This window comes from Gopherus flavomarginatus, chromosome 2, assembly GCF_025201925.1.
Source record: "Gopherus flavomarginatus isolate rGopFla2 chromosome 2, rGopFla2.mat.asm, whole genome shotgun sequence".
Lineage (NCBI taxonomy): Eukaryota > Metazoa > Chordata > Testudines > Testudinidae > Gopherus > Gopherus flavomarginatus.
Window position 1 is genome coordinate 65878687 of NC_066618.1, and position 551709 is coordinate 66430395.

Below are 551709 nucleotides of genomic sequence, written 5' to 3' on the forward strand. Positions count from 1 at the left end.
CATATTTCAACAGGACCTCTGCACCACTGCCACCGCCTAAAATGAACGTATGTTTGCAACATACACTTGAATAGTGTAAAAATTCCAAACAACCATTAATGAAAAACACTACAGCTTACAATATACACACCTCTAAAACGTGTGCAAATGAAAACACTGTAATGAGTATCAAACCCTGGACACCTCAAAAAAATGGTAAGGAGAAACTGGTGATTATATCATATAAACTAACTGAAAGACAAAGTTTTGAACTTGTTAAGAAAGCAGCAACCCTCTTTGCTTAATAACATCTCCTTCAACATAGCACAAAATGAACAATTAAAATGATTAAAGCACTTTACTCTCTCTCTCACACACACACACACACACACACACTCCAAAATTGTTTTGGGTCAGTTACTTTTTACCATGGTGTTTCAGCCAAACCAACCAGAAGTGCCATAACCATACTATTGATGCTGAGCTGGCTGGACAGGAGTGCACATCTTTTAAATCTTTTGTGATTTTTCAGTTTTAAAGTTAAGTAGATCAAATCAGATTTCCATTTAGACTATGACAGTAATGTCCAGAGTCTGTTAAATCCCTCTGAAATCTCCTTTAGTGGCTTTGGTAAATTAGGGCCTCCTTGCGTTAAATGCATTTTATCAAAGTACCCATATTTAGTAGAAGCTTCAACATATTTAGAGTACATGGATGGAGATATTGAGACAAATATTTCTGAGTTCCACTGAGTGTCACTGCAACACTGGCACATAAGTTTTTCTGGATAGTCAGTCACAAGGCTGATGGTAATGTAGAAATATGGTTGACCTTTCACAATATGCTTTTAGGACTGAGTTACCATTATTAACTAATAATAAACAACTTATAATGAATAATTAACTAATATTGTTCTGAACATGCATATGAAAGAAGCTTTGGATGACTGAACCTGAGAAGTTCTCTCATCTTTAATTCTAGTTTTGTCTTCTGAGCAAATGGCAAAGACATCCTGGTCATGTTTTTCCTCTGCATTCTTGGATGGCATCTTCAACAACTCAGACATAATATTCTGGAATTTTCTGTTCAGCTGTAGAATCAATAACATTAAGTAGAAACACCTGCAGGCATTATTGGTTCACTTCTGATTTCTGACAAGTCATCTTGTACTAATGACAATGTTTAATCTTAATTTTTCCACTCCTCCTTCACTTGCAGCATCTAGCACTGGACCCACAAGTTTAAATCTGCTTGGAGAAGTGCTAAACTGTGGTGGAGCAGTTATGTTTCTTTGAATGTACAAAAAGATGGGCAGTAGAATATTGCACATGCTGGAACCTGGAGAGCTGGGCTCTGGAGTGGGGACTATAGAGAAGGGAGCTGCAATACCAAGGACAAAAGAAGACAAGCTGAGGAGGTGGTGATAGGCAGATTTACAAACATGAGAGTTTGAGGAGAAGAGTCCAAAGTCAAGGAGCATGTCAGAGGAGGCAGATAAAAGGCCTGAGTACGAAAGGAGAGAGATTTATATTTGAGGATGTTTTTCTTGCCTAAGAGAAGCACTTTTGTTTGAAACACTTAGCTGAAGGAAGTTGAGATGAAGTCACATGTTTACTTGGTCAACGAAAGCAAGAGTGGATGGATAAAAGGAAGGTGTGTGGGGAGGGGGGAGCACTGTCATTACAGAGGTCAAAAGACACATACAATTAACCATCAGGGTAGAAGTGGTAACAGATAAGAAAACAAAGAGGGAGAAGGTAAGTGGGGAACAAAAGAGCTAAGGATTGAAGAATTTAACCTTGTGGGATGTCATTGAGAAAATTTTTTTAGCCATAACTCTCAATCATCCCAGGTACAACAGTATCCTCCTGATCCCCTCTATGGCTACTCTAAAACTTTCTGTATCAGAGGTTACCAGCTCCTCTGCCTACCCTGGCTCCTTTCTCCTCTGCTTGTGCACAGCTCACTGGATAATAAGATTCCAAGTGAAACTAAGTGTTGACAAGTTCATCTTTGCTTCAAAGCCACCAACACTGCCATTCAGTCCGATTCTTCTAAAATTCCCACTCTGTGAATCGGACAATGGGCCATGGAGCAGTGCGGTAGGGAAGCAACTAAGGGCAAAAGCAGAAGGTGCCACAAACAACATGACAGTTCCACTCAGATAGCCCTAAAAAACTCGTATGCCCACCCATCATCATGATATTCAAGCTCTCCCGTCCTATTACTTGGATCATCAGCTCTCTACCCAGCTAAGCAGGTTGTTTGTTGAGTACCCCCTCTTGCTATATCAGCTAAGTGGTCTGTTTAAAAATAATTGCTCCTCTACTAAGCTCCCCATGGCCAGGTAGGGTGCTCCGATTACTGCAGCAGGTGCCGGTGTAGAGTATCAGCAATGTAAGCAGTTGTCCCTGGGACATGGTTGCCCAGTCAAAGAATGAGCCAAAGACAGATGGGAAGGAATAGAAATGTAAATCAAAGACAAAAATTTAAATCTCCCTCTAGCACCAAGCAAATCTTTACTTAAGCTTGTGGTTGAAACTTGAAAGTTCTGGTCTTGGTGGTAAGGTGGAATCATCAAAAAGAGCAGTGATTTGACAGGCAGGAGAATTACTAGAGAAGCCTATTTAGCTATGGAGATGACCTGGGTAATGAAATGAGCCACACTGGCAAAAGTTGCACCAAGAAAAGTGTGTGTGTGTGTGTGTGTGCGGGGGGAAATAGAATGATCCATAGCCATCCCAATAAAAATGTATTACATTTCATGGATGATAGTGTTTTTGATAGAATGGCCAGCTTGAGAATCCTGCTTATCTATAAACCCTCAAGACACCAAAGCCTCAACAACAGAGATTTTTTCTTTAACATGTCTATGAAATACATAAGATTACTCACCTTGGGAAGCTTCAACAGTTATACAAACAAACAGTGGCCCAAAACTGGCAGTCCAAACTCTTCACTGTGAGTTTCTCACAGTTCTCACATAATAAATACATATAATGGCCATACTCTGGACTGAATCTTGGGCAAGGCATAGACATAAATTTAAGAACTGCTCCCTCTTGCCCCAAAACCTTGCCAGAGAACTTCCCCCTCGCCAGAAATAATCACCACCAATAAAAAACAAAACAAAAATAAATAAATAAAATCAACAACCAACCTCTCCGGTCATAGGGCAAGAAAAAGCCCATCCCCATGGTCTATACCTCAGAAACTCCTACGTCCTGTTAAAGTCCAAAATTAATTTACAGAAAAACTAATTCTTTTATTCTTTGGCCTCTTAAATGGTTAATGAGGCACTAGCCATTAGTCAAGGAGTGGTTGTAGAGACACTAATATCAAAGCCTTCATTCTACCACAGTCATCTACCACATGTTATTCAACATCTGTGAAGCTAATGGGACAGCTGATGAAACATGGGCTGAAGTGCATGGATGTCACTCAGTTAAAATTGCTTGGTGTCAAGCATAAACAGCAACCTCTCTTTAAAAAAAAAAGGTCAGTACTTAAATGAAGAGCAGCTGGCTCAAGCTAAATTCAGGGAAGACGGAGGATGCTGGTAGGAAGAGGGAAGTGACTTGAAGAACCTGCCTTCTACAATGGGGGATGTTATAGAAGAGATATCTGCTCTCAGATTGTTGTCAGTATACGGCCATGGGGACCTTTTGGACTCCTCCATGGTATTAAAAGCCCATATATCTACAGTGGCAAAACATACTCACTTCCATACGTGAGTAGCTAGAGGTTTGCAAGCCGGCCTGTTGGGCTCAAAGCTGGACAGTGATCCATGTTTCTATGAATTCCAGGTTTCGTTATTACAACTCATATCCAGGTCTGAAGTCACACACTTTTGAAAAAAGAGCTCTAGGTGGTACAAAAACCTTAGCAGCCTATCTATGTACCAACATAGGTCACTGTGAGTACACCATCCCAATTCTCTGCTAGTTACACTAGTCTCCCCCCCATACCCCATTGAACAGAATCCACTGTCCTGATATAGTTAGAGCGCTTCATGGATTGGTTGGATCAAGAGATTGGTTCACCCTCCATATGCCTGTAGTTTTCAAATAATATGCTTCACTGAAATGACAAAAATGACAAGTGCACAAATGTGTGAGTAGGTGCACAAAGATGTGAAACAGGAGTTCCACAGGAGCTAGTCCTAAATTATGGAATTCAATCCTATATGGAGAGAAGAATGACCACAAAATCAGCATGTTTAGAACTCAAATATGTTTCGTATACTACAGTATATTTCTCACACATCCCCTAATACAAACACAAAACCCTTTAAATGAATCAAGCTATTTCTCTTATAGGTAGGAAAGGAGACAGTTGCAATTTCTATTATTAAATACTTGGGAGGTGCTCAGATATTAAGATGATGGAGAGAGAAAAGAGAATACAAGAATACACATAATGATGGTCATCCCTCTATAATTCAAGATTAAGGAAGTTATGGCTTATGCGTTTGTTCACAGCCAGAACAGGACTTATGTGTCTGACCAGAGGCAAAATATGTTGCTCTCGCAGGTAAGGCTGATACTATGGCTGCTGTAAATACTGGCTCTTTGTTATGCCAGCCTATTTTCAGAAAGCTCCATTTCATCATTTGTCACCAGTTCAGTCAGTCAGCAACTATACATTTTAATGCTCTGGGCCACTGCCACTATCACACAGATTAAGCATTCTTGGACAATATTTTTCACAAAGTAGTTTATGAGAGATTCGCCGCTTATACTTCCCATCTATTCAGAGAATACAATTACTTCATCAAAGATGCATTTCAGTAGCTTTCCTGCATTCTAGTGAGACTAGCTCACTCCAGAATAGTGTTGGTTATTTTATCTTGCCATTTTAAAACTGAGAGTGACCACAGAGATCTTATATGGGAGTTTGCACATTATACTGGTAGCAAACCCATAGTTTTCAACAGATAGTTGGGTGGAAAGCACTATTGTACTGGTACTGTAGAGTTTGATCTTATGTTGTTTCCATACAACAGCCAAATACACAGCTAGCTTTTTGAATAGAGTATCATAAGTGTAGGACTGGAAAAGACCTCAAAAAGTCATCTAGTCCAGTTCCCTGCAGGCAGGACAGGACTATAATAACTAGACCAATCCTGATAGGTGTTTGTCTAACCTGTTCTTAAAAACCTCCAATGACAGAGATTACACAACATTCCTAGGCAATTTGTTTCAGTGTTTAAACTATCTTGACAATAGGAAGTTTTTCCTAATGTACGACCTAAACCTTCCTTTCAAGCCTGTAATTTAAGCCCATTGCTTCTTGTCCTATCCTCTAAGGTTAACGAGAACAATTTTTCACCCTCCTTCTTGTAATAACCTTTTATGTACTTGAAAACGGTTATCATGTCCCCCGTCAGTCTTCTCTTCTCCAGATTAAACAAGCTCAATTTTTACATCTTTATTTATAGGCCAAGTTTTCTAGACCTTTAAACATTTTTGTTGCTCTCCTCTGGACTTTCTACAATTTGTTCACATCTTCCCTGAAATGTGGCACCCAGAACTGGACACAGTACTCCAGCTGAGGCCTTAGAAGCGTGGAGAGGAAAATAAAAATTGCTTCTTGTGTCCTGCTTATAACACACCTGTTAATACATCCCAGAATTATACTCTCTCTCTCTTGCCCCCCGCAAGTGTTACACTGTTGACTCATATTTAGCTTGTGATCCACTAAAACCCCCAGATCCCTTTTGTAAGTACTCCTTTTTGTATGTGTGCAACTGATTGTTCTTTCCTAAATGGAATACTTTGTATTTGTCTTAATAGAATGACACTTCAGACCATTTTTCCACTTTGTCCAGATCATTTTGAATTTTTATGCTATCCTTCAAAACACTTTCAGCCCTTCTCAAATTGGTATCATTCACAAACTTTATAAGTGTACTCTCTATGCCATTATCTAAATCACTGATGAAGATATTGAACAGGACTGGACCCAGGACTGATCCCTGTAGGACCTCACTTGATGTGCCCTTCCAGGTTGACTGAACCACTCAATTACTCTCTGGGAATGGTCTCCCAACCACTTATGCACCCACCTTACAGTAGCTCCAGCTAGGTTGTATTTCCCTAGTTTGTTTATCAGAAGGTCATGCAAGACAATATCAAAAGCCTTACTAAAGTCAAGATATATAACATCTACCACTTTCCCCCTATCCACAAGGCCTGTTACCCTGTCAAAGAAAACTATTAGGTTGATCCGGCACAATTTGTTCTTGACAAATCCATGTTGATTGTTATTTATTACCTTATCTTCTAGATGTTTGCAAACTGATTGCTCAATTAATTGTTCTATTATCCTTCCCAGTAGTGAAGTTAAGTTGCCTGATCTGTAATTGCCTGGGTGGTCCTTATCCCCCTTTTCATAGATTGGCACTATATTGAAAAAGCCCTCACTGGAATGATTTAGTTGGGGATTGGTCATGCTTTGAGCAGGGGGTTGTGGCCAAAGGTGGCACATGAGCTGATTTTCAGTGGCACTCACACTGCCTGGGTCCTGGCCACCAGTCCAGGGGATTCGGCATTTTAATTTAATTTTACATGAAGCTTGTTAAACATTTTTAAAACCTTATTTACTTTACATACAACAATAGTTATTTATATATTGTAGACTTATAGAAAGAGACCTTCTAAAAACGTTAAAATGTATTACTAGCACGCAAAACCTTAAATAAGAGTGAATAAATGAAGACTTGGCACACCACTTCTGAAAGGCTGCTGACCCCTGTTCTATGGATTTGCCCTCTTCCAGTCCTCTGGAATCTCTCCAGTCTTCTATGAGTTTTTGAAGAGAATCGCTAATGGCTCCGATATATCCTCAGTCCGTTCCTTGAGTATTCTAAGATGTATTTCATCAGGCCCCACCAACCTGAAGACATCTGACTTGTCTAAATAATTTTAACTTGTTCTTTACCTATTATTAGCCTCAGATCCTATCTCATTTTTACTGGTGTTCACTATGTTAGACATCCAACTGCTACTAAACGTTGTGAAAACGGAAACAAAAATGGTCAGATAGCACACCTGCCATTTCCACATTTTTTGTTATCCTTCTCCTTTCATTGAGTAATAGGCTGTAACAGGGCCTCCTGGTCCACAAACCACTCAGAGACCCTTGTGCTGGCCCAACACCTTGTGCAGTTCATTTACAAATGGATTCCAACCACCTTCATAACATACAGTTCGTGTAACAAGCAGGGGAGAGCAATCTTTCTCTCCCCTTGCTGTCCGCTTCCCCCTTTCCACTTCCTTCCTGTGCCTATTTGTGGGCTCTGGCTAATGGCTTAATTAGCCATTCTGCTCTGCCCTGCCCCACCCACAAATTAGGCACAGCTCTGCTTAGTCAGCTCCTTTCTGCCTTGCTTGATTAAAGCCACTGTAAACAGAGTGCTGACTCAGCCTTTCTTGCCTAGCACTCTGTCACATGAGCCTACCCTGTCCTTGGTTATCCTCTTCCTTCCACTTGATTTGTACATCATTTTCTTGTTATCCTTTATGTCTCTAGCTAGTTTAATCTCATTTTGTGCATTGACCTTTCTAATTTTGTCCCTACATATGTGTGTCGTTTGTTTATATTCCTCCTTTGTAATTCAACATAATTTCCACTTTTTGTAAGCCTTGTTTTTGAGTTTCAGACCACTGAATATCTCCTGGTTAAGCCAGGATGGTCTCTTGCCATATCTTCCTACGGAGTGGAAGAGTTTGCTATTGTGCCCTTAATAAAGTCTCTCTGAAAAACTGCCAACTCTCTCAAACTGTTTTCCCCATTAGATACTACCTATCAACTTCCAGAGTTTGCTAGAGTATGCCTTCTTGAAACACACTGTCTTTACTGGGCTCATTTCCCTCCTACCATTTCTTAAAATCATGAACTATATATCATTTCATGATTTTTCACCCAAGTTGCCTTCCCACTTTCAAATTCTCAACCAATTCCTCGCTATTTGTCAAAATCAAATATACAACTGCCTCTCCCATAGTTGCTTTCATCCCCATCTGAAACAAAAAAAAGTCTCCAATGCATTCCAAGAACTTTTTGGATAATCTGTGTCCTGCTGTGTTATTTTCCCAACAGATGTCTGGGTAGCTGAAGTCCCCCATCATCATCACGTCCTCTGTTTTGGATGATTTTATTCGTTGTTTGTGGTCTGCTTTCATGCCCTTCTACCTCAGCAGCCCAGCTACACTCCAGGTGGAGCCTGGGATTTTGAACGGTCAAGGATCAGTTAAAGAGGAAGTGTTTCTGTGATGAATTTATGGTGGACATCCCAGACAGGGCCAATAAACAGGTAGATTACCAAAGGGAAAAGGATTGACAGCAAGTGGAAAGGCACAGTCAGGCAGCAGAGCGCGAGGAGAGAATTACTGACAGTGAGGAGAGACTTGCCACACTGTTTCTGGAACATTGCTCAAGGGACAAAGATAAGATAGAGTGCAGCAGAAAGACCTGTTTGAGAGGCTATTTACATGAATGGCACAAGTCTTTAGGCTTCTGCTCCACCCGCACCATGTCCTGAGTCCCCTCCACAGTATCATGTCCTGCAGACCAGGAGTGCTTTGGACAATACCAGGGTTAGGTGGGCCATGCAACCGGAACTGAACACCAGTTGGAGGGGGCAAATTTACCCTCAGCTGTCCTCCATTTCACCCTGCAGTGGCACCAAGTGCATGCTAAATGTGCTAGAAAGGGAAAGAAGAATGGGAGTCTAGGGGGCGACATGTAAAAAGTGTATTTGTTTGCAGTGGTTTCGCTGTTTTGCACTGTTCAGTGTTTGTTATACACATTTTATTACTGGTTTTGATATAGTTTTATTACTGATGTTTTGGTGTTGTAATGGCAGCGGACCTTCCTGTCATGGCTTTTATTTTTATTTTATTTTATTTTGAGAGGAGGGGGGTTAAATACTGTCAGGTTCAAGATAAAGGCTTTTAACTTATTAAAAAGTGTATTACCATCCTGTACAATGTCATATAATGTGTATTTTGAAGAATAAAGATAAAGGCAGACCTAGGAAGTTATAGCCAAACAATTTCTCAATACATCGATTTAGATCTATCCATAATGAAAGTCCACAATTCATGTCGCACAAACTACTGTCCACTCCCTTCTAAAGCAGTCATCTCATCTACAATTAACAATTCATGACAATTATGCACATCCCCCATTCATAGCATATAGCAAGAGTACTTTGTTTACTGTAAAAATGCTGTACAAATACAGTAGAACCTCAGAGTTATGAACACTTTGGGAATGAAAGTTGTTCATAACTCTGAACAAAACATTATGGCTGTTCTTTCAAAAGTTTCCAGCTGAACATTGACTTAATACAGCTGTGAAATTTTATTATGCAGAAGAAAAATGCTGCTTTCTTTTTTTATTTTATTTATTTGAGGTTTTGGGTTTTTTTGGCAGTTTACATTTAACATAGTGTTGTACTCTGCTTTTTTTTTTTGGTCTCTGCTGCTGCCTGATTGTGTAATCCCGGTTCCAAATTAGGTGTGTGGTTGACTGGCCAGTTCGTAACTCTGGTTCTACTGTACATCCATAAACATACTATTCTCCCTCTTCCATTGGTCCATGGAATTCCATAATGTGGGTGCACAAAGCATGATTTCTGTTGCCCTTGTGCATCTTGCTCCAGTTATGAGTGGGACATTTTCTGGCTGAGTGTTCAGCCATCTATTACTGTTTAGGTCTATTCATGGGTAGATGGATCACCTTTGGATTCATGAAGATTATGAAAAACCCAGCAAGCTATAACAGCATGGACAGCACTGACTGCAATAGAATCCAAACAGTTTTGTGAACAGTGCCAGCAGGATTTCAATCTGCCAAACACACGTTCAACTACCATTCTACACCTCCTCAAAAGGTAATTATATCATTTTTTTGCCAAGGCATCTCGGATCAGGACACGTTTTCATAAACCAAGGCAAAAGGGGATATGGGGTACCTCTAGAGTAACAGTGGGGACAGTTACTCCATTTATGACAATGTCTTTCTGGTGGGAATAGTGTCCCAGCCTGCCCATGAAGGTAGACTCTTGACCAGCAGAAAACCCTGTCATCATCAACTTTGCCATGTTGGCATCAGCCTTGGTGGTCCACAAGGGCTTGCTTAACAATGGAGTAGGGATTTACAACGGGTCCCATATGAGGAGAGATTAAAGAGGCTAGGACTTTTCAGCTTGGAAAAGAAGTGACTAAGGGGGGGATATGATACAGGTATATAAAATCAGGAGTGGTTTGGAGAAAATGAATAAGGAAAAGTTATTTACTTGTTCCCATAATACAAGAACTAGGGGGCCACCAAATGAAATTAATGGGCAGCAGGTTTTAAACAAATAAAAGGAAGTTCTTCTTCACACAGCGCACAGTCAACCTGTGCAACTCCTTGCCTGAAGAGGTTGTGGCTGGAACTATAACAGGATTTAAAAGAGAACTAGATAAATTCATGGTGGTTAAGTCCACAAATGGCTATTAGCAAAGACGGGTAAGGAATGGTGGCCCTAACCTCTGTTTGTCAGAGGATGGAGATGGATGGCAGGAGAGAGATCACTTGATCATTACCTGTTACGCTCACTCCCTCTGGGGCACCTGGCATTGGCGACACTCAGTAGACAGGATACTGGCCTGGATGGACCTTTGGTCTGACCCAGTATGGTCGTTCTTATGAGCAGCACCCTCTGTGGTTTATGTACTCAAGTGATCCTTCAAGAGGGCAAATTATGGGAACAGGAGTCACATAAATGGCCTTAGCACATATTGAAAACCCCATTCTCTCAAAACCAGCAATTACTTAAAGGTAGTGGACATAAAAAATATCCCTTAGGTACACCACACATGTGATTGGTGGCAGAGGTTTCTGAGGCACTCTATCCACAGTTGACTTTCCAACACCAAACTAGTTATTAATGGACCTGTAGCAGTCTGAGGTAGCCAGCTTCCAGATGGTTAAAGCAACTCACTTCCAGACCAGCATGGCCACCCTCACATACATGTTGTGATGCTAAAGAGTCATAGAACCTGCTCATGAAGCTCCAAAAATGTAGCTTTCTTCATGTGCAAGTTCTGGAAGCACCGCTGAATATCCCAGGTCTGTATGACAATGTGGTCCCACCAGTCTGTGCTTGTGGTCCTGCTCCTGAAGCACTTGTCAATGTAGGGGGCATCAGTCACTATACTAAGAGTCATTAGTAGCATCAGCCAATTTGAGTCTATCGTGTCTGTATCGTCCTCTGACAGGTAGCCTTCAGTAGCTCAAAAACTGGCACCAAAAGGCCCACCAGCATCTCATGGCTGCTCTGCCCATTGCCTGAAACAGGAGTGAAAGCCCAAGCAGGACAAGTTCCTGAAATAATGCTCCCTCCTTGGCAGGATGTCATGGTGGGCAACAACTTCCTGTAAAGTGCTGTGTGATGGACAGTCAAGATTCCCCACAGTGCACCACAAATAAATGGGTGAAGTGGCTACACCTGGAGAGGGTGCTAGGAAACCTGGGATAGGCCAGTTTGACTCAGATCTACATCATATAATATAGAGATCTGAGGACAGGTGAGAGACCCAGGTCCAGAAATCCTAAACCTAGGGTCAATATTCAGTGTGGACCCTCAAACCCAGACTTACAAACATCAGACCTGTGGGCTCAAGTCCCACAGATCCTGGGCTTACATTGCAATGCAGACATACCTTTAAGGTAGGACAAGAAATAGTCTTCATCTGCAGCAAGAGAGATTTAGGTTCAATATTAGGAAAAACTTTCCAACTATAAGGGTAGTTAAGCTCTGGAATAGGCTTCCAAGAGAGGTTGTCGAATCCTCGTTACTGGAGGTTTTCAGGAACAGGTTGGACAGACATCTTTCAGGGATGGTCTAGATTTATTTGGTCCTGCTGCATCCAAGGGGCTGGACTTGACTTCTAAAGGTCTCTTCTAGCCCAACTTTTTATGATTCAGTAATGAAGTACAATTATATAGCAAGGTCTGAATTCTATAAGGCGTGGTTTCATATGATGAAAGGAGGATATGATGTATGGTATTTTAGTGAGGGTTTCAATAAGCATGTTGATGAGGATGATCCAGTTGATACAGTGTACTTAGATTTTCAGAAAGCCTTTGACAAGGTCCCTCACCAAAGGCTCTTAAGTAAAGTAAGTACTCATGGGGTAAGAGGGGAGGTTCTCTCATGGATCAGTAACTAGTTAAAAGATAGTAAACAAATGGTTAGTTTTCACAATGAAGGGAAATAAGTAATGACGTGCCCCAAGGATCTGTATTGGGACCAGTGCTGTTCAACATATTTATTAATGATCTGGAAAAAGGGTGGAAACAGTGAGGTGGCAAAGTTTGTAGATAATACTAAATTAGTCAAGATAGTTAAGTCCAAAACTGATTGCCAAGAGTTACAAAGGTATCTCAGAAAACTGGGTGACTGGCAACAAAACAGCAGATGAAATTCAATGTTGATAAATGCAAACTAATGCACATTGGATAACAATCCCAACTATATATACACAAAATGATGGGGTCTGAATTAGCCGTTACCACTCAAGAAAGATCTTGCAGTCATCATGATAGTTCCCTAAAAACATCTGTTCAATTTGCAGCAGCAGTCAAAAAAGCTAATAATGTTAGGAACCATTAGGGAAGGAATAGATAATAAAACAGAAAATATCATAATGCCATTATATAAATCCATGGAAGACCTTCACCTTGAATACTGAGTGCACTTCTAGTCACCTCATCTCAAAAAAGATTTACTAGAATTGGAAAAATAGAGAGAGGCAACCAAAATGATTAGGGGTATGGAACAACTTCCATACGAGGAGAAATTTAAAAGACTGGAACTGTTCAGCTTAGAAAAGACACAACTAAGAGAGGATATGATAGAGATCCATAAAATCATGGATGGTGTGGAGAAAGTGAATACAGTAGCGTTATTTATCCCTTCAGATAAACACAAGAAACACGGGTCACCCAACAAAATGTAGAATAGGCAGCACGTTTAAAATAAACGAAAGAAATGTTTCACAGGGAAGCCGGGTTAGTCTGCATCAGCAAAAACAACGAGGAGTCCTGAGACTAATTTATTTGGGCATAAGCTTTCGTGGGCTCTAACCCACTTCATCAGATGCATGGAGTGAAAAATACAGTAGGGAGGTATAAATATACAGCACATGAAAAGATGGGAGTTGCCTTACCAAGTGGGGGGTCAGTGCTAACGAGGTCAATTCAACAAGGGTGGATGTGGCTCACTCTCAACAGTTGACAAGAAGGGGTGAATATAAACAGGGGGTTAATTATTTTGCAGTCACCCAGCCACTCCCAGTCTTTATTCAGGCCTAATTTGATGGTGTCAAGTTTGCAAATTAATTCCAGTTCTGCAGTTTCTCGTTGAAGTCTGTTTTTGAAGTGGTTTTTTCATTTTTGTTTTTGTTTTAAATGAAGAAATGGCCACTTTTAAGTCTGCAATTGAGTGTCTGGGAAGACTGAAGTGCTCTCCTCCTGGTTTTTGCTATACTACACAACAGAAAAACTAACCCAGGAACCAACCCCTGTAACAAACCCCACTGCCAATTCTGTCTACATATCTATTCAAGGGACACCATCACAGGCCCTAAGCACATCAGCCAAACCATCAGGGGCTCGTTCACCTGCACATCTACCAATGTGATATATTCCATCATGTGCTAGCAATGCCTCTCTGCCATGTACACTGGCCAAACCGGACAATCTCTACACAAAAGAATAAATGGACACACATCAGACATCAAGAACTGTAACAATTAAAAACCAGTAGGAGAGCACTTCAATCTCCCTGGAAATCCAGGAAACAAGTAGTCTACATTATTATTAGGGCTGTCAAATGATTTAAAAAATTGCGTGATTAATCATGTCATTAAACAATAGAATACCATTTTAAATATTTTTGGATGTTTACTACATTTTTAAGTACCGTATATATTCATTCATAAGCCAAATATATACATATATTTTTAGTAAAAAGAAGCATCAGAAAAAGAGGGTCCACGTATGAATGGGTAGAGAGGGAGAGGTGGCACACAGCCCCTCCCCCCCCCAACGGATGGAGCAAGGAGAGGCATTACAGCCAGGGCCAGCTTTAGGACATGCGGGGCCCAATTTGAAAGAGCTGCAGCCGAAATGCTGCTGAAGACAGTGGCAGCGATTGAGCTGCCACCAAAGATAGTGGCAGCAATTTGGCGGCAGCTCAATCACTTGCCGCTGTTTCCAGCGGCACCTCAGTGGAGGTAGGGTGACCAGACAGCAAATGTGAAAAATCAGGACAGGGGTGGGGGGTAATAGGAGCTTATAAGAGAAAGACCCAAAAATCAGGACTGTCCCTATAAAATTGGGACATCTGGTCACCCTAGGCAGAGGGTTCCTCAGCAGCTTGAGGGGCCCTCTGCAGTGCAGGGCCTGATTCACTGGAATTGGCCTAAAGCTGGCCCTGAGCACAGCCAGCAGAGCCAGAAGGAAAGAGGCGGGGCCAGAGTCTCTCCACTTCTGGCCACGCTGCTCCCCCAGCCTCCAAAGCAGCTACAGATCCGGGGCTGGCAGGCTGCAGCCGTGCCATGCCACCCGGTCCGGTCCGCTAGAGCAGGCTGTGGCCGCGCCACCCAGTCTGGCCCGCCACAGCAGTTCCAGCCAGGCCAGAGACATCCTCCCCTGGCTCTCCCAGATAATGTGGGAAGGGGAGAGTGTGGGGGTCCCGGGCTAGGGGTGGGGTCGGGGGAGGGGTCACAGGAGTTACTCCCCTGACTCCCAGCTTCCCACCCCCCACCGCCAAAACAAACAAAACAAAACAAAACAAAACAAAGGTTTCCCCACCAGTAGCTGTCCCGGCCCGTCAGGGTAAGCAGTTTGTGCGCTGGGACAGTTTGTTTACTTAGGTTTACCTCCATGCCTGCAGACATTCGAGGTAAACAAACCATCCAGCTTATCCTGATGGCCTGGGAGCCAAACTTTGCTGACCCCTGAATTGTAGGGTCAGCTTATGAACAGGTTATAAAAATTTTCCATTTTTACTTATCCATCTTGGGGGCGGGGGTCGGCTTATAAACTAACCGGCTTATGATCGAGTGCATATGGCACATTAATTTCAATTACAACAGAATACAAAAAAAGTGTACAGTGCTCACTTTTTTTATTACAAATATTTGCACTGTGAAAAAACAAAAAAATTTTAAATTCACCTCATACAAGCACTGTAGTGCAATCTCTATCATGAAAGCTGAACTTACAAATGTAGAATTCTGTACAAAAACTTGTATTCAAAAATAAAACACAATGTAAAACATTCGAGACTACAAGAAATAGGACTGAGTGGATTTGATCAGCCAATCACTCAGACAAACAAGGTTGGTTACAATTTACAGGAGATAATGCTGCCTGCTTCTTGTTTACAGTGTCACCTAAAAGTCAGAACAGGCATTCGCAGGGCACTGCTGTAACTGGCATTGTAAGATATTTATACGCCAGATGCACTGAAGCTTCATATATCCCTTCATGCTTCAACCACCATTCCAGAGCACATGCTTCCATGCTGATGATTGGTTCTGCTTGATAACGAACCAAAGCAGTGCGGACTGATACACGTTCATTTTCATCATCATCTGAATCAGATGCCACCAGAAGAAAGTTGATTTTCTTTTTTTGGTAGTTCGGGTTCTGTAGTTTCCACATCAGAATGTTGCTCTTTTAAGACCTCTTCCCTCTCAGATTTTGGATGGCTCCTCAGATTCTTAAACCTTGGGTCGAGTGCTGTAGCTATTTTTAGAGATCTCACATTAGTACCTTCTTTGCATTTTGTTAAATCTGTTGCGAAAGGCTTCTTAAACGAACATGTGCTCGGTCATCATCTGAGACTGCTATAATATGAAATATATGCAGAATGCAGGCAAAACAGAGCAGGAGACATACAATTCTCCCCCCAAGGAGTACAGTAACAAATTTAATTGATGCATTTTTTTTTTTAACAAGCATCATTAGCATGGAAGCATGTCCTCTGGAATGGTGGCCAAAGCATGGAAGGGGCATATGAACGTTTAGCAAATCTGGCGTGTAAATACCTTGCAACGCTGGCTACAAAAGTGCCATGCGAATGCCTGTTCTCACTTTCAGGTGACATTGTAAATAAGAAACAGGCAGCAGTATCTCCCATCAATGTAAACAACTTGTTTGTCTTAGCGATTGGCAGAATAAAAAGTAGGACTGAGTGGACATGCAGGCTCTGCAGTTTTACACTGTTTTGAGTGCAGTTATGCAACCAAAAAAAAAAATCTGTATTTTCAAGTTACACTTTCACAATAAAAGAGACTGCACTTTGTACGAGGTGAACTAAAAGTACTATTTCTTTTATCTATCATTTTTACAATGCACATATTTGTAATCAAAAATATAGAGTGAGCACTGCGTACTTTGTATTCTGTGTTGTAATTGAAATCAATATTGAAAATGTAGAAAAACATCCAAAACTATTTAATAAATTTAGTATTCTATTGTTATAATTGCAATTAATTTTTTTAATTGCAATTAATTTTTTAGTTAATCGTGTGAGTTAACTGCGATTGACAGCCCTATTAATTATTGTACTTAAATTCCTGTGAAAAAGTTGTGAAATAACCTTTGTCAAAGTTTAATCATTTCAGACAAGTTGAAAAACTACTCAATTCTTACAGTAGAAGAATTAATGCTTTCTATACAGCATTACAGCAGCATTGCCAACAAAATTAGAATAATCATTAATGTAATTTAAATAATTAAGCAATAAGAAAAGAAGAGGTGTGCTACTGGATTTTACTGCCACTTTTATGGCTGTGATACATTGTTAGGCATGAGGCTGAAGGTCGAGTGCAATAAACATATCAGATAATGGATTATTACCCAATAATGCACACCCTGAAGTGCCTCGTTGGTATTATAAAATGGGTATTTTTTTTTGTTGTAAGCAAGTTTTAAAAGCTTTTTGTTTTTCATTTTATTGAACTTCTGATATGAGAAACAGGACAATGTAGGATAAAAGATGAGGGAGAAGAGGTTTAAAAAGAAAATACTTGATTTAATATTTGTCCTCTCCACTGTCTCACTAATACTGCAGGCTTTAAACTAAACTGGAGAGTTCTAAATACTCGCAGGGCCCTGTCCTCTTCCTCAAAACGTTTCTGTCATTCCTCATCCTCCTCAACCCAACGTACACCTTCCCTGATTTGTTTCATATTTAAAATGAAAAACTTAGGACCACATTAATTCAGTTATCTTGTTTATTAGTTGATGTATTAAGGTTTCATTTTTAAAAGGGAACAAAAAAATCAAAAACCTTCTTGATTAGACTCATTGATTATGAAACAGTAAAAGCCATGGCAGAAAAATGACTTGAGATTCAGGGAAACAGAGGGGAGAATGCCTATTGCTCTAGCAAATAATTTTTAATCCATTAACTGAATGGCATGCCCAATAGTAACCAGCTATATGACTACCCCTCATTTTCTACCATGTCTACCCCTCTCCTTTTTATCAAGCATAACTCTGTCCAGGATAACTATAAGGAAACTAAATATAGTAAGGAACTTAAATCCCTTAACCTAATAATTATGTATGCTTCATCTCACTTTTCAACATGCACACTCCCTTTATTCATTTCACATACTCTCCATGCTACCCCCTGCTATTTCAATTGTATTTTTTCTTCTTCCATTTTTTATTTCTCCAGAGGAATAAACATTCTTCTGATTTCCCGGTTACAAACACATGTCAATAACACACCCTTCTTTCACTGCTTAATTCTTCTTTTCCCTCACCTCAGGATTTTGTGATTAGTACAAATTTAACATTTGTCAGAATCAAGGAGGAACAATACATTCCTGAGAACCACAATCTTGTGAATGAAGATTTTCCTGTTACTGTTATTTATTTTCTTTGGAACACAGGAGGACGTCACATAAATCACCCACAGTTTACACTGCAATGAGATATAGTTCAGAATACAAGGAAATGCATTTACTTGAATAAGCCTTTTGAAATACATTACAGCTATAGAAGAGATGTCTGCACCCTTAAAAATTGCTGTATTTCGGTTAGAATGACCTCCCTTCAACATGATTGTTCTTAACTGTTCTCACTTATGCTCTATTGCCCAATGCATCCCAGCTGTGAACTCAGATTCTACAGTGGATCACTTGAATTTCTGCAGATTTCATTTCTAAATACTACTTTGGGGCTTTTAACACTTTTCTGTATACACTCTCTCTCCATTCTTTTTAATATACAGACTGATGATCCTAAAAGACAGCTATGTTTGCAAGAAGAGTTAAAATAGTGTATAATTCCACTAGTCATTCTGTTCATTTCAAATTTCAGCATTCCTGGGAGTGTTGGAACTAATGCTACAAAGAGTTTGTAATTTAAAAGTTTTGGGGTGTTTTCCACAGAAGCAGTGTTAATTTTTCCTCTATATTTACTACTAAGGTAAGTATAAATTGATCTTGAAATGCCGCTCTTCTAGACATTGTTATATACTATTTGTAACTATTACAGAAAATGATGTTAATCATTGTCAGTGTAGCGTCTTGTCTTTATTTTGCTGCATTGACTTGTGTTTAATAAAGTTATATTTTTATGTGGTTTAAAAAAAATAAATATCTGAGTTTGAAATATATCTATCTATAGTTAGCTTGGGTTTTTTAAACTAAAAATCCTTTTTTTATTTCCATCTTTCCTAAGAGGCTGTTTTTTAACCATTACCTTAATGTTTGGCCAGTGCAGAATATTAAGAAGCAAATGTGCACGAACACTCATGCACACAGGTATACCCCCTACTGCATACACAGCTACACTTCATCCTTAAAGATGCATCTTTTAAATCCTATTATGTAAAGTAGAAAGTTTTTTAAAGCTTTTAGCTAACACTATATGCTGTATAATTTTTTTTTCCATTTTCACTGACCCAGGACAACAAAGGAAAGAAAATGTTAAGTCAAAAACTGTCCAAGTAGGAAATAAATCTTAATCCTGTAAAGTTTACAGCAAGGCTGAGGGGGACATCTTTTCTACAGATATTTTATTCTAAATTGTAGCTTACTGGAACAGATTTTAGTAATTAAACAATTTCAACACACGGTAAAAATTGGTGTTTAACAAAGAAATGTATTTTTCCAGGTGCTTATAAAATTAGCAATGTGGTATACAACTTTGATATGGGTGAAACAAAATATAGACATTACTAATATAAATTAAGAGTCAAAGAGGACTCTGCAACTCAATGAAAAAAAGTCATATTTTAGTAAGTTGTTTGCTTTCTTCCCATTTCCCATCAGTGCCTAATGTCTTAGGCTGGTTATGATTATTCCATTATTTTCCCTTTCACCCAGTCCTCTTTGTCTTTCACCCCATGCAAGGTTCCCACAGCTACTTCCACTAGTACTGGTGCCATTCCTAGCTGAAATCAGTAGAGCCAGAATCAAACTGTGATATGATTAAATAGTTCTATAAGTGAACAATTTAACATGTAGAGATTTCCCCCCACCCCCATCCTCAGCAACCATTATTTTTAATGAGGCTAGTTTACTTTTGGAATCTTGGCAACAAACAGTCATTTACTCCAGTCCTAGAGCAATGATTGCAAAATGAGCAAATATAAAGATTACACGCAATGTAAAATCTGCATGTGCAATATCATTATGCCACAAAAAATCACAATGTGCTAGAAGAGAGGCCCATCAAACTATTGCATTTGTTAATGAAAAGAACAGTTATTCTAAACCAGTCTACTGTATCAGATTTGATAAAACAAGTGTTAACTAAATGCCTTGCTTAAAAGCTTTGATGAGAAAATCTAACACATTAAACCAAGAAACAGTTCAAGGACAGCAGGAGGCAATTCCAGAACACAGGCGCAATCTATAAAGGCAAACTACCACAGCTTTTTGATGTTAAGTAGCAATATCAGCATACAACAAAGCTTAGAGGCAGACTGTTGTATCAAGTTTAAAAGTGTAATATCCAGGGTCAAAAGTCACAATTACCATATACTAACACTATTTTCAAGTGAAATCAAGGTCAGTTTTAAACAAATAGTAAAACACTATCTAAATTATAATATTTCCTCTTTATCCTCTTAACACTTGAGCTTTTAGATTTTTGGTTACGTTGTATTGCAGATACTCTAAGACTGAGACAACATACACACTTGGACTTCAACAAGGTGGGAGGTCACAGACACATTCTTTGAAAACATATAGATTGCTTAAAACAGGTTACGCACATTAAATAGTCTAAGTAAGAGAAGGGGCAATGGTACAAGATGAGTGACACTTCATAAAATTGTAGATAAATTACCAGAGTAGCACATTAAAGTACTCCCTATATAGTAAAAGCATAAAACCAATGGGTAGACTCAAAAAACCAGAAGGTACAGTATGAAAAAATTGCCTTCTTTATTCTATGATTTTCTGATTGTATTTTATCAAATGATATTAAAACTTGTCAGACCAGATGACAAATGTTATTAGCTATTTAATTTTGTTAAATGGTGAATATTTTATAGTCACACAATGGGCAGAAACCTTTTTTGTCTAGTTAAGGGGAAAAAAAACAACTAAAAAGTAAGTTACAAAATAATTTCAAATGAATCATTAAGATGTCAATTAAAAAAATTCTCCTTAAAGAGAAGAGAGAAGTAAATTTTCCAATCATCATTTTTTTTGCAGACTTAGAATTGAAGAGAATGTCGAAGGGATGGACAGACTCCCTTACACTTGGTAAAAGGAAAACGCGTACTTCCCTTCCAACCACCCACCACCACCAGCCCCCGCCTCCCCGGAACGAACACATACACTTTAAGAAAATAATTACATGAATGAATGAATCCAAGTTGACTCATTAAATTCAACTCATACATTCAACTGTATTATCAGTGCACCACAGCAAATACCACACCACCTCACCAAAGCTTTGACCTGGCAATTTTAACATTTTTATCTGGCCCTCCTAATAAAATGAGTAAAATCCCTTACTGTTTCCTAGAGATGCTTAAAAAGCTATCTTTTATCTTATTTGTTACCACTACCAGAAAGGTTTTTAAAACAGGTTTTTAAAAGTTATGGAAAATAATAAAAAGAAAATGCACACTTCTGTCCAAATTTCTAATTCCATTCATTGACTATTCTGAGCAAGTTTGGTTGCAATGCCACCTGGTGGTTTAGAGAACTAACAGATTCTGTTTGAACTGTGCTTAATGGTTCGGCAAATATGCAATGTTCTATAAAATACTAAACCTAGCAAAAATTATTTAAGTTAATCATTTGCATTTATTAGTATACAATTTCTTTCATATTGATTTGTCAGTGCTCTGCATTCTAGAGGAATTTTTAAAATTCATACATACGGCACAAACTAAACTGGGATTTTACAATTGTTTTGAGTCCTGTAAATTGAACTCCTGGATCAGAATGTATACACCCTTCAGGCTTCTTAGAAGTAGCCCCCAAAAGTTGAATTTTTCCATCTGAGGAAAAATGAAATGCTGCAGAAGTCTTAAAGAAGGGTTACTGAACTGCTTTGTAAAATTACACTGTATAATTAATTCCATAGTAAGAACGTTTTTATGGTGTGTTTTGGTGACCTTTTATTACCATCAAGTTCACAATGCTGGTGGGCTGCCTTTTAATCCCTCCGCAGACAAAAGCCCTAAATAAACACAGATCCCTTCCTGGGAAAAAGTCCACTCTGGTTAAATGGTAAGGAAATGAGTAAATCATTAGTAATCTTTAAAGCCAAAGCTATAAACTCAAGTTACCTTAAGTTAAAATGAAAGTGTCCTGCAAAAGTTTCAAAGTTCTGTCACAGATAGAAATCTCCAGCTCTTGACTCCAGACTAGGCGCCAGCTGATAAACAAACAATTTAAGTCAAGAGCTGGAGAATTCCCAGCTTTTTCATTTAATGGCTTTGGCCAAGAGTATTTATTGCCTCCAGTTTTATTCTCACTTAGGTCTAAGAGGAAATTTAAACTCATCATTATCTGAAAGCCCCATATGGGCAACAGTCAGCTCACCTGATACAGCTCCTTTTACTCTGCATAAGTTTTAGTCTCCACTAGAAGTGATGTAATAGTGTAAACTAATTAACTGTAGTTTTAGGCTGACTTTTTAATAGGCTAAATAAATTTTGTTCACTATGGTTTATATTCCCACTTGGAGCAGTAACAAGTCCAAAAAGTTTAACTTTACAGTTTCCAGTCCAAACTACAAGTAGCATATATCCGTAAAGGACAACTGAAACAAAAATTCCTCTCTGCACAAGAACATCATAATGCTATATGCAACAACTTTTGGGAATTCTTTGCTATGGATCAGTTTTTCAGTTCTGAAAACTCTGCAGACTTTTGAAAGGTAAAATTTTAAACACAACTACTTCAGAAACATTTCTGAAGTATAATCCCAATATTTACACAGAGATATAAAATTAAAATTCTCAGTTCAGTACCAGTTGTAGCTTTTAAGCAAAGGAAAGCAAATTGTCAAATTTAAGCATAAACATCAATTAAGCATTTTTGGTAAAAGCTCCGAGAGGCTCAAACTAGGGTGATGAATGCAGGAGAAATTCCAAGATAAAATACTTCTATCATGGAGAAGTCAAAAGAGGGAATCATTCTATGCCCTCATCACCTGCACACTAAAAGAAATCTAAATAGATGTAGGCATGTACATCCAAATGCTTATTTCATCTTAGGGTGTTTGTATGAAGTTATACAAACCATTTTCTGATTCAGCAATGGTCATTTTGGTCCCTCTCCTCCTAACAAGACCTGTAAGTTTTACATTGCATAATTTGATTTAATGCCTTGTTACTAGAAATTTTACAAGTACTACAGACCAATACAGTTATGCTTAGTAAAGGAAACACTCTGACTTTCATCCCTTAAGGGTTAATATAGCTTGCACTTTAAACCAGGAGGTTCAGTTTCCCCATCACCACACTCCCCCCCAAATTCTTTCCTAACCTGACTTGGCTGAAAAATGCAATTAATAGTTCCAGTTTCTGCCAAGATTTTCTTATTCCTTTAAAATGAGGACAGCATTTAAAACAGCTGGCTATTCTAAAAACAGGTAATACCCCTAAATATGGGAAAGAATGAGAGGAAAATGAATTATGATCAACATTTAAAAAAGGATTTGCATTGTGTGGACAGGTGTCTTAAGACTATTATTCTTCCAGTATATGCTAAAAATGACTGGCCTCCTATATTTGAAATTACATACTTTAAAAAGATGTAGGAAACAATTATTAGGGTTGCTGTATACATTTGTGAAAACAATTTAAAACAAACTGATTTTTAAGAGTTTTTCCATCTCTGTTCTTACCAAACAGGACAATAATCCAGATAATTAAAGAAATAACACACAGTTCAAGCAGTTACCAATCTAAGACCATCAGCAGAAAGCCTGAGAAAATGCAACCCTTACAGAAGTGAGTCATTTCAGGTCAGGTTAAGGTCATTGCAAGGCAGAAAAAGAAGCCCATACTGCACTTGTCTGCCAAGTATCTGGTTTAGCAATGAATGGACTGCAATTAAATTCTCATTTACATTTCCAAAAGAAAAGGGAAGTCCAAAATAAATTAGACTTCTGTTTTCCATAGAAGTCATGTAAAGCTTCACATACCTTCTCATTTTGCAATGTCAATTTACTAAAATAATTTGTTTACTGTGTCAAAAAGTATTCAGAAAGGTGGCGATAAGAGATCATTGGATGACACAGTACTGATCACAAAACATATTACCAGTAAGTCATATGTTTAAAGTGATATGACTACCGCTAAAAGATGACAGTACTAATTAGATATAAGGTAAATACTTTAAAAGTGACATTCAGCTACCTCTATACATGGAACAAAATTTCACCGTTTTTAGAAATGAACTTGCATCAATTAAATAAATTATTTTTATTTTAAAATGTCAATCCTGTCCATTCCACTTTTGTTCACAAACCAAGCATTCAAAATGAAGCCTCTGGTTGTGCACACAAAATTTCTAGTAGAAAATATATTTTGTGCACTATTGTGTGTGCATACACAGGATGTACATCCACTTAGACCCAGACAATGCACTCAGATGTGTGTGAACAGAGCCCCAAATTGGGGTGGGGAGGGGCGCAGGGAATTTGTTTTCTAGTTTTTGAGTCTCTAAGATACACCTCCGTTTATGTTTTCAATCTTTTCTCCAACCATAAAGGCTAGGAGAATTTTAAACAGACGCTGGTATTTTCATGTCCTCTCTCGATTCCAGCAGCAGGTGTTTCAGACAAACAAATATCCCACCTACTATCACAAGGTTTGCAATAAAAATCACAAGAGGCTGCAATACCAAGATCATTACATCTGCACAGAGTCCCACTGTCATCAAATTCTCTATAGGTTCAGGGGTTCTCCCCTCCCCCCCACAGGGATCCAAATGCAAGATCAGAGCCCAAAAATCTAATGATTAAAACTCTTTGTCCAGACTATATCATCCTAATTTAGCATTTTATCTTTTGCCTACAGAATGTATATGCAGGACTCCAGTGAGTCATTTACGACTGAACACCAGCAGCACTGCTAAATGAACCTAATCCCTTAGTTCAATTCTCCTCTCCCAGTCTAGTTTTCCTTTCTCCTGCAAAACGTCCAAGTGGCTTGGCAGCCTCAAAATGACTTAAAAAGGAAGACATATAATTATAAGGGGAGAGATTATGAAGCCTGACTCACTCTGGTGAGCACTTATTCACGTGGTTAGCCCATTGGCTTCAATGGGAATTGCTAAGAGTACATCCATATGCGTAAGAGTTGCATTTCACTGCAAGGTTGCAAAGTGACTGAATTACATTAAACTTCACTTCCAGCATTTCAGGGAAATGTGTAATATAGTCATGCAGAGCAATGCATATGTTGGAAAGGAAGGTGGCGAAACATCAGGTGGATATCCAAATGCAAGAATAGCCACATAAGTGTTTTACCAAATGGTATTAAAGACAATCCCCATTTATTGGTAATGCACATAAGCATTTGGATGTGAAGTTAGAATTTTAGACTAAAAACACATGGCTATAAAAACACTTGGACTGCAATAGCAAGAGAAACTGCCAAGTCAAGTACTTACAGACAACTATACAGCAGCTAATAAACCAATTTTCTCCTCTCCCTTTCCCCCACTTCCCAAAGAATCCTATACTTTTGGATTTGTCATTAGACATCCAGACTATAATGGGAATTTAGGTCACATTATCTTTTATCCTATTAACTTGTGTGGAAAATATTCAAGTTGTTAAAGAATCAACTGATAAGGATTCAAGAATGCAGTTCTTTCCCAGCTGAGATTTCACTGGAAACAGCAATCTGAGCTCTAGCTTGAATGAGGATTAAACTGGACAGCATTTCTGCCTCAGTCAGTGAACTGAAAAGTATGGAGCAGTATTTAAAGGAGTCAGTCAAAGTTGCATTTGAAAAATCATCAATACTAATTATAATAAAGACTACAGTTTATGAAGTCTAAATACATACATTGGTTCACGGTCATATTTGCAGAAGTCAATTACATAAGTGAAATCTATTACTACCTTTCCAAGAATAGCAAACAAGCAGTCTGAATTTGTGTTCAAGTTATATTTCCAATGAGGTTTTTTATATTAAATTGAAAGTAACACCTCCCTTTGCTACTAAGATTTAATTGATACCAACACCAATTCCTTTAGGCTTAATTCAAACACAATTTCATCTAAAAAGGATGACATTTTTCAAAGAAATGCAAGAGATTAAGCTAAACATCTTCCATTAACACACCTGCACTGCTTTGAAATACCTGTGGTCCTGTGAGATGTTCTGTGAGGCAAACCACTGTGCCTGCATGAGATTCATTACAAGATGAAGGTCTTAGTGTTTAACAACACTATAGCTAAATAATAAAACTCTGAGCACCCATTCTGCAAACTGTTCAGTGTAGGTGGACCCCTAGGCCCTCATTGAGCATCACTAACACATAATTAAAGAAGAATGTGGATACATTTGTGGTTTCAAAGTAGCAGCTGAGTTAGTCTGTATCTGCAAAAAGAACAGGAGTACTTGTGGCACCTTAGAGACTAACAAATTTATTTAAGCATAAGCTTTCGTGGGCTACAGTCCATTTCCGAAGAAGCCCACGAAAGCTTATGCTCAAATAAATTTGTTAGTCTCTAAGGTGCCACAAGTACTCCTGTTCTTTTTACGTTTGAGAGGATCCAGAAAAGAACCATGAGAATGATCAGGCCTTTTAGTGAAAAAACCTTAAGGAGCTCAATCTATTTAGTTTAACAAAGAAAAAGTTCAGGGGTGACTTGAGTAAATATCTATATGAGGAACAAAAATTGGACAATGAGCTCTTAAATCTAGCAGACAAATCTAGCCATTTCTGGCTGGAAATTGAAGATAGACAAATACAGTCTCAAAATACAACGGGGGTTGCCAACTTTCCAATCACACAAAACCGAATACCCTTGCCCTGGCCCTGCCCCACCTCTTCCCTGAGGTCCTGCCCCTCCTCCAAGGCCCTGCTCCCCTCACTCCATCCTCCCTCCCTCTGTTGCTTGCTCTCGCTCATTTTTACTGAGCTGGGGTGTAGGGGGGTGAGAGCTCTATCCAGGATGGGGCCAGAAATGAGGGGTTCAAGGTGCAGGAGGGGGTTCCAGGCTGGGGAAAGGGATTGGGATTCAGGCTCTGGGGTGGGGCTGGGGATGAGGGGTTTGAGCCGCAGGAGGGGGACTATAAGCTGAAGCCAAGGGGTTGGAGGGGGATCAGGGCTGGTTCAAGGGGTTGCAGTGTGGGCTCTGGGAGCGAGTTTGAGTGTGGGAGGGGGCTCGGGCAAGGGATTGATTAGATGGTTTTCTAAAATATATGGTCTAGTTCAAAACAGGAAACCAATTCAGGGAAGTCCTATGGCTTGTGTTATACAAGAGGTCAGACCAGATGATCACAATCACTGTCTGTCTTTATAATCCAGGAATACATGAACTTCTGAGAATGAGGGTCCACACATGCAGAACAGATTGCAATATCAGCCTTAAAACCCAGTTCAGCACATATGTTAACATCATGCTTAATTCCCACTGCTGTCAATGGGACTTAAGCATCTACTTAAGTGTTTTGCTGAACTGGGTCCCTCAATGAGTGCACATACTACCTGTGTATGCTTACACGAGAGGTGGAAGGTTCTCTTTTCCTGGTGTAGTTGAGTATACATTTCTTGGTCTTTGGTGATATTTGGATACCAGTGACAATAACGCCTGAAATGATATCAGCGTTAACAAACCTTGCAATTTTATTCTGATATTTAGTGTTTTCATTAATGTCCCTGCCTCCTGGAGTCATGCATTTGTGAAGATTTTGGGTTTCATTAAAAAAAAAAGCTAGCCCTCATAGTCGTGAGCAAAAATCTTGAAAACAAGAATCCTAACAAGCTCAAAAAGCAAAAGAGAAAGAGCACCCAAATGTGTATTTTAAAAAAAAAAATCATGATTTTTTTTAAGCCAATCTCATGATTTTGGGGGGTCTGACTCATGAGTTTTGGATGCTTGTGATTGGGAATACTGTGATGTATGGTTTGATTTTCAAGGGCACAAATGGGAGCCCATCTGCCCTAAACGTGCCTTTGAAAACCTCCCCTTTACTGGGTTTTTGATATGCATAAAAAGACAGAATAAAACACTGTCTGAAGAAAGAAATTAGGTTTCTTTTCATCCTGCAATTCATACGTTATCACCTCCATTACTTTAGACTAGTTTAGGTTTCATGTCGAAGAATACACCTTTTTAAAAAATATAAGGTGGTACACTTTTTTTTAAAATGCAGACCTAGAGCAAAACAAAAATATATCCAGAGAAACTCTATGCAAAGTTACAAAATGGTTTATTCTGTTTTCAGTTTTGCACTGAGTAGTTTACACTTTTTTCTAATTGAACCCAGTCATTAGAAAAACTAAGGATAAAAGACAAGCTATTTTACTACTGTTTTCACAGTTACGACTATTATTTCTGGGTCTTGCCATGCATCACGTCAATGTGTATTATTTATGCATATTATTCTAGCAAAAACATACATGTTGATGTGTAGTAAAACATACTTTGCTCACTTTGCTTAGTATTACAGTAGAGCAACCTACAAGAATGAAATGAGTTATATTTACTCTGACCATGGCATGCTGGAATGGGGGAAAATGCAATTCACACCAACCTTGACTCAAAGGGCAAGCTGCATCCAAAAAAAAGGCAATTCACAAGCACCCTCCAGGAAAGAGCAGACAGTTGGGGAATGCAGCTTTATCAAGCACAAGGATTGTGATGAATCAGTTACTCTGACAGATCTCCTAGCCTCATCTCTTTCCTGATGAGTTCCACCCATTTTGTGGATTGCAATGACCAGCTTCAGACCTCCAAGTGGAGCTAGGCAATTTGTCCCTCCAAGATGGACTTTTACCACTGGGATCCAGTCTGGTTCTTCTGCTAGTTAAAGCAAACTGTGCCTTTGGGTAGGGGCAGAAGAGGAAGTGTTAGCAGCAACTTTAAAAAGTGGTTTTAGGTAATTTGATATAACTAAGGAAGGGTTAAACGACTACAAAATAAAATAAAAACAATTTTTCTTTCATTACACAGGTTGACCAAAAAGCTTCTGAAACTAAAATTAAACCCTGTATTCCCTTCCACTCCAAATACTCAGACTCCCACTCCCTTTCTCTAATAAACAGTGGCCAAACTGATTTAAACGAAATCTGTAAAAGAATTTGTGCTTGGAAAGAAATGGCATGTCGGAGCCCAAAGCAAACTAAAACCACCAAGTTATAAACCTCTCAAACAGAAGGTTTATAATGGAAATGCCAACAGACCTTTAACTATAGTGGTGCTGTTAGGGGCCAACATATAAATAATTTTAGTTTTTGTGGTTACCTCACCATAAATTAGATACAGTGCTAGTAGAAACAGTAGGGTTCTGATTCAGTAAACAGTAAAGACCAAGAGTGCATGTTTGTATTTTAAGACAAGCATAGCATAGATACAACATTGGCTCTGAAATGAAGTCTATAAGGGGCTGTTGGATAAAAAAAAATGTTAGTAAGCAAGCCATGTTCTAAATTCTTGAGAGCCTGTAAAGTAACAGCTCTCTAACAAGCTCTGCTGCCTACTGTTTCAATCTTCTAGGAATCCTTTAAGCAAGTTACCAAAAAAGCTCCATTCAACCTTTGTATAATTGTCTCTTCAGAAAATTCAGAGCGTGCACACACAGTATAAAGCACAATTACTCATACTGGACACAAGCAATCGCTGAATACAATATATACATGAGCACCTTCTGCAAAAAGGGGCATGTGATGGCTACACAATGTCTCAGAGTCACTTGCTTTGTTACTCAATTTACACTGGTGCTTGTTACATCATTAATAAATGGTTTGGCATATCCTAGTTTGTCTCAGTGGAAGTGTGATGCACTTAGAGGATCAAATATACTCATGCTGGCATGGGGAAATCAAAATTCTCTCTAAGGCAGCCTCGTCTCCTATGTCCTTGACAAGATGGGTAGGAGAGGTAACCAGTGGTACCACCAGCACACCCCCATTTAAGTTTCCATATGGGAGAATGTGGGAGCTCTAAGTTACAGCCAGGATTTAAGCAGAGGCTACCCAAGAGGATGCCCTACTTCAGTGAATGTTCTTAGTTGGCTCATCCATGCCGCCTTCCTAGTCAGGACTGCCCTAAAAGTGATAGTTACAGCAGATTTACTCTGACACCAGATCACTCTCAGAACCCTCTGCTGAGGTGTATCCTGGGCTGAATGTATCCCAAAGAAAATCAGATGTAGGCATTATTAACCAGAGCCTAACTAGCTCATTATTCCACCAAGCTGGTAATATTCACATATTCTCTCAGCAGACCCATAAGAGTGCTATAGTGAGTTGAACAGTTTCACAAAGTATACTAAGATTTACTATTCTACCCAGAAGTATTACAAAATAAACAAACACTGAATTACATTTAAACTAAAAGACAAGATTGTGGCCCCAGTACACTGAATAAAACCCTGCCCAAAACTGTCCACACATGGCTTACTCAAAGAGTATGACTATACTGCAGCTGGGAGCGTGCTGCCCAGCTCAGGTGAGCAGACGTGCACTAGCTCTGCTCTAGCTAACCTGCTAAAATCAGCAAGGTAACCAGAGTAGGAGGGGCAGAAGCTTAGGTTAGTTGCCTGAGTATAAACCCTCCCAGACTCCTGGGTGTGTACTGAAGTGGCTACACCCAGCTATACTGCTATTTCTAGAGTGCTCGCTCAAGCAGAACTACCGCATGACTGTCTACTCAAGCTGGGAAACACTGTCCCAGCTGCAGTGTAAACATACTCAAAAATGCAGCTGGGGTGTGGGAGTGGCAGGTACTGCACACCCAATACCCACTCAAGCAAGATGACAGGGAGAAGGTGGAGCCATGCCACTACTTTTCTACATGCCAGCCACATGGAAAGCACCAGAGGGGCAGGAGAAACTGCACTCTGAAGAGGAAGTGACACAAATTACTCCTCCCATGTTGTCCTCTTGCTTCTGGGAAGAGGAAGTTTTCACTGAGTCACAATTTTTTTCTGGGGTCTTGAAGCAACATACCACCCCATATTCAAGGTAGAGTCCAAATCAATCTGATCTTAAATAAACAGTGTACATTTTAAAATACAAAATCCTCAGCCTTTATTTTGTTGTGTGTTAATTTACCAGCAGTAAGTCTCCCAGTCACCGATGCAAGTTGGCAAGTCTACTGTGATAATCGTGTTTTTTCTTCAATGCCTCATTCATTAGAGATACAGAAAGACTATCTAATTTTTACTAAAAGTTTGGTTCTCTCCAGTGGCCAGAACTCTACTTAACTTGAGGTGTGTGTATATATCTTTTAGAGAAGACGTAATAAGTAGTGTGTCATCACAAAAGTGACAATAACTGCCAAGAAATGCCTTTGCTAGGGAACATGACACACTTAAGGTTGTAAATAGCATAACCATTACTAGCTTGATTCTGAATTCCTCCCTCTTCCCCCCCCCCCACTATCTAAATTCCACGAAAAGCTAGTTTCTACTCAAAATTTCTTATGCATGTTGTCTAGCCAGATGATGGTTTTATGGTGATGCTTTTGTTTCATTTGTTGTGAAATATTTGAAATATTAATTTAACAAGGTTTACCGGTTGCAAGTATGAAAAATACTTTTTCCTCCTGGAAAAGTCTACATTTTTTCCAGCGTATTCCATCTCAAATGCCTTGTTTGGAAACTCCAAATGTATTTCACTCAGTTGTTTCCAAAATCATCACTTGTGTTTTTGACTACTGGCAATTTTAGTAATAGTAGGCAATCATTGCGTTATTCACCATAAGTTTTCAGAAACCAGTAAACCTTATGAATTAACACAGCTAACCCTTCATGCATCCAGATTAATCCAAGCTTCAAATTACATGTCCAGTCCTTTCTGATATGTAATTAAATTTTTAAAAATAAAAACATAGGTCATAGTGCAACCTTGCCAACCACTTACATGTCATGTACACTCAATCCAAAAATATTGCCAGAACAAGATAAAGTCGAAAGAAGGCTTCTTCAATATCTGTGGGTTTGCAAACATATTGGTGGTTGTGACCAGACATACCCAACAACTGTGGCTCTTCATGAAGCAGAGGAAGTATACAGAAACTGAAGATAATATGACAGCAAGAATGCATGTTATCTTTGACAACACACAAGTCATCATACTGTGTGGTTACCCAATAACCAGTGTCTTACAACAAAGTACAGAATCCAGCAAGCCATATCTTTTAAACAAAAAACAAAAAAAACCACACAACACTAAGCATCAGATATCTCATTGGCAAGAATATTGCAGCTAAACATTAACAGAAGAAAGAAAGAAAAGTTTGCCGACATTCTACTCAACTTAAAGGGCCATCCTCAAATAATTGACATCAGTATTTTTTAAACACCTAAAGGGTTTAATAAAATTTTATACAATGTTTTCACCATTTTTTTTTTCATTTCAGTGGAGATATTTTTATTTTAACATTCCCCTGGAGTACTGAAAAGCCAAACACAACTGCACTATGCTGAGAAACAGAAACACAAACTTGAAGCCAAACATACTAGTTTTAGGGCATGGTTTTCAAAAGCACTCTATGTTGGCCTAACTCTGCTCCATTGAAGCCAACGGTAAAATTCCCTTTTATTTGTCTTAGGAGAAGAGTTAAGCCAATGCTAGGTGTGCTTTATAAAATCCCACACTCAGCGTCCAAGCTAAGTGAACTACAAAGATTAATGAAGCAATGTAAAAAATGCAAAGTTTTTTTTTCCCTCCCCAGTTAAGAGTTAAGATCTCAGGTCAAACTTCTAACGCAGCAAACCATTTTGCTTTCATTTCAGTTTTATATTATACTTGGCATGGAGGAATCTTAGTTACTGCAATAATCCTCTATTAACCCAGGAATGGAGTTAAATGAATCTTCCATATTCTCTGTGTTACAGTGAACTCTATGCTTCCTCTCCACCAAACCAAACATTACTTGTCAGACTGTGCGAACCTTGGCATAAGTCTTATATTCACATCTCATGAGCAGTACAGGGCTATGCAGTTTCATTTGGTTATGCACTTTCATTTAATACAAAGTAGTGGTACTTCTACCTGATTGGAAGAGGAACAAATTTAGTCAAGTTAATCCAGAGCTTCCACATAGTTTCAGGTAATCCAAGATCAGTCCTTTCAAGGAGAATGACCCAAGATGCTGAATCAATGAAAAAACTGACATAATTAATGCAGACTGTACTACTTTCACAATTTATTTTTCTTCTTTTTTTTAAATAAAGACTTTTAGCTTCTGTTAGAACATGTTCGCTTTTTATAAGCCCCACTTAAAAAGAGAAAAGTAAAAACAGAGGTGCCCTCCATTATGGGGCTAGTAGTCTCAAACAAATTGGCTTCTTGCAGTGTCTCTTGGAATCAGATGCATTTTTAAATATATAAAATAAAATCTCCTTCCTTGCCCAACCAGCTTCATAGTTTTAAGAAATAAATAGAAAGAATCCTAATGCAAACATCATTCAGATGGGACCCAACAGTAGGTTCAGTTTCAGACCTATTGATCTTGACTAAATCCATTTAAAAGATCAATAAGTGACATTTTCAGAAGTGAGCTTCAAAGCCCCTACTCTGCAAGATGTTTGTGTTGGTGGACCCCTGCACCTTCAAAGTTTGTTTATTTTTTAAAATAGCATAAGATTTCAGTGGGGCTGCACACAGGCACAGGAGTCCACCCCACTGCAGAGCAGCTAACAAGATTGGAGTATTTAGGGAGCAAGGCACTGAGGTACAATAGTCTCATGGATGTCAATGGGACTACTTGCATGTCTAAAAATCAGACATATGCTTAAGTACCTTCCTGGATAAGGGTCAAAGTTTGCAAATGCAATTTAAGATGTTAATGCAGATTGTCTTGTTGAACAAGTGGTTATACATATGTTAAATTAAAGTCTGTTTTGAAGCATCTTTGAAAACATCTAATGGGTTTTCTCAGTCAGTTACAGTAATTGCTTTTACTTGAGAAAGATTTTGACTACATTATTTTTGTATGCTAGATGAAACAGAAAAATCTAGTATACTTTTCTTTAAACTAGAGGCTTCATTAAAAAAAAATTCCCCATAACATTTAAAAATAAAAAAGAATGAACAGTTGTATATAGCTTCACAGCAGCCTTTGCATTCCAGAGGCATCAGCCTACACCACCTGCATCCCCTTAAAAGTTAAAGCACTTATAAAAGGCCAATCACTGGAATAAATTAAAAAGAAATAAGGTTTTCCCTTGGGATTACAATAGACTAGAGTTTGAATTTCTGTAGCCTTTTTCTCACTTTGTGTATCCCAAAGCACTTCACTAAGGGGTGAGTTAGACACTGGCATTAAAGCGACTGCAGACAAATAGAGCAGCCATTAGAAATTCAGTAACAGCTCACATTAGAACCAGTTTTATTGAGAAAAGAAATGAATGTTGAGCATAATTCCAGGGTTATCCCCTACTCTTTTCAAAGGGTGACGTGGGGATCATGAACTTCCATCTGGACAGTTTTCCTTTAACCGTTTTTGAACATCATTTGTGAAAACACAGTAGAATTGTAGAAAATAGGAAAAGAGCTATTAGATCATGTAACCCATCCTCTTGCCCATTAAATATTTTTCCCTACAGAATACTTTCTAGTGCTTTGTCCAGTCTATTTTTAAGCATATCAAGAAGATTGGCTTCTATCTCCCATTCCTCCTTGGAAAAGCATTCCATAATCTATTAAGAACATTGTTAAGAAGTTTTTCCTGGTGTATTCAGCCTACATTTTTCTTTAAGAAAAAAAAAAAAATTATATATATATATATATAATTTCCAGCCCATTACTACTAGTTCTATCCCACTGGACCACCTAAATGATTCTAATGATTCTCTTCTCTCCTTATCATTTACACCTTCAAATATATGAAGATGAATACTTCCCTCTGAACACCTGTGACTTCTTGGCCAAAAAACAAAGTTCCTACTATAGCCACACTATATGTTCAACTTGAATAAATCAATCTCTCCATCCCTATTTCTCTCCCCACCCCACCTTTTTAAACATATTGATTCAAACTTTGTTTACCCATTCTCGGTCTTCTAATACCTCTCCAGTTCTCCAACTGGCTCAGTCAGTGGTGGCACTCTCCACTGCCCCCTAGGCCAGACAAAGACATCCACTCAGGGATGCATGCTTATGCATAAGTACAAACAAGTTTTGCATCATTGAACACACTGAGGTACATCCCTTCTATGCATTACGGTGTTGCCTCTCTCATGGTGCGGATTGGTTCTAACAAATAAGTCTATCCATCATACTGTCTATTCATCATATTGTCCTTTCATATTGTCCAAACAGCATATTGTTTATACATTGCATTGTTCTTTTGTATTATTTATCCATCATATTGTCCTTTTATATGGTCGTCTTTAGACTGGGTCTGCCTGTTCCTTGTTATCTGTGTGGGTGCCGTCCTGGCATACGTTCATCTTATTAGTACTTACATGTGTATACACTCTTGCCAATGTCTGTGAGCAGGGCCTGCCTCTGGCTCACAGCCTAACTTTGCTTTATGTTAGCAATGTCTTGATCATTACTTCAGTTCAGGCCTCAGACCAGGCCTCTGATACCAAGGGTTTATGCTCCAGGGCCTCCTCTTACTACAAGGGGTTTATTACAGGAGTGGATGAATGAGATTCTGTGGCCTGCATTGTGCAGGAGGTCAGACTAGATGATCATAATGGTCCCTTCTGACCTTAAAGGCTTTGACTCTATAATATGTAAAACCAGAAAACAAAAGTCAAGTGAGTAAATTTGTTACCCAAATTCTTTTGCAGCATATTGTCCAAGCCTGTTGATATATTTATACTGAAAGTTTATATATTCTCATGTGTTCAAAAACTTGCATTTTATAAATAGCTAGATTTCCAAGATTTTCAATACTTTCTGGTTGTCCAGATTGCACTTACTTCTTGTTAAAGACTTCAGAAATAGTCAGTAATTCAGAAACTTTTAAAATAATTTATAACCCTCAATTTTAGTGGCCCAACTTTCATTCTAATATTTCTTCTTCCTTCACGCCTGCCTGCTCCACTCCCAATTCACCTGTAAACCTCCGTTATATTACCACCTACCTCTTTGATTATCAATACCTCATTTGGCTTTCAGAATACTATCACAATGTTTTGCATACCGTCTTTAATATAAACAGTCACATAAAATGATCTATACTGTAGTCTGAATGACAAAAAGCAGCTTTGCAAAACACATTGTATGTAGACTATATTAAAGAATTCAGCTACTAACACAAATAGGGAGAGAGAAAAACAAGCAGTACAGTCAAGGAAGAAAACAATGGACAAGACATGAAATGGAAAGGGGAGAGCAGAGGAAGTAGACAGTGATGGGAAAGCTCTTCCCGATATCAGGAGCAGTACAGATTATAAGGGGCAAGGTTTGTGAAGAGGGCTGGAGCACGTCCATGAGAGTTATAAAAAGGCATAAACCCAAAAATATCAGTGGTGCAAGAAGTGGAAGTGGGCAGAGGAGCATCATCTTATAATAGGCTTGCCAGTGAGTAAAAGGGTTAGAGATCATGACTGGGGGGGGGGGGGGAGTTTTGAAGATGTTCCATTTTCTGGGTATTGTTCCAAGGATCCTAATTAGTTTCTACTCCAAATAGAAATAGAAACACACACACTCTCTCTCTCTCTCTCTCTGAGGAGACAACTGAAGTGCCTTCCCTCTCCATATGCTAGAACAAAGAGTACTGTCTCTCTCTCAGCAGAAATGACAAATCCAAAAATTATGGAGTTTAAAGGACCATATGTAGACAGAGGCATCAGAAATAGGGCACAAGCACTCAAAAAATTATTAGCTTTTAGTAAACAAAAATCCTCACATCTCTGGAAGTTTGTCTAACGAAACAAAAAATTGAACCAGGAGTGTTGTTCAAAACATATTGCTGAACCTTTCATATTGTATGCACACATCTCTCTTTTAACTTGTGCATAATTTTGTTCTGCTTTGAGTCCTCTTAAAGTATACTCTGCTGGCCTGTTTGCTTGTATTAAGCATATCCCTAAGCCATTTATGAAGGCATCAACTTGCACAACTACTGAACTGGACAGCTATACTGAGGCATAGCTGCTTCGGGTAGTGCTAACCTCACTACCACAAAGGCTCTTTGCTCTGGCATCCACTGATACAGCACATAATTTTTAGCAGTTACTGCAATGGTACAATCAGCTTTGCTTCACTTGGGAAAAATACATATTGGATCTTTTCTACAGCTGACATTATGGCTAGTCTGGATTTGACCATGCCGATCTTCTGCCTTGGATGCTATGATCATGCCATCCCCTATAAATATTAACTTCTTCTATTTGGCAAAAGCATTATAAAGTCAAAAGTTCAGATTTCAGGTGCTGCAGTAAGAGCACCATACATTGTTTAATGGTTAGTAGAAGCTGGTGGAAGGCAAAGAAAAGGGAAATCCACAACATCAATTTTGGGATGGTTGTGGAGAAAGGAACTCTGTCCTTGTGTGACCATTTTCAGCCTGGAGATGCACAATGAGCTGTTCCAATATATGGGTGGTTTGCCCCCTCCTTAATCACCAAGTTAGCATGAGAATTGTTCTATACTTCACAGCCCTTTTTAGGCAGCATCAGACCACCATCTTCCACGGATTCTCACAAGACACATAAAAATGTCATGACTGCATTATGTGGTGAAGGAAAACCCATTAAAGTCTCATAGTCAGACTGACAATACTTCAGATATTCCTGGAGACAGTCTTGCTACAGCTCTGGGAAGTTAAAAACCAAACAAGCTCACAGATTTTGTTTTTATATACCACCTTAAAGAGACTGCAATACTAAGTATTTTGAGTAGAAGAGCTGATGGATATTGTATCCTGGATTTTTTCCACTAGTCTTTAAAATAATTATATTCTTGTAGGACAAAAGTTAAATGTAAAGGTTCACAACACTGATAATGAAACATACATTGCTCTTAAAATTATAAAAAAATTTTACATGAACAGATCAGCTGTCGTTTTAGACACAGCATAAAATAGGCAAACATACTAAATTCAATATATTAAAGAAGTATTACTGTGAGCTGCAAGCCTAAAATGTTCTATGACAGTCAAATCAGAATCCTGTAACTTCATAAAACAAACTATTTTGGTTTTGTTCTGTTGTTTCTGATATACATTGAATACTTTCCTTTATATATAGGACATAATGGGAGAAGAGTTTATCTGTGGCTTACTGTAGTAAAATATTTACTTAGAGTTAAATCAGTATTACGCCCCGAGACTATATCTTGCCTCCACTGAAGTCATTGGGGTCAGGATTTTATCCCTGTTAGGGTATCAAAATCTATTCCTTGACTCATGAGGAGATATTCTACCCTGCGCAAAGCCCCACTGATTCCAAAGGAAGTTAATTTTAATATGCTACATATATAAGCTTCTTTGTGTGATAATTTGTATTTATAGGAGGCTGTTGTAAAGTTGCCAAACCAAAAATTTTTGCTGAGCCAAAACTGAGTCCAATCAAAAAAAGGATCAATTTATTATTAGTCTAATTGTAATAGACATTTATTGGTTTTCATTGTATCCTCATTAGGCATGGAATATTTATATTCACGAAGAGCAAGCAGTAGAACTAATCTCCTGTTTTTAATCACATCAATATAGTGCTGACGATGGTACAAACTCTCTCACATAGACCTGCCAATGATCCTAATCCCCAATGTAAAGTGACTGCCATCTCTAGACAGTATTAATAGTTAAAATCTGAATGCAACAGTGGGAATGAGAAGTATTTTCCAAAGTTAGTTAATACAACACTGTAGCGGGTTTGTGTATTAATTTCCAGTTAGAAACTCCTGAATCTAGGCAACAAGTGTATATAACAGTGATACTCAGACTGAAGCTCTCAAGCTGCAATTTGCTCTTTAATGCATCTCCTGTGGCTCTTTGCAGCACGAGATATTAAATCACACAGTGTTTTAATTATTAACCACTCTAAGTTATTAACCAATAAGGATGCTTTTATTATGTCATTAACCCAGGCATCTCAAACTTGAATCACCAGGAGGGCCACATGAGGACAAGCACATTGGCCTGAGAGCCGCAACACTGCCACTTTTTCATATAAAGGTACAAAAGCCCCCCAACTCTGGGCCCCCCTTCCATGAAGCCCCATCCCTACTCTGCCTCTTCCCACCCCTTCCCCAAAGGCCCCACCCCAACTCTGCCCCCATTCCAACCCTTTCCCCAAATCCCCACTCTTGTCCCACCTCTTCTCTGCCTTCTCCCCTGAGCGCGTGGCTCCCCGCTCCTCCCCCCTCCTTCCTGGAAAGTGCTACCAAACAGCTGTTTGGCAGCAGAAAGTGCCTGGAGGTAGGCAGAGGAGTGGGGACATGGCACACTGGGGGGGGGAGCGAAGAGGGAGCAACGCAGCCCACAGGAAATAACTCTAGGTGGGACGAGGGCAGTCACAGGGAGCTTGGCAGGCCACAGGAAATAACCCCACGAGCCACATGTTTGAGACCCCTGCATTAACCACTTGTAGTTGAAAATAAAATAAAATTGTGAGTCATTCTGCAGTGAGAATAGTACACAAATTCTCTCTCTCTAATATAGATAATTTTTTCACATCTTAGCTCAGAGCCGAGAAGCGATATTATATCTCACACACACTCTGACTGCCCAATTATTATCATCATTATTATTGTATCAACTACAATATAAAGTACTATAGTAAATGAAACAATGAATTACCACTACTGTGGCTCTTTTCGGTAATGTTGATTGCCAAGGTGGCTCCTGAACCACTGAGATCTGTGTATAACTGGTGTACAACATGACAATTTCACACCAACCAAGAAAGGGTGTAATTATACCATGGAATTCTAGGTCTGTCCTGAAATAAGCCTTATAAGAGAGAGTAAAAAATGCAAATTGTCAAATTAATGTTGCAAACTGGAGGTCATATGTATTCATTTCATTTGGAACCATGAACCTCATACACTGGACGCCAGCACTTTCTCCATGAGCTCTACAGCCCAAATGATTTCCAAAAGATTATTTGGAATGTAAACATATGCTTTCACAAAACAGACAAATATTTAACTTCCATTAGGAAACAGCATTACTCTGGGCACAAGTGGAACCATCTGTCAACAATGCTCTGTAAATGTACAGATACAAGGATGTTTGTTCATCTCTAGCCCCCACACCACTGCATTTCAAAACATCACAAGGCATGTAGATTTCTAGGGGAATTACTGTACTTCTGCTGGTCATTAGACCAATATTAAATAATGCAATCAAGATACACAGTAATTCCTCCAAAAGATCCTTTTATGACTTACTGCTTAATGTTATGTTTTATTACTGAATGTTTTATCTTTTTAATTCTTCTAATGCGACACTTAACACAGAACATACCCTGCAATTGGCACTAAACCAAATGAAAGTGGACAAGTTATCTCTTGTACAGTTAATGTTATCTTTATCTACTAGAAAGCTAAATATTGATTTCCCTTCCCCCCCAAAATGCTAAGTTGCTCATGATATTTTGCATTTTATTGGCATTACAAACTAAGTGAGAGAATTTTTATTCAGATAAGGCAACTATGTCTGTTATTGCTTTAATCGAATCTCCATTTTATATTCCTAAGCAATAAAAAAGCAGCCAATACAATGGTTCGAAGGGAATGTTTTAAAATAAATTAACTCAGTGAGTTCTGGGTAGAAAGAGAACAGGGAACACTTTCAGAAGATAACCAATCCGAGCAGGCAAACAATTTGTGAAATTATACCTGGAGTGGTGTAACAAAGGGAACCACATAAAAGGTCTCAATGCTGCCAAATAGATAAATATGACATACTATGTTTCAGTGGTTCTCAATCTGCCTGCGGCCCGGTCAGCATACAGCTGCGGCCCATGTGACATCCTCAGGGCCAGACAGGTAGTATATATATATATATATTGTGTGGATACGGCCCACACCACAAAGAGAGCTGCATATACGGCCCATAATGGTAAATAGGTTGAGAACCACTGCTATAGGAAAAAAATATGGTAGAATCTATTCCCAGGCTAACAATTTAATTTTACAAATCAGAAACAGATATTTTGGCTGTTGAGTAAGAACCCTTCCTTCCACATCTTGTCAGCTGATATCTTCGGAGTTTTTCTACCCTCTGTTCACAGAAACAGAGAAAAACGTTGTCCCCCAAACTTCAATTGCATGGCCAAATTCAGCCTCAGTTAGCTCTTGAAGTGAATGAAACTGCACAGATTAGAATCAGAATTTGCCCTTGCAGACTCTCTATCATCATCATCATGATACACAAATTAGAAGAACCCAGTTTGAACTTCAGCTCCTAGGGCCAGTTTGCAGGACTGCCAGCTTGGAGAGGTTGAGGGGGGAGGAAGAGGGAGAAGGAACATCTTTTTACTTGTAAACTGAGAAAATTTTTATCTGAAGTCAGTAAAAGATAATAAATATGAAACCACACAATGCCATTTACAGAGTTATTTTTAGAGTAGAACTGCAATTAAACTCTGGATGGCCAAGAATGATTGTCCCAAATAGTTCAATAAAACTGTCTGGTATTTTTTGTTTTAAAATTTCAAGACCACCTTTGCTATGTTGCAGGTTGTAAAAAATTTAGACAAGAATTAGGCTTTAATAATGATCCGTTAGTGTGACTTTTTTTTTAACATCTAATTTTACCAAAGAAAATGGAAAAGATTTGCATATTTTAAGAAGTGTCTCCTGACACATGCAATACTAAGGTCTAGAGCTATCTCCAACTTCAAGAGTATACAAATATTACAAATACACATTCCAATCATTTCCAAACCAGAGACAAGAGAAAGTTTGCTACATCTCACCGTTAGCCATTATGGGATACATTTAGTATGTTCTACATAAACACTGAAAACATTTGAAAAATCATTTAAAAAAATTGTCCTGCCTTTTTATTTTTAAATCATTTAGCTGACGCTCTAAACTTTAAGCTAATATTTCCCAAACAGGAAGTTGGTGGTTTGGTTTTTGTTGGGGGGGGGGGGGTATGTGCAAATAGTTTGCTTACTAATAGTGCTGTCCTAGGAAACTTGGGCAAAAGAAAAGGACCACAGTGCTGAGAGAAGGCTCTGTGAGTTCAGATCCAGTCTACAACCACTGCTGCAAAGTGTGCAGCTAAGGCTTTAGGTAAAGTCATTGGCAGCTTCTTGAAGGCCATCAGCCTTCCCCCTCTATTGCTGCAGGAGACTCTAATGCTGCTGGATGTGGAAACACTTGAAATGTACCAGGCTGCAAGATCAAGCAGAAGCCTACATGCCCAAGCTACCTTTCTCTGCTGCTGCAGCACTCCTCTCAGCCAAGAGAGCAAAAGTAACATGCCCCAGCCTTTAGAGAGGGCCAAACACCACACCCTGAAGCAACTGTGTGTGCTAGTGCATGTGTTAAGGGAGGCGAGCAGCACAAGAGCAATAAAAAAAATTAACAAAACCAAGAAAAATATATAACTGGACAAACAAAGGATAGGAGGGGAAAAGAAAACATTAACAAAAAGGGGTAGCAACTGTGCCAGGATATGGCACAAAGTTGTTCATAGCAATAACAAGAAAGAAAAAAAAAAGGTGAGGGGGAGGTAAGAGAGGGGGTAGGATGCACCAAGAAAGAAATGTCTCGTACAACACACAGGATTATATATTTAGCAAAGAGACTTACCACCAGAAACAGGGGCATCCATGAAAACGGCTCCCATTTTTTCAACTGCTTTAGCTAGTTCTTTTGAAACGGTAGGGTCAATAGTACTGGAGTCTATTAACAATGAACCTTTCTTCACTTTCCTAAAAAAAAACCAATATCAATAAATAAAATATTTGTAGCTAAGTAGAAACTGCATGATGACATCTCTGACTCCTGTCACTGGCTAGTGAAGCCAATGCACTCCATGCAAGAAAGTGGCCATCGATCCTTTTAAGATCACAGTCTTAAAATCCTAGTGAGTGAGACCTGCTAAGGTACCAACATATAAACCTGTTCCTCTTGAACTTCACTATACAAAGTTATGGGTTTGTTTGGGGTTTTTTGTTTATTTGTAAGTTTGGTTTTGGATTATCAAAATCAGTCACCTAAAATGGACTAACAGATACACAAAACCCTTATGAAACTGAACAGAAAACGGATGTTCTGCCTAAACCCTGCTATAACACAAAGGATCAAGATGACTTGCATTGTTTAGGTACAAATTCTATCAAACAAGATTATATATAGTTCTATATGTGGCAGAGTTAAAATACGTTTATACAATGAATGGTAGAGTACTGTATACAGGTATATAGATGCAACTCCCTTCAAACTTTTAAAGTTACATACACAACGGACCTCTTTTCCATAAGCAATTTCTTTCATATAAAAGTATCTGATGAGAATTACCTATTCCTTTCAATGTAGCAACCTCCTTTTATTTCCCACCCGAACTTGCTCTAAATAAAAACTATAATTACAAATTGTAAATTCAGCAGACTGAAATAGGTAAGAGAAATGTGAAGCAACATGGAAAAAAGTTGTGGGGTTGTTGGTTTTTTTCCTACTGGGGTCTGGTAAATGTATGTAGCATGGAAAAGTTCATTTTTCATATTGCACCTTTGAAATGTACACAAAGTAAAACGCAGATATCACACACAAAATATATCTTTAAATGGCAGCGGTCCACATTGGGGTCAAAAATCAAATTCAGACTGCTTCTTTGCCTCCTTCCTCCCCACCCCATATGCAATTCTTGCTCAAACAACTCCTAACACTCAGCTCACACAGCACATACTTCCAATTAAAAAAAAAAAAAAAGGTAATTTAAAGCTATATATTAGGCAATAAAAACCCATTCTATGATGTATCCAATTTCTATTTAGAGTACAGTGCAAATAAAATTAAATGTATTTCTGTATCAATGTGTTATTTCTGTATCAATGCAACATTGTTGCAAGTACACAAACACATCTTGTTGTTTAACATAAATGGTTAAATTTTGCTCTTGGATATACAGATACAAACATTTTTGACTTCTAGCCCATACTACAATTCCAGACTCAAACATTACCCAACATATGAAGTTCTCATCCTACTTAACAGAAGAAACGGACTGGGGAGATTGGATGCAGCCTAACAAAAGGCTAAGTAATTATGAAGATATGATTGGGTTACCTTCCTCCAGGTTCACAAGAAGCCCTCAAATAGGGGACTGATGGAAGTCTGTGCCACCACACCGAATATAGACCAGAGGTTTTCAAACTGTAGGGCACACTCCGAGGGGGGGGGCAGGGGAGAGCAATGACACGGAAGAGCCCTGGCCCCAGAGAAAACACAACTAAAAATTGTAACTCAGTGGGGAGGGCTCAGCTCACAAAAAAGTTTGCAAACCACTGATGTAGACCCACACCTCTTCTGGCAAATGGAAACTTCTGGAGTATGACTAGGATCATTCTTAAGCTCTTGGGATCAATGCTTTCTTGGCAAGAGTGAAGAATCCTTAAAAATGGTCAAAGTCCAACCTATTATCAAAAAAATGATACAAAAAAAAACCCAACACACAATCTGGCAGTTACTGCTAGTCTCTAGCTTTCCTTTATCGAGTGTAGGAATTGAGAAGGCAGATCCTCAGGTTGGGGTGAAACATCCAACCGACATCTTGAAACAGGAGAGAAGGAAATTCCAGCAGCGTTTAACTGCTTTCAGGATTCTAGGTTCCCTACAGCTTGAACTCACTGTCAGAGTACTCTTAGACCTACTGGCTGCCTTTGATACATGATTAAATGCTACTGATCCACCCACGGAAGGCAGCCACTGTGGAGAGAGCCATGCCGTAAACTCATCAGGTTTTACCTGAACAGGTCCCAAAGCATGGGGCAACTACTCTTCTCCAAAGGTTCTAATCTACAGATTCCTTCAAGGACCTAGTCTGTCCTTCCATCTTGCCAGTGATTAAGGCAATAGAACGCAGGGAGAAAAGTGTCCCACTTCTCTGCTGAACGCAGAGGGGAGCTCCCCCTCCTCTCTCTGGTTTGGGTAAAGAGTGCTTCCCCATGGTTTCTCCTCCTCCTTGCCTAGTGCGGTAATCCACTCTGTACCCACACTGAGTGTCCACACATGCTATGCTTGGCCAGGGTATACGCTGTGACAGGCATATACCCACATCCACAATGTCCCTTTGTGGTAAACAATGTTAGTGCTACCACTTCAGGATCTGTAACCCAGAGTCTTGTGCATAACAGGAAACACTCTGGGAACCACCTTGTTGCGAATTGCTGGTACAGTATGGCACCTTCACACTTTTGGCAATGGCAGTTCCCTCTCACCTCTGCCAAACTGCATGGAAGGCATGGAGCAAGTGTACGATGATGTGGTTCTGCTCCTGCTGGCAGGACAAATGTTCATGCAGTGCAGTACCAGTTACTGGATGGAATGGATCCAAAACTATTTGAAACACCAAAGATGGCTGACCAAGAAACTGCATGCTTTATGGAGAGCACTTAATCATTCTTAAATAACTGATGTTATGTAAGGTTTTGGGGGGAGGGCTTCCCACATTTCTTCTTCACAATGTTTTCTGAAGCTGTGCTTCCAGCACTTCGCTCTTACGAACGAGTACACCCCGGGTGCGGGTGGTGAGGCAGGATGAGTCATAAAAACACAGCTCAGTGTCATATCTCCAATGTTAATTTAGTTTGGTTTCTTCTGTTTGTATTATCACTCAAGTTATCAACAAAAGCGTAAAGACATTTCAGTTAACTTCTCTTCTGTTTTCAGTTTTCCATTCTGGTGCTTTGGACAGCAACAGTTATTTCACAGCTTAGCTCACTGTCACGAATCCTGCTTTTCTTTAAAAAAAAAAAAAGCAGCTAGGGGCAAAAGAGATGGAGAATGAATTGCATTTCTGTGGCACCACAGTTACAGAACTCTCAGTTGTGCTGCGAGTCCCGCTGACCCTTCCCAAATGTGTGGGAAATATCCCATACTCAGAAAACCAGGTGCACACACAAGTGAAGTGAACAGAAACTTTTATTTAAAGAGATACATGGAGCACAAAACTACAATATTAACAGGCATTACAAATGAGCAACAAAAAGATCAAATTCCCAAACATTACTGTCTGTGGACCCATCTCCTTGTCCTTCCACTCCCCCTCACCCTCAGAAGAGGCAGGGGGAGGGGAAAACAGATGCAGAATATTGTGCAAGGGGGCAAACAACAATGACTCCTGGGTGGAGTTTGGGATGACTCCTGGGATACAGCCACCAGCTCATGCTCACTGTTCCGTTCCGGCGTGTTCTGGGGAATTCCCCTGCAAGGGGTTTCAAGTGCCGATGGAGGATGTTGTGACAGGTGTCCAGCATGCTCCTTCCCACAATCAGGAGAGGCCAGTGGATTGGATCCACCACATTGGCAGCAGCCTGCTTGGCAGCTGGAGGAGCAGTGACTGTTGCTGGGGAGGAGCAGTGGTCACAGAGGCGGGCAGGCCCCGAAAATGTTCTGCCGCCAGTTGTTCTAGTGGCTGCACGAGTTCACAATCCCATTCTCTCTGGGCATACTCCTGTTCACTGTGGTGTGACTCCAGATCCAGGAACCAGTTCATCAGTGCCTCATCCTGCCTAAAGGTCCAATTCTCCCTCACAAGGAACTCAAACGGCTCCTGCTCCTTCTGTCACTGCCAATGAGCAGGTCCGCCATGGTCCTCCTTCATCATCTGCTATCTCTGGGACACTGCTCCTGCCCTAACCCAGTGGAGTGGGTTGCATCATATTTTATTTCTTCTCTGAAGGAACCTAAGGAACCCCTTTGCCCCCATAATATAACTGTGCTGCCAAAGGCCACAATATTGATACTTTTTAGTATCTCAGGAATGCAACTGTTAGTCTCCTTCCTTCTCAGACCACTTTTGCAGCCCACGAGGAAGGTGCCAAGGGTAATAATGGGATTATACCTACAGTACTATTATTAAAATGCTGTAATGTTTACAATACGTGGAGGGGCTGGTTGGGATGGGGTTTAGTTCCTTTCCAGGGGTACATCACTGCTTATTTATTTGTTCTTTAAAGGCTGGACACCATTTGGAGAACATAGTACTTTTCAAGGTACCAACATGAAAAAATAAAGGTGTACTTCCAGCGCTGTGGAGGGGCTCCAGCCAGCTATGTCAGAAAGAAGTTTTTACTAATGGCCACCTAGCTATGTATTGCTGAGTGGAGGGGTTTGGTGAGCTATGAAGGTGGAACAAGAACATTTGCCCTGTCCTTAAACCTGAAGAACCAGTTTGAATTTCAGCTGCAGGAAAAATTTGTTGAATTATGATTATAGGACTGGGAGGCAATCTGAGAGGCAATTGACCATATTCCAAGCTAGTAGACAGTTCCCAGACACAAGAGGAACAGAGAATCACTAAGAATGTTCACCCATCCCCTAGCCAAATCTGCAGCACTAGGAAGTCCAGCCCCTGTGTCCAGTAAACAGCACTGAAAGGGGCAGACAGTCACACTGCAAGTGTATTTTCTTCCCTGAACTTTCTGATTAACACTACAAGCCTGTCACCTCTCCACTGCTAAAGGACACAGCATTGTGTTTGTGCAACTACCAGAGAGGATTCTTCACCCACTTCCTCTTCACCCGGCTCCTGCAGAGTGATTCAGCACCAGAGAGGCCACACACCAGAGACTGGGAACGGTCATAAACATCTGAAATGGTCATCAGGAGAATGGACTGCTCTGATATTCCTCGGACAACCAAAATGTTCCCTGTTTCCAGATCTAACAAGGCCTGCACCAAGTCTCCAACCACTTCCCTTTCCTTTCCAAATGGGAGCCTACAGAAGGGGGTAGGGCAGAGGGATGATTTGGGGGTCTTTGACCAGCCATAAGTGTAAAAAAACTGTTCTTCTACCCACTCGGACCCTTTACATACACTCCTTTTCCCTCCAGTTCATATGGCCCAGGGACTATCACTGTTCACAGTGTTGGCAGTGAAATGAAGAGACATAGGAACTGCTCGTTAATAATCTTTTGTTATGGCTTCTGCTAAATGCATTACAGTGGTTCATGTAATTTCACTGAAATCACTGATTTACAGCTATGCCCTGCTTGGGGACCATGTCGAGGTGGAGCGGGGAGGTGGGGCAGCTTCAGGCATGTATCACCAGAGCAAGAGGGGAACACGGGAGTATATTGCAACTTACTAGTTTCGGGTTCTGGTTCCTGCAGCAGCTCTCGGTCCTCCTCAGGTTCTTCAGGGAAAGGCTTCCTCACCCAGGTCTACTAGGCAAAAGGCACAGAATCACATGCTTCTCATACTTCGGGTCTCCCAGGGCTTCCTCAGGAGTTCTCACTCTCTTCTTGCCCTGCCCCTCAGTGCCATCATATGAGGCCAGAGAGTTTGAGAAGGTGGTCATGAGTCACTTCAGAGTCTGTATTTGAAGCCCTGGGTAGCACCCAGTTCAGCTCATCATAAACATGGACATGTGCTAGGTCCTGAAATAATTGTCCGAGTCCATCACCCTCCGTGTATAGGAACCTCAGGCACTTCCAGAAATCCCAGCACTGGGACACAGTTTGGTGAATGCCCAACTCTTCCAGCTTCTGTGAAGTCTACCAGTAGAGGTGTATGTTCCTGCTACTTCAGTTGAAGTTGATGACAGTGTACTCTGAACACACCAGTGTACTCATCAAGATATGCTCCTGAGACCAGCTGGCAGCTCTTGGAACATGATCCACAATGGTCTGTGCTGATTAACGGAGCAGTTCCCCAGAAAACTGTTCTGAAGTGCTCAGCGCAGGCTGCTACTAATGGTGGCAAACGGAAATAAGGGTCTGGCAGCAAAGGGATCAGTACATTGTGGGAATGGCCCTGAAGGACTATTGAGACTCGTGACCTTGTACATGCCCCTTTTTCCTGTCCATACTGCACTGTAGAACACGTATGGGCCATGCCACAGCAGAGCCATGTATATACCCACATCCCTCATGCGTGTTAGCTTTCTTGCTGTGCACTCTCCTTCAGGAACGTGCTTCAGGTCTTCAGATATAGACAAGGGAGTGGGGAGGGTTATCACACAACACTGCACATCTAACCATGTACAGTTGCAAGTGTAGATGCAGCACAGATATCCTATGGACTCTAATATCATCAATATTAGACAAGCACTCTTCCTTCAACATGTGTAGAGCAATGATTCTCTATTCATGTTAAAATGCCTGACAAAACTGAGGGCCTAGGTGAAAATAGCTGGTTCAAGCTCAAAACAAAACAAGATTGAGGTACTGATCAGAAAAAGGAAGAACCTCAAGGAGCTGGCTAGAACTCACCCCTTCCCGCCCCTGCCCTCACACACCAAGGGTTTCCCCCACCAATCAAAATGGTGCAGAAGCTTGGAATTCTGCTAGGGATTATGCTAATCCTTGATGTTTTCATTGCAGCAATGGCCAGAAGTGCCTTTGGCTAGCCAAGAGACTCTGGGTCTTCCTATCAGATGCAGAGCTAACTATGGTCACCTATAAGCAAACTACCACCAAATGAGACAATTTCAATTAATTCTACCTGGGGAAGATCCTAAAGGCCACCCAATAACTTCAGAGAGTTATGCATGTAGCAGCCAAACTCCTGATTAAAACAGATCATACCAGTGCTCCGAACCCGACCAGCTATAATTACAATGTCCGATTCATTTGAAGGTGCTGGTCCTTCTCTTTAAAACTCTAAATGGATTAGGAAGCAACAACATCTCAGTGACTGCCTAGAGCTTTGTATACCAACATGTTGGAGCATTCCTGAATGGTAAAGCCCTGATTTGTCCACACATGAATTAGGGAGTAGAGTTTTCCTAATGGAGTGCCATCTGATTATGAATTGGAGTATAGGTGAACCAGAAGGACAGATGGAGCTGTGCTGATTTACAACAGCTGAGAATCTGGCTCCAAATGTTAACATCTTCAAGGCACAGTTGAAATGATATGCATATTTTCAAAGGTATTTCCCAAATACCCAATAAGAGGAGCAGAGTAAATCCTTTTACACTTTACCTGGTGTACTTATGGATACATAGCTGTTTTTACAGGTTTAATATTAATAGGAATATGTACTACTTTTTAGAAAAACATGAAGTTTAAATTGTGTCCCTCCTAAAACTTCACAGATAAAGTTATCTTTTATGAGCACAAGATTTATTTTAGTCAATGACATTTAACCAATATTTACTATTGAAAGAATCCTACATTTAGCGAAAAACAACCAGTCAGTTAAATGCATATCTGGCATAGAATTTAGTTAAAACAATAGAAAAATCACTTGATAAAAATCAATATTGTCTTGATCATAAATGGCAACTAATTAGCATAGAGCAAATTCTTACTTTAGAATTCCATTTGCTCCTGTGTAAACTTCTACGGCATTGGGGCTGGAAGGTAGCATAGTAATAATCCTGTCTGCTCTTTCTGCTACATCTGCTGGGGAATCCATTACCTTTAAAATAAATAAATAAATATAGCTGCTGTTGAAAGACAGAAAGAAAATACATCTTCTTTAATGACTTGTAAAGCACCACACTTAACAGCTAGACAAAAATGAAAACACAGGAAACAGACCACACCATTAGACAAGCTCTAGTGACACAGGGAGAAAAATTTGATGAGGATCCTGTCACAGAGATTCCTCCAAATTCTCCATCCCGGGGTGTGATCATCATGCTATCCAAGGATCCTCCAAGACTGAGGGCTATCTAATGATCTACTGCAAACACAAGGCCATCTATGCAAAATGCATCTCCACACTGTCTCTGGGGTGGTCCCATAATACCAGAGAATTAGTCCCACATGGATGACTGCCCCTAGGTCCCTTCTATAGATACTGGGAGGGACAGGAAAAGACCCCCCCTTTCCACAGATGTATTTAATTTTAGATCAACATACTGCGGTTAGCTTTAAAGCTAACCAATGCTGCCAGCAGGAACATATTGGCAGCATTATGCGTGTTCTGGCTGACTGCCAGGGAGGTTTCCAAAGGCCAAGGCCCTCTGTAAAAAGAGCAGTTGGTCCTGGAAAAGTTCTGACAGCAAAGCCATCCTAGCCAATCTTAAATTACTGCAACAGCACAATTGATACACACAGTGAAAAGAATGAAATCTTCAGACTTTTTGTTTCCACCTTGCCATAATCATATTGTCGCCTACAAATGAAGTCAAGTGAACAGGTAAATGCAGCCAACAACAATATACATTATTAGAAATTAGAAACAGAGACCTATTAGAATGACTAGACCAGCCTGGACAAGACTGTCACGGGAAGTGTAATTCCTGGAGTGACACAGAATTTAAGGCCAGAAGGGACCATCAGATCATGTAGTCTGACCACCTCTACATCATGAGCCACTAAATTTCACCCCAATAGCTCTATATGCACCTCCATGACTTTAGTCCTCAAGAGATAAAAGCCTGGTTATATTGGGTCATAATTATGCCACTGAGACCTAACCCACAATGTTAAGCTAGCTACTGCCTCCTGGGGAGGTGGTTTACCTACACCGACAGAAGAACCCCCCTCACTGGCATATGCAGCGTTTTCACTGAAGCGCTACAGCAGTGCTTCTGCAGCATTTTAAGTGTAAACTAGCCCTAAGCTGTTGTGTGCCACAGGCAGAGGATAGGAGAGACTAAGGTGCTACCAATATCCGAGGCCCCTGAAATAACAGGAAATTGATTGGCGAGATATGCCCAGATGACTAAGCAAACCATAACACATGCTGCAGAGAAAAAGTAAAATATTCCGAAGGACAAGCAACACACTAAATATCTTCTACCTATTAAGGACAGCAAGCAAAATAAAATAAACTTGACAAGATGAGAGATTAGGAAAATAAAATTATACTTTAATTTTTCTACAGCATGCAAGAATAAATTTAATTAAAAATCAAATTTACAGCACAGATATGCTTGATTATAATAGGTCATAATATCAATGTATAAGTTAACATAAGTATAGCTGCATTCGTATAGTCTAACCTCAAAATACAATTTATTACATGAAAAGTTTCTTACTGATGGAACTTAAGAGTTGTGTTTTGAGAAAAGCAACATGAGAAAAATAACGGACGTATCACACACTTAAAAACACAAGTTCAGACAACAATAAAAGTCAAAACCACATAAAAGACAGAGAAAAAATGACACAAACTTCATTGCTACAATTTGAGTCATTGTATTCATTTGAAACATTGCAAAAAACGTTAAAAAAATATTCACAATTTAAATATTGAATTCAGTTGATAACTGCTAATAAAATTATTTTAAGTGTATAGAGAGAAAAGACGTTTTAAAATAAGTTCTAAGAGACTTGTGCTTATTTTCAATACATTAACTCCCTTTTTCATAGTAGGAGGCTTCTTACATCACAAAGACAGACTGGATGGAAATTAATCTTTGGAGAAGTGTTGCAACATTAAAAATCAGCCAAAGCCACCAAACCTAAAAATGAATACGTTTTGGTGTCCAAAGGCAACAGTCTATTTGCTGACCACAACAACAATCTCACATTTTACTTGGCACAGTTACAGCAACAATGAACAGAAAGGATTTGTTACAAAGGAAGAAAAAAAAAAGAAGCACAGTCAAAATGATGCATTTCTGACAACCGTTTTTGTTTTTAAGTAAAAAGTTAACGGTTCAAATGCCCCTCTCCGGAAACTGCTATACAGGTTTCAAACATGTCCACCCTGGTAATTATTGAGCTGTTACAAAAGATATCAGACTGACCATCAGGGCTGGCACTTCCATTTAGGCGACCTAGGCGGTTGCCTAGGATGCCAGGATTTGGGAGGGTGGCATTTTGCGGCCCTCGGCGGCAATTCGGCGGCGGGAGGTCCTTCTGCACTCCAGGTCTTCGGCGGCAGTTTGGCGGCAGGTCCTTCACTTGCTCCAAGACCCGCAGCTGAAGTGCCCCGAAGACTGGGAGTGCGGAAGGACCCCTCCCGCCGCCAAACTGGAGCGCGGAAGGACCCCCCCACCTAGGGCGCCAAAAACCCTGGCGCTGCTCCTGCTGACCATCCACAGCATGCTTTGTCAGAGATATGGCATCTTCAGGAGACAAAATACACACACTGCAGGTGAAATCATGGCCCCATTGAAGTCAATGGCAGAACTCCCGTTGATTTCAGTGGGGGGGGGGGGCAAAATTTCATCCATAAGGTTTTTCCATGCTTTCTAATAATATTTCTGTGTGCCTTCAAATTTCTTTAAAAACTGAAGTTGCAAGTTTGAAAAAGAGATACAACAGTAAAGATAAAATACTTTTGTCTCTTTTCTTTCACATCCAATCATCTTCGTTTTTGAGTTAGCGAACGTGTTAACAAAGACTGTGAAACACAATTTTTAATCTTTCAGCCAATCCTAAACCATTAGGGTTCCAATCCTGCTTACTTTACTCACAAAAGTAGTTCTTTTGATTATAGTAGGATCACTTGCAGGAATAAGGTGAAGGGAGATCTTTTATAATTTTTTCATCTATTCAAGAGCCTAAATATCACATATTCATGTGAAAGAATATCCTTGATAGTATGATTGTCTATTTCCATATAAACTCTGAATCACAAAGCATAAAATAAGAGATTTGCTTTTTAGACCTTTTTTAAAAAAAAAAATTAATTAAGGCTTTCCACATCACAAGGCACTGTTAATGTTAAGGGGAAAAAAAGTTTGGTTAAAAATGAAAATATGGGTCCATGTTTATTTGACCCTAAACCAGTCCAACCGTCCCTACACAAGGGATATCTATGAGTTTACACAATAAGTAAACACATAAAAGGACATATAAATATAACTCTCATATACACAATGTATTTATGACGCTCTAAACCTCAAAAAGAGCCCATCGCCTTTTATTTAGGATGGTAGGCTTTTTCCTTGCTTTTAAACAGTGACCATGAGAGAGAAGTTGAAAGAGGAAAAATGGGACAGTTTAGGTAGCTGGGTTTACCCAAACGAATAATTAACTTTTTTCCCCTTTTTGTTTCAAATACAGAATACAGTATCTGCTGAGCGGTAAGACAAAGTTGCAAAAGGTGAAAGGAGGTAGACAGGTTCCAAAAGACAAAATTGACACTAGGTAGAATGAATGAAGTAATATCAGCAGCAAGGCTTACTACTGATTAGTATGTAGGATGTGTTCCCTCTGTGCCCAATCCCCAGATGATGGGAGTCTTTCAGTCTTTCCTTCTTTACTTCAAGATGTAGAAACTCATGCTTTTAGTTCTGGGGGGTCTCCAATTCAATCCCCGGTGCTAGTCCAGATGAGAGCCATCACATAAGTGGGGGCTATGCCAGAATTTTAATCTGGACTTGCATGCATCTTCTTATTTTAAATAACTATTTCCAGTTTTCTGACATGTAGGGTTGACAACTGTTTAATCACACAAACCCAAAACACCCTTGCCCTGCCCCTCCCCAGAGTCCCATCCCGCATCCCTCAATCGCTTGCTCTCCCCCACCCTCACTCACTTTCACTGGGCTGGGGCAGCAGGTTGGAGTGTAGGAGGGGACTCTGGGCTGAGCCTGGGGCAGGGAGGTTGGAGTGCAGGAGGGGGTGCGGGGTACAAGCCCTGGGAAGGAGTTTGAGTGCTGGAGGGGACTCCTGGCTGGGGCAGGAGACTGGAGTGTGGGAGGGAATGCGGGGTGCAGGCTCTGTGAGCAAGTTGGGTGCAAGATGGGGCTCAGGGCTGGGGTGCAGAATGGGTGAGGGATGCAGGCTTAGGCTGGGAGGTGCTTACTTCAGGCGGCTCCCAGGTCGCAGCGCAGCAGGGCTAACGCAGGCTCCCTGCCTGTCCAGGCTCCACGTCACTCCTGGAAGTGGCCAGCATGCCTCTGCAGCCCCTGGGGGGGGCAGGGGACTCCATGTGCTGCCCCCACTCTGAGCACCAATGCCACAGTTCCCATTGGCCTGGAATTGCAGCCAAGGGGAGCTGCGGGGACAGAGCCCACTGTGCCATGGACCAGGAGCCGCCCAAGGTAAGCGGGGCCAGGGGGCTCCCCACACCATTCCAGAAGCAGTCAGCACATCTCTGCAGCACCTGGAGCAGACAGGGGCAGGTGGCTCCATGTGCTGCCCGCACTAATAGGAGCCAATCCCACAGCTCCCATTGGCCACACTTCCTGGCCGACAGGAGATGCGGAGTCAGCGCTGGGGGGGGAGAGCAGTGCACAGAGATCCCCCACCCCCTCTGCCACCAGTCACGGGGATGTGCCGGCTGCTTCCAGGAGCATCACGGGACCTGGGCAGGCAGAGAACCTGCCTTAGCCCTGCAGCACCACCAGACTTTCAGTGGCCTAAAATCTCCCGGTTTGGCTTCAGTAGCCTCCAAGGAGATAGGGCCTGAAACCAGGAGGGTTGGCAATCCTACTGATAGGGGTGAAAATATCAGTTATTTATACTGATTGATTGTACAGCTGAAAATTAAGCAGCCTATTTCCATCCTTTTACAGATATTATAAAGTCACTATCTACACTGTATTGGGTACATAAGTTAAAATCACTTCAGTTTAATAGTTTACCTGGATGTTATGGTTGCAGAACAAAGCTGCGTTAAGACAGTCTGATACAGTAAAAACACCTCGCCCCCAATAAATAAATAAAAATCCAAAACTAAAACTTTTTCCCCATTCACACTATCCAGAAAAACCTGAGTAAGTTTTAGAACTGGTCCAGTCATACATATTTCCTGTGCAAACAGAGCCTGTATTCGGATAGACAGAGGTATAGAAAACAGATGAACAATATTTCTTTCTATAGGTGCTTATTTATTCTGTCCATGGAAAAGCCTTCTTTTTTCAAAAATAGTGGGAAACACAAGTGCCACTAATCTATTATTATTTATCATAGTGCCTAAGAGCCATACTCATGGATCACGACCCCACTGTGCAAGGTGCTATGCAAATACAGAACCCAAAGATGGTCCCTGTCTCAGAGTTTGCAGTCTAAGACAAGAATTCATCAAATACTTCTGACGGAGAAAGCTCTAGAATGCATAGGATCTGACAGGAGAAACTGTACCAAGCCTCAGAAAAGCTGGAAGTCTACTGGCCATGTGTATATGTGAAATAGTTATTCAATTACATTCCTTTAAATCCAGAAAAGAATGCGAAGAGGAAAATTATGCACAATCATGAAGAGTGGACAGCATCTTCACATATCTAAAAGATTTTTTGCTATTTTAAAAAGAGGGGAAACCATCACACTTGTCCCTCAGACACTGAAATAAATCTGCATAATATTTCCAGCACAAACCACTTCTATTGGCAGTATACATCTCATTTAGTATTTGCACTGTCAGAAGTTAACTAAAATACTTTGAAAGAAATCAAAAATGTTTAAAGTTGTAAGTAATTGGGAATACTTGCTTTACTTTAAAAAGTACAAGTAAATACTGTAAGAGTTAATTTAAAAACAAAAACTGTCAACATAGGAATTGCCATACTGGAGCAGAGTAGTGGCCCACCTAGTTTAGATTCTGCCTCCAACAGTGGCCAGTGCCAGATGTTTTGGAAGAAACTCTGCAGAAGTAGGCAGTTAGAAGGAAACTTTACTGGGGTTTGGTTATCATATAACAACAGCCAATGGTTGTAAGTTGGTTGATGCCCAGAAGCATGGAGGTTTGCATCCCTTCTAAAGTTCTTGTTTAATAATTTAAAAAAAAATTTACTATTATAACTCAATTCACAGTTCTGTGTTTCTCCTGCAAGGCTGACACCATTGCATATACCCAAAACAGCACGGAAAACTCAATTTTTTTAGGCTTTTTGATGAGCCTCTAGCATCTTCAACTATTTTAGTGAACACCCCCTACAAATGCAGGTCCTAGAAGGTACGTAAAAGGAGTCATAATTGGATAGACTTCCAAATTCCCACAACTGGGTCACCTCTAAATCATTCTGAAATATGCCTTTTCCTGTGATTACTCCTTCTGCCACCCATCACAGAAGCCCATCCTAAGCCATCCTGCCTCAGAGCACTTTTCCCCAAGTCTCTTGTAGCTCCTCCCCTACACTCAGATGCCTCCGCCCTTTTCCTTACCTATCTGCCTTTCACCCTCTACTACAGGTACCTGTGTTTAGAAAAAGAGGCTGTTACTACCTGCTATTCATCACAAGCAGGAAGGTGGCCACCTTCCTGCTAGGTAGGCCATTCATCCAGTTTTAAACCACACAGTCCTGCTTTTGTAATACATGTCCCATGTCTGGTAATGAAACAAAACCACATCTGATTTTGTCTGGTAGCACAGACAACCAGGGACACCATTTTGAAGAGAGCACTGCTCTGCCCCCAACCAGCATGACCTCACATGTACCCCAGCAGTGTGACATTCCTGGAAGCAGTGGAACATCCAGTATTTTGGGGATGCGTAATTGGCCACCCTATTTCCTACGTATGTTGCTTCCCCAGTTGACTGCTTCCGAGACTACTGTAGTAATTGGGGAATGAGGCAGCGGACAGGCAAAGACACAGCATCCCCTCCCCACTGAACAGTTCCTAGCAGAAGCAGGAACCACCGGCAGTGAACACAGATATTTGACAGCCTTCACGGCTCCCTGCTCTCTTCTCTGGCACTCCTACTGGTTCTACCCCACACCCCAGATCAAAGGAAAAGCAGCCCTCGCCACTCAATGTTCCTTTTGCAATAGCTTCTACAAGGCCCCCTGAACTCAAGTTTCCATGTCCTGCAAAAACTGCTGGTGTAGGATTTACACCTATGGAAGAAAAGGAGGAAATTATTTTCAAGGGTTTTTTTAAAGTGTGTTATTTATATTTATAGTCTCAAATACAGTGTTCAGGAGCATAAACAGGCTTTTGGCTTTACTTACTTTTAAAAGCATTTCTGCTCACCTTTCAAGTCACTTAATATCTCACGTTAAGTCTTGCAGCTGATGCCAAGGATTCTATTACAATGAACTGTATGAATGGTCAGCCTTGACATGTCCCATTGAACAAAGGATATCCAGAATACAATCAACTACAAAGTCTTTTTTGTTGTTGTGTGTTTGTATAGTACCTAGTACAATAGTGCCCTGCTCCATGCATAGGGTTCCTATGTGCTATCACAAAACAAAAATAATAAAAGCCAAGAAACAGGCTGTAAAGGTTACTGATCCACTTATAGGCTTTTAGCTTTAAATTATTCAAAACCAGATGGAATTAGATGTTCAATTACTAGAGTGTTCTGCCCCGCAGAACATCTTGATAGTAACTTTCACTATTTAAGAATACAATTACAATCAGCTCTAAGAATTAAAGATCTTTAGTTAGAACTGTATTCCCTACACCTACTCACACTTCCCTTATAACTGCTGAATATTTTTCCCCCACTATTCATCATATCACATGCTGAGTAGCCACAATATTATTTCTGTTCTGATTTCCACTTACTCTAGCAATATCTTTTATCTTTAGCTCTTCTGTGCCCATTAATCCGCCTACAAATAATGGGTAAGTGCCAAGACTATTAGAGCCCTGTAATTTTTAAATCTGACACTTGCTCTGAAGTGTAAACCATACAATCATGCAGGATAGTGGTTAGAATCCAGGGCCCATTAAAAAGCAACGAGAGTATTGCCATTGACTGCAACAGGGTCAGCCTATCACAGGCTGTACAAGTGCAAGGTGGGGAGAGGGAGAAGAACAGCATATTAGCTTTATAATTAGCAACACATATCCATCATTTACTTTCCTTCTCTCCTTTTTCTCCCACTATAACACATCAAAATAAATAATCACATCACTAAGTGATGTGTACTAAAGTCAGAACATTTAAGAAGGAAAATCATTTTAACAAATGCACAGTTAACATTAAAATAAAGAAAGTTGGTTACTATACCTGTGCCCCTGAGTCTTGAAATTCTTTGCAAGCTTCTGGGAATATATCAAATGCAACAACAGGATATCCGTGTTTTACCAGGTTTTTTGCCATTGGATTTCCCATGTTACCAAGCCCAATGAATCCAACTGGGGTTTTGGAGGCCATTGCCCTAGAACACACTGATTTCAATACAATAAATGAATATTCTGGAGAAATACACCTTAAAACATAAAGAGTAAGATCTAGTGAGCAATTTAGCTGGCATCATTTAAACATGGGGGGGGGGGAAGAGGAGTAACTTCAAACCCAGTTATATTTAAATTTCATTAAGTGGACAGATTTAAATCCTATTCAGGTAAACCGTAAACAGTGTCCCATTACTTTTTACCAATATAATCTCAATCTGAGACAAAGCAATTTTACATTTTAATTTAATTTTAAAAACATTTCTCCAGCTTAAATATTGGACATTTTTTAATTGAATCTTAATGAATGATACCTAATCAATAACCCTGGAGACAGGAATCCCATTCAGCCACAGAACAGATAAGGTGGATGAGGTAATAGCTTTTATTGGACCAACTTCTGTTGGTGAAAGAGACAAGCTTTCATGCTATACAGAGCTCTTCCTCAGGCCTGGGAAAGGTATTGAGTGTCACAGCTAAGTATAAGGTCACAGCTTAAGTAGTTAGCATATATTCTAAAGGACTGTTCAAGGTGGCATGGTCGGTTAACACCCCTATAGTCACAGGACAAAAAGAGGAGTTAGTGGATTACAGATTGTTTTAATAAATCATAAATCCAGTGTCTTTTTTAAGACAATGGTACATAGCATCTAGCAAAAGTTATGAATTTAAACGCCCAGGCTTGTCTTTTGAAAGTGTTGTGCAGATATCCTTTGAAGAGGAGGACTGATAGATCAGATAAAGAGTGATTACTTTTTGAAAAGTGTTCACCCACAGATGATTTGGCATTTTGTCTTTTGTCATTTTCCTGTGTGAATTCATCTGAGAGTGTACCGATTATCTGGTTTCTCCCACATAGTTGTTATTTGGCCATTTAGTGCACTGGATGAGGTACACCGCACGTTGTGATAGGAATGTGTAAGACCCATGGATCTCGAAAGGTGTTTTGTGGGGGGTGTTGATCATTGCAGCAGAGACATGTTTGCTGGTTTTGCAACTGTTATTGTGGCAGGGTCTGATGCCACTCTGAGTTGGTATATCCTGCTCTGTGGGGAGCCTGCTTCTGATAATTAGGTTGGGCGGGTTGTTTGAAGGTCAGAAGAGGTTAAGGAAAGATTTCTTTCGCAGAGTACCTTTCTCAGACCTGAGGAAGAGCTCCATGTAGCTTAAAACCTTGTCTCTCTCACCAAAAGAAGTTGGTCCAATAAAAGATATTACCTCACCCACCTTGTCTCTCTAATATCCCGGGACCAACACGGCTACACACCACCACTGCATACAACAAAGGGGAAAGGTGTCAGGTGGCTGAAATAAAGGCTGCTTCTCACAGACACAGAGGGCTCTCACTTGGGATTAAGGACAAAGGGGGAGAGCTGGAGCCAGAAACGGATTCCAGCTTGGTTGGCTGAGTGCACTGGCTTGGCCAGGATGGATTATAACCTTTGCTTCTCTTTGCTAACCTGAGGACTTTCAGATTCTGTATGCCAGGTGACTAATATATTACCTTGTTTTGAAAAGGCTACCTATTGTAGCTGCAAATACTCACTGAGAGCATTGCATCCTGAAGGGGTACAGGACAAGCCTCCTGCACATGTCTAACTTGGCTGAATTCACAGCAGAAAGGTCCAGTCATGGAGGCCACAGGCCTGCCCCTTCAGAACTGTGAGAACCACTAGGGCTCGGCACACTAAAGGAGTTACTCCCAAGAGACTGGTTAGGCTAGGGCATAGACCAGACCCTGTTGTTCTGTGAAAACCACCAATTCATTTCACATAGGTTGCCAAACCACTATCAATGGTGACTGGCCACTACTGTCTGTGGCCAAATGTAAGCCACTGAAAGAGAAAGTCTCAACTACACATTATGAGTCCCTTGAACAATGACAAAGATTATTTATAAAATGCTAAAGTCTTCACTGTAGGAACAACTTTCATAAAATACAAAAAATGACAAAAATATAACATGATGTACAATATACTAATACCATGTGCTATGGCAGTTTATGGATAAATGGAAAATAATGTAGTTTTCAGCCATTTTTAGCACAAGCTACTGTGTATGAGTATATAAGGTCAGGCAATGCATAATTCCCATAAATACCAATGTACAATAATTCCTTTCTAATCATTCTAAATTAAAATAATCCTAGCTCAATGCTAGGGCAGACGGCAGTTTTTAGGTCTCACTGCCAGTTACAGAAGACAATTTTTCTTTGAAACGAAGAGAAAATCTCATTCAAATTAAACTATCCAAACTCAAAATTGCATATCCTATACTTCGCCTTTGAAATGTCTCATTGCTTAAAGCAGAATTTTTCTTAGTTCAGAAAACACTTCATTAATTATTTTAAAGTTTTTTTCTGACATTAAAGTGCCTTCTTAGCTAAGAACAGTCAGGCTCTTATTTACATCACTATTTTGTTAGCATCATATTTTATAAGTCAGGAGTATCGAGAGGACTGCTGTTAAGCCTTGGTTTCCACAAATGCCAACAACAATTATCTGGCTGGATAAATAGTCAGTTTAAAAACAAAAAAAAGAAGATTACACTATAATTTATATACATGTTCTACTATCTATATGTCCAAGTATGCAAAGAGCAAATCTCTATAAAACACGTTAAACATGCCAAACATAGTAAACAACTGAACAAAGAGCCAACATATACCCCTGACAATACCCTTCCTGAAATCTAGTCCTCTCTTGGCTTCTGTGATTCTGACCTCTCTTGGTTCTCCTCTTGTCTTTTTAATTGCTCCTTCAGCATGTCCTTCAAAGGATCTGCCTCATATCCCCCTCCCCGCAACTTTCTGTGGGGATTTCACAGGGCTCCATCCCTAGTCCCCTTCTCTTTTCCCGCTATACATTATCTCTGGGTAATCTCATCCACAAATTCAAGGACAGTCTCTATGCTGTTGACTAAGGCTAAGATTTTGTCAAGGATATTTTTAGTAAAAAAGTCACGGACAGCTTACAGGCAAAAAAGAAAAATTCACAGAAGCCATGAACTGTCTGTGACTTTTATTAAAAATATTGTGACAAAATGGGGATCTGCAGGTCCTCACACCACCAGAAGCGGGGTAGCTGCACAGGGGCTAGGAGCCGCCTGCAGCAGCTGGGGAATGTGGGGTGCCCCTGCCGCCCACAGCTCCAGGGACCTACAGCAGCTGGGAGCTCAGGGGTTACCCCGCCATGGCCAGGAGCTGCAGGGGGGTTCCCCACTGCCTGCAAAGTCCGGGAGCTTGGGGTTTCTCCCACAGCCGATGGCAGCTGGGAGCTTGGGGGTTCCCACACTGCCTGCAGCGAATGGAAGCTGGCAGCTGGGAGTTGCAGGGGAATGCCAGAGGTAGCAGGGGTCAGGAGAACATCTCCCACCGACAGCCTTGGTGCGGACAGTGCTTAGGTTGCTGTAATTTGTGTCACTCAGGGTGGTGGCTTTTTCACTCCCGAGCAACACAAGTTATATCGAGGTAAGTGGCAGTGTAGATCTGCCCTGAGCTAAACAGAGAAAGAATGGACCTATACCCTGGTGGTTAGGGCACTCATCTAGTACACTGGAGACTCAAATTCAAGTTCCTGCTCTAATGACCAGATAGTCCTAGAAAGTGGAACAGCTTCAATAGGAGAAATTGAGCAAGCCCTGTCCCCAGAATACCCCATAGCTTAGTGGTTGAGGCAGTCGCCTCTAATGAGGAAACTCAAATTTAAATCCCTTCTTTACATCAGGAAAAGGGAGAAACAGAAAGGTCTCCCACAGCCCAGATGACTGCTCTAATCACTGTGCTAAGGTTTTAAGGGAGGCCACTTCCTCCTCTTCTGAGTCCTCAATTAAAAAAAAAAAAAAAAAAAAGAAAAAAAAGTTGTGTCAAATAGTTTAGGGCCAGTTTGTGAATACACCGCTACCTCAATATAACACCACCCAATAGAACATAGATTTGGATATAATGTGGTAAAGCAGTGCGCTGGGGGAGGAGGGGGCAGCTGCTCACTCTGGTGGATCAAAGCAAGTACAGTATAACATGGTTTCACCCATAACGCGGTACAAGGACAGCGTTATATCAAGGTAGAGGTGTAGTTTTGAGCTGACCAAACTGCAGTTTTTGGCAAATAAACTATTTGTGCAAATTTTTTACACAGCTCCTAACCAAGTTAATCTACCCTTCACTTATCAGGAATAGAACCACAAACATTGGTTAAGCATATGGGTCAGACTGCATAAGCATAGATACAACTTTGTTAATTCTGGCAGAATTGTGCCTACGTACATTAGAAGTTAACTTGGCTTGGTTATAATGTCTTCAGGCTCAATACCTGAAATACTTGCAATTGCTCTGTTGTCATGAAGAAATTCTTGGCTAGGCCTTCCCTTCATTTTACTCACAAACAAACTCTCATCCTGCAATCAAATCTGTGCAAGCAGATCCTTTCGCCCGTTTACATCGAGGATCTACCTGTGCTGATTCAGTTGCAGGATCAGGGCCTTAGAATAGAAGGATTTCAAGACTATAAATTTAAACGTCTCTTTTAAAATGAGTCTATAAGAGTACTACTAAAATATGATTTCACAGTTTTGCTGAAGAATTCTATAAAACTGAGTGAATCTCTGAATGCCTGTTCCTTGATTAACATTAAACAGGCAATTGCTGATCAATGGGTAAGATACTTCCACCATAGATGCCCCCTTGCCTTAATTTCCTCATGAAGGTAAGTATTATTTTACAGACACTGGGCTGTTGGGAGGATTAACAAACAATGTTTGTACTTAAAGATAAAACTCCTAAATTTTTTTTCCCCAAACATGCATGTAATGTTACAATTCATATTTGACTCTGTGATTAAATACTATATTGGATTTGTTCTCTTTTCATCCCACTTGTCAATAGGCTAATAGAGCTAATCTGCATTAGAACACTAAAGTTCGTGGTGCTTCAGTCAACTGTAGGGCACCAACAGAAGCACCAACCAATTGGGTAGATACACATTATCAACCAATTGAGGAGGTCCATGTTACCAACCCTGAATTGATATAAGGTTTGTTTGTGTCCACAACAGGGCTGCCTAACACAGATTCAGTGGGAATGGGGAGAGGGCTGTCATCTTTGTCAAAAACAACAGCACTCCCTCAGTTAGCAAAACTTCTTACTTTGCCAGAAAGCCTCTCCACTAACCCACTATACCTCCTTCAGCAATCAGCAGTCCTATCCCAGAAGTGCCTCCCAGGAAGGGTTCCCCCCTCCTCATCATGACCCTACATAGTTTAATCTCAATCTCTCTCCCCCCGACCCCAATCCATCCATCTGGAAATTACCAGATGGAACTGCACACCTTGGCCATCCGATACCCTCATACAGACATGTCCACAACCACAAATACTCTCCCTACATGTTTCTCTCTTAGCTAAATTTATGCCTCCTGTACAAATGTACGAAGTCAGCAATGCAAGTGTGGTTTGAACCGCTACTTGCAGCTGGCAAACAAGCCACTAAGGAACTCACAGCAAGTGTGCTAAGGAGGTTCACTGGCTGAGGGAGCTGTCAGATCGGAGAACTGTCAGAGTTGACTGAACCAGTCATGACACTGTGGACATTACAATCAACTGACCTCTCTAAAACCAGGCAAACCCTTAGACTAACCAGAATTAATGAGGGAGGATGACAAGACTGATATGAGTGTAGAAAGAAAGAAAAGGGGAGAACATATGGATGACTGGCACTGCCTTTAACAGGCAACTGTATGTTACATTTAAGGCACCCAGTCCTGCAGACACTTCTCACAGTCAATGGGACTTTATGATAACATACAAGTGCTTGCAGCAGAATCAATTTAAGCACCTAGGGTATGTCTACACTGCACTATAAGACAGCCCTTAAGCTCGGGTTCAAGGCTAACCCTCCTTGCATCTACACTGCTTTGCACCAACCCAGGGCTCTGACCCAGGGTCCAAGCACGAGTCAAGCCAGGGCCCAGGGTTTGAGCCCTACTGCTTTGTACTGTAGACACTTGACTCGTGTCCTGGGAGTCTGCCAGAAGTATTACACAATGGACCAACTTTCTTAGTCCTCTCTATCCCAATAATCTGTAATTGACTCCATTGAAAACGGAAGCCACGCCCACTCCTTGGAGTATGGCAGCTGCTCCTGTCAACGTTAACCCATTCTCTTCTGATCACTGAGCTGCAAGCTGATTAGTGAGCCTCCTGGGTTTGCAATGGAGACTGAGCAGAGGAAGTCTTCTGCAAAGCATGCTGCTTTGTGGTCATGGGAGCACAGCCAGCTTTTGGTTAATCTCTGGTCAGGAGACAGCACTGATTACAGTGGCATCCAAATAGGTCTGTAGACATCTCCAACGTGATTTTAATTTGACAAAAGCACATTCAACAACTATTCTACACCTGCTGAGAGAGTAATTAAACCCATCTTTTATCAGGGCTTATGAAGTCAGGGTATGGTTTCATAAGCCAAGGCAAAAGTGGGTATGCAGGGTCCTCCAGAAAAATGATGGGGACAGAAACTCTGTTTATGTCAATGTCATTTGGTGGGAATAGTGTCAGTCTGTCCACGAATGTAGATTCCTGAGCGGCAAAAAACCTGACATTATGAACATTTCCAGTACAGCCCACACTGATACTCCTAAGTCCCTATGGTCCAGGAGGATCTGCATAATAATGTAGTAGTACCCTTTACAGTTTATGTACTCCTTGAGGAGGGCAAACTGTTGGCACCCATCAATGGTCCCAGCACAGTTAGGAACCCTCATTCTCTTAAAGCCAGCAGTTACCTTCAGAATATCTTTAATGCCCGTCACCTCAGATACCTCCGCCACCATTTTACCCACAGCTTATTGTTTGTCAATGAACCTGTAGCAGTCCAGGGTAGCCAGCTTCCAGACACTTATAGCAACCCACTTCTGGACCAGCAAAGCTGACCTCAGTTGTCCCTCTTAATATTGAATGGTAGGAGCAAGCTGCTCACAAAGCTCCAGAAATGTAGCTTTCTTCATGCAAAAGTTCTGGACCCACTGCTGGTCATCCCAGGTCTGCATGATGATGTGTTCCCACCAGTCTGTGTTTGTGGCCCTGCACCAGAAGCACCAGTCTACGTAGAGAGCATCCGTGGCTATGCCAATTGTACTGAGCAGCTTCTGTCAGTGTAAGTTTATCATGCCATGTCAGGTTATTCTTCCTTCTCTTCTGCCACCACCTCCTCCTCTATCAGTAAATCTAATAGGTACCTTCGGTGGGGCAGAAAACATCGCCAAAATGTCCACCGGTGCCTCACAGATGCTATGCCAGTTCCTGACACAAGAGTGAAAACACAAGCAAGACAAGTTCTTCAAAAGTTGCCTCCTCCATGCTGCTGGCTCCAGTAGCTGGGAGCACAGAGACCAAAATGACTGCTCAGCAGACTGTGCTGGCAGGCTGTTCAAACTTCCTGTAACATGCAAGGTGGCCAGTAAAGTTTTCCCCACAGCACATCACAGTCATAGGGTAGAGTACCCACATTTCAGGAGGGCGCAAGAGACTCTGGGATATGGCTGGTCTGACTTAGGTCTGCATGCTGCAGTGTGGATGCTAGACCCCAGGTTCAACACGGGTTAGAAAAATCTTAATGCAGGGTTAAAACCAGCAAACAAACAAACAAAACAGTGTAGACATTCAAGCTCAGAGTTCCCTAACACAGGCCAGATGACTCAAATCCCACTAACCCTGGGCTAACATTGCAGTGTAGACATAACCTTAGAGTGAAATCCTGGCTTCAGTTAAATCAGTGGAAATTTTGCCATTGACTTCAATAGAGCCAGGATTTCAGCTCAGACAGTAGTCATTGCTCTCTTGGGTCTCCATGCAAAAATAAAGCATATTTGCGCCAACCTTAAAACCTGAAGTAATGGTTTGTTCTCTCCCTTCCCCATCAAAGATTATAGATCTCAAAGAAACAATTAAAGTTACTTTGTGGTACTTCAGGAGAACTGCATTCTGGATCTCCTCTCTCTTGCATGTGTTGACAACATTCAAGCTGTCATGTTTAAGACAGTAAACAAAATCATAATGCTACTTCAAAGCTTTTACAGAAACATCTTTATGAGTAGCATAGACAGCAAGTATGAAACATAGTGACAATTACTACTGATAATATTGTGGCAAAAAACACCAGATAGACCTATTCTCTGTACCATTTGTGTATTTAATTTAACTTCACTAACATATGACTAAGTGCATCCATAAATCTGTATTCCACCTGAACAACTAAAACCTTTTTTTAAAAGTCAGACTCAGAAGTGTGAAAAGCTTTAATGGATTGTGCTAGTGGAAGAGAGGTATTAAAGTAAAACAATGCCACTAAAAGTTCATTTTAAAATAAAATTAAGAGTCAGATATTTGTTTTATACTTTTATTTTACAGATCAATGAAAAGGCACTAGAAGCTTAAAAAATACTTTTTAAATAATAGAGTAGTTTCAAGTGCATCCTTTGCCGAGTCCCCTGTCAAATTTTGTGATTTTAAAGTCACATTCCCCCCCCCCTTTTTTTTTTTTTAAAAACATACACATATATTTCTCTTCTGTTACTATGCGAGAGACCCCTAATAAACACAAGGGGAACTGACAGAGCTACACAAGGAGAACAGTAAAATTGTCTATAAAATGAAGTGCTGTCAAATGCACAAAATAAACATTAGAAAGACTGTAGAAAAAGATTCTACAATTTATTTCACTTATAGTAATCTGAGGTGTTACTTGTAGCAACACAAGGTAGAACAACTTCAAACAAAAGTATGATATTTAAATCACCAGTGTCCCTTTAAAAGGAAAGATCGGAGACAGGGAAAAGGTTATAATTTGGGCCCTAAACCTGCATATACGCTTGCTTAACTTTGCATTCAACTGGCCTACCTCTGTGTGTAAAGTGAAGCAAATATATGCAGTAACAGGGTCTTGAATATAAAAAAGTGCTGCTGGATTCAGCTTTGGCTCAAAAATAATGAAATATAAATAACAAAGCAAGCAAAGTATGAGTACAGATTACAGGTATGAATAACAGGCTGTTTTAAGTCACTAGCTTCACATAAACTTCTGTGGGCTGTTTTAAACTCTACATATGATATTTTAAATAAACATGTTAAAATATTTATTACACTAAGGTACTCACAAGATTAAGTAAGTATTGATATGAGCCTCATATAATTTTACAACCTACATGGCTTTAATAGGGTGCACAATACTTGTAAAAGGTGCAAAACACAAGTGATAATCCTCTCGTGCTATGAAGCACATTTATCAGGGGTTTCAAAACCCAATGCATGTTTCATCTGAAGAATTAGAAGTTTGTCAGGGGTGGGGAGTCCTCCAACTGCACTTAAATCCCGAGTACAGCTCCTGTATGCTTGCAACCCCCCCAACCCCACCTCCACTGTTTTCACGTGATAAGAAGTTCTAGGGAGCTGCTGTCACTTGAGTGACTCACGCCAATTTAGCGAGGGGGGCAGGAAGAAGCAGCAGCAGCAGCATTTCTCTGACTGGTTCAACAAGGAGGCCTCAGCCTTTCAACGCAACTGGGCAACGACTTGCAACCCCAGCTCGCGCTGTTAAAATGTCACCAAAACACCCAAGGCAAAGAGGGAGAGGCGGGTCCTTACCCATTGCAACGCTGGCAGCACGCACCCTCCTGTGCTTGTATAACAGCCTGGCGGAGCCTCTGAGCATTAAAACTGCTGCCATGCCGCTTCCCCGAGCTCCACTCTGCGTGACCTCCGCTTAAACACCACCCCTGCCTCCCCGGGCTGCCCTCTCTGCCTGTGACCGTGGACGGGGAGGAGAGAGAGGAGACGAGTGACGGCCAAGATAGCCAACCACAGCTTGGCCTTGGCAGCCGCACACCAATGAGAGGGGACATCCTCCTGTCGGTGACGCGCCGCGTTCGCCTCCAGACTCATGATAGACAGGGGAGCCGCCTGCCTCTCTTCTCTGCTCTAAAACCGAAGGAGAAGGGCCGGGCTGTTCTGCTGGGCGGCGCCCGCTCGTGGGCAGTTGCTGCTGGAGCACCTGGGGACAAGGCGAGGTTTTCTCCACCCACCTCTGTGCCGCCTTCAGTTATCCTTAATTTATCCCCTCCTACTCCCATAAGGCATTTCCCACCCCCCCCATGCCATCCCAGCCTGCTTCTCTGCGCTACTGTCTGCACGTATGGCATTAACTAGAGAGGGGGCAAGCAGAGCAACCGCGTAGCTCCAGCGGGTGGTTAGCCAGCCAGTCTACACTTCATCCAGGTAGCCTCAACTCCGTGCAACTGCCACGCAAACGGTAACCACACGCACTAGTGCAACATCCTTTTTGGACTTAACTTCACAGTGCTTTAGGGTTACACACTCAAGTTTCCTTTGTCTCGCTGTGCCTGCCTCTCCCTTGCTGTGACAGCTTTTAGCTTGAATATTTCCACTGCCTGCAACCAATCAACAGAATCTTCTTGGTGTCTATAATAAACATCTCGAATTTTATCCTGCTTCTCAAAATCCCATCCTGCTGTAGCCCTAGAGTTCACCACCCTGTTAGCATTTTTATACACCCATCAATTACTTTTCAAATATTCTTGCATATAAAATCTTACATATTACATAGCTCATGTATTTTTTCCACTAGCTGGTGGGGTCATTTCTATTGTCATAATATATAATGCATAACTGTAATGTCATACAGAATTAATTAATTTTGGTAATTAATATAAGATCTGATCCTGCACATGTGCAAGTAAATACTCCCTTTTCTCCTGTTATATTTTGTTCTTACTGTTGAGATTAAAAAATATTTTGTTTTGAAAAGACTTTTGTTGTTGCTGTATTCACAACTAGTCACAGCTCCTGAAGGGAAGTTTCATGTTGCCAAACCTAGGCAGGCCTGCTGAGGAATCACAATTGGTACACAGGGTACTGTTGCCAAGGGACTGGGTCTAAGAGTGGGAGTATCATGGGATTCCCTGCCAGGACAGGTAAAGGGATTAAGGTTAAGAGCTGAGAGGGGAGGAGTGTACTCAGAAAGAATAGAAAGAAGTCAAAGGCGCAGCTAGGCTGGTGAAATGTGACCTTCTCCCTTTTCATTCTTCATTTTATTTCATCTTGAATTCCACATATGGGCCATTGCAGATGAAGAGGTGTAATTTTCCACTTGTCATAGTCAATGTAGATAATACTGTTTAAAATATAATTTAATTGAGTAACAATCCAGCACCTGGCACAATTAATAGATCCACTAATGAACTGTATAAAACAGCTGATCCAAAATCTATTCCTACATTGATTCCATGTAGAAATCAAAGAGGCTTGCTTCATTGGTCGCATTACACAGTGTAGGAACTAGAGGTAATTTGGAAATCAAGTTAAAGCACTAATAAACTGATAGGCTGACTGTTCTTGTTAAACCTTAAATTATTAGCATGCCAATATTATAATCTCAAAGAGAGGACTCTCGACTCCACCCATATTATAAACAAGATTCTGCTTTTCTTACTGTTCATCATATAGTAAGAAGTCCAGTGGATAGATCACATTACAACACAATGAATAAGGTACTTCATACATCACATGGCAATATCAACTAGAATGCAGGTTTTGGATTACATCAAATTTTAATTCAATTAGCAGCATTGTCAGATTAACATACTAAATTAGGCAACAATTTTTGTATCACTTACATATGATATTAAAAGTTAAGAATGACTAAAACAACAATAGTCTAGGAATCACCTTTTTCAGTACAAGGATTTAATTTACATGACTAGAAAGGTAGTTAAGACTGAAGCTACATTTCACTTAAAGCCAAATTTTACATCTTTTCTAAAATCTACAACAAATAAAATTTAAAAAGTCAAATCAGTTTGAAAATTGGTATGTCAGGTCAATAGCTAGAGTAGAGTTTGTAGAGAAAACGTATCATAATTTGAACAAGGGGTTCTCTGGAGGAGGTACTCTAAAAACTGATCTGTTTTCAAAATTGCACATACAGGGATAGGAACACAATAAATTTATATTTCTGGATTCCCTTTGCTGAAATCTAGTGCATAATGCCAAAGAAGGTCTAATACAAGAGATATTAATATGAATTAGACCTCCTATTTGGAACTTCAGACTGGAATGCTGCAGTGCTGGGGATATTGCCAGATAGCATGCAGACTCCTTATCGCAAGTACTGAAAAAGCTTCAGTGACAGTTCTCTTCCAAATCTAAAAGGGAATGTGGTGGGGATAGGCAAATGCTTGCTTCTCAGTGCAGAATATGAACTCAGGACCTCCCATACCACAGCACAGATGTCTACAACTTGAATTGAAGGAGTAATTCCTTTACTTGGTAACAGTAGTAGCCTAATATAGAGACTAGCCACTGCAAAGGAAGACATAATACACATTGAACCATTGAACTACACTTACACAGCCACATGAAAATACCCTTTGACCTAGGCATTATGAAGTATAATTCATTCACTTTTACAGCATAATAACTAGGAACAGAACCCACATCTTTCATATAGCAGAACTAACTTTTACTCACTTACCCTATTTTCTCACAGATATTTTGCCAAATCGACATTCTTGGCTGTACTGTCTGTACAACAAGACTACTTTTACATATTCATCTCTACACAGAGTAGTGAGACACACAGTTGAACTGCTTAGCAAATAGTTGCACATGATGGAATTTCTGTGTAGTATATGAGGCAGAGGGCTGCAGGAAGAGAAAACATGACACTGTGGCTAAAGCAATGGAATAGGACCCAGGAGATCTGGAGCCATTCTGACTTGCTAGCATTTTACACCCCTGCAAAGCCACAGAGGATCAGGTCCAGCTATTTTTTCTGAAAGAGCCTTTTCCTCTTTCACTGTGAAGGTTGAACAGTGCAAAGTGAAAGAGGTAATTGTGCTGTTATTTGTGAATTATATCCTCAGTGTTCAGGGACTGGACTGCTCTCTTACTGCATACTGCCCTGAATGTGGCTCTGGCTCCCTGACTCATTCATTACACATTATCCAATCTGTGCACTCAGTGCCAAACTCATCATTAGTGTAACTTCATAGGTGTAAATGACTACTCAAGGTGTAATGCAGGAGTGAATAAGAGAGTCAATGCATGCTTACAAGAGGGCACAGTTAAGGTTATATGTGTTCATGTGCAACTCAAAGCTTGGGATTTCACGGATTTTGAGTACTGCATTTACTAATCTTAATGCACCTCTTACATAGCTTTTGTAGAGAATATATTACAGAGATAGGTACATTAGAAATACTTTAGACTAGATTAGATTAATTAGAGTCCCTTTTCCCACACTGACCATAGGTCACCAGCCCAGGCATTTTGGAATAGCCAATTTGAGAAGGAAACTAGCAACTGCAGGACAACCACACTATGGACATAAAAGAGAAAAAATAAGTAGGTAAATTAAGAGGCTTCTCCCGCCACCCCACCCCCCACAAAATACCCTCTAGTGATGTTTGAACTTTTAGTAGTTTATAATAAAGTTAGTTCATTTTGTTGAAAAATATATAATTTCACTTTTAGTACAGTTTATCTTAATGTAAACTAAGCTTTCCTAGTTAATTTATTTTTATATGTTTCTCATTTCTTTGCCAAGCTAATCACATTCTTTCCACACAAAATGCAGAAAAAAGCTTTGTTAGACTCCAACATTATTTTGTTTGAAGTAAATAGCTATGAAAGCTTTCACTTGCATTAGACTCTGGGACAAGTATGTTCTCATCTATTCAACATAGCAGCAATATCTTCAAAGTCACAACTAATAGGATAGCATTTCATAAAGAGATCAGTATATGATGATTTTTGAAATTGTTCAACAGTTAAAATGTAAATGTATAATTGAAATAGTTATTATGTGTATAGCATATTTCTACATATTGAAACATTTTGTCTTCCACACGTTAAATATCTGGGTGCATACACTTTCTGGGTGCATCAAATAGAACTACTTGGATACTTTTAAAAATATTACAGAAAAATCTTAAGTGTCTATAAAAAGAAATTCAATAGAGATTTCAAAATATCTGTAAGTGCTAAATATATTTTCCAGAAATCAGTGATTACACTTCAAATGCATCACAAAGGGGAACTGTTAACAAGTCTGACTTTGCCACTAGTAGGAAGATTGCCAACATTTAATTGGCTTTAAAGGTTCTGTTCCATCAATGGTGTATTGTGTTTTAAAGGCAATAATAATAGCCTTATGATTTAGGTGTGAAGAGGGAGCTCAAAGTATCTGACTGAATGTGGCATGAAGCAACTTATTTTCTTCAACAAAATTTGCTAAAATATTTGTCACCTTAGTTTAACTGCAATGTTAATTTTGTATTATGCAGCAAGAATCTGAATAGAAACAAATAAAAAAATAGCTCTTATACAGCACTTTTCATCAGAGTATCTCAAACTGCTTTAACAAAGGAGGATAAGCAACATTACCTCTATTTTACAGATGGTAAAACTGAGGTACTGAGAGGTGTAGTGAGTTTCCCAAGGACACTCAGCAGGTCAAAGGCAGAGGGAAGAGAACACAGGACTTCTATCATTCAAGTGTCCTATTCACTAAATCACACTGCCTCACTATAACCAGTGAATAATTAATTATTGTATCATCTGTCTTTGTAAAACACTAATGGATAAACTCTGGCTAATCCGGAGTGGTGCATTAGGTACAGAAGACAGTGCAGCAACCTTTTCACTGCCTTCCATCGCTTCCCCACCAGCTCAGAAAGCAAGCAAAATGCTGCCAATAGTGATGCCTGAGCTAGCTAGTAATCACAAGGTTGGGGATACAGTCAGGATTGTGCCCACTCTAAATATCTACTAGTGTGTGGCAGCAGGTGCTGCTGGGGAGCAAATGCTACTCTTTTCTTAAACAAACTAATAAGGTCAAGCATATTCTTCCTGGACCTTTCCAAGACATTCTGCCTGCATTTTCTCCGCTCAGGCAGAATTGCATGAAGAGACTGCTTGGCCACTACAGTTCAGCTTCCCAGACTAAAAACCCTCAGTAGAAATGTCAGAGCTTGGTTGTAAGGTCCTATTCCAACCTTACCCCACCACTGAGGTCCATGGAAGGACACACTACATTCCCCTCAGTGGCTTCAGCTGGAGATAAACTGAGCCCAAAATATCTTGCTTTGTTGTCTGGCAAGTTTTTTTTTCCATGCTATCATCCACAATCCAACTATTCTAATATAGTGGAACCTACAATAGAACTCCAATAAGTGTTTTTTGTTCCCCATATACAATTTAAATATTTAGCATATATCATAAACCATAATAAATGAGAATTAAATACTGTTACAAATCAGTCACTGAGGTCTGATATTGTTAAACAATGATCATGCTGCAATCTCAGTTTATAGTTAATCAAAAACTCTTCCACTGATCTATAATTTAATAATAATAAATAATATCAATGCATCCTTGCTAATGCTTGGTGACCTTCAATACTATGAGTTCCGTGTCTTTTAATGATTTAAATTGATTTTTATCACGTTAGTATATGAAGATCTTCCATGTGCCCTTTGACACATAACCTGAAAGCATATGGTACCACAGACACTTACCCTGGCGATCCACGTGCCAAAGATTGCTGACCTGGTGTAGATATACCTTTTGTGACTTGGGCTACTTAGTTAGTCAGGATTGGGCAGACTTTTCAGAAGTTTCCACTAGTTGGGGGTGATTAATTTTTTGAGACCTAGGGTTTTATTTTCAGGGGGGTCTGAGTATGCATAGCTTCCATTGAATTTATCTGAAATTGTATGTGCTCAGCACTTATGAAAAATGAGGTCCTAACTATAGAGTATTTAAATTCAACATTAACTCAATTTGGTGACAGCAAGCTGGAATGGATGCAGCAGTAAATTTGAGGATTTAGTTAGAAGAGAACTGGTAGCCAGGACTACTGAATTCTATTTCTTGCTCTAACACTTAATCTCTCACTTCCTCTGTATACTTACCTAAATTGTATAGTTTCCTTACATGAGTATGTCTTCTACACTGCAGCTCGGGTCATATAATCTAACCCCCTGCCAAGATGCAGGATTTATTGGGTCTAAACCATCCAAGAAAGATCACTATCCAGCCTCCTTTTGAAAACCTCCAGAATTGACAGACATACACTAGCTCTACTCAAGCTGGCATACCAAAAATAGCAATGTAGTCAGGGAGCTTGAGCTAGCTGCCCAAGTCTGCACCCAGAGGGCCAAACAGGTTTGTACTTGGGCGACTAGCCTGAGTTACTGCCCATGCTGCCGTAGGCTACATGGCTATTTTTAGCACTCCTAGCTGCACAGTAGATATACCTTAATGTTTGTAAAGTATTTTGAGATCCCGAATGAAAGGCACTTTATCAATGCAAAGCAGTTTCTATAAATATTATACTGTAAAATTCAAGAATTTCAGAGTTTGGGATTGTTTTAGTTTTCCACAATGTGCATACTGTTTATATGTCATTTAAAAATTAATACAAATTGATGTATTTTTGCACCTAGTATTATACAAAAAGTGCAGCTCATTTGCATTGATGTATTTTTTGCTTAGTTGTGTGACACATGATTGCTCAATGGTGTGTAATCAAGTACTTAACAACACTCCTGTATGTAATACATACATACTAGGAGGCAAAATTAAAGCTTTTGTGGGAACCCTACTTCTCAAATTCCTGAGAATTAAAAGATTAGAATCTCAGTGTCAATGTTGCATTTATACAGTGTTTGCATTAATGCTTACCGTAGTCTTATTTTGTTAGATATTTTTTCTGTTATATACAATTCTGTTGCTGTTTAGTTGGACATCTGAGGACATGCCAGACTGCATAGTATATGTCATCTGTGTTTATATTGAGTTCAACAAAGCCAAGTGTTAGTTTTCTTCTTGTCTGAGAGTAATTACATTAGAGCTCATAACCTTGAACTTAGGGATGGAATTTTCAAAAGAGTCAAAAGGGGCCAGGCATCAAATGAGATTTGGTCACCTAACTCCCTTAGGTTCCTTTGAAAATCCCACTCTAAAAAGAGAAAAACCTACAGAGTAATAAAGATAGAAATATTTGGAGGAAGAAAGAGAACTCCAATCCCAGACTTTTCCAAGGTAGACATATAAGGGGATGGTGCTGGAGTGCTGGCTGTGAGAAACTTCAGTTACACCAGTTCTGGGGCTCTCCTCGTGAGAATAGCTGGGCCACTAGCAGCAGAGCTTCTCCACTACCAGAATTTGCAAGACATCACAATATGGGAAGTTGTGTGTACTGCAGCCTAAGAAACTTCAGGTTCTATTCCACTTTTGTGTTGTAACTGAAGAATATCTCAGCTGACTTCAATGGATTTTGGATCAGACTCCTTATGCTGCTCATTTTCAGATGCTAGTCTGTACACTAACAAAGAGACAAGAGTAAGGCCCACAGACTAGCCCTACTATACATCACTTAGGAATCTAACGCTGTCAAGGTTCCTTCCCCACTCTGAACTTTAGGGTACAAATGTGGGGACCTGCATGGACACTTCTAAGCTTAATTATTAGCTTAGATCTGGTAACGCTGTCACCATCCAGAAATTTCAGTGTCTGGAGCACTTCTTGTCCCCTGCAAAACCTTCCCCTCCCTGGGCAGCCTTGAGAGGCTTCACCAATTCCCTGGTGAACACAGATCCAAACCCCTTGGATCTTAAAACAAGGAGAAATTAACCATCCCTCCTTCTTTCCCCCACCAATCCCTGGTGAGTCCAGATCCAATCCCCTTGGATCTTAAAACAAGGAAAAATCAATCAGGTTCTTAAAAAGAAAGCTTTTAATTAAAGAAGAAAGGTAAAAATCATCTCTTAAAAATCAGAATGGAAAATACTTTACAGGGTAATCAAATTCGTATAGCCCAGAGGAACCCCCTCTAGCCTTAGGTTCAAAGTTACAGCAAAGTTACAGAGGTAAAATCCTCTCAGCAAAAAAGGACATTTACAAGTCAAGAAAACAAAAATAAAACTAATCCGCCTTGCCTGGCTGTTACTTACAATTTTGAAACATGACAGACTGGTTTAGAAAGATTTGGAGAGCCTGGATGGATGTCTGGTCCCTCTTAGTCCCAAGAGCAAACAACACACACACACAAAAAAGGGCACAAACAAAGACTTCCCTCCACCAAGATTTGAAAGTATCTTGTCCCCTTATTGGTCCTCTGGTCAGGTGTCAGCCAGGTTTACAGAGCTTCTTAACCCTTTACAGGTAACAGAGGCATTAACTCTTAACTATCTGTTTATGACAAACATAGAGGGTAATTTTATTTTGGGTGAAGAGAGGGATTCCTGGGAAAGCAACTAAAGATGAAAACAAAACTATATATATATATATATATATATATATATATATATATATATATATATATATATATATATATATATATATATATATAGGTACGTATACAGAAGTACTCATAAGTGTTTGAAGTTTTCAACCATTTTATTTTCATCATTAAGATATGCAACATGTTACATATCAAAATGTACTGATTTATGTCAGAATGTGATGAGGTTCTGTGGCCTCCAATGTGCAGGAGGTCAGACTAGATGATCATGATGATCCCTTCTAGCTTTAAAGTTTATGAGAACTGCAATAACCAAAGGCCACACAATGCACATCTGTTGATTATGAGATACTGAGATACAGTTTAAAAAAAAAAAGTTGTTACAAAAAAGAAAGGAACAGAGAAAAGCTGATCTCAAAACTAGATGGGCCAAAAGAGGATGGGATAATCTTCACTGCACATTAAAATATATATCAACATATTTATAATTGTATAAATAATACAGAATATATCATTCCCGAACTGTTAACCTCCTACCACTCTGATCAAAGCCCAAACTGCTCCCACTTGGATATACAAAGGGGATTTAATACATAAATTTGGCAATGCCACAGTCCTCACTTTTGTCTTTGTCTACAAAAAGGCATAACAATACATTCTGTCAAATTGGAAACGTTTTCTTCATTAGGTACTGCTCTTAGCAAAATCTTGAATCACCTTAACATAGGGGCTGATTCTAGTTGCATTGAAATCAATAGGACTTGTATAAGGCCCATGGGAAAGAAAAAAACCTCCATCAATAATGGGCTGTCTGACCTAAAGGAGTCGGTATCCATGAATGAATGGAGCCTACGGTAGTATATGAAAATAATTAACTAACTTTGAATGCAGAGACATTTTTAATGAAGTAACAAAACTCAGCACAGAAGAATCACCTTCTGAAGACTATTGTCTACTCTTGGATACAGACTTCAGAATAGGGCTTGATCCTGAATTCTTTATGCACCCAGCCCCCATTGGGTTTAAGTCCTTTGCAGTTTGGGGTGTGTTTGGAAGACAGGACTCATTGACTTCAATTGGAGCAGAATAGGGCCCTAAGCCCTTCGCAAGAAAAAAAAATCTATTGTATTTTCACTTAACCATCACTGAAGTCAGTGTATATCAACATACTCTCTGTTCCATAGAAAGACAAAACTGCTCAATTATTTTAATATTTATTGTCTCAAAGTATTTTGAATTAAAATTTTATACAAAGTTCTGTAGTTTGCAAATATATAGGGCAATTAGGTACAGATATTTATTTTAACAAACTTCTGTCACATCCTACTAATTAAAGAGGAAAAATACACTTTGATGTTTAAATATCCTAAATACACTTGTTTCATGTGAATAAATGTTTTCCTCATTCATTTTGTGGTGTCTGTATTCTGTGTTCGCTCTTGCAGACCATTTCTGTAGGTTAACAAAACTTAAAGAAAGCAAAGTCACCTGCAACTAAAACAAAAAAAAATATTGGAGAGGTTATTAGAGAATAATACTCTTTGAGGGGCTAACTTTCATAGGCTCTGTAGCTTCTTCTGACTCAAGAACTGGTGGCATATGCTTCACCACTGCCATTTGTGGTACTACGGCTACTAAGAGCAATGCCACTGGGGAACTGGCCATCAAAACAATATAGTCACCTCTTAAAGATCAGCATGATGTAAGTGTTGCTATAAAGAATCATTGGTTCAAAGCAATGCCCTGCTTTTTCCACAACCACCTGGAAAGGACAAAGTATTTATTTACACTATTCCAACCTCATTGACAGTAACAGGAGATTTAGTCCTTACCATCTGAGATTATGATAAATTAAGAACTACATACAAAGGCACTGAGCATTATTCTATCAGTCAACCATTTAAATCCAGCAAAAAGAAAAAAGAATAATCTATTTGTAAAATTAAATGTGGGTAGATTATGAACTCACTTAATATGGACTTACACCAGTATATCATCAATACAATTAACGGAATTAACAAAGTATTATTGAAATCAGAATCTGTCTTACTGAATCTGCCTGTCCACACTTGACCAACTCTAGTGACAGATAACACAAGAAAAACAATTCTGATACATTTCCAAAATCCAGAGTTTCTTAGTTCTCCCTTTCCTTTTTTTTTTAAATAGCAGACTGGACTTTCTGCACCCCTTCATGTACACTGACTGAAGCCTTGATTCACAAATGAGAAGACCAATTGGTTTGAAATATGTATACTTTTGTATTGGGTTGTTTCTTTTTCCGCACCAGAGCTACATCATCCTCAATGCACATAAACCATCATTGGTTTACTACTTTAAAAAATGATCATAAATTTCTCATTATAAGTGGTGTAATACAATCCTATTATCATTTTATCAGCTAAAAGAGAGAGACAATATTGTTTGTTACAGCCTACAGAGATGTAACAAATCTAGAGAATGCTAGCCTTGTCCAAGATAGATTAAATTTGGAGAACTGGAATACATTTCCCAATAAACAAACACTTTGAGGTCAGGAGATCATACTTGTTCGGCTGTTCTCCATAAGCACTTTTGGAAATAAACTTTCATACCATCACTGATTATATTTCATGCTACTTAATAATACTATGAGCCAAGTGTAATGGTCATCTAAATGGTGGTTTAAGCTACACACTGGGTGTTGTAGGATGGTCAAAAACACATATAAGTAGCAAAATAGCGTAGGACTACAGGCATTCAGTGGGGAAAGTTTCTTCCTAATCTTCATCAGTTTAGGGCAGTGGTTTTCAACCTTTTTTCATTTGCGGACTCCTAAAAAATTTTGAGCAGCAGTGCAGATCCTGAGGGTAACAACAAGCTTTCATGGCCCCCTTAGACATAGGGTTCAATGGACCACATGTCGAAAACCACTGAGTTAGGATTGGGCATTATGCCCTGATCCATAAGAGTTGATATCCCTTCCAAAGCTCTTGGGCTTTTGGTTTGTTTTAGCCTTCACTATTGTAACTTACAACATATGATATGCCACATGTGATTTATCTGTATCTGAATATAAAAGATTGGCCTTTTGGGAGTGCAGCTTCTCATTAATGTCAGATAGAATACAAGAAGACACAAGGCTGGCGAAAGCAGTAAATCTACCATACCATATAAAGTATACAGTAAAAATACTTGTTTTATATCGTTAAAATTTAAATAGCACCTACTCAATGGTCATTTACATGCAGTTCTCTGTGTGCCAGTAGGAGGTGTGCTAAAAGTAGAAAACACCATAAATAAGAAATTAAACACTCCCCCAGACCTGGGTCTCCAGTGAACATATATTAATAATACCCCAGAGAGCAAAGACTCAGTGTGTGCTAGCATTTACTTCATTATTTGGATTTATTAAAAACATTCCTTTTCACTTTAACAATACAGTAATCCAACTGTGAAATAACAGCAATTCAAATGTGGTCATTTACAGAAATGTGGTTTCTTATGCCCATTGTACAGTGCAAAGCTGCCAAGTCTCACACCTTAGGAGTAAGCTCTCTCTTTCTTTCTCATACACACATGCACGCACACACAGACAAAATTAACATGTCTGCTCTCACCTATACCTTTATGGGAAAAGTCACAAATTTAATCAATCTCACTCATACAGATTTAAAAATCCTGGCAGCTTTTGAATAGCTTTTCTTCATCAATTCCAATTAAGTGCTGGAAAAGAAATCCAAAGTACACATACCGAAACCTTCTCCTTAATAAGGAAAGTTAGCAATATGTGATTTCTAATATGTTCTGAAGGAGTGCCTCCCAATCTTTTTTGAAGGTGAAGTCTGTAAGCACTTTAGTTAGACTTTTTAATGGTCAGAAATGAAACATTGTCAGCAATGAAAGAATATTATTTGTAACTATGTGACTGATTCACAATGATGTAACTATTAATTTTCTGTAAAATGATCTTCGATACAAGAGTTAATTAGAAGGTATACTTTATAACATAACTAGAAAGAGTTCCTGCTTTAGTGATTGATATACATCTTTTACATTTCATAGCAGCCCCAGACTTTTTACGGGGGTTGGAGTATGGGTAGGATTACAACTAAGTGGAATCATTGGAACCTACACAAATCAATGCCAAACTTCATCAGTAGCACTAAATCATGCCCTTATACTATTTAGCCACAATATACAGTATTCTTTCTTGGGTACTAATAATTAGGAGTATATAGTTTGTTTGCAATATGTATAAAGCAGAGAGGAGCCTGAATGGAAAAGTTCAGATCTAGATCAAAGCCTGAAGCCTCCGATGGTTTTGGTTCATTCTGTGCTGGAGACAGGGATCAAACAAGAGTTTTAGACTGGACCTGAATCCAGATTCAGATTTACCCAAGGTTACAGTTTTGTTTGGGCCCCATCTCTAATTTCCAGGCATCAAATTATTAAAGGAGCTCTTTTTTTTTTAAAGAAAGAAGCTATTAGGAGGAAGGTGAATCCCTTCCTTTTGTTCCCATTAGTAGTGTTGGTACTGCAGCAGTATCTTCATATTGTTGGGAAAAGGTGACCCTGCAAAGATACTTGTATGAATGAGTGGTTTTAATCCTGCCAGACATTAGGGCCTCCTCATCAGAAATATTTTTTCAAGAGTTAACCTTTTTGGAAAGTTCATATTACTGGTAACTATTGCATTATCCTAAAAGATTTCCAAATTTTACCATCTTTACTTTATCTGCTGGAGGACCTATTATTAGAAGTGGAGATATTTGTATTTGAAACAATGCAGAAGTAAGACATAACAGCAGTGCACTGATAGCCCATGAAGGCAGTAGCCTGGAAGCAATCTTGTGCCTGCTATTTGTTAGGTCCATGAATACGAGGCATAATTCTGAGCTAGTACACTAAAAGGAAGGATCCTAGGTGAATTGGTCTTTATGGGAATGTCTATACCGCAGCTAAATACTCACAGATGGTCACTTATATTCTCTGTTCTTCATCTATCCCCCTCTGAGGACTGTGCTGATTCCCTCTTGGCCAATGAGGCCTAGCTTAAATACTCTATGTAAGTGCTCAATATGATTAAGAAGCATAGGAATATTTCATTGAATTTTGATCTTCAGATCCAAGGTTCGGATTCATGCCCATTTGTATCTTCCTAAATTGCACTATACTACTCTGTGCAATTCATAATTCAAACACAATAAATGGTGGTTTCATCCCATTTCTAAGTATACATTCAGTAACCAAACCTGGGTAATTAAGTTAGGTGCTTAAATCAATCATGTTTGAAAAAATGTCTAACTTCTGTGCATCAGATTTCTAACTTACTTCTCTCACAGACATTTATGAGAAATAATTGATTATTTGTACAGAACTTTAAAGATGAAAATTATTATTTGATTTAGAAAATGAAACTAACAATTAAAATCAGTTACCTCCCTGTGAAAACTGCACGGCATGAAATATTTCTTTGGATGCTACACAAGAACATGATCACACCTCATGTTGCTCTGAGATCATTAAACATTCTTCATTTAATCTTAATCAGATCCAAAATACACCCTTTCCATTTTTACGACTGGAGATGGGCACTCTGTTGAAGTATTTCTATGTGACATACATTTTTGTAAACTCACTTGTCTATGGTATCTTTTTGGTTCCTTGATATCCCTTTGCGTTAAGAACAGAGAATAAGATGCTACAATCTCTGGCAACCTAGTGTTCTCTTAACTCTTACACTTTCCTCTGTGACTATCTCTGGGCTTGTAAAATAAGGCACAGAGATGAACAGGATGTAAAATGAATGAGTGACAAAGAGTTTATGTGAGTCACATTACTATATATTTATTCCTATTTGTCTTTTCACATTCTAATATCCACACAAGTAACAAAAGGGTTCTACCCACTTTGCGGTCAGCTTCAGGAAGAATATACTGACAAGTCAATTTCTCTTGACAAAGATAAAGTTGGCTTATTATTTTAGACATATCTGTAATATTTAAGCACAAGATCCAAAATTAAGAGATGTTCAAAAATTGTCATTTAAGGACTATCTCTGCCCCCACTTACTACAACTGCTGTTACTTAGAAGAAATTTAAATAAAAAACTTTTTTTCTTTAGTCCTTTTACTTTCTCCTTATCATCTGTCCATAAAGATGTTTCATAGCAATAGGTCTTTTCTTGTTTAGTACTTTTAAGAGGAAGATTGAGTGAAATCTCCTTGAAGCTGGTGACCATGACAGCCACCCTTCATTTAGGATAAATGTAGGAAGCAGTTAAACTCCTTTTGAAGTAAGATATCTAAAACAATAGGATCCCCATCCAAAACACAGGCCATGTGCAAGGCCAGCCAGGAACTGAGCTATGGGGGCAGAGGGATTTCTCTGAGTATTGCTTGATTGAGGTGTGCATGTTATCTGGGAGCAGCCAGAGATAGAGCAGAAAGTAAGTAAGTAAAGCAATAGTAATTTGGCCCTGAAAAAATTGGACAGAGGTCTTTTTGGGCATAGTGCTAGCTGGAAAGAGGTGTGGAAGTGGCCAGAAAGCTGTTGTTTGATTCCTGTGTTCAGGATTCCATGTCTTTCCGCGACGTCCATGACTTCTGCAGCTGCTCAGATGGCTCCTGGGACAGCCACACATGTGGCTGCTGGAGCTGCCACAGTGACAGCCACACCAGCAGCTGTTCTGGCAGTCCCCAGCAGCAGCCCTGGGGTGGCTGGAGGAGTCACAGTCCACAGCCCCAGCCAGCAGTCCCTGGCTGGCTGGCCAATGCAGCCATGGGCCGCAGCCACAGGCATCGGTCTCTGGCCGGCCAGAGCAGCCATGGTCCACAGACCCAGGCAGTGGTCCCTGGATGGCTGGAGCAGCCGCAGTTCGCAGGTGCCCCCCACCCCAGCAGCAACCCATGCCCCTCCAGCAGCGCCCCTGATGCCCCCAGCAGAGGCCCCCTGTACCTCCCTGCAGTGGTCTCCCCACACCACACTCCAAGATTTAATCATAGGTATTTTTAGTAAAAGTCATGGACAGGTCAAAGGCTGTGAATTTTTGTTTATTGCACATGAACTGTCCATGACTTTACTAAAAATACCCATGACTAAATCGTAGCCTTAGTTATGATTTAGCACACCCATTACATTCCCAAAAACCAGCAGTATGAGTACAAGAATACAAAATGAAAGCAAAATTGATTATTTTCATCAACTTCCCAGTGCTGGACCTACCAAATTCACAGTTCATTTTGGTCAATTTCATGGTCATACGATTTTAAAAATCTTAAATTTCATTATTTCAGATATTTAAATCTGAAATTTAATGGTGTTGTAACTGCAGGAATCCTGACCCAAAAGCTGGTTGTGGGGGTCAGGGCTGGCTCCAGCCATTTCGCCGCCCCAAGTACGGTGATATGCCGCGGGGGGCGCTTTGCTGCTCGCCGGTCCCGCGGCTCAGGTGGACCTCCCGCAGGCGTGCCTGCGGCTGCTCCACCAGAGCCGCAGGACCAGCGGACCCTCCACAGGCACGCCTGTGGGAGGTCCACCGCAGCTGCCTGCCGCCCTCCCGGCAAGTGGCAGAGCGCCCCCTGCGGCATGCTGCCCCAAGCACAAGTTTGGCGTGCTGGGGTCTGGAGCCGGCCCTAGTGGGGGTGGTCACAAAATGATTATAGGGGGTTTGCGGTACTGCCACCCTTACTTCTGTGCTGCTACTGGCAGCAGCGCTGCCTTCAGAGCTTGGAGAGCAGTGGCTGCTGGATGGGAATCCAGCTCTGAATGCAGTGCCACCATGAGCAGCAGCACTGCAGAAGTAAGGATGGCATGGTATGATATTGCTACCCTTACTACTGCATTGCTGCCTTCAGAGCTGGCCATCATCATCAGCCACCACTGTCTGGCTACTTAGCTCTGAAGCCACTGAAGAAGTGAGGGTGACAATACTATATACACCTTGTCACCCCACCCTCCCATGACTCCTGTTTGGGTTGGAACCCTGGGTTGGATAAATGCTACTCAAAAGACTTTAAACCTATACTATACACGTCAAGGGAGAGACCAGATTTCATAGTCTGTGGCACGTTTTTCACCGCGGTGAATTTGGTAGGGCCCTAACTATATTACTTCAGATCAGTATATATAGTAACTTCAGATCACAAAAAAACAGTGAAACAAGAGGCTGCTACATCTCACATCCTAAAGAGCAGTGTGGGGAAGAAATGGATGATAAAGGTAAAGCAAAAATAACTCTCTCCATTTCTTTAGAAATATTTATTGGTTTTCTGATTAACATACAAGCTAGCTTCATTCTCCACTCTAACAAATTCACTTGTGCTTACATGAGAAAGATTATTGCATGCTCTCTTCCTTTGCCTTGTGAACTGATCTCAAAGTAAAATGTACACATTGTTTTTGAAAAGCTTACTGTATATCCTGTGATATAACTAAATATAAATATCAGTCATTTAAATATTAAATTGTAGTAGAAATAAAACACTAAAGTTATTTTTGTAATTTTTGCTCAAAAAGAGTACAGTGAAATGCTTTGTAATTTGAAATATAAATGAATATAATCAGTTGTAGCTATGTTTCTGTCAGAGCTAATCATTAACAAGTTATGACCTTACCAAAAAGGTAAATCTGGTTCCTCAAGGACTAGTATGACTTCATGCCTCTGTCATGTACTCCCTTCACAATAACTATCACAGGGAGAGAATACAGGAGTACATTCAGGGTAAAGGAAGTTTTGAGGAAAAAGAGGTTTCTTTGTACTAAACAAGCTTCATTAGGCAGATGATGTTTTCTCATCAGTTTTCTTACCCAATCAATCCCTTTTTCGTTCTGGTCTATCACCTAACAAGGGGCTTTATAGCCTAGGACTTTGAATCCAACTCGGACAGGACTGAGTGGATCATTGGGCTAGATCTTCAGCTGGTAGAGCCATTGACTTTAATGGAGACTGCCAACTGATACCATCTGTGTTTAGGGGGGAGAAGCGCGCGGTATGAGGCCAGGTGTCGGGCTGGGGCTCATCCCCTCACAGGGGTGTGCTGGGGAGGCTGTATGGGACTAAGTCCCGAACCGCAGTAGGTGGTCGCTGGCCGAAGGTTGCCAAAGCACCACCCCAAGACTAATCCCGGGAGGGGCACAATTTTATCGGAGTAGGCCCCGCCCCTCTCCTGCAGTTCCGGCGCGGGACCGGAAGTGACGCTGCAGGGGCTGGGCCGGGAGGGCTAGGTGCTGATCTGATGACGGTGGCCGCGGTGCTGTGTTGATGTCCCCAGTTACCTCCGTGTGCGCCCCAGGTAAGGGCCCTTCTCGGCCTGTCCGTGCCCGGGCGGGGCGGCAGAGCGCTCGTGCCCCGGGACTCTGGGCCCGGCGGGCGCTACATGTTCAGTCTCGTAGCCTCGATTCGCTCCGCCCGGTTACCGGCCGCAGCGGCTCCCTGGCTCTCGAGGCCTCTGTCGGCCCAACTGCCTGGCACTGGTCAAACCGGGGGGCGGCGGTGCTGCTACGGCCGCTTTGGGTCGGGCAGGGCTGGACCTCCGTGGGGGGCGGGGCCGGACCTGCGTGTGCGAGCAGCAGAGGGGTGCTGGGGAAAGGTGACCTGTCTGGGGTCAGTCGCTCCTCGCGCCGGCTGCTGCTGAGGAAGCGGGGAGGGGTATCGGGCGCTGACCGCCTGGTACCGGAACTGCTTGGAGCCCAGCTGCAGCAGGAGGGGCCGGAGCTGGCCCTTGTTTTCCGAGAAGCTGTTCCTAGCGTTAAACTACGGTGTGTTGCGGGACGCACTGTCTAGTGTATGGCAGCAGCGACGTGTAAATGCTTCTCCTGGCAGCCAAGCCAGCTGACTCTGAGCTGGGTAAACAAGCGGCCCTTGCTGCTTCACAACTTCTAGAGGGTCATCCGTGTCACTCTAAATAGGTTTCAGCTGCATCCAAACTTCATAAAGATTTTTCCTACCTATAAGTAATAATCCGAGACGTACTCTGCCGATTTACAGAAATGCAAATTTGTAAAATACTAGCCGAGCCTGTTTTGAAAAATGTAAAAACAGATTTCAGTAAAGTTGTTGGTTATGCCAGATGGCTTGGCTGTCTGCAGAAACGAACATCTTTGTGTTTGTATTACTAAAAAGATCTTATGATTTTTTTTTTAAGCAGTGAAAGAATTTTAGAAGTACAATTTGCTTGTCACTTCTTTTTGTTTTGATTACTGTCTTGCATTTCACACCTTGGACAATGAAAATAAAAAATAACCATTTTCCTGCAATTCCTGCTGTGATGTTTTGGTTTCAAGCACCAGTGGGGACTGCTAAAAACAAATCTTTTAATTAGACTTAAAGAAAATTGTGGAAACTGTACTGCACATTTCTATAAAAGCTAACTTTTACAACTTATATTTTGGATAAAATGTGAGGGGAGTTTCTTAAATATCACTTCTGTTTATTTTGGGGGGAAGGGAGAGTGAGAGGAGAGAATGGAACAAGTATAACTAAGGAATAAAGTTGTACTATGTTTGAATTGTTTAGGCAGACTCTTAATGCTAATGGGTGCTACTACCCTAATATACTTCAGCCCTGTCATCTTCTCTTTCCTTGTCTCTCCAAAGCTATGTTAATGTCTTCCTTTACACTTAGTTTGCTTTAATTTATTTTGTGTAAATTGAAGTTTAATTATTCACCTGTACTTTGCAATCATGGAAAATCGCTAATTCTAAATCTTATTTTAACGTTTTGTTGTGTTAGTGAAAGTGCAAAACTGTGTTGATCCTTATTTAAAGTCTAATCTAGCGAAACAATATACCCATGCTTTTAGTGTATGGTTTATGTATTGTACTAAATCAGGTGGTAATAGGCTAAAGATATTTGAGTTTAGGGCTAGAAAACCTTGTTCAACGCTTCCTGGATTTGACTGAGCCGTATCTGTTCATTCCAGTTGCCCATTTTATTTGAAAAATTGGGCTAACTCTTAACTGCTTTATTTTTTTAATTTTTGGAAATATATTAATATTCCGGAAAGTTGGTGGGAACATTCTAAGAGCTGATTCTACTCCCTCTCACTTCAGTGGGAACTGGAATTAGTCAGCCCACTATGGAAATATTTCCAGTGGGTATTGAGTGTGTAGTTCTTGAAACAAAGTGTTTTACTAATGGTTCAGTTGTCGCCTGAATCAAGGCTTGTACTCAGTTGTTGTAATTACTATAATTTTTAATAACAGCAACTGCAAAATGGAGCAAGATAGACTCTAGGACTGGAAGGGACCTCGAGAGGTCATCGAGTCCAGTCCCCTGCCCTCATGGCAGGACCAAATACTGTCTAGACCATCCCATGTAGACATTTATCTAACCTACTCTTAAATATCTCCAGAGATGGAGATTGCCTAGGGAAGTTGTGGAATCTGTTCCAGTGTTTAACTACCCTGACAGTTAGATAAATTGCAACATTCAAATATTCTGCCTCCTCTCTCTATAGATGTATAAAGCTTCAGTCTTGTTAACACTTGTGCATATGCTTAGGTTTACTGCCATGAATAGTGCCATTGAAATCAATAGGACAGCTTCTTAATAAACAGTTTAATGTCTTAGAATGAAACTAGTACTTGTGTTTTAAAAACAAACAATTATTTCAGTTACAGCAAGTGAGGAGTGGACCTTCCTGTTTGCTTGCCATACTAGATGGGGCACCAGGCGTAGTAACCTTCCCTCCAGAAAAACAGCAGCAGCAGCCTGAGAGGGGACATTATGGTAGTCCGCAAGCCTAGGGTGCTCTTTACCAAGGCAACCAGCATCATTAAGAATATTGGTTGTAAGTCATAGCCCTCCTTGTCTCTGGATTTAGAGACACCCACCTGGAGTGCTCCATCTTCTTATTGTCTTTGGACATGCAAAGCAAGCTACCATTTCATCCTTAGAAGTCATCTAGACAAGGCAGAGTAGTTTTTGAAACCTTTTGCTGTAGCTGCTCGCTATGGAGTATATTTTCTGTGAATAGAGAAATTTATTTTGTAGGGCTCACGTTGTTGCACCATTCAAGAGAACTAAACGCGTTTATGATATCTTAAACTATTCTTCTGGTATAATTTTTCTGAAGTAATAAGAATTCTAATATTGTTACAGATCAGTCATGTCATCCTTTCAAGAAGCTCCATCTTCAAGTAATGCTCTGCAGACTTCCAACTTTGCACATGTGATCTTTCAAAATGTGGCAAAAAGTTACCTTCCTAATGTACACCTTGAATGTCATTACACTCTGACCCAGTATATCCAACCACACCAAAAGGATTGGGTTGGTATTTTCAAGGTAAGCAAGTTTGTAATTTTTCAATAACTGAATATTATTGCATTCTAAATTACTGATTCAAAAAATAAACTCTAAAAGCTCTTTGAAATGTTTGTGGGATAAATCCTGGTGGTGATAGCTCTTGATGCTTGCAAATTAGTGTCTTCTCTTGGTTTTCAAATATGCTAATTGAAATGCAGGTATTCTAAGTGAGCTGGTAGCACCATCTATTATGAAGGAAGCACAATGCTTTCTGTGATAAGCAACTGAAACAGAATCTTGTAATTTTGCCAAACTATAACTGTTTGAGATGAAATTTTCCATGCTGTATGTCTTCCCAAAAAATTAAGCTTGACGTGAACTTCAGCCAGGGGTAGGAAGAAAAATGTTGTCTTGCTGTGTTAAATTCTGGCAACCTTTTCTTTGAGAGACTCTAGTGCGCCCATGTTTTGGAGCAAAGAACATGAAACGTGGAAGGGGTGTGGTCTCTGTTTAAGGATGTGTCTTTTGCAGTCTCTGTGAAAATCTGCCCCAAATTGGGCAGATTTATAATAATGTGAAAAATCTGTTTGCACATGCTCAGTAGAGGTTTGCTAGAGCTTTGTAGCTCAATTACCCGATGATTCTGTCCACGCTGAGCAAGCTCCTGCAGAGGACTGAGCAGGAGTGTTCTAGTAATGGAAACTTCAGGTTTCTGTGGGCTGGTCAGGGAACTGACAGCAAGGACTGTCTCCCCTGTGCTCTGATTCCCTCCCTTGGCATGTAATAAGAAGCCATTTGAATGGAATGGTGGTGGAAGGAATTGAAGGCGAAGGGGAGGAAAAGAGAGTGGGAGCTGGGGTAGTGGGGAGACTGGCACTGGCTGGGCAGGAAAATTAGGAGTGGGAGCCTGGTGGGGAGAGCCTGAAACTGGATGAGGAGTGTGGAATGGGGAACTTGTTGGGAGGTGGAGAGACATAGCTTTTAAGGAGATTTGGTGTGGCAGTAGAATGGGGACTGGTTGGTCAAAGAGACTGGGACAGGGAACCTGGAGGTGAGGCACTAAGATTGGATAAAGAACTTGGGGAGGGAGACAGGTACTGGAAGCCAGTGGGATGAGGAACATGTGTGCGGGGACATCTGAAGGGGAAGATTGAATGAAGAGTCAAGAGGGGGGAAGTGGAACTGGCTAAGTATAGACACTGGAGACATGGAACCAGGGGAATGGAGGGAGACTGGGCAAGGGGACTGGGATTGGAACAGTGGGGAGCAGACTGGGACTTGGAGTCCGTAGAGAAGGACTGGATGAGAAGGCTGAGGACTGGACATTTAGACTGAGAAAAGGAGCGGGGGGGGGGGGCAGGGGCGGGGTAAGAGAATGGACTAGAATAGTGACAAGTTGGAGAGGACACAGGAGAATGTGTCAGTCTTGGGGGAAATGGCAGATGTGCGTGTCCACTGGAGAATGCTCCCCTCCAAAGCCTAGAGTGGAACCCAAAATTCTTGCCTCCCTATTCCTCTATCAGCAGATATTTGTGAAATGTGTGGAAAAATGTCTCATCCCTCTCAAATGCTGGTCCAAATAGAGGATTACAACCAACGATTGCTATCAATTACTCTGCTAGCCCAAGTGGCAGGATCTGTGCAGTGGATCTAAAGGTTCCAATCCTGATGATGACCTATGTGGATGTCAATATCATGCCCCATGATGCAATTTCTGTGTGTTTTGTTGTTGTTTTTTCCATATGATGCCACATGGTGGAATTGTTTGGTTTTTTGGTCTGTTTTAAAAATAAAAAAATTACGAAGTGACAAACACAACCTACGTCAAAAGGACATTGAGCTTGGAAGAAGCAAGAGAAGTTAGGAATAACGTAACTCTTACATCTGTGCAACCTTAATTCAGTCCCTTTGAGCGAATGCATTATAAGAGTCTTCCAGTACATGATCATATACTATATTTTCCACAGGATTATTAACTAATTCATGTGCTTTTCTGTGACACGCATCATAGTATCTGCTTCACAAACAGGTCTACTGAGAGAAATTTGGGGTTCTGGTACATCATATTGGCTGGGTCCCCATCCTCTCCCGTTTCATTTTATTTACACAGATGTTAGACATTTTGGGAGGGCTAAGGTACTGCTTTTCCCACCCCACCCACGCCAAGCCCTGTTCACAAACATAATTAATCTTCATAACACCCCTGTGAGGTGATACATGTGGGCAGCTGAGGCACAAAGTGGTTAAGTTCAAAAGTATTTGTTGTCAGGGCGGTGTTGTCAGAGGTGCTACCGGTATGGTGCTCTGCTCTGCTCTCTCCTTGTTGGTATCACTCGGCTGCGTGCGTGTGTTCCCTCTGTGTGCTGCCCCAGCTCTGTGCAGATAGCTGACACAGCAGACCCGAAGAGAACCCCCAGTGACCACAGAGTCTAGTAAAGTATGAAGGCACGTCGGCCAGGTTTATTGCCGTATTGGATACAATAATAGTTCCCTGTAGGTTTCTTAGCCTAAGTCAGGGCATACTACGAATATGTACCCACGGTCAATGGACTCGGCTCAGTCAGTGGCGGGACTTTCCACTGCCCCCTCGGCCGGACAAAGACATCACCCCAAGGATGCATTCTTATACACAGGTACAAACAAGTTACACATCACTCCTGACGTATTGAGGTACAACCCTTCTACGTAGCAAGGTACAACCCCTCTACGTAGTAAGGTGCCGCCTCTCACCTTGTACGTGTTGGTTTGAACAAAACAACTCTATCCATCATATTACCCTTTTGCCCCTGTCTTTGGGATGGGTCAGTCTGTTCCTTGTTATCTATGTGGAATGTGCAAGTATGTGAATGTTCTGATCTCTAGTGTTCAGTACCTCTTAGGTACTTATCTTCTTGCAGCATCAGCCCTTTCCTTGCCAGCTTCTGTGAGCAGGGCCTGCCTCTGGCTCACAGCTTCATTTTGCTTCATGTTAGCAAAGTCTTGGCCATTATTTTAGTTCTGGCCTCAGGCCTCATACTGGGCCTTTATCAGGGCCTTCACTTACTACAGTATTCACTAATTCTTAGTGCCTAGTCTGAGACATGTTTAGCATAATGTAGCACTGTTTATCTTCAGAGCATAACTCCCATTGACTTGGGTTGCAGATGCAAGTGCTCAGCACTTCTGAAAATCAGATTCCTGGGTCTCAAGTCAGAAACCCAGAAAATGAGGAACGCGCAATTAGTACCACCACCTCTGGAAAGATTGGTTTATGTGACTTGCCCAGGATCATATAGGAATTCTGTGTCAGAGGCAGGGATAGAATCCAGTTTTCCCAAGCAGCATTCAGCATTACCTTAACCAAGAAATAGTCCTTTCTCTGCCTCAGTCCCCTACCGCATTTGCCTTTCTAAGTTCTGCAACAAACGAGGCAGGAATCCTACAGACAATAGTTTTGCAACCCTGACTCATCCTCAGAGCTAGGTCCATTCTGTATGCTTTTTCCATAGATTGTTATCTGTGGACATTGTACAGTCCACTGTCTGCAGCGCTGAAATGAAATTGCTACAAGAATTATGCAGGAGGAGTACATGGTTTTATAGGGGAGACATTTTTCTTAAGCACACATTTTGTAAATCTGTAACGTTTGGGGCCAGGAGGGAATCAAAGTATGATTTCAGTCAGCTGAGTGCAACTAAATAAACGAGGTACATGAGGTAAAATGCACATCCATTTGAAGAACGGAGGTTCAAGCATTCCACTAGAATTTCAAAAGAATGTTGTTTTAGTGAAGAGGATAATAGGATTAAAATACTTTACTAAAAGCCTGCAGTAATAGGCAGTGACTTTGTATGACAGAGTTTCATTTTGTTTTATAAATTAATTACTATGAACTCAAATTTAAAGTTGTGGGACATTTTTGAGGCTGTAATTGATTATGGGAATATACTACTACTGTAAAACTTCTGAATTTAAAGAAAATCTTTAAATTTTGGAGTTGGCATAATTTTTTAGATGAACTGGGAAGAAACGAGGTAACCCACATATAGTCCTGTCATTCTTTTGAAGTAGTTGGAATTTAAATTTTAAAAAAGGATGTTACATGCATCTGATAAAAATCAGGGCGGCAGTTACTATACATTCTAGTATCCCTGTTTAAAAGAGAAAAAAATTCCAAATCTAGCCCCCTAACATTGGTTTGTTCTCCTTTTTAAACATTCTTTGCAGTAAAATGAGAAGCTTTTCCTGCTGAAACCACCATTATTGATACAAGATCAGACTCTATACTGGGGACAAAGATTATAAACAACTGTTAGAGATTGATTATGCCTTGGAGTTGCTGGGAAAATTGATTATTATTTGGGGTTTAGAAAGGTGAGTAATAGTGTGAAGGATATGAAGCATGCCTAGTGAAGTGGTCTTCAAGGGATTCTGATCTCACTAAATAACAAGAATGATTAAAGTCCTATGTAGTGGTCTTGATATTGTGTCTAAAGAGAATCAGACTTCTGTCAGTGACCTCAAAATGTAAGTTTGTTGGTGGTAAACGTAGAGGGATGGGAAGACCTTTGCGTTTTGTGGAGGAGAATGAATTGCTTAAAGTCCAAAACTGTTCAAAGTTTAAATGAATTCTGTCTTTGAGTGTTATGGGAAGTTATTGCTGTTGCACCAATGACAGTTGTGTGTCTGTATTAAAAACTGTCATGTCAAGAGGTCTAGTGGAATTTTCATTTAGTTCAACATTGGAAATTACAGGGGAATGGATGAGGGACCTGACTAAGATCTAAGGGCTGTGTACACTATGGGAGTCACAGTGGCACAACTGCAGCTGTGCCACAGCAGTGTAGATGCTTCCTGTATCAATGCAGCTAATCCACCTCCCTGAGTTGGCAGTAGCCCTGCCTGACCATGGGTTAGGTCAGCTTAACTACAGTGCTCAGGGATATGAATGTTTCGCATCCATGAGTGACGTAGCTAGGTCAATGTTCATTTTAAGTGTAGACAAGGCTTATGTTTGTTTCCACATACTGAGATGAGTTGTGGTATCTTGCCATATTTTTTCCCCCATCTAAATGTGTCAACTCCTTTTGGGGACAGTGGAGGTGAGGGGCACAGTTTTACAATCTCTTTTGTCCTTTGATGCTTCTGGTCACGTATATAAAGTTTGCTCAGCGTAATGAAGCTTGTCCTAATTCCTTTAAGGCCTTCGTTTTAGTCCTTGCCCCTATACTTTTTGTCCCTTTTTAGAATTCCATCCTTAAATGCAGTTTTAAACTGATTCCTTTCACAAACAGTCAGTTTCTCCATTTTGTGTGTTGTTGTATAAGGCATTTGTTTTCTCAAGCTCCTAGCCTGGGTTCTCAGACATCCTCCTGGAGAGAACCACAACTTAAGTGTTTTATCTCTCCTTGCCTTTGGGGTTGTAGCAACTATAGCAATTGCTTACATGAATAAGTAATGTTTAGGAAAGGACTAAATATATTTAACTGTCCTTAATGCAATAAACGTATTGTCTTTTTAAAATTAATCACTGTTTTCTCTTCATTTTGTTCTTTTCTGTTCCTCTTTTGTGCATGCTGCTTGTTTCCATCTTTCTCTAGGTATTCCTTTTTCACTAAAGGGTTGCTGATGGTGCCTGGCTTCTGTTGACTTACATTATGGAGCAGTGGCCTGAAAGGGAGGCAGCTAAATTGGCTGCAGTTGCAGCTGCTTTTATGGGCATTCTGGCAAGGATATTTGAAGTAGATGGAAAAAGAGGAAGGGCCAGCACCATGTTACCTATCAGTTCTTGGTTAATCACCAGCAGGTGCTTTCTGAGCCACCAGTGGTTAATAGATAACAGTTGGGGAACTGGTGTCCTAATTAATTTATACATGAATTACCTTGCCTCCTGAATTCAGACTCCTAACTTTGCTTGGACAGGTTATTACATGTTGATCTAGGCTGTTCTTTAACACTGATTTTTTTTTTTGACTGGCTTTCTCCCTTTTCTTCAAAAGTAAATTTATTTTTCTGTTTAAATATTGATGCTTGGTCTGAGTTTTAAGCATAGAACAGAAAGAGAAAATTGAATGACAAACCATGGTAAGCCTTTGAATTTATCCAGGGCAGACACACTTGCCTTAGATGTTAGTGCTGAAAAGGTCAAATTTTAAATTGGCATGAGTGTCAATGCAATACATGAATTTATCTGTAACTTAATGCTTCAGAGAGAATTAGAAACGAGATCATTTGTTACATCTGAGCTTCTGAAGACTCAAAACCAAGCTATAACAGGAGTATTTAGTGGTTTTTTTTCTTTTACGTTTATGATCTGTACTTCTACCAAATAACACAATTTTGTGTTTCAGTGCACACGCAGAAGTGTTGCCTCTGATTTCTCCATAATGTCCTAGTGGTGTATTTAGAAGATGATCACATTAGGTTGTCTTAAGTACCTAACTTTACTCACTCACTCACATCTGAGCATCTCACAATCTTTAACTTATCTTCACAACACCTCTGTGAGATAGGATAATGCTTTTATTCCCATTTTACAAATAAAACTAAGCCATGGAGACTCCAGGCATCTTGCTCAGAGGAACAGGGAACTGAACCAAGGTCTCCTAAGTCCTAGGTTAGTGTGCTAACCAGTGGACCATCCTTCCTCTCTTCCTTATTGCTTTTCTTTATAAATAGTTATAAATAGAGACAAAGGTAGGAAAACCTTAAAAAGTAAATTTATTCATACATCTAGCATATAATGCTGTGGACTAAGTAAGAACAAAATCCAATGTGGGGACTATTTAATTAAAAAAAAAAAAGGTTGAACCACCTACATATTATAATGGACAAGTCACAAGGAGTAAACAAAAATTCATGTCCGTTACCTGTCCATGACTCTTACTACAAATTCCTATGACTTAAACTTGTAGGGGGGGCTCAGGAGGGCAGCTCGGAGGGCACCACTGGTGCTAGGGAGGGGAGGGCAGCCCAGGGTGTGGAGGAGGAATCTACATCCACGTGTTGCGACAGGGATGCCTTGAAATATTTCTGCAGGATTGACATTGCCAGGATCAGATATTCACATATACTTGAATTCTCACTGATCAGGTATGCAAAAACACAGTGAAGTTAGACAACTGGTACTCTTGGGGGTATTCTGCACCAAAAAATTAAATTCTGTGCACCATATATTAAAATTCTGCATGTTTTATTTGTAAAAATAATGCAATAGAATTACTCTGGTTTCAATTATTTCAGTAACTTATTTAAACTACAATACAATGAATGGAGAATGTGAGTGGGGAGCATTGGAAGAAATCCCCAAACCCCCTTGCCTAATAGTAATGTAACTAGGTTTGACCCTTTATTTCTAGTTATTAGTCAAAAAAAAAATATGCAGCCATATGCTCAGTGTTACATTGTAGGCAACTGAAGAGCAAGTGAGGGCTGGGGAATCAAACTCAATATTTATATTGGCTACTGACCAGCTCCAGAAAGGTCAGTAGCAAACAGTTCATGGAGCACATTTTGATAGGAAATTTTTTCAGTCCAAAAATTCAGACCAGTTGTAATCACTAAATCATCATAAGCATTTATAAGGTCATACTGTCCTGTACACTACTCTGGCAATGTAAAGGTGCCTTGAAACTCTTACGCCTGTTCTATACTCCTGAGGGAATTCACAAATACAATGGGAACAATTCACTAAGCAGGCAGGCTTCTATATTCTGCTCTGACTGAGGGGACAGATCCTGCCCCATGCCTGCCTGCCTCAGAAACATCCCAAAGCCCTGCCCCTTCACGCCCAGCTTGCTGCAATAGTGAGGGAGAGAGTCTGTCTGTCTGTCTCTCTCTCTCTCTCTCTCTCACTCTCGTACATGTTTGCTGGCCCCCAGCGGTGATTTATGTCTCTACTGGCTGCTCTGGATGCCCAAGCCAACCTGCCTGTGCTACTGGGGAGGGCCGGGTGACTGCTTTTGCACCTTCCCTTTGCTTCCTCATCAGATGTAATTTTTTTGCGGGGAAGCAAGGAAATCTGCAGGGGACATGAATGCTGCACATGTGCAGTAACACAAAATTCTCCTAGGAATAAACTGAAAAGTAAGGCAAGATTGAATATTATATAATAAAGGTTTGCAGAAGACTTTGAATCAGCTACAAGCCTATTGCATCTACAGTGGAACTATGTTCTTAAAATATTTTGCTGGCTTTTCCAGATTTGAGTGAAGAGGCCCACACCAAGGCTTCAGAATAATAAGAACATTGACGTGATTTTGTATGTCACTATACAAAGAAGCTTGGCCTCTTGAAGTGCAAATAAAGGCTTTAGTGGGTGACCATCCTTTGTTGCCCAGCTTCAGTTCTTGTTTCAGACTTCGAGGACTTTATACCAACCTTGACTGCTCATGCCATCTATAGGTCAAATCCTAGCATCTGAGCAACATTTTGATTTCTTGAATAGCATGATGAATATTGATTTTCATGCTGCTGCATCACCTACGTATAGACTGAACCATGGATCTCAGCCTTGGGGTCATGACTTCAAGGTTCGTCATGAGAGGAATGCAATGGGGTAGTTAGCAAAATCTCTCAGTTTTAAAAATGAGGGGGAAACTGCCTTATCCCACTAGAGAAGCATTGTAATGTCTCGGCTAAACTGATGCTGTTTCTCTCCACTTGCGTCTCCTCTGAAGAAACATCTGATTTGGTAGCCTGAGGAACAGCGGAGGAAATTGGCTTCAGACTCTTCTGCTACAGGATCTGAAATTTTTCCTTTTTTTGGTAGAGAAAATGGATAATGTAATACCCTTTAATGTGGAAATGACTAAGGACATCTGGACTTAACTAATAGTGTCCTTGAGTTGAATTACATACAATATTTTTCTTCGTCATATAGATGTATTAGTTTTCTTAAACTGGTTACATTTGATAAGAGAAGAGTGGAATAGCAAATTGGGTCAATCACTGACAGAAGCAATAGTGGAAGGAAAAGAATGTATTATGCTACTTTGCATATCTATGAAAATTAATAGAAGTTTTCTCTTTCAAGTAAGAAGAATTCATGTACTATTTTTTTGGGGGGGACGGGACTACTTTTTCATACTTATGTTTTAAACTGATTATTATGCAACTTAACTGGTAAACCAGAAAGACAAATCTGATACATCATGATGTTTCTTTAGCTGATGCACATCTACCAATTTTTTAGCAGTAAGGTTGTACCTTTATTTTGGCTTATACCTAAAAAGGTGGGGAACAATGTTTCCTCTCTCTTCCATTCATGTGCAGAATAAATTTTATGTGCATCGATGTATATGCAGATGTGTGCTGCCAGTAGCAACAAAAAAACCTAGATATATTTTTAATAAGTTACCATAGGGATAATTATTACTTCAGCCAGGACAAGTTAGGCATTTTAGAACTCACTACTCAAATAATTAAATTTAAGTGTAAGAAATAAAAATGATCAAATGCAAAGACCAGTCAGAACACTAAAATAACACTGAAATTTACAGAGAATATATGTGCATTGCAGGAAGTACTAAGAAATAGTAATAATACAAATGTGTGTGAGTGAGTGACCGACCTAGAGACACTGTGCTGGTGGCTGGGGAAGTTTGAGAGACGCCGTGCACTCTCTCTTTAAAGCACTCACTGAAAGCTCTCCTGCTCTGTCCTGAGCCTTGTCTCTTCTCCCTCGTTCTGTGGAGAAGAGGTACATAGAGAGAGAGAGACACTGTGTGAGCTGAAGTCTCAGAAACCGTGCAGTGCCTCTAAGAAAGGCACTCTCACTATTCAGACCTCAGACTGCAGCAGCTCCGAGTCCTGAGCCAGACTGTTCCCTCTCCCCTGCTGTGTAGAGATGGGGTACGGGGTAGAGGAAGGGGGACACCCTGACACCAGCACCTCCCTTCCCCCCTGCTCTGTACAGTCACCAGGAGGGTCCCAGAGGCAGCTGTAGGATGGAGCAACATGGCTGCAAAGCGGTAGGGGTGGGGAGAGGGGCACCTGAACACATGCTGCCAGATGTGTGCGCTCTGCTAATCAACTGGGCGGCACTTGAATCTCTCCTGGGCGGATGCCCAACCACACAGCTCAGAGGGAACACAGGTGGAGAAGTCTGGAAATGCCAAAGTATGTGTTGCTTATCTGTGGGTATGGTATTTTTACAGCATGTCCTCTATGGGTTATACAGCTGAATATATATAGCCAAAAAGTTATGTATAAATTGAGGAAAAGCCAACACGCCAATCTATTAGAATTCTTTGAGAGTATCATCAAGCATGTGGAAAAGGGTGAGAGTAGATATAGGGTACTTGGAGTTTCAGAAAGCCTTTCCCTTACCAAGGGCTCTTAAGCAACCTAAGCAGTCAGGTAAGAGTGAAGGTCTTCTCATAGATTTAACCAGTTACTAAAGATAGGAATCAAGGGGTGGGAATAAATGGTCAGTTTTCACATGAGGCTCCGTACGGCTCTGTAGTAGGACCTTTTCAGCATATTCATAAATGCTCGGGAAAAGGGGACTGATGGGGCAAAGTTTGCAGATGATACAAAGTCACTCAAGATAATTAAGTCCAAAGCTGACTGAAGAGTTACAAATGGACATCAGAAAACTAGTGTCTGGGCTACCACGTGGCAGATGAAACTCGATAAGTGCAAAGTAATGCACATTTGAAAATATACTCCCAACTATATGTACAAAAGGACATTCATGAAAAAGAGATTGGCATTCTTGTGGATAGTGGTGGGAAAACATCTTCTCTGGGGGTTGGCAACCTTTGGCACGTGGCTCGCCAGGGTAAGCACCCTGGCGGGCCAGGCTGGTTTGTTTACCTGCCGCATCTGCAGGTTCGGCCGATCACTGCTCCCACTGGCCGTGGTTTGCTGCTCCAGGCCATTGGGGGTGGCGGGAAGCGGGGGCCAGTACATCCTTCAGCCCGTGCTGCTTCCTGCTGCCCCCATTGGCCTGGAGCAGCGAACCATGGCCAGTGGGAGCCATGATTGGCTGAATCTGCGGACGCGGCAGATAAACAAACTGGCCCAGCCCACGTGCTAAAGGTTGCTGACGCCGATCTACTCAGTATGCAGCAGCAGTCAAAAGAGCTAACAGTGTTAGGAACCACTAGGAAAGGGATAGATAATAAAACAGAAGATATAACACCACCATGTAAAATTGTGGGGTGTGTGTATGTAATATAATATATATAAAAGTGCAGCAAAGGGCAACAAAAATCATTAGGGCTGTGGAACAGCTTTTGAAATAAGAAGAAATGAAAAAGACTGGGACTATTGAGCTGAGAAGAGAGACAACTAACCAGGAATATGAGAGAGGTCCATAAAATCATGAGTGGTATGGAGAAAGTGAATAGGGAAGTGTTCTTTACCCCTTCACATAACACACACTAGGGGTCACACAATTAACAGGCAGTTAAGTTTAAAAACAAACATAAGGAAGTATTTCACACAATGCAGAGTCAACTTGTGGAACTCTTTGCCAAGGGATTTTGTGGGAAAAAAGTATAACTCAGTTCAAAAAAGAATTAGGGTATGGCTACACCTGCAGCTGTACAGTGCTGCCGCGGGAGTGCTTTGAAGTGCAAGTGTGGTTGCAGCGCCAGTGCTAGGAGAGAGCTCTCCCAGTGCTGCAGGTACTCCACCTCCCCGTGGGGATTAGCGTGCAGCGCTGGGAGCTGCTAATGTGAAGAGAGAATTTAGCCATATCTATTGCCTATACTGTTTTCTTTGAGCTCTGTGGAGGGCAACACATCTTGATTTTATAGATGGGGCACAGAGAAGTTAAATTACTGACTTAGAAACTAATGTGGCCTGCTGGATTATGGATGGAATTGGGAGTTGAGTCCTGGTTTTGTCACTGATTTGTTCAGTGGCCTTGGGCAAGTTTAATCTCTTGGAGCCTTAGTTTTCTGTCTGTAAAATGAGGATACTGATACCCAGCCTATCTGCGTGTTTTGACACATAATTAAGGTTTGTAATACATTTTGAGATCTTTGGATGAAAAGGTGCTATATAACTTACTGAAGTAATAATAATATTAGGACCACACAGTGCAGCAGATCCAAGACTGAGTCAACATTTCCTGGCTCTTCCTCTTATTTAAATTGATAAATCACATCTCTCGTGTACATAACTTTAATAAATTCAGAGTTACTGTATACCTTGTAATCTTTTCATGGTTGGATGTGGCAGTTGGAATGTCCATATTGGATCATGACTAAGACCAAGATTTTGTCTCTGGTATTATTAAAAGTCACGGACAGGACGTGGCAATAAACAATGAAATCATGGAAATGGTGCACACAATAATGCAGCTTTCACTACGTCAGTACAGGAGCTTTTGAATTGCTATCAAACCTTATATAATTTTGACTACTGACATGATTATTTGTTAGAGTGTAAAATGGTCATTTACTAACCGCTTTCCATGATTCTGAAACAGCATGTTGTATATCGCAAGGTTGTCATCTTTGAACATCTGTCATCTCGCAAGATGTCTTTGTAAGACTAAAATGACCTCTCTGCCTGCACTGTTAACCGGCAATGAGAAACGCCTCAGAGCTATTACTGATGTGGAAAGCGATCTTTCCAAGTGCCACAATGTCAAGGCACTTCATTTCAGAAACTGCAGTGCTGTAGCTAAAAAGCATGGCTTTTGCCAAGTCATTGCCTTCAAACAAGGGAATAGACCGAAATACATTTAGTGATGCAAGGTCAAGAAGTTTGGCCTGATTGGGATCAAACACTTGGCAGGGTTTTAAAAAACAAACACACACAGTGGATTGACAAAACCATTAAGAACCAGTCATGGGCCTCAGTTTTAACACTGTTTTCGCAAAGGGCTTTCTTAGCTAACAGCCTGTCAGTTGTGCCACTGAAGGACTTTTCATAACTGGCAAGATCAGTCAAATCATTTGCCACCGTATGCAGTCTGATTTCTGGTTTTTCATTAGCAGTGAGAGTTGCCATTATTCTTGGTGCAAACGCTTCAATTGCTGCAATATATCTACTTTTATTTCGGTTGATTTTGTTAAAGTGACCACATCTTAAACAGCTTCACACTCACTCCTCAAAAAAGCCCACATAATCCTGCAGTTGCCTGGTATGAAAATGGACAGCTTTAAATCAGCTGTTCCACCATGTAATTACTGGAGAATTGCAGGCACTTTCCCTTTTTCCTGCAATGATTGATTGAACCATGCTTTGCAGGCAAGGCAGGCAGTGAATGCACGTTTTACAGCAATGACAGGTTCATTTAGTTTTCCAAATGTTTTTCTCCAGATATCGCCACCTAAGTTGAGATAATGTGCAGTGCATGTTATGTGCACTGCATTCAAAAAAATGCATTGAGGCTTCATTTTCAGGTTTTGTTTGTCTATTGGTAACACTATGTTACTTGACTGCACTCTCAGCAAGTTTGCAGATGACACTAAACTTGGAGGAGTGGTAGATACGCTGGAGGGTAGGGATAGGATACAGAGGGACCTAGACAAATTAGAGGATTGGGCCAAAAGAAATCTGATGAGGTTCAGCAAGGACAAGTGCAGAGTTCTGCACTTAGGACGGAAGAATCCCATTCACTGTTACAGACTAGGGACCAAATGGCTAGGCAGCAGTTCTTCAGAAAAGGACCTAGGAGCTACAGTGGATGAGAAGCTGGATATGAGTCAACAGTGTGCCCTTGTTGCCAAGAAAGCTAACGGCATTTTGGGCTGTATAAGTAGGGGCATTGCCAGCAGAACGAGGGACATGATCATTCCCCTCTATTCGACACTGGTGAGGCCTCATCTGGAGTACTGTGTCCAGTTTGGGGCCCCACACTACAAGAAGGATGTGGAAAAATTGGAGAGAGTCCAGTGGAGGGCAACAAAAATGCTTAAGGGGCTGGAGCACATGACTTATGAGGAGAGGCTGAGGGAACTGGGATTGTTTAGTCTGCAGAAGAGAAGAATGAAGGGGGGATTTGATAGCTGCTTTCAACTACCTGAAAGGGGGTTCCAAACAGGGTGACCAGATGAGGGAGAAAATATGGGGACACATGGGTGGGAGGGGTCGTCCGCCGGTGGAGCCAAAAAAAAAAAAGCCGCTTGCTGCCAGCCGAGTGAAATATCAGGACAAATTGCGTCCCGACCAAAGATCGGTCGGGACGGAGGACAAACACCGATTTTATCGGCTACCCCTCTGATAATTGGGACTACTGGTGTCTGTAAAAGTTTCAGGATCAACCGATTAATTGTGAAAGTGGTTTTTTTTTTGGTTTGTGCCCCCCCGCCCCCAGTGAATAAGGGAAAAAGGATTGTAAGGAATTGCTGTTTGTTTGCATTTCTTTTAATTGGAACTGGGACTTACTGTGTAATGGTCTCAGAGGAAAAAGTGATATCTGTATACTTTGTACTTTCACTAAACTGAGTTCCAGTTCAGTTCTTACACAAGAGCTATATTTATGGTCTTATTGGCTCTGTGTACCATCTGTTTCATGTGCTACTGCTTTGAAAATAAAAGTCTAAAGGTGGTGGTCTGAATTTTAATATTTTTTTTTAGGGTAATCATTGTATATTACATGTCAAAATGCTGAAAGAGCCATTTACTGCTTATGGCAAACTTTGAAAAGCATTATTTTAAAAATTCTGCCTCAGTCTTGCTTCATATTATCTCTCTTTTTTAAACAATACTCGAATGAAAACTGGTTATTCCTGCTTTTGACTTCACAAATGTCAAGAACTTATTAAGTGTTTATAGGATCACATCTTAATCAATTATCGTTCTATAACAAATGAAGGAAAAAAGACTGATGCAGTTGAATTGTTTCTAAATATGATTTGTCATGGATAGAGTGAAAAGTCAATTGAGAGAAATAATTAAGGTGTAACTATGGAACAAAATATTTGAATCTGTTACTTCCCTCCAAAGCCGTGATTTCAGGATTTTGTGTTGCCTGGATAGCACTACAACACACACTAATGCAATGAGGGGAGACTAGTTTATCACTTTGTTCTAGTGTTAGTCATGTCAGCTGTTATGGCATACACAAACCAAACTTGTCTTGGCAGTCTTAAAAACATCTTTCAGATTTGGGAATGGTGCTTGTTGGACACTGTTACTAAGGGTATGTCTACACTACCCCACGGATTGGTGGGCAGTGATCGATCCAGTGGGGATCGATTTATCGCAACTACTCTAGATGTGATAAATAGACCCCCAAGCGCTCTCCCATCGACTCCTGTACTCCTCTGCTGCGAGAGGCACAGGCAGAGTTGACGGGGGAGCGGCAGTCGACTCATTGCAGTGAAGACACTGCGGTGAGTAGGTCTAAGTATGTCAACTTCACGTACGTTATTCACGTAGTTGAAATTGCATAACTTTGATTTTTCACCCCTCTTCCCTGCCCCCCTCTCCAGTGTAGACCAGGCCTAAGTAGTTTCACTGTCCACTGTTTTCCCCACGTATATAGAGTAGGGACTCAGGCACAGTAGCAATGCATAGAATGAAGTATCACCTGCAGAATGCTTTTGCTTTGCAGACTGCAGGGGTGGGGGATATAATACTTTCTATCCTATACCTGCAGAATTCAAGCCACCCAGCCTTATTTGTACTGTTTGCCACAAAGAGAGCCTTGGTTTATTTTCTTAATCCTTTAATTGTAATTGAACTTAAAGTGTTTTTGAATATTCTGATTGACAAGTCAGACATATTTTGACTTTTCGGATCATCTGTCTGTGTACTGTGACCTCTGTTTTGGGATTCTGGATTTACCACAGGAAGTGTCAATGTAAAATAACAAAGGATATGGAATAAATAAGTCAGAGTGTTTAACAGTCTCCCTCAACCTTAAATCCACATAATATAGATTAATACAAATACAAATGAACCCAAACCTGTGCTATCTTTGTTGGTTAACAATAGGCGCCTGTGGATCTTAGGCAGAATCAGCTAGCTTCTTGTGACTCTTTTTTTAAAATGACTTGCAAGTCCTTTGTCTCAAATAGAACCTTTTAACCTGCCCATTGAAAAGTATGTTTCACCAGGTTTCAGATAAAGTCCTCACCACAGATCGGTTCCCATTTGTGAATTGGACTGCTCCCTCCCACCCATCTATACACCAGCAAGGAGAATCGGCTACTCAAGGGTTCTAAAATTTAATTGCACTATGACCTCCTCCTGACAACAAAAATTACTACGTGACCCCAGCAGCAGTGGGGGGTCGGGGGGTTGGCTGGTTAAGCCCAAGCCTACCTGAGCCCTGCTGCCTCGGGCAGGGGAGGAGGCCAAAGCCTGAGCCTAAGGGCTTCAGCCCCAGTTGGGGGCCTGTAACCTGAGTCCTGTCACCCAGGGCTGAAGCTGTTGACCCCAGGCTTTGGCCTCAGCAAGTCCAGCGTCAGTCCTGATGACCACATTAAAATGGAATTGCAACCCACTTTGTGGTCCTGACCCATAGTTTGAGAACCGCTGAGCTACATGAACCACAATGAGGGTAATTCCAGGCGAATTGACTGGTGGACAAATAGACTAGTTTCTCTGTTTATTTCCCCTTCCCCCCCACCACAATGAGGAGTAGTATTCCTGCCCTACCACTGTGAGTGAGAAATAAAGGAGCTCCAGTCCACTTCGCTTCCAGAGTTTCAATTTTAAGGGACCCTAAGGGCCTTAAACCTACAGTGGGCTTGTTATCCCCATGTTTCTCTGAGAATACTTATTTCCTCCTCTTCCTCAGTGACAATTTCCTCTGTTGGATTTGCAACTGATTTTAGATGACAGTTTAAGGTTTTTCCTAAACTATTCTCCTCAAATTTATCTTTCCTATTTTAGCTCTTTATTTTCTGAAGGCTATTGGCTTTCCTTCAGAGATGATGCAAATCTCATTGTGAAGAAATCATATCCAGGTCACTGCTGGGGTACAGTGTGATTTTTATATACAGTGTGATTTTCATAATTCCTGTCATCTGTTGCCCTAGAGAAGATTGATGATAAGAGTATTTTGTGGTTGGGAGATGCACTGTGCACCTCCAAGCCAGATTTTAAAAAGGACTTTGTAAAAATGATTTAAAATGATAAAATAAGTTATCAAAAGTCTTTTCATCAAACATTACATAAAATATTTACTAGATACTGTACCCCCTCCTTGACTTGCTCTTCTATTTGTAGTACTACTTCTGAGAATTTGGGGTCGGATCCTGCCATTCCTACTCTGAAAACTCCCACTGTTAATAGAATTGTTTCCTACATAGAGGCTTCAGGATCTGGCGCTTGGCAGGATCCTCTGTAACGCGCAATAAGCTGGAGGTTAATCTAATGTAAAATTAGGTAATAGTACAAGTTATGTGAACTTCACCTTTACTGAGATGTATACTCTTACTGAGTTCTAAATAGTGATTTATATTTCCTTCCCTGAATTATCTGCTCAGAAATAGATCAGGAGGATTAATTTGCCTATAGTCTACTTGGCTGTTTTGTTTATATCTAAATTGCCATGAATCCTGTGTTCTATTGAGTCTCAGTTATTTAATCCTGATCAATAGAAATGAAATATGTAAAAAAACTAATTCAGAACAAAGTTTTTCAGAATGAGCTATTATGTTTACATATCAGCCTATGGCAATTGAATAGGAGAAAGATGCTCTCATATCCAGAAAATAGTTAGTATTTGCCTATCTTGAAATCTTAGGAGACTCTCTAACCTTCTGTTGTTCTCCCCATTCAGTCCTCTTAAAAATTATGCTGATTATTGCCTTTTTGCAGGATGTTATATGCTAGTGACCAGCAAGAACTACCATTTAAAGAGAGAGAGTCAAAATGACTTCTATAAAATTACCTAGCGCACAGTGAGGAAGTTTACTTCAGTACTTTCCAGCATAAGTATTTTTCCCAGGACAGTATATTTCAAACATATCTTTGTAAGGTACCAGTTTGGAGATGTCATTGAAGCCTTTTTCTTTTAGCTAAGATTAGGGCCAAGAGTTAGTTGGTTCCATTTTGGTGCTTGAGATAATTTTTCCAATTTATTGCTGAACTATCAAAGATCAGTTATGCTTCTGTCTTATCAAAGTTGCTTGCTAATCACTATAACTTCTGCCAGAAGGATTGTACACTTAACAGCATTTCTTTGCAGTTATTCCTCCTCCTCCTAGTGTTGGAGTGTGTGATAGGTTGGATCACAGAAACCCCCTGGGGGCTGCCAACTGATATGCCAAGACTACTTATGCCCGTGCTTTCCCTGCCAGCTTGGGACTCTAGCATCCTGTCTTGTTGAGCCAGACATGCCAGTCTGCTCCCACACAGACCGAGGGTCCGAACCACATCCCCTAACAGCTGTAGGCTTAAACTGAAAGCAGCTGAAGAAGCGTTCCTGTCTCTAACACTCAGATGCCCAACTCCCAATGGGGTCCAAACCCCAAATAAATCCATTTTACTCGTAAATTGTTTTCCCCCTATAACACACAGCTGTTCCCCCCCTCCCCCGGTATTAATACCTACTCTGGGTTGGTTAATAAGTAAAAAGTGATTATTAAACACAAAAATTAGAATTTAAGTGGTTCCAAGGAGTAACAGACAGAACGAAATGAATTACCAAGCAAAATAAAATAGAATATGCAAGTCTATGACTAAGAAAACTGAATACAGATAAAAACTTCACCCAGTAAGCTTTCTTTTACAGACTAATCTCCTTCTAGTCTGGGTCCAGCAATCACTCACATCCCCTGTAATTACTGTCCTTTGTTCCAGTTCCTTTCGGGTAGTCTCTCTAATCCCAAGGATATCTCTTGGGTCAGCTGAAGACCAAATAGAGGGGTCTCCCACAGGCTTAAATAGACTCTCTTGTGGGTGGAGACCCCCTCCTCTCTCCTATGCAAAGTCTAGCTCTGAGATGGAGTTTGAGTCACATCGGCAAGTCACAAGTCCATGCATGACTCAGTTTTTACTGGCAGCAGCCATTGCTTACCTGCTACCTTGAACGTCCTCATGTAGACTTATGTGGATTGGAGCCTTCCAAGATCCATTGTCCCTTAAGTGCTTCTTGATTGGGCACTTAATTTGTACATCATTTCTCAAGAAGCTGACCAAATGCTTTACAAAGGCTACTTAAAAAAATCAAGCTAGTACACAGCCAGTATTCATAACTTCAAATACAAAAATGATACATGCATACAAATAGGATTTAATAGATTCAGTAGATCATAACCTTTGAAATGTGTTACATGGCCTATGTAGCTTAAAACATTCTAGTTATGTCATATATACATTCATAAGCATATTTCCATAAATCCTTATGGGGGGGCACAGTCACACAGTGAACACAGGAAGTGCCATGGTAGATCAGCCTACTTGGTATTCTGTCTCTAGCAGCGCACAGTACAAGAGGCTTTAGCAGAGCATAAAAAATACCCATTAGTGGATAACTATGGAATAACTTGTCCAGAAATGTCTTGCTTACTGTCATTTTTTAGTTGCCTTATTAGCTGAAGGGCTTAGGTTCATATTACTTCTGTATATTTTCTTTAAAATCCTGTAGCTATTCTCATTTCGCATAAAAAGGAGCTGGCATAATTTAAAACCAGTTCTTTCCAAATTGAGATTATTTTGACCCTAGTCATAAAGGAAGGTTTGGCATAAACTTTACATAGAACTCATTCTTCTGAGATAGAAATCTTGACTGCTTAAGTTCATTGCTTACTCCACTTTTCTTTCTGAAGGGCTGCCTTCTCTCCTTACAAAAATGGTGAAAACTTGTCTTGGAGAGGCTATGAAAGGAGAGGTGGCCACTCCTATTCACTAGTAAGACCCATTTCACCAGAGTTTTGGCTAGGTAATAAGACTTTTATATCACAGGAAACCCCCCCCTTCATATTTTTCATTATGCTATTAATTTGTGCCCATTGCTTTGTGATAGTGGCTTTGATAATTAGAAAGATTTTCTTCCCACAAAACAGAATTCCTATATTTCAGATCCATGTAATTCTAGTTCAATAAATCATACTTATTTCCTATTGGTTTGTATCATGTGGGATACTGTTTCTTTAAGGAAGTTCTATTTAGTGATTAAAAGAGAATTTAGTGAAAAATCATTAAATCATATTAGTGAGAGATAGGATCAAAATTGATCTAATAGATCTTTTATTTCTGCAAAGGCTTGTTATGAGATCCCTCCCAGTAGAGGGCAGATGAGATATTAAACTGCCTAACATACAGGTGTAAAATCAGGGATACTATTGAAATCAGTTGGCCAGACTTCTAGCCTAGTTCTTTTCCATGTAATTGGAATGCACCTAATGAAGTCAATGTTCCAGTACAGTGTTAGTCTTAAAGTCAACACTTGCATATTCTGCAGTGATTGGGAAAGGATTTGAAACCCATTGTTTTGGGACTGCATCGGTCTTGTATCACAATCAATTCCTGCTTTCTCATTGGAGAAGATAGCACTCCTAACCCTCCAAAATCGTATTTCTACTTGCATTGTGACAGAGATATGTAGTCAATATTAGCATAGGTTGTCTTCTTATCTAAGTAGTAAAAGATGTCTCTTTATTTTTGTATTTACTGATGTCTTTATCAAATTGCAATTTAATATAAGGTAAAAACTATCTGTTTAATTTATTATATAAAACTCTTATTGCATTAGGTAACAGCTTAATAAAATCTATACTAAAATTTTGACATACTTGTTAAATATTCCTAATTTGTAAACATTAGTCAATATCTTTTTTTCTGTATGGTGTAACTCAAGTATGTGGGTTACAGTTTAACATATTACTCTACTTAGGTTTTTTCTTTTGGTTATTTTCTTTAGGTTGGTTGGAGTACTGCTCGAGACTATTATACATTTCTGTGGTCACCTATGCCAGAAAATTATGTGGAGGGATCAACCGTTAACTGTGTGCTGTCTTTTCAAGGTGAGCAAGTATATACTTGATAAATCAGCATCTGTCTGGATTTGATATTCTATTGCCAATTTTTGCAGTTTAAAAATAGCAATTATATTAATTAAACTGTACATTTATTGAATTTTTAAATGTGCTGAGTGTATAGTGTCTCCAAGTTTAACAAAGAGAACTTGGACTTAAGAATGGAATTTTCCATGTCTGTTTCTTTTTCACATCTTTTTTCTTACTTGTCACATTTTACTAATTTTTATGAGATGTTTGAGAGTCTTCCCTTTTGCAGACTGTTTCTGTGCTTCAAGCTTCAGGAAAATTATAATAGTGAATTTGTGATTTTACATAGCAACAGGCTGTTGATAAATGACTGATCACAGGAGAACCTTGTTGCCTGGAAGGTGTAGTCAAACACATTTTTTCAGTAAAGAGAAAAAGGAATACAGAAAATGACTTGTTCAGTCATATTGGGTTTTTTTAATACTATTAAAGATCATAGCAGATTGGTGGTCATCCTCCCCCACCCTCCTCTGGGTCCGTGGGAGGCCACTGTTGAGCAATTAACGGGGCAATACGCAGCCTGGGGCTCTGGCCTGAAGTCAGGACAGAGTAGAGCAAACGGTTAGGAGTCTGAGCCCTAAGTCAGGGCAGGGCAACAAGAATCTGAAGCTCGGGCCTGTATTTAAGGTTAAGCAACAAACAGAGTTAGGGGCCCAAGATCTTAAGGTGGAGCAAAAAGTCCTTAGGACTTAAGCTGGGGTAGAGCACCCAAACAGAATCTATGGATGGGGTGGCAGGGTGCATGCAGGCCCGCCCAGCTCTACCGCATCCCAACCCAGGGCCCTAACAGTGGCAGAGTGGTTCACCACTGAGTCAGTGGGGATGCACCCGCAACACACTGACGTTGTACCGGGCCAGCTTTTAACCAGACTCTTGTCTAGTTTCTCTGGGCTACTTCCTATCTTCCCCTTCAGGGTGTACCCGGATCAGTAGGGGATCTTCTGGGTTGTCAGGGTAGAAGGCCAGCAGCAGTTCCGGAACTCCTCCATGGTTTGATGAGTGGGTAACTCTGGCAGCTTTGCCAGTCTTCAGTGCCACAGGAGTCTGTGGCAGTCTCCCAGCTCAGGAAGAGGCATCTGACTCCTTCAGCAGCTGCAGCCCAGCTGAGCTTCCAGACCCGCCTTTTGTACTTCCTGTCCCGCCTACTGACTTCTGGTGGAAGGGGTGAGCATGGCCTGGCTCCACCCACCAGAGCTTAGTGAGTGGTTCATTCCCCTCTGGGTCTGAGTGGGAGGCCACTCTGCCTCACTACAAACATTCTTTTGATAAATTGCTCTGATGTTGAAGCCCCTTGTTAAATTGAGAATGATGTTCAGGTTAAGAGACGATAGAATGATGGAAATGAAATTCTTCTTTCCAAATTTTCAGTGTTTTTTTTTTCTTTCATTTAAGATTTTCTGTCCTATTCCAGGTTCCCTCAAATGTAACTTTTCTACCAATCTTTTTATCACATTCATTTTTATATGCTGTCTTTATCTTGAAGAAATGTTTCAAAATGCCCATGTTGCCTTTGAAATATTGCCTTTGTGTTGCCTCTGGTTTCTAAAATCGAATGTCCATATTCCTCATATCTCTCACTTGGTGAAAAATGAATTTGGGTAGTAAAAAGTTGTCAGAATATTTTATTCTCTAGTTGTGAGAAAAGATGCACTCTTCTCTGTCTTTAGCATTCAAGATTCACCAGGCATCAGTGAACAGAAATACAGAGCAGTCAGAGATGGGGAAGAGAGGAGTATGTGATTACTCCTTGAAGTGGTGGTGGTTATATCTGTGTGCTTTTGAGTTAAGTATAGAATTAAGACTTTGAATAATAATAGAATGACAAATTGAGTCAGCTAGTGTTGCTGAATGCTATTTTGGAGATGAATATTATGTATTGTTCTAACTACAAGACCAAGTGTTTGAATAATGTACCACTACATAGAAAAACGGCTTACAGAATGGTGCCATCAACTGTGTGACTTCATTGTATACAGTGAAGTGTTAGTATTTATCCTTCAAGGATTTGAGGAAGATTCTTGGAGCTAGAGAGATGACAAAACATATGAGCTGTGTGGATTGATCTCTGGAGTAGGAATACTGCTCAGGTTTTTATTTTTCCAGCAGAAAAGTCAAGATCATTTATGTAATCTGTCCATGCACTAGCTGTATCTGATCTGAAGGGAAATGACAGTGACTCTTCCATGAAAGATGCTCACAGTAACATAAATGTATCCAGTCTCAGATTGCTCCATTTTAGAGATGCTCCTGGGCAACTTCTGATTTAGCTCCTTTATATGGAGAAAAGTGTCTCCATTCAGCTTAAGTTTGAGTACTTGTGTGTGATGCTTTATAGTCCCATGCCCTCTATCTCAAGTCACTAAAAAAACAGTTCAGGGTTTAGACTGGTTCTGTGACACACAACCAAAGTTTCATCCACTTTTAGAGGATTTGACTGGTAGCTAAGGATTGCTAGCTTTGTGGGGTATTTTTTGGTCTGCCACCGACTACTAGCAGCATTTATGTCTAATGCCTAAACTGAAGGTTCTGCAAATAGTCCAAACAGGAACTTTTGTTTTAAAATCTGAGATGGTGTGGAATGCTTAAGGAAAAATGCATCACATTCTAGAGCTACTGATATCTCGCTTCTGAGGCTGAATTATTAGATTTTTATTCTTTGAGTTAGCAGTCACCCAAAAGCATGCTAAAACCCTTGTACAGATAGCAAGACAGATCCCTGCTCCAAAGAACTTTCAGACAGAATACAGATAAGGGAATGCAGCAGAAAACAAATGAGCAGAACATCAGTTTCCTCATATTATACTCAGAACTCAGTCAAACACTTCAAAATACCTCGTGCACAACCTCACATCACAAACACACATTTATCAAGCAGGCCCAACTACTGCCATCACCATTTAGTGTAGATACACCTAATACAGTGACTGCACCTGAAGAAATATATGCAGATAATTCCCATTGGCTACTGCCAGCTCCAGGGGACCAGAAGGGAAGGTGGCATGGGCAACCTTTTCCCTGCTCGCCACCTTTTTGTCCTGTAATAATGTTAGATGGAATCCTGTGGGTGAGATTGAATAAGTTTTTGTACATTTCAGCAATTGTGGAATTGTCAGTGTAAAGGGATGTGTGTTAATGGGGTATATTGCTGAAAGAGGCAGAGATAAGGTTGCATGGGCAATCTTAACTGTGCATTTCCTGGTTTTCAGAAGTTTGTTTTGCCCAATTCATTGATCTGCAGGAGGGTGACATACCACCAAGAAAACATTAATGTAGTTTTTTAGCCACTGAATTATATCATAATTCACACTTAGTTTTGCTTTATTGCTTAGTTTAAACCAACGTACAGGAATCATAATTGTGTACTGTGTGCAGTAGTTCTCATGATCAATTTGTTGCCATGTAAAACTGTTCTGTTTTAAATGTTAATTTTTCTTTCTTTAGGATACTATCTACCAAATGATGATGGAGAATTTTACCAATTCTGTTATGTAACCCATAAGGGTGAGATCCGTGGAGCAAGTACCCCTTTTCAGTTTCGAACCTCTTCTCCTGTTGAAGAATTGCTGACTATGGAGGATGAAGGAAATTCTGATATGTTGGTGGTGACCACAAAAGCTGGACTTCTTGAGGTTTGATTCAGCAAACTCAGAAATGTTCTCCATATTCTTATTTATAGATGTTTATTTCTGGTTTTATCTGTAGAACTTGGTGAATTAACTTTATATAAAAATATAAAGCTAAGCAGGTCTCGTTGCAGAAGATACTTGTAAAATACATGAATTAAAGTTTAAACTTAAGTGCTCAGCACAGCAGTGAGCATAGCATAAAAAGTTAAGTAGCTATATTTATAGGTCCCATTTTGTGTTTCCCTTCCTTGTCTTTCAACTGCATTCCTGTTGTAGTTTTTTCTAATCTGTGTTCCCTCTGAAAGAGCCCCAAAGCAGAAGAAGAAAAATCAAGCTGCATAGTATCCAGATGCCTAGCAAGTTAGAAATCGCTTTTATTTTCTCCAAGCAATGTTCTGTTATCTTCTGCCTCACACAGTAGCATCCATTTAGTGATTGTATCACAAATACCTACAAAGATGTGCCCAGTGACAATCCCAACATTATATTTGTGTTCATGACTTCATAAACAGAAAAAGGCAATTTCTTTGTTGAAATTGTTTGAATTAATGATTGGCAAAATCACTCTACATCTTCTCCCCATACTTCAGATTTGATTGCTGTTTTTAACTTGCCTTCAGATGTTGTATTTGTGCCCCATCTAGGTTATTGTTATTTATCTGTGCTAGTTGGTTTGGGGATTTCAAATACTGGGGATAATAGGGACTTTACACGGTGCTGGGTATTTAACTGAGATAGCTTATCTTCCCTGTCTTGTTTGCTGTCTAGTGAAAGAATGCAGATTGATCTGAATAGCTGTTCATGTCACCAGAATCACAGAAAAAAGGAATTCCCACCTGAATTCCTGTCTGTTGTTCTGTTACATTCTTCATTTGTCTTTCCTATGCTTTGGCTATGTCTACAGTCAGGATTTTGCGACGTTCGCCCAACATTGCTGTACCACATGGAGACACCTGCTTAGGGCAGGTCTAGATGATAGCATGCTAAAAACACTGCTTCCGGGTCTAACATAGCTCTTTCATTGTTGCTAGCACTGGTGGAGGGTAAAGAAAATTTCACAGAAACATGAGTATAAGTAAAGCCCACAACAAAATTTGGTTGTCTAGTACTAATCAAAGTTAACCTACACTCTGAAATTTCACAAACTAGGGAAGAGAGAGAGAGTATGTTAAGCTGATGTAGCCAGAGGGTGCACACCTTTTTTGGCTTCTACTGCTTGTCATCTAGTGCTTGACTGATGTGATGGGAAATTATACACGTTAGTTTGTAATGGCTTGAAGGGAGTCCTAGGGGGCAGTGCGGGGGTGGAAATCACCTGAAAAGAATATTTATTCTGTTTTCTAGTTTAAAATTGAAAAAACAATGAAAGAAAAAGAGGAGCTGTTAAAGGTAGCTACTGCTCTGGAAAAAGAAACTCTGCAACTTAGAGATCAACTTGAAAGACTGGAAAAAGAACTTAACCATGAAAAGCAGAGATGTGATCAACTCCAAACAGAGCAAAAGGTTAGTTATATAACTGGTTAAAGCTGACTGCATAATGTGTAATCCACCTTTTTCAAGAACTAACTAAACTGGATGAAAACCAGTTATTAAAAAACCCTCAGCAATTAGATGTTTACACTAAATTAGGTCAGTTCCTATTACCCTTCTACCACTATTCTTTTGTGTTGTAAAATAGTAAAAGCAGAGAAATCTAAAAATGAATTTACAGTGTCAGGTAAGGTTTGCAGGGGAAATAAAAGAGTAGCAAAAACCAGAAAGAACTAATGGTTGTAATTAGGAATAAGAGTTACTCCACATATACCAGGGAGGAAACAAATTATCTAGGCAGAGTATTTTTAGACTCCTAATCAATTATTAAAATATAATGCTTTTTTTAAAAAAACGAAAACAAAACTATTTTTAAGAAGGAAATAAAAAAGTTGGGGGATAGACACGAGTTGATACCATGGACAACTTTGAAGTAATAAAGCCTGTATAATATAGCTGTGGATTAAAAGGAGTTAATAGAATACTTGTAAAATGTCAGTGTATATACAAATCAACAGTTCTGAACGATATAGCCAGAGATCCAAAGAGATTCTGCTGAATACCTTAATGAACCGTTGTAATTTAACTTTTGAAGATTCATGGTGAAATAGACAGGTGCTAGAGTGTTGCAGGATGAAGAAGTTCTAGTGTCAATTTTAAATCATGGAAGAAGCAGCAATCTGGCTATTACTGGCCAGTAAATCTTACTTTAGTCTTTAGTAAAAGAATGTAATAAATATTAAGAGAGAAATCTGTAAGTGCCTAGAAGGTAACTTTTTGGGAAATTGGATGGGGACAAAGGAAGGGGAAAGGGTAATATTACAAAATAAAGCCCAATGGTCCAAACACTTACGAATGTATTTAACTTCAAGCATGTAAGAAGGCCCACTGAAAGCAGGATCTATGACAGGGGTGGTTAAACTTACTGACCCTCTGAGCTGCATGTGCTAATCTTCAGAGATTCGAGAGCTGGGGCACACCTGCCAGGATCGGGGCTTCAGCCCTGTGGGGGGCGCCTGCCGGGGCTCTGGGCTTCCGCTTCGCTCCTGCTGAAGTCCCAAGCCCTAGCAGGTGCGCCTTGTGGGACTGAAGCCCTGAGACCCCCTCCCACCATCCTCACTGGGCAGAATCCCCTACCCTATCACTCCATTACAATGCAGAGGTCCCTAGCTCTCCCACCCCCAGTCTGGTAGGGAGAATGGAGGAAGGGTCTGGGGGACTCCGCGAGCCACACTTCAACGGTAAAAGAGCCACGTGTAGCTCATGAGCCACAGTTTGGCCACCCTAGGTCTATGATGTATATATCATTGTGGCATCAAAGTAGGCTTCACTAAGCATTTGAAAATGAATTTGTCCGGGGATGCGAAATTAATTTGGTCTAGAATATGAATATGGATTAAAAAGTATCTGAAGGACTGTAAATTAAGGGTAATAAAGACAATGTATTGATTTTGGGGGTGGGATTTGTGGGATATCATACACATTAGTGTTCTTGATCTTGAAAAGGAGATAAAAGCATTTAATTTTCTGATACTAAATTCAGTTGAGTTGGAAACCTTGAGGACAGAATGCTATTGCGAACAGACTTAGAGAAGCTCCGCAATACAAGCAGGAAACAACATTGAGATACCGCCTGACAAATAAACAAATACATCTAAGGGAAAATACATTGAAACAGAGATTCAATTAAAGAAAGATAGTTAGAAAGTGGTGACATCAACAGACCACAGATGGTGAGAGACAGTGAAGTAGATATACAATTGCAATGTGAATTGTTTTCAAATAAAGGCTAATACAATAGTTTTAGGGAAATACAAACAGGAATAATTATAATTTGAATGAAATTAAATTTAGGCAAAATAATAGGGTTTGCTGTCAAGTTTCAGAGTGGTAGCCATGTTAATCTGTATCAGCAAAAAGAGCAAGGAGTACTTGTGGCATCTTAGAGACTAAAACATTTGAGTATAAGCTTTCGTGGGCTAAAACCAACTTTGTCGGAGGCTTATTAGATTATAGAATAGTCTCTTAAAAGAGGCGGCAGAAGCTCATTATTGACAATTGGTCCTCGCAGCAAACAATCTTGTATTAGCACATGAATGTGGTGGTTGTGGTAGTTAGTTATTTAAAGGGGTTCTTATTTCTTTCTTTAATTTTTTCCATAATACTTTGTATTTTGAAATTCTATTCAGATACAGAAGAAAAAAATATTTAAAAGCTAAAGGTGAAGCTGAGCTTTAAAAAATTATACTTCCTAATATACCTTTAAGACATATTTTATTAAGTAAAATATAAAAAATTAGAACAAATACAGCCCATATAGTAATGATAGTTGTAATCTCTGCAGGGTAATCAACACTTAATGCAGGGAGGATGGGATGTGAGTTTATAAGCCTCTGCTGAACAATATTTATAATTATATGGTTTAAACGTAATTCAAGTTGAAACTTGGCACGCAAATTCTCTGATGGGGTTAATTTTTTTTAACTTCCTGCAGCTGCTTTTAGCTAGAAGAACTCAAATAGTATTTTGACTCATTTCAGATGCTCTTTGCACTTGAGTCTTTATATTATGTTTGGAAAAACAGGTATTCCATACATCTAAGAATAGATATTTTTATATGTATGTGTGAGATGTGCCCCAGAGAGCGGTCTGGATTGTTGTTCTCCAACCTAGGATGACTCTTACACTTTTCACAATCAGAACATCCACTCCTCGCCTGCTCACACACAGCCTCTAACATGTAAAATCACTCCTGACTGCACAATATTGACTTCTACTAGCTAGCCACTCATGAATTAAACAGTAGACCAACACCAGCAAGCTCTCCAGTCCCAGAATTTTCCCATGAAGTATATGACTTGTACTGTCTAGCACACTACTAAATAATGCAACCTCTTAGGAAGTCTGTCATTTCATCAAAGGAAAATGATATACACCAATTTTGTTTTCCCAAATGGAGTTTCCCACATACTTTAATCCAAACATACTGATTAAGATAAAACAATAAGATAAGTGCATTGACTGCAGAAAGATAGATTTTAAGTGATTACAAGTAATGATGCATAAAAGTGGTTATAAAAAAAAGATAAAATGCAAGCTAATGGCTAACTTAACAAACTAACAAAATTCAAAACAAAGGTTTTCCTCACCATGTGCTGCAGTAAATTTCACAGGCTGAGTCTCCTTTCAGACTGGCACATCTCCCCCTTAGTTCAGTGTCCTTCAGGTATTCATTGATGTCATGAGAAGAGAGATGAGATGAGGAGGTGGAGTGAAGTCAAGTGTTTTCCTCCCTCTTTGTAATTCAGTTTTTAGTGCTGGAAACGTCCTTGTTGAGTCATGGTGACACTCAGTTTGTTGTGGACATGAGGTTTGAACTGTCCATGTAATGAAATGTAAGGGTGTTGTTTACACCTTCCCATTGCTGGAGAGTGGCGGCTTAAGCAAATGATAGTTCTTTAATACCTGGCTGAGATGCCCATGTGTCTTTGAAAAACTTGTTTGGACCTACTTTTCTTAAACTATTAGCACGTTACAGCAGAGAGATATAGTAGAATTAGGACTGTCAATCAATTGCATTTCACGCAAGCAATTAACTTAAAACTAACTTGATTAAAAAAATTAATTGTGATTACTCGCCATTTTAATTGCACTGTTAATAAGAGAATACCAGTTTAAAATTAGTATAAATATTTTTGGATATTTTCTACTATTCCAGAGGACATATTTGAAAATGTAGTCAAAGCATGAAGGGGCATACAAATGTGTAACCTACCTGACATGTAAATACTTTGTAATGCCAGCTAAAACAGTGCCATGTGAACGCCTGTTCTCACTTTCAGGTGACATTGTAAATAAGCAGGCAGAATTATCTCCTGTAAATGTAAACAAACTTGTCTGTCTTAACAATTGGCTGAACAAGAAGTAGGACTGAGTGGAATTGTAGGCTCTAAAGGTTTGCATTTATTTTATTTTTGAGTGCAGTTAAGTAGAAAAAAAATTCTACATTTGTAAGTTGCGTTTTCACGGTAAAGAGATTACACTACAGTACTTGTATAAGGTGAATTGGAAAATACTGTTTTGTTTTATTACAAATATTTGCACTGTAAAAAAGATAATCAAAAAGAGTTCAGCGGGGTGTAGGGAAATCCCTGCCTGATGCAGGCCATAGAATTTATAGGAGTGACCTTGGATTTGATGAGGGTAAAGACCAACTCCCGTCCCCAGGAAAGATTTTTGCACCATGGGTGCTCTGATAGATCTAGTTATACAAATTCCTAGAACATCAGTTCAGATGTGCCTCACTCTTGGGGCATATGACATCATGTTCTTATGTGATGCCTTTCACCAGACCCTGCCTCCGTTGCTTAGAAGCGTGCCACCAAATGGTATACGCACTGAGCAAGTGCAGCATGAACACCATGAGGTGACATGGTAGATGGACCCTGGACATGAGTTTGTTGGTGTTCCCTTTCTATCCCCCGCACCCAACAAGTTGGTAGTTACAGTTGCCTCCCTTACGGTCTGGGATGTGCACATGGGTGATGTGTAATCAAGGTACTTGGATAACTCAGAAAACCAGAATGTGTCTAAATCTGGACCTGAGCAGTAGAGATCCTTGCAAAGCATTCCTACCACTCATACAATCTCTGCATCTTCTGATAGTGTCAGACAGCATAACTGTATTCTTTATAAATAAGCAGGGATGGGTGAGATCCATTTGTGTATAGAGGCAGTCAACTTATGGAAATGGTGTATCCGGAATCACATCATCCTATCAGGAATGTACCTCCTGGGTGCCCAGAATTCACTGCTGGACAGCCTCAGCAGGCATTTCACCACTGATCTGTTTGAGAGTTTCATGATTCAGTGGTAAACAGCATCTTCACTTCATGAGGAATCCCCATTGTAACCAGTTTGCCTCCCACGCAAACAGGAAGTCCAATATGTACTGGTGCAGGAGAGCTTAAGGACTGTCCTGATGCTCTGCTATTGTGCTGCTCTGGGGAGCTTGAAGACAGAGGTGACACACTCCTAGTGCAGTGGATAGGTCACCTGAACTAAGCCTTCCTTCCCATTCCGCTGTTGTGAGAAAGATTTTACTAGACAGGGCACAGGTCATCCTCATCCCCCCAACAAATGGCCCAGATATTTCTGGTTTCTGAGTCTACCACAAATGTCTTTCTGTTCACCTATCAGCATCCAGACCTTCTGGTTGTCTTGACTCAGAAGAATGGCAGGGTCAAGCATCCCACCCTGGATTTTCTTCATCTCACAGCTTGGTACTTGGATGGGCAACAATCCTAGAATGTTCCTGTTCCAAAGCTATGCAAAGCATTTTATTCATAGCAGAAAAGACTCTGTGGGAATCATAGAATCATAAAATATCAGGGTTGGAAGGGACCTCAGGAGGTCATCTAGTCCAACCGCCTGCTCAAAGCAGGACCAATCCCCAACTAAATCGTCCGAGCCAGGGCTTTGTCAAGCCTGACCTTAAAAACCTCCAAGGAAGGAGATTCTACCACCTCCCTAGGTAACCCATTCCAGTGCTTCACCATCCTCCCATTGAAAAGGTTTTTCCCAGTATCCAACCTAAACCTTCCTGACTGCAACTTGAGACCATTACTCCTTGTTCTGTCATCTGCTACCACTGAGAATAGTCTAGAGCCATCCTCTTTGGACCCCCCTTTCAGGTAGTTGAAAGCAGCTATCACATCCCCCCTTCATTCTTCTCTTCTGCAGACTAAACAATCCCAGTTCCCTCAGCCTTTCCTCATAAGTCATGTGCTCCAGCCCCTTAAGCATTTTTGTTGCCCTCCACTGGACTCTTTCCAATTTTTCCACATCCTTCTTGTAGTGTGGGGCCCCAAACTGGACACAGTACTCCAGATGAGGCCTCACCAGTGTCGAATAGAGGGGAATGATCATGTCCCTCGTTCTGCTGGGAATGCCCCTACTTATACAGCCCAAAATGCCGTTAACCTTCTTGGCAACAAGGGCACACTGTTGACTCATATCCAGCTTCTCATCCACTGTAGCCCCAGGTCCTTTTCTGTAGAACTGCTGCCTAGCCATTTGGTCCCTAGTCTGTAGCAGTGCATTGGATTCTTCCTTCCTAAGTGCAGGACTTTGCACTTGTCCTTATTGAACCTCATGAGGTTTCTTTTGGCCCAGTCCTCTAATTTGTCTAGGTCCTTCTCTATTCTATCCCTACCCTCCAGCATATCTACCACTCCTCCCAGTTTAGTGTCATCTGCAAACTTGCTGAGGGTGCAGTCCACACCATTCTCTAGATCATTAATGAAGATATTGAACAAAACTGGCTCCAGGACCAACCCTTGGGGCACTCCACTTGATACCGTCTGCCAACTAGACATGGAGCCATTGATCACTGCCCGTTGAGCCTGATGATCTAGCAAGCTTTCTCTCCACCTTATAGTCCATTTATCCAGCCCATATTACTTTAACTTGCCGGCAAGACTACTGTGGGAGACCGTATCAACAGCTTTGCTAAAGTCAAGGAATAGCACGTCCACTGCTTTCCCCTCATCCACAGAGCCAGTTATCTCATTAAACAAGGCAATTAGATTAGTCAGGCATGACTTGCCCTTGGTGAATCCATGCTGACTGTTCGTGATCACTTTCCTCTCCTCTAAATGCTTCAGAATTGATTCCTTGAGGACCTTCTCCATGATTTTTCCACTGTAACCCCTATGTCCTTTTCTGCAGAACTGCTGCCTAGCCACTCGGTCCCTAGTCTGTAGCAGTGCATGGGATTCTTCTGTGCATGGGAAACTGGTAGAAAATCCTCAGTGCTCTAAAGAATCCTGATAGTCCTTTTGGTAACTATGTATGAGATCTTCAGGTCCTTAGATAAGATCATATTTACCTTGTCATTTTGGTCTGGGGTATTTATTGGTATATTATATCTGCCTTTCTGTCATTAACTTTCATAATTTAACTTCCCATTTTGTTGTGCTAAGCTCTCTCCCATTACATTTGGTTGCCTGATGTTCTTAGACTTAATTTGCTCTGCCTGGGCACAAGGAGTATGTTGTAGTTAAAGTGTCAGCCTTAATTTCAGTTGCCCTTTTGACAGTCTGTGCCACCACTAAAATTCTCAAACAGACATTTTGTAATTTTGAGTTGACTGTACAGAGCAAAGATACTGCGATTCTGAATCTTAAGTAGTTGTTTGTCTCCCTCTCGTGGCCAGATAGGACTAGTGAACAATGTTCTAACATTGCAGTGGTGACAACTCTTACAGTAGCTTTCTAAATGTATAACCTTGGTGTACAGTAAATCTGTTCCTTTAACCTGCTTTTTCTTTGGTCCTGTAAACTTTTGGAAAACGTTTCAGTGTATATATAACACTGATATAACCTGGAACATAGGCAGATTTATTGATTTTAATACATTTGTTCTTTCAACAGGTCTTAAAAATTTATTTTGCTGTTTGAAGAGGTTTTTATATTAATGTGATTTATTCCTCTAACATGTATCAGCATAAATCCAGGTTCTACTGCAGTGATCTGCACAATAACATTATTCATTTAAAAGTCGTATTCAAATATCAAATATTCATTTGAGTTAGCTTCCCTACCTGCTTTACTAGAAGTGCTCCTCTGATTGGAAAATGACAAGGAGCACCTTGTTACTAAAGCAGTATGTTCAGTCTGCATTGCAAGTGCCCAGATCAGGTCTGCGTAAAATACAAAAACTGAGCATTTTAAAATATTTTCTGTGCCTGTTTTTTACCCAAACTATATGATTTTTGATAACATACACATTTTTAAAATTTGAACTTTTTTTGAGTAGAAATCTTTATTTAACAAAAAAAAAAGTTTTAGGGGTTATTTGTTACAGTTTTAGAGTTACTTGTTTTGACACCAGGGATTTCTTCCTTTAGTGCTGTCAATGTTCTTATGAGGAGCAAACTGATTACCTGTAAATGTTTTAATTGATCTTGCCTTATTTTTTAAACTGATTAATTTAGACAAATTGTTGATCTAATTTGGTGGAAGGACTAATTTGCAGACATTCTTTAGTAGTAAAGATAAATGAAATTCTTGCATTTTATTTCAAATTATGTATTTGTGAGAATAGCCATGATCAAATCGCAGTTTTCTGTGAAATGACAGAATTAATGTGTTCTAAAGTAAACTATAACATATGCTACAAAATCAGTATGCGGCTTTTTTGTGTGTATATTTATAGTAGTGTCCATAGACTCCTTCCTGCAAACATTACACATCTGAGTATTCTCATTGAAGTAGTGGAGCTAGTTATGTGAACAGTGTTATTTCACATGAGTGTTTGCAGGATTAAGCCTTAAATCTGTTTTTTAAGTATCTCAGATTTATGCACAATATAAATGTTTTAAGATTTTGTTGAAAGCAAATGTACGTTGCCTTCATAGTTAATTTGATGGATTCATTTGTTTTCTACTTCTGTATTTTCTTAGTAATTGAAGAAATAATTGTAGTGGCTGATACAAGTGAGGTTATATTTTAGTTTTTATGATAAACCCTGGGGTTTTTTTTGGATTTGCTGGTGGAGATATCTTTTTTTAAAGTATGTTTTAAGAATGATAAGGAATTATTTTAGATGTCTTGCAAAGTTGTATCACTCTTTGCTTGACTGACAAAAACATAGTTTTACTACTGACAACATCTTAGAACTGACAGTCATGGGAGAATGAGCTGGATTCTTTTTAGCCATAGGCATCATAAACAGCATTGCCAGCTAACTTAGTTTCCAGAATCTTTATTACTGGTAATGATTGTAAAGAGGTAGAACACAGTTGCCAGGCTGCAGCTCCAAGCCCCTCTGCCGGAGCCGGGTTGGGGAGACCCATGCTGGCAGCTGTGGGGAGCCTGGGTTCCAAGCAGCCCCTGGCCTGTGTCCCTGTCCCCCAGGCCTCCTGCCCAGGGCAGGTGGAGGGACCTAGGCTTCCCACTGCTGCCAGCGTGGCTCTCCCTGACCCAGCCAGGGTGGGTGAGATGGGGCTTGGAGTCACAGCCCAGCCATGGTAAGAGCCTGATGGGCAGCTGTGGGGAGCTGCGGCGGACCCTGCACTGCCGTGGGCGGGGGCCCCAGACAACTCCATAGGTCACCTCTCCCCCGCCAGGCCACTGTGGAGCTGCTTGTGGGGGGGGGCTGAGAGCAGTCCCTGGCAGTGTCCCCACCCAGTCGAGGACAGGTGGAGGGTCTGTGACTCTGTGTGGGCTCCCCACAGCTGCCAGCGTGGCACTCCGCAACTGGGCTCCGGAGTGGGTCTCAGAGCCTCACCCTGGCCACGATAAGTAGAGACCCACAAATCTGCAGATATCCACAGACAATTTTTGCGGATTGGATGCAGATATACATTTTTGTATCTGTGCAGGGCTCTAGTTGTTCACTTTTTTCCCCTTTTCGATCTCTACTTAATCCTTAATCCCTTGCGTGGATTTATATATATATTTGTTAAGTAAATACACCTATTTTCTGTATGTAGTTGGCAACAGGCTTATAAATATATACATTTATGTGAAAAGATACAACATTAGAGATATAAGAAATTAGAACTGGAAAAAACCTTTTGGAACCATCCAGCCCATCTCTGTGTTAGTACAGTCTGTAAAGTCTTTAAGTCCCTTCTGTTTCATCCTGTTAAATGTAGTTAAAAGTATATTCAGTAAGAGAATTCGATAAAATTTCTCTTCCTTCTGGTGAGTTGGTTAGTTACACTTATGTGAAGACAGGTATCCTCAAGACTCCAATTTGCATTAAATCTTTTTAAAATTAAATTATCTTTTTACAAGTATGTTTCCATTTTAGAGACATAAGTATTGCTTTTTTTTAAAATACCGAGAGCTGGAAAGATGTAACATGACCAAAAAACAATTGATTTACATCCCATGTTCCCTTAGTTGAACAAGTGTGCTACAGTATGAAAGTAGGTTGTATGTATGCACAATTTATTTAGTTTAGAATTTATAATAAATAGTGTGCTTTGTTTTAAAGTGGACAATTATATTTGAAAAATGCAGTAATCAGTGTAATAAGGAAGTTGTTTAGAGTAGAGTCAGCTTTAAAAGTATAGAAATTGGCCCTCTAAACTATTTGAAAATGTTTCTAAATGTATTCCTTATCATAAATTATATCTATGTATGTGTATATATTTTAAAAGGATAATCTTCAAGCATCAGAAACTCTTAAAATTGAAAATGAAGAACTAAAGAAAAAGTATGATGAGACTACTTCGAAAGTTCTCCAACTTGAAGAAGATATCATGACTGTTACTCAGAAAGCTATTGCAAAAGAAACTGAGTTAGACAGGTATTTGGCAATCTTCTTGCAAGACTTTGTTTTATTTTAATGTTACTTTTGGTGTTTATGCACTCCATATAAATTGAGACGAAATGTAACATTTGAATGAATTGCTACATTAATATCAATCAATCCATTCCCTAGTCTGAAAGACAAATTGAAGAAAGTCGTCTTTGAGAAAGAACAACTTGAATGTCAGTTAAAGTCTGAAAAGGACGAGAAGGAACTTTACAAGGTAACATATTCTTTCCAGCTGCATGTCCTTAAGCTAGATGACTTAGAATAAGACTAATGACATTTTAGAGAGAGAGGTGATAAACTGAATACTCTTAGATAAAAATGGATGGGAAAAACATCAGAGTTTGGCACAAGATATGGAAGGGTCTCTAGAGACATACTGTATCAATGGAGACCCAGTGATTGGACTCTTTGCTAGTACAAACTGCATCTCCACTAGGTGGGTTTAGCCAGTCAAGCTATACTTGTAAACCTTTTCAGTTGTAGACAAGGCTTCAATGGTAAAATTCCAAACCCTCCTAACTAGTCAAAGTGAGCTTCTGGAACCATCCTGGTTACTGTGAATATGTGTTTCTTTTTATATCAATCTATTGTACTACCTCAGACAAATGGATTTGAGAAGGTAGATACAGGAATCAGTGGTACTTCAGAAATGTCTCTACTAGCTTGTACTAGGGCTTACTTAAGGCGATCATTCATAGAATCATAGAAGATTAGGGTTAGAAGGACCTCAGAAGGTCATCTAGTCCAACCCCCTGCTCAAGGCAGGACTAATCCCCAGACAGATTTTTACCCCAGTTCCCTAAATGGCCCCCTCAAGGATTGAATTCGCAACCCTGGGTTTATCAGGCCAATGCTCAAACCGCCGAGCTATCTCTCCCTTTAGCTTCTCCTCTTAGAAGCAGTTATCTGGATGAGATGTTAGAACATTCACATCTGTACGGTATCTACATAGCTTTTTCTTAAAAAAAAAAAAAAAAAAAAAAAAAAGGGTGTGCCTGAAAACACATCTGCATCCAAGGAGCAGCTCTTTGTATTAGAGACATTACTGGAAAAGCCTAGTCCCTAAGTCTCCTGTAAACATCAAGGCACATTCCATAACCACAGTGTTTTCCTTGTGAGCGGACAGAGCAAATGGGAGACTTCTAGACCTGCATTGGGCACGTGCTCGAGATTTGTAACACTTATTTACTAGACATTACATATTAGGTATAGTGGCATCTTCAAATATTACTTGGTTGTAGCTGACTGCTCTTTCCAGGTAGTCTCACCCATTGTCTCTGATACTGGGTACTGCTGTTGCAGTCCCATTTGTCTAGACTGGTTATAAGAGGAGGATGTTAGAAGAGTAATGCCTCTCTGTAATTTCCCCAAATCATTTTATACCTGTCTAGACATCCCATCCTAGTCAGGAAAGTGTTAGCCCAGTGGTTCCCAACCAGGGGTATGCGTACCCCGGGGGTAAGCAGAGGTCTTCCAGGGGATACATCAGCTCATTTAGATATTGGCTTAGTTTTACAGTAGGCTACATAAAAAACACTAGCAAAGTCAGTATAAACTAAAACTTCATACAGACAATGACTTGTTTATACAGCTTTATATATTATACACTGAAAAGTAAGTACAATGTATGTATTCCAATTGATTTATTTTATAATTATATGATAGAAACGAGAAAGTAAGCAATTTTTCTTAGTGTGCTGTGACACTTGTGTATTCTTATGTCTGATTTTGTGACCAAGTAGTTTTTAAGTGAGGTGAAGGGGGTATAGGTTCCTGAAAGGGGTACAGTAGTCTGGAAAGGTTGAGAGCCACTGTGTTAGAGTTTTCAGAATTGTTATGCTTGCTCTATTCTTGGAACAAGGCTGTGGTCTCTACTAGTATAGCAGAGCTGGTGTTGGATGGTACACTAGAAAGTAGCAGTCAGAAAACTTTTAATATAAGGATAATAACATTATCAAGTTTTTGATTAGTATCTCTATCTGCTGGAAACTAATAGTCAAGCCTGATATAGGAGGACTTAGAAAACATTTAAATGAACAGGTAAGAAGTTATTCTTCGATTTGAGATACACAATGGTCTTTATAATGTCACTGATTCCTGTAATTTAATTGGAAAAGATGAGTTTGACACTTTTGAGCATCATTACAGATACACTTGAAGAATACAGAAATAGAAAACACCAAGCTAGTAAAAGAGGTCCATACATTAAAGAATCTGGATGCAAACAAAGAAAATATGATATCCCATTACAAAGAGGAAGTTGGCAAGTTACAGCTATGTATAGCTGAAAAAGAAAACCTGAAGAGAGCTTTTTTGCTTTCCTCCTCAAACAAGGTAAGCGGTACTGCTATAGTTGATCCAATTTGAAAATACACTTCGCAGGCTGAAATCATTTTTAATTTAAGGTTATATGTGTTCGGCAAAGGAGTGGGAGGAGTTGAAAGTCACCTCCAGGATATATGCCTGACTATCAGGGAGGATAGAGGAGTCTTCAATAAAGACAGAGAAATGAGGAAGTGGGAGAGGGTTTAGGAACAAAATGAGTTCAGTTTTAGCGATGCTAAGTTTGAGTTGATGGGGAAAAATATCGAGGGATGGGGGGAAAGATATCTGAGACAGGCTAAAATGAAGGGAGCGATGTGGGGACACAGGCATGGAGAGTTAATTTGTGAGTTGTCGGCACAGAGATGGTAGTTGTCATGTCAGTAGATAAAAATACCAGAAGAGAAGGGAGCCAAGGTCGTAGCACTGTTAGGATTTAGAATAATAGAATATCAGGGTAGGAAGGGACTTCAGGAGGTCATCTAGTCCAACCCCCTGCTCAAAGCAGGACCAGTCCCCAGACAAATTTTTTTGCCCCAGATCCCTAAATGGCCCCTTCAAGGATTGAACTCACAACACTGGGTTTAGCAGGCCAATGCTCAAACCACTGAGCTATCTCTCCCCTCTTGCATTGACAAGATTTAACAGTGACATGAAAACCAAGGGAGGACAAGGTATCAAACAAGACAACATGATGAGCCAAAAACTCGAGGATGAGAGCAGAGAATTGGCTCCAAGACTTTCTCAGGAAGAATTAACCTTGAGAGCAGGGTGGAAAAGGTAGGAACTACAATAGAGAGGATTTTGGGAGGTATGTGACAAGGAAGGCAAGTCATCTGGTCTTATTAGTCTTCTCTTTGAAGAAGTCATCAAGATCATGAAAGAACAGAAACTTGCAATCCTTGCAGTAACAAGGATTGTGAGAATGGTATTCAATGGAAGTGTGAAAGTAGTGCTATGGACAAGGGAAATAGCAAGATAAGAAAGAGGATATCATGTTGTCTGCAGTTTAGACTAGATATGGTATTTCTCCTTTTCCTTCTTTTGACTCTTTTATGGTTTTTGCTGCTGAATATATTGACAAAACAGTTACTGTGTTTTACCTCAGAAGTGTTTGTTCCAGGAATGGATAAAACAGTATCTATATTTCATTTGTTAAACTTGCTGAGCACTTACTGCCATTTCTTGAGGGTTCCCTAACATTTCTTTATTATGTGTTACTAAATCCCACAGATTTGCAGAGATGTAACTGATTAATATGACCTGTACCACAGGGTAAAGAAGCAGTGGTTCTAGAATATCTAGTGCAATGAAGCCCCAATCTTGGTTGGGGCTTTTGAACACTAGTTAGTTTATTCTGTAATGTTGGAATTATACCCTATTTACTAGTGTATGAATTAAAAGCTTATATGCACAATGTAAACTTTCTAAAAACGTATTCAGACTAGGTGTATGATTAAAAAAAATACAATAGTCTTTGTAAGATTCCACTCCTGTTTTTTATTTAAAAAAAAAACACTTGGTTTTGGATACTTCAAATGGCCAACATCATGTAGTGGTAGCCATTTTGAAGTGTGCCCAAACTGTCTTCAACAGCTGCCTGTTGACATCTTTCCAGGCATCCCTCACTTACTATTCCCACACCTTAGCAGTCTACTCCAGGGGTGGACACACTACGGCCTGCGGGCCAGATCTGGCCCATCAAGGCTTTGGATCCAGCCTGCGGGATTGCCGCTCCTGTGGCGCTGTGGGCCCCGCACTGCTCCCGTAAGTGGCTAGGACTATGTCCCGGGAGGTGGGGTAGGGCAGAGGGCTGCACGCACTGCCCTTGCCTGTGGGTACTTCCCCGTGCAGCTTCCATTGGCTGGGAATGGGGACCCTGCCTTAGCCCCACTGCGTGCCGCTGACACCCGGGAGCCACTCCAGGTAAGCGGCACTGGGCTGGAGCCCACACCCTGATCCCTTCCTGCACCCCAATCCCCTGCCTTGAGACCCCTGCCGCATGTCACCTGCACCCCAGCCCCCAGCCCTGAGCCCTTTTCTGCACACCGCACTCCCTCCTGCACCTCAACCCTCTGTCCCCTACATTCATAGATTCTAGGACTGGAAGGGACCTCGAGAGGTCATCGAGTCCAGTCCCTTGTCCTCATGGCAGGACCAAATACTGTCTAGACCATCCCTGATAGACATTTATCTAACCTACTCTTAAATATCTCCAGAGATGGAGATTCCACAACCTCCCTCGGCAATTTATTCCAGTGTTTAACCACCCTGACAGTTAGGACTTTTTCCTAATGTCCAACCTAAACCTCCCTTGCTGCAGTTTAAGCCCATTTCTTTTTGTTCTATCCTTAGAGGCTAAGGTGAACAAGTTTTCTCCCTCCTCCTGATAACACCCTTTTAGATACCTGAAAGCTGCTATCATGCACCCTCTCAGTCTTCTCTTTTCGAAACTAAACAAACCCAATTCTTTCAGCCTTCCTTCGTAGGTCATGTTCTCAATATCTTTAATCATTCTTGTTGCTCTTCTCTGGACCCTCTCCAATTTCTCCACATCTTTCTTGAAATGCGATGCCCAGATCTGGACACAATACTCCAGTTGAGGCCTAACCAGCGCAGAGTAGAGCGGAAGAATGTCTTCTCGTGTCTTGCTCACAACACACCTGTTAATGCATCCCAGAGTCACGTTCGCCTTTTTTTGCAACAGCACCACACTGTTGACTCATATTTAGCTTGTGGTCCACTATAACCCCTAGATCCCTTTCTGCTGTACTCCTTCCTAGACAGTCTCTTCCCATTCTGTATGTGTGAAACTGATTATTCCTTCCTAATTTTTCCTGGCCCTGCATGCAATTTCCCCACCCAGATGTGGCCCTTGGGCCAAAAAGTTTGCCCATCCCTGGTCTACTCAGTGGTATTCTTTTCAGCAACTAAAGATTTACCACTGAAATATTTTTATGCTGTGTGCTTTTTATACATAAATTTCCTTGAATTGTATTTAGTATCCAGCCTAATCTGTTACTTTCAATGTCGCATAATTTTTCCCCCCAAAAGGACAAAATTGAGAATATTAGGCTACTCTAACCTTCGGTGAATGTAGTTATGACTAAATTCAAGTATCTGACATAATGAAACATATTGGGTGCAACCCAGAACACAGTCAAAGGGCATGTGCTTGTCTAAATTACATCAACCTCCTAGAGCTGCCCTGTGGTATGCAGAGCTGCCTGGAATCTTTGCAGCACTGTGTGCTGTGGCTCTGTCCCTGTCCTGTTGTAGTCCCATCCTGGCATGCTTCCTATGCTAGGGCTTGTGAAGCAGGTCCTTGGAAAATAGCCTTACGGCTCTATCTTTTCCAGTGCCTGCACCAAAAGAATCCTCCTTTGGCCAGATATGGGGCTTTTAGGGCACCTCTTCGCTGCTCCCAGCCTTTTCATGGTGTACAGGACCCAAGCAAGAGAGAGGATGTCACTCAGTGCTTTTATGTGAAGTCTCCTCTACCATACAAGTGAATTCTGTTTGTGAAACCGTAGATAGCTGTTTCTGCTTATCAGAACTGTTGTAATGTTAATAGAGTACAAAATAAGTTTTTAAAGTTGTTAATTGTGTTTAAAATGTAAGCTTGAAAAGCAATAAAAAGGTAGTGTGCAAAGTAATAAGTAAAAATATTATTTGACACTTCTATTTTGAAACAAAGATTGTTCATATATAGTATACTTTTAACTCATTTTAATGAGAAATGATTGTACACAATTTTGAGTCAATAAAATAAGGGAAAAATAGGTGCGTGTGTACAAGTCAGTTCTTCTTTGAGTGCTTGCTCATATCCATTCCATATTAGGTATGTGTGCTCGCCACATGCAGCGGTGCTGGAAGTTTTTTCCTTAGCAGTATCCGTAGGGGACTGGCAGTGGTATAAGGGCCGCCGCCATCTCCCTCCACCCTCAGCTCCTCGTTGCTGCCAGTGACAGTGCTGGAATGTCTGCTTCTTCGGTTAGCATTGTTTCGTTCTCTGTTCGTGCAAACTTTAAAATCCTGTAATATAGTTATATATGGTTAGTGCCAGTGCAGAGGATAGAGTTCATCGGAGTGGTCCTCGACTTAACTTGCGCCAGAGTGGTCCTGCTGCTGGAAAGGTTCCGCACATTGACGAACCTCATCGCAGCAGTCTCCATGTTCCCTCTGACTACAGCTGTGTCTGCACCTGCTGGGTCACATGGCAGCGTGCATTTATGTTGTCCACCGTGCCAGGCTCTGGGTGTGGCCCCTGCAACAATGGCTGGCGATGGTCTATTCCCAGTCCTAGGACTCCCTGGAAAAGATTGTTACCATTCCCCTGGCGATACTGACCTCACTGCGATGGTGGGCCGACCGCAGGACAGTCCTGGAGGGGGTTCTGTTCGATAACCCCCCTCACTCCATCGAGTTGGTGTCAGACACCTTGGACCATGGCTGGGGTGTGCATCTGTGACCTCCAGACACAGGGGATGTGGTCCCTGGAAGAGGCAAAGTTACACATGAACGTCAGAGAACTCAGAGCATTCCGGCTGGGGTGTGGAGTCTTCCTGCCCCACCTGTTGGGCAAAGTGGTATGAGTCCTGATGGACAACACAGCCTCAGTGTTCTACATCAACAGGCAAGGGGGAATAACCTTGTTGGCTCTCTGTCAAGAGGCACTCCGCTTACGGGACTTTTGCATCAGCCGCGAATTCACCTGGAAGCTTGTCACCTTCCTAGCGTCAAGAATACTCTGGTGGACCAGCTCGGTAGGGACTTCTCCTCTCCACACGAGTGGTCGCTCCATCCAGAGGGAGCCTTCATGATCTTCCAAAAATGGGGAATTCCCCAAGTGGATCTGTTTGCTACCAAACAGAACAGGAAGTGCCACTGGTTTTGTTCTTGGCAAGGTCTGAGCACGGTCTTCCTCTCCGATGCCTCCCTCCTGTCATGATCAGGGAGCCTGCTGTACGCGTTCCCTCTGATTCTACTCATCAGCAGGGTCCTGGCAAAGATCAAGAGAGACAAGACGCAGGTTGTCATGATCGCCCCATCGTGGCCTCGCCAGCACAGGTTTGGCAGGTTCATGAGCCTGTCAGTGGCCCCTGCCCAACCGATCAGACCTGCTGTCACAGGACCACGGTTGGCTCTTACTCCCCAACCTCAATTCCCTCCACCTTTCAGTGTTGATGCTGCATGGCTAAACCCGGAGAGCAGACCTGTTCGGAAGAAGTTCAGTAGGTTTTCCTGGGGAATAGGAAGCCCTCAACTAGACTGACTTGCCTGGCCGTGTGGACGAGGTTTTCCTGCTGGGTGTCCGAACATGGCATCTCTCCCTTGTGTTCTTCCAAACAGGCTGTCCTGAGAAACCAGGGCCTTGGGGCACTCTTCAGTTAGAGCACATCTTGCAGTCATCTCTGCTTTTCACCCACCAAGCCAAGGACAGATGTTATTTTCCCATGATATGACAGTCAGATTCTTGAGAGGGCTCGAGAGACTTTTCCCGCAGGTATGGGCTCCTGTCCTGCAGTAGGATCTTAACTTGGACCTCTCTAGGCTCACTGGCCTTCCCTTTGAGCTGCTTGGTTCCTGCTCCCTTTCCCACGTGCCATGGAAGGTCACGTTCCTGGTGGCAGTGATGTGAGCGTGACGGGTCTCTGAAATTAAAGCTTTGACCTCAGAACCGCACCGTACACAGTCTTCTACAGAGACAAGGTTCAGCTGCGGCCCCACTTGGCCTTCCTGCCAAAGGTGGTATCCACCTTCCATATGAACTGGGACATCTTCCTCCCCATATTCTGTCCCAAACCACAGAAGACCAGTAAAGAGCGGCGTCTTCATGTGCTGGACGGCCGAACGTTTTACTTTGAACGTACCAAACTTTTCCGTAAATCAACTCAGCTCTTCATCACTACAGTGGACAGGATGAAAGGCCTTCCAGCGTCCATGCAGAGGATTTCCAATTGGATTACTTCATGCATAAAGACCTGCTACAACCTGACCGGGGTTCTGCTGCCGCCAATGGTCAGAGCCCACTCGACTAGAGCTCAGGTGTCTTTGGCAGCCTTGCTAGTGCACATCCCTATCGTAGAGATCTGTAGAGCTGCAATGTAGTCCTCTGTCCGCACATTCATGACTTGTTATGCCATCACTCAGCAGGCCAGGGATGATGCCAGGTTCGGCAGAGCTGTGTGTCAGTTTACACATCCGTGAACTCCTGCCCACCTCTGGTACTTCTTTGGAGTCACCTAATATGGAATGGACATGAGCAAGCACTGAAAGAAGAAAAGGTAGTAACTTTTTTTCCATAACTGGTGTTCTTTGAGATGTGTTGCTCATGTCCGCTCCACAATCTGTCCTCCATCCCCACTATTCGGCATTCCGACAAGGAACTAAGGGCGGAGAGCCGGCGGTGTCCCTTTTACTGCGCTATGTGGGCACCAGAGCCAGTCCCCTATGGATACTGCTGAGGGAAAAACTTCTGGCAACAGTGCATATGGCGAGCACACACACCTAATATGGAATGGACACGAGCAACGCATCTTGAAGAACACCAGTTACGGAAAAGGTAACTGTCTTTTACTTACTATGCATCATAATGTTTTTGCTAGAGTTGTCAGGGAAATTTGCTTTTTATTTGAAGTGGTCAGATCTCATAACCATACCAATAGGAAGCACTATATTCAAACAACAATTTTTTAGTTTTTTTTTTTCTTTCAGGAGAATGCAGATATTTTAAAGGAACAACTTCGGAAAGCTGAAGATCATATTCAGGCTAGCAAGCAGGAAGCTGTCTTAATGTCAAAAGAGCTGAGTGATACAGTAAATGTGCGAGATAAGACAATGGCAGATCTTCATAGTGCTCGACTGGAAAATGAGAAGTTGAAGAAGCAGCTTGCTGATGCTGTAGCTGAGCTAAAAAAAGTTACTCTTGTGAAAAATGAACAGGTAAAATGTTACCTTTTTTGTTCTGAGATTTATTAATGTTATTCACAAGCCTGATGTGAGCTTGTTTAGTTACAGCAGTTTTCAGTTTTGATAAAATCATGAAAACAAAACTTGTTTCTGGATAATTAATAAAACCTCTATCTCACCATTGACAATATTACTTGTAATTTGATTAGAAGGTCTGATTAGAATGAAGATTCTTTAATAGTTTTTATGGGAATATTTAGGAATATTTTTTTTTAGACATTCTTACAGACTAATACAGCAATGTGATAGTTGGATTATTTTAAATTGACTCTTTTAAACTCTTCTGAATGTCTGTGGGTGCGGTTGTTCTAAAATTGGTGCAAATGAGATAAGAACTACTGGATGGGATTCTTCTCTTGCTAAAGTTTCTCTCCTCATTAGAAGAAAACTATACATCCTTTTCTCAAATGGTTCAGAATTTATGGATCAAAGTGGATTCTTTGCTAAACTTTTTTTAATAAGTAGTAATGCATTAAAATATTTAAAACAATCATGAATGGGTATATTATCCATCGGAGGTTGTTTAAGCCAAAGCCCACTGAATTCAAATGGGAAGACTTGGATTGACTTCAGTGGGCTTGTGGCTATTACAGATAGGACTATAAAAATCGTGTGCCAGCCTGAAAATTCATAGAATGTGCACCTATGGTTCCAAAATATAGCAAAAGCAATTTACTTTATTCTTTCATTTTCAAATACCCCAGCATTCTTTATTATGAGGGTAGAATTGAAAAGGTATTTATTACTTTACAACATATCTTTGAAAAGTATTCTCAGAAAAATTGGCCAGATTATCTCTGGTCCATTGCACCATTCAGGCTGCAGAAAGGAGCCAAAGTTTGGGCAAAGCTGAACAGGTGAAAATTACTCCAGTGGTTAAAGCTGAGTTATTTGGTTCCTGCAACAATTGTATATTTTCACTTCACTTCTCCCACTGTCATGTGGGGCATGATGGAACACAGTTGTGCTCTGCCAATTCTTAGTTGTATATAGTTCCTTCAGAACCATAGTCAGTTGCCAAAAATTAGAATGGGCCCTAGAATGCTCAAACTCTTGTTGTGGTGGATGCAGATCAGCTCACAGACCCAGAGAGACATATTTGTGTCTCTGATGAATGCCCTCTCACTCCATCACCACCTTCTGCTCAAAGTGACTCTCATTGTAGGACCTGTGTTCTTGCCACCAAGAAAAAGGATTATCCCCCATCTCTTCCCCCCAAAATCAAATCTTTGTCTTCATTACCACTGCCTGAAAAAGGTTCTATAGTATTGATTTGAACAAAAGAGAATATATATTTTGATATTTATTTTTTATTTTCTTTTAAAGGAAATTTTGAATACAGTAGAGCAGGAACTGCGCAGAGAGGTTGAGGATCTGAAGCTTCGTCTGCAGATGGCTGCTGACCATTATCGAGAAAAGTTCAAGGAATGCCAGAAGCTCCAAAAACAAGTGAATAAACTTGTAGACCAGACAGTAAGTAGCATTGGAGAATCCATTTGCTCTTCGTGACTTTTCAATGTTTGTTTAAAATTTGTTGTAGCAAAGAACAATGCATTAAACAAGAATCAGAACATTGTGTGAGGAATGGTCAATGAATATAATACTTACTGTAGTAGAGCCAACTTTTATCTATGATGTTGGATATAAGCTGTTGAAACCAAACATAGTATCCTCGTATTTGGTATATGTAGAAAGCTTATTGAATTTGTGTGATGTTATAAACTGGGTTATCTTCAAGGCATAGTATTCTTTTGCTGAGGCTTCTTCTCTCCCCAGCTGTGAAAGAGAGGAAACCGTGGCATTGCATTTTCATTCCTTCATTCATCTCCCCTGCAGAGAGGGTGAGAGAACTTGGGAGAAAGCTTGTGTACAGAGATGGGTAAAGGGATTTCATGCAGCAGCAGAACTGTGAACCTGCACCTCTTTTATGTGCATGCTTGGTTGCTTAATTTATATGTATTGCTCTATCGATATTGCAGAAGCTACTTGATTCATATCTGCTATTTCCTGTATCATCCTGAAGGTCAATAGGGAATGAGGTATCATCCCATAATATCTGTTGGTAAATGTCTGGTCCCTTGCTTGTGTCTTGGGGTATGGTATGTTGTGTGTATGTCATGTATATCTGACACCCAGCTCAAATGTTAGCTTAAAAAAAAAAAGGATCTATAGTATCCAAGATCTGTCTTTTATTAATTTACATCCATCCCAATTCCTAACATAGATTTCAGTTTAAATTACAGTATTAAATTTAAATTTTTAAAGTTTAGCAGATACTCTGTGGAGATTTCCATAATCTATTTTGTAAAATATTTTTTATAATTACTGTTTTTGCAAGAAAATTATTATAAAATATGACATTATAAAAGCAATAAACTGATCATATTTCAGAGTCAATGCAAAGATGCAGTGGAGATATTAAAAAAAAAAAAAAGAATACACACTTTATACTCTTATCTCACCTTGACACTAGCAACTTTGATGAGCCCATTTCCAGGAGAAGGTATAAAGCCAGAGAAATACATTAATTTGCGTTTGTGTTTTTCTTTAAACAAAAGCGGTAGATGGTGTACAGTTATCTGCTTCTTCAAAAAGTAGTGAACTGAGTTAAATTATAAAATCTATGTTCTCACAGTTGCACAATCATTGAAGCAGTTCATTGTAATTCTTGATGGATGTTTTCTTTGAATAAAGTATCAAAATTATTTTTTCATAAAGAAAACTGCAGGGAACCAACAGAAAGTGACAGATGCCTCAAACATTGAGACAGCTATTGCAGTCGTTGCAGGTAAAAAGTTGACCACATCTCCAGGTATTAACAATGTAAACTTTTTTTAATGGTTTCTATTTGTTGGCCTCAAATAGAGTATTAATTTGTGAAGTAATCTATAAAAGTACCTTGTATATAAACAACTAGCCCTTGGTGTTTGGATAACCCAATGGAAACCGATTAGAAATATGAACACCAGTTTGAGAGCCTGCTCCTGCAAATACTTGCACCCATAAATATTCTCATTGGGTCTGCTGACATAAATGAAGTTTACAAATGTAAGTGTTGGCAGGATTGAGCCCTGAGTTGGTGTTTAAGATCAATTATTAAGATATATAGCATGTTTTTTATTTTTGTGTAGCTAATAAACAGAATTTCAGTAAAAAGAAATGTTTACAGTAACATAACATCTCTTCAGCCATGGCACAGTTACAGTTTAAAATATTTTATTGCAAAATCCATGCTGGTAAAGTGTTCAGTTATCTGCAGAAAAGAACAGAACTATGTATCCTAATAATTTATAGACATTAATAATTTGCTAGAAAATACTTGACTATGTTGTAATTTTCATGGACTATTAACCTTCCCACACATCTAGCCTTCTAAGCATAAAGAAAGGAACATGTAATATGTCATAACACATACTGGAGAGAAAGTAAATAGTTGCAATTGTGTGACATTTAGAGTATTAAGCATTTTTTCAAAAGGGTAAAATATATGTACCAATATATTAAATTAAGAGATTAATATTAATTAATATATTAAATTAAGTTTATAAATGGTTTAATTTCTCAAAGGGATGTTCAACTCTCCAAACACTTATGTGCTGTGGAATATTTTCTGTTCAGCGTGGGTATCCAAACTTTGCCCAGTTGAGGGCCTCATTGGCAAGAACCTGATACAGCTGTCCTCATCTTAATATGCCTGTGGCCAGCAGAGATTGGGTCATGTACATGTTGTCTCCAAGATGCATATTAGCGTGTGTGACTTTGGCAAGATTTGAACTGTTTGTCCACCCTTCATTCATTCCTGTTGTGCTGTGTTTATTTAAAAAACAAAGAATAAAATATTCATATTTTTTTTCAATATTTGCAGCTAGCCCCATTTCTCCTGATATAGTTTCAGAGTTTGTGGTAAAGGAGCAAGCATGTGAAATGAACAAAGAAATTGCTGAGAAAACAGAGAAGTATAAGAAATGCAAGCAAATGTTATCAGTAAGTAAAGGGCTGCTTTGGAAAGTTGAACAGAAAGTAGCTACAGGGAATAAATCTCAAACATTGAAATACTCTTCTCAGCTACTGAACTGTTTGTTCCCTTAATAGTCATTCATATAGCACGGATGTGATCATAATAGAAACTTTATCATAAGCAGGAATCTTCACAGTAGAATTTTAAGACCTCATTTTGTGGGTGCTATGGTGGTATTTGCATGTTTGATTGTCTGCTATTTTTGGGTGGAAGTGGAATGTCAGTAATTTTGTAAAGCAAATATTGGGGTGAGAACAACCTGAAATGGAAATCTCTGCAAAGAGATCTTCTTTGGAGGCAACTATTTAAATAAAGTGCATTCGCTTGTTTCCATTAAGATTACCACCCTATATTTCATGTTTTCACAAATATATTATGCTAATATGTTTGTTTACCATGGTGTGACATGTGCAAGGCAATTGGATTCATTACTTTCTGTGGCGGGGGGCGGGTCGCATTTGTGCTGGTTCATTACTGACTTGTGTTGGTCATTTGAGTTACATGGGATGCTTTAAAGGAAACCTTTGCCTTTGACCTTCTGGATGAAAGTTGCTCTGGGTGTTTGCAAAGCTCGTTGGAATGAGTTTTTTATTGAAGTGGATGTGAGACACCTTACAGAGTGGCAGCATGTTTTGAAGAGCAGGAGTAAAACTGTGTATATACAAAAAAGCTAGAACAGATAAGGGGAGAGAAGAATAGCAGCTTGTTGAAGGCTCAAGAAGGAAAAGTATATTGGATCTCATTGATATAGTTCCCCATACCCTTGTCCTCTTCCAAGCCTTATCATATAAATAGGGGCCTGTAATCAATCCATGGGGAAGTCACCTGGCAATTGGCTAATTTCTGGGAAGCACTGAGGGTTGCATGGTCAGATAATTAAAAAAAAAAAAATTCCATAGATTTGTAAAATGTTAAGTGATTCATCATGACTTATGTTATACTACTTTAGGATGAGAAAATGAAATGCAGTGTTTATGCTGATGAATTGGCCAAATTGGAGCTGAAATGGAAAGAACAAGTGAAAATCAGTGAGAGTGCAAAACTCCAGCTAGCAGCAATGGAGGACCAGTATAAAGTAAGCTTATTTGGCTACACATGGAATAGGAAGAGGTGCAAAGTAGAGCGTTGTGGAACCACACACAAATTTAATAAGAACTCTTTTAGAGAAAAAAATTTGAGTTTTTCTATCTCACCTACTGATGTTCATGACGGATTTTTGAGCAGGAGTGTGGGCAGGCCTGAGAACAACACCATCAAAGTAGTTGGCCCTTCATCTATGCAAATACAAACCTGTTGGCAGGCTTCGTCAGGTTCAGTATTTACCTCCCACTGCTAATCTCCTCCCTGGGAGAGATGTATCCCTTACCACTGTCATCACCCTGCCCTTTCCCCTTGTTCCCTAGCCATGTTTCTGAAGAAGAGTCCTTCTAATGTCCCACTGCTACCAGTTAAATGACATTGAATAAACAAAAAGTTCTGAAAAATGCACACAGTAAAGAAACCGAAGTAAATAGAGAAATATTTTTTGCTAACTTTATTCAACTGTAAAGGATGTTGCATGTAATTATAGTAGGTAAAATATTTTCAGACAGAAATATGATTTTAAATTGCTGAGTGTTTTGTATGTTTACAGCATAATACATGGGGAACTTATATACATTCCGTAATCTAAGTGAAGCAAACTTTTTTTTCATGTAGGTTCAGCTGGCAGAAAAGGAGAGAACAATAAAAGAGCTGATATCACATTTGGAGGTCTTCACCAGTGAGAAGGTACTGTAACCATCAGATGTTATATTTAGTGTGCTCTGGTGCTTCATAGATTCCAAGGTCAGAAGGGACCACTCTGATCCAACAGTCTGACCTCCTGTAATAACACAGACCACTGAACTTCCCCAAAATAATTCCTAGAGTGTATCTTTTTAGAAAAAAAGTCAGTCTTGATTTAGAAAATGTCGGTGATGAAGTATCAACTGTGATCTTTGGAAAATTATTTCAGTGGTTAATTACCACCACTGTCCAAAAAAAAAAGAAAAATTCCCTTATTTCCAGTCTGAATGTGTCTAACTTCAACTTCCAGGCTTTGGATAATTTTATACCTTTCTCTGCTAGATTACAGAGACCACTGTTAAATATTTTTTCCCCATGTAGATAATTACAGACTGGAATCAAGTCACCTCATAATCTTCTCTATGTTAAACGAAGTAGATTGAGCTGCTTGAATCTCTTTCCATAAGGCACTTTTTCTAATCCTTTAATCATTCTCATGGCTCTTCTCTAAACCCTCTCCAATTTATCAACAATCTTTGAATTGTGGGCACCAGAACAGGGCATAGTATTCCACCAAAAAGAACAGGTGTACTTGTGACACCTTAGAAACTAACAAATTTGTACCAGTGCCAAATATAGAGGTAAAATAACCTCTCTACTTTTACTCAAGATTCCCGTAGTTATGCATGCCAGGATTGCATTAGCTTTTTTGGCCACAGTGTCATATTGGGAGCTCATGGTCCACTGATTATCCACCACAATCCCTAAATCTTTTTCAGAACCACTGCTTCTGCGGGTAGAGTCCCCCATTCTGTAAATATGGCCTGCATTCTTTTGTTCTTAGATGTGTACATTTAGCCTTATTAAAAAGACATGTTGTTTGCATGCATCCAGTTTACCAAGTGATCCAGATTGCTCTGAATGAGTGACATGTCCTCTTCATTATTTACTGCTTCCCTAATTTTTGTGTCATCTGCAAACTTTATCAGTAATGAGTTCTATTTTCAAAATGTTGACTAGTATAGGGTCAAGAACGAATTCCTGCGGCTCCCCTCTGGAAACACACTTACTTGATTCCCTGTTTACAGTTACATTTTGAGATCTATCACTTAGCCAGTTTTTAATGCATTTAATGAGTGCCACATTAATTTTATATTGTAGTTTTTTAGTCAAAATGTTTTGCATTACTAAGTCAAATGCTTTACGGAAGTCTGACAGGGGAGGGATAGCTCAGTGGTTTGAGCATTGGCCTGCTAAACCCAGGGTTGTGAGTTCAATCCTTGAGGGGGCCATTTGGGGATTGGTCCTTCTTTGAGCAAGGAGTTGGACTAGATGACCTCCTGAGGTCCCTTCCAACCCTAATAATCTATGATTCTATGATGCATGAACCTGTAATGACCACACTTGTCATCTCATAAAAAAAAAATCAAGTTAGTTTGACAAGATGTATTTTCCATAAACCCATTTTGATTTGCATTAATTACCTTATCCTCCTTTAATTCTGTATTAATTGAGTCCCAAATCAGCTGCTTTGTTATCTTGTCTGGGATTGATGGTAGGCTGATAGGACTATAATTATCTGAGACATCTTATTTGGCACAACATTCTTTCTTCCAAACTTCTGGAACTTCTTCAGTGCGCCAAGACTTGTTGAAAATGAACATTAATGGTCCAGTGAGTTCCTCAGCCAACTCTTTTCAAACTCTTGGATGCAAGCTATCTGGACCTGATGATTTAAAAATGTCTGACTCTAGTAGCATCTGTCTAACATCTTCTAGAGATACTATTGGTATGAAAGTGTTATCACAATGTGATGAGACTATATCATCTATTTTCCCCCCAAATACTGAACAGAAATTTTTATTGAATTTTTTTGCCTTTTCTGCATTATTATTGATAATTCTACTGTTTCTATCTAGTAATGGACCAATGCTAGTGTCAAAATTCTTTTTGTTCTTTATATAGTTAAAAACTCCCTATTGTCCTTACCTCTTCCGGCCATAGATTTCTCTGTATGTCCCTTTGCTTCCCTTAATTAGTTTTCTACAATTTCTTCTGATTTGTATTCATTACTATCAGCTTCCCCTTTCTTCCAGTTTTTATAGCTGCCTTCACTTCCTCTCTAAACCAGATTGGTTTTTTTTTCACCAGCACTGTGTTCTTCCTCAGCTGTGGGATTGTAGCTTTTTGGGGATGTAGTAAAGTGTTCTTAAACTACTCCGAATTATCATTCAGATCTTTCAGATTAAATTCTTCTTCCGAGGTGTTGTTTTTCGCTAACAGTTGTTTTTAGCTTTGTGAAAGTGGCCCTATTAAAGCACCAAGTATATACACTAGTCTAGAATTTATTCTGTTTTCAAATTCTAAATGTGATCAAGTCATGATAACTTGTACCTAAGGTACCATTAATTTTTAGTAGGGCTGTCAATCACATGTGCTTAACGCCAAACAAATGAACGCCTTTTTTTTTCTTTTTTTTAAACAAGCATTAATTATAAACAAGCATTAATTATACATCTGTGGAGATGGGACTCGGTTGCCAGGTAGGGAGGGAGGCGCCTGCTGTGGTAGCAAGCAGGAGGCAGCTGAGGACGAGAGGCTCTGTATTATCCAGACCAGAGGTGCACATTACTGAAATGCCTCCTGACTCCTCTGAGTTAGTCTTGTGCCCACTCCCTCAGGGTTAATCTATTTATTTGTTTTACATGAGGGAAGGCGGAAGGGCAATTGCCAGCAGCTGTGAGGATGTGAAGGAGGGAAAGGGCGCTTTGGAGCCTTTGCCACAGGGATTCCCATCTCCCTGGGTGACTCTAGCGGTCTCCCCTCCTCACCCCTGTACTAATCAGTCGTGACCCTGTCCAGTAGTCTGTAAATAAGAAGCAGGCAGCATTATCTCCCATAAATGTAGTTGAACAAAAAGTAAGACTGAGTAGACTTGTAGGCTCTAAAGCAGTGGTGGGCAGTCTATGGGCTGCACATGGCCTGTCGGGGTAATCCACTGGCAGGCCGCAAGACAGTTGGTTTACACTGGCATGGCCGGCCAATGGGAGCTGCAGGAAGCGGCGGCCAGCACGTCCGTGCAGCCCACATCGCTTCTCACAGCTCTCATTGGCTGGGATCGGTGAACCACAGCCACTGGAAGCTGCGGGTGGCTGTGCCTGCAGACAGTCAATGTAAACAAACTGTCTCATGGCGTGCCAGTGGGTTACCCTGATGGGCTGTGTGCGGGCCGTGGGTTGCCCACCACTCTGCTAAAGTTTTATATTTTATTTTTGAGTACAGTTATGTGTGTTTAAAAAACAACACCAACGTGCAATCATAGATTTTTTTCTTTTATTTATTTGTCATATTTGCCTGAGGTGAATTGAAAAATACTATTTACCTTTTTTCAATGCAAATATTTGTAATAAAAAATAATATAAAGTGAGCACTGTACATTTTGTATTCTGTGTTGTAATTTAAATCAATATATTTGAAAATGTAAAAAACATCCAAAATAAATAGTATTCTATTATTTAAATATATGGTATTTTATTATTGGTTGACAGTGTGATTAAAACTGCGATTAATCACAACTGTTTTTTAATCTTGTGATTAATCACAATTAATTTTTGTAATCATTTTACAGCCCTAATTTTTAGTTCTGTGATCAGTTCCTCTTTATCTGTTAGGACAAATTGCAACATTTTTTGAGTTAGGAAACTGTCATCTATAATGTTTAGAAATTCCAAGGATTTTTTTTTTAGTACTGGCAGCATGATACCTCCAGCATATGTCACTCAAATTGAAGTCGTCCTCATGATCACAGTTTTTTTTCTTATACATAGATGCATAAAGAGGTGGTCATCCTGTTCCCTACTGTTATTTGGTGGTCTGTAGCAGACACCAACTACTATCCTGTCTTGTGCTTTAACTGTTAGGACATTAAGCCAAAGCATGTAAGATGATTTTATTCCTAGTTATCAATGACTTGGAAACAGGTAATGCCTCTTGACATAGAGTGCCACTCCTTCTCCTCTTTTGCCCACTTGATCCTTCCTAAAATCAATGGTTATAACCTATTTAACGTTCCATCATGCAAATCATCCCACTAGGTTTCAGTAATACCAACTAGATCAAATTTCTGTTCATAAATTAACAGTTCCAGTTCCTCATGTTTGTTACCCAGATTCCTAGTATTGGTGTTTAGGCAATTCAAGAATTTCTTCTCTCCATATCCTTTGATTTCTTGGTTTTGTTCTCAACATTCCAGTTTTGTGCTGAGTGCGCAAATCTTTCCTCTTTTTACTGTCTCCCCTTTTGTTATTAGTTTAATTCCTTCCTGACTACTCTAGCCAGCCTTGGTTAATTTGTTTTAAAGAGATACAGTGGGGAACAGTATATAAAGAGACCACTCCTAAAACATGTAAAGGTAAATTTTAAAATACAGTAAAAATGAATTAACTGATTTTTAAATAATAAAAAATAATTTAATGGTGAGATTTCTATAAATAACTTCCATATTTATCAAAAAATAAGAATCCCAGAACCAAACAACAAATAGTGAAACATCAAAACATCTGACTTGATATTTGAAAATACTATGTTTAGAAATATTTTTTTTGTGTTCTAGTAGAATTCCAGAACATTTTAATCATATGCTGCATTTAATCTAATGAAATTTGTAAGGCAGAATCTTTTCATATACTGGCTGTTTGCTTAGCATTAACTGTTATCCATATACTTAACAGAATTCTTTCCTTTTGTTCTTAGAAATTGGGATAAGTGGGTGTGTCAAATTCTAATCTGAGATCTAAGAAGAACAGTGCATATTCATATATAGTTTAAGTTATTGCCACTGTTTTTGTAAGGATTGTTTCTGTTTATAACCAGACACTCATTCATTACCATTGTTGATTATTCCCAGAAGCAGCCAGTAAGAGAACAGATTGACAGATGTTACAGTGTGATAATCATCTCTTCAGAGTTGTAGTTTATCTAAAAGGATATTTGTATACCTTCTAATGCCATTCCAGATTTTTAAATAAGTGTTTGAAAAGGAACTGCCACTTTTTCCAAAGCTGGCTTTCTCATGAAGTTCAGTATGTGTATGATTAAAACTAAAGAAATCCATGCTGAATATTACAGATGATGTTCTAATGCTGAAAGTATCTTCAGTGTTTTGCAGGGCGATTGTTAATAGGTGTTCTTAATCACAGTATGATAATTTTTGCAAGGCATTGCTAATGGAGAGAGTAATGTTTATTAAAATATGTAAGTACATTCATTCCATGTTGTATGAACAAACCAAGATGGAAGAGAGGATACACATGAGCGGAATTCAGCACAGCTGTTTTATTTAATAAACAGTGACTTCAAGTAATTTCAGTATAGAGTAAACTAGTTGGAAAATAAGAATATTTAACTTTATTTTTTTTCAAAAGCAACCAAAAATGCTGCTGTTACTCTTTTTTTCATACAAAGGAATAGCCAAATACATTGATGGTTTTCTTTTTTTTAAATAAGTCTGTACCATATTTCTCTAATTCATAGAAAAGCTAAGTGAATGTCAGGATTTTGATACAACTATTTATCTGGAAGGAATCATTTTTAGCTGGAGGGAATCATTTTAAGTAACACACATAAGGAGGAGTGCAACTATAAAAATATTGTATGAAGCTTATAAAAGCTTCTAATGTAAATATCTATAAATTTGCTAGAACAATTCCAAAGAAGAATCAAAGTGCTCTGCTAGACTGAAATCATGATTTAAAAGGTTAAGCATAGTATAGTAAACAGCTTTTCAATTTATACTCCATTATCAGTGTTTGTTTATAAATGTCACTAAACATAGCATGCTAAAAATGTTCATTTCTAGTCTCTTCAAACCTATAAAATTACTTAGTTTCTGTTTTATTTACATACTTATATAGCCTTTGATTTTTTTAATCAGTCTCTACCCTAGCAATCCAGTTTATGGCTAAGACTATTTTATAGCACCTTTTACAAGCACTTTGATGTACATTCTATTTTAATCTTAGGTGATGCTGGAATTAAAGTATTAAGTGCCATCATGTTTTTAGCAAAAATGTTTCCATATTGTAGAAAAAAAACTATAAGCATATGGGACATTTCCACTTTCAGAAAGTGTCTCAGACTTTTAGAAAGTAGACACTGCACTTTGAACTTCTTTTGATTGCTCCTTGGGATTTATAAATAAACAGCCTACAAATTGTAGGACAGAAAAAGTTAGGACAACTTCTGACTTTTTCTCCAGTTACATTGTTTTGTTTCTTCTCTGGTTTGAAATGGGTGGAATAAAGGCCCATCCATCTTAAAATTCTTCTTCTCTTACTGAAAGCAAGAAACTTTAACCCAGTGGGCCAGAACCTCTGCTGGTATAAATTGGGATAGCTTAATTTAAGTCAACAGAGCTACCCCGATGTATATCAGCAGATGATCCAGCCCAATATATCTAGTAAGTTTTTTTTTTATGCATCTATTAAAAGAGAAATATTTTTAGAGTATTGCATCAAGCCTGTATCTGATCTCTGCATAATCGGTGTGTTCCTAAATTATAGTGCAGTGGTTCCCAAGCTTATTCTGTCACTTGTGCAGGGAAAGCCCCTAGTGGGTCGGGCTGGTTTGTTTGCCTGCTGCGTCTGCAGGTTCGGCTGATTGCGGCTCCCAGTGGCCGCGGTTCGCTGCTCCAGAGAATGGGAGCTGCTGGAAGCGGCGTGGGCTGAAGGACGTACTGGCCACTGCTTCCAGCAGCTCCCCTTGGCCTGGAGCTCCCATTGACCAGTGGGAGCTGCGATTGGCTGAACCTGCAGACGCGGCAGGTAAACAAACTGGCTCGGCCTGCCAGGGGCTTTCCCTGCAGAAGCGGCGGAACAAATTTGGGAACCACTGTTAGTGTTTTTGAGATAAAACAGGAATTTTATTTGTGAATTGTTCACAATATGCACATCATCTCAGCTGTAAGGAGAGATCAGGTGAAAGAAGCAGAGCCTCTGTGTTTTATAACTGATTTTTTTATTTGCTTTGTAAAAGTAGATATTTGTATGAACAATACTGGTGATTTGGCTTTTTTCTTGAGATTGCAACTATTGATGATAGAACTTCAAAATAAAATTTCTTACAAATAAGTTATCAGTATATTTAATAATGTAACAAAAACTTGGAGTTACTCAGTCAAGTCATGAAAGGTGGATCTGAAAATTGGCAGATAAATATTGGAATTATTTTTTAAAAATTGAAGCTTTTAATTAAACTATTTAATCAGTATTTAAAACATTTGATAATTTGACTCCATGTGTTAATTACATTTTAAAACTTTTTGTTAATTAGGAACTTGGCAGGAGTCCGGAAAATCAAGCTGAAAGGATAACTAAGGGACAGATTTCTCAGCAAGATTTACATTTTCTCAGTCCATACTCAGAGGAGAGTGGACTGGTTCCTGCAGTGCCAAGTAGACTACCAGTACTGCAGTTTGGAAACCCTTATGCAATCCAGGAAACAAGAGGTTTGTAAAGTTTTATATTCCTCAGCTTTCTTTTGTCTCACAATTTGAAAATAATGGTGCCATTTTATTTATGTAGAGACAGGACTGGACTGTTGATATCCTGGCATATAATATGTTTGTCGGAAATGGCTGGATTCATTAATAAGTCTGTCAACTCTAGTCACTAAAAGGAAAACTTTCAAGAGGATACAAGAACAGTGGTGTTCTCACACTGAAGTTTGTTCTAGTTGTGCATTCTGTTTACCAGATTTTGGGCTTTGGTTGAGAACTCCTAGTTTTATTAAATCTAAACTGAAAACATTTGAAATTTTGATTTCATTATTATTTTGATATGACAAAAAGTGTACTAATTGTATTGAACAGAACTTTTTATATAAAATAAGAGGCCTGTTCTTCTAATTTCTATTTCAGATGGAGCAGATGGTGCATTTTATCCTGAGGAGCTCCAAAGGCTGCCTGTAAGGACTTCCTCTTGGGAACTGGAAGACAACGTAGTCTGCAGTCAGCCTGCTCGCAACCTTAGTCGGCCTGATGGTCTGGAAGACCCTGAGGATATCAATGTGAGTTAGCTTACTTGTTGTTTTTTCCTTCATTTATTAATCAGCATCCAGGAGCTAACAATTGCTTGGCTATAGTGAGCATTTAAAAATTCTGATACGCTTAAGCATATCAGAACTGAAATTTTATTGAAAAATATGTGATGAGCACTATTTAAGGTGAACAGTTTGCACACAAAATGATGAAAATTCAAGTTATAGAAATCTCTTTTGAATTCTAATACCAGTTTATTTTGGTTTTGGAGTCATAGCCTCTGATTGCTTTAATATTTAAAAAGAAAAAAGTTAACTAATTTCAAGTCATATTGCTATTTCAATATATAACCATATTCCTGTTCCTTAACATTACATACACAGCCTTTCTTGTAGAACACAGATGTTTTTAATTCTCTCCCCAGTATATGAAAACTTAATTGAAACTGAAGGCAAAACAAAAACTGGAGGATTATGTTACCAGTGTTTATGAATTAAATGTCTAGCATATAGTTTAATGCAAGGTGTACATTTATGAAGACAGATTTGCAAGAGATACAGAATCAAAGAAATATTTAAACAGAATGAAAATATTAAACATAGAAACAATTTCCATTTTGGCCTTTTCAACCACCAAAAGTTTGAAGTGGCAGAGACTCTTGTCTGTCATCTAAAACAGGGTAAAGTAAAAATGGTATTGTTTGCTAATATATTTTCCAGGACTTCATAGTGTGACACTTTCTCTGCAGGGGTGTGGGGGGGAACAGAATTGCATTTCAGGGTGGGAGTTGGGCTGAGCATAGCTGAAGGGGATGTGCCTGGGAAAGGCACCAGCACCTAGTGCCCTTGCTGAACCCCCCTAGGAGGTGCTTGGAGCAGGGAAGAGAGACAGGGGTGGCAGCACAGCTCCCCCAGAGGGGGTGTGGGGAAGACCTCTGAGTTCTGTCCCTTCTTTGCCTGCAACTGCAGTTACCTGCTTGGCAGTCAGTGTACAGAGCCCGCTCTGGCCCACAGCAGGGATACAATGGGAGAAGTAAGTGGGGAGTGAGGGAAAGGTGGTGCCGGCTTGGAGGGGTGTGGGGGGCGCAGGGGTGGTGGAAAAGGGGCCAGAGGTGACACATGGAGCGGTCATGTGTCCCTCCCCTTAAATTGGGCCGCTCTCCCTCACCCCCATCAAGAGTTATGGGTCATCTCTGTTTCTCAGGGTGACCAGGACTGAGAGTTACCCTCCTGCCTCCAGTAAGAGGAAGATTTGCTTGTGCGTAACTGAGTATTGGTTTGCCAACACCACCCAAACAATCTCCTCAGGGCTCTGCTACCCCTTACTTTGTCTTGTAAGTTAACAGTAGGTGAGCCCCAGCCCAAGTGCTTCTGAAAGTAGGGTCACCATATGTCCGACTTTTCCTGGACATAGCCTCTTTTTTGAGCTTCCTTTCTCTGTACGGACAGATTTTTCAAATAACAGGAAATGTCTGTGGGTTTTGCTGAGCAGACAAGCGGCAGCTGATCGGTCCCTCCCCTGCATCTGCAGCAGGTTGTTCTGTTCCCCTGCAAGCCACATTTGCCAGATCCCGTTCACTCAGGCCCCAATTCCCAGCCCTGAGGAGAGTGTCCCGCAAAGAGGTGCTGAATGACAACTGTTGCTGCATCCTGGCCTTTTACCTGCCACCATGACAGGGAGCAACACTGTGTCCCACTACCATTGAGTACCTCCACTGCAGGCACCCCTTCCAGCAACCCCAGCTCTACTCCCCTGCCACAGGCAGTGTTCTGTTTTTGGGAATCTGAAATATGGTAACCCTACGGAAAGTGCCATTCTGTGTTATCAATGCTTATTATCAAAGGCTAAAATTTAAGAGATCGTAAATAAGGATAATGGAAACAAAAATTAGAACACAAACCTGGGTTTGTGTTTATCAACAGTTACTTTTTCTATGTAGTTAAGTAGATTTCCCCCAAGGATTCAGTCTTTTGTACAGCTAGCTGTTTTTCACTGACCCAGAATCCAAGAGTTCATGAACACCTTCCACTCTTTGTTTCCTCAGTGAATAGATAACCAACTGTCTTTTTGCTTCTCCTGGTTGGCTCTAAGTTGCCTTCTCATCCTCTTGTTGACTATATGCAAAACAGTGCTTCCATTGTATTGGCTTACAATGCTTAATCTACATATGAACCAAGGCAAATAGGTGAACCTACATCCCTTTGTCTGGTGTAACTGTTTGTCCACCTTACCTGGGACAGATTTTAAAAGATCTTTTCAGTACATACACAACCTTTTAAAGAACAGGAATTCTTGTGGCACCTGAGGGTATGGCTACACTTGAAACTTTAAAGCGCTGCCAAGTGCAAGTGTGGTCACAGTGCCAGCGCTGGGAGAGCTCTCTCCCAGCGCTGCATGTACTCCACATCCTGATGGGGTTTAGCTTGCAGCGCTGGGAGCCGTGCTCCCATCCAGCGATGCGGCACTGTTTACACTGGCGCTTTACAGCGCTGTATCTTGCAGCGCTCAGGGTTTTTTTTTTTTCACACCCCTGAGCGAGAAAGTTGCAGCGCTGTAAAGCACCAGTGTAGCCAAGGCCTTAGAGACTAACACATTTATTTGAACATGAGCCCAAGAAAGCTTATGTTCAAATAAATTTGTTAGTCTCTAAGGTGCCACAAGTATTCCTGTGTTTTGCGGATACAGACTGACACAGCTACTACTCTGAAACCTTTTAAATATCCATCCTTCCATCCATCTCGCAACTATTATGAGACGCAGTATGATGTAAACTTTTATTAGATACCTCACTTGACCCTCGTTGGATAAATAAAGTACTACGAAAGCAATGTGTTGGATCTACTGAGTTTATCAGGCCTGTCAGGAGCTAGTGTTACTGTTGGCACTGAGGAGTTTTTAGGGTCAAACATATCGTTTAAAGGATGTTAGGAATCTTTATTTTTTTTGTTTTATTTGGTTAGCTCAGATACTCTTGTATAAAAAAGAAAAATGGGGGCTAGTGAACTGGTTTATGAAGAAAACTGTACCTAAACTATATATGTGTGTTTTAATTTGAACAGTTTTTTTTTACTGTGTTTCAGTTTCTAGATGCTCTTGCTACTTTAAGAAATATTTCAGAAATAGTTTTCTACAAAGTATTGTGCTCTTTGCAAGTACTGTGGTATCATGACCTGTTTCTCATTTAGTCTAGTTTGCCACATTTAATTGCTATTAACCTTTGCAGAAACTGATCAGTGTTCAGACAGGCATGATTTTAGCCTTGGTGCTCAGCACCTATAATAGAGAAAAATGTATTTCTTCCTCCTGCCTTTTGAACCCTATGTCCATTATTGTGAATAATTAGGGAAACTGTCAGAACTATTGCAGCCTGTTTAAGGTCTAGAATATCAGCTTTGTGCTGTTGCCCACCTTTTCTTCACATTTTGCATATTTAATCTGATCATTCTTGGCATAGACATTACTTGTGACAAGCTCTTCTCTTCTTGAGTCATCTGCTGCAGTTTAATTAGCAGAGTGTTCTTCCTGATCTATGTGTTTTGCCCTTTCGCAAACCCCAGAGAAACAGTGCTAGAGTCTTGTGCTCATTTGCTGACACAGCTTAGATTTTGTAATGAGATGGAAGGAACCTAATATGCTCAAATAGGAAACAACTTCAGATAAATGTGTCAAGAAGATACTTCTTTTCTCACATCAAATAGCAATTTATATTTTAATATACTATAAGAATTGATATTCTTCCTGTCAAATGAAAATAGACTGAGAATGGTAAAACATAATTAGTTTCCAAATAAGAGAGAGGAGGATATATGTGAATAAATCAAAATTCTTCGAGTGCTTGCTCACGTCCATTCTGTTATAGGTTCCATTGTAATTGTGTGTGCTCGACACATGCACAGGTGTCAGAAGTTTTTCCCTCAGTGTATCTGTAGGGGACCAGCTCTGGCGCCCTCTGGAGTGGCGTGCATATGCACTGGTATAAGGGACACAGCTGGTTCCCCCTCCATCAGTTCCTTCTTACTGCCTGTGACAGTGCTGGAACGTCTCCTGGCCTCTGCGAGCTTTCCTATCTCAACTGTACCTAGCAGCAAATTTGTTGTATATAGTTGTTAAAGTTGTATAGTTAATAGCTTCCTTAGTGTAAAGTTAGAATTAGTTAATTAGTTAATTAGTCCCGTACGGGACTTAGCCTAGGGATGGCACATGCCCTGGTCCTTGGGCTTCAAGCCTTGTGACTGCTGCAAAAAGTCTGTGCCATTCAGTGGTCCTTACAGAAGCTGCCTGAAGTGTTTAGGGGAAACCCGCAACAAGTGTCGCATTTGCAAGAGCTTTAGGCCACAGACCAAAAAGGAGCAGGACATTAGTCTTTGAGCGCTCCTTATGGAGTCAGCCCTCGCACCAACCTTGAAGCTGATGAGATCGGTTTCTACTCCAAGCACCGTGGCTTTGGTGCAGAGCATGCTGCTGACACCAACTGCTGACCAGCACCAGTCCCCATCCCCGGTACTGGCGAAAAAAGCAAAGAAGGGCCAGGAGACTGTGTTCTCATACATCCCGTAAAGGGAGGGAGAGAGCCGGAGGAAAGCAAAGACCCACAAGGGTGGCTCTTCCCCTCTGGACAGTGGCCAGGCTCCAGCTCCCATTGAGCTGTTGAGCCCATATCCAGACCTGCTCATCATTCTGGGAAGTGCCCCGTTCGAGGGGTAAACCTGCCCTGGGACCCTTCCAGTGGTCTCCATTAATGTGGCACCTCTCACCGTGGCAGGGGGCACCTTGCCAGCACTCGCCTGAACAGTGCCACCAGTCCCTGGATGGGGGTTGGCTTACTTGCCAGAGTTCCTGGTGTCGGTCCCTGGACTCCAGGCAGTGTTTCTCGGAGTCCCGGCGTCAATTGCCAGTGGTCTGGTGCAGACCTGCAGAGGCCCATCACCAGTCTCCAGAGTCTCAGAGCTGGGAGCATCCGAGTCAGTCTCCAAGTCCTCGGCACTGCTCCGGCAGGTCAAGAAGCTGGTCATTGGAGTCCCATCACTGGTCTCTGGATTGCCAGTATCTATCACCGCGAGCATGTCAGTGGTCTCCGAGACAGCAACCCTCTCGGTCTCAGTCCTGGTCTACGGAGTGGCAAAGTGTGAGGCATTGATCGCCAGGGTATTGTTGGTGATCCACCAGTCACTGGAGTCACGGAGAGCAGTCCTCCCGGTGGAGGGCCGCAGAAAGAGCCGACAGGAATAGGGTAGACAGGTGGCCTCGGTACTGTTCTGGTCCCCCAGACAAGTCTCTCCCTCCTTGGGCTGTGACAGTGAGGAGGAAGTATGTAGAGCCCGAGGAGGAAGACCTGCCTGCAAGCCAAGGTCACCCACAGGGGACATTGGCATTCCCTTCTGGGCCACCAGTGGCCGGCTGGCCTCCAGGCAACTATGGAACCCCTGGGGGTTTCCCCAACCATCGCAGGGGCCTTGGTTGGTCTCAGGGACATCCAAAAGATAGTTGGCGACCTCATCATAGATAGCTCTGCCACTTCGTCATCTTCGCCAGATGAGACGAAAGCACGCAGTCCCCCAGGATGGTGCAAGGGCCTACCAAGAGCTTTTGAAGAGGGTGGCATCAGACTGGGGCTGGAAGCTGAGGAGCTGGCAGAGCCCTCAGATTACCTGTTCAATGTATTAAGTGCGCCTCCAGGTTGGCATTGCTAGTACACGAAGGAGTGGTGAAACTACTCAAGGCCCTGTGGCAGACACCCTCCTCCCTGCCCCCCATCTCTATGCGGGTGGAAAGAAAGTAGTATGTCACTGCTAAGGGTTTTGAATATCTTTATACTCATCCTGCCCTGCACTCACTGGTTATGACCCGCAGTCAATGAGCAGAATAGACAAGGCCAATCGGGGTTGACGCCTAAGAAAAAGGAGGCAAAGAGGCTCAATCTTCTATGTCCAGCCTCCAGCTGAGAGTGCCCAACCATCAGGCCTTGCTTGGCTGCTGTGATTTTAGTACACCTCTACCTTGATATAACGCTGTCCTTGGGAGCCAAAAAAATCTTACCACGTTATAAGTGAAACCGTGTTATATTGAACTTGCTTTGATCCACCGAAGGGCACAGCCCTACCCCCCCGGAGACTGCTTTACTGTGTTATATCCAAATTCGTGTTATATCGGGTGGCGTTATATTGAGGTAGTGGTGTATTTGGCAGTCCATGGGTAAGTTCATGGACTCGCTGCCAAAGGAGTCCAGGAAGGAATTCCCGGCTATTCTCAATGAGGGCAGGACTGGCCAGGGTAGCCCTCCAAGCAGTCTCAGATGCAGCAGATTCTGCGGCCCAGACCGTGGCTTCGGCTATTTCTATGAGGCATGCATCCCAGTTGCAGTCATCGGGCCTGTTGGTGGAGGTTCAGCAGTCCATCCAGGACCTCCCATTCCATGGCCTGGCGCTGTTCTTGGAACAGACAGTAAATTACATGGCCTAAAAGACGCTAGGATTACCTTGCGCTCTGTGGGCCTTTACACTCCCCCGGGGCCTGAGAGGAAGCGGTTTAAGCCGCAGCAGTCCTGCAGGTTCAGGTCCAACCTCAACCAGAGCCCTTCCAACAGAAGGGCAAAGGCTATAAGTGCCGGCAGACCATCAGCCAGCCCTCTCAGCTCACTCGAGCTCTACCCGCAACCAACTGGGTAATAAGCAGGCATTTTGAGGGTGTGCTTGAGGGCGACCTTCCAGACCGTGTCCTGGATCCAGCACGCCTTCTTTTTTCCAACTGTAAATAGTGGCAAGGAGGAGAAGACAATACCTGAGTTGTGTGTGCATGTATGAAATTAAATGGCTTTGTCTGGGAAACAGAATGGTACAAGTCCACAAACTGGCTGGAAAACCAAGAGGACAGTGTTTGAATTTCAGCCTGTAAATGTGATAGAAGATCGTTGTCTGAGCACATTATAGCCTCTCCAGTCTCACCCCAGAACTACTTATCTTGAGAAACAAAGTAAAGAGCTTGAGAGAATTGTAGTAGTCCTGATAGTAAATAAGAGTGCTCATTCTGACAGTATTCTAGATAAAAGGAGACTTATAGCCAAGAAGAGTGGGAAAAAATTCATAGTCAACCTTATCGTCCGTGTTAGAGACTGATAGAAGAAGTTGTATAGGCAGTCAAAGCAACTGACAATATCCTTTCCCCTCCCCCCTGAATTTCTGTGTGATGCTAGCCACTTAAACCAAACTTTATACAAGTGGTTACTAATTATGTTTCTCATTTTCTGGGTGTCCAGCTTGATACCATGGGGTCTGATTTGCAGAACTGCTGAGTGCTCACAGCTGCAACTTAATTCAGTGGAGCTCTGCTTTGAATGTATTTATAAAATCTTATATAATGCTGATTCAGGATCTGATTTTTCAGAGTAGATGTATCAAATTGGGCACCTAACATTAGAGGAAACTTTTGACCCAAATCTCTGTCCCTCAGTTCCCCTCTGTAAAATGGAGATTATACTCTCTCACCTCAGAGGGGTGTTCTGCAGATAAATAAAATGTTAGTGAAGCACTTGAATGCTATAGTGAATAGTGCCCTAGAAAAACCCCCGAGTGGTGTTTGAATAATATGCAGTAAAGTCATGAGGCTACACACTGAACAATAAAAAGAACAGGAGTACTCGTGGCACCTTAGAGACTAACAAATTTATTTGAGCATAAGCTTTTTTGGGCTACAGCCCACTTCATAGGATGCATGCAGTGGAAAATAGAGTCGGAAAAGTGTGTGTGTGTATACACACACACACACACACACACACACACACACACACACACACACAGAGAACATGAAACAATGGGTGTTACCATACACACTCTAACGAGAATGATCAGTTAAGGTGAGCTATTACCAGCAAGAGGAGAGAGAGAAACTTTTTGTAGTGGTAATCAAAATGGTCCATTTGCAGCAGTTGACAGGAAGGTTTGAGGAACACTGTGTATGTATGTGGGGAATAAACATGGGGAAATAGTTTTACTTTGTGTAATGACCCATCCACTCCCAGTCTTTATTCAAGCCTAATTTAGTGGTGTCCATTTTGCAAATTAATTGCATTCAGCAGTCTCTCATTGGAGTCTTTTTGAAGTTTTTTTGTAATATTGTGACTTTTAGGTCTGTAATCAAGTGACTAGGGAGATTGAAGTGTTCTCCGACTGGTTTTTGAATGTTATATTTCCTGACATCTGATTTATGTCCATTTATTCTTTTACGTAGACACTGTCCGGTTTGGCCAATGTACACGGCAGAGGGACATTGCTGGCACATGACAGCATATATCACATAGTGTAGGGCTACCAGCACTCCTAGCTATCTTTGAGACACCACTGACTTCCTGAGGAAACTACAATCCATTGGTGATCTTTCTAAAAACACCATCCTGGCCACTATGGATGTAGAACATTCCACACAAAGATGGACTACAAGCCATCAGGAACAGTATCCTCGATAATGTCACGGCAAACCTGGTGGCAGAACTTTTGAGACTTTGTCCTCACCCGGAACTATTTCACATTTGGGGACAACTTATACCTTCAAATTAGCTATGGGTACCTGCATGGCCCCACAGTATGCCAACATTTTTATGGCTGACTTAGAACAACGCTTCCTCAGCTCTCGTCCCCCAACGCCCGTGCTCTACTTGTGCTACATTGATGACATCTTCATCATCTGGACCCATGGAAAAGAAGCCCTGGAGGAATTCCACCATGATTTCAAAAATTTCCACCCCACCATCAACCTCAGTCTGGACCAGTCCGCACAAGAGATCCACTTCCTGGACACTACAGTGCTAATAAGTGATGGTCACATAAACACCACCCTATACCGGAAACCTACTGACCGTTATACTTACCTACATGCCTCCAGCTTTTATCCAGACCACACCACACGGTCCATTGTCTACCGCCAAGCTCTACGATACAATCGCATTTGCTCCAACTCCTCAGAGAAAAACACCTACAAGATCTCTATCAAGCATTCTTACAACTACAACACCCACCTGCTGAAATGAAGAAACAGATTGACAGAGCCAGAAGAGTACCCAGAAGTCACCTCCTACAGGACAGACCCAACAAAGAAAGTAACAGAATGCCACTAGCCATCACCTTCAGCCCCCAACTAAAACCTCTCCAGCGCATCATCAAGGATCTACAGCCAATCCTGAAGGACGATCCATCACTCTCACAGATCTTGGAAGACAGGCCAGTCCTTGCTTACAGACAGCCTCCCAACCTGAAGCAAATCCTCACCAGCAACCACAGACCACACAACAAAAACACTGACCCAGGAACCTATCCTTGCAACAAAGCCCGTTGCCAACTCTGTCCACATATCTATTCAGGGGACACCATCATAGGACCTAATCACATCAGCCACACTATCAGAGCCTCACTCACCTGCACGTCAACCAATGTGATATATGCAATCATGTGCCAGCAATGTCCCTCTGCCATGTACATTGGCCAAACCAGACAGTCTTTACATGAAAGAATAAATGGACACCAATCGGACGTCAAGAATTATAACATTCAAAAACCAGTCGGAGAACACTTCAGTCTCCCTGGTCACTCGATTACAGACCTAAAAGTCACAATATTATAATACAAAAAAACTTCAAAAACAGACTCCAATGAGAGACTGCTGAATGCAATTAATTTGCAAAATGGACACCATTAAATTAGGCTTGAAAAAAGACTGGGAGTGGATGGGTCATTACACAAAGTAAAACTATTTTCCCATGTTTATTCCCCACATACATACAGTGTTCCTCAAACCTTCCTGTCAACTGCTGCAAATGGACCATTTTGATTACCACTACAAAAAGTTTCTCTCTCTCCTCCTGCTGGTAATAGCTCACCTTAACTGATCACTCTCAGTAGTGTGTGATGGTAACACCCATTGTATCATGTTCTCTGTGTGTGTATACACACACACACACTTTTCCGACTGTATTTTCCACTGCATGCATCCGATGAAGTAGCCCACAAAAGCTTATGCTCAAATAAATCTGTTAGTCCCTAAGGTGCCACAACTAGTCCTGTTCTTTTCACGATAAAGTGATTACACTACAGTACTTGTATGAGGTTAATTGAAAAATACTGTTTCTTTTATATTTTACAGTGCAAATATTTGTAATAAAAATAATAATATAAAGTGAGCACTGTACACTTTGTATTTTATATTGATTTCTATTACAACACATTTGAAAATGTAGAAAAACATCAAATATATTTAATAAATTTCAGTTGGTATTCTATTGTTTAACAGTGTGATTAATCACAATTTTTTTAAGTTAATTGCTTGAGTTAACTGCAATTAATGGACAGCCTAATTATTAATACAGACAGCAAAAATAAAGCACAAGGAAATATGGAGAACTGTTAGCTTGAGTAATTAACAATGACCTATAAGATCAAGAACTTATGAGCAAAATTCGTAATTACCAGATAGAGAAATGTAAAACAAATGCTGAAGCATCTCTCATGGCAAAATTTTATATACCGTGGGGAGTAAATGTTGATATGTTTAAGGAATACTTTAAACCTGGTAAACCCTCAGTATAAAGATTATAATTTGTTAATTCTGATAAAATCTAGTTTGCTATAGGATGCGTTAATGGAGCAGAAATGCACACGCAGTGAAGCTGAACCTAAGGCATAATCCACTGTTTGCTGATACAGCTTCCACAATTGAACGGGAGGCATTGACTAGCATTATGAGTAATTAATATATGGTGCAGAGTATACATATTCAGTATGCACCATTTTATACATTTTAATGTTTGCTGGAATTATATTTACAAGTATAATTGTTTTTTCTTTTGTGATATTAAAAACCCTAGTAGAATTTATGATACACCAAGCTTAGTGTTTAATAATAAATCCTCTCGGTAATTATCTAATGTTTCTTTACAGACAGTTATGCTTTAATAGTAAGGCACATTAATGATTTCTTTCAGGACTGCACAAGTGCTCTTTCTAAAGTAGATAGCATTAACTATAATTTGTGCAACTGGAATGATGAAGGTGGGGAGTCTCTTTGCCCATCCATAATTGTTAACATACAGCTGGTAGTCATTAACTCCTTCATCTTTAGTACTCTCTGCTAAGGACATTTTGAATTAATATTTATTACTGGTAAATCCTGATTGCTGACCCTAAGAAGCTAAATAGATTAACAGTGTGATTACAATGCATAGCTTCTGAGCATGTTTTCTGGTTTGGTGCTCTGTACTAAACAACAGATATATGTAAGCATGGAAGGGAGGGTGCATAGGAAGAGAACTGATCAGAAAACAGATTTTCTGTCTTGTGAAAAAATTTGAGATTTTAAAAACATTTAATGCCAAATCAGGATAAACAGCAAAAATTTTGAATTATGAAAACAAATTGTTTTGTCACTTGAAACATTTGTGTTTGTTTTCAGCCCTTTTATTTATTTGTGTGTGTGTGCGCACGCGTGTATGTAAAGTGAATTTGAAAATGAAGTCATTTTGAAACCAACAATCAAAGCCCTTAGTTTCAAAATGGGGCATTTTGACATTTTCAAAATGCTTTTTCCAATTTTGGCGAAAAACTTCAGTTTTGTCAAAACCGTATTTTCTGATGGAAGACTCTTGGTACAAATTTTTTTTCTTTATTGAAGAGCCCTATCTCTAGGGGGAAATGCCATCTGTTTCACTGTCTAGAATACTGTTAACAGACCTATTGAAATAATGCTAAGTGTTCAAGAAATGGCCTTCTAGCTATAAAAATGAAAGGATTATAAAGAAATTCAGTTTTAAGGGATTTAAATTAAACTAGGTATGTATTTGTAGTATAAATATCCATGTTTAGATAAATTGTGTTTATTTTCTCATGGTAAATATTTAAACAGTAATGTGGAATAGTTCTGATTTGCTCAGAACATGATTTCCCCACATTTGTTTGTGTGTGTCTGTCTTTTCAGCAATAACAACTTTTACTGTGTAATGAGAAACACTTTAGATATTAACCAGTAGTTTTCCTCTATTAATAATTATACTCTCCTCATTGGTGACAAAAGGAACAAATAGTGCTTTTACAATCCATATGCCCCTTCTACTGCAGGTGCTAGGCAAGCATGTTAGATAGGACAACATGTCTGTCTCTAGCATCTGCTGCAGTAAGCCCCACTAGCTGCTTAATGAAAATATTAAATGGTTGAAATTAAGCAGCTGTTGTTCAGAGAGTGAGGGGGAGAAAACTATTGAAGGAATTTCCAAATCTGTCTAGTTTCCATTAACTTTTCTTGAGAACACTGTGTAGTAAGTAAATAAATAAATAAATAAAGAACCCAGTGCAATTTGAAGGTAGATATGAGTTGTCTGTGCAAAGTAGACATGCAGCTGCACGTATCTTTTGTACATGAATTTTTGAAAATCTTGACTCCCAGTGTCATTGTTCACACTTCATGCTTGTGTTGAGTACTAGGAGAAAAATGATCTAGGACAGTGTTTCCCAAACTTGGGTCGCCGCTTGCGTAGGGAAAGCCCCTGGCGGGCCGGGCCGGTTTGTTTACCTGCTGTGGGAGCGGCGATCAGCCGGACCTGCGGATGCGGCGGTTAAACTGGCCCAGCCCGCCAGGGGCTTTCCCTACACAAGCGGTGTCCCAAGTTTGGGAAACACTGATCTAGGGGTACGTTCAGCAATCGATTTATCAGGGATTGATATATCGCATTTCGTCGAGATGCGATATATCGATCCCCGAATGTGCTCCCCGTCAACTCTGGAAATCCACAGGAGTGAGCGGCAGTAGTGGAGTCGACAGGGGAGCTGCGGCCGTCGATCCCGTGCCGTGAGGACGGGAGGTAAGTCGGAATAAGGTATGTCGACTTCAGCTACGGTATTTCCGAAGCTGAAGTTGCGTATCTTACATCAACACGCCCCTCTCCAGTGTAGACTAGGCCTAGGAGATTGGATTCCAGAATGTTTTATAGGTTTTGCTGAAGGCTTTTATAAATAAGCAGAATTTACTTAGAAAAGCTTCTTGGTTTCTGTATCCATATCCAGAATGGAACTGAGAGGATATGCAGAAGACAAGTTTATTACTAGTAGGCTTGTACTTCATACAGTGTCAAAAACACACACAACTCTAATTTTTCTTTTCTTCTCCCTTAAGGTTTTTCTTTGTATCTTGTTTCCTTCACCTGTGTTACACAAGAGCAGTGGTGCAAGCAAATCCTAAATTTGCGACATCATTATGATTGATTAAAAAACAAAACACAGCACTGCCCTGGTTTTTTCAACTGTCAGAACTAAATTGAAGTACTATAGGGTATCCTGCAGCTTATTCAGTTTTAGAGTTTCACACCACAGACAGATTTTTTGGGTATATTTTCCAGTGGCGGACCTGACTGGGGCTAACTCTTAATAGAAGCTCTGAGGCAAACTTGATTGTCTATCAGCATAGTGATCCTCATCAGCGCCTGCTGCAGCTGTTTATGTGCTGTTAACGTTCATGAAATGAAGAGACAATTGACAGAGCTGATGAGAGGTAGCAGCCACACAGGGCAATTTAGCTGATGTGCCTGACTGCAGTGTGAAATGTGTGACATGCTTGGCTGGCGATAGCAGCATATACAGATCACTCAAAACGTACTGTTGAGAAGCAAGAATGAATCTAAATCAATGGATTTTTTTCCCCATTGAAATTCTAGATAATAGGATGTTAAGTTAGACTCAATCTTTCAATCTGAATTTTATTTCTGAGTTTTAGTCCTTCATAAAATGTTGTTGTGCCTCATAGTCTGGTGCCTTGCATTTGGTTTAACATAAGATTTTTGTTCTGATATGGCCCCAGGCATTTGCAGTCAGGTGACCAATGTATATCCTTAATCAATGTATTAGTAGGAGTGTTCTAGTATCACTGGCACAGATTTGACCAAGCACCTACACTATAAAAGGCAGTTTGTTTAGCTTTTTATATTCATTAACAAGTTCCTTGGTTTTTGTCTGTTCCAGTAAAAATAGTGTTTCAGAAGGTCCAAAGTAAAAGATGAAAATCTAGTCCAAGTTTTCTCTGAAGATGTGTTTGAGAGAACACGTTTTCTCATGGATATTCTTGATAACACTACGTATTTTTTCATAGGATGATGATGAGACTGTACCTTCTGCTCTTGATCCTCCAAGTCTTCTCTTACATGAGCGTGGAACAGGTTTTTGTTTTGATTCCAGGTAAATTTGTCGTATCTTTCAGCACTGTCATCAACTCAAAGAAAAAATATTACTGTTCAGAACTTCCGAGCAGTGTTCATTGTTCCCAGGGAATTCACTCTTAGATGTGCAGTTCGAGACTGTTGGCATTGTGCCTCATTTCACAAAGCGTGACAACATTTTTGGCACATAAATGGCATTTTTTCTTGCCATCCTAATTGTGAGGTTAAGTTAAGAACTTCTATAAAGTGTTATGTTTGCTAAGAGCAGACTAAGTAGTTATGAGCAGAGAGAATGGTTTCCTAAGAACCTGCTTGGCCATTAAGACATTCAGAAGAGTTTGCATTCAGTAGTAGCTGGAATTATGTCAAAATTATGTAACCTTTTTTGGTGCCATGTTATTTTGAAATTTCAGTATAAAACTATTTAAACTGCATTGAACATTTCAGCTAATGTCTGTTCTAATTAACTGTAAAACCTTACTTGGATACTTAGGGGGCTAAACCTGCTCCCATTTAAATCAGTTGCAAAACTCCTATTGACTTCAGTGGCAACAGGATCAAACCTTTATTTCTCAGCTTTACTCAGTGATACATTGTGTCAGTGTTTCATTTTCTTTTTTTCTTTCTCCCAAGTTTTGATGTGCACAAGAAGTGTCCCCTTTGTGAAGTGATGTTTCCTCCTAACTATGACCAGAGCAAGTTTGAAGAACATGTTGAAAGTCACTGGAAGGTGTGCCCCATGTGCAGTGAGCAGTTCCCTCCTGACTATGATCAGCAAGGCTTTGAAAAGCATGTTCAGACGCACTTCGATCAGAATGTTTTAAATTTTGACTAGATAAGTATAAGTAATGTTTGTTTGGGTTTTTTTGTAGTCAAGCTTAAAAAACATCTCCACCAGGCAGTCCACCTAGAGAAAAGAAAATGCAGCTTTCATATAACTTAATGCAGATATCTAAATGCTACTTTCAGTATACGATACTCTACAGTGTAATTGGAGTTAAGGTAAATCTTTGGCCTATCAGCAATTGTCAGGTTAGCCTCTCTTAATCTAATATTCTATAAGGAAAAAAATCCACCTTGTATATGTGTCTGTGTTTATTCCCTGTTTAGTGAAACCTGTAAGGACACAGGGACAACTTGGATGTGATTGGCCTCAGAAACAAAGTCTAATTTCTTGGTGCTGTTAGTTACATAGACTGACTGGAGGTTTCTCTTGACCATGATAATTGGAGCATGATTAAATATTAAAACTTACAGTAGGTAATAAAAGGATGTTTCTCATAGTAACCTTCTGAAGTATTTCTTTGGATAACTGTTGATTCAGAACATTACATAATTTATCCTATGAAAATATAGTTTTCTAATCTACTACAGAAATGTAATGTAGTTGCATGTATTGAGAGACTACATGCTTGCAACAAAAAATAATTTATGGCAAATACTTTAAGACAAACATTTTATAAGTAAAAGTAGAGAATAACTTTAAAGTACATTTATGCTTTAAGGAAGTATTTTTATTAATTGAAAGGAACTGTTATGCTTAGGATGACTAAAAAATAATTGTTTAAAAATCACTACCATTCAGTTTAATTTGCACTTAGTAGAAAATATTGTTTTGGAGAAACTCGTCGTGTATGTTTTCATACACAATCAAATAGTACTTTTTTTTTTGGACTAGGGTTTTAAAAATCTTTTACATTTTAATTTTGCACATTCTTTCCACTATGTAACTATCAGTATGTATATCTAAAAACATTTTATATTTAAAGAATTATTTTAAAGTATGTACTAACTAAACCAAGAAAGTAATATGTTCCTTCGGATAAAATAATTTGGTTTTCACCTGTTGTACAGTAGTCTTGTTACATTAAAGACAAAATTGTTCATGGAGTCTGTGGTGTTCCCCCTATGTTTCTTTAACCAATTAAATTACATAATTTACTAACTTTACTTTTCAAAAAGTTTTGGTTAGCTGGAGTAAGAGATGACTTACTCTCAAATACTTATTTGCTTCTCTTCTAGAAGAGAAGACCTAAAGAATTGTGTTGTCTGCAGTTCCCTTTTTCATTTATGTGGCCAGTGTTTAATAAGACATTGGATTTTCCTAACTAAAACTAGTCGTCATGGACAAATTACATCTGCGTATGCAGCCATTACATCATCCGTTTTCTTTTAAGTCTTGTAATTCTGTTGAGGAAGTCTAGTACTGTCAAGGGTTCTTAAAAAATAGTGTAACAAAATACTGAGCACTGATTTTTAGTACACATTATTGACTAGTATATAAAATATATAAACAGAACACATTTTAAAGATAAAATTATTAGTAAAGGCACAAGTCTTGTTATGGCTGTGTGGGCCACCAAAATCTGAAAACAACCTCAGCACTCAAGTTTGTCTTGAAGCAGATTCAGGACTGGTAGAACTTTCTTACGAAAATTAAGGAGTCTTCTTTGAGTAGGATCCCTAGATATGCTTGCTTCAGGTGCACATGCACCTCTTGAGCTCCTGATAAGAGATTTTCAATTAGAAGTGTCTGTTTGGCCTGTGCATGCATCCTATGCCTCCTCGTGCCAGATACCAATGCAAAATAAGAGTGTAAGGACAAACAATTCTCAGTTCCTTCTTAACTGCCTCAGCCTGAGATGGAGTTCTACTGTGTCCACTGTGGATGGACTTAGCTTTTCTAATATTTCTATAGTGGTTAACAACTAACTATAAAAACAATCTTAGTGTACTTAAGCAGTGAGAGGATTGTTTTACTCCTCTTTCCCCTTTTTTTCCTGGCAGGGTATACCTGGCTCATCACATTTCAAACATTTCCTCTCCTGCTGAGTGACTATACCTGTGAGCAATGGTCATTTAAAGTGTGTCCGTTGCTTGGGGAAGTCCCATGTCTCCCAGAAGTGCAACTTCTGCCTGGCCCTCATCTCCAGTGCAAGGAAAAACTAGGAGAGTAAACTCAGACTGCTAATGATAGAATGCTCCCTTTGGCCAGCTTCTGAGTCAGGTCAGGAGACAATGCCTCTCCTCCCAGTATATCTGTCACCAGAGAGATATCTTGGAAGACTTTGGAGGCTTTAGGGAAGGCTTCCAAAAAGAGGAGTGTGGATTCTCACCTTAGGGAGCCAGCTCCAAAGTAGGCCAGGTCCCTGGTGCGATCTCTTCTACTCAGTATCATTGAGTTGAAGGAATCCTTTTCTGGTAACCACGGGGCCATAAAGTCACATAGCATGAAGGAGAGGGATGGCTCCAATAAGGCCTCAGCACCTTGCACCAGCAAGGAGGGAAAGCAGACACTTGGGAGTGCCACAGTTAAGTTCAGCCCAGCTGTTGGTACCTGTGCATTCAGGCCAGCAGTAAGTACCCATGCATGCTGCTCTCTCAGCACTGAGCAAAGTACAGCACCAGATGCCACTGGCATCTACTTCAGTATGCCCACCATCGCTGATAACATCAGCTTCAGCGACTGTGGTCTCTAGTACCGCATCAGTACCAATTCTCTATTTATTTGGTATCATAGGAGTTCCAGATACATTTAAAGACTTACTTCTTGATAATATACGAACTGGAGTTCCCTTTCTTCATGGCTACTGAGTGTGTCTCAGTACTGAGACCCTGATCTCCAGACTACTGTCCTTTTGGTACCACAGGACTCTCCACTGTTTTCTGCAAGTGCTTCTCCTTTGGATGAGATGGAGGAGACATCCAGTTGGCCTCCTCTGTTTCTATTTCTGTACAGGGTTCTCAAGCATATCCCTTTAGGAACACATTCTCTGAAAGTCATAGGGAAGATCCAGGTTCATTATCAAGAGTGATTGAACCAACTTTGCATGCTACCCCCACTTCTGTACGCGCCCCCCAGACTAGGGACCATCTAATAAGGAGGACAAAGTTGTACAGCGCTCTCTTCCCCTACCCCTCACAGGAGGAGAGATTTCAGGAACAAGAAGCTAGAGCAGAGGAGGCCACCCCTCAAACATCCATTTCATACTCCTCTCTAGATGAGGCGGTTATCCATAGCTGATGGTTGTTGGTGATTTCAAGATCTCATAAAGAAGATAGCTGACACTCTTAATTCTTTTTGAAGAGAACAAGGATTCACAGCACAAAGTGGTGTATGTCTTGCAGTCAGCAACAACTTTCAGGGTGGTGTTACCCATCAATGAGATGCTCCTAGATCCGGCTAAGATGGTATGGCAGACACCTGCGATTATTCTGCTCACACTTAAGTGGGCAGATCAAAAAGTAAGGGGATCATAATACTACTTTTCTCCCACACTCCACCTCACTCCCTGGTGGTGGATGCAGTAAATGAGGGGTAGGATAGCACTTCTCTAAGTCTACCGCATATGACAAGGATCAGAAAAGGCAAAAGGCCTATTCGTGAGCAACCCTGCATTCAGATCACAAATTATCAGGTGATCATGGCCAAATTTAAGCTTACAGATAACAGATTCATGGCTTTTATTGAACATCTGCCACAAGAACATAGGGCACACAGTTTGTAAATCCAAAGATGGTAGTCATGCAGAAAGAGGGCCACCCACCTGCCCTGCATGATTACCATCTTTGAAGCAACAGGTTTGATGGGTTGCTTGAGGATTCGAATCCTCTCAAACCTTTGGATTTACAAACTGTGCCCATTAGTCCACTTTCCCCTTTGAGGACTGCCATGCCTACTTCCAACATGCTTGGAGGTGGATCACTACAGAAAAGTAGGTCATACTATCCATTTTACATCACTCCCTCCCATCCCCTCTCCCGGTCCCTCTCACAAGCTCTTATTGAGGTAAGACGTGAACTCTCCTTTGATTAGGAGCAATAGAGCAGGTTTTTCCTCCTCACAAGGGCAAGGGATTTTACTAAAAGTATTTACCCTCTGGCCTTCTTTGGCACAAGGAGAGACCAATCTTAGATCTAAGGCTTCTAAAAAAGTTTGTAAAGTCTCAAAAGTTCAGGGTGGTGGCTCTGGCAGCTATAATTCCTTTTACCGAGGAGGTGGTTTGATTTTCAGTCCTCAATCTGCACGCTGCATAATTCCATATAACAATATACCCATCACACAGGAAATAGTTATGCTTCACTATAGGGCAGGATTATTTCCAATACTGAGTGCTACCCTTCGGCCTTTTTGTGGTCCCAAGGATGTTCTCAAGAATCCTGGCTTTTTACCTCCAACTAGAAGTGATCCTAGTTTTCCCATATCTCAACAACTGGCTACTCAAGGGCCATTCCTACGAAGGAGTGCTATCTTCCAACCAGATGGTCTTTCATCTGTTCCAGGAGTTAGGATCTGCAATTGAATATATATATATAAAAAAAGTCTACATTAACCCCTATATAGAAGACAGAGTTTGCAGGGGCATATTTGCACTCATTGAGAGCCTGATCCTACTCTCCCTTAGATAGATTTTATCCTTATTGGGTCTGGTATGGGCAATTCAGGGGTGACCTCCAATCACAATAAGGAATAGTCTTCAGCTCCTGGGAAACATGGCAGCTTGCATCTTTGTGACCAATCCCAGAAGGCCATATTTCCACTGCTCCAGTCAGACACACTTTGGACAGACAGGTGATGGTGAGTCTACAAATAAGGAACTCCTTAGATAGTGGAAGAATCAACTCCATATCTGTCATGTGTTCCTTTCTGTCACCCAGTCCCTTCAGTGACTTTAACAATAGATGCATCACGGTTGAGGTGGCAAGCCAACCTCAATACCCTCACAATTCAGGTTTCCTGAGTTGTCCACCTGCACTATCTCCACATCAATCTTTTGGAGCTCTGATCCGTCAGGAACACTTGTCTTCATTTCTCTCTCTCATAAGAGGCAAATCAATCAGGGTCATGCTAGACAACGTATCTTGTCTGTTCTGTATTAAGCAAGGAGGCATAAGATCCCCTTTCTGTGTGCCGAAGCCATGAAAATATGGAAACTGTGCATAGCTCATCAGATCCCAATTTAAGCAGTCTACCTCTTAGGGAATCAGACCACCACAGCTGATATCCTCAGCAGATGCTTTTCACAGGATTACAAATAGGAGTTAAGACACCCAAGTACTCCACAGGTAAGCCCCTTAGTTTTCAGTTTAAACTGATTTTTAACAACCCCCCCCCCCCAGGCTTTACAAAAAGTATTTGTTTTTTTTCCTCTCCTGATTTTCACCCTACTTTTGTATCATTCAAATATATATATAAAAAACTTGTTTTATTAGGAAACTACAATACATTGCATAAGATGTGTGTTAGGATAAAATGTTAGTCTGTGTGTATAGGAAAAGCTGCCTGTTGAAGTGAGGCTATGTATTAGTCTAGAAGTTACACACAAACAAACAGGCACGCACATACGCTCTGAAGGGCGTGTGCATCTGAACGTACTGATGAATCTCACACTCACCACGTACACATTTCAAGCTGTTAGCAGATAATGGTTTAAATCTGACACTAAAATGGGAAGAAAACGAAAATCTGTATCAGAATGTTTCAGAACACAAGTATTCAAAAATAAAAAGAAAAAACAATAGCAGAAAAACACGTAGTTGAGTGTATGCGCTGCAAATGGTGTGGCCCAATTATTAAATATAACTATTTATAGGCTAATAGTTCCACATCTACAACAATAAACTCTTTATTCAAATGAAGAGACTTATTTGAGAATTACAGATATACTGTTTTCTTAAACTCAGAGGTGGCATTGTGTTTTAGTTCTGCAGCAAACCACACTGAATTCCATTCATCAAAGCATTAATCTACTGAATACTTCCCCCCCATCCTTCAGTCCTCCAAAATAAACTGAAAAATTCCTGGGAAAAATTAAATAAAATAAAAACCAAAACCGAAGGGCCTTATCCATAGCATATCCCTAAGATGGGAACTGCCAGAGGTGGCTCTCTTCATCATCCCTAAGAATAGGAAGTGTCCCCTTTTCTGGGCCACCATTCCTTGGGAGATGTTTTTCTTCTATCTTGGAATAAGGGTCTGTTCTATGTGTTTCCGTCAACATCGCTGATACTAAGAGTGATGAACAAGACCAGACAGGACAGAGCTAGAGTTATTTGTGTAGTGCTGACCTGGCTGAGACAAGATTGGTACCCTTACCTGCTTCACCTGGGTGTTCAACTGTTGTCAAGTTCCTGAACATTCCTCATCTCTTGTCAGAGAATGTGCATCATGGGCATGGCTCCTGGATGGTTCATTGGTTTAGAATCCTTCTGCTCTACAGAAGTACAACAGGGGTTACTGAATAGTAGAAAGATTAACCAGCACTACTTACTTGCAGAAATGAAAGATTCTTCCATTAGTGTTGTCGATACCATCCTTTCAGTCATCCTGGATTATCTGTTGGAGCTAAAGAAAGTGGGGTTATCAGTTCCATTAAGGTCCATTTGGCCACAAATCAGCCTTTCATCCTCCAGTAGGATTCTCCATATTTGCTCACCTGGTGTCGTCTAGGTTTATTAAGGGTTTAGGGCATCTCTACCCGTAAATTAGAAATCTTATCTTGACCTGGGATCTCAACCTGGTACTCCGTTACCTTATGAGACCTCTGCTTGAACCAATGGCAGCCTGTTCTTTGTTGCATTTATCTATGAAGACGGCCATTGTAGTAACCATCTCCACCCACCAACAGGTAAGATAGCACATTCACCCAGATCACAGGCAACAGCTACAGCATTACTGAAGAATGTACCAATATTTGAAATATGTAGGACCTTCGTATGGGCTTCAGTATTGTTTTCAAAACATTACACCCTGATCTGGGCTGTCAGATCTGATGTGGCACTTGGTTTTGCAGTATTATCTTCAGTACAAAGCTCTCTCCTCCATCTAGGGATACTAAGTAGAAGTCACCTGAAGTGGAGCACCCATACGGATGCTACTCAAAGAAGAGGAACTTACTCGCGCTGTGCAAGAACTGCAGTTCTTTGAGATGTGTCCCCATTATGGGTGCGCCACTATGCACCTTCCTCCATGTCTGCTTCAGCTTGTTCCTTAGTTCCTTTTTCACACAAATGTCCCCTAAGGAACTATCTGAAGCAGAGATGGAGGAGGGTGCATAGTGGAGCACCCGTAGAGGGACACAGCTCAAAGAACTACAGTTACTGCACAAAGCGAGCAATCTTTTTTTTTTTTTTTTTTCCCCTTCCAACTGCTATGTATAGCAGGGAGATTTGCACTTGTTTACATTTATGAAGTACCTACCTAGTGCTCTGACTGGTTCACAAAAAGGGCCACAGACAGGTATCAAACCCTCACAGCATGTTCCTATTTAACCTCCCAAATCCTCAGACAATTATCCATCTCAAAATCATGCCTCCATCCCTGAAGACCACCTAAGCTGGGCTGTTTTGGACCAACGGGGAATATGAATATGCACACTTTACCTGGCCAGTCTTGAATCTCTGAATGAAGATGTCATTATCGAACAGCCTCAGAAGAATTCACTTTTTCTTTAAAAATGTTGAAGTGTGTTTTGTGTGGGAAACAGGAAAGAAGCTGGTGGTTACAACTAACAACTGGCACATATTGAAAATCTTGATGTAGCTTTTTTTAAGCATAGTTTGTAGCATTCCACAGAATTTGACAACTAACCAGGTTGCCCGGATGTTTTGGTGCATTTGGTTTTAATTATTGCATTGACAAACTGCCAAAAAAGGAAATAAATAATGCATAAAAATACTATCAGTCTGTGCAGATCAAACTAATCACCCTTAGAGATAATGAGAAGTAATAATGAAGCAGTCATATTTGTTTTGGGTCAGAGGCAGTTTATTTTAAATGTGATTTGATTTACATTTATAAGCAGCTTTCTTGACAGGAATATTGATTCATTAAGTTGCCTTCAGTTCTAAAACAAACCTCTGTCACTTTCAAACTTAATGTACTTTGTCCCCAACAAAACATATGAAAATATAATTTAAAGCACACTTTTCACAGACACAGTACAATACATTCACTATACACAGTATAACAAAATAGTCCCATCTTTACCTGTTTAATAATACTGTCACAATGAATAGGTAAATAGAAACTGGAATTTCATTTTCATAGTTGAAAGGAATTTACATGCAATGACTTTTTATGACAGTTTAGCTATTAAATTAACATAACCAGCCTATAGTTTCTTGCACTAGAACAGAGCCAAATGATACTTGCTGTCCCAATCTGCTGCCAAAACAGTTCAGAAGGTAGGAACTAACCAAATGAGATCTTTTATACATCAACAAGTTGATTCTCATGTCTGGATCATTTAAACTAAATAGACAATGCTATCTCCTCTTCAGGATTTGAGGCAATGATTTGTTTAAATGGGGGTTTTGCAAATGCTTCTTTAAAACCTCATTATGAGGGAGTCAGTAGTTGGTTAACAGAAAATTGTCATCTTTTCAAAGTTCATTTTAAATGTTTTAGAAAAATTGAGAGGTCTGTTTCCCATTTGTCTGAACTTTCATGCAAAATACAGGGAGAGAGGAAAGTTACTACACTTCAAAACACTTAATTTGTTTTCATGGGAAATAAGTCTGAATTTTTATAGGTGTTTTAAGCCTGGGCTACACTAGCGGGGGGGTGGGGGCGTGTTTGAACTAAGACTTGCAACTTTGGTTACGCTGTTCGCATAGCTGAAGTCAAAGCATCTTAGTTTGACTTACATGGCCATCCTCACAGCGGCAAGTCGACTGCCGTGCCTCCCCCATCGACTCTGCTTACTCTTCCTGTCGAGGGGGAGTACGGGTGTCAATTCGTGGATCGATTTTTTTTATCACGTCTCATCTGGACGCAATAAATGATACATCGAACACTACCCGCCGATCCAGTGGGTAGTACAGACGTACCCTGAGCTTCAAAGAATAGCACTTGTGAGAGAAGAAAGCTCAAGGCATGATGGTACTGTAAGAAATATATGTTCATGTATGGTCCAGACAAGTTATTTTATAATGGCTCTTGTTTCAAGTCAATCTTCGACACTGGTTGCAAGAAGCACTTCATCTTCAATAAGGCTCATGTCATATTTCAGCAAAGTGATTTGTAAAGCTAAACAGACATTTCCAATTGGAATGCAGTGATCTACAATAAGAGGCAAAAAATATACAAAGAAAATTTCAAAATATAATGAACGTGAAGGAGGGTCACCAGAAATTTCTGTAACAAAAGCAACATACCTCCTTAAACCAAGCTTAGAATTTTTATTTGCAACCACAGGCATAAGTTAGTACTGTAGTTGCAAGAATTGGCAACGCATAAAACATTACATCTGTTGGCAACAGAGAACTACAAAGTGCTTTAAAACTTCATCTGAGATGAAGATAGAATTGTTTCTCTCTCACACACAAATTTGCACTTAAGTATTTCGAAGTGTCTTTCTAACAGTAGATTTCAGGAGAAAATATTTAGTTGGCCTGGGATCTTGGTCCTCAAAAGTTTGATGGGCATGAACTTAATACATCATCTTGTATAAAAACAAAGTAATAATCCTAACACTAAAGGTGATTGTTTACTAGTTCAAATGGCAAGATTTTCAGCATTTCAAAAGGGAAAAAAGAATTTGCAAGATAATATAAAATACAGCAAGCACACCTTTTTATGTATGTTATTTAAGTATGAAAATATTTTTAGCATATTATGTTAAACATCCTTTCTTATTTATATTTCCAATACCTAAAGACTTGCTACACCACTGATAACTCCATTATGTAAGGCATGTTAACCAGTTTGACAATGGTGGTATTGTTTTGGTTTTACACACACATGAACGGATGTGTTGAAAATCTTCAACCACATTACAATCTTGAAATGATGTCAGTGCCAAGCTTTCCTCTTCACGCCCCGATTTAACACTGCAGTACAACTAAATATGCAACACCCCCTTATTTTTGTTTTGGGGAAAGTGTTCTGAAGAACCTATAGCTTTTTTTAGCACCTTATATCAAAGTAATGAAAATGGGTATGATGATTACAAGTGCAAATGTACAAAATCATTAACTCTACAAAGATACATCATTCCAAAATTACAGAAAAATTTAAAGCATGCATTTCATTTTTTTTAAAGGGTTGCTGAATGCTTCCCCTGAAAAAGGTGGCTGTTTTCAAAATCAGCAACTGCTGGTGAGGATTTCTTGGCACATTTGTGACCAGCATGTTATTGCTGCATCTTCCTGATAATCTCAGCAGACACTGGGGGATGGAAATTGATTGTGTGGTGCCGCAAGCCCTGAGCTGTCTTGTAACTCTTTCCACAACGACATTTGAATGGTTTGCGTACACGGATCTGTGTTCTGTGGCCATTCTTGGCATGGTACTTTATACCGTTCACATTCTGTGGGTGAAAGAGTGAAATATTGGTTGTCATATATCATCTAACATAATTGCTTGGCTTCCTGCTATAAAAACCCGAACAGACTACTAAACTTTTTGGGACAAAATTGCATAATTATTAGTAACTGTCTCTAGGTGTTTGCTACAGTACAAATATGCCCTCCCTTCTAATTCATTCAAGACACGACTAAGGGCTTGGGCCCTAGGAAGGCATAGTCTGCAAACCAGGGCATACAGTTTTAATGGGTCAAACTTACCTTGTAACCTATCACTAAATGGTTAACCTTAAAATTAATATGTGGTATGACAAGAAAGAGGAGGTTACTTACCTGTAACTGGAAGTTCTTCGGGATGTGTGGTCCCTATTTGCATTCCAAACATGAGTGCGCATGCATGCCATGCACCAGAAGTTTTCAGCAGCTGTGTCCACTGGCCTGCATGCACTGTGTACGTTGCCTTGTACTCCAGGTGAGGTTATAACAGGCCATGCAGGGCGATGCTCCCTTAGTCATTCTCTTACTGCTGAATCGGGCTGTCTGTCTGCAGCGGAGGGGACAGTGGGCGGATATTGGAATACAAATAGGGACCACACATCTTGAAAAACCTCCAGTTACAGGTACAGTTACTCCTCTTCAAGTGACGGTCCCTATCTATCTATCTATCTATCTATCTATTCCAAACACGGGTGAGTACCAAGCAGCAATCAGCTCGAAGATGTGTGAGAGGTATAGCCATCCGCAGGATGGCATGGTCCACGGTCACATCTTCGGCTGCCCCTCTGTCGATGCTGTAGCGCAGGGGTTCTCAAACTGGGGGTCATGACCTCTTGGGGGGAGGTCGCAAGATTATTATGGGGGGGGGTCATGAGCTGTCAGCTTCCATTCCCAAACCTCTCTTCGCCTCCAGCATTTATAATGTTAAATATAAAAGTGTTTTAATTTATAAAGGAGGTTGCACTCAAAGGCTTGCTGTATGAAAGGGGTCACCAGTACAAATGTTTGAGAACCACTGCTGCAGCGGGTGGTGAAGGTGTGCCCAGAGTGCCAGGTCGCCACTTGGCAGATATCATACCAGGGGCACCTGCCAGGAAGGTGGAGGTGGCTGCTTGGGCCCTTGTGGAGTGGGCTGTAATTCTGCCAATTGGTGTGGCTTTGGACTGTGCATGTGGTATTGGACTCCATGATGCAAGCAGCGATCCACTTGGCTATGCGCTGAGAGGAGAAGGCGTGGCCCATGGACCTCTCCGTAATGGCAACGAAGAGACATGGAGAGGCATGGGCCCTCTCTAGGTAGAATGTGAGTGCACAGCAGACATCCACGGACTGCAGGGTCTTGTCTGTGGAAGCGATGTGCGATTTAGGGTGGAAGTCCAGGCAATGGATGGATTGATTGAGGTAGAACTCTGAGACCACTTTTGGGAGAAACTTAGGGTGGTTTGTCCTTATGGAAGACCGTATATGGGGGATGGGGCGGTCAGCCATCATGGCCACCAGTTGGCTGCCCTGCCGAGTGGAGGTGATGGCTGCAAGGAAGAAGACCTTCATGGATAAGCGTGAGACAGAGCATGTGGCCAGGGGCTCAAAGGGAGGTCTGGTGAGGGCAGAGAGCACAAGACTGAAGTTCCAAGGAGGGGCAGGTATGAAAACCAGAGGGAAGATGTTTGACAGCTCTTTCAGAAATTGGGTGGTGGTAGGGTAAGTAAACACCAAGTGGCCATCCACAAGTGGGAGCAAGGCACTAAGAGCCACCAGGTGGACCAGACAGAGCTAAGGGAGAGGCCTGAGGTCTTAAGGTCTAAGAGGTAGTCTAGGGTGATGGGGAGACAGATGTACTTGAGGGAAACGGTGGTGGTGTGCCCAGGAGGTGAAATGCTTCCATTTCGCTGTGTAGCACACTAGAGTGGAAGATCATCTGCTGTGCATAAGTATGAGTGGAGCAGGCATTGTCTACATGCAATCCCCATTCAAAAACCAGGCCATCAATCGAAGCAGGTCTGGGCTGGGATGATGGACTCTGCCCAGGTCCTGGGTGAGGAGGTCTGGCAGATCGGGGAGACCGACTGGGGGTGGGAGGTGAGTCTGAGTAACCAGAACTGGAAACCAGAACTATCTGGGCCAGAACAAGGCTACCCGGAGGAGCGGTGGTCACAGCCCAACTACAACGCCTGGGGTACATCAGGGCACGCTTAGATTCAATGGCACCTTAAGTCTTCCTTCTGTTGGACCATTTTGCCGCCTTGATAGCCCACATAACGCTCATACCTCACACACCACAGTGCACCGCTCTCTCTGTCTCCTCAGCCACATGGTGGCCTGCACCCCATGTGATACCACATACCTACATTCACTGTCTACAACTCTGGTCCCCTTCAGTCTGCCCAACATCAAGCATCTGGACACTGATCCATGGCCGGTCTGCACTTCCTTCACCTGGTAGACCGATGCTGCAAGACATCCCATTCGCCACCTCCGGCCCCATAAGCACCCTTACTACGGATGCTTCCCTGGCTTGTTGGGGAGTCCACTTAGATGGCTGTGCCACACAAGGGGCTTGAACTTATCACAAGGCACACATGTGCATCAATATCCTAGAGCTGCGGGCAGTTCGCTTAACCGCCGCACATTCCTGCCTCTTATCCACAACCAACACATTCAGCTCCTCTCCAACACCACCACCGCAGGAGCATACGGCGAGGAGCGAGTGGACAGTGAGGATGGGTGATGTCGTTTTGGCAAGGATTGTCACCACCAAGAGCCAGTCGTCCAAGTAAGGAAACACACATAGAATACCCCAGGCACTGTAGCTGGGCTGCAGCCACCACAGTGAAGACTCATGGGGCCATGGCAATACCAAAGGGGAGAATTCTGAAGTGGTAGTGATTGTCACCCACATGGAAGCAAAGGAACTGGATGTACTGGATGGATATCGCTATGCGAGTACGCGTTCTTCATGTTGAGGGCTGCGAACCATACCCCCTGGGGAAAGGTGGTGATAATTGATGCGAGCATCACTATATGGAACATGGCCTTTCTGATGAAATTGTTAAGTAAGCAGAGATTGAGGCTAGAGCGGAGACCTCCTCCCTTCTTTGGGATGAGAAAAGTATAGGGAGTAGAAACCCTTACCGACTGAAGAGGGAAGGCACGGGTTCAATTGTACCTTTCGTTAGGAGGGTGTTTGCCTCACACTGTAGGAGGTTGCGATGAGAGAGACTCCCAGGAGGTACTGGAGGGGAAGAGGGGAAGGTAAGGAACTCGATAGAATAGCCATATCTCACACCCTCCAATACCCAACGATGCGTGGTGATCTTGCCCCAGTGGTGGGCAAATAGGGCAAGATGGGCTCCAGAGACAGTAAGGGGGGCTGGAGGTGGTGATGATGGGGGCTTGCCAAAACTGGGCCTTAGATTGGTGCCATGGTATGGCAGAGCAGGTGTCAGAGGCTGACGGTTGTGGATATTGTGATCTGGGGTGCTGTCAGGCGGGGTCCTGATACTGGGTGTACATGGGCTGGTACGGTGCATAGGGCCATGGTTGGCAGGGTGACTTCTGTTGCTTCTGTAAACTCCTGGAGACAGGAGAGTCATTTGCGAGTCCTTATGGAGTTGTAGGGACTCATCTGTCTTTGCCGACAACGACTTGCCCTTGTCAAAGGTGAGAAACTGGATGGTGGTGTGGATCTCGTTCGGGAAGCCGGAGGACTGCAGTCAGGCCTCCTGTTGCATCTATGCCTGCGGCAGGGAGCGGGAGGATGTGTCTGCCACATCCATCACTGCTTAGAGGGTAAACATGGCCGACAAGTGACCTTCCTCCACCAGGGCTTGGAAATGCTGTTGCTTGTCCTGCAGGAGATGCTCCAAGAACTCTACTAGCTTGGCATAGTTTTAAAATCACACTTTGTTAGCAGAGCCTGGTAGTTTGATGTGCAGAATTGCAGGGCTGCAGAGGAGTAAACTATGCATCCCAGGAGCTCTAGGTGCATTGCCACCCTATCTGGAGGAGTGGAGGTGTGTGAGTGCTGCCTCACCTGTTCCATCGCTGCGTGCGCCACCAGCGAAGTGGGAAGGAGTCAGGGGAAGGCAATCAGCCCCTTTGGATGGCTGTGGGGGTGAAGGACACTGGTGTGTGCCAGACCGCCCGTGCAGTTCGAAGGATGGCTTTGTTTATGGGAAATGCAATGCAGGACAGTCCCCTAGGCTGGAGAATGTCTAGGAGCGATGGTGTTGGTCCTGGACTTCTGCCCATGGGACACCCAAATTCAGGGCCACCCTCTGCAGCAGCTCCTGGTATTAGTGGTGGTCATCAGGTGGCGAGAGGGTCAGGGGAATCAGTGCTCCATCCAGACAGGAGGCTGTTGTCGGGATCGGCTCCCTTGCTGTCTCTGCCTCTAGGTCCGAGCTGGACGGTTCTGGTGAAGGGGCCCAGATGGAAGGGTTCAAGACATGAGAAGATGAATATGGGTGGTGGTAAGTGTCCCACGTTGGCCAATGTGCTCAGGGGGTCTAGTCCTAGAGATACTCCAGGCCCCAAGAGTACACATACCAATGCGGCAGGGTTGGAGCATACCCTGCCTGGTGCGGTGGCCATGCCCAGGAGTCTGAGCAATGCCTGGGGACCGGGGAGAATGATGGTTCCTTCGCTGAAAAAGCCTTGGAGTCCAGAGAGATCTCGGATGGCGGCAGCTGTCAATGAAGGTGGTCCTGCAACCATGGGGTTTGGTCTCCAGCCCAGGAAGAGAAGTGCATCCGTTGGTGGTGGGGCTGCGAAGCCAAAAGCAGCAGCAAGGGGGGAATATGGCAGGTTGAAGTGCACTGTGGGGAGCAAGTGTTTGGCTCGTCCAGCTGTCCATGGCACATCCCGCTGACTGCTGAAGCAGGGGTGTGTATGTGGTGCAGAGCAAGGGGGCTCATGTTGTGGTGGAGATGCACAGTATGGAGGGTTGTCTTGTGGTATGGTTAGTGTGGTAACCAACGCTACCTATGTTGCCTCCTTTTTAGCTTTACCCTCTGCATGGGGAACCTTAGGAGGTGGCAGGTGCTGTCCACATGCTTGACCTTGTCAGATCTGTGTGGTAGGTAGGATGCTCACCACTGGTGAAGGGTAGTGCACTGCTGGTTCTGCCAGTCCAGGATCGGACTCTGCAAGGGGCCGGAGAGCTTCTTCCATGAGGAACTTCCTGAGTCGCAGGAGATGAGCCTCATGGGTCTGCAGGGGAAAGGACTTAGAGATGTCGCAATATGTGGCAAGATGCACTTCTCCTAGGTAGTATAAGCAACGGCAGTGCTCATCTCTCATGGAGAACGAATTGAGGGCATGAGGCACAGTTCTTAAATCCCAGAATGCAGAGCATAGTCCCCCAACAAAGTCGGGGCAGCCCTCGAGTGGGGCAAGTAACTACACTATAGACAATGTACAAAACTAAGAAGAAAAAACAAACTAGCTAACTAAATACAACGGACAGTTGTTCTTGTAGAGATTATGAGCAAGAAGATTCTGACTCCAACCACATAGCACTATGAGGGAACTGAGGAGGCATCACCCCGCATGGCCTCATAACCTTGCTTGGAACATGAGGCAACATACGACCTGCGTACAGGTCAACAGACTGCTGCTGAAAACTTCCAGCGCATGGCACACCTATGTTTGGAATACACACAGGGACCCTCACTCGAAGGAAAATAGATGCTCTTTATTTCTTAACACTTTGAATAAGCATTTTCCAATGGTCCATTTAATGCTATTGGAAAAACACCAGGAAGTTGACTTAGGGCTTGTCTTACCAACTGTTCACGGCAAGCTGGGGTGTAAATCTATCTTACGCTAGCTTGTAGCCTACCACCTGCCTGTGTGGGCCCTGCTGCCGTGCATGAAAAATTCTGTGGTGCGCTTTAATCTCCCGTTTCAAAGCAGGGTGGATCAAAACACAGTGAAACTTTTAGTGTATGGCAGTAGGTTCCACGTGGACAGTTAGCACGCAATGAGCTGGGGGATAAGTCTATGTTGTGCTAGTCTTCCACGCTCTACGTATCTTTAGACAAGCTCTAAGGAATATATTCAAGCAAAAATGAGTGAGCACAGTTGTATTCAGCTATACTCCTTCAAAGGGCTCAAAGCAGCTATCACCATTTGCCCTATTTTTATTTTAAGATTTTTATTTTTTTTTATGAGACAGCAAGAAAGCTTGATAGCCTTACATCAGTGGTTCTCAACCCCATTGCCAAGTCAGCACACAACTGCGGCCCCATGTGACATCCTCAGGATCATACAGGTTGTGTGTGTGTATATATATATATATTTATGTTTATAATTATTGTGTGCAGATTCAGCCCACATAACACATAGAAAGCTGCATATGCTGCCCACTATGGTAAATAGAACACTGCCATACATGTACAATACCTAGAGAACTAAGTACACAGGAAACAGTCACCTTTAGGTTGGACTTTCACATGATTTCACAAACCTCCCCATTTCTCTAAGCCCCTGACCCTTAAAACACACTTGAAAAATAAATAACCATGTTTGTGTATATTTACCACTGAAACCAGAGTTCTCTAGCTGTCTTAGAGAAGAACTACTATGCTTAGAATTGCTACCATCACAGTTCCTGCATATTTTGCCTTTAAGGGAAGATGTCAACTTTGTCTGAGAAAATCCTTAGGTATCTTTTAGTTTCACTTGCAGGATCAGGAAGCTGGCAGCTTGAGAGCCTTGTACTAAGACTGGTTGAAAGCCTCTGTTGCTTTCCTTCTGTGCTAACATCTTACATTCTTCTTGCAGATTTTGAGACTAGCCATGGTTGTCTAGCTAAGCTGTGACATTTTATGTATCTGCCTTTAGTGGGTTGGATGATTAATTAAAGACTCATCTAATTGAGGCATGCTCTTTCTCTCAAGGCTTGTTTACATGGCACAGGAAAGTTCATTAGAAGTGTGTGACTTGTAGAGTGCACTAAATGCCCCATGTGGACCCTGCTGCAACTACCTGAAAGATAGCTAGTTCGTGTTAATGTAGAAGTAGGTGCCTTTTACATCACACCCACAGAGTCTTCGTGGGGCAGTCAGAGCACTCTATAAATCACACCCCTCTCATGCAGTTTGCTGAGCCATGTAGACAAGCCCCAAGTATATTATCTGCTTCCTCTTCAAGGGTCCGGGCCTTTGAATAAACTAGGAGAGTCTGAGATTGACTTTCATTGTAGCAGCTGTGAACTGTCCAGGGGATAGTGTTTTTCTTGTTCTTCCAGAGGAAAGGTTTATGGACATTCAATGAGCAATTACTACGACAAGGCCGCAGCCCTAGAACTCAACTCCTTTCTAAAGCTTGTAGGTTTGATTGGCTACACTTACTATGATTACTAAACTAAGAGGATGAGAACTCTATAGTAATATGCACTAATTACTGCCCAGAACGTAAGGGCATAGTCAGCCAGGCTTAGATTCAGGAATTTTGCTATGCTGAACACGGCCTTCTAATAGTTATAAGTGACAAGAAGGGTTTTGTTAAGATGGGAATCTGAGCTATGCCTACCCAGAGCTCATGCTGTGTGGAAGTTCAGAATATCAAGCCCTTTGATTATGACCTTCACTCTACAGCTGCTGCTGGACAATTCACTAACAAAAAAACTTCATTAAAGGGTTGTGATTCCTTTATACTCTTACAGAACATGAAAGTTGGTAGCCACAAACTGAAACCTCAGAAGCAGGAAATAACAAAACAAAAACATCAGAAAACCAGGAAATACAAGTAAGGTAATACCTCCCACAGCACACGTCCTCCTAAAGTCTGATTCTGAACAATCAATGATGTATCTATTCTGAACTGTGATATGTTGTATTCTATGCTCCCGAGTAACAAATCTTTGCGCCCAATCCTGTGCTGATCTTGCCTGACACAATTTCAAGCAATTCATATCAGCAGAAATATTACATAACTTTCAACCTTTACTAGAGAATCAGTGATCAGCGGAGCCCACATTAAGGAGAGAGAGAGGAAAAAAGAAGGTAAGTGTGCTGTAGAGGAGACTACATTACAATGCCCCATCTCACCTTACACTCCACGGAAAGTTTCTCCTGACCCATTTCACACAGAACTGTGCCTCTTCAGCTACATATTTTTTTTGTTTTGTTAAAGCAACTGTCTCCAACTTAGTATAAAATGAAGCCTATGAACTATTTGTTCTCAAGCTTCATCACATTTTCAAGCACAAAGCATCGGGGATGAAATGCTAATCTTCAGCTACAGTGTGCGGGGGTGGGGGGAGGGGTGATGGAGGAATGACCCAACACAAGCTAAGTTTATCTTTAGAAACTTTTGAAAAGTTTGCCCAGAGTAATGTGCAAGAAGTTTTCCCTTTTTTAACTTCAGCTTAAGAGAGAGTTATTTGGCAATTATACTAGAAGTAAAATGTACAGTTAATGGTGGCATCTGTGCAGTAAAAGCTACAGAGCATAAATACCCTCAGTTTGCATGGCAATAACATGATCATTTATGGCAAATGTTTCACTTTGGGTTTACTTGAAACTTGGTTATTGGATTCTTTAATGAGTTATTCTGAAACACCTCATGTGCAGAAATCAGATGGATGAAAAAGACAGCACAGCCTTTTTCCAGGCAGAAGGTGCTAGGAAATTCCATCTTGGCTTGTGTTTTAAGATTAACTGGGTTAGAGAAGGGTTTGAAAAAATAGCAAAATGTTCAGGCTATGAGAAACCAACGCAACATGAAACTTGATCTACATCGCTCCATAAAAGCACTGAAAGAAAACTTTTGTTGGAACTGCAAGTCAACTCTTCCTAATTTTTTCCACTGCTCTAATATAAACACCTTGTTGCGTGTCTTGGGTTAAATTTGTTGAGGTCTAGAGAACAACCCTGCCAGACCCATCTGTCACTTTTATTGCTCTAGATACTTAGATTAATGATGAGATACACATACAGTTGAGGAAGAAGGCTGAAGCATGGAAAGACATTCAGAAATCTTAAACTAGATGGAAGAACAATGAAACTAGGATCAGAACAGGAGATATCAAAGAGTTCTAGTAATGGTATTGGTGCGTTTGTGTGGCTACAGTGGCATTAGTTTGGCAGGACCGTATGCCCTAGGATGCCCACCACTAGCTAAGGCATTAAAGTTTGGGATCATGTACAGGAATAGTACATATGTGCAAGGATACAAGACAGGGACATGAATGTAGTTGTTTGGGGGTTTCATTATATTCTGTTTAGTGCTTGGACACTTACTTTAATTTTTGCACAGTTTCTGGTGTTTAACTTACACACAGTGAGGTTATTAATGCAGGAGTTGCTTGCTCCTGACCAGACAAACGTAGCTGCTTTTAGGTGCCATCTTTAGTGGAGGAGGGCAAGAAAACTGCCCCATGGACAAGCCTCTTTCTCTCAGGTACTGGACTTGCTTCTGTTGAACAATTCTCATCCACTCCCTCTCACAAACTCCATGAGCCACAGGTCTGCTTCCTCCTCTCACTCTTCCATCTACCCCACCAAGCTTGTTCTTTCTCTATGCCCCGCCCTCCCCCGCCCACTGCTTGTTATCTCATGCCTGCCCAGCCTCTCCCATGTTCTTTTGCCCTTAAATCAACTCCCACTCCCAGCCTCTCTGTCTTGGCTCCCCCAAAGCTCACCTTTAAGAGGCTTTGGGGAGGGGTGCATGGGAAGGAGAGAGGAGGCCCATCCTCTTCTGGGGAGACTGATATCTTAGCATTCTTTGAGGGTGCTGGAAGGGGTCACCATTTGGACAGTTGCCAGTATTTTCAAGAGAAAGACCACTGGGCTTCCCAGCCTCAGGGAGCCCAGGCCCATCAGGCTCACTGAGCCCTTCCCATCCCCTTTTATAGGCAGGGTCCAAGGAAATAATGCTCCTTAGAGGCATAGGTTTCTTTGCAATAGGTGGATCTCCATAAGCAGGGGGAGCCCAGCTGGTAAAGCACAAAGAAACTCTGCCCACTCAGGGGAAGGATTTCTTAGCTGGGAAAGATAAAAAAAAAATTAATTACAGATCCTGCCAGCATAAAAGACATCCTGCCTATTACAGAGTGATCTGCCCTGCCCCAAACTCCCTGCTAATCCCGCCTCTCCATAGGCTCTCACTTCCCCAACCCTATGCTGCCTCTGTGAACTCCAATGCCACCCATTCAACACAGCCCATATCCTCCCCCTCCTGCTACCACAGCCTCCCTTGCACTCTTGATTGCCAAACCTTTGCTGTTCTCCAATTTCCCCCTACCCAACAACCCTCTAACTACATCCCTATCTGCAAACTTGTGCTGCACACTACACTGTCTCCACTCTATACCTTACATAGCCCACCAGACACTGCTGCCCTCAGTCTTTCCAAGCCCCCATTTACAACCGGCAGTCCCCGCTAATCTTGTTTTCCCCATGCTTATAGCCATCATTACATGTCCTCTTGCCAACTGATCTTGGCTGCCCTCTGCCCAATCATACCCTGAACTTTTACAAATTCTAAAAACACCAGGAAACCGCTGCCTTCAAAATATGTAGCTGATGTTGCTCAAGTGCATTACCTAACAATACAGTCACCAAAAACCTCAGAAATCACCAGTTAAGGCAATGTTCACTTTTAGACCAACCTCAACTCCCGAACTTTCCATTCAGCCATCACAGTAAAGCAGATGCACTCAGATCTGTAACCTCCACACCCAATTCCCTTTCTGGGATGATGTACGCTCTCTAAATATATGTGCACTGGAGAAACTCAATAATGTGTTATTTGTACATGGAAAAACTATGAGCTTGGAGCTGAAGTGTGCCTTGTGCAGAGGAACTGGATGTGTGCATTGTGGGTGGCTACATGTTGGAAGTGAAAGGGAATTTGTTGTGTCAATGAGAATTCTGAGTGTATCTGCTCAGTTGTAATATTTGAATGGTGAGATACGTGAACTGAGTTTGGTGTGGATGCGTATGATGCCCTAACTCAGGGGCGGGCAAACTTTTTGGCCTCAGGGCTGCATCAGATTTCATAAATTGTATGGAGGGCCAGTTAGGGGAGGGGGTCATGGCCTGGCCCCCACCTCCTATCTGCCCCCTTCGCCCCCAGACTCCTGCCCCATCCAACACCCCCTGTTCCCTGACGGCCCCTCTGGAACCCCTGCCCCATCCACACACCCTTGCTCCCTGTCCTCTGACTGCCCCCAGACTCCCGCCGCCCCATCCAACTCCTCCTCTCATTCCTGAAGCCCCTGGACGGCTGCCCCATCCAACTACTCCTTTTCCCTGTCCCCTGACTGCCCTCTGCTGCCCCATCCAACCCCCCCTCCTTCCTGACTGCCCCCTGAGACTCCTGCCCCCATTCAAACCCGTGTTTCCCCCCGACCAGCATCCACATCCCCGCCCCCTGACCACCACCCTGCCCCCTTACCGCACTGCCTGGAGCACTGGTGGTGCTACAGTCGTGCTGCCCAGCTGGAGCTGGGTCACACTACTGCCACCGCGCAGCACAGACACCGGGTCAGGCCAGACTCTGCAGTTGTGCTGCCCCAGGAGCTCACAGCCCGCTGCCCAGAGCATTGCGCCAGTGGCAGAGCGAGAGAGCTGAGGCTGTGGGGGAGGGGCCAGTGGTGAGCCTCCCGGGCCAGGAGCTCAGGGGCCAGGCAGGACAGTCCCATGGGCCGTAGCTTGCCCACCCCCACCCTAATTGCTGACTTTCTGGATTTTTAGTGACTGTGTTGATAGGAAATGCACTTGAACAACCTTATCTGGAAGTTTTGTGGGCACTTTATTTTTATTATGTTTACCATAGACCAGAGACTATGTGGTAGATACTCTATACACAGACATTATGTATTCATGTATTATTTCTGTTACATATATTTGAAACTTTTCATTGGATCTGTAGCAGTTGTCTAAATAGGTTCCTCGGCTTTAAAGATACTTCAGATAAGTTTCAGCTTTGCTTGTCCAACACATTATTGACATTGGCCAACATTATCGAAGTAAGAGTCTAATGCTATGCTCTTAAATCCATATTTTGGCCCCACAAGAGTGTGATTTTCAGAAGTGCCTTAGAAACATAAACCCCGCTGTCTTCAATATACACCTACATGTGGATTTAGGAGCCTAACGTTTAGCTTTGGAGAAACAAAGCTCAAACATATCACATATATCTTGGATTCAATGGAACCCATTTAGACCACTGCTAAAGATCAAATTAAAAATTTCAAATATGTATAAGATAAATAATACATAAATACAGTTACATAGGAACACTCTAGAGCAGAGGTGGGCAAACTACGGGCCACATCCAGCCCACGGGACCCTCCTGTCTGGCCCCTGAGTTCCTGGCCCAGGATGCTTGCCCCTGGCCCTTTCCCTGTTGTTCCCCATCCCCTGCAGCCTCAGCTCACTGCGCCACTGGTGCAGTGCTCTGGGTGGCAGGGCTGTGAGCTCCTGGGGCAGCGCAGTTGCAGAGCCCAGCCTGACCCAGTCTCTGTGCTGTGCGGTGGCATGGCTGGCTCCAGCCAGATGGTGTGGCTGCCTGTCCTGCTGCTCTGGGCGGCACAGCTCTAGCGCCGCTAGCTACTGGTGCTCCAGGCAGCGCAGTAAGGAGATAGGGAGCAGGGGGGTTGGATAGAGGGCAGGGCAGTTAGGGGTGGTGGTCAGGGGCGGGCGTGTGGATAGGGCTCGGGGTGGTCAGAGGGCAGGAACGGGGGGTTGAATGGCGTCCGGGGTGACAGTCAGGAAGGAGAGGGGTTGGATGGGGTGGTGGGGGATCCAGGGGCTGGATGGGGCAAGAGTTCTGGGGGGGCTGCCAGGGGGCGAGAAGCAGGAGAGGCGGGGATGGGCCACACCTGGCTGTTTGGGGAGGCACTGCCTCCCCTAACCAGCCGGCCATACAATTTTGGAAACTTGATGCAGCCCTCAGACCAAAAAGTTTGCCCGCTCCTGCTCTAGAGCATCTAGAAGTCAATGAGTTATGCAAAAGCTTACATCTTTTACCAACAGAATTTTCTCCGATAAAAGATATTACCTCACCTACCTCTCACTAATGAGTTACTTAGGTGCTTTTGAAAATCTTTCCAAATATAGAGACATAGAACCTTTTAAGGAAGCTTAGGGTTATATTTTAGAAAAAACCGACAATTGTATTAGAAGAAAAATCTAAGGCAGATTACAGTAAATAAAGGCTAGAGTAACAATATTATTGTTATAATTTATTGGTAGACAATTTCATATCTTTAAAAAAAATAAGACTGAAAAACAACAATTAAATGTGTGTGACTCACTTCTACTGTGATGCCTACAGAAAACTGTCACTGGATAACAGCGGGGCAGATGGCCAATAGGGACTTCTGATATTTATCTGGCCCATGTAAAAACATGTTCTTATTACAGTTTCCATCATCATCCCTCCCCCGTCAGAATATTGTTACCCTCACTGCTGAATCTTGTCTTAATTACACTGTTTAATTACATTAACTACTCTTTGGTGCAGAGCCAGTCTTTTACTTTTGTACCAGGCCAGGCAGAATGGAGCCCAGACCCTGACTGGGACTTCCAGGCACTCTCACAATACAAATAATAATAAATCGTCATCATAATATAAAAACACATAATCTAAATGCTCGGCAAAAGGAAGCTGTGTTCATTCATCATCTCTCCTCCAACCAGAAGTAACTTAGACCTTTTCAGATGTAAAGTGATTCTGATAATTACTGTATGTGTGCATCAATATTCCTGTTTGTAGCCATGGTCCTGTTTTACAGCCTTCAATGTTATTACCAGCACCCAGCAGGAAGTTCCAGTGCATGATCCTTTGGTATCAGGACTCCTACCTAAACTCAGCAAATATTTCTTCTGAGTGGGGGTTAAACAGAGGGAAGATCAAGAGGAAACATGACATACAGTTGACACAAAATGAAAGGAAGAGGAAACAAATATCAATACAGAAAATAAATTAGATGAAGAGGAGAAATGAGGAAACAGAAGCAACTAACTGGAAGTGAGACAGCTAAAGGAAATGTCCTTACCCATCTGGGCTTAACAGGGATACGTATTTTCCCAAAACTATGGTACTTTTTATTTGCTACTTTCTCTGTTTGTTAGCCTCTCTATGGGTCGTTAATTTGTTCCCTGTCTGACTGTTCTACCATTAATGGTGCACAAGACCAGGGCCAGCCTTAGGATTTATGGTGCCCTAGGCGAGATTATTAAACTGGTGCCCGTGTGCCTGATCTGCTCTTAGCAACACAAACATAAGCTTACAGTATTGGAAAACTTGCCACATTCACGTTATTAAAACCAGTTTAACTTAATTAAGCACACTGTAATGCTGACGGACTAGCACTAAAGAAGCAGCACTATAGAAAAAATTCTGATGACAGAATGATGCAATTTTTTTTTTAATTTATCAAAATTTTATTGGAAATTTATATGAAGAGGTATTGAAACAAAGATTTGTTTTTAATTAAAAGCAATCTTTCTGGCTTTTTTGGCTGCAAAATCAGTAATAATGTCATCGTATGACAAAGACAAAGTCGTGTCTTGTTTGATTGCAAGAATAGCAAGACCAGTTAAGCATTCCTGACTCATTGTAGAGCGGAGGTAGTTTTTAATGAGCTTTAGTTTTGAGAAATTCTGTTCTCCTGATGCTACTGTTAAATGAATTGTCAGTAGAATATGAGTGGCAATGTACACATTAGGATATATGTCAACAAGTTTGCGGGTATGAATAAACTGTACAATGTCCATCACCGATTTTGCATGTGGCAACACTGATGACAGTGTACTCAATTCTTCGTATAGTTCAAGTCCATTTAAATCAAGACTATCACCATGCTTCAGGAGGCTCTCTAGGTTCTTGCACTTTGTCATTAGTTGCTCTTGTTTTCCTATTTCGTTGAATTTAGTTATGTCATACAAAAATCCAAACTGTTCATGGTGTACTTGCAAGGTATTAAACTTTTCATCAACAGCAGATACTGCTTTATCCATCACAACATTAAAAAATTCAACCTCAAATTTCTTTTCTGAATCGTCTATGGGCATGATCTGCCGTACAGATTGTTCACAAAGAAGTGTCCCTGGCCTTTTTAACTCATATTAACTATGTATTTACTTTATGAAAGTTGGAGAAAACATTGTGAAAATGTAAAACATTGGCTGCCCAACTTCTGGGCTGGCAAAAGTTATACTGACTCACAGGCAAAAAAAAAAGCAGGAGAATCTTAGTACAACATATGGTCACTCTATACCAGGGGTCGGGTCGGCAACCTTTCAGAAGTGGTGTGCCAAGTTCACCGTAATTTAAGGTTTCTCATGCCAGTAATACATTTTAATGTTTGTAGAAGGTTTCTCTCTATGTCTATATTATATAAATAAACTATTGTTATTATCTGAGGTCTTGGCCACCGGTCCTGCTCAGGCCACTGCCAGCTGAGTAAATGAAACCCCAAACCGGCGGTGAGCTGGTGGCTGGAACCCTAGACAAGGATCCCAGGCCCTGCTCAGCCCGCTGCTGGTCTGGGGTTCTGACCACCAACTCCTGCCAGCCAAGATCCCAGCCGCCAACCCCCCCTCAGCCCGCTACCAGCCTGAGATTCTGCTCACCCAGGCTGGCAGGAGGCAGAGTGGGGCTGGCGGCTGAGCTCCTGACTGGCAAGGGGCCGGCAGCCGGAACCCTGGAGTAGCGTAGGCTGAGTGCTGCTGGCACCCCAGACTGGCAGCAGACTGAGCCACTCAACCCCCCATCGGCGCTGCTCAGCCCGCCACCAGCCCACTCAGCCCGCTGCCGGCTGAGTGAATGGAACCCCAGGCTGCCAGCAGGTTGAGTGGTTCAGCTGGCCTGCTCAGCCCACTGCCAGCCTGGGGTTCCTTGGGAGTCCCCAGGCCAGCAGCAGGTGCTGAGTGGGGCCAATGGCTGGTATCCCAGCTGGCAATAGGGCAGCAGCCAGAACCCCAGAGCAGTGATGGGCTGAGCCGCTCAGCCTGCTGCTGCATACCATCAAAAATCAGCTCCTGCCACCTTTGACATGTGTGCCGTAGGTTGCCGACCCCTGCTTTATACACTAGTAAGGAGATGAACACATTACAGTTGTTGGAGGGCTCTTATCAGGAGTAACAGGCTATAGGAAAGTCAGTCAACATTTTTTGTTTCTCTGATGAAAACTGGCCCATTCCCTGCCTCAAACCAAACCTGTCACTAATAATTGTCAACAACTTAATTTTCTGTTTTTGGCTAAGATATTGACTTTTTTTAAAAAAAAAATATTGAAATTGGATTCAGGATTGTTAGCAAGAATTTTTGGCAAACAAAGTTGTTAAATGACAATCTAAATGGCAACACAGTACTGCTTTCATGCTTGGCTCACCTCCCAGTCCGCTGGTCCAACAGCTGCAGTAGAGGAGGAGATAGGTGGAAAACTGCAGGACCCCAAAATCCACCTCTTGGGGTGCAGAGTGGCAACAGCAGCAGCAAACCCTCAGGTCCAATCACACGCCAATGGGCACCACCGCCAGCCTTATGGACCATGGTGAAGTTAGCACAGCATCTGATCTCAGAGACAGGGCACCCATGGAGCCACAGCAGCTCATCCTGCCCTGTGCAGCTCCCCCCGGATGACACGGATCACTGCCAGCCCAGGGGAGAGATGCGCTCCCCAGCTAGGGTGGCCAGATCCAGATGTCCTGATTTTATAGGGCCAGTCCCGATATTTGGGGCTTTGTCTTATATAGGCACCAATTACCCCCACCTAGAGTCACCAGACAGAAAGTGTGTAAAATCAGGACAGGGATGGGTGGGGGTGGGGGGGTAAAAGGAGCCTATATAAGAAAAAGACCCCAAAATTGGGACTGTCCCTATAAAATAGGGATATCTGCTCACCCTACCCCAATCCCCTATCCTGATTTTTCACACATCTGGCTAACCCCAGCCAAACCCTGTGTGACATTCCAATTCTGGCTGCCTGCCCAGGAAGTGAGTTACTTTCACTTTCATTCCTCAGCAAGCAGCCAGCCTCTCCTCTCCCCCAGCACTTCACCCAACCTAGCCCTAATGGAGGGGAGGGAGGAGAGAGAGAGGGGTGCTCCTGGGGAGGAGGGAGAAAGGAGGGGGTGCTCCGTGGGGCGGGGGGGAGAAGAATGGATGTTATGGGAGACAACAAAGGATACTGGTTCCAGAGCCACAGCCTCACCTGACCGGGGGGAAAGAGTCACACTCACAGGTGAGCTCCTTTCCCAACCCCCACCCCCTCTCCTTCCCAGAGACCCTAGCAGCCAATCCCATTCCTCAGACTGTGCTGCATTCGGCTCTCTCTAGGACCCAGCAGCCCTGCTTCTACACTGTCTGGGCTGCCTGCAGAGTGGTGCCCCCAGGCAGTGTGAGGCCCTACATGGCTGCCTGTTCTGCCTATGCCTAAGGACGGCCCTGCACAAGATATCCCATAGACAGTCCTCATGCATTTGAGATGAAGGCAGCGAGATAGCAGAAGCGGGCAGGAACAGCTTGCTTATTTGGCAGTAAAAAGACAGAGGAGCTGGCAGTCAAACAGAGAAAAGACAGGATATAGCAAATTACAGGGTGGTTCTCCTAGCTTTTTCCACTAAATAAATGTTTTCTGCAATGCACAGATGCCCTCTTGGGAAAGTAACTCCTAAAAATTGCCATGGCCTGTTTGCTTCCTGGGCTAAGCATTTACCTTTTATTCTACACTCCTCCCCTTACATACCTTTTGTCATACAGAAAATGTGATCATCTTGCATAATGTGACCACATCTGCTCACTGACACTTCCAAATAGCCCAAAAATATCTTTTCCCCCACTACCTCAAGAGGTTATGCTGAGATTTTCCTGAAGAGGAGAACAAGTATTATGTAATTCATAATTCAAACTAATCTCCACGTACAGGACTAACATTGCTATAGAAAGCGTACACACTCTTTTGCACAATATTTTCACTTGTGACTGATCTCCACATACATGCACATATGTTTTGTGACAAGCATTACTGAGTTAAAGGGGCTGTACGTGATTCAGAATAGCTGCAGAATCAATAAAAGGCACACATTTTCAAGTACTGCACATTTTTATGCACAGTATATTTGCTATGGTCAGGATTTATAGAACTTCAAACATTACTTATCTTCCTGCACTTCTCTCTTTCATATTTCAGTTTTGTATTCTATTTTAGGACTTTACTATGCAGCTGTTAAAAAACCCTTATCTTCAGTGGCAGTTTATACTGTAGGTTGGGGTCCTTTGAGCCTGTTGGATTTTAAAACATTCTCTACACTGCTTCATGGAAAACTTTGAAAAATATTTAATTGAGACTAATCTAGCTACATATTCCTACATTTTTACTGGTTAGGCACCTTTGCACAAAAAATGAATCTATTCTGTAAGAATCCATTTGCTCCTGCTCTAATTCATGTGAAATAATATTTGCTTTGCCTGTAATATCAGAGAGATGCATGCTAGACAACTGTGATGGCGCAAGGAGAACATAAGCAGAAGCTGATTAACAGATTTTTATGCAAAGGTCCCTCATATGATAAAATGAACGAACAAAAAAAAAAAGACAAATTTTACCAGAATATATGGTATGCAAACAGAAGCTTCCAATCCTGCAGTCAAATCCATACAGATTGTCATGCCCACGAGAAGTCAGAGGGATTCTGCACCAGTACAAGATTCTGCTCATACAGATCCGTTTTCAGGATCCGGGTCAGAATTTACCCTATACAGATGTTTTCATAAGTTTTCTATGAGGTTATTCTCTGAAGTGGCCTTTGGATTTTTAAAATTAAATGGTACCTTTTGCACATCACCTGTATCAGCAGAGGCATCACTGGCATACTTTCAGTACAGGACAGCACAAAATCTGTAATGGTTATATAAAGAGGACCCATTCTAGCACAGGTATGGACAAGTTCTATATGTAATGTGCGTGATTCCATTTAACAGATGAATGTTGGCATCATCTTTCCATTTCAGCAGATAATTTTCTAGAATAAGGCTTGCTAATTACAATATGTGACCCAATTGCTTTAATCGTTCCTTTTAACAATCCCTCTTGATCAGTAGATATAAACGCAACATATGCTGCATAAGACTTGATAGTGTTTGAGAGGAAAATAAGTCCAAAAAGAACATCGTGCAGCTATATGAGAATCTGTTGAAATCTTGTAAAAATAAAAGCGAAAGGTCTAATAAAACAGAAAGATGTGACCTGCTTTCCCAGACTCTCTCCTCTACTGCAATGAAATAGAAATAAACCAAGTCTCTGTTATAACTCACCTTATATCTCTTTTTACATCCAGGAACAGGACAGGCAAAAGGCTTCTCATCCCCTCCATTCATACACATTGAACTGAGAATAGCTTCCGAGCTGATGGCGCTTTCTGTGGTCCAGGACTCATCACTGTCTGATTCTTCATAGTCTACTTCTTCCTCATCATATTCGCTACCTAAGAAACCAGGGTATTTCACAAGAATAAAGTGAAATCATTGCAACACAATTCATTTTTATTTCATTGTTCTCAGTGCCTTATAACTTGCCTACACCCTTCCTACTTACAATGCAGGAAGACAGGTACTTTTAATCACATAACATGTCTTGGTTATAGGTACTACTCCATAAAAACAGCCACAGTACCTTTCTTAAGTAGCTGTAAGATAGCTGATATTAATATATTTTCATGAACGATCAACCACAGTGGCATTAAAGGTTCAACAATGGATTGATTACAAACTCAACTTCACTACTTTTCTAATAAAAAAGCCCCCCTCTCTTCCAAATCCCACCTAGAAAACATAGATAATTTTCTCCAACCTAGGCCTTTTAGGGCTTTTCCTTTACACGCTACAATACTGAAAAGCATAATTTGACAGATCATAAACAGTGTAAAATAATACGTTGACAAGTCCTAATGCATTTACTAGCCCTTTGGAATTAAATAGAATTATAGCACAACATTAATAAGAATTACAGTGTAGCAATTATAGTTGTGAAATTCATTCCCTTGGGTTTAGGGATAAATGGCTGCCTTGACCCCATTTTGTTCCAGATATGCTACAGCAGTCATTTGAGCACCTGGTACTGAAGTTTTTAAAAAAATTTTTTTAATTACAATAACTCAAAAAAGTCTGAAGAAGAAATTAAATGCAAAACAAGGGAAAGTAGAAAGGCAATAATGATAAGTACAATAAAAAAAGGAGTCTCAGCTGATAAAAGCAGCAAATATATCGAGAGAGAGAGAGAGGAGGGAACTTTTTCTGGAGAGACTTGTAGGGGCTGTGCAGCTTGCTGGAGGTGCTGTAGGAAATGGCAACTCCCCTCTGCTCTTGCTCCCACCAGTGATTTTTGTCTCTGACTTGGCAAGAGGGGATGATTTAGCTCCAACTATTGGAATCATTTCAGCAGTTCCAGACTGAGCCTTATGAGTTTTATACAACTGTTTGTGTTGCTTCCCTCATTATGCACTTTGCATACGTGTCTGTAAACAGCTCTTTATTCTAAGGCAACAATGCAGATGGACTCTGGATCAATCAGACTCTGAAGAAGTTGTAAGGAAATAAACTTCACAAAGAAAACCCATGTTTCAGCATGTAGTGCAGTTTTCACTTTTTATTACATGTGAGATGAAATATGCCCTGTATTCTATTAAATTATCTATCCCTTCCTGATCTCTCACTTTCCCTGCCCTCACTCTCATAATCAGTTACTCTTTACTCATGAGTAAATATGTATGTCAGCTGGGAACTATAAAGTACTTATGACGTGGAGCAATAATCAGGCATTTTACATTAGGTCACATATGTCAGGCTGTACTACTTTTTTTTCTATGGTTTTCATTCTTACAGGGTGGAGTGCAGATGAGAGGAGATGGATTGTTGTTTCCCACCATTAGCAGACGTGCAGACGTACACACACACACACACACACACACACACACACACACTCCCTCCCCCGCTGTGCAGAACATCCAGAAAACTCACCATTATTTATCCCACACAGATTGATTGAAAGTCAAAATGTGCATTATTGACCTCTTAAAATATTTTTGAACCATAGGAAGAGATAACCTAAAATGAAGTTAAGGTTCTTATAGTTTAATTAACTAACAAAAATATTTAGGAAAACGTACTTCTATGATTTCCTGCTTTTGATTACATCTTGACGGAAAAAATTCCTCGAGGTACTACTCCTTTCAAGCTTTTTAGCTCATCTTGGTTTTTCAAACAAATGTGTCAGATAAAGCTACAATACATAAATTTATGTGTTTTTAGGATTATACAATATGTAAGAACTCTGACACTGACACCCCCTTCAACCACTAAACTCCTGCCAACTTCCTCAATCAAAGGAAATGAATAAAATCTTAAGGGAGATTTTTTTTTTTTATTATCACCGCAAACAGAGCTTCAACCCCCAAAGAAAAAAGTTCCAGAGATTCCCTGAGGTCCACTTGGAATATCACTATTACTGTTGATTCTACGTGGAAGGTACCCTGGGCTACATTAACCTATGGCACTGCAACTCTCAGTTCCTAGGTGCCCTGCTACTAGTGGAATTCACAGCCCTGAATTAGGCACCCAGGCTCCTCATACATTAAACAGGGAGAGTGAGGTGCCTAAGAAAGGAATTCTCAGAATCGAGCAAGCTGAGCGAGGAGCCCTCTAAACCAGCCAGCAGTGAAATACAAAGGAAAGGGGAGGGCAGGGCTTAGAGACCAGCTCCTTAAAGGTACTTGGGCACCTCATCCCACTGATCTGTGCCTTAAGTGCCAGACTGATGGGCCACTGGGAGGTGCTTCCCTCCGCCAAGGGTCGTAGCTAGGAACCCTCTCCGGGAGTGAGGCACCTAACTCAAGTCAGCCCTTTCTCAGGCCTGGTCCACACTACAGCGTTAAATCGATTTAAACAGCGTTAAATCGATTTAACGCTGTACCCGTCCACACTACAAGGCACTTAAAAGTCGATTTCTGTACTCCTGCTCAACGAGAGGCGTAACCCTAAAATCGATATTACTATATCGATTTAGGGTTAGTGTGGATGGAAATCGAAGTTATTGGTCCCATTCTTTTACTGAGCTACCCAGAGTGCACCGCTCCGGAAATTGATGGTAGCCTGGGACCATGGACGCACACCACCGAAGTAATGTGCCCTAGTGTGGACGCGTAAAATCGATTTTATAAAATCTGTTTTATAAAATCGATTTTATTAATTTCGATTTTACTCTGTAGTGTGGACGTGGCCTCACAAACAAACAGAGATGCCTCTTCCCTACTATAGCCAATAACCCAGTGATTGGGACACCTGCCTGAGACATGAGTTCAAGTCCCTGCTCCAAATCAGGCAGAGCAGAGATTTGAAAATATATCTCCCACCTCCCATAGAAGTTACAGAAATTGGAGCTGGGGGGACTTCGAGGTCATTCCCCCACACTGAGGAAGGAGTAAGTATACCCAGACCACCCTTGACAACTGTTTGTCTAACCTTGTTTTAAAAACCTCTAGGGAAGGGAATTCCACAACCTCCCTGGGTAACTTGTGCCAGTCCTTAACTATCCTTACAGCTTTTCTTAATACCAACTTAAATCTCCTTTGCCACAAACAAGGCCAAAACTGAAGACAATACTCCACTGCTGAGTAGAGTGGAACAATTACCTTCCATGTCTTACATACGATAGCCCTGTTAATACATCCCAGAATGGTACATGCCTTTTTTCTGCAACAGCATCAAATTGTTGGCTTATATTCAATTTGTGATCCACTATAATCCCTAGATCCTTTTCTTCAGCACCACTGCCTAGCCCAGTTAATCCCCATTTTGTATCTATGAATTTGATTTTTCCTTCCTACGTGCAGTACTCTGCATTTCTTCTTGATTGAATCTCATCTTACTGATTTAAGACCAATTCTCCAATTTATCAAGTCATTTTGAATTCTAATTCTGTACTCCAAAGTGCTTAAAGCCTCTCCTGGGTTAGTGTCATCCACAAATTTTACAAGTGTTCTCTTTACTCCATCATCCAATATTGACTAGTACCAGCTGCAGAACAGACACTACTGGACCCCACTTGACATGTCCTCCCAGCCTGACAGTGAACCATTGATAACCACTCCCTGAGAATGCTTCTTCAACTAGTTGTGCACCCAATTTATAGTAATTTCATCTAGTTCCCCAATGTCCTTGTGATGATGTTATGTAGGACCATATCAAAGGTCATACTAAAGTCAAGATATATCATGTTTACTGGTTCATCCCCATCCGCTGGTTATCCGTCAAAGAAGAAAATTTTGTTTTAAACCAAGTCTTAACTCTAGGGAGGTTGAAAGTTAGAAGTACAATTCCACATATGAACTGGCAGGTAAATATAATAATTCAAGTGTGTTGCTCTCAATATGAAATATTTTTCAGACATAATATTTTACTCTGAGTTGGAGGCACAGGATCCATTGTGATGCTAATCCCATGGAACTGAATAAACCCCGCCCCCAAAATCTATTTAAGTAGATCCTGGTCTAAATGAAATGTATAAAAATATTTCTAGCAATAACAATTTATCCTTTAAATAATTAACGTGGTTTCAGTTGTCTTAGAAAAATAACATCCACTTAGGTAGTATTTTAACCGTTTCCCCCTCTGAATTTCATTTTCTCACTTGTCAGCATCTAAGTGCAGCAGACCAAGAGGTGCCATGTCAGCGTTGCCAATAGTGTGAAAATGAATCAGTTTTTTTTAAACATATAGGTTGGCTTTGCCACAATAAACAGGCCTTAGATGAAGCAGTTTGAGTCTTAAGAATCCCAGCTTTGTGCAATCTTTCCCATACCACCCAGGATTCCACAGCACTCCACTACCATGTCAAGTGTACCAAATGCAATTTGATCCACCCGCTCCTACTTGCTCCTTTTGGGCGGTTTGCCAGCATACTGCAGTGGGCTGAAGGGGACGCACACAACAGTGCACGTTGATCAAGATACAGATTTTGATCTCTGTTGGTATTTTACAATGATATAAGAAAAATGGGGGGACGGGGAAATCAGCACATAAATATTTGCCTTCAGTTGGACCACAGGTTGTTACACTTGTCTGATTTACAGAATCATAGAAGATTAGGGTTGGAAGGGACCTCAGAAGGTCATCTCGTCCAACCCCCTACTCAAAGCAGGACCAATCCCCAGACAGATTTTTACCCCAGTTCCCTAAATGGCCCCCTCAAGGATTGAACTCACAACCCTGGGTTTAGCAGGCCAATGCTCAAACCACTGAGACATGAAAGGCCTATTTAAAAGGGCTCAGAGATTTAGTTAGCCCTTCTGGGCTAGAATGTTGCCTTGCACACAGAAAACTGAATGTTCTGTTAGGGCATAATGCCCCTAAAAGGACTCTAGCAAAATTTTTAGTGGAACATACGTGTTAGTGGGCTTACCATTTCTCCTACTGCTCAGATGGGAAGGCTGATCAATCATTCCAGAGATCAGCACCCCAAACCAAAATATTAGGAATAGGCTTCAAAAATCTAGATAGAAAAAGAACATGTATGCATTTCCCAAAATCAGGTGCCCTAAATATTTGGAGGAGGGAGGGGAAATATTGATAGAAAAGTATATAGTTTGAACAAGGTGTTATACAAAAAGGCAATAATATTATTGCCACTTAAAGCTAGTTATCTAACTAGCAAGCACATTATCTTTTTTGTCTGTTACTCTAACATACCATTCTCTTCTCTGAACTCCCCTCCACTGGCTCCCTGCTTTTCACTGCTTTAATCCCCTTGCTATCATTTTCAAGACTCTAGGTAGCTCCACATTATCCTACACCTCCAACCTTGTTTTTCATTGTTTCCCTCTCTCCTGGACCCACCCATGAGGCCAGCCTGAAATAACTAACCTCTGGTAATATTTAAAGCCCTATTCATCTGTTTCTCCTCCAGCTGGCTCCATGCCATCTCTTATGTCTCACCTTTTGCATGCAATGCTTTCACAATTCTGGCCCACAAAGCTACTTCCCCTCTCTTCATTCAAATCTCTCCACAGATTAACCTCCTTCGTGCTCCCCACAATAAGTGAGCCAGTAACAGAAAAGAATCTTTTTGGTTTATTTTAAACTATTTATTCCTTCTACTGAACTCTCTCTGCTATGCTGTGACTGTCTGGGTGGTAAGAAAGTGGCTCCAGGCCGGTGCTTCTCTGAGGGAACCCCAAGCAGACAGTGGGATCATAGTGGAGGGAAGGAAGCATGAAGGCCTTACGCTATGCTGTGTTTAGGACCCCAGATAGCCTTGTCCCAACCAAATGTATGAATAAATATAATATAGACAAACTATCCTCTTCATGCTATATAATACCATGTGATCCACTCACCAAGCCATGTTTCATTGACAACACAAGACCCCCTTTCATTGAAACTAAGCATAAATGACACTTTATGCCCTCAGAAAGCTCAAACTAACATTAAAATGCTAGTTACTAGGAAGGAAAAGAATTATTCTGGGCCACAAAATACTGTGAAATATGCTGACAAATTACTTCATTTCTGACATTTACAATAAAAAAAAAAGTTAAAAACAGCCTGTACTCTAAATATTTTGATTTGTAGAAATAAAACACATATGTGAGAACAGATGATCTATGATAATTGCCTGTGTGCTAAAATGTCTTTGCAGCATGCTAAAAAGGGGCAGAATACCATAAAGGCCCGATTCTGCTCTTGTTAAGGTCCACAGGCATGTTGCTATTAACTTCAGTTGAAGCAGGACTGGGCCCCAAGCAACTGTCTGAATTCTCCTTTTTCTAATCAATTGAATCCATAACTTGCATTGCTTAGGAGGGAGATACTGATCACGTCACTGGGACTAAATCATCATGGAGTAAATATTGCAGGCCATTTTTCAGATGCACTGCTGTAAATCTGGAAAAACAATTTACTTTTGTGGAATTTACTGTGTATTTACATTGCTGTAACTCAGACCAAAATCTGCCCCTCCATGTGTGTGATTTATTATTTCTTTTTCTCAACTGTTTGTGTAATTGAAGATGTGATTGCAGCTTGGGTAGGCATAGCTAGATAAAAGCTAATGTAGGTAACGCACAAAAAAAGATAGCAGTGAAGATGTGTTGGTGTCAGCTTCAGTGGGGGATAGCAATGGGAGTATCTATTCAGGGTCCTTGCACAGACTTGTACAGCCTGAAACCCATGCTGCTGCATCTTCACTGCTATGTTTAGCCAGGCTAGTTAGATATACCCTAAGTAAGAAGTTTCCAGCTGGTGCACATCATTTGTGATGATCCAACTGGTACAGTTTGGCCGCACATTCATATCTAAAGACTTCAGTATTTGCCAAGAAAAATGAACTACAAACACAAAAAGGCTGTAATAATCACTATAAGAAATAATTCATTTCTACAGTATAATCAAGAGTATTAATGCTGTACTTCCCCTCCCCTCCAAAAATATAACTGTTGTCTCTGTACACAGTATATAACAACGTAGTTTTAGAGTAACTAATTTACTGTGGTTGGGCATAATGCTTTTAGTGTCATCGAAAGTTCATGCAAGTTCCAATGTTCTCCCATAAAACCTCAGTTTCACACTTTGTCCTGTGTGGGACTTGCAGTTTGTGTTTCATAAAATAAAGTTTTATGAGAGTACTTTTATTTTAAGAAACCTGTTTTCCTACATACTTGGACAGCTTCCTTGAAATACAAGCCTGCAAACTATTTTCAGTGAATTTTGATCTAATGCTAATACATTTATTGATTTGTTGAAATTTCTCTCTCTCTCACAAGCAGCAAGGAAAATACATTTCCACAGAAGATACTCATAGATAACATTGAAATACCTATAAAGTCATTCACAGTGAAATACTCTCCACCTGCATTAGCACAGGAAATCAGTGCTGGGGCCATTGGGGGGTGAAATACACTCCCAGTACCAGGGTCCGAGCTGTTGTGCAAGCCTCTGGAAGCGGAGAGCTGGCTAAGCCAGCTCTGCATCACCCCTTCTTGGGGCATCCCAGTGTAAGAGAGATAGCAGAGCAGGAGAAGGATGTGACTAGAGTACCTTGTGACTCAGCCTCCCCAGCTGCCCCTGGGATTGGGAGCACATACACATGGCTTTAAGATGCCTTTGCCCCCACCAACTCCTTCAGGTCTTGATTGAGCAGAGCTCAACTAGACCCAAATAAGGGCCCAGGGACTTTAAATCTGACCAATATTCTGTGAATAACCAGCATAACAATCGGGATGCCAGAGCAATGTGCTCCTTTCATCCTACATTTGTCAGCAGGTAGAACAGATGACAGCAGATTTCCTTATGGCTCCTGCAGTGATAACAGGATAAAAAGCCTGGCAATCTTATTGTAGTCACTGAGGTCAGCAGCGATTACTCTGATCTGACAAACGGAACAATAGTGTTAACTGAGAAGATGCCTTCAAAAAAATAAGTCATTTTCAGAGTGGAACTGCATTTTCAGTTGTGTAGAGAGAGCCATGCACTGGCCCTCTGCACCAAGGGTGAATTTTAGACTCGGGTTTTCTGCTGGGTTGAGAGGGCTGCATATTGGAATGAGGACTAGTGTGTGTGTGTGTGTGTGTGTGTATTTTTCAGTATTGGTGACATGCCAATTTAGATGTGTTTTTGTATATTTTAAATATTTTTCATCTGTGTTACCCTAGTGACATGCTGTAGATGCACTATGTACCTGGGGGAAAAAACCCTCAAACCACTCCCCTCCGCACAACCCTACCCCTCCAAACCCACCACCACCATAGAATTGCTTCACAGAACACTGGCAAGAGCTCTCGCTCTCTCTCTCACTCACACACACACACACACTTTCCCCTCCATCTCCTTTAGAGTTCGGGTGGGATTTTTCGGTGTGGATTACACATGCATCTGAGGTACTAGACTGATATCTACGAAGACTGACTTTTTTCTCCAGAGAACAGTCACAGCACATGCAGGGCAAGTATTTTCTTGCTTCGCCATCAATTTGTCTCAGAGTAAGCCTACAATGGAGCTAAAGCTTCAATGTCCAGCTTTGTTAGACGTAACTGTGCTTGCCTTGATCGAGCTAGTGCACTAAGAATAGAAAGAAGTCTAGCCACGCGACACAAGCAACAGGATGCCTTAGCCACCCTCTGTATGATCACATCTGATATCTCAGTGCAAATCTAGCCCCTCCCACCTCCCACTGACAGCTGCACTTCTGTTTCTATTATGTCTACCCAAACTGGAAATCACACATCCATTGCTCATGTAGATACACTCTCAATCACACCTTTCAGGGGACTGGATATTAGTTTATTCTTCGTGGCCCCTGAATCCTTGGCATTTCTGCTTAGACTGCTGACAAAGCTGCCAATTGGCACTGTTGTTGTTTGTCAGACGGGCACCTGTCTGCTGGTAACAGGGCTGAGGCAATCAGCTCATTATATGTATGTCGCTAAACAGCTGTCAAAATGGCAACAACTTACAATTATTAAGTACTGACTTGGATCTGGATTTAAATCACTGAGCTAGAGGAGATGCTCTGTATCCTAATACCAGTTCTCTGAGCAGCCTGTCTCAATTGCTGTGTGGTCTGCTGGCTCCAACCCCTTGCCTACTAATTCATATTCTGAAGTCAGCAGTACAACAGAAACCTCATAGTAGTGGACTTGGCTTGCAGCATCCTGCTTTCCCTTGCAGGAGCAGGATTTGGCCTGAAAAGTTTGTCGGGGGAAACTACCTTTTCTTTCTCTCCTCTCCTTATACAGAACTACCAAATTAACTACTTAATGATTTTTAACAAGAGGAACTATCCTCATGCTGGCTCTCCCTGAATTCAAGGCCTCACTGTTGAACGCACAGAGGGTGTTTTTAAAACACACCTTACGTAACCATAGATAGGAGGGATTCAAACACACAGAATGTGTATTTTTTAAATATAATTTTTCATACTTCAGGCATTTAAAAGCACTTGAAAAAAGAAGTTAGATGAAGTGATTCTGACGGCAAACTTCACAGCTATTTTTAACTGAGCAACTGCTTGGGCCATTAGGTCAAGTACACTGTTGCCATTATTGGCAAGGACACACTGAACGCCCTTACCTTTTCTGAAAGATGTTAAGGGACATCTGACTTTCCCCTGGACTGCCACAGGGCTGTGAGAAGGGACACAAGTTTATACCTACTTTGAAGAATAGCACCCGAGATGCTGCATCAACACTGCAGTGCCATGGTCAGCAGTATGTGTGTAGGTCTCATTCTTTTCTACTTATCCACTTCAAGTATTATTTATATACTTCATGGTACCCATTACTTTAGTAACTTACACCATGAACCACCCAAGCGCCTAAGCATGTGATCAGCCTACCAAAGTCACATATTACTACATAAGGCCCCAATCCATATTGAAGTTACATGTGTGTTTAAGGGCATTGCTGGATCAGGGCTTTGTGTCTAATCCTAACATGGGACTGACCATACCATTGTTGGGCGCAGAGCATTTACTAAGTAAGCAAATCTACAAATAGACTCATCTTAAAATCTGTGAGACATGGGAATGATATTTATGATAAAGAAAAGATGGCAACTGTAAAAACGGAACATAATACATATTTTTAAAAAATTGAAATGCAGTTAGCGTCAGATAAATGGCTGTAAAAATGAGACCTTCTTACACGTTAGATCTGCTCATGACTAAGTCATATCAGCTTACTTGTGTGACACTAGTTAAAAATACATGTTTTTATACACCTGTTAGCTCTGCAGAGCCAATATCGATACAGAAGAGATCTGGATTTTATCCTATCTTGTGCACCACCACCAGAAGAGTTACAGTCCAACTGCGAAACCTTATTAATAAACCTAAACAATCAAGTTTAAAACTCAGATGCACAGAATACAAATCCAGAAATTATATTCAAGCACAAAAATGTGCATACTTATGCAGACGAGAAATTCCAATTATGTTACAGCTAGTATTTTTTTGTTGTTACTGAATCTGAGCTGTGTACACAATATATTGTTGGATAGGCAATATTTCTTCAACTGAAACTAATTGTAAAATAGCAACTAATCACAAAAACATGCATGTAAAGAATTGATTCTGGAAAAAAACAGTCAACTGATACCATGGCATGTGTTTTGTAGAGCATGACTCGTGTTCTGAAAATGCAGTCAAAATGTTGTAGAGGTGCTAAAGCAAATTGATATAATGTTACTTCACAATGTGCTGTTGAGGTTTTATGGTCACCCTGCGCCAATAGTCTCAGGAAGTTATTTTGCATTCTTATATAAACCTTTTTTCCAATCCTGTTTTCCACAAAAAAGGCCTTTCAATAATGTACAACCTTCTGTTTATACACAGTACAGGAAAAACACGATGAACTGAGTAACACAATCTCTGCTTTAAACATATTCTTAAAACAGGATTTCTACAACTTCATGTAAACAAAAAAAAGAGACTGTATTAAGCACTTGCCACTGCCCCCTCAAAAGGAGCAGTCTCTTCCTGTAATTAAACTGCAATGCTTTACAGTGCAATTTCTAAAATAATGAATATAAAAGGTAAATAAATAAAACTGAACAGACTCCCCCCACTAAAAGCTTATCCTGCAAATTAACTTAACAGTAATAAAACCCGTGCCAGCTTGGACCCTTTCTTTTGCATGTACACAGCAAGAGCAGGTATGTGGCTGAGGAAAAACAAAGTAGGCTATTTTCCACCTTCAGTCACAGGATGTTAATTGACCTCTGGCAAACATTTAAAGATATTTCTCAAAACGCTCAAGAAAGAATTAAAAACAGGAGTGGAGGGAAAAAAAGTGAACATCTGTTCCGGTCCCACACTCAAACAACCACAATGAAGGAAATTCATAATTAATGCTGTTTTGGCACCCTGTTTGTTGAGCCTGCTTTCTTTTGTTAAAAACACAAGTTCAGAGCACCATTACTGTATGTAAGGACTCTCCTGATGCACATAACAAAGAGGCAGGTTTGTTTTTATTTTCCCCTTTTAAAGGAACAATATCAGGAAACAGATTCATGTTTAAGATAAAGAATTACAATAAAAAGTACCTACCTAAATGAACTACGGTTTATGAAGCTATGAAAATACATTCAAGACATGTTTTATAGCACCAGGTTAAACAGGCTTTACAGCTGTACAAAAGCCATTCAGCCACTTACAGTACAGGCTATAAAATAAAACTTCTAATGCACAGTGAACAGTATTTACCTATACCAACTGCTATGTGCATTGAAATTATTAGAGGGATCTAAATAATATGTACCAAGCTGCATAAAGTCTTCTAGCTCAGTTAGGCCCCAATCCAGCAAAGAACTTAAGTATGTGCATAACTTTGAGAATGCAAAGAGTCCTACACGCTTAAAGTTGGGGCCTTTAACTCTCAGGACCAGGATTAAAGTGATATGAATCCTAAGGGCTCAGTGGCAGAAAGTCCACTGGGGAAGAGGACATAGCCAGGGTGGCCCAAGAGTAAACTGATTCAGCAACTTCACACTGGCAGATGTCCTCGGTAGCCTCCAATAGAATTTAAAGCATGTGCACAGCAGAAAACTTGAGGGAGGGTGGTGGTAGAAACACTGCCTAGTTTCTTGGGGTGACTACTCCTGGGTTTTTGAAGACCTTAATGCAAAATGTACTATACATGACCCTTCATTCGCTTTTAAAGAATCTGCCTCCCCTTCCAGTTTTTATAAACTCATCAAGATAATCTGGAAGGTCATTTTTCTTCAACCAAACTACATTGTAACAATTATTTGTTCTAATCTATCTACTAATTAATGAGTCAGGTTCAATGCTTTTATCATCCTTCTTGTTTTTGCTAATCAGGAGGCTCATATGTGCCAACAAACCTACAGCATCATGTTAAGGTTTTAACTTAATCCTATGGTGTGATTATGAGAATAGATCTACATTTCTTTGCTTTGTTGATATTATGTTACCTTCAACGAATCTCATGTGAAAGTACTGCTGTCAACACAGGTTTCTTGATGGTATCAGTATATGCATTTTTAAATATAAAGGTCCTAGAAATGGCTGAACCAACTTTCTGTGCAAAGGTAGAAGTAGTAGACTAAGGACTTAGCTAAACAGAGAGTTAGTATACAGCAAGCAGGGGTGTGAATCTGCAGCAATCCTATTGGGTTGAGTGGCCCTTGCTACCATGCCCCAAGGGTTCTGGAGTGTGCTTTGATCTACTGCTGTTTGAAATCGCAATAAGAGGAACATTCTTGCAGGATTTTATAGCTATTTTCTAACACTCTAGTTTCTGAGACTAATATTATTATTAGTTATTACTTGTACTACAGTAGAGGCTTGGAGGCCTCAACCATGATTAAGGGGGTATACATACTTATAGTACAAAACAGTCCTTACTCTGCAGATCTTACAGTGTAAGGGTTTTGTTTAGTTTTGGTGATGTGATAGAAGTGTTTTCTTTGGTTTTGTTACCAGAAGATACACTGCACAATTAAACACAAATGCTCCTGGCATTTAAGACATCTGAATGTTCACATGCTAGCAATGCAACTGCTTAGAACCACTGACTGTATCATAGCTAATTTATACGCAGGTCAGAAGTTCTCCATAATTTTACAAATGGCCGCTCAAAAATCCTATTAATTATTTCTATTACTGGAGCATTTATAGGCCCTAATCAGGAGAGAGGCCTCAGAGTGCTAGGTGCTGTGCAAAGACATAGGAACTATAAACAGTATTAATAATTAACACATGGTACCAACCTAGGCTCCAATCCCACATTTGGATCTGCACCCTCATGGAGCCCCTTTAGCTTCAATAGCAGTAGGCCAAGTTCTCTACTGTCATTCACATGGCAGAAGATGAAATCCTGCCCCCACAGAAGTCAATCGGCGTTTTCGCACTGACTTCATTGGGGCCAGGATTTCATTCCAGATCTTTAAATTCTTATTTTCTATATATTAAATATCTAATGCAAATAAACAGGAGACTTAGGTGTGAAACAAGTGCAGACAACGCTGGAGAACAGGATTTTTTCTCTTTATATTGTGAACTAACACACCACTATGCTATTTACACATGGGCTAGTCTACATCTAATTTTCACAAAAAATGTGGCACACATTATAGGTTTTGTAGCTGGGTTAATTTGCTCTCAATAGGCAATTAGGGAAGTTAGAGCTCCCGTCAATCTGAATGACTAATGAGACAATTCCTTAGACGTTAAAAATATGTTTCTCAAATTACAGTAGAACTTTGTTAATTCACACTGCTAGTCTGCACACACGTAGTTCATGTACAAAAAATGTGGTATTCTTTACCTACTTCTCAGCAAAGATTTAATAGCAGAGCTCTGAAGTTAGGTCTCATAGTTATACGTTTCATTGCTTTTACAAATTATTCTACAGGAGAACATCTACTAATTTAACGTAAGGTATTATAACTAATTATATCTAAACAGCACACCAAATCAATGAAGATTTTAAAAAACAAGCGGCTGAAGTTCGGCTTCTGGGCATACTGGGTGTCTTCACACTGCCGCTGGAAGCAAGCTTCGCAGCCCAGGTAGACAGACTCACGCTAGCAGGGATTGAGCTAGAGCACTAATAATAGCAGGGTAGGCTGCTGGCTGAGCCACAACATCCACACTACTCTTTTTAGCACGCTAGCTCAACCTGCAGTGCAGACTTACCCATTAAAGCTATTGGGGCTTGATCCTGCAAGGCAAGGCACTGATTCAGTGATGCACATAAGCACATGTTTAATTTTAAGCAGCTGATTTCATGGTACTACTCAGGTGCTTAAATAAACACATGCTTAAGTGTTTTGCTGGATCAGGGTCAGAGTGCTCAGCACAATGCAGAACTGAATCCCTAAATTTATGACCTGATTTTCAAAGGGGACGAGCACCCACTTGTTCAGTGACTTGATTTACAAGCCTAATTGTAGGTACTTTTTTTTTTTTTTTAAATCCTGGCCATAGAATATTTTGTGGTGAATTATCTTTTCTTTCCCCTCTTTTAAAAAAAAAATCTTGTTCCTCATTAATACTGAGCCTTGTTAGTACTGTACTTGGACATGTGGCCCAAGAAAAACTCTACTTGCTGCAGGTAGTGGGGTTGGGTATTCAATAGCTGACAGTCGTCCCTCTGATTCAGCACTAATCCAATCCAACAATCTAGCCTGGTGTTAGAAGGAACAGTACTGTAGAGATGCCTGATAGGTGAGATGCAGTAGACTGAGTTTCTGGTTAAGCAGTTATATCAAAACAAAATATTTTGCTACTTATTAACACTGCACTCAATCTCTGGGCTCTTATTCCTCCGTCCCTGAATCCTCAATTTGTCTTAAAAGAACTTCATCATAATTTTACACTTCTACCATCTGCCTTAAACACACACACAAAAATATGTGGAAGAAAATGTAGAATGAAATGAAGTAAAAATCTTAAATAAATCCACATATTCCATAGAATCTCTATGGATAGTAATTCCATGCTCTAATAAGAATACAATAGTAGGAAATCTATTATCAACCACCTGACCAGGACAGTGGAGTGACAATGAAATGAAAGGGAGATTAGAGAGGCTATCAAAATAAAGAAATCAGTAATAGTGGGGGATTTCAAATTTACCCATATTGATTGGGTACGTCACCTCAGGATGAAATGCAGAGACAAAATTTCTCAATACTTTAAATGACTGCTTCTTGGAGCAGCTGGTACAGGAACCACCTAAGGAGAGAGGCAATTCTCAATTTAGTCCTGAGTGGAGCGAAGGATCTGGTCCAAGAGGTAACTATAACAGGATTGCTTGGAAATAGTGACCATAATACAACAACATTTAACATTCCTGTGGTGGGAAGAACACCGCAACAGCCCAACACTCTGGCATTTAATTTCAGAAAGGAGAACTATGCAAAAATGAGGAGGTTAGTTAAACAGAAATTAAAAGGTACAGTGACTAGAGTGAAATCCCTGCAAGCTGCAGGGACACTTTTCAAAGACATCAAAATAGAGGCCCAACTTAAATGTATACCCTAAATTAAAAAACACAGTCAAAGAACTAAAAAAGAGCATGTGGCTTAACAACCAGGTAAATGAAGCAGTGAGAGATAAAAAGGCATCTTTTAAAAAGTGGAAGTCAAATCCTAGTGAGGTAAATAGAAAGGAGCATAAACTGCCAAATTAAGTGTAAAAATGTAAAAGGAAAACCCCAAAATAAGTTTGAAGAACAGCTAGCCAAAAATTCAAAAGATAATAAAATGCTTTTTAAGTACATCAGAAACAGGAAGCCTGCTAAACCACCAGTGGGGCCCCGGATGATTGGGATTCAGAAGGAGCACTTAAAGATGATAAAGTCATTGTTGAGAAACTAAATGAATTCTTTGCTTCAGTCTTCATGGTTGAGGATGTTAGGGAGATTCCCAAATCTGAGTCATCTTTTGTAGGTGACAAATCTGAGGAATTGTCATGGGTTGAAGTGTCATTAGAGGAGGTTTAGAAATTAACTGATAAATTTACCGGTAACAAGTCACCGGAACCAGTGAAAGAACTCAAATGTGAAATTGCAGAACTATTAGCTATGGTTTGTAACCTGTCGTTTAAATCAGCTTCTGTACCCAATGACTGGAAGATAGTTAATGTAACGCCAATATTTAAAAAGGGCTCTGGAGGTGATCCCAGCAATTACAGACTGGTAAGTCTAATGTCAGTACCAGGCAAATTAGTTGAAACAATAGTAAATAAAAAAGTTGTCAGACACATAGAACATAAATTGTTGGGCAAAAGTCAACATGGTTTCTGTAAAGGGAAATCATGTCTTACTAATCTAGCAGAGTTCTTTGAAGGGGTCAACAAACATGTGGACAAGGGGAATCCAGTGGACATAGAGTACTTAGATTTCCAGAAAGCCTTTGACAAGGTCCCTCACCAAAGGGATGGTTAAGTTGTCATGGGATAAGGGGGAAGATCCTTTTATGGACCGAGAACTGGTTAAAAGACAGGGAAGAAAGGGTAGGAATAAATGGTAAATTTTCAGAATGGAGAGGGGTAACTAGTGGTGTTCTCCAAGGGTCAGTTCAAGGACCAATTCTATTCAACTTATTCATAAATGATCTGGAGAAAGGGGTAACAGTGAAGTGGCAAAGTTTGCAGATGATACTAAACCGTGCAAGATAGTTAAGACCAAAGTGGACTGTGAAGAACTTCAAAAAGATCTCACAAAACTAAGTGATTGGGCAACAAAATGGCAAGTGAAATTTAATGTGGATAAATGTAAGGTAATGCACATTGGAAAAAATAACCCCCCTATACACACAATATGATGGGGGCTAATTTAGCTACAACTAATTAGGAAAGAGATATTGGAGTCATTGTGGATAGTTCTCTGAAGACGTCCACACAGTGTGCGGCGGCAGTCAAAAAAGAAAACAAGATGTTAGGAATCATTAAAAAAGGCATAGAGAATAAGATGGAGAATATCTTATTGCCTTTACATAAATCCATGGTATGCCCACATCTTGAATACTGCATACAGATGTGGTCTCCTCATCTCAAAGAAAGATATACTGGCATTAGAAAAGGTTCAGAGAAGGGCAACTAAAATGATTAGGGGTTTGGAACGGATCCCATATGAGGAGAGATTAAAGAGGTTGGGACTTTTCAGCTTGGAAAAGAGGAGACTAAGGGGGGATATGATAGAGGTATATAGAATCATGAGTGGTGTGGAGAAAGTGAATAAGGAAAAGTTATTTACTTGTTCCCATAATACAAGAACTATGGGCCACCAAATGAAATTAATGGGCAGCAGGTTTAAAAAAAATAAAGGGAAGTTCTTCACACAGTGCAATCATACAGGTGCAAAATGATACAGCCTGGAGCTGTATTAGCATGTACGGTAACTCCTCACTTAAAGTCGTCCCGGTTAACATTGTTTTGCTGTTATGTCGCTGATCAATTAGGGAACATGCTTGTTTAAAGTTGCATAATGCTCCCTTCTAACATCGTTTGGCAGCTGCCTGCTTTGCCCACTGCTTGCAGGAAGAGCAACCTGTTGCAGCTACTGGTGCGGGCTTTTAACCAGGGTAGACCAGCAGCCCCCCATCAGCTCCCCACTCCCCTAAGTTCCCTATGTTGAAGCTGCCCAGCAGGCTACCAATTGCTGGCAGTTCAGCTGTCCCTCCCCCCACTGCCATATGCTGCTCCTGCCCTCTGCCTTGGAGCTGCTCCCAGAGACTCCTGCTTGCTGCGCGGGGGAGGGGGGACTAAAGTCAGGGTGTCCCCCTCCCCCCTGCTCCTGCACCCTGCTTACCCTTTCTCCATATAGAGCAGGGAGGGGACACGGATGGAGAGAGACAGAGAGAGCTTGAGGGAGCTGCTGCTGTCTCAACTTCCTGATCCACTTATAAAGACAATGCACTTAAGAGTGGGTCAGCATACTAAAAAGGGGCAGTATGCATCTCTCTCTCTCTCTCCCCCACACACAAGGTGTGTGTCTGTCTCTGTCTGCTATGCTGTCTCCCCTCCCTCATGTTCATGCTGCCTTGACTACATTAACAACGTGTTAACCCTTGACGGCTCATCCGAGTGCTAGTTCATCATTTAGCAGCAAAGCATTCCCTGGGAAATATCCCTCCCTCTTCCACCCTCTAACTTCACCACTTCAACCAAGCTTCACAATCATCATAGCTGTGTATGGTATTAAATAGTTTGTTTAAAACGTATACCGTGTATATATCTATATCATATATAGTTTTTTGTCTGGTGAAATTTTTTTCCCTGGAACCTAACCTCCCCCATTTACATTAATTCTTATGAGGAAATTGGATTCACTTAACATTGTTTCAGTTACAGTCACATTTTTCAGGAACATAACTACAACATTAAGTGAGGAGTTACTGTACTACTTCACCCTATACTGTGGAATACCCTGGGAGAGCCCAGACAGCAGCTATGCATGCAAGAGCAAAGAATTTGCAGAAGCTAGACCAGCTGAAGGACAGAGGCTGTCCATGTGTCTCGAGGGTCAGTGCCTTCTTCCACGGAAGGAGTAGGAAACGCTCTAAGTTGAAACACATGGAGTTTCCTTTCCCTTTTGTGGGTTATTCCACGTAGGGGACAATGGGGCTCTAAATTCTTTTGGCTGTAGCAGGAACACCTGCTGACACAAAAAGGAAGGTGTAACTTTTCAGACTCAAGTTTTGCCTGTGATTGCATTTCAGGAACTGGGGAAAATTTGGCTGCATAAAAAAGAATGTCAACACTATGCTATTTCTTTTGAACTTGAAAAGAGCTAGTTAAGCCATCATACCGCATTAAGCATGCGATTACCATTGGGTATCAGAAGTACTTCTGACTTCAGTAGAATTCTGACAGTTTACACCAGCTGAAGATATTCACCCTAGCAATGAATGTCTTTTTCATTAATTGATAGATTAGCTTCACTTTTTTTGTTGTTGCAGATGGTATTAAATCAAAAGATTAGATATTGTGTAAATTATGGCCCATCATCAATGAGAGATTTATTTAGGAAAAATTGCTGCACTTTACACAATTTGCTGCTCTATATTACCTGAAATTCTGCAGCTTTCAGATTTCTGAAAATGCAACAAAGCCGTCTTGGTTTCAACCTGAAAAAATATCCTTTCTATATCACTGAAGTGCCCAGATGCTATAATTTGCTACTAGAGCTACTAAATCATTTTTCAAATGGTACCCTGAGACTGTACTGTCTGGAAAGGATTTCGGGGCGGGGGAAGAAGAGGGGGTAACCTGTTGCAGCTGTTTTATATTGCTTAACTTAGCTCTCATACTGTAGTTTCAAATAATGAATCAAGGACTCTGTCTTCTGGGTAGCTAAGAAATGTGCAATGATTTCTATATCAAAGCATATACACGGGTTGAGAATTTCAAAGAAGTGCTTTGAAATCCTCAACTGCAGCTTTTTTATTCTTAAAATATTGCTATTGCAAAAATCTTTGGCATATTTGGCATATTATCATATCATTTTACCCACTGCCTAGATCTTGGATTCCTAAAATCTTAAAGAAAAACAGGAGAAAAGTCCCACCATGGATTTGAATGAACTATTAAAGGGACATATTACATGGTAAACTGATTATATTATCACTAATTAGAGTATCCACTTATTTTACATTTTTGTAAAGATTTTAAAATGTGCTTAACTTCTTTGAGGCCTAATCTACCATAAAATAATTACAACAGTTGAATATTGGCATACTTGACATGTATATGTATTCAGGTATATTTAGTACTCAGGATTCACGTGTTCAGTACAGTACTGCACATGACACAAAAGTTTGGATTGTATGGATTATTTGTTTGTGAGTATACATAAAAACCTAACAACAAAAAATGAATTTGCAAATATGACAACCCAACATTTGGTATTTAACTCACTGAATAAGCCAGCAGATAGCCCAATAATGCACCAGTCAGCTAGCTGTGGGTCCAAATAAGATACAGTCTCTGATATTGGATCAGTGTGGGCCACCCATGAAAACCTGACCCTTACATCTCCCTTGCAAGTAGAGAGACTGAGCAATACCTGTTGGTGTGCCACACAGCATCGCCAATACTTGCTGCTGTCAAGAGTGCAATTCCAGAACTGGCTACCGCAGCAGAACCATTAGCTGCCGAACTATATCAGGCAGTGAGTATGATTAGAAACCTATTAAAATTATAAAATTGTTTAGATTTTAATAGATTACACATTAAACACAAGAAAAGAAAAGAAGTCAGAGCCAGTTTTGCACAGAAAGTTGAGTGAAATGTTCATTTTTTCAAATTTTTAAAACATTTCCAACATTCTTGATCTCATCCTCCCCCCAAAAATAAATAAATAAAGAGAATTATATATGAGTCGTTTAGAGTGAGAAGTTGGGTGAGGTAATATCTTTTATTGACCAAATGGTACTGGTGAAAGGGACAACCTTGCAAGCTACACAGAGTTTATCTTCAGGGTTGACGAACCCAGGCCTGAAGAAGGAGTCTGCATGGCTTGAAAGCTTGTCTCTGTCACCAGCAGAAGTTGGTCCAATAAAAGATATTACCTCACCCACCTTGTGTGTCTAATATCCTGGGACTGATACAGCTAAAACAACACTTCAAACAACAACCTGAGCCATTTAAAAGCCAGTTGGTAACATTAAACTCCCGCTTCAGGTTTTATAACTAGGTCAAAAATTCACTCCAGGTTGAAATTTATGATTCCAGACTAACACCTGGAATAATTTCTTTAAAATTCTTTGTGGAAATCTTAGCGGGGGAGAGGATAACAAAAACAAACACACAAACACACAAACAAACAAACCGCCCAATACATACAAGGCAGTGGCTTCAGATGATTTTTTGGCATCCTACAACCCCAAAGTAACTTTATTTTATTTAAAAAAAAAAACAAAAAAAACCCTACAGAAACTTCTGACTTATTTCCATAGAAGAAATTAATCATTTTTGCTATTAAAAAAAAAGGGGGGGGGAGAGAGTCCACGTTCTTTCATTTAAAAATGTGTTATCAGTATATTACTATCACTGAAAATTTGAAAAAGATTATTATGAAGATTTAATATAATTTTCAAAGGGACCTCAATGATCTGATTTAACCCAAAGGCAAAGAACGTCATCCTTCAACACAAACATATATAAAAAACTATAAAAAATATTAACAGCTTGCGTTAAAGATGGATATCTATGTGAGGGGGTCTTTGAGCCTGGACTTTTCTACCCACCATGGTCTGCCAGACCCCAGATTACTTAATCTACTGGGCATGCTGCAACACTCATGTTTAGTTAAACACATCTGGGCAGGTTATGAGTAAAAGGGACTATATTTTTATGTCTGAAGCAGAAGAGGTTTTAGTTATGTTATTTTTGCTGCTGGAACAAATCTGTATTAAGGTATTTACTGTAAAAGGTTACATTATGTGAGGGCCCCGAAGTGCAACATGGGCCCCACCGGGTTGTTCTGTACATCTAAATCAATAAATAATGGAAACTGTTCTTCACTTCTCCCAAAATCTACTACACAGTGGTGCTATTAAAACATTGCCCCACACCTTAAACAATAGCAATGGAGCTAGGGAAGCATCAAAGATTCCCTTGCAAATGGTTCCTACAACATAATTGCTAAGGAACACCTGAAGGTTCCCTAACTACCCTTTTAGGCATTATGGGTTCTACTGGCCATGTCTTCCTGCAGAGCTGGCTGCAGTAGAAAAATGAACTCTTTCCTTCCTGTTACCCTCCCCAGTGGAGAAGCAAGGTCTGGTGGGTTCCTTGCCCAGTCAGAAGACCTCAAAATGGAGGTAAAGGGAGGCAGTAGCCCTCCATGGCAGTGCTCTCTGAAGGGAGAAGATTGGATTAGCAGTCATCCATTATCTCTCTAATCCAGAAGGCAGCAGGAGGAGGCTACCAAGCCTCCCTGAAGACTGGCATTAACTCTCTCTCCTGAGTAACTTTTAAGTTGGGTTGCACTTGCATTTTCCCCAATTTCCCCAAAATATATTTAATTATATTAAAAAAACTTGTGGCCTAGAGCAATAGTTTCATAGCAATCGAAACATCTCAAAGATTTATTTCAGGTCGAGAAAAGTTTTAAAGATGATAGAATTGGAAACTCTGCGGTGAGGCTGCTGAAATGTAACTAAGTTGAAAGCTAATAAAGTAAAATTCTTTAAGAAAGAATATCTGTTTTATATATGAATTTTGCTACCAGCCTATTCCAAATCCTGACCTTGGAATGTAGTTTGAATGTGGAACTTGGAACAGAAAATTCACAATGTGGAACTTGGTATTATTTATAACCTGGCAAACAGGACTTCCAGAAACCAAGTTAGTTAGCCAAAACAAGCTGATCCTTCTAATACAGGTAAAACAACATTCTAAATAATCTAAATGTAAAAATATATACAATCAAATCAGGAAAGTACTTTGGTAGACAGACACTAGCGTCCTTATTAATTTTTAACATATTATGGAATGTGGTTGAAACAGCAGATAGCTGACCAGTGTTCTTGACAGACACACAAAATTACACATCTTGACTACATCGTAAATTAGTCTTTTCAGTGGGGATCCCTAAAAAATGCAATATGTCAGAATGATTCCTCAACATCCGCAGCAAAGGAAATGATTCAATTTTTTCCAAACACTATTTACAAACTAGTTATTAATAAGCTCAATTCTGAAATGTTAATATTCTTATGTAACAAAGAACATTTTTGCTACACTGTACATGTTTAATTTTTGTATATATGGGGACATTTACTAATCCATTCATTTCACAGCTCTCCAGACATAGATGTCATGCACATTTTTCCATTTAATCATTAATACCAAAACATTAAATAACTTATGGAAAACACATTACATAGCAATATATCAAGCTAAGGGTGTTCATGCTGTTTTTTCAGTAAAATGACTGTGTTGGGTCTATACTTTGTAAAATGAGATAAAACATATTCCTTTTCTGTTAGACTATCAGTGACAGATTCCAACCATTTCCACTATATGTTCCTGTATTCGGACTGTAGGGCAAGGTGCACAGAACTGAAGATACTGAAGTACACGTATTCTGAAGCATATCCAGAAACAGTGGACCAGATTCCTAGCTGGTATAAATCCGTCTAGCCCCAGCCTCCTTGATGGTGAGGATCTGGCCCAGAATGTCTAGCCGTTTATAACTTTCGATCAGTGCAGAATAAAACTGTACAATGGCACTGGAAAGAATTCGCTACAGTTAATTTTATTGCTGGGGTGTCCATTTGGGTTTTGCTTTTGAAGTGAAGCTCAGCACAAAGGAGGCAGAAAATCTATAAGAAAATTCATCTCCAGTATCATGCTTGGTTTTTTCTTGGTTTTACTGTTTACTTTTGAACTTGGAGGGGAAAAAATTAAGAGGGACACACTTACTGCTCCAGATGCAAGAAATCCTTGCACCTGTGACCCACTGGATGCACATATCTCAGGATACATTTTACCCAAATTAAAAAAAACAAAACTCCACACAAACCCATGTATTATAAACAGACAGAAGTGGAGAATTGTCCCAAGAACTTGGTTTTGCTTTATATTTTGTTAGCACCCAGATACCATGGTGATGGGTGCATTATAAATAAAGTACCTAGATAGGCAGGTAAGATTGACTGTACTCAATATTCAGTTTCAAATTGTACGCCTCAACCATCCAGAACAAATATTTCATACTTCGGTATAATCCTAGACTCAAGCAGTCAGTCTGCTCCTTCTTAGCAGTGGCATCTTGGATTTGACCTCCAGCTTGATTCTCCCTTATGAAGTAGCCCACACAATCCCATAAAGCCCATCTTTAAGTGTTCTGTTCATTCTCCAGTTAGTACTGTCCACATTCAGCGGCTCTGCTGGTTAGCTGCAAGCCTACAGTTGGAGGGGGACTGCAAGTGCTTTATGTTGACATATCCCCTTCTGCAAGGGCTTTGTGCCACAAAGGGCTCTTTGTTACACTGGAAGAAGCTAGCATAGCCTTGAGTGAATTAGGTTCACTGTGAATACAGTCGACAGATGAGATTACACTACACTTCCTTTAAGATCTCTAGAGTCAAGTCCTACAGGTTTTGCCAGCACTTGCAATTGCATCACGAGTCTCACCATATTTGGTGTTTTCCATAAAACACACTTCCTTTGCATATGTGAGAATCTCAGCTTTCATTAGGAAAAAAAAAAAGCTTCTAGACTTCATACTTGTGGAGAAAAAAGCTTGAACATGTGACCAAAGCACACTCCCAAAGTTCAGAAACAGAAGGCAAATAAAAAGAACCCAAAAGCTATGTGTGCGTGGGGTTTTGCTTTGTTTTTAAGACTCACAATTTTTAACCTCATCTCACGTGTTTTGGGTGCCTGACTTGTGATTCTTGAAAGGCTAGGAGTTGGTAATACTGCAACAACAGATACATCTATGGTCTATTGAGGCTCTCTCGCAGCAAAACCAAAAGGCTTAAGCGAAGCTGTAGTTCCTTACCTGTTGGTGTACTACTTCGAAATGAGGAGGAGGGAGTGATTGGGGGGGTGACTGGAGGAGTAAGGCTTCCACTGCTGTGGCGAGGTGGAGTAGATACATTCCCACGGGACACTGAGCTTGACAAAGTCAAAGAGAGTTTAGGCTGAATCTTTTTCTTCAAGGATTCTTGCTCACGGCGAGCTGCATCAGTCATAAATCTAGAACAAAACCAACAATGATGAGACAAAAATTACAATTCTGAAACAGTAAATTAGGCCTTAATAATGGCCTTTCAAACTCAGATATGAGAGATGTATTCCATTGCAAGGTAGACAGACACTATAGGTGTGAAACTGCTTTGGCATGTTGCTCATTGATAAGCTGGGCTTTAAACTAGTTAGTGAGGGGAAAAAGTTGGGAGAGACTCATGAGATCTCCATGCCTGGCTTCAGTATACGGGAGAGGGAAAATCTGCTTAAAGAAGATATGGTAAGGATAATGGAACCCTGGAAGATAAAATTATAGACAGCACAGCAAAATAAAGTACTAATATTGATCAGAGTAATAATCAGGCAGCTGTTACACTTAGTGAAAGGACTATACCTAATGTGGTTGGAAAACTGGGTTAGGTCCAAGGGCAACAACTGAAATACTTGTACAAAATGCAAGGAGACTAGGCAAGAAAAATACAGGAACTGGAACTACTGGCACAGGAAGTCAGACTGGATATTATATTACAGAAACATGGTGGGAAAGCACTCCTGACTGGCATGCAGGTACTGAAGGGTGTATCCTGTTTAGAAGAGTTAGGAATCAAGGTAACAGTGGTGGGGTAGCAGTACAGATCAATGAGGCGGTGGAAGCTGTAAAGAAATAAGATATGATAGAATGAACAAACCAGAAAGAGTCAAAAGCACTTTGGGGAAGGATTATAAAAGAGGTTTTGTTAGGTTTAGGAATTGACTCCCAGGGTCAGACTCAGATATGGCCAGAGCTCTCATTAATATTATTAGAGACAAACACTATCGGATATTATGTCATAATGGGAGACCGACTTCCCAAATGTAGACTGGAGAATAAATGCTACTAATACTGGCAGTGCCCAATTATTCTTGGATGGGATAGATGGCCATTTTCTTCACCAAATCATCACTGAGCCCACAAGAGGAGATGCAATTTTAGACTTGGTTCTGGTAAGCAGTGAGGACATAATAGAAGAGCTGGTTGTAGGAAATAATCTTGGCTTAAATAAATCTAATCTTGGCTTAAATAAATCACAAATCGATTCGGTTTAAATTAAATGGAAGGATAATCAAAACTGGGTCATCAGCTGTGCTATTTGATGTCAAAATGGCAGATTTTAGGAAATTAAGAAAATTAGTTAAAGGCTTCAACCAGACTGAAGACCTCAAAGACTTAAATGTGAAGGAGGCTTGGAATTTCTTTAAACCAACTATACAAAAACTGTCTGATGTTTACATCTCAAGCCAGGGGAAGAAAACTTGTAGGGAACAGTTGGATGAATAACCACTTCAAAAAGGTTATTAGAAGTAAACAGAGTGCCTAGAGGGAATGGAAAAGAGGATTGATCAGGAAGAAAAGTACATCTTGTACGTTAGAAAATGTAGAAATTAAGTGAGAATTGCTAAAAATCAAGCTGAATCAACTCTTGCCAAGGAAGTTACAAAAATAAGAGATTTTCTTAGTTTTGTAAATAAAAAGACAATAAGGACGGACAACACTGGTCCTCTATCTTTACTCTCCTTCCCATCCACATTGCATAATCTAGGCATGGCCCCAAAACCGAATACATATTTTGCCTCGGTTTTCAGTAAAGATGATAACATGGAACATGGGCATGAAGGTATGATGGCTGATGGAAATGGAGGTTATCACATCTGACATGGAAGAAAACCTTACAGAGCTTAATGCATTCAAATCAAGGGGATTGGGTCATATTAATCTCACAATAATTACATTACTATTTGTCACAGATGATTAAGTATCCCTTAAAGTTGCATGCATATCCAGGGTTTTCGTACTCAGGCTAGAGGCACTGCACTGCAGAGGATATTTTCTTAACTGTGTCCCAAGATCAGAAGAGAAAGCAATTTGAGGAGGAAAAGAGTGGAGCAAAATTTTGTTTTAAAGTAAAAGTTCAGAAGGCGAACTTCAAACAAAACAGGGTTATAATTACAGTGTGTTTAAATTTCTACTTTTAAACCTGAAATGTTCATGGGTATACATTTATTCAATGGCACTTAAATAATGCAGTGTATATATAAAATTAAAACTGCAATTTCTTAAATAGGTGTTTCCCAGCTCTTGAAAGCTGAGTCCCACTTCTAGAAAACAAAACCAATCACAATACCCTGTGTCATCCCTACTGTGTCCTACTAAAGACCTGCACAGTTTAGGGCTTGTCTACACAAGAAGTTATCAGGAAGTTACACCAGCATAAGGAAAGGCATGAATTTATATTGCAGTGTTTTTGTTTTTTTTTAAACTGGTGTAACCCTTCATGTGGCTGCTCTTATTTTTTTTAATTAATTCACTCTGGAAGTGAGATAATAGTCAAGCACAAGTTATTCAGCTCCATTTAAGGTTAACTGGGTGATATTTAAGGGCTTGTAATATACAGAAGGTCAGATTAGACGATCTCCTGTCCTCATCTGGCCTTAAACTCTAGGCAGGGTCGGCTCTAGGCATCAGCGTTCCAAGCATGTGCTTGTGGCGGCACTTCTCAAGGGGGGGTGGCAGCACTCCGTTTTTTGCTTCAGCGATGGCACTCCAGCTTTTTTTTTTTTTTTTTTTTTTTTGGCTTGGGGTAGCAAAAAACCTGGAGCCGGCCCTGACTCTAAGAATCTATGAGTCCACGTGGAGAGTTATGTCAGTATAACTACTGCAGCGTGGACTGAAAAGTCTGTGCATCCTGTTGTACATACTGTCCTCTCGGGGATGCACTCCGCAGTTTGAGCAACATTGCATTATAGTATAACATGCAATAAAATCATTTTAAAAATGGGAGTATAATACCATCCTATATGGCTTAGCAGCTGGTGGTTTGGCTTTATCATAGTTTTGAAGGAGTGAAACCAGGTTTTAGCTGTATCATAAGATGTACTGGTTTTAGATTTTAAGGTCCTTAGGGCAGAGACTGTGTTTATTTGTGCCTTGAACAGCAGAGATATCATCAGAGAGAGCTCAAATAATAAATACTAGTAATACGGTACAAAGCAGTTTTGTGTTGCACTTGCATTACAACTCTCTTTATCACTTAGAAAAACACATTTCAAACTCCAGAGAGGGAGTGTACTCTCAGGGAAATGTCAAGAGTTACTGGCACTCTCTTTTATTGGAGTAAGTACAAATAAAATGGGCCTTCTTTCAAAAGTCACACTCTTTTCATCAGCCTACAACAAGAGTGAGGGAGACTCAAGATACGGTGGTAGAAAGCTAGTTCAGAACTCATCAAGTTCAGAGATAAAGCAATTACGATGGTCAATTATCTGCCCATTTTATCTTGTTTTCTGGATGCTCCAATATGAGAGATAAACAAACCAATAAGAACACATTGTCTACTGGACTGAAATACTCATACCTTTGGCTATGCATCTACCTTAAAATATGCACGTTTTTCTTTTTGGACCTGTTAAACATGACTATGTCGGGCCTGAGTGCGTATCAATTTTGAGTGTGTGAACTGACACAACCCTTACTCATAACTAACTCCTGTCAATTGTTCTCTTTATAGATGAATGAGAGTTTGAGTACAATACAAAATCTCAGAGCGCTTTATACATATGAACGTATTAAAAAACAAATTAGATGATAGCACAATGGCACAGGACACTGCAGAAAAAAAATAGGGATATATGTAAAGGGCCCAATTCTGCAAACACAAACAGGAATAATGATTATCATCATTAACCATTGGTTTGAACTTCCCATGGTAGTAAGCAATGCATGTGATGGCATTTGCAATACAATGCCATAAGACTGTCTGGTTCCTTCCCTATTTCTCCAACACACATTTTATATGAATATGACTACACTATATTCTTTAATGCTTTGGGGAATTCTAACTGTCGTAGCAGTTTGCAGCTTACAGGCTGCTTCAGCTGAAACTGTGCAGAGGCTGCTGGAAGATAGTCTGAAGCTGCTATAGCTCATGGAGAAGTTTTTATAGAAAAGCCGGCATTTTGGGGTAGAGGGAAAGAGGCGAAAAAATAAACTTTTAGTAACCAGAGCCCAGTATAGAAGACTCCAACTTGGCTCTGTGGAAAAAAAAAAAAGAACCAGCTCTCTTTCTGAAAGGCTAGTGTACTTTGACACATCCTCAAACACTGTGGCATGAAATTGTAAGTACCTTTAGAATCATAAAGATGTAGCCTGTCTATCCATAGTATGGAGACATTAATAAGTGGATTTTTCCCATGATACCTAATGTCAATTTGTACTATGAAGACATTAATAAACAGGTCTTTGACATGACAGCTTATCCACCCTTGGAACAGAAACAATGTATCATGTCAAGCAGTGGTATGGACTTTTTACAATGTTAACATTTAAAAATTGGATATCTATGGTAACAGTTTAAGATTTTTGGGTTTTTGTGTGTTTTTTTTTATTTTCCTCCCTTTCCTCTTCTCTTTCCCGCCCCCCGACAAGCCTCTTTCCCCAAGGGTTCATATATTAACAGCACACAAATAAAAATATGAATTTTAGTAAAGAAAAATATAGGATTAAAGGATCTTAATAAAATGAACATACACACATTTGCTTTTCTCTAACTAGGAAGTGTCAAATTCACTCACATTTAGAATTTGTAGTAAAATATATGAGAGTATTTGCTCTTGGGTTAAAAGCTTTATTCCTTGAGCAAATTTTACAGCAACATTATAAATCCTTGAAAAGCTTGGATTATAACCTAATGTATAATATGTTAAGTGCAGCAGTATGAACACGGCCATATAATAAACTCAGCCACAAATAACAATGTTAAAATAATGTTAAGGGATAATCAGTCTGGTTTAAATCCATGAAAACATGGAAAATGAAAGTTAACGCTGAAACTTCTGGCTGGAGCTGTCCCATTACTCGCTCTCATTATGCCAAGGTGTTGCAGCATGCACAGTATCTTCTGAAAAATTATGTATTGTTCAAACCATGAAACTCTGGGGCAAACTAAGGATGGAGTCAGTCTGGAATAACAGCCTTACATTTGAAATCCTTTATTTGCTTGGTATAATTAAACACATCATTCTTTAGCATAACATTGTGTTTCAATATTTAATAGAAATTGTAATATTTTAACATCGAAAATAGATTAGTTAGTCCTTTGAGATTTTATTTGAACTATGATACTGGATTCCAAATGTTATATTTGTGCTGAGTTATTACGGCATTCTTTAAAATATGCAATAAAATTATGAAAAATTAGGGTTTAGAATGGAATTAACAACCTAAGCCTTGTTTATCTTTAATTACATGATCTCATACTACTTTTCTCTCCACAGGACCCCTGCCTCATTCAGTTCAGACAGTAAGGATGGCTCTCTGGGAATGAATCAGGGTTGAATACTAAATGAGGTTGTTGTCTGGATGATCCCTATCTCATTTCTTGCGTAAATTGGAAGGTGTACAATGAATGAGGCAGGAAGAAAAAGGATAGTCTCATGGTTATGGACATTCATTGATACCCTGGAGAACTGGATTCTATCCCCGTTTCGGCCAAAGTCCTAAGTCAAAATTTTCACAGGTGGCTACTAAATGTGTGTTCCTTATTTTCTGGGTGCCCAACCTGAGACATCTGGGGACAGATTTACAAATATGCTGAGCATTTGCAACTGAAGTTGATTGGAACTGAACTTTGAACTCCTACAAAAATGTAGGCATGCTTAAAAAAAATCAGTGTCAAGTTCAGCACCCAAAATTAGTGGATACTTTTGACAATTTTGGCCTTAATCTCTCTGTGCCCCAATTCCCCATTTGTAAAATGGGGCTCGGTCGGCAATCTCTCAGACTTCGAGGATGATTGTCTTTCACAATATGATAGTCATTTATTACTGGTGGGCCCGCAGATGGCTAATGAGGCAAATCCAGGATTCACAGATCCTGTCATTGTTGGGGCAGATATTGCCTTGATTTAAAAAAAAACAAACCCAACCGAACAAACACTGAATCCCACCTCCCGCAATTCCATCATGTGTGGGGCCCTGTGTAAATCACGATTTTCTGGGAATTGTAAAAATGCCCCAAACCACAATCTTCAAAATATTTTTTTTAAAAAGGAAAACGATTACAACAAAGTGTTCAATACAAAACATTACATTAGCTAGTCAGTTTTAAGGACAGAGTGAATTTTACAAATAACCTTAGCGAATTTTGACTAACATAACTTGTAAAATTCATGTACAAATTGAGATTTATCAAATGCTTATAATTTGGTCAACGTTGTGTGTTTTTTTTTTTTGTATAGGAACAGCAAAAGAGGAATTGCTGACACAAAGGGGACTGCCTGCCAAATTTCAAGTCCCTGTTCCAAAGCATGAACCAAATGGTTGTAAGAAGTTTTTTAATATGGTCAAAACAATGGATTTTCCCCTAATCTCATTCTTACAAACAGATGAACTATTTTTACTGAAACTTTCCCAAGAAATTTAGCCTGAGGCAGACACAGCATGGAAAATTTCAGCTCCAGTGGTTGAAGTTTGGGAAAGTTATAAGCAACTGAAAACACGGTCTTAATAGCAGGCTGCACTTCCAGCTACACCTATAACACAACAGCATAGCAAGTGCTGCCACCAGCTGCATATAAAGTTGCACAAAAATGTGATCCAGAGTTGTGTTTAAATTAAAAATAAAAATCTCCTTAATCACATTCTCAAGTTATTAAAAACATTAAAAATCAAGAACCAATGATGGTAAAGAGGGATATAACTCCATGTTACCTAAACAAGCTGTGACTTACCAGCTCCTGCTCCAATTTCATGCCCCAGGGTGATGCTCACTGTGATGTTACATCTACTGTACCATAGCACTCTCCCTCGAGGTAGCTCTTAAGAGAGCTAAATGTGCTCTGGAGCTGAATGTCCATACATAGCCAGAGCCCTGGTAAGATGGTTATAAAAATGGAGTTCCAAAGAAGTACCTGGTAGCCAAACCCACCCCACTTTAGACTTTGAGACTAGTTTATTTGAGATGCTGTATATCTGGGGTAGGCAACCTATGGCACGCGTGCCGAAGGCGGCACACAAGCTGATTTTCAATGGCACACTCACTACCCGAGTCCTGGACACTGGTCCAGGGTACTCTGCATTTTAATTTAATTTTAGATGAAGCTTCTTAAACACTTTTAAAACCTTATTTACTTTACATACAACAAATAGTTTAGTTATATATTATAGACTTATAGAAAGAGACCTTCTTAAAACATTAAAACATATAACTGGCATGCGAAACCTTAAATTAGAGTGAATAAATGAAGACTTGGCACACCACTTTTGAAAGGTTGCCGATCCCTGCTGGATATAATGTCATCCAGCCTCTCTCTCTCAGCATGTGTGTGTCAATTATTAGCCATTTGTGTTTGGTAGGTACACATTAGACAGACAACTCTTTTTTAGATAACCTAAATACAATTTTTCCATAGGATAAATCTTCTAGACATAGTCAGTCCTGTCAGTAATGGAAGTCTGGCTTCAGTAACAGCAGATCCAGACTTTGGGACACCAAGACCTACAGATCTGATATAGCTCTGCACTTCTTCCTAGTTCTCCAACTTTGCTCACTTCAGTTCACTTTGCAACATAAAAGGCCAGTCCAGCTTGGGGCACATGTGTCTCCACATCCACAGACTCTTCCAGGTAAAAGGGCAAAGTCTATGACAACCATCTTATAGCCATCTACTGCAAGCCTTCTCCCTCTCTCATGCTCTAAATCTACTCTCTGGCATAGATATAGGAGATACTGTAATCTCACCCCTACCCTAGTACATCTATCACCTCTTGCTACAAGTCAGTAGGGCTTTTTTTACTCCTCAGTCTTAGAGGTAGACTGTCTGTACTGGTACACCCCAGAAACTCAAGGATCTAGTGTACTTCCAGACCAGCCTAGCAGAGAATGCTGTCCAGTTGCAGATTTTAACACACAGCTGCCCTTGAAGAACACTACCATCATCCAGTGGTGTTGGAACAATTTTTATAGTGGTGGTGCTGAAAGCCACTGAATAAAACTATAAACCCTGTATAGGATGGAAACCACTTCAAGCTGCACCCTTAGAGCCCCTAGTTCCAGCATCCCTGCAGTCATCTGACATCCTTGACACTTTGACTAGTATCTTATTGTCCTGCATCTCCCCTACAGATCACTGATAAACATCATCAAATGAACAAGGGCAGAATGTGATAGCACAAAATTCACTCTAAATCTGACCAAAGAGAACAGAAGAAGTTCATGAGAGCCTACAATGAAGCAGTGAAGGAGGGTCCATAAGGCTAAACAGTGACTTAGCTAATAAACCTAGACTGCCTATACCAGCCTAAGACTGAAGCTTTCTTATTGTTTTTAAATGTGACAGGTCCTGCATGGTATTCCAAACCCTATAATTTTGTCCCATTAGAACACAACTCTTCTAAAGTGATGACATATGCCAGTATGAAAGCCAACCTTTACAATACCACTTCTGCTTTTTCTTGCTGCTGCCATGGCAAATAAACCTTAGACAAAGATGGACAAAAAAGTGAGGGCAAAGCAGACACACTTGGTACTTTGCTCTCATAAGTATGGGAAATGGCATGAGAACTAATGAGTGACTTCCATGTGCAGTTACTGTGTGGACCACTCATCAAATAAGTCTGGCCACCTCTGATCTAAAGATAATAATATGCAGTCAGAAACTTACACATCTGCTATGAAACACCATGTTTGTTTTTCCTCTTTTCAGCAGTGACTAAATCAATCTTTAAGTTGAAGAACTATTGGGTTCATCAGAAATCTGAATAAATATAATCTGTGGGAACTAAGTAGTGCACTGTTGTGCTCTGGGAATGATAAAAGCATTTTCTAAATAAGCAGAGCAAAATTAGACTAATGGAAAAAATTTGCTTAGTAAAGCTTTAGCATAGAATACTGTACTTTGTACTGTGTGGAGAAAAAAATATATATCAGCAACTAACACTGAATCTGAAGTTTCCTGTCATTAAGCATTAACTCAAACTCTTGGCTATCTTCAAGCCCTCTCATGACTATCATTTGTAGAGTGTGGGTGATTTTGCACCTTTGTAAAACCCTGTACTTCCTTCACAAACACTTTGAACCATTTTTACAGGTTTTCATTAAAATTCTAATGAAACATAGTAAATCCAAACACAGCAGTTGTGAAAACATGTCCGGATTTAGACACTTGTGTCCCTAACCACAAGGGTTTTATTTGGCATCTCACACATCATTTAGGTATGGGATATTTACATGGCATTCATATATATCCTACTCATGCAAATTCTCCTGAGTGAGAGTGTGAGAGAGAAATCAAAAATATTTAAAGGGCTAACAGAAACAGGAGGAGTCATCCTATAATGTGCATTCCCAAATCCAGACCACATTCCACAAATACTCTCTATTTAGGCTTTACTCTCTCACTACATCAAATAAACCACTAAGACTCACTTTTGCAGCCACACTGCATGCAAGTCTCACACTGATAGTCTAACAGTTAAAAACCTATGCATGAACCTGGGTTTTCTCTGTGAGAAAATAATGGAATTTATTTTGGCTGGGTTTGTGATTCTATGCAAACTTTTCACAAAACCCTAGATACAACTTTATTTTCCTCTAAATCAGGAATGGATGCAATTTCAAAATACTAAAACACTGTTTTTTTTTATAAATCAATCAAAATACGATGGCAGCTATTAGGAGTCTTTGTTAATTCACTATAGAAGTGTTTTGCTTACAAAGAGATAGGCTAAACATGCAGTATTAAGACTATGCATTAAGACTTTCATTTTGCATTGGCTTAGTAGTGACTTTCCTATATTCACTTTTATCACAGCCTGAGAATAAATGAAAAATGCATACTGTACTTTTGTTTGTTCATAACATTCTTTGCACATTACATATGTGAACTTTCTTAATCCTGAAATTAGGGGTAGGGAGAGTTGCCATCCCTGCTGAGGTCAATGCATCTATGGTGTTTGAAACATTCTGCATTTTTGCTGCATAATATCAAAGTGGATATTTTCAACACAAAGTTATTTAGAAAGCACTGTTTTCCTTTATTTTATAAATAAAGATTTTATAAATAAAATCTATTTGGATACACCCAGAGTAGTACATGCATGGAAGTCATACCATAGGAGCTTTATGGATGATAGGCTAAAAGCGATAAATCAATCTGAAACCAGCCCATATAAAGGAGTTTAATTGTTTAACCTTACTCAGATTAATTTATTGAAATAATCATCTGCATTCTAAACAATAAATGATTGGTTGTATTTGTAATAGTGACAAATCGAAGAGGATTATGGAAAGAGCAGCAAGCTCAACCTTTAACCTTACTTTTGTTGATTCAAAGATGTCATTAAATAAAAGACTACCACCTGATAAAATTTTACCTATAAAACTCCTTGAAGGAGGCTTTACAGCAACATTTTTAGTTGGGTGGAATATTTTATTATTCATCCTTTTTTATTATTGATTATAACGGAATCAAACAAAGCCTAGCCTAATCTACAGGATATGGAGTGCTGAATAGCTACTATTTTGACAATGTGCATTTCAAATGGATATATTAGAGCTTACTTGGGGTGCACAAATAAGTAGGGTTGCCAAGCATCTGGTTTTGAAGGGAATGCCCAGTCGAAAAGGGACCCTGGCAGCTCCAATCAACACTGCTGACCGGGCTGTTAAAAGTCCGATCAGCAGTGCAGGGGGGCAAAAGCAAGCTCCCTGACTGCCATGGTCTGCACAGCTCCCGGAAGTGGCGGTATGCGTCCCATCTGGCTCCTAGGTGCAGGGGTGGCTAGGTGAGTTCCATGCGCTGCCCCCACTAGAAGCACTAGAACTGTGACCAATGGACGCTAAGGGGGAGGCGCTTGCGGACGTGGCAGCATGTGGATCTGCCTGGTCGTGCCTCTGCCTAGGAGCCGGAGGAGGGACATGCTGCCACTTCCAGGAGCCATCTGAGGTATGCTCTACCTGGACCCTATACCCTGAATCCCCTACTGCCCTCTGAACCCCTTGGTCTCATCCTGGAGCACCCTCCTGCACCCCAAACCCCTCATCTCTGGCCCCACTCCATAGCCTGCACCCTCAGCCAGAGCCCTCAACCCCTTCCGCATAACACTGTCCCAGCTCAGTGAAAATGAGAAGATGAGCGAGGGTGGGGGAGAGCAAGAGACGGAGGGGGGGATGGAGTGAGTAGGGGGCAGGGCCTATGGGCAGATCAGAGGGCAGGGCAAGGGTGTTTGGTTTTCTGAAATCAGAAAGTTGGCAACGCTAAAAATAAGTACTGTAGCTTTAGGAAGTTATAGGCATGCATGTGAAAAATAGACTAATATTCGATCACTAACTCTGCAAAGGGTAGTCTTGAACACAGCACCCAATCTCACTCTCACTGAGGTCAAAGGGTACAGTATTGGACCCCTGGGAAACTGATTCAGCATGAATAAGGTTCAGTGAGTTTGCTGCAGATAGTTTTAGACTTCGGACAGTCCCACAACACACAGCAGAATGACCACAAAGTAAGTGTTTGCATACTATCTTCTTCCAACTTCCAAACAGGAAATTAATACAGAGGTTTGGTATGACAGCATATTTAAACAAATGAAAGTGGATTCATTTGAATGTGCCAGTCCAAACATACACACCTGCAGTTACTTAAACTGAATGAAAAACTATCAAGTAAAATAACCTTAGGTGAAAATATCATTCAAATACATGCACCTGTATATATCTAAATGCCCAGTCATTCTAATAACTGCAGGTATGTCTATTTGGACATTTATATGTTAAAATATTCACACCTATATCAATTGCATGTGTAATATTTTAACATGCTTATTTAAAAATACATACATTGGGGAGGATCTTTCCCTTAGAGCATTGCTGGTCAATGCAAGCCCCAATATTAAAAAAATGGGATGTACGTGACTATCTCCTTACCATGATTCCAAGCATTACAAATAGGCTTGGAAGGATTAGATTTTATCATCAGTAACTGACAGAAACGTTGATTCTGCCATACACACACAAAACAATAAAAAATACTTCTTCTAATTACAAAATTACAGAGAGGCAAAGAAAAGAATTTTCTGCTTGAACACTCAGAGTTTGATCTAAGGATATTTACTTTGTATATTTTGAGATGCGATGTTGACAGTTAGTATTTTAATGGTTACAAATATTTAGCTTTTGGAATGTCAATGGTCATTAAATAATTACTGTCTGACTCCCCCACATAATTACCAGCAATTGTTAAAATTAAAAATAAATAAAAATAGGGGACAAAAGACTTAAAAATAAACATCAATATTATCTGTCAAAATCATAACAAAATAAACACCAAATTCTGCCACACCAAATTACAAAGTATTTCTCTTGCACTGGTTCTCAAAGGGAAAGTGTGATTACAATAGTAAAGTCATGGATTGGAAGATTAATTACAAAAGGTAAATATGAAATTTTCTCAATAAAATTTCTTCTTCAATATTACTGAGAGATTCATAATTGTTCCAATACAAGCCAAAAATTCAATGTGCATAAAGACATATTTGGATTCATTTATATCTATCTATCTCATACATGCTGAATATAATCCCTTCTCTGCCTTATCATTTTTTCCATTTAATGTTTCTAATTTATGATGACTTTTTTCCTCCTATTTGTTCTGTTTTATACTGAAAATATTTCACTTATTTACATTCTTCTTTGGTGAACAAGGTAAAATTATCTTTTATTGTTACTCAAAACTTCTTATCCATAATTATTTAGATGTGACTGCCCTTTAAAAAAAGTATAATATCTTCCTGACTCTGTCATTTTTAGATTTTTAAACCACATGGTATTTTATTTCATTGATTTGTATAGCCCATGTAGCTAAAACAAACTCAGGTTTACTGAAAGTGAATTTTTAAAAACATGGGTCAGAAAAGTCATGCAAGTATTTAACTCAGATTAAAAACATTAATATAAATGGAAAAATCTTAATTAGTCCTATTCAGGAGCATTTTCATAACAATTATAATGGTCTAGAGTAGTCAAATATAATTATTTAAAATAAACAGAATTAGAGTTCATAAAATGGCTTAAAATTATATTTCCAAAATCATTACAAAATTGTGTGTCATTTCTAACCAAACAAAAAACAATAACTTTCTGTTCTGAGAATGTGGATGGGGTTACAAACTTCTAAACAGGAGCTAGTGCTTAGAGTATCTATTTTCAGGTGGAGACATCATGCCAGTGGAATGGTAGACAGTAGTTCAACAACTGCTTGTAGTGGGTGAAGACAAAGAAATGCCTCACTAGTTTCATGCAACTTTTAATTATGTGCTATGATATTCTTCTGTATTTTCTCCTACCCTTCCTCTGAAATAGCTATCACCACTACCCTCTTCCAAAGATGAAACATCCTCTTGTAGCCAACTACTGGGCACCATTTATTGGTAACAGTTCTTCTATAAGTGGAGTGCAATTTCCAAAGCTAATACTCCTCATTAAGAAAAGTCACCACCAGTCACCTTTTTAAAACCTGAATCCTGCTCTCTTAAGCACCTCTGATGATTGAGACTGCCTCAATATCCCATAGGAAGAGAGGCAGTCACTAAGGTAACCTGAATCTAAACCACATAGGTCTTGTAGGATTAAAATCAACATTATAAACTTCACCCAGAAATAATCTGGTAAGAAACATAGATCACAGAAGTAACATGTTTTCTACATGAAACATTATTTAATAAGCAAAGTGGGATGCCTCATTCTGTCTTCGCTGCAATTTCAGGATAGTCTAAGGTGTAGCCCTTACGCAGATGGCACCACAATAATCCACTCTTGAGGTGATAAAGGGTTGGATAGCCATGCGTGAATAAGCGGAGGGGTCAATCTGGGCCTTTTTAAAAGAATTTATACATTGGGCAATATGATTGGAACAGTAACTAGTATTATGTACAATTCAAATAAGTAGACTCCATTAATAAGATATTTGTCATTAAGTTCAACAATCTGAATTACAAACTATTGAAAAAAGCTTGCAGATCTGAGATAATCCCTTTAAAGCAAATCCTATTAAAGCACTAACTATCTGCTGCTTCTCCTTTAGCCGTTAATAATCAAGCTAGTAATTAATTCCTGGCAACAACCAATTTTGTATGGTTTGTGGCATAAATTATAAAGCAAAAAGGGAACGGTCTATATTCTGGTTGCCGCAAAACAGTTACAGACTTTTCTAGAATAAAACCAATTTTCAAAATGCTGCACTAAAACTGCTGTAATAAGCCACTGAATACAGCCTAATGTTGCAATCATCATCCCAGAATTCATCCTCCGTGCCGTTAGCAACGGGCACAGTAGAGCATTCAGCAGCCTTGGCTTTGCTCTGGGCCATTAACTAATATTGCCCACTGCTAACAACACATACTTTATGGGTTATTGCTTAATTAATCATAGGACATAACTGTAATGGACACATCTATTTCATTTCACATCCTTGTTATTACACAATAATATTGCATTATTATACAGCATAAAAAGTTAGGAAGGTTTTGCATGTGAAATATTAGTTTAAGTTTAAAACATCTGAGTCACAGCAATATTTTTTATAATTCACTTCACACATACACAAAATCATTTATTTTACTGCAGAAATATCTAATGAATTATGATGATCAGCTCACATAAAAGGGCAGTAATATTTTAATATTAACATTAAATTTTGGTTAATAAATCAGCTATTAAATGTAAATATTTTGTCAGTTTATTTAGTGTCTGGGCTATGCTGTGCTTTATGTATTCAAACTCACGATGGTGAAATAAACTAAAAGGTGAATGTACACTTGAAAGTGATACTATCTCTCGTATTAACATCCCATATCTCACCTTTGTAAATCATAATTCAGTATCATTATTTGTACAAATCATCAACTTGCTTTCACAGGGGGACATTCATCTATATACAAAGAACAAGAATAAGATCTATGTAGTACTTCAATCTTACTTGATTCCCTCAAAATAGTTGTTAAGTAGGACTTAGGTGGTGCATTGGCCTTGTTTTGACTCTCTGCAGAGGGGTGAATTTTATCCCAAAAGACCATTCGCTGAAGTTCTAAGAGGTTTGGCTCTAAATGTGCTTAATTCTAAAACTACTACTATTTTTTTCTTGCAAATTTCACCTCTTTCTTTTTCAAAGTGCTCATTATTGCAATTAAAAAAAAACTTTACTATTTTTGTAGGTCCTACGTATAAACAAACCCACACATGTGTGATATCCACTTTAATTGCTGGACCTGATTTGAATTAACTGATGCTTCAAAGATCTATTTTTTTCCTTTGATGGTAATTAAGAACTGGGGAGCGATAAGGTGAACTGTTACTGGAATTTTCAGTTTGTGTCAAGGTACTTCTGTGCTAATTCATACTGAGTTGTTTTGCAAATTCTTCGTCTTGACACACCTAGACAGGTCCACCAGGCAAGGAATTAAACAAAGTCATGGATACAAAGCATTGATTAATGGGTACAGAGGACGTGTAATATCACTCTGCAGTGCAAAGGCACAAATGAGCAAATCTTTGATATGATATACTATGTTAGCCCTGTGGTATAGCCACGTTCATCAGCAGATTTTTGATCAGTGCTTCATCAGATTGTCAAGTATTGTGCCAGTTCACCCCATGGAACTCTACAGGTATCAGTGCATACAGTAAATAATCCAGAATATGTAATTAAACAAAACTGGGGAAAAAAAACAGCTGCAGTGCATGCACAGCAGCTGTTAAAACACAAAGAAACACCAGTGCCATGCAAAGTACCTTGAAAAATTGATTTTTAAAATGTATTCTTTTTAAAAAGACATTTTGTCTGACAAAACACCCCTGAAATTTATTCAAAGAATGTTTTCTCCTCTCTATTTAAAAATCCTTGTTATTTATCCCAATATTAATAATATTCTGTTCAAAAGATGTTCTCTCAAACTAAGAGTTTCTATATTAAGGTTAAGATGGAAATACATTTTTGAAAACTGTTTTATACATCTGATTTTAGATGAATGGAAAAGTTGCAGCAACCTTAACGTTTAACAATGTGAAATGTCCGATCTTAATAACTCTAGTTTTCAGACAATGATTTGCTTGTTTGGACTGCAGTTACTCTCTAATACCCCAGCCTCACTGGACTCAATCAATCTCCAAATCTATAGGATTCTAGTGCAAGAAAGTCTTCAGCGACCAGTCACACATGTCAGTACAATGGCTGATGTGATACACTTCCAGTACAAAACAGGCAAATTAACGGTGTACGGGGAAGTGAAGGGAGTAAGGGGGGTGGGGGAAAGGTTAAATACTTACCTATTATATGTTTCCTTTTTTCAACTATTGTATTTTAAACAGAAAAAATAAAGAGATCACAGCTCTGTAATTAAATAGTGTGTACCTTTTGCACTATTCAAAGTTCCTTTCAAGGAACAAGTGACTAATACAGTTAAAAGTTGATTATGCAATAATTATATTAGCAGGTTAGACAAAAATAAATGCCCAAGAATATGGAATAATTCCAGATATCTCTTGGGAAGCATCATTCAGCTATGATGTATAAAACCAGGTCTGAAGGCACAATATTGCGCATGCGCACACACCCACACCCACCCCACACCAATTTCCTCTCAGTCATGCTCCTTCCTCCGGAATCACTGGAATACAGTAAATAGACTGATCTGGCAAAACAAAGTGAAACCCTGCTATGATGATGAGGAAAAGACTGACATCAGAATAAGTAAGAATGCATTGCCTCTCAGGCAGACAGCAGGAAGTTCCTTCAGCGCTGTTTGATCTGCTTCACTAGCATTATTGCACAAAGCAAGTTTTTCATTAGGTAAGAAAAAAACAAAGTAAGATGGAGCCTGCTAAATCAGATTACAAATATACCGTAACACGTAATGACTGAAAGGAAAATATATGGTGTAATAGAGAAAGGTCTAATACTTGTAAGTGGAAAAAAGTATAAATGACTATTTTAGTTAATTTCCTAATGTAAAACACAGCTGTAGTAATGTTGGCAAATATCACCTGCCTGTTTTAAGTTTGTTAAATGAAATCATGCTCTGTAATTGGGTCTTAATGTATAAAAGTATTTTTATTTACTTTTTATTACAATATCACTATTTTAACTTTCTGTTTGCTTGTGCAAAAGCTTTATAAATTACTTGAATTACTTAAATCTGAATACTATAATCCGTAGTTACAATGTACCAGTATGGGTTTCAACAATTAAATGCCTTTTTTGTGGACTCCTGCTGCTATGTGAACTAGCTGGAGGCTATTAAAATAATGAGTCCGGACTGAGTCATCTGATCTCATGCTTGGTGCAAAGCCTGAGGAAAAGGACTTTGCCCACAAATCCTAGTCTGTTTACCAGACTTAGACCAGACGGTTGGAAGCATTATTCGTGAATTCCCTTCCCCCTTCCACCACCTACTTTATTTTACTATGCAAAATATGGTATAACAGAGACCTCTACAGGTCATTACCAGCACCATAGCCCTCACCAAGATGAGCCTCAGTTTCAGCAGTAAGACCTAGAACAGAATGCCAAGGATTCTGGCTAGCCAACTACAAAAGCAGTTTCTCCTCCCTTGGTGTTCACACCTCAACTGTCATTAGAGGACCTCACCTTCCCTGACTGAACTAAACTCATTATCTCCAGACCGATTCTTGCCTACATATTTATACCTGCCTCTGGAAATTTCCATTACATGCATCTGACGAAGTGAGTATTCACCCACGAAAGCTTATGCTTCAATACATCTGTTAGTCTTAAAAGTGCTACAGGACTCTCTGTTGCTTTTTACAGATCCAGACTAACATGGCTACCCCTTTGGTATTGCTAAATGCCATCTTAGTGACAACTGGACAGATTTTTCATATAAGCAGCTCACAAGACTAACACGTCAAGTATCAGAGTGGAACCATTTTGCAGTAAAGAGAAGTGAGCTAGGGAATACTAGCTCCCTAGTCATTGTAACTGTTTTTTTTTAATGCCTCACTCTACACCCTGTAATATACAGCATCCAGATACTACAGCAATGGGAACCATACATATACCTTTAAATAGAAAAAAGGCCATATTTTCGAAAGAGTCCTCTAATTTTGGCTGCCCAGTTTCAGACATCTAGGCCCTGATTTTTCAGGAGAGCTGAGTATCCACTACTCCACTGGAAATCAATGGGATTTGCCAATGAGACCAGAAAAATCAGACTGTAAGTGGTCTTCAGGTGGGCACTGAAAAATGAGGAGACACATTAGATAATTTGGCCCCACATAACTTTATCAAATGTCACATGATGAGTCAGTGGCAGAACTGAAGAACACAACCCAGATCTCCTGACTCATGATTCTCTGATGTAACTGCTCAGACTTATTTTTTCCTAAATGATTCTAAAAACAAAAACATTAACAAAAAAAACCCCAGTTGAGATAATAATTGATAATGTACTTACCTACCACATCATTTTGGAAACTCAAGCACATCATAAATATTGCACAATAAACCCATTCTTATCACATATAAAGCAATGTATTATTTCATCACAACACAACCTTAACTTTTACCGACGGGTTGCTGGAGTATGTTTTCACACATTGTTTTTAATCTTCATTTCAGTATCAAGGCCTATACTGTATCCCCATTCTTGACCTTTCCACAGCTTTTGGCAGCACGGGATCAATGCTATTCTTATTGAAAATCAAGACAAGAAAACTATCAAAGTACTTTTTCCTTCTGGCTCCTCTTTGGGGTCTCCTTTGATGGGCCACCTAATACCTTCAATCACTCTTCCTCTGAAGAATCCTGTGGCACCTTATAGACTAACAGACGTTTTGCAGCATGAGCTTTCGTGGGTGAATACCCACTTCCTCAGATGCATGTAATGGAAATTTCCAGGGGCAGATATATATATGCTAGCAAGCAAGCTAGAGATAACGAGGTCAGTTCAATCAGGGAGGATGAAGCCCTGTTCTAGCAGTTGAGGTGTGAAAACCAAAAGAGGGGAAACTGGTTCTGTAATTGGCAAGCCATTCACAGTCAGAACCAGTTTCTCCTCTCTTGGTTTTCACACCTCAACTGCTAGAACAGGGCTTCATCCTCCCTGATTGAACTCGTTATCTCTAGCTTGCTTGCTAACATATATATATCTGCCCCTGGAAATTTCCATTACATGCATCTGAGGAAGTGGGTATTCACCCACGAAAGCTCATGCTCCAAAACGTCTGTTAGTCTATAAGGTGCCACAGGATTCTTTGCTGCTTTTACAGATCCAGACTAACACGGCTACCCCTCTGATACTCTTCCTCTGAAGTATCACAGGGCTCTATCAGTGCCCCTTCCTCTTCTTTCTTTACAAACTCTCTTCTGGTGATCTCAGCCATTCATGTAGTTTCTTCTATATTCATGTTGACAATTTACAAATCTCTTTCACTGCATCTGCTCTGACTCCAGGCATTCAAACTCCATTTCTGCCTAGTTTTCCAGTAGCTCCTCCTGAATGGCTAGCTGACAATTTAGCCAAAACTGAATTCTTTATTTTTCTACCAGCTCCATCTCCATATACTCCATTCTCTGTCACTGTCAACAATACCACCATCACCTCTTTGACCAGACTCTTAACTTTGGGAGTCACCTTTGTCTCTTTCTATCACCTCACACATCTCTACTCTTGGTCCAAATCTTGTTGCTTCCTATTCCACAACACTTTTAAGATCTGACCTTTTCTTTGTATACAATCAAACAAGCAAACAAACGAACAAAAAAACCACCTTTCCCCTTCCTATCTAAGTCCTTATTTTCCATATTAACAATTGCAACGTCCTCCTTTCTGACATGCCCAATCTCCACATTACTGCCCCTCTAAACCATTTAAAATGTAAATCATCTTTCCTTGTTTTTTATGTGGGTAGTTTAAGATTTTTGGCCTTAGTGATAAATTACTACAGTACTTTGTCATAGTTTAGCTACCTTAACTATTTTTATTGAATCAAATTTTTCATCTTCGGAATTTCTCAAATTTATTTTTACATATTTAATTTCTCATTCACTTAGCAAATAAAACACTGTCTTAAAATGTTAATGGCTACTAAAGTCACTAAATTATGAAATTAGAGAAGTATTGGCCAAATTAAATATGGCTTCTTAAGAATCTCCTTTTTACAATGTACACCTGACATGAGACACATATTCAGTATGTGTATAACAGCATTTTCAACTCTTGGCATTATATCATGAGTGTTGCAATATTAGGTACTTTTCTTAAAGCCTCGGCCCCTGGAGGCAGGCTATTTTGTGAGAATCGCAGCTTTCATTTATAAAAGAAATCTCTAGCCCTTCTAGTTGCCAAGAAAGCTTGAAAAGCTCGGCAACCATGAGGGCAAGAAAAACATTTTTATTTTAAATAGAAAGCTGAGATTCTCATGTTACGTGTCTGGAACAGATGCCTTGGGGGGGGGGGGGGGGAAACTCCAAATATTGTGAGACTCATGCTTGTTTGTTCATTTGTTTGTTTTAAAAATCATGTCAAGTATCCAAATAATTGCAATTTCTTAAACGTTTTACTAATTACTACCATTGAAAACACCCACTGTACGAGCCAGTGCCAACATCTAATTAGCTTTCAAATTTTTTAGTGTAATGTGATTTCATTGGACAGACTGAAAGATACAAAGAAACATTAGACACTTTGTAAAATGTTCATTAAGGAGCCATTAAAAAAACAACAAAAAACCCTTTCAGTCTCAAAATGTGCTTACTCAGTTTAATCAAAATTTTACAAAAATATTTTAGCTGTCAGTGTAGGGTTGTCAACTTTCTAGTTGCACAAAACTGAACACCCTAGCCCTGCCCCTTCCCCGAGGGCCCACCCCCCACTCGCTACATTCCCTCTCCCTGAGTGGCTTGCTCACCCCCATCCTCACTCACTGTCACTGGGCTGGGGCAGGGGATTGGAGTGTGGGGGGGGAGGGCTCTAATTGGGGGGTGAGGGCTCCAGGGTGGGGCCAGAAATGAGGGGTTCAGGCTGTGGGAGGAGGCTCTGGGCTGGGGCAGGGAACTGGGATGCAGGAGGGGGTGAGGGCTCCAGCTGGAGGTGCAGGCTCTGTGGTGGGGCTGGGAATATGGGGTTTGGGATGCAGTAGGGGGCTCCAGGCTGGGGAGTGGGGCCGAAGAATTTGGAGTGCAGAAGGGGGCTGTGGGTTGAGGCAGGGGGTTGGGTGCAGGAGGAGGTGAGGTCTCTGGGGTTGGGCCGGGGGGGATGAGGGGTTCAGGGTTTGAGAGGGAGCTCTGGGATGGGGCAGGGGGCTGGGATGCAGGGGGGATGTGAGGGCTCTGGTCTGAGGATGTGGGCTCTGGGGTGGGGCCAGGGATGAGGGATTTGGGGGGAAGGAGGGTGCTCTGGGTATGGGGAGATCTCAGAGCTGGGGCAGGGGGTTGGGACTCGGGGTTGGGGTGTGAGCTTACCTCAGGTGGCTCACGGTAAGCAGCTCAGTGGGGGTGCTAAGGCAGGCTGCCTGCCTGTCCTGGCACCACGTTGCGTGCGCCCCAGAAACAGCCAGCAGGTCCGGGTCCTAGGCGGGGGGGCCAGAGGGCTCCACACACCACTCTTGCCCGCAGGCATCGCCCCTGCAACTCCCATTGGCCGGGAACCAGCCAATGGTAGTGCAGAGCCGGTGCTTGGGGCGGGGGCAGTGCATGGAGCCCCGTGGCCCCCCCACCTAGGACGCGGACCTGATGGCTGCTTCCGGGGAGCAATGCGTTGCCAGCCAGGACAGGTAGGGACTAGCCTACCTTAGCGCCGCAGCTCTGCTGACTGGACTTTTAACGGCCTGGTCAGAGGTGCTGACCAAAGCCACGAGGTGTTCAACTGGGTGTTCCAGTCTAAAAATGGACACCTGGTCACCCTATGTCAATGAGACTCATCCTCAAAATCCAAAAGAACGAGGATTTTTTCTTACTTTAGAAAGTCAGAGCTAGGCCTGGTCTATACTAGAAAATTAAGTTGGCCTAACTACATCGCTCAAGGGGTGTGAAAAATCCTTGCAACTGAGCGGCTTAGTTAAGCAGACATAAGTGCCAGTGTAGCACTAGGTTAATGGGAGAATTCTTCCATTGAATTAACTATCTGCTCTTGGAGAAATGGATTGCCTACACCAACAGGAGAACCCTTCCTGTCAGTGTATGTAGTGTTTCACTGTGGGGCTTCAGCTGCACAGTTGCAGTGATGCAACTGTGCCATTGCAACATTTCAAATGTAGACAAGCTCTTAGTAAAAGTCATGCTTAATGAAACTTACATCAATGCAGTGCACCAACATTTAGGGTTCGCATCAGTGTATCTACATCAGAAGAAATTTATCTACTGAAGGTAGGACTAGAATCATAAGAGGGAATCAAATCAGCCTTATAACGGGATTGTGGCTGCAATCTTAGCTATGAAGAAGCTACCATCTCTCCATAATAAAAAACAAAAACAAAACCACATCCCAGCAGAGCTGAGACGGAGTCGTTGGTCCTTTAGCTTCAGAGCTACAGGTTTCTACTATATGAACTCAAGGAAGACCTCTTAGCTATGTTTTCACAACATCCTTTCTAAAATGCAATCAGTATTGGCCAATATACTTATACACGGATTCTGCTCCTACAATAGTCAATGGCAAAAAACTTCCATGGAGGCAGGACTGGGCCTAAGTCTATCCACAACAAAAATAGTTAATTATTTTCTGTAACTAAAATCCAATTTTATACAAACTTAGCCAATGCACAAGTTTTCTAGGTGATATGACTATATGGAAAAAAGACGATTACTCACCTTTGTAACTGTTGTTCTTCGAGATGCGTTGCTCATATCCATTCCAATTAGGTGTGCGCGTGCCGTGTGCACACTCGTCGGAAGATTTTTACCCTAGCAACACTCGGTGGGTCGGCTGGGTGCCCCCTGGAGCGGTACCGCTATGGTGCTGGATATATACCCCTGCCAACCCAATGGATATATGCTGGATATATACCCCTGCCAACCCAATGGCCCTTCAGTTCCTTCTTGCCGGCTACTCCGACAGAGGGGAAGGAGGGCAGGTTTGGAATGGATATGAGCAACACATCTCGAAGAACAAGTTACAAAGGTGAGTAACCGTCTTTTCTTCTTCGAGTGCTTGCTCATATCGATTCCAATTAGGTGATTCTCAAGCCTTACCTAGGCGATGGGGTCGGAGTGAGATGTTGCAGAATGCAAAACCACTGAGCCAAAGGCTGCATCATCTCTGGACTGTTGAACCAGAGTGTAATGAGAGGCAAAGGTGTGGACCGAGGACCAGGTAGCTGCACGACATATCTCCAGGATGGGCACATGAGCCGATGAAGCCTGAGCTCTGGTAGAATGAGCGGTGAGGTGGCTCGAGGGAACATGAGCCAAGTCATAACAAGTACGGATGCACGCCGTCACCCAAGATGAGATCCTCTGGGAGGAGACCAGTAGGCCCTTCATTTGATCTGCCACAGCGACGAAGAGTTGGGGCGTTTTACGAAAGGGTTTCATCCGCTCAATATAAAATGCGAGTGCTCTACGGATGTCTAGGGAGTGCAATTGTTGCTCCTGTCGTGATGAGTGCGGCTTCGGGAAGAAGACTGGAAGGAAGATATCCTGATTGACATGAAAGGCCGATACCACCTTAGGGAGGAACGCCGGGTGTGGTCACAACTGCATCTTGTCCTTGTGAAACACAGTATACGGTGGGTCCACCATGAGAGCACGAAGCTCGGAGACTTGTCTGGCCGATGTAATGGCTACGAGGAAAGCTGTCTTCCGGAACAAGTATAGTAGTGAGCAGGTTGCTAACGGCTCGAATGGGGCAGACATAAGTCTGGTTAGAACCAGGCTGAGGTAGGGCAGCGTACTTGGGGGTATAGGTGCTCCAAGCCCTTGAGGAACCTAGAAACCATAGGGTGTGAGAACACAGAGCAGCCACCTTCCCCTGGGTGGAAGGTAGTGATGGCCGCCAAGTGTACCCTCAATGATGATAACGCTAGGCCCTGCTGTTTGAGAGACCAGAGAAAGTCCAAGATGGTGGGGATCGAGACCTCGGTGGGAGTAACATTCTGCGATACGCACCAGCAGGAGAAACGCTTCCACTTGGTCAGATACGTTGACCGAGTGGAAGGTTTCCTGCTACCCAGGAGTACTTGTTGTACTGAGGCAGAGCAACGTAACTCTGACTGGCTTAACCACGCAGCAGCCATGCCGTGAGGTGAAGAGACTGCAGGTCTGGGTGGTGAAGTCTGCCGTGGTCCTGAATTATGAGGTCTGGGCGAAGAGGCAGGGTAATTGGGTTGGCTATCGACAGGTAGAGCAACATGGTGTACCAGTGCTGCCTGGGCCATGCTGGAGCGATCATGATTAAGCGAGCTCCGTCCCTGTGGAGCTTTATCAGGACCCTGTGAACCAGCGGGAACGGTGGAAAGGCATAGAGCAGTTGGCTCGTCCACGGCATCAGGAAAGCATCAGAGATCAAACCCAGGGAGAGACCTTGGAAGGAGCAGAACATCTGGCATTTCCTGCTCTCGTGGGAAGCGAAGAGGTCTATGTGGGGAAATGCCCACTTCCGGAAAACAGAATGAATAACGTCCGAACAAATTGACCACTCGTGAGACAGGAAGGATCTGCTGAGTTGATCCACCAGAGTATTCCGAACCCCTGGGAGAAAGGACGCTACCAGATCTATCGAGTGGGCTATGCAAAAGTCCCAGAGTTGGATGGCTTCCCGACAAAGGGGGGAGGACCGTGTCCCTCCCTGCTTGTTTATGAAATACATGGTCGTTGTGTTGTCTGTGAACACTGAGACACAATGGCCTTGCAAATGCTGTTGAAATGCCTGGCACGCAAGGCGGACTGCTCTCAGCTCTCGAACATTGATATGCAAGGCCAGCTCATGAGATGACCAAAGGCCTTGAGTGCGAAGATCTCTGAGGTGAGCACTCCAGCCGAGAGATGACGCGTCCGTCATCAGGGACATAGAAGGCTGAGGCGGATGGAACGGCATCCCGGCACACACCAAGGAGGGTGTCAGCCACCAGTCGAGGGAGCCTAGGATGCTCGGGGGAATGGTGACTACCATGTCTATGGCGTCTCTGCCTGGGTGGTATACCGAGTTGAGCCAAGATTGGAGGGACGGAGGCGTAACCTGGTGTGTTTGGTCACAAACATGCAGGCAGCCATGTGACCCAGGAGACCAAGACAAGTGTGAGCTGAAGTCGTCGGAAAGTTCTGTAGGCCTCGGATACTTGTTACCATCGCCTGAAACCGAGGCTGTGGTAAGCAGGCTCTGGCGAGACTGGAATCCAGGATGGCCCCAATGAAGTCTATCCTCTGTGTGGGAACCAGAGTAGATTTCTCTGTGTTGATCATCAGGCCTAGACGTATGAATAGGTCCTTGACAATGCCCACATGATGGGTGACTTGTGTCTCGGAGGTCCCTCGGATGAGCCAATCGTCCAGATAGGAGAAACATGTATCCGACTGCGGCGGAGGGAGGCGGCGACTACAGCCATGCACTTTGTGAATACTCTTGGGGCTGTAGAGAGGCCAAACGGTAGGACCGTAAACTGGAAATGCTGATGGTTGGCTACAGACTGGAGGTACCGCCTGTGTGGAGGATAAATGGCAATGTGAAAATACGCATCCTTCATGTCGAGGGCGGCATACCAGTCTCCGGGATCCAAGGACAGGATGATGGCCCCCAGGGATACCATGCGGAACTTCAGCTTTATCAGGAACTTGTTGAGTTCTCTCAGGTCTAGGATAGGTCCGAGACCTCCCTTCGCCTTGGGGATTAGGAAATAGTGGGAGTAGAACCCCTTGCCCCTTTCATCCTTTGGTACCTCGTCTATGGCTCCCATGGCAAGGAACGTCTGCATCTCTTGTAAGAGGAATTGCTCGTGAAAGCGGTCCCTGAAGAGGGACGAGGATGGGGGGTGAAAGGGGGGTGCGAAAAAAACTGGAGGTGGTACCCAAGTTCTACCGTGCGTAGGACCCAACGATCTGAAGTGAGCAGTGACCACGCAGGGAGGAAAAAGGAGAGGCGGTTGGAAAAAGAAGGGAAAGGATCCTGGAAAGTAATTGGTACACCGTCCTCGGGTGCACCTTCAAAAGTTTGTCTTTGGCCCTGTAGGTGGTTTGGTGGGACCCTAATTTTGGCCCCCTTGGGGTCCTGACTGTCGTCTACGACCGGCTCTACCATGCCTTCTGCAATAGTCCTGCCTCTGTCTAGGCGGAGGGTAAGGGCGGTGAGGCTGGGGGCAGAAAGGCCGGTGCTGAGTCACCAGCATGTGACTGCATAATGACCCTGTTGTCCTTCAGGCTTTGTAGTCTAGGGTCCGTCTTTTCAGAAAACAGGCCTCTACTGTCAAAAGGCAGGTCCTGTATCGTATGTTGCAGTTCCGGCGGGAGGCCTGAGACTTGAAGCCATGAAATGCGTCTCATGGCAACTCCGGATGCCAGAGTCCTGGCTGCGGAGTCAACTACATCCAACGAGGCCTGGAGGGAAATTCTCGCCACTTTTTTCCCTTCCTCCAAGAGGGCTGCAAACTCCTGTCGGGAGTCCTGAGGGACTAACTCTGTAAACTTGCCCATCGCCGCCCAGGTGTTGTAGTTGTAGCGGCTAAGCAGGGCTTGTTGGTTTGCCACCCGGAGCTGGAGGGCCCCTGCAGAGTATACCTTATGGCCCAGTAAGTCCATGTGCCTAGCCTCCTTTGATTTTGGAGCCGGAGCTTGCTGGCCATGACGTTCCCTCTCATTGACAGACTGTATGACGAGGGAACAGGGAGGAGGATGGACGTACAGGTACTCGTACCCCTTGAAGGGCACCATGTACTTGCACTCAACTCCCCTGGCAGCGGGTGGAATGGAGGCTGGAGACTGCCAGATGGTATCAGCATTAGCCTGGATCGTCCGGATAAATGGTAAGGCCACTCTTGTGGGGGCATCAGCCAACAGAATATCCACCACCGGGTCCTCTATCTCCAGGACCTCCTCCACCTGGAGATTCATATTGAGTGCCACACGTCTCACGAGGTCCTGATGGGTGGGCCCTCAGGTCAATTGGAGGAGGGCCCGTGGAGAATGTCCCCACCACCGCCTCATCGGGAGAGAAGGAAGAGGAAAGACCAGGGACAAGTAGGTCCTGTGTGGCCTCGTGCTCTTGGACGCCTTCCGGTGGGATCTGGGAGTCTGGGAGCTGAACTGGTGCTTCCTCCGTATTGGTAGGAGGAGGGTGGCTGATAGTCGCCTCCGGCACCCGGTGCTCCGATGGGGCAGAGCGAGATGGGACCGGAGGTACACCTTGGGTCCGATGATATGCCCAAGGCATCCAGAATGACCACTGATGGGGGCCTTGATCTTGGGCCTGGGTCTCCTGGTAGATTCTGGCGGGCACATCGGAGTCACGGTCCTGTGCATAGGAACTGTCCGCATGAGATGACAGCGATGCATGTCGGGATGGCCAAGGAGGGGCTGAAAAACCCTGGGAAGAATCTCCCTCTCTGATTGATCTTGCTCTGCGTGGCACCGGGGAACGGTACCAGGAGCCATACCGGTACTGCGAACGAGATCGGAACCTACGACTGGAGCGGTGCCAGGAGGTCGACTGGGATCTCGAAGCTCGGTGTCTGGAGAGGCTGCGAGAGTCATGGTGCCTGGAGCGGTGCCGGGAGCTGGATCAGTGGCGAGAGTACCGGGCTGGCAAACGGGACGCTGATCAGTGCCGTGAGTGTGACCGGCACCGAGAAGGGGATTGGTGCCGGGACTACGAGCGGCATCGGGACCGGGATTGGCGACGGGACCGAGAACGCCGGCGGGATCGCGATCGTGAGCGGTGCCGCTCTGCGGTGCCAAGAAAGGGTGGTCTCATCAAGGCAAGCTTGCCCACAGATTGTACGACCCGCACCGGCGGTGCCGGTGGTTGAGGCAGCGCAGACTCTGTCATTGCGATCAGTTCCCTCACCGTGGAAAATGTCTCCGGTGTGGAGGGAATAGTGAGCTCAACCACGGTTCTCGGACGGGAGCTTTGAGGTACCGGACTTGATGGCCCTTGCGGGACCGGAATCGACGGTGCCAATGATGCCGGTGCCGCGGCAGGTATAGGTGCCGGGCGGTCCGATCTAGCCGGGTGCTCTGGCTGCGGTGCAGATGGCACGGAAGCAGTGGACGTCTTATGCCTCTTCACCCTTGGGGAGAGAGAACGGTGCCGAGCAGATGGTCGGTGCCGAGAGGCCTTAGTGGTACCAGTGCGATCCGGTGCCGAAGAAGCGCTTCTTCCAGCGGATTGACCAGCGCTTGGTGCCGAGGGCGGAGGAGTAAGAGCTGCCTCCATCAGGAGCTGTTTGAGATGAAAGTCTCGCTCCTTTTTCGTCCTCAGCTTGAAGGCCTTGCAGATCCGGCACTTATCGGCTAGGTGGGATTCCTTGAGGCACTTAAGCAGGAGTCATGAGGATCTCCTGTTGGCATCGGCTTGTGACAGGCTGAGCACGGTTTGAAACCCGGTGAACCGGGCATGGGCCTTGGCACCGGGTGCGGGGAAGGGGCTAATCCCCGAACCCCTCTTAACTATATACAGTAACTGTGTTAAAGAACTAATAAAACTAACTGCAAGTATAGAAATTTTAACTATATACACAAGAATAATGAGAGAACTATGAGTAACTAGGGAGGTGGAGGTCAGCTAAGCCGCGCTCCACTGTTCCAACAACCGACACGGGCGGTAAGAAGGAACTGAAGGGCCATTGGGTCAGCAGGGGTATATATCTAGTACCATAGCGGCGCCACTGCAGGGGGTGCCCAGCCGACCCACCAAGTGTTGCTAGGGTAAAAATCTTCCGACGAGCATGCACGCGGTGCATGTACACCTAATTGGAATCGATATGAGCAAGCACTCGAAGAAGAACATGAAGGGTTACCTCCCAGCCATCTTTCAGGGGCATAATGAAACATTAAGACAAAAGTGAATTTCAAAATCAGATTTTTTTTTAATCTGTACGTTAAAAAACTATTTGATGACTTTTTGTCACACTATGCAGAAACATCCTCTTTTGCCTTCAGTGAAAATGTCAATTTTTAGGCCAAACCAATTTCCCACAAAACAATGTTTCCCTCCCTCCATGGAAGCTGGTTGTTACCTGAACTATGGAGAAGCTGTCGTCTCTTTATTATACACGCAAAGCTCCACCAAACTATATATGAGCTCTCCTTTCCAATAATGTTTATTTAAGAAGGTTTTAAGGTTTTCCAGGTTACTTAAAAAGGCTTACTCTTGCCATTTACCCCTTTCTACAAAAGAAAGAATTTAATAAATTGCCTTTTTAGTACTTTCCCGTGTCATTTGTAAGTAAAGGGTCATATATATTTGATGCTGGTATTTTAACACTCTGCTCTACCACCACAATAACTAATATCTATTACAATACAGTACATAATTAAGAGCAGCAAGTATTGAAATACTATATTAGGGGGGTGTCTTTTTCTTGTTTAAAGAAGCATTCACATTGCATGAAGCTTTACAAGAAAAAAATCGTCTAGGAGCAGGTCTTTCTGCTGTCTCTGAAAGCTCTAAAAATCCATCATAACCCACCAGATTTAGTGAACTTTTCAATACTCTCAGAATGCTTCATTGCCAAATCGTCATACCCTTGGCTTAGCACTGACAATGTATAAGAGAGTTTCAGACGGAGTCTATAAGATGTAGATGTAACACCCCATATACCCCTCCAAACTATAGCAGAGTTTACCCAGCGGCCCAACATGTTGTTAAAATTAAACCAAGTATCAGTTAAATAGACATGCTACTTTATGCCAAGCCACTGCAAAGCATTTTACATTCATAAAGTAAATAGCAAAAAGCTGAGAAATGGAGATTTTCTATAGAAAGTGATCATTCTTCCCAACCCCATCATTACTGAGGACACAGACTTAAATACATTTACAATCAGAAAAGAGAATCCTCCATTAAATATGGAGTTTAAATCCTTGCTCATTAGCCAGTAAACCTCCCAGCTTTGTGATCTACTTCCAGCAACAACAAAGCCTGATCCTGGAAGGTGCTGATAGCTCCTGTGAGGTGCTATCTCCCCTCAATTCCCACTGAAGTCAGAGGAAATTGAGACCATTTGAATGAGCTGCTCAGCACCCCTTCAGATCAGACTAAAATATAACTAGGGTCCTGAGAGTTATGCACAGAAGCAGTAAAACATTAGGGTCAAACCGGATTTGGCTAGAAGCCAGGGCAAGCAGAATAAAATGGGAGTGATACCATAAAACGATTTGATACCGTAGGTATTAACATTCTTGTCAGCAGCAATTTGAGACAACGAACAACACCCTTGGGTGACAAATGGTGAATTAAATTAAAGTGCTAGGTAAGTCAAGGCTAGGATCCAAGGGCGTACCACCTATAACAATCCTAGGTTGACACGAAAGGATACCTGATTAAAGTTCAGCTACTGTATTTCAGCGAAAAGGTGAATATAAAAAAAAATGACATCCCTATTCCTGACAATTGACTTCATATGAACAATCCTTAGTCATCAAATAGTACTCTGGTCGGGACGCGGGACAAACTACTCAAATTCAGGACAGTACCAATTTTATCAGGACATCTAGTCACCAGAGTCATCAAGGTAAGTAAGAAATTGTCCAACTCAAAGGTTAGCCAGTTGCTCCTCTGTAAACTTGCATATTCATTCATGGGATAAAATCAGGCTCTCCTATTGGAATACAGCTCTACTTTCAGTTAGTCTTCCACTGTAAGACTGTATGAAGCATTTTATTGCAGTATACACCTCAGTATATCAGATTGCCTGCAACACAGGAGCTGAATAAGAGCTGGCGCAGTGAAAGTCCTGCCAACATTTAAAATTGTTCCCTGACCCTCCAGTTCTCCCACCCTCCCTTAGGTACTGTAGCTCAATCCTTATGGGCCACAGTAATTCAAACAATCCATACTGATCACCACATTCAAAACGTGGGGAGAGGACAGGTGATGAGGATTAAGAGTAAAATGAAATTTTAATATTTTCAGCACAGCAGTGGAAATTTACACCACAGTGACATGATTTAATGGCAATAACATGAACATAAAAATGCATAAAATTTGAAAACCAACCCTGCAGGAACAGCAAAACTCATGTAGAAGTGGAGGAGGGGAGACTACTCAGTGTAACTATTGGCAATGATGAGCAGACAGTAGCTAATGGAAGAAACACAGCTAGCAGTTAAATCAATTATGGCAGAAGTCTATGAAAAATAATATGGTCATAATCACATTAAAATCAATCAATATTTTAAAAAAAGATGAAAAAAGAGACTCAGGCACTTAAATAATAAATTAATAGATATAATTAATTTATAAAGATTGAAAAGGAAAAAAATATCTACATAAGAGCTAAATATCATCCTTATTAATTATTTTATTAGGAACATTGTCTCAATTTGGTGCTAAACCAGATGGAAATGTTCTACCCGTTTCCTTTTCTAGAAGTGATGCAGCAGTAGACTTTTTGCTGCAACAGCAAGTTAAAAATTGGAAAATAATTTTCATCACTTTTCCCCATTAAAAGAAGAAAAAAGTTTTCTCCACAGCACATATCACAATGCAAAGCAACAGAGAAAAGTTTGGAAAACACACTGTACAGTGAGAGACTTAAGAGCCCAATCCATATAGCTTATTGAAGATTAAGGAGACACTTGATCACAGCCAGTAAACAGCTACATAGATCTCTTTAATCTAGCAGACAAAGGTACAACAGCATTCAACAGCTGGAAGTTAAAAACATTCTAATTGGGAATAAGATGGAACTTTTTAAGAAAAGGGAAGAAAAATTCATGTGGAGGAAAATTCGTCATTAAAACAATTTACCAAAGTGGTAAAGTTTGTCATTTCCTGACAACTTGTTCTAATGATGAATTTTCCTCCATACAAATGTTCTCACATGTACAGGTAGTGCAGGATGCCGGAGAAATAACAACAATTTGGAACTGTACTAATAAAAATGGCTAGAAGTTAAAAATGATTCCAGGGAAGTTTTCAGTAAGTCTCAATTCTATTTAAATAAATATTTATTGCAGTGTCTGACCGCCTCATAATCTACCTGTCCCAGCACTGTATTGTAATCAGTTGATTTATCTCTGACTTAGTGGAGCTGATGATTATATAGTGCATTGCCATGGATTCACTGTGGCAGAGGGAAAAGGCAGACTAAATAACATGGTTTGCACTAACCAAGGTCTACTGTAGCATGCCCTTTAAACTCGGTTGCATCTATCTGTTACAGTAAGTACCAAATCAAATAAGTATTTACATGCATAACTGCTAGACTGATATGCACCAATACCTATTTACATGTGCAGAAATTATGCACATATACTTTTATACATGTGGCAATATCCAGGCACAACAGAAGTGTCATTTATGTCTACCCTTTGATAAAAGACCTGCGACAAGGCTGCGGTTTCCCTGGGTCAGCTGCCTCAGGCTCATGGATCTCATTCAGGCTGTGGGGCTAAAAACTGCACTGTAGATGTTTGGGTTCAGGCTGGAGCCCATACTCCCAGAACCTCCCCCGTCATGGGAGAGCAAGCCTGCTCCCACTGAAGTCTTTCACAAAACTTATACCAACCAACTTACCCACCAATGGATGCAGGATAGGACCTCAAGTGAAAAGCTCTGTAAAGAAATTCCCTGGCTTTTGTGGATTCAACTCAGGACTCTTCAAGTTGTTCTAGCAGTTTATTTGTGCTTTTTAAACATTTATTGGATGGTCATAACAGAGTTTGACAAAAGTCATTTAACTTCTATCCTTAAAGTTGCTGGGATTACTTTAACAGTTAATTAACTTCTCTTCATGTTTATAAGTTTAAGTCTAGCTGTTTTCACTTAGGCAGCAATCTTCTGCCAATATTTTCTGGTACATTTTAAATTGTTGAACAATAAAGGGAAAAATATAACTGTGAATGTGGCTTAAGCCTAGTATAAAAATAAACACAATTAATAATGTTTTATTTAGATTTAGTTGTATTTTTCTTAACTTATAGAAACCTTGAATCATGACATGTTAATGAATTTTATTAGACTCAACAAGTTGTAGGAGATGCATTTACTCAAAAATGACTGCTGGCAATTCTTTGAGATTTAAACTCTAATGAGAAATAAAATGTAATTCTAAAAAAGGTTGCCTACAGTAATTTTTGGCTTAATCCAACAGAGAGAGTTTCATTTGGCTCTTAAATAGAGAGTTTCACATCTGGCAACTCCTTAGCTATTTATAGCCTAAAAGAACCCAACCAACAACATATTTTTATAAAGCAAACAAATAAATACAATTCTAGTTCTGCCTTTAAATCTTTAGAACGTGAGTATTTTCATGCTCCATAAACTGCCTGTGGAACTAAACTGTATTTTTTTTTAGTCTCCCCTCTCCCAGCCCAAAATACCTCAGCTGTCCCCACATCCATCCAAAAGCAAGCCAGTTCTCCCCCAATTGCTTAAGTGACCATATTTTCAAAGACAAAAACTGAAACAGGTTTTTTTGTTCACAAACTATTCCTATATAAGGTAAAAGCACCCTTACGCATTATCAGAAAAACACATGCTCTACACATTCTGACTCCTTTCTTTTGCTATGCTCTGTGTGGGTCAGAATAGCTCACCCTTGAGGGGATCAAAGAAAGGCTGGGCTCTGCCTATTTTCCCTGTCACTCTCTGTCCCCCCTATCCACGGTTCTGGAGACAGTAAACTGCAGCACTGCCAGCTCTTGCTAACAACACATTATCCCTGGCTTCAGAACCACTTGTGAAAAGTTACTGACTTTGTGCAATGGGATCTCTAAAATAACCTAACCTGACAAAATCTCATCCACTTTGCCAGACTGCTTTTTAGAAGGGATGTGCCAAATTATGTGCTTGTGTAACCCATGCAAACAGTGCAGCTCTTGTAGCCCTCAAATGGCTAAACCACATGTAAACCACTCTAATCTAACAGACTTGCTTCTTAGTTAAAGTGGGAGAGACTAATGTTTTTAACACGCAGAGGGTCCAGGTTCAATCCCTGCAGATGACCCAAACTGGGACATTGGCTATGCTGCCTATAAACAGACCACACACATCACCCTGAGTCATGAACAGAAAGCAGGGATCTTGAAGTCCAACATCCAACTGCTGCCTCACAAATAATTGTGTAACCCAATGCAAAGTGTGTATTGTCTGAAGTAGAAGAGGTCTGTACTGTGGTTCTGAAGGATGACCCACGTGGAGGTGAAAAAATTGTATTACTTTAAGAACACCAGAATAGTTGTCATGGTTGGAATAACCTTCTATTTCAAGAGATTGTATTTAGAAGAGATTTGGATGTTGTATTAATATTTGTTGTGTTGTATTTTTAGTCTTTGTATTTTGTTTAATGAGAGTTGTCACTTTAAGAACAGAGTGGGGAACTTTATTGTATTTATTTCAGATTTAGAAATCTGCCTGTGTTTCCAAAGAGTGGAAGACCCTATCTGGGCAAGCTCCAAAAAGGTCAGAGCTTGATTTAATAAGCTTTAATTTCCAGAAAGCAAATGTAACCCATGTGCCTAATAGGGAGACCTCTCTTTAAGACCCAGGGGTGGGGGGGCAATAAGGAGTGAGCTGTGTCTAGGATTACCAGATGGCAACTGTGAAAAAACGGAACAGGAGTAGTGGGTAATAGGCACCTATAAAAGAAAGTTCCCAAAAACGGGACATCTGGTCACCCCAGCTGTGTCTGGGTCATTGTTGCTAGGCAGATTAAGCACTCCACATCCAGAAACTTCTGGAATTGGGTGTGGTAGTTTTGGGTCTGCTCCAATAGGTTTCTTGTTGCTGGAGTCAGACTCCATGAGGGCAAGCAGACAAGGCAGCTGCTTTGCAGAAGGCCATGTGCCCTGTGTGAGTTGGTTAATCTGTTAGCTGACTGGCTAGCAATGATTTCAGCAGAGGAAGAGTCTGCATGGATTCCAGCTGAAGATTCCTACAAGAAAGTGGAGAAAATATGTTGGTTTAGACTAATGGTTCTCAAACTTTTGTACTGGTGACCCCTTTCACATAGCAAGTCTCTCAGTGCGACCCCACCCTTATAAATTAAAAGCCCTTTTTAATATATTTAACACCAGGGTGAAAGTAATTTACAGGACTTACTGGTACTGATGGAGTCCTGAGGGGGGCATGGCCTCAACCGGAAGAGGCAGGGCCTCTCAAGATTTACAGGCCCTGGGGCACCAGCTGTGGCTGGGAGCCCCAGGGCCTTTAAATCAACCCGGGGCTCCCAGTTGCAGAGGTGGCTGGGAGCCCTTGGGGCTCAGAGGCAAGTTAAAGGGCCCGGGGCTCTGGCCACCGTGGAGCCCCAAGTCCTTTAAATCCCCCCCCCCCAAAGCTCCAGCAGTCAGGCTCAGGTGTGGATTTAAAGGGCCCGGCGCTTCCATGGCTGCAGGGAGCCCGAGCCTTGCCGGGCTGGAGCTGGGATTTAAAGGGCTGCCGGAGCTGCGGGGGGGGGGGGGAGAGGGAGGTGAGGGAAGGGAATTTAAAGGGCTCTGGGCTCCCGGCAGCCGCGGGAGCTCTGAGCCCTTTAAATCCCAGCCGTGGAAGCCGGTGCAGTCCGGCACGGCGTACTGGCTCTTGCTGGTACGCCGCACCAGACCATACCAGCTTACTTTCACCTCTGTTTAACACTATTATAAATACAGGAGGCAAAGCAGGGTTTGGGGTGGAGGCTGACAGATCGCGACCCCCCATGGAATAACCTCGTGATACCCTCCGGGGTCCCGACCCCCCCCCGATTATTATTAGTTTCTTTATCATAAGATTTTATAAAGTTATTTCATCAAATTAATTTCTTTATTTCCTTGTGGGACTTGAATGTGGGGAAGCTGACCCTGTGCAATCCTTAGAGACTGAACCGGGATCTCCAGCTACTCTTCTTCTATGGGACTTGGGGTTTTTGTAGGCATTGGAGAAGGGTAATGAAGTGAACTCTAGCCCACCCAAAAGTTACACAAAATTCGCTCTCAATGGTACAACATTGCAGTAGACAGAGAATTAATTGAATGCTTCAAAGCATCACTAATGAGCTACAGAACATTTCACCTGTGGGTTACCAGTTTGAATCCAGCCCAACTCCATAGGGATTAAAAGTTGATCCCATATACTGAATGTTGGTGGCCTTATACGAGTTGAGTTTGGAGAATCCTATTTCCAGTTCCCACATCACAAACTTACTACTATGGTTTGCACTAGACTGTAAAAACAACGAGGAGTCCTTATGTCACCTTAGAGACTAACAAATTTACTTGGGCATAAGTTTTTGTGGGCTAGAACCCACTAAATCAGATGCATGGAGTGGAAAATACAGGAACAGGTATAAATACATGAAAGGATGGGAGTTGCCTTACCAAGTGTGAGGTCAATCTAATGAGACAATTCAATTAACAGCAGGATACCAAGGGAGGAAAATGTAAGGTCTTTAGCGCAGGGACTGTCTCTAACTATGTGTTTGTACAGTGCCGGGCACAATAGGGCTTCAGTCATGGTTGGGTCCTCTACAGCAGTGGTTCTCAAACTTCTGTACTGGTGACCCCTTTCACATAGCAAGCCTCTGAGTGCAACCCCCCTTATAAATTAAAAACACCTTTTTATATATTTAACACCATTCTAAATGCTGGAGGCAAAGCGGGGTTTGGGGTGGAGGCTGACAGCTCGTGACCCCCTATGTAATAACCTCACAACCTCCTGAGGGGTCCCAACCGCCAGTTTGAGAACCCCTGCTCTAGAGAGAGCTCCTGCAGCAAAGGCCAAAATTGTGTTATTTGTTGCTAAATTTTCAAGAGTTGACAACACTAACTGTTGCACATAGCTTGGCAATGCGAAAAAGGGGATCTGAAAAATCAGAAGATAAATCAAAAATACATTATTTAGTCTTCTTTACAAAAAACTGAGATTTTTTGGCCAATCTCATGTATTTTGGGAGATTGACCAATGATTTTTGAAATTTATGGACAGGCAATACTGAAATGAAAGACAAGGAAAGGTCAAAGGGACTGGTAGGTACACATCCCTCCTCTTAAATCTGTCCCCTCAACTTTCTAAGGCCAGAGCACAGGCGTTCTTGCATTGACTCGACTGGGTAATCAACGTAGATTCGTATTGCAGTGTTATCATCTGATGAGTCACGACCAACTTTGGCCTTGAACAATGACAGGCATGAAACACGTTGGCAGCTTGATGAGAGTTAAACAAATATGTACAAAATAAGGGTATAACACTGTGGTTTCCATTAGCATTTTGTAATTATATTATATATAAAACACCTTCACAACCCACTGATTAAATGGAAAAAAACAAAACAAACCTAGGATATTTCAAGTGTTCTGCAAAGTTCTCAGGACATGGATGTAAAAATTAGGACTTCCTTGGCAAAACTAAGATATATGGTCTCTTTCCCAGCTGCTGATTCCCACACTCATTCCACACAAAAGGCCTTCCCTCCCAGAACCCCTCCTCAAAGTTCTCAAAGTATCTCACTATGGTGCAGATCCCCTCCAAACATTTGCAGAGATGTATTTCCTGTCCCAGATTTCCTGAGTTTTTTGGCAAAAATGGGCATTTATCCCATTTGCTCTTGTGAGTTGCAAGTTGCTCTGATCAGTTGGCAAGAGCAAAGGGAACAAATGCCCAGTTTTGCCAAAAAGGTGGGTTGCACCCCCTCAGAGGTGTGTGGAGGAACATTTGGGGAGGCCAGTGGCGACACAAGATTCTGGGCAGTGGGTCTTGGGCAGTCAGCCCAGTGAGGCATGGGGGTCAGGCAGACAACCCCAGTCCCAGGAAGCATGGGGCTCGAGTAGTTCGCCCAGGGTGGTGCGGGGCTCAGGCAGTCAGTCCCAGTCCCAAGTGGCGTCGGGTTCAGGCAAGCAGCAACACCAGGTGGCTTGGGGCAGCTCCGTGCACGGGGGGCAGAGGCGGGGCTCAGGCGAGCAGCGATGCCAGGCAGCTCAGGCCAGCCTCATGCGTTGTCCAGTATTACTTTGGTAAATATGGTCACCCTTATTATCTTCCCAGCGGGCAAATCTGTCACCTCACTCCCTGATCTCTAGGCCACTGTGCCCTATTCATCTAACCTAAAACAAACATAAAAAAGTAGCCAGTTTACAAAGGGTTACACTGTCAAAGGAGCTACCCCACTAACCTATAAAAATCAACCATTGTGATCCATTGCTCCAACAAATTTTGTTATCCAGTCAGCAGGAAGTGTGTTAATCACCAAAATAAAAATCATGTGAAAAAACTGTATTACAAAGGATCCATCATCTAGATATACACATAACAAAAACCGTCACTTTATCATTTGATTACTGTAATTCATCCTACTCACCCCATCACCGTCATTATTTCTTACCTCCTCATTACATCCCAGTGAAATGTAGGCTCAAACCCTCTACCAGGATCTGCTGAAGTCTTTGCACCAGTTCAGAGTTCTGATAAAGGTTGGGACTCGTGCACATTATCAACTTAATCCCTGGAGAGTGGTCCCACTGACTTTCAAAAGTGACTAGTGATTTTGGGTATTCAACTTAAAACAGCTAAATGGTACCAAATTTTCAGACAATGTCAAACATCCACCCTCTGAAAATAAGCCTCCTTTAAAGGATTCTAGAGTAAGACACCCAAAATTTCAAACTCTCCAAATCACTAGTCACTTAGAAAATCTTGAGTGAAATCTTGGTCCCATTGAAAACACAAGCAAAACTCCTATTGACTTCAATGGGGCCAGGATTTCATCCTGCAGTCTCTCTCTTCTTATTTGTCCTGTTTTAACACCTTGGACAATTTTGGGCACTCTAAAAATATTAATTAACTAGATTATTACTGAGATTTATGTATAAAAATTCCTGCAATGACAGGACAACAAAAAGCAATTTCTTAAAATAAAATGTATATGGATTTTTCTTACAGATTACATTATTCTTTTAATCGATATGTTTGAAGTCAAAGATCTAAAATATTCCACTTTAATATGCACTGTGCGATTTCAAGGTCAAATTTATTAACATGTTTTGAGATGCTTTCTTAAAAACTGTTTGGTCTTCGATATTAAACTTATGACCAGTCATTGCTTGACAATTGTAATTAATATGCTGAATGGTTTTCTGACTTGTTCTTCCAAGAGACATTACTATTTGTAGTCTGTCAGTGTAACACATAAATTATGAGCCATGTTCACCTGTAATAGACTCAAAATTGACATTTATGAAGAAAAATGAAAAAAAGTTCTTTCCACCATGAGAATGGGAGTTGCATGTAATTTACCAGAGATTCAGAGTACTAGCAAATCAAACTGCATATATATTGAAACATCTGCATTGACAAAAACACTTAAAAAAAAGTTCACTCTTTCACTACCACATCCAAAGACCACAGAAACTGTGTGAACATGGTTCATTTATCTTGTGTACTCAGTACACACATATGCAGTGACACACCACCACGGAAAAACTTACGAAAAGAAAGAAAATACATCTTTACCTCATTAGCACTGAATGTTGGTAATCAGCTGTCTGATGTACATGTGTAAACTACATATAATTAGAGGAACGAAGAAATATTTTCAAAAATATCTACACAATTGTTTTTTGAACTTCACCATTTCAGTTCTTCTTCTTTTTAGAAGGTGGTAGTAAAATTTTGTTTTTAAAACATTTGTTGACACTTTGCTTTTAAAACAAAAACGTGTAGTCCATGAAATTCCAGTATATATATATATATATATATATATATATATATATATATATATATATATATATAAAAATGTGCCTTGGAGATCTGTGGATGAAAACCACTACATAAGAGTTAATAATATTTTAGTTAGAACAAGATGTTTGTGCATTTAGCAGGTACAATTATAAAGCATGAGGATCATGTTTTTGAACTTTGGGCCTGCATTGTATCTGCAAAAAATGTGTACATCTGCAAGGCAAATGCACTCACAAGCATTTACTTGACATGTGCAAATAAATATGAGAATATGCAATATGTATTTTTCCAGGTAAAAACCTGGCATGTCTTCTGTTACTCCAGTATTGATTTTGTCTCAAATAGCAGCTGCATGCTAGAGTGTGGGGCTGGGGAACAGATATAAAAAGAACTAATTCTAGACACTACAACAGAGGGCAAACTACAGCGGCTCGCGGGACTCTCCTGCCCGGCCCCTGAACTCCTGGCCCAGGCGGCTAGCCCCCAGCCTCTCCCCTGCTGTTCTCCCTCCATTGCAGCCTCAGCTCGCTTGGCCACCGGTGCAATGCTCTGGGCGGCAGTGCTGTGAGCTCCTGGGGCAGCACAGCTGCAAAGCCAGGGCCTGACCCGGTGCTCTGTGCTGCGCAGTGGCGTGGCTGGCTCCAGCCAGGCTGTGCAGCTGCCCGTCCTGCTGCTCTGGGCGGTGCGGCTGTAGCGCCACCAGCCACCAGTGCTCCAGGCAGCGTGGTAAGGGGGCAGGGGAGTTCAGAGTGGTGGTCAGGGGGTGGAGGTGTGGATAGGGGTCAGGGTGGTAAGAGGGCGGGGAACAGGGGGGTTGAATGGGGCAGAGGTCCTCAGGGGGCAGTTAGGAAGGAGTGGGGGCGTTGGATGGGGCGGCAAGGGGCAGTCAGGGCAGGGGTTCCAGGGACGATCAGGGGACAGGGAGAAGGGCTGGTTGGATGGGGCAAGAGTTCGGGGGGGCAGTCAAGAATGAGAACAGGGGTTGGATGGGGTGGCGGGGGCAGTTGGGGTGGGGGTTCTGGGGGCTGTCAGGGGACAGGGAATGAGGGGGTTGGATGGGACAGGAGTCCCAGGGGACCGTCAGGGGATGAGAAGCAGATAGGGGGCAGGGGACGGGCCACGCCTGACTGTTTGGGGAGGAACTGCCTCCCCTAAACAGTCCTCCATATAGTTTCAGAAACCTGATGTGGGCCTCAGGCCAAAAAGTTTGCCCGCCCCCACACTACAATTTTCTGCCACAACTCACCCTTCTCCCAGTCACGTGCCCCTGTATAAACTTATAGAGCAGAGGTGCAAATCAAGAGTGTTTATGTCATGTGCAACTTTGAGCTAAATGGAGGCTGAGAAGTCAACCTGTAGATTCCCTTCTTGCAATTCTTGTGTGGCATGGTGTGATGCCCCTGTGCTCCCAGTTCTGCCACACACAGGGGCTAATGCAGGATCAGCCCATAAGTTTGAGGTTTACTTCCATAATATTAGTATTTCATGTTGTACAGGTTAAAAATAGGCGCTAATTGAAGAATTAAATATATAAATGCCAACAGAAGCATTATAAATATAGAGGGCAGGGAAAAATCAAACCAAGAAGCCCCCAAATTAATTAAAACCAGACATGTTAAGACAACAACTTGCCATTTTGAAAGCACTGTGGGTACTGTAACCACAATATGTTCTCTGGATTAAAAGTTTTATTCTTAGAATTATTACTGTCAGTATACGCAGCCGATAAAATCATGTCTGACCAGCAGACTTCTTTGGCTGTTGAGACAGAATATTTTCCTGCACACTTGTGGACATGATGTTGGCTTCATTTTACAACCAACATCTTGTCTACATCAGGGGAGCTTTCACACACAGACATGCATACCATGTGGGCTACCTGCTGAGCCTTGGCAAGCTTGGCAGATTGCAGAACATAACGGGTAGGCAGTTACAGAGGAAAAAAAACTTCATGGGAATTTTTTTAAGTTGTAGGGGGAGAAAAAGCGAACTATATTCTGTATCCTCATGTCCCACACTGTGAGTTGGAACAGGGAAGATAAGGGCAGGAAACTGGATGTTAAAGTTGTGCACAACACAGGTCCTTTAACACAGGAGGCACTCTGCAGATTCAGTGTGACATGCATTTGTTTGTCTAAAATTCAGCTATTTTTAATTAACCATATGGAAATTGAAAGAGTAGTGAACTAACATGCTCAAGCCCACAAGCAGATCTTAATTTCTTAGGGGTTTTTACTCACCAATTTGTCTTTAGTTTATTTTTACACAGACAAATACATACACCAGACACAATAAAACAGTTAGAACAAGATATTCCTTATGCAGTTAAGCCGAGTGCAGTATTACTTGTAGCTTATAAGGCGCTAAAGCATTTAAATTAGGAAATGGAATATCATACAAATCCATATAGAAGCGATTACATTTTAGTTTTCCAGCTGGGTAGTCCTTACAGATTTTGATATAGTCAATTATTCTCAGTTTCCAGCTATGGTCTGGAAAAGCAAAGCAGAATAAAAGTGACAGAAGCTCTAAAGGCAGCAGCAGAAAAAGAGCAAATGCAACAGCACCACCTAAGGTCAATTGAAAACACTGCGGAAAGCTGATCAATGGTGTTAGAAATCCCATATTCATATTTTTATAGTTTTAATTGACATTATATAAAACTATAGTACAGTATTTTTTAATCAACATTTTTCATGGTTTTTCTGTTGGCTAACCAACATCTAGTGGATATTTATTCAAACTAATGGACATAACTTATGTTATGAATAATACAGTATAAATCAAAGGACATGGATTTCTCACCTGATGTGCACATGTATATTTCTGTTTTTTCACTTTACTTTATGGCCAAGACAATTCAATAACAAGTGATGGTAAAAACTTAAAATGCTTTTTCAAGTCTTTTCTGATTAATTATGATTCACAGGGACAGAGCAAAATGGTCAAGTGACAGTGGGTAAAAATTTCAAAAGCACCTAAGTGGTGCTGGAACCTAAGTCTCATTTTCAAAAGCGACCTAGGCAGTGTAAGTTCCACTAACTTTCAATGAAAATTAGGCTCTCAGGTAACTAATTCACTTCTCAAAATAGGACTTAGGTGCTTTTGGAAATTTTATCTCTATATTTTCAAATATTCACACTCATCATATATTTCCATGTTTTTATCCCCCCGAATAGGACCCAAGTTTTAGCAAAATATATTTTCATATCACTTTCAACTATCATTGAGCTCAGATATTTGAAATCAATGACATGCCTGATACCCTCATGTTTAAGTTATTCACTATGCTGTAGGTTAGTCAGGCATTTAGCTTTTTTGGCTTCAGTTCAGGAAAACATTTAAGTATGTGTGTGATGGGGTGTCCACCCCACGTAAGACTTGAAGGGGGTAAGGTGGCAGGTAGACCAATTAACTCCACCAGGCAGGGTGACCAGACGTCCCGATTTGATAGGGCAGTCCCAATTTTTGGGTCTTTTTCTTATATAAGCTCCTATTTCCCCCACCAATCCCGATTTTTCACACTTGCTGTCTGCTCACCCTACCCCCAGGTTGCACCTGCAGGAGGAGCCAAGGAACATGGATTGATTAAATGAGGCTCAGCTGGACAGGAACAGGAGGGACCTGTAGAAAGTCAAGGAGCTGAGAGCAGCAAGGGAGCTACAAGGGATGTAGTCTGCAGTCACTCCCTGGGAGTAGGGAGGTGTGTTTGGGGCTAAAGCAGTAGTTCAGAACCTGTGGCCCAGCTGTGTGCTAAAAATAATCTGGTCCCAGCTGCCCAACCCTGTGCCTCCGCTCCTGGCCCCGCTCCATGGAGGGGTCTCTGGGCAGGGAGGTGTCTCTGAGCATAGGGGTATGTGGGCAGCGGGGGGGGTCTGTGGTTTTCAACCTGCAGCCCACAACGATAAACAGGTTGAGAACCACTGGGCTAGAGAGGCAAGTAGTCTACAGTTACTCCCTCTAAGGAGGGAGTTTGGGCTGGAAAACCCAGAAAAGGGGGAGAGCCAGAGAGGTAGGAAAGGCTCCGAGGAAAAACAGCTGAGATTAGCTCTAATAACACAGCTAAATACATACATACATACATATATATATATATTTTTAAAAGAACATCTATATCAAAGTTGATGTTTCACATAAGACAAGTTAAAACAATCAAAATTTAGTAATTTATATTTTGTAACTAAATTATGCAATTCCAGAGTATGTTATGCTTACTGCAGTTATTTAATGAAAACCAGTCCTTAAGATTCAATAATATTTTAATATTAAGTATCAGTGTTAGCAACTCTTGCAATTTTATCAAGAGTTTCACAGTCTTTGGGCTCCTCTTTAAAGCCCCAATGCTTGGAATTACGTGCTCTCAAGAGAATCCCAGCTTTAATTTAAAAGAAAACAAAACAGGTAATTTTCTAGCCCTCATAGTTGCAGATTAGAGCTTGAAAATATGAGCTGAGTACACCCTATATATGTTCAAAAACCACAAACCAAATAAAAAGAACACAACTTTTTTAAAAAATCTCATGACTTTTAAGCCAATGTCATGATTTTTTGGATGCATGGGGGTGGCAGTACTGAAATATGAACATTGTGATAATAATGCACCACTTATTTCCCCATAGAATTTACCCTCACTGTGCTGTGAAATACTTACAGTAGTAAATAAAAATGATGAATACTTCTCAAAACCTTTCTTTCACTCTTTTTCTTCTGTAGGACTAAATACTGGTTATTTTGCATCATATTTCAGCAGCTCTTGAAATCGATTTTTCCACTAACATCAGGCAGTTATGCAAACCGCACATTTACTGTGGATTTTGTACCTGACCTTTAAACTGGTTTTGTCAACAAAATGTACTATATTCATAAAACTCTTGTCCTCATTTGATTTTATATCTATAAATTATAGGCAAGTACATAAATGTCCTGATTCTTCACTGGCAGTGGCCTGTAAATGGCTTTTTCTTTTTCATTTAAAAATGTTGCCTATTTTAATAACGGGTGTTTTTAATTAACTGAAAGTGCCATAAACTGCCCATGTGTGAACCAAAGACAAGAGCATTACATTAAATTTAAAGTGCAGTATCTCACTAATGCTAACAAATTAGGTCTGCCTTGAAGATGGAACATTTTTCTCTTTAAAGTGTCAACTTATTATGGTGGTGACAGATGCTGACGGAACAGTCAAGCTAAATCAGTGTTTCAAAATTAATATTTTTGGTAATTAGGAATACAATTTCAGATTTACACATAAAAAGCACAAACATTTCAGCACAGCATTATCTCCTCTTTCATAAATGAGCTCAATGTAGGGAGCTGATCTTTTTGCCAATATTATACCAAATTAGTACGGTAAATATTGAAGTGAAATGTTTCATAAGTACTACTTGGCCTAATTTTCTTTCAGACTGCACTTAATCTTTATTCATCCTTAATGAGTATTTATTGTATGACCCTGACAGCTTGCTACTGCTGTGATAAATTATCTGACTCAAGTCCGATTAAAAATGCACCCCTGAATGCTAATTATCTCAGCAGACCTACTTAATAATAGCATTTCTTGTCAATTTCTTGTCACAGCATGGGTGTCAATTGCAACAACACACTAGCCTGTCTTTGAGGCAGCCTTCCCATAATGCTTTCTTAGCTGCCATATGTAAATCTGAGATTCTCTGTACCTGTGGCAACCTTTTATTAGTGAACTGACAAAATGATAAAGCTAGCCACAGCAAAACTCCCACCATTAGACAATTACACACTACAGCTTCTGTCAGTAGGAGATCAACACGACACACTTAATTGCAATGCACTTTATTGACAGCCTATGTTAATGGACCGACAGGTCATTCCAACTGCACAGGTTAGCTGTTTGCTTCATATCAGGGTTGGACATCAGCATAAGCCTGGCCTGCAGAAGGCAAATTTCTGTCTTCTGTTTCTTTCGTTTTGGAATCATTTTTGGCTATATTTTGTAGTTAGCTGCAACAGGGAAGCAACAAAGCCAAGTATTTGCTTCAAAGACTTAGTTAACTCATTTTTTAAAATTTGTGAGAAGTGTCAGCTGGACAGTCCTGGAGACTGAAGTTCTCTAGCTTCTCCAGATAACAAAAGCAACCTGGACTGCAACAGCACAAACTTCCTATCTCACCCCACTAAAGTCTAAACCTTAATGACCTTCCAAAGATGAGTGTGTCATTTGCTCTCTATGACCTGCTGAGGCTGACAAAAAGGATGCTAGTAAGAATGAATGCAAGGAGAAGGAACTAGTCTCACTCACTGAGACCCTTCATCATGGTCAAGATGCTTTGTCAGTGATGTGGAGAATCCTCCAGTGCTTCTGGCTCTGCTATTGCTATTTTGTAGATAAATAGACTTTAGTTTCCAGGACTATCAAGCCAGAACTTTGCACCAGCACTAAATTCACAGACACTAACACCGCTCACCCCCTTTCAACCCCTCCCCATTTTAAATGTGATCAGTGATTTGTTTGTTTTTTTAAACTACAGGGCTAGTGAATTGGAAAGAGACAAACAACGGCAAGATTGTTCAATATAACTCATATAACTCAACTTTCCCTCCTCCGTAGATATTTACACAGCCCACTAAACATTATCCAAGAACTTTGCAACATGCACCCAAGATGCTGGGCGGGTGGGTGGCATGAGTCATTTGGTTCCAGCTACCTTATGGCTGGCCACTGCTGCTAGAGGAGGAGAAGGAACAATGAGACCAAACCCTGCCGGAGGCCGTATCAATCAGAGTAGGCTAATTTCAGAAGAACGACACACATTAGCTCTGTAATACAGTTTTATCTCTAAAAGCCCAAACTGGGCATGGAAAATCTTAATGTTTATCTGAATTATGAAGTGAGGGACTTTTGGAGAGCACAAGCTGAGTTGTAACTTATATATTTGTTACAAGGATATGACACTTTAAAAACAGCATAAGAGAACCAAATTGTGACCTCTTGTATTTTGGGAAGATGTTCCTGTGTTGCCTTGAAAACTGACCATCTCATGTCATCAACTCCAGCTAAAAAGAACAGTGTTGCCATGAAGAAGAAAGAACTGAGCAAGGTGATTTTAGATTAACTAATATTTTTTCTTTGACCAATTCTTAATATGTCCTAGCTGCTCAGAAGTGCACAGGATTCAGAAGCTTCCTGTAGAAAGTGAAAGATGATGCATGTTTCAGAGTGACTACACAGTGAATGACAGAGAGGGCTCAATCACATTCTTCATCATGAACTTTTTAAAATTTTATTTATTATTGAAAAAGCTTTCAGACAGGCTAGGAAGTCCACCAGGCAAGAGGTACAGTCAACCACACTAAATGGAAGTCTCAAGTCCCTTGTGCACCTGATCCCTTACTCTTAAGAGCACTGGATAAAGGAGAGATAGTCATGGGTACAGAATGGGTGTGACTGAGACATGGGCTTAAGTGAAATCCTTGGCATGCAATTGAGGCATATAGCAACATACTCCTCTTTGGCCTTATTCCTGATACTAAGGAATAACTTGATGTCACTGTCCACACAACAGCCCTAACTAAAAAATTGATTCTCCTGTGCTCCCTGTACTGGTCATTTTTTTTTAACATTATGTTTATTCTCACAACACTCTGCAGCCATACAGTATACGGCCAAAGAGCGTAGTGGACTGCAAATTCAACCAATACTCCAATGGAACACAAGAACAATACAGATCTGTTTCATACAGTATATGCATGATTTTTTAAGTGACTTGCTTAGCTAAATGTTGAGTTGCCATGCTTGAAAAATGCTACTGAAGACTGAGTCAATTTATAAATCAAGAAGACGGAATAAATTCAAAGGTCTACAGTAGAATCTCAAAGATACCAACACCAGAGTTACAGACTGACCTGTCAATTGGCCATGATGTGAAACTGGAAGTAACCAATCAGGCAGCAGCAGAGAGAGAGAAAAAAAAAAAGCAAGTTCTGTACAGTACAGTGCCTGTATTGAATCTTAAAGGTGGGCATAGCTGGGGTGCCTGTCCCCGTACCCACCCCACCCTCACTCGTAGGGAAGCCACATACAGCAAGGCGCTGGGGCTGCCTATCCAAGGCAGCCAGACACAGCAGAGCAGGAGCAGGGCTGGAGTCTGCGCCACTTTCAAGCCTCCTCCCCACGAGGGTAATGCACTGTTTTTACTCCCTCTTTCCCAGCTGGGAGGGGAACACACTGACACACATAAGTTTACAAACTCATGCTGGTGCTGAGTAGGGAGCTCAGTAAAGTAGTATCAGCTGCTGGATCTGAAGTCCAAACTGCGCTTTATTCAGAGTTACGAACAACCTCCATTCCTCGGGTGTCCATAACTCTGAGGTTCTACTGAATATGGAGTTGCATAGCATACTTCCAATAATGTATCCTGCAAAATTCTCTCTTAGCAGAAAAGAATATTTCGTTCAAATGCGGTGGTGCTGTGCAACAGGTGGAGAGATTGTAAGACCAGCTATAAAGGAAATGAAGTAATTTCAGACGCAACAAAATCTCAAGAGCAGACACTTCAGCATTGTATTATTTCTCCTTTCATAAATGAGCTTAGTGTAATGACCCGATCTTTGTGCCAATAGTACTTCAAATTAGCACCACAAAGATTGAAATTGAATGTTTCATAAGTTCTACAGGGTCTAATCTTCTTCAAGCTGCACTTACACTTTAATTATCATCCTTTATCTGTATTAATTCTTTCTATATAAAGCAAATGTTCCTGGCTTTGATTCTAATTGTCTCCTTTGTTGAACTACTATCCCCTTCCTATAGTTTTAGATGTGAGCAGGCATATCCATCTCATTTTTAAAAAAAATCTCAAGCTGAATACAAGCTAGGTGGTTCCCATCATTTTTCTTTCTCCAGAAAAACAGGATTTCTCAGTTTGCTCTTTGAAGCTGAACAGATAGCTAATCAGTTGTACAGGTGTCTCCTTAACTTTTTACATACACATCTCAAAAACATTTAAGCCACAAACGTTAACCAGTTAGAGAACACTACTGCTCTAAAGTTAATTACAATAGAATACTAAAATTATTAGAACCATGTTCATGGTCACGTTGCATTTAGAGGCTAAACTCCCTGACTTCAACGAGACTTCTGACCCTAAAGATACAACTCTGATACTTAAGAGTCTTGAGACAATAGATCAGATTCAGTCCTCAGTTATATCTACGTGAATCCAATTATGAACAATGCAATTACTTTGTATTCAAATTTTGTCTAGTTAATTGTAATTGCACCATCAAAAGTATGTTCTACTGTCCAACTATTCTGAATCAGGTTACAGTTTGTATTCCTTAAATCAGAGGTTACTCTTATTATAACCATTCATTGTAGTTTGCACAGTTGTAGGGATTCAAAGATTTCCATTTTTCACAAAGTGTCATTTATTTGATTTTAGTTTTAGTTTTTGTATATTGAGAACATTATGTATTGTAAATCATTACCAGAAGTGTTATACAAATGTTTCATTCACTGACAATTGGGTTTTCACTAAAAAATTTCCAGATACATTTTGATAACATTTTCAACAATGTTTTCATTAAACATTTTAGGGCGGAGTGAATTGAAAAATATTCCTGAAGATGTTTGAAACGAACTAATGTAAAATTTGTTCTTTTTTTGTGTGGTTAATTATCCATTTATCTTTCAAGTGAGCTCAGCAAAAGTTCTGGTAATTTTAATGAGAAACCATAAAACATTTCATCCTCTCAAAGATTTAATAGGGAAAATTCCATCGGGGAAGACTGCCAGATAATCATACTGAAGCATGTGAACCAAAGAATGTGATTTGGGATGTGGACCGAAACCTAGAGATGTGACTTGGGGCATCTTGATTATTATTTACATGGGAAATGATTCAATGCACTGTCACACAGACTAATTACCATAGCTAACTGAGGATGTTCAAGACTTTGTTCAAGAACAGTCACAAAATATTATTTGCCGCGTATCTGAATTCTTTTGAGAGTGAAATATCCTGTCTGATGTACCCAAGTGAATTAGGGTAATGATAACCCTTGATAATTTAACAGTTTGTCTTTATCCCTTTAATGCTCTTTCTCCCTGCTGAATTCATCATCACAATATAAAAGAGACATGAACAGAAGAGTTGTCTAACGTGATTCAGAAACATTCAGTATACTGAATAAACAATTCCTGTTCTGACTTTTTGACTCAATTGCTTCTGCTGGACAACTGTGCAGACTATATCCACAATAACAAAATGCTACTACACCTCTACCTCGATATAACGCTGTCCTCAGGAGCCAAAAAATCTTACTGCGTTATAGGTGAAACTGCGTTATATCGAACTTGCTTTGATCCACCAGAGTGCGCAGCCCCGCCCCGTCCCCCTGGAGCACTGCTTTACCATGTTATATCTGAATTTGTGTTATATCGGGGTAGAGGTGTATTTTAAATTTCTACAGCACTACTCACCTCAAAAGCTCCCAAACTATTTCACAAACTCTATACAGAAAGCATTACTGAAATGCAGCCCTTGTGGAGGGCAGGTTAGCAGCAATTTGGCACACAGTACACTAAGATGAGGAAGGAGTAAGGCAAAATTTGACAAAAGACAGTGGGATAACCCATTTTTTTCTTCTCAAAAACCGCTACAGAAATTTTAGTGTTTATATAAAGCATTCCTCTAGGCTCTCCAGTTTGCCCATGCCTCCACTAGGGTTGCCAATCCTACAGGATTATCCTGGAGTCTTCAGGAATTAAAGATTAATCTTCAATTAAAGACTTCATGTGATGAAACCTCCAGGAAAACGTCCAACCAAAATTGGCAACCCTGTCTCCAGTACAGCACACAGGGTCTCTGCCTTGGAAGGTTGAACCTGTGCTGCGTCAGACCTAATGCTTAGTCCACTAAACCAGTGGTTCTCAAAGCCGGCCCACCACTTGTTCAGGGAAAGCCCCTGGTGGGCCGAGCCAGTTTGTTTACCTGGCGCATCCTCAGGTTTGGCTGATCACGGGAAGGGCAGCTGCAAGAAGGGCTGACAGCACATCCCTCGGCCTGCGCTGCTTCCCGCAGCCTCCATTGGCCTGGAGCGGCGAACTGCGGCCAGTAGGAGCCGCGATCGACCGAACCTGCGGACACGGCAGGTAAACAAACAGGCCCGGCCCACCAGGGGCTTTCCCTGAACAAGTGGCGGACCGGCTTTGAGAACCACTGCACTAAACCACAACCTGACTTTAGCCTACTTGCTCCCCTCCACTAACGTGAAAGCAGAGGAGAGCAAAACCTCATAGAAACCAAGCAGGTGGTAGAGAAGGAAGAGCAATGGTTCCTGCAATAGCCCTCTTCACCAATGCTCTGAGGGGTGGGGTCTCCTGAGTGCAGACAGAATGGAGCTGGATACACAGAGCAGCCACGCACTGCACATTGGCTCCTCCTGTGAGCTTGAATGTATAAGAAGGAATTAACGCTGGTACAAGCAGCTTTGCCATTAACTTTGCCTCTGCACTCCCATAGAAGAGTGTGTGTATGCTTGGGGTTGGGGAGAAAGGGATGGAAAATAGGGATGTTACTCAGATCTGGGCTGGGAAACCAGAAGGGAGCATGGGCACTAAGATTACATCTACATGACAGTCAAACTGCAACTGAAAGTGTGATCGCAGCTCAGATAAGCTACTTTTTACCTCATGAACCTTTTAGCTACAGATAGCAATGAAAACACAGCAGCAATGGGTTTCAGCGCACGCTACATAAGGGTACGTCAACACTACCCACCAGATCGGCAGGTAGCAATCAATCTGTTGAGGATCGATTTATTGCGTCTAGCGTAGACGCGATAAAATCAATCCCTGATCGCTTTGCCGTCGACTCTGGAACTCCACCGCGGCGAGAGGCAGACGCAGAGTCGACAGGGGAGCGGCAGCAGTCGACTCGCCGCCATCTTCACGGCCAGGTAAATCGACCTAAAATACGCCGACTTCAGCTACGCTATTCGCGTAGCTGAAGTTGAGAATCTTAGGTTGACCCCTCCCCCCAGCATAGACCTAGCCTAAGACTGCCTGGGATTCTGAATACATACTCACATTGATAGCATATACTGCAGCCTATGCTACCATGTCTCTGTGTCACTATTCTTAGCCATGTTAGCTAAATTAAAGCCAGAAAGGGTATGTTTACCTGAGCTACAGTCACACCTCTGATTGCAGTGCAGCCATTGGGTAATATAGCACTACAAAGACGATGGGATGATTTAGTTGGGGTTGGTCCTGCTTTGAGCAGGGGATTGGATTAGAAGACCTCCTGAGGTCTCTTCCAACACCTAATAGTCTATGATTCTATGATAGTCCCTTTGCTGGTTTACTGCTTCCTTTCTGGTCAGTAGCATGCCTTTGACCTGACTCCTCCCATGTTGATTTAGACCACACATCTTCTGCAGCCTGCAAGTCTGCTGCATAGGATCATACCTGTGCTGCAAGATGTATGATGAGATAGCCATGCAAAAAGAAAAAGGTTTTATAACAATTTGCTACATTTGTTCAGCTCACAAGTTATGGGAACTCATGGATCTTTTATCCCGGTTTTGTAAAACTGTGTTATGCCTATTGAAATATTTAGTGGTTTTATTTATAATTCAGATTATCTAAATATATATATTCCCTATGAAATTTATCTTGTTTAACCATCATAGTTAACTCCAGCAAACTGCAAGCCAACATACAATAACATTCCTCACACAACTTTGGTGAGCTGGCAACTGAAATTCTGATGACTGATGGGATACATCTGGAGTTCAACAGGCAGCTGTGTAAAAGAGACACACATCTATCCCTATACTAATTTCTGTTATTTATTTGGTAAAATTACAGCAGTGCTACTACAAAATCATACCAGGGTGCCAAAGGTTCCAGGAGATATGATATCCTAGAGGCAAGGTGATGCTGGAACAGAACTGACTTTAAACTATTTAAGCAATGATGTCATGAAAAAATTAAGTTTAGCTATGTGATGGAGCAGACTCACCACTATGGCACCTCCTGCTGTCCTGGGGATTAGCTCTGTTCGCTAGTGTGCCCTCTTCTGGTGATGTCTTGCTATCATCACTTCTTCTGCTCCTGGACCCAGGTCACTCCCAGGACCGTGGTGTTCTCTTCATGACACCGCTCTCCGGCTGGGCCGCACTCTGTTTCTCCCCCATTTCTGGGACAGTATCACAGTCTGCTGTCCAGCCATTTCTCTCAGTGGCTACTGCAACTAAATGTCTGCCACTTCCTCAGTGGTGAAGTGGGGAGACATCCAGGCCTGCCCAATACTCCGGGTCCCGGCCCAAGGACCCTGTAGATGGCTGCCACGTGCTGCATCCCCTCCAGCTCCTCAGTAGATTTGCCTGGGCCACTTCCCCGTGGCCTCAGCCTGCAGATCCTTTACAGCCTGCCTGGAGCTGCCTTTAGCTCTCTTGGTCTCCCTGAAGCACTGCTCTGCCCAGGATGCTTCTGTAACCCACACATCTCCAAGGTGCGGTGTTCTGTCCCATCTAGTGGCACTGAGACTACTTAGAGAGAGAGAGGAAAATGATTAATGAGTCTGCTCTACAGCCTTAGCTAACAGCTGGTTGGCTTTTAGCTCATGCGGTAGAGGCTCATGCACTAAGTTCCAGAGATCCCAGGTTCAATCCTGCTTGCCCGCCAATGACCGATGTCTGTTGGCATTACACTTGCTGCCTTCAGCCTGCAAGGCAGCCAGCCTTCCTCCTGCCTCATGCTCGAGAGAGTGCCTGAAACTACTCTGCTCCCCAGCCCTTCTTATATGGGCCAACCTGGCCCTGACTGGCTGTTCCACGCAGCCTCTCTCTAATTCGCTGCCTCTGGTGCAACCTCCCTAGGGCTCTATTAACCCCTTATCAGCCAGTGTGGGGCTAGAAATATTATGAAGATGTGGGGTTTCAGTCCCCTTGTGCCTAGCCTCAGGTCCCTTGGAGATACACTGGCCCTTAAGGCCTTGCTTTCCTAGCCTTCTAGTTAACTTCAGCTGTCCTCCTGTGCCTATATCATACATCTCCTGGTAGCAGGACTCTAGGGAATCCAATTCTGGGCTAGCTCATAGAGTATAGGACAAAGGGTACACACTTAAGGCCTTCACCCCCTCCAGCAGTTTCACCTCAGTCCACAGGGGCTTTGGAGCCTGTTCCTTGGATGACTTTCTGCCAGTCTGTGGTGATGCAGCTCTCGGCCTCTCTAGCAGCTGCCCTTTTGCAGGACAGCTTCTTATCCCAAGTGTTGTTAGTCAACTAACTGGCTGCAGCTGGGTGAGTAGCTACTCTGTCCCTTACTCCCTTAGTGGCTGAATGGAGTTTATTCACTCCATTCAGAAAATGAATGATCTTTATTGTTAACGAAAGAGAGACTTTAAGGGTCTGGATGAAGAGAAGGGAGCACTTTGAATGAAGAAAATTGATACTACCACTTATCACCTACATTTTAAATACATTTAACATTGTATTTTATGACACAATGTGTGAAATCCTGGTCCACATCTGCATTTCCTCTTGCTCCACTGGATCACTTTCTGTTTTTTGAAGACTTAATTCAATAGGAACTTTGGAACTATGATTAATGGGACTTGTGAAGAGGCTTAATGGGATCAGAGCCATCTTCTTTGGGGAAAAAGAAACAATGATGGTTTTTTGGGGTTCAAACAGGGAGATCCTTTCTTCAAGCTCCTTCACCAACACCTTGCAGATCCTGATCCATGGCTTTATCAAGAAGCTTTTCACAAAGTTCTGCTGGGATTTTGTCTTTCTAGAGAAGACCATGGCACAATCAGCAGAGATAATCATGACAAATGTCTCTCCTTTCAGAAAACTGGCTCAATTTTCTGCTACAGAGAGCATCTGAGAAAAATTGCTATTTCACAGGATTAGCCTTTTTTTTTTTTTTTTTTTTTTTTTTTGGTAATCATAATCATAAAGGTAACTTGTTTCTACATGCAGAGATCCCCAGGTCTCAAAGTAGTGTTTGCATAGCTGATAAAAGAAGGATATTGTCTTGGAGAGGGCGAAGTAGTCACCAGGTTTTTTGCAAGGCTCCCATATAATTAAATGGTTTTCCCTGTAAAATGGAAAGCAGGTGGAATGAGGGTTTCTTTTTAGACTTGAATAACTTCTTCCTGGGGGTTGATTGGTGGAGTATCCTTGGGTCATGTCCAGAACTTTGACTTCCTTGTAGAAGCTGTGCCTAAATTTCTCAAAACTGTAAAAAAATAATCTGGTTTTGTCTTGCCTCAGGGGAGTGCATCCTTCCCAGGCATTCAGCCTCTTCCTCAGAGCTCATGAGGACTCTGGGATGGCTTGTCCCTTGCTGATTTGGAGTGAGGGACTGCGATACCTCAGCATCTCCTCCCATGAAGTGGACTCCACCCTGTTCAAGGAATCATGACAGTATTGGGAGGGAAGTAGGGGAGGCATTGAGACCTAAAGGACACACTGAGGAAAACAGTGCCTGCTCAATTGTGAGCCCTTCTGGTACTGGAACTTCAAAAGGTAGATGAGTGGGTGGGGAGAAAAGAGAGCTAATTCCCATTGGTCCTCAGCAAGTAGAGGGTTAAGGAGGGTAAGAGGAATTAGGTGAAACAGAGACATGGGGACACCCAGCACCTTCCATGGCCCACTTAGGGAGGATGGGGGTGATCTACGAGAGGGTACATCCTTCGAGGTCTCCCCTGACCCTTCAAGAGAGGATGATGGTCCCAAGTAGCAGGGTGGAGAGGAAGTTGTTCTGACAGATACCAGGCATGATCAACTGGCATTACAGCACCTACTGCCCTCTGCAAACGTGCTACTAGAGCCAGCAAGAAATACAGGGTGATCAACACTTTCGAAAATTAGGCCAGTTATTCAGGTGCTTAAATATGAACTTAGGACTATAACTTCAGGCTTCCATTTCTGAGTATTTTGACTTAAGCATAGACTTGTGGCTAAAGGACAACCGTAGGAGTTAGAAGAGCTACTAAAGACTTCCTTTAACGTTGGGCAAGTCATTTAACCACCATGTGCCTCAGTTTTCCCACATGTAATATAGGGATACTACAGTACTACTTGCCCTACTTTACAAGAGAATACTTCATTATATGTTTATAATATTTTGCGATCCTTCGAAGGCACTATAAAAAGATTATTTCACTAAATAAATAAATTAGACCCTTACAGAATTTAAGTACATTTTAGATTTTTTGATGTTATCTTGCCATACATTACAGTACAATATTTTCCTTGTCTTTCCTTTGCTATTTAATTATGTGACATTTTCATACATTTTAATACACAGTATTTTTCAGAGCATTTAAACTTATATTAGGCTGGTAACAAACGTGTCCATGTGCTACACTTCCTGCATGGTAACTTTATTATCTTTTCAAAGCTAAACAGTAAAAATACAGAAACTGTGATCTTTTACGCTATCCTTTAATAAAGTTATTTTAAAAATGCTATAAAAATTGTTTCTCTTTCCCCCAAACTACACCTTAATGCAACTAACTGTTGTACATCCAAAACAGTAAAGTCTGTATAAGTAGTTTTAAAAGTCTCCATGGGCTTGTAATATAGCAAGAGTGAAAAATTCTAACCACCAGAGACAGAAATGGGAAGGATTCCTGAGTTTCAAGTTACATAACATGTCTGTTCTTTTGTCATTTGCATGAGGCATGGCCTTGCAAAGTTCTTTCTCTTCTCTTTAACCTGTTTTAAACATCCATTTCTGTACATCAATATTTACATATTTAGGCAGGACTTTCAAAAAGTGCTGAGTGTTGGCCTAACTCTGCTTCCAATGAAGTTACTGGCATGATTGTGTGCGCAGAGCCTACGCTCAGTGGTTCACAAAGTGGGACCAGCATACAAGGGGCAGCATGTTGCATCCTATAATAGTGTGCAGCAATGGGCTCCAGCACCACAGGGCTTTGCATACAGGGGTGCTCTGGAAGGCAATGCCCTTTAAGTGATGCAGCTCAGTACTGACCCCCAGTGCAGGGCTGTGTACTAGCAGATGCAATTGATTAAACTCTGGTTTTCACAAGTCAAGGCACCTTACAATCATTCAAAAGAATTAAAACTGACTCGTTTTTGGAACAAAGCCAAAATGTTCCAAATTAAATGCTGGCAAGAAAAAATGGTCAGTCAATGTGTTCAGAACCTGGTCAGTTCATCATCTCACAATCATTTGTCCTGATCTTCTCAGCTGGAAACAACACACTTCATCTGAAGAGAAAACAGGGTGGATAAAAATCAATGTTTTTTAAATCTGTTATTATTTAAATTAAATAAATTAAATACAGGTTTATTTTTAAAGGAAATTATTTAAAATTAAAGTTTCAAACTGACAACCTATGTTAAGGCTTAAATTTATCATAATCTGTTAAAATAATGTAAATTAAATAAAAAAAATAAGCAGTACATTTGCTGCCAAGTTCTAAAGAAAGTCAAACCACTTAACTGGTGGAAGTCACTGACAGTACCTGGAACCAGCTTTTGACAGCAGTAGCCTTTTCTGCAGGTGCAGAATGAATATTTTCTTCATTTCAGTTTATTCAGCTAGTTCAGTTCAATGACTAGTTCATTAAAAATTTAAGAAACCAATATGGAGCTGAAAAAGCAGGAAAGCTTATTTTCCTTTTTAGGTCAATAAATAAAACCTAGGCATGAAGGTGAGATCATCGTGACCCAAAAGCATCAGTTCAATTTACTAACTACATATACCTCCTATGTTTAGTAATCCTATTTTAAATGCAAAATATGTTTTGATTAACATTTTGAAAAACTTTTTTCCTTATGTACGCATGTCTTTCACAATAGTTCTGATACAATTTAAAATGCTATTTCTGTGCATTTTAGTTGAATTTGATCTTCCATTCAAATACAGCTTGACACAAAATAATCACAAGTAAAAAACTAAATAATCTAATAAATATGAAATACATTATTCACCACTTTATAACATAATAAATGCAAAAATTATTAATCTGGATAACCGAATATTAAGATACAGAATTACCTAAATAACTGTGTATAAATAATGTGTATCCATCTGGTTAGGAAAAAAGCAGCATTACATTTAGTGTGAAGTCTATATTTACTTGCAAATCAACACATTTTAATGGTTACCAACTAAAGAGAAAGAAGTTACTTTCATTGTACAGTAAGTGGAGTTCTTTGGGATGGCTCTGTACTCCCACTGTGGGCATGCATGAGCTCCATGAGCCTGAGACAGGAAGATTTTTGCTAGTAGGGTCTGTTGGTTCACATCCGCACCTTTCTCCTCCTTGCACTCCAAACCACAGGCATAAGGTGCAGTGCAGACGGACTGCCTCTCTACCTTCTCTACCACAAACGATGTGCAAAAAGATCCAAAGCAGAGGGAAAAGAGGGTGGGTAGTGGAATGCAGATCAAGACCACACATTTTGATGAACTTTAGTTACTGTACAGAGTAAGTAACTTCTCTTTTTTCTTCGCGAGATGGTCCCAATGCATATTCCATTGTGGGTGACTGACAAGCAGCATTCACTGAAGAGGAAGGTGTGAGGACCTTTGTGGTACCAATGACTGGACAACTGCTGTACCAAAAGATGCATCAGCTGCAGAAGGTTGCACCAGGGCGTAATGTCTCATGATGGTATGAACAGAGCCCTATATTGCTGACTTACAGATTTCAGTGAGAGAAACATCAAAAAGTGAGGCTACCAAAGAGGCCTTGGCTCTAGTCAAGTAGGCTCTCACACTTTATGGAAGAGGTGTCTATTAACTCTTAACATAGCCTGAAATCCATTTTGAAGGTTTTTATGAAGAGATTGCTTCCCCTCTCATCCATTCCCCAAAGGATATGGTGTCTAGACAATTTCTTAAAATATTTTATTCTTTGTAGGTAAAATGCCAAAGCCCAAGAGACATCCAGAGAATGAAATCTCCTGTCCTCAACTAGCGATGTGAAGTTTTGAGAAGCAGATAGGTAAGTAAATAGTTTGATTCAGATAGAAATCTGACATTAGCTTGGAAGTAAATTTAGTGTGAAATCTTAAAGTAACTTTATCCTTATTCAAGATCACATATGATGGATCAGCCATAAGGGTCCTCAGCTCATCCACTCTTCTAGTTAAGATGATGATTTCCAGAAAGGCAACCTTCATATAGGGTTGGTCAAAGTGCATGAAGCCAAGGGTCTGAACGGAGACTTTGTTAATGCTGAGGGGACTGGACTGAAATCTCGTGACTGAGTTGGCTCTGTCACAAAAGGGAAGGTTCTGACAAGATTTTCAGAAAACAGTTACCAGGATGGGTGGAAATGGAGTGGCTGAAGGATGACTGTAGACATTCCTGCTCCTGTGAACAGTACTGGTCCCAGGACATTTTTGTTCTTTGGAACCAGGAGATCGGTACCATACCCCCTGTGAGGTCATGTGCCTCCCATTCTGGGGCACAGATTCTCACCTGAATTTGATGATGTCAGGGAAGAGGTCTTCTTCTTGGAAGTGGACCTGGAGGAGGATTTCCTTAATCTCTTAGAGTGTTTTCTATCCTACTGATATCTCTGCATGGAGGACTCTTTAGCTCTACTCCTATCGGCCTTGGAATTGGATGAGAGCTTTTTGTTACCTTTGCCAATTGTACAGGGGGTCTCCATACAATTCATAACAAATCTTTGAAGCCTTGGGCTTGGTGTGTTCTGCCGGGGAAGATCAGCAAATTCTGCACTTCTACGGGACATAAGTTTCCCTGAGGTAGTAGAGACACTTTAGACAGTTGTCACTGACCAGCTATGCCCTAGGACAGGAGACCATTTTTGAATCCCAGAATCTTGGGCATACTATTCACCCTGTACTGGGGGGAGGGGAACAAGTCCTGAATTTACTCCAACTAGTTAAATACTAAAAAACTATAGAACTCTGTTTAAAAAGTAGCCAAAAAGACTATTTACTGGTAAAATATTTAAGAAAGTAGCAAACGCTGCATATACTGAAGGTTTCCATCTCAGACCATGAGCAGTAGAAAGACACTGGGGAAGAGGTCGGTCCACACCGCCCCTTATGCCTTTGGTTCAGAGTATAAGGAGGAGAAGGACGTAGGCACAGACCAATGGACACTGCTAGCAAAAATCTTCTGGTCTCAGGCACAGGGAGCGCCCGAGCGCCCACAGTGGAATATACATAGAGACCATCACTCAAAACAAACAACTTTTCCTTAGGAAAATAATACAAGTACAAATGCAAAAGATTATTTTAATTAATCTAAATCACGCTTTACTGCTTGCTGATTTAAATCATGATTAAAATTGGTGGTTTAAACTGCTCTGATTTTAAATCAATCTCCTCTGAAAGAAAATCTGTATTTGGGTCAGCTAGGGCTTTCACACCAAGACTATGTCTAATCTAGCATTTTTGGAAAAATCTTCCACCATTCCATAACCACCAAAGCAGTTCTGTTGGTGTTAGCAACAGGAGGAACAGGAATTTTAACCCCCATGTTCTTTACCTCTGTACATGCAGATTTAGATGGCTCAGAGATGAAACAACAACAAAACATCTTGGTTCTTTATTTACACTTACTACATGTAGTGCCACAGATTTCCTGAAAAATGCTAATGTAGATGAGGCCTTAGTGTCAATGCATTGAGTTTTCCCTTAGGCTTTCTTCATGATGAACCAGGAGGCCTGCCCAGCTCTCATTCACCTGTTCTAGAATAGGTTGTCTTCCATAACTCACGTAATGCAGTCTTCATTCTGCAGAAAAAACTCCCACTGACTTCTACTGAAACTAATCATACAGTGCTATGGCGCGTTATTCACTCCCACACTCCCAGGAAAGGAGGGGAACACAGTTTATTCTAGTGCAGCTACTGATCTGGAAATGCCCCTCAGTGAATTAGCTCCCTGAAAGTGTTTCAGGGAAGTGTGATTAGCACCCTCCACAGCTTGAGACCAAATCCATCATCACCTTTGCAGTGAAATGGATGGCTGATCAAGGTTCTCTGTAGTGTAAAACTGCCATCTTTCAAGGCCATCCTATAAAGGTGCTCAGTTCTTCTTTGAAAGCCTGTAGGAGTTGTAGGATACTTAGCACTTTTTAGGACGGAGCCCAAAATGTTTTTATAGTACTTCGGATGGGGGTTTTAAATTAATTTAATTTTTTTAATCAAGCCATTTTGGAATTTATAAGTTACCAAAAAATGCATTGAAACAACACAGAAATCTAATTATTCTTTATTGGACCCTTTAAAAATGCTGATTTTGTTGCTTCTGCATCTGGTAAAACAAGGAATTCAGGCCCTTTATGCCAAGTTTCAGCTAGGAATGAATTTTTACACCAAAATAATAAATGACTAAGGGAAAGAAATGGCTTAAAATGAAAATACAGACAAGTTATTAATAATTGCTATTACTGAGACACCTACAAGAAGGGATATGCCACTATTTTAGGATCAATTCATATCTAGTCTTTTTAAATTGTTGTAGCAAAAACAGGTAAATGTTAAGAAGTGTAGTCCCTCAATGTTTTAATGTGTTCATTATTCTGAGGCCTAGAAATATTCAATATATGGATATCTCTCTCTATTTTTATAGATTTCATATATTTCAACTATTTTATTAAACAAAAAGTGCAGAGATTTTAACGAGGTGAAATAGTTTTGAGATTAAAGTTCTGCCAGTTTCTTCAGTATAAAAGACACCACTGAAAAAAAAAATCTTTATAATGCGCAGGCTCACAATTTAACTGCGTAGAACAAATGAAAAAGCATAGCTCCTCATGTGGCATTAGCAAAGTATTAGCACAATCCAGAACTCACTCACCCTTCCCCCTCTCCAAGCATGTAACAAATATCTGATGGGTATGCAAGTTTCACCCAAACCAAAGTTTTCTTAGCTGGCAAGTCACACATTAAAAGGCAAATTACATAATGCTGAGGCCATCTGGACTAAAATATTCTCAGTCAAAGAGATTTCAAACCCACAAATTCCACAAAAAGTATAGCTATATGTCAAGCCTGGACAACAATATTGTGAGGTGTGGGCTTTTTTATTCAATATAACATGTATTACATGAAAAACTTCAAAAGACCACAAACTAATTCTGATATTTATGCAGAATATAATTTTTGAAGTTTATATAGCCTAATTTTAGTAATATTTTATGAATACCATATGTTGAAATTCATAACTGCCTATTTTCTGACAAATGGCAAGTTTAGGGAGCCAACAAATCCACATTCTTTATTGCATAAATGCCAAGTACAATCAGTTCCATTCACACTGCCATGTTTTTACTTAAAAACTGAATTTTTAAGCAGAGATGGGTGAACCTCAAAGAGCATGGAAGTTTGCTCCTGGTGAAAAAAACACCTAGAAATTTGGTGATTTAACTGTATCCAAATTATCTGAAACTGCTGAATTTGCAAAAAATGGCTAGAAGTCTCCTGGGAACAAGCTTTCTTACAAAGTTGCCAGTACTGTACTACCTAGTTTCCGGACAGGAAGCAAGAAACCCAGAAGCAGCCTCTCTCAATGTATTTTTGCTTCTAGTCCAGGCCACATCACAGAGAACTATCTACCGGTAGATATGTATGAAAATGAAAAGTAGAAGGGGAAAAAGATAGCCAATATATTTTAAAGCAGAACACAGCCTTTGTTCACGTTTTGGGGAAGGTTTGGATTTAATCCACCCCAGGTTTCCCATCTTGTCTGGTCTTATAAAACAAAATACAGAGGAAAAAAATGCTGAGGGAAGTGGGGAAAATCATCTGAGACTGTCCCAAATTGAAAGGCTTTTGGCATATAAAAAAATGTATGCAAAAGATATTCCAGGATATATCCCTCAAATTCCTATATTAGGATGTTACAGAAATGTCCCTATTTAGAGAAATTAAAGTTGTTTAGACCAGTTTAGAATATTTGTGACTGCAGCTAATAAATGTATTACTATTGATATACAGTTGATAACAGTAATAATCCTTAGCTGTATTTAGCACTTTTCCATCCATACATCTCAAAGCCCTTATTAAGTATTACTATCCCAATTAACAGATGAGGAAACTGAGGGGAAAAACAGGGAAGTGACTCACCCAAAATCACACAGCAGGTTAGTGGAAGAGCTGGGGACAGAAGTCAGGTATCCTGACTCTCAGTCTAGCACTCTAGCAACTGGGCCATCCTGCCTCCCAACAATAAAACAATACAGAGTAGTAGTTCAGCAATGAATCTGATACAAGTAGTAAGCTGTGCTGGTTAAGGACAGATGGATAAATTGGTATGAACTAAAACAGAAATCCTTAACATAATTTTATATTACAAAAAGACGGTTACTCATCTTTGTAACTGTTGTTCTTCGAGATGTGTTGCTCACATCCATTCTAGTTAGGTGTGCACGCCGCGCGTGCACGTTCGTCGGAAACTTTTTTATCCTAGCAACTCCAGTGGGCCGGCAGGTCGCCCCCTAGAGTGGCGCCGCCATGGCACCTGATATATACCCCTGCCGGCCCACCCGCTCCTCAGTTCCTTCTTGCTCGCTACTCCGACAGTGGGGAAGGAGGGCGGGTGTGGAATGGATGTGAGCAACACATCTCGAAGAACAACAGTTACAAAGGTGAGTAACCGTCTTTTCTTCTTCGAGTGATTGCTCACATCCATTCCAGTTAGGTGAATCCCAAGCCATACCTAGGCGGTGGGGTCGGAGTGAGAAGTAGCGGCATGGAGCACTGCAGATCCGAAGGCCGCATCCTCTCTGGACTGCTGGACCAGGGCGTAGTTGGAAGCAAAGGTGTGGACCGATGACCAGGTCGCTGCCCGACAGATTTCCTGGATGGGCACACGGGCGAGGAAAGCCAGCGACGACGCCTGCGCCCTGGTAGAGTGTGCAGTCACACGGCCCGTAGGAACGTGAGCCAAGTCATAGCAGGTCCTGATACAGGACGTTATCCACGAGGATAACCTCTGCGAGGAAATGGGAAGCCCCTTAATGCGGTCCGTTACTGCCACGAAAAGCTGGGGGGATTTGCGGAACGGTTTGGTCCTCTCCACATAAAACGCGAGAGCCCGACGGACATCAAGCGAGTGGAGTTGTTGCTCCCTGCGTGAAGAATGAGGTTTCGGGAAAAAAACTGGGAGGAAGATCTCCTGGTTGATGTGGAAGGCTGAGACCACCTTGGGGAGAAAGGCAGGGTGCGGTCTCAGCTGCACCTTATTTTTATGGAAGACTGTATACGGGGGATCTACTGTGAGAGCCCGGAGTTCCGACACCCGTCTAGCTGAGGTAATAGCTACTAAAAAGGCAGTCTTCCAAGAAAGATAGAGCAGGGAGCAAGTAGCTAACGGCTCAAAGGGGGGCCCCATGAGCCGAGACAACACCAGGTTAAGATCCCAGGTAGGGGCAGGGGGTCGGACGTTAGGGTACAGAAGTTCCAGCCCCTTAAGGAATCTAGTCACCGTCGGGTGAGAGAAAACGGAGCGGCCATCCCCACCCGGGTGAAAGGTGGAGATAGCCGCCAGGTGGACCCACAGGGACGATATCGCCAGGCCCTGTTGCTTAAGGGACCAAATATAGTCCAAAATATTGGCCACCGAAACTTCCATTGGGAGGAGACCCTTCTCCACGCACCAACAGGAGAAACGCTTCCACTTGGCCGAGTACGTCACTCTAGTGGAAGGCTTCCTGCTGCCCAAGAGTACCTCACGTACCGGGGTGGAGCAGCGCAACTCAGAACTGGTCAGCCACGCAGGAGCCACGCTGCTAGGTGCAGCGACTGGAGGTCCGGGTGACAGAGAGCTCCGTGGTCCTGGGTGATCAGGTCCGGGTGAAGGGGCAGGGGAACTGGGTCGGCTATGGCCAGGTCCAGCAACATGGGGTACCAATGTTGCCTGGGCCACGCCGGGGCTACTATGATCACGCGGGCCCTGTCCCTGCGCACCTTCAGAAGGACCCTGTGGACCAGCGGGAACGGGGGGAACATGTAGAACAAGTGGGTCGTCCACGGAATAAGGAAGGCGTCCGCTATAGACCCGGGTTCCCGGCCCTGAAAGGAGCAGAACACCTGGCATTTCCTGTTCCCCCTGGACACGAAGAGGTCCGCGCGGGGACAACCCCACCTCTGGAAAATCGAGAGGGCGACGTCCGGGCGGAGGGACCATTCGTGCGCGAGGAAGGATTTGCTCAGGCGGTCCGCCAGCGTGTTCTGTACTCCGGGAAGGAAGGAAGCTGTGAGGTGAATGGAGTGGGCTATACAAAAGTCCCAGAGTCGCATCGCCTCGTGACATAGGGGAGAGGATCTGGTGCCACCCTGCTTGTTGATATAGTACATGGTCGTCGTGTTGTCGGTAAATACAGCGACACAACGACCCCGAAGCTGGTGACAGAACGTTTGACAAGCAAGGCGGACCGCTCTCAACTCCCACATGTTGATGTGTAGCTCCACCTCCTGTGGGGACCACAGGCCCTGTGTCCTCAGGGTTCCCAGGTGGGCCCCCCAGCCGAGATCTGAGGCATCCGTCGTTAAGGACACCGAGGGCTGGGGTGGGTGGAATGGGAGCCCCGCACACACGACGGACTGGTCTAGCCACCAACTGAGAGAATCCAACACCCCCTGGGGGATTGTGATCAGCATGTCTAGTGACTGCCTTGCCGGCCGGTAATGTGCGATGAGCCAAGACTGGAGGGGCCTCATGCGGAGCCGTGCATACCCGGTCACAAACGTGCAGGCTGCCATACGGCCTAACAGGGTTAGGCATGTCCGTATCGATGTCAGGGGGGCTGCCAGCAAGCGCTGAACGATCGCCGACGACTGGAACCTCGGCAACGGCAGAAGGGCCCTGGCCACGGTGGAGTCCAGGACGGCCCCAATGAACTCCACCCTCTGCGAGGGGAGCAGGGTGGACTTGTCCACGTTGATCATGAGGCCCAAGGTAGCAAACAGGCCGGTGATCCTGCGGACGTGGCTGCGGACCTGCAGCTCCGACGTGCCCCGAATTAACCAATCGTCGAGGTAAGGGAACACGTGAATGCGACTGCGCCGAAGATGTGCCACAACGACAGCCATGCATTTTGTGAATACCCTCGGAGCCGTAGAAAGGCCAAATGGGAGGACCGCAAATTGGTAGTGAAGGCGGCCGACCACGAACCGAAGGAAACGTCTGTGGTGTGGCCATATGGCAATATGAAAATAAGCGTCCTGCATGTCGAGGGCGGCATACCAGTCTCCAGGATCCAGGGATGGGATAATGGTCCCCAGGGATACCATGCGGAACTTCAACTTCACTAGATATTTGTTGAGCTCTCGCAGGTCGAGGATAGGCCTGAGGCCTCCCTTGGCCTTGGAGATCAGAAAGTAGCGGGAATAAAACCCCTTGCCCTTCTCGTTCTCCGGAACCGCCTCTATAGCTCCTTTGTTGAGGAGCGTCTGTACCTCCTGGCGGAGGAATTGCTCGTGAGAGGGGTCCCTGAAGAGGGACGAGGGTGGGGGGCGGGAGGGAGGAAATGATACAAACTGCAGACGGTATCCCGTCTGCACCGTGCGTAAGATCCAGCGGTCGGATGTTATCCGGGACCACGCCTGGAGGAAAAACGAAAGGCGGTTGGAAAACGGGGGGGAAGGATCCATGGGGGATACTGGTATTACGCCCTCGGGCGCACCTTCAAAACGAAGGTTTGGGTCCAGGTGGGGCTTTAGAGGAGCTTTGGTTTTGCCCCCCTTGATTGCCCGACGGCCTGCGCCTGCCATTTCTGCCGCGGCGCCTATTAAGGTCCTGCCGCTGGCGGAACTGGGGGTACGGCCGACGCTGCTGCTGTTGCTGCGGCCGGAAGGGTCTGCGTTGCGTCCCAGGCATGTGCATACCAAGGGAGCGCATAATGACCCGATTGTCCTTAAGACTTTTCAGTCTGGGGTCTGTCTTCTCCGAGAACAGGCCCTGGCCTTCGAACGGGAGGTCCTGGATGGTGTATTGGAGCTCCGGTGGAAGGCCAGAAACCTGAAGCCAGGAGATGCGGCGCATCGTCACCCCCGAGGCGAGGGTACGGGCAGCCGAGTCTGCAGCGTCCAAGGAGGCCTGCAACGAGGTTCGTGCAACCTTCTTGCCCTCGTCAAGAATCGCCGCAAATTCTTGACGCGCCTCTTGTGGCAGCAGCTCTTTGAACTTATCCGCTGCCACCCAAGAGTTAAATGCATAGCGGCTAAGAAGGGCTTGCTGATTGGAAACCCTGAGCTGAAGGGCCCCAGCCGAATAAACCTTGCGGCCAAGGAAGTCCATATGCCTGGCCTCCTTGGATTTGGGGGCTGGGGCTTCCTGTCCATGACGCTCCCTCTCGTTCACCGACTGTACCACCAGGGAACATGGTGTCGGGTGAATATGGAGGTACTCATAGCCCTTGGAGGGGGCCATGTACTTCCTTTCGACGCCCCGTGCAGTAGGGGGGATGGAGGCCGGCGATTGCCAGATCGTATTGGCGTTGGCCTGGATCGTCCGAATGAAGGGCAGGGCGACCCTGGTGGGAGCATCGGAGGAGAGGATGCTGACGACGGGGTCCTCGATCTCAGAGACCTCCTCAGCTTGCAGGCTCAGATTCTGTGCTACGCGCCTGAGGAGGTTCTGATGTGCCCTGAGATCTAGCGGAGGAGGGCTATTAGAGGAAGTGCCAGCCACCGCCTCATCGGGAGAAGACGATGAGGAGACCCCCGGCAAGAGAGTGTCCAGCGGGAGGTCCACCTCAGCCCTCTCCTCTGGCTCAGGAGGGAGATCAGGGTCCTGTTGCTTTGACCCGTCCTCCCCGTCCGGGGAGGGAGGGGGGCGAGACAACGACGCCTCCGGTGCCCTGTGCTCTGCCGTTGCAGGCCTAGGAGGAAGCTGTTGGGGGCCCTGGGCTTGATGGTACGCCCAGGGTGTCCAGAACCCCCACTGCTGCGGACCCTCGTCCTGTTGCGGAGGGTCTTGAAAAAGGGCCGCTTGTCTGTCAGTGCCCAGCGCGTATACACTGTCCGCCTGCGATGACACCGACGGCTGTCTGGAAGGCCATGGAGGGGCCGACCGCGGCTGGTAAGAGTCTCCGCGTCCTGGCGCCGAAGATGTTCTCGGTGCCGGGGACCGGTACCGGGAGTCATACCGGTGCCGGGATCAGGACCGGGGTCTGTCTTGGGCTCGGTGCCGGGATTGGGACCGGTACCAGCCGCTGACTCGGTGCCGGGATCGGGACCGGGACCTGCCACCGACGCGGTGTCGGGAGGTCGACCGGGACCGGGACCTGCCACCAGCTCGGTGCCGGGAGGTCGACCGGTGCGCTGATCGACGGCGGGACTGGCTCCTAGAGTCCCGGTGCCAGTATCGGCGGCTGGAACCAGACCGTGACCGTCTGGAGACCGATCGGTGCCGCGAGTACGACCGGTACCGCCGAGGGGAGCGGTGCCGGGACTGCGAGCGGCGGCGGGATCTTGAGCGACCATGGTGTCGGGACCTCGACAGCGAGCGTGAGTCCCGAGACGGCGCTGTCATCATAGGTTTGCCCCTGGACGCTACCCGCACCGGAGGTACCGGGGGTGGAGGCTGAGTTGACTCACTCAGGGCAATGAGGTCCCGTGCCGAGGCGAAGGTCTCTGGCGTCGATGGGACCAATAGCTCAACCCCAGATCTTATGGGGGAGCTCGGCGGGACCGGACTCGATGGACCCTCCGGGCCCGGAGTCGACGGTGCTGGTAGCGCCGCGGCAGATGTCGGTGCCGGGCGCTCCACTCGAGTCTGCCTGGATGGAGTTGCACACTTCGAGGGTCTTGCTTCTGCACCCGCCGCCGGGGAAGGTCGGTGCCGGGGAGTCTTTCCGGTGCCGGCGCGATCCGGTGCCGGTGTCGAGATGACGGCCTGTGAAGCTGCCGGGTCGAGTGCCGCTTCCATGAGGAGAGTCCTAAGTCTCTGGTCTCTCTCCTTCTTTGTTCTAGGCTTAAAAGCCTTGCAAATGCGGCACTTGTCCGATCTGTGCGATTCCCCCAGGCACTTTAGACACGCGTCGTGAGGGTCGCTGGTTGGCATCGGCTTCTTACAGGCCGCACATTGCTTGAAGCCCGGCGAACCAGGCATGAGCCCGGTGCCGGGTGCTGGGAAGGGCTACGGCCCAAACCGGCTAACAAATATCTACAATATTATTTACACTATTAACTATATAACTAACTACACTTAACTACTAACTACAACTATCAACCGTAGAACAAGGAGAGCTAGGGATGTGGAGGACAGCTATGCCGCGCTCCACAGTTCCAACGACCGACACGGCGGTAAGAAGGAACTGAGGAGCGGGTGGGCCGGCAGGGGTATATATCAGGTGCCATGGCGGCGCCACTCTAGGGGGCGACCTGCCGGCCCACTGGAGTTGCTAGGGTAAAAAAGTTTCCGACGAACGTGCACGCACGGCGCGCACACCTAACTGGAATGGATGTGAGCAATCACTCGAAGAAGAACTGTAACATTTCCTCATCTTGAATATTTGACGCCATCCACTTTGACACTCTTGTAAGAAAATAACATTATCAATAATTCTGTTCATCTATACTGAAGGGTTTGTACATACATTATTTTATTCTTTTAACAATGAAAATAATTGTTATTTTCTTTGCCATTGTCAGGTAAGTTAACACTCATTTCATTGTATTTCTCTTTGCACCAACTGAACTCACAACAGAAAGAATGCTTCAGTTACAAACCATCTCTCTTCCTCTATAATTTTAACCAGCAGAGCCCTAAGAGCGACTATTCTCAGCCTCAAAATCCTAATGCATGAGTGGGGTGAATGAACTTGTCTTCCTTCTCCTCCACACACTGCCTTCAGCTCCTGCTCCTACCTCCTTCCACTCCCTTCCCTCTCTCAAAGAGAGCCTAATTCCTTCCCCCACTAGAGACAACATCGCTCTCCACCACCTTCCTTTACCTGCCAGACACCTCCTAATCACATAGCTGAGAAGTCACCTCTGCTAGCCCCTACTGTGATGATGGGCTCCCTCTGAGACACTGGAGCTGATAACCAGCAGTATAAGAAGTGGGACCAAATCTCATAACCAGGCAAGGAGAGGTAGGATGGTAATCAGCTCCGCAACCACCCTGGCATAGTGTCCCCTGGGTGTAGCTCCATTAAGCCAGGTAAATGGCCAGTTTGGACAGTAAACAAAACAAAAGGGTGAGTGTCTAGAAAATTAAAATAAAAGTGTATAGTGAATACATTATGACTGCTGCCATCATAACAAATACTACAGCTAAACAAACTACCATTTTAATACTAATAAAGAAAATGCAGTTGAAAAATTAAGTTACGTACCCTTTTTTTTTAAACTCAGTTCAACCATGCCATGGAGATGTAACAATTCATCTAGGATGCCATCCGCATCTCTCACTTGATATTGCTTATTTCTGACTTGCATTCCAGAACACAGTTTAATTGATCATTTGCAACATCACCCTTTACTTATAACTTAAAAAGAATAGTATTCCAGGAAAGAAAAAGACTATGGTTGTTAGAAATACAACAAGGTTAATAGTGTTTTTAGACCTGAGCCATCATAGTGGGTTTGTTCCTCACAGAACATCTGGTTTTGTTCTTCTCCTACGTACAGTTTCCCCAGAGCCATTTCACTGACCTGATCATAAAAATTCTGCTTGGTATACTTTCTAGGAACAGCAATTCATTTGTCAAAACTCTCTCAGTTGGCCCCTTTTATGTTCACAGCGTGGAGCCTTGACCCCCAAGAGTAAATGTCAATGTTATGTTGACTCAAGGCTTCAGTGTCCATCACTCATTACTGGAGTCATATTTCTAGTGCATCTATTGTGGACCAGCTGTTGAAAGTCAGCACCATCTCTTGGTCACAAGTGAAATCATGATATAGACTACACTGAAGGCCAATGGTGCACAATTGCTAACATTCCTGCTTTTAAACACTATTGTTTCCTACGGTTTCCTCAGGATACACAATCCATTAGTTACACAGACTTGAATTTATCTGTGACACACACCATCTTTTGGAAACACAAATGCCAAGAAACGTTATTTGCAGGATTTGAAACATTTCTTGGTTCATATGAATGATAAACAATTCTTGAGAGAACTTTAATTTGGTCTCAAACTGACATGGGTTACAGAAAATGTTTAATACATTTCCTATTGATTGATTCTTGCATTAGACGAGGCACTCTGTTCTTCCATTGATGTGTCCATAATTCCCATTAGTGCTAATGGTAGCTCTACTTGTGTACAAAGGTGACGAGGCTGCCCAGCCTGCAGCTGTACATGTTTTTGTTACACAATATGATCTGAAAAAAGTGTATTACTTATTATGGAAAACTCATTTTTGTCAAACTTTTTTGTATACTATTACATATTTTAGCAGTTTCAAATAATAATCAACTGATTTGGCCTTTGGTGACAGAAAAGCAGATATTTGAGGTTGACACTGACACAACTGCAAAATCATTCCAAGGTCCAGTCACTACAGCACAGATGCGTATATATGACAGCTGTGATGCAAATAAATGGACTGTTTTTAAATAAAGTGTATTAAAATATAAAATGCATTACACTTCATAAGAACAAGCAACTATCGTTTAAAGGGCCTCACAAAGGACATCAGAAAATAAATGTTCCGAGTCCCAGCATCAGTTGTAATAAGGAACTGAAGTTTTTACCTGACACCTAACAACCAGGACTAAATCTACTAGCTAGAGGCCAATACAAAATAGGAGGCTTTCATCAGCGCCCACACACTAAGATCCAGGAACAGAGCCTTCATGAGAAGTCCAATGTCTTCTCACTCCAGCTGCTGGAAGGGGTCCTGGATCCCACCTATCCCTGAAGTACTGGTTCTGGCCCTTGCTTATGGGTCACCTCTTTTGCACTGTTCTTTCTTTGTGAATGAATTTCAGGCATCCATAACTCAACTGCTAGGGAGAGCTTTCCCTCCAGAGTGCTTTTTCTCTCTTCATCCCTTTCATCTTTACATGCTGCTAGGGAGAGTTCCCCTCACTCTAATTCCCCCATCTCACATATCCTTTTGCACTTACACCTCTCAACAACTCCCTCACCTTCATCTTGCTCACCCTCTTCCTACAGCTGTGAGACACCCTCCCCCATTGTTCCCCCACTTGGATGTGAGGGGGAGCTTTCCTTTTCTCTTCTTACAGAGGAAAGAGAAGCCCATTAGTGTATCTGGGAAGGAGAGCCCATCTTCCCACCAATTCACAACCTTTCATATCCCCCGCCCACTAATGGATGAGAGAGAGTGTCTCAATTTCTCACCCCCAGTGTGATCGGAGCTTCTGTCTACGCCAGTGCTTCCCTCTCTGTTCTACTGGGAGTAAGGAAACTATTATTCACCCACCTCTTTCTGCCTGCAGTTCTGATCAAACTCCCTACCACACCTCACATCTTTGGTATCAGTTTACATGTATCTAACTACTTCAGTCTCACTTTGAGTTTGAACAAACTTGAAACTCTGCTAAAATCACAATATTTTGGATTATGTGAAGATAAAACCATATGAAAACCACTACATTTCTCATAGTTTTCCCCCCAATCAGTCAACACAGGTCTCCCTGAAATTCAGCCCAGGCTTCCAAACCTCAGCAAACATTTCATGAACCTGCTCCAAGTTTCACGTTTGTTTCACCCAGTTTCAGGTTTCATTATGAAAGTGTCCCAGCACACCACAAATAACTCTCTTCTGATTCCTGTCCCCAACCCTGTTGATTACAATGACCTCTCAAACCAAGTTTGTATGCCAGCAAAAATTAGCCAGTTTCTGAAGAGAACACACATTGGACCAAACAGTAGAGAAACCACATTCCTTTTAAAAAAAGTAAAAATACTGCAGACTGGGGGATTATTATGGTCTATAATTTTTATCTGAGAAAGACTTTTCAAGAACTGTGGACAATAAACCTTTTGATGTTAAAATACCAAAGCACTGAAGCTATTAATCTTAATTTGTGTAAGTGATTATAGACCACTCCCGCATAGCAAGCAGGAAAACACATTCTTTTCATTGACATCTGAGCTGTAGAATAAGTCAGCTAGCCTGTAAATACCTCAGGCCTGGCAAAGTCAAATCGTACTTTTATTTAAGAAAACACATTATCCACTTGCATATTAAACATGAACATTCGCCAGATCAATAAAGTAACTGCAGGGAAATAAGTAACGAGAAAGTAATGAACACACTTCCCAGTTCATACAAAAACAACACCAAAATGCATTCCATTTACATGGCTGCTTTTTACAAAAAATTAATGTACAGCTTTTCATTCAATATGGTTACGCTTGTATTACTGGCCACATCTGCCAGAAGTCTTTCCAATCATGCTAAAACCACCTCTTTTTGAGAAAATAATGTTTCCTGGGGTTGTGCCTATGTTCCGCAACACGGTGGTTTGATTCGCTTTGTTTGCTCACAGATAGTCATTCTACTTCTATAGACGTATATTTAACATTACAATTTGAAATTGGAAATACAAATGCTTACTAAATTCAGCTTTGGGATTAATTAAAATTGTTTGATCCTTGAATTTTTTTTAAAAGCATCACATTGCAATTATGAGAGTCACCAGAGAGGCCAAAGGCCTGATTCTGATATCACTTACACACCAGTAAAACCATTAAGTTCACTGGAGTTATTCTTGATTTATACTGCGGAGAGTTCAGGATCAAGCCCTCAGACAGGACCATTCAATTTGTGGCAAGCACCATCTAGTCAGATAAGGTCCAATCCTGCAGACATTTAGGTACACGGGTAACTCATGCATGAGTTCTTTCCAGAGGGAGGACTAAGTTTGTGAATAAAGCTCATTGGGTGAAATCCTAGCTCTAGAGAAGTCAATTGGAGTTTTGTCATCAATTTTAATAGGGCCAGGAATTCAGCCAACTTGCCTTATTTATTAATGGAGATCAAAATATATAGGTAGTGACTTGGCTGGAATACCAGCAGAGATGTCAATTTTGAGATGATTTAGCTGTGGTATTAACAAGAAGCAACCCCCTGAAGGGATTCAGAAGAGGGAGAAATTGAGTTAGAAAATAGGAAACGTTTTCATGTCAATTAGACAATGGAATAATTTGCCCAGGAAAGTCATTCAGACACCATCACTAGAGACCTGCAGATGTACAGGCTTTTAAACCTGATCCAACTTACACTGAAGTCAATAGGCATCTTTCCTTTTATTTGAATAGTTACTGGATCAGCCTCTTAAGTCTACAGGAAAATAATTCTTTATTTATTGCAGTGGGATGGATTGACCCAGTAGTTATGTTTTCAGTACTGCTGGTCAGGGGCGCCGGAACGGGGAGGGGCCACGACCACATCACTTTTTACAGGCCATAAGGGAGAGCGATGGGGGGAGGGATGGAGAGAAGTGAGCGAGAGGCAGGGTCTTGTCGGGGGGGGGGGGAGAGAAGGAGGAAGAGGAAACAAGGGAGTGGGGCCTCGGGGGAAGGGGCAGTGCAGGGGCGGGGTCACGATTCGGGTGCCGGTGGGTCCCCACACTTTTAGGAAGCTTCCGTTGCTCCTGCTGCTGGTATCAGACAGACAGAATTAAACTATTGCATTCAGGAAGGAAATAGCAACATTTTATTGACTCTTAAAACTATGGTTCAAACTTTCAAATAGACGCATAGGTCTTTAGCTGCACAGCTCCTGTTTACCTTATTGGTAGTCAATACTAAGGCTATGTTTCTATGCAGCAGCCAGGAGGTACAATTCCCAGGCTGGGTAGATATAACACCATAGCACTGCTCAAGCTAGTGCCAAAAAATAGCAATGTGGCCATGTGGGCAGTAACTAGGGCTAGCCACCCAAGTCGAGTCCTGCCTGACCTTCTGGGTACTTATTGAGGGGGCTAGCCTGAGCTGCTCCCTGCACTGGTGTGGCCACATTGCTGTTTTTAGGTGCTAACTCAAGCAGAGCTAGCACACACATGTCTGTCTCCACTGGGAATTACACTTCCCAGCTGCTGTGCAGACATACCCTTTGATAATTCCAGTGTGTTAAAATAAACATTCATAAAACCTGTGACAAGGAAAACAAGGTATTATATGAACACAATATAATATGGATGCATAACTCTGCTTCAGTGTTCAAGATTTTGTATTTTCTCTGTATTGTATTTCCCACCTTATTTCAAAATTACAAGTGTACCATTAATTATATAAAATTGCAGAACTAAAGCAGACCTCGTAATGTAGCCATGAAACCTAAGAGCAGTCAGCCACACAACTCCCACTGAAAGTGAAAAGGAGTTCCCTTCATGCCTTTAAAATCTCCCCTGCAAGAGCAAAAGAAAAAAAATATTCTTAGCATGTGATAGGAGGCAAGTTAGAATATCCTTCACCAAAAGAATATTCACTCTTCTATCTAAAATTATAACATTTCCAGGTTTTCTTTTATTGCAAAGGTTGCTATATGTCAGTGTTTCTCAGACTGGGGTCGCCGCTTGTGTAGGGAAAGCCCCTGGCGGGCTGGGCCAGTTTGTTTACCTGCCCCGTCTGCAGGTCTGGCCGATCGTGGCTCCCACTGGCCGCAGTTCGCTGCTCCAGGCCAATGGGAGCTGCTGGAAGTGGCAGCCAGTAAGTCCCTCGGACTGCGCTGCTTCCAGCAGCGCCCATTGGCCTGGAGCAGCGAACCACGGCCAGTGGGAGCCACAATCGGCCAGACTTGCAGACGGGGCAGGTAAACAAACTGGCCCGGCCCACCAGGGGCTTTCCCTGCACAAGCGGTGACCCCAGTCTGAGAAACACTGACATATGTAGTTCAATCCAAATTCAGGGCATTTTGAGAACAATTTATCTCTAGGAACCGAACATAGCTAGGGGAGAATAATCTCCTGATGGTTAGCTGATGTTTACCAGGTGTCCCAAAGGCTCCATTAAGAACATCCTTTCAGTGGTGCAGTAATGTAAATATTCAAATCATACTGTTATACGCAAGGTTAGTGGCTAATAAAGCCAACATCAACCCTTACAATCAATTAATCAATCAATCAATCACCTATGTAGGATAGAAGCTTCCCAGCAACCCCTCTCAAACAGTATGGCCCCACTGACCCTGTTTAAACTGTTGATAAATATTGACCTCTTAGCAATGGCCACTGTAAGAGTGACTGGGATAGGACATCACAGATAAAAAATGTAGATTTTTAAAATAATTATTGTATGTCACACAGGGAGCAGATGAAGATCATTAAGACTGGACTCCTGTTGATTAGTTTGTGTTGAAAATACTTTAAAAAGTACAGCAGCAGAGGACCTCACTGCTACAAGGTATTACTTGAGGCAAGAACATAGGATATTTACATGGATATTACATAAAAAGAACATCAAGAGCTACGAAAGCAAAGATTAAAAATAGAAATCTACAACCTTTAAAGTTTTGATAGTATTACAAACCCTCATGCTACTTGGAATAAAACCAACCCCTAACGGATGGAGTGTAGGAAAAAACTTTACCTATAGGCAGGTTCTTCTATAACTATCTATTGCAGTGTTTCTTGCACCTTCACCCAGGGGTCCTGCCCACTGTTACAGACAGACAGGCCAGGGTTCTGATCCAATTTAGTATTCCATTAGGAATATAGATTAGAACAACAAAAGAAACATCAGAAAAGACCAGAAAAACATTGTTTAAAAAAAAAAAGAAGAAGAAGAAGAAGAAGAGTTAAAAACCAAACAGCATTTTTCAAATTGGAGGATATGTTACTCTAACCCTTTAGTTTCCAAATAGATGGTGCTGCACAATGGTTGACTATCAATTGAATATAAAGTGCTATCCAGGTGGAAGTACAGGGGGCTTTTCCAACCACAAGCTCCTAGCTGTCTCTACCTGAACCTTTATCTGTCACCTTCGGAAAGATGTGTCTGAGGAAGACACTTTGCCTCTCAGTTCTCTGGGAAATTAGATCAACAGACCTAGTGCCTTCAAATAAATTGCTAGCATGGAAGCCAGGGTGCAAAGTATTAAGTCAGCCTTGTTAATTGTACTATAGTGAAACCTACCTGAATAAAGCTAATGCCAGGAATTGTCACTCAGTTAACTGTGCCATTTGTTTAACTCTTTCAGATCACTTGACTAACTTTAGGACCCAAGAAAAAGCAGTAATGAGAACCAATACATAACTACAACATAAATAAAACAAATGTATATAAAATACTGAATTACAGTTATATGCTTAGGGCCAGACTTGCAAAGTCAGGAATGTACAATCATGCACACGCACCCATGGTAACATACACCAGAAGCAAATTTTATATGTATAAGAGTAATTATACATAAATACATTTGAAAAATCTGGCCCTTAATATTTAAATGCTGCTATGTACAAGTTTCCCACTTCAGTTTTGCCAATGCATTTTCTCTCTAACATGCCACTCCTCTGCTATTCCAGTCCTGAATTAGTCAGAAAGGGGGACAATAGTCTCCAGAAAAATGCTTTGCTTTTCTGTTTGTGAAAAGTGATGTCCTCCTTTTTTATGGTATTATGCGGACCTCTAATCTGTGCCTGCAGCACCTGAAAATAAACACATTAAAAATGGGTGTCTTTCACAGATTATCTCAAAGAGATTCCCAATCAGTATGTAGGACCCACAGCACCTCGTCAGGTTATCATAGCTACTTTTCAAAATGGAATGTTCAGGCAAAGACATAAGCAATTTCCACAAATACTGACACACAGACAGGAGCGGTGCCAGGATTTTTGGTGCCCTAGGCGGGGGTCCTTCCGCGCTCCCAGTCGTTGGCAGCAATTCTGCAGCTGGGGGGTCCTTCCGGGGCTTCTGGTCTTCGGGGCACTTTGGCGGAAGGTCCCGGAGCACGGAAGGACCCCCACCGCCAAATTGCCACCGAGGGTGGCAAAATGCCGCCCCCCCAAATCCTAGCGCCCTAGGCGACCGCCTAGGTCGCCTAAATGGAAGCACCGGCCCTGCACACAGATAGACACTGGCACAGCATGAAAACCGAACTAAAACGCTTGATTCCCATACGTGTTAACTAATCACTAGGCATGGCTCCTTATTTCAATGGAAAGTACTCATGTACTTCTAATATACGGAATGTGGTACGTTATCCACCACAAATGAAAGCCTTACCTATTTTTTTTATTCTAGTCACTATTATTTATGAACCATCATGTGATCTCCATAAAGACAAGGAGAGCCACAAAGTTCCTTGGGTCCTTTGTACTGTGAACCGAGCACTGGAAAAAAAACAGAACTTCCAGCCTTGCACAAAATGCATGTGCAAACACACATATGTGCATGCACAAAGATATCAGAATGTGAAAACAGTAGCTCTTGGTATATTCTCACACCTCTCCCACAAGTTATTATACCCATGCAGTCAAGTCAGGACATTCATATCGTAATGCATTTACTGTCCTGGGGAATAACTAGATGTGGAAAGCATTTACAGGACTACTAGGACTTTTAGAATCCTGGGTTCGTTCTTCATTTCAACAGTAATTTGTTTGGCCATTTAATTTGTAATGGTTCTGGAAATGGGCTCAGCACACAGCAATTCTTCTAGCTATGCAGTTACTTCATTATTTGATTATTTGATCTTAGTAATGGGGAAAAAAAAGTTTTAAACAAAAACTTGAAGATTATGAAGATTTCCCTTCATTACAGATAATTTCAGGTTCTCCTCCTAGTAGGCAAAGCTATGAAACTCAGCAGTTTGCTGCAGACAAAGACTGGCCAAAAAACACAGTAGATGAAGCTTAAAAACACATTTCTCAAAAAAAGGGAGAGACAAAAGGCAAAATCTGTAGAGTAATGTTTTTGTCCAGATATATAAAATTCAAATACCATGATATTTTTTATGTATATAACCTAGAAGACATACAAAAATAGTTAAAATATATTATTTGCATTACAGTAGCTGCAGAAATGGATTGTGACCCATTGTGTTAGGTGCTGCACAGAGTAAGAGCTTGTTCCTGCCCTGAAGACCTTACATTTGAGTTTACACAAGACTACAATTGAGTACAACAATCAGAAGGAATGGGGGAGGGAAGATGTATCAAACAGTAATAGAAACACATGTTTATATAGGTCAAATACATGCACAGCTAGTGTTTTCAAGTTGGTTAATATTATTTTTCACATTATGAACTCAGTTATGCAATGTATGTGGTAACAGAGAAACAGCATGAGGTAGAGCAGGGGCTCAAACTTTTTTTGCAGGGCCCCCACTGGGGAAAATATTTCAGGCTGCAATAACCCCCTCCCACAAGTAATGCTTCCCCCTCATATCAGACCACCATTACTTCTGCGCTGCTGTTGGCAGTGGCACTGCCTTCAGAGCTGTGTGCCCAGCCAGGAGCCGCCACTCTCCGGCTGCCCAGGTCTGAAGGTAGCACATATGTAAGGGTAGTAATACCACAACCCCCCTACAAATGTCTTTGATCCCCTTTTGGTTAGGTGACCATATTTCCCAAAGGGAAAACAGGACACCCGGTGGGGCTGTCAGGAGCCATTCACCCGATCCCTCCTACTCCCACCCCCCGCACAAGGCTGTCGCTGCTCGCTCAAACCCCGTACATTCCTCCACACTGCACCCTACTTTTTGTCAAAGGTGGGCCTTTGTCCAGTTTGCTCTTGCTGACTAATCAAGTCAGCAAGAGCAAACAGGACAAATGCCTATTTTTGCCAAAAAAAGTCAGGATGGTTGGAACAGGGCTTAAAAAGGCACTGTCCCGTCTAAAACGGAACATATGGTCACCCTACCTTTTGGTCAGGACCCCTAGTTTGTGAAATGCTGATATAAAGGATCGGTTGCTGTGTACTATTCTAAGTTTACCAGACTGGTTATGTGATCTTGAGCAAGTCACAAATGGAGGTTACTTATCTGTAACTGGAGGTTCTTTGAGATGTGTGGTCCCTGTTTGTATTCCACATGTGGGCAGGCATGGGCACCATGAGCTGAGATAGGAAAATCTTACAAGCAGCGTCCATAGGCCTGCACCTGTGACCCGAATCTCCTTGTGGTCAGGACCAAGGGCATAAGGGGAAGGGAAGACTGACTGCTTCCCTAGTTCCTGCTCTACCACAAATCCAGTCATGATCTGAAGCAGAGGGGAAGGAGGACAGATAGCGGAATACAAATAGGGACCGCACGTACCATAGAACTTCCAATTACAGGTAAGTAACTTCCATTTCTTCTTTGAGTGCTGGTCCCTAAGTTCCACACATGGGTGACTTTATAAATACCTTTCTCTCCAGAAGGTTCAGGCATTTAGCTCCCTTGTTCGCAGGGGTGATTTAGGGTATTGATGCTTTGATCTTTCTGTGACTGCTTGTACTACTAGCGATACAGGATAGGGTGGGTGAACAAAAATTCAACTCCTTTGGCAGGTACAAAGAAACATTTCTCAGTCCTTTTAGAGGTGGAGGTATACATTGATAGTATTTACCATACCACTCTAGTTGGTTCCATAATGAACTAATTCACCAGGAGAGCTACCCCATTGTGTCTGGAGGGCTTGTGCTACATATCCTGAACTTCTTCTAAAGGAATCTGAAGTTCTGCCGCTAACCTCTGCATTAGTTCTCAATATTGCTTATGGTCATCAGGTAGGAATGGTGAAAATGGGTCAACTGCCTCATTGGGTAAAGATGATAATATACCTGTCAGTCCCACCGGATCTGGCTTGTCGTTCTCCTCCTCCTGCTACAGAGCTGATTGCTCTTGTCTAGGAGGAGAGGGATGATATAATTCTCTGGTAAAGTGCATGGATCTGGGGTGTCTTGCACAAGGATCCCATGGACCCCAATAGGGTCAGTACGAAGAGTCAGAGGCCTAAGACATTAGGAATCAGCAACCTCTTGGAGGGTAACCCTACTTGGGCAGAGGATGCATCTAAGAAACTCCTGAAGCTCTGTCTGGGCTGACCTCCCAGGGTTGAAAAAGAAATGGTTTGTCTTGGCCATTGAATTCAGCTGATGAGTAGGCCAGCTGCAGCTTCACAGGCAGTATCAGTTGGAGGAAGCTCCACCTCATGGACAGACTAGGGGCGTGGCTCCTTTACCTCGAGGGTGGGTATTCTCAAGGTCAAAATGTTCCTCAGAAGGAGTGGGCCCAAAAGTAGAGACTAGGGTTCGGAAGGGTGAAGATATCCTCTGGAGTAATATATGTCTCAGTCTGTCCTGCAGTATGAGAGGTCCTGGTTGTTGGTTCTGCTAGATCTGGTGCCGCAGCAGACTTAGGGTACACAGTAAAACAAAACAAAACCCATGGCAGCAAACCTTGGACCTTGAGTTAAAAGACTAGGGCTAGCAGTACTAATGCTGCAGGGCAAAAAATAGCAGTGCAGACATTTCTGCTCAGGCTGAAGACTATGCTCTGAGACTCTCCCCCTTTGCTAGGTTTCAGAGTCTGAGCCTAAATGTCTACACTCTGTCTCCGAGACTTGCTGCTATGGGTCTGTGTGGGTCCAGTGGATGTTGATCCTTCAGCTAGCTAAAGGTCACAGCACTGGCGTTGGGGCTGGTACCATTGGAGCTATGCTCCTTCATGCTTTCTCTCTGTAGTGGGGAGGCTGATGCAGATCTAAGTCCCTGGGACCTGCATGTAAAGACTCATCCACTAGGGTCCCTTCTTCTGGAATCAGCCTTAGAGGGAGATCTGTTTTTATGTCTGCGAGAGTACCCCTTGCTCTCATGAAGCAATGGGTCTTTAGAGTTATTTGATCCAGCTTCTGCTCCAAAACTCATGCTCAGAGGCACGCTGCTTGAGGACTGAGGCCAATGTACAGGGAGTCTCCCCAGTCTGGATCAGATGGGGTTTGCATGGCTTTCTCCATGACCGTCTCAGTTGGCACTCTCATCCCTCTTGGGTCTGAGGTAGGATGGAATAACAGATATTATACTTGGCAGATATACACACCTCCCCAAGGCAGGAAAGGCAGCATTAGCGGTTGCTCGTGATCGATAAGGAGCACAGAGAGGAGATAGTTCTTGAATTCTGGGCATACTCCTACTCCCCAAAGAAGGAACAGAGGGGGTCTCCAGGGAGAAAACTAAGGTACCTTAACTATACAAAATATGATAAAATGCTACAAAAACACTAACTAACTATATACAGAAATGAAGACAATGCAAGGATAGCTCCAGACACAGGATTCTGACTCAAGTCATAAGAAAGAACTGGGGAGGCAGTCACTCCACGCCTTCTGTTATACCCTTGGTCCTTGTAGCAAGGTGCTGCAGGGCCCTCTTGGCTCCTGCCCCTGCTGTGTTGACAAAGTCACTCAGAGACACTGGTACAGTAACCACTGGTGCTGTTTATTTACAGGTTGTGCTCTCACCACCTTTTTACCATACACTGCTTGGGTTGTAGTGTCTGCACCCAGAAGAGAAGAGCTATTGCCCTGCTTACACTCCCGCTCTTTTCCTGGCTTTCTTCCTCCCTGCCTCTTATATAGCCACAGGCTATTGGGCAGGCAGCTGTCTCTCATTCCCCAATTAGGCACATGTTTTCTCTAGCCAGCTCCAATTTACTTCCCTTAATGGGAACTGGTGTGACAGAGGGCTAGGTCAGCAGTTCTCTCCCAGAACCCTGTCACAGTCTTGAGCACGAAAAGACTCAGGGCACATAGCCAGACCAACAGACACTACTTGCAAAATGTTGACGTCTCAGGCACAGGGTGTGCATGTGTACCCATGTGTGGAATACACATAGGGGCCAGTACTCAAGACCATCTTTTTATGATTCTGTTTCCCCTCCCACTTTCTGTCTGTCTTGCCTATTTAGATTATCCAGGGGTAGGAGCTGTCTCTTAGCTTGTGTTTGCACAGTGCATAGCACAAAGGGGACTGTCTCAGTTAGGGCCTGTAAATGCTACTCTAATATAAATAGATACTATTTTCTGTCCACTGACCCTTAAATGTGAAGAATCTCTCCATTTGTCTGCTGTGGGGAGTCTACTCTGGGATTCAACACAAAATAGAGACTCTTACAATGACAGACTCATATCATGCTCTCTCTCTCATGGCAATTTTACATTCATTCTCTCATTTTATAAATGTAAAATAAATAATCTAGACTGAAAATATATGATGGTTCTTTGTGTAAGAAAAATAGGAATTATTTACTTTTGATTGTCTGGTCTTGGCTTTCTATTGTTTATAAAAGCCTCTAAGGAGTTTAGATACCTTCTTTTCTCACATTGCTTCATTGGTCCTTTAATAAAGCAAAACAAAAAATGATCAAACCCTGATTCCCCACACATCCCTTCAGGTTTTAAAACAGAGCTGAAATTAACATACCCCATTTTGTTTAACTACTTCTACATACAGCACTGAATCTATGTTGCAGGCTACATCTGCTCAACAGAGTGTGGGCTATCAAAAAAGCCCATTATGGCTCCCTTATTAACCGTCAGATTCCACGGCAGTACAGGCCACAAAGTAGGTTAGAAATAGTTAGGAACTGATCTAAGCTGTTTCATCTAGTTACAGTCCCCAAGGAACTACTTGAGCAGTACATAGGGAGCAGATAGTGGGACAGTGATCTGGCCCACAATGTAGAGCATTGTAATAGATCAGAATATCTTTCTCTGTGCTTGATCATCAGTCTAGAGAACACTCACTACCAATTTTATTGATTGATTGAGGGTAAGAATGTATAGAAATATATTTCTTCCGCATGCCCAATTTTCCCCCAGAACCTTTACTGGCAGTTGTCACCATGTGCAAATGTGAAAAGAAGAGATCTTTATCAAAGCAGCTTTCTAAATGCAGTAAAGAACTAGAAAATGTCAAATGTTCACAGCCACAGAGGCCAAACTCAAGAACTATATGGTTTGCTGGATTTTTAATTAAGTACACAAATGGCAAAGTGCGTTAACAGAAAACCATCAGGAACTTCCTTCTTGCTGGAGCTTTTGTATCTAATGCTATAATTAAAAAAAAATAAATGTGGAACAAATTGCATTAAAAACAAACATTTTCCACTGAGAATGCCTCTAAACCCCAAGAGAGTCTGATCTTTGGTCTCTGCTGTGGACCGATCCTACACATAATAATAAATAATAATTGGAGATATACCTACCTCCCAAAACAGGAAGGGACCTTGAAAGGTCATTGAGTCCAGCCCCCTGCCTTCACTAGCGGGACAAAGTACTGATTTTTGCCCCAGAATGGTTCCCCTCAAGGATTGAACTCACAAATCGTGGGCTTAGCAGGCCAATGTTCAAACCACTGAGTTATCCCTCCCCATCTGTAGAGATACGCCCTGCTAAAATAGCAAGCATCAGCTATTTAAGAAGAAATTATCTTTTATTTCAACAAAATATACTAAGATAGTTCTATGCAAAAACAGTGCTTCTCTCTTTATAAAAGTAGACTTTGGATTACTAAGCAAAAAATCAGGCCACAGTCAATGAATATTACATGTGTTTGACCTGGATTGCCTCAAGATTCCAGAGATGGTAAACTCACAAATCTGAAAGTCATTAAAATTTAGCTAAGATGGTCAAGATGATCTTGAAAAAAAAAAAAAGGAAGAAGAAGGAACTTTCCCACAAAATTATCTTTATAGCTTGGAATTTTCCATGATGTCTGTAACCAATTAAAAAAAAATCATCAGCATGAGAAGTGGCTAGCCACGCACTGTAGTTATTTCAGTGGATGAAACAGGAAGCAGAAATGGCTGTAGCCTTTTCTTTTCAGGACTTTAATATACTATGCCATATAAATGTAAAAATGTGTATCGCTTTTCCGTCTGAAATCAAACCACTGTATAAATCGTCCCTCCGGTCTCACTAACAAATCCTGATTTCTGCAAGCAATTTGAAATCAGTGATGCTCCTTCATGATTTCTTTAAATAACTTCATGAACATGCTACATAATAAAAGGTCATTATGTATGTATATTACATTATGCCTAGAACCCAATCAGGGGGCCAGATGCTGTAAGAGACAGTCCTTGCCCCACATAGCTTAAAATCTAACACCTTGATGAAGAAAATACGTACATACTTAATTAACATTAAGCACATGCATCATCCCTTTGAAGTCAGTAACACCATTCATATGCTCAAATGTAATCACATATGTATTGTCTTTAGAATCAGAGCCTAAACACGTAAAACAGACAATGGATAAGAGAAAGGAAATATCTCCATTTCTAAGGAACAGAGGAACAGAGATTAAGTGACATACCCAAGTTTACATATGAAATTTGCGGAAGAGATACAAATTGACAGTAGATCTCCCAAGTCCGAATCTAATGCTTTAAGCATAGGACCGTCCTTCCTCAAATGAAGGCAAAACAAAAATACTGATAAATTCAAGTATTACTGAAAGAGAGTCTTGAACCTATTTATTTTTATGTGCTAACTAAACCACATACATATGTTCCTTGTAGGTAATTCTAGCATAGTTAAACATCTTTCATTCAAGATCTTAAATGTAATTTTGAGAAGTCTGAGAACAAATATGGAGATACGGATTATTTTTCCCTTCTCACTTTCTATCTGCTTGAACATCACATGGGGAAAGCTACTCAGTTTTCTCTGATAGTCTTCAAAAATACATTCTAGAATGCACTTTGCATTTTAATTCATCCTATTTTTTTTTAATTTGAGAATAATCCTGGGGATTTTCCTTAAAGTGCTGATTTACCCTTTTTTAATCTTAATTTCTGACATGAAATAAAAGAGCCATGCATTTTATAAATCTTGGGCATTTTATATTTTGTTTAGTTTAAAAACAGCTAAAGACAGAGTGAGAACGAGAGAGAGAAAAAGAAAGCCAACTGCATAAATCTTTCCAAACCCAAAGGCATTCCCTTTGCGCTAAATAAAATTCATTCGGCACATCTTGTTTAAATTATCATCTGAAGTTTGTCTTGTTCCATCTCCAGAACAAGTCAGATGGCAGAGTGTAAAGATATGACTACATGAATAAAAACACATGATCGACTTAGTCACCACAAACATAAAAATAAGATAGAGACAGAAAAATATTATCTGTCAAGTGACATGTTACTTTGATCCATTTGTTTCTGTATTCTGTCACAAATATTCAATCCAGCAGCTACTGGAAGCATCTGCATGCACCTTCTTCTCCAGTGCAAGTGAGAGTAATGTTCTGAGAGAATGATTATACTTTTACAGAAGTATGGTATTTAATACAAATAAGACAGTATTATGTTACAGAAGGAAAAGTTTTATTTAAGAAATAGGCAAGAGAACTGCAGTACTAACCACTATAAACGTCTCAAACATTTAAAAAACTTGAACATATGGGACAGCAACTCAAAAATGCATCAGATTCTTCTGTAGAGATATTCTCATGGATAAATACAGGACTTGAATAGGATTCATGACAAGAAAAATCTCTTGCAACAATTTTCTCTCTTATGAAGCTGGGCACCAGCATTATTAAGAGAAAGTGCATTATTTTGAGGCAAGTAGGCAGGGAAAAGATTTTTTTAAATGAGCTTTAAAACATGGCACAGAAAACAAAGCAATTTTGCTTTTTCCTATTAAAAGTCAAATTTATAATTGATAAGTAAAGTTTCAGGTTGGATCAGTTTTTAAAAGAATTCATTTGTGGTATGACTGGTAAAAGCCGAAATGCATCTTAAAAGTATATTTCATTGATCTTTTTCATTCAGGGCTCAGAAACAGGACAGGATATTCTGCCTCTTTAAAGTGTTAATACATTTCAGGGACCCTGCACCAAACAGAGACGTGCCAATAAAGATACAGATTTCAGGTAGAAGTCTAGCTGAATCTAAGAAGATTTACATTTGAATAGTCCAATCATCAAATTTTAACCTTATTAATTCTGAGTCAGGTTCAGTCCTGGATGAAAACAAGGTCTTTCTATTGACTTCTGTGGAAGTTCACCCGATTATCTCAGGGGATCAATGTGGCCACACCAGCCTCAACAATAAAGAATTTGATCACGAGTTTCCAAGTACTGTACCAGAAACTCTATTTGATTTCTAACTTTGTTCCTTGCTTCATTTCCTCAACATACTTGGAAGAATAAAGATTAAAATCTCAGCAACAAGGTCTTCTTATTGATAGAAGCAATAGCATGAAGATAGCTAAGAATTACTCCACATTTTGAGGCACCAAAGCAAGAGTAACCCATAGTTTTTTATATATAAAAACCCAGAGAGGACTATGAAGTCTGTAATCATTTAGCTTCAAATTGATAATAGGTGTCAATGGAGTGTAATTTTGTGCTAGTGTCATCATTTATGCTTTTTAGGAACAAAAATTTTGATTCCACTGAATTCCGGTGCCTCATGCAAAGGAATGGATGTTTAAAACTCAACTGATATTTTGTTATGATGGTCTCGACAACTATTTATATGGCCCTTATCATCACAGTAGCCAAGCAGCTCACAAACATTAATGAGTTAATCCTCACAATTTACCTATGAAGTAAGGAAATATTATTATCCCCATTTGAGAGATAAGGAACTAAGGCCCAGAAAAATGATGGACCTGATCCAGCATCCACTGAAGTTACCAGGAGTCTTTCCACTGTTTTCAATGTAACCAGCTACTGCCAAAGATGACACTATACCACACAGGCAGGGCAGGAAATAAACCTAGATCTTCCGAGTCCCAGTCCAGTGCCTTGACCAAAAAACTATTAGTAAAGTGCTTCTGTATCATTTTTGCAAAACATGGGCCTTCTGAGCAATGTCCTTTTATTTCAATATTGTTTATTTAAAAAAAAAAAAAAGTTACATGAATACTGTTGGCGAAAGATACTGGAGTGACCAGCCTGGATGCTGAAACTCTTTATTCATCCAAACATAGAACAGTTGCTGATTCATCATGCAAAGTGGCATTGTAAACTTCCCCACATTGCCCTGCCAAAATTTCCCATTGCTTACATGGACAGATCATTTCTAGGGGTAAGTAGGTTATTCAGTCACTACACACGTTCAGCTCTTGGTTTTACTGCCAAGAATGACCAGAAAGGGCCAATAGTGAAAGTGGTTTTTTTTGGAGGGGGAAAAACAAGGTTCAGTATTTGTCATTGTACAATTTTCAAAAGGCCCTAATCTGGCCTTTAAATATTAAAGGATGTAAATAATCAGTGCTAGTCCGATGCAAATCCAATTTGCGTGAACTAATGCTATGTGAATGGAAATAACAGATATCACTCTTAACACAGGAGCCTGTATCTAAGTTTGATATAACCAATATTCAATGCCAGGTAGCATTTGATTTTGAATTCTATTTCAAAATGTTACACCCAAGTGGCAAATATAAACATAACTTTTATTTCAGTAATATCTATACTCCATGCAAAAAGGCTAATACTTTCCATTTTCATTTGAAGAAAAAGAAACCTATCAAAATAACTATTAGTTTATATCTAATCTCCTAATGAAGTGTAAAATCAGATAAATTTATGCCTTTAAAAAATGTTAACGCTACATCTATCAATTTTCAGGAGAAACAAGATTGGCAGCTGCTTTTTGATCTTGGGAACTGCTAAACCAAAGAAGTACTACTGCAAAAAATCCTACATTTTACTACATACCACATTTTTAGTCAGATTCTGAGATCTTCACTCAGCTTTCGCTTAGCCTTTTAGGCAAAGCTTTGCCTGTATACGGACCGAGTAAAAACTGAATGAAAGCTAAATAATGACTTCAGGATCTGGTCCTTAGCAAATGCTATTTTCACAATCTTGTGAAAAGTCATTTTTGAATCATGACCTGGAAAAACCCAAGTATTGTTTTTGAGAGAGAGGGAAACAAAATAAACTGATTAAAATGACGTGTATTCTCTCTTTCTTTTTGCCTACGATTCAGCAGAATGACAGTCTATCAGGGTTATGAAATTAACCTGCTGGCAGGAAGGGGAGAAAGGATTAGGACTGTTTAGAAGTTTACAAGATTGCAAGAATTCTATATAATTGATTCCACAACACTGGATTTCTCTCCCCCTGCCCTCCAAGCATTGAAAGGAAACCTATGACTTGAGATAAATATATTTCACACATCATCATCATCATCATCCCTCCTCCTCCTCCTCCTCTTGGGAATATTTATCACTGTAATGTTATTTTTCAACATTTGAAATAACTATTTTTGCTATGGAAATGCATTTATATCAATGAGACAAGCTATTTTAATTATTTTGAGATGGTAAAGTACCGTTACTGAACATAGCCCTAATTTACGAATACCAGACCATAAAAATAATATTGCCCTGAAGAAAACAAGGGCTCCTCATACAGCAGACCAACAAAATATGGTATGCAAAGTCTTTAACCTTACCCAATAGTCAAGGAACTAACAGTGCAGGCTGATCATCAAATGTATCAGGAAATCTATTTGTGAACCTGCTACAGCCTGAGGCAACAGATGACATTGTAGCTTCATTCTTCATTGGGGTCTGATATATATGACCTGAATATTTGCTGACCTTATTTTGAGCCGTGGCCAATCTATTTTAGAGGTAAAACAGTGAACATATATGAAAGGTAATAAAAACACATAATATGAATAGGAGACACACAGAGAAAGCAAAAACCTACTAGAGTGTGCAGCAGTGGCTAATATATCTTCAGACGAACCCTCCTGTTTTAATGTCTGTTTCTAATATGGTCCAAAGATGCAGAACGTATAAGTCAGTGCCAAAGACACTGCAAATTCTCTTTTCTCAGCAGTAGACCATATTAGACAGACAATTAGAATAGCTTAGACTATTTTTAAAGAAGTGTTTATACACAAGAATTAAAACATTTTTACAATATTTCTGTGTTACAAAAATCAGCGTATTAAAAAATTAATCTTAATTTTTTTTCCCTTGCAGTTTTACAGGCATTATTTTGGATATAGTTCTTGAATGCAGTCTTAAAGTCAGCTTTCACTCTTCTTTTTTGCAACAGATTAATCTATGCTGTTTTTAATAGCTACGACTAATAAATTATATAGGAAAAGATAAAATCATATTTTATGTATTAAGATATATTAACAGTTTACAGCCAATAAATTTATTTATTTATCTATTTCTGAGTGGTTTCAGAGTGGTAGTCATTTAGTCTGTATTAGCAAAAACAACGAGGAATTCTTGTGGCACCACAGAGACTAACAGATTTATTTAGGCATAAGGTTTCATGGGCTAGAAAGCACTTCATCAGACGCGTGGAGTGGAAAACACAGAAGCAGGTATAAATACATGAAAAGATGGCAGTTGCCTTACCAAGTGTGAGGTCAGTCTAATGAGACAATTTAATTAAAAGTAGGATACCAAGGGAGGAAAAATAACTTCTTTGGTATCCTCACGCAGCATACGGTGGTGTTTACGTGACCATCGCTTATTAGCACTGTAGTGTCTAGGAAGTGGACCTCTTGTGTGGACTGGTCCAAGCTGAGGTTGATGGTGGGGTGGTAATTGTTGAAATCCTATACTGGAAACCTACTGATCGCTATACTTACCTACCTGCCTCCAGCTTTCAACCAGACCACATCACATGATCCACTGTCTACAGCCAAGCTCTAAGATACAACCACATTCGCTCAGGGCCGCCCAGAGGATTCAGGGGGCCTGGGGTCTTCAGCGGCAGGGGGCCCCCATCGCCGAAGTGCCGGAAGGACACCCCCCTCACAGGTCTTCGAGGCACTTCGGCAGCGGGTCCTGGAGAGGAAGGACCCCCCCCATCGCCTAATTGCCACTGAAGATCCGCCCCGGGACCCACTGCTGAAGTGCCGGAAGGACCCCCCCACCGCGGGTCTTCAGGGCACTTCGGCGGTGGGTCCCGGAGCGGAAGGATCCCCCGCTGCTGAATTGCCAACAATGACCTGGAGTGGAAGAAGCTCCAGGGGCCCGGACCCCGCGAGAGTTTTCTGGGGCCCCTGGAGTGAGTGAAGGATCCCACTCCAGGGGCCCCAAAAAACTTTCATGGGGGCCCCTGCAGGGCCCGGCACCTGGGGCAAATTGCCCCTCTTGCCACCCCCTCCCCCGGGCGCCCTGCATTTGCTCTGATCCCTCAAACAGAGACAAACATCTACAGGATCTCTATCAAGCTTTCTTAAAACTACCATACCCACCTGGTGAAGTGAAGAAACAGACTGACAGAGCCAGAAGGGTACCCAGAAGTCACCTACTACAAGACAGGCCCAACAAAGAAAGTAACAGAACGCCACTAGCTGTCACCTACAGCCCCCAACTAAAACCTCTCCTGTGCATCATCAAGGATCTACAACCTATCCTGAAGGACAATCCTTTACTCTCACATATCTTGGGAGATAGGCCAATCTTTGCTTACAGACAGTCCCCCAACCTGAAACAAATACTCACCAGCAACTTTACACCACATAACAAAAACACCAACCCAGGACCCAAACCCTGCTACAAACCCTGGTGCCAACTCTGCCCACATATCTATTCAAGGGACACCATCATAGGACCTAATCGCATCAGCCACGCCATCAGGAGCTCATTCACCTGCACAACTACCAATGTGATATATATCATCATGTGCCAGCAATGCCTCTCTGCCATGTACATTGGCCAAACAGGACAGTCTCTATGCAAAAGAATAAATGGACACAAATCTGACATCAGGAATTATAACATTCAAAAAGCAGTTGAACACTTCAAACTCTCTAGTCACTCAATAACAGACTTAAAAGTGGCAATTCTTCAACAAAAAAACGTCAAAAACAGAATCCAATGTGAAACTGCAGAACTGGAATTAATTTGCAAACTGGACACCATCAAATTAGGCCTGAATAAAGACTGGGAGTGGTTGGGTCATTATAAAACCTAAACCTAATTTCCCCCCACACTAATTTCCCCCTACTGTTACTCACACTTTCTTGTCAACTGTTTGAAATGGGCCACTCTCATTACCACTACAAAAGTTATTTTTCCTCCCTTGGTATCCTACTATTAATTGAACTGTCTCGTTAGACTGACCTCACACTTGGTAAGGCAACTCCCATCCTTTCATGTATTTATACCTGCTCCAACATTTTCCACTCCACGCATCTGATGAAGTGGGTTCTAGCTCATGAAAGCTTATGCCCAATTAAATCTGTTCGTGTCTAAGGTGCCACAAGGACTCCTCGCTATTTCTGAGTGGTCACTTATAAAACATCAGTCATTGTGGCATGCATTTCTGATGTATTTTCAAGCCTTTAGTGAACTTCTAGCTTCCTACTTATTGTATACATTTCAGTAGGGGAAATATTCCATTATAATTAGGTCTTGGCATCAACTGTTCATTTTTTTTAAAATATCCACACAATTATTAATATTGCCTTCTTAGAACAATGAAAATATTTTCCCTAGTGATTGCCTTTTTATATTACCAGCAATGATAATTTAAAAATAAAGTGGATTTGAAAAGAGGGATTTGAAATTGAGACACAGGGTTTTTGTTTTTGGGTCAACAATTTGTACTCAGTAATGCCTGATATCAAACCTCTTTCTTGGCATAAAAAGGCACTGGAAGACCTTTCCCATTAGAAAAATAGGTAATATGTTAGGCCTAAAAACCTTGATAGTGTTCTTCAAGCACAGTACATTATGTGGTACTATAATATGACAGAGTTAAGAAATGTCTCTACTCAAGTCCCAGACCAACAGTCTCAGAAACATAAATGAGTGTCATGTAGGTGAGAATGTTCAAATAATAGACTGAGCAAGATTCATAACCATGTTAATTAACTCCAAGGTGCAGCACACAAGAGAAAAGTGACAAATCATGTAGATTACTGCCACTGATCTTCACATCTAAATGAAATAAGACAAATAGGTGCCTTAAGCCCCTCTTGTTAACGTGCACAAAAGAAAGATCTCTAAGGAGTAGCAGATGTTGCAGCTCAGCATTCTGAAAAACTACCCCTGAAGGATTATTGAACTGAAATCTCTTTCTGGATGGTACCAGAATTACGGATATACATTTCTGACTACCTTGCAATCTGCTGTCTCTGTAATTATGGAATGGATGCAGATGAAGTGCATCAGCTCTGGGAGTACTGTATCTTACTGACTCCCATCTTGACTTCTGAGAGTAAAGGGCAATGCAATCAGGAGGCAATCATCAATATTGGTGGATTATGTTAAGAAGGGCATTCACTTATGCCTCGTCTTTACCAGGAATTTGCTGCGATTTTAGTCAGTTACTGGTGCAAACCTCTAGATCGTCTAACCCTCTGCAAGCTGAGATTTGCACTGGAGAAGCTTATCCTGCTTTCAAGCAAAGAAAAACTCCAACAGCACAAACAGAAGTTTAGCTAGCCTACTCTTGTGCACTAGTACATCCATGGCTGACAGCTGTAATTGCAGCAGATCTCCTGCAGAGATGAGGCCTGAGTCTCATATGACTCAGATGACCATAATTTGGGAGCTGCATTAGAAGGTAAGGGAGCTGTGATGCTGGCAGACCAAGTGCCAGCTCATGCCAAGGTCCCCAGGCCTAAATTGTCACATACGTAGCTGGAACCAGTCTGGCTCACCTGTGTGTTAGCACTGTTAAAATGGGTATTAGAATTATAAGAATGTGTTAAGAGTTTATGGCATGTTTGTAAGTTGCTGCATGCATTAATATCGTTTATAATATCTGTATCCTATATTATATGATAACATTTGAGCGTTTGTATTGTAAGCCTCTGTAACTCACCAGACAGGAGACACACATTACCTAGTGTGGAATGCTGGTCTCCAACAGAAGCTATTATCTCATGCACAACAGGGAAGACCCATCAACATCAAACAAATTATTGAGGCACAAAAGACTTTGCTGACTGCTCTTTCCCCCTCCTTCCCCCATCAAAATGAGTCATGCAAGTGAATTCCTTCCATCAGCCTAGTTTGCAGCTCAGAGCTCAAGGGAGAGAAGGGAATAAGAGTTACAAGAAGGAACTGTAACTGTAAGCAGCTTGGACTATGGGAACAGGGATTACTAGGCATAAGCAAAAGATACCAAGTGCTTAACCTGGGTTAGCCCTGAAGGCCACAAAGAGCTTATTTATTATAGAAGCTTCTATTACTTTTCAAAACTTAAGACTGAAACTAATTTGTGTGTATATATGTTTACCTGCTCTAATCCTGTAAATAAATCTCATGTTTCCTATTCTAATATAATCAATCTTTAGATAGTATATCATAGGATTGGCCATAAATGTTGTCTTTGGTGTGAGATCTAAAGTGCAATTGACCTGGAGTAAGTGACTGGTCCTTTGGAACTGGAAATAAACTGAATATTGCTACAATACTTGGTGTAAGGGGCCATTTATCACAAAGGTAGGCTCACCTGGATGGCAAAACAGATTGGAGTACCCAAGGTCACCGTCTGCAACTCTGTGTTAAAGCTGCTACAGTGCCTGAGAAGTTTACACTTCATACTTAGTTAGTGAAATCTAAGTATAGAACTCACAACCACTTTCAGGTTTGTGCCCTGGTTCTTAACAGTTTGCCCTGAGTTTGGTACTTGTGCTCTTGAGCCACTGCAGGACAGCTTTATGGGAACATAAAACATTCTACCACCTATATTCCTGAAAAAATAATTTCAGGGATCGGAGGTAGAGTTGGAGGAGGAAGAGAATGGGGAAGAGTGATCTAAAGTAAAAAAAAACAACACCATGTTTTAGTAACCCCTTTCCTCTGCTCTCCACTTCTGCTACCATTTTAATGTTATTACAGCAAACATACAAGACATCATACAAATATCCCAGATGTAGGCTGTAGTTATATTTGTGCTGCTCATCAGCAGACAATGTAGCCTGCACATGAGTGACTTCTCATCATCCTTTCTTCTTGCCCCTATGCACTCAAAACGTACTGATTTTATAATTCAGTTTTGGCAACCCCCCAGCATTAAGAATTCTTATTTTCTCAGGCTCCATGAGAATGCATGGCCCACACAGACACAGTGAGCATCCAAACCTGTAGAGGAAGATTGTTTTAAGGTCTGAAGCTCACAGCAGGAACCAGTCTAAGTTCTGTTCCACTTTGCAACCATAAAAGCATATTGCATACTATTCAATATCAAACACCATTGAGTACCTGGTGTTTGATATTGAACAGTATGCAACGTGCTTATGACATGTAATAGGCTACAAAATCTGAATTCCTAGCCTCGGATAACAAAGCAGAACCCAGCTCTGGAATATGTAGACAGAGTGCATGTCTTTTTAGTGTAATGGACACAGCTGTTCCCTTGAGCTGCATATAGCAGGTGGTTCAATGAAACCATTGCTTAAAACAATTAAAAAAAATTAAATGACAGTAGGTTGGCTTGAAATAAAAAAATTAAATAAGGTCTATATGCACAAATGCTAATTACTGAAGCAATTAATCTTTGTTCTACAAAATGATGTTGCAAGTGAAACATTTGGGCAAAATAACCACTAACTAAACAGCTTCAATCACACAATTTAAAAGGGAGACAATCAATTTGAAATTTAGAGTTTAAAGTAGTTTCCAATATTAGACATGATTCTGAAAATACCATTGGCAAATTCTGTGAGTTTACAATAACCTTTTCCTAATTTTTAAATGCCTCTCTCACCCAAACACTTATGTACAAAACAAACACACTGGGAGAGGGGGGAATAAAAATCTCTCTCTAACTTTATGTTAATACTACACAAAAATATATCATACAAACCTTTTTGAAGTTAGTGGCAACCCTTTAAATTTTTTTTAAAGAGTAATACCTTCTTCAGGAAGAACAGCAATTTTTCTCATAGAGGAAATCACACCAGTGCCAGCTATTATCAACCATATGTATCTTCTTTTGTCAGGTAAAATAGTCACTCACTACAACGCACTCCAGTGCTTACTTTCATATACTTCCTCCATTATTTCACTGTCATCCCTTCTCTGGAGCAGAAACTATCCCAAATTGTATAGTGGATTTTAGATGTTTGGGGGGGTGGGGAATCCAACAACAAAAACTAAGATGGGACCAACACACTTATTTCACGTATAATTTAGGCAAGTTTAAACTCAGTGGGTTGGCATTGCAGTCTATTGTCAGTACTTTGCACTGAGATCTAGGGTCAGTCTGCCCAGCCTTATGAGGTTGAGAGCAGTGACAGTCTCAGATTCGTATCTCGGCCTCCACAGAGCAAAGACAGAGATAGAAATTGGCATCCTATCTATCGATACAGATAAGCTCATATAGTACCTGTCTCAAATATATATCTCTCAAATGACTGGAAAAGAAAAACAAATCCCAAGAATCACTGACTTTTTCTGTAAAAGAAACCCAAACATCCCTAAAACAGCAGCATGCTGATTTACCCAAAATGGGGAAACCTGTTTTAAATGAAGAATGCCACATTGTGTGAGATACTTCATGTATGTTTAGTTAGGGCTAAATTGTGGCTTTACTAAAATCCCTAAATAAGGGGCATTGCTTAGTTGTACTGCCTCGTGAGCAGACCAGATCTCTCTCTCACAATATGGCTCTTGGTTCACCCTTCTCTCAGGAGAGAAGTAATCTGCACCAGCTCTCTGCCTTGCACAGACTACTTGCCTCTGCTCTGGCTCAGCTCAGCTGTCTGGCACATCAAGGACGGGGAGAGAAAGTCAAGGCTTCATCTGCTCCCCACTCATGCCCTGTCCACCTGAATAGGGTGAATGAAGAGAGGGAGGTGAGGTGAGGCTGTGATGTGAGATACAGCTAGCCATCTAATTCTCCTGCACTGGCATACACCGAGGATCACAACTGTGCTCTCATTCAACAATTTAAAAGCAAGAGCAACTTCAGGTCTTAAATTTAATGCATCTGGTGACTCTGGCCAGACTTTAAAAAGAGAGAGACACTGGCTGAGGTACATTTTCAAAGCACTAAATAGAGTTTTAGCCAGGAAACTCCCTTTACTGCTTTGAAATTTCACAAGTGCACTCTAGGGAGTGACTCTTTCCAGGAAGCAACAAGATTATAAAAGTAAATTCATATTCCAATGCCCAGCATCTTGCAAAATATTTATTTTTAATTATTCCAAATTATTGACAAAATGAACTGAATGATGATCAAGTGATTAAAAAGCCTGGAGCCTTTTAAAGAGAATGAAAATAAAGTGGCTCATTTCAGGCCTTCCCCACTTACTGTCTCCTAAAAAGAGACTGCAGAGCAAGCACATACTAATAGTAAACAACAACAAAACTTTGCACATGTTATACATAGCACCTTTCATTTGAGAACATCAGAGTGCTTTCAGTTCTTTTAAGTAGGTCTCACAACACCTTTGAGAATTAGGAACTATTACAACATATCCATCTTATTGATGGGAAAATCAAGTCACAGAGAGGTAACATGATTTAATGATTTGCATATGCTCTAGACACAAATCAGTGGGAGAATACAAAATACTTGACTCCTAGTCCCTTGCTGTAACTACTGCAGTTGGAAGGTGCAATTCCCAGATTGGGCAGATATCCATGCACTAACTCTGCTCAAGCTAATGTGTTAAAAATAAAAGTGTGGCCGCAGCAGCATGGGTTAGCTACTCGAGTACAACCCTGTCAAAGATCCTAAGTACATTCGCGGGTGGCTAGCCCAAGCCACTGCCTGTGCTACCACAGCCACACTGCTATTTTTAGTGCACTAGCTGGAGCAGAGCTAGCACATACATTTCTGTTCTAACTGGGAATTACAACAGTGTACACATGCTCCTAAATAACAACACCTCACAGAGGACTGTTTAATAATCCACCCATATAAATTAGACTTCAGTCATGGAATTACAAAAGCTGATAATGTCCAGGCCATGTATTCATGTCGGCCCTGATTCTACACATGCAGGCAGACGCTTACCCCTGAAGAGAAAATTTCTGAAGTCAATAAGGCTCAGACTGCAGTATTAGTCCATTAATTGGTAGGACCCTTTTCCCTCCACCGCTTTTAGTCTCCACATGTTCACTACATTTTCTCATAGAAAGGGTGTGTCTTTACAAAGACTTATGCTAGCCGACATGCCAAAAACATGCTAGCTTTAAAAAGGCTTCTCTTGCCAGCTGCAAATGAAGTGACATTATAGATTTTTTTTTAAAAAGCATACCAGTTTGCAACCATCTCCAACTAGGCATTTTGATTAAACTAAATATATTCTGTTACAGACATTTTAACACAGAATATTTTAAAACACTTGTTCTGTACAATATAGGTCTTAACATAAAAGGTTTAATTCTCAGCCCAGGGTATCAAGATGATCAGACATCCAGTAAACTATGTAAATATTTTCAGAAGTTAGCAAACATGCAGTATAAAATTTTAAATAAAGTAAGAAGTGTGTAGGTATGTGCACTGTTCTGGTATATATAGTATGCACATATATTGCTGACTGTCAGGGTAAACCATAGGAGGTCATATTTACAATTGAAAAAAATGCTTACCTGTTAATGTAACTTAGAGCAACATATGTTGGCTGTTGTAGTTCTTGTTTCTCTAACACACGTGGGTCTGTATCTGTAATAAAAATACAAGTATGAATTTGCTATATTTGCACTGAAATATAGGAGTCTATAAGCAACATATCTGAAGAAGAAAAATGTAAAGTACCGTAGCTAAACCCCTTCTTAGAATAAGCTCAGAGCAGCACAATCATTTGTTCATTCATTCATAAAGAACAAGATATTGCATTACTTTTCAAGGGAATTACAAACATCAACAGTGATATCATTTCCATCTGTCATACAAACTTCATAATCCCTCTCATAAATATTAGTTTTCATTGCTTATAGTAACAATATTGGCATCATTTCCATGGTTTACACTGTTAAAAATGAAATAAAGTCAAGAATTAAAGATTTCTTTTAAGACATTTCTAAAGTTGATCAACAAACTGTGACACTTTACAAAGGGATCAGTTTTCACAAACAGCTATCTATTGAGGTTCATCACCTATTTACCTCTGCACACAAATTCTGCTTCTTCTCCTACCCTAGGTGTGTTATTTTCTAACTCTTTTAATCAGAAATGCACCTGAAAGTACACATGTAGCAAAATATATGCCCAGCAGATTGCCCCTCAGAAGCAGAGAAGCAAGCATTCGTCAGTTCCCACTAACACTGACTTTACCGTTCAAGAATGAACTGTACCTGGTTTTATGCACTAGTCTTGTTCAATTCAACTTTGCTTTTATCTACACAAAGAAGCAGTCTTAGTCCATGTTGCTGAAATGAAGAAAGAGCATACACAGTTTTAAAAAACCAAAAAGTACTGTAAGAAAAAATAGGATAATCTTGATTTAAAAAATGAAGTGTGGCCTCATGTTCCAATAGAGCCCTTTTAGAAATGGAAAACAAGAATGGTTTTAAAAAGCTTCCAGCACAAAAGGTGTATCATGTGTATGAACATTACTATGCTGTCATTATCACAAACTGTATGTAGTCTTTAACAGCACTTCCATGGACAACTTATGTTTCCTAACTATGAAGAATGCAGACTGTTTTACTAAATAGCTCTCTATAGTACTGCTGGTATCCATCTTTCATTTCTCACTGGAAAGAATATTGTCAACACTCTTGCAATATTCTAGACTGAACCTATTTTCTCCACACAACTTTAAGCGATGTTATTTTTCAAAAGTTTATTTCCCTAATACTTGTCATATGTGCTTTTGAGCTAGTCAGCAGCATCTGTATTCTATTTAAAAACATTCCGGTAATAATCTCAGGTCCCAATTCTTTAGCCCTACTCAGGTAAAACTTCCATCAAAAGGAATGTCAGTTTTTAACTGAGGAATACAAGATTATTCAGTTCTCAGTTCTAGTCAATTAACATTTTGTTTAATGAGTGCACTCACTCCTGGGCTGCCATAAAGTTTAAGAATAATTCAATAAGACTTCCCCTGGCCACCCAGATTTGTTCCATGGCAACTCAGACTCTAAGTTTGACAACATACTTCACCAACACGCCCATACATAGATAGAAACTTACAATGACAACGTACTTGATTGAGCAGGTTTAGAGAACAGTCACATATACATACATAGTGTCAAGCAGATCAACAGCCTGTAGCCAATTACTTTTTAACAGGAAACAGACCTTTTCTTATGTCTGAAAAGCAGTTGCAGACTACAGAGATTACAGAGATCACCAACACACAGTGCGCTGGACTGCTCTAACTGAAGATAGTGACAAATCAGTTATCTTATATGTTATCTTTATGCTCCACTCAACCAGGAATGGCAGGCTCAAACACAAAAATCTCTCTTATATGTGCCTTTGCATTACTGTGAGACCTCCATTCATTTAGCAAGCCAAGCACACAACCTGCGTCATGGTGAACTCTGTTAGATTTACATCTTTGTGGTTCAAGGTCTACCAGGGGTCTGCCTTCATGCAGAATGTCTGCAGATCATTATCCCCCGTCGGGGTCATCCTAAAACTGCTTCAACCCAAGTTTAGGCATCTGTGGCTAAATAACTGCAGCTTCCCTAATCCAGTTCTTAACTTGGATTAACCTTCATCAACAATGAACAGTCTCTGTGACTGAATGAGGCGACTTTGGGGCTGGTTTGAGTCAGAGCGCTACATGTATATGTGGGAGAGAGGGGCTAACGGAAAAACTTTATAGTGGAGTGTCCACCACCTATTTGCTTTATGGGAGCAGCTCCCCTTAGCACTGACTGAAGATAAGAAAGCCCACATGACGTTCATCTTGATATGTCAGAACACAGTGTGGGAAACTGCTTACCTAACATCTGCGCACAGGACAGATCAAAACTGAACCCTCAGATCACTGTTTGTAGCATTCTTGTAGCATCTTTTATTGGACTAACTTCTGATGGTGAAACAGACAAGCTTTCGAGCTACACACATTCTATTCACAAATTGTCTAGGAACAGGTAGCAAAGGTCTCATATTATAGTATCAAACTGGTTTCAAAATGTCTTCAGTGAAAGATTTTTTGGTTTGCTAATCATTTGGTAATTACACTTCACACACAGTGCTGTGTTGGGCTATATACAAGTCATGAAGTATTCCTTCTGTTCTCTTGTTGGATGACATACATAACTCACCAAAAAAGCAAATGATATATACTGTGAAATTTGTAATTACTTTAAAAACTGCTTTTGCATTTGCACTTCTAAAGCTTGAGACCTTGAATGTATGCAGAAAGAGAAACACAACAGGGTAATAAATATGGTCAAGCTAAAATTCACTTTCAAATTTAAAGTTCCAAAAATGTTTTCCACTAGACTAATGAAAACCACATTCACTTTTCTAAATATTTATTTGTTCCTATAATAATGTAACTTACTTGCATTTAGCACTTCTTATCAGAGACTCTCCAAGCACAATTATTTATTGGCTTTTGGGGTGGAGCTTTAAAGCTTTAATGGAGGGTGAAGCTGTGGGAACAACAGAAGCAGTTGCTGCTGTCTTCTGAGCTTTTGGATACTTCTCTGTTTCACTCCTCTGAACAGCTTTCACTCCAGCCTCACAGTACTTGGTACTACAACTAACTATTCTCTCACCTCTCCTGCCTTTGTTCCAGCAACATGGAAAGAGACAAGACAAGACACAATGGGGGTAGTTTAATAATGCTGCAATTTTATTCACTTAACATATCTGGGGACTACTCGGCAATAAATCATATGGTGCAGGTCATAATTTTTTTCTTAATTACTTCCATTTATTTGGAGGAGGGCTGTCATCCACCCTCTCCTTTCCCACTCTGGGCACAATCAGCCCATTGCTGAGACCCCACTGTTCTCCTTTCATATGTAGGTTCAGAGGGATGGGGAAAACAGGGAGGGAGGACTGTCTCCCTGCTGTTCCAGATGTTAGGAACCCCAACCCCCTTATTCTAGCTTCCTTAGGGGATGCCTCCCCTAAATCCACTTCCAACTCCTGTTTATCAGGGAACTGTATCCCTCTGTAATGAGTAGCCACAAAGGGTACCTGCCACACTTGATATCCACTAAGTTGCAACATCTTGACCTAACCTTCTTATCTACCTCACTAGGTCCCCGACCTGAGAAAAAACCTGCCCCACCATAGCCAATCTAGCAGTGAAGAACAAATGCCTTATCGGCCCTAAAGAAAAAAAGCAGACTAGTGCAAGACCACAGCAGATCACAAAATCCAGTCCTACTTAATCCCATGGTTGGGAGGGTGCTACTGATTGATGAGAGAGAGAGATCCTTTTAGAGTACATCAGATATAAGTACCCTCACCCAGGTGAGTTGGTGCCCGCAGCTTGTCTGGTCATTCCTTGTTCTCCTTTGGGCGCCACTCAGGGCGCCACTCAGGTAAGTCTGCTCCTCTTTCCCCTGCCTTGTAATGCAGCAGGGATCATGAAAGGAGCCCTGTCCTGTTTTTCCCACTGCCCAGACAAAGAATTACCACATGCAGTTGTGGTACGCACTATTATGTCATAGGGCTAGTCTTCACTATCGGGGAGATCAACACTGCTCCAATCAATGCAGTGGGTGTCGATTTAATGGGTGTAGTGAAGACTCACTAAACTGACAGCAGAGTGCTCTCTGGTTGACTACGGTACTCCACCTTTCAGAAAGGAGTAAGGTAAGTCGACCAGAGAGCGTCTCCCATCCAGGCAGCGCAGTGAAGACACAGGGGTAAGTTGACCTAAGCTACGACAACTCCAGCTACATTATTCATGTAGCTGGAGTAGCGTAACTTATCCCAATACTGAAGACTAGTCCGTAGTCTTGAACCCTATTAGCTATTTACTCATTCCTTACCCCTGACTTCCTCTCCATGCCCATACCAGTACTCTTTCCCCGCAACGTCCCTTCCTCTCATGCTCCCTTCACACATCTCATTTTCATTTCTTTATCTCCCTTTCTCTCCTCCCACTTTCATCTAGTGAACCGATGTCCCAATTTTATAGGGACAGTCCTGATTTTTGGGTCTTTTTGTTATATAAGCTCCTATTCCCCCACCTCCATCCTGATTTTTCACACTTGCTGTTTGGTCACCCTACTTTCATCCCACCAATTTCTCATTCCCCCCTAAAATTGTCAATGCAGTTATTAAACAAGATAAAATAAGAAAAACATTATATAGATGTGTATAAACACCAGTCAACATTTGCACATGACAAACCTAAGGTATCCCATTAATTTTTACTCTACTAGCCCTTGTATTTACTTCCTCTATTCCCTCTGACTTTTAGTGTGCTCTTTCTTTTTGTGCACTGCTTTAACTACAGATAGTGTCTATTTTATTTTATATTTCTATCCATTTAGTGGATAGCACTAGCAGACTTTGGGGCACATAATGAATATATGCTATTATTTAGTAGTAATTATTAATTAAAAACTATTTTTACCTAAGTGAGCTGTGAATTATTATACCCATTTTACAGCTGGATGAACTGAGGTAAAAAGAGATTAATTGTCCTACTCAAGATTAAAGAGCAAGTTAGTGGCAATGCCTGGCACCAAAGCCATAAACCATGACTCCGAGTCCCCTGCTCTCTTTCACTCTCTCTTCCCAAAGGCATTCACACAGATATTCAAATGGATGATATTTAGAAAACAATGTGAAATAACTAACATAAATATTGCCCAAAGTTAAATTAATAGTTCGGATCTCTGTGTTTCCGACATGATATAGATTGTATTTGTGATGTGACGGAAAATATTACACATACTCAAATGGTAAAACAGATCCGTGTAGTCTGAAAAAGAAATATAATTATATTTGTATATATATAAATGGCTATATAAAAATACTCAGTCAATGTTTCCTTAAGTATCTGCAGGCTAGTAATCTTAGTACAAAGTTGCCTAAACAGTTTTCTATGGAACACATATAGAGTTAAATGTATCTGCAGGTGACGAATCTTCAATATATCTCACTGCAAGCATCCACAAATCAGTGCACACAAAAAGCTGCAGGAATTGATCAGTTGTTGGTCCGTACAAGTATCACTTTAACCACCTGCTTCCTGAGTTATTAGTGTGTGGTACTAATGACTCACTATTTTACTGCGTTCATTAATTATACAGTGAAGCTCTTTAGATCCAGTAGAACAAAGCTTCACTTCCCAACTGCAAAATATAAGCCACTTTCATTATTTCTTCTCTCTCACACAATGCAATATGCATCACTGAAGACATTTTATAGCATCAGGAGAGCAGCAATAAGCAGTTTTCGAAGCACAGCTATTTACTTTACAGTTCTCTTTCTCTCTCACACATCCCCCCCTACAGTACTAGGTTTTCTAATGAACAGTTCAAACAAGGGAACTTCTTCACTTCACTTCATATTGCATTGTTACTCTGCCTGTACACAGCTTTGCTATAAGCGATGGAACATAAAGCTAATTAAAATAAAACAAAACGTACAGCTACACAGATGCTACTCTGCTTTGTTTGGTTATGCCACTGTTAAAACTTGAACATCGACTAAAACAGTCATCAGATGATCAACTTTGGTAAATAATAGGATGTGAACACTTAAATTTTTCATGCCAATATGCCCTGTTTTAAACTGGAAGGAGACAAGAAGTGTCAGCATTTAACTAATCTGGTCTTCCAAGACTATAAATAATTATACTACACCATCTTTATATGGCTGTTGTAGGAAGCCAAGCTTTTTCAGTGGAGCATGTTATAAAAAATGAATCACTGATTAGAGCACCAAGTTCCAATGTTACAAACAAACACAGTCTACAGTTTCAGACTAGCAGCCGTGTTAGTCTGTATCTGCAAAAAGAACAGGAGTACTTGTGGCATCTTAGAGACTAACACATTTATTTGAACACAAGCTTTCATGGGCTATCAGAAGAAGTGGGCTGTAGCCCACGAAAGCTTATGCTCAAATAAATTTGTTAGTCTCTAAGGTGCCACAAGTACTCCTGTTCTTTTTACAGTCTACAGTATTCTTTTAAAAAACTCAGGAAGCAACTTTGTTTCAATAAGTGAAACAAACAAAATTCCAAAAGCTCACCCTGCCATATTGTCTAAATATAATTTTCACTAATGCCAATTATATCCTTTTCTTTCACATGAACATTTTAGCATAAAATAAACGCTATTATAGTTACTAATTTTGGGTATGGCTACACTTGCAGCTGTACAGCGCTGGGAGTTACAGCTGTCTTCGTACAGCTGTGTAGGGAAAGCGCTGCAATGTGGCCACACTGACAGCTACCAGTGCTGCAGTGTGGCCACATTTGCAGCATTTGCAGCGCTGTTGGGAGTGGCTGAACAGCATTCTGGGACACCTCCAAATACATTTGGAGGCCAATTACAGTGCTTTTGGTGGCCACACTGGCGGAGCAGCGCTGCATCACGAGCGCTGCAATCGTTATACCCAGAGCAGGAGTACAGCCAGTGCTGCAGCCAGGGAGATGCAACGCTGTATGTGCCTTGCAAGTGTGGGACGGTGAGTAAGTTGCAGCGCTGTAAACCCACCACCAGTGCTGCAACTCTCCAGTGTAGCCAAGCTCTTTATGTCCATGTACTATTCTTAAATATAGAGTCAGTTTTTAATCAGGTATACACCCGATAAAGATCAGACAGTTTTGATAAGAAAATTTAATAAAGTTTATATAAAAAAAATAAGCCACAGTGACAACTGGCTTTATTCTCCACAGCCTTTTACCTTATGTAATTATTGACACTGATGTAAGAGGGGTGAAAAACACTATCTAAATTACAATGTGGCATTTTACACCCACTTTGCATTCCTTTCTAACACAAAGCAAGCAGTGAAGAATTAGGCACAATTGTTAGCAGTGAACTGAATAGCAGCAGTCCACTGAGCCAGAGCCTTTCACCTCTAGATCTTAGGTTCAAATCCAACCTATGTTGTTACCTGAAAACTTTTAAAGAGGCCTTTAAAATGAATGGATCATCTTAATCCAGTTCCTGGTGATCAGGTGTTCTTATTACAAAACTATTACTAGTTCTAGTACTATTTGTGATAGTCTGAGAAAAAAGACTAATGGCTGAATGTGGTGAAGACTGAACTATTCTTTCACTTCATAGAGGTAATCTTTCCAGAGTAGGATTGAGTATGCTGTCAGACCAGTGGTGAGAAAGCTTGCACTGTCAGGGCCTATGTTGTACCAGTTTTGCATTAGCAGATGACCTTAAGCAAAGATCATCAAAGCTGGGTGCCTAAAGTGTGGCACATAAATCCATATTCAGGTGAAAAGCAAGTTGCCCAATTTTCAAAGGTGCTTATCATCTGTAACTCTTATTGACTTCAGTGGAGTTGCATCTACTGCCTGTCTTTGGGAAAAAAAAAAATCAGGCCATTCATTTAGGCCCCTAATAATAAGTTTCAAAGCTGAGTCTTATCTCCAGAGCCAATCATTCCATCCCATTACATGAGCATTAAATTCACAACAACAGAATCACAAAATATTTGCAGGATTTTTAGAATAACTATTTCTCTGTTTCTAATAAATCTTAGAGAATGTGGACATCTCCCCAATATTTACAAAAGAAAAAAATAAAAATCCTGGGTGTGATTTTCAAAAATACCTAAATAATGGAAACACTGACTTTCAATGGGACTTGCGCTCCTAAGTCACTTAGGGACTTATGAAAATCAACTCCCTAACACAAAATCAAAACAGATGCACAACATACTATTATTAGGTTCTCAAAGGTCCCCAAATTCCTGATTAACTTCATTTGAAGAACATTCATGCACATATTACCACCTACACACCATCCAGCATCAGCTCTTAGAGTGTCTGTGTTGTATGTAACTTGGTATTTCACTTCACCTTAAAAACTGGCTGATACAAATCAGCTCATTAATTATAACTAACCTTCCCTAGACTCTAGCTTACCTTCAACTAATGTATGCCAAAAAAAATTTTTTTTGAGCTCAAAATAAAAGTCAACATTTTTTATACAGTGATAACATCTGAGAAACAAGAACCTTTCCTTGTTGTGTCATATAAAAATATATAGTTTCTTGATGGATACTGCAAAGGTATCTGTCAATTCAGAGAACATAAGTAGAAGCAAACCTATGACCTATTCTTATATCAACAGAATAATTAATGAACAATACAATCTCCCTCCCTCTGCCCGTCTTTTTTTATTTATACTGTAAGCTCTCAGGCAGAGACTGGCTAAGCCTTCTCTACATGGAAATTTGAGATGAATTAAATAATTTTGTGAAGTTAAAATACCTGAAAGCCCATTTAGCTCCTACATGGATGCTCTCATTCTGAAATAAATGGCTTTAGTTGGTTTCAGCTTAACCCATGTCTTCAGTACAGGAACTATAGTGGCATAGTCATACCACTGTAGCTATGCACCATAACTCCATGGCATAGAAACAGCTTACAGAGCTTTTTTTTTTGCTGTAGGAACACCACCTCTCCAAGTGACAGTAGCTTCCATAGACTTAATTGCGCCTACGCTAGGGGTTAAATCGGCATAGCTACAATGGGCAGGGATGTGGATTTTTCACTGCCCCTACATTTTAAGTGTAAACCACCCTACACTTAAACCGAAGTCACTTTACTTTTGAATGAGAACACCGAGGTAGGGGTTTAAATGTGCTTAAACAGTTAACTGATCTACGTTAACTTCACAGGTTCAGTTAATTCATCTTAACTTACCAGAGTGTCCCCATTCAGACATGTTCTTACTATGTTTCTACAGACCCTAGCATATAGAGCTATAGAGCTCTGACTGAAGCCTTTAGATGCTAATGTAATACAAAATCCTTATTAATGATTCCATGCTTACTGGTGGCTCAGCAACAGAATTGACCAGCTCACTGGGCATTTTCTGATTTTTGTATATAAAAACAGAATAAAAGAAATAAAACAGAAGATTTATGAATCTTTTATCAGTTAACCTCTATTTGATTTGTGACAATATATAATAAAATCAGATACTGTATCAGAAACACTACAGTGATTCTTAAGCTGCTGACAACACTTGAACGTACTATGAAAAAAATCACCAGGTAAAATTATGGCTTTTATGATCATTTTAAATCTTTCAAGATCATGCTTTTAGCTTAATTATTGCACGCTAATAATTGGCCATACTACTCCTTGGGTTTGAACAATGTAACTAAAAGTAACCTTTGGAGCTGTCATGTTTTCTTCAAACAGGCAATGAAAGTGAAAAATGATAATGTGCATAACTTTCCAGCATTGTCTATTATATATAAATAACACTACATACAAACAAGGGCGAGACAGTGGGATTCAACCCAAACATTTATCAGCTCAGTCACATCTTCATTTGTTTGCTTTAAAAATACACTCTCCAGTCATTTTCTGTCCTAGAACTGTGCTGTTCTGCTGCCATGAAAAGAGTTCTTTATTTCCTATTTACAAATTAAAAGGACTTTCCCTCCCACAGCACAAAAGCCTTTGGGGGTTAATTCATATCTTGAAGTACAGTAGAATGCTATTATTTGAACTTAGGCTGTAACAAATATGCCTAGATAACCACAGAATCATAGAAATGAGAGGTCATCTAGTCCAGTCCCCTGCACTTGTGGCAGGACTAATTATCTAGACCATCCCTGACAGGTGTTTGTCTAACCTGCTCTTAAAAAAATCTCCAAAGGAGGAGATTCCACAACCTCCCTAGACAATTTATTCCTTAATCACTCTGACAATTAGGAATTTTTTCCTCATGTCCAACCTAAACCTCCCTAGCTGTAATTTAAGCCCATTGCTTCCCATTCCTATCCCCAGAGGTTAAGAAAAACAATTTTTCTTCTTCCTCCTTGTAACAACCTTTTACATTCTTGAATATTGTTATGTCCTCTCTCAGTCTTCTCTTTTCTGGACTAAACAAACCCAATTTTTTTCAATCTTCTCTCACAAGTCATGTTTTCTAGACCTTTAATCATTTTTGTTGTTCTTCTCTGGACTTTCTCCAGTTTGTCCACATCCTTCCTGAAATGTGGCGCCCAGAACTGGACACAATACTCAAGTTGAGGCTTAATCAGCGCGGAGTAGAGCAGAATTACTTCTCGTGTCTTGCTTACAACACTCCTGCTAAAACATCCTAGAATGATGTTTGCTTTTTTGCAACAGCATTATACCGTTGACTCATATTTATCTGTCGGTCCACTATGACCCCCAGTACTTCTTCCTAGCCAGTCATTAACCACGAGTTAATGGACAGGGGATCGTGCTACCGATTTGTTTCTATATTTGCAAGAAATTTGAATTGTAGGGATTTGAGTTATCAGAATTTAACAGCAGTTGGCCACTTTAATTTGGGTTAGTACACTCCTCTTTTTATTACATCTTAGCATCTAAATACAGTGGTGATTGGTGACTTGTATGCAAGTGCATATATATAAATACAGATACACACCCATGTATAAATACATACACAAATTACACACATGCACACACATCTTAGATAAATGGAAAAGTACACAAATCATGAAGAAAATCCCTATGTCTAAGAAGATCCACCTACTTTATATGTAGTGGACATTGGTTCTACACTGGTGTACAGTAACTCCACTTTACTTACTCTTGATTTGCACCAGTTTACACTCACTGGGCTTAAGACATCTCTCATTTATAGAAAGAAAAAAAACACTATGATAATTTTTATTTTAAAAAGTAAAATACATAGGAAAATAAGCTTTAATAAAATAGCAGGGGGTGACTGTGATTCATTAAGATAAGAGTATATGTTATGACTTCAACTCCCTAGTAATATTCCCAGCATCTCATATCTGAGATTATTATAATAGGTTACTGCAAGCTACTTATTTACTATTTTCCACTCAAATAAAAGGTAATTGTTGGTAACTTGCTGCAAATATACATATGTCACATATCGATGTCTCCATGATCTTTCAGATGTAGCTAGCTGAAAGAGCACTTCATATGCTATGATTTTCCACTTACGTTAATTAGTTTTTATTTGAAACAGATAATTATTGCTGTAACACAAGGCAGTAATTAATGGCTACTATGAGTGGGTAAAATATTCATTAATCAAGTCAACAGACAAGAGACCTGCAGAGTATTGCTAAGGTCCTTACAGAAGGATAAAAATGAATCTGCTGGGACTTTATTTAAAAAAAAAAAATACAGGTTAAACCTATTCAGTCAAAAAGAGTTCAAAAGGTTTAAATCAAATGTGCAACACAACCAATTAATGATGATATCTCAGATTATACTGGGGACTTGCATCAAACTGCACAACTGTATTCTTGCATAGGTGTGGGAGGAAACTACTTTTATTAAAATCACCAAGCTTCACCTATTAGCTTAACTCCAAGAAATTTTATCCTTACAAGATGTCACTGAAAAGTATTTAAAAAAAAATAAAGGAGAGCTACTCTCATCACCTTCCAAAAAAGATAAGCAAAGAAAACAAAATTCATCTAATTTTGGCATTCTCTAAAAAGGTCAATAACTGAATTAAAATTTGTTTTGTTCCAACTGTGCTATCAGCATTTTCGGTTGTCCCTCCTTCCCCCATCCTGCCCCTGCTATACAGATTCACTTTAGGTGCTGAAACACAAACAGATTAAACAGGCCATAAAGACTAATTTACTCAAAATGAAAAAAAAAACGAATCTCCCAGATTATTTTTAAGAAGTCAAACACATAATTTCAGGCTATTGTGTTATCCCATAATAAAACTGCATCTAGTTTTCTCGCTTTCTCTTCTGAAACAAATATGCATCCACAAGGCTCTCTTTTTATCCCATTTGGAGACAAGTTCTCTGGGTGACTGGGCCAGAGGACTTCTACTTTCCCCACCCTGCCAATTCTTCTATCCCCAACAAACATACCTTTTCCCCACCTTCTAAAACCCTACATCATGCCCAAATATCTTTCCAACTTACAAACACAAAGTGTCAGTTTTAGGCACTGGTCTTTATGGCAGGTTGCTCTGCTACCACTGGACAGCTGGCCCTGCCCAAACAAAGCCCAGTCCTGCCAACAGATTCGTGTGGGTAGACCCTTGCAATACCCCACATAATTCAGTGGGAGTATACCCAAGCAGAGCCAGAGGGAGGACAGGGGCCAAAAATGGTTTTCATATAACTTTGACCACCTCTATCCTTGATTTACAAATTTCTTGCCATGTATCATTTGTGTTTTTAAAATCAAGCATGAAAGAGAAGGGAGAGCACAGAATAAGTCAAACAATGATTATTAAAATGAGTATCAGGACTCTCAATCTAGGATAAACAATTTTTAAAGCCCTTCATTTCTGGTTTTTAACAATTTTTACCAAAAATTTTCAAGGTTACATAAAAGCTATTATTCAATTTTCACCTGAATTTTGGACCACTCAAGTACATGAAAATACCAATTTTGTTAAACAAATGAAATACATTACATTAGATAGACGTGTTTATGTTAACAATAAATTAGTTTAAGTGTATATGTGAGACTGTTAAGGCTACATAGTGGAAGATACATCACATATGCACGTGTGTGCATGCCTGTGTATGTTCTGTTAATACACAGTTCATGAAATACCACAACATAAACTGCTTTTACTTGCAATACTCTTACTTTTCTCTGTTTGCTTCTTTTTTTCATCCTCCCACCCCCCAATATTAACCTGAATATTTACTCAGATTTTGCACCAATTTTCATATATTTTTAAATTTTTGTAACAAACATTGAAATTCCTGGGACATTTCAAACAAAATACAAACCAAAAATGAAGATCCTTGACAATTTTGCATAGAACAGGCAATTATTTCACCACAGTTGGTCCTCATATTAAAAAAAATACAAAATTTATAGGCTTTGGGTTTTTAATTATTATTGCTCAACTACTCAAATGCTTGTCGTAGCCTAGTTTTAATAATGTCTCAAAAGTCTGGAATAAATAAAACAATATCATTTTAAGTAAAAGTTCAAAATATACCTCGACAGTTCTGAGGTCTGAGGATTTAATTCCCAAAATATTAATGATCTCCAGGAGTTAAAATAATGTAATTATATCCCAACTCCATGGCCAACTAAACCACAAACTGGACTTCAGTGGTACATATTTCATTTGCAATGTCACGAGATCTTCATTTTGGACTATCAACATAGCACTAAATCTTGAACTGTCATTGAAAACAGGCCACTTCTAATTTTGGCTTGCAGCACTGTAAAATGAACTGCGAAAGGCAGCTAATATTTCACATGTTAAATCTCTCCATCTCTCCCTGAATCAAAAACAGAAAGCTTATTGACAGAAATTATTTACTGTACACAAACACATATGCTAACAAAAAAAAAAAAAAAGAGTCTTCAGTGCATTGGAAGAAAACTTAGTACATACTTTACTCTTGACTCAAGAAAGTTGACATGGGGGCTAGCCTACTGTAAGCGCTCTGCATGGTCTTGCGGGAAGCTCAGATTGGATTCCCAGTCCTGATTTCTCACTAGCAGGGGGTAGAAGTGCTGTGAACTCAGCATGCTCCTGTGAGGAGAGCCTTGCCTCATGCCATACCAACCCCTCCAGCCAATGTAGGAACTGTATAGATGTACTCTGGGGAAGTCCCATCGAGAAATATGGTGATTGTAATATGAGAAGGTAGGGAACAAAGAAAACTTTGTGGAAACCAAGCTGGATCTGTGGATGCCAATGCCTGTTTGGTCAGCAAACTCACTTAGACACGCTATATGCAAGTTTCCAATCACTGCACACATATTACTCTCATTCATAGCCAGAGACGAATGTACTTCAATCAACTTTTAGTGGACCTATCCCTTTTGTAGGCCTGACTACATATTTTACCACAACCACCACCATGTCAGACCTGAGGCTAAACACAACTCCAAATCTGTCATCACAATTGCCCATTAAATTCGGAGATCTGAGTCTACTGCTGTTATAAATAAATAAATAAAACAAACAAACCAGTGACTTAATTCCCAGTCTTAATTTTTTTTTTAAGCAGCAAAAGATGCCAATAGAAACTCTTGTGGTTTATTCATTCTGTACTGTTACATATTAGAAGAAATCCCTTGCTGTCAGAAAACAAAGAAATTAAAAGAACTGATTTAAGTTAGGATATATTAAAAAAATACATATCCTGCAGTACCTGTTAAAAAGTTTCACTATTCATTCATTGGGACAGCAACTACCTTTTGCTAGTTAGAACAGAACTTCAAGTGGTGTAAATTGTTATATCTCCATTGAAATCAAGGGACAAGATCTGTATCTTGTTTGTAGAGCATTTAGCAAAAGGCAGACAGCCCTTTGAAAAATGATGATGTTGGTTTTCTAGAATGTAAGCATCTTCGACCCTGGTTCTTGAAAAAGTAGATTCTCTCTCTGTGGATTTGTAAGCGGGCGGGCAGGGGGGGAATATAGAGCATTTCACTTTTAGGTTACCAGTTCAAGTCAAGATCGTATCACTAACAGCTGAAAATCATTACCATCTGACAGCTCTTTCGTGTCTCGTATAAAATGATTTGGTGGTCTCCGTTCAGCTCCTAGTGGACAGGAGTTTACAGGGAAAGTCCACCCCATACCTTGATCAAAACTTGTATTCGCAGCAGAGAAGCCTGGACTGAACAGATACCAACAGTGTTCTGCGCTCTGAAAGCTCATCCCACATCAGCAATGAGACTCACCAGTGGAGAAGTTTTCATTACCACTGTGCCTGCACTGCAGATGGTTGTTTTTTTAATAGACAACTTCAGTTTCTAGAGCTGTCAATCGGCATTAAATCCACTCAAAATTATAATAAAAAAATCAAATTGCATAAGATTTCTACATGAAGCGTTGGGGGGAAGGCAGAGTTCAGGCTTCATTATGAAAATGTTACAAACTCTTATCTGTCATGTCTAGTACACCCTGGCTGCAATGCTATTCTTGAAAGCTTCAATACCTAGACCAATCTGACTGTATCTCTCTAAAGGTTATTAAATAGAAGAAGAATTTAAAAAAGAAACTACTTATGAATAGGGTCCTTACTGAAGGTTTAAAGAGATAATAGCACGCAGTTTGAGCTTCAAAATGTTGCATGCGTAGGTTTTTGTGAATGGTTTAGTTCAAAAAAAATTAAAGCTTTTGTTTTGGATTTAAAAAATAGTCACTGCAAACTGCACAGCAAGCAATGCACATTTGCCTAGTGCATAAGAATTAGTGTTAGCAACTAGAAACAAAAATGAAGTGAAGTGACTAACTTACTTCACTGCACTAGCCCAGGAAAATGTAGTAGAATAGCAAAAATGATGAAAATTAAATTAGCTTTCTAAAATGTGCTCAGTTTTGGCACTCTAAAATGCTTTTGGTAATGCAGGTAAACACATCTGCTCTTTAAATGTGTGGAGGGGTTTAAGTTGTCAGTGGTCCCTCTTACATATGTTTTAACTAGGAGTTATGTAATTTTATATTAGAAGATCCTCAGGATCAAACAAACATAAAAAAAAACCCATTGACAATGACTACTCCCTTATGCTCAGGAAAGTCACTGGGTTCAGGTTCATTCTGGGAATTTTCTTTCAGCCAGTGCCGATACCATACCGACACCTTGTGGTCAGCTTTATTATAACACTTAAAACATTCTCAAGCTGGGGGGCGGGGGAAGGGAGAAGGGGGAGAAGCATCCTATAATTCTACTTGAAGAAAATGGTTTAGGCTGAAATTTTCAAAGGAGCCCAAAGGAGCTGTATGTCCAAATCCCTTCAAAATTAAATAAGATGTGAGCACCTAACTCCCTTAGATTCTTTTGAAAATCCTAGCCTTAAAAACTGTTGAACTTTTTAAAGGGAGAAAGTTAGTTTCAGCACAATTGTGGGAGGAACAAATATGCTTGGAGGTATAGAAAATTAACAGTGGGCTACCAGAACAGAAGTTGTGTCAGTATTTCCATTACAGGTGAACTTTTTCAAGGATCTATAAAGTTCAAATTTGACACATTATTTCATCTCATTCAGATTTTCAGTTTTCTAAGTGAAGACAAAATAATTATAACTTTCTTATAGATACAGTTTATCCTTCCATAAAGTCACTGACAAATAAATCATTGTTCATGTGAAACTGTCAGGCTATTAGACTTTCACTATCACAAGCACATGAGAATACCCAAAATTACAAAGAACTGAATTATTCTACTTTTTAAATTAGCATGCTTTCCCTGGAAGGTCCAGCAGTCAGAGCACAGGACAGAGTCAGGAGACCTGGGATATACTGCCAACTCTGCCAGTGACTGGCTGTGTGACATTGTCACTCACAGAGGCCCTTAACCAACCTCCATGTGTGTGTAAACAATTTTGTAAAAGGATTTTTTTACCCGATTTTATCTAAAGATTCAGCAATGCACATAGCAGTTGCGTTTAGAGTCAGCCTTTTCTCTGCTGTATATTGAGCTAAGAATGAAATGCTATCATAATTCTGAATTTCCATGCTTTTATGATTTTAAGTTAGAATCTAAAATATTTTTATATTTTAACTCCCACATTTCCTCTAGGTATTTGTTTTTTTCAAGCCACTCCTTCAATACAGAAGGCTATTAACAATATTTTGCCGCTTATTTTAGTCCTAACAAACAAACTAATCAAAGCCAAACCAAAACATTCTCAACTAAACCAAGCCAAACTTTTGAAGTTTTATTATTTTTTAAAAAGGTTTGAAGGATAACTTGGAAACAGAAATATTTAGGTATAAGTTTTTTAACAACAAAAAAAAGTTTTAAAGTATATGTAGAATATTACGCGTAACATCTTATCAAGGTCCTTTAGCACTACCATATAGGTTTTCGAGGGTTAGTGTATTCTCTATAGAAGAAATATGTAATGCTGTCTTTGAGCACAATGCCCCCAGACTGACTATTAAATACTATGTTCAGGATAAACTGGAAAGAATTTCTCAATGTAGTGATGGTGCTATAAAGTCATTATATTCATTATGACAATGATCACCTTGCTCACAGAAACACAACCAGAACACAGAACAGCTCACCAATTCAATACTTATTGTAATTTACACAAAATTAAAATTACAACAAAGTATAATTTATAAAATGTGTAAAATACACATCACTACCAATATGTACAATTAGACAAATATGAAGGATAACTTCTCCTTGGAAAGACTGTAAAACCGATTATATCTGCTTCCTTAATTATCAAAGGGTAGTATCACATGAGCTAAAAGTCCTGTATTCATTTATTTTTATAATTTATTACAAGAAACATAAAAATATTACCGATTTGGCACATAAACATTGCATTAGACACACCAATAACTGAAATGGCTTTTTATATATTTGATAGAGGGCTCAGGCATAGGAAGGCATTTTGATTTATTTTTCACTGTTCCGCAAACTGAGCAAATCCCACTGAGGTTTTTGTCACTCAACATATCGATGGTAAAAAGACTCCAGCAAGACTACAGCAGAACTTCTCAGAAAGAAAGTAAGACCTCAGTACAGAAATCCACTGTTTCACTGACAGGACAAGAGCATTTCGTGTAAATATACAGTTCTTCACAACTGCACTCTCTTCTGTTTAAAAGGCTACAGACTTGTTTTTTTGACAGAATCTACATGTCATGCCATCTAGACATATCATCAGCTCAACAGGATAGTATCAAGCTGGATCTGAATGTGGGAAATTAGATTAAAATATCCTATGTTACTAGAATTAAGATAAAAAATGAAGATATTACATTATACATCTGATGAAATACAGGTCTTACACAGTACAGTATCTTCTTCCGCAGTGAACAAAGCCATGAGTTTTGAGACACCCATTGCAAAGGCTTTTCTGCATCATGTTGCTTTACTTGTTTAATTTTGATCTCTGCTTTCTGACAGACAAAGCTTCATGCCTAGCTCACTACAACTTTTTAAAAAATACTACTGATCAACTTTAGAAACAGTTAAATTTACTGTATTTTCAGGGTCTGTAGCAATTTAATTATGGATGATCCAGAAACAGTAAGTACCCATTATTTCGCCTCAGGTTTTAGTTACTACCCATCAGAAATCTGAAGAACTCAAAGAATTATCAGCAATTATGAAAAACAGAGTATGCAGTCTTCAGAGTACTGTACATGCTGTAGATATTTTACGAGTATTTCTTGAAGAGTAGTTACGCTTATTCATTCAGATAACAAAGTTGCTATTTAGGTTTTTATATATATAGTCCTATTCTATAAAGTAGAAACATAAAGGGTTGGGGGGGGAGGGGAGGCTTTTGTAACCCCACGGATACTATCTAATGACAGCGGTATTAGTGATTTGGACATTACTATCATCAACATCAAAAGAGCTACAGTCCTGTATTAAAAGAATAAAATCTAGATATAATTTTAAAAAATAATTTAAAAGTCACTATTCTTTATAATAATCTTTTTGGAATCTTAAACTCTAAATCTGTTGCTTTACTGAAGAATTAAAAAAGAAAAATCAGAAGCTACTATTTAAAGAATACACTACCAGAAAAAAAAAACACATTTAAAATTAAATCAATTTTTAAAAATTCAAGTTGGCAACACTCCTTTAAAATGAAAATTTTTCTCAGGTCAAGAGAGCTGTGTATCAATTTCAGCACAATTCAACTGCAACCATAACCAGATGGCTTCAAGATATCTAACTGCAGTCATTTGGAACTCTCTTTGCACACGGTCTTGACACACATATTAACTTACATGTTATTTTAAGGAAACTAATATGAATTTTGGGAGATATGAGACATTAAAGTCACCAATGAGCATTGTTCACGCACTGTTCCTTAAGCATTTTGGCTGCCTCTACAGGCATAATGCCCCTGGGCACCTCTACTTAAGTGAAGTAAGCTATAACTTCCCTACCTCAGAGCAAGGTTTTCATTCCTTTTATATTCTTCCCCTAAGACTAAGGCTACAGGTATGATTACCTCTTGCTCTGCAGAGAGTGTTACTGATCTGCAGAGGGGAGCACACGGATGCCTGCTAACTTCTGTATTACAGTGGCTCTGTAGCCTTTCACTATAGTCATTAGACTTGCTAACAATTTTGATAAGATGATGAAGAGTATTTCTATGGGGGAGGGGGGGAAACTGTAATGAGGGCAATGTGAACTGAGAGACCTATAACAAGAGCTTAAACAAACTTTCTAAGTGGGAGACTAGCAGAGTGTTTGGGTATGATCTGGAAATGAGAAGGTCTGAACCCCATGAGACAGTAAATGCTGCATGTAGTTCCAAGATTCCTTTGCCAGTCCCAGTCCAGAAGCCAGAAAAATAAACAGCATAATTTGTAAAAATATTTTAATAGGTTAATTTTTTTTATTTTTATTTTTTTTAAAGAAAGAAATGTATCCAAGGATTACTTTCTTCAGTTGGAACCTGTTGATGCCAAGAGCTAATTTAAAGTGCAATAGTACTTTTCTGTAACGGTAACACATATTAATGCTAGGCAGTTAAAATCAAGGCCCACAATTGGTTGAATCATAAAATCTTCAACCACCACTTACCACATGTTTTCCTCTGCATCAGCTCAGAAACTGGGCTCACTACTCCAAGTAGGGTATTGCTCTTGCTTCACACCTTCTTCTGAGTACACACGTAGCTCCTTTTCCATTACATAATTAAAAAAAAATCTCTTAAGTGAATTCAATGCTGGTGAAATGTACCAGACTGACAGCTGCAGAATCTGAAGCCTTATGATTTATTCACAGAACACGCACATTACTGGCAGTGCCACTCCAAGCTTTCCTAACAATGCCACATTTTGAAGGACTACGGATGTCTGTTGGAAAGAGAACAGTTCATTCTCCATGTCCATTCAATTGCAGGCCTCTTTACTGAGACTACCAACAAGGATTTCAACTGATGCGTTTTGCAGTCTGGACAACTGTCCAATTGAAACAAAGTCAGATTATCAGCTCATTTCATAGAGATCCTTGAATAGATATCAGACGTGGTAGTGGATTTTGGTCATTCCCGTTATGAAGTCATTGATGAACTGGAAGAAGCTCCTATGAGTTCTGGCCACTGAGTCCTATGAATGGGAATTTCAGTTGGTTTGATTTTTAGTTGTAGTTTTCTGTTTTTAAGTCTGTTTGTAGTTTCTTTCCTTTCCCGAATTGACGATTCAGATCATAACCAGAAATGATCCACTTCCGACTTGGACAATCTCCCCATAGCCAGAGGCCCTAGAATACACCTGCCTGTCACCACAGCTCCTGCAAGCAGCAACTGCCAAATAGGGGAGCAATAAGAGGAGTATCCATAAGATGCGTCATAAGAGATTCATGCCCAGGAGTAGGAAAGAAGGACTGGATCATTAGGGAAGTGTGAAGAGGATGAAATTGACTGGGTATTTTTTTTACCCAGGTAACAATGCAAAGTATCACTGGCTGATACTAAAACTTTGGCAGCATACCACTGGGTAAGAGAATTTGGTTACTGATCCACTCAGCCTCTTTTTCTCATTCCTATTTAAAATAATTACAACAAGAATACAGATAAATCAATTTAAAAAAATTCCGAAGGTGATTTGGGGTCAAATTTTCAAGAGCAAAGCACAGATGTCTAAAGAAGGATGTCCTTGTAGTTAAGACACTGGACTGGGCCTAGGAGTTCTGGGTTCAATTTACAGCTCTGCCACAGCCTTCCTATGATTTTGGTCAAATAATTTCTCTGTGCTTTAGTTCCCCCCATCAGTAAAGCAAGAAGAATAAATTCTTTCTGTCCTCTCACCCTATTTCACTTTTTATGTTCTTCAGGGCACCGATTGTCTCTTACTGTGTGTATCTGTTTTGTTCAGCCTTGTCATACTAGGGAGAAGTGACAACGAATTTCTGAATTTCTCTATTCACAGAACTGCCACCACTCTCAGGGTGTGAGCTCTGATAGCGGAAGGAGACTACATGAATCCAGTCATCTCAACCAATGCATTTTGAACTGAAGGTGTCTTTTTTTTTTGCTGCTGTCTTCCCTCTTCCCTCCCTCAGATGATATAGCATGACTACCACCACCACCACCACCACCCTGGTGCATTACAGATATATTTTGCTTGTCCTTTGGGTGTGCCATAGCTTTTCTAATGATTGCAAAAGTTTTGGAAGTATTTTTCCAGCAATTTGCGAAACATGAGAATTCATTTGGGAAATGAAGCTGAGGTTCCTCATTGTCTACACCAGAAGCACAGAACTGAAGCTCTAATGAGAAGGCCACTAGTTCAGTAACTCACCTGGTGGAGGAAACAGCTGTGAGAAAAGACACTATTGCAGACAGCAAAAAAAGTGAGAGGTCTGTTTGAACAAATGTTGTGCATTTGTATTTGGAAGTGAGCTGCAATCCCAAGGAGATTTATGCAGTTATTGTGCAGCAATCAGTTTGGCTGTTTGTAGGAAGCACTTCATGTCTGGCCCTGCTCTAGATAACTCCTACAAACTTTTTCCATGGGTAGACTATTCCTTATTTATCCACTAATGAGTTTGTACGCTTTCCTCTGAAGCACTGATATTGGTGACTGTCAGAGACCCAATATTAGACATATTTTAATTGACTGCCTAAGCACAGACTTCAAGCCTAATAGCTAGAGTCTGATGTCTATTTATATCCTGCCACCGTTCCAATCATACAACTCCTAGTGGAGTTGTGGGAGATCTTAGAATCATAAGTTTAGAAGAGACTGCAAGAATCATCTAGTCTAACTTCCATATCTTAATGCAGTAGAGTGGAAAAATTTGGTATGTAGCAGTGCCATGCGGTTTGGCTTCAAGTCAGCCACTGCCTCAGTTTTGTCTCACTCCAGACCTTCCAACCTGGTTTTGTTACTTCAGTGATTCTCTGGCTAAGTCATAAAAGACAAAGTCCACCCCTTCCAGAGTATCCAAGTCCAAGTCCCCCCCAGTCTAAAGATGGGAATAGACATTCCTTTCCGAGGGTCTCTCCTCATTTCCAAGTCTCTGCCTTTCCCCACTGCTGGGGACAGCCTCTCCTTCCTGCGGGTCTGTCTTCTCTTCAAACGTCTGACATTCTTCAGCCTGCCTTCTGGATTTGGCTCTCAGGTGTTTCCAGGCTCTGCACAGTCTCTCACCTCAGTCCTTTCTGGATTCCTTTGAGTTTCAACCTGTTCTCTACCAATTGCCAGGACTTTCTATCTGGAATCTCTTTTCTCTTCATTTAGCTGTCCCCAGATTTCTGTGTTATCTCCACCCCAGAAGGCATAGTTTAACCACATGACCTGCCTGTAACATGATCTTACTTACTTTCTTCACCTGGGGAGGTGAGCTAAGTGTGTCAGAGGTGAGACTGGACCCATCTCCCTTTAAAGAGCCAGTCACAATGTGACAGGGTATAAAGATCAAACAAATAAATGTTTGATGTCGTCAGATTGGATTTGGCTCTTTTAGAGTAGGTACACTCTAGATTCAACATAAAGTGTTTCACTGCAATTAGATAACTTCTATGTCTATCTGTCCGTGCCTCCTCTGGATTAGAAATGTGAGCAATCCCAAAGCAAACTCACTGAAATACTGTACATCTGCTGGTGACAGACAGAAACTTACGATTAACAGTACTTAGAAAGATCTTACCTTAGACAAGTGGAATGTGAAGAAGAAAAAAGGCCAATTCTATTTGTCTACATTACTGCCAGCAGAGTAAAGACTGTCAAGCTTTGAGACACAACATTGTAAATAGGCTGCAAGAGAGACTCTCAAGTATTTATAGAATGCTATTCACCACCATATCCAAACACTAAGTCAGCCATGGATGCCATAAGCTAACAAAAGAGAAGGATCCAGTGTGAAAGACAGAAAATAATGTATTTATAAAAAAATAAAAAAAAAGGCCTTGGATTATATACACTGTCATGCTCCTGGTACAAAATCTGGCTGAAACACTGCAGATAATTTTATAAGCCTGGAGAAGGCACTGAAGAAATACAAACAGATCAATGAATGCCAGCAGTGAGAAATAAACAGTTTCAACTGCTTCATGCAACTAGAATCACATTGCAGCCAGATTCGTTGCCAAGATGAAGACTTGGAAAGCTTCTGTCAGACTATTTCCAGTTACAGTGCTTTATGAAAAACACAGGAGATACAGTGTGCCTTGATGAGAAAAACCAGTGTATATATAGGCTCATCATCCTTGACCAAAAAGCACGAAGGTAAGTAGTAGTTGTTATGGATATATCTCCATAAGTAATGGATGTTATTGTGTTCAAGCTTCAGTTTTCATGTATTTTGTACTCGGGAAAAGGGGAGATTAACATTTTATGTTATAAAAACATTCCTGTATTCTTGCACTGGCTGTCTGAAAAAAAAAATACTTTCAACTTACAATCGTTCTTTCATTCTTTAAAATGCAAGATGAGGATATCAAATGTACTAAAATTAACTAACTGGTTTTACAAAATGCATTCCTGATCATTTTTAACCATTTAGCTTGTTGTTAAAAAGTTTAGGGTCTATTCTCATTTTGATGAGCAATAAAGGTATGCTACAAAAATCCTTTGACCATCGAGATAAGAACATATTACTAAGTCTGAATATTTTTCAGTATGATGGAATAAATATAACATTCAACTGACTAACACATTGTCCTCTTGTCAATTTCTTTATGTTAAAGAAGACATTCTCATTTTTGGATAGCCCATGATATACTCAAACAAGCACTGTACCTATTCATAAGATGACAACACTGCATTTGACAAAAAAATGGAATTTGAAACACCACTTTAACAATGCTTTTCTAAAAGCAATGTATAGGATTATTTTGGGGAAGTTCTATGGCCTGTGGTATACAGGAAGTCAGACTAGATGATCACAATGGTCCCTTCTGGCCTGTGAAACTATTAATATAATAATGAGCTATACATTTCATATTGGATGGACAAAGGACATAAGGAAAAATTGAAAGGATCATCCTGGACTCCTTCATCAGGCAAAACTTTCTTAATCAAGTTAGTTTTATTTTAAACCACTAACAATATGCAATTAACTATATTCAAATCAGCAAACTAATCATGGGGAAAAAGTGATTAAAATCAGGGTAATTTATTAGTAGTATATTTTGTTGTCATGTCTGTGGTCTCTAGAAGCAACTCAGAGAGGGGATTAGACAAAAGCAGAAAGCTTACAGGGAGTGGAAGGAAGGCAGGATCAGTAAAGAAAGCTATCTTGCTGAGGTCAGAACATGTAGGGATAAAGTGAGGAAGGCTAAAAGCCACATTGAACTGGAACTTGCAAAGGGAATCAAAACCAATAGTAAAAGGTTCTACAGCCACATAAATAAGAAGAAAACAAAGAAAGAAGAAGTGGGGCCGCTATACACTGAGGATGGAATGGAGGTTAAGGATAACCTAGGCATGGCCCAACATCTAAACAAGTACTTTGCCTCGGTTTTTAATAAGACTAGTGAGGAACCTTGCGATGATGGAGGGATGATAAACGGGAATGTGGATATGGAAGTGGATATTACTGCAACTGAGGTAGAGGCCGTACTTGAACAGCTCGATGGGACGAAGTCGGAGGGCCCGGACAATCTCCACCCAAGGATATTAAAGGAACTGGCGCGTGAAATTGCGAGCCCGTTAGCGAGAATTTTTAAGCAATCGATAAACTCGGGGGTTGTGCCGTATGACTGGAGGATTGCTAATGTAGTTCCTATTTTTAAGAAAGGGAATAAGAGTGATCCGGGTAATTATAGGCCTGTTAGCTTGACGTCTGTAGTATGTAAGGTCTTGGAAAAAATTTTAAGGGAGAAAGTAGTTAAGGACATAGAGGTCAATGGTAATTGTGACCAATTGCAACACGGATTTACTAAAGGTAGATCGTGCCAAACCAATCTGATCTCCTTCTTTGAGAAGGTGACGGATTACTTAGATAAAGGAAATGCGGTAGATATAATTTACCTAGATTTCAGTAAGGCGTTCGACACGGTTCCGCACACGGAGCTGTTAGTTAAATTGGAAAAGCTGGGAGTGAATATGAAAGTTGTAAGGTGGATAAGGAACTGGTTAAAGGGGAGACTCCAGAGGGTCGTATTGAAAGGTGAACTGTCGGACTGGAAGGAGGTCACCAGTGGAGTCCCTCAAGGATCGGTTTTGGGACCGATCTTATTTAACCTTTTTATTACTGACCTTGGCACAAAGAGCGGGAATGTGCTAATAAAGTTTGCGGATGACACGAAGCTGGGGGGTATTGCTAACACGGAGAAGGACAGGGATACTATTCAGGAAGATCTGAACCACCTTGTAAACTGGAGTAATAGAAATAGGATGAAATACAATAGTGAAAAGTGCAAGGTCATGCATTTAGGAATTAATAATAAGAATTTTGGATATACGTTGGGGGCGCATCAGTTGGAAGCGACGGAGGAAGAGAAGGACCTTGGGGTACTGGTTGATAGCAGGATGACTATGAGTCGCCAATGTGATACGGCTGTTAAAAAAGCAAATGCGATTTTGGGATGCATCAGGCGGGGTATTTCCTGCAAGGATAAGGATGTGTTAGTACCGTTGTATACGGCGTTGGTGAGACCCCATCTGGAATACTGTGTGCAGTTCTGGTGTCCCATGTTCAAGAAGGATGAATTCAAACTGGAACAGGTTCAGAGACGGGCTACGAGGATGATCCGAGGAATGGAAAAACTGCCTTATGAAAGGAGACTCAAAGAGCTTGGCTTGTTTAGCCTGGCCAAAAGAAGGCTGAGGGGGGAATATGCTCGCCCTATATAAATATATCAAGGGGGTTAACGTTAGGGAGGGAGAGGAATTATTTAAGTTTAGTACTAATGTAGCCACGAGGACGAATGGGTATAAACTGGATATTAGGAAGTTTAGACTTGAAATTAGACGAAGGTTTCTGACCATTAGGGGAGTGAAGTTCTGGAATAGCCTTCCGAGGGAAGTAGTAGGGGCAAAAGACTTTCCTGGCTTTAAGACAAAGCTTGATAAGTATATGGAGGGGATGTTATGATAGGATGGTTAATTTGGGCAATTGATCTTGAATTACCACCAGACAGGTCTGCTCAATGGTCTGCGGGGAGATGTTGCATGCGATGGGTACTGAGTTGCTGCGGAGAATTCCTTCTTGGGTGCTAGCTGGTGACTCTTGCCCACATGCTCAGGGTTTAGCTGATCGCCATATTTGGAGTCGGGAAGGAATTTTCCTCCAGGGCGGATTGGCAGGTGCCCTGGAGGTTTTTCGCCTTCCCCTGCAGCGTGGGGCACGGGTCGCTTGCTGGTGGTGTCTCTGCAGCTTGAGGTCTTCAAACCATTTTTGAGGATTTCAATAACTCGGTCCTGGGATAGGGGTTGTTATAAAATTGGATGGGTGGGGTTCTGTGGCCTGCCTTGTGCAGGGGGTCAGACTAGATGATCAGATTGGTCCCTTCTGACCTATGAGTCTATGAGAAGACCAAATTGCCACTGTTGAAATTAAACCAGACAGAGGGGAAAAAAATATCAGGTAATCATAAAAATAACAATTACAGATAAAAAACTATGTTAAAAGAACACTGATGTTGCAAAGTCACCTTCTGTACTGAATGAGGCAGGGATCCTGTGGAAAAATGTGAACACTTGATTTTGTAAGCTTAATATTCCATTACCGTAGTTTTTCTGTATATAATTTTTAAACAAACTGAAAAAAGCAGAATTTCTATCAAGTGGAACCATGGTGTCCTTACATAGGTCATCAGCAAGGCTGTAACCTTTAGAGCCACTACACAGTCCTTTACCACTTGAGCTAACATAATAACTTGTAGCAGCAGTAGGCGTTATAGGGTTGGCAAGTGTCTGGTTTTCGGTCAGAACACCTGATTGAAAATTGACCCTGGCGGCTCTGGCCAGCAACTCCGACTGGGTCATTAAAAGTCCAGTTGGTGGGGCTGGCAGGCTCCTACCTGACTACACGCAGCTCCCCAGAAGCGGCAAAATGTCCCTCGGCTCCTAGGCAGAGGGGCAGCCACAGGGGCTCCACATGCTGCCCCTGCCCCAAACACCAGCTCTGCAGCTCCTATTAGCTGGGAACCATGGCCAATGGGAGTTGCAGGGGTGGCACCTGCGGGTGCTGGCAGCACGCAAAGCCCACTGGCTCCTCCAACTAAAAGCCAAGGGACAAGTTGCTGCTTCTGGGGGGCCATCCAAGTTAAGCGCTGCCCAGAGCCCACACACCCCCCTCCTGCATTCTAACCCCCTGCCCCATCCTCCTCCCGCACCCAAACTCCCCCCCCAAAGCTTGTATCCCACACCCTCTCCCACACTCCAACCCCCTGCCCCAGCCCTAGGGTTGCCAATTTTGGTTGGATATATTCCTGGAGATTTCATCACATGACTTAATCATTAATTAAAGATTAATCTTTAATTCCTGGAAACTCCAGGCCAATGCTGGAGGGCTTGCAACCCTACTGAGCATGTGCCCACACCCAAACTCCCTCTCAGAGCCCACACCCCCTCACATACCCCAACCCTTTGGCCCAGCTCGGCCGCCTGGAGCCTGCTGCCCTGCACCCCAACCACCTGCTTCAGCCCTGAGCCTCCTCCCGCACTCAAATTCCCTCCTGGAGTCTGCTCTAATTCTGAGAGTATGAACTAAACTCAGAAAAGTAAGTAAATCAGAAATGAAGTCAAGTCTCTATCATTTACTCCCTCTGATTTCTGGAGATTTCAGTCTGGTACAATTACTACCACACTCTGACTTTAGTGTTCTTTAGTACCTCTGAACTACAGAATGAATTACAGAAAATGTATCTGTGCAGACTTTCATGCCTTTACCATCACATGTTTTCATAGCAGAGTGGGGATATTTAACCATGTAAATTCACTTTATAGCATGTTTATATAAACCACAATGGCACAGCTAAATCTCTATACATTGCTTTGAAAATTGGCTCCTTGTCATGTTGTTTTTCTTTTGTTATTGCTGTTTTCTGTCTAGTTTGAGGGGGGATGAAGGGTGCTCAATATTATGTAAAACAAAATAAAACAGAAAATAAAGATCCAGGAACTGGATGGATGTTTACAGAACATAGCTGTTCCTGAGAATTTAAACAATCATTAAAACAGACTTGTTTTGTACTTCATATGCTCTTGTACCTGGCAAACATTTAGAAAGAACAAGTGGCTCGATTCTACAGCCTTTCCTCATATGAGCTAATTTCATGATTCTGACATGAGGAAAAGCTAAAGAATTGGGCCCACAATCTCTACCCCAAGATCAGATAATTTAGACAGACAGACACAACCCATAAGAAAGCAATATGGACAGAAGAAGGGAAAGTGAGGGATGAGCAAACTGGTTTATGTTAGGATTTGAATGCTATTTGTTTTTAGAAGTCCTGTGGGGAATAAGTTAATCTAATTCTTTTGGACAATGACATAGCAACAGCATTATCGTCAGAAGAATAAGCAGGGAGGATAAAACACCCCTTTCAAGTGTATAGCATTCATGCCCATATGAAACGCTATTCTATCTGTGAAATAATCCTAGCAGTAGTGGCGAGAGATGGGACAGTCCAAGGCGAACAAAGAATCTCAGCCACAAATGGGAATGACTAGAAGTTAGACAGCACTACACTGTGCAGCAGGAGTTCAGCACTCGAAGCCGCCACCCCGCCATAAAGAATAGCTGAAATGTGGAAGGCGGTGGCAGCTACATAAGATCAGACAGGGGAGAGAATGGAGATTATTTTTCTAAATACAACAGCCATTAGACAGAATGATTCAAGTAGGTTACGCTTCCACAGTCAAGCAGTCAGAAAGGATGAATGAAGTTCAGTCATTACTGACCTTAACACACAGCCAACCAGGCTGCAATAAGATATCCTTATGTGTGTGCACAAACTTGTGTATTGCAGAGTCTAGGACAGACTGTGACTGGATCTGAGCAAAGTGTACAGATATAGGACACCAGGAGTCATGCTAATCCTTGTGTCTCTGTTCCAGGGCCAGTCACATTTTCATTGGCGAGCACAGGCACTCTCCAGAAGGAGAGCAGCCAGGTAAGGACAAACAATCTGCCCAGTCAAAATTCCTTCTAAGGGTTCCCACTGCAACTTGGACACTTTAAATATCCCTACAGTGTGGGCTGGGACTTCAGTCATTAACCACATTATTAGTGCTGATAAAGTATAACACACAAAGACAGCTGTTGCAAACAGGAATGACCAGGCAATGGGTACCACGGTGATAGTTGTTAGGCAACCGCAGTCCAGTAAATAGTAATGGCTAGGAAATGGTTAGCAGCAACAAAAGAGCTGGTAGAGGTGAGAACCAAGATTGCTTTTATATTGAAGTTAATTTTATTATGGTTGTCCATCCCTAACCCTTATGAGCTGGTCAGAGCAGCCTTGACAGAGAGAGGGATGCATTAGCTGAGAGGCTTTCCAGCCTGAGAAGATGGGTGGACATTACTTCTCTGTTGCACAAAAATCCTCTCCACGGTTATACTGTTGGCAGTGAGATGACCCCCATATATTTACAGGGTTGGCCTGTAGATTTGATAAATAAAGCCAAGCGGTCTCAACAAAAGTACATCTTTCACGAACTCTCCATCTGACAGATGCTGTCATATTAAAATGAAGAAAGAAAATGTTATACTCTGCATACGCAGTTGTGTATAAAAAAGGGTAGAGAACATATGCTGTTAGAGACTGAAGCTTTCCTTTTGTATATTTGTTTATACTTAGATGTACCACAATGATGGGTGTGTTAGAATAAATGCTCAGCAGGAAGTAGTTGTATCGCAGTCTTCATCTTTTGCTTAAAGGGAATAAATGCTGAGCTCTATCCAGTCACTGGTAATATTCCTACCTATCCTGCCAGACTTTGGAACTTCCACTAGGCCCCACTAGTGAAATTCCATAAGGGATAATTCTGCAAAGGGTGAAACCATCTCTCATCAAAAGCCTTTAGTGGCTCACTGTAACCTGACATGGCTGCTTCCTCAGCAGCACGACCCTACATGCTCCTCCACATTTTAGTGAACTACTGGGTATTTAACTTCTTCAGTCCTGAAGCTCTTAATATAAAATTGCAGTCTCTGGAATCATTGCACAGATGAAAATGCTGCTGTTAAAAATGGTGGACAACTATCTTCTGTGTGGTGCAAGAACAGCAGCTGCATCACAAGGGGCCTGTTTGCACTATTCTATTCATGGTTCAGCAAAGATGTAGAAATCTAGAGAATATACACTGCAAGAATGAATTGATGTAAATTATGCTGTGCTGTCACTGGAGTTACATGTGTTCTTTTTTTAAGGGTTCTAGTACTTTTACGACTAGTGTCTCTATGAAAAGACACTGCTGTTGATCCTAGTTCCATTCAACAACCTTTCATCAGTTTCCTGCTCCACAGACATCTGATGTAGGCACTGCTTTTACTTAAGCAAAGGGTGCAACAGATGCAAAGTGTAGTTCCAGTGCAGGCTCATTTTCTCTATTAAGCTATACCGTTATGCATGTGCCCCACAGCAACCCTCCTTCCAACTGAAGATGCCAGGAAAAATGGTGGGCAAGCAAGCCTCTTTGATAGACTCCTCTAAAGATAGCAGATGAGGGAACAAGCAGGGGCCTCTGAAAGCTTTTATGGATTTCAGGCAGGAGTCATCGAAAGCTCTCCTTCTTCACCATCAAGATGACAGCAACAGGTAAAGGAAGGGTACTGAGCTTTCTAGGGCAAATGTGTTGGTCAGAGGGAAAGTGTGATGGAGCATTTCACTGACTTTCCTTGGATTTTTTTAAATTATTGTTCATACAAATCTGAAACTGCTGCGATGCCAAAGGAACTGAATCCAATTATATAAAATGGGTTTCACATTGCCCTACTTCAAAAGTAAGCTTTGATATCCCATCAACAGAGGGAAATTAGCTTCAAACTTTCTGATGGTACCATTGATAGAGTCTGGTTACACCATCATTAAAACAGCTGATGCATCAATGCACATTTTTAAGCTCTCTCTGCAACAAGGTGAGCTAGACACTTTTTTCTGTTGAACAAAAAATTAAATTCCAGCAAATGAGGAATAATATATGATGATTTTTTTGTGCTGTTCACATGGTTCACCACTATTCTTAACCACAGTCCAGGAGGCAGGGATAGGTGGGAATACTTTCCAAGAAATGCAACAATATGCCAAAAAGGTACCTTTCCTTTTCCCCCCTAAAGGTTTTTAGGAAATAAATGCTGACACTCAGAAACTTTAGACATTAGATAACACAGATGTGGCCCAACATGGTACACTTAACACTGCATCTAGGTAGATATGAAACAATTTTTTTCTAAAATATGCATTTCTTATATTTCATTTCCTCTGGCATTTCACATGCTATTCTAAAGCCCCGTGGAAGTTGTAGGTCTAATCTGAAAGTTAAGCTTTCGTATAGTCTTAACACAGAGAACTATTGTGCATTAAAAAGAAAGACTGCTTACTTGTACAAAAACAGATGTTCTTCGAGATGTATAGTCCATATTAAGTGAATGAGCACCAGTGACCAGTATCGAGCAGAGCAGCGCATGAGCTCTGCATTCTGCAGGGGTATAAAGGGCTGAGCTGTCCTACCCGACCCTGTTCCTTTGCTACCTTACAAGGTCAAGATCACAGGACTGATTTTGGTAGCATCTGGTCATCCAGAACCTAGAGTCCAGGATTACACATGCCCCTCCTGAACGTTGGGTCTGCTTGAAAATAGACCTGTGAATATCGCAGTACTTGGGAAATGTCCCTCCCCAAGACAGAACAGACACTTTGTGTGTCTGCTGTTGAGAGCCATGGCTGCCTCACAGAACAGGCAGTAGTTGAAGCCTGGGAACTTGCCGTAGTGGCAATGGTGTACTGAAGGCATATGGAAGCCTAATTAACTAATTCAACTACAGTCTGCCTAACTAGCTGCAGGTCTGATTCTTTGTAAGAGTAGTTCTGACATGTACCACAGGAGATAAGAGAAGGAACTGAGTGTGGTGGGGCAGCTATGCCCTTTATACGCTCATGGAATGCATGAGGAGGGAAGGAGGGCGGATGCAGTGGTCCACGGTCTAGAAGATTCTCTGACACATGTGCACTGGGCGCACATTTACTTAACATGGAATATGTATATGGACTATCATTTGAACAATTTATGAGACTACAGACCATGCAAGTCTAAAATATTAAAATTATGGTATACATTAATACTAAAAATAAGTTCATTATAATCCAACTCATCAAGGGTGAATAAAGTACTAAGAGGTTTCTCTTTTATAGGTGATAGAGTAAATTCTGCTCCTTAAATACAATATTTTGGGAAGCTACTAATGAGCACAAAAGCACACACTATACATTCCCTAACACTAGATTCACCAGCATCAGCTCTCTATTTTTCTTTCAACAGGAAGAAAACACTACACAGACGTCATTTTTTTAAAAAACACTATGTACATACAGTGCACTATTTGTATTAGGCTATTCCTAGGAGTCAAAGAATGTGTGTACTATAAGGATATGCATGTTACAAGCCAGGTATTTAGAATTTAATGAAGTTAGGAGCCATATAGCAAGCACTCTTACAATGATGGTTCACAGTGTTTATCCAAAGGAACTATGGTTTCTCCTCTGATAAAAGAATGTGGTTAACATAAATAGATCAGTTAGTGCCCAAGGGGAAAATTATGGTCCATTTCCATATAAGTCACACATTCTCAGACAAATGGTTACAACTTCCTTACTAGCAGTTATTTCAAATACATTGTTCTATATCAGAGCTGGAGATTCTAAATTGGATCTGTGAAGACTCTTATTAAAAAGAAGTAAGATAATACAGAAAAAGAAAAATGGAACTAGATATCTGCTTTTAGTGCTTCATAAAGAAATGGCACAAAATAATTTCTTCTTACCTATCAGTTCCCAAATCCATCTGTTCATTCACTTCCCCAGCTCTATTAAAATTTCCCACCACATATTTTTGGGCTGGGGTTGTAACCTCTTGAGGACAAGTCCTATGGCTACTGGGACATTGGAACTGAAATATATTTTATTCTGATAAATTGTGAAAATATATGTATTTGTTAGACTACAGAACCTAGATAAAAATGAATCATTATAATGTATATTCCTAGAAATAATGTTATTCATTTTAGGATGAAACACTACCTGTGATTTTTATGTAGGCTAATTCTATAGTTGATTGGTTACAAATGGAGTGGCCAACCCATGGTTCCAGAGCCGCATGCGGCTCTTCAGAAGTTAATATGTGGCTCCTTGTATAGGTGCTGGCTCCAGGGCTGGAGCTAGAGGTGCCAACTTTCCACTGTTCAAACCCAGGCCCTGCCCCCTCCCCTGAGCCTGCTGCACCCTTGCTCCTCCCCCCTCCATCCCAGAGTCTCCTATACACTGTGAAACAGCTGATCAGGGCAGGCAGGAGGCACAGGGAGGGGGAGGTGCTGATCGGCAGGGCTGTCAGCAGCCAGGTGGTGCTGGGGATGGAGGGGGAGGGAGCTAATGGGGGCTACTGATGTATTACTGTGGCTCTTTGGCAATGTACATTGGTAAATTGTGGCTCCTTCTCAGGCTCAGGTTGGCCACCCCTGGTCTACAGTGATGCATAAAGCAAAGTTGAGTGCCTCTCCATAACTCAAACCATGGAATAAACGCAGCAAAAATATTAGCCAAAATGACTTCCCTCGCTAGGGGCCTGGTCTAAAACCCATTTCAGTCAATAGGAGTCTGTCCATTGACTTCACTGGGTTTTGAATCATGCCCTAGTAGTCTTGCAGTGCTAGTCAAGTCCCCCTTTCAGTCCTCAAGGAGATCAGCCCGTATTAAAACAATTTAGAGAGCACTAAATACTGTAAGTCCCAACTCTAATTATATTAATGATACTGCAAGGGAACTGCAGGTCTAGAAGACTCAAAAATGGTGGTTAAATACTTTGGAAGGCTATTAAAAGAAAGCTGAACTGGTTTTATTCAAACCAGCTGTATGAAAGTTCACAGGAAAAGAAGCAATCATTAGCATGAACAAACTGCAAAATGTAATTTAAAAAAACCCCACACAAACACAACTTACAGCCATCTTAGTGAAACATACCAAAATTAAGAGCATAATGAAAGATGTCATAATCCATTTTCAAACCCTCTTGAAAAGGAATGTCAGATTATTTTTCTAGAAAAGCTAATATTTTCAAGGATAATTTTTACTTAAAACACTAATGGACTTTTTCCTGACTGTCAATCCATTAGTAAAGCAGATTTTAAGCTGGTTTACAGTCTCCTACACCGAGCTCTGAAACGATCAGTGCCATAAATTAGATCTGTTTTCAGTAAAATGGCTGCCTACAGCTAGCGGCTAAAGAATGCTGCTTGTAACAAAAACTTTTTAAAAAAGAAGTTGACAAGTTATTCATAGTGATAACTGCTCCTTAGCCCATGAACTTTCACAGACATGGGGCTAACCTTAGCCAAATGGATTCAGTTATCTTTTAGAGGCACAAGAGCAGTCCTCAGGAGTATTTTGCTTGTTTTCTTATGTATCCATGTAGCAGTAACATGCTAGAGAGCCCTTTTAATCTTGCAATATCTTCTTAGCGGGTAAGAAACCTACTACTTCAGGGAATTGAACCAGGGAACTCTGGGTCAAAATGCAGGAATTCTACCACTGATCTAAACAAGACCTCACAGTAACCAGCAATATTACTTTTCAAGCCTCGAGTAACTACAGGGGAAGAGTGTGCCAGTTAGTTTCCAAATAATGCGTCACATCTGAACAGCAGAATTTAATCCTGCACTAGTAAGCCTTTTTATAGCTTTGTAAATCACTGTAATATCTCAAATACATTCCCTCTCTGCTCAGCTGCAGATGCCAGCCTCAATTCACCTATTTGTCAACCTCTCACAAAAACATCTCCCCACCTTCTTCCAGACTAACTCTTACCCAGTCAACATCCTCCCTGAACTAAATCCATAAACCCATTGCTGACTCCTCAGTGCTCAATCAGTAAGTTAATGACCTCTACTGGAACATATGGGGTTAGCTGGAATTTGTTTTAACTACAAATGTGCGTGTTTATTTTATAGATACCCCTATACATTGTATAGATGTGTAGCCATTTGATGGCATCCCTCTCCCACTACCCTTAGTGTGACACAGTCTTGTAAATTATTAACTCTTCCAAAAGAGAGAGGTTCTTTCCATATGTTTCTATAGCACCGAGAAATAATGCTACGCTGATCCTGAGCAGGGTCTCTGGGATTTATTGCAACGTTACTGTTCAGCAACAGCAGAAGCATTTTAGAATTCATGAAACTGGTGATGCATTGCTCTGGCAGCCTCATCATATTCCTTAAACATATCTGCATCAGTCTGACTGAAATCCAGGGAATGCTTTTGCAGTATGAAGGAAAGCCCCCATTGTTAGGAAAGCATACAGTACTGTATTTTTTCACTTCCTTAACAATGTGGTCTCATGCCACAGCAGTTATTCTCTTACAGTAACAGAATACAACCTTCAAGTCATATTAAGATTACAAACTGTACAAGTTGTCCCATATATTATTTTTTTTGATTAAACCATAGGCAGTATTCTTTCTGCCATCCCCAATCCCCCCGTTTATCTCCTGTAACTAGAGTGAAGGAAGAAAAGACTAAATTACATAATTGCTATATTTATTTTTAATAGCTTATTTGTGGTAGTTCTTGATGACAGGGCTGAGATTTCCCTATACTTAGGGCAAATACTACTAATATACAACACATGGTTATCAAGCTCTGTATGATTCTTAATAGCCCTGCATTCAGCTGTCTCCTTAGGTTAAAGAAAGATATTGCATGGTGTCCTAGAGATAATGTGATGGTTGCCACAGAGACAAATAGGAATTTAAAACAGACACCCAGAGAAACAAACACACACACACAAAGAGACAGAAAGAAGAGTTAAATCAACATTTGTGCTAGCAGCCAAGCAAGAGAAAAACTTTCTGCTTTGAGATTTTAGTGTGAGAAGTAACTTGCAAATGAGAAATATTGCCTCTTTTAAATAGATAAAGGAAGCAGGGAGTGGGAAAGAAGAGGGGTAGAAGGTCTTGGCTTTTTATATTAAAAATTCAGGCCTTGTGTAACCTGGGAGACTATGGTGACAGATGAACTAGTGAAATGAGCCATTGAGAAGGAGTGTGAATCAGTCTGTTTAAAATACTTTGGTTTCTATTAGTATCTGTCTAATATCTAATATCTAATCAACATTTTAGAGAAATTATCTTTGTTAATGACTCAGTAGCTCAACCCCTGAATTAAAGTACTGGTGCTGACATAAACCCACAAAGGTAAAAACCAGGGACTATACCTGATAGCCTCATAGACCTTTAAAAAGAAAAAAAACGTTGAAAAAGCTTTACAGATCTTATTTCCACATAATTCCAATTTAAGATAAAATTGTTGCAAATCATCTTTAAAAGTGTTGTGCAAATGGAGGGTAACTTTGGTTAATAAATATTGCTTCGAATTTCTACAGTGTATTGCACTGAGATAACTCTAAGCAGTTTACAAAGGTGGGGAAAGGGATTATCATCCCCACCTTATAACTGGCAAAAGTAAGGCAGAAAGCACTTAAGTTTTCCCATGATAACACTGAGTCAGTGTTAGGATTGGGGACAGGACCTTGGTCTGCATACAATCTCCTGCTTTAACCCTGAACAATGTTGTCCCCTTAACTAGCTCTATTATTATTTATAAAAAGGTTATTTAGAAAAATCATTTAAATAAATACAAAACATAAAAGCTAATAAAATTGTAGCTTTTTTTAATTTTAGAATTCTTAATACACTTTGCTATTTAGGAGCTGTCTGAAACTCCATTCAATAGCAAAGTGGTTCTGTGGAGGTTGAATTCTGGAAAACCACTCATCTACAGATCACATAGGTATTAAAATACAATGTTTTGTAAAAAGCTTTACCACGGCAAGGTTAAAGGTATTAAATGAGAAAATATGGTGAGGCTTCATGGGACTGGGAGGCAGATTACATGAAGGTCCACTAGAAAGCTGCGCCATGCCACTTATGTTGATGCTAGAGGCGGCATTCATTCAGAACAGGAACAACCCAACTTCGAAATGTCTCGTTTTTCCTGTCTCCACCATTTGTATGAATGATCTGGAAGACCAAGGAATCTGTTGTGATTTCATATAGGATCTTATGAAGAAAAAGTCAATGGGAGAATGCTGCTTATACTTGTATGTGCCTAGCATGTTGAATAATTTCTCAACCATTAATTTATGCTGTTCAAGGCTGCCTTTACCAAGTGACTTTATTTCCTACCTATGAAAAGATGGAAGTAAGAGCAATAAGCATTCTAAGGACTATATGTTTTTCTGTCCTAGAAGACTTGACTTATTGGTAGAGTCTGGTGGAAAAAGTTAATTCCGTTTTGCAGAGGATTTAAAATATTTTGAAATTGGTTTGGTTCTGATTAAAAACGAAAAACAGAAGTTTTGAAATACTGTGTTAAAGGAAATAGGGCCATGGAGATGTGGACTCTCAAAGCAACTGGGCACTTGGCCCAGGGGCATTCTGCCACTGGCTACCCCAGATCTTGGAAGCCAAGGTTACTGAGAAGGCGGGCAAGCTGGCAGGAAACCAGGCAGAGTTCCACTAGAACTTCAGCAAAGTGGACCTCTCTATGCTAAACATTTTGATTTACCTGAAATTGGCAAATTCTGACAATCTGTGCCTCAGTTCCCGTCTATAAAAATGGGAGTAATAGTATTTCCCTACTTCACAAAAGTGCTTCTGTCAGAGCACTGTAGACAATCTTCATGTCCTATAGAGGCACTATGTGGACACTCTACTACATGTCTATCTACTGATTACCTTAAAAATAACTATTTATATAGCATCAAGGAGCATATAAATACTGCTCCAAATGTGCTCTTCACAACCACTGTCACACACTATCGTGCTTAACACATCAGACGGCAGACTGTATCCATAAAGAACTGGCAGAGAACCCCTTATCTAAATTATCCTGCATAGAAGAGTCTGCTTCTACTTTCTACCATGGTCTCCTTCTGCTGGCAGAGTACTTTTCCTGGAAACCTAGAGATATAGGCATCTACCTGGGCAGGCAATAAGAATGACAGTATTTCTGATTTATCATTAGAGAGTGAACAGACCTTCCTAAACAGATGAGTGTGAAGCCTCCACCCCATCTAACATTTCTTATACTGAACTGTGGAAAAAAGCACACAGCTCCTTAATGTCCGTTTAAGAACTAGTCAAAATGGAAACATAAGTTGGATTAGACAACTTCCAAGTAGAGAGCAGTAAAGACTATACAGATTCGGAGTGAAAAGCCTTCTTTTTAAAACAGCCTGAACTCTGCTGAATCCAAAAGACTTTCCCTTTTCTGACCTCCAACCTGTGAATCAGTCTCTTCCCAAACAGAAACTGGTGTGCACATATCCAGCTCTGGTATCTACATCAGGATCCAAATGAGGAGGCCATGTCAGGCTGCTCAAAAGTTTGCTTTCTTTACACCTGAGCTAAGGACTCCACCTTTGAGAGTATATAGGCCATATTTAAAATGAGCCAGTAGTCCTGGGTCTTTCAGGAGAAAAAAATGCAGTAAACTGTGTGTGTGAGAGAGTGTGACTCTCACTAGGAATCTGATACTGAATACTACTTGATGACAGACTTCTGCTAAACCTGGGCGGCTGGCAGGTACTCCAATATTCCCTGGGAAGGATGTTAGATGTTATTGTCAGCCTTTAAGCAATAATAAGCTGCATTGCTTCCTCAAAGGTCCTAAAGCTTCTGTCTGGATTTCATGCCAACTGTCCCTATTTGTCATTTGGGGCAAGAAAAATCAACACGAGTCAGGCATTAATTTTGGTGCATGGCTCGTGCTGCGGAGTTGGTGAGAGCAACACAAGATGAATGTCAATGCTTCTCTACCCTTTAGCAAAGGATAGAGTACCAGCTTGCACCCAGGGCTGGGCATAGCGGAAAAAGCAACAGCATATGTGGGAGCAAATGACAACTTTGCAATTTTTGTCAAAACTATGTTACTTAATCCTGAAAAAGAACAGACTCATAGACTTTAAGGCTAGAAGGGACCATCATCATCATCATCTAGTCCAGAGAACAACCACCTTTGGCATGCAGCCCATCAGGATAAGCACCCTGGCGGGCCGGGGCGGTTTTTTTACCTGCCGCGTCCGCAGGTTCGACCGATCACAGCTCCCACTGGCTGCGGTTCGCCACTCCAGGCCAACGGGGGCTGCGGGAAGCGGCATGGGCTGTGGGATGTGCTAGCTGCCTCTTCCTGCAGCCCCCATTAGCCTGGAGCGGCGAACTGTGGCCAGTGGGAGCTGCGATCGGCTGAACCTGCAGATGCTGTAGGTAAACAAACAGGCCCAGCCCACCAGCAGCTTTCCCTGATGGGCCGCATGCCAAGGTTGCCAATCCCTGATCTAGTCTGACCTCTTGCACATTGTAGACTACAGAACCTCGCCCACCCATGCCTGTAATACACCCCTACCTCAGGCTGAGTTACTGAAGTCCTCAAATCATGATTTACAGGCTTCAAGTTACAGAAAATCCACCATTTACTCTAGTTTAAACCTGGAAGTGACCCATATCCCATGCTGCAGAGGAAGGAACCCCCCAAACCCTCCCCCCCAACACATAGGGTTTTCATCTCAGGAATTAAAAACTAAAAATCCAACCAGAATACATTTGATTTTAAGGGTTTTTTTTTTAAATGTGAAAACTAGTCAAATAGTCTTAGATGATCTCAAATAATTAAAAGGCTATTCCACAAAAGCAACACAGAAGTCCCAATCCTGCTTGCCTTACTCATGTGGGTATACTCATGTTGGGTGAACAGGATTTATGCTTTGCTTTACATTGGATAATCAGCTTGGCAGTGACTCCAGTTCTTAACAACGTCATAGGATACTTTGCAGACAATGCACGCTCATCCTCACAGGTCAGTATTCAATTATCAAAAGCAATGAGCAATTTTTGCAGTTTCTCAAACCACAGCTTGTCTAGAATAAATCTGAGACTGTATCCTCTACTGTTTCCACTCGGTTAGCACTCAGAGTAATTAATCACCTAACACTGTAATAAAAGAAAATAATAGTAAGTGGCTAGATGTACTACAATACTTAGATTCGGCACACTGTATATATGTAAGGCTAATGTAAAAAGAAAACCCACAATTTCTTATGTTTGTCCAGAAGAAATCACATCAACATTTTAATAACTGTATAGCATACAGGTCTTCATTTATTCACTACATTACATTTTCAGCAATCTATATGAGAAGTATTATCTTGGTCTAGAATAATTTCTTGCAGAATCATTTCAGAATAATGTTTTCTCTACAATGCAACCAACTGTTTTATTGTATCACTGCACTCAGAAATCAGTACTTCTGCATACTCATTTTTATTGCCAGTTCTCTTACATTCCAAAAACAAGAACACATCCAAAGCCCAATGAAAGCTGGCATGAAATTTCCCTACGAAGGTCACTGTGTAATGAAAAGGGTTATAAATGACATGATCCATCAATATTTAAAGCCTGTAAATAAGAACAATTAAAATCAAATACAAAAGGGAAGTAAAACAAAAATCACAGGGGAAGAAATTACACCTTCAATTGATTTAGACAGGCATTAGAAACACTGGCATGTGATTTACTTTCAGAAACTAAACACACTGGTGTGGGCTAGTTGTAAAGAAAAAATACTGTCATTTTTTTTCCTGTTCAAGAGCTGGTGCACTGAATCTTAGAAACTACAGGTTCACCCAGAGTGCATACATCTTTTGATGTTAAAAGGAAAAAAAATTAACCTTCTGCATACCTTCTATATTAAAGTTCATTAATGAAAGGCTAAATGTTTAATTCACTGGGATGTTTCTGTTTTTTGTCATTTCTGTATAGTTAACAGGAACATAATTCAAATAGGTCACACATTGTAAATATCCTTACAATATTGTTTTTTCTTTCTCTGTAATTAGACCACCTTTTGTTACTAAGAATCCTATAAACTGTTTAACTGTGAGTGGTTGTAAACTGCTCATATTAAAAATTAGGAGTTGTCTCCTCCTCCTAACTTCATGCTATGGGAACTACAACAAGGAAAATATATAATACATACAGTCAACATTACATCTCTGACATCTTTTTTTTTGATTGGTTTAACCCAGTTGACATCACAAATACACTATGCAGCTTTTGACATATTTCTGTTTCAATGTCCATTCATCTAAGTAACTCCCACCAAACAAGTTAACATCAACAAGAGACATCACTCTATTGACAACAGAACAGAAGACAACATTCTCTTAGCTAAATTCTGGCTAAACACAAAGAAAATTGGCATAGTAACTAAGGCCCTGCTGATTTTGTCTTTCCTGTATTCTTTTTTCTTTGAAGAGTTTTGGTGGGAAACAAAAAATAAAACAGCAAATTCTTGCTTTCTTCAGCCCTCACTTTGCACACTGCTCCATGAAGGCAGAGGGAGATTTATGCCAAAATTGTCAAACTTGGGAATCTAAAATAGGCACCTACGCGGCATATTTAGGTGGTTAAATATGGATTTTTGGAACCTGAAGTTAGGTACCTAAGATTGAAAATACTGACCTTAGTTCATACGTAGAATAGCCCTTCTGACATAATGAGAGTCACTATGTTCATATTAATAAACTACTGCACATGTAATACAATCCCATAGTACTTATTGGAGCCTGTCACAACGTTTTCAAAGTTTGGCTTTTGTTCTGCATGTTGAGAAGCAACTTGGGATCTCTCACAATTCAGGCCCTTTGGTCAGAGAGTGCACCATGCATTGCATTTCAACAGCTGAACTAGGAAGAGTTGCAAACTTGTAGTCGGCCTTCTTGCCTCACTGCATGGTTTGTGTTGCAACTGAGGCTGTTGTGATATAAGAAAGATGGGACCGTACAATGGAAAGTTAGCCCTGAATGAACCCTTATAGACAAGGCTCATAGAATTTAACAGGAATGAAAACAATATGGTTCTACAGAAATAGAAGTTATCAGAAAATGACACACTTTTATAGTTTGTGGTTTTTTGTTTTAAAAACTTCCTATATACTTCCATAGCAGGCTCATAATTTTCTGTTAAATACTACAGGAAGATTCAAATAACTATATAATGATTACCGTTCTCTAATAATTTGTGTCAGAGTCCTCCATAAGAAAAAGAACGGGGGAAGCCTTGGAAATCTGCATTTTAATTTGGTTCCCTGTTCCGTGGCACATTCCATAGCCAGGATCAGTGAGTTTATCCCATGTTCAGATATCAGGCAACTACACCTGCACCAGCCAATGAGATTTTTTTTGTTTTTCAAGGTGCCTAAATGCAACTTTCCACTACATACCACAACAGCTCTCAAGGTCATAGATGTCTAGTGCTTATTCTGACACTTGAATTACCACTCTAAAAGTTTTTTGTAAATGTTTCATTCTTTACTATTCTCCTAAAGGAGTTCCCTCTTACAGGAATATTGTAGAAAACAGTAAGTGTAAAAAGCTATCGCAAAATAGAATGGTACTTGATGCACTACCGTCATTACAATAACTTAAAAAAACCTAAATCTCTATTGCAAACTACTTTCCACTTCCAACAAAACCTTGTTTTTTTCCTCTTAACCCCCATTAAAAGATCAGAGGGAATGCTGACATACAAGATTTGGCAGGCACTCAAGTCATAGTAGGTACCCCATCAGACATCCCTTGTTCTTAGAGACTAGACACCAAGTAAAAATGAATCTTGGCCTGAAATCAAACCTTTACAGTAATCCACCATAATTTAGCTGTTCATAAATGAAAATGTTAAACCTTTTTTAATTTTAACTTCAGGAGAAGTGGAAGTGAGGAGGGTCATTTAATACTGATATATAGCCTGCTAAAGAGGTAATTTCATTATTAGACTCTTTTAATCTTGTTCAGTGCACCAGTAGAGTTTATGGATTAGGAGCACACTGGATTTGGTAATTTATGTCAATCGCTAATTTGCCAATATTTCCATGGTATGTTGCTCTGTATTCAAAGCATTCACTTATTTTAAAGCTTTTGTCCTGGTTTATATTCTTATACTGTGTAAGTCATCTCTCTCTTACCAGTAATTAAGAACTATTTGTCTGCTATTGATAAGTATGATCTGCTTTACTGTGCTACACAATTAAGGGGGCAAAGGAACAGCATAACATATCTCTAGCATATCAGATGAAAATACCCTAATTAGAAACTAATCTGTCATCCATATCAATATAACGAGGGATTTAGTCTCAATGTCACAAGTTAGATCAGCACTGGAGGACTGCTGTCAAATACAATTTACATTGGTAACATTTTATGGCCTTTAGATCAACTAAAGAAAAAAACTTTCTGTAATTTTCATCATATTCAAATTAACTTAATTCTGATAATTCTCTAGGTAAGGTTTTAGACCCTATGCTTTCAAGTTTCTTCTTTGACATCAATACTTAAGAGGCCATAAGATCAAACTATTATAATTATAGCATCCAAATTTACTTCATTCTCTTAGATACCAACAGTTATACATTTACTTAACTTGGGACTACTCACAGTAATAAAGTGAAACATCTCCACGTGTATTCACAGTACTGATACCTTAAATGATCTAGCAAGAGAATCTGTGATTCCTACAGCTGTAATAGCAACAAGAATGTAATTTAATCTCCTAAAAGTGTATGCTAATAAACACCAAAATGTTAAAAAATAGATCTTGTAATTTATTAACATGCCCAATGATCAAAAAAATTGTTTGAGGGTAATCTTCGCTAGATATTTGCATTTTGTTTATAGCCCTTATCCCAGTGAGACTTGATATTATATGAAAATCTCAGCTTTTGCAGGAGGTGGGGGGGGGAGCGGGAGGAGGAGTAAATTTCTAATCCTTGCAATTACAGATTAAAGTTTGAAAATATGACTTGAGTGTAACCAATGTCTCAAAAGCCAGAAGACAAATATAACACCCAATATTTTATAAAAATCTCATGATTTCTACTTCAATCTTACGATTTTTTAATGTTTGGGCTTAGGCAATACTGCAGTAGTAGTAGTATAGCATTATAGAAAGGCACAGTTCTGAACATCTGGAAATACAGAGCACAACAAGAGACAAAATATTTGAGGTTAGCCTGAACAGTGGCTGAAATATATCCCATTAAAATTTTCAGCAAGTAAGTGTCAAGGAAATGAAGTTTTAGTTAGAACAGGAATTACAACCAGTTCATGTTAAGGGACAGATTCTTTTGTTTCTTTCCTGAAACGGACATAAGAAGGAAGGTGAGGGCTCAGCAAAGGTGGCATAAAGCCACCTTTCCAAACCCGAGTAGTGCTCCTTTTGCAACTTAGAGTAACCCCAGTTAAGTGTTTGCAGGTTAAAGGGATTAGTGTATTTGCAAAACTAGTCAGCAGTGGACTCCCCAAGCATAAATGTGAATTATTAAAGTTCTAGTATAGCTAAGAGATGGTGGAGACCTAATGAAACTAAGTCCCCCGATAGAGTATGTTTATATTAAATATATTACACGCGATTACACTGCTGTCCTTATATTTTACTTTACATTCTTTTTCACAGGGCATATACAAATGAGAAAAATGTCTATTGTAATGGAGTTCTTCCAAGGCAAAATTGGCAGTTAGGTCCTTACCTCTGACAAAAACCTCAACGGGAGGTAGGCACCTACCTGGCATCAATACCTTTGAAAATCACCCTATACAATATTATTTGGAAGGAAGAAACCACCATTACCGAAATTTAAAAATATTACCACATTAAACTCTGTAATGCAAAATTAGCCTCTAGAAGTTGATTATAATTATGCACAGGGAATTTCAGTTCAATACTGAAGAACTTTTAACATTTTATACTTGTAAACCATCTTCATCAAGTGTTTTTTGTTAATGAGTTCATAATAAAGCAAAGCACCAGGGTTATGAGATCTTTTTTATAAAAAAATTAAGAGGTTTACATATGCTGTTAAAGAGTCAGACAGATATTTGATTAGGAGACCCAACCTATTTAAAAGCAAGCTTTCAAAAAGTTAACTTGATAATGCAGCAGATGGTGCAAACAGACCATTTTTAGAACACCAGAGCGTTTCCGAGAAATGTATTATTCTAGGAAAAACATCAACATGTATTAATCATGACATGATAATTTTCTAATATAATGTTATAAGGCATTAGTGTTTCTAATACCAATTTGCCTTGCCAAAAGTTAAAAAGCACACCAAGAATTTTTTACTAGTGCAATTTGTAAAAGAATAAAATCAAGCATCTGTATATAATTTTATGTTAATTTTCCTTCCAATCATGTATTAGTAGTAATTAGTGACCAAAAAAGAGACAAGTGAGAATAATGAATGTGAGAGAGAAAGCGGTGTACTCCCGCAAACACTGTACGAGGACACGTTGGCGGAGGGGGACATGTCATAAAATTAAAAGGCAACACATTTCAGAATGAAGAACTGGACGTTGAATATAAGTAGCATGTGAAGTTACACTAGCTAAAATGAAATTAGAAGGGCTAGTGGTTCCTAGGTTTCAGATGTATCAATGGCAGTAAAGTCTTCGCATAATTGGGTACAACTCACAGCCAGAAGGGCCAGGTCCCCTAATGCAGATTTCACAATAATACTTTATTATGAGAAGTTTAAAATTTTCTGGAGGGAGTGGAAAACGATATTGCAAGTTAAATCATACAAGTTATGCTCATGTTTTAGTAAAATTAAAAAGAAACTGAACAGATAAAAAAAGAAAGGTATGAACCTCCCTAAATTACATCATTTTTAACGTGGTTCACTTAGGATTGAGTTAAGGCCCATCAGAAACCAAAAATAAAACAAAACTAGTTTTAGATAATACACCTGAACTAAAATCCCAGCTCCACTGAAGTCAATGGCGCAAGTCCCATTAACTTCAGTGGGGCCAGGTCAGGACTTCACGCCTGGTGTCCTATGGATTTACATGTGTTTAGGTTATAAATCAAGAGGATATTCTCTCATTCACCACTATAGTGAACACTAAGGCCCAGATTCTGTCACTTTTCTTCACATTGAACATGACTCTGCAAATGGTGCAACCAACTGCAGTGGGACTGCTCATGAAGTAAATTACCATTCAGTATGAGCAAAGCTGGCAGAATCTGGCCCTAAATATCAGTTAACATCAATTAATTTATTTACATAAAGATCAGAACAGCATCTTGATATAGTTCTTACCTAAATCTGTGGGATACCCAATATACCTCAAATAAAAAACAAGCATTTGGATTATCAGTGTGTTGTATTCATAAATTGCTATGTTATTAGTAGTACAGTAACTCCTCACTTAAAGTCGTCCCGGTTAACGTTGTTTCATTGTTATGTTGCTGATCAATTAGAGAACATGCTCGCTTAAAGTTGCACAATGCTCCCCTATACATTGTTGTTTGGCAGCCACCTGTTGTGTCCACTGCTTGCAGGAAGAGCAACCCGGTGCTGGTGGGGGGTTGGAACCAGCGTGGACCGACAGCCCCCCTATCAGCTCCCCATTCCCCTAAATTCCCTGTGCTTCAGTCACCCAGCAGGATATCCTATTCAGCTGTCCCTCCCCGCATTGCCATGTGCTGCTCCTGCCCTCTGCCTTGGAGCTGCTCCCCGGGACAGAGGGGTGCTAATGTCGGGGTGTCCCCTTCCCCCCTGCTCCTGTCCCCGGCTTAACCCATCTTACATAGAGCAATGGGGACACACAACAGAGCTCAGGACAGAGGGAGCTACCTGGCAGCAGCTGCCGTCTGAGCCTGCTGATCTACTTAAAAAGGCAGTGTACTTAGAGTGGGGTCAATGTGCTTAAAGGAGTAACACGCATCTCTCTCTCACACACCCGGTGTGTGTCTCTGTCTGTCATGCTGTCTCCCCTCCCTTCATTCATGCTGCTTTGTAGAGTATGAAGCTACATTAACCACAATGAGTTAACTCTTGAGGGCTCAGCCAATTGCTAGTTCATCATTTAGCAGTAAGGCATTTCCTGGGAAATATCCCACCCTCTGACTTCATCACCTCAACCAACCTTTACAATCATCATTCTCTGTACCAGTATTAAATTATTTGGTGAAAAAAATTTCCTTGGAACCTAACCCTCTGCCTCCATTTACATTAATTCTTATGGGGAAATTGGATTTGCTTAACATCGTTCCACTTAAAGTCGCATTTTTCAAGAATATAACTATAACGTTAAGCGAGGAGTTACTGTACATGTGCAGCCCTTTTTGAGGTAGCTCAGTATCAAATGGTTACTTATTCACTTATATTTCTGAAATCCTGAATCCGTCATGTGAAAGAAAGCACCTAAAAGATAAGTGTTACTGGACCACAACAAAGAGTAGTTTGTGTTCCTGATCAGTTCAAAGGAAATCTGAAATCAGTAAAATTTGGGAAATTGGTGTTTAAATAGAAAATCTATTAAACCTGGCATACATCAGTTTTTAAAGTACAATACAAAATATATGTGCCCCATTCTAGACAGGCCTGATTTTTTTCAAACTATGCCCAAACTTTTGATTTAAATCCAGAAAACTAGAAATTAAAATATTAAATTACTATATTAATTGCAACTATCGGAGTGCAATATTTGATAAATACTGAAATATAACATGCACTTCACTACTTTGCTAACTATAAAAGGAACATCTCTCTCACCTCAAACTCAAATTTTCCTTCACAACATTAAGTAGGGGGATTCTAGAAGGACAGCCCTTAGGACAGGAGGGATCTACTAAAAGATTCAGCTTTGAATTGCATACAAATATTGCAAAGGGAAAACTCTCCCAGTACGAGGAAATGTCAGATATGTTCCCTCTATAAACAAGGTACTACTGTGATCTGTGTTCATAGTACTCAGATCACAGTAGGGAGCCCTGACCTGCCCTTCTCCTGGTACTAGTACTGCTACTCCGTGTAAGAGAATTAAACTGAGCTTCTGATGGTGCCTTTGCTTTATGCTGTAAATTAATAATTAAGGTTAGAAGTGGGATTGCCTGTTTAATCAGTTCTCCTCTGATTCATAAGATGCAGGTGGGAGTGATGTCCTTCTGTTCTGCAACTCAGCTGCTGGTTGACAGGGAGGTAGGGTCTATTGCATATGAGAGCAGCCTGGGAGTAACTACTGGAGGCTGTAGTCTCTGCACCTTCAGAGTCTCCAGAGGAGAGCAGGAAGGGAGGGGAAATTTTCTTTCTTGCCTGTAGCACTGAAACACAGTTGTACTGAGTTTACATACAAAGTTAAACTAAGTAAGAATTTGAACTATTTGGCAGCATCTTCTCAGGAAAAATCCAAGATTACAGAAGGTGAGGGGTGTTTTGCTAGCTCCAGGTGCAGAGGTGGCACTCAGAGGGAAAGTCTGATTTGAATGCTGCAGGAGCAGGTGCAATGCAAACATCTGCTTCTATTAACTTAACCTCAAAATTCACTTAAATGTAATGGTGTAAATATACATCAGTCAAGTGACAGAGAAACAATTACCAGGAGTACTATTTTTTTAAAACTTCATTTTGTATTGTATTTTGGGTGTCGTATTAACATCTGCAAATACTGCACAAACCCAAAATTTCACCAATTTAGAATTTCTGAACAAAGTTTTATTTATGTACTGAAACAATATGCTCAGTTCGCAAATAATTTGAATTTTAAAATCATCACAAAAGAAAAACAAACTAACTAAAAATCTGTATAAAAAATACAAGCCAGGATATAATCTGCAAATAATTTTATAATCTTTATAATTACATGCTTTATAATTGTACTCATCTCTTTTTCATATCATTTTAATGGTATCATCAGATGTAGCATCCTGGTCCATTCATCATAGCTAATAAGACTGAGAAAATAATGTAGGAGTAATTTAGGAAGACTCACTCAGAAGAGGTTTGCAATTGTTGCAAAGTTTTGGCTTGCTGTGAGAAAAAACTCTTCTCCAGGCCAAAGAAATGTATTATTATTGAAAAAAATATATAACATTAAAAGCACAAGCTTTCTCCTTACTTGGTTGGTGTAGGAGATCAGAGACAGACCAAGCACAGAAAACCAAAAAATGTGGAACTAGCCCCAAATAATGCCAAGAAAAACTATTTATGTATTTTAGCTATTTATTTTTGTCTAACTGAAAGGCCATATATCAAAAATTTGTAGTGTCTGCTGCTTGTACCAGCCAACAGGAAACCAAAGTGAAATGAAATAAAATAAAATAAAATAAAAAAATCAAGGAAAGCACATCTGGAATTTTGGATATGCAAATGCTTCTTAAAATATTTAGCAATTTTTTGAGCAATACTCATTTCTGTAAAGGTTACTATTTTCTTCAGTTAGTAGCCAAAGACAGAATTTACCGTTATCTGGATAACCTCCTAACAGAGAGCCGAACTTGCTTTCAATAGCACTTGCATTTGTTAAAACTTAATTTTCCCTTGATTCATTTTTTGTAAATGGGTATCTTATTTTTATGGCTATTACATTACATGAATGATTACAACACAAAGACATTGTTGAGGATACTCAGTAAGGAATGCCTACTTGAAAAATATCAGTAATAGCAAGGATGAGCTTGAAATTTTATTTGCATGAGGTTAAAAACATTAAAAATAGCTTATGTTCCTACTCGTTCTTGAGCGTTACCACCAACCCAAGCAAAGAACTGGCAAAGAGTGGCAAGTTTTTAGTCCAAAATAAGACTGAATTTCTACAGTAATCCTCTCAGAGAAGATGAAGGTTTTGTTCTGTTTTTCTGTCATGGAAAAATGTCACACACACATACCTACCAGTAAAGATATATAATTGCTATTAAAATATTACATGTTTACACAGATTTGAGTACATTAGATAAGAAGCATGAGAGCTAACATGCATCGTGTATTTGCTCACTTTAACAGGTAATTAGCACAATTATTACAATAATTCTCCTCATTACTGTCTCTCTGCCCCGTCTTCTGTCTCGCTCTACCCTTTTGAGGCGCCTCTTCCCTCATTTTGAAAAAAAAAATCCTTTTGCTTCCTAGGTGTGTACAGATTCCCACTAGCTACATCACAATCTCCTCATCGTTCCCCTCCCACATATCAAGATTCTTTTCTAGTTACTAGCAGAAGCATGGTTACAATACTAGCTTTTGGTATATAAATGCTGGAGAGGTGAACAGTGGTTCAATATTTTGGTTAATGAAAGAATCAGTTTTCATAATGTCATTGACTCAGAGTTTAGTCAGGTGAGAGTTGCCCATTTTTCCATGAAGTCAGAGTTTTGCAAAGAAACACTGCATTGTGATCTGTTCCACTATTAATTTTTTCCCTGAGAGGTTCACCCAAGTTTTCTAGTGACTCTTGACTTAAGATGTTACTACTTTGGCAATGATAATGATCTGGCAATGGTCCGTTTTAATAGCCTATATACACAGTTCAGGATTAAATGAAAAATTATATTTAAAGCAATGTGCTTCTTGTTTCACACATTTTATTCCGAAAAATTTGTACTTAACTCCATATTGCATGTCAGAATACTACTCAAGAATTAGCACCCTGTCCACACTTCGAACTTGTTCTTACAAGTTGGGTCATATTTGGATTAAATAAAGTCTGATTCTGAGAAGGACTGAGCACCCACAACTGTTGCTGAAGTTAATAGGAGCTGCATGTACCCATTACCCCTGAAAATCAGGCTCTGTGTACACAACACAAATCTGAATGTATATAATCTTTTCTCTAGATATTCCAGGGGGGGTTAAGACCCTTAACCATTCTCCTTTGTCCGATTCTATAATCCTAAATCCCACTGCCAAATGATATATGCCTCTAAGTACTTAGGAGGTATTTTTTGTGTGTATTTTGTAGCATTTTATATGCTACTGAGATAAATCCATGCAACAGGGAATTACATACTAAGCTATCCTCCAAGAGATGGATTTCTGTTAAGCTCTTATCTGCACAGAGATGTTTGTTTATGAATCCTATTACTTGGGAAACTGTGACCAGTGATTTCTACATATTCCCATGTGCCTCAATTAGGTGAATGTTAACAGGAGAGAATAGCAGCATATTTTTACTCTAAGTTGGTGGCTGAAGTTTTGCACCTGCAATGAATTACTCTCCAATAAATTGCCAAGAATGAGCGTGAATGAGCCCCAGGGCAATTCATTTCAGGTGCAGAGCTGTGCCCACAAAAAATGGAAGTCCTTCACCACCGACCTCCTGTCCAAATAACAATAGGGCATCACTCTAGCAGTACCGCTGGAAGTGATGTTTTGGCATTAGACAACAGTAACTGATAGAGAAGATAATCTTTCAGAGCACCACTTCGGGGAACGGTACTTCCAGTAATATATCAAAAAGGATTGTGGCTTCAGATATTTGTATAAATGCCTTTAAGTGTTAGATATTGGTGAAATACCTAACCCCCTAGACTATCCACTGGTGATCACACAATATGCCCATATCTAAATAAAAATTATAACTATTGACAGGACCTTTCCTTCCTGACAACATTTCCATAAACCTCACGGATAATCTTCATCTGATTAAAACAATCTCTTTTTAAAATTAACAAAACAAACCCAAGATCCTCCCTATCCCTTGTTTCTCATGCAAACAGAGAACAGATGATATTGGATAGATATGACAAAGGTTCTACTCACCCAAATTCATCTGTTACAAATAGGGTAAGACACAACTTCTTTGCTGTCAATGACTCCTAATTAGTAAATTTCATAGAAAATACTAGCTTAAAAAAAAAAGTAAGGTTGCACATTGAAACATACTAATATCGGTAATTACTAAATTAAGGATGGCTGTGCAATTTTAGTTCTTCCCTCGTGTATACATTATAATACTGTTAATTACTTGAATTCAATGGAATGTAAGTACATGTTCAGCTGTCGTCCTGAATAGAGAGGCTTCCCTGAATCAGAATACGTGTAGGTTGTATGATGCACAGTGAATGAAGCAGCTGTTCAATTTTATAACTATTTATTTACCTGGGAAGTTTTAACAGCTTTACAAATCATTGCCCTATAAAGATCAGAAGTAACTTGTCTTTAAAGTCCAGGAACTTAGAATAATATAAAAAAACAATTATTTTGCCAAGAGGGCCTGATACTTGGAAATTCTTAACTGGAGACTGATGGAAATAAACACTTTTCTCCCACTAAAGTCTAAATGTTTGGCCTTCTTCTCCACAGGGATGGGCCTTGGGTACTGTCATGTGGATTTTTCTGTGGCTGCGTGGATAATGAGGGAGTTCGACAGGGTGGGAGATCAAAAACTCCACTCCATTAGCCAGGACAAACTGCTAATTTTCTGCCCTCTTAGGGTGGGGCACAGGTGGATGGCATGTACCATACAGTTCTTGCCAGTTCTAGTATGGCCTCATCCAGGAGGTAGTGCTATTCTGCTGTATCCCAGAGGCTGTAGGAAGTCTAGGAACTTGTGTTTTGAGTCGTGGAGCTCTTTTGCTACTCTCCAAAGCAGATTTTGGAACTGTTTTTAGTCATCTGGAGGACATGGCAACACTAAAGCAACCACCTCATTGGGCAAGGAAGATGGAATACCTGTCTGTACCAGTGGATCTGGTTTATCTTCCTCCTTCTCCACAGGTTCAGGAGGCTTTTGTTGGTCTGTTGGCAAGGAAGGATAGTAAGATTCCCTACTAGACTGCATAGACTAGAGATGCTGTGCACACAGGTCCCATGATCCCATAAAGACAAATATGAGGGGTTCAAAATAGGTTGTTGTGATCTCCAAGGCATTGCATACCATCGGTCCCAAGGAAGGGGGTCCTCACATGGACAGACAAGATTGGTACAAGAGAATTCTCAATCCCATGTCTGGGCTGAGCTCTCTCAGTGGAGGATCACTGGTATGTCTGACTCTCCCAATGATGAGAAGGTCAGGTCTGGTTCCAATCGGCAATGCTGTTGGTACCTATGCCAGGAAACCATGGCTAGTGGATGGAATGGGAGATGTGCTTCTTCCTGGTGTCAGAATATCCCTAGTGAGGGTCGATCCCAAAAACGGGGGAGACTGCAGGTCTAGGAGGATGAAAATACCCCTGGAGTAGTGTAGGATACTGGAGCCTTGGAGGTTGCATCTTCTTGACCGATGCTGCTGGAATCAGTAATTGATGGTTCCATATAGCGCTACAATAGTAGCGCTGGTAAAGGAGCCTCCACCCACATGATCGTCGTTGGTACCAGTGACCCACGGTCCTTCAGCTCCTGGTGCTTTGTCTGAACTGGTATCGAAGTACTGAAGGGTTGTTATTGCTATGCACCTTAGGAGGACTTAAGTCCTTGTGTCCTGGGTGCAAAGACCTGCCTAACCTAGACAAGGTTGGGGAGGGAATCTCTTCTCTTAGTAGAACTATGAGGGGATCTGCTTTTATGGTTACGAGAAGGCCCAGACAAAAAGGGTCCTTCACTATAGTTATTCCGGTGACAGTGCACCCCATACGCATATTTTATATATAAGCATATTTATGGAAATATGCTTATATATAAAATACAGACACACACGACATAACTGGAATATGTTTTATGCTACATATACCATGTAACATATCTCTGTGAAGGTTATGATCTACTGAATCTATTCATCCTATTTGTATGCAAGTGTCATTGTTGCATTTGAAGTTATGAATATTGGCTGTGTACTTGCTTGATTTCTAACTAGCCTTAGTAAAGCATTTGGTCAGCTTCTTGAGAAAGGAATGTGCAAATTAAGTGCCCAATCAAGAAACACTTAAAGGACAATCTTGGAAGGCTCAAATCCACATAAGAAGTCTACCTGAGGACGTTTGGGTTAGCATGTTAACAATGGCGGCTGCCTGTAAAAACAGAGTCACACATGGACATGTGACTTGCCCATGTGACTCCAAAACTCCATCTTGGAGCTGAACTTTGCATAGGAGAGAGGAGGGGTCTCCACCCACAAGAGAAAGTCTACTTAAACCCCTCTGAGACCCCTCCATTTTGTCTTCAGCTGGCTCAAGAGATAGCCTCTCCACTCCCAAGGATACCTGAATGAAACTGGAACAAAGAACAGTAACTACAGGAGGTGTGAGTGATTGCTGGATCCAGACTAGAAGAAGATTAGTCTGTAAAAGGAAGCTTACTGGAACACCAGTGAGGGTGAGATTTTGTCTGTATGGTTTTCTTACTGTATTAGACTCAGACGTGTATGTTTTATTTTATTTTACTTGGTAATTCACTTTGTTCTCTGATGTTTTTTCCTGTAAATATTTCAAAGTTTTTTATATAGTGAGTTGCTACTCTTAGTAGTTAGAATCCTTACCCTGGGTATTCCTCCAGTCCCCTAGAGCAGGACTTAAAGTATGCCCAGACTTCTGGGCTTCAGTCAGTGATGACGACTGGAGTTGCCTCTACTGCCTCTGAGAAACTCATCTAACCACTAAGTGCAGTATCTACCACTCCTTCCTCAGCTGAACATGGCAGGAACAAGAACTCTGGCTTTGGAAGCACCTAATGGAATGTTCCATGAGGCTCAGTCAGATGTATGGCAGTGAGATCCGCCCCCCCATTAATATGTTGGGCTGAGACCTTGAGGAGCGTGCCTCCTAGCTTGAGGTCTGACTCAGTAGTGGGAATTGTAACCGGTTGGATCACAGAAACCCGCTTGGGGTCTGCCAACTGATGTGCCAAGACTACTTCTGCCCCTGCTTTCCCTGCCCTACCAGCTTGGAACTTCAGTGCCCTGCCTGGTTTGAGCCAGACCTGCTAGCTTGCTGCAGACTCAGACCCATGTCTGAAACACATCCCCTAACAGCTGTAGGCTTAATTGTAAGCAGGTCAAGAAGTGTTCCTGTCTTTAACACTAAGATGCCCAACACCCAGTGGGGTCAACCCCCTCCCCAAATCATAAACTCATAAATTGTTTGCCTTCTAGAACACTGATAGAGAGAGATGCGCAGCTGTTTGCCTCACCCCCACCAGGTATTAATGCATACTCTGGGTAATTAATAAGTAAAAAGTTATTTTATTAAATACAGAAAGTAGGATTTAAGTGGTTCCAAGTAGTAACAGACAGAACATAAGTTCCAGATACCGGAGATTCCTACTCAGGTCATGTGGAGGTCAGAAGGAACTGGAGAGGCATTGTTCCGCTCTGACCCTCATACTCTGTGCATAGTGCATAAGGAGAGCAAGGGCGCAGGCACAGACAACCGACACTACTTGCTAGAATTCTCCACTCTCAGGCGCATGGAGCGTATGCATACTCCATGTTCAAATGCTGGTCCCTATGTGTATTCCACTGTGATGAGCTGACCTTTTTGGATGGCAGCAAAATATGGTAGCAGAATGGGCATCTGTTTGAAGACCATGGTTTGAAGGTAAACACAAAGAAAACTGAAGTTATGCAAGTAGAGAAGGCAGAAGAGCTGTTGACTAATGTTTCAGGAGAGAAAAGCTGAAGCAAAAGAAAGAATTTGTGTACTTGGGAAGTATTCTGAGGACTTTCCTCCACTACCATGCAGTTCGGACTACGGGATGCGAATAAGCTATGCGCACCAAGGTGCGACACTAAAACTCCCCCATGTGGATGCTCTCAGAACAAACTAAAAGGTCCCTACTATTAATATGAACTAGGAAGCTTTTAGTTCATGCTGACGGCATCCACACGGAGGAGTTAAAGTGCTGCACCTTGACGTCTGCTGCTATTCACATCCCAAGAACTCAAACTGTGGAGCAGTGTAGACATGCCCTTAGCACCACTGGAGAGAGAGCTGGAGAACTGAAAAGATGAACCCAATGTGCATGGACTGCAGTAAAAAAGATGTCAGGAATACTATTGGACCGGCAATTAACCAAAAAGAAAAATATGTGGTCTATGGTTTAGAAACAGTGGGTCTTATGGACATGGAGGTAAAGCAGACACAGGTTGTAGAAAATAAAATACTGAGGAAAATGGCAGGATAACACAGGGTAGGCAGAGTGTGCATGTAAGAAATTAGGGGGAAGATTAACTTGGGACTCGCAGTGATTGGGTGAAAAGCACGTGTTTGAGGTGGGCTGGACATGTGATAAGAATGAGAGAAGAAGAACAACTAGAAAAGAAAACATAGGAGGAAGAAGACAGCAAGAAAAGGCATGGAAGACTGAGGGTACAATGGAAATACTATGTCAAGAGAAGTTTGAAGACAAAAAGGACCAGAACTCCAAGACCTACAAACCTGTGCTACAAACTGGAAGGAGTGGTAAAGAATCGTGGGCACCTCTGGCTCCGTGTAAATGTGAAAAAGAGTCAAGAAGTGAAGTGATAGGTTTGTGTTTTCATATTCTGCTGTCCAGTTCTTGGCTGTAGTTGCAGCTGCTGGCTTTAATGTCTATTTTTAGCTTCCCCCTCTTTATTTTTTGTTCATTTTTGGAATTAACACTGGTCAGATTTGGTGCAGTCTCCTATTGTACAAATCACACTTTTGGGAAGTGATCAAACAATTACTTTCACGGAACTGTGGGTCTCAGATGACAGCAGCTGCTATAGGAAAAAATGCTGTGACAGAATAACTTGTAAAAGTTGCTATAGTATACAGTTTTGCCATCAGATCTCTGAGAAGAGGTACCCCTCCATTCAAATTTAGTTTACTCTGTCCCATACAAGTTATATCCTCTCATTTTTATTACTGCTAACAACTTATATCAGAAAACAATAATAATAATAATAATCCTGGCTGTACTGAAGTCAGGGGAGTTTTACCTTTGACTTCAATGGAAACAATATTTCACCCATTAAATGTGTATAATGTTAAGATTCTTGTAACAATAATTTTCTTGCTCTCTTATTTTTGATCTTTCATTACATTATTTCCCACATTCTTGCTGTGCTATGTTGAGAGCTATGTTTGCTATTGAAAACTGGACAGAGGCTAAGGTGGCTGAAATCAGGTTAACTATTATTTAAGGAAATGGGATGGAAAAACAGGCACTTTCCCAGTAAAAGTTGATCCCTAATACAACCAGTTAGCTACACTGTACCACAGGACCCTATATACAGGCTTGCTCAATACAATGGGTCATCACTGAGAGTATAATTGAGCAGTCTCAAAATGGCAAATTAATGCCATGGACTTGAAATCTGAAGGTTCTCTCATGTTGGCCCCCAAATATAATATTTCAGTGATGTCTGAAACAGCTAAATAAACGAGGAGTCCTTGTGGCACCTTAGAGACTAACAGATTTATTTGGGCATACGCTTTTGTGGGATAAAACCCACTTCATCAGATGCATGGAGTGGAAAATACAGGAGCAGGTACAAATATACAGCACATGAAAAGATGCGAGTTGCCTTACCAAGTGGTGGGTCAATGCTAACGAGGCCAATTCAATTAGGGTGTATGTGGCCCATTCCTAGCTTATGCTCTAATAAATTTGTTAGTCTCTAAGGTGGTACAAGTTCTCCTCATGGTTTTTACTGATACAGACTAACAGAGCTACCCTTCTGAAAGCAAATTAACATTATCTTAAAGCCTGACAACCACAAGTGACTTCTAATGTACGTTCATTAAGGATACTGTTGTAATCTACCTTGACTGCGTTCTCCCTCTCAGCCTCTGCAACTGGTTCTTGTCTGTGAGAGAGAGGCTGGAATCAGCACTATATCTTGTCCTACAAGATAGCAATGTTAAACCTCCTGATATGTATGCAGTGTAGCTGTAACCATGTCTTCATGATGAACGTTAACCCTTTCCAACATACATCTATCTTATTAGGGTCAATAACTGCCCCAAGCAATACTTACTTTGTAGGTCATTATTTAATCAAATTACACCAATGCAGTCCCAGAGTTTGGTAGATACAAGGATACAGCATAATTAGAATATTTGTAGATAAAGAAAAGTACTATGTAAAATAATTGAATCCTGGGAAAATACAGATTGTAACGCATTACAATATTTAATTTAAAATTTCCAGTCTTTCAATAACCTCCAGTTTTTATACAGTTATCACAACACTGAACTTTCAATGCCAACATTCTCTCAAGAGTGATATGAAGAAAGTTCCCAGTTTTGGGAGAGATGGCTTCAGCAATACAACTCATGGCAGTATTAAAGAGAAGACTCCCAAATTTCTACATCAAGGTCTAGTGCTGAAAGATAAGTATTAGTACTTTATGCAGGCCAGATGTTTAGGTCCAACTATACAAAAGTTCCTTAATACTGTATAAGTAGCCTCTTCAACAAGCCAAGTGGATGGTCAGGCCTGATGTCAAAAAAAAGGGACAGAGCCATAAACGAAGACTTCATTCAGATGTCCTCCATAAATTAAGGTCCCCCTGCTTAGGCTGTAGTTATTCCTATCAAGTGCTAAAGGGGAGGGAAAGAGACAGACAGTCTGACACAAGGATCCACTTCACATGGGGATGTATGCCCCACATAAATTTTCCCAATTATATAGGAGGACTAACGTCAGTCAAACACTTGCTCCATACTGTGTATCCCACTTTCTCATCCTTACCCTATTAGGGCACCTCCCCTGCCCAGGGCTGGATTTACACCTTATGTACCCCTAGGGAGAACGTCAGTGCCCCTTCCTGCGTACAGATGACCCTTGTGTTGCACAGAGTGTTAGAGAGGTATGGTGCCCCTGAGCATGTGCCTACTGTGCCTAATTGGAAATCCCGTCCTGCCTCTGCCATCATCATCCTACCTGCTGCTAAGGAAAGCATCTTACATTCTGCCCAAGAAGTATGCTGGGATTTAGCAGCCAGGTAGCAGTTATGCAGCTGTTCCTGAGGAAGAGTTATGTTCTCAGGATCTCGTTGGGTTTTGTGACCGTGGAGGCCTCCTAAGACCACACAGTTCTATCTCATTCTGTGCTCTGGGGGGCTGGTAATTTGACCATGCAATTTTATTTTTACTTCGCTGTTGCTTCCAAAGATTTTCCTTGCAACCTCTTTTTTCCTGTTTAAACTCCCATACATCACAGTCAACTTACACAAATTGGCTTCCCATCCATAATGACACTACTTGTAGCAATTAAAGTGTTACTGCAGGTGATGACAAAAATATGTTCAGTTTTAAAGAGAAGGCAGTTTGCAAGGGTACATCTGTAACTGAAGAAAAGGAAGACATTCATGACAAAATCTGGTTTTGATTTGAAGGCAAATCTCCTCAATTTATCAATAAATCATTATAATTAAAGATGGGGTATAGTATTAACATAGTATAACATATTTAATACTCATTTATTGTTGTGGATGAGGGGAGACTGATGGAGTTAAGTTATCCTGTCTCTATTTCACAGGAACTAAATATGAAAAAAATATTCTCTTCTATATAGTTCAGCCCATGTTTCAATTTTATATTTGTGCAAATAATATTCTCTCTTACAAAGTTTAAGTCCCGTATTTTTACAAAATAATTGCTTTTGGAAAATATAATTAAACTTTTAATGCATACTAAAAAAAAAAAAAAAAAAAAAAAAAAAAGAGGTTGATGGCACTATTTAGATCCAGGCACAGTGCCTGGGGGAAAGGCACTGGCATCAACAAATAGCTCTGTAATTCTGCAGCTGCCACAGACACTTATTAGGCATCATGCCAGGCAGGTTCCAGATCCTGAGAAACTAGGAGTAAAATCAGAATCTGGCCTGTTAATTTCAACTGCGGTGTTACCCAAGAAAAGCCTAAAAGATTGGGTCCAAAATTGAATCCTGCAACACATTGTATGATGCTTAACTGCATTGCAAGGATCCAAAACTTCAATTTTATAGCACTGTACAATAGATGCACATCTTCTCTCCCCCCAAAATGTTCTATAATAAATATTTTCTCACAGTAAATACAGAATCTAGAATAATTTACATCACCTTTTACTCATTTATTTTAGACATGGTGCATGTTACAGTGATCAAGAGTATGTGTCTATATTTTCACTACAGTTTCTTGCAGAAGATGGGTTCTCTCTGTCTCTCAAAAAAAGCAGTACGTGCCCTCACAGTACATCTATACTTCAGCTAAGAGGTGTAATTCCCAGCTCAGATAGACATATACCTGCTAGCTCAACCGGAGCTAGCGGGCTGTCTACACTTTGAAATAGGGATGATATTGTGATAATTGGACCCACAAATTTACTCTAGTTGTGATCACAGTTGTGAAAAGTGAATGAAAGTTCACAAGATGTTACAGTAATCTGTAACAACCAATGCTGATAGGAAAAGGTACAAAAGGGAGACAGAGTGAATTAGTTCAAACAAAATGGCTTACGGATATAATTTAAGGACGGTTAATATCATGTCTGGTAAACAGAAAAGTGTGGGGCTAGAAATTGGTGTGTCAGAAATTATGCCTCATGGTGGACAAAATAACAAGGGGATGCGCTATTTCACTCTCGCTTTCTTTTGGGGTCCTTAAAAGAAAGACTGAGAGGAAAAAATGGCAGAGGCGAAGCAAAGGAGGAAAACTACTGACTGGAGAGAGAGAGAGAGAGAAAGAGTAACTTCACCATCATATCTGCCACCACCATCATCTCCTGGAACCCTACAATCTACCGTAACATTACTGGGTCTTCGTTGTCCTGATCCTGACAGTTGTCCTGACTAGACCAGATCAGAGAGACAGACCTCAGATGACAACACCACTTCCACCAGATCTGGCTAAATCCTGAACATCTCCAGGGACATGAGACTTTGTCTCTACCCTCCCCAAAATGTGTCATTTTCCTTCCCTACCTTATTTCTTCTTTTTCCTATTTTTTTCCTTTTTCACAAGAGTCCAGCTTAGCTGAAACTGCATATTGTGCAATACTGCTGTAAGTCTATGACCAGAAAGGCAGCTAAAAGCAATGCCAGGTCTGGGAGCAGCTAATAAGACAGTGTGGTATGCTTGTTTTTTTCCAGCAGTGAGGTTGCAAATGAGAGTCACCACCAGAGACAGAAGCTGCATATTCATCTTTGCCATTCTCTTCTTTCAGTTTTTGTGTGTTTGTCTTGTTTTCTCTTCTAAGAAATGGGATTCGACTTTAACAGCAGCAGCGACAACACCGGCCCATTTCAACTAACTTATTTTCTTTCCCCAAAATGGATAGTTATTACCACCTTTAATATAATCTAGGAGACTATCAGACAAGTGGTGTTTCCTTTTAAAAACTCGCTCCAGCTACAGGGAAAGGGAACAAGGTTATGGTTAAAATGAAACTCTTACTTAATATACTTTACATTGCAAATGCTTGGACCCTTATTCATTCTGTTCTGTATCTTTATGAAAGGATTTAAAAGATCTTTAATGGCGTGTTTCCCATGGCACTAAACAGGCTGTTCTATATTCCAAACCTTGAACCTTCTTTAAAACTGTTTAAGGTTGGACAGTATCATCAGAGTCGTATTAACGTCTTTGACTCTTTGGGCTCATTTGTTCCATCTAAATTAATACAACAGTGTGATTCAAAGCTCAAGGTGACATACCCCGTGCTAGCTCACATGGAGCTAGTGTGCTTAAAGTAGAGTGCCATGCCAGTGGCAGGAGCAGCTAGCCACCCAAGACGCTACTCGTCCAAGATGCGAGGAATGTACAAGAGCAGCTAGCCTCGCCTGCTGCTTGCACCACCATGACTACACTCTATTTTTAGCATGCTAGCTTGACGACAGCTAGTACAGGCATGTCTCCTCGTGCTGGAAATCATAGTCCCAGCTCAAAGTGAAGACATACCTTAAAAACAGCAGTGTTGCTGTAGCTGCACAGGCGGTACCTAAGGCTAGCCACCATAGTACATACCTAAGATCTTGGATAGGACAGTAGTGATAGTATTCTCCCATGCCACCACGGCCCCACTGCTCTTTTTAGCATAAGCGGAGGTAGCATGTGTATATCTAACTAAGCTGGGAATTACACCTTCAAGATGCAATGTCAACATAGAATCAAAGTACTCAACTTGCTACCCTGTAAAAATGTGAGCTCTCCAAGAGTGACAGAGGTAGAATGTTACATGCCTATTTGCAAAGTAGTTTGTTATTTTATGTACTTGGGTAGGCAGATATTCCAGCATATTTAATAAAATGTACCTCAATTTGTAGATGAACTACAGATGCAGAACACAGAAGAGGAAAGTTCCTGTCTCAAAGAGCTTACACTCTAAATAAATAAAATAATGCACCAAATTATACTGATTCTCCACTGTCCTATACCACATGTAGTCATTTATACCAGTGTAAAACAGGTGTACAATGCTACCATTATGATGCAGTAGATTTAGACATCAACTCCTCACTCACTCTGGACAGGCATAAATGACTACACAAGTTGCAAAGTAGGGGAGAATCAACCTCTTGGTGTCTTATCCACAATCAATGACTAGCCTTAATATTTTAAATTACAAATGTCTGCAAGAAATGGGAGAGTGACTGGAGTAGTTTCAGTCCCTTCTCTCACGGGCATGTTCTTTGCCTTCCAATCTGCCATATAAAATATCTAAATCTTAGAAATAGCCAATGCCATTGGCACAGGTTATTAGTACAGTAAAGAAACCTATTTTACTGTGCAACTACAATAAGAAATCAGATGCTCTAGCACTAGAGATCAGCTAATATCTAAAACCAGAAGCACTTGAGGTAAAGTAGTTAAGGAATAGGAGCTAAAAGAAAATTGGCCAAAGGGACAAGAGGTGGAGTAAAAAATAGTTCCTTGTATTATTTTTTTATGAATATTATGTGCCTTCGTTTGCCTGATTGATATTAGCCTGCTTGTCTGCATGAGGTAAATCAAAGGGGGGAACCAACAGGAAACAAAATAATGACAGAGATAAGGTGCCTTCAGAGAGATAGCAAGGATCTTTAAAGGATCAGTGGTGGAATTATTATTAGGAAATGCCCCCTGCCTGGCTCTAGCCAGGTAGCAACGTTTATTTTTCCCAGGCCCCAGCCTGGGATCAAAGAGATGCTAACCCATTAAAGATGCCTGCATAGAGAGGAAGGGGGTGGGGGTGAGTGGGTTGTCAGCAGCTGCTGGAGGGTAGACTCTATCCCTGGAGCCTTCTCTCACTCTCTGCCTGTCAGTCAGTCTGTCTCTCTCCCAGCCAGAGATGGAGGTAACTGGGCTGAGCAGAATTTACCAAAGCTTACAAGGAAAGAGTTAGGCTGGGTCCACACTTAAACTCAGGCTGACATAGCTATGGAGCTCAAGGGTATGAAAAATCCATACCCTTAAGTGCTATCGCTATGCCAACCTAACTCCTGATTTAGATACATCTATATTGATGGAAGAATGTTTCTATCAAGCACGCTACTGTCTTTCGGGGAGATGGGGTCCTTACAGCTGCATCTCTCCTATGCAGTTATGCCATCATAGCTATGGCACCATGCCATTATGGTCCCCATAGTGTAGACATGGCCTGATGTTTAGATAAAAGGAAACATGTATAAGCATGTATTGTTTTAGTGCTTTTCTCTGCTTGCTAATATATTTTGGGTGAATAAATAAAGCTTTGTTTTGAAGAAGCTGTTTTTGAGTCACTTTAATCAGGTGCTATCATAGAGTCCTAAAAGAAAAAGACTTACAGGTGCCAAACAGTTGGGGAAACAGAGGAGCTGCCACAGAGAGATCCAGTCCTAAAGTGGTTGGACAGCCCTGTTCCATCCTTCAGGGAGGTGAAGGAAGCCTAAGTTGTTACCTGAAGGGTGTAATCAAGGAGGACTACAAGAGGTCTAAAGCACAGTTCACACAGTCACCATGACAGCTGGGGATAAGACGAACGTAGGAAGGTAAATGTGGAGTGAATGAGGGAGACAGATATTACAAGGGATAACGAGAAAAAATAAACAAACAGAAAAAGTAGATACAAACAAGAAGAAAATGTATCCCAGTCACTCATGGAGAACAATCACTTCCAATAAGGCCAATTCAGGCATTAGGAAGTGGAGGGAGAAATAGAAAAGAGTTTTATCATTACCTAACTTAAAAATACTATTAGTTAAAAAAGGGAAGGGGTGGATGATCCTTGCTACTAAAATATTTATATATCCTTCCTTTTGCTCATTGATGCATCACATGCAAATTTCTGAAACCTTCAAATAACATTTTAATTTAAATAACCCATTATAATTCCATATATTTACTGCAATTTCACTGTATTCTAAATTAAATAAATTCTAAACATGGCTCCAGTCCTAGAAACACTAAAGCATGCATAACTTTACTTACGTGAGTAATGCCACTGATTTAACTGCACACAACTTGATGCTTTGTAGTTAAGCATATGCTCAATGTGTTTGCAGGACTGGAGCCTATAAATGTGTGCACATTTTAAGAAGCGTCATTTTAACACTTTATATTGTATTTTTACCCAGTTTTAATAAATAATGTAACAAAAAGATCATTTACACAGTCCTGTTTCATCTTTTTCACATACAGAAAAAGAGACCGTAATTAACAGAAGCCATAGAATAACGTTAGATTTCACAAAATAAGTAGTCAGACTAACTATGATGCTCCCTGTGCTTTCTACAGTACAAAGCCTGAGCACCTGGTGATGAATTGCTTATGAATTACCCTACAGCAGGTTCATTTAAAAGCCAGGCGTGGCCATCACTAGAATTTTAAGATTTATTTTAATACCTAATTTGACAGTAGATGACTTGAACCCTACATTGGACCATAAATATTAATAATGCTATAATGATAGGAGAGTCAAAAGACAAAGTGCAATCAGTATTTTGCAGGCGGGTGGGGGTGGGGGTGGGGGTGGAAGTGGAGGGAGTTCGCCAGTATAAAACCAACAGTGGGAATGACAGATCGACATTCCAGCTAAAAAGACAAAGCTGATATGCTTAAAAGTACATGTTTAGGATTCTAGACTTGGCTTAACTCAAATGGCTTTGATTGAACAGGGGTCCCTTAGCAGTATTAAAACTACTCTAATTGCATTCTTCAAGCCAGCTGAAGGCTGACAGCTTCCGCTCTCCAGCTCACTATCAGAGCACATCAAGGGATTCTATTATGAGAGGAGCACCTGGTCCAAATTTATTTCAACGGCCCAGAGCAAAATGGGAAGGTGCTTAATGTTCAACCACAATGGTGACATTTTTACGAGATATCCAAAGTTCAGAAACAAACAAATGAAGGGTTTGAAAGGAGCATGAACAGAAACTGTGACAATAAAAATTCAACATTAATATATCAATTTTAAAACATATACCACCCAAACTCTAGGGGACCAGGCCAAAAGTTCAGTGCAGGCAAAAGAAAAAAATAATCTTTACATACATGTCTTAAAACCACTGTGAATATTTTTAAAGAAAGAAATATTGACCTTTTCCTGCACATGATACATTGAATTTGATTCTATGCTAGGTGACTACTGAAATGGGTAGTAACATTAAATCACACATAAAAAAGTGAATTGAGGCACATTTCAGCATTAACACTAAAATACAGGGGCATTTTCAGCTTATGTCAGACTTTTTAGTGTTATTTTAACCTATTTTCTTTTATCCCCATGTAGCATAGGCTTAAACAAACTTGAACTCCTGACCGAAATGAATGCAGGCCAAGATTTTAAAACTCATATAGCCATAATGATAAGTTGGGTAAATAAATACTGTGTATTTAAAAAAGAAAGTATATTAAGGCTTGTTTGCTTGTATTGTTTTTAACCTAGGCTACGATCATGTTTTGTTGGAGAAAGCCATCACTATTGTCAGTGGGGCTCTATATGGGGTGTAGGAATCGCCCAGAATCAGGGACACGTTTTCTTCCCCCTCCCAGCTACAACTCAATAGCTCCTAGGTAGACATTAACACGAGTGATGTAAATTGATAGGAGACCTCTTGTAAATGGATATTAATGTGGCTGCAGAAACACCAGCCAGTGCACTAAACCTATTTTTAAAAAAAGTTATAATTTTATTGTTTTATTGATATAAAATCACAGAATAAAAGTAAAGAAAAAGCTACACAGAAAATTGCAACACCAGACAGTTAAACTGAAAATGTCAATTAACTCTTTACAATAATGATATTTAGAAGCAATTTTGAATAAATATTCCTAAAAGATAAAAAGCAAAAGAATCATCCACCCATTCTTTTTGTAGAATTTTATTATTTTTCTTTAATATTTTGGTTTTATTTTTTACAGAAAATTTCTTTATTAAACATATATCTATGCCTATGTGAAATAAAAGCTCTACCCAATTTATTCTTTTCAATAATTCAGTTAAGCAACATCTATTTTCTATAATTAGCTATGATTAGCTTACTTTTAGATCTACACTGATTCCAGGCATCACTGTGCACTGTATAATGCTATTATCTTTTCTCTGTGTGTGGCTTTTCTCCCCCCTGTCAAATACATAAAAGTATAATTTATAATGCAGATTCTATCTGCTACTAAGATAAACAAGTAGAGGTAGAAAAAGACTTGTTCAAGATTGGACCTCAAATGTGTGATCTGTGCAGACAGAAATACAGAAACTGTAAAAATGAAGCACAGCACTTATGGAATATTTAATGCTCCAATATTTTATCTTAAAATGCATCTTTGCTTTCTCCCTGGTAATTTGTATAGTGGGCAGACAGATAGGTAATATGCAAAAAACTACAGTGCAGCCTTGTTTTGAGTGGAGCCTACTGATATCAATCATCATTTTATGGTTGTTGTGCTTGGTCAGCAGCTTACACCCCCAAATCTTTTCCTCCTGCTTTCTCTCTCTCAAATTTCCTTAAAACTATGCTCAATAGCAGAAGAGCTGCAAGTAACAATGTTTCCTGATTTGACCTACATAGAATGCTTTAGTTTAGCAATGTTTATATCCAAGATTTTCAGAAATTATTTTAGCAGACTATTAAAATAGATTAATGTTACTCTACACTTAGCAAGCAATGTTTGGTATGTAGAGGTAAAACTTTTAGCATTTAAAGAAATGTATAGCTCCCTTCAAAAGTCAAAAGGATAGGAAGCTTTGGTTTTGTTTTTTGGGGGTGGGAAGTAGCATACCTCCACTTAGCAATAAAAGTTCCATAAGGAACCTTCCAACTCTGAACAATCTTCAGGGCCCCTTCTCTCGTATTTCCTTTTGCTGCCATCTCTCATTGCAAGTGTAACACGAAAGATAAATTGTAATTTTGCATGTAGGTATATCACCTCAAATTAGTAACATAAAAATCACTGACATTTATTCGAAAGAAAGCCTTGTTAGCTGGAGGTAAAATGCTGAACTAGCATCTGTCAGTAGTGCTAATTGAGGTAAGGCTGGGGACTATAAAGTACTATTAAAAGAGTATAATAATGCCAAATGGAAATTTTGAGAACATACACTAGCCTTTTGGCATTGTAAATTATTATCCTGGTTAAGTAGCTGGTGCCATGAACAGCAATGCTTTTTCCTAGTATTTCAAGGAACATGCTTATAGTCCACAGTACCTGAATCAATATATTGACAAATTCTTGCAGTATAATTCTAGAATGTTTGAAATCCTTTTTTGAAGAAAGTATTCATTTTTTCTTAAAATATGTATTTGTAAAGATTATTGCATTTTCACCCCCAAGATGGATTATTTTAACTCTGCCAGGCCCTAGATAGAATAGTTCATATACAATGAGACAGCCCTTGTCTTAAACATCACAGGCCACAGAAATCATGCTGCACTGCTGCTTCATAGCCTGCACTGACTCCATTGACTGACAAGTCCACTTGAGAATTCTAGTACTGATTTAAAAGCCCACTCTATCACAGAGACTCTCTCTCCTTTCGGGACCCACTGTGGCAGTTCTGTATGTCCAGCAAATTACTTAAGTACAGAGCCAAGGTAGCTAGAAGAACAGCCTTCTCCGAGGGCAGACCATGAAGAATCTTGCCACCTTCTGATCACAACTTGCCATGCCCCTCTTCACCATAGCAGCAGAAAATCCAACATTGCACTCAAAAAGCAAAAGGATATGATTAAACAGAGTAGAATGGAAACACCAAATGCCCTTTGAGACCGTTTTCATCTGTTTGCTTTTTAGTTTAGTGCCAACATAGTACTGTGACAGGATCTTTAGAAAATGATGATAGACAGAGCTTTTGGTATACGGAACAATGTCTAGCAGAGGTTAAAATGTTCCAAATAAACTCTATCCCTTGGTTTACCAACAAAACAATAATTCTCTCTCCCTTTCTTCCTTTTATGGAGAAAAACATACAGTTATGCCAATCTTTGGTTGGTCTAGATTAGGCTATTAAATATACAATATGTAGCTAGCTGCAGTTTCTGAACAATTAAGAGACTTGCTGAAATTACAAGAAAACAAGATATAATCGCAATATAAAGAAAGTTTGTAAAAAAATAAAAGTAGAGAGACTACATTTAATTTCCTTTTGAGTGAGTGAAGGTAACAAGTTAATTTAATCATCAACAACACTGCTTTTTGGGAAACTGCTGGGAATTGAGGTCCGAGCAATCATAGTAATAAATCTCCTCCACAACTTCTACTGCCATCCTTGAAAATACTAAACTATATCAGTTCAAAAGAAAACATTTATAGTCAAATGCAATGGGAGTTATTTTTATGCAGATTTGTACCTAAATTTTGACTTGGGGAAATGTGTAGTAGATCTGGTCAAAAAATGGGATTTTTTTTTTTTGGCAAATTTGTGCCCTCCTCGTTAAAAAAAAAAAAAAAAGAAAGGAAGAAAAAATGTAACTAGCCCTAATGTTTAGGTTTTGTTTGTGTTAGAATAGAGACAGTATCTTTTCTATTGCAAAGGTTTGGAATTGTTTTTTTTTTATAAACCTGCTTCCAGCTCTCCTTTAAATCCTAAAACAAATCAAAACAATCTTTCCACTTCAATTTTTTCATGTGCAGTTTGCAGGCAATTGTTTTTTTGCCCACATTCCAAACAACCAAGACAAGCAGATTTTGAGAGAAAAAAAAGAGATATCAGCCATGCTCTGAAAATGATTCTAACCGATTTGCCATGCCCTATCTCAAAAATACCATATCCTGGGAACTTCAAATGAAGGTTATTTGAAAAGCATTGGTGAGAACTAGGGCATATGAAGCAACACCTAAATTTTGACTTAGGGAACATGTATATGGGAAAGATGTATACTGATTAATTAAGAATGTCAGATTATTATGGAGCCTGCAGCTTAATTTTTTTAACAAATTAGTCTCCAGCCCTTTCATTTTCAAAGAAAGACTTCAAAATGTAAGGAAGTCTGTCATGGTACTTTGTCAGTGTTCAGGTGCCTTCCTTACATACCTTGCTATGTATGAGGAGTGTGTGGAGGTTATCTGGGGCACCGTAGACACTTTCTAAAGCTCATCATCACCCTGATCACTTTCGTAAGAAATGCAGGAGCCTCAAGAAAGTCACTTGATTCCAACATGTTTTCTTGAATTTCTAATTCAACACTGTATAACCTTTTAAATATGCTCTTCAACATGTCATATTTGGTACTGTATGCGAAATGTCACCAAGAATTTTAAAATAAAATGTCAACTGAAATCATTCTGACAAGCCATTTTGTAACTAAATACTGCAATAAAACTGCTGTGGCAACAAAACGTAAGAAAAAAAGTATCCAGCAGTCAGATGCATTGTTGCCGTGGGGGTTTGTCAGTACACACAAGGCCTTGGGAAGCCAGGGCCTTGTAAGGGTAGATGTATCTATCAGAAATATGGGGTCTCCACCTGCCTAGAAGAGGAAGCAGATTAGAGCATTTCTGGGGAATGAAGTTAACTGGGATAAAAGGCAGCAAGGATGCATTAGTGCTTGAAGCTGGAACTCCTGTCCTCTGTCTAGATGCCAGACCCGCCTCTGCTTCTTTTGGAGAGGCCAGATTTACCTAAGCCCACTGAACTGGAGCACTCTGTTTCCAGCTTCCAGGGATGCTTTGGCACACAATCTCTGAACTGTCTGCTTCCTCCTAGAAATAATAGGTCTGAGTGATTCCCCAACACATCACAGCAGAATTAGGGCATGCACTATGTCAGACTTACAATATATGCCTGCGTTGTGAGGGAATATTTACCACAACATTTCCCTTTGCTTCAGAGCTGGGGATGAATCGGTGTTTAAGCAACCAAAGCAGGGAAGAACAAAGCACCTGAGGGAACAAACCCTGAATGAGGCTTGAGCTGTCTGACATCTGACAGGTGAGGGCATGCTCAATGTGCCACGGAAGACATGGGGCTTCCTTCCTACTGATTTACTCTTCACCACTGCAGGTATCTCCTTCCTTAGAAAATCTGCAGGAGGGGATAGTGTGACTAGTTAGGGACCTTAATAGCAACAAGGTCCCTGCAAAAACCCAGCAAAATGAAGATCATGGAGAATCTGGAAGGAGAAGTCTAATTTCAGGAGACCACTGTCCTACAGAGTTCCTAAGTTCTACTGAACAAGAAACCTGCTCCTGAAGACCTTAGGTCTTGAGACCTTGAACAAGAGACCTGCTCCTGAAGACCACAGCTAAAGAAGGCGCCTGCCTTGCAGAGCCTCTGATCTCTGCCAAAGAAGAAGGCCCACTCTGACAGAGCTAGGAACTCTGCAGGGTAGCCACTTCCTCTAGTAAGCTTCCCCACACAGGCATATAGACTTTAAAAGGTCTGCACTACTGAGAAGGCTAGGCACTCCCAGGATCCCTGGCGCTCAGAATCATGCAGCCTTTGAAATGCTCACATTAATGGGAGCAGGAGGAACCCATGAGGAACAAGAAGGGAGGAAACAAAGTAAATCCTGCCTATCATGCCCTATCCATAAGGCGGGGTGGAGGGACGGAAGGCTGACCTAAGCAAGGCCACATGGAACATGCAGGCATTATGAGTTTGTGATTATTCCAGCACCACAGCACTCCTTCTGTGGACCTTAGAAGGTCCAGAAGAGCATGGAGACCTGGTTTACTGGCTCTTCATCTTGTGAACACTATAAGCATCACAAGTAGAGCTACTAAACAACGGGGAAGGCATGGAGTTTAGAAATTCTGAAAGAGCACATGGGCTTCCTAAGGATTGCTGCAGAGCTAAGAGCGTGCTATAGAATTCCAAGGATAGATCTCTACTGCTTTTTGTGGTCCCAGCCACTCCAGAACTCCTGTAAACTCTACAGGGCTTCTGTCCTGACATCCCAGTTCTGGGGCAGGCGCTGTAGAGCTTAGCAGCTCTGCACAGCAACAGCAGCCCTGGGGCCAGGAGTAGCCTGCAGAATTTAGAAGCTCTCCAGGCCATTCGAATCACTAAGTGTATATACAGCGAGGAGTCCTTGTGGCACCTTAGAGACTGACAAATTTATTTGGGCATAAGCTTTCATGAGCTGGAACCCACTTCATCAGATGCATATGGAATAGATAAGAAGTGGGATCGCCAGTGAGTATCTGGAGTGGATGAGTGTGGAATGGAGTATAGGAGGAATGCATACGGCCTGGGGTTATTGCCTGTGTAGCTAACAGATTTCACAGGGAAGTACAAACAGGGGAGCATGAGGTAGGAGAACTCCAAGGGGAAGGGCGTATGGAACATGGGGAAGTTATGGCCCAAGCTCTGCTAGTACCCGTCACTGAGTAATTCTTACAGATTTTTTTTAAATCTAGGGAAACTCCAAAAAATAAAAATAAAACCATCTGCATGAAAATGGAATTAAGCTTGATTGTACATATCAGTGGCTTCAGGATTAAACCAAAATCCAAAGACGACATACTATGTACAAGAATATCATATTAGAAAACCAAGGAATTCAGAGTTAAGTGCATAGACTCTAGCCATCTTTACCAACCATAGTGAGCTCACAGAAATTTTGGATAGGACACATAGCATAATGAAGGCAGTCTTTACTCACCTGTCATTAAAATTCCATAGGCCCCCATTAGATAAGCATTGTTAAAAACGGTTAATGTACTTACATATGAGAACCTTCTAATTCTCAGCTAGGACATTATAGCACTTACACAAAAGAGTACAGTTTAGTGTGATGAGATAGCGTCACAGTTGGTATTTGTGCAAGCAGATGGCCTACAACCCACAGACTTCAGACTTCTGAAACCTCTTGGGGGAAAGGAATAGAAAAAGATTGTAAAGGAAGATGGGAGGATGGTCAAATACAGGGTCCTTCCCAAAGTTAAGCTCTTCATAGCCATAAACTGAATTTCAATCCCTTTGAAAAATTAACAGATCCAAAAACACACCGATGGGGGAGAGGGGTTGCGGAGGAAGAGACAAAGAAAGGAAAATAAAAGGCTGGCATCTCTACAGAAGCACAGTTAAGAGTGTTTGGGTGACCTTAGGTGTGAATTTCCACACTTTCAGAAGTCGGTGTTTCTTTTACATTTCATGAATGTCCTGGCTCTTCATGCTTGGTTTTTGGTTGTTATATAAACTATACAGAATGTTTAGGGATTTTTACTTTGAAGTAATTGATGTGACTCGACCTTCACTCCTTTTTTAACAGTTTTTGTTTGGGAATTTTGAAATAATGTTTGTCAGGATAACACCATCAAAAAAATGGGGTGCGTCTTCATTCCACCTACTAACAGTCTCCACACTAAAAACAACTTTCCAGAAACAAGAGCTGAACCTTGAAGTTTGTTGGATGCTCTTTCCCAGGCCTATATAAACCAGAGGCAATAAAATGTGTAGAAGATGTATTCTGATCTTAGATGTACAGTATTTATACAAGTGACCCTATGTAAGTCTTGTTGTTGGTATGCAGCAATACAATCAGCTGCCTATTAAAAATCTGAAAACCCAAATGTTAAAGCTTTGCTGCTGCGGTGTACAAGAATGGCCTTTTTACGGTGTGTTACTGCTGCCTTAAGGGGTAAATCCTGTTTACAGCAAACCCCAGTAACAAAAATCCCAGCATCATTGTTGCATTAAACAGATGCCCCTCTTTGCTGATTTTATGGCACATGTAGAGCCAAAAGCCTTCTTATCAGGCCAAATGCTCAACTACTGACTTTGGGGCCAATTAAAGAGGGCTGTAAGATGACTTTTAAATTAAGGCTTTCAACTATCCACCCAGCCAAGTAAACTGTGAGCACCGGATGCCCTTCAGCTTTAACGCATGCTTTTTTAAAAAAAATTTATATATATATATATATATATATATATATATATATATATATATATATATATATATATATATATATTAGTTACAGTTATTCAGGTTTCCATGCGCCTGCTTAGCAACATGAAACCTCAAGAAACACTGCAAATAATAGTAAAATAGATTATTGTTGTTTGTTTATTTAAGTTATTAAAGGTTCTTCAAATGACACTCAAGTACAGAATTTTTAGAATTCTGAAAAACTCTGAAACTCCAGAAATTATTTTATATGCTGCACACCAATTTCTAACTCCTGTTATTTAAAAGAATAAAATGAGTGAAAAATATCAAAGGAAGTTCTCTTGAATATTAAATTATAAAATATATTTTAGAAAGGAAAGCCTTTAAATACAAGCACTTGATAAATAAAAATTATTTTGACTTCTTTATCAGAAGCTCTGAGACTAGGGGGGAAAAAGAAAAAAAAAAAAAGGTTAAACTACTGCTGGAGGCTCAAAGATTTAGGGCCAGGTTTTCAAAGGCACTTAGGTGTCTAAAGGTGAAGATAGGAATCTAGTGAGATTTTCAAAACCACATAGGTACCTAACTTTCATTGCCTAGGCACTTTCGACAATCTTACTAGGTGCTTAAGTGAATCTTTAGGTGCCCACGTCCCTTTCAAAAACTGACCCTTCATAAAAACAGAGATGGTTGGAATGTTACAAAATTTTGATTATGTATAGGCCTAAAACTGCATAAGCTGTAGTGAAAATTCCTCTCCTCACAGATTTCATTCAGCTTTAATAAATATAAAAGGTCCCTATTTATTCAGGATCTTAGCACCATGAATGGTGAAGAAAACTCAACTGACATGCTTAAGTTAAAACTTGATTAATGTAATACATTAAGTAATTGCATAATAATGGGCCACAAAAGTTACCTGCTTTGTTAATACAGCCACTGTTTAGAAAGACATTACTGTAATATTACAAGAAGGGCCCAATACTATGAAACATAATGCCTTAAATATAAATATTTAAACACTATTCGGTAAAGCTGCAATACAAATACTAAACACTCTTGCTTAATAGTGGGGGAGGAGGGAAATGCCTGAAACAAATGGATGAGATAAAGGCAGAGTGGTCTGATACAGACAATACAGATAGTTTTATCTGGACAAGAAGCTTTAAAATAATACAGTACTTTATTCAACAGAGTATAACTAACAGAGCCTTCTAGCATTTCATATATTTATATAATCTTTTAACACTATAGAAACTGTTTAAAAACCTTTTTTTCTACTTTTTTTTTTTAAATGAAGTATGTGGCAAAATGTTCTTGGGGGTTCAGTTCTGTGGCTTGAGTAAATCAATATAGCTCCACCAAAGTCAACTTTGCTATGCTGATTTACACCAGTTGAGAATCCAGTCCAGATCCCTGTATTTAACAAAAAATACATTTTAAAAAGCAGAAGAAATGACCTTCACATTCCACTGGAGCCATTATACTTTATCTGTCAGCTGGTGTTTAGTGTGGGCTTACACTGTGGATAAAAACATCATGGCATCACACTGAAAGTATATTTTGAAATAGTTATTGCATAGTTGTATTGAGCAGTTATAAAATATTTATGACACTGCAGTTTTTAAAAATACGTATTACAAAAGCAGCTGGCCTATAAGAGGTAGCAACGTTTTATTTAAAAAAAAACAAAGCCATTATTGAGTCATAGGAATAGCAAGCAAAGATGAAAAAAATGGCAAATCTGAATTATTTGACACTCGTAACGTTCAAATTTAAAAATATTTACTTCCAGTCTGGGAGCCTAGAGTCTAAATTTCATCCCAGAGTGAATTTTTATGACAGAGTTATAAACCACTAAAAAACGGGGTTTATAATGGAAGTGCTGACATAACTAACTATAGCAGCACGAACGGTGCCTCTGTAATCAAGGCACATTATATTTATGAGGTAGGTAAAAGTCTGTAACCATTAATCACCAGAATCATATTGACAGATTCAAAGTTTGAGGTCCAACAAAATTAATGTATTCAGTTTATCACACCATCGATGCTTAGGAGAGAATTTGCAAGCACTTTTATGGTCTTGGGCTTTGATATCTTTACAGAAATCAGTGAGTGCTGTCTTACTGAAACATTTCATTAATCTGCTGCCTCTGCATTTCTAGATTTTGCCAATTTTTTGTAAACTACTAGAGAAGAAGATTAGAAACCAACCTGAACTTATTTGCACAAACACGTTTCAATAGGGGATCATTGTAACATTAATTCTATGTGCATCTGACCTATATTTAGATTATACCCTAATAGTGATTAATCACCCAAACAATATCCAACTTCTAAATTATAACTCAACATCCCTATGTAAAAATCTAAAATGTCAGCACCTCAGTCTTTATGATATCACACCATTCCAATAATTATGTTTTACAAGTAAATTCCTATTATACATTAATAAGTGCTGTTGGTGGCTAAACTTCATGCCTTTGAGTAATGACTAGGTTGAAGGCAATTAGGCCAGCCAGGTGCAGCTGGGCTGGGTACTAATAAAAAGTTTTTAATTTTTACTATTTCCGTTTAGATTTTGGGGGTGCATTGCAAACTGCCCAAATTAGGGAGGAAATTGTTTCCATGTTTTCAGCTGTTCCATGTTTTGACCATTACCGATAACCCCTTCAGGGTTTTTTTTGGTTTTGTTTTTTTTCCCCTTCCCCACATGTACCTGTGATCTGAGGACTGAGTTCCAATGACTAGCATCCACGTTTCACAGCATGAGAGAGTGGTTACTGTACTCATTATAAAGCTAGAAAATAGAAAAATGCACACACTCAGGTACTACAGTAGCACCTTCATCTTAGAACTTATATGTTAAAAATCAAGTTACAAGAGTGGTTTAAAAAGACTGTACTCATGCTGTAAAAAGCATTTTTCATTGGGAATCTAATACAAGTAGGAAAACGTATGTGGCATCAAAAATGCATGTACTGTATCTTAAAAGCAGTAAGAGATATATTCTTGCCCTTTACTAATTTCTTTCTTAAAAGAACTGCGAATATTAAAGAATATAGACTTACAGAAAAGCATTACAGTTGAAAATGGAGAAAATCTATAAACACAGGCTGAAAACAGTAATTTACAAGTATGCAATTACTTGTAGTGTAACTCTCTTTTAGAAAAAAGCTTTTTGAGTCTTTAACTGTTCTTATTCTGCTTTTATAGAAAGGGCAAGACAAAACAAAAAAATCTAGCATAAGTTATATACTTATTAATCAGAGTACAAAAATTCATTTGGTTTAATCTGAGAAAGATATAGAGCATGTTAAATAATGGTTTTGGTCATTATTTACCTCTGGATTTCAGCTGGCTGTTTGTTTACACTATTTATACTGAATTTAAACAAAAACAACATTTTAAATCTGCATCCCAAATAGAGCCAAAAAAGTTGATACATTCAATATAAAAACACAGGATCAGATTTTCCTTGGTGCTACACTAGTACAAAACGTTGATTTTTCTGTATGCACACACACAACTTTATGTGCAGCACTTACACAAGAGGACACATCCTGCAGGTCATAATGTACCTTCTCCCTGTCTCTTCATCTCAGATTCTATTGCAGGGGGTGAGGGTGGGGGTTGGGAGGAGGGCGGTGGTGTTAGGAAACACTGTGTAGCTCCCCCTACAGAGTTCTTTCTTTATTCTTCTTGTGGGTTGAATGGAGGGCATAAGAGGTAGGGAGGGGTCTGGCAGGAATTGAAAATGGGGCCTTCTAAAACAGCAGAGCCTTTCTATTCCCAATTCTATAGAGGACCGTGAACCTCTGTGTTGCTTGTGTGTGAATCTCTAGATCCAAGCAGCACACCTCCATGGGAACCCTCATCTTCTGCAGGTAGGTATAGAAGCTGTGGATACATCTCTGCTGAAGTTCATAATACTATGTGAAGCATTAATTCCACCATGGAAGGGAGCTTCTTTGTAGTGGTGAGGCCACATTAAATAGAGCTTGGGAGAGAAAGAAGACTGAGAATAATTACTCTGGTAGCTTCACTGAGTGGGAAATCAACAGGACAGTTAAGTGCTGAGAGATCTATGTTTCCCTCAGGCACACCAGTGATTGCACCTATTTATTCCCTGGGGAGAGCATCCTGTGCAGTGTATCTGATCCAGAATTCCACCCCTCCAACATCACACTGCACCTCACAAAATCTCCCAGTGCTTTCACAACGTGGAGTACATTCAGAAAGATTTTTGCAAGCTTGGGCAATGGGATGAATATGTAACACTGGGTCTTCCACTCCCTCTGGAGACTGATTCCCACTCTTAGCTCCTCTTCAAGCCTCAGAAGGGAGGTGAATATAGAGGTGTAGCGGGGTGGTTACCCCACTCCTGCCCTTAAAGGCTTAAAACAGCGCTGGGAGAGGGCTCTGGCAAGGAAAGCAGCTACTAGGCTGATTGGGGAAGCAGCCCCATCTGGGCCACACCCCAATGAGGCCTCAGCTGGCCCTATATAAGAGGATGGGAGCCAGGAGCTCAACAGTTTCTCTCTGAATGCAGAGAGAGAAGGGCTGTGCTGGGCTGTAGGGAGGTTAACCAGTTATCTGGAGCAGAGCAGGGCTGGGGAAAGGCCAAGGGAGCTGGGGAGCTCAAAATGAATAAAGTTGACCAATGCCAATATTTGAAGCAGCAAATTTAAATTAATTAATAAATACAGGTTGTAGAAAATATTGCGAACAAACTAAAATACATCTGCACCACATACATCATGCACACATACTTAATGAAAAGGAAATAAGCGCAGAATAAGATAGCATCAAAACACAGCCGCTGACAGAAGTTTTTAAAACCAACGTTCCTTTTAAATATATACTAATTTCACAGTTCTTTCTGAAGTGTTTTCTAATTAGCTCTCTCAAACAAATAAAGCAAATACATATGGATAACATTTTGGCTGCTCTCCACTGCATTTCAGCCTGTTCAAAAGCAGGTAGGATATTTTGATCAGTATTTAGAAGTTATAAAGAAGGTAATTCCTTCTATCCTGACCCTCATATACAGCACCAAAGAAGGCCTGCAAAGGCCTATAAGGTACTGGGTTGCAGGGGCAGCACCCCAGACACAGGGCACCAAGTCCAGGAGGAACACAGGGGCCAAGCGGTAGCGGATCACTGGCTGGCAGAGGGCGCTCCAGGGGGCTGGTGAGCTAATTCCCATGGATGACCAACAGGAGGTGCGGCAGGGGTGAGTCGCGCCTACTTACAAGAGCCTTTAGCCAAAACTTCCTAAGGATTTTGCTGGGAGTTTTGACCAAGATTAAAAGGATTTGGCCATAAACCAACCTTTATTTATTTATTTTAAATGAATGGGGACAACAAACAAGTTTATTAGAACATCTGCTAGAATCCAGCATAAGATAGGCTCCTACGATTTATATTTCAACAGGTCAGTGTTAATTCCAGTTTACAGAAATAACAAGCCTATGGCAAACCAAACGGAAGTCGTATTCTACAGCAGTAACTATTCCAAACATGTTAAAATACTACTGAAATCTGTACAAATCCATATGCAAAGAGCTCAGTAGTTCCCTGCTTTCATGTGTATTTTTCAGCTGACTGATTGGGATGACAATGAAGCATGAATTTAAACATAAGTTTAATATTAAGCATATGCTTCATTGCTGTCCTGAAAAAAATGCTTTCCTGAAACAGAGCCTATATTTCAAAGAAGATATACACTGTTATTTTGATATATAGCATCAAATGTCATGAAAAAATTTGTTGGATACTGAAGTAAGGTACTAGCTTGCTTTCCACAAGTTAACTGACTTAGCAACAGGAGCAGGCTCTTAATTATAATGTTTATATATCTCAGAATTTCTTGATGATGATTCTAGTCTTAAGTTGTCAGCTTAATTTATTTATTGATTTATTTTAAATAGCTATCTTTCTATGAATCAGGTGAATCATGACATAATATCCAAATTTATCTTAGTTATTATACTTGAGTAATTCACCAAAATTAGAGCTCTATCAAATCAGAGACATTTTGTAATAAAAATCATAACTATATAGCAAATTACATTTAGAATTCAGAAAATTGATTCTGAAAACACAAATCAACCCCTTCTGATTTTGAAAACACAAATCAACCCCTTCTGATTTTGAAACATTCTGTATATATTTGTAAAAAAACTAAATATCACATTGCTTAGTCAAATTTAATAAAAATTATTAATAAAGTACATATCCTATTTGTAAGGAGCATAGTAATGGGAAAGCCAAATAGTTTGATAGTCTATGTTTTTGGAGTTTTGGTAGGGGAGTAATTATTTTTGCGAATGCAGCAACAAACCCCATTTTCAACCTGGTAGCAAAGTGAAGAGTTACTAAATAATACCATGTCTTAATAAATCCTGTCCAGAAACCTGACAGACCAACAATATACTAACTTGTACTGCCCTCTGGTGACGAACTGTAGAAATACCACATTTTTTAACCTTCAGAATGAATAAAGTTGACCAATGCCAATATTTGAAACAGCAAATTTAAATTAATTAATAAATACAGGTTGTAGAAAATATTGCGAACAAACTAAAATACATCTGCACCACATACATCATGCACACATACTTAATGAAAAGGAAATAAGCGCAGAATAAGATAGCATCAAAACACAGCCGCTGACAGAAGCTTTTAAAACCAACGTTCCTTTTAAATATATACTAATTTCACAGTTCTTTCTGAAGTGTTTTCTAATTAGCTCTCTCAAACAAATAAAGCAAATACATATGGATAACATTTTGGCTGCTCTCCACTGCATTTCAGCCTGTTCAAAAGCAGGTAGGATATTTTGATCAGTATTTAGAAGTTATAAAGAAGGTAATTCCTTCTATCCTGACCCTCATATACAGCACCAAAGAAGCTAAAAATATTGGAAAACTCTTATATAAGGTCAGAGAAATTTAGGAAAATTTTATCTAAAAGCAGGTTGTGTTGTGATGCTTGTTTTCCAAATGGGAAGTAAAATAGCAGCAATAATAAAATACACACCTTCTCACTATTGCCTCTCCAGAACAGTAATGTGAAAACATTACAGCATTAACTTTTTTTTTTAAAGTACTTATAGTATAAAAATTAACACACATTATTAAACCTGGGACTTCTCTTGTTCCTTCTGTTGGAGAATATCAAAGCTCCTTTACAATCAATACTGAATTAAACCCCAATACACCTTTGCCAGTTGGTAAATATTACCCTCCCTTTTTTCACAGAATGAGGAGGAGGATGCGTCACAGCATGTTTAGTGTACAAATTTTGAAGAGTGGCCACTAATTTTGGGTGCCCAACCTGAGACAACTAAGGCTTCATTTTCAGAAGTGCAGTGCACATTTCATACCGCAGCAAGCCAAAAGCAGCTACTAGTCCTAAGCACCTTTGCAAAGCAGGCCTTAAGCATTTCAGTGGTGAAGCTGGAAATGAGAGTCCCGGGGTGAAATACAGGCTCTGTTCAAGTGAATGGCAAAACTCCCATTCAGAGTGGGAGACTTCAGAGGGCCAGGATTTCGCTCCTGGTCTCCTGATTACTGTGTTTTACTCACTAGAGCCCTGAGCCTGCCCAATCCAAGCCATATTCACAGAATTTTGGATCTAGAACATGCCCCCGACTTCAGTGGAATCCAACATTGGCACAAAGGCCCACTCAGTTGGATCCAGTTTGAGGACTGGTGTCAAGAGTATTACGTGTTTTTTTTTTCAAAACTTAATCTTACTGGCACCTGGAAAATTACTACCCACTCTGAAATATATATAAAAAAATGTTAATAGGAGAATAATTTTTAGTTCCCAAAGCAATATATAAAGTATCAATTCTGCATGTGTCTCAACTTTCAAGATTTTACAAAGGATATATTTCATTTTTGATCACAGGATCAGATCCTCAGATGGCCCACGGTGCTTTGCCAACTTAAATCACCAAGGATCAGGCCCACTACCAGGATTCTAGTAATTTTGCATTATTGCTCAAAAGCTGCTTTAAAAAGCAAAACATACAATTTAGAGATTTTCAAACAGTTACATGCATCTATAAGAAATACTGGAAGTGACATTTTCAAGCCACATTTGGCAAAACAAAGTCTCTACAATCCAAGCTTCTCATAGCAATGTAGGAGTTGGTTTATGGGAGATCAGGGGAGAGCTGACATATTTCTTGAGTATCAAATTATGTTCGGCTACTAGTTGTCTAACAGGAAAGTTTTTAAACTGATAACTATCATGCATCATTTTTACAAGTCTGTAAGAAAATTATTGAAGTGTGTCTAAATCAGTGTCAGACAACTGACATGTTTTTCTAGAAAAGAAAAATAAATAAATACATAAATAAAAGACAGAAGCTACCTTCCACCAGAGCAATCACAATGAAATTTGTGGCACATAAGCACATGTGTACACAGTCAGACAAACATCCTTTGCTCTAACAATACTCTGCAGGTGCTGAAGGGTAGCTCTCTCTTTTCTGCACTTTCTGCTTTCTAGAGAAGAGAACTTTTAACGTAGTGCATTTCTATGAACAAGTACAGTTCTACTTGTTATACAACCTTAGCACAATTATCATTTATTATGTGTTGATACTCTGTACATACTAAGATTTTTGGGAGTGAAGAATCATATCTTCTTATCTAGTTCAGGCACAAACAGATCAGAAACATTATACTACTAACAACAGCTTGACAGGAGGCAGTGGTTTTATATGTCCTGATCAAAAGCTCATTCAAATCAACACAGAGACTTTTCCTTGACTCCAGTGGACTGTGGATCTGGCCCAGCATGAACACTGAGGACAGGATCCACAGAAAAAGGAAGTATCTGATGAACAGATGTTGTGACAGTTCCTACAGGAACCTAGCCAGTGGACAGGTTGAGGAGCAGTCAGGTATAGTTATGTATATAATTTTTAAAAAAGAAATAGATGTTTCAACCCTAGATGCTAAAAATTAGCTGCATAAATCCATTATTTAGGCACCTAAATCAGTAGCCCGATTTTCAGTGATGCAGAAGTGAATGGGAGTTATGGGTGCTCAGTACCCCTGAAAGCCATCAGGTCACCAATCTAGGTTAGATTTAAATACACAATTGCTACTTACTAGCTCTTAATAGCAGCTTACGTTATCTATTTTTTTCATACACTGAACAAAAAGGTGTGTTGCAGTTTTCAAACTTTGCTTATTTTACCATGTCTGTAGTGTAATGTTATTAAAAAAGAAAGTTAATGTAAATGATTGCTGTGGATATTCTTGCTTTAGCACCATACCCTCCCCACTTTTGTTGAAGATCTCAAATCATTTTAAAACATTTTATCTGTTTTTACATAGGTTTTTTTCAGTTGTCTTTCAAAGTGTTTGTTCAGAACCCCAGGCAGCAAAGTGGGAAGGAGCATTATAAATTAATAATAAAATTGCAAATAAAGCATGAGTGCACTTTACACAGATGCTGTAGGTATATTTTATGCTCACACAAAACCTACTTTTCAATACCAGAAAGTGAAGCGTTATTTCAAGGTTACCACTAATGGGTAATAAATACCACTGAATAATCATCATAATTTCTGCTCATGTTGAAATCGTTAAAATGCATGCCACTCATTTATGTAACAACAGAACGGCATTTAATATATTGTAACACAATAGGCCAAACAGATCTTTGCATGGGCCACTTTATAGAGTGGTGCAACAAGTTTTCTTCCCCCATCACAGGGAGACAGGCACAATTGCTAGTCACTATTAAGTAAGTCACCACAGGTGACTAGGATGGGGCTATGGCTCTGCCTGCATTCCACACAGACCAGGGAGGAGTGATTACCGGTATTACAGGTGGGAATACAGAGAGGAATCTCTCCTAGTGCTCCCTGTGTCAGACCAGCTCTATACTATCCCCCTACACAGGGTAGTGACTAGAAATCACAATGGAGGCAGAGCTGCCAAAAGCCAACAGTTAAGAATTTCTATTTCTGAACTTTAAGTACATCAGTTTGCAGCTCCTGTGATTTGAGTAACAAATAACAATCCCTTTACTCACATGGCATAAGCCCACCAAATTCTATCTACTGGAACCCCAAGCTTCAGAACGCAAACCTCAAAATGTAGCCTCAGCTGACATCAAGTGCTTAGAAAACGCATTTGGGCCTACACTGATTAAATTACGCAATGGAAGTTATACAGCTGCATGGGAAGGCTCTACCACTAAAGGCTTTCCGCTGCTCTGAGGAAGGAAGTTGCCATCACGTGCATGGAATGAGAGTAAACATTGTAGGATCAGAGAAAACAAACCCACAATTCTGTTTCATTAAAAAACAAAAAAAATCCTTCTTACCTTGTGCATCACTGACCTGGTATCCCACAATGCCCTAACATCTATTGCATGAATCCAGCAGCTATATAGATATTATGCTAAATATCTAGGGGACATCTTCGTTGAAATGTTACTGCACAGTATTCCATTTTTAGTTCTCTTACTCTGTTTTTAAACATTAAGAATATCTCTGCATATTACAAAATGAATTCATTTGCTCCTGGAAAAGTCTCTTGCCAATTTTTTTTTAAAAAAAAAGAAAATAGAATAGTTTACAGATTAAACAAAAAAGAAGAGGAAAAACATCTTCAAGCACAGTTATGGTCAGAAAAACTCTAAAAATTATATCATATTATTCAATACATCTGCTCCAATTTTTTAAAACTGCAGATAAACTTAATTCATGATGAAAGTAAGTTTTACTCATTTCTATTCCTGTCTACTCTCATACTGAGCTAACACAGCTATGAGAGAATGTGAGCTGGATTCTTTCATCACTCAGGCAATTTAAATACTTATAAATTCCAACTGCAGATTCTTCCACGGCTGGTAATAGTGCATGGGCCAAAAACAACCCAGCTGGATATAAAGTCCTAGGTTGAAATTATAGAGCTAGAAATTAATTTTAAAAGTTTTTAAACTAAGCAAATTTATTATGGGCATAACCAGGAGAAAATATGGGGGCCCACAATGCCGTTTTAACAGAACAGAATGGCACAACACTTTAAACTGGTAAAAACAAATGATCATCACTACACACTGCTGAAAACTAAAGACAGTGATGGACCAAAATCTTAATCTTGAATTCAACCATGTCACAGTTCAGGGAGGAGAATTAGAAATCCTGGATCTGAACATACCTACCCTGTTTTGGTTCCCAAACTGAAAGGAGACTATTTTCCAGTCTAGTTGCAGCTGAAAATCACATACCTGGACAAGATTTTGGCCCAAAATGGTGGACATCACTAAAGAACAGTATAAATTGCAAGAGTGTCACAATTTAAGTGTTTCAAAAGTCTTCAGAGATCTGCTGAAGTCTATCAAGAACAGCTCACACAATTTTATCATCATAGAATTAAAATCCTAGCTGTTATGCAGGCTTGGATATCTAAACTAGCTTACACTTAACCAAGCTACAAGTCCACACATCACCTTTTCAAACTCCCTCTACTTACAACTGTCTAATGTTTTGAAAACTAGTTAAAAACAAACATTTTTTACAAACCCATTCCTTGTTTTCTTTGCTCCTGGGCTAAAAGTACGTCTAGCCTAGTTTCTGCTCACAGGAAGTTTTTTCTGACAATTACAAATCCCTCAAACACAGGGTTCATAATAGAAGTGCTGACACATTAACTATAAAATCAACATTCCACTATAATTCCCTTTTCTACTGAGACTCAAAAAACACATCAAATAAAAAAAACCCACACACATACGAGCATGTTCCCCTCAACAAAATACAGCAAAAGTAAATGCATTTTAACTCACTTCATTTACTTACGAGTTTGAATCAAAACCATGGGTATACTTATTGATTGTTATACTGCTGCATGTGGACTTCCATCTGGCTGAAACCCAGTCACTGGAATTATTACTTTGGCAAAGGTCAGGTTTTATGTCCCAAACTTAATCTAGTCTTTTGAAATCCATCCTCAGATTGAACTCAACAACTTGCACTCAGCTCCCAAAACAACATTAAATTTGCTCTGTTTCCATGTGGAAAATCATGTCAGATGCAACTATTCTACATGGACAAGAGATGGTCAGAAGATGCCTCACACCAAAGATGTGCACTGAAATCTGCATATATGTCCCCAATTACAAGCCCCACTGTTAACTTACAGCAAGTACTCCCTCTACTGATTTAATGAAGATGTTTTCCTACTGTGGAGCTGCAGATAATCTGGCTAAAAGTGCCAAGAGGTCTACTCTTTAATGCATCTGGGGTAACTCCTATTATCCTCATTGGAAATTCTGTAATATCTCAGTGGAAAAATCTGTATAACCCACTACCTCCTCTTTTTTTCCTATGACTACAGAGGTGTTAACGGGCCACCGTACATGTAATGGTCCCTTAGAATATGTGTTCAGTACTTATGCTAAACAATCTGTTCCACCTTGCATTTAGCTGTGATGCTTGGACTACGCTTCCCAGACCTAAAGAAAAGCTCCGTGTGGCTCGAAAGCTTCTCTCTCTCATCAACAGAAGTTGGTCCAATAAAAGATATTATCTCACCCACATAGTGTCTCAGTGGAAAGTACACATGCAACAAGGTTAGACTAGATCCATTTGCTTACCATTTTTTGGGAACCAACAATGCAGTTGTGTCTTTACAGGTTAGATTTCTATATAAATGTTGAATGTTTGCTGGTAATACATTTATTTAAATAATTTTAAATGGCAACCACAAATATTTAAAAGCAACAGTTAAGAAGATAAAACAAGTTCTTAGCACAGCAAGCTCTTTACAAGCAGAATTATTTTCAGAATCACAAAATACATGAGATTTTGATTTTTAAGACAAGCTCATATACAGCTGCTTTATTTTTCACATTCACAGTAAGATTCTGCTACCCCAAACCCTTCTACCCTGCATTTAGAATTAAAACAATTATGGAATTATGTTTTCTCAAACGCTAACATAATGATGGTTCCCTATTAACTTAATTAACTTTCTCAATCAAGTAAGAAAGTAGAGTAGTATTGTGCACGTTTTGTACACAAAGAAATGAATGCATTAAGTGACTTGCCCAAGGACAGAGGGAGTCTGATTAGAAGTTGGGAGCTGCCGACTCCCACGTCTGTGTTCTATCCACTACACCATGCCGTCTGAAATCGGCAGAAGTAGGCTGATCACACAAGTTGATTGCCAAGCTCAGAATGTCAGTGATACAACCCACTAAGCTCACTCCTCTCACTTCATCATCTCACCAACAAGCCTGGATATAAGGAAAAGGAAGGGAAAGGGCAATTGCAATGAAAACTCATTCCAAGAAGAGGTTTTTTTTCCAATACAATCCTTACCTTGGTTTTAAAGTGGAAATACTTCACTAAGTAAATTCATTAATGTCCTCAATAGGTAATGATGCCATCAAAATTGTTAATTTTACCCATCTTCAGAAACTTTTTTCATTGTTAAATTCCTCCCTATATGTGGGGCTTTTACAACTGTTGGCAAGTATGTGCATTGGGCAGGCCAACAAGAGATGATACAGTCAAGTTGCAACATCAGTGTCTTATGAGTATATTCAATAACCAATTCCTATATTCTAAGGTTTTCAACTGTAACAAAAGGTAACGCTTAAAGGGCTAAGTGTTTTAGAACAGCTGGCAAAGGAGCTCTCTAGACCCTCAATGTTGATTTTCAGTAAGTCTTGCAACCCTAGCAAAGTTCCAGAGGACTGGAAGAAAGCTAATATTGTGCCATTATTTAAGAAGGCAAATGGAATGACTGGGTAGTTATAGGCCAACTGCCTGACATTGTTCCAGAGCAAAATAATGAAAAGCCTGATACAGGACTTGATTGATAAAGAGTTAAAGGAGGATACAATGTAATTAATGCCAATCAGTATGGTTTTAAGGAAAATAGATCCTGTCAAATTTACCTTTTTTTTAAAAAAAAAAAAAGAGAGAGATTACAAATTGGTTAATAAAGGTAATAGTATTGATGTAGCATACTTAGATTTCAGTAATGCATCTAGTCCTGCATGACACTTTGATTAAGAAGCTAGAACAATACAAATCAACAGGACTCAAATTAAAAAGATTAAAAACTGGCTAACTGATAGATCTCAACATTTAATTGAAAACTGGGAATCATCATCTAGTGCATGTGTTTCTAGTGGGTGGCTACAGGGTCAGTTCTTGGCCCTAAGACATTTAAGATTTTTATCAATGGTCTTGGAAGAAAAAATAATACTGATAAAGTTTGCAGATGACATCAAGATTGCGGGAATGGTAAATAAGGAAGAAGACAAGTCACGGATACAGAACTATCGGGATTGCTTAGTGAACTGGGTCCAAACAATGTGAGTTTCAATACAGCCAAAGGTAAAGTAATAAATCTAGGAACCAAGAATACAGGCCATACTTACAGGATAGAGGACTCTATCCCAGAAAGCAATAACCCTGAAAAAGACTCGAGGGTCATGGTGGATAATCAGCTGGACAGGAGCTCCCAGTGCGACACTGTGGCCAAAAGGGCTAATATGATCTTTGAGTGTGTAAACCAGGAGAATATTGAGTAGAAGTAGCAAGGTCATATTACCTCTCTATTTGGCACTAGAGTGATCACTACCATGTCCAATTCCAGAGTTCACAAATCAAGGAGGTTGATAAAATGGAAAGCATTCAGAGAAGACCCACGTGAATGATTAAAGGATTGGAAAATAGGCCTTAGACTCAAGGAGCTTATCTTACCAGAGAGAGAAGGTTATGATTTGACCATAGTACCTCTGAGAGGAACAGAAATTTGATAAGAGGGCTCTTCAATCTAGCAAACAAAGTATAACACAATCCAAAGGCTGGAAGTTTAAGGTAGACAAACTCAGATTGGAAATAAGGCACGCATTTTTAATGGCGAGGTCAGTTAACCATTGGGACAATTTACCAAAGACTGTCATGAATTTTCCACCACTGGCAATTTTCAAAGCAAGACTGGATGTTTTTATGTTATTATGCCTTATAATCTATGACTCTCTCATATTTCTCTTTAGAGAAAAGAAAGACAGGATTTGATTCTCCATCATGCACAAGAAGAGGGCTAGACAGGGAGCTGATTGCAGCTCCCCTGTTCTCAGCCACTTGGCCCTGGCATAAGTTAAAGATGGGCAGCTTTAATTTATACCACTGATGTAGGAACCCTAGCCAGCAGAGAACTGGGCATGGCTGAACCTTGCTTGCATACTCCTTTTCTTACACCTCATTTTCTGGAGCATGAAGCACCAAATCTCTAGCCACTTTAAATTGAATATGGTGGGCCAGGAAATCTGACCTATGATCAGCATATTAACATTAAAACTCTGTCAGACCCAACAATATATAAAAACTCATTTTAAAGACTCTCACCACAGTTCTGGGTCTGTCCCATGTCACTGACAAGAGATTTTCCTTTAAATATATATTACTTTGCACCTTAACTCTGTACACTGAATTGTTCTCAATATGCACAGAAAGGTAATAGGTTTAAGGTGAAAAGCTGCAGATACCCTCCTATTTGTTCATAGATATATCTGAAATCTGTTCAGACGTTATAGCTGGGGTGGAAATGATGGTGCAGAATCCCACAAGTATTTATTTTAAATTACACTACAGCCAACCATATTTGAGCCATCTCATCAATGGCTTTTAGGAACCCAGATTAGCCTGTTTTAAGCATGTATTTTATAGTATTTCTCAGAAAACTACATTTGATCTCTATGTGCTCCATGTTTGATTTATCAAATAGGTTTGGTAAATTCTGAGAGAGAGAGAGAGAGTGAGAGTGTATGTGTGTAATGTTTCACCACTAATATCTCCTGAAATGCTTTGGTATTTATAGATTGAGTTTTGAAAAAAAATGAAGTCACATGCAGAATACGGTACTAGGAATAACGTTGCTCTGTATGTCAATTAAAGTGAAGTGTATGACCTCAGAGCAGAAAAAGTCTTTTTGTTCCCCCAGTGATAAGAACATTCCTGGTACCACCAACCACCACTTCTTCTTACCCTAGACTTATGGGAGGATGTTAATATGCAGCATTGCATAGGATGTACAGGACAAGAACCAGCAATCAGCAAACCAAAAATTCTAACAGTAACTGAATCTGAATCTGCCGGCTCTATTCCTGAACATAATGCTACTGCAGCCTATGAAAAAGACTGTAACAGTATGTGAGTATTATCCTCACAAGGAAAGGCAATACATACAGTATTTTGATGTTTTAATTAGCTTTAACATGAAGCAAAAAGTGAAAGATATCAAGTTACCAACAGAAAACAGAAGTTTATCTGAAGAAATAGGTGAATTACAAAATATTAAGTATCAGAGGGGTAGCCGTGTTAGTCTGGATCTGTAAAAGCAGCAAAGAATCCTGTGGCACCTTATAGACTAACAGACGTTTTGGAGCATGAGCTTTCATGGGCGAATACCCACTTCGTCAGATGCATGTAGTGGAAAATTCCAGGGGCAGGTATATATATATGCTAGCTTGGGGAGGATGAGGCCCTGTTCTAGCATAGGCTAGAACAGGGCCTCATCCTCCCTGATTGAACTAACCTCGTTATCTCTAGCTTGCTTGCATATATATACCTGCCCCTGGAAATTTCCACTACATGCATCTGATGAAGTGGGTATTCACCCATGAAAGCTCATGCTCCAAAACGTCTGCTAGTCTGTAAGGTGCCACAGGATTCTTTGTTGCTTTTACAAAATATTACTTAATCTGAAAAAAAGACTATTGATATTGTATTAATGCGGGCCCGCTAACAGCAATTCCGGGCCCCAGGGCAGAACAATGGGCCCCCACGCATGCACAAGCTGCACCCGCGCAGATACAGTCCGCTTGACATTTCGGCAGTGCTGCGCCTGCACTGGCTAGTGTCCAGCGAGCTGCTGGCTGCACTGATGGGCATGCTCTTCCGGTATAGCCAGGGCTACCAGGCCCGCCCGGTAGGGCTGCCAACTGTTGAATCGTGCAAACCCAAAGATCCTTGCCCCACCCCTTCCCTGAAACCATGCCCCTGTCCTACCCCTTTACTGAGGCAGCATGTGGAGATCCCCTCCCCAAGGGCTACAGGGATGTGCCAGCTGCCTCCGGTAGCAGTGAGAATCAAGGGCAGGCAGGAAGCCTGCCTTAGCCCCGCTGCGCTGCCAGTGCTAGTGGCAGCTGGGAGCCCCAGGCACTTTTAAATCACCCAGGACCCTGGGCAATTGCCCCATTTGCCCCCTTCCTCTCCTCCGGTCAGTGGACCTGTATTAATGTGGGAATAACCTATCCTAAAATAAGGCAAATATACCTGCTATCATTTCAAGCGGGACCTGATAAGAGAGAAAGTTGTTTGCCACTTAGAAATTTTGAGACCTTAGAAAACAATGTAGAGCACACAAAAACTGTAAAGACCAGAAAAAGCAGGAGGGAGAATCTGTGTAACTGATGCTTACACATAGGCTACGTCCAGACTACCCGCCGTATCGGCAGGTTAAAATCGATTGCTCGGGGATCAATATATCACGTCTCATCTAGACGCAATATATCGATCCCCGAGTGCGCTTATATCGATTCCGGAACTCCATCAACCCCAACGAAGTTGCGGAATCGACAGGGAGAGCCGCAAACATCGATCCCGCGCGGTGAGGACGGGCGAGTAATCCGATCTTAGATATTCGACTTCAGCTACGTTATTCACGTAGCTGAAGTTGCGTATCTAAGATCGATTTCCCCCCGTAGTGTGGACCAGCCCATACACTGAATCTTTCAGCCCTCATTGAAAGAGCTTTTCTAATTCCACCTAAATACTTATTCATTTCTTCTTATATGATAGAAAGGGGGAAAAAAGAGAGGGCAGCTGGTAAAAGAAAAATTAATTAAAAAAAATAAAAAACTTTTAACCTACAGCTGAAGGATCCTGAACTAGATTCTTAATTGACTCAATTAAGCCTGCTGGGAACAGGGACAACATAAATATTAAACCTGGTTTGGAAAAAAGGAAAAAAAAAAACTTTACGGCAAAACATCCTTTTCATCTATTATTTCAGTTGTGCCAAGCAATCAAGAGACAGAGGTTTGCCCTCAGGTTATATTAAGGGTTATGCTTTTTTGATTTTCAATTTCGATGTGTCATTTCTGCTTATTGATTATAGAGCATGATGAAATACTTGTTTTTCCCCCCAGATTTGAATTTGTATAATAGATCATCATAATATGTAATATACATGAAACATCAAAAAATAGTTAATTTCCTTCTTTTTAAGGCAGATTATGAAAGACCCTTTACTTCAGAGGGTTTTTTAAAATTTTTCTATGTAATATTACATTTTCTTTTTTAAGCATCCAACCACTTCACAATATTTATTTAGTGAATGATACTAGGTGGAAACTATATGGAAGATCACCAATTAGGAAGTATAACCAAAGAGCAATTAAAATATTTTTTCCACTTTTGCAAGTATTGTATAATCGCCCCTCCTCACTGCCAGCACCTGGTCTTGGACTTCTGATTCCCCTCTCGTCCAATGTCCAAAGAGCTGAGAAGTACATTATTTGTAATTACTTTGCAGTTGTAGTAGATAAGAAGAAGCAACAGAACTGACAATCTCATGATAAAATGTGTCACCACCTCCATATGCTAGCTGTGGAAAAGTGTCTTTGAGCTTCAAAAATACATGCCAATTCTATGACAGAGGTCAAAATACTCTAATAAAAATTATAAATGACATTCTACTCAACAGGAGATTGAAAAAAGAACTGAAAGTTTACAGGAAAGGGAAGTTTTTGACATAAAACCTGAATGTAGTGAATAAATGGCAGTCAATAAAAACAAAAGTTTAACCCATAAAATATTTAAACCAGATGTTGATTTTGTAACATTTGTTTTAGTGATAAAACTGTTTTAATATTTGTACTTTTAACATGCATTATAATAAATCAGACAAAGCCAAAATATAATGAACATACTGAGATAGAGAAATGACACAATCCCAGTTTGTAAAACCAGTTCGCTTGGCAGATGTAGGGGAGGGGGCAGAACAGCTCTATCAAAAATCTAATGATAAGAAATGCTTTCACTTCCCTTCCTCCCCCAAAGTGAACCTGGAGTATTGTGTCCAGTTTTGTGTCGTCCTTCCCCACCCACACACAAGGGATGTGGACAAATTGGGAGACTGTCCAGCAGAGGGCAACAAAATGATTAGGGGGTTGGGGCATATAACCTACAAGGAGAGGCTGAGGGAACTGGGGTTATTTAGTCTGCAAAAGAGAAGAGTGAGGGGGGGATTTGATAGCAGCCTTCAACTACCTGAATGGGAGGTTCCAAAGAGGATGGAGCTCCGCTGTTCTCAGTGGTGGTAGATGATAGAACAAGAAGCAATGGTCTCAAGTTGCAGTGAGGGAGGTCTAGGTTGGATATTAGGAAACCCTATTTCACTAGGAGGGTGGTGAAGCACTGGAATGGGTTACCCAGGGAGGTGGTGGAATCTCCATCATTAGAGGTTTTTAAGGCCCAGCTTGACAAAGTCCTGGCTGGGATGATTTAGTTGGGGTTGGTCCTGCTTTGAGCAGGGGATTGGACTAGATGACCTCCTGAGGTCTCTTCCAACCCTAATATTCTATGATCCTATGTTATAAACTATGGTAGCATAATGGAAGATCAGAGAAACAAAGCATTAGGGGGCAACAATTAAATGTTGGTCTAATGCCTCTTGCAAGAAAGTAAACAAGACTCTGCTGTAATGAATATAATGGGAATTCTCTTACGATGAGGTTGCCAAACACAGACAAACCCTGTAGTTCTCTTCTTGTTCCTGGACTAACTGAACACAGCATGCATTGCCCAACATCACTACACAGGTTCTATGTAAGTCCTGACCTGGATGAAACAGTCATAGAAGGGATAGCTAAATACACTAATGGACAGAATAGCTGATTACACTACACAATGACTATTTGAAAAATTCTCCTGATTATTGTCTAGGTCAGTGGTCCCCAACCTTTTTCGTCTGGAGGACCGTGGCGGCGGACAAGCATCTGCCAAAATGCCAACAAGCAGCAACATCAATAGGTGTCGACGCTGAAATGCTGCCAACAAGTAGCGTCATCCAGAGGCGTCGCCGCCGAAATGCCGCTGTAAATCGGTGGCAACGTCTCTGGATGACGCTGCTTCTTGACGGCATTTCAGTGGATGCTCATCCACTGGCCAGTACGCGAGTGCACTTAGACACCCCAGCGGGCACCACAGCACCCGTGGGCACCACGTTGGGGACCCCTGGTCTAGGTGAGGTGGAACAAAGCATATCCTGTTCTTTAACTCTAAAGAGAGAAGACAGGTGGAGTGAGATGGAAAGGCAAGACAATAAGAATGATAAATGAAATAAAATTTGGGGAAAAATGTCATATACATTGAAAAGCTGAAGTTCCTAGCTAATTACAGCTTTCATTACTAGCACAGATGATTCAGAAGACATAGGACTGTAAAATGGTTACGAGCCTCTCCCTCTAGCAATGCTTATTTGGTACAAGACAGGGTGTAGCAAGCCATGGACCTCTGGCCAGTGTACTTCCTATTCCCTTAAACAATAGTGAAGCTCAGACCTTAATGCCAGACCACAAAGATTATTATTAAAGCAGATCGGAATAAAAAGGTGACATACTGCAACAGAGCAGAAAATCTTGAGATATAAATATTTAAATTGAGGACTGTAAGTCTAAACTCTGATAAGTAAGGGACACAGAACACACTGGTGCAGAGCAGGAGCAGGTTCACTCTATGGAGCTAACATTACACTTAGCGGAAGACAGGCCTGAGAGCAGACTTCATAGCATACAGCAGAAGTCTAGAGCAACTACAAGATTGTCTGCAAAAAGAATTGTTTGGCATCGTCCATGCGTTCAGGGCAACACAAACAAGACTAAATTACTGCTTCATGCAATTTAATCTAATCTAACTTGGGCACAGACAACACGGTTCCAGATGTACATGATGCACAAGAGGAAGATCCGGGATTGCAGCAGGGCAAACATTTATTTAAAGCCATCTGATTTTATGATGTATTAGCACTGAAAGACTTCCAAAAATAAGGGATCTGCAATTATAGGTGGATTGAGCCTTTACGTTCATGCCAGAATAAATGGTGTAAAACAGTTGCCTCATCCCATGAGGAATGCCAGGTAAGACCTATAGCCTCAGCTGTAAATCCTCTTAGAGCTCCGATTTGTATCTGCCCACCATTTTTCAAGGTACAGCTGGTGCTTTGGCAGGGAGTAGGAGATGCGGGAAGAGAGAATCTATAGTTTCCTCCCATTAGTTGTTGATGTTCATGTCAGGTGTGCAGCCCCTGCTTTCCCTCCATACTTAGGGCTGCAATCCAGGCAGCCCCAGTGGAGTAGCAGGGTAGGGAGGAAGGGGAATACTCCCACTACTACTTACCTGCACAGCTGCAATAGGGTTTGAGAGCCCTTGGTGTACAAGGAATGAGAAAGAGTTACAAAATGTTGCCCATACCTCTCTGTTTACACACCTGTAAAATGAAAATAATACATATTTCCTAATCTCACAGCACATTGTGAGAGCTTCTAAAATAGAAGTGCAAGTACAGAGTACTTGTACAGAATATTATTGTAAAATAAACACGCTCTGAACCCTTGCCCTATCACCACCATTTTAGCTTCATTGAATGGAATGAATCAAATATTAACTTTTCTATTTTAACAGAACTTCTTAAAAGTTCATCTCATTTTATTTCTTCAATGAGTCATAAAGAATATAGAGCTTTTTTATTTTCATTAGCCTACAAGGCTGACACGAAAGCCAGTTTTTCCACACTGCTGAACGAAATCAGCACTCTTCTTTTTGAATGTAGGGTGTTAGCCTCCAGACATGACACATCAACAATAAACAACAGGAACATCAGTAATGTTCAAGGACTGCCAAAATATCTTGGCAGAGCAGGGTAACAGAACTGCATGCAGCTACTGCACTAGCTTTGATAGCTGGATGTCAGTTCAAGTTCTATTCTCTTCAATGTAATGTATTCATTCTTACACAACTGGAGCAATTAGAGCTCCAAAATTATGTAATGATATTGGCTTGATTCAATACAATTCTGTTTTATCACAGTAACAGCAAGCAGAAAGTATTGCAGATGATCAAATTTTCCACTGTTTCAAAACAAATTAGCAAAACATTCTGTCCAATAAAGTTCAGAAAAATGTGGTTAGTTGGTTGTTTCAGGGGAGGGCAGAGGGGAAGAGATATACTGAAGTACAATATTGGAAGTGTTCAGTCATGTAGCTTGATCACTGAATAGGGACAGGATCCATTTACAGAATTGCCCCTGTGGTGTTTGCTATTGTGTAATCTGTCTAGGTGCAGACTCAATAAAGACATCAGTGCATTCTGTGAGCTGGTGCGCCTTCTGGTCAGGCAGAGCATTGCATCTGAGTTTTTTCAATCTAGCGAGGCTGCCAGTCAGTCCTTGGTGCCCAGGAGTCTGAAAAATAAACCCTCTGTTCTTAAGGCTCTCAGGGAGTTGGTAGGGGAACCCAGTCTGCTCACTCCACTGGGTTCCAACTCAGGGCTCTCAACCTAACCAGGCAGAACCAGGACTGGACAATTCCAGCCATTCCCTGAACTCCTTTTTACCTCCCCTGGTTTCTGCAGGCTCTTTAGCCTGTTGGTCCGGTCGTCTGTTCTTAGGGTGCTGTCCCCGAGTGGCTGTTCAGCAGCTTGCTAGCAGGAGTTCCCATCTCCAGCCTGCTCACTCCTCTGGCAACTGCCTGTCCCTCTGCATCCCAGCTCTTTTATGCTCCCAGCTGCTGTGAGGCTGCCAATCAGCACTGGTCAGCAGTACCTGTATTAACCCCTTACTTGCCAGGACAGCACAGGGTATATACTCCAAATGACAATCCTTTTAAGCTGAAAGGCTGCCTTTGTAACTAGAAGAACAGGATAGCATCTTGATTTACTACTTGGGGTTTTTTCATCCCTTTTATTTATTTTTTTATTTGGAGTTTTGATCAGCGTAGCAGGTTATCAAGCTCAGTCTCCTGCTGAATACTGTAGGAAACAATCTGTCAATTTTCTAGTGCCAGTTTCACTCCTGTTATTAGCCCATCTCTGTGGAGGTCACTGATTGCTGTGCTGTTCACCATGCAACATGAAAAACACCTACAAATAATATAGGGAGCGGAGATAGCTTAAGCGATGCCACCTTCTGCATGCCAGTGGCAAGGAGCCCTTTATCACCAATGCCTCTCACGTAAAAGGGGTGTGCAGAAGAAGTTTAGTACCAGCAAAAAGACCCTGCAAAAACAAAACAGTACCAAAAGCACAAGGAAATTGCAGTAATAGGCTCTGAACTCTAATTTTGATAATGTGCAGGGAACTCTCTTTGTCAGCCTAGGAAACAACTTTAAAAATAACTGATTAGCTAGATATGGGAGTGCTAGGAAAGATTCTGTGCACTGAAACAAAGATAGAGGCAAAGGAGGCTGAAGAGAAAGGGGAAAGAAATCTTCTAGAAAATGTGTGGTTAAAAGCATTCGTTAAGTACAGTGAACAGTTCAGATGGATGAGAACTAGGTGGAAAAACATACGGTGCTAAGGTTCTCTGAAGCTGAGGATGAAAACTCAGTGGTTTTGTGATTAAGTTCTGGCATTTGACCAAGAAAAAGAATCAATTCTAGTGGACAGTTAATAGAAGAGGCCACTGTGGAAAAAGTGGAACAAACCAGACAACAGATAATAACTGATCATGACAGAAAGAGTCAAAGCGATGAGAGTATTAAGACAAAACTATCTTTTAAACAGGGAACAAAATATTTTATTAATTTTCAGATGTAAGCTTAGCTACCTAGAACTGGAAAGAGATGTCACAAGGCTTAAGAATCCCTCCTAAAGTGAAGCACAGAGATTGCAATTTTGACAAGCTGAGGACAAAGAGTAAAAAGTATAGATTCCTGGATGGCAATTCTGGTCTTGTTCAGTGATTCTTAAGCAGATCTGGACACCCACAGAATAAACTCAAAAACAGAGAATACATACTAGTCCAAGATGATGAGAATATTTCAGATACGTCTCATTTTCAAATGGTTGTAAGCTTAAAGTAAGTCAATATTCTAGCCTCTGGTGTCATACTGTCCACAAACTGTTTTATAATTCATGTTCTATTTTGGGGGAAATTTTACTAGAATATCCTAAAAACTGTCAACATTGATAAACATGGACTAGGAAGTGAATAGCAGTTCTATGTTAAGTAACACACACAGTTTCCTTTCCTTCATCATTTGTTATTTGAAATGCATGGCATTAATACCGTTAATGAACTAAAGCTGTAACTTCACTGCTAAAAGAGGTGTGTTTTTACACTGATAAAGCTAATTTGATATAAAAGCCTAGTAGAGACAAGGTATAGGTAGTTTTTAACCTTGACTAACTACCTTGAGGTAAACTTCAAGTGTTAACCTTGACTAGCTACACAGCGGTAAAAACTACAGTGCCTTCTCTCCACTAGGATTTTAATCAAAATAACTAGTTGGGGTTAAAAAAATAGGTGTGTTTTTAGTTGTCTTAATGAGTTACACAATAGCATTCAGTTAAATATTCCTTCAGGAAGGGCTTTCTCAATATCCAGTCTCGGGGGGAAAGGAAAGAGAGAATTTATCAAGAAAGCACAGCTATCCAAGCCTTCCTTCTTTAGGAAATGCCAGGATTCCCAAATCATAAGCATGATTTTGGTTCTTGAACATTTCAATTTTATGAGTAAGAGTGGTTTTGCTATTTTTTATATCTGAGTACCTTTCCTCTCTTCACTTCTTGCAACCAGTTAACTAATGTTGTCCATTGTGATTTCCAGTTTTTGTTTTGTGCTCAGTGCTGTGCATAGAAGTATTCAGTTAACTCAGTTAATCTTCATGTTCTTAGACTTCTAGAAGAAATGGATACAAATTATTTTGCTCAAGCTGACTGTGGAGCAATGGTCTTGAAGACCTGCTGAAGTATTGCAGCCTCTCACTAGCCCAAAGCAGATGGCATGGTCCAGACCACTAACGAAGGAGTCTTTGGAGTATACATGGTAGAGGTAGTTGCCATAGCATTCTCTCTCATCTGTACTGCACTGTCCAGAGGATTTTTATAAGAGAACAGAGTAGTGAGTAAAAGATATTTAATTGATATTATCTAGCAAAGAAAGCAACAGGTGCTGGGAGCTAATGGAAAAAACACATCTGCTTAGTTGAAATGCTAGGCCATGCCTCACCAGACTATATACTATCTATTTTTAATAAGAACACAGCACACAGAATCTGAAGAATGCAGCAAATACCACAAAAAGACCATAAAAATATATGGAATCCAAGGACTTTCCTGTAACACAGATTTGAAATGCATTTTTTGCTTAGTTAAAAGTTACAATAATTATTGTCAATATGACTATGGCCAATAGCACTTTTAACTCTGGCCAGAAGATGGTAGGTTCATATTTCACACCACGCCTTAGGTCAGATTTAGTACTGAAATGCAGTATTAGAAGGGTTCATTTCCCAACTTAACTTGACTAAGAAGATAAAAGGTCAGCTGGATCACTTTTCAAAAAGATTAAAAGGGATAACAAAGAAAATCTGGCCAATACTCTCCTTGATAATACAAGTTCTAATGTCCAATGCTGTCTGTGAGCTACTGATGCATGGATAATGGCTGCTATGTTTACCTACAGAGTCACTGCCAGTATCTGACTGATTGCTTTGTAAAAGGCTTTGGGGAACATGGAGTGAAAAGGACAGTATATATAAAACAAAATTCCATTCTATGTGATTCAATAGAATAGGAAAGGGAAGAGAGTGTCTTAATTGTAATATTTCTATCCACATTCCTTCAATTACATTGTAACAAGTTTGAGGACACCACCATATTTATATGCACCACACAGATAATGCACTTGAAATGCTTTGAAACTGATATGAATAGGAACTATTCAACTCTTTAATTAGCATTTTTGCCAGATGAACACTGTAAAGTGCCAAGCTGTGGAATTCTATTAAAAGTTCAAATAGATACATGACTGTTTGCCAGAAGATATTTTGAAATCAAAAGATTTCATTTTTGGACATATGATTAGTTTTCCCTAATTGTATGAAATAATTATCAAAATAATTACACTATGTAAGCACAAAAATGGGAGTCGGAGTATACAAACCATGGAAAGTCAGCAATACATAAAATCCAGCTAAATACTTAAGCAGCTGCCTGATGTTCTCTGAATGGAGACTAGTATTCTAATCATTTGTCACCAGACAGGAAATGTGCAATTATGCTGCCAAAAAGATAATTTATCATAAAAAGTATTCATGATTTTTAAAGTCAAGCAGCAGATGCATTCATAATCACCATAGAAATAAACTCAAGCTCACTATCCATGACCAATGGATCAGCATGAGTGATAATACAATTTCAAATAATAAATTGGTTTTCAAACATTTTTTCTTCAAATCTTCATCTTAAAATCTGTATTGACAGTTAGGCCAAAAAATTGTGAACACAAATAAATCTGGCAAAGAGATAATTTACCTGTCACATTAAACTGTTAAAATTATACTGCAGGCAGTTGAATTGCAAATTAAACAAAAAGGTGATACAAATTTTTAAAACAAATTATGGAAAACGAACTGGTTTCATAGCAACAGCTCTGCTAAAATTACTTAACATTTCTACTTAATCAGATGTAAATTTGACTATGTTATCCCTTAAATGTTGATTATAGTAGCTCTTTTCAGATGCAAATTTAATATGTAATGTGAATGTGAATGTTGACAAAGCTGATACGAAAAGTCTCCTGATTAACATCATTTGCATGAACACAGCAACATTATTACAGACCTTCTACAGATAGAAGGAAATGGAAATTAGATGGAGAGTCGCCTTCTCCATCCTCTCCCCACTCCCTTAAGACCAAAAAGCAAATGAAAATTTAGGACTGATATTCAATGTTATAAAATAAAACAGTTAAAAATAAAAAGTTATGGGTAAATGAATTAGATTTGCCAACAAAGCAAGATATTACATAGTAAAGAATGACAATCCATCTTTATTTCTCATCACTCTACTGTCATAGACGCAGAGGAATGCAGGCACCACATATAGCACTGTGTGGGTTGTAACACTTGGCAGAATGGAGTGAGTTAAGGAGTCATTAGAAACTTGTAAATTTCCTTGCTTTTGTTAGCTGCAGTTATAATCTTAAAAAATGAGAAAGGAGAGAAGATGGAAAGGGAAAGGGGGAGCTGCACATGCTTTGCTCATTTCAGCAGTCCAACATTTGCACTTTACACCATGAATAAACTGTGGAACATGTCATCAACATGTCAGGTATATAGTTATTGAACACCAGATTATTTTTACACGAAAGAAATAGGAAGCATATATATAGAGCAGACTGTAGAAATGTTTCCTGTTGTTGCCATATACTGTAATAAGTGAATACTGTAAAACAATGCATTTTAGTGCAGATCACATTAAACTGATTTACTGTTAGTTACTACAAGCTAAGAGGAAACTGGATGGCTATATTTTACCTTCAGCACAAAACACGTACTCAAAATAAACATGTTGAAGAGAATTCACTGATACAAAAGACTTTTCAAAACAAACACAACTGAACACATTTTGGTTTGCAGACAGATTTAGGCTTTATCTGCCTGAGGATTTTTGCATTGGTGTAAGCCTGCCCTGCTTTGAAGTATTGGTGCAAATCTTTTTTTTTTTTAATACCAGCACACAACATTTACACTAAAGGTTTGTATTTGGTAGCTACATCAGTGCTAAATAGATAACTGATTGTATATTGTAAACCCATATTAGGACATAATGCATGAGATTGCAAAAACAGCCCTCCTTCCACTATTTTATTGACTTTTATGTGAACTCAGTAAATGTAAGATTATTACTAATTATCTCCACTATGTTGTATTACTAGAATGACTATGAATATTTAAAACAAGACACTAGGCCTCCAAAGCACTAAGCTATGGACTCTAATGATGTCAAACTACAAAATCAGAGCTAGAAGAGTTTATAAAAAGTGGTACACCATCAAACTGGCTCTAGGATGACTGTAAACTGCACCTGCCTGCAAGGCCTGGTGAGAACATGGTGGGGCTACTCGTGGCAGCGTAGCTCCTATAAAAAATACCACAACGTTGCAATCTGCAGAGTAAGGCGAATATAGGGCACCTCAAAACCACTGCCTTGTGGGTATTCCTTGTTTGAAGTACGATTCAGGGACATCACCCTGACAGAAATGCACCTTCGTTGAGCCGTTAGGCAGTAAGCAGCAGCTCTAATCTAAACTGATTAAACTGAATATAATAAATTCTCATTTTGCAAATTTATAAAGGCTGGTTATTTGAATTACTACTAGAATGCAGTCAAGGTAAGTTGTCTGACAGGTCTGCCCTGAAAGACAATTTGGAAGTGATTTAACAGTCAATATTAATAACAATAAGACTCACTTGGTTGCATTCTCACAACTTGGTCATGAGTTCCAAACATGCAGTAGAGCATGAGTTCATATCCACTACAATCACTGGCAGAGATAACAGGGAGGCTTTTAACCATTAGAAGTTTTGCTATTGGAAACTAAGTATGTATAAATTTACTAAAAAGATAATTACCTATATTTGCTGGAGGAAACAGCAGACTTGTTTAGAGTGGTAAAGTGAGCAATAACTACTGCAGAAATAATAAGATGAAACTGTGTAAACAAAATTTAGGCAAGATATTCAAGAAAAATGAGTCAACAGCAAAGCAAATTAGAGTCTAGAACAGCATTCCAAAGGAAGTTCCCTCAGCAGAGACATTCAAAATTAGGCTATGTAGAACACTCAAGAAATAATCAGCCCACACATGGAAGAGAGGTGGGTTACATGACCTAATAATGGTTCCCTCCCCCCTGAGCCAACTCTGTAAGGGTCCAATCCAGTACTCACTTGAGTAGACCTTAACTCACACAAGTAGTCCCATCAAAGTCAATAGAACTACTCACCCCTAAGCAAGGGTTGCATGATCAAGCCCTAAAATTTTAAATGCAAGTATTCTAGTGAGATACTAAACCCAGGTCCTTACATTGCTAATGTCTATCTAGATGAAAATCAAAGATTTTATTTTCTTTCCTAAAAGAGGGGGGTGACCCAATAGACTGACCCTCAGAGATGCTGAATGCCCACGCCTCCCATGGAAGCCTTGGTTTATCGTCAAACAAACAGTTCTAAAGTACACAACTGTGTGTAAAATGGCTGTCACACTTACACAGTGAATGTATTGCATCTAATTTATTAATGTAAAGCCCTTTGATTTACCTTTCATACTTTGCGTTTTCTTTAGTGATCAAAGTGGCCAGCACATACTCATAACATTAGTATTTTTTCACTTTATTCCCCTACAATATGTGTTAGCAAGGAGACAAAGTTAAATTGACACAGTTTCTGAAGGTCTGTTCATATTTTAGAGATCAGGGCTTATCAGTTAAACTTTGCTGCTCTGCTTCCAGATGTGGCAGTAAGGAATGCAGCAAAATCAGTAAGCTGGGCACTCAAAAGAAAAAAGAAACAGAAGAAAGCAACAGGAGACAGGAGGGAAGGGGAAACACCAAATAAAAGGCCCAAAAAAGAAGATAAATAGGAAAGAGTCTAAAAAAAGCAAGAAAGACAAAAGGTGAGAAAATGTTACAGAAAACAAATGCAGAGAGGAGGAGAAAAAGATAGATACGGGAGGTGGAGACAAACAAAAAGTAAAATAATAATAGTGGGTCCTAACTATTACTGAGAATTATGGAGGAGACCAGACTTCACATGCCAGTAACCATGGTTAACACAGAAACAAATTGTTCACACCTGTTAGTTACTCTAACAAGCTTTGAAATACCTGCATTATATTTAAAATATCTCTCATATCAGAGGGGTAGCCGTGTTAGTCTCAATCTGTAAAAGCAGCAGAGTGTCCTGTGGCACCTTATAGACTAACAGATGTTTTGGAGCATGAGCTTTCATGGGTGAATACCCACTTCGTAGGATGCATGTAGTGGAAATTTCCAGTGGCAGGTATATATATATGCAAGCAAGAAGCAGGCTAGAGATAATGAGGTTCGTTCAATCAGGGAGGATGAGGCCCTCTTCTAGCAGCTGAGGTGTGAAAACCAAGGGAGGAGAAACTGGTTTTGTAGTTGGGAAGCCATTCATAGTCTTTGTTTAATCCTGAGCTGATGGTGTCAAATTTGCAGATGAACTGAAGCTCAGCAGTTTCTCTTTGAAGTCTGGTCCTGAAGTTATTTAGCTGCTATTGTGTGGCCAGGGAAGCTGAAGTGCTCTCCTACAGGTTTTTGTATATTGCCATTCCTAATATCTGATTTGTGTCCATTTATCCTTTTCCCTAGAGACTGCCCAGTCTGGCCGATGTACATATACCAGCAATGCCCCTCTATTACATTGGTGGATGTGCAGGTGAATGAACCGGTGATGGTGTGGCTGATCTGGTTAGATCCTGTGATGGTGTCACTGGTGTAGATAAGTGGGCAGAGTTGGCATTGAGGTTTGTTGCATGGATTGGTTCCTGAGTTAGAGTTACTATGGTGCAGTGTGCAGTTACTGGTGAGAATATGCTTCAGGTTGGCAGGTTGTCTGTGGGCGAGGACTGGCCTGCCACCCAAGCCCTGTGAAAGTGTGGGATCATTGTCCAGGATGGGTTGTAGATCCCTGATGATGCATTAGAGGGGTTTTAGCTGGGGACTGTATGTGATGGCCAGTGGAGTCCTGTTGGTTTCTTTCTTGGGTTTGTCTTGCAGTAGGAGGCTTCTGTGTACACGTCTGGCTCTGTTGATCTGTTTCCTTATTTCCTCGTGTGGGTATTGTAGTTTTGAGAATGCTTGGTGGAAATTTTGTAGGTGTTGGTCTCTGTCTGAGGGGTTAGAGCAGATGCGGTTGTACCTCAGTGCTTGGCTGTAGACAATAGATCGTGTGGTGTGCCCGATATGGAAGCTGGAGGCATGAAGGTAGGTATAGCGGTCGGTGGGTTTTCAGTATAGGGTAGGGTTAATGTGACCATCACTTATTTGCACTGTGGTGTCTAGGAAGTGGACCACCCGTGTAGATTGGTCCAGGCTGAGGTTGATGGTGGGGTGGAAGCTGTTGAAATCGTGGTGGAATTTTTCCAGAGTCTCCTTCCCATTGGTCCAGGTGATGATGATGTCATCAATGTAGCATAGGTAGAGAAGGGGCGTGAGTGGACGAGAGCTGAGGAAGCGTTGTTCCAGGTCAGCCATAAAAATGTTGGCATATTGTGGGGCCATGCGGGTGCCCATAGTGGTGCCACTGATCTGGAGGTATTTATGGTCATCAAATTTGAAATAGTTGTGTGTGAAGATAAAGGCACAGAGCTCAGCAACCAGTTGTGCTGTGGCATCATCAGGAATACTGTTCCTGACAGCTTGTATTCCATCTGTGTGTGGCATGTTCGTGTAGAGAGCCTCTACATCCATGGTGGCTAGGAAAGTGTTTTCTGGAAGGTCACCAATGCACTGTAGTTTCCTCAGGAAATTAGTGGTGTCACGGAGATAGCTGGGAATGCTGGTAGCATAGGGTCTGAGTAGAGAGTCCACATATCCAGACAGTCCTTCAGTGAGAGTACCAATGCCCGAGATGATGGGGCGTCCAGGATTTCCGGGTTTGTGGATCTTGGGTAGTAGATAGAATAACCCTGGTCGGGGCTTTAAGAGTATGTAGATTTGTTCTGGTGTTAGTGTAGGGAGTGTCCTGAGTAGATGGTGCAGTTTCTTAGTGTATTCCTCAGCGGCCTGTAGAATTTGGTATTGGAGAGTTGTCTGGCGGCCTCCTTTTGGTAGTCAGACCTGTTCATAACAACAACAGCACCTCCTTTATCAGCCTCTTTGATTATGATGTCAGGGTAGTTTCTGAGGCTGTGGATGGCATTGCGTTCTGAACGACTTAGGTTATGAGGCAAGTGATGTTGTTTTTCCACAATTTCTGCCTGTGCACGTCGGTGGAAGCATTCTATGTATAGGTCCAGACTGTCATTTCGACCCTCAGGAGGAGTCCATGTGGAGTTCTTCTTCTTGTGCTGTTGGTGGGAGGGTAACTGTGTATCAGTGGGCTGTTCAGTGTTATCCTGAAAGTATTCTTTGAGTCGGAGACAGCGAAAGTAGGCTTCCAGAACGCCACAGAACTGTATCATGTTAGTGGGGGTAGCAGGGCAGAAAGAGAGTCCCCGAGATAGGACAGACTTTTCTTCTAGGCTGAGTGTGTGGTTGGATAGATTGACAATACTGCTGGGTGGGTTAAGGGTACCACGGCTGTGGCCCCATGTGGCAGGTAGGAGTTTAGACAGCTTACAGTCCTTTTTCCTTTGTAGAGAGGTGAAATGAGTAATGTAGATTTCCTGTCTTATTTTAGTGAAGTCCGTTTGTATGGAAGTTTGGTTATTTATGAGAGTTTCCAGGTTGGAGAGCTCTTTTTTGATGTTTTCCAGTTTGCTGTATAGGATGCCGATCAGGTGGTTCCTCAGTTTCTTTGATAGAGTATGGCATAATCTCTCACTGTGGTCTGTGTAGTATGTAGATAGCAGTGGATTTTTTACCTTTAGTCCAGTTGGTATGACGTCCATCCGTTTGAATTCAGAAAGGAAGATGATATTTCTCATTGCATCTTCCCAGATATGACAATACCCTGTCCTACAATTCCTGGGGAAACATTTCTTCCAGTCTTTGGATGTTTAATGTAATTTAAGTGACAAGTGCTGGGGTGGGTGGGGGGAGAGGGTGTGAATAGACAAACAACTACAAAAAGTGTATTTAAAATGATGAGCTGTTCATGAACGGCCTGATGCTCTAAAGAATATTGCTCTGTAGTGCAGGGTGGAAGACCGAGGGAAAATTGACACTCATGGTTCCTGTCTCCCCACTGATGCAAAGACTAGAAAATTATCACAAGTTGCATGCATGGCAGTGTCGAGCGGTACAAATAGACCACAGGCCAGACCACAAGTATGGTTTTGATTTATGGAAACATACAGTAAGTTCACACGTATACAGCCTGTAATTTTGCCACAGTTCTTTCACATGAGGCACTTTCAGTGGATATTTTGAATCTGATTCTAAAAGAAATGACTGAAGGCTTAAGTAAACAACTTTAATTACTTTGATACCAAGCAAACAAACAAACATGAAAAGCCTGTCTCTGGAAGTTCTTATGCCTGTGATTATTTTAAGTGGTATGGTGGACAACTACCCTGGCAGCTGTAAAAAGCCATATGACCCACAGCCTCACTCTTTTTCTCTGAAAGATGCAGGAAAGATAAATGGAAATGTGGATATGGCAAGTGATACTCCTTAGGAGACTCTCTGCTCTCCAGCACATACCTAGCAATTTAAAAACAATTTTATTTAGATGAAAGCTATAATCATCCAGATATCTTGCAACTCTGTATGTATATTGTAGCGAGGCGGTGTGGCTCCCCTCTCCCTCAGGGAGGGTCGAGCCCCGTCAGTTATCCACGGGGGCGGGGCCGCTGGGTGGAAGTCCCGCCCCTCAGAGGGTCAGGCAGCGACCCGGAAGAATAAGAGCCGGGCCCCAGCCTTCAGTTGCAGGCCTGCCACCGGCAGGAGCAGACGTGTCTGCCGACGCCCGTAACTGGGAGACTGCCCAAGCCAGAGGCCGAGACCAGGAGCTGCCAGAGCGTCCCCGCGGTCGATACGACGAGGAGCCGCCAGAGCGTTCTCAAGGCCGCTACAACGAAGAGCTGCCAGAGCTGCCTCGCCCCTACTATGGCCCTGAGGAGCCCCCAGAGCAGGCTTGGCCCGCATTCCCTGAAATATTACCGGACCTGCCGCCCAGCCTGGACTGGGAGGAACCGATGGTTCTGGATGTCCCCGGAACGGAGGCCCCGGACCAGGTAGGAGTAGAGGGGGAGCTGGGAAGTAGCCCGGGGGCACCTGACTCCAGTCAGGCTGCAGAGCTAACTTTGCCAATGTGTGTGTTTCGGTCAGGACCCCCACTGACCACCGGTAGTGGTGACAGCCGCTACCAGGGCCCCAGGCTGGAACGCAGAATGGGTGGGCCTCCGTTCCCCCTGCCACCCGTATCTGGGTGGCAGACTCCCCCTCTCCCTGGCCTAAGGTCCAGAGCTGAGTGTAACTGTGTTTGGTGCCCCACCCGAACCAAGGGCTGGGCCCCCCCTTTTGACTTTGCCACTGCTCTGCCCTGCCCCAAAGGGCCAGAGCTGATTGTAACTGCAGGGACAGACCTCCCCAGGGCAGGACCGCGGGCCCGAGGAGCGGCCCCGGGGACGACAGTGAGGCCGGTGTGGCTCCCCTCCCCCTCAGGGAGGGTTGCGCCCCTGCGGAACCCGTCTACATATATAAATACAAGAGCCTATTTTACTACAAAGTATAATGAGTTACTAAATGTAAATGACAAACATGATTTTAAAGCCCACCTACACAAACCCCATGCACTTGAATAGCTGGGAAACACATATAGGTGTTATTTTAAAGAACAAAGGGAAGATGTGATAGAGTGCAAAAAAGAACATTAAAAAGTAATAGTCCTCAATAACAATTTCTCTTTTTAACAAAAACAACCTGCAGGACCCTAAGTATCAGCTAACTGCTAAGGTAAAAAGAGGTAACTACATTAAAATAAGAGAGGCAGTTTCAAAAAAAAGACCATATAAAACTGACCAACATTTGCTGAATTAACAGCACTAACCAGACAAATCTGTGGCTAAATGGAAAATGAAAAAAGAAGGAGGTGCATGCATGAAAACCAAGAAGATATATAAAAATAGAAAGCTCAGCAGCCAGGCAGATATATATGTATGTAGCAAATTAATAAAATAAGAAGTCCTTAAGCTCCTAATAATTCTTCGGCTCAAAAGCAGTCTTGCCGCCACTGCTCTGAAATTAAAGTTTGCAGACACAACACAAAGTTTGGAAGCTAAACACTTGGCAGCTGGTCTAAATATTTATGGTTCACCTCACCTGCCCACGTATTTTGACAGTTAAAAATGTTCTCCTTCCTAACCAATTGAGCAGAAACAGCTGCCAAAGCCTCAGTGGCAAGATTTATACAGTACAGAAAGAAAACTGACAATGCTGTGGGAAGAGGAATGATGTTACTGCGAAGATCCCTACCAGAAAACCAGAAGTGAAATATTACTGCTAAGCAGCATTTACTTTTATTTGGTTTCATAGGAGAAAGTCTACCTTGATGCCCATACTTACTTGTTCCTCCTCAAAAAGCTCAAGTAAACCAGATTTTGGGCAGGGAACTAAGAAAAAAAACTAGAGGTACGTGTGCAGGGAGAGGAAGGGAACAGCCATGAGTCTACTGCACAGCATCTTTATGTACAACATTCCAGCTATATGGTGATTGTCTCCCTCTACTCCTGTGCAGGAATGTGAGGCCAATGGATCCATATAAGACACAAACCAATAGATCTCCCACAGCCAGTTTATAAAGATCTACTCTAGATGGGTGCAAACCTGCTCTGGCCCAAACAGGGAATATACTTTTCACTCTGCACATGTCCCCTCACTCCCACAAAGGGGAATCACAGTCCCCATGTGGTACAAAAGGGCCTGTGCAGGTTTTCTGCACTTCGTTGAATTTCTCTGCACTTCATCTTCCTCAGTGGTAAACTGAGCTAGGCAATCCTTGTAACAGCTATTGACGCAAGATAAGGACAAGCATTAACACTCACACTCAACCATCAGTTTAACTATATCTCATGGCTAAACCAAAAGTTATTCTGCTTCGATATTAAAGTATTTATTTTGTATTGAGAACTTTCATAATAATGATTTCCTTCCTTCTCCCACCTACAATATTGGATTAACTCTTTTCACCCAACCATGGCAGAAATAGCGATGTTTTCATTTCAGTGCTGAAATGATGGCTCTCCAGCTGCAGCCACACGGAATACATATTTGCACCAGCTGCACACTACATTTGTATTAGGTGCAAAATGCCAAAATGGGGCGGAGCCTGCCCAAAAAAGGGTCATTTTGCTTTAAAAGAAAAAACCCTATTACTTTATTCTACATCTTCCCATCCAGATTCCTGCTGAAGTGAAGGCAATGTCAGATTCAAAAGATATTCCACCTCAGAGACTGAAGTACCAGGTGCACAATATTCCGCAACAGGTGTGCGTGCTTGAAGTTTTTCCCCTAGGAGCGCCCTAGAGACCCCTGGAGTGGCACCTCCATGGCACGGTATAAGGGGCACTGCATGCTCCCCCCACCCTCAGTTCCTTCTTGCCAGACAACTCCAACAGAGGGGAAGGAGGGCAGGATGTGGAATAGACATGAGCAACACATCTCGAAATACACCAGTTAACGGAAAAGGTAACAGCCTTCCAGTGATTGCTCACGTGTATTACACAATAGGTGATTCCAAGCTATATCTGTTGGAGGTAGGAAGGAGTTTACAAGTCTCGGGACAGAGGACAGTCCTGCCGAATCCAGCATCTTCCCTGGTCTGAGAGACAATCACATAATGTGAGGTGAACATTTGAACTGAGGACCACGTGGCAGCCCTACAAATGTCCTGAATAGGGACGTGGGCCAAAAAGGCAGCCGACGAGGCCTGCGTTCGAGTCGAGCGTGCCTTCACAATTAGTGGAGGAGGGATTTCCGCCAGGGATAACCAGTACGGATGCACGAAGTTATCCAGTTGGAAAGCTGCTGAGTGGAGATCGGCCGACCATTCACGCACTCAGCCGAGGCGATGAACATTTGAGAGGACTTTCTGAACAGCTTAGTCTGCTCCAGGTAAAAAGCATACCGGAGGGAGTTCTCAAACTTGGGCAGAGCGCCCTACAGATTGAACTCATACCGACCCAGGAGAGCCTGGTAGTTTGCCATCTGTAACTGGAAGCTCAAGGACAAATAATTTTTTTCTTCTAAATGAGTCCAGACTCCTTGAATCTTCATTTTTCAGGGTAGGGGCTGGTTGGCCCTGCGGTTCCCTGTAGATGTCTGACTCGACCACCAGGGATTTAGCAGCAGGATGGGTGTGTAAGTATTCATGCCCCTTGGCAGGTACAAAATACTTGCGTTCCGTTCTCCTAGAGAAGGGGGCTAATGAGGCCGGGGTTTGCCACAGGGCATCTGAAATTTTGCCACCCCTTCGTGGAGAGGCAAGGCCACCCTGCCAGGTGCTGAGGAGAACAGTACCTTAAACAGGGAGTCCGAGGGCTCCTCCATCTCCTCTGCTTGGAGGTTGAGGCTTGATGTCACCCTTTTTAAGAGTTCTTGATGGGCCCTAAAGTCCTCCTGCAGGATGGAGGGAGGAGGGCCTGTAATCACCTCATCCAGGGAGGGTGAGGAAGCCAGTGTGGTACTTTGTGTGTCCATCGGCAACGGAGGGTCTACAACCTGGTCGGTCTTTGGGCATGGTGCCAAGGAAGTACATCCTTTGGGGTCTGAAGAGGGAAGCCAATGGTCCTTCTGAGGCTCCGGCCACCGAGTGAGCCCCCATTGGTACCGCTGGGCCAGCAACAGGGCCCAGTGCCATTGCACCCGCTGTGGCACCGGCGGAGTCGGCAGTTCGGCCTGTCTGGCCTGGCCCATTGATGGACGACTTCGGGGGAGGGATAGCTCAGTGGTTTAAGCATTGGCCTGCTAAACCCAGGGTTGTGAGTTCAATCCTTGAGGGGGCCATTTAGGGAACTGGGGTAAAAATATGTCTGGGGACTGGTCCTGCTCTGAGCAGGGGGTTGGACTAGATGACCTCTTGAGGTTCCTTCCAACCCTCATCTTCTATGATTCTATGACTACAAAGGGAGGCCAGGCTGACATATGACCTGATGCTGTCCCTGGACGGGAAGGAGCAGTGGCACCGGGAGCAATGCCAACCACAGGACCGCGATCCCAACATGAAGGACAGGTACTGTTGGTAATAGCTGCTCTGCAATCAGCTCTGGAGGGTGGACCTGCGATGGCAAGACACCGGCGATCGATACCCAGGGCTCCCACGGCGGGGTCCTGGAGCAGGATGACAAACAGGAACGACGTCGACATTCATGCCGTGATCGGCTGAGAGAGCCCCTCTGAGACGAGGACTTTTGGCATTGTCTGCATCGGTCCTGTCGGTGTTCGCCCCTCGAGACGCAGCGGTACCAAGAGTCTTGGTCAGACGGAACCCAGCCAGACAGCCTCATGGGCGTCAAGGACAATCCATGTGGACTTTGCCCCAAACAGTCACTGGGCGGCGAACGGCATCAGGAACATTCCCTCGACTGAGACCAGTACCGAGCTGGAGGTGGCTGTGAAGATCCCAGCGGCAGCTTGCCTCTGGAACATGGGGCCAACATCGACGGTGCTCCTGGTACCGGCATGGACACAACATTCCAGGCTGCCTGCAGGGCTTCCAGCATGGAAGGCATCTGGACATCCAGGGAGGCCTGCTCTGAATGGGCCGGGCTACTCTGCTTGACTTGAGTCAGAGGCCATGGGGCCAGTGGGGATCGAGGACTGCCTGACCTGGGTCTAGCGTCTGTCCCGGGTTTACTCCGGTGCCACGGCAAAGAAGGCTTCTTCCTAGCCTTCTTGGCGTGCCCTGTGGATGGGGAGCGGTGCCGACTAGTCAATGGCGCTGAAGGGTCACAGAGCACCAATACCGCAGTGCCCGATGCAGACTTGGAGCAATGTGCCGGAGCTGGGGTCAGCGCCGACTCCATCAGAATAGCCTAATGTCCCTTTCTCTCTTGGTCTGAGGCTTAAACAACTTGCAAATCTTGCAGCGATCGCTGAGATGGGTTTCCCCCAAACAGCATATACAGTCTGCGTGCAGATCACTCACTGGCGGAGATCGCCTACAACTGTTGCACGACTTAAAATCCGGGCCATGGGGCACGCCTTGACCCAGGCGCTCTAGCTAAACTAAAACTAACTAACTACAGGTACCATACACTGGACGAACAAGCAGGTTTGGGGACGAGCTACAGCAAAGCTGGAACAAAGCAGTTCCAAAGCACTTTCACTGGCGGCAAGAAGGAACTGAGGGCGGGGGGAACGTGCAGCGCCCCTTATACCGTGCCATGGAGTAGCCACTGCAGGTGTACTGCTAGGGGGAAAAACGTCTGGCACTGGTGCACGTGGCAAGCACGCACACCTACTGTGGAATAGACATGAGCAATCACTTGAAGAAAAAGTGTTTGGAAAGCCATTTCCTTCACACTAGTCCTTATGATGGACACATTCTCTTTCCACATGTTTATGTTCTGCTCTTAGACACTTGAGATTTACAGAAAAGGAACAGAACTCAAATCTCAGACTCCAGAATGCTGACATTTATTGGCTAGCTACAGCAGACCACATATAACCAAAAGTTTACCAAAAATCACAATTATTGCTAGATCTATCCCATCTATTCAATATAGTCAAATGAAATTAACAGAGCAACAAGGCAATAAAGTACTATCAGCAAAAGAAGATTAATTTATCCAAAGTTAAAATAGTTCATCAGAAGGGTGCTTCTGCTGGAGCTGCTTTCTCAACACTAAAATTGATAAATTCAGCCAACTGCACACTGACTCTCAGTGTCAGCCCACAAAGAAGAAAAGACACAGTCAGAGAGTTTAAGGCCAGAAGGGACCACTAGAATAGATCATCTAGTCTGACCTCCTGTATATCACAGGCCAACTACACCACCCACACACAGAATCCAACAATCAAAATGAGAAAGTGTTACAGCCCACAGGAGACTAGACGATGATGTGCCACAGGCAGAGAAGAGGCAGAGTGCTCGAGGCCTGTGCAATGGTAGGGAAATGTGGGCACTTACCCATTCTCAGGAAGTGCCTGCAATCAGTCCTCGATTTCAAGCCCTGAACAAACAGCAGAAGGATACCACAAGCCACTACACTAACTATCTAGGTTTTTAAATGGCACCTATCACTGTGGTTTCTCTAGCACTCAACTACACCTGACAAATGCGAGGTTGGCTTACTTTCTCATTATTACTGTATTTATGTGGCAGAGGGAGGGATGCCAGGCATATATATGTAAACTTTTCCCTGTCCTATTCAAATTAAGACATTTGCCAAAACATTCATATGTCCCTAAGCCAGTGACTAAATATTTTGGGCCCTTCTGAGAAGGTGGTCATTTCATCATTATTGGATGCCTTTCATATTGCAGCCAACATACCCTCTGCATAAGACAGTTATCCTGAAAAGGGAATTACAGCCACACTACTTTCTCCCAAATACCTCATTCACTCTCACTCACTCACCACCTAATATAGCACACAGACAAGCCTTGCCTCCTCCAAAAGCAGGGGGTCCATAGTGTTTCCAATCCTATTCTATGTAGTGTACATCTTTGGGTGATCCCCTGAGCTACTGGCATAAACAACTTTTGGAAAGAAGGATGAAGCAACTGCTGCACATATTGTATCTTAGCCCAAGTGGTAAGTTGGAAAAGTGACACTCAGAACTCTACAAGTTTGTTATTCCTGCCTATATAAGGTTTTATATACAACAATGGGCCAGTTCTGTGTAGGCCAAACATACAAGCCAAGACTTTAAAAAGTGACTAGTGACTTTGGGTGCCCACCCTGAGTCACTGAAAAGAGCCTGAATTTCAGAGAATGGGTCCTGAAAATCATGTCACTTTGAAGCGTCTCAGGTGGGACATCTAAAAATTGAGGCACCCAAAAATCCCTAGTCACTTTTTAAAATCTTGGCCACAACAAGCATACTGACTTATTTGAGACACATAATGTCAGAGTAATCAATTACTCAGTTAATTGGAAGGCCAATCAATCAGTACTTAACATGTGACACATCCTACTGCACATCTTTATGCTATGCATTATTCTGTGACTACAGGTGGTAGTGTAGACCAAATCCTGCCATCCTTCACATCTTTAGAAGCTCCATTTAACTATGGATGGGTAGGATTTTGTTCTTTGTAACTGTTTACTGAGTAAAGTCATATACCATATGTCATATAACTTGATCATGAAAGCCATTTAAAAATACTTCTACTTCATAATAAAAAAGTATTTTAAAGTAAACAACAGATAACTATCATTCTATATTCTAATATGACAAAAAGAAAGGGAAAATTACTCACTGGCCACTCTGTTTCACATCATACAGAATAATCAGAACATCTATTACTATAGCATCAGCTACCAAGAAACAAGGAGTCAAAAGCATTGTAAGACACCCTTCCACCCCACTGCTGTCTACCTAAGCCCCAGGCCATCATGCCTTTCCTCTTCTTACAGAACTTGCAGAGCTATGTAGGGAAACAAGAAATATTGGGCATCAGAAGGGGGAAAAATAGGAGGGAGGGGTTTAGGATGGGAAAAGAGAAAATAGTTACCGGTGAGTAATTTAGCCTTATCATACATCCCTCTTCTCCCATCCTACAACAGAATAGTTAGGTGGTTAGCAGATGAAGGAAGCATGCCCAAGGAGGCTGGCTTATTTTACCATGCCCTCTGAAGGACAGTAGTTTTGTGATGCAGAGCAGTTCAACTGACAGTGCTGTATGAAAAAGTAAGGGGACAACCAGGTGTCTGCCTTATGCACTTCAGAGATGGATCTCTCACAGTTCAAAGTGCAAACATCTCTAGGTCCGTAGCTCTCTACCAGTGTGGAACAAGGCCTACATGGTTGATCTTAATCTATGTGCATACAAGGGTATTCTGATAAGAGTACCACTGGGTCATGGGCCTAGTTTCTCTACATGTTGCTGATATTTTATCCTTATTGACACAGCCAAATAACTGCTTTGCTTTCCTGGACTCTCATAGTTCTACTATGTAATTCCAAACACCTTTATCATCCAATAGAGTGATTTCTTGACTTGGGAAAATCAAGAGTGGAGAAATATAATGGTCTTGTGATAGAATTCAGTGTTCAATTTGGGGATGAATTCCAACAGTAGGCAAAGTTACAGCATCTCAAGAAAAACTGTATGTGTGGACAGTAAGACAGAAAAAATTAGGGAGCTCACTTTGCCAACCCATCTAGCGAAGATGATGGCAATTAGGAAAGAGGGTCGTTAAGATGATCTCCCAGAGGGCTGACAGGGAAGGTTAATTAAGATCTGCAGAATCAGAGATCCCTCCTATCTGCAGGATCACTGGGAAAATATCAAGTCTCTGGAACAGACAGGAACAAAAACGTTTTTTGACATGGTGGTGGAACCCACATCTCAACTCTCAGTGGATCCAAGGACTCTGGAAGTGGCAGAGGAATGGACCCTAAATGTGCTGACTTTAAGGCTGTAGTTAAACCATGCTAAATCCACTATACTTCAGGAAAAACTGGAAAAGACAATGTTTCTGGCAATGCACCACCCCAAATAAGCCTTCCGAATGCAGGAATGAACATGCAAAGTTGGTGGTTTCCTGCTCCCACTCCTGTATTGCCACATCTAGGGCAGGTGAGCAGAGTGTGTAATCAATCTGGATTCTCATGATGGAAGGAGATCTTTTGAATATTGCCCCTTTAGGCCGAGACCAGCTAGGCTGTGCAGAAACAGAGTTTCCAGACTGTGAGATACTGCAGGGTCTGCCTCAGATGCAGACTGCACCAGGGACTCAGAATTCAACAGGAACCGCATCCACATCTGGATCGCTCCCTTCTTAATCCAACTCTGCAAAAGCAAGGAGAAATTTGGAAAGAGAACCAAGGAGGCCTAAAGTGGAGGAGGGAAACCCAGAAGCAAAGGAGACTAACAGGGCTTGAGCAGCATAGTGGCTAAAATAGCCTTTATGGAAGCGCCGAATTGGCCATGAACAGGAGGGAGCTCAAGGAGGTGGACGGTAAGGCATTTCAGAAGAGGCTGGATGGGGGATCGGGGTGCCCACATGTAGGGAGACCAGGCCCATGACCCAACAGTGCAGAGGAGGGATCAGGCACTCAGTGCAGATCCCCATGAGTAGTGGATGGATTCCTGAACCCCACTGTCAGAAGAAACCATTGGGACGGCCACAGAGGGCTCTACAGATACCCCAGGAAAGCCAAAGTAGAGGGTTTCCAAAGTGGTGGTAGATAATTTTTGCTGGCTACTGAGGGTCAAATATCCCAGCTAAAAGCTTTAGATTTCTTTAGATTTCCCAACTTTAGATTTCTTAATCTTTTTTCTTCCCCTCCATTCGTAGCTTCATTGTTTCCCCTGGAAAGAAGAGTAAGAATTAATAGGAAAAGAAGAGTGGGAGCAAGATAGGGAGAGAACCAAGACCAAGATTCCATGCTTCAGAGATGGAGGAAGAAAAAGAATGGGTGCAGAGTAGTAGAGGTTAGGCTATCTATTATTTTGTCTCCTTGATCCCCGGAAGATGGCACCGCAGAACTAACTGTATTTGCTGTACCGTTGAAGGAAGGGGTACATGTATAACAATGGGTTCACTTCAAGTGAAAATTGTCTACATAAGTATGATCAACTGTTAAAGAAATAATGACCAGGCAAAATAAAAAACCCAACAAATACATTTTTTCATTTCTGCAATTACAATAAAGAACTGAAGGACTAACAAGAGGATCTAGTCTCATTAGCAATAGCATAAATTATAAGGACATTGTAAAGGGAACTGCACAGAATAAGTTATCAATATATTGTAATGGGAATCGCATAATTAATGGGAGAAAGTGGCTCAGTGGTTTCAGGCGGGAGATGTTGGGACTGGAAAAGAAAGAGCTCCAAGTCACACAGGGAAGAACAAGTCATCTCCCATCCACAAAGTGACAAGAGGGGGTGAGAGAGGAGCAGAAAGTAGGAACAAAGTCAGCAGACATAGGAAGTGGCAGTAGTGAGGCCAGAGACATAGGCTGGAGTGAGTTGTGGAGATTTTTGAAAAATAAAACCAAAATAGGCAATTTTGAATTGGGTTCAGAGATTTATAAGACGCCAATGAAGGGTTTAAAGAAAATCTTCCCTTCAACCTCCACCTCCACGAACAAAGAATTTTTAGTTTTTGTATGGAGAAAGACGACTGCCAGTCTGCGATATGCCTATGCATATCAGTGCCCTCTACTGGAGGATATCAGAATAGCTCAGTTGCGTGTCATAGGACGTACAATTCTAACAGATTTTCCTTTTATTCAAGTGATAGATAAGGCCTTTCTTTTTGAGGAGGGAGATCTGAGTTCTAGGTTTCTGGCCATGGAGTAATAAGCAGATTTACAAACAAAGAAATGGTGGGAGGAAAAAGCTTCTTAGAGGTGAAGGAGGGCTATGATTTCTAACTTTGGAAGCAAAGTTAATATCCTAAGGAGGTGATAGCAAAATGAAAGATATGGGACAAAGACGAGCTTTTACACAGCCTCAGCACAATGCCTCAAGAGAAGAAAAGATTATTTTGTTTTGGTTTTTTTAATCCCATGCATGTATATTATGTAGTCATCCTTTGCCAATTCCGGATGAGATGAGCCATTTTAAACAATTAAATTCAGTCTTCCTAATGCTTCAGTGATGCAAGTATTTGTCTCTGTGTACAGCAAAAACCTGCCTATGTCAATGTTAAACCAAATTAAACCTGGGCCCTCCCATCCTTAATCTTTATACAGGCTTCTGAAGGTGACATTAACTGATTTTAATAAAAGCCCCATCTTTTTAATTTAGAATATAAATATCTACACACACACCGTGTAAGACATATGAAATCTATTCCATAAGCATATTTACACTGCAACATAAGATGACCCTTCTAAATTATATACCAAGTCTAATGGAATGCAATGGCTAGGTAACAACTTTTACATTTTTGTAGCATCTAAATTGAATAATATTTTCCATAAACTTGTATACTCAATTCCCTGGCAAATAATTACCAGATACAAAATGGGATTATAAACAAATACAAAATGGGATTATAAACAAATACTAAAAGGCCTTAAACTTGTTTGTGCATACATGCTGCTACAAAACACATAGCAGCAAAAAACACGCTCTGAAGATTAGCTAGGGGCCCAATCACATGAGGTGCTGAATTCCCTCACTACCACTGATTCTACGGGGAGTTGACAGAGCTCAGCCCCTCTCATTATTGGGCCTTTCAAGTGAAAACTATGACCTGCCCTGTGTACATTTGCTATGGCAGTTATACTCAGACCTCAGTGGTTCAGGAGCCAAATTAGTGATCAACATTATCCAAAAGAGCCTCAGTAGTGTGAATTAATTGTTTTATTTACTGTAGTACTATATATTCATATTTAAATAGTATGACAGGGAAATATTTAGTTTATACATAACATCTGTTGATATATATTATAATCTCCATTGCTGGAGATTTTTAAGAGCAGGTTAGACAGACACCTGTCAGGAATGATCTAGATAATACTTCGTCCTGCCATGAGTGCAAATTGACTGACCAAGTATTATTATTTTATCAACTACAATTGGTTAACAACATACTAAAGTATCCTGATTGATTAATAATTAAAATCACACAGTGTTTTAATATCATGTGACGCAAAGAGCTGCAGGAGACGATTAAAGAGCCACTTGCAGCTCACAAGCCTCAGACTCAGTCTGTGTCATTAGGCTAGGGAAAGAGAAGAGGGTACAAAGTGCCACTTCTCCCAGTGTTTCCATGCAGAAAGCAGACATAATGCTAAAACATGATGCTCCCTGAGAAGGGGTTGGGTTGGGGGAAGTGTATCCATTAACAATGTAAGCATCCCTTTCCATGAATCAATGGGAGTCTAGCAGATACAAATGCCTTAGAATCAGGAATTATCCTTCTAAAACAGTTGGAATTTTTAATAAATGCACTTGCAGGTTCACATTTACAGAGAAAATACAGCTACTGAGTCTTCCAGCAGTTCTGCAGATCATTAATCTATCAGCTAATACTCACTTTTACTATATTTGTTTCACTATTTTTAAATGCAACGTTTAAAATGTGCACAACTCACACAAAGCAATTGCTGATTTAGGTTTTTTGGTTTGTTTGCTTTTTTTACATGTGATTTATAACTCAGAATGGTATGAAAATTCATCCAATGCTCAAATTCATCTTAGAGGCAAAAAAATCAATTAAGAATCCAACAAGTCAATATTATGATATAAGAATGCACCCACAAAAACCCCAGAGAAGCTAACTGTTCCAAATACAATTTTCATATTAAGACAATCACTTTGCTTTCTAAACTGAAATTTGCAAGTCAGTCCACCACATAAACTAATGTCATTGATTATTGCAGAGAATTAAAAATAGAAAGAAGAAGAAATAATGAACAAGCAATCTGGTTTAGGAACACTTTATTCTTAGGCAAGCTCACTAACTTTTTCCCCCACCATTAATGATTTCATAAGGAAATATAAATACAGAGATTAGATTGTTATTGTTAACATGGAGTGTGTATTGTTGTAGAACTGAAATAAAATGTTGCACATATATTTCAGCTCCTGAAGAAATGGAATACAGAAAGTAGCAATGGATAGACTAGTGTATGAAAGATCAGACACTGGGTGCCAGTCTGGTGAGCAGCTTATAGAAACAGATTTGGCTTTTGAACTGACAAGAATTCTCTCAATCATTCAGGCAACATTTTTGGTGCCTGCAACAATGGCATTCTGTTATCAAATAGGGAGCTCATGGGCTCCTCAACATCTGCCCTCACTTCCACAAACACAATAAGGAAACATGGTAGCAGACAAAAGCCAAATTGATGGCAAAGGTGGGGATCTCTCCAAGCACACATCACAAATGGTATCTAAGCACCCACAAAGAGATTCTATGGGTGCACAATGCACAATGACCATGAGGGTATGGCTTTAGGAAATGACCTGCAGGAGACAAAGATACACTTGCCACATCAATGACAGTGGTGGATGAGGAACCAGGCCTGTTCACTGAGGAGGGACACTGCTGGCAGGTGGAATTCTATACCCTGGTTGTCTGCTGTGTGGAGGACGGGAATGGGCTTCCACCCTTACTGGTAGCTATTTTGACCCTTAGATTGGCTGCATTCTGAAGTACTAACACACCTGTCAGACCATGTGCCCTGCCCAAATACACAATAAAAATCATCCTAGGAAAGATCATGCCACATTTGTCAAGTCTTTGATTCTGCACCACAAAACCAGCCTTCAGTAGCAGGTCCAAAAGGCTGTGCCCTATTTATTCCTATCCTTATTATGCTTCTCCAACTTCTTCCCCTCAGACACTTTACAAAGTGTGTCAGCGTTGCACACCATAATCTCAGACTTGATCAACGTTTTGGAGCTGAACACATGCTCAAACTCAATATAGAAATGCCAGTTATGCCTTCCCAATCTGGACATCCAATTATTGTCTCATACCTCATTAAGCTGCACTTCCAAGTACTTAAGTTTTATCCTGGCTCTATGACAGACACCGGATTCAGTCAGACAAGATAACACCTTGACCAGAAGAAAAGATGTGGAATTCAAAGGAGACTTTACTCATAGACCAGAAAGCAAAGAAAGCCCTACTTATCTACCTTAAGATAGCTGGCAATATGCACAAGAACAGAACAATCTCATGGAAGTGAATGTTGATGAGGTGGTGTACATTATAGTTGTCTGAAGTGAGGGCAGGGTATTACATGCAGGTAAAATGAATATCTGGATGGTTACCCCAAAAAGGAGCAATATTGTCTAGAGTGGTTGCTGAAGGTGGACAAGACGCTAAGACTGATACAATGCCTGTGCTTCCCACCTACTTTAGCACTGAACTAGTTCAGAATTAACTAGTGCATCTGCTGGGAGTTAGGGAAATTTCAACATTCAGAAGCAGTCCCAATGTTGTTAGAAGCACTATTGTGTATGGATGTCATATGTTTCAAAAGTGTTCCATGTGCATGAACTGATCTGGGAAATGCCAGCATTCTCTAGTGTGGGCAGATACAAGGAAAGGCTCACAAAGAGAAGGGAACACACACGAAACCACATAAATCTCCTCCCCCAAGGAGGAAAGGTTCATGACGACACTAGACTCAAGCCCTAGGCCCTCCTCCTGGAGGGAAGCTGTACAGATCCTGGACTTCTACCCTCCCCCCAGAAGCCTGTGCAGCCATAGACTCTTCTGACATGCTATAACTGTCCCCTCCAAAGGGCATAGAAGGCAAAAAGAGTTTATTGGAGCATTTTCCTACTGGACAACTGGCCACTTATTTCCACCTTCCTAACCCATGGCCAGGCTTTTGGATAACATCCATGGGTTTGAGAGCAGAAAGAAGAATGCTACAGACCCTCTCTTACCCCTTTCCATGGCACCTGCTACAGTTCCACCTGCTTTTACTCCCCTCCATTACTGGTAGTGGAAATAAATATCCGGCTTTATCATAGCAGCTTGCCATCAGATCATCATGCTTCTCCCACATTCTTCTGGGTCTTGACAACTATTTTTTATAACTCTGCCTTATCATCCTCTGTTCCATGTAAACATAGGGGGAGAGGCAATTTCTCAACTAGTCAAGACTGAAGCCATACAGATCTTTAAGGATTAATGTCAATACTTTGACATGCATATGAAAGCAAATGCAGCCTTTAGTAATACACACTTTGTAGCTAGCACCTGCAACTAGGTGAACATCTGAATTCTACCCCAGGTGAAGCTTTTAAATAATCTTTCAAAGGTAGACCCATGTAAGGTGCATCATCCAAATCTACAGCCTAGGCAAGGTTTATACTAGAGAGAAATGGCTGTAATAAAACTATCATAGGAAACAAAGTCCTTTTGTTTACTGGTGCCACTGCATAAGTTATCTATCATAGTATGGAGCACGGTTAATCTTCAGGTGCTCACACTGATATCAAATATGTATGCAATACAGTACTCTGTTTTCAAGGTTGTTTCTTCTGAATTATAAATGTGATGTTTGTTTCTATCTATGCCCAGAAAGCAAGATGATGAGTCCTCTGTAAGCCTCTGAACACTCTCTCATTCCTTCTAGACTCTACTCAGGAACACAGCAATTCTAGCTCTTTGTCAATTGTCAGACCAAGACACAGAGAGAACATTAAAAGGCATAATCAACTTCTAAATTTTGGTCAGCCCAGGTAATGATATACTACTACATCAAAAATCAAAACTAAATCACATTGGTTCTAGTCAAGGATCATATTAATATGCTCATAGTGGTGCACTTCAGCTTGTGTGTGTGCCTCTGAATGATCAGCTACCAAGCATTAGGGCACCATCTGCATGGCCTTAGGTCAAGATTTCTACTTCCATTGTGCAGCAAATAAAGGGATCATGATAATAGAGAGATTCTGGGAATGCTGGGTACATACTATTAAAAGAGTTAATATCAAAGAACTAATTAAACCATGTGTAATGATCAAAACTATTATTTTTCCATTCTACTGTACAATGAATTATTTTAGCTTTTGGAGAAAACAAGCTTTTTCAGAAGAATCAAGATAATCATATTTTGTACATAGCTGTTTAGTTTTAATTATTCTAATATGCATCATTCAACTGCTCAGAGACCTCCTTTTAGGATCAAGGATGCATTTTATATGGTTGGTTTACTGGGTATACCCTTTAGTTTCCATCTGATCTATTAGTAAATACAATAAATAAATAAAGTACTGCAGAATTCATATAAAAGCTGCTTACTCAGATTCTGATCTCTCATATGATCTAATTTACTATATTTTTAATACATACAAAGAAAACCAAACAAAAAATTAAGATTCTAATGATTGTAGAAACATAGCATTATATTTAACAAGAGTATCTTAACAGGCAAACACAAACCTTTTCAGGAGAGCCGTAAAATAAAGTGGTAGCTATCTGATGCACATACTTGTTTTGTATAAAAAATGCACTACAAAATGGTTCTGAGCCCTTGCTTGGCTTTTTAATATATACATGTATAGAGGGATGACAAATAAGACTGATTACAGAGTTGAGGTAAAGGTGAATTAAATGTACTAGGGAAACTTAGACCACCAGTAGATAACGTCCTTAGGTACCTCTGATAAGACTTTTACCACTAGATCCATATCAGCTTCTCATTTTCAGAAAACAGACCTGTTTTTAATGCACATACTCTAGTGATCCCCTTTTTATATTCCATGAAATATGAAGAAAAGACTAAGTGAAAGATGAAAAAGAAATCATACTGGCAGCCACCTGATCATCTTGATATTATTTCTCATAAGAGTTATAGCCTACCTGTAACAGTAGCTTCACATGCTATGTTTAGTAGGCATGATCCTTTCTATGTTTTTTCCAGGGAAGAGAAACAAAATATTGCAGAAATTTTGAGGATTATCTATTAAATATGTTCTATGCTAGTGCAACGTAGCATGAAGTCTTTGAGTTAAACTGATGACATCAAACATTCCCGTGTCTAAACTCCAGACTTCTTTAGATGCAGTATTGTAAATGATGCACAGTCAATACAGATTGTAGTACAGTATTCCTTCCTACTTCAGGAGGGACCTATTTCAAATCCCACTGGAATCAATTGAAAGATTCCTATTGACTCTAAAAGGGGTTGGTCAGGCCTTAAATCCATAAATCCTCAAAAGAAAAAAAAGATCAGACATTGTGACATTACAAATGTTTATTTTCATCTGCTTTTGCCCCTAAAATACATAGATCAAATATTAAAACATTAGAAACATTTTGTGCCTTACAGAGCCTCTCATCAATAGTATCCACAATATGAGAACACTTGTTACAGCAACAAAAATCAGGTCATTGCATCTTTAAATAAAACAGCCTCTTTAGCCTCCACATGAATGGAAGTAGAATGAATTTCAGACAGTAAAAATAATTATATTTTAGGATAAGTAGGGGCATTGCCAGCAGATCGAGGGACGTGATCATTCCCCTCTATTCAACGCTGGTGAGGCCTCATCTGGAGTACTGTGTCCAGTTCTGGACTTCACACTACAAAGAGGATGTGGAAAAATTGGAAAGAGTCCCACAGAGGGCAACAAAAATGATTAGGGGGCTGGAGCACATGACTTATGAGGAGAGGCTGAGGGAACTGGGATTGTTTAGTTTGCAGAAGAGAAGAATGAGGGGGATTGATAGCTGCTTTCAACTACCTGAAAGGGGGGTCCAAAGAGGATGGATCTATACTGTTCTCAGTGGTACTTGATGACAGAACAAGGAGTAATGGTCTTAAGTTGCAGTGGGGGATATTAGGAAAAACTTTTTCACTATGAGGGTGGTGAAGAACTGGAATGGGTTACCTAGGGAGGTGGTAGAATCTCCTTCCTTAGAGTTTTTTAAGATTAGGCTTGACAAAGCCCTGGCTGGGATGATTTAGCTGGAAATTGGTCCTGCTTTGAGCAGGGGGTTGGACTAGATGACCTTCTGAGGTCCCTTCCAACCCTGAAATCCTATGATAATGTAAGGTCAAATCCTTAAGAATAAAACTCAAGAGAAGCACAGATGGATCTGGAAAGCCATAGTTTGTTTGGATGTGATAGCATTTTTAAAATAATAACCCTTGAGAGCATGCAATGAAATCTTGTAAATGTCTTTATCTGTATTTGATAATGAAAAATAACTAACTAAAATATGAATATTAGTGGATTTGTTTGTGCCATTTTTATTGGATGGTGAACTGCATATAATCAAAATGTCTTTCCCATTGGCTTTTTCCATCACTGCCAATATAAATATGCAATATGTTGGAAAAAAATCAGGGGTTAAAACAGATCTCAAGAGGGTTTCATTCTACGTATGTTAACTTTGAGAAAGGTATCTGCAGTCATAAGCCAATAGCACTTTAGTGACTGAAGGATAATTCAGTGAATGATAACAGATAATTACCTCCTCACTACATAAAGAATGTTCCCATTCTCTAGATACCATCATAAGCATGATGCAATGAAGGCTGAAAACATACATCAGGATCTGCTTTGTTCCTCTTATCTGCCTTCACTTATTTTACTGACCAAATCAGAAGAAAAGTTAAGGCAGCATAAATCAGGAGTAACACAACTGAAGTATATGGAGTTATGCTACTGTAAACATTAGGAGAATAAGTCCCATTTACTATTACTTATTAGTTGTATTGCAGTTTGAGAGAGGTGCGCCAGTCATGATGGGGGCCCCTTTGGGCTAGACACTCTTCACACACAGAAGGAAAAAATTTCAAGTATAAGTGACTCAGGAGTCTACGTCTCATTGCATTTCACTCTGTCATTCACAGAATTGACTTTCAATGTGAGTTAGGCTTTTAAATCACATAGGTGCTTTTGAAAATTTGACCCATATTGAAAAAATGTTCCTTTGCCCCCAAATAACTTACACTCTCGTTTTGTTTCATTCTACTAATTCAAACTAGAAAGATAGCTCATGTGCATATTTTGTCTGAAACCTAAACCATGATCCTGAAAGACGTTAATTGTTTTGGTGGCAGGATGAGAGAGAACTTACATCCTCTGGTTGATATAACTGTTGTTGATGGAGCTGGGGACAAGTTTTGCACTACTAAAAATTTAGAACTGGTCCAGTTAAAGAGTCCTTTCTCAGACCGTAGAAGGACTGAACTAGAAATGGCAGGTCCCATCTTCCAGAACACTACCTTGTGTGGCAGAAGATGGGAGATCAGTTTGACTTATTTAAAATGGCTATGAAAACTAGTCAAGATATACTGTATAAAAAGATTCAGCGGGTCTCAAACAGTTTCATAGCATGCACGCGCGCACACAAGAGAGAAGGCTTTGTAGGCCTGGATGATTATGACTATTGAGTGCATGTAAATGAGATTTTAAAAATACATTTTCAGGACACAACACAATTTTTAACGCTTTCCTGAAATATAAGCCACCATGATATAAGGTATATGCCCAATAACAGAACAAAAAAGAGTAGCTTTCACTTAATGAGTGATGGTGCAAGTTGAGGAAAATAGGTTAATTAGTTTATTTTAAACATACTAATTGTCTGACAGTACTTTGATATAATTTTCAGTAGGTTGGGTTGTTGTTTTTCTTTTAAGATCTCTCTTAGATAACAAGAGACTTTCTAACAAAGCAACTATGATTGAAGAGCAAATCCCTTAAATCTGCAGAAGCTCTGTTGTAAACCAGCTACACCCCTGCTGATCAGAATCACAAGACAGTATCATTATTTAAAACATAGACAAAGCTTTGCTGAAGTACCTGGGCCTCCCCTCCCCACGCTCTTCAAAGGCTAAAGATTGGGTCCTTTAGAGATAATTGTATCTCCCACACCACCAGATGCAAAGGTTTTGACTATTGACATAAGAATGACAAAGATTACAGCTGTGGAAATACTGGACATGGTTCAAACTTAATACAAATATATCTTTGGGCTTTGTCCAGCCTAATTATTAAGAATTACTTTGATGATTAAAAGTATTAGATGTTGTTTCTCTAGTTCTTTTGTATCAAGAGACTAACTACAATTATTACTATTTTTACAACAGGTGTGTATGTTTGATTGTTATTTATTGCACACAAAGGCCCATATGTTCATGCAAGCTACAAAGAAGAAAGAGTAGCAACTAACTACAAAACCTGCTTTTAATTTCTATACTCTACACAAAACATCCTATATACAATGCTGCCACACCAACTTTCAATACGAAAATGATTTCACACAGCTGATGTACAATAAGTGTGAGGAATCTCCAAAAACGAGAAACGGGTCATGACAACACCATTACACATATTCAGCATTAAGTTAATGCTGTTCTGAGCAGCAATACTTTACTATCAGCAAAATTCAGCATTACCAATATGTGTCTGTGGAAAGCTAAGCATGCTGGGGCCATTAGCAAATGGCAAGGGTAGGTGGCCTTTGTGCCAGACTGCAGGGGCTCAGAAAAGGTTGTTGCGTCTTTCATACATTGTGGACCCCACTTCAGATCTGCATTTGACTTAGTACTCCACAGCTTCTCTCATGCAGTATCTTAAGTTATTCTCTTTCTCTACATTTATCGTTTCTAGCACCCGTTATTACCAAAGTGAGCATACAGCCCAAGTTAATCATTGTAAGTACTAGTTTTGAGCAAGCTTTATGCACACAGGTCATGGGAATTCTCTTTTCTACCACACCTACCTTTTTCCTTTTTTTTTTTTTTTTCCACCTCAGCTCTCTGGTCCTTGATTATAGACCCCTTTGCCTTAATGTTCCATGAAGGCTTGACATTACTGGAGGCATTAGGATCCAAAAATTATTAGCATAGTTGAACTTCAGAACTAACATACTTTCTTTTCCTCTGGTGAGCTACAAACACCTCTACCTCAATATAAAGCTGTCCTCGGGAGCCAAAAAATCTTACCACGTTATAGATGAAACTGAGTTATATTGAACTTGATTTGAGCCCTGCCCTTCCCCAGAGCGCTGCTTTACCACGTTATATCTGAATTTGTGTTATATCAGGTGGCATTACACCAGGGTAGAGGTGTATTAAAATATCCAGATTGATTTGTGCTTTCTTCTATCACTTTGAAAATATTGTGCCCAAATTTTTCTGCCTTCTGTCACTCAATTTCTCCTTTACAGGCTTCTTTTTTTTCCTGATAATTCCACTACTTAGTATAACAGCTTCCCCTGTTCAATCATCAATCCTAATGTTTGGGAATACAGTAAAAATTTCCATTAAAAAAAAAGTTCCAGCTTTAAGTCTTGACAGTGAAAGTTACTGTATGAATACTGTACTATCCAGGAGGACACGCAGCAACACGATATTGTATTTTCTAAAGCAAGTTATACTGAATTATTCAGTTATTATAAGCTGTCTATTTTGTGTGGCCTTAGTACAAGTAAAGGCTGAAAGATTCCCTTTCGATGCTTCAGAATCTCAGTTAAGTACTATATCATACAATCCTCATAAGTGATAAGAACGTACTCAGCCTTGATTCTTCACTACTCTCTCCCATCCCCCCTCCACCTCCACTTTTCCTTGTCTCTTCAGACCATTTATATTTATTAAACTATTATGTAACTCTGATCCACCCTGATTCCATTTGATCCACATCTGGTACCCTCACAACTGCTGGGTATCAAGGGAGGCAAAACAGTCCAGATGAACCATACATGCACAGAGGTAATCAATTTAGCACATAGTGTGATATCAGCACCAATCTGATCTGCACACTGGAAAAATATTAAACCTCGGGCCAATGGAAGCTATGAAGGTAAGAAAACTGATGCAATAAATAATCTGAGTAAGAATTCTAACAATCTCTGTTTGAGCACCCCAAGACCAAAAGAGCATGATACTTGCACTGTTAAACCTTTAGGGAGCTAGTGTGCCCTGCTCTTCTGGCTGGAGCTCAACTACTGAAAAATGCTAGTAAGAAGTAGAAGGATGAAGAAACAAATCACAGAATGCCAGTAATGTGACCTACCCAGTGAGCTTCAGCAACTACTGTGAGAAAAACAGAAAATGAAATTTAAATCTGAATCAGAAAATCGTAATGAATTTCAGGACTGCCCTGCAAAATGAAAGGCTATATATAGAACTGTATCTGTTCCCTTACCACATATTCCTACCTTCCACAAAGCTAATACAATCCAATAGGACCACAACGTCAGTCATGTCTCCTGTGGAATCTGCCATTCTGCTGAAGCCAAGCACTGAACATTTTATTGTCTGTCTTCCTGGGACCCACCTATAGCTGCCCTTGACTCCTGACATGCTCCAAAAAGGAGAATTAATTGGATCAGAGTCCATGCCCTCTGTGCCATTCCATGGATCAGGGAGCCACAGCTGACGTTCAGCTTCTAGCCAGGGAGTAGGAAAGCCAAATATGTAGATTGGGGAGCTAGGCTGCCTGCATAGCAGCCAAACCCCAGGAGGCAGGGAGATGATCCCAAAAAGCAGGCTACAACCCTCCCTTCCCCGCACCTTCCATCCTCTGTGCTTCCTGGAACACACATGGGGAAGGAGGCTCTGAGTCTGGACATCATGGAAGCCAAAGCCAACTGGGTAGAGTCAGGCCATCTCAAGGGTATAAAGAAAATCCTAGAAAATAATTACCACAAAAAATAATCACTGATGAATTTTACATTAATGAGTATTTTCATCTAGGAACTGTAGGTACGTGTGTGCGGAGGCAGAGATGGGAATGAGGGTTATCTGTTATGGCAACAGAATAAGTTAACATTGTTATGGAATGGAGGGGTTGTTCCTGCAGAATTTGATCCCATTACAACAGGGAGTACATGGGGTCCCTTTGATAGGCCTGAGATAATTATTCCTGAGTAAGCCTAACCAACCCAGAAGGCTGCACCGTGCAGTAATAAAAACCAGACTGTAGCGTTGGTATGTGTTAGGATAGGTCTGTGGCACCAAATATGAGTTTAAATATTCTTTACCTGCCAAGCACAGAAAGAGATGCCAATGCTCCCAGCTCATCTGCACCAGTTATTTCATCTATCTTTTATGGCAGCTGCTTGCTGTAGGTACTAATTAATACATAAAATTAACATTAAGGCTCCAAAAAAAATAATCTATTTATAGACATCAAGTTCTGTCACACTTGCATTCATGAATTTTGCATTTCTAAGTAAGTAAAGCAACTACAGAATTTCTCAAAAACGTCATCCACTGGCACTTGAAGGTGAGAAATGTTAACAGGGAATTTTGGTGCCAAAATATAAAGGCCAGGTTTTGCTATCCTTAATCACAGTAAGTTGTACCTTACTTTATGAATAAGGGTGGCAAAAATTGACCCTTAATTAGTACTAAGGAATTAAAATACTTTGTAGCTTCCACCCTTCCACATGCGGTGCAAAATGATTAAATTCAAATCAATTATTTTGCTAATACACAAGATTCATTGTAACTCTATGAAAATACACACTATTGGAATTGTGTATTAGGTTTAAGACCCCAGTGTTGCAATCTGATGCATATGGGCAGACCAATGGGATTCCATGTTGTGAGGATCCATTCACACAAAGCAGACTGCAGGACCAAGTCTAAATTAACAATAAACCTTAACTGTTTGCATATCTATAACCCAGGACATTTTATTTTATTTTTTAAAATTAACAACACAATCAGATCTAATCCTATTATTTTTACTCTTATAAAATACAAAAGATGTCTTCAAAATCATCATTTATTCTTAAAAGAAATATTACCATGTACTCTATATGTCCAAAATTAATCCCTTCCTGACTGTATATGTATATGACAAAAGCATTCTCAGAGAATATTATAGTATTATGCTCACAACACACACACACATTGTGAAGACAATTTCATAAGCCGGCATTTTCAGATGCTTATAATTTTTCAAAATATTCCCTTCCAGCTGAAATTTCTCAAGCCAAAATTGAAGAGTTTTGGAAAGTTCAGGAAGCTTTATGTCATGATTTTTTCAAGCTGCTCCATGAGAGTAATGGGGTCTTGCTCATGTGGAAGAGCTTGTAGGGTGTTAGTATGAAAGAACTGAGACCTGTGTTCAATTTAATACATGTAACTCTCAATGACTTTACTAGGAGTTCCATCCGTATATCTTGAGGGTATAACAAAGTCAAACTAAGCCCTGACTTCAATGAAGCTGCAGTGACTTACACTGAGGTTGAATTTAACTCAGGATTCTTTACCAGGTAAGAATTTTTCCAGCTGATTTTACTGACAATTCCAATAGGATGTATTTTTAAAACATCAAACTGGAAATCCACTTCAGATCCAATTCTGCACCAAACTCAGGATGGACAGACTTCTGAGCCCATGCAGTGACTACCGGCTTCCATCAGGAAAAAAACCTTTTGACATATTTGTAGAAAACTGATACAGAATAAATGTTAGAGATGTTTGAAAATCACAAGCACTACAAACTATTTTCTACAAATTTGTGTAATTCTTATTTGAAGGTGCAATCCCATATGGAAAAACCTTCAAATAAATGTACTCAAAGCAGTGTCATATCTCATTCTCATATGAATGTATATGTGGGTATTTAATCTGTGATCCATTAGAACTTTCTTTTAGAGAAAATAAAAGCATTACACACAAATATATATTAATGTAACATTAATTTTAAATGCACAAATATTAGGAAATTAAGTGTATAGTTTCCTAATGTAACTCAGCCTGCCCTTCTCCCTCATGCATATGAAATATTCTGTACAACTGTACATCAGTGGTTCTCCAATTACGGTCCATAGGCCGCAATCAGGCAGTACGTGGCTTGGTTTATAGCATGACTTCCCAATGTGGGGGTGCAAACAGATTCAAACGGGAAGGGATTATCATGACCATCTTTCCCTTTATTTATGTCTAGTTGGGAGTGACGTCCCAAAACGTTTTCCTGTTGTAACATGGCTCACAGTATGGGGAAAGGTTGAGAATCACAGGTTTATAGAATAGTATCAAAATGAGAATCCATTATAACAACACGGATTAAGATTATAACAAGAGTATACTATGCATTTTTCAGTTTGAGATATGGTGTGCTAAATCTGAAAGTTAGAGAATGGCTCCTGTATATGATTTTATCACATACATGTAAATGTGTATGGTTATGGAAACCATACATTGGAATTTTCTGTTTTGCAATTTAAATCTCACCTATAACACTGCATTAATGAAGTTAGACTTAATTTAAAATTGAGTGTCAAATTTCAAAGTTTATTACTTCATCAAAATTTCAATTTTTTTTCAAATGTTTGGGTCTGCTTATTAAAGAAGTCATAAAATGAAACAAACAGCTTGTGTATTTCATCATTGTATAGCAGCATGCTGCTTACTTATATTTTCACTGAATCACAGCAAATCTAATTATTTACACCTTCTTTATACTACAATCCTCTTTCAGATTAAAACAAATCAGGAATCACTAACTTGTCAAGTTTCTACTTTGAAGAAAGTTATATTTCTGACAGCCTAATTTACGTTGTTAATAAAACACAGTAAAGCAGTTACACAGAAGGGGTTGCCTAAAAGTCACTGTAAAAACGGTTAAATGGGACAACAAAAATAAGGTCTGATAACGCAGTGTACTTGTAGCTGTGTCAGTCCCAAGATATTAGCAAGACAAGATGGATGAGGTATTATCTTTTATTTGACCAACATCTGCTGGTGAGAGAGACAAACTTTCCAGTTCTGCAGAAGCATGAAAGCTTGTATTTCTCACCCACAGAAGTTGGTCCAATAAAACATAGTACCTCACCCACCTTTTTTTTTCTTGTAATGCATCAATTGTATTACCTTCTAGACAGCTATTACAAAAAAGCAGATTTGCTAAACTATTTTTTTTAAACAAAGCTTATTCTAAGAAAAAAATCCATGTACAGAAGGTAGGCCTCGTGTTTTATCTTTTGCTCACATATTAACTGAAAGATTAAAAAAACAAAACTTTGACATAATGTTAACTTTTGGATTTGCATAGAGAAGCCGGGGTCGCTCCTCACACATTCATACCTGCACGTAACTGCAAACTGCTGTGAGGATACAAACCCAAGGGCACCCTCCTGGCGGCAACAGACTGACGAGTCATCACCCCACCTCCCGCTGCATAATACACTGGGTATAATCCCTGCCCCCACTCCCCTCGGAGCGAGCACAGGGCGGATCTTCCCGAAGAATTATTCGGGACCGCGGCATCCCAGGCAGGGGACTTGTTGAAAGCGCTTGTCTGATCAACACGGCGTGGGGAGGGGGAGCGAGCTATCCTACAGGTGATGATCAGACAGGCGCAGCGCCCAGCCCCGTGCCCCGCCGGCGGGACCCTGCTCGGAGGCCTGGCCGCGGCTCACCAGCAAATGGCAGCAGCAGAGCGCCGCGGAATCCCCGCCCGCCGGCGCTGCACCGAGGGGTTCCTCCCTCCCCGCTGCCGGAGCCGCACGGCGTCTCCTGACCCCAGGCGCGGCACCAGCCGCACGCAGACCTCGCCCCTGCAGAAGCAGCCGCCGCTTAACCTCCACCCCCGCCGGCGGGGCCCTGCTCCACGCCCACCCAGCCGCCGGCCTCCCTGACACCCTTCCTCCCCGGAGAGGCGCCTTCAGGGCAGCCAGGCTGCAGCGGGCGGGCAGCGCCCGATCCTCCCCACCACACCTAGCAACAGCGCTGACAGGACGCAGCAGCGGCGGCGAGAAGGAAGCGGAATGGCTGCCGCCGCGGCTCGCTGCCTCCCCTCCCCAGAGCCCTGACAGCCAGAGCCGGGGCGGAAGCAGCAGGCGGCGTGCCGTGCCCGTCCTCCTCTCCCCCTCCCCGCGCCTCCTCCGGCTCTCTCCGCACTGCCTCCTGCCAAGGCAAACTAACTCCCCGCTGCAGCGGTGCCCAGCTTCCCACCCCCACCATGCCCCCTTGTGCAGCCGCCCCAGCCCCCGCGCAGCCTCCCCCAGCCCGCCCCACGCCTTGCCATGCCGCCTCCTGCACCTCACGCCGCCCCGCGCCCCGAACACGCCCATGCCCAGTATGCAGCCACCCCGGCACCTTCCCCCCCCCCCCCCGCCCGTGCCCGGCATGCAGCCCCACGCCCCTTGCACATGCACCGTCCCCCTCCCGGCCACTCACCGATGTGGTTGTCCTCAATGTGCTCGATGAGCTCAGCCAGGCTTGGGAAGTGGAGCCCGCAGCCCCCGAACCTGCAGGTATTGGAGAAGAAGGAGGCGGCGGCGATGCCTGTCATGGTGTTACATTGAGATCCCCCTGCAGTGCCTGCTCTGCCAGGGCCGCCGGCGGCAGGGCGGAGAGAGGCGGGGGAAAGGGGGAACGGGACAGAGAGAGATGGAGAGAGAGAGCGAGAGAGGGTGGGGGCGGGGAGGAGGAGGTGGCCGCGGCGGCAGCAGCAGCGTCGGGAGCGGCGGAGGGGAGGGACGGGCTGGGTGGGGGGAGATGAGGCAGCCGCAGCTGGGAGGGACCAGTGCTGCACTGTAACAGCTGTGCTACCCCAGCAGCCACCGCCTCCTCCAGCAGGATCAAGGGACCCAGGCCACACTCATCACTTTCTCAGGGGGAGACTTAACAGCGGTTCACATAGATACTTCAGTGCTCAAAGGCTGGGTTACACAACAGAGAAGTGTGACTGCCAGTGTGAAGTTTTATTTTTTTGGGGGGAGGGGGGAAATATGTTACATTTGTTTGTAACTTTATTTAACTTTTCCCAGTAACACATTGAGGGTGGGGAATTTAAAAAGAGCTCATTTTTGTTTACCCTATAAAACCAATTTGTGAGTGGGACCCCCCCTTATACATTAAAAACACTGTTTTATATATTTAACACCCTTATAAATGCTGGAGGCAAAGTGGGGCTTGGGGTGGAGGCCAACAGCTCATGACCCCCGATGTAATAACCTTGAGACTCCCTGAGGGGTCATGACCCCCAATTTGACAACCCCTGGAATGGTATTTTACACCATAATTAGCCCCATTTAAATCAGTGGAACTACGTGTGGAATAGGCAGACACCTTATTTTTACTAACAGTAGCATTGTCTGGTTCACAGAGAGGGACCCACAGTAGAGGAGTTCACCAAGTGGTATAAAACAGTAGTTTTCAACCAGGGGTACACATACAGCATCTGACGAAGTGGGTATTCACCCACAAAAGCCCATGCTCCAAAATGTCTGTTAGTCTATAAGGTGCCACAGGACTTTTTGCTGCTTTTACAGATCCAGACTAACACAGCTACTTCTCTGATACTTGATACCCCTGGTGCACGCAGTGGTCTTCCAGGAGGTACCTCAACTCATCTAGCTATTTGCCTAGTTTTACAATGGGCTACATAAAAAGCACTAGTGAAGTCAGTACAAACTAAAATTTCATACAGTGACTTGTTTATAGTGCTCTATATACTAAACACTGAAATGTAAGTACAATATTTATATTCCAGTTGATTTATTTTATAATTCTATGGGAAAAGTGAGAAAGTAAGCAATTTTTCAGTAATAATGTGCTGTGATGCTTTTGTATTTTTATGTCTGATTTTGTAAGCAAGTAGTTTTTAAGTGAGGTGAAACTTCAAGACAAATCAGACTCCTGAAAGGGGTACAGTAGTCTGGAAAGGTTGAGAGCCACTGGTCTAAGCAGTGCATTCAACTAAAGCTCATACAGTCCCCATGGACTTTACTGAATGTCAGCACCTACAAGGTAGTGAGCACCCTCAACCCCATCTCATTGGAGCTGAGAGTTCTCAGCTACTTGCAGAATCAAGCCTTTAGGCCCTGATCCTACAGACACAGATGCTTGACTGTACTACTGTAAGTAACCCATTGAAATCAATGAGGCTATTCAAATTAATAACTTTAGGCACATGCATAACTGTTTAGAGGATTGGAGTATGAAGTAGCAGAAGGTCTAATTGGCACAGAATTTGGTTCTCTGTCTCTGTAGGATAGATCTTTGCAGCATAAAGACATGATTCTGCTAATCTTTACATGTTGAACTCTTGTGTTGGTAGGAGTTGAGTAGGAGAGCAAGAAATCGGAATTGTGCTGTGGTGTAAAACTGATAGAACTGGAGAAGGAAATTAACATAAAAATACAAAACTCACTCTCTAAACCTATTTTGACATTTTTGTCTCCAGAAAGCTAGTCACTGGAGAGGCTGACTGATTAATTGATTTGAATTAAGTTCTCCTGAGGCTAAACTTCATAGACAGCTTTATTTAAAATTAAAAGAAAAAAAGAGCAAGAGCATTCCTGTCAGGTGGGTTCTTTAAAGTTTTTTTACAATTATCCCATCTTTGAAATATTGCATATTATGCTAATAGTTCAAGCAAAACCAGTGCTGCAAAAAAATAAAAATACTGGCTTAAGATCCTAATCATGCAGATACTTATGCATGTGCCTAACTCTATACCTAAAGTTAAGCACGTGCATAAGGGTCTGCAGAATCAGATTCTGATTTATTAACTATATTGCTCTCTCAGCTGCTCCCATCATTGCTGAAGGGGTCATTGCTTAAAGAGTAGCAAAGCTTTCAAGGCAGCAAAATGGTTAGTGACTGCAGGCATGGAGGGCATGCCAGTTTGCTTAGAGCAGCAGAAATCTTGGAGCCATCTCTGACTACCTATGCACTTGAGACCCTAAAACCTCTTGAAAAGAACAGGAGTACTTGTGGCCCCTTGAGACTAACATTTATTTGAGCATAAGCTTTCGTGGGCCACAGCCCACTTAATCAGATCCATAGAATGGAACATATAGTAAGAAGAGAGATATACAGAGAGATTTGTGTGTGAGTGAGTGTGTGTGCAGGCTGCTAGGGGCTGTGTGCTGAGAGCGAGGCTGAGCCCTGAGTTGGGGGCGGGGCTTACCTGATTAGGGGTCCTATATAAGGAGCCAGGCACTCAGGCAGCGGCACAGTCAGCTGCAGCGGCACAGGAGGCGGCGAACAGAGCGGCTAACAGGGGAGTTTCAGTGGGAGTTTGCAGGGGAGAGCAAGGCAGAGGAACCGGGAAGGCAGACCAGGGAAGAGGCAGCCCTGCGCTGGTCGGTGGCCTGCGGTGCGGTGTGAGCTGTGGATTGCCAGGCACAGAGTTGCAGCGCTACGATGGAGGCAGAGGTAGCAGGTGCAGACACACTGAGGATGACTGGGTGCGGCAGCTGCGGCATGTACATGGTCCTAGAAGGAGCACCTGAAAGGAGTTTCATCTGCATGAAGTGTCGTCTGATAGAGCTGCTGGAGGAAAAGGTAAGGGGACTGGAGATGCAAGTGGAAACTCTGGCTGAGTTTAGAAGGGGATTTGAGCAGATGATGGAACACAGACTTGATGAGGCACAGGGGACAAGCTCAGGCGAGCGGACAAAAGCAGGACCTAAGGATTCTGAGGAGGGACTGCTGGGTGAGGAAAGTGGACGGTGGAAGCATGTCACTAGGAGAACCAGACAGAGGATAAGACGGGCCAGCGATGGACAAATAGAACTCAGGAATAGGTTTGCTGAGTTGGGAAATGAAGATGGAACACAGCGGGCTGCTGAAGGAGTTACGGCAAGGAAGAAGAGGCAAGCAGCTAGTCCTGCAGATGGAGGGGAGCAGTCAGTGGAGGCGACATCAAGTACGAGCCCTAGGAGGATTGTGAGGTTGAATACAAATCAGGAGGAATCACGGCCAGCTGCTGTGGGGGATAGACCGGAGAATCGCATTGTCACCAGGAAAAGGCAAGTCTACATGATTGGAGACTCTCTACTGAGAAGAGTAGACAGGCCTGTAACTAAACCGGATCGGGAGAACAGAAGAGTGTGCTGTCTGCCAGGGGCTAAGATACAGGATGTGGACTTGAGCCTGAATACGATCTTAGCGGGAGCGGGAAAAAATCCATTGATTATCCTTCATGTGGGAACGAACGATACAGCTAGTTACTCACTGGACAGTATCAAGGAGGACTATTTCAGACTGGGGAAGAGGCTTAAAGACATCGAGGCTCAGGTGATCTTCAGTGGGATTCTGCCGGTTCCTAGAGCGGGGCGACGAAGGAGGGACAAGATTATGGCGATCAACAGATGGCTCAGGGAGTGGTGTTATAAGGAGGGCTTTGGTATGTACGGTCACTGGGACGCATTTACGGATAGACGACTGTTTGCTCAGGATGGACTTCATCTCAGCAAGGAGGGAAATAGGATTCTAGGATGGAGGCTCACCGACCTCATCAAGAGGGCTTTAAACTAGAAAGTTGGGGGAGATGGTTGGGAAATGTTCGGGAGATCTCCACGCCAGAACATAACCTGGAGAGGGAAGTAAACAAAGTGAGCGGGGATACCCTTGTGGCCCCAAGATTTGATCCAAGGAGGAATAGTGGAGTAGAAACCAGAGTAACGGGTGATGCTGGTGGCAGACAGTTTGTGCACGACGGGGGAAAGAATGTCACTGACGCCAAACGCCGAAAATTAAAAGGTTTGTACACTAATGCGAGGAGCCTAGGTAACAAGATGGAGGAACTGGAGTTACTCGTGCAGGAAGTCAAGCCGGATATTATAGGGATTACCGAAACCTGGTGGAATAGTACTCATGACTGGAGCACGGGTATTGAAGGCTATGTGCTGTTCAGAAAAGACAGGAAGAAAGGCAAAGGTGGGGGAGTAGCCTTGTACATCAATGATGAAATTAAATGTAGCGAAATAAGATGCAATGGAATGGATAACACGGAGTCCGTCTGGGCAAAAATCACGCTGGGTAAAAAAGCAACTAGAGCTTCCCCTGAGATAGTGCTTGGGGTGTGCTACAGACCGCCGGGATCGGATTGGGATATGGATAGAGACCTCTTTAATGTCTTTAATGAAGTAAACACAAAGGGGAAATGTGTGATTATGGGGGACTTCAACTTCCCGGACATAGACTGGAGGACGAGTACTTGCACGAATAATAGGGGTCGGATTTTTCTGGATGTGATAGCGGATGGATTTCTTCATCAAGTAGTTGAAGCACCTACGAGAGGGGATGCCATTCTAGACTTGGTGTTGGTGAGCAGTGAGGACCTCGTAGAAGAAATGGTGGTAGGGGACAACCTTGGTTCGAGTGATCATGAGCTGATTCAGTTCAAACTAGATGGAAGGATAAACAAATGTAGATCTGCGATTAGGGTTTTTGACTTCTCGAGGGCTAATTTTAAAGAGTTAAGGAAATTAGTTAGGGAAGTGGATTGGACGGAGGAATTAGTGGATTTAAATGTGGAGGAGGCCTGGAATTACTTTAAGTCACAGCTGCGGAGACTGTCGGAAGCCTGCATCCCGAGAAAGGGGAAAAGAACCATGGGCAGGAGTTGCAGGCCAAACTGGATGAGCAAGCAACTCAGAGAGGGGATTAGACAAAAGCAGAAAGCTTACAGGGAGTGGAAGGAAGGCAGGATCAGTAAAGAAAGCTACCTTGCTGAGGTCAGAACATGTAGGGATAAAGTGAGGAAGGCTAAAAGCCGCACTGAACTGGAACTTGCAAAGGGAATCAAAACCAATAGTAAAAGGTTCTACAGCCACATAAATAAGAAGAAAACAAAGAAAGAAGAAGTGGGGCCGCTATACACTGAGGATGGAATGGAGGTTAAGGATAACCTAGGCCCAACATCTAAACAAGTACTTTGCCTCGGTTTTTAATAAGACTAGTGAGGAACCTTGCGATGATGGAGGGATGATAAACGGGAATGTGGATATGGAAGTGGATATTACTGCAACTGAGGTAGAGGCCGTACTTGAACAGCTTGATGGGTCGAAGTCGGAGGGCCCGGACAATCTCCACCCGAGGATATTAAAGGAACTGGCGCGTGAAATTGCGAGCCCGTTAGCGAGAATTTTTAAGCAATCGATAATCTCGGGTGTTGTGCCGTATGACTGGAGGATTGCTAATGTAGTTCCTATTTTTAAGAAAGGGAAAAAGAGTGATCCGGGTAATTATAGGCCTGTTAGCTTGACGTCTGTAGTATGTAAGGTCTTGGAAAAAATTTTAAGGGAGAAAGTAGTTAAGGACATAGAGGTCAATGGTAATTGGGACGAACTGCAACACGGATTTACTAAAGGTAGATCGTGCCAAACCAATCTGATCTCCTTCTTTGAGAAGGTGACGGATTACTTAGATAAAGGAAATGCGGTAGATATAATTTACCTAGATTTCAGTAAGGCGTTCGACACGGTTCCGCACGGGGAGCTGTTAGTTAAATTGGAAAAGCTGGGAGTGAATATGAAAGTTGTAAGGTGGATAAGGAACTGGTTAAAGGGGAGACTCCAGAGGGTCGTATTGAAAGGTGAACTGTCGGACTGGAAGGAGGTCACCAGTGGAGTCCCTCAAGGATCGGTCTTGGGACCGATCTTATTTAACCTTTTTATTACTGACCTTGGCACAAAGAGCGGGAATGTGCTAATAAAGTTCGCGGATGACACGAAGCTGGGGGGTATTGCTAACACGGAGAAGGACAGGGATACTATTCAAGAAGATCTGAACCACCTTGTAAACTGGAGTAATAGAAATAGGATGAAATACAATAGTGAAAAGTGCAAGGTCATGCATTTAGGAATTAATAATAAGAATTTTGGATATACGTTGGGGGCGCATCAGTTGGAAGCGACGGAGGAAGAGAAGGACCTTGGGGTACTGATTGATAGCAGGATGACTATGAGTCGCCAATGTGATACGGCTGTTAAAAAAGCAAATGCGATTTTGGGATGCATCAGGCGGGGTATTTCCTGCAAGGATAAGGAGGTGTTAGTACCGTTGTATACGGCGTTGGTGAGACCCCATCTGGAATACTGTGTGCAGTTCTGGTGTCCCATGTTCAAGAAGGATGAATTCAAACTGGAACAGGTTCAGAGACGGGCTACGAGGATGATCCGAGGAATGGAAAAACTGCCTTATGAAAGGAGACTCAAAGAGCTTGGCTTGTTTAGTCTGGCCAAAAGAAGGCTGAGGGGGGATATGCTCGCCCTATATAAATATATCAAGGGGGTTAACGTTAGGGAGGGAGAGGAATTATTTAAGTTTAGTACTAATGTAGCCACGAGGACGAATGGGTATAAACTGGATATTAGGAAGTTTAGACTTGAAATTAGACGAAGGTTTCTGACCATTAGGGGAGTGAAGTTCTGGAATAGCCTTCCGAGGGAAGTAGTAGGGGCAAAAGACTTTCCTGGCTTTAAGACAAAGCTTGATAAGTATATGGAGGGGATGTTATGATAGGATCGTCAATTTGGGCAATTGATCTTGAATTACCACCAGACAGGTCTGCTCAATGGTCTGCGGGGAGATGTTGCATGCGATGGGTACTGAGTTGCTGCGGAGAACTCCTTCTTGGGTGCTGGCTGGTGACTCTTGCCCACATGCTCAGGGTTTAGCTGATCGCCATATTTGGGGTCGGGAAGGAATTTTCCTCCAGGGCGGATTGGCAGGTGCCCTGGAGGTTTTTCGCCTTCCCCTGCAGCGTGGGGCACGGGTCGCTTGCTGGTGGTGTCTCTGCAGCTTGAGGTCTTCAAACCATTTTTGAGGATTTCAATAACTCGGTCCTGGGATAGGGGTTGTATAAAATTGGATGGGTGGGGTTCTGTGGCCTGCCTTGTGCAGGAGGTCAGACTAGATGATCAGATTGGTCCCTTCTGACCTATGAGTCTATGAGTCTATACATACAGAGAACATGAAAAAGTGGAAGTAGTCATACCAACTGTAAAAGGCTAATTAATTAAGATGAGCTTTTGCCAGCAGGAGAAAAAAAACTTTTGTAGTGGTAATCAAGATGGCCCATTTTAGACGGTTGACAAGAAGGTGTGAGAATACTTAACGTGGGGAAATAAATTCAGTATGTGTAATGACCCAGCCATTCCCAGTCTCTATTCAAACCCAAGTTAATGGTATCTAGTTTGCATATTAATTCAAGCTCAGCAGTTTCTCGTTGGAGTCTGTTTTTGAAGCTTTTCTATTGCAAAATTGCCACCTTTAAGTCTGTTACTGAGTGACTAGAGAGGTTGAAGTGTTGTTCTACTGGTTTTTTAATGTTATGATTCCTGATGTCAGATTTGTGTCCATTTATTCTTTTGTGTAGAGACTGTCCAGTCTGGCCAATGTACGTGGCAGAGGGGCATTGCTGGCACATATCACATTGGTAGATGTGCAGGTGAATGAGCCCTGATGGTGTGGCTAATGTGATTAGGTCCTATGATGATCCTATTTGTTATTTAAATGACACCATCATTATGCTCAAATAAATTTGTTAGTCTCTAAGATGCCACAAGTACTCTTGTTCTTTTTGAGGATACAGACTAACATGGCTGCTACTCTAAAACCTCATGGTGACAAAATAACCTGCATCTTTGTTCACAGGTCAGTTTCCCAATTTTCATATAAATTAACACTGATTTTCCCTATATATTGCATTGTCCAAAACTTGTATTTACTTTACTTAATTGTACATTAAAAATGCACAAAAATTATTTTCCAAAGATGCAGATTTAAGGAAAGCCTGCCTTCACTTCAACACTATAAGGCATCCCATATTAAAGTTAGAATTCTCTTGAGTAACACACAGGTTCCTGATATCTAAAACCTATCATTTGGTCTGTTTGTGTCAAGCATATTCATTTCACAGGTCACTACTTCCTTCCTTTAAATCTGTCCTCAAGGCCTGCATCTTCCATTATCCTTACAAGAAAATTAGTCAACTAATAATTGGCCAAGACAAAGGGCAGTTTGGGAGACAGCTGATCCTAATTAAGACCCCAATCCTGCAAACATTGATGCAGATGCTTAATTTTGCTACTAAATATTATAGGATTACTCATGGCAAATTTTTGTAGGCTTGGGACTTAGAACAACAAACAGGTGCAGGAGAAAAATACTTTAAGCATTTTTCTTAGTAATAGGTCTCTAATCTGTACAATCAGATCCTAGCCCTATGCAGAGCTCTATTAAAATCACTAAAGCTCTGTGTGGGTGCAGGGATTCACAGCTCAGTTTGCAACCTCGCAGCCTTAAATATTAACCTTTACAGGCTGGGGACTGGATCTTTGTATGGACAGTGTCTAGCACATTGTGAGTGCTACAGTAATATAATAAAATTGTACAGAGAAGCAGGAGACCAGTACTCAATAGAATGAGGATTGTGTACATGAATTACGTAAGGGGCTGATCCTGCATCATTAAAGTCAATGGGAGCTGCCCCATATGTTCAATGGATGCAGGATCAAGCCCACAGTGAAACAAACCAGTAAATATCACTACTCTGTCAACACTTACCTATAGCTGCTTTCTACAACTCGTCTACTATCACTAAAAAATAAAAACAAAAATAAAGATGTAGGTGCTTACTAAATTCTCTGGATTTCTGGGACTCCATGAGCTGGTAAGAACACAATTCCCACAGAAGTCAACAGGAGTTGGAAGTGCTGAGCACACTTCTTAGGAGCCACTCAGTATCCCACAGATAATGATCCAGGTAATGACTTTGACTAAAGCTTTATCTACACTGGAACTTTGTTGGTAAAACTTTTGTTGTTCGGGGTGTTAAAAAAACACACGCACCCCAAACAACAAAAGTTTTACCGATGAAAAGTACCGGTGTGAACAGCGTTTTGTCAATGAGAGAACTCTTCTGCCGACAAAGCTGCTGCTTGTTGGGGGTGGAAGTTTTTGTCAGTGGGAGAGCTCTCTCCTGCTGCCAAACGGCAGCTACACTGCGCGCCTTTTAGTGGCACTGCTGTAGCAGCACAGCTGTGTCACTAAAAAGGTTGGGTAGACAAAGCCTAAGTCACTCCTCCCTAGTATTTTAGGGCCAGATTTAGCAGGTGTTAAGCAGGCTTAACTTCTGATGATTTCACTGCAAGTTGAGGCAGTTCATCGGATCAGGCCCGTGATTAGTAACATACTCCTATGACCTATTCTAGACACTTTTTCAGACCCATCTTCTTACTACTTTTCTTTTCAGAGAATCTGTTTTTTGTTCCAAAATTAACTTAAGGGCCTGCTCCCGTAGACTTCAGTGGTGCAGGATCAGGCCCTATATGCCACAACTACTCCTTGTGTTTCCCTGTTCATGTTTGTCTGCCACAAATGTCCCTGAGCTTACTTTTCGCCCCCTTCTCCAGTTTTGGCATCCAGTTACCTTTCTTTCTAGTGCATAAGAGAAACGCATCATGCTACCCTCATGATAAACTGCTCTTGTAGAAAGAACTTTATGCCACACTATCTTAAACCGAACTTCGCACCTGTTGATAATCTGTATGTTATTCCCTGATAACCAGAAACTTCTATGCTTAAACTCTGTGCTGTTCACTTTTTTTAATCATCATCTTAATAAAATGTTTAGAACTTTCAGAGTCAATTTCACCACACTACATGTATGCCCCTTTCTCGCCCCACCCTAAACTATCTGGAAGACTGTGGTTGAGTTATCTTGGTGCTTCTTATAAAATTAGTTTCCTCTACCCACCAGCACATTTTGAAGTGCTATATCTTTATTATTAATAATAATTTGAAATTACTACACTTCTCATTCAGGCTTTTCAAAGCATTCTACACAGAGAATGATACTTGCCTACGTCCATTTTCCAGCTTGGAAAACTAAAACAGAAGGTAGTAAGGACTCATTTCAGTGGGAGTTATCTGTGGGGGAAGTATGTAAACAAAATCAGGCCTGAAAGTGATGCAGAGTTCAAAATACAACCCAGCTCTGCCTATACCTAATTTATGCTATTACCACTAGATAAAAGTGCCTCCCTTATTAGGACTCTACACTTGCAAAATACTTTTCACCCTCCCAAGCCACCAAATTTTTCTCTCCACTGTCCTCTGATTTTAAAAAGAATGTCTTATTATTTGTTGGTAACATTATCTATATTACTATTCTGAACTGTGTTTATGACTGACAAATGTGGCCATACTTTCTATGCCCACTAAAATGATACATTTCAATCATTTATATCATGAGGGCTTTATCTTAAAAAAATAGATGTGATTAATACTTCTGAGGAGTGCTGGAGTGTGAGGAATGGAAATTTACATTTTCTATCCACAGAAAAGGTGGAGTATGCAGAAGTGGTGCAATCTCTCACACCGCAAGCTAATATGTCTCAATCTTTTTCTGGAATAAAACTCCAGCAGCCCTCCCACAATAGTACTGAGTCGCACATTGTCAACAAAGTTTGGTCCTGTCCTGGAAAGTAATATTCAGGTACTGACTATACCAGTTGCTTTGAGTTTCTCAATTTTAAGTTCTTTGGGGCTGGTAGCATATCTTCCTATGTGTTTGCAGTCCCCAGCACAATGGCATCCCAATCCTGATGGCACCTGAGGCAAAACCTTAATACACACAATAATCAAGTGCCACTGTGCGTTAGTGTTGGTCTTAAAACTGAACAGCAATGAGTTAAATATTTTATAGAAAGGTGTTGAAAATGACAAATTACTAATGAAACTTAATGTAATTAATTTTATATAGTGTCCTTGTAGAAACATAACATAAGAACATAACAGCAGCCATACGGGGTCAGACCAAAGGTCCATCTAGCCCAGTATCCTGTCTTCAGACAGTGGCCAGTACCAGGTGCTGCAGATGGAATGAACAGAACAGGTAATCATGTGATCCATCCCCTGTCGCCCATTCCCAGCTTCTGGCAAACAGAGGCTAGGGACACTATCCCTGTCCATTCTGGCTAATAGCCATTAGCTATAAAGAAGTTCCAAATGGTTTACGGAGAGGTGGAATAGAGAGAAGATGCTTTACATAATTGATTATGATTACTGTGAAGCACTCACCAGCAGTGCTTCCTACTGGTCAGGCCAGAATGTGACAGGTTCTCTTCGTATCCTGGAGGGGGCAGAACTGGGCGCGAAGGGGCGGGGCAGAGCAGGGGTGGGAAGAAGCAGGGCAGGGGTGGGGCACTGGGGGAAGGAGTGGAGTAGGAGTAGGAGCACCCCCCAGTAGATTAGAATCTCAGCACCTATGATATAGCTCCAGCATGTAGCAGTCTGTTCTTTTTGCAACTCAGCCCTCCAGCTGGATCACACATTCGTATCTGCCTTTCAGGGGAGACATAAAAAGTTAAATAATGTGCAAGTCTTCAGAAGTCATCAAGGGCTTCCAGGCTCCCCCCTTGGGTCAGGATCTTCGGGTCTGCACCCTTAACGCCTTCAGGATCTTCCCCAACTAAGTTCCCTGTTGAAGTATAGACGTCTGTCATTGTCCACACTTTAGGGGCCCAACCTCTTCATTGGGTGCCAATCCAGGGCCCAGTGGTGGACAGCTAAGATCTGTACCTTGGAGTGTTATGCAGCGACCTTCCTGGATCACTTCCTACCAGTGTCCCCTCAGCATAAAGTAAAGCACTGAATACAAAATTAAAGCTTCTGACCTTCACCAGTCCCTCCTTTGCAAGCTTGGTCAGGTCAATATCTCCAAGCCTCAGGCAGCAAGAGCTCCTGGGGTGCTCCTTCCCAAGGGCTCAGGTCTGCTTCCTTCCACTGCCTGCCTCTGAACTGTTCTACTTCCCTGTTTAAACTCTACCTCCAGTTTGTGTAGGCTTTACAGGTGAGGCCACCTGGGCCCACAGCTGCTTTTTAACCCTTTCTTCTCCTGTGTGGGGTTTGTATGTCCCATCCCATACCCTTTGCCTCAAAATAGGATCCAGTATTGTATCTTCTGCTCTCCTTTGGGGGAGGAGGGGGGGCAGGGTGGAAGGAGGGGGAGAGAATCAGCATTTCGGTGGACTGTCCCAGCTCAGTGAAGTACCTGAAAACTATATAGCTGTAAGGAGAGGTACCACTGCATAAAATTCTTGGGTCGACACCTTTCATGATGTTCAACCAGTGAAGAGGTGTGTGTTCAGTTACTAATGAGAAGGGGTTTGCCAACAAATAGCACCTTAAGACATCCACAGCCCATTTCACAGCTAATGGTTATTTTTCTGTGACTGAATAGGCTTCCTCTTGGGGGAACAGTTTTCTACTTATATAGGGAATTGGGTGTTCCTCAGCCTCCTGGGAAAGGATTGTTCTACGTCCTTCAGCAGAGGCATATGTTTAAAGTGTGAACCTTTTGGAAAAATCTGGGTGAAAACGTACCAGTTCCTGACACAGAGAGTCTTTTAGATTCCAAAATTCTCTGTCGCAGACTCCAGCCGAAATTATTTTCTTAGGACTGGTATCCTTCACAAGGAGGGGTGCTGCAATCATGGCAAAGTCTGGTCCAAAATGCCCATAATAGCTTGCTAGGCCTAAAAAGTGTCAGACCTCTTTTATTTTTGTCAGGATGGGCTAAGTTGCTAAGGCCTGTAGTTTGCCAGTGGTCATAACTTGCTCCTTCTTATGGTATAACTGAGATAAGTAACTTCCAGTTTGCCATCCTACTTGGGTTCACAGTGAATTCTGTACCCCTCAGAATCTGTAGGATGGAGATAACATGTCATATGTGGCTGTTCCATTTACAGCTGTAAATCACAATGTCATCTGTATATACTGCAGCATATTGACCATGTAGTTACAGCATGTGATCCATGTGCCATTGGAAAGTGGCTGCTGCCCCATAGAGGCAAAATGGCATAGCTCGCAATTGGTACAGAACAAATGGAGTGGAGAAAGCTGTTTTTTTCTGAGACTCTTGAGGTCAGGGATCTGCCAGTACGCCTTCCTGAGGTCTAGGGTGCAGATATACTTGGCAGCTCCCAGTCTTTCTAGTGAACTAATCTATTCTGGGCATATATCTTTGATGATATAGTTACCTTTCTGAAATCAAAAAGAAGAATAGGTTGTCCCATCTGGTTTCAGTACCAGCACAATGGGACTTCACTACCACTGCTCTAACGTGGTTCGTAGCTCCTCTTGGATGGTGACCTACATCTTTCACTGGAGTGGCTGTGGGTTTTCAAGGACCCATTTGTGATGGGTCCCCCCAGGGTGCCTGGAACTGGGGTGCGTACCTTGTTGAGTCATAGTAGCCAGGCAATCTGGAACATTCTCAGGAAGGCTTACCAGGTGGGGAATAAGCTTCTCCTAAGGCCTTTTAAAAGCGGCAAAGAGTTCTGTGGCCCTTATAACAAACATATTGGAGCATGAGCTTTCGTGGGTGCATCCGACGAAGTGGGTATTCACCCACGAAAGCTCATGTTCCAATACGTACGTTAGTCTATAAGGTGCCACAGAACTCTTTGCCGCTTTTACAGATCCAGATTAACACTCCTACCCCTCTGATACCTAAGGCCTATTCTTATTCCTAATGGCCCATTACCTTGAATATGTCCTTGACAGCCAGCTGTCTAGACTGGAAGCATTTTACCTAGTTGGTGTCACCCTAGCGTGATTACATTTGAAATACAGATACATAGTCAATATTCATAACTTCAGATACAAAAATGATACATGTATACAAATAAGATAACTATATTCAGCAAATCATAACTTTTCCAGTGACACCTTACATGCCCCATCTTGTACAAAATGCATCATAATTGTGCCATAATCATATCATATAATGATACCACTATGAAGAATATGGGGTGTAGTGTCACACCATTGTCCTGGTTCTGTGGCTGTGTGATGATAAGCCAGGTTAGTGTGTCTCGGAAAGGTTGAAAATACTGCAGGGAAGGATTCAATCTGCTGCTTCATTTGGGCTGTCTGTTCTGATTGAAGCTCTTCTCCCATTGGTATGGCTCAGGATTCTTGGGTTATGGGTGCTTGAGGGCATAGCCCAGGTTTGGGTGGATAGGGTATTATAAGGAGACCTTCTTGATCTTTCCAGGTTTCAAAAGGTTAACTTCATACACTTATTTCCTTTTTCTTCCCTCTCTGTCAGATTTCAAAGTTGACCAGTCCCACTTCTTCCATGATCTTGAACAGCCCCTGCCACCAGACCAATAATCTTTACTCTGAACTCAATAGCAATAATAGTACCTGGAAAACAGGTCTAAATTTTCATAGATGGTCCCTTGGTTATAGGCCTTTCTTAGTTCTATTGGGCTTTCAATAATTTTTCTTTTGAAAAGTCCCCTAAAGTCTTAAGCCTGTCTCACAACTGGAGTACGTACTACACCACGTTCATCACCTTTGGTCCTGATTTCTCCTATGCTTCTCGGAGGAGGTCTAAAATCCCATGAGATTTTCACTCCTATACAGAAGGCAATGGGAGAATCCCATGGATGCTTGTGGAACCTCTCTGATGGCAAACAACAGTGGTGGAAATAACTGGTTCCACTGGCAGGGGTTTGATGCTACAAATTTCCTCAGCATCTTTTTCAGCATCCGATTAAACTGCTCAACCAATCCATCCATTTAGAGGTGGTAAACTGATGTACTTAATGTCTTAACCCTTAACAGATCACCACAGCTCTTTCATCAAACGTGACACAAAATTAGTTCTTTGATCGAGTCAGGATTTCTTTTGGTATACTTGAGCAAATAATTTCATAAACTCGGCTATGATGGTTGCCGAATTTATAGAGCAGAGGGGGATGGCTTTGGATACTGGGTTGTGTGATCTAGAACCACCAGGATATGCTGGTACCCTGCCTCTTTTTTACTGCAGTCCCACTAGGTCCATCCCAGTTCTTTCAAATGGTATCCCCACTATAGGAACATGACTAAGGGGCTTTCAGGGTCTTCTTGGGTCCAGCCATTTGTCATGACACACAATAATCCTTGACTTCATGTGCACTCCCAGCCAATAGCTCCTATTCATCACCTGTTTGAGTGTTTTATTCGCCCCTAAGTAAATGTACATTGGGTCAAGTGAGTGAGCCATAACACTTCTCTTTGATGCCATCTTGGCATGAGGAGCTGTATTGTCATCTCTTTGATTTGGTGGTCCTATTCCAGCCAATATAACTGTTATCTTCTAAATTCAGAATAGAGCCCTTGTTTTAGCAGCTGAGTATCCACTTCTTTGCCATTGGTCATTGCCACTTGATCAAAGACCCACATTAGCGTCTGGTCATCTCTCTGTTCTCTTATGAAATCTTCATCTCTGGCTAGAAGCTCTACATCTAATAGGCATTTGGTCTCATTCTTTCGGATAGAGGGAGGGCCCCTGGTCCAGCAAGAGGTCCCTCTGTTTCACCTAATCCCACCAGTTACTTTCATCCCAGGCCTTGAGACAGGCTGTTCCCTTGGCCCCAGTATAGCTACAGCCCGTTGTCTCAGAAGGAAATTGGTCAGCAGCCATGTAATTGTCCATTAGATTTACATCTTCTGTCAATGTCTTGTGTCGATACCTCACCACCCAATCTCTTCCCCCAGCTGGGAGGATCTGGGTAAACTGTTCTATTACTGTTTAATCAGCCATCTGCACCCTGGTCCTCATCTCTGGTTGCAGCCAGCACCAGTAGCATACCTTGAGTTTCTGGCCACTACCCAGCACTGGGACCCCGGTGGATATCTGTGACTGCAGAAGCAATGACAATGTTTCAGTCACTATAGGGAACATGCCGAGGGGGGGAAATAATCCAAAATGTTGGCTTTGGCACGAATGTAGTCGTGTGTGGTGACTGAGTCAAGTCCCCTGTAGGCAGCCTGGGATGCTCTCATCAAGTATGGAGCCAGCAAAATAGCCCAGTGTTTGGGCAGCCATTGTGCTGAAGTTACTGCCCATTTGAATGTAACCAAAATGCTTCAGGTTCATCCTCTGGCCCAATCTTTCTTAACTTCCCTGGTATTGTAGTGGCCAGGCTTGCATTAGGTGCTTCTGTGGAAGGATTCGCTGCCGCCCCCTGCGGATGTACTGGTGTCAATACCTGTTAAACAAGACACTGTTATTGTTCTTGTTGCTGTACAAACAGCTGTTGAACAAGCTGCTGCGGTTGTATTGCTTGTTGCTGCTGCTGGATGCCCATCTGCTGTAATAGTTGCTGCTGTGTTGTTGCTGTGCCTGTTGCTGCTGGTTATCTGTCACCCACTTCAACAGCTTCTCCATGTCTATCTTCTTGTTATCCCTGTCTAGTTGGTGAGGTAAGGGGTTTTTTTGTTGTTGTTAAAACTAGATAATCCCCTATAGCAAAGCTGGGGTTAGTTTGTCCACATTCTGCATCAGTTGTGAAGAGAAATACGGTGCCTCCTAGTGGTCAGACTAGGATTAACAAGCTGCCTTCCACCCAGTCATTCCTCTTTCTTGCTATAGCTCTGCCTCCTACGAGTCTGTCCTTTTTGTGACACTGCCCTCCGGCCGGGTCACACATTTAAGTCCATCCCTCACAGGGTACATATAAATAGTCCAATAATGTGGAAGTCTTCAGAAGTCAGTAAGGGCTTAAAGGCTTCCCCCTTGTGTCAGGGTCTTAGAGTTGGGAACCTTACATGTTCAGGATCTTCCCCAACTAGATTCCCAGCGAAGGGATAAACTTTGGTCATTATTCCCTCTTTAGGGGCTGATAGGGGAGCCCAGGTCCACCCTCTCCACTTGATTGCAATCCAGGACCCAGTGGTAGGCTGTTGAGACCTGCACTTTGGGTGCTGTGTAGCTGCCTGCCTGGATTGCCTCCTACCAGTGTCCCCTTTTCCCCCAGGGTAAAGTAAAGAACCAAAACACAAAATTAAAATTTCTGACTTTCAAAAGTCACCAGTCTCTCCTTTGCAGACTTCATCAGGTCAGTATCTCCAAGCCTCAGCCGCAAGAGCTCCTGGACTACTCCTTCCCAAGAGCATAGGTCTGCTCCCTTCCACCATCTTCCTCCCTCTGAGCATCTGTGCTTCCCTTTTTAAGCTCCTCCTCCAGCTTGTGCAGGCTTGGAAGGTATGATAGGGTGGGGGCTACATGGATCCAGAACTACTCCATAGCCCTTTCTTCTCCCGTGTGAGGTTTGTATATCCCATCACAAATACCAAAGTTTTTATGTGGACAAAAAGGTTAAATGAGGTGCCATTTGGAGAGAAGAGTAGAGTGTAAGAAAAAGGTCCTGAAATTTAGAAGTGGTAATGAGGTAAAAAAGTATTTTTAAGAAATAATTACAGTGACCTTGGAGAATGGAAGGATACACTACTAGAGGGAAAGGAAAGCTTGAGAGAGTTGTGTGAGTCCTAAATTAAAGAGACAAAGGGGACGGTGATAGAAGCAAGTCGTGGAGGTAGCAGATGGTAGGATGGAGCAAGTACATGCAGAGTTTTGGAAAGTCAGGAAGGAACAATTATCTGAATGTGTAGTAAGATAAACTCCAAATGGACATGACAGTATAGGATTGCTAGTAGATAATGCTATATATGAAGATGTAAAAGTATGTTACTTCTACATTGTTACACTATAAATAAATAAAACCCATACCTAACTAGCAAATGATCAGCATAGCATCTGGTGTGACAGGTAGGGCAATGTGCTAAATTAGGCTCTGATCCTCCTATTCTATACTTGAAAACAATGGGGCTACTTATGGTAGTAAAGTAAAGTGTTTGCACGATCGAGGCTTTAACTCCAACGTTGCAACTTTTTCTGTTCAGGCAGTCTGCCGCATGGAACAAGTTACAGGATAATTTAAAGTTGTGATATTGTTTAAATATTTCTTTCCTTAGTCATATGTCTGTTGTGCATATTGAAGAAAGTTTGGTGGCACAGTTTAGTGGAGACATAGTTCAAGTCGTTTCTAAGGTTACAAATAATAACAAATAATACTGAAAATAAATTTTTGCAGTGCACCTCACAAAACCACTGCATAATTTAGCAATGCTGGCAATTTCTGCTGGTTCCAGCCTGCAATAACAGGGTTGCTGCAAATCAGTAATGAGGTGTGTTGGCAAAGCTGTGTAGAAGGCTTGCCGAATCCAGCCCATACTGAGCTGGATCCTATGTCAGTGGAAGCCTTTCCATTGACTCAGTGGGAATTGGATCAGGTCCTCCAGGGTACATCTGGTTGAAGTCAGTGCTATTCTTCCCAGATTTCATGGGTACCTTGTACTAAATTCATTCAGAAACTTTTTTAAGTATGTGCATAAACAGTCATTTCATTTTTCATGGTAACTTGCTTCATGGAAAACATTTTCCATGCTTCACACCATTTTGCACTAAATCAGTATGATTATACTAGTTTCACATCAGTTGATTAAAAAACTTGCAGCACATACAGTTGCATTCTGTCTCTGAAGGAGAATATTAATGATTTCTAAATTAAATGTTTTTTCAATTTTTATCTAATATAGTAAATAATTTGGCTTCTGTTTCATTTAATAGTTTATATGTACAAATATGTGAAGGAATATGTGCAGATTGGAACAGATTTCACTTTTCAGCACTAAAGAATTTGTGAGAGAGCCTCCATTTCAGTGGTTTTATTTCCAGGGGATGTGAGATTTCTTACTGGAAAATCTTAGCTAATATAAAAAATATAACAAATTAATGTTTACACTAAGCCAGCTTGACTATATCTGTTATGCACTTCATCTTATCCTTCTTAAACAAATATATACTCACCTTTAGTCTTGTATAACACTTTCATCTGAGAAACCCAAAGGCCCATATCCTCACATGTATTCAGATACCTAACTACCACTGGAGTTAGACATAGGAATACCTTTGAGGATCTAGGCCAAAGTGCTCTACAAAGGTGGATAGATATTAATCCCATTTTGTAGTTCTGTACGTAAATGAGATACTCAGAGATGAAATGGCTTGCAGATAGTGAGTTAGAAGATGATTTTGGACTAGTGTTCCCAGTGTCTTCTCTAATCATGAGACCATAATGCAGGGTCATGGTGATGTGGTTAGCCGAAAGAGAAAAGCTCAAAAGGTTTGTGTTGCAGTCCAAATCTTGAAATGTACATTTAGTAGAGGTGAAAGGAATTAAATTTGTTTTGCAAAGTATTTTGAAAATGTTACATTCTTTCCTTTCACCTACTTTTGTTATTTCTTCTGTATCAGAATGCCACCCAAATTAATGAGGTTTGGTTCATTGTGCAGGTGAATTTAATTTCAGTGCAAGCAAAAATAGTTTGGTGGCTATTTCAGAAGCTCTTTTGCTAGGTTGAGGAGAGAAAGCACAAAAAGAAAGCACAAGGCAAGAAAAAGGAAAAATCAAGGGAGAAAATCATAGGATAGGGGAGCACAGACAGGGCTGGCAAGACGTGAACCCTTTTCAAAGTTTGAAGGGGATAAGACCTAAAACCTCAATTCTGCAATTGATTCTGCATAGGCAAACCCGCATGTAGCCTACAGCAGGGCTCTGTACAGGTTTAAAGCTCTGCCATGTGGATCCCATTGCAGGACTGAGACATATTTGACTGAATAGATTTCCATCTCATGTAGTTATCTTCTAAAGAACAGGCACACTAAATCTGTACTGTCCCTTCATTAACTTCACATCTTCGTGTCTCACTACTAAACAGTCATTTTAAGTCTATTTTTGTAAAGTATAAAATTCTTTATTTAGGAAAAAATAAATATCTGCTTCAATGGATTGCTTTTTATCTCATTTAGATTTGGTAAGTCCCCTAGCTGCTTAGACTTCTTGGGTGCTAGAAGAAGGCCTTTGACTGCAGTAACTGAACGTTTTAATCATTTACTAGTAGTATTGTAGTTGCAATGTAGTAGTTGACTGCAATAACTTAAATGTAGTGACTTGCTTGCAGCTAGACTTCCGCCATTGTCTCACTGTTCTGGGTTGCTGAAGTCTGATAATATCCTAATGCTCCTTGGAAGTCAAAAGGCCTGTGTTTGAAGCACTCTGCAGTTGCTCCCCTGATGCTTAGAGGGTGACAAACCCTTTGCTCCTGAAACAGTGTACTCTCAAATAGCAAGGAAATTCTAGTATGAGCATTTATAGCTTTCTATAAACTGGAATATAAATGCTTGCTCCAGAAGCACATGTGCTAAAACTGAAACAACACAGAAGATTATCATGACCCTTGCACAAGGATGATATAAATTTGTGGAGCAGTTTAAAGAGAAAATATTATGACAGTAGTGGATGTTATAATATTACAGTTATACTTGGAAATGGTTTGGGTTTTTTTAGGTTACATGTCTAAGAAAAAAGAAGAGAGTAATTGCAACAATGAAAAGGAATGTTAGGCAATACCACAATCGAAACAGAAAAAAATATTAATTAAAAAATACTGTTTCGTCTTTGCTGTCTGCCATTGAATGTTGGCTGTATATGAGGCCTCTCATGAGTCAAAAGGCAGCAGCAGAGACATGTTACTGCTGCAAAGTCATTATATAAATAAAACATATTTTTGCAGTTTGTGTCATGGGAATCCTATTTTAATTTATACTGCTGAATTAGTTTTCTCTTGGCACTGTATAGCCTAGCTTCAGGGTACAATGGAAGAACAAAATACTAAGTTGGACAAGCACTGTATCACCCAACAGTTCCAGATGACTCAAAACAATAGATCAAAACTATTTAGCTGAAGTTTTTGAGAGACTGTGCATCTTCAGAAAAATTAAATTTCAGATAAACAGGAGATCAAACCCTGGAATGCATTGGATTTGGGGGGAAATGACTATATCCAGTTACCTGTGGTCCAGAATAAAGAAATCTGGTTATTTGGTTTTGATTGGGTTAGAGTAAATTTGGAGTTGAACATTACATTCCATTATTGTTATAAAATTGAAATGAAGAAATAATAAGCTTTTTCAATGGTGTCTTATAAACTTGCCAACTTATAAATATCAACTATCCTGCTCTATCCTTATTGCAAGCAATATTTGGAATACTTTAAAAAAGTAAGCAAAATTAATTTGGTTATCTAAGGAATTATCTAAAACAACTGTTAAATTTTTAACAGTATTCACTGAAAATGAACTAGTGGTAAAAAAAATGTTTGCAGTTACCTACAGTAAAAGGTAAATTGCTTTTTTATAATTCTTTATAAGTTCATAGTATATTTTTCTTTCAGTTTAATAGCCTTGTAGCATTTTAATACAAAAGTCTATTACATAGCAATCTGAAATTTCTGCTAGTTCTAATGGATTTTTTTTTTCATCTCACCCAAAGGGGACAGATGAAACGTGTTTTATCCTCTGTTATGGCATGTCCTGACATAACAGAGGATAAAACACGTTTAGTACAAATTTACCCGAAATTTAGTCAGACATAAGACATCTATAACTGATTTTTTTCATAAGAAAAATCTTAAAGTAGAAAAGCATTTTCCCCTATCTTAAGTAGACTGGGAAAGGCCTGCTGATGCTATCCATTGTATGGTATTTGTAATTCAAATTCTTTACTTGCTCTACTTCAGACTGTTGTTTGTTTTTTTTTAGCCAGACAAATCTAAACAAATGTTGCACTTTTCTTAGACGACAATGAACTTTTATCAAGTTCTAGAATCTGTATGTATCATCAGGAGATTATTCTTAGTTGCTAAGTATTCATTTCCTATTTAGAGTGGTTTTCCCCATTTTCCTGCAAATTGCTTGAAACTGTTCAGGGAAGAGTTAAAAGCAAGAGATAGTGTGTACACAAAGACCATATATGGAAGTGGTAGTCATGTGACAAATGTAACTATTATGCATCTTTGACTACTTCACTTGTGCTTTGCCCATTAATCCATCTCCCCAGAACATATTCTAACATTACAAACCCTACTGAGCAGCTTCAAACATGCACTATTGTTTTTAAAAAATCAACTGCTGAAGAAATGTGTTCTCTTTCTCCTTCGAAATGTGCAATTTCTGCCTTATATTTACACCTGCTTGAGCCCCATGATTAGCAAAATTCAGCTCTGGACCATGAACAGATGGAGGTGTTGCCTTATATATTAAAAATGTACACACTTGGACTGAGGTGGAGATGGACATAGGAGATGGAAGTGTTGAGAGTCTCTGGGTTAGGCTAAAAGGGGTAAAAAACACGGGTGATGTCGTGCTCGGAGTCTACTACAGGCCACCTAATCAGGTGGAAGGGGTGGATGAGGCTTTTTTCAAACAACTAACAAAATCATCCAAAGCCCAAGATTTGGTGGTGATGGGGGACTTCAACTATCCAGATATATGTTGGGAAAATAACACCGCGGGGCACAGACTATCCAATAAGTTCCTGGACTGCATTACAGACAACTTTTTATTTCAGAAAGTTGAAAAAGCTACTGGGGGGAAGCTGTTCTAGACTTGATTTTAACAAATAGGGAGGAACTCGTTGAGAATTTGAAAGTAGAAGGAAGCTTGGATGAAAGTGATCATGAAATCATAGAGTTTGCAATTCTAAGGAAGGGTAGAAGGGAGTACAGCAAAATAGAGACAATGGATTTCAGGAAGGCGGATTTTGGTAAGCTCAGAGAGCTGATAGGTAAGGTCCCATGGGAATCAAGACTGAGGGGAAAAACAACTGAGGAGAGTTGGCAGTTTTTCAAAGGGACGCTATTAAGGGCCCAAAAGCAAGCTATTCCGATGGTTAGGAAAGAGAGAAAATGTGGCAAAAGACCACCTTGGCTTAACCATGAGATCTTGCGTGACCTACAAAATAAAAAGGCGTCATATAAAAAATGGAAACTAGGTCAGATTACAAAGGATGGCAAGATTAGAAAGGCAAAGGCGCAAAATGAGCTCAAACTGGCTATGGGAATAAAGAGAAACAAGAAGACTTTTTATCAATACATTAGAAGCAAGAGGAAGACCAAGGACAGGGTAGGCCCACTGCTCAGTAAGGAGGGGGAAACAGTAACGGGAGACTTGGAAATGGCAGAGATGCTTAATGACGTCTTTGTTTCGTCTTCACTGAGAAGTCTGAAGGAATGTCCAATATAGTGAATGCTTACGGGAAGAGGGTAGGTTTAGAAGTTAAAATATAAAAAGAGCAAGTAAAAAATCACTTAGAAAAGTTAGATGCCTGCAAGTCACCAGGGCCGGATGAAATGCATCCTAGAATACTCAAGGAGTTAATAGAGGAGGTATCTGAGCCTCTAGCTATTATCTTTGGGAAATCATGGGAGACGGGGGAGGTTCCAGAAGACTAGAAAAGGGCAAATATAGTGCCCATCTATAAAAAGGGAAATAAAAACAACCCAGGAAACTACAGACCAGTTAGTTTAACTTCTGTGCCAGGGAAGATAATGGAGCAAGTAATTAAAGAAATTATCTGCAAACACTTGGAAGGTGGTAAGGTGATAGGGAATAGCCAGCATGGATTTGTAAAGAACAAATTGTGTCAAACTAATCTGATAGCATTCTTTGATAGGATAACGAGCCTTGTGGATAAGGGAGAAGCGGTGGATGTGATATACGTAGGCTTTAGTAAGGCATTTGATACTGTCTCGCATGATATTCTTATAGATAAACTAGGAAAGTACAATTTAGATGGGGCTACTGTAAGGTGGGTGCATAACTGGCTGGATAACCGTACTCAGAGAGTAGTTATTAATGGCTCCCAATCCTGCTGGAAAGGTATAACAAGTGGGGTTCCGCAGGGGTCTGTTTTGGGACCGGCTCTGTTCAATATCTTCATCAACGATTTAGATGTTGGCATAGAAAGTACGCTTATTAAGTTTGCGGATGATACCAAACTGGGAGGGATTGCAACTGCTTTGGAGGACAGGGTCAAAATTCAAAATGATCTGAACAAATTGGAGAAATGGTCTGAGGTAAACAGGATGAAGTTCAATAAAGATAAATGCAAAGTGCTCCACTTAGGAAGGAACAATCAGTTTCACACATACAGAATGGGAAGAGACTGTCTAGGAAGGAGTATGGCAGAAAGAGATCTAGGGGTCATAGTGGACCACAAGCTTAATATGAGTCAACAGTGTGATACTGTTGCAAAAAAAGCAAACGTGATTCTGGGATGCATTAACAGGTGTGTTGTAAACAAGACATGAGAAGTCATTCTTCCGCTTTACTCTGCGCTGGTTAGGCCTCAACTGGAGTATTGTGTCCAGTTCTGGGCACCACATTTCAAGAAAGATGTGGAGAAATTGGAGAGGGTCCAGAGAAGAGCAACAAGAATGATTAAAGGTCTTGAGAACATGACCTATGAAGGAAGGCTGAAGGAATTGGGTTTGTTTAGTTTGGAAAAGAGAAGACTGAGAGGGGACATGATAGCAGTTTTCAGGTATCTAAAAGGGTGTCATCAGGAGGAGGGAGAAAACTTGTTCACCTTAGCCTCCAATGATAGAACAAGAAGCAATGGGCTTAAACTGCAGCAAGGGAGATTTAGGTTGGACATTAGGAAAAAGTTCCTAACTGTCAGGGTAGTTAAACACTGGAATAGATTGCCTAGGGAAGTTGTGGAATCTCCATCTCTGGAGATATTTAAGAGTAGGTTAGATAAATGTCTATTAGGGATGGTCTAGACAGTATTTGGTCCTGCCATGAGGGCAGGGGACTGGACTCGATGACCTCTCGAGGTCCCTTCCAGTCCTAGAGTCTATGAGGTGGGATTATCAGGGCCGTAGATGATCTATTCTCTGATTCCCAAGATCTACAGACAGTCATGGGAATCAGCACACGTTAGAGCACTCCTAAGGTTGCTCTTTTATCAGTGGATTGGGGGTGGCCTCTGCAAGGACCCAGAACGTAGGAAGCACAGAGGTGGCTTAGTGCAATCTTAGATTTTCCCTTTTCCACCAGCTCCTTCCTGGCCCAAGTGCAGAAATGTAGTAGCTGAAAAAATCAGACCTAGTCTCTATATCTAACAGTTACATAGAGAACTCTGTATTTTAAAGCCTGCAATTCCAGTACAGTCTCTCCTCTGTTTAGCCTGAGAAATTCCCAGTTAGACAGAAAATTCTGCATTGAGCCAAAAGTATCAGTTACAGGGAGAATTCTGGATTGAGCCATAGATTCCAGTAGAAATACCACTCTGTTTAGCAAATGAATAGTGCATATAATCAGAGAATCTCCCAGTTACATAGAAAATCCTGTATTAACTAGGAATACCAACAGTTACACAGGGAATTCTCTCTTTAACAAAAATTCCTGAAATAGACTAGGGGAAAGAGGGAGATGTGGAAGAAATCAGATGACAACATAAGGCACTAAAGGTGGTTTGCACTCCATAAGAAAAAGGAAGTCACAGGGCTTGACAATCCTTATAATCTTTGTGCACATTGGCTGTAATATTCCTAGAGGATGAAATGTTGAGAAATTCACAAGCCAGTGTTCAATATAAGTTCAGTTCCCAAACAAAAGACAAACTCAGCTTAATAAACATAGCAAATGATCCTTAGGATGTGATGAGACTCTGCAAGGCAAAGAGAGTGTCAGAGAACATCTCAAATCAGTTGCAATCACCACCAACTGGGGCTTGTCAAGTAAACATGTATATTTTGTGACAGCTTAAATTGGAGATACAGAGAGCATGCCACTTGTCATCAGACTGATCCAGAGAACTGAAGCCTGGCACCACAGTACTGAAAGATAGTAACAGAAAGTCATATCTTCAACTGGTGAAAATTGACATAGCTCTCAACATTGGCCTAAGGTCTATCAATCTGTGATTAGATCTTCCTCTGTGTTGAGCAGCGTGTTGACATTACAAAACAACAGCCTTTAGTTTCTTTAACAGTGGCTTCTCTTTTTGTGCCATACAAGGGTCTCTCGGACTCACCAGTATAGAATAATGAATATGCTGCAGCACTAGAAATAGAATTTATATCATTTAGAGGTGAAATATCCTGCACATAACTGAAGCTGAGTCATTGAACCACCAAGAAGATGGCATACACAAAGTACAGAATGAACAGAAAGCTGTAGTGTTTGAACTAAAACTCTCATGCCTATGATCTAATACTGAGGAAAAAATTAAAAGGCAAAATATAATTCAGTATGAGGGAACACGCTGAGCAGAGATCTGAGTGAAATAGGAGAGAACAGATTAAACAAAATAAAGAGTTAATACCATTGACAAAAACTGTCATTGCTTTCTACCTCCCTAAACAAAATATGCCACTTCATATCATAGGAAAAAGGTACTACAATTTAACTTATGCCTACTCATAAGACTCAAATGTGCGCTGGTACCTTTAACATTTATCATATTATTAACACAAATAATTATAACTAGCTCATAGCCTTGTGCAAGATTTTTCATGTTCCTCATCTTCATGATCATATATCCCTAAACAAGGGCGGGAACCTTTGAGGTACTGAACTACTCTCACCTCCCACTGAAGTCAGTGGTCCTTGAGGATACACAGCACCTTGCAGCATCCAGTGTAAGCTTAAGGAGTTCCCGCTTTGCACTGACCAAGCATTACACTCTTGAAGACTCAAAAAGGCACCGGTCCCATGGCCAGATTTATTAAAAACAACAAAACCAAAACATCACACACACCTCTCAAAGCCTGTGCATCCCTGATGTAGTCTTTGGAGACAAAATCCAAACAGTTCACTATTCAGAACATCTCTTTCCATGATTTGATCATCTTATGTGAAACATGAGTAGGTAAAAATAAATCTACACTGGCTATAAGGTTCAATTAATGCATCTACACTGACTTAACTCATTATCTATAAATAGAAAGATGGTAGAACGCTGGTGATAGTTTATGTGGTAATGAAGAGCTAGCAGATCATACTTTTGCTGTTAGAAAGCTCCAACACACTTGTGAGTAAAAATATACAAAAAACCCTTGCATCTTCACTCTATTTACTTCTGCACCTTGCAAATTCTCTCTATTTCAACCAAAAATACTTACTCACTATCCAATCACAAATTACCAATTTCCAGCCACAGAGATCCTATGGATCAAAGGAAACATGGGCAGAGAAGTGGACTTCATTCTTTCGGAAGAAAGGAAAACATTACTAGAGGGTCCTGGGACTGACCTGGTTACAGCTACACTGCAGAAACATTAAGTCATTTTATATTCTAAATCTATCTAGTCGTAATTTTAAAAAAAACCTCAACATAAAATGGGAACAGCTGATCGTAAGTGTTGCTGTAGATCCGTCAGATACCAACCCTGATGCTTTAAATTACCTTTTTCCCTTGTGTTATTTATAATATCCTGTATATAAACAACTAGACTGAAGTCAGCCCCCTCTCCCCACCGCCTCATGAGTACTGAAGGGAGAGATCCTGCAAGGATCTTTTCACACACACTCCACTGTGCCCAGGGGTCAAAAGTGATGGTTGTCCTTATGTGCTCCTCAGAATTTCTGGCTCTTTGTTCTGTGCGTACTTCATATCAGCGATCAGTCATCAGTTTATTCTCCACACAATTCCATCCTCCAGCATAAAATACGCACACCTAACTTCTGTGCTGGAAAAAAAAGACTTGAGAAGCTTAAAAAACAAAAAGGTCTCACATTTTTATGCACTTGCTAAAATGATCACTAGTTTATAGTCATGGTGAGCATATGTGGTTTACCTCCTTTATTTTTTAATATTTTTTAGGCATACAGATGCTTGAATATCTCTATGACTACTATTAGAAATTTATTACATACATAACATATGTGCAACTAGACCTTGAGATGATACATAAGAAATTGAGCCAAAAACATCAGCATGTCTCACTCAGTTTGTTTTTCACATGCGTATGTTACATACACCTGTTGTACACTGGAAATATATTATATGTTATATATACTTAGCTGTAGTTTAACAGATTCCAAGTTCACATTTTTTGCTTTGAAAAGAAAAGCTCCAAATACACACAAACAGTTGCCTCAAAAACTTAGTTTAAAATAACCCTTAAAATAACCCAACATAGAAAATGACAATGCCAGAAAGAGAAAAAGACAGATAAAAAACCCACAGTGCTCGACAGCTATATCCTGCTGCTTTCTCGTAGGGTTGAGGAAGCAACAGTGAGGAACCAGCAGGACCTGACTGTCAAACACTGTTTTTTTTAATCTGTACGTTCCTTTTGGCATTAGAGCCCTAGTTTTAATATTTTGAATTAAAAAAGGATGACTGTAAATAGGTTGTGCAAGGTGTCTGTGTATGTGCATTTAGGAGAAGACCCTCACTGGTGAAAATTGTCCAAGCGCCATCAAATTCAACAGAGCTACAACACTTTACACCAGCTGAGAATTTTCCCCTTGGACATTTTTCTCTTCCATGTATTGGTTGTTAGGCTTTGTGATGAGGTGGATCCCATAAGAGTGTAGGAACAACTCTGGGTCCAGGAAGCCTCGCTCCAGTAAGGCTGGATGGGGGTGCTGGGAGGAGGGCTTAAAGAGAGTGGCGGTGGCAGTGTGAAGAGAGGCAGCAGGGTGGCGGTGGCGTGTGAAGAGAGGCAGACCTGTGCAGGACTACATCAGGAGGGCATTCTCGGGGAGATCAGCTGCATGGAGCCCGAACTCCCAAGTCTACTGAGACTTGTGGACCAGATTGCCAGGGACAACCACAAGCCGCAATGCACCCAAAGGGGTGGGGCAGAGCGGTAGAAAGAGACCCAGGGGAGAGTATTAGCCAGACCGCAGGAAGCAGATGCCTGCTTTATGGTGCTTATGAGAGTTGGGAGCCAATAGAATGGGAGGGCCTGGATTCCCTTACCCCATATCTGCTAGGCTGGACTGCCCCCACAGACTCTAACCTCTAGGTGGGTAGGCTCATCCCACTTCCAGGCTTGAACACTCTGCATCAGTTTGGATGATCCATGAAGCACTGGTTTTTGGATAAAGACTTCTGTCTGAAGCCTGATACATTTAATTTGATTAATGCCAAACTTCACATGGTTTTTGTGTTCATTTTTAATTAAACCCCTGTGGGGGAAAAATCACAGTGTTATTTTAAAAAGAAAGGCATGTGTGAAAAAAACAGGAACAGTTTTTACCTAATATTTTTGTTATAGAAAAGGCATATGAATTTTAAAAAAATGAAGAAAAGCACAGGGATGCTTGAACAATTTTTATAGTGGCTGTACTGGAAGCAGAAACCATGTATTTGGTTGTTATTACTATTTCAAGCCAGGGGATGCTGCCATACCTCAGCACCTCTGGTTCCAGCACTCTTGGCAAAGCAGGCAAACTATGAAACACATGCGTCTTGTAAATTTGGGCATGTTGAAAACAACCTTTAAAAATTCTTTGGTAGGCTTCACAAACTCCAGGTGGTGGTCTACCATCTCTCTAGGTCCTGCAATAATTGCGATGTAGTGACTTGCCTCTGACTCCTAAACCTGCTGTTATACTAGTAACACTAAGAAAAGATTTTTTTTTAACGTTTGAACTACATTTTAAAATAATGATGCTTTATGATTCTTAAAGCAAGATGGAGGAGTTCTTTTTGGGGGGAGGTGTTAACAGTGTGACATCAGGCTCCCAAGTAATGTCACATTGCAACAAGATAATTGCCATCAGCAAGTAAAGAAATTCCAATTGTAAATACAATTTTTGTTTGTTTGTGCTGTACTGTTTGTAGTGTTTTCATAGTGAAGAGTGATTCCTATCTTTGGCACTTTCAGTAAGCTGGGCTGAGCAAACTGGGCAGTCAGCTTAATTTCTGGATGTTTAAGTCTTGCTTTCTGTTATGAACTCTGTGCAGACAGACCCCTGAGCCCACACGGAGCTAGCCTTGCTGAAGTCAAAATGAACTCCATACACGCACAGGCCCATGCCACTGGGGCCTTTATCTTTTCTGACAAAACTGCTTGTTTTTTCATCTCCGCAAACACTTGAAGTGGTGAAACTCACAAGACAGGCAGACAGGAATTTATTTTAGAAACTGGGATAACTCACTTTGGTTTTTGCCAAAAGACACTGTAGGAACCAAGCTTTATCACCCAAATTTTGTTGTGTTTTATAATTTGTTCAAAGGATACTTAAGAACTACATAGGCCAGATTCTCACCTCTGCTATGTGTGGATGTTACAAAATAGCCATGACGTTGGCTTAATCTAACTCTTGAGAATTCCTTCAGGCTTGAGGAGTCATCCAGTAGCACTGAGCCACCTTTGTACCAAGAGCTAGAAGAAGGCTATCGTCTGAGGGAAAGAGGGCATTGCTAGAATGTCCCAGTGCTCTGCTGAGCCCCAGTTAGCCCCTTGAGATCCACAGGCAGCTGGTGTGGACTAAAGTACTCCTCAGTCTGCTTTAATTGTGCCAGGAGTATAGATCAGTGGCCAGAACAGAACCAGGACTGCAAGGTAAACTTAAAGTCACCTTGGTGCCCAGTGACAAACAGAGTTTGACGAGACCAGAGAAACTGACCTTATATTTTACTTTCCATTGCAGAAACATTTGACATTAATTTTTTTTATATAGTGTCTTCATTAGAGTGACCATTGTTCTTGAAAACTGGGAATTATAGTTTGTGGCCTGTCCCAGCATCCTGGTATGTTTCACAAAATAGTGTTGTGTCCCAGCAGGCTATCAATTTTAGGATTTAGTGTTGGGGTCCACCACCTTAGGTGATTTGTCTACCTAAAGGAGCAGTCAGCCTGCTGAGTCAGCAAAGGGGACAATAGGCTGACTGTGTCTGTGCTTCACAGGCCACCAGCTGACATCATGCCCACCCTCTGACAAACTCAGGTTAACTGCTCCTGCACATAGGATATGTTTACACTGGTGCTGGAGGTATAATTTCCAGCTTCAGTAGACATACCCACGCTAACTTTGATTGAGCTAGGGCTCTAAAAACAGAAGTGTAGCTGCAGTGGCATGAGCAGCGGGAGGGGCTAGCAGCCCAAGTACATACCGGGAGTTTTGGACAAGAACAGGGGTGGGCAAACTATGGCCTGCAGGCTGAATCTGGCCAGTCGGGGCTTTGGATCCTACCTGCGGGATTGCAACCCCCAGGTCCCTGCGGTCCCCGTGCTGCTGCTGGAAGCAGCCAGCATCATGTCCCTGCGGCCCCTGGGATGGGGGGGCAGAGGGCTCCGCGCACTGCCCTCCCCTGTGGGTACCTCCCCCAAAGCTTCCATTGGCCATGGTTCCCTGTTCCCAGCCAATGGGAGCTTTGGGGGTGGTACCCGCAGGGGAGGGCAACACGCGGAGACCTCTGTCCTCCTACCCCAGGGGCCGCATGCATGTGGTATCGTCCACTTCTGGGAGCAGCGCGGCGGGGCCAGGGCAGTCAGGGAGCCTGTCTTAGCCCTGCTGCGCGCTGCTGCCACCCCGGAGCTGCTCAAGGTAAGCAGCGCCAGGCCGCAGCCCGCACCCCAAACCCCTCCTGAACCCTGCACCCCAACTCCCTGTCACACCCCTCCTGCACCCCAACCCCCTGCCCTGAGCCCCCTTGTACTCCCTGCAAGCCCTTTCCTGCACACTGTACCTCCTTCCCCACCTTGCATTCCCTCCCACACCCCAACCCTCTGCCCCAGCCCTACATTCATGGCCCTGCATGCAATTTCCCCGCCCAGATGTGGCCCTCAGGCCAAAAAGTTTGCCCACCCCTGGACAAGAGCATACTCAGGGTGGCTAGCCCAGGTTTCTCAAATGCGGCCACCGTGGCCACATGCAGCCACCAGGGACTTTTCTTGCAGCCACAGCCTCCTGGGCTGTGATTGTGGGGAGGAGCAAAGCAGCGGCCCTTCCCCCTCCCTGGTGCTCCTGGATGCACCACCTTGGCGGGGCTCAAGCTTTGGACTTCAGCCCTGGTGGCATGGCAGAAGGCTCTGGCTTCAGGCTCCAGCCCCAGGCTCCACCTGTGTGGTGGTGGGCTCCAGGCTCTGGCCACAGGGCTTCAGGCTTTGTCCTCCGGCCACAGGACTTCAGGCTCCAGCCCCCCACTGCCTGTAGAAGTTTCAGATGTGAAAGGCCACATTCCTGGAACTGTGTGCTGGGCTTATGTAACCCACACACCTCCTGGGTATGGTGCTCTGTCCCATCCAGTGGCACGGAGACCACTTAGAGATTAATGAGTTTGCTCTACAGCCTTAGCTAAGGGCCACATGGCTTTTAGCTTATGCAGTAGAGGCTCATACATTTTACTCCAGAGATCCTAGGTTTGATAGCTGCATGCAAGGACATTCTCTCCCAAGCAGCAGATGACCACTGGCATTATTGAAATGCCAGTAGTGATTCTGGGGAACCTAGCCTACCCATGGCTCCTCTGGCTCATGAAGCCGTATGTTGGCCATCCAGACAGCACCCAGGAAAAAATCATCAGAATGACTATTGAATGTACTTTTGGTAGATTGAAGGCATGCTGGCAGTGTTCAGAGAACTCCAAAAGATTATCACCGCCTGTTGTGTCCTATGAAAAGCAAAGGGAGAAAAACTGCTGCTCAGGAGGAGTGGTTGTCTGCTGACTTTGAACAGCCAGATAAGAAGACCATTACAAGACACTAATGTGGAGCTGTGCAGCTGAGGCAGGCTTTGAAAGAAAACTTCAATGGTCAGTCACAGTAGTGTTGTGCAGTGGAGTGTTCTCTGGGTGCTGCTAAGAATTGTGTAGTGCAGCGGTTCTCAAAGGTGATCCGCTGCTTGTTCAGGGAAAGTCCCTGGTGTGCTGGGCCGGTTTGTTTACCTGCCGCATCTGCAGGTTTGGCCGATCACAGCTCCCACTGGCCGCGGTTTGCTGCTCCAGGCCAGTGGGGGCTGCGGGAAGGGTGGCCAGCACATCCCTCGGCCCGCGCTGCTTCCCGCAGCCCCCATTGGTCTGGAGCAGCAAACCGCAGCCAGTGAGAGCCGTGATCGGCTGAACCTGCGGGCGCCGCAGGTAAACAAACTGGCCCGGCCCACCAGGGACCTTACCCTGAACAAGCGGCGGCCCTAGTTTGAGAACCACTGGTGTAGTGTGTGTGTACAGGTGAATGTTTTTTGAAGCTATGGATTATGTGGTGCTTGCTGTACACTTACAAGTACTCTTTGCTTTGACTACCACTATGCATTTTGCAATGTGTTGTGTACTATTAGAGATCATTTTATTCTCCAAAAGTAGAACTTTGAGTGAGAAAAACAATGTGATATAAACTTTTCACATAAATGAACAGAGTGGAACTTTAAAATTGGAAATGTAGCAAACATTTCTGTTTATTTCAGTGCACAAATGTAGTCCATGGTGTCTTCACATACACCAACTATGGTTCTCACAGGTCAGTCTATGTGAAGCTGCTGTTTTCCTTGCTGTCCCCTGACATGGAGTGGTAAGGGTAATTATGTACCTCATGATGCCATGTGGTATATTGAGGGGGGTGTAGTGAGTTGCAATCATGGAGTTCTCCAAGGACTCTAAATGGTGTGGAACCTGTAATTGTTAACCTGTTGGTCAACCAGGGTCTGCAGCAGTTGTGTTTGCTGCCTGAGAAGACCCATCATGTCCTGGTACATTTCCATATCCTTGTCCTGCTGGGACTCCTGGGCCTCTCTCCTGTTGCATCTTTCTGCTCGATGATGTTTGTCATCTTGACCCTTTAAGCCCTTTGGTCATGGTCCGATGCAGCACTGGGTTGCAGGAGCTCTCTGAACATGTCCTCCCTAGTCCTCTTTGTCCTCCTCTGGCAGGTAAACAACAAGCCCAGGCTCTTGGCTCAGAGGGGCCTGGGAGAGGAGGAGACTGCCACCCGCAGTGGGGGACGCAGGTCAACCCACTCTACTGTGTCCCAGCCCGAGGCCCTAGCAGCGGCAGAAGGCCTGCTGCTGAGTCAGTGGGGATTGTGACTGCAACACATTGACATAGGCTATGGCAGTGCTGCAGCCAGACTAGGGTCGGCTGCCCCCAGGCTACTTCTGAACTCCCCTTCTGGAGGTACTTGGGTCCGGACGGTGTCCTCCAGGGGGTCAAGCACCATGGGGTCCTCTGAGTAACTGGCAAGGGACAGACTGGGCAGCTCCTCTGGGCTCTGGTTGGCATCAGGCGTCAGTAGGTCAGGCCAGTCCTTGGGTCCACCATAGGTCGCTGGGGTCTCCCAACCGGGAGCTAGGCCGGAAGTGTCTTGTCTCTCCGGCGGCTGCTTCTCGAGTGAGCTCTGGGGTCGGGCTTTTATACTTCCTCTCCTGTGCCTTGACCTCTGGGTGGGCAGGCACAGGACTCGCTGGCTCCGCCCATTCTGGTGTCGGGAGGGGCTCGTCCCTCTCTGAGGTGGTGAGGAACCACACGACCTCACTGCACCCCACTATAAAAATTGTTCTAGCACCCCTGCAGGCCTGTATGTCACTAGTCTATTTGCCAGTGGTGACAGCTGAACTCATTGCAGAGTGGTGTGGGAAAGTGTCCTACTGTGGAATAAGACAGGGGTTCTCAAACTGGGGCTCGGGACCCCTCAGGGGGTTGTGAGGTTATTACATGGGGGGGGCACGAGCTGTCAGCCTCCACCCCAAACCCGCTTCACCTCTGCCATTTATAATGGTGTTAAATATACAAAAAAGTGTTTTTAATTTATAAGGGGAGTTGCACTTAGAGGCTTGCTGTGTGAAAGGAGTCACCAGTACAAAAGTTTGAGAACCACTGGAGTAAGAAATAAGGTAGCCATCCCTAGAAACCTTTGGGAGAGAACTGCAGAGTATCTCCATGAAAGTTTCCTCAAGACCAATCAGGAGGATAAAAGGGACATCCCTATGAACATAAACCAACTATTCTGCATTCCTCCCCCCACCCCCAATCTAAGCCAACAAGGGAATGAAAAGCAGATGCCAGCTCTACTTCTCTTCATTGTTTTACTTCTACGCAAAGTAGTAGAGATACAATAAAAGTCAGTATGTGTGTCTTGTTAACTTGAGGAATTGGCCAAAGCACCATCTTTAAATTTAAACACTAAGGAAATGTGCATGTACCCACTTACCTAAGTTCCTTTCCCCTTCATCAGGCACATCTGTGACTATCTTATAAGACTGTGGTGGAGTCTCAAACAGGTCCTGGCTCTCAACATGACTGGAGACACCCCTCCATCACTGCATTCCCCCGCCCCTTCCCCCATTCACAGTAGCGCTCTGTCTCAGGCTCTTTTGAGGTATCCACGGTAGTCTTCAGGGTGCTAGTGGGATCTCCACCAAGTGTGGCATACAGCTCATTGTAAGAGTGGCAGGTCTGCAGGGCACCACCTGATCTATTGTTGGCCTCCCTGGCCTTGTGCTGTCTTGACAAAGTTCCTTTGCTTTCATGCAGCATTGTTGCTGATCCCTGTCATACTCTTTTGCCTGCATCCCCTGTGCAATCTGTTTGTAGATGTCCATGTTTCTACAGCTGGTCCATAGCTGTTCTTGCACAGTCTCTTTATCCCACAAGCTTAGGATATCCAATACCTTCTGTCTATTCCAGGCAGAAACATGTTTAGTACATGGAGCCAGCATGGTCGCCTGGGTCCCTGCAAATAAGGATGAGCTGTTAGGTGTGCTCATGAAGGTGGACAATCAGGGAAAAAGCATTTCAAAAGATGTGGAGGGCTTTAAGGGTTGTGTGTGGCTTCTCTGTGACTACTGGGCAGTGAGGTCACAATTGTGACCAAAAGTCACTGTCAAAGGGAATGAGGCATTGTGGAAAAGCTGCTGGAGGAGTGTTAGGACCAACACAGGTCACAGTGTCTACACATGCACTGTATCGACCTCAGTAAGTCGACCACAGCTCCATGCCATTCATGGAGTTGTTTTTACTGAGGTGCTCTAATGGGGAATTTATGTAGGCTGGAGGCAAATTTGAGTGTAGGCATGAACAAATTGGTTGACACAAGGTGACTGACATCAACCCAGCTTTGTAGGGTAGACCAGGCCTGAATTTCAGCCAGCATTGCTCTGTGAGGTGTTGGAGGTGCCAGGAGTACTTCAGCTATCAGCTTATGCTCTAGACACAGGTCCTTCCCAGCTGGTGAGGACCTATGGGGAAGAACTGGGTCCATTGCTGGCAGAGATTATCAATGCCTCTTTGAGGGAGGTGTGCTTCGCTTAAAGAAGCATGTCTGTCAGCATCACCCAATGGATTCATGAGCACAGAACAATCTTGCCAACTATTGCTGAGTATCAAGTCTTCCATTTTGGTCAAGATTACTGAAAAGGGTGTCAGTTTATTGTGGCCTCAGAACTCCCTTGTCATTCTGGTTGCTGACCTAAGTGTAGCACAGACACAGCTCTGGCAGTACTGGTGGATAGTCTCCTCCTGGCAATGAACTAAGATCAGGTATCCATGCTTGTATTGTTAGATCTCACCTGCCTTTGACACCTTTTACAACAAACTGTTGAGTCATTTGCAAGCCACAGCCGGAATGGCTGGGACTGCTTTTGGATGTCTCTGGTCTCACCTCACTGAACTCTCAGAGTGGGATATGGTGAAATTGTCCTCCCCAGGTGCTCTCTTGTGGAGCTTAGCACAACACAGTCCATCTTATCACCACATTTAATGTGTACATGAGGTCACTGGTAGGGTAAATAAGGATGCACAGGTTGCAGTGTCTTCAGTATGCTAATGAAATGCAATGTTACATCTCTTTCTACACGGACCTGGCTGGATCGTTCAATTGCCTTACTGTGTCTGAGGGAGATCGCAGCATGGGTGAGAGCAAGCTGGCTGAGACTCGGTTCAGATAAGAGTGAGGTGATATTGGCTGAAAGAAGCAACCAGAAGAGAGAGGGATCCTGTTTTTGGATAACTGGGTTTGTAATCTAGGAGTCTGATTAGACTCCTAGCTGTTATCACAAAAAATAGGCCAACTTGGCTGTAGCCTCTTTTTTCATTTATGGGTGGCTAGGAAGTTTCACTTCTTTCTTTTGGATATCCTGTTCTTCTGTCATCCATGTCTTTAATATGATTAGACTACTGCCATGTGCTCTATATCAGTGGTTTTCAATCTGTGGTTTGCAGACCCCTGGGTGTAAGGGGTGTCTGTGAAAGGTGACTATGAAAATAAAGTTTCAGATCCCAGAAAAGGCATTCCATTTTTCTGATGTGAATACCTGCACCTACGAGTCAAAACCTGGAACTGTTGTTGTTACCATAGAAGCCCACAGTTTAGCGCCCTTTCTCACACTGTGTCAAATGCCCTACTGAGCACATCCAAATGGGGTGCTGGAACAATTTGTATAGTGGGGGTGCTGACAGCCACTGAACCAAATTGTAAACCCTATATATAATGGAAACCACTTTAACCTAGGAGGTACAGCAGCACTCCCAGAACCCCTAATTCCAGCACCTGTGTGTGCCACATTTATACTCAAATTCTGTTCAGTCAGTGTTCAGTCTAAGACTTCTATGGTAGGGGTCTGCAGACCACAGGCTGAATTTCCAAACGCATCTGCACCTTCATTTGAAAATGTTTAGTAATCTGCAACTGAAAAAAAGGTTGAAAACCACTGCTGTATATGGAGGTACATCTTTAATCTATTTGGAAACTGCAGCTATTGCAGAATTATGTGGTTTGCTTGTTAAATGTTCTCTCTTTTCATAAGCATATTAAAACGGTGCTTTATGGCTGCCATTTGGTTTCTGGATTGATTTTAAGAAGTTGCTTGTGATCTATAAAGCCTTAAATGGCTTAGGACCATAGGCAGCATGTAATGGAAGCCAGGGGAGGCTAAGCCTCACCAAATCTCACACAGCCAGGGGCGGGGGGTTAGTGGTGGATTTCGGGCTCCCTGAAAAATCTCGCCCTCCTCGCCACAGCTCCAGGGCTGGAGGAGCTCTCGCTCCTTGCCACGGCTCCAGAGCCTTGATGGGGGCACAGAACTTTTTCAGTCTGGGGAAAAGTATGGGAGAGGAGTCATAGTAAAGGCAGAATGGGGGCGGGGCCATGGGTAGAACAGGGCGGGGCCATGAGGAAGGGACAGAATGGGGGAGGGGCTCTGGGCTCGGCATTCCAGCCAGGGCAGAGAGTTCCACCGCTGTACCAGCTGAGGATGAGAGCTCGATCCCAGCTGGGACCAAGCTCTTAGCCCTGCACCATGGCCCCAACCAAGTTCTTAGCCCCCTATCACTACCAGGGCCATGGGGGGAGGAGGAGCCAATCCAGGACTACAGGGGAGACGGAGAGCAGTGTGGGGGCATGGACTCGGCCGGAAGATGTGGGCAGGGGCTAGCCTCCCCAAGGGGAAGCTTCACCCACCACCCATGCTTAGGACCTACCTAGCTAAGACACCATCTCTCACATTATGACATACTACTGCAGCTGGAGTCTGCAGAGATGCATGAACTGTAGACATGGGGATGTGTGTGATTGGTAAGAGCATTCTTGTAGGGCCCTGGACCTTTGGAACTTACCCAGGCCTGTAATAGCCCAAGTTCCTTAGGCCTTGCATCATGGCCTGAAGGCTCTCTTTTCTTCCTTGCCCCTAAGGAGATGAGTGTTGGATAGAGCAGATAGTGGTTTGGGACTTGGGGGATTGTGTGTGAGGTTGATTAATTTCTGTTATATTTATGTTGTCACTGTTTTATTTGATGGGGGAATTGACACATCTGCTTATTTAGTGTATTTTTAAAAGGACATCAAGGGTGGCCAGAGAAGTGGATGGACACTCACTGTATAGTTTGTAAACATCCTAAAAATAAATAAGATGATAGAGAAGGAACTTGGCAAAGGAGGGGAGAGAGGGAGTGATGGCTGCCAACTAGTAAAATCCTTTCAGATACACTACCCCACCCAAACCCATCTTCATCTAATGTAGGCCCACATACCAGCTTGGAGCCCCAAGTTTGCCCCCCCCCCAACATTTATCATCTTTTTTTCTTCCTCTTTCCCCAAGAATTTTGAATCAGCTAGCCAGTTCTCAGCTATAATTGCTAAGTCAAGGGCATCACCTATGACAGTTATGGACAGTAGAAACTTTACTAATGAAGTAAAGGGTAAAAATCCTGTTCTGTCAGCCATGTGCCCTACGTTCGAAAGATGAAAACCCAGATTAACCTAACAGGAGGAGATAAATAATTGTTTAACTACTGTCTATGGAGCTGGGTCCTAATGTACCTTTGTTTACTGTTGCAACAGCAGCTGGAGAATCCAGTCCCCAATAAATGATCTTAAAATAAAGCCTTTATAAATACCCATGGTTTAGTGGAGCATTTTAAAAAGTGATTTAATAAAAAAGTGGCAGTTTATAAATATACAAATATTAATAATGTCACACAAAAAACACTACAGATACAGTTTGGTAAGTAGGCTTTATATTTTCCTCCAAATAGAGCCCTCCGCCCCAAAAGGGATTACATCGAGCACGTTGCAAAAACTGTTTCTTCCTATTGTTTGAATGATTAAAAACAGTAAGCTCCCATGACCGTTTTATAACTCCTCCCCTATCAGGGTGGAACCTGGGCCTCCGACAGGTGAATCCTTTTCTTCCAGCTTCACCTCATGCAAGAGCAAAATGATCTGCTGTAGGTACACTACTTTAGTAGTCGGGATAGTGCATCCCTTTAAAGGAAAGCTTAACTAAACTGGGAACTAGTCAAGAAAAACTCTTAGGCCTGGTCTACACACAAACTTGCAATCACTTTAACTTTGGGCTCGTCTACGCCACACAGCTTTTAGAAACAAGGTGTCACCACAGCCATATCGCTAAAAGTCAGCATGTGTAAATGCTGTTTTTCAGTACTTTGTCGGCACTTTTGCCGACAAAATACTTCCAGTCCTGTGAGCGATGTTAGCTTTGATGGCAAGAGAGTGCTCCTGCCGACAAAGCCGCATTCACACTGCCACTTGCAAAACTTGCCATTGGCAAAACTTTTGTCTTTTGTGGGGCGGGAGCTTTTTTAAATACCCTTGAAAGATGAAAGTTTTGTCAACAACTTTGCAGTGTAGACAAGCCTTTTATCAGTTTCCTAAAAGCGATTTAATTATTTCAGTGCAAGTCTTTGTGTGGACACTTATTGGAATAAAGTGGCTAAAGTTTGTTTAGGTCAAGGTTTAAACTGATATCAAAGTTTCTACACAGAAATTTATACTGGCTTAACTAAATATGTTTTTTTACCTTTTAAGTTCAACTGGTGCAGTTTTGCATAGTAGTTTAATGTGTTTAACATTGAATATGGACAAGGCCTTAATGAAGACATCCAGGCAAGAAGCAAAAGCCACTTTTTAATGGAGGGCTTCTCCCCCTAAAATGTATCTAGGAAAATAAGAGTGTCTCTACTAACAACTTTCAAAAGGGGACAGAAAAAGCCAAACAAACAATTGTAACCAGGCAGAACTCATAGTCTTGCCTACAGAAAGTGTTCTCAATACTATCTCTAGCTCTCTGCTACAGCCACCTGGGGTGAAATTCTGACCCCACTGAAGTCAATTTGAGTTTTGCATGTGTCATAAACAGATGGTTAAGGGTTAATGTCTCTTTTATTGTAAAGGGTTAAGAAGCTCAGTGAACCTGGCTGACACCTGACCAGAGGACCAATGAGAGGACAAGATACTTTCAAATCTTGGTGGAGGGAAGTCTTTGTGCTGTTTTTTGTTCGTTGTTCGCTCTTGGGGCTAAGAGGGACCAGACGTACACCCAGGTTTTCTCCAATCTTTCTGAATCAGTCTCTCATGTTTCAAAATAGTAAGTACTAGCCAGGAGGGGCGGATTAGTCTTATGTTTGTTTTCTTAACTTGTAAATGTGTATTTTGCTGGAAGGATTTTTACCTCTGTTTGCTGTAACTTTGAATCTCAGGCTGGGGGGTGGGGGAAGTCCCTCTAGTCTATATGACTACCCTGAATACCCTGTAAGCATTTACCATCCTGATTTTACAGAGATAATTTTTACTTTTTCTTTCTTTAATTAAAAGCTTTCTTTTTAAGAACCTGATTGATTTTTCCTTGTTTTGGAATCCAAGGGATTGAGTCTAAACTCACCAGGAATTGGTGAGGGGAAGGGGGGAAGGAAGGGAATGGTTAATTCCTCTTTGTTTTAAGATCCAAGGAGTTTGAATCTGTATAGCTTCCCAAGGCAACCCGGGGAGGGGAAAGTCTGGGGGGGAAAAGAGGGGGGATGGTTTATTTCTCCTTGTTTTAAGACCCAAGGGGTTTGGGTCTTGGGTTCCCCAGGGAAGGTTTTGGGGGAACATGAAGTGCCAAACACTATATTTTGGCTGGTGGCAGCGTACCAAATTTAAGCTAGTAATTAAGCTTAAAAGTGATCATGCAGGTCCCCACTTTTTGGATGCTAAAGTTCAAAGTGGGGAAAAGACCTTGACAGCATGACTGGTAAACCAAGAGAATAAAGATGCCTCTCAGAACAGATCTTCCACCTTTTTCTAAGAGCAGCAATTGTTAGAATCCTCTCATTTGCTGCCACTAGGGTCAAGTTGAAAAGTAATACTAGGAGAGCCCACACAAATAAAACAGTCTCCCATAATTAGGGCTTCTGATTTTCAGTATTAAAATGATAAATACCATTAAAAACAGCCCCCACACACACAGCACTCTGAAATTGGTGATTAACCCATAAACAGTAAAACATTGGAAATGGTTAATTGTATCTAGGGGGTTGCCTACGTTGCACAGCAATGCAGACTACAAGGATGTGATTTCTAAAGTGCACTAATATGTTGTACATTAACTGGTCTGTGTACACTCTACTACTGAGCCCTAAAGGTTGCCTAATGCATTTCAATGTAGTCCTGTTTGAAACAGTACTATGTTAAAACAGACTAGGAAACATTACAAAGATTACTCATTACATATTGTATTCAAACTACTGTAATGAGTAATGTATAATATATATTAATCCTTACAGTATATACAAAGCCCTGGAAAGCCTGATTTTTGGAACATCTACATAAAAATTGTTAAAAATACCCCCCCAAAATAAAATTAATAAACCCCCAAAACCAGAAGTCCTACCCATAATCCAGACATTCCACCTATCTGTCCCATGTATCTTAATTGCCAACACTAATGTATTTGGGCTGTGTCTACACCCACATTTTCACTCATTTAGCTAAACCATTACAAACTCCTATGTGGTTACATATTTTGGTTGAAGAATGGCTTATCCTGGTTTAGTTTAAACCTGTTCCTAGTTTACTTTACCTATACTGAATTAAGCCTAGTTTAAACCAAAATAACATCATCCACTCAGCCTTTTGCACCAGTTCAATTAAATCAGTTTAAAAATCACACCTTAAGGTCCAGACAACACCTCTTGAAAGTATGTCAGTTATAAAAATGAAAAGGCCTTTGTGCAGACACCACTCTTCTCTAAAAGCAAAGTCAGTAGTCATCCTATCCTGAAGGCGGGGGTGCTTCACTGGGGCTTTCCTCCCCTTCCCACAGATGGGAGTATCTGTTAGGCCACATTGCTGAGCAGTATCCTGGCAGGTGATTTTTTATACTATTGTGACAGGTTCCCTGGGGTACAGTCTGGAACTGGGGTACCGCTGTGCCTCCTTAACTCTCCAGTCTGGACTGTCTCTCACAGCGCTTTGCTAGTGACAAGCAGCAAACCCCTCCACAAGCTGTTATCACTCCGTACAACAGCAGGTGGAGCAACACATCCAGCTAGATTGTATGAAGGCACCCAAAACCTCTCATGAATCACACAGGAAAAGGCACCAACCAGTTCCCTCCGGTTCCCCAACCTAGCACCCCTGAGCCGAACCATCCTGTCCTGGTCAGAAGCCTGACCAGTATAACTTCATAACCCAATCCACCCCTCCCTCAATGTGGGGAAGACACATACAAGCCTTCATAACTGAGCTGAGAATTCCATAGCACTTCAAGCAAAATGCAGTGTTTTAGGTAAAATATAAAATGTTTATCAGCTACAGAAAGATAGATTTTAAGTGATTATAAGTGGCAGGCATAAAGGGACAGAGATGGTTACCAAAGAAAATGGAAAAAAAAATGAACAATCTAAATCTTAAACCTTATTACATTAGGCAGCATTAAGATCAAGCAATGTTCTCACCCCACTGGATGTTACAGTTCTTAATGTACAGACTTTCTCCTGAAGTCTGGACCAGTCTGCTCAGATGATCTTTGTCTTCTCAGCATTCCGGTTGTTTCCAGCATAGGTGGGGGAGGAGGAAGGCCAAGACATGCTGCAACTGTTCCTTATTTTATACCCTTGGCCCATATGCGTGGCAGACACTAGCCCAGGCATGTCCTGGTGGGCTTCGCTGCATCACAGTGATTGAGCATTTCCCATTGTATGGTGCTTGCATAGTTGAGTCATACAGTTGATTAATGGGTGGTCAACATGCACTTTGGCAGTGATCCTCTGTTTGACACTAGCAAATTTCAGTAACAGCCATACAGCACAATCTCATAACTTTATACACACTAGTGATATATATATTTGGACAGAACAACGGGTTTCAGCAGATCATGACCTTTCATACGATATCTTACATGGCAGGCTTTGTATGAAATATCACAACTACATATGAATGATGAATATGGGGGTTCCAGATTGTCATTCAGAGTGTCACAATTAAATGAACAGTGACTGTGTTGGAGGTGCAGAGCGAGGGAAGAGGGAAATAATGCTAATTTCCCAGTGATAATGGCATTTTTAAAAGATATTTTGAAAGCCCGGGCTCTGTCTTTACTTAGACTGTAAGCTTCTTGGGCAGGGACTATCTTTTTATTCTATGATTTTAGAACACCTAGCACAATGAGGCCTTGGTCCATGACTAGGGATCCTGGGTGCTACAATACAATCAAATATCTTTGCATTGACAAATTATGACACAAATACTGTAGGTTTAAGTTTATATCCAAATTTCTCTGTGCCTGAAGTTTACAATACACAGACATCTAAGAGTCCAGTTAGAATTATAGTTACTTAGAAGTCTGTCTAGGTAGGCTAAATTTCAGGTGAAAATAAGTGAAGGTACAACATTGCTGGCACAACAATGGAGGTCTAAATTAGTTATGATATTTCCTACTAGATTATAACTGTTTTAGTGGACAAAATGTTGACCTAGACTGTTAGGCAGTTCCATCCCATTCTCTTTAAAAAATATTAAAGTCACAGAAGTGGAAGAAAATTTAGTCTCCAGAGAAACTGAACCAAGGAAGAGTATAAATAAAGAACTGCATAGAAACTACTATGTAACTTGTAACCATACTTAAAAAAAACCTAATTATATAAACACTATATTGGCAGCAATAAATCAGTTGGACAGATAAGTTTCCATTTTTCTAGAGGGAATGTCCACCACAATGTGCCTTTTCCCACTTTATATTTCCCCCTGAAATGTCCCTTGTATAAGTGGTCATCCTTCAGCTCAGGAAGTCTAGTCTATGTAAAATCTGCTTGAAATGTCTGCCAGAACAGTACATTCAGCATGCTTTATGCTCCTAGTTTTTTAAAACCATGGAAGCTTTATTCCCATCTGACATAACAATGTGACTTTAAATGTTGTATAAATGCAGATTCTTCCCTGTAATGGAATGATAAATTATTATCCCATGGCAATGCATGTAACATACCATTCCTGATAGTGCATTAAAGGAACTTCTAGTGAACACATTTGGGGTGTCTCTCTGGGAAGGAAGCCCTCTAGCCAGTCCATATCTGGAACAGAAGCAGGGATTGTGATGAGGTGTCCATGCCTCAAGTGCAAGGCTTGAAAGAGTTAAGTTGACCAGGTAGGCCAATTAACTCCCCAGGCTGCACCTGGAGGAAGAGCTAGAGAGAAGGGGTTGATTAAATGAGGTTCAGCTAGGCAGGAACAGGAGAAGCCAGTATGACACCCAGGAGCTCAGAGCAGAAGGGGGCTACAGAAAGGCTGGCTGCAGTTATTCCCTGGGAGAAGAGAGTTAGTGAACGTGGGGAGGGGGTGTAGGAGAAGGCTCAGGGGAAGTAGCAAAGTAGGACAGTACAGGCCTTATCTGTTGACTAAAGGGCCCCGAAGCTGGAACCTGGAGTAGAGAGTAGGCCCAGGTTCCCCTGCCAGTCACTGGGGATGTTGCACAGGCCAGGCAGAGGATCGCAGACTGCCTGGGTTGGTTTGTCCTGGAAACACTTTGTGACACTACCTCTGGAAGGGGAACAGGTATGGTGACCGGTCTAGAATGCTGAGTTACAAAGAAGAGGCTGCAGTTCCTGGAGTGAGAGGGGCCACGGGGCAAGACAGGATGGGAGAGACACCAGCAGGGTGCAATGCCTGGCTGGAGCTAATCCCCAGGATAGCCAGCAGGAGGCGCCACCAGCAGTGAGTTCATCCCATGACAGGGATATTGCCACATAACATACAGAAAAGTTTATAGTATGAAAGATACGCATCCTGACAGACTAGATAAAATTGACTTAGAGACTATCACCAAGGTGAGATGAACCAATCTTCTGACAAAAATACTGAGAGATGTGTTGTTCACCATATATTAATAGATTAAATATAAAATTTCCCACAGAGGCCAAATACTCCCCTCCACTTTCACAAGTGGATGGGAGTTAAATCTCACAGTTGGCAGATGACACAGAAGGGGCAGAGTGGAAGATGTGCCCCACCAGAAGCTTCTCTAAGCGAGTTTCATGGGGCCCTAGCTCTGCATGTTGGCAGGAGGTGGGACTGGGAAGTGCCTGCATGACATTGGTATGTTACATGCAGTGCTGAGTTGATCTGTATTACTGCATGGGTTCTTCCTCTGAGCTATGATCACTGCCTGAGAAGGGAGGATTTTTCATGGGCAGTGCAGCCCCTGCAGCAAGGTTCCTTCAAGTAATACTGATGTTAGGCTTCAGGGAGCCAACTGGGAGACAGTGCAGAGTCACAAGGAATCAATGGTTCTGAACCCTCTGTCTCTTGTGGGAGAAGAGGCTCAACCCCATCATCCCTGACAAAGAAGGAGTAAGACATTCCATAAGCAGAGTTGCTAGTCCAGTATATGACAATAACATAGGATACAATTTTAAGTGGGTGGGCATAGGGAGGAAAGGAGCAGTATTTCAGGGTTTTTTTAAAAAATCTATCTACAAATAAACTTCCTGCTGGAGAAAACAAGATTTCATCTTTATGATAGAAATGGTTCAGAATGGGTTGGCATGTTACTCTGGACATGAATCTTCTAATGAGGCAATATTTTGTCTACAAATGATGTCAGTCAACATCAAGCCAAGTTTTAATGTCTGAAATCCACTGAATTCTGTCAGTTATACTCATGGTTAAGGGTGATTACTGTTGGTGATTACAATTAGTGTGGATGACTCTGAAATGGAGAAAACAATGTAAGAGAAGATCGATTTAAAAACTGGATACAATATAGTTGACAAGGATAGATGGCAGACAATATTAACTGAGGCCTCATTCAGGAAAGCACTTGAATGTGCTTAAATCCATTTTGATTCAGGACAGTATTTAAGTACATGTTTATTTGTAATTTGAGACGACATACAAAAACATTAAAGTGTTCAGAATGCAAAAAACAAACAAACAAAAAAAAACCCCTCCATCCCACGAAAGAATTTAGAACGTAGTAAATGCCAGAATTAATGTTTGTGAATGGGCAATCTTAAATAAACCCTCTTGTGCATAGCATTATGATAGTTTTGCCCATAAGTCTGCGAGAGCTAGAGATAGAATACAAATTTCCTGGGTCACGGGTGTGACAGACATTACAATGTCCTGTAATATCCTGGACAAACCTTACTGAATTAAGTTTAACATCTTTGGAGTTCATTGTATTAAAATGCCAATGTTTATGTGCTATTATGGGATTGTATGGAATTTTTTTCTAGGAAGACCTGATTATTACAGTTTCAGGGACATTTTATAAACTTCAAAGTGTTATTTCCTTCCAAGATAGGACAATGTATGCACAGTGGGTTTTCTAGAAAGTACTTGGGAGGAAGGAAATGCTCACTCTCACCTCTGAAGCCAGCCTTTTGAAGCCACTTGGACAGAGAAATTGATTGAACTGGAGTTTCCAGGAGCAGGTAATCAGTAGTCAAAGACCTCCAAACTGAATAAAAGATGGACTGAACTTTTCATGAGTGTTCTTGTTCAGAGCAAAGAATCACAGTTGAGTCATGGGCAGCCAGCTGAGTCATGGGCGGCCAGAACTAGTAGCAGAGCCAGAGTCCACAGTCACAGGACAGGAGTCCGCTGGGTCAGAATACCAGGAGACAAACAGGAGATCAGAAACCACAAGTCAGATACCAGGAAACAAGCCATGTTGGGATGCCAGGAAATCAACCCAAAGAAGCACATAGTCCAGAGCAGAGAGGACCCCAATTGCTCAGACAGCTTCCTGGTCATCTTGCAGGCTGGTCCACTGGCCCTACTTTAGTCAGCTGCTGTGGGACTCCACCAACTGGACCTCAGGCATGGAGCCTCATACTGGGGCTAGGCTTTCTGGGTCCCAGGTAAGCTACTGTCAGCAGACTGCCAGGTAAAGGGTTGGAGTATAACTGCTCCCATGACCTCAGTGGGCCTGGATTTGAGACCTGTGGATCATGATGCAAAGGGTCTGATGAATTTGAAACCACAGGAGAGCCTCTGGGTGGGAGTTGAAGGACTGCCCCTGCTAGAGCCCACGTTGCAACTGAGGTGATTTCTGGTAAGCTTATTAGTATTTATGTAGCTTCTTTTATTGTTCTTAATGGTTTCTCTGTAATGCTTTCACCTTAAGAATAAAATATACTTGCTTAGAAAGAGCTGTGTGGTAACTTACAACTGTAGCAATTGTCCTGTGTACCTTCTCTGAGGAGAAAAGTGAAGGATATCTGCTTAGGCAGACTGTCTTTTGCTGGGAATAATATAGTGAAGGCAGGGGACTGGACATCCTGGAAATACTATCAGGAGGGAGAGAGACACAGGTCTTCACCCAAGAAAGGCAATGGCTGCGGAGCCAGAAGACTAAGAGAGGGTGCTATTGCTGGACCATAGAGGGGACATACAGGCAAAGTTGTCCTGAACTGTGAAAACAGTCTAGTGCCCTAGAAACAAGAGTACATCTTTTCTTTTCTTGCAATCATCTGCCTCAATCACTGTCCATCCTCTGCACGGAATGAGGAAGGGATCCTGTGGAACAAGTAGAATGTGATCATATGATGAAAGACTGTATCATGTGTATGCACAAGGGGGCAGAGTTAAGGTTGCCTGGGTAACCTTAATTCTGGAATTTAATTTAATTAAATTTAATTTAAAAAATAAATGTTAATTATGGCAAAGTAACAAACAACTAAAAGCAGGGTTTTGTAATGAAAATGTTAGGCAACTTTAAATATAGGTCCAGTCTAACTCCACCTGTGTTACAAACAAGAATGAAAAAGGAACCCTATGTAACTAGAGTCATTACATAATTTAAATGACATTACTTAAATATCCGCTACAGTTGCTTCTTAACTAGAAATGGACCCAAACCTTAGTCCAGGGGTTCTCAAACTGGGGGTCATGACTCCTTGGGGGTTGCGAGGTTATTACATGGGGGTTACGAGCTATCAGCCTCCATCCCCAAATCCCACTTCACTTCCAGAATTTATAATAGTGTTAAATTAAAAACACTTTTTTATATTTATAAGGGGGAGTCACTCTCACATGTTTACTATGAGAAAGGGGTCACCAATATAGAAGTTTGAGAACCACTGCCTTAGTCCATTCCCTGAACTATATATGTTAAGAAGTTCAGCTACAGAATTCACCCCTCCAAGCCCCTCTCATTGCTTCTCCTTCTCTCCCAGCTTTAGATGGAAGGTCAGAGGTCGTGGTGGTCTCTCTGCTGGACACTGCCACTTTGTGAGTGGCTATATACTGCTGCTGAAGAAAGTGCTATGGACCCCCTATGAAAATTAGTTCCTTGTAGGGCAGGGGAGGGTGACTGGCTTCTTCCTAATGATTCTGTCTTCATATAAGAAGACTGAAGAGTGATGGAAGGAATGAGGAAGCCGGTCCTGAACTGGCTAATGGTTGAACATTCTGTTAAAGTTTGGACAAGCTGAATCTTTGCTTAAGGTTCACTTCCCATAATACTCAAGTATGATGTACTTATTAAAATAATTTTTTAGTGAATTTAGTGTTAGTGAAAAGTGCCAGACAGGTAACCCTCAATGCTGAAGTCCTCTAGATCAGAACAGGTACCACATGGGCAGCAGCAGTGTGAACTTACACATTGTTCTATGAATGTGCCTTATCCCCGATCTGGAGGGGCCATCTCTAGGGGTGTGAGAATAGGTCAATCTCCAGGTCCATTCATTCTTCAGCCTCTCAGCTGAGACTGCCAATAGGGGCCCAGCTGTTGTGGTGCTTTGAGAAATGGACAATTGTCCACTAGCAACTGGGCTGAGACCCAACTCATTTCACATAGATCACATAGTAGTCATCAGATGGTAACCCAATATTTGATCATTATCTACCTTCACCATATTGGAACAAGTGACTAGAGTTGAAAGGTCACAGATCCCATCACCAATAACATGAGCTATCCATTCCCCTACTCAATTTTTTTACATTACATTGTGAACTCATTATGCAGTCAAATCATTTTACATTGGACTCTAAAATATTATGTATCAAATTCTACTTAGTTACACCATTGTAAATCCACATAAGGAAATGCCATTTCTAGGTTTACAACAGTATAAATGAGACAAAAATATAGTCCCTTTATTTTTATGATGATTTTATTCTCATTTTCTAGATACATAAAATATACCACATTTTACTGCTGGAGGGCATTTCCTCACTCACAGCAAGTGAGTCCTTTTCAAATAATATGTTTTCCACATAAAATACTTGCAAAGTTGCTGTCATAAAATTATGCCATATTGGAAACATTTGCCATTAACTTCATGTGCTCACCTGGGTAGTGAAGCGAACTGGTGTTAAACAAAAAATGTGGGTTTTAGTCTCATGAAAAGCTTTTTTCTTACACTCTGTTTGGTCTTTTAGAACCTGATGCACTCCCACTGAAGTCAATGGAAAACCCCTTATTAACCTGAAGAGGAATTGGACTGGATCCTAAACTAACTGAGATAGGCATATGCTGCTTTCTCTGCTTTTATATTATAAATGTTTAAAATACAGGACAAACAGCATTTTTATGAATTTTGAGGGAAATAGTTGTATGAGAATACAGAAATTCACATGTGGGAACAAAGGCTTTGAAATCAGGAACTTTCGACACCGTGGTCAAATGCAGTTGCAATAAGCCACACATAGCTTGTGGGAAATATGAGTGTGGAGCTGTTATGATGGGTCAAGTTACATAATAGACCCACATTTATTCCAAGGTGAACATTGACACATTACAGATTTAGCAGCAGAAGCAGCTGGTGGGATTGAGTTAAGTAGATGCCTTGGAAATATTTGAGTAGGCAAGCACCTGTCTCTCTCATACAGTCTTATACTATTCTCTTTTCCTACAATTCATAAAATCACTATGATCTGACAAAATTGATGGTCCCTTTTCTAAGAGAGCTCCAGAATTGCCACAGCAGGCATGCTGCAGGTCATGACTCAGGTCATTTAGCAGAGCTGTATTGAGAAATTTGCATAGTCCCTGCCCGTAGAATGTCTGAGCATTAAATACACCAACAAAATAAGAAGAAGACTGGTCCAGAGCCTTAACATGTTCAAGAAAACAAGAGCCCCTGATGTGCACCCAGATTTTCTGTGTACTGTGCCAGAAAAGAGGATTAGCTGCTGTCTGAACAGAAAAGACTTGGTGTTGGTATGTGTATCATTCTATGAGGTACTGTAGGTACAGAGGTGAAATCCTGGCCCCACTGAAGTTAAGGTGAACTTTGCTCTTTACTGACTTCTAAAGGATTACTCATGTCTGCTGGGATTTCTGTCTGAAAAAGAGTTTGGCCATCATTCAGGACTTATGATTTTGATGCAGACAAGTTTAAATGTTTATATCAGAAAACTACCACCGCAACTAGAATTAACTGGCAGCCTCCTTGGCTGTCTCTGCAGGGAGGTCAAGGACTCCAAGAAGAGTGTGAGTGAAGCTAGCTCGGTTGCATATGCTGAGAGTACCTGTAGATAAGCAGAGAATTTCAGAGTCTCCATAACCCTCAATATGGCACCTTTCAACTATTCAAAAAGGCCAGAAATCTGTAAGGAAAAAATTATATGATTCCTTTCATGTTCTTTACTTCTAGTCTTCTGCATGAAGTCACACAGTTTCCTCAGACTAGGTTTCTCTTAATGGATAGGACATCTTCCCTTATTTTCCTGCATTTAATCATTTTATTCTCTATTATATAGTCTATTTGCCCTCTGCTTCCTTTTTGCTCTTTCCAGTTTTACTTTACATTTCTAGGGGATTTCTTGGCTATTTTATATTTCCTATTATCAGAATGCTAGATGAGCTCATGATTAAAAGCATCACCTTCCTACATAGTTTTCTAGCCCGAGTGATTCTACAGTCCAATTTTAGAATTAGATGAGACTAGGAATTATTTGCAGTCATGAGAAGACAGAGTTATTATAGTATTCACTGAACACTATGGTATTCACAGGTGAACACTATGGCTAAGTTTAAAAGGTGCTTCCATTTTAAATGAAACTCCTTTTGTTATAACTATCTGAAAAATATTCCTTCATGAATGAAACTACATGTTTCAAATTCCAGGATGATTGTGATGCGGTTCATGGTGCAATCCAGACCAGTAAGGGGTTGTGTCACCACTTGCCATGCAACACTGGGTGCCTTACAATCACTGTTCCCTCTAATTTTTTCTATCCATGTGCAGAATAAATTTTTGTTATGTGCGCTGACCTATGTATGGATGTGTGCCACCAGGAGAAACAAAATACCTATATATAATATATGTTTTTTAAAAGTTCCCATAGGGATAATTACTTCAGCCAGGACAGGTTAGGCATTTTAGAACTAATTATGAAATGCATAGACCAGTCAAAACACTAAAATAATGCACTTTGAAAGAATAAAATTATGGAGAATATATATGAATTGCAGGAAGTACCAAGAAGTACCAATAACAATAATTCAGTTCAAACTAGATGGAAGAATAAACCAAACTAGATCTGGGACTAGGGTTTTTGATTTCAAAAGGGCTAATTTTAAAGAATTAAGAAAATTAGTTAGGGAAGTGGATTGGACTGAAGAACTTGTGGATATAAAGGCAGAGGAGGCCTGGAATTACTTCAAGTCAAAGTTGCAGAAACTGTCAGAAGCCTGCATCCCAAGAAAGGGGAAAAATTCATAGGTAGGAGTTGTAGACCAAGCTGGATGAGCAAACATCTCAGAGAGGTGATTAAGAACAAGCAGAAAGCCTACAAGGAGTGGAAGAAGGGTGGGATTAGCAAGGAAAGCTACCTTATTGAGGTCAGAACATGTAGGGATAAAGTGAGAAAGGCCAAAAGCCATGTAGAGTTGGACCTTGCAAAGGGAATTAAAACCAATAGTAAAAGGTTCTATAGCCATATAAATAAGAAGAAAACAAAGAAAGAAGAAGTGGGACTGCTAAACACTGAGGACGGCATGGAGGTTAAGCATAATCTAGGCATGGCCCAATATCTAAACAAATACTTTGCCTCAGTCTTTAATGAGGCTAATGAGGAGCTTAGGGATAATAGTAGGATGACAAATGGGAATGAGGATATGGAGGTAGATATTTCCACATCCGAGGTAGAAGCCAAACTCAAACAGCTTAATGAGACTAAATCGGGGGGCCCAGATAATCTTCATCCAAGAATATTAAAGGAACTGGCACATGAAATTGCAAGCCTATTAGCAAGAATTTTTAATGAATCAGTAAACTCAGAGGTTGTACCGTACAACTGGAGAATTGCTAACATAGTTCCTATCTTTAAGAAAGGAAAAAAAAGTTATCCGAGTAACTATCGGCCTGTTAGTTTGACATCTGTAGTAAGCAAGGTCTTGGAAAAAATTTTGAAGGAGAAAGTAGTTAAGGACATTGAGGTCAGTGGTAACTGGGACAAAATATAACATGGTTTTACAAAAGGTAGATCGTGCCAAACCAACCTGATCTCCTTCTTTGAGAAGGTAAGAGATTTTTTTAGACAAAGGAAATGCAGTGGATCTAATTTACCTCGGTTTCAGTAAGGCATTTGATATGGTTCCACATGGGGAATTATTAGCTAAATTGGAACAGATGGAGATCAATAGGAAAATTGAAAGGTGGATAAGGGACTGGTTAAAGGGGAGACTACAATAGGTCATAAGGAAAGGTGAACTGTCAGGCTGGAAGGAGGTTACTAGTGGAGTTCCTCAGGAATCGATTTTGGGACCAATCTTATTTAATCTTTTTATTACTGACCTTGGCACAAAAAGTAGGAATGTGCTAATAAAATTTGCGGATAACATGAAGCTGGGACATATTGCTAATATAGAGAAGGACCGGGATATCATACAGGAAGATCTGGATGACCTTGTAAACTGGAGTAATAGTAATAGGATGAAATTTAATAGTGAAAAGTGAAGGTCATGCATTTAGGGATTAATAACAAGAATTTTGGTTATAAATTTGGGACACATCAGTTGGAAGTAACAGAGGAGGAGAAGGACCTCAGAGTATTGGCTGATCACAGGATGACTATGAGCCGCCAATGTGATGTGGCCGTTAAAAAAGCTAATGCATTCTTGGGATGCATTAGGCAAGGTATTTCCAGTAAAGATAAGGAGGTGTTAGTACCGTTATACAAAGCACTGGTGAGACCTCATCTAGAATGTTGTGTGCAGTTCTGGTCTCCCATGTTTAAGAAGGATGAATTCAAACTGGAACAGGTACAGAGAAGGGCTACTAGGATGATCCGAAGAATGGAAAACCTGTCTTATGAAAGGAGACTCAAAGAGATTAGCTTGTTTAGCCTAACCAAAAGAAGGCTGAGGGGAGATATGATTGCTCTTTATAAATATATCAGAGGGATAAATATCAGGGAGGGAAAGGATTTATTTAAGCTTAGTACCCATGTGGACACAAGAACAAATGGATATAAACTGGACAATAGGAAGTTTAGACTTGAAATTAGACGAAGATTTGTAACCATTAGAGGAGTGAAGTTCTGGAACAGCCTTCCAAGGGGAGTAGTGTGGGCAGAAGACATATCTGGCTTCAAGACTAAGCTTAATAAGTTTATGGAAGGGATGGTATGATGGGATAGCCTAATTTTGGCAATCAATTGATCTTTGATTATTAGCAGGTAAATATGCCCGATGGGATGTTAGATGGGGTGGGATCTGAGTTACTGCAGAGAATTCTTTCCTGGGTGCTGGCTGGTGAGTCTTTCCCACATGCTCAGGGTTTAACTGATCGCCATATTTGGGGTCGGGAAGGAATTTTCCTCCGTGGCAGATTGGCAGAGGCACTGGAGGTTTTTCACCTTCCTCTGCAGCGTGGGAATGGGTCACCTGCTGTAGGATTCTCTGCACCTTGCAGTCTTTAAACCATGATTTGAGGACTTCAGTAACTCAGACATAGGTTAGGGGTTTGTTACAGGAGTGGGTGGGTGAGATTCTGTGGCCTGTGTTGTGTAGGAGGTCAGGCTAGATGTTCATAATGGTCCCTTCTGACCTTAAAGTCTATGAGTCTATGAGTCTAAATCTGTGTTGGGAGGTGAGTGTGAAAGAGACAGTGTGTGACACCGAGGCAGTGTGTGTGTGTGTGTGTGTGTGTGTGACACAGAGACAATGTGTGTGCTGGCTGCTGGGGACGTTTCCGAGAGATGCCATGCACTGTATCTTTAAGACACTGAAAGCTCTCCCACTCTGTCCTGAGCCTGCTTGTCTCCCATCCCCTGCTCTGCAGAAATGGGGTACATGGGCAGGGGCAGGGGAGACTGTGTGAGCTGGCTGTTGGGGAAATCTCAGAAAGCAGTGCACTGTCTTTTAAAGAAAGGCACTCAATCACTCACTGTTCACTACAGCAGCTCTCCGAGTCCTAAGCCAGGCTGTTTCCGCTCTGCTCTGCTCTGCAGAGATGGGGTACGGGGCGGGGAGGAGGGGAATACCCTGACATCAGCACCCTCCTCTTCCCCCTGCCCCCCCGCCCAGCCAGCAGAAGGGTCCCGGGAGCAGAGCAACTGCAGGACGGAGCAATGTGGTGGGGAGGGGCACCTGAACACATGCTGCCAGCTGCGTGCTCTCTGCTAATCAGCTGGGCAGCATTTTAATCTCTCCTGGACGGCCCCCAAGTGTGTAACTCACAGGGAACACAGCTTACAATGCTTTGTTGCTGTAGCTCCCAAACCAGAACTCTCGCAATCAGCCTACAAGCATGCAGGTCAAACCCTGAGTGTCTGTGTGTGAGACATCCCTGGTTCAGCAGCTCTGACACCAGCGGCCAGTCTACAACTCCACTCTGGCTTCCAGAGGCCTTGGTTACTACTTGCAGGATGACCCCAACACACTCCAGTCCCAAGTTCTCCCTAAACCGTGTGCTCTGTAATGTCCAGCCCTCTGCTGGACAGCTCAGAGAAATAATAAGGTTCATTTGTACCTCTAAAGACACAAAAGCCACCAGCTTATTAACTGGGGTGAATACAATCTTCCCTTGAAAGTCAGAACTGAGTTGGTTTATTTTAAAAATAACAAATATATTAACAAAATATACATAGGATTAAGTGAGTTCAAATATAAGAAATGAAGATAGAACTACATGTTAAGCAAAATATACTTTTAAAAGTCTAAAGCTTAATCTATCCAGGTATATGTTTTGTTCAAGATGTTTTTTCTCACTTATATTCAGTTCCCAGAGGACTACAAACCCCCGCCCCACCCTCCTTGGTTCAAGGACTCATCTTTCTCACTTTGCAAGAGCTCTGTTCCTTTGTGTCAGTCTAGTGATGGATGCCAAAAGTGGCTTCTCTCTTTGCTTATATCTTCCAAAATTCAGTTACTTTGCTTCAAGCTGGATATGAATCAACAGTGTGCCCTTGTTGCCAAGAAGGTTAACAGCATTTGGGCTGTATAAGTAGGGGCATTGCCAGCAGATTGAGGGACATGATCATTCCCCTTTATCTGGCACTGGTGAGGCCTCATCTGGAGTACTGTGTCCAGTTTTGGGCTCCACACTACAAAAAGGATGTGGAAAAATTGGAAAGAGTCCAGCGGAGGGCAACAAAAATGATTAAGGGGCTGGAGCACATGACTTACGAAGAGAGGCTGAGGGAACTAGGGTTGTTTAGTTTGCAGAAGAATGAGGGGGGATTTGATAGCTCTTTTCAACTATCTGAAAGGAGTTTCCAAGGAGGATGGTTCTAGACTGTTTTCGGTGGTACCAGGTGACAGAACAAGGAGTAATGGTCTCAAGTTGCAGTCGGGGAGGTTTAGGTTGGATATTAGGAAAAACTTTTCCACTAGGAGGGTGATGAAGCTCTGTAATGGGTTACCTAGGGAGGTAGTGGAATCTCCTTCCTTAGTGGTTTTTAAGGTCAGGCTTGATGAAGCCCTAGCTGGGATGATTTAGTTGGGGATTGGTCCTGCACTGAGCAGGGGGTTGGACTAGATGACCTCCTGAGGTCCCTTACAACCCTGATATTCTGTGATTCTATAAGAGGCAGGATGACCGCATGTTGATCTTCCCTTCCTGTGGATTTTCCATCCCGGTATGTAAATAGGGCTTCCATTATTTTGATTCCATCACACTTAATTTACATAGACAGGTATATAGTTGCCTTTTCACCTGTATGAGAGGGAACCTGTTTCTCCCTGTTTGACTACAAACTTTAAAACATAATATCATTAAGTATCCATATTTCCTCATATAATGTTAATACATATATTTGACAATGATATTAATCACCAGTGTGTCATTTGCTTTCAGAAAAGACCTCACTCTGTACACTTTTGTAATACAGATGACTCAATTGCTTATCACTTGAGGTTCAACCCCCTGTCTTTATAGATCAGTAAACCTTTGAAATGGATTCTTCTGTGGGTAACTCCTTAAAGTAAAGTTTATTCAAGCTGTGAGAAAGGCAAAATGGAGTCTGGTGGTGAAGGAAGCTCCATGGTCTTTCTTCCCCAATTTGTGTTTGCTGAAATGCAAATTGTTTAGTTTTCTGCCATCTCCTCCCTCTGCTGTCTTGATAATCTTGAGGTAAACACACATTCCTTTGTGTAGCATAGACCTGTTTAACAACTACCCAACATACCTGGTTTGCACATACTTTTGTCATAATTCCAGCATATGTTCATAACTCTAAATATACACTACATACACGCACCATGCAAGAATATTAATGTTCAGGGAGTGGTTAGTTTTCAAATTATACCTCACAAGGCATATTTTGCACAAAGATTATTACAGTAGTGTGTAGGATGTGAATATAGGGGCACTTAGTGTCACCATGATGAATAACTATTATTTATTATTTGTATTACTGTAGAGCGGGGATGAGCAAACTTTTTAGCTTGAAGGCCACAGCGGGGAATAGAAATTGTGGGCCATGAATGCTCATAAAATTGGGCCTTTGGTGCGGGAGGTGGTTGGGGGGTCGGGGATGGGGATGAGGAGTTTGGGGTGTAGGATGGTGATCTGGGCTGGGATCGAGGGGTTTGGAAGGCAGGAGAGGGCCCAGGGCTCAGGTAGGGGTGTGGCAAGGAGTGCAGGTTCCGGCTGGGGGTGTGGGCTCTGGGGTGGGGCTGGGGATGAGAGGTTAGGGGTGCAGGAAGGTGCTCCAGGCTGGGATCGAGGAGTCTGGGGAGCAAGAGGGGAATTATGGCTGGGGCACAGGGTTGGGGCATGGGGAGAAGCTCAAGGATGCAGGCTACGAGTGATGCTTACTTCAAGCAGCTCCCGGAAGCAGTGGCATGTCCCTTCTCCAACTTCTATGTGGAGGTGTGGCCAGGTGGCTCTGCACACCTCCTCATCCACAGGCCCTGCCCCTGCAGCTCCATTGGAGCACGTAGCAGCCAGACTGGGGCCATGCCACGGCTTCCAGGAGCTGCGTGATGCGGTTCCCGACCCTATGCCCTGGCTGGAGTGCTGGTGAGGGACCGAGCTGTGTTGTGCAGTCCCTGACTCAGCGCCCTGCCTGGAGCGGGGCCGAGCCGCGTGGTGTGGCTTGCAAGCCAGCTTAAAACAGCTCGCAGGCTGGATCCAGCCCATGGCCTGTAGTTTGCTCATCCCTGCTGTAGTGTCTTGGAATCCTATAACAACATTTCCCAGTAAGAGCCCACTAGGTTGGGAATGGGTGCTAGATGATTTCAGCAGTTGCAGATAAGAAAAGAGCAGCAATGGAATTGGGGAAAGCCACATGTCCCTGTCAGGATTTATTAGAAACAGACGTTGATGAGAAAATAGGATTCCATCCATGATCTCCCAGGACCAGAGTCTGCCACCCTTATTCATTGATTAGAACTTTGGTAGTAATAGTCTCATTGATGTCAATGGGGCTGTTCACCAAGGACCAGATTGTGCAAGTCTCACTCAAACTGAGGAGTACCTTACTCTCAAGTACTTCCATTCATTTCAATGGTACTGTCTGATAAGGAAGTGCTATTCAATGTGTAATAGTATAACTACCTGGCCCCAAGTACAGTGCTGTCCCTTAAGGGTAAGGATGTAAGGAGCTCTGACCCATAGCTTGTTATTTTGACCTTTTCATAGATATTTTTGAATGTTTAAAATATTTTTAAGGTTGCACTGGAGGTATAAATTGTGTGCGGTGAGAATGAGTGATGTGTGTGTCTGGAACAGACTGAATTCCTTAACAGTTACTTTTCAAATATTGTAACACTTGGGCTTTTTCAAAGATGTAGAACTTTTGCGAAGGGTATTTTGGGGGGAGGGGGGCATTAGCGAGATTCCAATAAAACAACTTTAACTCTTTTTAAAATTATTGATCAAAGTTCAATTTCTGTGTTTTCATGTGACCCAGTTTTAGCCAGTGATCCATTAAAGCACACATAATGACAGATTTTTCTCCTTCAATCTGGCTCCTTTCAGCTATTCATAGATGCAAAATGGCAGATACGAGCTTTGTCTGGTTTGATGAGGATAGGGTGATCAGATGTCCCGATTTTACAGGGACAGTCCCAATTTTTGGATCTTTTTCTTATATAGGCTCCCATTATCCCCAACCCCTGTCCCGATTTTTCACACTTGCTGTCTGGTCACCTTAGGTGAGAATTGCCCTGGTAGAAGAGAGTTCTTAGTTGGCCAAAAATCTGTATAGCTGCCACTTCTCCCCAGGCACAATGTAAGGGGCAGGAGGAAGGAGGAGAAGGTGAAGCAGGCGCCCTGCTAAGCTCTGGCATTTCTCAGCTGGAGGACAGTCCTTAGGAACTATATTCACCTGTTGTAGATTACAGTAGCCTCTGGGTTGTTCTAACTTCTCCCTGGGCTGTTGCTGCGCAGGCAAAGTTCAAGGTAACTGGCTCCCAGAAAGCCTGCACAAATTGGCACTGAATGGATTTTGGTGCAAGAAAGAATACATCCCCTTCCAAAAGTGCTTCAGTTTGATTTGCTCTCTCCCACTCAGAACAGGATGTAAATTTCTGCCATCACTTATTTTAATCACACATTCAAAACCATTTTTCTTCTTACAATCTCCTGCTTAAAATATCATAGAGATACAAATAAGAACTTTAATCAAGGCAGGGATATAAAGCATGGTTTCAGAGGGACACACTATGAACATTTGTATGTTGAGTCACTACTTTAGTTTCCACTAAACATACCTTGAAAGGTGCAAATTAGATCTGTTTTTGTATGGATCAGAAAGTTACTTATTGTAAGATTTCATTTTTAACAAGCTATTCAGTGTTGTGCCATGATTAAACATAGCAGAAATATTGAGGAAGATGGAAATTGTATGGAACATTTGCATCATTTTATTTATTTGCACTTCCCACCTATCAGTTTAGTATAATTCAACATGAAATTCCCGTCAATCAACCCAAAACTAGTGTTCCCAAAGCTGATGCACTGCTTTCCAAGGGCAGGCATGAACACAAATAGACATAAGCCACCACACCTCAAATTTACTTTAACTTTAGTAAATCATAGGTGGCTGCTATCTGTGATTGTTTATTGTTCAGTACAAGGGCTTTTATATTAAGATCCAGAAAAAGAGCACATAATTATTACTCTCCTTCTCCTTCCGCAAAACTAAAATAAAATTATGGCATCAGAGAGAGACACCCTTCTATATGAAGCTGATCAGGCTTGTACTGGAAAGTGCAGCATTTTCCATGCAGAGAGATACTAGAGCTGCGTAGGTGTAGGAAAAGAATCATGCCATCTGAGGAACCGGTAAACAAAATCAGAAACCCAACCCTCCCCCCTTTTTTTAGTTTTGTAAAAAAAAGCAATATTTTTTGCTGTTTCATCTTCAAGCTTTCATTGTTCATTTTCATTGTTCTCCCTAAAAATGAGGGAAGAACTTATGTTGGGAGAGCAGGAGTACAAAGAAAAAATGTAATTGTGAAAATCTGTTTTCACAGCAAAAATGGCATGTGTGAAAATGAGTAAAAATTTGCCCAAGGATGGAACTTCAGCTTTAAACTTCCTCTCCCCCACTCCCCTGAAAAACCTTAAATCACAATTGTCGAAATACTGAAAATTTGTCCTTAAACAAAGTTGTGAAAACTGAGAGAAATCTTATCTTTGATATGCAAAAATTTGTGATGCAAAAGTTAGTTACATGTAGTGGTAACAAACAGTAATTATAATATCAAGAAATCATGGGCTAAATTCACTGATTGTAAACTGGCGCAACTATATTGACTTCTGAGAAAATCAAACCACAATTAGTACCATACAAATCCATTCTTCTAAAATCAATGTTCATTACAGCTTATGTAGTTCCTTGGCTCTTGTAAATTTAGCAGTGATTTTTCTAAGCAAAAGTGAATTGTATTGCTGCTCAGTTTGTCCTTTGACATTCCCTTGGTTAGATGTGCAGTTTGTACAATATTTCAATCCAGTGACTAACAGGTTAATTATCCTAGGCTACATATGGGTTATATAAAACCAAATACCTTGGAACAGACAGAATATGACACTTTGTTACAATACTGTTCTAGCTTGTGTCTGTGTTCAGTCTGGAGACCTTTAGGGCTGCTTCTGAGTTTACAAGCTGTTAAATGGGCTTCTCCAACTCTTTGCAATATTTTTCACTGAAGTTGCACATTTGTTAAGAAAATGCAAGTGGCTGCTCTGTGATCAACATACACTTTTGATTATGAACGTCATATCTTTCTCTATGGAAACTGGCATAAACTGCTGATGTCATATATACTCAAATGATCATACTTTGTTAATACAGCAACATCAATATTCAATATTGGGATTTTCAAAGGCTGATTAATAGGATAAAACCAAAAGATTACTTAAAAAAGAGGAAGCTACATTCTGATCTACTTTATAGTAGGAAATTTGCCCTCCAAATACATAAGCATCAAAGCAAGACGTAGAGAAAATGTCCTGTATATGAAGTCATACAAGATCAATGTACAAGTAGTCCACCCGGACTTGGCCAAAAGAAAAAAAAATTTTTGTGACCATTCATTTGTCAGGAAAAGTATAGGGCAGAACACTGTACAGTCAATCTCTCCATCCATGTCATCACATGTCTCTCAATCCTCATGGAATAGGAGGAAAAGAGGCTTCTCAAAAGAGTAACCAAACTTTCTTGTCCAGGTGTGAATGGCAACACAAAATAATGAGTATAACATGTAAGTAAAGCAGTAGCTAATTGGTTTACAGTAAACTGGGCTAACTAAGAACAATTATATAGGCAGATAATGTCGTCTTAAATTGGCACAGCTCTCTCAAGTACAATGGAACTGCACAAATTACAGCACATCAGAGAATCTGGCCCATAAACTTAAGTGCAATCAAAACCAAGTTAAAGTGTGTTCTTTAAAATCATGCTTATTGGAAACTACATGAAGCAATCTGTGAAGGTTTTTATTATTATTTCTATTAGGAAATAACCAACATCAATTCCCATTTCCAGTATAGTCTGGATTTATCAGCCAAATGGCAGAGAGCAAAGGAAATAGCTGATAACTAACCTGAAAAATTCTGAACTTCTGCCTGTTGAGATTCAAAATATCCAAGGATGATGTTCGAGAGAGTGTTGATTTTTTTAAAAAAATTGATATTCTCTCTTTGAGAAGTTTTAATGTCAACATTCCAACTGAATAAAAAGCAATTTTAGTTTAGTAGCTCAGTGAATCTGCATGCCTAAAGTAACAGTCCATTGATTTTTCCACTGCTGGCTTGAGTCCAACCTCAGCTGGTAGTGACCAAATATTGTTATATTTGATGGCTGTTATAAAATAAATTTATAATCTTTTTTCTTACCTTCCCAAGACCTTCTCTGGAGAACTTCCAGTTCTTCCCACGAGCTTGCTTTCTCTTCCCACCAAAACCATACACACAACTATTTGATAGAATATTAAATTATTTGTATCTTTAAAATGTGCTACCTTTTTTTGAAATGTCCCTTCAAGTAACACCAGACCCATTACAGTATATTCGCAGTACATTTCTACCAGCATAATCAACAGTTTAATAGATAACTTTGATATTTAATTTATCATTAAGTTTCAGAATGAACAGTCTATTGAAACTAATGTGCATTTTATACCTCTTAGAGTCATTTTTAAATGTCTGCATTGGAAGACCCAAAATAGCACAGTTGGTTGATATTTAGATGGTTATTTTCCCCAATTGGAAGGACTAGAACAGAGGTCGGCAACCTTTCAGCAGTGGTGTGGTGAGTCTCCATGTATAGACTCTAATTTAAGGCTTCGCGTGCCGGTAATACATTTTAACGTTTTTTAGAAAGTCTCTCTAAAAGTCTATAATATATAAGCGAGCTACTGTTATATGTAAAGTAAACAAGGTTTTCAAAATGTTTCAGAAGCTTTATTTAAAATTAAATTAAAATGCAGATCTTATTAGTTTAGTGTGATCCTTGCCCTTGCTTTTCCTTGCTGAGTTTTCCAATGACTGGTGGCACGTATTTAGATACTTTAAGCTGCACAAAGGCTTCTGAGTTATAAGCTGATAGCCAGCTGGCAGGAGGTCAGTGGCTGGAACCCCAGGTTGGCAGCTGAAGTTAGTGGCACTGGCGGCTGGTAGGGCTGAGCAGGGCCGAAAGCCTGGACCCTGTCTGGCAGGGGCCTGCGCTGGAAGCAAGGTGAGTGGGGCTGCGGTGGGGATCCCGACTGGTAAGGGGCCAGCAGGCTGAGCAGGTCAACCCACCCAGCTCTGGGGTTTCAGGGGTGGGCTGAGCATCTCCCCCAACCCCCATCTGGGGTTTCAGCCACCGGCTCCTGCCAGCCGGGGTCTCAGCTCACTGCCAGCCTGGGGTTCCTTCCCCCAGGCCAGCAGCGGGTGCTGAGTGGGGCTGCGTCGGGGGGACCCCAGCTGGAAAGGGGCCAGCAGCGGGAACCCCAGAGTGGTGGCGGGCTGAGCAGCTCAATGCACCACTGCTCTGGGATTTCGGCCGCCGGCTCCTGCCAGCTGGGCTCACAGCCCGCTGCCAGCCTGGGGTTCCTTCCCCCAGTCCAGCAGCGGGCGCTGAGTGGGACCAGCGGTGGGACCCCAGTTGGCAAGGGGCCAGCAGCAGGAACTCCAGAGTGGCAGTGGGCTGAGCTGTTCGCGTGCCACCGTTGGCACGTGTGCCATAGGTTGCCGACCCCTGGACTAGAAACTTAAATGGAATCTTAAAATATACAAAAAACAGTCAGAATTAAAGAGTATTTCCACAGCTATACATTTAAATTTGTTAATCCTCTGTACACAAACCACCTCAAAAACCACTGTGCCTGCTAAGAAAAGTGATACTACTACAAACTGGCAGCTGAACCTCTTATGAGCATTTTTCAGAAATGTGAGTTTAGCCATCAAAATAGTCATTTAAAAATGTTTCCTTCTGTGCATCAGAAATAACACACTCAGATCCAAGAGAAAGATGTTAAATTGTTATATTTCTTCTTTTTTTGAATATACACAACAGGTCTGCTTCCTTTCTCCTGAAGCATAAAAACCACTAAGCAAATACAAATAAACACAAATGCTTGAGACTTAAGAATAGCAAAGAGCACTAATCTCATTAACTTCAACATACACAAGTGCCACTCCATTAAAAAAAAGCCACTACAGCAGCTGGCACTCCTGTTGGCAGTCTCAGGAGCCAAGAACAGAATGGGCCTGGAGAATGAACTACCCTTTCATCTCAAGAGGAGGTCCCTCCTGGCTAGATAGGGGCTGAAGTCACTTGAAAAGGAAAGGAGAGCTTTCACCATATCATCCAGGGAGGAGGGGGAGCTGTGGGAGAGCACTGCCTACCCAAGCCAGGGAGGAGAGGGGGATTTCCCCTCTGCTTTAAGCAGAAAAGGGGGAGTTGTGTTTCCCCTGCTCCCCTCTTTAACTCCTGAGGTCAAGTTGAGCATATTGACAGAGATCACTGCCCATGCTCTCATTCTTTTGTGCATGAAGATCTTCAGTCTCCAGAGCATCAACCCAGCACTAGTTCCCACAGCCACTAAGTTCCCACAGAGAAACAACAAATAAAAGTTTGATTGTCTAAACAATCAGCTGAAGGAGCGTCTATTCTCTTGTGAAAACTGTTTCTGTACTATGCACAAACACTGGTCACCATTGCATACTGCACTTTTAAAATGACTATCAGTGCAGACAATGCCAGTATTTGTGAATGGGAAAAGAGGAGTTTCCCGGTTACAGGACTAGCTGCACCTCTATCCCCACACATTCTGAATGCACCCCCTCATGCCTTTTCTTCTTCTGGGGCACAATTACACAATTCTCCACTGTTAGGCCTAGCCCTGACCTACAATACCCTGTATATCCACTGTGCTTACCCAGCAAGTGAGACTGAGTCAACACCTGCAGTTCTTCCTTTTGGGAGTTAGTGACCAGACAGCCTTCTTAATCTTAACAGTAGGAATAAAGCATATATCAGAGAAAAAGGATTTTAACACTACGAACAGTCTGTGTGCATGTCTATCTTACCTAAAGGTTTACCATCCCCCCTAATGGAAACCTGTGAGGCCTAACTTTTTCAGACTCTGCAGTGGGTGTCTGTAGGTGTCAGTCTGTTCCCTGAAACAGATCTCCAACAACTGTCTGCTATTGAACTAAACATATTCCCATAAAACCAATATTTAATCCAATATTTTTCCCCCAATAGTCAGGCAGTAAACATCCCACTAACCAGGTCTTATGCAGTATAAATTATTACAGAACAGTTCCTTTCTTCTGCTACAAGAAGAATGGATGAAATCCCAACCTCATCTACGTATGATCATGTAGCAGCATACCTTGGCCATAGCAGAATGTCATTCTTAATGTTAAGCCATTATTAAAAAAAAAACCAAACAAAGCTAGTCAACTCCAAAAGAACAGTTTATAGGTCAAATGGGATTGCACACACACATATATATTAATAAGAATCTTAATTTAATGCTAGTCATTCAAATGGGGGACAGTGAAAGTTGTGTACTATCTATTGAAGAAGACTTCTTTAGCTTTAAATCACTGCCACTGAATGTCACAGATGCATAAACACAGAAGTTCCCAGCTGTTCTTTTGTTTCAGCTGTACACATAAATGTTAGAATATAGGGGTGAGTCTCAGGGAGCTAAGGTTCCAGGAGCAAGAAAGATTGTCAGCCACTTTTGGAAAACTAAAAAGAAAAGGAAATGACTATTAGAAAAAGCTTTATTTTCAATATATTTGTTCCCCTACTCATAGACTTTAAGGCCAGAAGGGACCATCATGATCAACCAGTCTGACCTCCTGAACGTTGCAGGCCAGAGAACCTCATCCACTCACTCCTGTAACAGACCCGTAACCTCTGGCTGAGTTACTGAAGTCCTCAAATCTTGATTTAAAGACTTCAAGTTACAGAGAATCCAACATTTACTCTAGTTTAATCCTGCAAGTGACCCGTGCCTCATGCTGCAGAGGAAGATGAAACCCCCCACAAGGTCTTTGTCAATCTGACCCAGGGGAAAATTCCTTCCTGATCCCAAATATGGTGGTCAGTTGGACCCTGAACATTTCAGCAAGACCCAACAGCCAGAGATGCCAGGGAAAGAATTATCTGTAGTAACTCAAAGCCCTCCCCATCTAATGTCCCATCATGGCTGTTGGGCGTATTTGCTACTAACAGTCACAGATCAGTTACATACGTTGTAGGCAGTCACATCATACCATCCCCTCCATAAACGTATCAAGCTGAGTCTTGCAGCCAGTTAAGTATTTTGCCCCCCCTTGTAAGGCCGTTCCAGAAGTTCACTCCTCTGATGGCTAGAAATATAATCTAATTTCGAGACTAAACTTGTTGATGGCCAGTTTATATCCATTTGTTCTTGTGTCAACATTGGCGCTTAACTTAAATAACTCCTCTCCGTCCCTGGTATTTATCCCTCTGATGTATTTATAAAGGGCAATCATATCTCCCCTCAGCCTTCATTTGGTTAGGCTAAACAAGCCAAGCTCTTTGAGTCTCCTCAAACTATGGCTGATTTATATCTATACATTTAAACTGCAACATTTCACTGTCACATGGACTTTTAAAGCAGTTGAAGGCATGTTACTGCATGGCTAGATTATCCAAACTGAAAGGAAATGTGATCTTAGAATCTCTGCCATATACTTACTTTGTTACTGTGAATTAAAATCACTTTTACTCTAACAAGGTAATTCTAGAAAAACAGACATTCTGGTTTGTTATAATGGCATTGTACAATCAATACAGGGATCTTGCATCATATGAGTTTGCTACCACTCAGTGAATCAGACTGTGGAATATTCCCCAAGGATAATGGGTTTTAAACCAAACAGATAACTCTTCAGTGGCATGGCAGCTATTTGTCATGTTTCCAGTTGCTGGAATTAATGCAGCTTCCTTCAGTAAAGTCCATTCAATGCTCTAGTCTTGAATATCAGATATAATTTTTTTTTTAAATCTAAACCCACCACCGGAACTTGTCTGAATCCAGCAGGGCCTGGATCACCCCACTTCTCTGCAGAAATACCCACAGAAGTTAGTTCTGGGGTGCGTAGAAAACCCTGTAGGTGCAGCAGGGGTTTGCTCTCTTACAGAATAGATAGTGGTTATTACCTTAAATCCTGTGGATCTTAGGTGTGTGTGTGCGGGGGGGAGACATAGGATTCCAGAGACCTTTTAACATAGGCTCTGTACCTCTATCTGGTTCCAGGGCCCCTGCTGTCCTCCTCCCTGGTTACCAGACTCAGGCCTGGTCTACACTATGCATTTATACCAAATTTAGCAGAGTTAAACCGATTTAACCCTGCACCCGCCCACACAACGAAGCTCTTTATATCGATATAAAGGGCTCTTAAAACCAATTTCTGTACTCCTCCCCGACGAGGGGAGTAGTGCTGAAATCGGTATTGCCATGTCGGATTAGGGTTAGTGTGGCCGCAATTCAATGGTATTGGCCTCCGGGCAGTATCCCACAGTGCACCACTGTGACCGCTCTGGAAAGCCATCTGAACTAAGATGCACTGGCCAGTTAGACAGGAAAAGCCCCACGAACTTTTGAATTTCACTTCCTGTTTGCCCAGCTTGGAGAGCTCACCAGCACAGGTGACCACGCAGAGCTCATCAGCACAGGTAACAATGCAGTCTCCTGAGAATCGAAAAAGAGCTCCAGCATGAACTGCACGGGAGGTACTGGATCTGATCACTGTATGAGGAGAGGATTCCATGCTAACAGAACTCCGTTCCAAAAGATGAAATGAAAAAACATTTGAAAAAATTTCCAAGGCCATGATGCAGAGAGGCCACACCAGGGACTCACTGCAGTGCCGTGTGAAAGTTAAGGAGCTCAGACAAGACTACCAGAAAACCAAAGAAGCAAACAGAAGGTCCGGGGCAGAGCTGAAAACATGCTGAGCTGCATGCAATTCTAGGGGGGTCCGCCACCAGTACCCCACCCCTGTCCGTGGATTCTGAGGTGCGGGTGGTAATCTCAGCCATGCCTGAGGATTCTGCGGATGGGGAAGATGAGGAGGAGGAAGAGTAGGATGAGCTTGCAGAAAGCACACAGCACTCTGTTCTCCCCAACAGCCAGGAGCTTTTTCTCACTCTGATGGAATTACCCTCCCAGCCCTCCCACTATCCCAGACAATGAAGCCATGGAAGGGACCTCTGGTGAGTGTACCTTTGTAAATATTAAACATGGTTTAAAAGCAAGCATTTTTTAATGATTAATTTGCCCTGAGGACTTGGGATGCATTCACGGCCAGTACAGTTACTGGAAAAGTCTGTTAACATGTCTAGGGATGGAGTGGAAATCCTCCAGGGATATCTCCATGAAGCTCTCCTGGAGGTACTACAAAAGCCTTTGCAGAAGGTTTCTGGGCAGGGCAGCCTTATTCCGTCCTCCATGGTAGGACACTTGACCACGCCATGCATGTAGCAAGTAATCTGGTATCATTGCATGACAAAGCCTAGCTGCGTATGGTCCTGGTGTTTGCTGGCATTCAAGCAACATCCGTTCTTTATCTCGCTCTGTTATCCTCAGCAGAGTGATATCGTTCATGGTAACCTGGTTGAAATTCAGGAATTTAATTAAGGGGACAGAGATGGCCATTCCTACTGGGCTGTTAGCGTGTGGCTTAAAAGAAATCCTTCCCTGCAGGTAGCCAAGCAGGGGGAAGTGGGGGGGGGGGTGTGATTGGCTCTGAGATTTTTCGCGTTTGGCTAGCAAGGATCTTCCCTGCTACCAGCCACGCAGTGGAGGGGGGAAGGGAGTGTTTAGCAGTGATCTTCCATGATACCAGCCACTCAGTGGGTGGAGGGATAAAGCGATCATCCCAGAGAATTGGATTGGAGGGTGGTTTCTGCTGCTGCATGTTAACAGGAAAGAAGCAGCACTCATAGACTCATAGACTCATAGACTCTAGGACTGGAAGGGACCTCGAGAGGTCATCGAGTCCAGTCCCCTGCCATCATGGCAGGACCAAATACTGTCTAGACCATCCCTGATAGACATTTATCTAACCTACTCTTAAATATCTCCAGAGATGGAGATTCCACAACTTCCCTAGGCAATCTATTCCAGTGTTTAACTACCCTGACAGTTAGGAACTTTTTCCTAATGTCCAACCTAAATCTCCCTTGCTGCAGTTTAAGCCCATTGCTTCTTGTTCTATCATTGGAGGCTAAGGTGAACAAGTTTTCTCCCTCCTCCTGATGACACCCTTTTAGATACCTGAAAACTGCTATCATGTCCCCTCTCAGTCTTCTCTTTTCCAAACTAAACAAACCCAATTCCTTCAGCCTTCCTTCATAGGTCATGTTCTCAAGACCTTTAATCATTCTTGTTGCTCTTCTCTGGACCCTCTCCAATTTCTCCACATCTTTCTTGAAATGCGGTGCCCAGAACTGGACACAATACTCCAGTTGAGGCCTAACCAGCGCAGAGTAAAGCGGAAGAATGACTTCTCGTGTCTTGTTTACAACACACCTGTTAATGCATCCCAGAATCACGTTTGCTTTTTTTGCAACAGTATCACACTGTTGGCTCATATTAAGCTTGTGGTCCACTACGACCCCTAGATCTCTTTCTGCCATACTCCTTCCTAGACAGTCTCTTCCCATTCTGTATGTGTGAAACTGATTGTTCCTTCCTAAGTGGAGCACTTTGCATTTATCTTTATTGAACTTCATCCTGTTTACCTCAGACCATTTCTCCAACTTGTCCAGATCATTTTGAATTTTGACCCTGTCCTCCAAAGCAGTTGCAATCCCTCCCAGTTTGGTATCGTCTGCAAACTTAATAAGCGTACTTTCTATGCCAACATCTAAATCGTTGATGAAGATATTGAACAGAACCGGTCCCAAAACAGAACCCTGCGGAACCCCACTTGTTATACCTTTCCAGCAGGATTGGGAGCCATTAACAACTACTCTCTGAGTACGGTTATCCAGCCAGTTATGCACCCACCTTATAGTAGCCCCATCTAAATTGTACTTTCCTAGCTTATCTATAAGAATATCATGCGAGACTGTATCAAATGCCTTACTGAAGTCTAGATATATCACATCCACCGCTTCTCCCTTATCCACAAGGCTCGTTATCCTATCAAAGAATGTTATCAGATTAGTTTGACACGATTTGTTCTTTACAAATCCATGCTGGCTATTCCCTATCACCTTACCACCTTCCAAGTGTTTGCAGATGATTTCTTTGATTACCTGCTCCATTATCTTCCCTGGCACAGAAGTTAAACTAACTGGTCTGTAGTTTCCTGGGTTGTTTTTATTTCCCTTTTTATAGATGGGCACTATATTTGCCCCCTTCCAGTCTTCTCAACGGGCTTTGCTTGCTATTTGGGAAAGGAGGGCGCTGGACATATGAAGGCTGCAGAAGCCAAAAGACAATGGCTTACCATGGCCTCATGCAAGCCGAATTTTGCTGCCCAAACCTGCATCTGTGAGATCTCTAACACCAGAGCCACAGGCATTCAATATTAAGATGCAAAATGTGACCTTATAGTGAAATCACATGTGCTATGTAAGGTGAATAGTGTTGTTCATTGTTAAAGAGTATAACCATTGTTCTGTAAAATGTATCTTTTTAAATACTTCTCTCCCTTTTTTCCTTCCTTCATGCAGCTGCAAATTTTTCAAGCCTCCCTACTCCATCCCGAAGGCTACCTCAGATAAGGCAGTGGAAAAAAAAAGACGCGAGACGAAATGTTCTTGGAAATCATGGAAGTGACCCGCAATGAAAGAGCTCATCTGAATGAGTGGAAGGACGTGGTAGCAAAGTACAGGAAAGATGCCAGTGACCATGAGGACAGGAGGGACAAATGTGAGGACAGGAGGGACGAACGTGAGGACAGGAGAGATGCTCAAGATGAGAGGTGGCGGCAGTAAGATCAGCGGTGGCTGGATGCAATGCTGGGGCTGCTGCATGATCAAACTGACATGCTCCGGTGTATGGTGGAGCTTCAGGAATGGCAGCAGGATCTTAGAGTGCCGCTGCAGCCCCCTGTATAACCACCCTCTCCCCTCACCATGTTCCTTAGCCTCCTCACCCACCAGACGAGTAAGAATGTATGGGGGGAGGCTCCGTGCACCCACCCACTCCACCCCAGTGGACAGCCCAAACAAAAGGCTGTCATTATTATGAAATTTTTTTAGTGGCCTTTTCCTTCCCTCCTATCCTCCTCTCAAACCCCACCCAGGCTACCTTGTCAGTTCTCTCCCTCTTTTTATAATTAATTAATAAAGAATACATGATTTTTAAACGAGAGTGATTTTATTTCCTTAGAAAGCAAGCGGTAATCAAAGGAGGGGAGGTTGGGTGGCTTACAGGGAATGAGTCAATCAAGGGATGGTGGGTTTCATCAAGGAGAAACAAACAGAACAGTCACACTGTACCCTGGCCAGTGATTAAACTGGTTTTCAAAGCTTCTCTAATGCACACCGCTTCCTGGTGTGCTCTTCTAATCACTCTGGTGTCTGACTGCGTGTAATCAGCGGCCAGGTGTTTTGCCTCAGCCTCCCACCCCACCATAAAGGTCTCCCCCTTACTCTCACAGAGATTGTGGAGCACACAGCAAGCAGCAATAACAATGGGGACATTGGTTTGGCTGAGGTCTGAGCGAGTCAGTAATGTGCGCCAGCGCGCCTTTAAACGGCCAAATGCACATTCTACCACCATTCTGCACTTGCTCAGCCTGTAGTTCAACAGCTCCTGACTACTGTCCAGGCTGCCTGTGTATGGCTTCATGAGCCATGGCATCAAGGGGTAGGCTGGGACCCCCAGGATAATGACAGGCATTTCAGCATCCCCAACTATTATTTTCTGGTCTGGGAAGTAATTCCCTTGCTGCAGCCGTTTAAACAGAGTAGTGTTCCTGAAGACGCGAGCGTCATGAACCCTTCCCAGCCATCCCACGTGGATGTTAGTGAAATGTCCCTTGTGATCCACCAGTGCTTGCAGCACCATTGAAAAGTACTCCTTTTGGTTTATGTACTGGGTCCCCTGGTGCTCCGGTGCCAAGACAGGGATATGGGTTCCATCTATCGCCTCACCCTAGTTAGGGAATCCCATTGCAGCAAAGCCATCCACTATGACCTGCACATTTCTCAGAGTCACAACCTTTCGTAGCAGCAGCTTAGTGATTGCTTTGGTTACTTGCATCACAGCAGCCCCCACAGTAGATTTGCCCACTTCAAATTGATTCCCAACTGACTGGTAGCTGTCTGGCGTTGCAAGCTTCCAGAGGGCGATTGCCACTCGCTTCTCAACTGTAAGGGCTGCTCTCATCTTGGTATTCTGGCGTTTCAGGACAGGGGAAAGCAAGTCACAAAGTTCCATGAAAGTGCCCTTACGCATGTGAAAGTTTCGCAGCCACCACTGGGAATCGTCCCACACCTGCAACACTATGCAGTCCCACCAGTCTGTGCTTGTTTCCTGGCCCCAAAATCAGCGTTCCATGCCCCATTACCAGCAGGATCTCCAACGCGCCGGGGCCCGCAGTTTGAGAGAATTTTGCGTCCATGTCCTCATCACTCTTGTCGCCGCTCTGCTGTAGCCGCCTCCTCCTCGCCTGGCTTTGCAGGTCCTGGTTCAGCATAGACTGCACGAGAATGCGTGAGGTCTTTAAAACGTCCATGATTGCTGTCTTGAGCTCAGCAGGGTCCATGCTTGCCGTGGTATGGTGTCTGCACAGTTCACCCAGGAAAAAAGGTGCAAAACGGTTGTCTGCCACTGCTTTCATGGAAGGAGGGGTGAGGCTGTACCCAGAAGCACCAGAGACAATGTTTTTTGCCCCATCAGGCACTGGGATCTCAACCCAGAATTCCAGTGGGTGAGGGAGACTGCGGGAACTATGGGATAGCTATGGGATAGCTACCCACAGTGCAACGCTCCGGAAATCGACGCTAGCCTCGGTACATGGATGCACACCGCCGAATTAATGTGCTTAGTGTGGCCACGTGTACTCGACTTTTAAAACAATCTGTTTTAAAAAACCGGATTCTGTAAAATCGGAATAATCCCATAGTGTAGACATACCCATAGTTGCTTGCAGCCAAGTTGTTAGGATTCCACTTGTTGCCTCTGTCCCTGAGAGTATCAGTGTGGAAGGGGTCATCATTAACTTTTTGTTGCTGCTTTTACAGGACTTTTCCTCTAGCTTCACTCTTAACTTTTCCTTTCCTGACTATGGCCTGCCCTGATCCTAGCCTGCCCTTTCTGTAGCTTCATATTCCTGACCCTGTGTAGGGGGCTCTGCAGGGCCTGGGTTGGTTGTTACGGGGAGGGCTTTGGAAGCAACTACACCCTCCTTTTGTGCAAGAAGGGATATCAATGGAGAGGCAACACTTTGAGACTGATATGGACCAGATGATCTGGTCTGTATTGATTTAATGTCTCATTTCAGTACGTCAGCTAACAAAAGCAAGTGTCTAATTTTTCTAATGCAAGTGACTTATTTGAAATTAGTAAGTCTGAAGAACATTCATTGATGTTAAAAAGCCATTAATATATTCAAAAGTTGATCCTACTTATTATTGGCCAATTTGATCTAGGAAGTATGACCTGAAAATTAAGAATGTTTTCTTTAAAAAAGCATTATTTGAAATAAACCACTACAGCTTGTCAAAAAACAGAACAAAAACATGGGAAGACTTTAAAAATCATTTTAGTATTTCATCAAAATGTAATATTTTAAATCTTTTCACAAGAACTATAAAGTGCCATGCACACCTATGACAGTAGGCAAATAACAGCCCCAGCCAATCCTCTCCTTGTCCCCCCTCCCAGTATCACTCTTCAGAATTGTAATATACTCTCCCTCTTCCACCAAGAGTCCAGTTACAATTGCATCTTACTAGCTAACACTCCAAAATAGGGATAGTGACTGAGAGTATTCTGTTGGAATAGACTAGAACTAGGGTGGAAGATGTAACTAAATTGCTGTGCTATAAATAGTTATGACAGATTATAGGGTTCTGTAAGACTCCTTGCAGGCTGGTTCAGCATGAGCTACCTTACAACAACATTTCAGACAATGCTCCATTTCCTGTTTGGGTTCCAAGGAGAAAAAATCCTAAAAGAGTCTGAAGCACAACAAAAGTAGATTACCACTGGGTGGCACACTTGATAGTCTGGAGAGAAATGCCTCGGTTTGCCATCACTTGAGAGAATGAGGGCTTATAGGCAGATGTACTACATTGGCTGCTGTTGCTTTCTTTTCAGATAAAGTTTTGTATATTGCTTTAGGAAACCTTCTACCATACTTTTGGCAGGTATTTTAGGAGGATGCAGATTAACAAGTTTCTGGCAGTTTTCATTGTTTTTTAGAGGAAGTTTATTTTAGAAGGCAATCCTTTCATGAAGTGTGTAAATCATAAATTGATGCTGAACCATTATGAACACAACTGCTAGAAATGAAATATTGATAGCAGTAAGTGACAACCTAAATTTCCAAGAGAGAGTGGAACAAAACTTCTCCAATGTAATTTTATAAAACTGTGTAGGGGGGTGAGGGGAGGGCAGAAGGGAAGAGTGGACAAACTCATTTCCCCACAGCAACACTGTTTCCTCCTATCTGTCTTCTTAGTTCCCCCCAAAACGCTCCACATTCTTCCCATCACCATAATATTTGCACCATCCTCCTCCAACTCCCCATTCTCTTCTGCAGAAAACTCACATTTTGTCATATCTTCCCCCACCCCATGCACCCCATATTCCTTTCCTTCCCCACAAACTCCACATTCACCTCTCCCACAAAACTGCACTTTGTCTGCCCACTCCTCAAAGCCTCTACTTCTCTTCTCCATTCCTTGGAAGTTTCCAGTTCTCTCTCCATGACAGTCATTCAAAATCCTAGTTTAATCCTTTCTATTTGTTCCTCCAGCTCCCTCATCTTTACCCGGCGCCTCTATCTCTGTCTCCCACAAACATCCCCACAAGTATCTGCCTCTGTCAAGGTCTCCCTGTACCTTTCTCCCTCAGCCCCCACCCTGCTCCCTGTACCACAGTTCCCAGAGTTGTTTCCCTTCCTTCCAAAGGTCCCCCATGCCTCTCCTGTCCCCCCTCCCAGATTCTTCCCTCAGAGGGGTCCACCCACCCCAGGTCTCCCTTGTACCTTTCCCCAATATCCCCTCAGTTACTTCATGTCAGCTTCCTCTCTATCCAAAGTCTCCCCTCCCAGTGCAGCCCCCTTGCCCCAGCTTCCCCTTAGAAGGCTTCTCCTTGAGGTATTCTGTACCTGACCACCTCACTTCTCGTGCCTTTCCTCACCTTGCTAACATCCTACTCCATCTATCCCACCACATTTCCTCCCTTCCTGAGTCAACCCAGGCACTTGCTCCTAAAAATTCTCTCCATGTCCCCGCCCCACAATTTCCCCTTGTACCTCTCTGTCTAAAGAGCAGAAACTGCTCTGCAGTCGGAGGTTGGTATCCCTGCAGCTTGTCCAGCTCTGCCCTTTCCTGCTGACAAGCTCAGGAGACCAGAGGACATCCCAGGAAGGGCAAGGGTGGAGAAGACTAAAGAAGAGACGACAAGGTTGAAGTTCTTCCCTGCCCTGTAGGGGGAAGATCAGTTCTTGACCTCCTATTGGCTGGACAATTCAGTGGAACCCAGAAACTAGCTCCCTTGGGTGGAGGGCAGGGGAAGAGAGATGGTTGAGCCTCCTGTAGCCCCACTTTGCTCTGCCCCTCTCAACCCTCTCCTCCTCAGCCAGCCACAAGCTGGAAGGTGAGAGAGGGAGAGATAGGATTTTCCCATCCAAGACAGGTTGTGGTGGGGAAGATGTCTCCCCATTATAACTACACCCATGTTCCTTTCACTCCCCTGCTTGAGACACATTGCTCAGGCCCTGAAGCAAGCGTATGGCTCAGAGTGGGAGAAGAATGGCTTGCGGGAATTATTATTTTGGACTTTAGTTTATCCTAATGTTCCTTCCTGCAAGGATAAAATCAACTATCTAGCCAGCGAGACAGAATCTGAAGCACATGGGGAAACTGAGGCAGTGGCTGCACTTGATGAGGGCATAATGATGCACTCCTGATTAACATTAATAAAAGGTAAGATTTTAAGTTTATTCTTTGGACTGTAAATGCTCAGGTCCCTAGGCATGTCCTCTTTAGTGTGTATTTAGTTTATCTTTTTGGATATTAGCACAATTAACAGTCATAATAGAAGAATAAAGTAACCAGGATACTGTTTCCATTTCTGTTATAAGAGACTAATAATTTAAATACAATTATCATCATGTAAGACAAGCGAAATGAATTATTCAGTCTTTTCCTAAAATGATGGCAAGTTTGTCAGATGTGTGACCTCACAGCTCCATAAAGGACACCCAAATCTGTGAATAGATTTAAGATGTATACCAGGGTTTGATTGACTTAGTATCATCCCCAATTTGGTGGCTATAGTCACTCTGCTGTGGAGGAGGCTGAACATTCATATTATATGGAAGGGACCATTGCATGTACAGGGTCCTCTCCTTACATGGATCTTGAGGGATCACCTGGACCAGTGTTCACATTATCTGGTGACTAGTCCAGAACTCATGCCTGACAGGAAGATAAGGTAGTATTTTGTTATTTCGGAAGTATCCTAAAATAGCTAATGGTCAAGATTGGACTCGATAATCTCTAGTAATTATGGTTCCACAAGCAATTATGGTAGCTATTTACTTATTTAGACGCTGGTCCTGCACTCCTTTTTGTGTGGACAGAAATTTAGATCTGGGAGGGGCTCCTGCAGGTGCAAGTGTTTGCCCAAACACATCAGGAGCCCTTTCCTATTCAGTTATTGAGGCTTTGTGAACACACAGGCATCTACTTGTGCGGATCAGATCATAGAACTGGAGGTCTTATTCATCGTCAAGTTTTTTTCTTAACCATTATTAGAAGACTATGATACAAAGTTAAAAATATAAAGTTTAAAGATTATTGTTGCTGAAAAAAGGTTATTGGGTTATTCTCACCATAAATACAAGTTGCAAACTACTGCAGATAAGTTCTAAGACTTGAGATTTAGACATAGTTGACTGTCTCTCCCCTGTGATCTTCTCTGCTGTATGACAGAATAATGCACATATTTCTCTTAATTAATAGTGAAGTGTAATTAGAGATTTCAAAATAGGAGGTATTAATACATTTTCACCATTTTGAGTGTTTTTTCTGGTCTTGCAGCACTAAAAACTTGATATCAAACATTGCCTTATGCAAGTCTAGAGCTAACATTTTGAAATGATGACTGAGCTAAATTCAGCAGTCCCTACAAAGTCTTTAAATGATTGAATTGCAAAATCTGTTTTTATACATGTAAGCAGAAACAATGTCTGAAGCCTCAAAGAGTTTTTGTATTTCTGGAACTTGAACCAGACCACTGAATCAAATGTCTTCAAGTGTGAGGAAATATTTTTCCCCAGGCTGAGAAAAAACAGAAATTTTACCCAAAGGAGACAGTTTTATTCCAAAGGCGTTTTTATTCCAAATAAACAGAAAATAGGGATTTATAAAAAATGTGCCACATCAGTCTTAAACACAGTGATTGCTATAATAATCAAAAGGGCCTTTTAACAATTTCAAACAATGAAGTAAGCTCTCTCTGGGATTTAGTCTGACTAGTTTTTAGTATAAGTAGCACAGTATAAAGGGCCATACTCCATATCCTCAATAATAAAGTCATTTGAATAAACCTAAGCAGATTTGCAAGAAAATAAAAAAAAGCTTTGATATACTATATAGAAGTACTATGATCTATACAATACCACAGTGTATATAGCACAGCTGACTTAGATATATTAAACTGACAGGTCATGAGGAGCCGAGAATTAAACACTATTATGTATGAATGCTAACCCCAGTGTCTTGGAAAATTCCCATTTATGTATCTACAACCACTCAAGTTCTCTCTGCCATTTCAATTAGATATGGGGACAGATTCTCTATCCCATTTCACTCAGCACAAAAAGAGTGGAGTCATCTTGAATCCCTTGGAGATTAACCTCCCATCCACCCTGGATGTGTAGATCCAGTATAGCCAGCTCCCTCCCCAGAGCATATTGAGGTAGTAGAGAGACAGAGAGGCAGGAATATGATGGGCCACGGAAATGCCCAGCCGACATATGTCCTTTGCTTTAACATGCATGCAGGGCTGGGCAGAGAATCATAGAGTTGTAAATGGCTCTCTAACTACTTCTAATGGAGCAGGGTATTAAAAAAAATATATTTAATTCCTTAGTGTTAGGTAGTATTACTCTATGATGTTAAACAGCTCCTGTGTTTCATCCTAGAAGCACCTGCCATGGACACACAGCTGAAGCCTCAAGCTGTATATTACTTGAATTAACTCTATGAATACAGTATTAGGGTTGCACAGTTATAACTGAAGGTGTGAAGTCTGGATATGATCTGAATCTGAAGTTCTCCAAAGTTGAGAGTGGTCTGATCTGGCTGAGGTGTTCGGTCTGATTCCATTTCTACTCAGGAGTCAAAGAAATGCAGATGTTACTGTTGAGTATTCAACCTTAACTCTGCCCCGTAGTGCATATAATTTAGAATGCAGTCTAATTATATGGTTATACAATACTAATTTTGTTTCATGTGTAACTAAGAAGACACATCACATGATTAAACTGTTTTACAATTCCTATACATAAGAGGTAGCATTAAGGTTGCATGGTCAACCTTTTGTATTTCCTGTGGTTAACTGTTGCATTAATGTGATATTTTGCAATTAACTTGCTGTATCAAAAAGAAAATAGTAAGTTCCCACTTCTTTAACTAAGAAGCACCAGTCAGACACAGGCTGACTGCCATCTGTTGGGAACCCAGGAGAAGTGTGCAGCTAAAACTTGCACACTGTACTTTGTGTTGTTGCTCATTAAACACCTTTTGATTCCTTCCCACAAAGCTGATTTCATTGCAGTATTTACAAGGGACACAAGTTCCACGCACAGCAGATACCACTTCTATGCACATCTCTTCTACCTGTGTGGCTAACAAGTTCACCAGCAAATGTGATTAACTGTCACATTTCCCTTGCTCTGAAGCTAATGGGAGTGCAGCTGATGACCTGCTTACACATTTGTACTATATCCGGGGTTGTGTGCAGAATTTAAATTTGACCACTTTTGGAGGGGCATGTTAGAGCAGCAGCCAGTGGCTGGAATAATATTTTAGATGAATATTGAGGGGGCGGTGCCCCTGCTTCCCTCCCCTCCCTTCCCCTGCATGACTCATCATCTTTAAGTGCTAACAGTTTAACTGAATTTGCTGCTATGTATGCTTGGTCCCAGATTTTTAAATATTAAAAACAATTACAACTAAATATATTCAAAATTTATCAAACCACACACATCTCATTAAGATCTATTGATTGAAATGTCAGACTTGGCCTTTTTTTTTTATTTTTTTTTGAGTTATCCATATGGGAGGGGGAGAACAAATGGTGTTCACAATTCCTTTCTGGCATATTAAAACTAAATTCACTGAAGTTAAGTGAGCTAAACCTAGGATGCTGCCACAGCAGGAATGGAATAGCTCCAGTGTTTATTTCCCCTGCCACGTTCTTAACTTCAAACTGTTAAGTTCTCCAAAAGTGTAAATGTATACATTTGTACTGAGGGGAAATAAGCCCTCTCTCATTGGAAGAAAGCTGCATAAGTCATCTAAAATGTTCGTTCTACTACTGAGCAGATCTTTGTAGAAGGGAGGCATGCTTCCCTTTTCTGACACTGTTCAACAGTGGGCAGACTTTTCATATAGTAAAACCACTAGTCTTGGGTCTGTTCACTCATCTAATTTAACCAACTCTTGTTCTACAGTTGTGACAGTGCCATTCAAGAGAGCGAGCGATGCAATTTGATACTGGATGGACTGTACCTATCCAGGCTTTCCATAATTAAGAGAAGTTTGAAAGCTGCTTTAAATTATGCCAGCTTCTAGTGGCCCTAATGGGTGATTTATAGCAGGTAGAGCTGACTGGGAGGCAGGATTTAGGGAAATTTCAGACATGCCTCTTTCTCTAACTGCTTCCTTGATGCTGGTTAGAGAGGGAGAAGAGGTGATGTTGAAGCACATCTTCATATTCAGAAGATCCTCTGAAACAGCATGGCACAAAGCCCACTAATGCTGGTGAGAATCTGGGCCTATATTTGTAATCTTGACTCATAATTCCAAGGTGAGTTAGGAGGCATGTGCTCCAGTTTCCCAAAGGAAGGCTTAAAAGGCTCTAGGGTCTATTTTCAAAGCCCTGTGCAGCGTTTCAGCCACGTGACTCATTAATGTCAATGGGAATCATATTGTTAAAACACTGTGCAATGCTTTGAAAATGTATCCCTATATGTCAATTCTCCTTTCGAGGCAAAGTTATCAAAAACAGACCTTTGGGGCCATTTTTTAAGACCAAAAAAAAAATTCTTATATGGTAATAAATCAACTGTTTATCAGGCTTGATCTGCCCTCCTCCCCACATTCCTTATATTCCATTTTAATCAATGACTTTGATATGATGCAGAACTATGGTAATGTACAGTTTCTGCAGACATTGCCTGCAGGGAGGCTGTTGGAGTCTGAGAGACGGAATTGTGTAAAAAGGAAGAATTATTGTATAGCAGGATAACAACGTTTTGTTCCACCACCTCATCTATAAAGTGAAACCCATAAGGACAAATAATGCTTTAGTTTATAGATGTTTAAGTATGTTAAAAACTGTATCATCTCCTGCCATGGGGGTATTTTTTTAAATATCCTTGTGCCTTTTGTGTTTACGTTTCATTTGACTAGGTAGCACTGGAATATGCTGAGTAACAACAAAATGTTAAATGACATGAGCATGCAATTAGCATAAACCAAAGGAACGTGACAGAGCCCTGAACTCCCATGAGAATGGATACCTCTTTTGTCCTGTTGTGATAAGGACAAAAGTACCCATTTTTTCAGACTCTCTGTCCAAATTAATGGTACTTGGAGAGCCATTGTGAAAAATCAGTACGTTTTCACTTAGGTCAGTGAGTGCTGAAGTATTGTAGGAGGGACGTTGTGTATACCTGATGTCCTCTCTTTTTGTAACTGTGCAAAATACACTGTGATGATATATTAATCTTCTAGTGGACCAACATCTTCAGTATATAGAGTAGTATCACTTTTCTGCTATGATGTGCACTGGTTATAGGCTACAAAGCATTTTATTTTTAGGTCATTGGTTCAAAGATGACCCTGGAGCCAAATCTTAGTTGCCTTTCTCACCTGAGTAGTGCCAATGATGTCAGTTGCACTACTTCTGTGAGTATGATGAGCAGCCTTTGGCCTCTGATAGCTGTCCAATGTTATATGTTCTCGTAGTTCTACTTCCTAGTCCTCAGATGTTCTGTTTCAGTTTCCTCTTCTAGTAGTAGCAAGAACTGGGATCTTGAATTACTCTCATGTACACTTTGAGGTGATTGCTCCAAAACAGTTTGAAAAACAATGGTTGGGCAGTGTGAGGGGACTTATGTGGCTGCTGTCTAGCTATCTCTGTTGTCTTGGTCTTAAGGACTACTGGCTCCTTCTCATGAATCCATTCTTTAAAAAACACCACCACCACCACCACACGGATTTCTTAGACTAGCCAGATAGAGAGCAATTACGGACAAGGGCACTCAACATCTTCCAAGTACCAGATTTTAATTCACCTGCACATCCTTACTTACCAGAGAAACATCATACTAATTCACCAGCTTATTTTTTTGTGCTTCAAGGACTTACAGTCTACAATTCTTAAAATATCAGAGGAGTAGCCGTGTTAGTCTGAATCTGTAAAAGCAGCAAAGAGTCCATGCATCCGACAAAGTGGGTATTCACCCATGAAAGCTCATGCTCCAAAACATCTGTTAGTCTATAAGGTGCCACAGGACTCTTTGCTGCTTTTACAATTCTTAAAATGTATTCCTTTCAGTGACCTTACTGACAACTGACAGTGACATGGAAAATAGATTCCAAATCATCACTAAAGTCTCCTGTCAAGCTAACCTAACAGGAAATAAAAGGATAACAGCTGTTACTTTGAACTGAGACAAGTCCCAATACTTCTTGATGCCAATAATGTTTCCTCCAAATCGGTCTTTCTGTTTTGCTCTAGAAATTAACACTGCAGTAATATTATAGCAGTCTGTCACAAAACTGCAACAAAAGAAGATGGGTTGTTTTGTGTTAAGAACAGCACATTCCTAGAGACAAGACCGTGTTAGACAATGGACATTACATTGTGATACAGTAGCTATACTTCTACTTTTTAATATGCTTAACCTGCAGTATTTGGTGAGATCCACCCAAAAGAATTTTCTTCAAGTTCAATTTTGGCTTTAGGGAAGGTGTTAGTAATTGATATTTATAGATTGGTCAGTGGAGAATTTGTAGATCAGTCACCAGGCGCAAGTGCACCCAATAGACAGTAGTGATCAAAAGTAGAAATATTTCTTAGAATACCTGGGAAAAGCTGAGTTGGAAGCATTTCCTTGGTGCACTGCTTAGTTGAGAGGAAAAATATTGTCAGTAACAGTTATTTAAATTGGGGCTGTAGAAATGAGAGAAGTCAGAATAAATCAGGGTGGAGGGGGATTACAAAATACTGTTCTTTGTAAAGAGTAAATTAATGTCTGGTTCTTGAGAATTCCTGCAAGCCAGGCATCTTTGCATATGTTTACACCTGACAACAAATCATGCCTTGCTAAGTCTACAAGACCTCTATCATGGCTGCTTATATGCTACTCTTATTTGGTAAAAGAGTGCCATTTACAATGTAGGCACCTTCTACTAGTGTGTTCCTAGCTTTTGACTGCCAGAAGCTGAGAGTGGAAAACAGGGGATGGATCACTTGATGATTCTGTTCATTCCCTTTAAAGCAGTGCTTCTCAAAGTCGGGCCGCTGTTTGTGCAGGGAAAGCCCCTGGCAGTCTAGGCTGGTTTGTTTACATGCTGTATCCGCAGGTTCAGCCAATCATGGCTCCCACTGACTGCGGTTTGCCGCTCCAGGCCAAAGGGGGCTGCGGGAAACGGCGCGGGCTGAGGGATGTGCTGGGCACCCTTCCTGCAGCCCCCATTGGCCTGGAGCAGCGAACCACAGCCAGTGGGAGCCACGACTGGACAAACCTGTGGACATGGCAGGTAAACAAACTGGCCCGGACCCCCAGGGGCTTTCCCTGTACAAGCGGCAGACCAGCTTTGAGAAGCACTGCTCTAAAGCACCTGACACTGGCCACTGTCGGTTTTTTAAAATCTGTGTTTTTATATTGCACCTATCAGGGTTATATGTGTACTATAAACTTGAATGGGGGCGGGGGGGAGAGAGAGAGAGAGAGAGTTGTGAGGAAGTTGGTTCTCCAGAAATAGGATCCAGTGAAAAGTCTTGAAGATTCATGCGTGAAGGGATTCCAAAAAAATCACTTTTCTACAGTATTGATGAACTGTGCTTTTAATTAGTCTTTACCCTTTGCCTAATTAAGCTTACTGCAGTACTTCCTATGCTGAGTAAAGGGAGTTCTGTTACTATTATGGTACCGTTACTTACTTTCAACCATACATTTTTAATGGCAATCTGCTAGAGAACTTCCAGAAATGACAAAAATCAAGTCATGCTATATACTATATGTTCATCACTAGTCACAGCCCCCTCCCCTCCCCCCCAAAAAAGGGAAGAACCACAGAATTCCACCTTAGGAGAGATAAAGGCATGAGGTCAGACACTTGAAGGGGTGTACATAAGAACAGCCATACTGGGTCAGACCAAAATTCCATCTAGCCCAGTATCCTGTCTTCTGACAGTGGCCAATGCCAGGTGCCCCAGAGGGAATGAACAGAATAGGTAATCACCAAGTGGTCCATCCCCTGTTGCCCATTCCTAGCTTCTGGCAAAGAGAGGGTAGGGACCACCATCCCTGCCCATCCTGGCTAACAGCCATTGATGGACCTATCCTCCATAAATTTATCTAGTTACTTTTGAACCCTGTTATAGTCTTGGCCTTCACAATATCCTCTGGCAAGGAGTTCCACAGATTGACTGTGTTGTGTGAAAAAAATATTTTGTTTTAAACCTGCTGCCTATTAATTTCATTTGGTGGCCCCTATTTCTTGTATTATGAGAAGGAGTAAATAACATTTTCTTATTTAATTTCTCCACACCAGTCATGATTTTATAGACCTCTATCATATCCCCCTTAGTCGTCTCTTTTCCAAGCTGAAAAGTCCCAGTCTTATAAATCTCTCCTCATACTGCAGCCATTCCATACTCCTAATCATTTTCGTTGCCCTTTTCTGAACCTTTTTCCAAGTCCAGTATATCTTTTTTGAGATGGGACAACCACATCTGCATGCAGTATTCAAGATGTGAGCGAACCATGGATTTATATATATAGGCAATATAATATTTTCTGTCTTATTATCCCACTTTCCTACTGATTCCCAACATTCTGTTAGCTTTTTTGACTGCCACTGCACATTGAGTGGATATTTTCAGAGAACTATCCACAATGACGCCAAGATCTCTTTTCTTGAATGGCTCTTTTTTGGTTCTCTTACTATGTTTTTTAATAATGGGTATACATATCAGTTGAGCCTCTATTATGGTGTCTTTAAAAAGTTTCCATGCAGCTTGCAGGGATTTTACATTTGGTGCTGTACCTTTTAATTTCTGTTTAACTAACCTCCTCATTTTTGTGTAGTTCCCCTTTCTGAAATTAAATGCTACATTGTTTGGCTGCTGTGGTGTTTTCCCCACCACAAAGATGTTAAATTTAATTATATTATGATCATTATTACCAAGCAGTCCAGTTATATTCAACCTCTTGGACCTAACCATGTTCTCCACTTAGGAATAAATCAAGAATTGCCTCTCCTCTTGTGGGTTCCAGGACTAGCTGCTCCAAGAAGCTGTCATTTAAGGTGTCAAGAAACTTTATCTCAGCATCCCTTCCTGAGGTGATATGTACCCAGTCAATATGGGGATAGATGAAATTCCCCATTATTATTGAGTTTTTTATTTTAATACCCTCTCTAATCTCCCTGAGCATTTCAAGTCACTATCACCATCCTGGTCAGGTGGTCTGTAATATATCCCTACTGCTATATTCTTATTATTCAAGCATGGAATTACTATCCATAAAGATTCTATGGTATAGTTTGGTTCGTTTAAGATTTTTACTTCATTTGATTCAACACTTTCTTTTACATATAGTGCCACTCCCCCACCAGCATGACCTGTTCTGTCCTTCCGATATATTTTGTACCCTGGTATTACTGTGTCCTGTTGATTATCCTCATTCCACCAAGTTTCTGTGATATCTATTATATCAATATCCTCATTTAGTACTAGGCACTCTAGTTCACCCATCTTATTATTTAGACTTCTGGCATTGGTATATAAGCACTTTAAAAACTTGTCACTTTTTAGCTGCCTGCCATTACATGATATAATTGAATGGGACTTCTTTTCATTTGACTGTTTCTCATCCTTCTCAATCCTACCTGTATTTTATTATCTTCCATCCTCTCCTTCTTATTAGAACATAGGGAATTGCCATTTATAGATCCTCCTCTAAGGGATTTCTGAACCATGTGCTCCTCTGCACCTGTCGGCTTTCCCGAACCTTTAGTTTAAAAACTGTTCTATGACCTTTTTAATTTTAAGCACCAGCAATCTGGTTCCATTCTGGTTTAGGTGAAGCCCATCCTTCCTGTACAGGCTCCCCCTTTCCAAAAGTTTCCCCAGTTCCTAATAAATCTAACTCCCTCCTCCCTACACCATCGTCTCATCCACACATTGAGACCCTGCAGTTCTTCCCTGCATGTGGAACTGGAAGCATTTCAGAGAATGCCACCATAGAGGTCCTAGATTTCCATCTCTTACCTAGCAGCCTAAATTTGGCCTCCAGGACCTCTCTCCTATCCTTATCTATGTTATTGGTACCTACATGTACCACGACCACTGGCTCCTCCCCAGCACTACACATAAGCCTATCTAGATATCTCAAGAGATCCACAACCTTCGCACCAGGCAGGCAAGTCACCATGCATTTCTTCTGGTCATTGCATACCCAGCTATCTATGTTTCGAATTATTGAATCATCCATTACTAATACCTGTCTCTTTCTAAAAACTGGAGTTCCATCCCCTGGAGAGGTATTCTCAATGTGAGAGGATACCACAACATCTGGAAGGAGGGTCCCAACTGTGGGATCATTTCCCTCTGCTACAGTTGGATGTTCTTCCCTGAGGCTTTCATTCTCCTCAAAAGCACAGAGGCTGTCAGACCAGTGGTGGGACTGTTCTGCTGTGTCCCAGAAAGTCTCATCTATGTGCCTCTCTGTCTCCCTTAGCTCCCCCAGCTCAGTCACCCTGGCCTCCAAAGCCCATACATGGTCTCTGAGGGCTAGTAGCTCCTTGCACCAAATGCACACATATGCCACCTTTCCATAGGGCAGGTAATCATACATGTTGCATTGGGTGCAATAAACTGGGTAGCCCTCTGTTGCTGAACTTCTACCTGCATTCTCTTTTTACTCCTGCAGTTGGTTCCTCTGTTGTTGTTTTATTTTTACCAGTGGATGTTTTTTAGCTTAAGTTTAAAGAAGTTTAAGGAATGGTAAGTGTATGTAGCCCCCCTCCCCAGCACTTCCCCTGTAAACTCCCTCGCAAAACTCCCCTGTTAGGAGCTCCTGTTCACTAGATCCTCTGGTCGCGTAAGAGCAGGCTTTTTAAAGCCCTAGGTTTCCTCAGTAGCCCTGCCCCCTGGTTAAGGGTTGATGAGTGCTAAAGGGTATAGGGATCAAAGCCTTGTTAAGAAGCTCTCAGCCTTGCCTAACAAGCCGCTAGGCTCAGCACCCACACAGTCAGCACATGGTCCCCCAAACAAACAGACCACATGGTATATTTCAGTCCAGCAGCAAGCACATCACAACACACACTCAGGCAACAAACTTACCCCAATGGTCACATAATTGCTCCTCCTTCGCCTGGAGAAGTCCCTTGCAAGCCTAATCTTCTCTGGTAGATGAACGCTTTCTCAACCAATTGTCCCAGGTAAACATGTGATCTACACACAATCTTTTTGGTCTAATGCCTGCTTGCCCCTAGAGGAGTCTCTCCCTAACCGCTAAAAGAGATTGGCTTAATCCCAGAAGCAAATGTTTTAATAGCACTTCTAAAACTTTGTTTTAAGTAGGCTCAGAAAAATATGGGTTTTTTAAACAATTGTGATCAAAGGCAAATTTTGGTTTTGTGTGGCTCTGGGCCAGAGCAAGTGGGGGCCCCTCCCACCCCCCTTCCAGTGCTCCTGCCAGGGAAATGGGATCAGGGCATAGGGGCTTGCCCCGCTCCCACCCAGCACTCCTGCCTGGGAGTGGGAGCGGGGCATGGGAACTTCCCCTGCTTGCGTACCCGGCGCTCCTGCCAGGGAGTGGGACATGGGCTTCCCTTGCTCCTCAACAGGAGTGGTCGAAGGCCCCACACCCCAACCCCACTCCCCGGCAGGAGCGCTGAGTGCATGGGTGGAGTGGGCTGGGGTATGAGGGCACTCATTTTTCCAGGGCCCCTCTATTGGCCCGGGGCTCCTGGGCCTGGGCCCTGTTGGCACAATGGCTAATCCATGATTGTGATGGACAGTATTAGTTTGTTTTTAACCATTTTTAAAATGTAGATTGAGTTACATTTTCACAGTTGCAGGAAATTATGGGGTGGATCAGACAATTTTAGGACAGACATTGAGATTCAAAACTTTAAAGCTTTATAACAATTAAAATGCAAATTGTCAACGTCACATATCAATATACAAAGAAATATCCTTAAATCAAATTCTAGTAAGTTCCCAAGCAGCGTTTTTCTTACTTTGCTTCTCTGTAATTTTCAGTTGTTATAGGTAGAAATGTTTGTTTGTGTGTGTGTATAGTGAAATTAATGTTTACTGATAAAAATCGAATCCTTCCAAGCCTAGTTTTAAGTTTTAAGCCATAACTGTTATATCTCGTCATCTATACAAATGTTCAGTCCCCCTTTTGAATCTTGCTAAGATTATGCCTTCAATGAATTGCTGTGCCAATGAGTTCCATGGTCTAATTATGTGTTGCATGAAAAAGTATTTCCTTTTTAACAGAGTTGAATTTGTTGCCTTTTAATTTCACTGACTGTCCTCTTGTTTTTTAATTATGAGATGGAGTATCAAAGATCCCAGTTCCCCTTCTCAGTACCATTAATTATTTTGTATGCTATTATAATGTCCCCTCTTATTAATCTCCTTTCTAAAGTAAAGAACCTGAATCGTCAGTCTCTGTTCATATGAGAGCAGTGTTTCTCAAACTGGGGTCGCCGCTTATGTAGGGAAGGCCCCAGGTGGGCCAGGCTGGTTTGTTTACCTGTCCCGTCTGCAGGTCTGGCAGATCTGGCTCCCACTGGCCGCGGTTCGCCGCTGCAGGCCAATGGGCGCTGCTGGAAGCAGCGGCCAGTAAGTCCCTCGGCCCGTGCTGCTTCCAGCAGCTCCCATTGGCCTAGAGCAGCGAACCGAGGCCAGTGGGAGTGGTGAGTAGCCAGACCTGTGGACGGGGCAGGTTAACAAACTGGCCCGGCCCACCAGGGGCTTTCCCTACACAAGCGGCGACCCCAGTCTGAGGAACACTGCTATGAGAGCTTTCTATGCCCCCTACTTACTCTGATCTCTGAATTCCTTGTAATTTTTGCAATATCCTTTTTGAGATGACATGATCATTATGGAACACAATATTTCCAGGTGTGGGTGACCCACTGGCTTATATAGTGGTATTATAATATTTTCCATGTTATCCTCCATCTCATTCCTTATACACTTTGTAACAGGGTCGTGCTACTTCCTACTTGGTGGCTCCTCCTTGTGGCTCATCTGGGGAATTAGCTCACCACTGTCTGCGCCCGTCCAGCAGTCACTGAGCCCATTGCCTCAGTCACTTGCTCTGTGCCCTCCCACTGGTCAGGCGCTGTAGTGCCTCTCCTTTGTGGCTTAGTCCTCTGGCCAAGTCACAATCATTCTCCTCTTCCAGGGTCTCTCACCAGAGTCACTCTCCACACGGTTTAGGCAGTCTCCATATCCACTGTGCTGCTCCCACAGTGGGGTGTAGGGGAACCTGGGCCCATCCTCTACACCAGGTTCCAATCCATGGGCCCTTGAATCAGCAGTTTAGGTCTATTCTCTCAGCCTGTACCGCTTCTTTCCTGTGACTGCTTCCTATACTCCTGTTACAGGCTTCTATTCTTTCCCTTTGTATCAGTGCTCTGTTGCCAGCTCCTTGGCTTTATAGAAGCCTTGCCAGTTTCTGGCCAGGTGAACTTTATTCCTGATTAAGCCCTTGTGGGTGCAAATACACACCCGTAGTTGTCCTGTGTTAGCTGACTCGGGCTCGTGAGGTTCAGGCTACGGGGCTGTTTTATTGCAGTGTAGACGTTCAGGCTATGGCTGTATCCTGAGCTCTGGAACCCTCCTACATTTCAGGGTCCTAGAGCCCAGGCTCCAGCCCACTGGCATGACACAGCCTCGGGCATTTAATTGCAGTGTAGACATACCATTGTGTCCTAGCTTCTCTCCAGGTGCAGCCCGTGGTTAACAGTCCTCTCTTGCTTCTATTAACCCTTCTAGGGCTAGTGTGAACACCTATCAAAACCGTAACATTAATGGCACAGAAACTCAGTGGCATAAACAGTCATTGATGTCAGTGGAGAAATGAATATTTACACCAGTTGACAGACTGCATGTACATTTCCTGATATGAGAGTAAACCACACAACCTAAACAGTGTCAGACATGTGGTACCACATTCACAGATAAAGAATTGCACCCAGTTCCACTATAGGACCACATTCTGATCTCAGTTACACCAATATACATTCGGAAAAACTCCACTGAATTCAGGGTAGTTGCTTCAGATTTACCCCAATGTAATAAAGCAGATTTTGGCCCCAGGTCTGAGTTTGTCTTACAGTGCTGTGACCATAACAAATTACTGAAACTGTGAAGATAACAGATGCCTAAGCACTTTTTAACTAATGTATTTTATGAAGCTGTTTTCTTTTAAGAACAGAATAATTTGAAACACTTTGAAAATTCATCCATCTTGTCTGGCAAAAGCTAAACTGCAACATTTTAGCCCCAGTCTGCTTGTAGTGACTGGTAGGTCAGCTCTACATGAAGAGTAAGCATGTCAAGCCTCTTACATTTTGGCCATAGGTTTCAGAGGACATCTGCAAATCATTGTGTGAATCAGAACAGTACAAATTCACCACAGTTATACTCTCCTGAGTTGTGTTTGATATTTCCTGTTTTTGAGGTTTCCTTGGTACCTAACACAAAGGCTGCTAAACACCAGCTGCTCCAAATGAGACAGCTCTACAGACCCTTTGATCAATTATCTTGTCACGATTAACCAATTTCTTTATAATTGGAGGGGGACAATATTTTATTTAAATTTTTTGTATTTATTTATCTGTTGTTTTGTAAATATAAATATTCAGTAAGCACTTCCTGGAGCTTTCCATGCAATAGGAACCACAAGCTTGCTGCAATAAAATCTGTACTCTAGCATTAGTTTTTTATATCTGGGGATATCCTGATTTAACAGCAAGGTCCCTTCCTCCCAATTATACTAAATCTAATTAGAGCGGCTCTTAGCATTGGATTATTCTGAGCTTGAAATATTGTCAGTGATAGATTGGAGCTTTGTGTCTTAAATGAGACTACTGCTGTGGGTCTCTTTTTGGCAGGGTGGGGGAATGGCGATATGGTATTTATTTTTCTCTTACATCACTTCATTTATGTTGGGGCTCATTCTCCGGAAAGGGAATGGAGAAAAATAAAGTGAGACAATTATGCAGTAATAATTTAGTCTGCTTCTGGGATAAACTATTCCACTTTTCATTAACTGATAGCTCTCTCTCTCTCTCTCTCTCTCTCTCTCGAGTGTTCTTGGGACAGGTAGAAAATGTTTGCTGTGTACAGCTATAGTTAATCTGTTAATGATTTTTCCATATGCTTTGGAATGTCTTGAACATTTAAGTGGTAACAGATCATTCAATACATACGTGTCACAAGCCTCTACATTTCCCCCCCTGAATAAATCTAATTAAATTTCACTGGATAAATCAGACATGACTATACCAGATTATGGAGGGAATTTGTCTGTCTAAAACAGCATTAATGCATAGTACAGTAAAAAAAATATCCAACTTCCCCAGTGGCATTTTTAAGTTCCTTAAATCAAGTTAGTCTAATAAATCAGTGTATCTACTGCTAGGTGCTCTTATAAACATAATGACTTTTTATTGTGACTATTCAGTATGCAATTTTCCAGTGGCCAAAACTGTGATAAATTGAAGTTTTTTTTAAACCTGGGAAGGCATTATTCCTCAACGAAGACTGTGCACATGCAAAATATCTAACCATAGATATGTCTAAAGTTTTTTTTAAAAAACCACAAAGGGGAAACATGCATTTTTCACTCAGTTAGCAAGACTCATCAGACTTAAAAAAACAAAATACAAAAATGCACCAGAACAAGCATTAGCCTAAAAATGTGATTGTTTCAGCACAGTAAGAAAACAGGGCATTATAATGGAAACCATTTTGCATCCCTATCTGTATTGCTGATACAACCACTATAATGCACACATGCTATAGAGATGGGCTTGGACCACTAAATCTGAAATGAATCTGCACACTTTCAAAGCCTGCAGGTATTCAAATACAGGGTGTGGTTTTGACCCATATGATGGTTACATGGCAAGCTGCACTTTAGACCATTTTATTGGACCTATGCACTTATTGCCTTTTACCTAACTTTAATCTTTCCTTGCAGGCTTTGGTAAATTCTGCTCAACCCAGTTACCTTTGTGTGTTGCTGAGAGAGACAGACTGTCCCTGCAGCCTTGTCTTAGTGTCTTTCTGAATCTCTCCTCAAGCAGCTGCTGACTGCATTCTAATTGCCCCACCTTTGTTCCCAGGCTTGGGCCTGGAAAGAATAGACTTTGCCACCCTGGCTGGAGCCAGCATGGGTAACATCCCAATAAATAGCTTCCCCCGTTGTTCCCTTAGGGACACCTGGTATTCTCTCTGACAGCACCCTATCTGTCATTTTTCATTTCCTGTTTGTTTCCCTTAGAGCCTCCTGTGACTTAATGCCATGTAGACAATCAAGATAACATCAAGAAGGTAAACTGAGGTACACAGAATATTCATAAAAATAATACAGCGATTTCTCTCATTATTAATTAATTATTATTATTATTGTTTGCATTCTCAACATTCCCCCCCACCATTTAAAAAAGGAACTGGGTAGGGTTACATGCTGGGTATCCTAGGGAAGTTCTGGCCCCTGCTTCCTGGATATACTATCTGCTATTATGTTTACAATCCCTTTGATGTGATGCACCTTGTCATGGGGTTCACTCACCGCAAGTGACACCTCCTGGTGTCCTGGGAATTAGCTCTGCCAGCTTTCGCTCTTCCTCCAGTGTTGTCTTCTCCGTCTGGTATCGCTCTGCTGCCCCACTCACTCCCAGGTCTTCAGCTTCCTCTTTGTGGCTTGGCAACTTTGGCCAGGTCACTAAAGTCCTCCTCTTCCAGAGAATTCAGTCTTTCCAGACCTGCTGTCTGTCTGGCATCTCCAATGCCCTTGCCACTCCCCAATGACTAGGGTTGCCAGGTGTCTGGTTTTTGACTGAAACACCTGGTCGACAAGCGAACCTGGTGGCTCCAGTCAGCACAGCTGACCGGGCCACTAAAAGTCCAGTTGGCTGCAGCAGCTGGCTCTGCACGGCCCACAGAAGTGGCAGGCATGTCCCTCCAGCTCCTAGGTGCAGGGGCGGCCGAGGGGCTCCACATACTGCCCCTGCCCACGGTGCAGGCACCACCCCAAGTGCCCGCTCTGTAGCTCCCATTGTCCGGGAACCGCATGGAACTCCCTAGCTGCCCCTGCACCTGGGAGCCAGAGAGACATGCCAGCTACTTTCGGGAGCTGCCTGAGGTAAGCACTGCCTGGAGCCCACCCTTCCCGCCTCCCACACCTCAACCCTCTGCACTAGCCCTGAGCCCCCTCCCACACCCAAACTCCTTCCCAGAGTTTGCACCCTCTCCTGCACTTCAACCCCCTGCTCTAGCCCTAAGCTTCCTCCCACACTCAAACTCCCATCCAGAGCCCACATCCTCTCCTGCATCCCAACCCCCTGCCCCAGCCTGGAGTCTCCCTCTGCACTCCAAACCCCTCGTCCCTGGTCACACCCCAGCGTCCCCAGCCAAAGCCCTCACCCCCCCCACACTCCCAGCCCCCCTGCCCCAGCCTTGAGTTCCCTCCTGCACCCAGAACCCCTCATTTCTGGCCCACCCAAGAGTCTGCACCCCTAGACCAGAGCCTGTATCCCCTGCCACACCCCAACCCCCACCCCAGGCCAGAGCCACCTCCCTAAGTCCAAACCCCTCAGCCCCACTGCCTAGGCAGGAGCACCCTCCTGCACCCCAACCCCCTGCCCCAGCCTAGTGAAAATGAGCAAGTGAGCAAGGGTGCAGGAGAGTGAGCAACAGAGGGAGGGGGAATGGAGTGAGCAGGGGGTGGAGCCTCAGAGAAGGGCTGGGGCAGGGGCAGGGCCTCAGGGCAAGAGTATTTGGTTTTCTGCAATCAGAAAGTTGGCAACCCTACCAATGACTGTTAGAGGAACCCAAGCTCACCCTCTATACTGGGGTCTAGCTAAAGGACCCCATAACAAGCAGCCACAGTCCCTGTGCAATCCTACCCTTTGCTGCTGTTTCCCTGAGCTTCTTCCTATATATCTTCCTACATATCCGGCTTCCTCCCCGCCACCTCCTTTCTGGGTTTGCCAGACCTCCAACTCCCTCCACTCAATGAGTGACTGTGGCCTACTTCCCTGCAATCTGAAAGGTAAAATCAGGAACTCAAAAAGTCCTACAAGTGTGGTGAATACTAGTTTAGCCTCAGGGTCTAAAGATACCTGCCAACAAACAGACTATTGTGAGGTGAATCATAGTAAGGTTTTGTGCACCCTCCAATTTGTCTAGTACTTCATCTGCTCTAGGCATGAGATGCTGATGACAATGACCTTTCTGTAATCCATACAGAATCTGGTACCCCTAGCCTTCTTGGGTACCTGCACCACCGGTGATGCCCAAGCACTGTGGATTGAAGAAATGTTCACAAATCCAGTATGTCCTTAATTTTCTTCACCAGGTTCTGTGCTATTTGAAGACCTTTGTATGTTTATAAAACTGACCCCCCCACTTCCCTTTATTTGGGCCAAATCAAAGGACTCTGCTGGATTTGACTATGATGAGTATGATTTACATCCTGGGCTTTAATCATCTTATATAATTTCAGACAATTTTTCATGATCTTTCTTTTTTCTTTATGAACATCTGTTTCACAGACTCAGTTTTTAGAGTTAGCTGTGAACCTTACGCTTTTCCATTGCAGATTAAATCTTTGCTTCTTCAAGCATTACATTAACCATGCAGTCGAAACACAAGTGAGGTTGCACATCTGTGAATGGGAACAGAATTTTGCCCTAAATATTTAAAGAATTTTTAAAAAATCATATTACATTAAGATATGAGAATCCTATATATGTGTTACTACACCATCTATATTTTGGAGGATAGACAAAAGTTTAGCATAGCTTCATTGGTTCCCTTATAATTTCAGGGTCTGGAATCCAGTTGAAAATGTTTTTCCTTGTTTGTAAAACCCTTATGAACTTGCTAAAGTCAGTTTTTAGTATCTTTGCTTTCTCTGTTTAACTTTCCATGCTCAACATGTGCTTTTGCTGTAATATCACCACTGGTGGTGTGAGGCCTGATTTGTAGTTCCTTTTGCTCAAACAGCTTTACTATATTTTGCAAGCTCATCAGCTTCTCATCTAATTTAAAATATCAGATGGAAAACATCTTTTCACCTTTGTCTATACTTCTTTCCTTTCCCATTCCCATTATGATTACATATTGTTTTATCCTGTAGCTTTATCATCTAACTTTATTTGGTAGTAAGAAAGTTTTGGATACAGCTAGTATTATGCAAGTAAATAATAAATTATGCAATTAAAGTTGCATGATATTTGTAGCAAGTGATGAGTAAGGGAGAAAAATATAAATGAACATCTCTAAAATATACCAGGTAGTTTACAAAACAGAACTATTCCTAATGACTAGAATTGCTTACTGTATTTTAAAGTGCATCACTTTGAGAATTGTGTTTCCAATAAAAATTAAATAGCCAAGTTTTGGTTTGGTGACCTGCTAATAGTACTATATATATGGAGATCAAATGGTTGAATTATGCCATAGATTGTCAGGTAGCTGGAAGTGGTTCCCAACACTTAAGCAGTTTCAGTTCAAGTTTTGAGAAAGGTCTCTTGTTCCGCTGGCCAGAAAAGTAGGAAAGCAGCTTAAAAGTTGATAAATTGACCCTGGGAGACAGAAGTATACGAGCCATAGTACTGTTTTTGCTGGGTCCCTGATAGGTCAGAATCTTGTCCTCTGAACCCACTTTTGCAAGAGGCCTGATGAGGTGCTGACATAAAAGAAAATGGGGTACCCAGGATGAATGGTTCAGCAAAAATCTTCTCCTATGCATAGACCAATGTCTTGAATTACAACATCATGTCATGTTTTCATCCATATAGGCATAGGGAATTGTTAGAAGGAAGAGTGAGACTTGATGGTGGTTTATGATGTCTGAGGAAAATATTGCTTCTAAAATTGTTTATTGTGTTATTATGTTTATTCTTATTATGTTATTAATATATGTTTATTCTTATTTTGTCTGGAGACAATATTGCTCCTAATGTATTTTTTCTTAAAACAACAACTTTTAACAGAAAAGTGTCTTACAGAAAAATTAAACTCAGCACTGAGGCATTTTTAACTTTCTTCCAGTTGACATGGTACTTTTATTGAGAAGACTGAGAGGGGACATGATAACAGTTTTCAAGTATGTAAAAGGTTGTTACAAGGAGGAGGAAGAAAAATTGTTTTTCTTAACCTCTGAGGATAGGACAAGAAGCAATGGGCTAAAATTACAGCAAGGGAGGTTTAGGTTGGACATTAGAAAAAATTCCTAGCTATCAGAGTGGTTAAGCACTGGAATAAATTGCCTAGGGAGGTTGTGGAATCTCCATCGTTGGAGATTTTTAAGAGCAGGTTGGACAAACACCTGTCAGGAATGGTCTAGATAATACTTAGTCCTGCCATGAGTGCAGGGGTCTGGACTAGATGACCCCTCGAGGTCGTTCCAGTTCTATGATTCTGTGATTCAATGATTGGAATTCTGCTTAAAAGTACATCCATAAAATGTATCCTCCTCCAAATTTCAGTATGGCTGCTTTTACATCTATACGATACTAGAATTTATGACCACAGATTAATGTATAGATTAAAAATCTGTTGTAACCTGATGGGATAAAGCTAATCCAATTCAACTACACACCATGATTTTATGACACTCAGTTATTTAAAAGCACAAGTATAATTAAGTGGAAGCATTTTCTGAGCAGTGGGATTGTCATGGTGACTAACACCTGATATGGTTACTCAGAGTAGCAGGTCCAATGCAATAACACATATTATTTTACTTTCTAAAGAAACTGTGGGTCACATAGTCCATCAATTAAATTCATTCTGAAAAAAGCATGACAGCTGTGGCAGTTATAAAACAGAGGTGCCTTATTTCACTGAGTGACACTAATTATAGATAAAAGCTTTATAAACACACCTCTCTGTTCTCTGGACGCTGAACAACATACAATGAAACTCTGGCATAACAAAAATGATGTCTATAAATAAATAGAAAATAACTGTACTTATCTAATTGGATAAAAAAATAAATCAGGAACACTTAAGCTCATTTTTTATACAAAGTGCAATTTTCTACTCTTTTGGCAATGCTAAAAGTGTTCTGTTCCATTGGAGTTCTTCCATTTGTGGTATTCCAAGACTGGGTCTACACACAAGCAGGCACTGTCCTAAAACTGATTTGGTTATTTTGGTGTAAGTCTGTGTGTGGACACTCTTATTTTAGAATTTAAGTGGTTAAGCACCTTTAGCCACTTGTATTCTGAAATAAGTGTCCACACGCAGATTTGTTCTCTAATTAACTAAATCAGGCTTTAGAAAACTGATTTGGTTAGATCAGTGCAAGTATTATGTAGGCTAGGCCAATGTCTTAACCTTTCCAGACTACTGTATTCCTTTCAGGAGTCTGATTTGTCTTGCGTACCGACAAGTTTCACTTCACTTAAAAAACCCACTTGCTTGCAAAATCAGACATAAAAATAGAAAAAAGTGTCATCACATTATTACTGAAAAATTATTTGTTTTCTAATTTTTACCATATCATTATAAAATAAATCAATTGGACTATAAATATGGTATTTACATTTCAGTGTATAGTATAACTATAAACAAGTCATTGTATGAAGTTTTAGTTTGTACTGACTTTGCTAGTGCTTTTTATTTAGTCTGTTGTAAAACTAGGCAAATATCTGAATGCTTTGATGTACCCCCTGGAAGACCTCTGCGTTCCCCCAGGGGTACACATACCCCTGGTTGAGAATGACTGGGCTAGGCCTATGAAGAAAGCTTTCTGCCTATGCTAAATGGTTGCTCTTTGAAATGGAGAGATATACTGCCATAAAAATGCAATGTATCTTCACCATCATTATAGTCAGAAGTGTTTGAATGTGAACTCTGGAAGAAATAATTAAAAATATGCATACACATCTAGGGGTTGCAAATTAACTGAAATCACTAAATAAAACATGGTGCCAAAGAAAAAAGCTGTTCAGTGTGCAGCAGTGGTTAGAAAAGCAAACAATGTTTGGCTGTATAATTACCGTAATATAAAATAATACTGAAAATATTATGTCATATAAGTTAGTTATATGTCTCATTGTGACCGTTGATCCTGGGCACCATAATTGAAAAGTATATAGCAAAATTAGAAAGGGTCCAAGGATGGGTACTGAAATACACCGCTACCCTGATATAATGCGGTCGTGGGAAGCCAAAACTCCCTACTGCTTTATAAGTGAAATGCTGTTATATTGGGGTAGGGGTGGCAGGGCTGCAGAAGTGATTTAAAGAGCCCAGGGCTCCTCGTGAGAGCCCCAGGCCCTTTAAATCACCGGCAGAGCCCCAGGGTAGCAGCGGCAGGGCTCCAGCAGTGATTTAAAGAGCTCCGGTCTCCGGCTGCTGTGGGGAGCCCGGGCCCTTTAAATCGCTGGTCGAGACCCGCTGCCACCGTCCCGGGGCGGCGGCAGGGCTCCAGTGGTGATTTAAAGGGCCAGGGCTCCCCACAGCAGCCAGGGCCCTGGACTCTTTAAAATGCTGCCCAAGCCCCGCTGCTACCACGCTATATGCGAACCCGTGTTATATCGGGTCATGTTATAGCGGGGTAGCGGTGCAGTAAGTAATTTTTTTTATGCATGAATTTGTGTTGCCTTATGCACCTTGATGGTGGCAAAAATGCTGATACCAGACACAGAAGCAGAGCTAGAATTTCACACACACTTAAGTATGTTGTAGAGTATGATAGATAATATTATGAGACTGCTCGTCAGTAAATTTGTGCTTAAATATGACTACTGTACTCTCAGTTTATGAGATCATGACTTAAATTGATGACTTCATGAGTACAACATTTTTAAAAAGTGTATTGTGGTCCTCAATGCAGAAACATATTTAAAGACTGAAATGAACAGATTTTCTGCTTAGGAAGGAAAGTATGATATACTTGCTAGGGCGACCAAATCCACCACCTCAATGTGGGGGCAAGGAGTTGGGGGCGGGGACTGCAGCCACTCTTCCAGATTATGAACTGAAATTGCATGCTTCTCTTCCACCTTTACATGGCAACTGTAAAGTGTCATCAAGGAGCATTCCCCGGTCCTCAAATCCATCCTCTTAAAATTTATGATCTGGTAGTACTACCACTCAGCTCCGTGATGGGGATTAATTGGTGTTTAAAGTGTTCAGTAAGCCCTTCCTAACAGGGCGAATTTCACTCTAAGAAGCTTTGGCAGTCAATGTGCTGTACAATGGCTGCAGATAAACAGCCATTGATTTGTTACAAACCAGAATTTTAATTGGGATGATATTTTTGGTCCAAAACACCTCCTACAAACTAAGCGAAACCTTCAAATTTGGAGGCTGTGTAGGCTTTGGTTGTTCCGTCGCAAAAGGTCTTAATACCAATGCTCTGGAGATTTTCAATGTTCTTATTAATGAATAAATGACTGATGTTAATGACACGGTAGTTGCTTCTGAAATTATGCTGTGCAGGAGGAAGACTTCCTTTTTCCTTCCACTGTCTGTCTCTCTTTTCTCTTTCTGTATCAGATGTACTAAGTGTCTACTCATCTGTTTTGAACAAGAGTTATAGCCTCCAAACAAGCAGAAGTAAATGCTTGATTTGGACAGTTATGCTGAAGAGGTCTGAGACAACCTGACAACTCACTGTTTCCCCCACTATTTGTGTGCAGTTTTCATACAAATATGCATATAGTATGGCACACAGCATGAACCTCTAATGCAGGGCTGGGCAAACTTTTTGGCCCAAGGGCCACATATGAGTATGAAAATTATATGGTGGGCCATGAATGCTCATGAAATTGGGGACTGGGTTGCAGGAGGAGGTTAGAGCTCTGGCTGGGGGTGCGGGCTCTGGGGTGGGGCAGAAATGGGGAGTTCAGGGTACAGGAGGGAGCTCTGGGCTGGGGCAGAGGGTTGGGGTCTGTGTGTGGGAGGGCTCTGGCTGGGGGTGCGAGCTCTGGGGTGGTGCTGGGGATGAGGGGTTGGGGCTGCAGGAGGGTGCTCCGGGCTGGGACCATTGGGTTTGGAAGGCAGGAGACAGATCAGGGCTGGGGCAGAGGGATGGGGCATGGAGGGGATTCAGGGGTGCAGGCTCCAGCTGGTGCTTACCTCAAGCAGCTCCCAGAAGCAGCAGCATGTCCCTCTCCAGCTCCTCTGTGGAGGTGTGGCCAGGCGCCTCTGCATTCTACCCAGTCTGCAAGCGCCACCCCTATAGCTCCCGTTGACCACAGTTCCTGGCTAATGGGGGCAGCGCTTGGGGTGGGGGTAGCATGCGGAACTCCTTGGCTGCCCCAAACACATTGGAGCCAGAGGGGGGAAATGCTGCTGCTTCCAGGAGCCATGTGGAGCCACAGCATGCATGGAGCAGGGCAAGCCCCTGACCTCGCTCCCTGGAGAGAGCTCGAGGGCCATATTAAAACGTCTGAAGGGCTGGATGCAGTTCGTGGGCTGTAGTTTGCCCACCCCTGCTCTAATGTCACCCCAATCGGCTGTGGAGGGTGCTTCCTCCATGGGGAGCTCACTGATGAAGACTCCTTTGTATTAGAAGACATCATAGGAAGAGAGGGAAAGGAAGATCACAGTATCAAATTTATTCAAACCTTACTCAGGGTCATGTTTAGTTCTGTACAAAGCTTGGGGGGCAATTATTTTTGGAAACACAAGGCTATGCCCTAGCTTCTGTGTTTCTTAACATGAGGAAATGCAACGTTTTATTTCTTTAAAATTATTATCCTTTATTTGAAGAGGAGCAGTATTATTAAAACCAATAAGCCCTAATTATTTCAAGATTTGGGA

At 41.2% G+C, this 551709-nt stretch overlaps 3 protein-coding genes, 1 long non-coding RNA gene and 1 other non-coding gene across 7 annotated transcripts in view; 3 read left to right on the forward strand and 2 right to left on the reverse strand.

Moving 5' to 3' along the window:
- HIBADH (3-hydroxyisobutyrate dehydrogenase) overlaps nucleotides 1–68554 on the reverse strand; it is a 124270-nt gene extending 55716 nt beyond the window's left edge. Inside the window, exons 1-4 of one of the 2 annotated variants that reach the window (XM_050938707.1) lie at nucleotides 68369–68547; nucleotides 58569–58729; nucleotides 50068–50177; nucleotides 42399–42520 (exon numbers count right to left, since the gene is read on the reverse strand). In XM_050938707.1, coding sequence (XP_050794664.1) covers nucleotides 42399–42520; nucleotides 50068–50177; nucleotides 58569–58729; nucleotides 68369–68450 — 475 coding nt within the window. In that variant the 5' untranslated portion in view covers nucleotides 68451–68547. Of the gene's footprint in view, nucleotides 1–42398; nucleotides 42521–50067; nucleotides 50178–58568; nucleotides 58730–68368 lie in introns of both variants that reach the window. The other variant, XM_050938708.1, reaches the window with a different exon arrangement.
- A 17663-nt stretch (nucleotides 68555–86217) lies between these two features.
- On the forward strand, nucleotides 86218–164858 carry TAX1BP1 (Tax1 binding protein 1). The gene is made up of 18 exons (XM_050938617.1): nucleotides 86218–86323; nucleotides 89134–89317; nucleotides 110040–110142; nucleotides 113626–113813; nucleotides 115155–115313; nucleotides 125512–125660; nucleotides 125796–125886; nucleotides 127821–128006; nucleotides 134712–134939; nucleotides 136293–136439; nucleotides 137685–137754; nucleotides 138832–138950; nucleotides 139934–140059; nucleotides 140683–140754; nucleotides 148081–148255; nucleotides 148667–148815; nucleotides 162902–162987; nucleotides 163602–164858. Exons 2-18 carry the CDS (start codon nucleotides 89141–89143, stop codon nucleotides 163801–163803), a joined length of 2427 nt encoding a protein of 808 aa, XP_050794574.1. The 5' UTR covers nucleotides 86218–86323; nucleotides 89134–89140; the 3' UTR covers nucleotides 163804–164858.
- Nucleotides 164859–171729: 6871 nt separating this feature from the next.
- JAZF1 (JAZF zinc finger 1) lies at nucleotides 171730–450929 on the reverse strand. 2 transcript variants are annotated; one of them, XM_050938734.1, is made up of 5 exons: nucleotides 450651–450926; nucleotides 316648–316720; nucleotides 218267–218463; nucleotides 193551–193720; nucleotides 171730–174280 (listed from the first exon to the last, which is right to left on the reverse strand). In XM_050938734.1, the coding sequence occupies exons 1-5, from the start codon at nucleotides 450763–450765 to the stop codon at nucleotides 174104–174106; spliced, it is 732 nt and encodes a 243-aa protein (XP_050794691.1). In that variant the 5' UTR covers nucleotides 450766–450926; the 3' UTR covers nucleotides 171730–174103. The 2 variants fall into 2 exon arrangements, with proteins under 2 accessions (XP_050794691.1, XP_050794692.1); XM_050938735.1 differs by lacking the exon at nucleotides 171730–174280 and adding an exon at nucleotides 193074–193134 and having other exon boundaries at nucleotides 450651–450929.
- A 1764-nt stretch (nucleotides 450930–452693) lies between these two features.
- Nucleotides 452694–462074, forward strand: LOC127044222 (uncharacterized). The gene is made up of 3 exons (XR_007772431.1): nucleotides 452694–452783; nucleotides 461557–461712; nucleotides 461980–462074. It is a non-coding gene; the product is annotated as an uncharacterized LOC127044222 (long non-coding RNA).
- Nucleotides 462075–471297: 9223 nt separating this feature from the next.
- On the forward strand, nucleotides 471298–471399 carry LOC127046059 (U6 spliceosomal RNA). The gene has a single exon (XR_007772922.1). It is a non-coding gene; the product is annotated as a U6 spliceosomal RNA (small nuclear RNA).
- The last annotated feature ends 80310 nt before the right edge of the window (nucleotides 471400–551709 follow it).

What these genes read in the sequence shown, in the direction of transcription:
- TAX1BP1 (XM_050938617.1), top strand. Translation starts at nt 89,141, where the DNA reads ATGTCATCCTTTCAAGAAGCTCCATCTTCAAGTAATGCTCTGCAGACT. An exon ending in AGGTCTTCACCAGTGAGAAG is followed by an intron (nt 140,755 to 148,080) that starts GTACTGTAACCA and finishes TTTGTTAATTAG; the next exon opens with GAACTTGGCAGGAGTCCGGA. An exon ending in AAGACCCTGAGGATATCAAT is followed by an intron (nt 148,816 to 162,901) that starts GTGAGTTAGCTT and finishes ATTTTTTCATAG; the next exon opens with GATGATGATGAGACTGTACC.
- JAZF1 (XM_050938734.1), bottom strand. Translation starts at nt 450,765, where the DNA reads ATGACAGGCATCGCCGCCGCCTCCTTCTTCTCCAATACCTGCAGGTTC. An exon ending in CATTGAGGACAACCACATCG is followed by an intron (nt 316,721 to 450,650) that starts GTGAGTGGCCGG and finishes TTTTTATTACAG; the next exon opens with ATACAGACCCACGTGTGTTA. An exon ending in GATGTAAAAAGAGATATAAG is followed by an intron (nt 174,281 to 193,550) that starts GTGAGTTATAAC and finishes TTTCACCCACAG; the next exon opens with AATGTGAACGGTATAAAGTA.